Raw genomic sequence first — 576,716 nt, forward strand, 5'->3', positions numbered from 1 at the left:
TATCAGGAGAACCAGACAAAATGGTTTCAGTGACAAAGCCATGGGCCACGTGAGCACCCAATCACAACTCCTTCTTGCTCTGTTGGAGGCATGGGCTTCCTATTAAGAGAAATAGTACAAAATGATAAATATGAGCAATATTTTAAGGACAGAGTAAATGCTTCAAGATCACTTGCAGTGTTCTATCAAGTCCATCATTTTTTTCAGATTAAGGAAGGGTTTTCTTAGGGCTAAACTTAAGGTTCCTAGCCTGTGGGGCAAGATCTGTCCAGGCCCTTGGCTGTTCTGTCTCTGGTTCTCATGTCCATGCAGTTTACTCTAATTCATTTCTTTTCAACCTGGGGCGAGAAACTTTGAATGTCCATCAGTTTCCATACGAAATTTTCTCACATGACAGAGAACATGGTCTTCCACTCCTTTCTAACTCCCTTTCTTTTGTTCCTCTTCCCTTTTGCCTCTTTTCTTTCTATATGGATTGCTATTGGGGGAATTCTCAATTCTGTTCTTTTTATTATACAAAGTATTTGAGGTTTTCCCACTTCCTGCCCCAGACTCAGTACCCAATCTCTTAACATCCCCAGCAGAAGCCAGAGTTTTGTCCTTAATGTTACCCACCGTCTTTAGAGGGCAAGCAGAGTCAGAACTAGAACTATTCATCTGCAATGACATGTGTCCTGGATCTTGCACCTTCCTGCTCTTCTACCTCAGCTTTGAAAGTGAACCCCCTGGTTGGTCTTCAGGCCTAGAACCCACGGTGGACTCTGCCAGGGGGTTTGGTGGCTGCAGGAGGAGCTTCCATGGCTCAGGCCGGGGTCTTAGCGTAACCACATGAATACTAGCTACCAAGGCACAGCAGCTGTGTCATTTTTACCCTGGTGTCACTGCAGCCTGGATAGACCTAGAAGCCTCTCAGTTGTCTCTGGAGCTGCAACTTTTCTTAATTGAGAAAACTAAGTCTCTCCGTGCTTATCTGACACAGCTGAATGCAAGAAGGTGCTAATGGGCCAGCAACGGCCACAAATACATTCAATAAAACCAATTCCAAGAAGCCATGTGCAACTGAGATAAGAATATGAAAGAAGTCTAGACGCTGGAAGGAGGTCTTTGTGTAGGTAGTGTCGGGAGAAAGGAAGATAGGCCTTAAAGGGCAGGTGTCTTTCAAACATTTCTACTGCCTTCCATTTTGGGCTTGCTTTTCCTTCTCTATCTTACAGGCTTTCTGAGGAGTGAAATTACAACTTAATTATGCAGGCAGTGAAGAGTAGCTGCCTGCTTTGAACATGAATCACTCATTTATTACAAAGCAACATATATTGAGCTGTTGTATGGACAAGGTACTGTGCTGGATGCTATTACTTGTACAAGGATGGATAAGCTCATCCCTAACCTGTAGGAGCTTACAGTCTAGCAGATAGATAGCCAACCAACTGTACTGTAAGATGTATTGAAGTAGAAGGGAAAATAGACTATAGTGGCATAGAGCAGGTGTTAATTCTTACCAAGAAAAACAGGGAAACTTAGCAGAAGTGATTGTTAAGCTGAAGCTTAAAGAGTAAGTATACAGCAGACCGCATACAAGGGTGAGAAGGACATTCAAGAAAGAACTGTGGAAATATGAGAGGGAGAGCATTTTTAGAAGAGCTGAGATGTTGGATATGGAGAAACATAGGGAGTAGAAAAGGATCTTAGGCAATAAGTTTGAAAAGGTACGTTGGAACCTGATGAAGGTCTGGGGAGTGCAGGCGTTTTCCTTTGAGTAATGGGGGAGTCATCCAAGGTGCTTGTGCTGCACGTGATAAGAACTGTGTGCAAGAAATCACATTGGCAGCGGTGGGGACTAGATGGGGTGGTAGCAGAGACAGAGAGGCTATTTTATTCAACAAGTCAGACATATAAAGGGAATTCAAGAGTTAGTGAGGATCTGCGCTGAAGTTGTGGTTGTAGAGATGAAAAGAAAGGGGACAATGGAAAACACAGCGTTGTTTCAAACTGATGGGGCTCAAGGATGTGCAGAACACAGAAGGAAAGGGGGGTGCTGCACTCTTAGGAAAGCCCTCAGCGCTGGGAGAGGGAGACTGGCTTTCCAGCACTGAAGGCCCCGTGGTAACAACTAAGGCATTTGAATGTGTCCCTAGTGTCTGAGCTTGATAATGACCTTAGATCTACTTGCAGTTCTTAGATCTATGTTTAACTCAATGCCTCTTATCCCCATTGTTCAAACACCTGATGCCCCATATTCTTTACCAGGGGAAGAGAAGCACCATTAGAGGAACCAGCCACCAGTGTTTCCTTTCTAACACTGAAATCAGTCACATGGCCAGTTAAACGATTACATGTGTGCAACGTTTTACATGGTACAAAAATAATTTCATGCAGCTCACACAGGAATGGGAGGCATGAAGAGTAGGAAAAGGGAAGATGGGAGGCCAGGGAGAAAGATATAAAGCTGTCTTTCTTAAAGGAGAGTATGGTAGGCAAGAGGAACTATCCAATTTGGACCATCAGCCAAGCCTAAAGTAACCTCCTGCCTAGCACCTGGCCTCCTTGGCTCTTTGCAAATGTTACTGGGGATTTTGAAAGCACAGTTTGGCTGCTTGTTCTTTGCAAAGCTCTGCCTGGGGGCAGGTCCCAGTCGTCATCGTGGGCTGAGTGGAATGTGGAAGGATAATACCCACAGTGGAAAATACCAGCAGGGATTTGTGTTGCAGTCTATATGTATGTATTTTTTAAATTTATTTTAAGAATAAATAAAAGTGTCCAGCTGGTGTGGCTTAGTGGTTGAGCGTCAACCCATGCACCAGGAGGTCACCGGTTCGATTTCCAGTCAGGGCACATGCCCAGGTTGTGGGCCAAATTCCCAGTGGGGGGCACACAGGAGGCGGCCATTTGATGTTCTCTCTCACTGATCTTTCTATCTTTCCCTTACCCTCTGTTTAAAATCAATAAAAAAAAAAAAAAAAAGAATAAGTAAAAGCAAGAGACAGTATCTTCATGGACTCGGCCCACACAGCAGATAATCATCTAGAGAAAGAGTATCCTTAGAAAGGCTTGAACTTTACTGGTATTCAGAGGGAAACTAAGTTATGCTAGGATGCAGGGTCACATACCATCTTGGGTCTTTGATTGGAAAACCATAGTGGGTGAGATTATCAGAAGTAGGGTTCTGCTGAAAATGACTACCATAGCATAGGGTAGGTTTACCTGAAAATTCTCTTTATTGAGTAAAATATCCTTATTCCATGCTTCCCACATTCTTTTCTAGGCATCACATCTCTAGGTGAGGATCATCCTCAAATTTACTGTGCCTAAGAGTCAACTGGACTGGATATTCTGACTCGCATGGTTTGGACTGGAGTCCAAAAGTCGACATTTTCAACAAGCATCTTTGGCAAATCTGTACCCTCTTTGCAGCTCACTGTCCCTAATTTAACCGTGAATGGGGGCTCTGCTGTGGCTTCCTCTTCTCTTGCCTCCTGTCTCACCCTGAGACCAAGGGCAGGGAGTCTGAGCAGGGCACAGTCTTGCTCAAAGATAGAAATCACACCTCAAAATACAGGTAAATTTTCAAGCTCCTTGAATCCCATATCCACTCGCAGCAGGAAATGAGGAAAGAAGAAGGCCAAAGACTGGACGTTCCAAATAAGGGGGATCGTCATTTCTCCTGGGGTAATAGGCTCCCCTCGGAGAAAGAAATTACAAATTACTAATAGTTCATATAGCAGAAAATTGCAAATTCCAGGCAAAATAAATATGTTCTTCCATCTCTAGAGTTTGCAATTGACTATAATGTAGGAAGGTGCAGTATTAATGGGCAGCTAGCAAATAGAGCGGTGATGTTAAATTACATAATCAATTTAATGTTCTGGGTCAGTTAACAAAGAAATCTGTTCTCTCACTGCCACGAATTTAGAGCTTTCAATATCCCATTCACAAGTCTCTCTCTTTTTTTTAACTTCTGGGAAAGATGTGGTATATCAAATTCTTCCATAAACATCTGTAACAGCTGTATAAGGGATCCCAGACTAGCTGACCTTTCTCCTTTTGCAGTCTGAGGATGGAAATGAGAACATAATCACCCACGATGAGCTGGCCGAGCAAAGTTGGGCCAAGCCATCAAATGCAGCTGCTGACTTTCCACGGGATTGATGTCTCTTGCCTCTCAGAACACTTTAGGAGGGAGGCATGCAGGATATGTGGCCACATGTTCTGTGTGTGTGTGTGTGTGTGCAAATGTGAGTGTTCACATACACATGTATCCTGAGTGGCAAGGGCAAGACAGACAAAGAAATTTAAAACAGGCATTACTTAGCTCTAGAGCTAAAACTTTCTGTTGGGCAGACTTCTGGTTCTTTTGCTCTAGACAGTGTTAAAATGCCAAGTTCCTTCTTAGGTAGCAATAGCACACGGGGCTTCTGTTATGTGTGAACTGATTGGTAAGTGTTTATCTGAGGCCCTGTGTGAAGAAGGATTCTGAGAATGAATCGGGCTTCTCCAGAAAGATTGATTATTGGTGCATTCCATCACTCCAGAGGAGGCTCTAGGGATGTGCTGTATAACCATAGGAAAGGCTGTTCTTGTATGCCTAAAGCAAATGCCATGATTTAAGGTCAGGAACTGGGTAAGCTGAAGCCTCTGGGATGTAGTGCACACTCTGGCGTGCACTATTTGAAATTGCGAGGTATTACTCAGCTCATTCATTCATCAAATATGAATGGAGTGCCTTCTAACCATCAGGTTCTGTGCTGTGCGCTGGGGTGACAGTGGAGAGCCAGACAGCCGCAATCGAGAGCTGAGCCATAACTGAAAGTGAATGGACAGCCAGGGAGGTGAAGTCAGGTTCCCGCTTGGTTTGGAGCAGTGAGATCGAAGCCAAGTAAGCATGGAGAGGAAAAATAATTGATCAATTATGAAATACATCTTTGGTAAATGGAAGTCAAAATGTATATTCATCAATACTCACAAACATGAACGAAAGCCCCTGCAGTGGGCTCCACAGTGGGCACGGCTGTGACATCCGCAGACAGCCTGTCTGGTTCGAGCTCCGGTTCCTAAGGTGGTGGACTTAAAAGGCCTTAAACATTGCCAGTCATCATTCTGGAAGGCACGGGCCAGAACAATCCATTGGGTGCTTTGACCACATTTTCCGTTCTGAAGGTTTTCCAAGTGGAACGAGCGTGGGATCGACAAGGAGAAGGGTATAACGGTGTTGCATTTAGCAGCTGGGGTAGGGGGTGGAAATCAAGCATTTTCATGAGAACAAAGGCTTTTGGAAAAGTATCTGTTCCTACAATATGCTTGTTTGTTCAGAACCTAATCCTCGGCCTTCCTGTTGGTGGAGGGTCAGAGAAGTGGCCCTGCCGCCTTTCAGACGCTCTGATCTGCAGACAGTATTGATTACTCATATAGGTTTTCTACTTTCCAAGTGGCAGAAGTACAAAAACCAAAGACACTTTCCTCTACTCTTCGCTGTAAGTTGGTGTCTACTCAGGGAACAGTCCTAATTAAATATTGGCTGAATCGCATAGATTTAATTATTGAATTCTGCTCGAACACTTATTTAGCTTTTTCTTAAACCATGTCCTGATTTTTTATTTATTTTTTGGTTTGCCCTGCTTTGCATTATCCATGCTTCATTTCTTCTTCCCTGATGTACAGTTTAAAGAAGACTGTGTTTTATTTTGGAGGCTTAAGTGCTTGACAGTGGTTCTCTGGTCACAGTTAATTGCCATAGGAATAGTGGCTCTGTATTGACTAATTCTACACCTCAGGTGCTGTGCTGGGCAGGGTAAAATAAAAGTTTATAACATTGTCTGGGTCAGAACATCTTTGCATAACTTAACTCACAATGTCCTGGGGGAGGAAAATAGCCAATGAAATGTTTAAACAACTTTATGATGTACTTTAAGGGTAATTCCTTACTTTTGTGATTGACTGTTAGCTGACCATCAGTCAAGGGTTGTGACTTTTAAACAAACAGTTTTGTCTCTTTATATCTAGCCTAATGGTGATTGTATAGTTATTCTCTTTTCATATGACATATTTCTACCATAAGAGAATAAATGGTCCTGATAGGAATCTTTTTTTTCCCCTTATGCACAGAGTGAAATAAAAGGCACTTACAGTGAATTGTCTGAATTAGCCAAGAGTACATTATATACTTTCTCTCCAGTCTTAACAAGTGTCTGGTTGGTGGTTCTTTCATCCCAGTTTACTGATGAAAAAGGAAGATTTGGAAAGATTGCTCAGGAAAATGTAGCTAATACATAGTTTAATTTGGTTGGATGCAAAATTACATGATATTTTCCCAAATGCAGCCTGACCGCTCTTGGTGGGTTGACAGGTGCTCCATTCTCATTTTCTTGGGTGTCATGTGCTTTGCAAACGGGCAAAGGCCTGCTTCGGGCTCTGTGGCCAACGTGGGTCTAGGGAAAGCCTCCTGCTTCACAGATATCATCAACGTGTAGCAGGGGACTCATGCAGAGCGACTCAGTCTTTGAGGCCACAGGCAAAGAGGTTCTCATCCTAAAACATGGGGTTGGAGCCTTCTCTCTCTTCATATGAGAAATACTTGTAGCTACAGTCTATTCAGTCGGGTACTCTAGCTAGCCCATATCCTTGAACCCTATTATTGAAGATAATAATATCTACTATATTGCAAAGTAGATGTTCTTTCCATTATATAGAGGAGGAAATTCAGTTTCGGAGAATTAGATGAACATGCCCACGTGCACAAAGCTGCCAATAGCACAGCTATCCGTGCTTCCTCGGTGTAAGAATAAGGAAAATAAACTGCAGTGTTTTCTCTCTTTTCCCCACTTACGAGCACATTTTCCTTTCTGCCTTCCAAAGCCACCACAGCAGCCTTCCTTGTGGATTAGTTTGTGTTTACATTTTACGAGAGAGTGTGACTCTCTCCTGATCGCCCTGTCTCCCATTTCATCTGTTTGCTGTCTCTTGGGCTGCAGTGTAACCTTTTCTGAACATTCTTCCCCACTTCCCAGGAGAAAGGAGAGGCACTTCCAGTCCTGTGGCTGGGAGGGGAATAACAGAGGTGCCCAATCAAGTGGTTGCTGGGCCCTCTGTAATATTCATTTTGGTCCATTAGGTTGTCACTCATGGCTTCTTGTGAGCTTGGTTCAAAGGTAGGGTGGGGAGGTGGTTGCCTAGTGGGAAGGGCGGTGTCAGCTCATGGCTGAGTGATGGACAGGCAGCCTGATGAGAAAGCTTCTGCTGCTCAGGGGGTCCCACTGAGCCCTGTGAGCCCCCAAGCTGGTGTTCACTCGGCCCTCAGACTGGGTTTGAATGACAGCCTTGGGCAAGTTTACCAATCTCAGTTTCCTTGCTGATAAAATGAGCCTCATAATAACACTTCTTTTAGAGGACTGTTGGCAAGAATAAATGACATAAAGCTTACAAACCATTTAGCCCAGTGCCCCGCAGGAAGTAAACGCTTAACAGAGCAACCCTGCGGCCTGCAATTTGTCCAGGACTATCTTGGTTTGTGCCTATCACGACCTGTCTTTTCACCGGCAAAGCACTGGGGTTAGACATTGAGTTTTATAGACATCCTACTATCAAACGCTGGCTACTGTTACTGTGAAATCTCATCCATTTCAAATGTAAGCGACCCAGAAGTTGGTGAGGGGCTCTGGATGCTGGCCAGTGCAGGGCAGGATTCTGTGACAGTGGTTTCGAGCTGCCGAGATGGTCAGGGAGTGTTCTGAGTTCCAAGGTGTTTACTCTTCCTGCATGCTCACACCTGCGGGGTTGGCACAAATAGGTTTACAGCTGTTCACACGGAAAATAATACAACTAGGAAAAGATAATACAAGAAAAAACTCTGTTTCACATACTCACAACTGTAAACCTACCTTTGCACCCCTGTATCTGAAAGATGGCAGCTTGTGGAGGGAAGGAACAGGTGCGAAGTCCTAAGTGAAGGAGGAAAGAAGAGCAGCTGTCCTGGCCCCGCCTCCTGGCCAAGGACACACAGGGTCCCAGAAGGGGGCGGCCGGTGAAGGGGCGGCCAGAAGAGGTCCTCAGCTTCCTCAGTGACTCGCTTCCTGTCTGCCCCAGTTTTTCCCTCCCTTTCTTAATAAATCTCATCTCCATAGTATATAAGAGTAAATTTTAATCTCAGTTCTCATTTTGTTATCCTACCAGTTAACCTATTGACTTTTTGCCTTTTAACTTGTACTGAATTTAATCACTCTGCCCAAGTCTGTTTTTATCTGTCTCCCCAGAAGAGAAAAGGTCACCTTCTCTGAAGAGTAACCGCCTTTAAGAATTAGACCACCTTGATCTTCAAATATTTGAATAACCTTTAATTAAGGTCTTACCAAAGGGACTTCTTTGCTCTTGAGGGCTCAGCTACACTGTCAAATAATTAATTTAATCATGACATCACCACCCTCAATTCTAGAAACTAACACCCAACTGAAACTGTGTTACTGCTGCCCACCCCTCCCCACCGCCGCCCTCGCTCACGCCCCCTACCCTTCCTGAGGTTGGGGCTGAGGCCTGTGTGCAATGGCCCAAGTCCAGCACAGGTGACGTAGCTGGGAAGGCTGGCAGCCCCTGTCCCAGGAACTGGTGAAGTGGCCTCATCCGGTTCATAAGATGTAGGTATATGTATACCAGGCCACCAGGGGAGAGAGCTCAGGAGGAGATGATCATAAGACAACCTGGTTTCAAAGCCTGATTCTACCACCTACCACCTGTATGACTTTGGGCAAGGTGTTTACATTTTCTGTGCTTTAGTTTTCTCAACTATAATAAGATGGTGAAAATAATTATATTTACTGATATTTTAAAGGGTTCTAAGTAATAATATATATATAAAGCACTTGACATGGCACCTAGCACAGAGTGTTCATAACATTGCAATTACTGTTATTACTATCATTGTCATGACTTTTATGTTGGAGTTAGTCTCTTGGAGCCCACTTATAGGAGTAATGTGATTGATCGATCAATTTATCTATCTGTCTGTCTATCTCAGATATACATACTTGAGATATAGATACAACAATAATTTTTAAGCAGCTAGCCAGCAGTGTGCTGAATAGAATAAATACATATATTCCAGGTTCTATTTTGCCTCAGATTTTGAGTGACTCATTAAATCTTGTTGTCTTTCTTTCCCAACTACAATCATCAACATCTTTGTTTAAACCTTAGAACAATTTTTGATATAGATATTATCTGTATTCTCTTTTTTAAAAACATGGAAATGGGAGGTTGAAGAAGGCTAAGTAATTTACCCGAGGTTACATAGCCAATGCACAGAAGGATTTGAACTGAGTTGGTCTTTCTCTCTCAAGAGTGGTGTCAACAATAAGGCTATTTCATGGACACTAATACGGAAAAACAGCAGTCATTTAACATATCCTTGCAAAGATTTTTCTCTCTTTTTTTTTTTTAGTTTTCTTTCTTAAATTTACGATACTTTGATGTGAATGTCAGGAAAGAAAAGATGACTGGAAAAGTAAAGGAGCAAGTTTCAATGACCTGCTCAGGTCCTTGAGGACGGGCCTCCTGCTCCAATCACAGACCACAGAGACTGACTGTGATTTGGAGCTCAATACATGTTTATGGAATACATGAATGAATTAAAATTCTTTTACATCTTTTTCATATCTTCATAGCAGATATTACCATATCAATTTGAGAAATGAGGGAATTGCGTCTTAAAAAAGGTCAAGGTCCTGCTCAAAGCCACCACATTAATTAATAAAAGAAACAGGGCTTGAATTCAATGCACCTTAATTATAACACTGTATAGATGCCCCTTCTTATCTTGGTCCGGGAACATACAAGCCACAGCACAGACAAACCCAGGGAGGAAGTCGTTCTTAAAACTGCCATTGAAGACAGCTTGCTCTCTCCTTTGGAATCTGTCACCCCTCCCCTCTCCTTTATGTTATTTTCTTTTTTTCTGGATGACTGTTCACACCCCACAGCAGGCACATTGATGCTCCCCAATAATGTCAGCAGAGGTCTGGTGCCTCCATTATGTTTATTTAGGCAAGTTTCTTGTTCTGTGACAATCTGCAGAGAACACACATTATAAATCAGAAGCCTATGGAAAGTTCAGGAATGAAAGAAATACCTTGCAGACCCAAGGACCTGCGAGTTCATTTCTGAATCCCTGCAGGAAGCAAAACAAAACTAAACAAAACTGTGGCCTTAAACACATTTCCTTCTCTCTCTCAGGCAACTTGTCTGTACCCTTTGTTTGCCACTTAATATATTCTCCTTCATACTTGCTGAGTTCCAGGAGGGCGGAGTCCAGTTCCCATTCATCCTGAGGCTGAGAAAAACCTGAGATGGGAAGGAATGAGGCTGACTTAGAGAGATGGGGGTATGAGGAAGCTAACTAGGCTGGACAGGCAGCATAGGATAATGATTAAGCATGTGAATTTCAGTGTCACCCTACCTGGGTTCAAATCCTGATTTCACCACTGACCGGCACTTAGACATGTCAATGAAGAAGATAATGAGTTTAGTTGGGAACATTTTGAGTATTAATAGCCATTAGAAAGCTAGGTCTTGAAGTGCTGTGGTGGTTGGAAAGGCATGATGAAGAGGTGGGAAGTTAGAATGTTACGAGAACTAACACTCACGATGCACTGATCTCATACCAAGCACTGGCCCAAAGCCTCCCAAGTGCTAAATCATAGTACTTGACTCTTTCCATTTTTTAGAGTCCTAGGAGTCCTCCCAAAAGCCCAAGGTTCCTAGACTCGGGGTTCGTCTTTCCTCTTTGCCATTATACTAATTTTGTTTATTGTTGAAAGTATTACAGATGTCCCCCATTGTCTCCCATTGACCCCCTGCCCTCTCTCCCATGCCCTCCTGCTTTCCCCGAACTATTGTCTCTGTCCATTGGTGGTGCATATATGTATATAGGCTGTTTGGTTTATCTCTTTCCAACTCCCCACCCCCTTTCCCGCTGAGGTTTCTCAATCTGTTCCCTACCTCCATGTCTCTGGATCTGTGTTAACTGATGGCTTATTTCGTTCATGATGGTCCATAAATAAGTGAGATCATGTGGTACTTATTTTGAAATAATCTTGTCCTGACTATCTCAACTGAATCTGCTAGTCTTAATGTCAAGAAGAAAAAAAAAAGAGAGTTTGTTTCTGGTGGGAAATAAAAACAGCTTAGAAAGAAGAAACTTTTCAACCTAAAGAAAAGTACGATTCCAATATGCTCAGGCCTTACCAATTTATGTGGTGAGAGATGTTATCACATAAATATTATACCAGAATGTTGCCAACTTGAAGCCTGGGTATGGTGATACCTATGAAGTGCCCACAGAGGCTCTGCACCTGCCCAGGAGCTTCTGTATGGACACGTGGAGCTGTGCTTTCTCCGCCAGGTTCAGGTGGCATTCCTGGGGCAGATTCTGGCCAGTGACTTCAGTCCCTGGCCCTGCTGGGGATCATCTAAGAAGGGAAAAGGAAATTTGCAACCTATGAGTTGTGCTCTGTCAGGCAGAGGTGCTCAGTCTCGAAGTGTTTGAGTTCCCTGAATAACTGAGATGACACACGTAGGCTATTTCTTGCCCCCAAACACAATTGCCATCCAAGTGATGCTGCTGGGACGAATTCGGGTTCTGAAATACCTGGAACAACCACTGGTGTTAGGTCCTTGCTGGGTTACCGAGTTGGCCTCAGTAAACCACACTTTTCTTTTGATGAAAGTTCTGTCTGGGTTTTTAGGAGATCCTGGCAAAAATTGTCTTCTAATACGTTCTTCCTATCGTTGCCCAGTGCTGTATACAACATTTAGAAGTCTGAATTTCAATTAGAAAGACAATATAGGAGTCCCTTTTAAATCCTCCTGGAGCTCCTTTAGCCCTGTAATAGAGATGTTGGAAAGGTGGAGGGGAGAGGGTGTTGCCTAGCTCCACCTGCCGACTGTGACCCACCTGAAACACCCTGCTTCTACCACTGCTTGGATCTCCTTTGATGTGCCATTTATTCCTAAGACCTGTCTCAGAGCACTTCAGCAAATAAGAAAACAAGAAAGGGGAGATACGGACTCCAAACAACATAGCAAATCACTATGTGAATAAAAAGAATAATATCTTGCCCTGAGCCCCTACCTAGCATCGAATGCTGAGCCTATTCTCTGCATGGGCAGCTTGGTCCTACGGTGTGCCCAGCATGATAGAAGGAGTTTCACTTGACAGAGGGCATCTGCTCAATGTAGATTTAGATCTGTCTCCTAAAAACCCAGACAGATCTGACAGGGACACAGTTGGAGACACCCCTACAGGATGGTCACCCCTAGTTGCTGCTATATCCCACAACTGGAATTACATAGGGCACAACTTACATAGACCTAGGACCCCCTTCCCTAATGATTTTGATCAAACAAAGTTATGGGCTGAGTTGTACCCTCAAAATTTATATGTTGAAGTTTCAACACCTAGTACTTATGAATGTAACTATATTTGAAGACAGTATCTTACAAGAGATTGAGTTAAATCAAGGCCAATATGACAGAGACGTGTGAGGACAAAGCAGTGAGGAGGTGGTCATCTGTAAGCCAAGGAGAAAGGCCTGGAACCCATCGTTTCACTATGGGACTCAGATGAATCCAGCCCTGCTCACTCAATCATGGACTTCCAGCCTTCAGGACTGTGAGATTAGAAATTTTTGTTAAGTGACTATATGTCAATAATTGTAGCTCCCCTCAAAATTTCCTTATATCTCAGGTCCAATAAGATTGCCCCCCAACCCTGGACATACCTACTAGAATTCCTTCCTAGAAGAGGCTTTCATGTCTTTCTAGCTTCCTCCTGAAATAGCTACCCTGGTCACGCACTGTTGTAGTATCAGTACAGAAGATGCTCACTCTCTCCTCCAGCTTGGGACACTCTGCCTTTCCTGTCGGCTTGTGGTTTTTTTCTTGTTGTTGTTTTTTTTGAAATCCTCACCAGAGGACATTTTTGCATTTATCTTCAGATACAGCAGGAGGGAGAGAGAGAAACATCGATGTGAAAGGGACACATGGAGTGATTGCCACCCGCACGACCCAACCAGGGTCAGGGACAAATTGCAACCAAGGTACGTGCCCTTAGCGGGAACCAAACCTGGGACTCTCCGGTCCACAGGCCAATGCTCTAACTGCTGAGCCAAACCGGCCAGCGCGTGTGGGCTTGTTCTCGAATTCAAAGCAAGGACTATTTATTAGGCATTCAAGGTCAATGTAATTCTACCCTAATGCGTAATGGTATGTGCTCGGTTCCTGGCCAGACAAACCTGACCCTGACATTTACTTGTTGTATGATCCTAGGGACACCATTTAACCTTTCAAAACTTAAGTATTTTTATCTGCAAAAGGGCATGATAGTAGATACTTCATTGGGCTCTTGTAAAATAATATACGTAGAATGCTTGGCTTAGTGCGTCACCCATGGTAACTACTCAGATAATCAGGATGTATATTGATCATCATCACTATCATTATTTTTGGAAGTTGCTGTTCTCCTCTGACCTCTGACTTTCTTTTGTTGAATGCCTCAGTACTCTTGCAGTACATAAAGCAATTTCTCTGATCTGGGATATTTCCTCACCATCTCTATTTTATTAGTCTGCATACAGGCAAAATTGTACTCTAGATTTACAATCCTTATTGGGCTAGTTTTCATTCCCTTCAGAAAACATAAAGAGGGTGGGAGGAAACTTTTGGAGGGGGTGGATATGTTTATGTCACAGATTGTGGCAATGGTTTCACAGATATACGTATACTTATCTTAAACTTATCAAGCTGTATGCAATAGCTATGTACAGTTTTGTTTTGTTTTTTAATGTCAATCATACCTCAATTAACCAGTTAAAAAAAGAGAAAGAAAGCATAGGGTAAGGCAGAATGGGTGCGGGACTCGTCTAGGTATTCATGTATTGGCAATTGCCTTGAAAATGTGTTTATTATTATGATAAAGAATCAGAATCTCCAGTAATAACTTGGGTTTCATAGTCTCATATACCAGACATTGGGGACACTACATTTATTAAAAACACCTCAGAAAGAGACTGTGTGCAATATGACAGTTAAAATATAGCATATGTCAATTCCATGGCTGGCGTGCATGGATTTTTCTCTGAGGAGTCATGTGCTCTTCACAATCACAACAACTCAGTTTTTTAAAAAAAGGAAATTAAAACATTTTAAGAGCATGAACTATGTGCTATGCTGTGTGCTATTTATTTCTCATGCCAAGCTTTTAAGTTAATGATCTTATTTCCACTTTATAGATGAGAACATTGAGACTCAGAGAAGTTAAATAACTTAACCAATATCACACAATGGTGTATTTAATTTTAGTTAATTTATTCTGGAATTTTTATAAGCACCATGAAATTTATCCTAACACAATTAAACAGGAATTATGTAGGTAGGGGGAAGGCAGGAACTTTGTTAGACAAAGAGAACCTTCTCATTAAAAAAAAATAGAAAATACATATACAAATTTGAAAAAAATATTAAAAAAGCCTTCAATCCTACCACCTAGCCATTGCCACTTGTAGTGTTTTCCTCAATTAAACAGTAATTGTGATTTTTAAAGGAAACCCTCAATTACTCATACTAATGCAAGGAGAAAAAAGGGTGAAGAATCTGAAAATAATTTCTGTCTGCATTGTGTGCTTTTGGGAGTAAAAGATTAACCTTTTTGATCATGTTCTGCCTGGGCCAATTACTAAAATTACTTTTCCTTTCCCAACTGATCCCAATTCAGGGCACAGTCCCAGAAGCATTTCAGTGACAGGGGATTAAACATGTGCTGTGGCTGAGCCAAGAAACGGAGACTCTACACGTGGGTAATTAAGATCTGACTGCCGAACAGAAGCACACACGCTGTTGAAGAATGGGGCTCTCCGATGCCTTATCTTCAGAGCAATCTTGAAAGTAGATTCAATTTGTCAGGCATTCATCAGGAGACTGATCTGCTCTACAGTGTGCTAAAATATCCGGGAAAGAGCCCCTGATGATAAGGGACACATAGCCTAGTGAAGGAGACAGGTATGCATCCCACTAAATTTAATAAGAGTTATGATAACTAGAGCTCACACTTCTTGAACACTTACTTGCCCTAGGCCCAGCCCTTAGATACATTAACTCATTTAACCTTCATATAAAGTACCATGGAATAAGGGGGAAACACTGTGCACTTAGAGGAGAAGGAATAATTTATCCTGAATTGGGAGCTCAGGCTAAAGGGACCCTCTTTCCAAACCTGATCTTATAAAACCGGTCCTGTGGGCTGAAGTCCTCTGGCTGCATTTATTTGTTCTTCCTCTCAGCACTGGTGACTGCCTGGCTCACTGTGTGTCCCCTCTTGGAATGGTGTCCCTAGTACCACTCTCAGTCAGACTAGACTCTCCATTCCATGCCTCGGTGACCACACATGACATCGCATCTCTGGACACAGCTGATTAGAACAGGTTTTGGCACTAAACCCAGCTGGGCGATTTAGATCCTTCCACTAAATTCAGGGGAAAGTGTCAGTCTCTGGAGGTGGGAACTGAGGATTATGAAGTTTTAGTACTGTTGCTGGCTAAGGTGATCATGAAAATAGGCCACCCAGATCTCTTGCTTAGGGAAGAGTAATTGACCCACAGCCTCAGTTTTGGCTCTGTGTCCACTGCCTTGTTCATTGTGGAGGCTGCCGTTCCCATGGGCTAAGGAGGGAGCCCGGTGGGCACAGGAAGGCAGGCACATTTCTGTGAGACAGGCAAAGTGGGATCTGGGGCTCATCAGCACAGAACTTTCCTAGAACCGAATGCAGCGTGCCCCATATCAGTTCCCAGCCCCTCTCCCTCACAGCTCCAGACCCTGCATCACCTGGCTCCCTCCCCTATTTCCTTCTGGTCTGTCTCCCCAGTCAATGTCTTGCACATCTGATTCCACCTTGGCATCTGCTTCTCGGAGGGAGCAGATTAACGTTGGGCTTTTTACTTCTTGTGGTTTTCATCCTTAAAAACGCTAGACCGAGATTCATCGCATGGCAACATAGGTGTGCAAGAGGTTAAGCCCCAGTGAGCAGGAACTTAACCAAGCGTCACATTTGCTGTTGTCCAGTGACTGTAGCAAATCACATGGCCAACTCCAGAGTCCATGTGAAGGAGATTACACAAGGGAGTGGATGCCCATAGGTGTGGTTTATTGGCCATTCCTAGTGTAATGATTTCACACAGCTTCCTGCAGGGAACCTGCATTTCCCATAAACTGCAATTTACAGAAAGGTGGTTTTTTAAACTCAGCCTGCCTTCTGGGAAAAAACTAAACCCAAAGAGATGCCTGACAGAAACAGATTGTTCTGGAGAGTCTTATAGAAAAGAAACCTTGTTTGTCTCTAATTGACTCTTTGAAATCATCTCTCAGGTAGGAGGATTGGTATTTCTAAGTTTTCTCTAACCTTTGAGCACCAAGTGGACCAAGGAAGACCAACTGAAGCTTTTGGAAATGCTGACTTAAATGGTACTTTTTGAATGTTAACTGTGCCCTGTGGGCTACTGCATTCAGGGAACCACTTGCAAGACTATCCCACAGAAAGGGGGGCAGAAGTTTTGCTGAGTTCTACTATTTCAGGAAGTGGAGGTGGGAGGCTAGGGAGGGCCTTCTGCTATTGTTTCGTAGGAAATTAAGCACCTAAAATAATGTCCCCCTTTCAGGACCGTGTCTATGAATTACAGTCTTGTTCTTTCACTGCTCCCTCTTCATCTTCTTAAACTAGTTTTAGCACTCAGCATATTGCTTGAGGAATTGCAAGGGCACTGTTATTTGGATTAATTGCTCCCTCTGCCCTAAGAATATTGCCCTTTGAAGGGTGGGGGAATTGCATGGAAATACATAAATTTGTCACAAGACTTAGAGGGAGTCTTGATTCTTTCACCTACCCTTTGTAACCCCACTGAAAGATGCAAAGATATGGGGGAGTCTCAGTTAAAGTGAGTACTACGAATATCATGGTGACCACATAGAGTGTATAGTACATTCAGAAGTACTCATCTTTATGTTTTTTTAAATTATTTTCTTCGCCCAAAGTTAAGGGGGTGGGAGAGAGAGAGATCAAGAAATTAAGACTGATTGACTGTGTGTTGAGTGGGAGCAGAATGACAATCCCTCCACTCTGAGGTTTTCTGAGGAAAGTTGAGAAGTGATATTAAGGGCTTGATGCATCACAATGACTCAAACTCTTCCATACTCAGCTTAGAAGTTTACGAACAAGGTGCCTCATCCATACTCTGGGTGTCAGAACAAAGGCAGCATGTTAGAAAAGAGTGACCCCCTTTCGTCCCCAGTGACACTGCTCTACTGGAACTTTGGCCACCAAGATCAATTTCCTGATTCACATTATTGGGGATGCTCTGTGATGATTCCTTAGGCCGCATACAACCTCGCCTGACTTTAGCCTTGATTCTGGCCCCAGGCATTTCTTCATCTTAAGAAACGTTTTTGTTTTTTCTTTATTGAATTTTAGAGAGAGAGAGAAACATTAATGAGAGAGAACATCAATTGGCCGCCTCCTGCATGCCCCCCACTGGGGATAGGACCCACAACCTGGGTATGTGCCCTCACCAGGAATCAAACCAATGATCTCTTGGTGTTTTGTCAACCCTCAACCACTGAGCCATACTGGCCGGGTTCGGGAAACAGTTTTTAATATTTGCTTGAGTTACATAACCACATATATCTGAGAAAAGTACGATTAATTTCTAAGTTACATCAGCACAAAGTACAATAGTGAATGAAGCCCTCCCCCACCCATCCACCACCCCTGTTTTTGTTTATTTTAATTAAAAGGAAAAAGTCACCTTTCTTTTGACAAACTGAGTTAATAAGCTAAAGGAGTTATAGGGGGTGGGCAAGTCAGGGGCCATGCACAAACTCAAGCTCACCTCCTGGGCAATCACAAAGGTTACCCAGCCATAAAAATCCCAAGGCATTTGCACATAAAGTTAATGAGCCTGTGGATCAGGTGAAGCTGCAAATCCCAACAGATGACAAGCTACAAATTGGGTGAGCTGCCTCTGGCCTCCAGGTGAAGGAGAACAGGGCGTCTGTGAGAAGGCGCCAGCTGAGACTAGTGTCTGGTGATGATAATGCAGCCATGAGGTTCAGCCCAGAGAGCAAGACAGCCAGCCCCCTGGCAAAGCTGCCTCTTTCCTACCCCGTGTTTTGCCAAACCTTGCATTGGGAGCAATCTATCCCTATTTTGTGTAACATTTTTGTCTTTTTGTTGCCTTTAGGGTAATGTGACACCCACTAATAATGGCATCTCAAGTCCTTCTCAACCTGTTCCTGATCCTCTTTTCCCACTTTCTCTCTGACCAGTGCACTTGCTCCTCCTTCTCTCCAGATGAGCCAACACATGGACTTCCATGATATTCCACCCAGAATCTGGGTGCTTTCATGCCATCTCTCCACCTGAAATCATGACATTCTTCCTCAAGGAATATCATGATTTCAACTTTATGAATTCTCCTTTCATCCTCCCTCTGTAGATGGAACGGATCCCCCTTTTCACTTTGCCACTGTAGCATTTTTCACATACAGGCATACCTCAGAGGGACCACAGAGCCGGCTTCCGACCATTGCAATAAAACGAGTCATAATGTTTTTGCTGGTGAAGGGTCTGGCCTTCAATTTGTAAAAATGCAATCTCTACGATGCGCAATAAAGCAAAGCATGATAAAACAAGGTATACCTGTACCCTCCTGTTGTAGAGACTTTGGCTTATAATCAAACGTTATTCTAAGTAATGCTTCTTTACCTACATCAGAAGTTCCTTGAGGGTTGGGTTCAAATCTCTTACATATGCATTCCTATCTTTGGTCTCTCCCTGACCCCAAACCTGATGTAGGTGGTCACTCAAAGATGTAGAGCCAGTTTGCAGGATATGAAAATTACATCCCACATTATCACCCAGGGAAGGAAAGACAAAATCCAGGATATCAAACTGTGATGGTGAAATTTTGTGTCAACTTGACAAGGCTATGGTGCCCAGTTGTTTATCAAACACTAGCCAAAATTTTGTGAAAGTGTTTTATAATTATGATTAACATCTGTAATCCATTGACTTGACAGATAATAATCTGTAATCAATTGACTTTAAGTAATGGTGATTGTCCTTGTGTAGGTCTATGGCACTTACCCAATCAGTTGAAAGTCTTAAGAGCCTAAACTGATTTCCTAATGAAATAATGTTGTCTCAAGAGAGTAACATAGAAATCTGTCTGCGTTTCCAGCCTGCTGGGTTGTCCTACAGCTTTCATCTCAAGATATAACATGAACTCCAGCCTGATTTTCTATCCACCTGGCCTGCCCTATAGATACTGACTTCAAGATTACATATCAAATCTTGCCCGAGTTTCCAGGTTCCTTGTCAGATTTCAGACTCATCAGTCCCCACAATCATGAGACAATTCCTTGCAATAAGTCGTATTCATATTTATCTTCTCTAGGATCTGTTGCTCTGAAGGAGCCTATTGATATACAATCCAGCTAGGTAGACGGAGAGTAGGAGCTTAAGACAGAGTCAATGTGGGAATAAAAAACTAGAAAACTAAGGAACAGGAATAGCAGAGAAAGTGGTTGGCAGAAACCTTTATTAACTACCAAAGGTGAATCTGATGCACCTTTTTATGTGTCCACGGTTGGTGTGAGTACTCAGCTATATATCAGGGAGTCAACTCAGCAATTCCTGAGACATAGTAGAAAATAACTGTTGTTGAGTGAATAAATGGATGTCTTTATGGAAGACTTGATCAGTCCTTTTCTTCTTTTCACAGCTTTATAGCTAGAAATACCAGAAAGAGGCCCATTGGGATAATTTTGACTCCTGGGCAAAGTCTTCACAACCAGACAAACTATTTTTTTCGTTTTGAACTATGGAATGACAAAATTACACTGAGGGAAGGTGATTGAGTTTTACTTTTAGGAGTTTCTCGTGTTAGATAGGGTAGCTTTCTTAGCCTAAGGATGATGCAGGCAAACCACTGATGGTTGCCCATGAGTGCCAGCTTCTTTAGCTTCCTGTAGAAACCAACATGGAAGCTATCAAAGGCCTGGGGCACTTTTGTGCTACACATATTGTCCTTCTGGTAACATCTGCTCACTGGGCAAGGAATCAGTTATCTCCAGGGAGAAGATGTTGCTGTTGATCCTCAAGGCAAAAACCTTGCATGCTAGGCCAGCCCTGGACAACATCCCAGAAGTTTGGTTTTAGCCTCTGGACATCATTTTATCTCAGTCAACGGGTTTTGGTCTTTTTCCCAGGTATAAGCAGAATGAAGAGGGAGTTGTGGATTTTAAAGTTTTGGGCATAGTCATAGATTGCACAACTCTACTGCCTACTACGGGCCTATCATCATGGTAGATATAGAGGTAAAACCTCTCTTCTGCCCAGGAATATCTATAGTCTATGTTCTTTTATTCAACAAACGTTTTTTGAGCACCTTCTGTGTTCATGGTGTCAGTAAGGGTATGGAGCTACAGGGATGACTCATGTATAACCTCTTCTGCAGCGAGCAGAAACACAAGTTATTACATTGCAAACACAAGGTGATAAAATAAACAGATAATAGAGTAATCCATAGGTATTTAGGTGGACAAAAGACTAAATAACTTCTAGCAAGGGCAGATTTCCTCAAACCTGTTTAAGCATGGAATACTTTTGCAGAGGAACACTATGTATGAATGAAGTCCTGAGAGTTCAAATTCTTTAGAAAATGCTGCAATCAAGCTTTTGGATTTACTTCTTCTGGTGGGAGTTTGGTATTTATCAATACTTTCAAAGCTATTTGCCCTGCAGCCCTAGATTTCCACAAGAAGTTAACTGGAGTTCTGGGGAAATAGGGATGCTTGGGCCAAATAAATTTGGAATTAAGAAAAAACTGCATACTTACTCTGCCCCCTCCTCCCATTCAGGTTTTCAATCGATGTTAGGCATCTCAGCATTTTAAGATGTTAAAAGGTAACCAGTTAACATATTAGAAGTTCTAAAATGTCCAACAGAAAAGGATTCTGATTAGGAACTAGTTAAATAGGAGACCTAGGATAACCCCATGGTGACATCTGATGGTTTTAAGGGGCAAAAAGGATTGTTGTTGAGAACCAGGGCTGTTTCCTTGGACAGAGCCTCCTTTTTCCTATAGTGCTCCCTGGCTACATAGTTCTTTTCAGAACTGACTCTGCCTCAGTATCTCCTTGTCATTTCTTTGGGTGGAAGGCCTTAAGGGTGGGAGCCCCTTTTTTCCTCCACCCCAGCACCAGTAGGCAGTTCCATTGCTGTGGTCTCTTGGAGATGATTCTCAAGTTTTAGGAGACTCTGCCTGGGAGTTTTCAGGGCTTGTTTTGACACTGCCAATTGAATTCCCCAACAGCAACCTGTCAGAATTGCACAGTGAGCATTCCACCTGAGCTGAGGAATGGTGTGTTTTAAGTAGTGTGATGGTTTTGCCAAATTAAATGAGGGAATGAATGAGGTTACCAGTAGTGTTCTTGAGCATGAACACAAAGAAGATTGCACTGAATCTGGCAGGTTGAAGGTTATCTAGTAGAGAAAGCAAGAGAGAGGAGGGGTCATATATACTGAGTTATTATGATGCAGGTAGCAGTTTTCTTTCTTACCCGGAAATAAAAAGGGAAGAAAATAGAGAAAAAGTGAAAAGGAAGGAGGTAATTACAAATCAGACTTTCTCATTTTCCTATTTATTTCAGGATTGGCAATCTGAGTGCCTGAGTTTGAGATATCTTTCTTCTCCCCACCTTTTCTTCTGCATACCTACACTCTGATCCCTGTGTACATGCACACACCTCACTTATAATCTGGCTTTAACCTGAATTTCTAGACAATTCCCAATCTTGAGAAAATTTTATAATTATATCACCCTTTTGTTATCTAGCTTCTCTGTCTTTGAACTGGAGATAGGGCCTTTGCATCACAAACCAGCTTCCCCAAAGAGATGCACCTGGCAAATTCCCATTTCTGCTAAGAGTGGAAGTAATTCAATCTCTTTTGGGATTTTTTAAAAGTGATTCAGCAATAATTCAGTTTTTAAATTTTTTATTTTATTTTATGATTTACTTCTAATCAGTCTTCCCCAACTTCTTTCCTCCCTAGAGTCTCCTCTAACCCCCATCCAGATTCATAAATGTCTTAGGCAACAGCCCAGTGATGATGCTGAGAGAGACAGGTCTACTTCATGGTTTTCTCTCTTCTCTGTCATTGATGATGTCCTGATCCAGCATGTGTTTTGTCCCTGGAGATGCCCATTGTTTGCTTCAGATTAGTGACTGGACAGGTTGCAGATATTCATTCAGAATGGACTCAATCCTCTGGCATTGGAAATTGTTAGTAAATTGCAGGCATGTCCTTTTCAGTCTCCAGCTCGGGCAGTCTACTTGTGCATCCTGATGTGGAGTCTTCTTCCCCAGCCCAGCCAGGGAATTTCCCAGGCAGGCCCAGGGGCTCTCTTTCAACAGTGTTCTGTGCTCCTAGTTCAGTGGGCCTCTCCATGTCTTCCATTAACAGGGGAGAAACACAAGACGGTGATCTTAGGCCCCCCTGCTGCCAAGCTTTGCCTGTCACCATCTTTATTGATCTCTATCATTACTAGGGCTGTGGTGTGGGAAATATTTGCCAATTTAGTTCTTAAAAAATATAAATAAACAACAACAACAAAAATCACCTCAAAACATTTTTTAAGGGAGGCAGGACACCAATCGCATAGTCTCTACTATTCTCCTCAATCCCTTCTATTTATACAGAAGAGGGGTGGGCAAGACTCACTCCTGTAGGACATTTCTTCTTATACTCTACGTACTTCTACCTCATTGGCTCATCTGAAGAAAAAAGAAAATTATCTTTCCTGTTGATATCGTTGGACAAATCACTTCTGATTCACAAGTGATGCTGCATTTTAAACTTAGAAGCTTAGAATGTGGCTTCTCTGTGGGGAGCGGGGTCTCCCTCTACTGCAAAGATGCCCCCTTGTTTCTTTGCCAAGTGGGCAGGGGTCTGAAGCAGTGGTGAGCCAGGCTAAATTAGCATCGCAGTGCATACTTTGAAATATTATTTTGCCCCAGGTGTGCAACTGTATAACTCAGAGATCCTAATTCATCCAGCCTTCAGGGACACTCTCCTTTTAATTACATAAGTAATGAAGAACCAAGTTATGTGGCTGCAGCTTTCATCATGTTTTCAACCCTGTGTGTTTATAAGCATTTGCCAGAAAAGTCTTCAATTTTTCACACACACTATTTTATCTCCAACAACCTCTTACTCTGGACCGCTGCCATTATCTGGAATGTTCCTTCTGCCATCTACCCCAAATGCTAACACAGAGTGAAAACAGTTCCTTCTCTTGTTTCCCCCAAATATATCTTAGACCAGTTGATAATATTTACAACACCGAATTACAAAGCAGAAAAGACCCTTTTTTTTTTTACTGAATGTTACATATCACTGCACCTACAATCCCCAAACAATGCTCCACACACAAGTATTTCAATGGCCATCTCTCTCTCCAGTCTCCACCATACACTACACTGCACAGGCCAGTCTGCCCTACAAGCTGAGCCAGAAACTTGAGCCAGTAAGGACTCAAACGTGGTAGACATTTATTTCCCATGACATAAAAGTCACAGTGGATTTTCACAGTGGAGCTCTTCTTCGAGCATAATTCAGGGACCCAGACTTCTGCTTTGAGGTTCTGCCCTCTTTACCCTATAGGCTTTCAAGGATGCTGTGCTCCTCTGCACTGAGCCAGAGGAGAGGCACGGAACACAGGCTCAGATTTAGGAGCTCTTTATGCATCAGTCCCAGAATATGACTCATCTTCCATTGGCCGGAACTTAGTCACATGGCTACACCGACCTGCAGGGGAACCTGGGAGATTTAGTCTAAGTATATGCCTGGAAAGGAAAGAAAGTAGGCCTGGTGAGCAAGTAACCAGTTTCAAAGGGAAAGAGAGCTGATGTGAGAGCCAGAAGGCCCTTGTATGAGGCAACACAGTACTTTACAGAGATAACAACTCTCCTCACAGAGGAGACATTTTATAGGATTCCAGTCAGCACGCATTTGGAATAGGAGTTTGACTTCACATTTGATAACCCGAAAGCCCAACAGAGTACGTTCAACAGCCGTCTGCTTCCAAGGGTGAATTTTGCTCTTCTCTCCAGAATAATTGACATATATAAGTTTTCAGAAATATTGGCATCCAGTTACAGATAATTCTATAATCATGCATGGGTGAGTTTAACTTTTCACTATTTATAGTTAGAGGGCAGTGGCTTCTATTTTCTTCTGTGGCTGAAAGAAGTTTTCATTGCCTTTGTACATGAGTATTTTAGAACTACAAATGGAGTTTTTTGAAACTGGAATGCAAGAATAAAGCTGAGACAAGGGTCATAACGCTCTCTGACTAGGGAGTCACTTCAAGACATTTATGTGAGCGTAGAACATACAGTTAGAACAATCATTTATAATGAGAAAATCATCACAGAACTGATGTGCACATTATAACTTAGACGACTAAATTCAATTTGCTACAACAAACACATTCTAACAAATACAATTTCCGCTAACAACATAGAGAGTAAATAAAATATCCAATAACAAATATATATAAAGCATTTTTGCAGTAATTGTAGCCTCAAGGTTAAGGATTATATTCTATAGGAAATAACAATAAAACATGTCCTTAAAGAACAGAATGAAACAGAATAGGCTGTGGTCATTCTTGGCAAAGAGCTGCCTGTGAACTCAATCTCATATTGTCAAGATATAGGTGATGTTTATACATGAATTTATCAGGATATTTATACATTCAGTGCTTTACATTCTCACAGGTACTTGTGTTATCCATCTTCTTATCTTCTACAGATTTCCCACTAACTACAATTTGAACTTGTGGTCAACAGTTTCAATGCAAATTGTTTATAACTGCTGAATATGAAATCGAGGGCTTATAATTTTCTATTTCCATATTTGCTTTTTAGAAACACTCTCTCAGTTATAGCCACTCCAATCATTGAACAACCTACTAGAGGCTTGTTGAAAAGCCGGTTAGGCTATTTATTTATTTTTGATCTGTCCTTACGTTTACCCTATAACTGCATTAACCCTACTCCGAGTGGGTGTGTGCATGTGTGTGTGCGAGTGAATGACTGTGTGTGACTAATCAACTAATCAATTATTCATTGCAAACAGTGAACATTGACTTTGGAGAGCTTAAGCAGTAAAGCATTTGTGGGGAGATGTTATCTGGCTCACAGACAAGTGGGGAGCCTGGAGAACCAACCTTATAAACAGGCAGGCAGGTTGCCAGGGCTGTAGCCAGATCACGCCATGGGAAGAGTTCGGCTAGGGCACCACAGCACCGGCGTTAACCGTCACTTGCTGCTTGGTTTAGTTTAGATTATCAGCCTACACTCACGCCTTCTGGTTTCAGAGAGAGGCTGTGTCTGGGTCTTTTGACTCCTGGCGGCTGGAAGGCAAGTCCCTATTTCTGTACAAGAGTCACATGATAGTGAATTCTCCAAACCTCGGAAAAGGTTCACAGGAGAGCTATCCAAAGCAAAGGCAGCATGCAGTCACTAGAATGAGTTGGAAAGAATTTGACTCCATTTTTGATATCTGACCCCTGACAGCTTTTAAGCCTCACACTCCCTCTTCCCCTTGCGTCTCACATCTGGACAAGCAGGTAAAATCCTGGGTGCTGCTGCTTTGGTGCCAGCAGGAGATTCAAGCTGTAAGGCTGCTGCCATGTGATAACTATCACCCAGCCCCACCTCCTCACCTCTTCCTCGCTCGCATGTCCCTTCAGACTGCGGGGGAGGAATGTCCTGTCTGTCCAGAGACCTCAGCTGTGTAAGTAATAAACCTTTCATCCCCTCTTCTGTGTGTGGTATCAATCATGATATTTGAACCAAATCTGGTGAGAATCCATCTGCCTCTCCAGGTGACCATAAGATAGATTCCAAAAAACTGGTGAAGGAAAAAGTGACTCAAAACTCCTGATGAATGTTTCACAGAATTCCTTTATGTGGTGAGCATCTTTAGTGGATTCAAGACAGGGTTTTTAATTCAAACAAATCCACCAGAACTTACCCTGCTTCCTAATGAAAGCAGAGATGACTCCAAAACTTTTTTAAAAGATGAAAATATTCCAAACTCTTGAGTGTGAGAGCAGTTGAGTTGCCTTCCTGTGCCTAAAGGTTACACCAGGAAGCTTTGAACCTATTTGGGGCTCTGGACAAAACAGGCATTTTTCCTGAATGAATAGGAATGAGCTATGTCACATGGGTGGTCACTTACTGGTATTCTGAGGGAAGCTGATTTATTAGAACGTGTGCTGATAGAAGGGGCCTTAAGGGATCATCTAGGCTACCCATTCATACCTCAATCCCCTCCCCAGCATCTGTGACCAAGTGGTTGATCACCTTCTGCTAGAATACCTTCGTGAAGTTATTCCTTCATTGAAGAAATCTGACTTACAGAAAATCCTTTCACCCTGAGCTCCTAGTTTTACTCATCATGGCCACTGAGAGCAATCTGACATTTCTTCCTTGTATTCAGAAGCCCTGCTTCGATGCAGTCAGTCTTATTTGCTCACCTACATGCTTTCTTTTACCCAGAAATATCAACTGAAGATGGTAGAGACATGTCTACATCCATCCTCCCCACCGACGAAAAGTATCACAAGAAAACAGAGAAGATCGAATGACTAAATTCATTTGCAGTGATGAGCTGCCTGTGTGTGTCCTTTAGCTTCCGTGTTGTGATGAGGGAAGGCCCTTCCTGTGCTGTTCAGAATGGACAGTGTGATCTGCAGTCCAGCTCCAATAGGCATGTTGCGTATACCATGTGCTACTTCTGCTGGCTAGGAAAGCCTGTTGAGGTGCTCCAGCTGTGGTAATGAAGCCTCTTTCTTAGTCTATGCTGACAGAAGCAAGCTGAATATGCTCTGTGCTCTAAAGCACCTATGCATAGCTCCATTGCCAAATACCTTATACGTATTACAGGTCATTGCTGTGCATCTGTGAAGACATGAACTGGTGTATGCGAGGGGCCTTCCTGGCTGAGGCAGGAGGGGGTAATCTCGGGGACTGTCTGGTCCCTGGCTATCTTCTGAGGATAGGTTGGAAAAATATCCTGTTAGGTTAAAGAAGATTCCTTTCACTGCCTCAAAAAATGGAGCTGACATTGAATTGAATCACAGAGACCAGGTAGACTGGGTCCACCCACAGGCGTTTTCACAGGTCAAAGCTCCTAGTTTTATTACAGACCCTATCTTAACAGAAGGACCTGCTAGCTGTCACAGGTGCACCGCTGAATCTGATGTTTGTTTGTTTTTTAAGACCAAACCATAATTGGTTATGTCCTTAAATTTATTTGACTTCTCTAAGGAGATATTCTGGAAGCTGACAGAAAACTTTTATTCTACACACATTCCAACGATCTGGTTAGAGAGAGGGAGAGTTTAACAAGAAAAGTCCTAAGAAATAGTATTTGGAGCCGAGGTCCATCCCCAAAACCCAGGAGCAAAAAAGACAATTTACAACGTGCCATCTGGATGCAAACTGGAATAAAGCCTGAGGTGCACTGGCCTGTTGGAGATATAGTGGGAGCATGGAAGAGAGATGGAGAACCCCGTGAAGGAGTGAAGGTGGAGCAGGGGGTGGGGGCGGGGGAGGAAGAGGAGGGCAGCAGAGAGAAGAGAGATCCTGGATCCGGGCTTCCTGTCCTGTGACTCTTCTGGCTGTGAGGACCCACACCACGTTCCTGCCTTCAAAATGTTGTCTTCCCTTACCTCTTGCAGTAGAACTTCCTCTTCCTAGATTTAACCTATTAAAATGCTGTCCGTTCTTCAAGGCTTACAGTAATGCTGGGCTAGAAGGTATCTGTTCACAAAATGGACATTTTCAATTCAGAGATTTAAATCTCAGAGTTTGATGTTTGGTGTGACAAGATAAACCTTTCTGACTTCACCTTACATATCCCTGTACCATATCCTATTCTAGTTGTACTTCTATTAAAGTTCTTGTCACATTCAACCCTGTATTAATTCTCTTAGTTCCTCTATTACATAAAACGTTTCCTTATGTAAGTGCTGTATTTAACTGACTTATGAATCCTCAAACAAAAATGTCTGGTAAATGGAACCCACTCAGTTGATATCTGTTGTCAGAATCTCTGCAATTTTTGAAACATATCACCAGGAAACTCTTTAGAGCAAATAATCTGAGTGTGTTTTTTTAAATTTTGTAAATTTTTGTTTTGCCTTATTTTTAAAAATGTATCTTTATTGTTGAAAGTATTATAGATGTCCCCCTATTTCCTCATTGACCCCCATCCACCCCACTCCTGCCCCCCCCCCCCCCCGCCTAGGCCTTCACCACATTATTGTCTGTGTCCATGGGTTATGCATATATGCAAATAAATTCTTTGGTTAATCTCTTTCTGCCCCGCCCCCTTTCTCTCTGCGATCTGTCAGTCTGTTCCATGCTTCCATGACTCTGTATCTATTTTTTTATTAGATTCCACATACAAGTAAGATCATGTAGTATTTGTCTTTCTCTAACTGGCTTATTTCGCTTAGCATAGTACTCTCCAGGTTCCTCCATGTCATCTCAAAGGATAAGATTTCCTTCTTTTTTACAGCTTCATAGTATTCCATTGTGTAAACGTACTACAACTTTTTTATCTACTTATCTATTGATGGACATTTGGGCTGTTTCCAGATCTTAGTGATTGTAAATAGTGCTGCTATAAACATAGGGATGCATATATTCTTTCTGATTGGTGTTTCAGGATTCTTAGGATATATTCCTAGAAGTGGGGTCACTGGGTCAAATGGTAGTTGCATTCTTTAGTATTTGACGAAACTCCATACTGTTTTCCACAGCAGCTGCACCAGTCTGCACTCCCACCAGCAGTGTACTAGAGTCCGCTTTTCTCCACATCCTCGCCAACACTCATTGTTTGAGGATTTGTTGATGGCAGCCATTCTGGCAGGTCTGAGGTGATACCTCATTGTTGTTTTAATTTGCATCTCTCTGATGATTAGAGACTTTGAGCATTTTGCATATGTCTCTGGGACATCTGTATATTCTCTTTGGCGCGGTGTCTATTTAGGTCCTTTGCCCATTTTTTTAAATTGGATTGTTTGTCTTCCTTTTGTTAAGTGGTATGAGTTCTTTATATATTTTAGAAATTAACCCCTTATCCAATGTATCATTGGCAAATATGTTCTCCCACACAGTGGGATCCCTTTCCATTTTATCGATGGTTACCTTTGCTCTGCAGAAGACTTTTATTTTGATGTAGTTCCATTTGTTTTCTTTTTCTTTGTTTCTCTTGCCCCAGGCGATGTGTCAGTGAAAATTCTACATGAGATGTCTGAGATTTTGCTGTCGATAGCTTCTTCTAGGAATTTTATGGTTTCACAGCTTATATTTTAAGTCTTTTATTTTTTAAATTTATTTTTACTTATAGTTTATGTACAATATATTAGTTTCGAGTGTACAACATAGTGTTTGAACATTTATGTACATTGTAAATGATCACCACAATAAGTCTAGTAACCATCTGTCACCGTATGTAGTTACTTTGATATTATTGACTATGTTTTCTCTGCTGTACATTACATCCCTGTGACTTCTTTTAAATGGGAAGTTTGTACTTCTTACTCACCTTTCCCTTTTCTGCCCAGTCTCCCACCCCCCTTCCCTCTGACAACCACCAGTTTGTACTATGTATCTTTGAGTTTGTGATTCATTTTGATTGTTTCTTGGTTTTGTTTTTTGGATTCCACATGTAAGTGAAATCATATGGTATGACATTTAACTTAATGTAATACTCACTAGATACACCCATATTGTTGCAAATTGCAAGATTTAATTCTTAAAAAAATATTTTTTTCTTTATTGACTTTAGAGAGAGGGGAAGGGAGAGGGAAAGATAGATAGAAACATCAATGAGAGAGAACATTAGTTGGCCACCTCCTGCATGCACCCGGCTGGGGATTGGGCCCACAACCTGGGCATGTGCCCTGACCAGGAATCGAACTGGTGGCCTCTTGGTGCATGGGTCGACGTTCAACCACTGAGCCACACCGGCCGGGCTATTTTAATTTTTTTGAGGAATCTCCATACTATTTTCCATAGTGCCTGCACTATAATTTATATTCTCACCAGGAGTGCACAACATTTTCCTTTTCTCCCCACCTTCCCCAATACTTATTTGATGTCTTTTGATAATATCAATTCTGACAGGTGTGAGGTGATATGTCATCGTATTTTTACATTTGCATTTCCCTGATGACTAGCGATGTTGATCATCTTTTCATGTGTCCGTTCGTCATCTGCATGTCTTTTTTGGAAAAATGTCTAGTCAGATCCTCAGGTCTTTTTAAAATTGGACTGTGTGTTATTTGGTGTTCAGGTGTATGGGTTCCTTATACATTTTGGATGTTATCTTTCTAACCTACATGCAGTTCATACTCAAGACTAATAACTTTAGTAGTCTAATCCAGAGTCAAGTCGCAAAGTCCTATCTACCTCTTTTATTTCCAGTTCCTAGTAGAAAAAGTATTGATAATAAAGAACTAGAGAGAGCAGAATAATTTTGATTTCATAAAAATTTAACAATATAGCCCTGGCCAGTTTGCCTCAGTGGTTAGAGTGTCGGCCCATGGACCAGAGAGTCCCAGGTTCAGTTCCCGCTAAGGGCATGTACTTTGGTTGCAGTTTGTCTCTGGCCCCGGTTGGGGTCGTGTGGGTGGCAGCCAGTCAATATGTTTCTCACATCGATGTTTCTCTCTCTCTCTTCTCCTATCTCTCCCTCCCGCTCTATCTGAAGATAAATGCAAAAAATGTCCTCAGGTGAGGATAAAAAAATAAAAAAAATTTAACAATACATATTTCTGAATCATTTTTGTAACACTGAATAACTCAACAGGTTATGAATGAGTGTTCCTTACCTACATAAACATTCTATAGATTTGCATGTCATTCCCAGGATCCCCTGTGGGATGGATTCTTTACATTGACAATGATATAATCAACTGAACAATTGACCACAGTTGTTTTTTAAAAAGATATTTTCTAATAATTTTTCTTCTAACTCTATAATTATGCCGTATTCAGCCTCCCAAATAATTAGTAATTTATTTCAATGATAGTCATCATTAGCTGGACATCCTTCTATATATCCTTTAATATCTGTAAGTTGAATTTCATGCACAGTTCTGTTTTTCCCATTTTCAGTAGTGATGCACAATAGATGTTTACCATCCCAAGTATGGCACTCTTTCATATTTTGAAGACCAATTTATTTTACACATGTGTGTGTATGTGCATAGATAAGTCATGAATAAAATGTTATTGATATTTAACATAGCAAAATGTGCTCAGAAGTAAAGTAACAGCTTAGTGATTTATCAAAAAAACAAGCACTCATGGAACCAATCCTAGGTTGAGAAATAAAACGTTGCCATACCCAAAAAGTATACCTTGTGTTCTGCTGATCCCCACCTATCTTTCTCTTCCCAAGAGGAAACTACTTGAGAATCATATTATGAATTATTTGCATATGACATTTTTGGGCTCATTATTATGATTGGTTATTTACTGTGTTCCATTGTCATTATACCAAAACGTATTTATCCATTCTACTGTTGATAGACATTCAGGTTATTTAGAATTTTTGGCTCTGTAATTAATGTTGCAGTGGAGAGAGTCTTATTAAGTCTCTTGTTCACATATACATACATTTGTATTTATTATATGACTGCAGCCTGTACCGCTACTGGATGTTTGCCTATGTTGAAGAGTGTGACAGATTTACTACTGTCATCTTCACCAACACTTGGTATCATTAGGTTTTCCAATCCTAGTTCTTCTGGTGTGTACAGGTAGTGCACTGTAGCTTTACCTTGCATTTTCCTGATTATTTATGAAATTAAGTACTTTTCATAGGTTTGAACAATTTGGCTACACTCTTCTTGGTGACATGACTGTTCAAGCCTAGCCTACTCTTATATTGGGTTATCTGCCCTTTCATTATTTATTTACAGGAGTTTTTAATATGCTGTGAATATAAGCACTTTGTTAGTTATATTCATGTTGGCAAGTTCTGAAGTGTTACCTTCCTATTCAAATTCCTGATATCAGATGCTTATTCTCTTTTTAAAAATTAAATGTATTGCAGTAACATTTGTTAATAAGATCATATAAATCTCAGATGTACAACATTATAATTCAGTATCTGATACTTTATTGTGTGCTCACCCCCTGAAGTCTAGTTTCCTTCCATATATTTACTCCTCTTCACCCAAATAACATTCTTCCCTCTGGTAACCACCATTTTGTCTGTATCTATGAGATTGTTTTTGTTGGTTTGGTTACATGGTTTGTTACTCTTTTGTCTTATATTCTACATGAGTGAAATAATGTTTTTTGTCCCTTTCTGTCTGACTTATTTCACTTAGCACAATACTCTCTCAATCCATCCACATTGTCACAGTGCAAAATTTTATCTTTTTCCTTATGACTAAGTAGTGTTCCATTATATACATATATCATCTTCTTTATCCATTCATCCACTAGTGGACACTTAGGATGTTTCCATGTTGTAAATAATGCTGCAAAGAACATAGGGGTGTATATAGCTTTACAAATTAGTGTTTTCATATTTGTGGGGGGTAAATACCCAGAAGAGGAATTGCTGGATCATGTGATAGTTTTATCTTAATTTTTAAAGGAAGCTCCATGCTATTTATTTATTTTTTTCAAGGCACAGTACACTTTTTGTCCTGCATGATTGTGGTACAAAATATCCTCCCTTCCCTTGGGAAACAGTATAAGATCTAAAACAGACTTTAATGAACACTGAATATTAAAAAATATTACATCATATAAATGGGTTAAATAGAAGTGAACAAAAATACACAGTCTTCAACCTTTTGATATTCTAAGAATATACTACAGCATTGATAATATGTAAAAAATGTTTGGAATTATTTTTTATTTTTATTTTTTGGGTTAATCCTCACTGGAGGATATTTTTCCATTGATTTTTAGAGAGAGAGAGAGAGAGAAAGAAACACTGATGTGAGAGAGACACATCAATTGGTTGCCTCCCGCATGACCCTGACCAAGGTTGGGGATCGAACCTGCAACTCAGGTACATGCCCTTAACTCGGAATCAAATCTGTGACCCCTCGGTCTGTGGGCTGACACTGTAACCATTTAGCCAAACTGGTCAGGGCTGGAATTATTTTTAAATTCAAAATTCTTCTGTTTTTTTCCCTCCACTGAGGGGCCTTAAAGGTGAAAAGCCATTCAGGTTAGCACCAGAGGAGGTGTGTTTGGCGTCTTCTCTATGTCTCCTCTCCACAGCAGTGAACGGGTTACTGCAGTTAAAGCCTATTGAATCAGGAAGATGGCATTCAGTAGTAAGACTTTTATTATCAAATAGGACTGAATAGGAAATTTTAGTCTCTCCTTCCTGTGAGATGTTATTTCACATTAGTGGCTGTACCAATTACAGTCCCAGCAACAGTGCAGGAGTGTCCTCTTTTCTCCACATCCTCGCCATCATTTGTTATCTCATCTTTTTGACGACTGCTATTCTAACAGGTGTGAGGTAACATCTCATTGTGGTTTTGAGGTGCATTCCCCTAATAACTAATGATGCTAAACACCTTTTCATATGTCTGTTGATCATCTGTATGTGTTCCTTGGAAAAATGTCTATTCAGCTCCCTTGCCCAGTTTTAGATCAGATTGTTTGCTTTTTTGTTATTGAGTCGTACAAGTTCTTTATATATTTTGGGTACTTTTCCCTGACTGGAAATATCATTTGAAAATATCCCATCTGGTCAGATGCCTTTTAGTTTTGTTGACAGTTACTTTTGCCATGCAGAACCCCCCTTCACTATGTTCACTTTTGTTTCCCTTTCCTTCTGAGTCAAGTTCACAAAAACATCTTTGAGAGCAGTGTCCATTGACTTAGTGCCTATGTTTTCTTCTATGTATTTTATTGGTTTAGGTCTCACATTTAAGTCGTTCATCCATTTTTTTTGCTAATTTTTGCATGTAGTGTAAGAGCAGTCTAGTTTCATTCTTTCACATGTGGCTGTACAGTTTCTTAGCACCACTTATTAAAGAAACTTTCCTTTCTCCATTGTATATTCTTGGCTCCTTCATCATAAATTAGTTTTCCATAAATATGTGGATTTATTTCTGGGCTCTCAATTCTGTTCTATTGGTCTGTGTGTCTGTTTTTCTGCTAATACTGTACCCTCTGCTTAACATAGCTTTGCAATATAGGCCGAAATTGAAGAGTGTGAGACCTCCAGCTTTGTTATTTTCTTCTCAGAATGACTTTAGCTATTTTCCATATTTTGTAATTCCATTGAAATTTGAGAATTTTTAGTCCTTTTTGTGTGAATAATGCCAATGAAATTCATCGATATGGATTTCAATGAATCCATAGATTAAAATATCCATGTTACCTAAAGCAATGTAAATTCTTCTAATCCATGATTGCAGAACAGCTTTCAATTTCTTTGTGTCTTCATTTTCTTCAATAATGTCTCATAGTTTTTAGCTTGTAAGTCCTTCACCTCCTTTGTTAAGTTTATTCCTAGGTATATATTATTCTTTTTTGTTGTGATTGTAAATGGGATTTTTTTTTATCCTCACCTGAGGACTTTTTTTTTTGTATTTATCTTCAGATAGAGCTGGAGGGAGAGAGGGAGAAAGAAAGAGAGACATTGACTGGTTGCCACCCACACGACCCTAACCAGGGCTGGGGACAAACTGCCAGCGAGGTACATGCCCCTAGCAGGAACCTAACCCGGGTCTCTCCAGTCCGCAGGCCGACGCTCTAACCATTCAGTCAAACCAGCTAGGGTGGGATTTTCTTTATTTCATTTTCTGATGTGTTTTTGTTGGTAGATAAAAATACATCAGATTTTTGTATATTGATTTTGTATCCAGCAATTCACTGTGTTTATTATTTTTAATGGTTTTCTAGTAGAATCCTTTGGATTTTCTATGTATAAAATTATGTCATCTGCAAATAGTGACAGTTTTCTTTCTATCCAACTTGGATACATTTAATTTCTTTTTCTTGCCTAATTACTCCAACGAGGAATTACAGTCCTGTGTTGAATTAAAATGGCAAGAGCAGGCATCCTTGTTTTGTTCCTGATCTTAGAAAAAAAAGTTCATTTTGCCACAGTTGAATAGTATGTTAGCTGAGGGTTTGTCATTTATGGCTTTTATTATGTTGAAGTACTTTTTTTCTATACCTGTTTTATTCGGAATTTTTATCATGATGTATCTTTTCAGATGGTTTTTCTGCATTTGAGATAACCTTATGAATTTATCATTATTAATGTGGTGTATCATGTTGATTGGCAGATGTTAAAATATCCTTGCATCCCTAGAATAAACACCACTTGGTCATGATGTATGATCCTTTTGATATATTGCTTTATTAGATTTGCCAGTATTTTGTTGAAGATTTTTGTATGTATAGATATTGGCTTGTAATTTTCTCTTTTGTGATGTCCTGGCATGGTTTTGGTAACAGGGTAATGTTGGCTTCATAAAAATAATAAGCATTTCTTCCTTTTCTATTTTTTGGAAGAGTTTAATATGGATAGGTAAATCTTTTAATGTTTGATAGAACTCACCAGTGAAACCATTTTGTTCTGGACTTTTGTTTTGGGTGGTTTTTGATTATTATTTTGTATCCTGACTTGTGATTAGTCAATTCAATTTTTCCAATTATTTATGATTCAGTCTAGGTAGTTTATTTCTAATAAATTTTCATTTCTGATTTTATTTATTTGAGTCTTTTCTCATTTTCCTTAGTGAGTCTAGCCAGATGTTTGTCAATTTTGTTTCCTTTCAAAGAACCAGCTCTTTCTTTCAATAACTTTTTTCTACATAATTATTTTCGTTCCTTGAGGTTTAATGTTAGATTACGTATTTGGAATTATTCTTGTTCCTTGAGATAGACCTGTATTTCTTTAAACGTCCCTCTTAGTGCCACTTTTGCTGCATTCCAAAATATTTGGTATGACAGATTTTCATTTCCATCTCTATGTATCTTTTGATTTCTTTTTTGATCCAATAGTTGTTTAGTAGCATGCGGTTTAAACTTTACATATTTGTGATCCCCCACACCCCATAGTTGATTTCTAGTTTTATACCATTGTGGTCAGAAAACATGGTTGGTATGGTTTCAATCTTCATAAATTATTGAGACTTATGTCCCAACATGTGATCTATCCTTGAGAAAGTCTCAAGAATGTGTGTTCTGTATATTGGAATATAAAGTTCTATAATATCTATTAAGTCCATCTAATGTGTAATTTAAAGCCAGTGTTTCTTTGTTGACTTCCTGTGTGGGTGTTCTATCCATTGGTGTAAGTGGACTATTAAAGTCTCCTATTATTGTACTACTTTTTCTGTTAATAATTGATTTTGGTGCTCTTAGGTTAGTGCATGTATATTAATAAACGTAATGCCATTTTTATGGCTTGTCCCCTTTATAATAATAAAATATTCATCTTTGTTACCTTTTTTTTTGGTCTTGAAATCTATTCAGTCTGATGCAAGTATAGTGATGCTTGGAGTTTCATCTTCCAAGCTTTCACTTGGGCACTGTGTCTTTGGAGCTCATATGGGTCTCCTGGCAGCATATAGTTGGTCTTGTTCTTATTTTCCTTTGATTTCAGGTGTACAGCTAGTGGTTAGACAATAATATACTTCATAGTGTTCCCCTCAATATTTCCAGTATTCCAATTGGCACCATACATAGCTAGTCAGTAATATTGTTATGTTTCCTGTGACTATTTTGTAATTTCGCTTGTTTTAGTTTTTAATCCATCCGGCTACTTTGTGCCTTTAAACAATCTTTTATTTGTTGCGCCACTTATTATTATTATTTTTTTATCCTCATCCGAGGACATTTTTCCATTTTTTGTACAGACATAGTGGGAGGGAGAGAGGAAGAGAGAGAGAGGGAAACATCGATGTGAAGGGACACATCGAGTGGCTGCCACCCGCACGACCAACCAGGGCCGGGGACAAACTGCAACCGAGGTACATGCCCTTAGCGGGAACCGAACCCGGGTCTCTGGACCGCAGGCGGACGCTCTAACCGCTGAGCCAAACCGGCAAGGGCTTGCCACTTATTTATGCATCCATTGGTTGAGTCTTACATGTGCCCTGACCAGGATCACACCTGCAGCCTTGTGTACTGAGATGGTGCTCTAATCAAAAGAGCTACTGGGTCAGGGCTGTGCCTTTTGATCAATGAGCTCAGTCCATTTATATTTAGGGTGCTTACTGATAAATGAGGTACTTTAGTAAAGCCATTTTGTCTTGTTTCCGGGTTGCTCTGTATCTCCATTGTTTCTTATCCCTTATGTTTCTGTCCCCTAGTTCAGTTTGGTGGTTTTCTGGGATGTTTTCTCCACTTCTTTTTTATATGCTGTGTGTCTCAGCTCTGTATTTTTTTTCCCCCTGTGGTTACCATGGTGTTTGTATAAAAGGTCTCACAGATAAAAGTGTCCTGTTTTCTTCTAATAGCATCTTCTTTTCAACCCTCCTCTTGTCACAAATTAATCCTTAAGTTGTGTGTTTATTACCAAGCTGCAGCACCTGTTATAATAGGTAAAACCGAGTAAAGTATTGAAATTACATGTTTAATACCCTGTTGTTCCCTTACTCAAGGTTTTGTGTCTTCTAGTGGAGCTCTTTTAAACAGGTTTGTGGTAGTAAGGTCACTCAGCTTGATTTGTGTGGGAAAGCCTTTATTCATCCTATATACCTAAAGAATAACTTTGCTGGATATATGGGGTGGGCAAAAGTAGGTTTACAGTTGTAAGTGCGTAAGTTTATTCTTGTACTACTATTGTAATATTTTCCATACCAACAACTGTAAACCTACTTTTTCATTTAGTCTTGGCTGGTGCTATCACTCTGTCAATATTTTGAATGTCTCATTTCACTCTCTTAGACTGTGGGGTTTCTTTGTAGGTTACTGGCTCTGTTGTGTCTCAGGTGTGCATTTGTTGTGTTCCTGGGATGGGGACAGCTCACAGCATTCTCCTCTGCCATCATCTTGGCTGGCCTCCAATACAGACAGCAAAGGAGGCAGATCCATGTTACACACACGTGTTGTATCTTCCGGGTGCACTGAAACCTGTTCCTTGGGAATTGTCTCTGTCGTTGTTTGGTAATGTTATCGCTGAAATGAACATAACTCAGCACAGCTTTCTTTTTGTTATGTTTGCATAGTATCTTTCCTACTATTATTTTACTTTTAGCATTTTTGTAAGAACTGCATATCTAGATTGAAAATTTACATCGAATTATTTAGTTGTTGTTTAAATCTATTATGTGCTATTTGTCCCATCTATCCTAGGTTCTTTTTTTCCCTTCTACTCTTACATTTCAAAAAGTGATTTGTAAAAACAATTCCATATGCACCCGATATAGGAGCACCAACATACATTAAAAATCAACGGCAATACACTCATAGCAGGGGACTTCAACACGCTGAGCCATCACTGGATAGATCTTCTAGACAAAAAATTAACAAGGAAACAAAGACTCGAGAAGAATTTGAATTCTGCAGTTTTGGGGTACAATTCTCTAAAGTGCACATGAAACATTCTCACAGATAGACCACATGTTAGGGCACAAACTAAGTCTCTACAAGTTCAAGAAGACTGAAATAATATCAAGCATCTTCTCAGATCACAATGGCATGCAACGACATTTGAACACATGGAGGCTAAATAGCATGTTATTAAACAATGAATGGGTTACCAAGGAGATCAAGGAAGAAATTAAAAACCTCCTGGAATCCAATGAAAATGAACACACAACAACACAAAATCTATGGGATGCAGCAAAAGCATTCTTGAGAAGGAAATTCATAGCACTACAGGCCAATCTCAAGAAGCAAGAAAAATCTCTAATAGATTATCTAACCTCACAACTTAAAGAACTAGAGAGCAAGTAGAAGGAAGGAAATAGTAAAGATCAGAGCAGAAATAAATGACATGGAGACCAAAAATACAATTCAAAGGTCAATGAAGCAAAGAGCTGGTTCTTTGAAAAGATAAACAAGATTGATGGACCCTTAGCTAGACTCACCTAGAAAGAGAGAGAGGAACCAAAATACATAATCAGAACTGAAAGAGGAGAAATAATAACTGACACCACAGAACTACAAAGGATCATTAATATTATGAACAATTATATGGCGACAAATTTCTAGAAACACAGTCTCCCAAAACTGAACTGGGGAGAGAGAAAACTTGAACAGGCCAATAACAAAAGAAGAAATTTAAGATGTAATCAAGACTCGCCCAGGCCCAGATGGCTTGAATTTTACCAAACATTCAAAGAAGAACTAATACCCATTCTCCTCAAACTATTTCAAAAAATTAAAGAAGGAGGAGGCCAGCATAATTATAATTCCAAAACCAGGAAAAGACACTATAAAGAAAGAAAACTACAGACCAATATCCCTGATGAACATAGATGCCAAAATCCTGAACAAAATACTAGTAAATTAGATCCAGCAATACATCAGAAAAATTATTCACCATGACCAAGTGGGACTCATTCCGGGGATGCAAGGCTGGTACAATATTTGCAAATCAATAAATGTGACATACCACATAAACAAAATGAAAGATAAAAACTATGATTATCAATAGACACTGAACAAGCATTTGACAAAATCCAGGACCCATTTCTGATAAAAAGGCTTAGCAATGTGAGAATAAAGGGATCATATGTCGACATAATAAAGGCCATATATGAAAGACCTATACAGCCAACATCATACTCAATGGGCAGAAACTAAAAGGATTTTCCTTAACAACAGGAACAAGACAAGACACTTTCACCACTCTTATTTAACATAGTACTGGAAGTATTAGCCACAGCAATCAGACAGGAAGAAATAATAAAAGGGATCCAAATGGGAAAGGAGGAAGTGAAACTGTCATTATTCACAGATGACATGATACTATACGTAGAAAACCCCAAAGACTCCATCAAAAATTTACTAGACTTAATAAATGAATTTGGCAAAGTAGCAGGATACAAAATTAATGTCAATAAATTGATGGCATTTTTATACACCAGTGATGAACTCACAGAAAGAGAAACTAAAAAAACAATCCCATTTACCACTGTGGCAAAAAAATTAAGATACCTAGGAATAAACTTAACCAAAGAAGTACAGGACTACAGGTCATTGAAAAAAGAAATAGAGGAAGATATAAAAAAGTGCAAGCACATACCTTGTTCATGGATTGGAAGAATTAATATCATTAAAATGTCCATACTACCCAAAGCAATCTATAGATTCAATGCAATCCCCATCAAAATACCAATGACATACTTCACAGAACTAGAACAAATACTTCAAAAGTTCATATGGAACTAAAAAAGATCCCAAATAGTCACAGCAATCTTGAAAAAGAAGGACAAAGTTGGAGGGATCACATTACCAGATTTCAGGTTATACTGCAAAGCCACTGTAATCAAAACAGCCTGGTACTGGCACAAGAATAGGCATATAGACCAGTGGAACAAAACAGAGAACCAAGGAATGGACCCAAGGCAATATGCTCAATTAATTTTTGACAAAAGTGACAAGAGCATACAGTGGAGTAAAGACAGCCTCTTTAATAGATGGTGTTGGGAAAATTGGACAGCTACATGCAAAAAAAAAAAAAAGGAAACTAGACCATCAACTTACACCATACACAAGAATAAACTCAAATGAATAAAAGACAAATGTGAGTCATGAATCCATAAAAATCCTAGAAGAAACTGTAGGCAACAAAATTTCAGACATCATACGCAGCAGAATTTTCACTGATACATCACCTAAGGCAACAGAAACAAAGGAGAAAATGAACATATGGAACTACATCAAACTCAAAAGCTTCTGCACAGCAAAAGAAACAACCATCAAAATGGAAAGGCAACCCACTGTATGGAAGAGCATAATTGCCAATGACATATCAGATGAGGGGTTAATGTCCAATATATGTAGAGTGCTCTTACAGTTCAACAAAAGGAAGACAAATAACCCCATTAAAAAATGGGCAGAGGAACTAAATAGACACATCTCCAAACAGGACATACAAATGCCTAAGAGACATGAAGAAATGCTCAACATCACTAATCATTAGAGAGATGCAAATTAAAACAACAATGAGGTATCACCTCACACCTGTCGGAATGACCGCCATCAACAAATCATCAAACAACAAGTGTTGGCGAGGGTGTGGAGAAAAGGGGACTCTAGTACATTGCTGGTGGGAATGCAGACTGGTGCAGCCACTATGGAAAACAATATGGTGTTACCTCAAAAAATTAAAAGTTGAACTTCCATTTGACCCAGTGATCCCACTTCTAGGAATATACCCTAAGAAACCTGAAACACCAATCAGAAAGAATATATGTACCCCCATATTCATAGCAGCACTATTTACAATAGCTAAGATCTGGAAACAGCCCAAGTGTCCATCAGTAGACGAATGGATAAAAAAGTAGTGGTACATATACACAATGGTGTACTATGCAGCTGTAAGAAAGAAAGATCTCTTATCCTTTGAGATGACATGGAGGAACCTGGCTGGAAAGTATTATCCTAAGCGAAACAAGCCAAACAGAGAAAAACAAGTATCATATGATCTCACTTATTTGTGGATTATAATGAACATAACAGTCTGAGGAATGGGGTAGTCCCAGAGACGTGGAAGTGGGGTACAGACTGACAATCCCTAGAAGAGGGGGTGGGGGGAGAGATAAACCACAGAACTTATATGCATGTATGCATGAACATGGACAACAAGGCTGGGGACAGGGCAGGATCAGTGGGGGAAAAAGAGAAACATCTGTAACAAAAATAAATGAAAACAATTCCATGTTACAGAACCTCTACTTAGCTATTTAAAAGCACTATACAATTGGCTAAATGTAGAACGTGCAAGATAATTTTATCAGTTATTTAGTAACTGATGCACTTCTTTCCACTAATTTAATTCTTAATTTAATTCTCCCTTTGAAAACATAGAATCATTTGTCATTTTCCCTTGAAAACTACTATTTAATTACTAAATGGTGAAGTATTGCACATGACATTATGGCATCTTTATAAAAGTTATTTTATATATATTTTTTTCTTTAGTCATTTCCCCTAATAGACATTTAAGGTGTTTCCACCCTTATTTTACTACTATAAATGATAAAAATCGATCATGTAGATTTCATAGATCTTTCCTTATATACATTTCCAAATGTTTAACTTAAGAAATTATATTTCAATTTATTGAAATTCTCTTAATTGATGGAGTTTAATAACAAATATGATTAAGTAAAAGAGATCTAAAGTTATTATTAGCCAGTTATTAACTGTTAATTATTAACAGTTAATTATTTCTGTGTGTGTGTATTTTGGTAAAATTAGCTCATATTTTGTCACCTTTGATATTTCAATCAGACATCTATTTAAAATAATGCATTACAGTGATCAGAATATCAATCATGTGTTCCTTATTCAGAATTGTGTGCCTATACCATCAATGCAGTGATCAAATCTGCAAAATTAAAGTCCAATAGGTAGAGAAGAAAAAGGGTGGGGGAAGGAGTCTAATGATCTAAACACACAGGATTTACAAAATAATGTTTAGATAATGGGATTGCTTCATTTCATTATTTATATGGCAACAACTAGTTGTAACGTTTCCAAACATACCTGTGCTGCGTTTTCACTCACCTTGACTCGTTTGTTCGACTTTGTTGCAGTTGTTCGTCTCACCATGTTCATTGCTATTTGCCAAGATGACACCCACCTTAAATCCTTCCTCATTTGACAACTCAGTGAGCGCTTGTCTCTCCTCCTATCCATACTGGTGTTCCTGAGATGATCACTTATCCCAAGTCAGGTCAATGAAGGCCAAGAAGTATCCATTCCATCCATGATGTCTTTTTATCCCATTGGGTAAGTAACCTTCCACTTGCCTGGTTTGTGGTGCTAAGATTCCCAAAGCTTTGGGCTAACACAGTTTGCTTAGTGCTGAGACTAAGAAAGTAAAAACAGTATTGGGAAACACACAGAGACCCCAAAAACTGAAGACATCACCTGAGCCCCAAACCTAGTTGTGCCTGAAAATTGGGTATTCCTAATCTTTTAATATATGAGCCAATAAACATATTTCTTTTTGTGTAAGCCAAGTTCAGTCAGACTTTAACTCACAATAAACGTCCTACCTTCATGGGTTCTCTGCTTTCCCTCAAAGCACTTGCCAGAGTGTAATTTTAATCATTAATGCCAGCCTCTCTCTTAGACTGTGATCTCCATCAGTATCTCATCTGTTCAGAGCTGCAGCCCTAGTACCTAGAACAGTTCTGATTCATACTGGCACTCCATAATATTGAATGACTGCATAAACAATCACAGCCATTCTTGTCTTAGCTGTGTTCCCAGAGAGTTTAGGACATTAATATTATGGAGTTGTTTTTAGGTGCATGAAAGCCGTCCGTTGTTTCAGGATGATAAAACTTGTACATAGTCATCTTCCACACAATCTCTAATCGAATGAAACCAAGCCCTCTTTCTTTGCTGGGAGAACTTGGGCAAACTATTTCTCTGAGTCTCAGCTTATCAGAAAAAGGTGCTTACCTCAAGGCAGGTACTTGTATAGCCTCTTGTTACCTGGAATTACTAAGAATCTAACCAGATAACCAGGGGAGAAGGGGGAACATGAGTCGGTTGAAAACCCAAGTGCTTGAGTGGACAAAAGCAAAGGCCAGGGCTGCATTACACTGACATTTTTATTAGAATTCATCTGTAACAAATGGAACTTGTGTCAGCAAAGAACTGATTTTCATACAGACTTCTTTCGCCACCAATGTAACGAAGTAAGAAAATAAAAAGCACGCCTTTCATTCTGTAAAACATTTACGCGTACTACTAATTAGAGGTAATTGTATTTTTAACAAGCCATTTTACAAGTTATTTTTTTTTTTAATTTTTCAGTCTATGCATCCAAAACGAGAGCAAAGAACACAACTGTTATTATCTTTGTAGACACTCCAAGCTTGGATGGCAAAGCCACATAACGGATGGATAGGATGGATCTCTAGCCTTCTGATCTCTGCTGGAGTATCAGGGCACCCATAAACCCAGAGGAAACCAAAACCCAAAGGAGGAAAAAGAAAAAGTAAGTAAAAATAAAAAGGAAGGACTAAAACAAAGCAAAACTAAAAGTAAACAGGAAAGAAAAAAAATCTGTACATTACTGCAGACTTTTTCCCCTTCCTGTTTTTACGTTGTTATTTACACACACACAAATGAGTATCTGAAGCAGTTTCTTACAGATGGGTTCAAGTAATAACATTATTGGGTGTAGAATCAATAGGGCAGTGCATAGTACAAAGGTATAGAAAGTGCAAAGTTCCCTAGAGGCCCTTCCCTCCCCTGGCTGTCCTCACCGTTGTCTAACCATGCAAATCATTTTTAAAAAAGAGCTAAAATAAAGTTCTGTACAAATCACTTTTTATATATTTTGATTTTTTTTTACCATTGTAACTAATTACAAAATTATACATAACTACACGTACATAGGTAAATAATAGCACCGTACTGGTTATGATGATGAAAATAATTGCCAACTTGAGTTTATGGTAGATAAAGATGTTTACCTGGGAGAACATAACTAGAATGGTTTGTACAGAAAAGCAGAGTGGAATGCACATCAATGACAGCAGGGAGTTCGTTGTCAGAACAGCTCCTGAACAGTAAGATCTCTGGAATAGTCTCCGCCTTGTTCGTCTATGGTATGCATCCCAGTCACTTCTTCTTAGGGTGATCCTCCTCGTTCCCTTTGCCGAATGGGCAGTTTTTGTCTCAGGGAGAGAAACTGCTCATTGGACAATGGTTGTGGTGTGCAATACACCATCTGACTCTACATGTCGGCACAACGCGACGTCTGTCCAGTGACCCCCTTTGTTTGTTGCTAAATGAAAATTACAGCACTGAGTAATCGGGCACTTGGATAAATCTCCAAAAGGTACGAACTGAAAGGAAACAGACCCACGCAGTGCACATTCTTCTCTGGTTCTGATGTAGGTTAGAGTCTCATTCTGAGGTAGCCTTCTAGATACTTCTTTTAAAAGTATTGTACAGTATTTTTCTTTTTTTTTTTCTTCCTTTTTTAAAAATTTTATTACAAAAGTGCTCATATACGATGCTTGCAAGTGTTTGGTCTCTTGGATTTCGTTCTGTTAGCGATGGGAAAATGTAGAAAACAAAACATCCTTCTATGCCAGAACATCGATGGAGCTAAGATTACACCGATATCAAAACTCTTTAAGAGTTCCTTGGCCAGTTTGAGGATTTTTAAAAATTGTGTAAGATATGGCAAACTCCTGCCATCATCCATGGCTTCCTAGAGTAATCATGGTGGAAAATTTGGGGGAGAGATATATACATTTTTTTTTTCAATTTCCCCTTTTAGAAAAATCCTAGTGGAATAGCAAATATATTTCAAAGCTGTCAATGATGGTTGTTACCGAGATAAGTTTGGTGCAGTTTCTGAATGTTCCAGAGTAGATTTGGAAGGGATTATAAATAAAACTATTAATTTTTCCTGATGTTCACAATTATAAAAGGAGGAAGGGTCCTGATTATCCAAGTGCTTTGGGCTGGTATAGCCACTGACATCCCCGACTGGGTTGAAAACTAGGAATGCATATTACTCAAAGAGTTTTTGTACATGTGGTAAACAGATAATGCTTTAATAGGAAGAGTAACATATACGAACAGCTAATGGAAATATGAACCAAAAGCTAGAAAGAAATGCTATTAAAATAGGCATCAATTATAAGGCACTCTAAATGCAAAACTAAAACCGAAGGAACACAGTACAGCACTTCCCTGGAATGCTGTATGCCACAAAATGTGTGACTGAACAGAGTGACACGGTTTGGCTTTGCCCCTGTTACATATCATAAATGCAAACTTCATAGCACATACTATAGACAATATACGATTGAATACACTGTTTTTTAAACAATTTGATAGCTGATATATTACAACATTCTCCCCTCCTACAGGGATATGCACTGACCTTTCCCACATGCACACCTCTTAGATAGTTAATAATTCTTATTGCACTAGAGTTGTTAGAAATATTGAACTTGGTTGGAAGCCTGGCTAACACAATGGTATTTGTGAGTATGATGAAGTGGTGGGGGGAGATTAGGTAGGAAATTAGGGGGGTGAAGTCTGTCAATCACTGATGTGCATTCCTCATTGTCCTTACAAAATCAAAACTTTGTGATATTAAGAAATACCAATGTCGTAAAATTAACAACAAATTGAAAACTATGTTTACAATAGCTTTTCTACCTTAAAAAATACTAAATCATGGAAGAACTGAATGATAGCTAGCTGTATCATTTTGTATGAACACACTGTCTATATATACATAGACACCCCTATAAAATATGGATATATATGTATATATGTTAGCAGCAACTTTATACTTTGCGCCTCCCTGTTGATTCCCAAAACAAAACCATGTTCTCTTTGATTACTGGAAAAGGATAGGTACTTTCTCCCGAACAGAAGTGTGAAAGTAATATCTGATGAGACCAGATATTGCACAAAAATGTGCAATTTCAAATGATGTGATATTTCTACAGCGAGATATTACAGATAACAGTTGTACAGCTTAAAAAAAAACCTACCATTTGGAAATTAAAAAATGAACAGTTATGTAACCTTTGTAAAATTCGCTTTATAGAATGATAGATACGTTTTGTTAAAAAAAAAAAGTTTACACAGTTAAAAATGAAGCACAGGTCAGCAGTATCTTACAATACTAAAAAACTAAATCAAAGACTTTCTTTTTAAACATTCCCCCCCTCGCCCCCTACAATGTTATGATGAGCAATATGGTGGGAAGGGGTCGAAGCAGAGTTCGTTCTACCACGAGAAGCCACGCCAGCAAACATCCCGCACTGAACCGCAGCACTCGGCAATCCCCCTCGTACCTAGCAAGCGATCCTGGACAAGATGCTGGTTCTTTGTTGTGATTTCTTCTTCCCTTTATGTTGAATCCTTGAGGTATCTGTAAATAAAATCCTCCAGACACCTCATCAGTCAGGATTCTCTTTATTATTTCCAGATTAGATTATTAAACTGAATTCTTGGTCCACCCAGAAGAGTTTGTTTTGTGTGTAATAGTCCCACTAAGTGGTTGTTACCTAGAAGTTAAGAAGGACTTCTCAAGTGCCCTGTATGGCTCAGAAGAGACTCCATGGGTATTGAAGGGCCTGCTGTAAAAATCCAAAATGGGTCAGGGGTTTCTACGTTGCATAGTGATCAAAGCTGCCCAGGTACTCAAGTGAGGCTCGATAGCAGAACTGATACTGGTCCTGAAGGAGAAAAGCATGGGGAGAAAGGGGCCATGAGCACATGTTAACAGAAAAATGAAAATCAATATTGGAAAACAAAGTTGCATCTCAATGGGGCCAAAATCACTACTTTGGTCAATCAATTCAATCCAGTGACCAATCTGTGCTAGTGAGCAAAGAACCATCAGCCACATGGGGTGTTCATTAACTCCCCGATCAATTGGACTGAAATAGTCTCCTAATTCCACGTAGCCACAGCCCAAGTGAACAGTATCTTCCAGAGAAGTGGGAACCATTCTCCAAGTTGTCTTTGACAATTCTCTGCTTATTTGTGATAACGTAACTAATTTGCAGTTTGCATATTTAAGAGAAGCCAATGAGACACGTCCTGAGGAAAATTTCAATTCATTTATCTCTGGGCTATTGCCAACTGAATTTAAATTAAAAAAATTTATTAGACAGTAGACCTTGCTGCCTGTAATCAGAATTACTCAGAATCACTTCTGATGTTAAGTAAGGGAGGTGGAAAATGTGGCTGGTGAGGAATATTAGGCGCACACAGCCATTTACTCAGGATGCTGGACTTGAAGATTTTCAACCCCTGAAAATAGCAACACATAAAAAAAAAATCCCTGTGCCATTGGCCTAATTCAGTATGATCGCTAGCTGTCTGCTCTAAAACAACACGGTGTGAAACGTGTCCTTTTTTTTCAGACAGGGAAGAACACAGTCATCTTGGAGAGATGAAAAAATTATAATTTACAGAGGAGAAAAAAGTAGGATTTCAAAAGAAACTTATTTTCAGTAGCCAATGGGGCTGAAAGTATATAGTTTCTGTTTTGCTTAAATGTGCATTTTTCTACAATAAAAATGGTAATGCAAAATAAATGGAGTTTGCTTTTGTATCTTGTCACAGTAAGTTGCTTGACTAAATGTTAAGGCTTTTTAAATGTCCAAATTCTTTCTGTCACCCCCAACACCCATTAAGTTTGCCAAGCTGACATAATGTTTTGAGTATTGCAGGCCAAATGCTTGCACTATTTTGAGATCAAAGTGTGAAAGATATTGTGAGCGACAAATTTAAGAACACGTATAAATTATAGAATTTGTTGGCCTTCTGAAAAACAGAAACACAATTTCTCACTCACATTATCCTTAGAAATGATTAGTCAATGGACCAGACTGGCTAAATTGTGAAATATTATTCTGAGAAGTATGAGAATATTCATATTAATTATTAGACTAGAAAATGGGAACCTAATTTCTCTAGGATCCAAATATTTAAAAATCACCATTATTAAGAAATGAAATATAGAGCAGTTGGTATGTAACACTTAAGAGATACACAAAGAGACTAGAGAAGTAACATGAGCTGAGGGTCTATTATAAATCAGGCATTATAATTTTCATATATAGTTACATGTAAATATATATATTAGGTTAATATGTATATAAGGAATTATACAACATTTCCATTTTTAGAAGCCAAAAATGGTTCAAGAGTGACAATTTAATATGGTTCAAACTACTATATACTCTCTCATAGCTCCCCAAAGAACTTTAAGACATTGACACTGTCACTTGCATTTAAAGAGGGGGATAAATGAGGTTCAAAATAGTAAACAATCTGATGCTTCTCCTACAACATTTTCCTGTATCTGCCTCTGGACTCTATGAGGGGCTGGCTAATAAAATCTAATATTGGGCTCATGAAGATTTTTCTCACCTCTGTCTGTACCATGGCTGGTCGCTGTGTTCTTAACATTTTGACAGTCTGGAAGATATCTACAACTCCTTCGTATCTCATTCTTTCCAAAACAATGCTGAGTGTTATGAAGACTCCAGTTCTTCCCACGCCCGCACTGTCACGAAAGCAAAGGCAGCGTTACCGGGTGAGATGCTCAGAGCCAGGGCTACACTGACTCGTACGCGGACACAGTCCACCAGCTCTCCTAACACACAGGTTCTTCCACAGCAACACGCGGGGAGAGGTGGTGTTGGGATCGCAAACGACCACTCTTGGGATACGGTGTCGTGATGACATGTGAGAAGAATGTGGAGTAATTAGGATCAAGTCATTTAAAACAAAATGACTTTTCAAATGGGATCACATGCCCTTTTGGAAAGAGCGAGAAAATACACTGTGAAATAAATGAATAAAAAGAAGGGTCAATAACTGTAGGTTTATACTCTTCATGCAGATCTCGAAATTACAGATCTCACCTGCTTCACATTTTTAAAATATGAAATAATGCAGATAAGGTGAAATACACTGAGCATCTTCGAGTTTTCTAGGGCATTATTCACTCCTTGTAGTCACTTACAATCTGTTCAGGATGTCCCTTTACCCAGACATAGAAACAAACAAGAAGGCATAGCGACTCTTCAAATTTAGATGTTTTTGATATGAGAAAAGTGATTCTTTAACAGGGTTTTTTGATATAGGACCCTAATTCAGTCCCCAAAAAAGGTCTATGAATATCTTCTACATATGGATTATTTAAATTATATATATTTTTTGTTTCATACAATATAGCTTTAAATATTTTAAAAAGGGGTCACTAACCTGAAAGAAAGAAAAAAAAAAAAAAAAACCTGGTTAAGAGCTCTTTAGTTCTACAATTATCTATCATTTTTAAATGTTCAAGAATTAAAACACCAGGATTCTTCGCACCATATTAGCAAGGTTTTGAGTTTCTCTGTTTTCTTTATTGTTTAAAGATAATTTCAGAATCCTCAGTGCAGTTAAGAGAAGAAAATTAATTCATAGCTTTTGTGCTCTTAAGAAGTAGGAAAGCATCTGGAGGTTTAGGTAATGAGGAGAACAGTGAATAATCTGAAAAATCCCTGCATTTCCGGATCCTAATTAAACGGCCTGTGTAACGCTTGGGCACAGGCTGTAGAAAATGGATGGATTCATTTACTCGGGGACGGAGCTGACAGGCATATGAATGGTGCATCCCTTTATAAGCCGGGTTTTCTAAAGAGTCCCAACAGAAATGTTAACTGAGACTTTAGAATCCACGGACAGTCTTTACAAAGTGGCTGGAGATGCCCAGGAGCAGTCAAGGCTCTCGGCTGAGATGGAGCAGATGACCTTGAAGGTCCCTTTCAACCTTGACAGTCTCTCTTAATCCTGAGAGACTGTGATTTATGATCTTTTTGTTGAAGGGTCTAGGTACCCTACAGTCTATCTTCCCTTGACTTAATTGCTCAAATGCAACAAAAAGAAAGGTATTTTTTGGCTTTCTACCAGATGCCTTCAGGAGATAACAGATACTGGCCTTATACCTTCTGAATTATTGACTTTATCATGTTCGTTTAGTAAGTTATATATGAGATGAGTGGTGATTTCAGGATAGTCCCAGATAAGAGGAGCTAACTGGAAGTCGGTAAGATGTAGCTGGTACATGAACAACACAGCAGAGCACTTGCACTAGAGGTGTGTTTCCAGTGTTTTGTGATGACAAACACACGGGAAGTCACACACGCACACTCTCCCTTACTTATGGGGATGCTTAACATTAAAAATATGTATTAAATATATCATTTTCTTTATACTGGAAAAGTCTGAACTAGCATTTGGGTAAATTACATGGGACATTAAGGTAATTTAAACCCAATATATACTATCCCCTTTGAACACTGACGTCCACGTGCTATTTCCTACCTGCTCTTTGACCCTGTAGACTCGAGCAAAGGCTTTTGGATAACTCGACACAAAGCAAATGCGTGTAAGTGAGGTCTGTTCCTCGTACACGGCACAGGGCCCGGGAGGCGCAGTGTGTAGCGAGGCTCTCGGGCTCGGCGGAGGGAACGGGGCCCAGAGGACTTCCCCTCGGGCCACAGAGCTCCACGAAGACCCAGCACAGCTAGAGCCAGAAGGAACGCTGGACTCGGGCTGCAACGCGTCTGTTGGAGCCCCCGCCGGTTTGGCTCAGCCATCAGAGCATCAGCCCTTGGACCAAAGAGTTGTGGGTTCAATTCTGGTCAAGGGCACGGACCTCGGTTGCAGTTCGGTCCCCAGCCCTAGCTGGGGTCATGCGGGAAGCAAGCAGTGGATGTGAACACATTGATGTCTCTCTCTCTCTCTCTCTCTCTCCATCCCTCCCCCTCTATCTGATGATAAATGGAAAAACATCCTCGGGTGAGGAAAAAAAATGTCTATTTTGATACCCTGTCTTCCATGTCGCTAGGAAATGTAGTTTGTTTGTTTTCTTCTTTTGAGAGGCAAAATCAATGTAATAAACACTCTCAAGATTTTGACCATGAAAAAATAAAAACAGACTTCAAAAGTTGCCAGAATCCTACAATTTATTTGTTTAAATAAAAATAGGTGAATTCCCTTTGCTGAAAGAGTTTTGTATAGAAATTTCCAAAAGCACTAAATTTATGGTGAATGTTCTTTCTAAACCATTTGCTTTCTATTAACTTCAATACTTGAATTACAAAATCCTGTGGAAACTATTGAAAATAACTTGGAGGTGCTTCATTTTCTGATACAGCCACGATTTTCAGACAAATTATAATTTTAACTGAGGTACCATTCTAATTACTTCTTGACTGGCAAAATTAGTATTGTCATTAAGGCCTGATAACTATCTGGTTTTCCCAAGAAAACAAACACAGAAGCAAGATACCGAAAGATAGTTATCAGTGTAGTGCTATGAATGCAAAACGAGTAAGAAACGATGAACAGAAAACATTTCATGAGGGGATGTACCAATATTTCTGCTAAGGTAAAACAGGCCAGGAAGCCCGGCCAGTGTGGCTCAATGCACTGACCGTCATCCCATGGACTGAGAGGTCCCAGTTTGATTCCTGATCAGGGCACATGCCCGGGTTGCACGCTCGATCTCCAGTAGGGGTGTGCAGGAGGCAGCTGATTGATGTTTCTCTCTCATATGGATGTTTCTCACTCTCTCTCTAAAAGAATCAATGAAAACATATTTTAAAAAAATAGGCCAGGAAACATAGTTTGGTTCTTTGTTACAAGAAGTAAAATTTGGGGATAAAAATCTTCCTCTTTCTACTTTCCTTTTATGGACGGAAAGTGAAATGAGTCTTGCTTTAGGTTTTCTAATACATTTTTGAGAATAAAATTTCAGCTATGCAGATTCACTACAAGAAGCTTGTCCTGACAACAAAGACACCAATACATATTTTCAAAGTTACCACCACATTAATCACAAATGGAAACTCACTACTGATTCTTAACTCACCTGCAATGGACTGAAATGGGTCCATCTTGGCCAAACTGCTCTTTTGTTTTATGGACTTGGCCAATGAAGTCAATAAATCCTTCTCCAGACTTTGGCACGCCTTGCTCTGGCCAGTCGGTGAACTGGAACTGTCTCACTGTTCGGGACTGACCGTCCTTCAGGGACAAAGCCACACCCAGCCACAAAGCACACAGGAGGATTCAGCGGTGCACAGACCACAACAGCAAGTGTGATGGTTTTTCCAGAAAGGAAAAAAAAAAAAAACACAAAAAAAACGTTAGGAGCATCTTTAACTAGGAGCTTAGTTCCATTCATGTCTTATCTGCTATGAACATCTCCATTCACACATATTTACATCACCCACTTGTTTATTCTCACAGTTCCCAGTCACCAACCTCGTAAAGAGCCATCTAGCTCCTATATTAGCACATGTTTCTGAGACCAAAAGTTTGCCTTCAAAACCAACATGGGACCTATACACTCTATTTAAAAAAATGTCAGAATCCAATAACTTCTTAAAACTGAAAGGAGCATCCAGGCATGTCATCTAGAATAGAGTTCGCTACTGACACAACTTTACATCTGCTGTGTGTGCTCATTTCTAGCATTGCGAAATGACAAATGGTGACATGGAAAAGATCTGACACAAATTGGGTAGCTGCTGTTAGCCTGGATGGCCCACGTATCTCGGAGGCACACAATTTCCAGACAGTGGCAGGATACGTGACAGGGGCCATGTGACCCACTATGCTGCCGAGTAGGAGGTGAGCATCCCTCAGGGAGATGAGAGAGATTCTTAGCAAATAAATGTTCTCTTCTCCAAAAGGGCTCCCCCTGGCAGACCACGAGAATTAAGGAACCTATGGGGGTTTTAACTCAGACATATCAAAACACAGAAAGAAAACAAGCGAGGAGGTTTTCTTTTTTTCCTACAGTGATCGGGCAAAACTGCTTTGACTCATGAAGTAGTATAAATGGTTTGAAAAGAAGATACTAAAGGCACCTCTGATTCCTTCCGGAATTTCACAGTCTTTTTGGAAGCACAACAAAGCAGTAGCAGGAATAACAATTGTGCCTATCACCTGTCACCTGTCTCCCCAGAAGAGAGAGAGAGAGAGAGAGAGAGAGAGAGAGAGAGAGAGAGAGAGAGAGAGAGGGCATTTAAATGACAAGCTAGAGTGACTGATCCCATTTAAAGAGGCCCTGCTCCCAGTTAAGGCTTCAACTTGTTCCTCCTTTTCATTTTTGTATCACTTCTTCCCCCACTTATGTCCTTTCAGATACAGGTTAGCATGTTCCCAAGATGCTGGGTAAGTATACAGAGACTCTGTCTTTCTCCTTCATTCTTACTGAGAAGAGGGGACGACTCAAACCGAGATGGGCAGACATCCACCTGCCTGTGATTTCCACCAGAACAGGGCATCTTTCTGACTGGTATCATCTGGGGATGAATATAAAACAGGGAGATCACAACAACTTTGTGAGAACACTGATGAATATGGAAATGAGTGCTTGGCCCCATAGCTAACTGGGTTACCACGGGAGCACGATGGACGTTTCCTGTTTCTGGAAAGGGCTGGGAAAGCCAGAGGCTGGGCCATGCAGACCCGTCCTCTTCTGGATGTCCTGGGGATTTCAGTTCTGACCTCAGCTGCCTTTAATAGCAAGAAGCGATCTGCAGCACCAACCCTTAGACTCTGGAGGCGAGACCACCTGACTCCAGGTATAGGTTACCGGTTTAACCAGACTGTATTCTCAAATGCCCACGTGCTTTCTAAACTGGGAAGTTGAGCTTAGAAACCCAGTAGGAGCACCAACAGCAAATGTCATGGCAGCTAGGAAAATTACTCAATCCCAAGAAGCCTTTGAAAACACACACGCGCACGCACCAGTTTCTGCTTCGCTATATCTTCTGCGCATTGTGGTTAGATTTCGTCGGGGCAAGTGAGGAGTGGAGAAGGCGTCTGGCCTTTTCAGGACCTGGCTACGACTCTTTATCACTAGACATGGCTGCTGGGTTTGCTTAGAATGCAAGTAACATTTTCATTCGCATATCTTGCTTCAGATCCTGAAAGGGCATTGTGATTTTTTAAACAATGGGGTGAGTCACAAAGGCAGGCTCACTCGGGCAGCTCAGAAACGAGACCTAGGAACTGAACTGCTTTTCAGAGTAGTTAAGACTTCAGATTTTCTGGCATTAACAAATCTGTCACCTGGGCCAACCAGCCTGCTAACCAATTTCTCTTTCACTTTAGGTCAACAGCCAGGGCCTCCGCTTTGGGGATTAGCAGACAATCTCTAAACATGAGTATTGGTTGAGAAAGCAGCTTTCCAGAAAAAACAATGGATCAAGTAAATAGCTTTACACTGGAGCTGTACTCGACCCACCCACTGTGACAGCTCCGGAAACAAAGTAGGGCTTGGGACTGCCCCCACCCCCCAAGATGTGTGTGTAATCTTGGTTGCAGAGTGGCTAAAGGCAAGGATATTAAAGTTTATGCACAGAACATCTTACATCAGAGCTGAACTTTGGACTTGGCAATCGAGACAAGAAATGCAGAATGAAAATTAGCCAACAAGGGCGGTGGGTGCACAGCTCTCGTGGACAGACACATTAGCACACGGCGGAATAAACCATGCCAGCAATCAAATTAGAATGTGCAAAGCTTGTCAGATTCCTTTAAAACATGCCATTTGCTCTGCAGTTTTAAAATCATACCAAATTAACCTCCCAGCCCACACGACCTAAAGGGCTTTGCAAAACAACAACATATTTACAGCCTCAAGTAATGAAGAAGTCAGGAAAGTTCCAAAGAGAATGAGCTGAGAAGGTGAATGTAAGCACAGCCAACCAATCAGTGGACGCTTCCCGGCACACACACTCACCAAATGCAATCCCTAAGTTGAGCTGCCAGATGTTACATTTGAAAGGAAGCCAAGCCGGGTTTGTGAGAACACTTGCCAGACAGAAGAATGTTACTCTTACATTAAAAAAAAACAAAAAAAAAATTGTCCACCAGGATGGTTGATTTCTTTTCTCTTTGGGAATATGGTCACTGGCAAATGTTTCTACCAGAGAAGCATTTTAGACGACTTTTCAGCTGATGGTTAGGAGCATAAGACTGTGCCAACTCACCCTGGCATCTGTGACCTTGAATTCCCTTAGGATATATTGTGGCATATTGTACTCGGCCATGGGGTCCACAACAAAGTACTGGTATCTTGCAGATCGTTCTGCTGGCCAGTACTGGTGACATTTCTCCTGAAAGGAGAGCAAATTGAAGTACACTATACAAAATGTAAATAAAGGTTTGTCTGTCATCTAGTCATCTGTATATTTCTTTCTCTCATTAATAAAATTTCAAAATTCAAGCCCAGTCTAATTGCACGTGACTCATTTATTTCTTTTTCATTGAATCCATAAGTTTCCCGAGGACAGGGAGATCCTGTGGTTCGATTCTTGCCCATAGTATCCATAGTATCCCAGCATAGTACTCGGAATATATGAGGTACTATTACACATCTGTCGAATTGAATACTTCGATTGGGTAAGCATCTTCCTACCTACAAGTCATCCAAATAATCACATCAGTCCCTGGACACAGTGCTGGTCACGTCAATCCCGCATTGGACCACCTTAGTAGACCTGCACCGTGTGGTTTGGAATGGAGAGAACCATCGAGTGTGAACATGAAAGAAACCCCTTAATCGATCTGGTCCAATCTCCCTGGTCAGCTGAGGAAACTGGAGCCCAGGCAGGCTGAATGCCTTGGCTAAGTCTCCCAGAGTCAATGACCAAGTCAGAGTAGCCAACTTACTTCTCTAGTTTTTTTGTTTTTCTCTCTATGGGCCCTAAAAAGCAGGGTTTTTAGATACATCTCTACCATTTAATTTATACCAAGAAAAGAGAGAGAACATCTCTCAAGCAAATATAGCAAAATACTTGCTTGCATCTATGGAATTTAAGTGGTAAGCCCCTGTGTGTCTCTGATACATGCTATTTTATGTATATTTTCGGAAAAATCATTGTTTAAAAGTAGATCTGCAATGACCTTGGAAAACCTGTTCAACTTTCCCTCACTTTATTCAGTGGGGGTGGATGGTGAGCAGGTAAGAATTTGCCTCCGGATGGAAGTAAGTCAAGTTCCTCCCTACAGAGCAGTGGTGGTCCGTTTGCGCGTGAAACTCCAGCTTGCCCGGAGTGCAAGGAAATGAGACTGTGGAGAGTCAGGACGTGAGTCAAACAGGGGCATCTGGTTACTTGTTTGTCCCTTTGACTGTGTTTCACCGAAAACAAAATACTAGCTCTTTCTTCAAAACACACAAATGGAAAGAACTGGATAATAACTTAGGCTCTGTAAGTTAAAACCTAACCCAGCGTGATGAATGGCCCAAATGGTTCTGGAGTAGCCTGCATGTCAAAGAAACGGCACTGGCACTTGCGTTACTAAAGGGACATTCTCATTTCTCCATGAAGGAAATGTCTCAGGAGGGGAACTCACTCTGCCCATCTCACGCAGCTTGGTGAGCATCACAACGATGGTGGAATTGTGTTCCCAGAGCATCCGCCAGAAGTCCTCAGTGGTCTCCGCCAAGGGCCCCTGGGTAGCGATGTAGGCTTTCTGTTGTCTGAATGACAGAGAATGCAAATGGCATATTAAAGAGGTCAGAGGACATGCAAACTTCATATTTGCTAGGTAAACATCAAACCCAGTCATAAAAACTGAAAATCTATCATTCATGCAATTGCAGCAAATTTCCGTTAAGATTGTGTCATCAAATAAGAATACCTTCTGGGGACTTTGCAAAAGAAATTGCTTTGTTAATATTATGATGTATGTCTATCATTATTATTTAAATTTTAGTACAACACTTCTAGCTCGATTTCATGTGTCACACAAATCGTTTAAGGAACAGTTGTGTGGTGGTGGTGTCATTTTGAAGACACGCCTCTTACATGTTCTATTCAGTTTATGAAATGTGGGGCAAACCACCTTTCTTATTTACTCCTTCCGTGTTCAAATGGCTTCTGAAGGAAGAGTGCTGAGGGCCAGATAAAAAACACCATGACTGCCCGGCTGGTGTAGCTCGGTGGTTGAGCATTGACCATGTACCAAGAGATTGCTGGTTCTGGTCAGGGCGCATGCCCAGGTTGTAGGCCAGATCCCCAGTGGGAGTCATGCAGGAGGCAGCCAATCAATGTTCTCTCTCGTTTTCCCTTCCTTTCTCTCTAATATCAATAAAGAAAAAATATTATTTTTAATAAAATAAAAACTCCATGACTGTTTCTTCTTACTTCTATCCAAAATGATAGGAAAAAAAAAATACCATGGGACTGAATGCTGACCTCTGCAGAAAGAAAATGCTTTGACTTGAGATAAAATTCATTCTTGCTATGAAAATAGGGCACATGTAAATATCAAGGCTTTGGATTGTTGGGAACAAGAGTATATACCTGTATCCATCAATAAAACTGGCATTGATGTAATCAGATCCTTCCACTCCTCGGATAGGCTGCAGGCATACCCTTGTGGATTCATATGGCATAATATTAACAAGGCGATTTTTGAATTTATTACATGGAAGATTGGCACTGATGAATCTTGAGGTGTGAGCTTTAGAGCTGGCTAGACGCTGTTGAATGAAAAAAAAAAAAAAAATCCGACAAAGATCATTTTAGCCTATGGTTTGAATGCAACGAACCCAAAATTTCCTTTTTAGATATAAAGCTTTTGTTTATGTTAAAGCAAATGACTCTTCAAACTGCACCTTTTCACTTCTGCCTAATGAACTCCATATAGCCTATTGGATTTTTAAATATTATGTTCTGAGAATATGATCTCTCTTTTTAAATTAGGGTACAGAAGAGCTCAAGGTATTGTTAGAAAGCATGGAACAGAAAAAGAAAAGAGGAAGAAAGATTTTATAGTCAGATACCTGAGAAGAAGGTCCAGTGAACCTTGTTAAGTGGACAAATTTGAAAGGCTAAGACAGTGAAGCCATTACTCAGAGGCAATCCCAGAATGACTTGCTCGTGAATGACCACAGCACGACCAGTATCCTACCTTAAATTCGAGCTCCATTCCCGTGACATTCTCTCCCGTCTCTATCTGTGCCAGTTTCTGAATGTAGGCATACAGGTTCCTGGCCGGCACTTCGGTATTTCCGCAAGTCACCGCTTCTAACAGCGCATCGTGGATAAAGATGTACTGGTCTTCTGTCTGAACCATGTAATTCCTCTGGGCTCTCATTAAAGTTGCATGGCCATAAATATCTACAGTTTTTTCATGCTTTATTCTCTCTAACATGGCATCTATTACAATGAAACAACCAGTCCGGCCAACTCCCGCACTACAGGAAAAACAAAGAGAAATGTCTAAATAAATGTATCAGGGAACAAACATATAAGAAACTTATTTTCATTATTCTTACTAACTAGGTTTTAAACCCCCTTAATTCTACTCATATGGCTCTTGTGGTAATTCTATAGCACCCCAAAGTCAAGTATTATCAAGTCACCATAACCAGTGGGTAGGGAACAATATACCAAGTGAAATTAGTTTGGTTTCAACATGTAAAAATATTAAATCCATAATTAATATGCTTGTTGATGACATAGTACAAAGTCGACATTATTTTGAAACAATTAGGAAAACAAACACAAAACATTTAGTCCGTTTATATGAGAAAATATTTTTAAGATGGTCAAGATCTAAATAGGCCATATTATTTTTGCAAACCAGCTTAGTCTAGTTTAGTTTAATTGACAAAAAACAAAACAACAACAAAAAACTAGTAAATCACTCCACTTGAAATATTGTTTTTTTCTTTTTTTATCTTCACCTGATGACATTTTTCCATTTTTTTGTTCAGATAGAGTGGGAAGGAAAGAGAGGAAGAGAGAAAGAGAGAGAAATACCGATGTGAAAGGGACGCATCGAGTGGCTGCTTCCTGCAGGGCCCAACCAGGGCCAGGGACAAACTGCAACCGAGGTACGTGCCCTTAGCGGGAGCCAAACCCGGGTCTCTCTGGACCACAGGCTGATGCTCTAACCGCTGAGCCAAACTGGCCAGGGTGAAATATTTTGTATTTTATTTAATTTTAATTTATTTATTTACAATTTTTTATTTTTTTTTGTTACAGATGTTTCTCCTTTTTTACCCCATTGACACCCCCCTCCCCACCCCCCTCCCCCCATCCCACCCCTGGCTTTGTTGTCCATGTCTATTGGTTATGCATACATGCATATAAGTTCTGAGATTTATTGCTTCCCACCCCCCCCCCCTCTTCTGAGGGATGTCAGTCTGTGCCCTACTTCCATGTTTCTGGGTCTACCGTATTCCTCAGACTGTTATGTTCATTATATTCCGTGTATAAGTGAGATCATGTGGTATTTGTCCTTCTCTGCTTGGCTTATTTCACTTAGGATAATACTTTCTAGGTCCCTCCATGTCGCCTCAAAGGATAAGAGATCTTCCTTTCTTACAGCTGCATAGTACTCCATTGTGTATATGTACCACTGCTTTTTTATCCATTCGTCTACTGATGGACACTTGGCTGTTTTCAGATCTTAGCTATTGTAAATAGTGCTGCTATGAACACGGGGGTACATATATTCTTCCTGATTGGTGTTTCCGGCTTCCTCGGGTATATTCCTAGAAGCGGGATAACTGGGTCAAATGGAAGTTCAATTTTTAATTTTTTGAGGTAACACCATATTGTTTTCCATAGTGGCTGCACCAGTCTGCATTCCCACCAGCAGTGTACTAGAGTCCCCCTTTCTCCATACAAATGGCCAAGAGACATGCTCAACATCACTAATCATCAGAGAGATGTATATTAAAACACCAATGAGGTATCACCTCACACCTGTCAGAATATTTTGTATTTTAAAAGTCAGCAAGAAATTCTAAAACCAACCTAGTGGGAAGCATATAATTAAATAGTAAAATGTTGTTGCACACTAAAAATAGTGCAGGGTATTCTCAGTGAAAAAAAAATCTTAATCAAAAGCAATCACTAGAGAGTATGGGTGTGCTCCCAGTTTTGACTCCCTTTTCTTCCAGAGTGGAATATATTCTGAAATTCCGGGTGAAATTCAAGCATTCCCTGTGGGACAAGGGAAGCCTCACTCTGTGTCTGAAGACGCGCTGAGGCATGTTGTAAACTCCATAACTTCTGGGTCATTTTTCATTTGGTGGAAACTGATTCTAAGAAAAGGAGGTAAGAAAGTCAACAAAGCACAAAGACAAGATCTGCCGTTGCATGGAGACAATCTAATTTACCGAACTGGGTCACAGGGTCAGGCAGTTGAAACATTGGCATGTCCTCCCGTGTCGAAAAACATATTAACAAAATAACACATCTGTGTTCTTCAATCCCGAGGTAAGCCTTGTTTTTTCTCTTATTTTATCAAATCCTTTAGGCTGAGTCTATTTATGTGTCAAGTATGGTTGAATCAAAAATTCTTGCTCATGAATGGCTACTTAGCTGAGAAACATGTAAACAACAAGTATAGATATATATGTCACCAGCTTAGATACAAAGCAACAGACAGTCTCCTTCATTGGCTACCTGCCACTGTCTCCTGTCACTTGTTGCACACCTGTGTTCATTTATTTGTCCACCTGTCCACCTCTTCGTTCAATGCACAATGAAGTACTGTGCTAAGTAACATAGGGAATACAACATTAAAGATGACTTAGATCCTACCTTAAAGACCTCAGTCTACTTTACATAACTATTTATAATGCAAGAAAGAAAGGATATGTTACTTTGGGGGGTGGGGTGGCATTTGCACCAAGAATTGAAGAACAGTAAGGATGGTGAGTGGAGCAGGTTGCATAGCAAAAGAGCAGGATGGTGTTTGCAACCACACTGCTGGCTCTGGGAGCTCCATGGGACACCGATAGGCTAGTGAGTCACCTGTGCAAAGAACGCACAAGAACTCTGAATGAATGAGTTTAATGAGCACAAGGGTGCGATTCAACTTAAATGGTAATTTCTCTCTAGTGCCAAGTAGCTGCAAGGTGGGAAGTGAACATTTTGCAACAAGTAATACCTTTAAACTACTGAGCAGTAGAGATCGAATCCAACTTCCACGCAGGGGCCCTGATGTTAGCAGATGAGGGGAAATAGGAATATGATATAACCACTATTTAAAAATTGCTTACATCTTTTTATGTCCTATCAGGCACAAAAAAATGACTGTATCTAATCAGAAAGCCTCTGGCTACTGATCCTAAGCCTCCATTCAAGGTTTAAACCACAAAAGGACAAGATGTTGAGATGGGATGTAAAAGACTTCTGGGACAAGGAGTCATAGACATGATAGCACGTTTCTTAGCACAAAACAGTTGGAAACCTGATTCAGTGAGAACCACAAAGTCCCACTTTATTTAGTTGGTTCTACCACACAAACCTGTGAAATGGCAAATTTTCCCTGACACCCTCCACCCTCCCATCTCCCACCCCGCAGGCAGGATCCATCACCCTACGTCCCAAATCCTTGGTGTCTTCAGTATCACTCTACTGCAGTCCCAGTCATGACGAATTATTAATTAGCCTGGCAGGGCTGTCATCCATAAATAACAGAACATCTTTCGAGAGCAGAAACTGCGTTTCTGTTACCTCTGTGTGCCTTGCATCAAGCATGCAGTCAGTGGTGACCAAAGTTTAGGAAGGAGGTAAATGAGCGAGAGGCTGGCACCGGAGGGCTATGCAATGAGCAGCCCATCCAGATTCATAAGCCCACTCGGGAGGCAGGACTGTCCAGTCAGTGAAAGAAATGCCACGTTTGAGCAAGGTTCAGAGCTATGCAGAGGCTGCCTGAGGACTGCTCTTCAACCGCTCGAAAAAGCAATCGGAAGACAGGAAAACACCTTGTCATCTCCATGTCTTGATCTCTTGAGAGGCCGTCGCGATGCAATGAAAGGAAACTCAGTAAGACAATCTGGAAAAGGGGGGCAACCTCCATGTTTGGAAGGTTCTAAGACTAGAATAATATCTTCTTCTTTTTGTCCATGTTGTCTTTCCTCATGCTAACTGGGCACTGCTTCTAAATGGGTACGACCTCATGCAACTCTCCCTAGTGGAAACCACACAGTAAAGCCTAATAACTGAGCCCTATCTGTCAAATCAATTCTAGATATTGGCAAGCATATTTCCACAAAATATGCACCAGGAACCATTCCAAATGTCTGGATTATGCATAGTTCTATATTCTGGCAGAAAGACACCATAGAACCTGGCAAAACTGTTAGAAATAACTCCAGATTAAAGTGATAAAATAACAACCTTTTCACGGTGGTAATGAGGCATTTTTCCCCCCAAAATGGGGGAAGAAAAAAATCAAATGTGTGCCTGAGTTTAAATCATGAACTGTTGTAAGATTAAAAAAATGAGATTATGATGTGAAAAAAATGGATCCCCCCCCCCAAACACAAAATATTATTAACTGCCCAATCCTGGGGTTCAGATGGAAGACAGGGAAGGAGCTGACCCTTGGAACCTGTGAGTTACCTCTTCTCTATGGAAGAGGGGTCTCTTAATTTTGAGCAAGACCATGAGATTCAAGATACTTTTCCAGATGCCAATGGCTGGGTGTCCTTGAGAAGTCACTTAATCTTTTCCTGTTTTTCTTAAATCATGATAGTGAATATTAACATAAAGGAAGAGGTAGTTACTTTGCAGGTACAGATTCTGACCTCTGACGACAAGGGACCGGCAACGTTAACTCTGGGAAAATTATGACAGAATCACTGCTGGATAATTTAAAATCAGGCTTTCAAAATCTTGCTTTAATCTACCTCCTCGAGCTACTTTCTCTTGTCTCCCCTTATCTCCAATCAAGGGGTTCCTGCTTTCCCGCATACCGAATGGGAGACGAGATGGCAGTGAGTGTCTTCCCACCAGGGCCTTGGTGCCCGGGAGGCGTTTGGCAAAGGCGTCTGTTTCCTTTTCCTTGCTGTGAGTCGTGACATTTGGGAACTGCCCTGAACTCACAGTGCTCATGGCAAATGGCCAAATGGGGACTCGAACGCAGCTCTGAGACACTCAACTCTAGACACTCGACCACATTTTCTGGTTCCACCACTGCTTCCTTCATTGCTTTCTGTCACCTGGGTCAGCACCAATTGCCAAACATGGTGACTTTCTTGGGGCTCACCCCTCAATAACATTCCTTTAGTGGCGTTTATTCCTAATGCAGGGTCCTTGGTTTCTTCCTTGATTTTTATGACACCGAGGGAGTATGGGAAACATCAGAGGGAACTATCCCTTTGGGGTTGATGATAGGAAGGGAGAACATTTTATGATCTCAAGCACAAAACAACCCGAGACAGGTAGCACATAACAGTAGCCAAAAAGAGCTGAGACTCGGGAACGGTCCATGGACTCCTTGACAGGACAGAAGTGCTATCAAGCTAAACTCAGAGTCAAAGATGAACCCTGATGGTCATCTTCAGAAATCTACTGACAGCCTTTAAACTGTTCCTCAGTAAGGAAGACTTTCCCCCCTTTGGTCCCTGTGCTGATGCTTCTCCTGTCTCTCTGAGTTTTCCACCTGCATCTCCCTAGTTTACATACCTCTCCCGGCCCTGGAAATGTAGGTGACATCCCCAAAGTTCTGTCCTCCTTTCTCTCATCGCCCTTCGTGGTTCAGCAAAACAACAGATTCGTAAAGAGAAAGCCCTTTCTGTGAGCACAAAGGAAGGTCTTCACTTCAAATTGCCCTCAAATTTCTCAAGAAATAAAAAAAAGCCCGAGATTCACCAGTAACTTCTCTGCTCAAATCTGCTCTTCTCACTGTCACTCTTTAGCATTCAGGTCTAAAATGTAAGAATCAGCTTGCCCTGTCTTTGCCTCTTGCCCTGCACAATAATAAATTATACATTTCTGCGCATACAACCTCTACAGTTTTATTCAACTATTCTTCAATGGAGGGCTGGAGCTGGCGAAGCCAATTGTTGTTGTTTTTAAAATGTTTTTATTAATGTTTTAGAGAGAGAGGAAGGGAAAGAGAGAAAGAAACATCGATGTGAGAAAGATACATTGATAGGATGCCTTCTGCATGCCTGCTACTGGGGACGGAGCCTGCGACCTGGGCATGTGCCCTGACCACGAATCCAACCAGGGCCTCTCAGTCCATGGGAGGACACTCAATCCACTGAGCCACACCAGCTGGGCCAAAAGCCAACTGTTAAAATGCTCAGAAATTTTGCTTAACTAGATATATTAAAAATAAAGGTGATGCTCAAAACACATTACTTCTTAATTACTTTACATGTCTGCTCTTGAGGTGAAAAGATATTATATAATGGGGTATCATTCAGGGCTGTCTCGTTTGTAGCTTGAAATCAGCCATGGTGGGGGCATTTACACCAAGGAAATTGGCAAATACTACTGCCCCATCCCGTGGGGGCTGCTGGTTGTTACACTTTATCAACACAGACTAATTCATCCATTCCCACCATCCAGAGACATACAGGAAGGTAACTATTATTTTGTTCTTCCATCCACATTTGCTATATTCTATTTCATAAGACTCTGCAGGCTATTACCCCACAAATATTTACTCAGTGCCTATGATAGGCTAAGACATCAGAGAAGTGGTAAGCTAAAGAAAATGGTACTTCCCTTGGGGAGACTGCAGGTCAGTGGGGGATTAGATATTAAATAACTATGTGAATAAATATATAATCATAAATCTTAACAACTGGTGTGAGGTTAGTATGGAGGATGTTGGCATGGCACCTTTAAAGAAATGCCATTTAAATTGCTTTCTGTTAGGAACTGAACTGTGTCCCCTACAAATTCACAATGAAACCCTAACCCGGTGTGACTGTACTTGCTAAGGGCTTTAGGAAGGTGATTATGGTTAAATTAAGCCACAGTGGTGGGTCCTGGCCCAGGAGAACTTTGCCAGCATGGGAGGGACACCAGAGCTCTCTGTGCACACGCATGGGGAGAGCCCATGTGAGGACGCAGCTGGCAGGTGGCCACCTGAAGTCAAACGAGTGGTCTCGCCAGAAATCAGCCCCGATGGCACCTTCATCTTGGATTCTGGCCTCCTGAACTGTGAGAAAACACATTTTTATTGCCTAAGGCACCTAGTTTGTGGTCCTGTGTTATGGCAGTCCTGGCGGAATACTACAATAGGGCAAGGATCATTTTACTGCGTGAAAAGGGTAAAAAAGCTGTTGCGGAGTCTATCCAAGGGAAGGTCCTGGAATGGAAAACAGCTTAGCGTATTTGAATAGCTAAAAGCAAGCCAGGTGGCTGAAAGGCAGCGAGGGGAAAAGGGCATGTTCCACATACTTATTTTTCCTTTTTTAAAAGCGCTGTTTATAACATTTTTATTAAACATATAACCGTATTAACAGCAGTTGTTTAAAATAACTGCATGTTCATAAATAGGCAGTAAACACGCAATGTGTTTGTTTATTATAAGCGGCATGGCCTTCCCTCAGCTCCCAGCAAATTAAACACATTTTAAGCCTTCCTGCCTCTGGAAAAAGCTACTGCAGGTCCCTGTCCCCCCTTATCACATCTACCTGGTCACACCTACCTTCCTCCCAGGCTCAGTCACGTGCCGCTGCCCCAGGATCCAGACTCCCCTTGGTTCCTCCTCCTTGTGTCCCCATGACAACCCACACCTCTTGATTAGCAACTGCCATACCTTATTTTTGTTTTCTGGTTATTATGTTTATACCAGTTAATAATCTCCTGGAGGGGAATAGCAACAGCTTTCTCGTCTCTACTGTGTTTGATAATTTCTAATGGCAACTGCCATGCCAGGGAAATCGAAGGGGCTCAACTTGAGCTGCAAAATTTAAAAATGATAAGTTTAAAAATATGCAGCTCCCTCCTGAATCAATGATGTACACAGGAACATTCCCCAAAGCCCCCAGCATGGGAACAGTCTTTGATACGTGTTTACAAAGATAAACAGAGATCTTCTAATTTTATGAGATGGAAACAAGCCACATTTATGCTTTCCTCCAGTTGCTCAGAAACAACAAACCTCGGGCACTATGATTTTTTCCTACAAAATTGAATGATGAAAATTCAGAGCTTTTAAATGTATGCCGGTTTACTTTTGTTTGAATTTCCAAGTTCCTGTAGCAGCACATATTTCACTTCCTTCTCCGATTTACTCTATTTTTCACCCATCCTCAGTATCTGGGTGCAGTACACCTCTCAAAATGAAGAATTGTAGTTCTAAAAGCAAATGCATTCTTCTTTGATCCTGAAAAATCCAGCTCCCTGTAGCAGCGATAATGACGGAACCCTATTTAGTGCTGTTTGTTTTTCATCATTTCAACAGCCTTCAACCTGAAACATGATAAGAGCAGCAAAACTGATAAACCACCCTTATTTTTATCTGTTTTCTGTCGGAGTAGTTGCCAAGCACATAGACAAATTTTTCTAAATAACTTAAGAAAAAAAAAAAAAAAGGGAGTGTATAACCCTGCGCTTCAGGCTAAGGCCAACACACAATTCAGTACAATTATTATGTTACAGAATTTTCCAGCAAAAAGGAAGAGGACAGCACTTTTAAATCAACCCTGGCATTAGGCTGGTCCGTTATCCCTGAAGGAAAACCAGCTTTCTAAGTTATCTTCCAGTAAGGACAGTAATTCAACTAAAAGCAAACCAAATTATTGACAAACTTTTGCCTTAAAAACAAGCCGAACCAAAACAAAATGAAATGGTTTCAGTGAGTGATAGACGATGCAATCCATTAAACAAGTGCGTCTACTAGGAAATTGTTATTACTTCGATATTATCATTCATCCAGTTACAGCATTTGTTTTCAATTTCTAAAAACATGATGGAGTTAGTCCCACGAGTGGAAATATGCTTAATGTCCCGTGATGCGACACGGTGGTAATGTACGAAAGGAAAACATTAAGGGGCATAAGGGGCTATTTTGCACTAAACTCATTCTGGGGTTGTGCTTAAGAATTGGCTTTCCTGATTAATCTGGTGGAGTTTTCACGCTGACCCTTTACTAGTACTTCACTGATCAGGCAAAGACAGAAAATAGAATTAGGAGATTTCACAGTACATTTAGTTGGGTGCAAAGACGGTAAAACATGGACCCAAAATCATGGGTCCATGGGTACAGTATTCTGTACACATATCGGCTCATACTATGATTGGATATTACAGTTAGCTTTAACAAGAATGGCATTCATGAACTGCAAGAATGTTAAAAAAGAACATCTATGAAAATGGATTGAGTTTTATGGTTAAGAATTATAAGATTAATCAGATGCTTATCCTGCTAAAACTATGAAGTGACCTTGATGTGGCTGGGTGCTGGGTGGCAGCTCCTTGCTCCTCAGATGTGGCCCTGCCATCTGGTGCCAGATTTTGGGAGTGGGTTTCAGAAAGCATGGAAGACATCACAGAGAGAAGAGTGCTTAGTAGAGTTAAATTAAGCAAAAATTAAGATGAGACCACCCAGACCCTAAATCACCCCAAAAAGAAAAGCGCATTCTTGTGTGGCATTCTGATGATGGCTAGCTCACACTCCAGCAACAGAGAAGCAGCAGAGACTAAGGACGGACAACCTGACCTGATTAGGCTAGATTGTTGAGAGGTCAGGTGACCTACCCAGACCATATTTCCTCGGGGCATTTTATTTTCCCATGATGAATGAAGAGAGATTTCTTAAAAATAATAAGCCTACAAAAAACAAAATCCACATGGGCCTAATCTTATTTTTTTTCCAAGCATTTGACTCAAACAAAAATCCTCCAGTATTTGGTATAATGTTGGCTCTGTCTCAACATTATCTGCCAAACACGTTCCTTATTATTCTTAAAATTTGATGCTCAAGATAAGCTAGGAGGCTAATATATTCATATAAAGAGCACCTGAATATGGCCAGTATTATTTTACAGAGGGACAGAGGGGCCATTAGGCATAGATTTAAAAAAAAAAAAAAAAAAAGACTCAGCAAGCCCTGATAATTGGTAGTTGACTTGAATCTGAATGAGGTTAACTGAATGATGCTATGGAAATATAAGAAACTACATCATTTTCACAGAGGTTTCTTTGTTAATGGCCATATCAATTCAGTCCATATTCAATATTGTTTAGAATGAAACAAAATGATCGACATTTTGAAAATGGATACAACTACTAACCAGCCCTACCAAAGTAAAGCAGCACAGGCTGTGTACTGCTCACCCCAAAGAAAGAAATAATCATGCAGACTGCAATGGTACAACCGGTTCCGCCAACACAGCGGGCTCACCATCAGCAACACCCATGCTCTTACTCCTCACTCAGGGTAAGCGGAGTCAAACAGAAGATACTCAAATTTTAGCAACATTATTTCAGTTGTTTTCCAAAGAATATAAAATGTTTTTCCACAAGGGCTACTCAAAGAGAAATGAATTGTGGCTTTGGAAGCTCTGACCAAAAAGATCTTGATGGGCCGATTCCAAGAGGGCTGTGGAGTAGGTAGAAGCTGCACTCACATCCTGGCGCCGACCAGATTTACTGCTCAAGTACAGAGCAGTTAACCTGAAGATCCAACTGAAAGACAGCTGAGCAGGAGTATTATGACCAAGGATTTACAGAAGAAGCCACATAAAGACTGGCGAGAAGGGTGGAGATGTGGAGAGGGCTGGACCTGCACCCACGTGCAGCAGCTGCGAAGCTGGAGGAGTATCTCAGCTGCACAAGTCTCTCTTGAGGAGTGTGGGGTTTCCGCATACCCAGATCTCCAACCCAGAGCACCAGGGCCAGGAAGGAGAACCTGCATAGCATCTGGCAGTGGAAACCAGTGGGGACTCTATCTGCCTGAAAGAGAAGGGAGTCTGCTATTAAAGGGCTAGTGCACAGGCTCGTGATTTTGGACATTCACCTGGGGCTCCAGTAGAGGGAAGGCAACTCAGGGCATACAGGAGTCATAAAAAGAAGTTCTGGGTGGTATGGCCCTGAGGAGAGATCTGGAGGATTAGCCACCGAGGTCCCTGTGCTGCGTCCCTACCCCACACCACCCTCAGGTGTCATCTTCCCAGGGTCGAGCACTCCTATTCTTATAGCACCAGCCTGGGAAGTGCACTAACCCCGACCTCCAACTATGGGTAACACAACCCTGTCAAGTTTGAGTCCTGTAGAAAGGTCTGTTGGCTTCAGGGATCTCTGGTGCATTCTTTTTCCTGGAGAAACTCTAGGCTGACACTCAATCATAAAGTGTGTGGCTTTAGAACAGGGGCCAGTCTCACCTCACTCCTGCAGGCTCAGCCAGCACTATTCCCAATGGGAGACTGTCCTCCCAAGTCCCAGTGGCACTGCCCTGCTGAGCTCAGTTCTGTAAGGGGAAGGGAATGCTGCTCAAATGTGGGAGCTTTGGAGCATGTCTCCCTCAGAGGCTCTTATCCAGGACTTGGAAGGGTACTGGGTTGTGTGGCTGGCTGCAGAGCAGGAGTGAGGGATGGGGGAGGGGATGATGTGCTTGCCTCCCTCCTGCTGGCTTGGCCAGCACCACCCACAATGGGAGAAGTGTTACTCTGTCCTCCCAATTCCCAATGGCCTCATCCTACTGAGCTCAGACCCACAGAGGGATTGGAGTGATGTGCATAGTTAGGACCTTTGGAGCACTTCTCCCTGGGAGCATCTTATTGAGGACACAGACACTCTACTGGGTTGTGAGGTGCTGGTGCTGTGAGACCATCCTTCCCCAGGCTTAGAGCACAGTGGGCACCCCTCCCCCAAACAGGAGATATACTTGATCTGTCCTCCTGATATTCAGTAGCCACACCCTGCTCAGCTCGCTCCTGCAGAGGGACCAGATGGTCACATCCAACCTGAACCTTCAGGGAGCTTCTTATGGGGGACTCAGGGCCAATGACTCTAGAAGAAAATGGGTCTGGAGTAGGGGCTGCTTTTCCATATTGAGTTCCTGACTCTGATGCCCCAAGCAGAGGACCCACTAGCCCCATAATCCCAACACCAGTCACCCTGCCCTATTGAGCTCGTGCTTTGTGAACGAAACTATGGGTTTTGGCCAGCCTTTCTCTGGAAGGGTCTGGAGGAAGATTGGGCAACCTCAGGGGGTGATGGAGTAGCTGACAGGTGGAGGAAGACCTCAGAGACCCTTGGACTGTTTATTGATCTGCACCCAGCTCAGAGCTGGAGGAAGCCTACCCTTGTACACAGCTGGGACCCTCTCATGCACACCCAGGCCCAGTAGACACAGCCACAAATAGTGAATAGTGAGGGAGCTCCAGACAGGTAGCCCAAGGTCAGTTACACACAATGTCTCACACTGACCTGCACTGGAACCTGCCCAAATTGACCCAGAACCAACATAACCAGTGGTAACCTTAAGACCACACCAGAGCTCAACCCAAGTAGACATACAAGCAACACACAAAGAGGGATTCTGGCATGCACTGCTGGGAACAATTCCATCTGTGGGGTCAGCCTCTGCACAGTGACACACACAGTCATTGAAGTTGATCCTTATAATAAGCCAGCCTGAGAGTTAACTCCACCCACAAACAGGCCAACAGCACTTAAGACTCAAGTACAACAGGAGGGCACATATAACCCATGCAAGATACATTCCTGGAGCACTTAGCTCAGGTGATCTGGAAGATTATGCCATTGAGTCCCACGAACACCTACATCATAAAGCAATCATAATAAGTTTGGGAGCATAGCAGTTCTACCTAATTCACAGAGACACACACACAAAGGTAGACAAAATGAGAAGACAAAGAAATATTCCTCCAATAAAAGAATAAGAGAAACCTCCCCCAAAAGAATTAAATGAAATGGAAGCAACCAAGATATGAGATGAAGAGTTTGAGACAATGGTTACAAGAATGCTCAAAGACCTCAGAGGAAGAATGGATGCTCTCAGTCAGAACTTAAACAAAGAGATAGTAAGCGTTAAAAAATACACAGAAATCATAATAAAGAACCAGTCAGAAATGAAGAATACAATATCTGAAATAAAGAATACACCAGAAGGAATCAACAGTAGGTTAGATGAAGCAGAAGATCAAAATAGGAATTTAGAGAAGATAACAGAAAACAACCAAGCAAAGCAACAAAAGGAAAAAAAAAATAGTTTAAAAAATGAGGAAAGGCTAATGGACCTCTAGGACATCAAGGATAACAACATCATCATAGGGGTACCAGAAGGAAAAGAGAGTGAGCAAGGAATCAAGAACCTGTTTAAGAAATAATGGCTGAAAACTTCCCTAACCTGGTGAAGGAAAATGACATACAAATCCAATAAGCAAAGAGTTCCAAAGAAGAAGAACCCAAAGAGGCCTACACCAAGACACATCATAATTAAAATGGCAAAGGTTAAAGACAAAGAGAGAATGTACAGAGCAGCAAGAGAAAGATGATTAGTTATCCACAAGGGGGCTCCCAAAAGGCTGACAGATAATCTCTCAAAAGAAACACTTCAGGCCAGAAGAGGCTGGCATAAAATATTCAAAGTGATGAAAAGCAAGAACCTTCAACCAAGACTACAGTGTCTAACAAGATTATCATTTAAAATTAAAGGTGAAATAAAGAATTTCCCAGATTAAAAAAAAAAAATGTTAAAGGAGTTTATTACTACCAAACCAGTCTTGCAAGAAATGTTAAAGGGCCTTCTTTACGAAGAAGAAAAAAAGAGAGAAAGAGGAACATGGGTACAAAGAAAAAAATAGCAACAAATAAGTGCTTTTTAATAATGACTTTAAATGTAAACACAGTACATGGTACAATCAAAAGACATAGGGTAGATCAGTGGTTCTTAACATGTGGGTCATGACCCTTTTGGGGGTTGAATGACCCTTTGACAGGCGTCGCCTAAAATACATAACAGTAGCAAAATTACAGTTATGAAGTAGCAACGAAAATAATTTTATGGTTGGGGGTCACCACAACATGAGGAACTGTATTAAAGGGTCACAGCATTAGGAAGGTTGAGAACCACTGGGGTAGATGAATGGATAAGAAAATATGACCTATATATATGCTGTATACAAGAGACCCGTCGCAGAACAAATGATACAAACAGACTGAAAATGAAAGATGGAAAAAGATATTCCATACAAATAAAAAAAAAAAAAAAAAAAAGCAATACTTAAATCAGACAAAATAGACTTCAAAACAAAGGCCTTAACAAAAGACAAAGAAAGACATTACATAATACTAAAAAGATCAATCCAACAGGAAAACAGGAAGATATAAGCCTTGTGAACATATATGCACCCAACATAGGGTCACCGAAATATATAAAAAAATTTTTGGTGGACATAAAGACAAAGATGGACAATAATACAGTCATAATAGGGGATTTTAAAATCCTATTGAAATCAATGGATAGATCTTCCAGACAAAAAATGAACGAGGCAACAGTGACCTTAAATGACACACTGGACCAGATAGATTTAATTGATATTTATGGAACATTTCATCCCAAAGTAGCAGGATATACAGTCTGTTCAAGTGCACAGGAACATTCTCTTGAACAGATCACATGTTAAGAGACAAAACTAGTCTTAATAAATTCAAGAATACTGAAATCATATCAAGCATATTCTCTCACCACAGTGGTATAAAACTAGAAATCAATTAAAAGGAAGAAAAACCTGAAAACCACTCAAACAGGCTAAAGAACATGTTACTAAATAAGAATGGGTCAACTATGAGATCAAGGAAGAAATAAAGTTACCTTGAGCCATAGCCAGTTTGGCTCAGTGGTTAGAGTGTTGGCCCTCAGACCAAAGGGTCATGGGTTCTATTCCAATGAAGGGCATGTACCTGGGTTGAAGGTTCAATCCTTGACCCTCATCAGGGTCATGTGGAGGCAACCAATCGATGTCTCTCTCTCTTTCCCTCCCTCCCACCCTATCTAAAAAATCAGTAGAAAAATATCCTCATATTAGGATTAACAAAGAAAGAAAAACAAAAAGTTACCTTGAGACAAATGAAAATGAACACACTATAGCCCCAAATCTACGGAACATAGTGAAAGCAGTCCTAAGAGGAAAGTTCAGAGAGTTACAGGTTTATGTCAAGAAACAAAATCATCTAAATTAACAGTCTAATCCTACACCCAAAAGTAGTGGTAAAAGAACAACAAACATAGACCAGAGTAACTAGAAGGAAGAAAAATAAAAGTTAGAACAGAAATAAGTGACATCGAAATCAAAATACAATAAAAAAGATCAGTGAAACAAAGAATGGTTTTTTGAAAAGATAAACAAGACTGAGAAACCTTTAGACAGATCTTTTTCTCATCAAGAAAAAAAGAGAAAGAACCCAAATAAGTAAAAACAGAAATGAAAGAGGAGGAGTAACGACTGACACCACAGATATAAAAAGAATTGTTAAGAAAATATTATGAACAGCTATATGCCAACAATTGGACAACCTGGGTGAAATGGATAAATTCCTAGAAACAATCTTGCAAAACTGAATCAGGAAGAATAAAAAAAATCTGAGTAGACCAATTATAACTAAGGAAATCACAGTAGTAATTAAGCAACTCCCAGCAAACTAAATTCTTGTACCGGATGGCTTCACAGGCCAATTTTACCAAACATTAAAGAAGAACTAACACCTATCCTTCTCAAACTATTCCAAAAAATTTAAGAGAAGGTAAGGCTCCCACGTTTATTTAATGAAGCCAGTATTATTCAAATTCCAACACCAAATAAGGACATTACAAAGAAAAAAATATAGGCCAACATCCCTGATGAACATAGATGTTAAAATCCTCAACAAAATATTAGCAAACTGAATGCAGCAATACATTAAAAAGATCATACACTGTGATCAAGTGGGCTTTATTCCAGAAATGCAAGGTTGGTACAATATTTGCAAATCAATAAATGTGGTACACCACATAAACAAAATAAAGGATAAAAATCACATGATCATATCAATAGAAGGAGAAAAAGTATTTGATAAAATCCAGCAACCATTTATGATAAAAAAAACCTCTCAGCAATATGAGACTAGAAGGAATGTAACAACATACCAAAGGTCATATATAACAAACCCACATCCAATATCACACTCAATAGGCTAAAACTAAAATTGTTTCCCTTAAGATTAGAAACAAGACAGGGATGTCTGCTTTCAACACTCTTATTCAACTGTAAGGTCTAGCCACTGCAATCAGACAAGAAGAAGAAATAAAAGGCATCCATGTTAGAAATGAATAAGTAAAACTGTCACTATTTGCAGATGATATGATACTGTATAGGAAAAAAAAAAAACAACCCTAAAGACTCCACCAAAATACTATTATAACTGATAAATGAATTCAATAAAGTAGCAGGATATATAATTAATATTAAGAAATCAGTGGCATTTTGATACACCATTTATGAACTATCATAAAGAGAAACTAAGGCAACAATCCCATTTACAATTGCAAGAAAAAGAAAAAAAGGTACTAGGAATAAATATAATGAAGGAGGTAAAAGAACTGTACTCGGAAATTTATAGGATACTGAAGAAACTGAGGAAGATACAAATAAGTAGATGCATATGCTGCGTTTATAAATTAGAAGGATCGACATTATTAAATTGTCCATACTACACAAAGCAATCTATAGATGGAATGCAATTCTTATTAAAACACCAATGGCATATCTCAAAGAACTAAAATATTCCAAAAATGTATATGAAACCACAAAAGACCCCAAATAGCTTCAGCAATCTTGAGAAAGAAGAACAAAGTTGGAGGTATCATGTTACCTTATACTAAACTATACTACAAGGTTATAGTAATCAAAATAGCATGGTACTGGCATAAAAACAGATATATAGGTCAATGGATTAGAATAGAGAGCTCAGAAATAAACCCACACTTTCATGGTCAAATAATAAGGAGGCAAGAACGTACAAAATAAATGGTGTTGGGAAAATTGGATAGACGCACACAAAAAAATAAAACTAGACCAACTCCTTATAGCACACACAAGAATAAACTCAAAATGAATTAAAGACTGAAATATAAGTCATGAAACCATAAAAATCCTAGAAGAAAACATAGGCAGTAAAATCTCAGAATTTCTCATAGCAATATTTTTTCTGATATACCTCTTCGGGCAAGAAAAACAAGAGAAAAAAATAAATAAACAAATGGGACTACATCACACTAAAATGTTCTTGTACAGAAAACTGTCACCAAAATGAAAAGACAACCCACTGAATGGGAGAACATATTGGCCAATGATACATCTGATGAATATACAAAATTTAGAAAAATACTTATACAACTCCACACCAAGAAAACAATCCAATTAAAAAGTGGGCAAAGGACCTGAATAGATACTCTTCCAAAAAGATACTCAGATGGTCAATAGGCATATGACAAGATGCTCAATATCTCTAATCATTAGAAAAATGCAAATGAAAACCACAGTGAGATATCACCTCACACTTGTCAGAAAGGCTACCGTCAATAAATCAATAAAAAACAAGTGTTGGTGAGAATGTGGAGAAGAGGGAACCTGTTGCCTTGTTGGTGGGAATGCAAGTTGTTGCGTCCATTGTGGAAAACAGTATGGTGTTTCATCAAAGAATTAAAAAAGGAACTGCCTTATGATCCAGCAATTTCACTTCTGATAATATATCCAAAGAAACCTAAAACTTGAAAGAATATATGCTCCCCTATGTTCGTTGTAGCATTATGTACAATAGCCAAGATTTGGAAATAGCCCAAGTACTCATCAGGAGGTAAGTGCATAAAAAAGCCATGGTACATTTACACAATGGAATACTACTTAGCCTTAAAAAAAGGAAACCTTAGCTTTTGTGACAGTATGGACGGATCTGGAGAGTATTATGCTAAGTGAAATAAGCCAGTTAGAGACAGACAAATGCAATATGATTTCACTTATACATATAATCTAATGAACAAAATAAACTAACAAACAAAATAGAAACAGATTCACAGGAACACAGAACAGACTGACAGCTGTCAGAGGGGAGGAGGGTTGGTGGCTGGGTAAAAAGGGTGAAGGGATAAAGGATAAAAGACAGAGACAAAACAGTATGGTAATTACCAGAAGGAAATGGGAGTGGAGGGAGATGTAAGATGGCAAAGGGGTGATAAACATTGGTGGAGAGAGATTTGACCTTGGGTGGTGAGCACACGATGTGGTATGTGGATGATGTTACAGAGCTGAACACTTGAAACTTGTATGGTTTTATTAACCACAGTCAGTTTTCCATTAAGAAAACAAAGCTGCATGTACCTCGCTATGTATTAACTACATTGGCTATATATTAGTTATACTGATGTCAGCTCTATTTCAGATAGATGGGTGACTTTCATAAGTATAGTATTCACACACGATGATGACTTAATTAATGAAAAGTGGCATCAAGTGTATTCAGAATGACATCCTGGTCATATTGGAGGGTAGCAGTATAGAGAATATGGTTACCTCTCAAGCAGGGTAACAGCAGAAGATCAAAAACATCCTCATACGACTGTGACACCAAAGTAATGGAAGCTAATGGTCAATAATTCAATTCAAAAAATACAAAATGAGAGATTTCTCTTCTGTGTATCAATCACCCTGCAATGTCCCAACTGGCATTTATGCCTGACACATCCATCCAAGTAATCTGTACACGTTCCCAGGCAGTGTTAACACATGGACTCCTGGCTCCCGAGATTCCAATGCAGTCGCTCTGGCATGGAACCCGAGAACGTGCATTTCCAACGAGCTCCGCGTGATGCCGATGCCGCCCGTCCTCAGGCCACCCTTTGGGTAACAAGGATACAGAGACACTGCTCTTCTAGTGTTTTATATGTAAATGAGAGCAAAAAGATGTATAAAATATACTCCTAATTTTCTATGCATGTATGTATGTATGTATGTTTATAAATTTTAAAAAATCTTGATCTGACTTAAAACTACAATGCAGAGGGGCAGACTGCAAGGCAATTTTTTTAAAATGTAAGGTTAGCTCTGGTCAGTGTTGCTCAGTGGTTAGAGTGCTGGCCCAAGGACTGAAGGGTCGCGGGTTTGATTCCTAGTCAAGGGAACATACCTGGATCGCAGGTTAGATCCCCAGCCCCAGTCAGTGCAAGGGTGGGAGACAACCAATTGATGTGTCTCTCTCACATTGATGCTTCTCTCTCTCCCTTTCCCTCTCCCTCCCTTCCACTTCCTGTTAAACAAGAAAATCAATGGGAAAATATCCTTGGGTGAGGATTAACAAAAAAATATAAAAAATAAAAATGTAAGGTTTGCCTTTTTATTTACTTTTTTAAGACCAAATACTTTACTAGCTCCAGATACTGTCAAATATATGGAATTATCTTGTAATAAAACTCAGATGCTAGAAGTCCCCCTTGTAAGTTTTTCTTGTAAGAGACAACCCCAATCTGAACAAATCAGATACTCTGTAATAAGACCAAAAGTATTTTTCCAAAAACAGAAAGAAAAACACCCAAGCAAAGAACCCTGATTGGAAAGACACAATTCAAAGATAACAGGACTATTTTTAAGTTTCATTTTATGACTAGGGGCACAGAAAAATAGTTTGAAATAGGAAGTTTTCATGATGATTACATGAAATCAAAATCCCTATTCAAAGGCAGCAGCGTTTAAAAAAAAATGCAGCCCAGTTTATACAATGAATTTCAGTGTTCTTTCGGTCTGGGAGCATTGCAAAATACACTGCAGGTACAGCTGGGAAAACTCAGTCGATACCCTTTCCAGATCTCAGTGATTAGGTTATAAAAATATTTTCACATTTCCTGCAGATGTCTAGATTCCTTTCTTTGCTAGTAATTTTAATTCAGAACTCATTATTGACAGCTGTTTGTTCTGATAGAACCTAACTGCTTTTTTACCACACTCAGCTGCAAGCAGGCTGATTTCTTTTCCCTTATAGACTATATTACATATAAACACAGGCAGGATAAAAAAAACCAATTAACTAAATACGTGTGCATAAAATGATTTCATTGAGAGCACTGATCAAGTAATATATCTAACTGCAACACAGGCCAAAGGAAATTATAACACTTACAGCTTACAGTATTAAATATAATTATATGGAAATATTCATAAGCATTAAAATATATACATGATGAGTGGCAGCAACTGAAAATTTACCCTCTTATTAAAGAAACTTACAAATTACTACATTTGAGTAATCGACAGGACATTTAATCTACTGAAGGATCAACTAAAGGGTTTTGACAAACTCTATGCTTAGAGCCCGAGTTGCCTGCCATAGCGACCGACTCCAGCCAGGAGCAGCGTAAGGCAATGTGGGATCATTTTGCCGTGGAGATCATCCTTTCTCTGGAGGGGAGAGTTTCTGGGGACCCACCAACTCTTTTCCCTGCAATCCAGTCACTGTGTGGTGAGCTGCTTTCCCTGACTTTATGGAGGAGGAACAGAAACGTGTTGAAGTCAGAGCTGTTTCCTCTGAAGAGTCTCTTCAAAGGCAATGCCTCATTTTAGCAGCTCCCTGAGAGATACAGGAACAGCTTGGCAATGTTCATTCTCTCAAATGCCTTGGCAGCTCGCTCACTGAGTCTGCACCAATTTGGGGACCCCAAGCTGCCTTTCTTAGTGGACTGGAACCCCCGAAGTGAGGTAAACCAAGGGCTGGATTCAACAGAGACTATATAAAGTAGCAAATATACTGCATTTGAGGAGAGCAATAGCTCGTTTTATTTCCTCTCTGTCTGTCCCGGAAATGGAGGGAATGAGGAGATCAGGGATGAGCAAACTGCTCTTGGGTAAGGAACCCATTCAAGGAAAATGAGCTTTTTCTTAACATCAGGGACCCTATATAGTGCTTCCCTTTCTGGGGGTACTAAACGCCTCTCTTTGCAGACTTAATCTACCTCATATAGGGAGGAAGAGATTGGGAATGGGAAGTCATTGCCCTGATAATTCTCAGGGAGGCAGCCTGCATTTCCATGAATACCAGACATAATGCTAATTAGCACGCAAACCCCAGACTCGACATGCACCAGGCCTTACGTAAGGAATGTGAAGTAACCTCTGGGGACTGGGGCCCACAAAATCTAGTCCATAGCATCCTCCTGGCCTCCCCGCAATTAAGTAACAATAGAAACCATTTTATTTGGCATTTAAAAATAATGCTACTACCATTTATTGCTATTATTATTATTTATTATATTTACCTCCACAGCACAGATTATACCATTTAGAATTTGTGCCTGGTTTTGCCTCGGGTAGTGTTTTGGAGAGTGCTACTTCCCTGCAATGGTCACTTATTGATCAAATATCTATTCTGTCACATGGCCTAGTTCCGGGGAAGAGGGACACAAGGGTCAACTCCTAGACACCATTTCTGACCTCGAATCTCTAGTGGTTGGACATTCCAGTCCAGCGAAGAAATTCCATTTTTGCCCATGGAATTAATACTCACCATATTTATTTATTTATTTTGTTTTGTTTTTATCCTCACCCGAGGACATTTTTCCTTTTTTTTTTTTTTGTTCAGATAGAGCGGGAGGGAGAGAGAGGAAGAGAGAGAGAGAGAGAAACATCGACGTGAAGGGACACATCGAGGGGCTGCCACCCGCACGACCAACCAGGGCCGGGGACAAACTGCAACCGAGGTACGTGCCCTTAGCGGGAACCGAACCCGGGTCTCTCTGTACTGCAGGCCGACGCTCCAACCGCTGAGCCAAACTGGCCAGGGCAATACTCACCATATTTAAAAAGCCCACTTTTTTTTTCCTTGAAGGTTCAATTTTTACCGATTAAAATAATTCAAGCATAATTAAATTATTGACTGAGTCGACGACTATGTATTTTGTTTTCACGTAAGCATGGCAGGGAAAGTGGTCTCTGATATATTTGTTTTATGAGTCAATTTGGCAAATGGAGAGAGTGTGGATTTCACAGGTTCAAAATCTGGCTCTTCCCCTGCAAGCTGTGAGATATGAGGTCGTTTGTTTATTCTCTGAGCCTCGATTTTCTCAAGTGTGAAGTGTAAACACATGACGTAAGGTCGCTATTAGGCTATATTGTTGGTGAAACGCCTTTTCATTAACAGCTTCTTGATAAATGTTAATTTTCTTACTTTCCTTTTCCTATGAATTGAAGATGTAGAGTTGACTATTTTAATTCAGTTGGCCTAATGGTAAGTATATACACAGCCTTCATATTCTTGCATGGCTTATATTAAAAAATTATATTAATAAATTTACGAAACTAATATTCCATTTTATTTCCTGATTTCTACCCTCTCAGAAAAAAAAAATAGCATATACAATAGAATCACACTTTAGACTTAGGACATTAAAGGTGATCTAACCCAGTGGTTCTCAAAGTGGAACCCGGGACCAGAAGATCAGCAGCATCTGGGAATTTGCTAGAAATGGAAAGTTTTGGCCCCACAGAATCAGAAAATGTGGGGGTGGGGACCACAACCTGAATTTCAACAAGCTCCCTCGGTGACCCTGGGGCAGGCTAGAGTTTAAAACCACCCATCCAAGCCAATCCCTTACGTTTTACAGGTGGAGAGACTGAGCACCAGGGGAATAATCATGAGGACGGAAATAAAATCTCTCACCTTCAGGTGCAGTGCTTTTGTGTTCGGCGATTATTGTTTGTTCCATCATCCCTCCCTGTGCACATGCACCGAGATGTCTGCATGCGCGGTCCTTACTGACCTTCACTGAACAATTTAACAACTGACCAAACCTCCCTTCCTCCAGAGAGCCCCCGTCTGTTGCTCACTGCCCAGCTCTGCTCCAGACTAGTGGGCTGTTCTCCGGGGCTCCTATGTTCTTTTGTGGTGTCACAGTGTTTATTCCAAAATCACCAGTTATTCTAGCTAAATAATCTAATTAAGTATTAAATAGATGAGCTAAGGTTACATAATGAAAGAGTTGTTTCTGCAAAAGCTCAGTTAACTGCTTTGGGAAGACTTACTAAAAGTGATTGGTGACTCGTCACCATCTGAAAAGTACTGTTTAATTAGGTATTGGTAAGACAACTGTAAATAAATAGAAAATAATCTACAAAAATCTAGAAGGATTCTATACTTATTTCAAACCCATGAAGTTTTTTTTCTTTCTCCATATGAAATACATTAAATCTTCTAATCATAGGTCACACTCAAAGAACAGTCCTTTTAAAAAAATTTTTTTAATTGATTTTAAAAGTGGGGGAGGGGCATGATTTGCTGTTCCGCTTACTGGCCGATTTTGCATGTGCCCTGAGTGGGGATCAAACCCCCAACGTTGGAGTAGCAGGACAACTGACCTACCCGGCCAGGACTCAAACAACAGTTCTTAAATTGAAAAACTAATGAGTTAATATATACTTACATATTTGAAGTCAATATTAACTGTATATCATATACTTTTTTAGGGTTTTTTGCTTTAACTGAAGTTTTCTTTAAATGACCAAGTCTTAACTGAATACATACACCTAGGATTCTTCCGAATGGCCCTGCCAGTTTTAGATGTCTTTGTATATGTTGTTATAAGCTCCTTGAGGGAGGTGCAGCATACTGTGTTATCTCCGTACTGCATAGTTTGGACCGCTGCATAGTTTAGTTTTAATAAATATTTATTTCTATACTTTATTGAGTGTTACTGATAAATTAACCAATTACACTTGGTAGTTCATAGTGCTGTGTGATCCTTGTGAACTAACTTACCTTTTATGATAGCACGTCCTAAAGGCCTTTGAAAAGTTTGGGGTGGGGGGCATTTCCATGTTTAAGTTTCAGGATTCTCTTTTGGAGGTTCACAATGGAAATGAGTTATAGGGCTGAGGAACTCTGTTGTAAAGCAGCTCAAATTAGTTGAACCTATACCTACTTACTTGACTCTAAAGTAACCCCAACCTAACTTAGGACTCAAAGGGCACACAAATTGATGAGATATCCTGAATTTTCTGAGTGACTTGCCTTCTTATGGTCAAACCATAACTATTTCCATAAACTCATACTTCTTGTAGAAACCATAATGAGTATGAAAATCATTTGTCAGATTATATATGCCGATATTGGTTAGGGAAATGGTCAACACATAGATTTATAAAACTACCTTTTAAAAAAAAATTTCTCTTTTCTTTATTGATTTTAGAGAGAGGGAGAGAAAGAGAAACATCAATGAAAGAGAACATGGATTGGCCACCTCCTGCATGCCCTCCACTGGGGATCGGGCCCACAACCTGGGCATGTGTCCTGACCGGGAATAGAACTGGTGACCTCTTGGTGCATGGGTAGACAGACGCTCAACCCCTGAGCCACACCGGCTGGGCATAAAACTACCTTTTTTTTTTCCTTTTTTTCTAAATCAGGTAGCTAATCAGTATTGGATCCAATTCTACTTTCAAAGACTGAGAGAAGTAAGCTTTAGCCAGGGCAGCATGGAGCACTGGGTGTTAAATAACTGGGGTGGAGCCTCTGATAAACCAAGACTTAACAAAAATAGCATTTAATTTAAACGTAAAAGTGCTGAACTAAAAATAACAATAATAGTTGTTTGCAAGCCCAAGTTAGGTAGGGAGTTTGGGAACAAGCCCCCCAAAGAGGGAGGTGGTTTTGCTAGTCCGGAATCATTTTAAAACTCGGTGCTAAGACTTTGGAGCTAGACAAGCAGTGCAGGCAATCCCAGGGGTGTGCGAGGTCCCGTCCAGGAACACGTAACCTGAAGCTGAGCACGTGGGAACGGCTGCCTTGACATTCAGTATGTCGACAGAAATTGAGCATTTACCTGCGATAAGGCTGCCCAGGTTTCTAAAATCTCAATTGTTGAATGACAGTTATGTAATGAGTTTCTTTTAAAAAACAGAAAATGAACTGTCATGTAGTAAACACTACTTGAAATGCTAGTAGCTGAAGGTGGGTGATGGGGGTTTGGGGTGGATTATACATTCTCTCTAGTTTTGGGTGTGGAAAACATCCAAATTCAATGTTGAAAAACAGCCTCATTTTCCCCTCTAAGACAAAACTTTTTCTAAATGTACAGTCCCTACGGGACAGCAATAACAAAGATGTTTCTCAGAACCATCTTTCAACAGCTAGGACAGGACTCTACGTTTCTTGTTATAGCCAAACTGCAATATGATGCAGCTTTAAAAGAAACTGTGGACGTTAGTGATAATTCCAGAGGGCTACTTGATAAGATTATACACAGGGAAACACAGGCAGAGAACTCAGCAAAGGCATGCTGACCACCTTAGGAATTGTATCCTTGTACATTACGTATGCCACAAAGAGTCACTCTGAAAATGACTTCTGTGCAGAATGATCTCATATTTTAAAAAATGTGTTTATTCCTAAGCCTTGAGGAAATAAAAACACAGCAACAAAGGCATACATATACATAGCTCTTATAATTGGCTACATTCATCGCGCTTCTCACTGAATTCTGGCAAAGGTTCTGCTAAGCTGTGGCTTTACTATCGTGCCCTACGAACCACTGAGCTTGATGTAGTTGAACTGAGATAACAAGTGAATTTCAGGCTGTAGTACATCAGAGAAAATAGTCTGAAGCCAGGTCAATCGTTTCCAGACACACACAAGAGGGATGAAATGCTAACTCTAGGCTATAAAGGATTTTTGTGGTTTGCAACATAATTGGTTATGGTTTTTCAAACATTAAGTGGTGAGCATGAGTCCAGACTGAGCAAGACTCTGCCCAAATGATGAGCATTAGAGATGGGTTAAGGTTGACATAGTGAAACATTAAAAAAATATATATATATGTATGTATTTATTAACCTTTTTATCTCCTTTACTCATTTCTTCCATTCCACCCCACCTCCACCTCCTGTGCTCCTGGCAACCACCAATTTGTTCTCTGTATTGTTAAGCTTGTTTTTTTTTTAAACTGTTTCTGGAGTCTACATATAAGAGATATCATAAAGTTTTTGTCCTTCCCTAGAATGACTGATCACCTGTGAACCCAGGTGGACTGAATTTGAAGATAGTCAGGGAAAATTTCCTATTATGGATTCCATAAAACCAGAATTTCTAATCATCATCATAAATATGCATTTAATCTACCAACTTCTACACAGTTTTCCCTTGTAGAGAAGATGCCTTTAGCAAATAACCACAGTGTTTTCCACCTTCCTAAGAAATAGAAACTCAGTCAGGCAAGTGATTTGCACGAGATCTCATTGTTTTAGGGCATCCAATATCTCTTACTTTTCTATATACACAACTTATATTTCTTGGCCTAAAAGTCAAGTATGTAGTAAAAGTCATCATTCAGAGTTTTTGTTCTTAGCACACTTACAGTGAAACCTTTAAGATCCAGGAGTTTCATTTATTACCTTGCATTTTTAAATTTCCTAAACTACTTGAGGAAGACTTTGCTTTTTACTAGGTTTCTAGGCCATGTGTGAGACACGCCTCATATTTTGAGAGGATCTACCGCACGGTCCTCCTCTGTCCACATTAAATCTAACAACCCTGTCTCTTGATACAATTTGGAGGCTCACCACTGTGACCTACAGAGGTTGTATCTTTTGTATATTTATCCTCTATACTCACAGTGTTCAACCTGAACCCAGTCTTAAAGGATAGTGTAGTAAAAAACCAGCCTTCTCAATGAATCCATATGCAGGCGCCAGGTCCGGTCTCAGTAAAGGTGCTGCCTCAGTGACGAGAGGGGGCTCTGACCCCTCAGCCCTGCTCTTTACTGACAGAGGACCCAGCAGGGGGGTGAGGAATTGCACAGAGCAAATGTCACCCCAACCCACATCTCTTATATACAAATCTGGGGGTAGTTTTGGATCTAAAACAAAACAAAACACCAGGAAATAAAAAAACTGGATGGCAACAGATTGTCAAATGTCACAGAGTGACAAAATCTGTATTTGGGTTACACTTGGGGTTTTGCTCGGCTTATCCAGTCCTGAGAAAGAAATTCACGTTGGACCTCGCCAGGCTGTTGAGAATGGAATAGTGAGAACTACTGAGCAGATCAACGGGGACTTTGCAGGCTCATCAGTATCCTATTTGGGCCGGAAAAAAAGGTGTGATATGATAACATGGGGGCCTAGTGATTAGTAGATGCTTAAGACTTGGCTCCCCCCACCCCCTGCCCTCCTGAGTATGTTCTATGTCCAAAAGGATGATCATCTCACTTTGCCGTCAGCATGGGCGCCATTGGTATGTGCAGACTTTAATTTCAAAGGGACTTCCGTCTGATTCTGGTGTCACTGTACACATTTCCGCCAAGAAAGTCCCTCAGCAGCCGCACTTAACTTTACAAACACGAAGGTACCTTATTAATGTTATTTCTCCAGGCAAAGGGTTTAAAAATACTTGCTAAACATTTGTTTATTTACAGGAAAAATCTCAGAGTTTTCCTCACAGCTAGATTCGGGGCATATGACAAACCCTGTGAGTGAGAGAGAGAGAAATGTAAGTGATTCCAGCAGATGGCATGGTCAGAAGCAAAGGGTTTGCAAATGCAAGAATAGCGCAAAGCTAAATCGAGCAGCCTGCATGGCTGTAACCGTACCACATCTCCAGCACAACGAGGAAGGTCATCGTGTTAAGAAATACAGGGGCAGATTCTTATGTCACACAAGCACGCTATCCGGAATGGGAATTTGGCACATGGGTTGCTATTGGACAGTGTGCCACACATAATTTTTATTTCGGTTCCAGCGGAAAGGCAATATTGACCAATTTCTTTCTCTCTGCTTCCTGTTTTCCTCAATAGAGGAGGTAACAATAGCATCTGCTGTACTTGGCTGGAGCCTGGGATGAGGAAATTGTGGATGATGAGCCTCCCAGGCATATGGCCACCCAGAAGCTCAGGCCACAGCCATGGCACAGCCAGGTGACAGCTCCGGTGGGAGTGGCAGATTCACAGGCTGGCGCTGAGAAGCAGAGCGGGCTGCCAGGACCGCGTGCAGAGTCGTTTTCAGTGGCCTGATGTGGTTTCCGCCACCCCGGCTCCAGCCACGACTGCAAAGCCAGACAAGTTCATCTCTGCCATTCTCTGCTGCTTCCTCCGGATCCCTCTACCAGTTTCTGCCGCCCCAGCCTAATAACCACCTGGGTGCCCAGCACATTCAGGATCCAGGTGCTCCCTGGCTCGTCAGCCCCTCTGACAGTCAGTCTTGAAGATCTGTGATACTTAATTGGCGCTAATGCATCACAATTACCTACTCTGACCATCTTAGTTCCAAACATAATGTCGCCTGCCATTATCCAGCCGCTTTCTGATTATTTTCCTAATTCACCTAGAAAATGTTAAGGGACTCTTTAATCAAATTAATGTGAACAAAATTAAAAGGACCATAATGTAGTGGGAAACACACCGGACCAGCGGTCTAAATATTTGAGTCCAACAAGCGGGAAAGCTGTAAGTCTTGTTGAGATTCATTTTATTTATTTTTTTCATCTCTGAAATTAAAGAGGTGCAGGGGAACAGGGAAGATGGAGAGAGAGAGAGAGAATAAGAGAGGGAAGAGGAAGAGAAAAGAGAGGAGGGAGAGATAGAAAGGGGAGAGGGGGAGCCTGGGGAAGGAGAGAGGAGACTGGGGGAGGGGGGAGGGGGAGAGAGAGAAAAGGAAGGGGTTTATCTGGGAGGCTCGACATGTCCCTTCTAGGTCTCTGATTCACTTATTCACTATGAGGAAATGATACTCCTGGAGTTTTTGAGTTACGAAAGGAAAAAGTCTATCAACCCTAATAAATCCTAAACTACAAGACGATATAAAGAAACTATTTCTGAGCCAGGATGAAAGGGAAGTAAAGAGTACAACATATCCTACCACACAAGCTGACAGTTCAGCCAAAATAATCAGGCAGCAGTTATAAAACAAATGAAATGGATTCTCTTCTACTTTTTAAAAATGACCTATTTCATATATTAACAAGGAGACTCCTCTGGGGTGGGCCCAGGGGCTTCTGCTCTTCTCCTCCAGCCTCAGGGGTGAAATCCACAGTGAACTTCGAGGAGCTGATAAGACTGAAAAGGAAAGCTCACTCGGTCCAGCAAGTAAACTTCAGCAACGTTGCCCTCAGTGGTGGAGTAAATGGGTCACAATTATTGCTGGCTTCTTGCACCGAGAGGTGGGGTCTGTTCCACCACCCCTTGAATCAAGGCTAGCCCCTGTCTTGCTCTGAGCAAAAGGATGTGGTGGTGGGAGTGATGATGTGTGACTTCCAAGCCTTGCTGTCAGCGGGCCCTGTAAGCTCTCCCTTCATCCCCAGAACCCTGAGGTCATCAGACCAGGAGGGAAGACCTCAGGAGATGGAGGCCTAGCTTTCCCAGCCCTTCCAGCTGACTGCAAAGAAGATTCCAGGAGAGAAGAGAGGAAGACCCCGCCCCCCCAAGTCAACCCACAGAATTGTAAGAGACAACAGGCGTGGCATTTTGAGCCAGTAAATTAGGGCTGGTATTTGTAGGCAGCGGTGGCTAAATAATTGACTTATCCTCCATTTCAGAAAAGCTGCCAACTCTGAAGAAACACAGTTGTATCAGACACTGAAATATGATTACACTTAAAACAAATGATCCAATGTTCTAAATAAACAAACCCAGATTAAAGCAAACACAAAAACAGAGAAGGCATAGTTTTTCATAATAATCACAATTCTCACAGTTCTCTCCTTTCAAATGTCAAAGGGAGTTGAGGCAAGTAGCTGTTCAGCCTTTATCATGTGACTCCAAGAGCATGGTTAATCCTGACCCATCCTATCCAGTTCATCTCTACTACCTGCTTAGATAAACCCTCCAAGCAACACTGTGGATAAGGAAAGTCTTAACTGCTGATTCTTGATGGACTGACAGGTAGAGAAGGATTGGGGGGGTGGTGGTGGTATGCAGGGAGGTGGGGTAGAAAGAGAGAGAGAAAAAATAGAGAGATTGCCCAAGCCCCTTGGAAGAAGATGTAGAAAAAAGTAAGTGAAAGTATTTAATAATTTCACAAGAAATTGATCTGCAGTCAAGTCTGTGATTTAAAAATAAGAGTGTGCTATCCTAGAAGTATATGCCTCCAAAAATCCAAGAGCAAGGGATTACAGGACCTACAAACTTGGGCAGGGGGTCTGACATGATGACCCACTTTTCTTCCAATCATCCAGTCTTTTATCTGCAGCCTCCACTAAACACTGAAAAGGGCGCAGTCATTAAGTCATAGGCCACTTACAGGCATTCCCGTGGCTTATTGTTTTGAACGGCCAGGATGCTGGATACAAAGCAATGTAACTGATACCCTAGCAAAAAGACCAGCGTTTATCATCCCCAAAGCGCATGGCCCTTAAAAGTCACCACCTTGGGCGGCTGCTGGGGTGCAGGGCACAGTTTGAGCGGCTCTTTGCCAGCAGAGTGAAGAGCCTGTGGCCTGATCTTTCGAATTCCCTAACAGTGGCACCTGTTTGTTCGTGAAGGTAGGTTTGTTTATGTATTTTTTTTTTTTTTTAAGTGCCAAGAGACATTTAGAGTCAAGTCTTCGGTTTTTACAGTTGGTGATCAAGATCATGAATATTTCTGGGTGATCTTTCAAGTCATGTACCAAGTTCTCTACACGCTTTAAAAGTGATTCTTAAGGTCAATTTAGTCTCATAGAGAAGTTCTCCAAATGTTTTAAACACATATGCCATTCAAGGAAGTGTTTTTAAGTTTAAAACGTAGAGGTGGGCTCTTATTTGGATACATACATTCTGCCACAACCAAAAATCAGTTTTGTTGCTATAAAGCTGTGGTTCTCAGCTAGAAGTGATTTTGTCCCTTCGCAGGCATTTGGCAACATCTAAGGGTCTAAGGACATGTTTGTCACAACCGGGGGGGGACTGCTACAGGCATCTGGTGGGTGGAGACCAGGGATGCTGCTAAATATACTACAAGGCACAGGACAGTCCCCCACAATAAGAATTACACGCCCAAATGTCAATACTGCTGAAGCTGAGAAACCTTGACTTATAGTAACAAACTGTTCCAATTTAAAGAATTTTTAAAAAATAATTACTACAGTACATATGCATTATTAAAGTGTTACTTATTCTAATTGCCACTTATCTTCTAGGTTAATATTTATACACACATACATTTTTGACTCTTTAAATCACAAATTATGTAGAAGTCAAGCTCACATTTCAAAACTGTAACAGTATTATTTGTTGGTTGACAGTAATAGATCCAATTTAAATAACCATCTATTTTATATGGGGTTCAACACAATGATAAAAATAATAAAAATTCATAAACTATAAAAATAAAAAAATAACTACAACCATTTACTGACTTGTGTACAAAGGATCAATAACTTGCCCAAGGTCCTAGATGTAGTCAATGGTGCAGCTGGGATTTGAACCCTAGTAAGCTGATTTCATGTGTACTCTCTGTCTTCACCATTGTGCCATACTGCCCCCAAAGGGGCTTTTAGGTCTGCTAAGAGCCATCTCTGTCATGGGCCCAGGAAAGTCCAGCTCTCATTTGTGTAACATAAACTAAACAAACACACAAAAAAATGGCAGTATGGTATAGATAAAGAGGAGACCTTGAATCATAAAACATGGCTTCTCAGGCACACTCCCCACCTACTGGTTGGGGACTGGTCTTCAGCCAGTCACTTGACTTCGCAGGGTCTCAAATTTCCTCATCTGAGGAGTGTGGATGATAATAAAGCTCACCTACCATTCTTACAAAGACTGAATCAAACAAGTAATGGGAAGATGCTCGGTAAATGGTTGCATTCCTACACAAGTAATTTGGTTGCTTCTCTTGGGCATGGGATGGCAAGGTGATAGTTCTTCAGTTGCCCTTGAAGGGATTTTCATCATACAGACCTGATATACGGCTTTGAAATGAGATAGTTTCTTATACTATTGGCCTCACTTCTCCTCTATTGCCTGAGGTCTATAATGCTCCTTTTCAAACAAATATTCCATTTTACAAGGCAGCCAGAGTACTCCTCCTAGAACTCCAAACACCGTCTTCATTTTGAGTTTTATATTTTACACCTACTGGGGCTATTGTGCAATTTCTTTTGATGTTTCTTTTGGTTCGATTACTTTTAAACTATTTCAGTGGAAATGAGATATTTTTCTCTTATAAGACTGTGCCATCATAATACTGCAGACTTGGCATCCTGTTTTATATCATTATGTTGTTCATGAATTTAGAATTTGTTTTCTTATGCAGAATTATTTGTATATAAGAACAGAACCTGGCATAATAGTTTCCATATGGTATAATTATTTCTCCTCACCTTAAAATGTTTCCATAAATAAGGACATAATTTGTATACCCACCCATTTTCTTATCTAGAGATGTTGGTATTTTTCACAATCTAGTCTTTCAACTGCAGAAAGCTAGCTTCTTATATTACTTCATTTATACATGAAAATGAATCCCAGGTTTAAGAAAAATATAGGTGTATGGTTCATACTTGTCAGCATCTCAAAACTATCACATGCTTTGGCAATACTTGTGGTCTTTGATCTAAAGAGATATTTGAATGGAACAAGAATAAAGAATGAAATTTAGAATGAATGATTAAAAATGTATTAAACAATTTTCCACAGCACTTCTAGCTCCTTTGGATCACACGGTCTTTTATTGTTATGCTCATATGCAATGTTTTCCGAAATCTTTTGACCTCCAGAAGGCTGTTTTTGTCAATACTAGGTTGGTATTAGGAGTAAATGGTTATGAATGTGATCTAAGTAGTTTCTTGGTTGTGCTTTCCCATATAAAGTAAATAAAAGTCTTATGTAGATTTAATCTTAGAAATCTTTCCAACCCCAAACTGTTTCTTGATTTTTATTGGGCCTTGCTCAGTGGCCCACGGATGCGTTATCGATCTAGGTCTGGCCTGCAGTTCCGGTTCCTTCCAGTTTGGAAGACTGGTTTGATTCTATTATGTGAAAGATTTAAATTATCTTTAGGCAGTCTAGTTGACGCTCCTTGAATTGTTTCATTTAGAAGACAGATTGAAGGAGCTCTTGATTTACTCCTCTTTCATAATGATTCGTAAATGTATACATTTCTCCTATGAAGAACATATATTCCCTTGATTCTAAAAGGGGTTAACAAGACTCAGAGTTTGTATATGGGTCAAGGGTTTACACCTGATTCAATAAAACGATGGCTTCATCCCAGTTATTCATTCTTAACAAGAACCAAGAACTTAGAGAAAATCAGTTGTCATATTCCTTTGGTACTAGTAGCATATAAACCACAAGTTCTTCTATAAAACAACCTAAAGCATAAGGCACAAAAGGGAGAAAGGGGATCAGCACTTTGTTTTCTAAGAGGAAGACCAAAATAACATGAGGAAATGTAATATAAACTTCTATAAAATCTAAGCTTAGTAAATAGCTTGGAAGTTCTCCTCCTTCCTCTCGTTCAAAGCCAAATTTTACAAATAAGGAGAAAAGATATTATAAGGCTCTAGTCATGTATTACATAGATATCTGTGAAGAGGGAATGGTTATTGATCCGATAACCACTCAGTCAACAAATATGTAGTCAGGAACTGCGTGGTCTTTGCAACAAGAGTCAGAACCAGACATAGGTAGGTAAACAATTGTGTCAGGGACTTTGAAAGAGGCCTAAATTCATGAGCCATCTGACCTTGAGCAAATCACCTATGGTCTCTCTGCTTAATTGCTCCTCACAAGTAAAATATACTGTTTTGTAAATTAAATGAATATAATTAAAAGTGTTTGCTAACACGTAGGAAATAGTAATAGTTCAGTAATTGGTAGCTATTGTGATTATGTTAAAATGAACAAGGGGTCAAAGAGACACATGTTAGCAATTACCTCTGATACAGAAAGAGCAAAATAAAGGTGGGGTCAGAAAGGAAGGAGGGGTTCCTTCTGACCAGGTCATCAGGGTGGCCTTAAAAGTGAAATGTCCTGTACACAAGCCAGGCAACCCGGGGCACATAACAGCTTTGTCACCACCAGTGGCATCAGCTCAGGCAGTTGAGTTGACCTTTCTTGGCCTCTGTTTTTTAATTGTGTGAAATGAGAAATAAGGTTCCTACCTCTGAAAATGATTGGGGGGGAGGGGGATCAGTAACATGTGTAAAACCCTTAGAGGAGGGACTCCCCAGTTGATAAGAGAGTATTCTTTTAAGTATGTTTTCTTTTATTGGTTTTAGAGAGAGAAGAAGAGGGGAGGGGAAGAGAGAAGGAGGGAGGGGAGGAGAGGGGGAGAGGGAGGGGGAGAGGGGAAGGGGAGAGAGAGAGAGAAACATCAATTGGCTGCCTCCTGTGTGCCCCCTACTGGGGATTGCACCTGCAACCCAGGCATGTGCCCTGACCAGGAATCCAACTGGTGACCTTCTGGTGCATGGAATGATGACCAACTAACTGGGCCACAAGGGCCAGGGCATGAGTAGAGGGTATATTTGATGGTGATTAAGGGTTCAACATTCTTAACTATTATTATGGCTAAAAGCCAGGGAACTATAGCTACACATATGAATGGAATTGAAGACATGTGGGGAAGGGCATAAAAGACAGTAGTAGAAAAAGGGACTAGAAAAATAGGTATAAAAAAGACAAAGACAATTTTAAATAATTAAACTTTCTTTAAAATTCTGTAATATAAAGAGATACAAATAGTCTCATATTAAAAAAACAGGAACAAAAAATAGTCCAGCCTTGAAATGATCTTACTGTTTCTGTAAAAATTCTTAACTTTTCAACTAATTTCAGCAAGCAATTACTGAGCATCAGCTTAGGTGTAAGAGCAGTGGTACCAGTGTGCATGATCTATAGTTCATCTCCAAGATGTCAAGGCCTATGCGAGCTGCACACGTATAGCTAAATATACTAAGTCTGAACACAATCCTTTATTAGAGCTCAGAGAAGAGTGTTTAATTCTTCTGGTGGGAAGAGGAATGGGGAATGAACTTCAAAGGTTTCTCTTCAAATGTCTACAGTATGAAGCAATTCCTATGAGTGAGTTGAGCTGTAAAACAATAGGGAGTGGTGAGGGTTTGGAAAATTGAATAGTGCATTCCAGCTTAAAGGCCTTTAGGTTCAATTTGTTTAAAAAAAATTACCAAATATATCAACAGAGCCATCTGAGGCCAGTTTGCCACCTTTTAAAACACATGGGAAATACTATTTGAGTTGGATTATGAAGCAGGGTTGACTATCAGATAGAGAAGGGGAATAGAAGATTCTAGAAAGGGTTAAGTATTATTTCCTGAGAACCAGAGACAAAAGTACTTGGAATGGTCACTGGGTGCCTGAAAGAGTGAACACTTAGGTGCCAAGGGTAAGATCAGCCTAGGTTACATAGGGCCATGAACACAATCCTAAATTCAAACTGTATCATGAAGGTATCAAGAACCACACCTTTAATTTCCCTGTATTTTTAACAGCATCATTTGAAGAGTTCAATGGTTTCTCAGGTATTTATATAAGAGCTGATTGTTTAAATTATTCTAATTCATAGCATTAAAGTGTCCTGTGTCACTATGAAACATCTGATGGAAGTACCATGATTGAAAAGATCTAAATTTTAAAAAATCAATTCAATTAAGTATTTGGTTATTTATAAGCATCTGGTTATTCATAGGATAGATGGCTCAGGTAATACAGATAATCTAAGTTCATACTGAATTTTTCTCCCTAGAGCTGTAAATATACATATAGCTCTTAAAACTCACTGATTAATTAATATACTAATGATTTAACATCATTCCATACATCTACAGACTGTGCACTGTCCTAAGTGCTTTATGTGTATCATTTCACTTAATCTTCATAAAATTCTTATTGCTAAGAATAGTTACCCCTTCTGTGAAGAAACAGAATCTAGCAGATATGAAATAACTCTCAAAAGGCACACAGACGACAAGTGAACAAGCCAGAGATGTACCCAGGCTGTGTCTTCCTCCAAGAGTACACGCTTAATGTTGACATTACATGTTTGGCATGAACTGACTGATAGCTAGACTTGGTCTCTCCTTCTACACCTGTTGAATCAGACTTTCTCTCTTTTAGGCATGGGGTAGAATATATTCCTCTCCATGACCTTTCAAGGTCTTGTCTATGTTCACTGCATTGGTCTATCCTTATAATGCTTTCTTATTATTTATTGTCAGAATTCCTTCTATTTATAGTGACTTCTTAGTCACTGGCATATTTATTGCTCAACAAAACTACTGAAGGAGCTGAATTTTCTCTTTTTCTGCTCCTCCCCTTTTTTGGCCCACCACCTGACTTCTACAACCTCCCTTCCCCTCACAGGATCTCTGGGCAAAGGTTTGGGTTTACTTTGAGTTTGTCACTACTTATTCAGTAAAGAGAAAGAAATTCAAGTCCATCATGAGAGACATCACAACATGAAATACATTCATATCACGGACTATTCTGTGCGATGATTTGTGCCATGGTCATGCTAACCACGGTCGGTATTTCTTTGAGACTTGGCGAGTGTCGCTTTCTGCATAGTGAGGTGACGTCTAAACCCGCATTTATGGGATGCCACATGAGCAGTTGTTATTTGAAATGACTTGAATTTGCCACCCTGTCAGAAAAAGTGTGCTCCTGAGTTTTAACATACTGGTGTCCATGTCAAAGATGCATGATGGTTTGGATGTTGGCAACCTGGACATGGCATCTTCCGGATTAAGAAGCCAAGGTTTCTCACCAGACATATGAGGTTACTGCGGGTGAACACAGACCATTTCCCAGTGCTCAGTTTATGCTGCATCTTTCCCTCACTGTGTTTAGTTGCTAACAAATTTCTTCCCCGAAACAGACCTACTCTTCTGTTGTTTGTTTCAATACCAGCTCCTCCAAAGCCTCGGGCACAGCACTTCCAAATGTCAACAGCTATTAGTTCTGCACATTCATCTTTGTTTCCTTATTTCTTCCGAGCCATCTATCTCTCTCACAGCCAAGTCCAGGTGGCTTAACAGAACACAGGGATGTGTGGGGGGTATGTATTTTCTCAAAATAAGGTGTCGTGGTTATCTATCTTATCTTTCCCACTTGCTTGAAAACTGTTTTTTTGGGTCTCTCCAAGTACCCAGCCTTATGCCTTGCCTATGATCAATGGAGAGTAAATTGCATTTTTGAAACTGTCTACCTATCTATCTACCTAGCATCATAGTTTTCCAGGACTTCACTTCAATTTCCAGAAATGAGAAGCACAATTTGAGAGAGGAAACATACTGTATTTCATAATGCAATAAACATATAATTATGCTTTTTTTTTCAGTAAAGACTTCCCAGTTAGGTTTCCCTAATATATCTATCTATCTACCTACCTACCTACCTACCTACCTACCTACCTATATGAATGATATATACATATCACAGACACACACACCTGTGTGAACTGTATTTTTGCCATTAGGCATATAAGGGCAACATTTCTTTAGTGAGTTCAAACTTTCTGCTTCCTCACCCTGTGCCCAAACTCTACCTGAAAACATTTCATGATTTAATGTGTGATCTTCATAATGAAGTTAAGAATGTGACAAGCAGGGACACCACGTAACCAGGCACACTGTCTCTTTGAGGCCTTCAGAGATGATCACAGAATATATTATACTGGTCAAACCAGCACCTGCTGACACCAACTGGCAGAAGAACCAGAGATCTGCTTTCATGAGGCAAAAGCAATTACTCAAATGAATAGAAATAATTTCTAGTGTTTCAGAATCATGCAAAAAAAAAAAAAAACTGCAACACAGCAGCCGGTCCTCAAAGGTCCCTGTCCGGGTGATAACAGAGCAAGAATTAGATGATAAGGTGAAACCACCTGGACCTCCTCCACCTTCGTAGCTACCACACCTGAAACAAATCCTAGTCTCTCTTGGGTTCTCATCTCTTGACTCGACATATTATTGTTAAAAGCATAAAACAAAATAAAGCATGGGGAGTGGCTTGAAATTTGTACTATAGTCTATAAATGTAAGGTAATGTTATTGTTTGTTTTTCTTCGGGGAAAAAAAAAAAAAACTGCTAGAAAAGAGAACTACAACATTATCTGTTTAGAATGAGCAGTCCATTGTTTAACAATTACCACTGCAGCATGGCTTAGTCAGGGGAATTTAATTGCTTTTATTCTGGTCAACCCATTGTCCCATCTTTTTGTGAAAATAGAGTTATGCTATTAAGGTATCACAGAAGAAGATTTATGATAGATGCCTTTTTTCCCTTTCTAATATACTTCCACACTGAGCTTTTACTTTTCTCTCACATTTGAATTACTCAGTTTACAAAGAACCATTATGAAGTCACATGAACTGTATATTTAGATAGTAATACACAGAATACGACTAGATATCTTTAGTAATCTGTTAGTAATGCTCCTCCAGAGGAACTCAGGACACTGGAAGAAATCAGTTTAATACTGAAGATGTATGAACACACATACAGTTGAGTCTGAGCAGTGATATAGAGAATGGCAGTCAGAACTGCCTACATGTGACTTATAATACTGACAAGCAGAAGTCATCTTGAAGCAGTAAGAAATTCTCTCCGAAGGCTTGTGTGTTTATATTATTATTCAGTTCAGTGTTTTCCCTTATAATAGTTAAAAGATTGTATCAGCCCAGCCCACAAGAATTTATCAAGCAATTGTCACATATTCTTCCACACAGCTGACACTGGAACATAATTACAATATTGATTCTCTGTTCTCTCGTGTTTCATGTTCATGTATTTATGACCATGTGCACACTTAATTTTGTGTTTATCTATTTATTTTTGCTCCAAAGACAAAACAGCAGGGTAAGGGTATGTAGATCTATATCAAACCCTTCCTGTGTCGAGATCTCATTTAACAACAGCAGCAGCAGCAGCAAAAAAAAACAAAACAAAAAAACAACCCAGCTGTATTATTTATGAAGGTACTGAGAAATTGGAAAGAAAATATCCAGTGAGGAACCACATGACCCTTCTGTTCCCCACAAACCTCGGACGGCGAGGACAGCAAACGCGTCAGGGGCTCTTACCTGCAGTGCACGACCATGGGCCCCGCGTCGGGAGGGTTGCAGGTTTTGACTCTCCGTAAGAATGCTAGGAAAGGTGTCGGGTGTTCTGGAACACCATGGTCAGGCCAGGCGGTGAACTGGAATTGTCTCACTTCCCTCTTCTCGCTCGAACCATTCTGGGAAGAAGGAAAACCGGCTGAAATTCTGTTTTCCTAGCCTCGGGCGGTAATGAGGAGTAAGGCAGGGAAGAGGTACCAGGACCATTTGCCATCCCAATTCCTCCCCGCCCCCCGAGATGTGCTTTGGGAAGACACCCTCCTTGGAGATAGAACCCCAAGCTATTTGCAAAGGGCAAATATTTGCTCAGGAAGATAAACATTCCTAGGTGAGAGGCATTCCATTTCCCTGGTGTTGACTATCAGGACTGCTCCTGTTATATCTTACAGGAGACTGCTTCTCCTTCCTCTAGTCTTCATTTGCCAAAACTTTCGTTCAGAGCGTGAGTTCCACATTTATTGATAAATTGACAGAGAGAAAAATGGCTGAGTGATAATGGAAGAATTAGTTCATTCTCCATGGCTGTCAGTGGCATCAAGATGTAAATAAAGCCTTAAGATACTTGATTTCTCCAAAGACGCCTTCTTCGAGAAGGGAAAGGTGGTGAAAACATAAAAAGCAAACCTTGTAAAGTGCAAAGGTTCGAACACAATACGTGGCCAGCTCCACAGTGTCGAGCAGCGTCACCTGGACCAGCCCGTGGGTTTCTGTGCCTCTGCTGGGCCAGTACTGGTCACACTTCACCTGGAGGAAACAAGGCAGACATTCAGGGCAGGTGCTCATCGACTTCTCCAGCTTTCCTCCGAGTGGCTGTTGAAGGCAAACAGCTTTTCTGCATTTCATCTCATGTTGATCTTTTCCTGGCATGTATTCTTGTTATCCCAATATATGTAAATTACTGCTCTGATGCCAATATAAACCACATTTTTCATACTGGGAGGAATACTAAGCAGTAACAGATTCAATTTTCCCAGAGAAAAATAAAGTACAGATTGTTGCCGAGTAAAATAAGTAGAGAGGTATTTGAAACTTCAGAGTATTCGAAAAGAAAACACACATTTGTTCTGGGATAGACTTTAAGAATTGCATCAGGGAGATTGCAGGTAGGCATTTAAACGGCGCAGTGAGATAGTTAGCATTCATCCATCAAGGTTTAAAAGGCACCAGCCATTTTATCTTGAGCTGTCACAATTTCCAAATACGGTTGTTTAAAGAAAAGTGAAAATAATTTGTAAATCTATCAAAGTATAATAAACAACAGCATTTTTTAACATACAAGAAAAATGGTACTTGTACTCAAAACAAATTAAATCGGTAATGTCTAGGGAAAAAAGAGCTGTCTGTTCTTTAAAAAAGTCTCAGAGGGTCATACACCAGCAGTGCAAAGTTTAAATAATTTAAAATCCGTTCATTTGAGATGAATAATCTACATTTATATGTGGAGTTGAAAAAAAAAGCACATAAAAAGTATTCAACCCTATTAATTTAATATGCAGCAAAGAATAATTCAAGGTCTGCAATAAGCCTCAAATTTACTGAATGCATCCTTTGGGCATTAAAAAGCATAATGAAAAATGACACACACAACACTGTATTTTCTAGTAAAGCCATACATCAGAATATATTTACCCTTTCTATCTCAGATTAAAAGAAAAAAGGGAGTAATTCTTAAATGAAACCAAGTGAAATGCATTTCTCCAGGTAAAGAAATCTAGTACTGTTTGACAACAGGAAACACACCTGCTACTTGAAAAAGAAAGATGGACAAGTTACAATTACTGGATTAAAACATAGCAATGAGGCATTATTAGCATGGACACTAGACTTTCTTTGCCCAGTAAACAGCATTACCAGATAATTATTTTCTTTGACGTGGAATATACATATCAGTAGCATTCTGTGAGTAATATTTTAATTTTCTGTTCCATAGATATAGCATGTGCTCCTCAAGAATGTAGTCTCTTTCCATCTAGACCCAGGACCTTCTAAAAAGGGAGAGGTGTTATCCTCTACACAATTTCCCAAACAAGAAAAAGGTAGAAAAACATGTAAATGTCCAGTTACGTAGTAACGCAGAGACTGACTTCACGAGGTGTGGCTTCTGTGTCATTATTTCAACAAAGATCACACAAACATCACCTAGCCTATGAAAAACAGAGAGAGACACATTTTCATTAAAACAAAAAATTGGTCTCTTACTAGGATTTATGAAAAAATATTTGCATGTTTCCTGGATGCACAAACTAGTCTTCCACGTATTATGTTTCTATCATGTGTTCTAATGCAAAGAAGACACCACGAGGAAAAGGCAGCCCTTTAAGATCACTGATGTGGCATGATCAGACTTTAGCCCCTCTGTGTTTTCAGACCGTCCACTAAAACCCAAGCTGGATCTGGACAGACTTAGCCAAGGCCTCTACCTGAACGGAGCCAACACTACTTAAGTAGCCATGATTCAGATGGGAAAAAAAGATCACAAAAATTAAGCCAAAGGTTCTGTTTTCAACCATGAAATAGATGTCAAGTTGATGTCTCGCTGCAAAGGACAGAAGTAACTCTGGAGGCTTCTTATTTCAACAGTGGAGAGCATTCCAGCAAAGTGTATAGTTAAAGAACCAAGAGAGAAATTCAAGCTCATCATTTTATAGTTTCAACCAGGATGGCGACCCTTTCAAATCAAAACCAACAGATCCAATCCCAGGTAGACAAGTATCACTGTGGTAGGCACACAAAGAGCAAGTTAATGTGACAAAATGATCTCTACAGGCAGTCATGGCACCGAACCAAATTCAATGCAATCGTATTCAAAGCCAGGAATGGGTTATTCTCAGACCGTGTGGCGAGGTAAGACAAAGGAAATCAAGAACCATGAGCCAACCTTCAAGCGACGTCTGGAAAAATGACTCCATGATTTAGTGACTTTTCATCTGCAAATCCACTCCAAACTTAAGATGTAGGAGAAACTAAAATTACGCTAATTATCCTCATACAGTTAATGATAAGTTGAAAAATGCAACAAATACTGGGGGGAAAAATGCCACAAAACTATTAACATAAGGAACAAAGAGTGTGAACATTTTTACTTAAAAAAAAAAGCTCTTGTACTCAATTCAAAATCTACTTTAGTCTTAACTTTTTACAAAAAGTGATGTCCCAAAATGAAAGTCACCTGCACAAATTGGGAACAGTGTTTTAAAGCAAATATATTTAAACTTTGTTCTTTGTCTCAGGAAATATCTCACAAAGGGAGTTTATGAGAAAACAAACATTGTAACGCATGTGCACATGCACACACCAGGGCTCAGCCGAGGGATTAGAAGCTTTCCTGAGCTTATCTGAACAGCTACAGCCACGCATTCTTCCTTCATTAGTAAATACCGCAGCGCCTCTTTGCTGGACCTCGTTCTTTGAGTAGCCGGCACAGGTTTCATCTGATTTCTGAGGGCCAAATTTAAGGGCTTAGCTTTACTGACAGCTCTTCTTTTAAGTCTTTCATTTTTAGCCATTCACTAAACCAATAATATCTGATTTCAACATTAGAGAACACGTCGGAGGTGCAGAGAGAAAAGACGCAGAACAATAGCAATACTATTTTTTCTTCTAATTAGCGAATGCAAATGAACCAGCTCCATTTTTCTCTCTTGAAATGTTTCCTTTGACAACAGGCCCTCTCCCCATCTATTTTCCTGGGAGAAAACCTCAGAAGGCATTTGTAGGGAGGGTGACGAAGTACTTGCGAGGCTTCACGCACAGAGCGGAGTGTGAGCTAGAAGTGGAGGTGGCTCCCCTATGACTATAGAGACCCAGAGAGAAGGCAGGCACTCCTGAGGACAAGGACTGAGTTTCGCTTTTTCCTATTTGATTCTGAAGCGACTACATGTGGCCTTCAGGACCGATTCACGGAAAGTCTGCAGCATTGCTGGATGACAAGTATGCTGCTTCGCTATTTCCAGGACCCAAACCCTGCGGCCTCATCTGTAAAATGGGGACCATTATCTCCGGCATGCCAGGCCCACCATAAGGCTCCCAAATCATGGAACTAAACCCAGCGGCCAGCACCAGGAGACATTCAACAGGCAATAGCTATTATTAATTACTAGTTAGATTATGTGCTTGATTTTTTGTGGTGGTTGTTACAAATTACCTAAATCTTTCTAAATGTAAAAAAAAGGAACATGTTATTAATCCCAGCAGATACATATTTAGGACACTCTAGGTGGAAGGTAAAATGTTAGTCGGTATGGGGATACCAAAGTATAATGAGATGTAGACTCTGCCCCAAATCTAACAGCCTTATTGACTACGAAGTTGTGTTTACATCTCCTGGTTCTTCAAGGCCCTGGTCAGAGTCCAAACAACTCCCTTCACCTACCCAGTCTGTGGCACGAAGACAATGCCTAAGAGTCGGAGGGAGGAAAGGCGAGGAGCAGAACCTGCTACCAGGCTGTGGGCTTGAAGCATCACCCGGTAACTTTCCTTGAGGCCTAACCTACCTGAGACAGCACAAATTTCTGGCTGAATTTCAGGGAGATTTCTTTATATTATCACAAAATAATCACCCTTCTATGGAAAGCTTTCATTTCTTCATAATTATGGAAAGAACAGGTTGACCATGGCTGAATTTATGATATGAAATTAATTCATTTTACCTCTCTCATGACAAACCATCGAAAGCCAGGTGATACAACATAGTTGTATAGACGTGATACAACATAGTTCAAGATACTCAGAAGGAGAGCTTGTGTTGGGGAATGCCTTGGGGGGCTGATCCGGTCGGCCTGCTGAGCATGCTTCAGGGAAAGGCAATTCTCCTGGTTCGTGTCTGCTCCGCATGGCTTATCCTGGAAGTGCCTGGCACATCACCGGCTCAGCCCCTGGAAGCCAACGGTCTGAGCAACTATACTGTGGTCTAGGATGGCTTATTTTTTTTAATGGGCTAAAGTTCTGTGAAAATAAAACCTCCTCATTTCAATTACATAAAGACTTATTGAGTGTGGCAGCGTGGCAAAGCATCCAATTCCAAATGTAATAAACCTAGACCTCTGAAGGGTCCCAGCATCACTGACACCAAACACATTTGCCACATGGTACTTTGAAGAGCCTGCCTGGGGCCAGATGATTTTGCCAAAGAAGGACATAGAACAGACAATAAGTGATATATGGGAAACCATAATTGCTGCTGGAAGTGACTGGGGATCAATATCTAAGCAGTTTGGGCAGCGGGTTCTCCTGTGACAGAAGTGTGCTCACATCAGAGAGCACAAATCAAAGTTGTTATTGGGAGTGAGGAAATGTTAACACACACTTATCAACGCCTGTTCAATAAGGGCATATGCAGTACGAGAACATTTTAGATAAATGTTAGGATCTATTTTAGTGGACAGAAAAAATGATATGCTGAACTGTTTGTTTATATAGGTTATAATCTCTCTTTTGGAAATGTTTAAGGCTGGTTTTAATAGTTAAGTTTTCACAATAAGGACAGAGGTCATCTCCATGATCCTGTTTTCTTTTAATAATGTTGTCATTTTCTGCTTTCAACTAATAGTTAACCATATCTATTCCCAAGTGGCCAAACTGTCTGTTTTATGTATTTCTCCTTTCATTTAATCTTTGCTGACCAAAATTTGGTGGGAGATCAAGGGCAGTGGAACACCTAAAATGAGAATGCTGCTAAAGAATTTGACTACCGCCCTGGCCAGTTTGGCTCAGCGGTTGGAGCGTCGGCCTGAGGTCCAGAGAGACCTGGGTTCGGTTCCCGCTAAGGGCACGTACCTCGGTTGCAGTTTGTCCCCGGCCCTGGTTGGGTCGTGTGGGTGGCAACCACTCGATGTGTCCCTTTCATGTCGATGTTTCTCTCCCTCTCTCTCCCTCCCACTCTATCTGAACAAAATATGGAAGAAAAAAAATGTCCTCGGGTGAGCGTTAGAAATATAATAATAAATAAAAGTGGAAAATCCCTTTTGTTTTATGTGTGCTATAGACTGAATGTGTGTGTCCCCCTAAAATGTGTATGTTGAAACTAATCCCCTCTGTGGTGGTACCAGGAGATAGGCCTTTGAGAAGTTAGGTCAAGAGAGTTAAGCCCTCATGGCATAGAATTAGTGCCTCAAAAGAGAGGCCCCAGAGAGCTCTCTTGTCCCTTCCCACATGAGGACATGGTGTGAAGACAGCTAAAAACCAGGGAGTTGACCCTCAGCGAATACTGATTCTGCTGGCGCCTTGATCTTAAACTTCCCAGACTTTGGAACTGTGAGAAATCAATGTTGTTGTTTATAAAGCACCCGTCTGCGGCATTCTGCTATTGTGGCTTGAACAGACTAAAACAACGTATCTGCCGAAAGTTAACGCTGGAGCTGCACTAAACTTTTCCAGTGACTTCTCCCATTAAATCTCAAGTTTCTGAAAATGTGTTGTAAGCAGAGAAAAACTGCATGAAGTGCCCCTTTGCTGTGGCACATGGACATTAGCTCTCGCCACAAAGCTTGGGTCCTTCATGTTGCATCTGGGTCCCACGCAATCCTTGCAATGGTGAGGTGCTCTGCACAGTCCTACAGTCACCTCTGCTTCTGCCCTGGTCTGCCCAGTGGCTGCCTGTGGCCAGCAACAGGCCTGCACCTCTGCCACTGGGCGATCTCATTAGGTGACAAAGTTGTAATAAAGGGGCATTTCCAATCACCAGCCAGTACACAGCATGTCAGGATTTTAACCACCTAGTACAATTGTATGGATGCATACCCGCTAAACATCAGCCTTGCCTGAGAATAGAGACCAATCCACACTTCTCAAAAGCTTAAAAGTGACCTAATCCAGCCTGAGATTGCTATAAATATGATTTCAGAGAAAGAGAGGGGCTTTGCAAACGTCACCAGGAGCCAAGTTTTATCTCCTCCTCTCAGTCCAGCTCCTTCTTCAGGCTGTGACACTTCCAATTCACCTTCCTAGGAGAGTGCTGAGCCAGAACCCGTAGGTGTCCATTCTCAATGGGGGAGGTGGGCGGGACAAGACGGTAGGAAATGCAGGAAGCTAACCAACAGTAAGAAATTGGTGGGATTCTTTCTCTTTTCTCTGACACTCTGCCTGTTGACAAGAGAACACCCCGAGTATGGCACTTGCTAGATAAGGCTCCCAACACCCTTTGGGTTGCCAACACAAGCATCGTCCTCCTTGCTGCCTGTGTCCTATTTACATTAGGTCTCCAACACTTTCCAAAAACAATCCCATACATCAGGCAGGCTCCAAAGCCAACGTTTGTACTGCCGTTCCTATGGCTGCTTAAGGAAAAAGCAGTTTCTGTCGCCCTAGATAGGCTGCAGTTGGAGAAATGAAATGTTCAAGGCCGCTGGCGCTGCCAGTTCTGTTTGGAAGGAGAAACAGACCTGGCATTTGGAAAGCGTTTGCTCTCCACTAAACGTACCGAGCCTTGACAAACCAGAGGGGCCAAGAATGAGTCTGCCGCTGGCCAAGGCTGGTTCTTCCAAGAACCGATAACGGCAATGAAAACAGTAACATTGCCATTTATAATCTTCAAAGGGATCCTGCCAATGTTTAACCCAACATGACCTCACAATCTGAAAAGAATCGCAAGATTTTGTTTTACAGAAAAATAAGAAAACGTTTGACCAGAATCTCCTTTTTAGTTACTGTGTTTGTTGTGCCTGCAATTGCCCTCTTGACACAGAACCTGGTGTGTCTGTCTCTGTCCCACCTTCGCTCTCATTTGAGGGAGATTTACTAAGGTGGCATTCAAAGACTGGGGAAGACGTAGGAGGAACAAGTGGTCATTAGGTCGTAAGTGTTCTACTAGCCAAATGCCAAGTCTACATAACTCGAATTCCCTCAACTACTAACGCAGTGTAGTTAACACCCGCCTGGTCCCTTTGGTGCTGAGAGCATCTAACCTCCATTCCGTAGCACACATACAAACTACTGAGTGGAGCAGGACTTGCCTCATTCTCATGATGCACAAAGCATTTGACCTGCTTTAGCAATGAATGTCTTCAAGCGGTTTCCATGATACTCTCTGTGGACACAGAATATAGAGTTTGCAGTTTGGAACCCAAGAATACAAGTCTTCAGTTCTATCTCTATGCTTTTACTACACATCAGTGTGGTTCACAATGGATGACGGTTAAAATCATGAATCATGACCCATTTGTTGACTGAAATGTCGACATTTCAGTCTCCATCCTCAACATTTATGGCACTAGGCACCACACAATCACAGCTCTTTAAGTGAACCAGCCCCCACTCTAAAACTTGTGAGACACAGAGTCAACAATAAGTGTCAACTGTGGGCAGTAATGAAAGGCAGGCCAGAGAGAAGGTGAGAACTACTGAAAAGCCAGATATCCCTTGACCTTTGTTCAGCCATTTCAGCTTCTAACACTAAAGAAGGCTGCTCAAGAATTTGCCAAGCATGAGTTTACCTATTCCCTCTGTCTTGTGTACCTCAAGATGGGAAACAAAGTAGATAAGAAATAGTCAAAAGCAGATAAATGAAGAAAACAACAACAACAAAAAGTGGCCTATCATCAACAAAATAATAGAGCTTCCTGGGCCAGGAATCACCTTGGCAAATCCCACCTTGGAGACTCTCAATTCTTCAAGTGAAGCTGCCAACCATGTGTCCCAGTTGCCCACAAATAACACCCTTGGAGTGGAAATCCCAGCTGTATGTATTTTATTCTCCTACCAATGTTTCATTTTTTCCAAACTTTTTCTTCCCTACATGTGGTTGCCCAAACCAATTCATGTGCTTATTGGCATGTTATGAAACATGGAAACAATTAGAGACCACATTCTAGGGCACGAGAATGATTTTCTACAGAATCAATGAACTACGCAGAACTTGAGAGCATTTGGCAAAAAAGATGGAAACTGTGGAATAAAACCCACTAATAGTATCTCATGCCACAGTACATTTTATAAGGCTTTAAACTGATCTGTATTTCAGGCAGCAATCATATTTTACCTTCAAAGTCTCCATATTTTAGCCTTTATATTTTGTTTTGTTTCTTTATATATCTGAATGAAACGCATAGAAAACATTCAACATACACATGTCCTCCTTGGGGTTGAAACTGAGTGTATACATCATACAAATTGTCTCTTCAGTTAGATTTGAGATCCTCTCAAAGCCACGTTTGAGGGGGAGTAATAATATTTACAACTCAAAGAACTTAAGTTTTCAAATGGCCAACCGAAGTCCTAGGTCATACCTCACATGTGTAAGACCTTCTTTAGTCAAACCTAAGAATGGTCACTTCTCTAACCAAGGCCACTTAAACTTCTAATTGCTGCTAATGAACCCAGCAGCCCTTTGTATGAGTGAGCTGGTCTGACTCAGCAAGGTTTACAAGCAGGCCAGAGTGACACAGCAAGAGTGAGCCAGGCCTAGGCATAACAGAAAGCTGGAAAACACAGGAGATAGGTGTTAAGAAGAGAATTCCCTAGTGTCATCAGATAATTAGGAATGGGGAGAGGGAATGAAAAACTGAACCAAACAGAAACGTGGTATCAAGAATACATGAGACTTCCTATCAAGAATGGCAACGTAGGTAAATGCAGTCTTGCCTCCTTCTACAATCACGTCAACTTCTAGCGTACCAACATTCGCATCATGGGAGTGCCAGAAAAAGAAGAGAGAGGGCAAGAAACTGAAAATCTATTTGAAAAAATAATGACAGAAAATTTCCCTAACTTGGTGAAGGAAACAGACATACAAGTCCAGAAAGCACTGAGAGTCCCAAACAAGATGAATCCAAAGAGTTCCACACCAAGACACATCATCATCAAAATGCCAAAGGTTAAAGACAAAGAGAGAATCTTAAAGCAGCAAGAGAAAAGCAGGTTTTTTTTTTACCTACAAAGGAACTCCCATAAGACTGTCAGCTGATTTCTCAAAAGAAACTTTGCAGGCCAGAAAGGAGTGGCAAGAGATATTTAAGGTGATAAAAAGCAATGACCTACAACCAAGATTACTCTATCCTGCAAAGCTGTCATTTAGAATAGATGGACATATCAAGAGTTTCCCAGACAAGAAAAAGTTAAAGGTGTTCATCACCACCAAACCAGTATTATGTGAAATGTTGAAGGGTCTTCTTGAAGGAGAACACAACAATATGAATAAAATGGCAATTAATACATATCTATCAACAACTGAATCTAAAAACAAAATGGGCATGCAGAACAGAAATAGACTCATAGATACAGAGAACTTGTTGTTGCTTGCCAGATAGGTGGGGGCTGGAGAAATGGGTGAAAAAGATGAAGGAATTAAGAAGTACAAATTAGTTGTTAGATTGAGGAACCTCAAAGGTAAGGGGGAAGCGACAGTGGGATGAGATAAACTAAAGAACTTCTATACATATGTGCAGAACCAATGGACATTGACGATAGTGTGGGGAAGGCAGGAGGGGGGCAAGATTGGGGAGGAGGGGATCAATGGGGGAAAGAAGGGGGCATCTGTAATATATTCAACAATTAAGATGAGTTAAAAAAATAAAACATAAAAAATAAAGAATACATGAACTCTGCTGACCATTGTTACCATGTGTAATTCATGTCGCTATCACGTACTATTCTCACATTGTATTCTTTCAAGATAGAGCTGCAGTGAAAGTAGCAGTCAGAATAGCCAAGGTCGGTCTGCAGACTGATGAATGAGTTTCTGCAGCAGGGCCTCCTGGGGAAAGGCACACACAGGAAAACGCCCATTTCTCAGCTACATTCTCCTCTAGACCACATTGCACAGGTGTGGTACACCGGGGACAGCGGGCCGGATCTGCCGTATGCACTGCTCTATGAACTCGGCCAGGATTCGCCGTCAGCCACAGAGAAACAAACATTTCATTTGGAGAGAAAAAACTAAATGATCTGGAAGACAGCTTTAGGGGAAAGTACAGTGGTAAGAGTAAAGCCTCCAACTTCTCCCTCTCAAACCCAACAATAATAGTTGAGATTCACTGAGCCACCTTGTCACATTCCTTACCTCAGTCAATATCCAGTAACTCACTCATTATTACATAGTGAGTAGGCACTAGAGCCGGACTCTAAACTCAGAGATCTGACCGTGAGGCACCCCTTCTTGGAACTACGACATGGAGCTTCCCTGCTCTGATGGTGATGTCCCCGAGTCTTGTGTGATATCATGTTACCTCTCTTTCCTTTCCTTGTCTTCTCTCTTCCCTACTCCAAATCTCCAGTCAATAGGTACTCCTACATACTTCTAATACACACACCTATTTACTTATGTACACATACACTTTCCTCCAATTACCAAGGAAATGACTATTATTTCAAGAACCTGAGCCTTAACTGAAATAATTAACATTTAGATGTCAGCCCTTGGAGACGTGACTCATTGAAACTACCTGGACCACCTCCATTTATGAGGGAGATGCAGGCAATTCCTAACTAAAGCCAACACTTGTTCAAATGTCTGCTTTGATGTTGGCTGCTGGGAACTGAGAATATATTGAGTCTCCAAGTCAGCCACATAACCCACAAAGTCCCTAAAGTATGGAGCTATCTATTTCAGTATCAGCTGTCCACTATATAACATGGTTTTTACAGTGAAACTCAATCCAAGGTCTTGTCTGAGAATCCAGGGATGCCTTGGCCTTTCTCCCAGAGCCACCGTGTAGGGAAAAGGTGAGGTGGGTGATGTGAAGGAGGAAGATGGAGGAACAGGTGACACACTTTGGGGCACCGGTGCTCTGTTAGTTCTCTGACATTTGGCCATTTACTCTCAAGTGTTCCAGACGGGGGAACAAAGGGCTTTGGGGCCTCAGGGGTCAGGGCCCATTTGTAGGTCAGATTGATAATGGCTGAGACTCCTCTATATTGGCTCATGCAGGTCATCACAAGTCTGGGTCCAGGCTGAATTGCCACAGAATAAAAATCACAAGACAGCATTTTAATTGGCCTCCTTTAGGCCATTTAACAAAGAGAAAGCTAACTTGCAAGAGCAAAGAGTAATTAATGAAGGGAAGAAACAGAGGTTCCTTTAGTAACTTCCAAATAAGTTCCTCTGTCTGAGGTGGGGAAAGAAAAGGTAGCCTGCAACATACAGATAAACTGCAGGCATTTAAGTCACAATGCCTTCCGTCAAGAACTGCTCGTTACCATCAGATGCTGTGGCAGTGGGCCCGTTCGAACCAACTTTATTATTAGAAGCAATTAGGGAGAAAAGGGGCAGAATTTCATTTGGTTATTTCAAAACAAGTTTCTGTGCATGGTTTAATGAAGGCCTGCAGTGTCAAGATAAAATGTGTGTTTTACTGAAAACAGCTTTTACAAATGACTGCTTGTTACCAGCCGGTATCTCCCGGCAGAGTGGTTGGGTAGGCTGGATTCACATGTATGCCAAAATACAGCAGCTGAGCTGTCTCTGCTTCACAGAAGAGTTAGCAGGCAGTATTGCCTGATGGTTAAGCACATGTGTTCTGGACTCAGACTGTCTTCAATTCCTAATACCACCCTGGGAGCCAAATGACCCTGGGTGACCTTCTGGAATGTTCGAGCCTTAGTTTACTTATATGTAAAGTGGAGATCACAGTAGTATTTATCTCAGAAGGTTGTTGTCAAATAGCAATACACCTAATATGTTAGACATTGTTATAATTATTAACAGGTATATTCAAGAATTATTTGGGTAGGAGGTTGTTTTTTAAAGAAAGGGCTTGTTGTATAGGTGTTACCCGAAGTACAAATCAATAATAGATCCATTTATACCCTTTGGAGTTTGCATGTAAAGATATGTGTCTTCACAGTCATAACGGTTTTTATTTAAATTCATTTCAGGCAAGATTTCAATATTTCTATAGAATTCACATCTTAAAAAGATATGATTACTTTTTTGGTTTTGTAAAACCAGTTGTGAACCATATCTTCTGATTTGTAAACTCCTTATCTGTAAGGTAACAGATGGGACTTTTTGTATTTTCCTAAGGTTGAGCTTTTTCCTTATAAATCCTCATGGCAGCTTTCAACTCTTCCCTCATATACATAGCTGGGCTAAGAGAGACCGCCATGAACGGAGCTTAGAAGACCATTTAGAAAACCTCAAGTGTCACATAACAGATGGGCAGTCGAGCTTTGGATTCCCCGTCAGTACCCACGCGGAGCTATTGCCACCACACTGAGAGCCTTCTCACCGGTGGCTGCAAACTCCGTCCTGAACATCCCCCTCTTCCGTGAGAGCACATGTTGTCTTCAGTGATTTTTTTCGGGGAACCCTTCATTAAATTCTCAAGGTTAAAGATTGATTTTCCTCAACTGGCTACAATATCTGCACAGTTCCTTGGAAATGTAGCTTACCCATTATGTTTAAGTTTTGCAAACCAGCAGCATTTAACTAACGTGCCATGCACCATAATATTAGATCCATATGATGAACAAAACTCCTTTCTTGGATCTTAATAAGCAATGACTCTGTTATTAAATTCTACTCATTCTGGAAAAGGCTAAACTAGCAGAATACGCTACACGTTCATGCGCTTTCTCAGCAGTGTATTAACATCATTTCTCTGGCTGCCCTGACTTAATTTACACTAATTTAAGTAAGAGCCCGTGTCACACAATTTTAGATCTGAAGCTGAAGATTGTGAGAAAGAAAATGCTGAAGTAGATATTGCTGAAACTCTCCCCAAAAGTCTGTATGATTTTGTTCAATGTTTTTGAAAGACTTGGTTCAAGCTAATATATATTTTCTCTAAGTTGTCTACTTGGTTGAGTACTACTTTGTGTTTGTTTTAGCGATCACATTGCAACATGAGAGAATTTTTCTTTGAAAGGCTCAGAAGTGTCGAAGAATGGTTTAATCAGGGATGTCGATGCCCACTGGCAATAATGTCTGTTAGAAGGTCAAAGCTTAAGGTTTGCGTCTTCACAGAATAAAATATGCAACATAGGGAGTATCTGAGGAGAGGTTTTAAGGGAAGAGAAACATATGTATTCTTACCCTGGATCGTTCTTCTAATTTAGTCATCATGACAATTGTAGCACTCCGCTGTTCCCATATCATTCTCCAAAAGTCCCCGAATGTTTCAGGGAGAGAGCCCTGTGTTGCAATATAGGCGTTCTGTTTCCTGTAGCCATCTATGTAGTTGGCATTCACATAGTCACTCCCTGGGATGCCTGGAACAGAGGAACACTCTTCAGCGAGGCGAACACGTGACAAGAAGAAACAGCCCGGGACACTGCCTAGTGGCGTTGTTGTATTATTGTTCCACACTACGCCAGAGGAATCACAGTGATATATTAGAATTTGGGTTTATTTATTTTATTTTTTTTTACATATTTATCTTCAGACAGAGTGGGAGGTGGGGGGGAGAGAGAGAGAGAGATACATTGACATGAGAGAGACACAGCGATTGGATGCCGCCCACATGACCCCAACCGGGGCCGGAATGAACCGCAACCAAGGTACGTGCCCTTGGCTGAAATCGAACCCAGGACTCTTTGGTCTGCAGGTTGATGCTCTAACCACTGAGTCAAACCAGCCAGGGCTAGAATTTGGGTTCTAAGCAAGATTCAACAGAACTAAAGCAATGCGATGTTTGAGGTGTTAGATCTTTATACAATGACAAGGTGGACTACCAAAGAAAGCAAAACATAATCACTGTCCATGGAATGCCTTCTTCCACACTGTCTTTCTCCACTGCATCAGCAAAATATAGCTCGCCAGGGAGAATAAACAATGATCTGATCACATTCCTCACTCATTCTCATCCTCATTCCCAGACAAAAATAAAATAATGCTTGAGTCATTACAAAAAATGTGACACAGCATGTCATAATAGTAAAAAATGCTTTGCAGATTTTGTGAAAAGGGCACTCACTTAATCCTCACAACAACTCTATGAAGTAAGTCCTGTGTTGATCTTCCTTCCACGAGAGGGAAAACTGAGATGCACAGAGACTGAAAAGTTGCCCAAGATGGTGGAGTTTGGTTTAATTATAGGCAGGCAGTCAGCTACGACTTTGTCCTAACTTCTACAGAGTACTGCTTCCTGTTTAAACCTCATGGGGTGGTTGCATCACATGAATCTCTCTTTGGATTATGACAGTTGCCTCCTAATTGGCTGCCCCACTTCTATTTTTATCTTTTGCAGTCTGTTCTCCATCTAGCATGAGGGCAGTTTTAAAAAAACAATTTTAGACACTGTAGCATCACTTCTTCAAACCCAACAACGGCTTCCCCTTACACTTCAAATAAAACCCAAACTCTCAACAGTGGCTACAAAGCTCTGCACTTCTCTAGACTCATCCTGCTCCACTCACCATACTCACCGTCTAAGCTTCTGAACTCTAGACTCTGCCTCCAATTGTTAGAAAACAACAACCGCACTAGTGCCATCCCACCTCCTGGAACATACTCGGTCCCTTCCCATCGTAGAACGTTTGCCTCTACCTCGGAAGGCCTGTTCTCAGAACTCCCTTGGCAATTCTGTACATTTCACACCACAAACTGTAATTCCAGAATTGTTTGTTGACTCGCTTGTGGCCTGTTTCGGCCTTTAGACCATGTCTCTTTCATTCACCTTTGCTATTCCTAGTGACAAAAAGAGTACATAATTTTCTCCAGTTCCAACATTTAATAACTAGCAGAGCTAGAGTTTCATGTAGATATTCTGATTGAGAATTTAATTTTCCTTTAGAATAATGCATTTAAGAGAAATAAGGTGAGTTTGAGCTTCTTCCAGGGAGAGTGGCCAGAGTGACTAAGGAAGTGAAAGCTATTCCATGTCAGAAAGGAGTATATAATACAACTTGGCACCAAAAAGGTAGGGGTTGGGGGGAAGATCTGTCCATGTATATCTGAAGGGAGGTTCAGGTTTACTCTGTTGAAACCCAAGTTTTTCATTTCTGAAGGATGTAACTACAGAGATATGGATTTTCAAATAGTCAGAATCAAAAGGGAATCGATTTCCTTGGGAGGTAACACGTGGCCTATTCCCAGAGGGGGACGAGCACTCTACAGGGTATCGCTGTGATGTGGGAGGTAGGGTTAGAACATGTACATGGTTCCTTTTGCGCTCTGAGAAAACACGGGTCTTGGATTTATGAAAAAATAATATTTTCTTTATAATAAAACATATGTTCCCAAGCTAAAATTATTATATTTCACTGATTGCCACTTTCAATTACTTTGACGGATTTTCTGATTCCAGTTGTAAAACTGATCCTCTCAAGAAAAGTAATGAAAGTCAGATGGAAACCACTGGGCTTCACCACGAACACATGGATATGGAATACCACCAGCATTTGTGAAAAGCCTTTTGAGCAAAAAGGCTTTAGCTCAGTTAGCTGTAACATTATTAATCTATTACAGCTACTCAAGAAACAGTTGGGATTCTGGCAGCCATTTGTTGATAAAGATCCTATTCCTCCCTGACATCAAATTACTGTAGATTCAAAGGACAATTTAAATGAAGTCCTCAGGTTACAGCCACTGGGAAGCAGCACACCTACCTGTCCACAGGATTTGTTTCTGAGCCAACAATACATCTATTCTATAACAGGAAAAGCCCACTTTTGAAATTTTAATTTAGCAGTTATCAACATTAAAGAACACATGGGAAGGTTTTTGGCTATGGGTCTCACTCAGCTCTCAACACAAACAAACTGTTTCCCAAAATTCAAAATGGAGAAATCGGGGTTAATAACTCAGAAAACACATCGACTGGACACCCTGCCATGCATGCCCCCTTATCGAGGATAACAAATGTGTTTGAACCATGTGTCTGAGGACAGAGGTGATGGGCATGACACCCACATCTCAAGCAAGGCAACCAAACCCATCCAGCACTCAGGTATGTGGTGAACTGTTTTTACACCTACTGCTCAAGCTGGAATAAGACCCTCTTACTCTTTTTTCAGGGTGAATGGGTTGCTACTGAATAATGGCTGCTCTCCCCAGGAATAAACACAAAATTTCTGCCTGAAAACTACCGGGCACCTGGGATCAATGCTGCATCACCCAGTGCTTTAAGAATTTGGGACTTGCTATTTTGAAAAGAAGAGAATGAAAAACAAAAAGTCGACACTTCGTAGAACTAATTATCAGGCTAATGTTTACATCGTGAAAAGAATGCTGAGGCTCCTCCTCTATTCTGACACTTTTCTCTGTGGAGATTGTACCTGGGATGAAAGCCCCCTCTGGCAAATCCCTGAACCCACTCCAGCAAAAAGACATTTTGGGTAAGTCCTCTCTCACATCTCCTTGGGCTGTGTTCTCTAGAAGCTCTGAGATCTAACGTGTCCTACATCCACACAACCCAACATAACACGCTGCGTAGAAAGATGAATGAGAGATGATTTTAGAGAGTTTGCGGGGGGGGGGGGGGGGGTGCTGCTCTTCTAAAAATATTAACCCTAGACTGGAAACTAAAATGGAAAATCAGTGTGTTTTAAGTCCATGAGACCTTAGTTTTCAATGCAACAAACATACTTTGAAAAAGTTTTCAATCAACACTGGCCGGGGGGTTGGGGGGTGGGACAACCTGACATGCTGCCTTGCCAAGTGTATTGGAGCCATGAAGTGCTTCTTCCGTAGCGACTGACTGTGATGTTTCTGCTGGTAGGCTGGAGCGACAACGTTCTTCTGCCTTTTGGGGGTAATCTCCTCCCAGTAAGGCACATTTGTTTATTTCCGTTCCCTGCCTTATCCAGACAATGATTTGCATCTGCTAATGCAACACTAATCCGAGTGCACTTCTAATCTAAGAGAAGTGTGTGAGAATTCATTGATTTGCTCCGAGGCTATGACAGCTAGAAACCTAACTTAAAGTGCAGTACTGAAAGAATACAGAATAACTATAAATTAGCTGATTACTTTTATTTCTTGGAGTCAAGGAGGCCTCTGTTCAATAGTATAATAATGGTGTTTGTCCTTTTTGGGGGGTGGGGGATGATGGTAGGGAGGAATTATTAAAACAAAAGAGCAGCCCTGGCTGGTTAGGCTCAGCAGTTAGAGTATCAGTCCACAGATCGATGAGTCCCAGGTTCGATTCCGGTCAAGGGCACGTACCTTGGTTGCGGTTCGTCCCTGGCCCTGGTTGGGGTTGTAAGGAGGCAGTCAGTCAACGTGTCCCTCTCACATTGATGTTGCGCTCTCTCTCTCTCTCCCTCCCACTCTATCTGAAGATAAACGGAAAAAAATCCTTGGGTGAGGATTTAAAAAAAACCCAAAAGAGCAAAGCAAAAATACCTGCCTTTAGCTTGACATAGGCAACAATCTTAGGGCTGTTATTATTGTAGGACCGGCTTCTTGGAGTCAGTCTTAATGTCATTGTTCAAGAACAAGAACTTAGGTCTAAAAGTTGATTTTTCCTAGGGATCCGTGGCTTTATTATATTTATAATATAAATGTCGTAAATTTCCATGTATTACATGTGCTCTCCAATTAATAGTCGTGTAAATAGTTCCAACACCAATAATGTTTATCATTCTAATCTCATGAGAAAACTGAGGCTGGATCTTGAATTCATATTATCCCAGCACCCCCCTTCCTGTGTTAAAGTCTATTGCATCACTTAATAGGCAAGTCTATCTTGCGGTGCTTAAAATATTACATGTTTAGACTGGGTCTTCGTGTTTGGACCGACTGAACTTAGAGCTGTGAAACTCATGTCTTTAAGACTAACAGAGGTTCTGATGAGGTAAAAGATGGGTCGAGCTGGGCTTCTGTGTTCTCTATGTGTAAAAAGCTACAGCAAACAGCTTTTCAAACAGAATTAAGTAAGTTACAGACTCTTCTTTTATTTGCTGGGAACTGCAGTTATAGCTGTCAGTGGAAACATGGACTTTGGGATCCACTGTTCTTTTAATTGCCTGCAAAACTTTGAAAACATCCTCCTGAGCTCCAAATGCAGGGACAGCAGCTTTTTTCTTCATGGAAGCATGAGTGAATAGGACAGGGCCTCCTGATGTTGTTCCTACTTGCATTTGAATATAACAGAAGGGGAGAAATCCCTGGAAAGATAAAGCTACTCTGTCTAAAAGAATATTTGTGCCCTGGCCAGTTTGGCTCAGCGGTTAGAGCGTTGGCCTGCGGTCCGGAGAGACCCAGGTTCGGTTCCTGCTAAGGGCACGTACTTCGGTTGCAGTTTGTCCCTGGCCCTGGTTGGTCGTGCGGGTGGCAGCCACTCGATGTGTCCCTTCACGTCGATGTTTCTCTCTCTCCCTTCCTCTCTCTCCCTCCCACTCTATCTGTACAAAAAATGGAAAAATATCCTCGGGTGAGGATAAAAAAAAAAAAAAAAATATTTGTAATGAATAATTACTAAGAAGTGCTTTTAAACCTCAAAAACATGTTACAATGTTAAAAAATATACTATCTGGCCCTGGCCAGTTTGGCTCAGCGGTTAGAGCGTCGGCCTGAAGACCAACGAGTCACGGGTTAGATTCTGGTCAAGGGCATGTACCTCAGTTGCAGTTCGTCCCTGGCCCTGGCTGGGGTCGTGCAGGAGGCAACCAGTCGATGTTTCTCTCTCTCTCCCCCTTCCTCCTACTCTATCAGAACAAAAGTAGAAAAATGTCCTCGGGTGAGGATTTGAAAAAAAAACAAGAATTTACTATCTGAGCTGTTTTGTCATGACTAGTGACAAGATATATATATAATTTTGTTTTGGTATTTATTTGAGGAGGACTAATAGAACCAAGTGGGTTTTTTTAAAAAAACAACAACAATTTGCATTGCATTCGATTTTTCAAGTCCACAGATAATTTTTTTTTTGGACAAGATTTTTCTTATTGAGGATTATTTAAAATTATACATGTTATCAAAAGGCCTTATGCCCTAACGTTAACTGGAAAAGCAGGACCGAAAATAGTACACGAATCATCGAATCATCGAATCGATGGTAAGGAGAATGGACACACCTGTGCATTACTCCGCACAGCAGGGGAGGCCCGCGAGCCTGTGCGGCCTCGGGACTAGGAGCACTTGCTACAGATTTAGGAACTTGCCCAGGAAACGGGCCTCCTGCCTGGGCTGCTGGCAGCGTGCTCTCTGCCATTTGGGCAGCTGTTCAACCTGTCCAGACCTCGGATTGCTTATCTGCTACACAAGGCAGGCGCGCCGGACAAACTGGTTCCCTCAAGTCCTTCTGAGTTCTAAAACAAGACGTCTCCCCGTGGTATTCTGAACCTGCTTGGATTTGGAGATCTCTGGGAAGTTATTTTAAGATGAATGGAGGCTTTGTGTCTCCCAGATTAGGGAGGAACATGCTCTTTCAAGCTGATTTCGACTGCCTCTATCCCTGATGTGTTGAGATGAGTTTTTTGTTTGTTTTGTTTTTGGTGTGACTGATACTCCAAATTTTGGTTAGAATCTGGTGGGGTTAAAAACAAAAATTCAAAAACCAGAGGAGGAGGTGGGACTAGGCTAGCAGGTGGTCTGTTCAGGAAGCAGCTTTCCTTGGTTTGTGGAGGTGAGAAGAGGCGGCAGCAGCATTAGAGCGAAGGCAGACTCTCACCCGTGGGCCCCGGGACACACAGCTACAGCACTGTAGGTCCTCCCTTATCCTTGCCCACAGTTTCTGCAACTTGAAGCGAAAAGATGTCTGACAACCAGTTTCACCACAGGCTCACTGACACAGACAAGCGTTAATTAAGTTCCTACGGACACTCATCCACGTCACTGCCCAGCGACGCATTTAAGGTCTCTACAGAGCTGGAGATGACTTGCAGCTGAGTGGCCGACGTGACTCCAACTCAGTGTGGCATCAGAACTCGGGTACTTTTACTTTCTTCCCCTTCTACGAATCCTTAGTCAAGTCTGCGTCGAAAAGAAATTGCTTTTGATAAACCAGTTTACTTCCTGTTTTAAGATAGAAGTACTCAAGTTCCAATAGAGCACACAAGCTACCTTTTTTTTTTTTCGTCCAGAAGCTCCACAATTGTTTTTTTTTTTTAATCCTTACCCGAGGATATTTTTTCCATTTATCTTTAGATAGAGTGGAAGGGAGGGAGAGGGGGGAGAGAAAGAGAGAGGAAGAGAAACATGGATGTAAGAGAGACACATCGACTGGCTGCCACCCACACGACCCCGACCAGGGACGGGACGAACCGCAACAGAGGTACGTGCCCTTAGCGGGAACCAAACCTGTGACCCTTTGGTCCACAGGCCGACACTTTAACCACTGAGCCAAACCGGCCTGGGCTCCACAACTGTTTTTTAATATTGGTTCTATTAAATTAAAAAAATATTAAAAGCTACCTTTTATTTAGTAAATAATGTCCCTTTCTCTACTTCAATGCCCAAATCAAAAGTAAACAAACAAACAAAACCCTACCGAACAATAGTGAACAACCGTTGGTCAAGACCTAGATTGCAATTTTTATAATTCACATTGCAGGGAAATAAAAAATAATGTTTCCTTTGTATGTTGACAGTGGCAAAGTAGAGAAAATACAAACATGTAACCTAATAAAAATGATTACGAGTACATTAATTCCAAAGAACACAGGTTTTCTTTCCCCTTCCCTATCACCATGGCAGCCACCCATGGCTGTATCCAAACGGGCAAAACAAAGGATTTTCTTTGGCATGCACCAGGGACAACAAATGCTTCTCCCAGAGGCACTGCATCCTCTGCCATGACATCCCCACATGTAACTTCAGTTTGGCAAATGGCCCTCCAGCTTCTCCAGTAGGCAGGCAATGCCCGCCCAAGCATGCCTTGCTCTGTGGGCACCGCAGCTCATCACCACAGTGAGTATTAACGGGTGAATGGGCAACTTCCAAAAACCCTGTGCACCTGGCCTCCACCTGTGTCCTCTCTGTGGTTTTCTGCACCCCTGCACTGCGGAGGAGGCCGGGTGACGACAGCCGCCCCCCAGAAGGATGTAGGCACCAGAGTTGTCTTTGAATGTGTTCCAAGACTAGCTACAGGTGTTGGGGACTTATCCGCACTCCTTTTCTGGTTAGGGAAGGCTTTGCCATGCGATGCAGCGGAGCCTGGGCCAGCGCAGAACATCTTTTCAGCCACATCAGAGTTTTGGTGTACGTAGCGTATATTAATAAATAGGTAACTATTGCAGCACTTCATGCAGCAGTGACACAGTCAGGTCTAGCGAGGAGTGTGACAGCACTGCCCTGTCTGTAGGAAGTGCTCAGAACTCAGTCTCCTCATATACACCCTGATGCACGAGCACGATCATAGTGTCCCCACACCTCTGTGAGAACAAAATGAGAAAATACACTCGAAACTTCTAAAATACCAGTGAATATTCGCTATGCTTAGGATCTATATAATAAACAGAAATGAAATAAATCTATTCATTCCTATATACTCCACTGATGAAAAGTAGTTTCAAATCTGAAAGGCCTCTTTCCAGTTCCTTCCTTTCTTTCTTTTTTTTTAAAATCCTTGCCTGAGGATACTTTTTTCCCATTTATCTTCAGATGGAGTTTGGGGGTGGGGGGGAAGGGGACATCAACATGAGAGGGACACATCAACTGGTTGCCTCCTGCACAACCCTGACTAGGGCCAGGAGGAACTGCAACCGAGGTACGTGCCCTTGACCGGAATCAAACCCGTGACTCTGTGGTCTGCGAGCTGAAGCTCTACCACAGAGCCAAACCGGCCAGTACTCTTTCCAGTTTCTACATTAAAAAAAAAAAAAAAAAAAAAATCAATGGAGAGGACAAAAGTAATTATTTTATAACTTCCCGGCAATGTACAACCTGTGTCTATATTCTAATAACCGAACCACAGAACAGAATATGTAGGTTTCTCTACAGGCTCAGAGTAATGAAGTGTGGATTCATTAGTACAATCTGCATAAGCATACAATAAAAAATAAATAAAAACAATAACTGAAATAAAGGCAATGGAGATTAAAATAAAACAAAACAAAACAAAACAAAACAAAACACCTCACAGAGCTTTCTGGTTTTCTCTTTGATTACCTTCCTGAAACCAAGAGCAAAGAAAAAAACTAACACAACCAGCCATCCCTTAAAAATGTCTTTCTGTCTTTTCTAGATAAGAAACTGCACAGGTAAGGGCTGAGGCAGGAGCCCTACAGCAGAGCCCCATGCCCCGCTCACATTAGTCTTGACTCGGGCTGCAAGTACCTCGTGAAATTGTTCCAAGTTTCCAAAGGCTAAGTCCAAGCTCGCTGTCTATTTAAAACACATTACGCTAGATACATTTGTCTGCACACCACTCCTCAAAGACAGAGATGCTTTTATCTCTTTTATCTATGAAAAGAAAAACACTCTGAAATAAAAGGATTAAACTTTGCCATGCCTGTAAACAATTAATTTGAAAAGTGAAAGACTAACGATGTTAAAGCAACTGTACTAAATCAATGATTGATGTTCTGAAGAACAGGAGAAAAACTCAACCAATAATTGGATGAGAATTAGGGCAAAAAAAGGGGCTTCTTTTCTTTCTTTCAGGTGGGGCATATATTCTAACCAATTTCAGTTTGTTAAGTAGAATTTCAAGCGCAAAATATAATAAACATCAGGTGCCCACCAACTATTCACTAGTGCCTAGGCTAACCAGAAAGATAGGTAGAAAGACAGACAGAAAGAGATCTTAGAGAGAGGCAAAGGGATCATATTTAGTGAGTTGACTTGGGAAACATCACATGGCAGCAGTTAAAGAAATATTTTATAGGGGAAAATAATTTACATTCTTTGATGTTAGAGTTTCATATGGAACGCTAACATCAAACAGTTGTATTCACTAAAATATAATTAACTAATTTTTCTGGGTTTGTTTGTTTTGTTTTTACTTATTAAAAAAATATACATATATATATCAGGTTACTAGATATGGCCTAAAAAAAAAAAAAAAAAAAGGATTCATAGCGTGGGTACCACGGGAAAGTGGAGAATATGTCACTGTGTGCTGACAGCTGTTATGACTGAATAGACAGTGCCTTAGCAGGAACACTGTAGAAGAGAGGCTGGGACACGAGGCAGACACAGAGCACTGGGGTGGTGGTAAGTGGTGGAGCAGCGGTGCGGGGAAGTATCAGTGGTTTCTGCTTTACTTTTTAAAATTAGATTTATCTAAGGGGCAGTGATTCCCTGTGAGCCACTTGCTCATTTTAAAGGTGCTAAGTCGCCCATCTCACAAATAATCAAGTTGTTGCAACATCATCTATATTATTTACAGTTGGAGTTTTTGGAATTGCTCCTATTATGCAAATCAAGCAGCAGATGATGTATCTCAGATTTCCATTTAAAAGAACACATTCTTCCCCCTGTTGAAATCTATAATGTTATTATGGGTCTGGTTTTCATTTATCTAGCAGCAATATTTTCTTTTGCTTCACAGACTACTCCAAATATATGCAGCTTTTTCATTTGGATAGTATTAATTTTTCCATAGATCATATACAAAAGAAATTCCATCTGAGGATTAAAGGACCCATTGACAGTAGCAATAACATTCATAATGCCAGCAATGATCATTTTAATAGTTCCCAATATCTATCAGGCACTTTCTTTGTGCCAAGCCCTCCTCTAGATGCTTTACATGCATTAATTCATTGAATCCTAATAATTCTAGGAGGTTGGTACTATTATTAACCCTACTGCATAGATGAAGGACCCAAGGCAGGATAACTTCTCCAAACAAGCTCTTCAGGAACAAGAAGAACCTAGGATGCTTTCATAGGAAAGAAATTGTTGAGAAGCATATGGGCCCTTGTAAGATATGCCAATTAAAAACATGAAGTAAGTAAATATATTCATGTTTGAAACTTTACATAAATAACCCCAATCAAAAAAAAATAAAAGATCCATATTTTACTAAGCTTCTTTAATCAGAGTAACAAGCACCAGTGTTCAAGAATGCATATGACATGATGTGGTTTACACTTTGTCACTTCGAACTCTCTCACAGACAAAACCATTTCAACCTGGCCTGGCAGCAGACACACACACCAGCCAATAATTCGATTTGGGGTAAACCCTCTGGCTTAAGTATCTGTTTGTCTGTTTTCCCTTGAAAGAACTAATCTCTTAAGTTTCAAGATTTAATATTTATTTTACTGTTCATAGGATTTTTCTATTGATCTCTGGATTTGAAATCAACGTACGTGTCCTCATTTTATGAGAAAATGGAACAAAGACGTTCAGGCAGGTTTTCCTAAACTGCAGAATGGACCTGCAAAGGGCTGGTGTGCCCATGAACTCCCTGAAATGAGTGGGCAACGTGTGTAGGTGCCTTTTGTTTGCAAGTGGGATTTAAAATGGTCATCAAAGTCTCAAAAGGATCCCGTTCCCCCAAAGGATCAATGTTAATTGTACTCAGTGATAGGCCCAAGGTCACACAGATGCTCAAACTGGGATTTAGTTTTCAGTCCTCTGCTTTCTTATTCAATCATCTTCCTAACATACCTTAAAAAACTAATATTAAACAAAAAAACCCACCTGAAAGCTATTTATATGTCATTTATTCTTTGGAAAAATTCCGTTCGACTAGAGTCTAAGAACACAATTGAAGACTTCTAGCTCTAAGATTTTTATCATAAGTGTTTCAAAATGTATACTTCAAAATTCCTAGACAGTCTTCCCAGCACAAAAGGCACCATTTTTGAATTAGGTAGCAGGGGTGGGGAACCTTTTTTCTGCCAAGGGCTATTTGGATATTTATAACATCATTCACGGACCACACAAAATTATCAACTTAAAAATTAGCCTGCTCTATTTGGTCAGGCTAATTTGGTGAGGTGTGTGATGCTAGCTGGTATTGATGTCAAGGGCCTAATATGGCCCAAGGGCTGGCAGGTCCCCACCCCTGGGCTGTTCAGGCACTACCATTGTGACTTCAAAAGCCGCTACAGGTCTGAGTGTCCTATTGGAGAGTAAAGCAGTCTTGGGCCCGAATGACTCACATATTAGAATTTTGGCTCTGCCACTTACTAATTATTAATTAAAACTAAGTTATGTACGGCCCAGTGTGGCTCAGTGGTTGAGCGTCGACCCATGCACCAAGAGGTCACCGGTTTGATTCCCAGTCAGGGCACATGCCCAGGTTGTGGGCCTGATCCCCAGTGGGGGGCATGCAGTGGGCAGCCAATCGATGTTCTCTTTCATCGATGTTTCTATCTCTTTCTCCCTCTTACTTCCTCTCTCTCTAAAATCAATAAAAAGGGAAAAAAATTTTAAAAACAAAAAAACAAAATTACTTGAATTTTTAGTTTAATAGTTTCCTCATCGGTAAAAACTGAATAATCACAAGTAGCTTTGGAGACTGTTCTGAACACTACAGAAAAAAATCTATACATGCTTTTCTATGCCGTATATAAAACCTATGACATGGTACCTGCCACACAGTAGATGCCCAGATAATCATATCTATAACTCTATTTCTTTGTTGTTGAATTAAAAAGGAGCGGTTTAAATGTTGGCTTTATATTTACACCTGGCCAACAATTTTAAAAATTCCATGTCAATATGGCTTCTAAATTGAAATGTTAATTATAATTCTACTAAAAGAAATAGAGCACCAGCAGCTGTGGAGAGTATACTAGAAGAAAAAACAAAACCCTTCTTATCTAGAACTGGAATAATCAGATTGAATTTTTGCCATGTACGAGACATTATAATAAGTAATGTGTCACTCATGGTTATTCCTTGGTTTATGAGAAGTTAAAGGTACTTAAAAAGAGATCCAGGGTCAGAAGTTCACCTCTGGGATCAGTTAGGGATGGGCCCTACTTCTGCAATGGTAGGACTTCGATGCAGCTGAATCACTGGGGTTCCCCACATGGTGTCACTGCCTCAGAGTAGTTATGCCATAAACTAGGAAATAAAATACTAAAGTGAAATATCTGTGTCCACAGGTTAGTGCCCAGTGATAAAGTGGATTTTTAGGCACAGGTTAAGGCTGGCGTGTGAATCATGCTGAGTTCCTCAGTCACAGTCACAGCCTGTCAGTAGGTAAAGAGCTTGAGGGACGTGGCTGCTGAGCTATGTTACTTAACACTGAGACTCAGGGGCAATTTCCCAGCTGAGCTCCTATGCTTTTCATTTCTACTTTAATAAAAGTACACTTTCTGGACAACTGTAGATTCTGTAAGATTAGGCGTATTTTTATATGCTATCTTGTGCACATAGACATAATTTTTTTAAATAAAGACTAAATAGAAACTAATATCTTACATTATTAAAATAAATCCTATCACCCCTCTTCTTCAGGAATTACTATTTTCTCTTAAAAACTGCTTAAGATGGAAGGGACCCCGATGGTACCTGGATTGGGCAAAAATTCAACTGTGTTTCCATAATGCTTAATCTGTAACTCAACAATGATAAGTATCTTGAATTTATTCTGCATATTTTCCAAGCATAAATGTAATGAGCATAATTTGGAACCATGTCCTGAAATGTCCCTATTTTCAAGGAGTTCGGTAGCACATTGGTGCCCACACAGAAGTCCTGATTTTTAAAAAAGTCCCCTTCCACCGCCCAATGACAGCAGTGTAAACATTCAGTACTCTTATCGAAGAGGACGACCATATGAATCACTGCGGCAACTTCCAGTTCTTTCTTGACTGCTTGTCGAACAACTCTTCAAAGGAAGGGAAGAGTGGTCAGGACCACCGAGAGAACGAGAAGAAAGCACACAACACAACCTTCAACCAAAGTCTTTTACATGATTGCCACAGCAACGCACAACGGGCACGCTAAATTTCATACGTTGTGCGTGAAGTCACTTAACATTGTAACACACATGTAGAATCTGGCCGTGGGCTGTCAAGGTTCCCTTTACAGCAGAACCTCAGCTAGCAGTTCTGTGGTCCCAGCTGCCAGCATTTCTCCCTGGGCTTAAGACACAGGCTGACTGCTTGACCCCTTCAATATCTGCTGGCTAGGGCTTAGTCGAAAATAAAATGCTGTTCATGGCTGTAATCTAGATTAAAGCTCTCTGTATAGCCCCTCGACTTCAATTACACGCTTCTAGCCTTTTGCATAACACTTAAAATGGAAAGACTTTTGGTTTCTAGGTCAGCTCCAGATTTAGGTTGTATTTGTGGGCACAGAGTTATAAAAAAGCAGGTTTTAGTTTGATGCCAGTGTTTTGGCTTTTATACTGTAAAAATAGCATGGGAATAAAATGTACATAGTTTCCGACTATCATAATAAAGTACAAGGAGGACCTGTCCTGTCCTGTACACACACATACTTGACTGTTAGGATGGTGGAAAATAACAGGTTAAGGAGGATGATGACCGAGTGGGCAAAGCTCTGGGACATGGTCGTGTTGCTGGACCTGATGGAGTGAGAACAGGGCTACACATAGCGAAGGCGGACTGACGAGTTCTCCAGCCAACACCAAGCCAATTGCGCCCTCCATTTACATTCATTTACTTAATTTCTATAATTCAGCTTGCTTCACTAAGGAAAACAAGGTTTCTCTATTTGTGACTTGGTTTAATTTCACATTTACTATGGTGAGACAAAAAAATATTGTTTTTTTTTTACATTTTAAAATGGGAAATATGGACATAAAATGTAAATGTAAACTCTATATGCTAACAACCTCAATTACAGTTTCTAAACAGGACTTGAAAGCAGCAGTTACCTGTTTGATACCACCCTGCTTGAACTAGCTTGGTAAAACGTTGAAACACCCGATCGATCAATTTTTTCAGCACCGAAAAAGGCTAACGCTTGAACACCTAGTATCCTTCAGTTGCCTCAGAAAGATGCTATGACATTTTTCCAACATGAAAAATAAAATTGTGAGAGCTCTGTGAAACGTATGTGTGCCACCTGATACCATTCTGAGGGGAGGCTGCAGGTGGGGGTGTGGTGAAATGCTGAAAGACTTTTCCTATTCCCCTCAAACTGGAAATAAATGTAGTGCTTGCCTTTGGTGCTTACTGGGAAAGCTTTTTTTTTTTTAAAGTATTTTTTCTTTATTGATTTTACAGAGAGAGGAAGAGAGAGGGAAGATAGAAACATCGATGAGAGAGAATATTGATTGGCCGCCTCTTGCATGCCCCCAACTGGGGATTGAGCCCACAGCCTGGGCATGTGCCCTGACCAGGAATCGAACCAGTGACCTCTTGCTGCATGGGTCGATGCTCAACCAGTGACACACACCAGCTGGGCTGGGAAAGCTTTTAAACAGAGTCTCACTTTCAAATGAACTCTGGGTTCTGAGGAGGCAGAAAGGACATGGTCAGTTATGAGAGGAAGTAGTGGTCATCAGAGATTTTGGAAGCAGAAAAAAGGAAAATGTTTGAACTGAATGGTTCTCAAAAGGACTGGGTCTGAGGCTGGTGTTACTAAATGTTCCATAAAAATCTGGAAGAGGTTAAGCAGTCACCTTTCAAGTTTGAGAGATCTACTCTGCTCCTCTGGGTGCCGATGAGGATGCACGGGGCATGTGGCATGTGGCGGACCAGGGCAGCTGCTATGACAGAGGGGTGGACTTAAGTGACACTGTAAACTATTTTCTGAGGACAGTAATCCAATGTGCCACCATGGTCAAAAAGACTAACAAAATGCTGAGTGTTAAACATGAGCTTCTAATTGTTCTTGAAATGCCCTGTGAGAGGGTTTCAGTCTGGAAAGGGATGAATGGCAAACACTTCCTTCGTGTGCCTTTAAGAGAAGCGAGGTGTATCTGAGGAGTGGTTCTCATCTTTTAGGAGCAGTCATTCCCCTGGAATGTACTTCTTACCACAACCGTGAGAGAAATTACCAAGCAGTCCACAGATTAGATGTACCAGACATTTCCAATGTGCTTAATTGTGTTAATCACCACATCACCAGCCCTTGACCTTTGGACTGTCCCTAGCGGCTACCCAGATTTATTTACAAATGACTTCCTTGCCCGTTTTTAAATAAGTTAATGGGCATCTTCTAACAGTCACTTTTTAAAATTCCTAACCCTCAGTAACCATCAGCAAATGGGCAATCGCAAACTGCTTCCCTTAGATAAACATCTAGGATACAGGCAAAAGGGTCATGAGGGATGCTCTCCCATTATATGATTGTGGGCTCCTGCATGCCTGCACATGGTACATTTGTATGAGAAAGAAAAAGTGAGAAAAAGCATGATGAAATCGGAATCATTTTCATAGACGGCTTAACACCTAGTGAACACTGTGTTTTCATGCACATACTTAAACTCAGGTGTAAGTGACATCAGGATTCCCTTACCTTCTATTGCTGATAGGAGAACCCGGGAATGATCATATGCGATTACATTTGCATATCTATTCTTTGGTTTGTTTACTTCCAAGTTTGAATGTTCCCAGGTGAACTGCTGGCCAGGGTCAATTGACTTGAAAAGAAAAACAGCACACACATAAAATCAATACTGAGTAACAATGGATTATAAGCATTTATCACAAGTAACACACATGGATTTAACAAGAAAACTTCAAAGCCACACTTCATCAAGAGGTTCCTAGCTGTGAAGCTGAACACTAATATAACCAGAATAACATAAAATGGTTAATCATAGTAAAAAAAAACAAAACAAAACAGTGATTGTTACCAACATTGATTCAAATGAAAAAAAAAATCAATATAGATGTTCTGTTAATATTGAAAAGGCAGATTTTACTATTATTATTATTTTAGTTTTCCATTTTTTCTTTCTGCTGTTGTAGTTTATAAGTTACCTTGGTTCAGTATTCCTTCCAGTTCTGTGAACATTATCTTGTTTACGCTCCCCTCTTCTTTCCTATCTGGATCTAACCTCAATTTTTATTTATTTTTTAAATTTTTTTAAAATTAATTAATTTATTTAGAGAGAAAGAGAGAAGACAGGAGAGACAGAAACATCGATGTGAGAGAGAAACATGGATCAGCTGCCTCCTGCATGCCCCCTGCTGGTGATCGAGCCCGCAACTCAGGCATATGCTCTGAGTGGGAATCCAACCAGGACCTCTCAGTCCGTGGGGTGATGCTCAATCCACTGAGCCACATTGCCCTAACCTCAATTTTTAAATTGACTGGTTTTTCGCCAGCTTCACTGGACACAGGCTCTACTGTTCATTCTTCACCGACAGGCTTACGTCTTGATGGAAACTCAAAATTTTGTCTATTTCTCCATAATACATTATGACCAGTGTCACAAGGCAATTTGTACAATCTGAACAGTAAAGGGAAGTCGGGTAAATGTTAAAATCATGTTTGTCAGAATATTAATTTATAACCCAATGCAGATAGGGTTTAATTGCTTTTCTATTTATATGATGTTTTCTATTTATCAGTATGTGTCATGTTTAAAAAGCTTGCTTCATTTTATTCTTTATTTTAAACTTATTTGTTCTGATTTTTAATGCCTTTCCTTAATGCCTTAGTTCAACCAGTTATTCAATAATCTAAAATAAATATTGCAAATATAAAATAATATATAATTTTTTATACTTAAATAGAACCATTATTTTGAAACTTAATCTATTTTTTTTGTTTTGTTTTGTTTTTTATCCTCACCCGAGGACATTTTTCCATTTTTTGTTCAGATAGAGTAGGAGGGAGAGAGAGGAAGAGAGAAAGAGAAACATCGACGTGAAAGGGACACATCGAGTGGCTGCCACCCGCACGACCAACCAGGGCCGGGGACAAACTGCAACCGAGGTATGTGCCCTTAGCGGGAACTGAACCCGGAACTCTCTGTACCACAGGCCAACGCTCCAACCGCTGAGCCAAACCGGCCAGGGCCCATGTTTTGATTATAAAATCTAGGGAGACTTTATTTTCCTGCAATGTTATGGAAATCAAAACTTTTTTTTTTTTTTTATCATAGGACACTTTTTTAATACTTATAATTTAGTGTTGTGTAGAAACATGAATTCAGTAATTACATAAACAAGGTTTTAAATGATCAAAATCAAGTTTTCAGAAACAATGATAAATTAGTTTTATGTACAGGTGACTTTTTAAAAAAAGTAAAGATATTATGTTAATAGAATTGTTAGCAGTAATTTTTTATGCTGAATATCTTCCATTATTTTATGTGTATATGTAAAACATATCCAATGGCTGTTACAATATTAAAGATGCATACATTTTGTGTTAAAGGGACAGAGTTCAGCATGACAATAAAACTCACCAGTGTAAAAAGTCAAGCCTGCTAACAGTCATGAATAGCCTCTAAACATACTAAAATTCTCAGCAGTCTAGATTGCAGCCTCTAATTTACTAAGGATTTAAACCCCCTTTCCTTTTTCAGACTTTGCTAATCTATATATAAACTAGTCGATCGTTAAATAGCATTCAGCAAAAAAATTATCCATGCCTTAGAGTCTAAAGAAGAGTGTAATTTGGGGTCTCTCCAGTTGCTTGTTCCAAGGAAACTTGTCATCTCCTCTGCAGAATGTACTCTCCAAGTATTCCAGGAGCTAAAGGGAGCAGCATTCAAATGACTGGGTGGAAGCCTTCAAGTCAACCATGAACTTGCACACAAAACAGTACAGCTCCATTCAGTGACCAAGAGCTGACTCAAACATTTCTCAGATCAGTCCCCAGTGCACCATTCCACTGTCACTCCCCAGGCCCAGTCCTTTAGTGTTTGCTGTCTGATTGGGATCCGTCCTCCACTCCCTCACTGCAGTCCACTCTTCACACCAAAGTAGTCTTTGTTAAGCTCCGCCCTGGGCAGGTTAGGTCCCTGTTTAAGACCGTTGCTGGCTCTGGGTGACCTACAGCCTAAATTGTGAAGTTCTCAGCGACAGTCCTTCCTATACATTTTTAGTTACAAAGAATGGTTTGACAAATGCTTTCTTTTTAATGAACTGAATGGATACATACATGTTGTTGAGAACAGTTCGTAAAGAGAAATCATGGACTAATCCCTCCACATGTAACATGCGAGCTAGAGAACAGATTATGGAAACTGCATTGCTGTGTATTCACTTTAATCCTTTAACACTAGTTATCACGTGGCTCAGTGATTAAATGTGACCCTGAATTACAAGTGCCACTGATACTGCACTGATGAGCATTACTGAGTACGTAAGCTTCTTACACCTTATTCTCTAAAATAATGCCAAGAAGCTCCTAAGCTCGGAGGTGCAGTCCTTGGGTGGAAGATGTTACTCTTTCTGATGGCCTTGTTACTCAGGCTATGATCACTCTCACATGTGTAAAATGGCCTACAATTAATTAGACTAATCAAAGTGCATCTATCAACTCAAAGACACTGTTAATTCGTATCCATTCCCAGCCCTGCAGCATATTCTCAGCCGTCAGCATGATTTGATGCCTACATCAAAGAGTCTGTGATAGTCGATGTAAGTGGAGCCTCTTAATCTAGGGCCAGAAGGGCCATTCCGGAGGCACTGCCCTGTACACGGTTTTCTAAGTCTCTGGACTAGTTCAAACCACAAATGTTTTACAAACCCATGGTTATAACATCCACAGGAAAGCAGACACCCTGATTACAAAGACTAATGCTTATGGACTCTCTACCTGAAGACAGAATCAGCAACCAATCCCGTATAGCCAAGTGTGGTTCAGCCTGCCAGTATCAATAGGAACTCCTCCTCCTTCTCATGTATGTATTCCTTTCCTTTTCTGATGAGAAGCCCTTGCCTTACACTGTAATGGGAATGCCCATTCGAGTTTCTGTCTGAATCTGTGCACCCCAAATTGTAATTCTTTGATCCCAAAGAAATGCTTGTTACCTCTCATTCTGGCTTTTTCATTTTAGGTTAAGGGTTTAAAAACGGGTAATTGAAACATGAGTTGCACATCATATATGTTAATATGCTTATGCTTAAAATACGACACATGAGAAGACCTGTAAGTAACAGGATAGTTGTACTAATAGCTGCCAGGTCATTATGCTTTACATGCTGTAGACTGTTTAATTTTCCCAAATGTGATGAGGTAGGTGGTGGTGTTTCTCTATTTTGCAGACAAGGAAATTGAAGTGAATAAAGATTAATTCAATAAATCTTACTGAAGGCCTTCACAGTGGCAAGGAACCGTGCTATTTGGTGGCCAAGTAATTGCTCACACATCATACGTTGACCCTCAAGCCCAGGTCTGTGTGATTTCAAAGCCCAGCTGATGACTAATAACTGGGAATCACTAAGCCATGATCCTACTTAACGACTGAAAGGGTCACTGTGAAATGGAGAAGCCCCATATGTGAAACACACCCAAACATAACTATCCTTTATCTTGCCACTCCAAATGCTATTTCTTCCCAACTGATCGTCCTGTGTCATTCTGGGGCCGTTACATAAGAAATCAAGTATTAAAAATGAGGTTGGCTTCACACGGATGATAAAACAGATGGGATGCAGCTTACATTTATACTCGTTTTACACGGATCAAACAAACATTGATTAAATAATGCTGACTTGTCTTTGTGCAGCCCACATTCATCCATCTGTATCTATCCATCTGACTGAACACTTAACAATACACAGCACAGGTCATCATTCTGGAGCTTGTCAGAATGCTGAGAGGAGTAAACTCAGTCAAGAAACATGAACTAACTAGTAGGTCAAGTATAAGATCTTTTATAGTCAGGAAAAAAAACAAACTGGTTGAACAAAACCAAATTTCAATTACCCATGTTAATGAGGCAAAGATATCATGGATGAGTAAGACCCTAATTCTCAAAATCCACTTTCTAGGCTTTTCTTAGTGCTGGTGAGGACACAGTTGCTTTGCCTCTCTGTTTTCTGGTTTTTCTCGCTGATGCCCTCTTAAGGAAGAATAACATGAGCACCATGGAGAAAGAACGGAGGCCTAGAGTGACACAGAAATTGATTTCCACTTTGACATTATATTTCTTGGCTGAGCCATCATGACTACATGGTCTTCCTGTCATAAAATAAAATGAGGCCACCCCAATATTATTAAAAAATTTTTAAATGAACCCCCTTGTTCCTAATGGAGTCAACTTCCTCCTGCCGTTGGTATTTGGTGTTCCCAAGCTTGACTCTCAGGTCCTCTGCTCATCCTTCTGGCTCTGTTCATCCAAATAATTTCCGGCAGGATACTCCCTCCTTCCCAGCACAGTGCCCAGTACTCGAGCAGGCATCTGGGCCAGGTCTTCTTTAGCCTCCACTGAAGGGAATTTTATGAGTTGGAAATAGAGCAAACTAGATATTTTTTCAACCGAAAGTTGATTAATAACTTTTTAGAAAAAAATGAAATTTATATATTACACGGTCACAGAATTCATAAACAAGAATGATATTGATCAGATATACCTTTGTTTTTCCAATCAACAAGGCCCTTGAAAGGCAGCTACTGGATGAACACTACGCAGCATCTGAAACTTACCAAGATGCTAGACCATTACGAGATGCTTCTCTACCTGCACACTTGGCCACCTGGCCCTTGACACACCCACCCTCCCCTCCTCCTCCATCCACTGACTGAATCAGTCTAATTCAACAACAGATCTCTAGCTTAATAGCAATAGCTATACTTTAGAGAGAAAAAATGGCCAAATTACATCACTCTCTGTGATGTAAAAAAGAAAGGGAAAACCTCAAGTAGACACTTGCTAATATCAAATACTCTATTTATGTGGTCTTTAATGTGATGGTATACACGTTCTAATTCTTTTTTTTTAATCAACTAGAACTTTGCCTTCAAATAGGTCAGTGGGATAAAAAGCTACACATAACTGATGGATTTATAATCTTTCACTGTATTCTTGTTTTTTTGTTTTTTAATCCTTACCCAAGGATATTTTTCTATTTATCTTCAGATAAATTGGGAGAGGGAGAGAAAAGGAGAGAGAGAGAGAAACATCGACATAAGAGAGAGACATCGACTGGTTGCCTCTTGCACAAACGACCCTGACCAGGGCCAGGAACGAACAACAACCGAGGTATGTGCCCTTGGCCGGAATCAAACCCGGACTAATTGGTCTGTGGACCGACACTCTACCGCTGAGCCAAACCAGCCAGGGCTTTCACTTTATTCTTGATAAACAGAATTAAAACAAATATTTACATCCAATAATTGTAACCTACACTTACGTAACATTTACTCTGTGTGTGTGTGTGTGTGTGTTTCACATGTGGTAACTCAGTTTATCTTACAAAAACACTGGAAGTAGTTATCATTATTATCAAAGTTCTGCAGATTATAAAAACAGGGTACAGAGAAGTTTAAATAATTCTCTCATGATCAAAAGCTAGTAGGTGGAAAAGCCAGGTTTAGGGACCCAGCATTCTGTTCCAAGTCTGAGTGCCTAAATGCCATGCTGGCCGAACCAGAGAAGATTCCTTGAGTATTTCACACATGCTTTTCGATTGTTCTCTCAAAACAACACAAGAAGGCTGGGAATAATAATGTCTATAAACCCAAAACAAGAGAATGTCCACAAATTTGCACATCAACTTATAGTCACTGAATACAATTACATCCTGATATAACAGTGGTCTTTTATGATACAGCTCAAGTCATGATCTTAAATAACAGTCCTTTAACTTCTGCAACATTTTTAATTCTCCGTCCAGAAAAAAAAGTCACATGTATAAAACATCACACAATACCAATTGCTCTATATTCTACTTCCCTTCACCCCACCAAGAGAAAAACCTCAAAATACTCCCTTTAGAAACTCATCAAAGAGAAACCACAAAAAAGATACATCCTGTTTCTGTGTGTTTTTAAAAACAACTAACAGAAATGTAATTATATGGAAGGAATAGACCAGCTACTTGACTAGCCAAACTATGGGTCAGACTCACCATCCCTTTTACAGGGAACTGAACTTTCAATGACCTTATCCTCCAGAGGAATATTATCTTTCCACATAGTTCCCCAGCAGTGGGCTCATTTTGTCCTCAGAGTGGTTTTCCCCTAAATACCCCAAAATGCCTTCTGAGGTTTAGAAGAGCAATCTGCCATTTGAGTGTGTATTTCTGCAATGCAGCCTTTCTTCATTCTCATTCATTGATTCTCTCTCTCTCCCAGTTTGAAAATGGTAAATTAATGTGTATCCGTTTGAAAAAGACCCACGTTTGCATCGCCGGGAAGGGCTATATTTTGCACAATTAGCAGAAGCCTGCAATTGGCATAATGAGTACTTTCTTCAAAGGGAAGAGCATGAGTTCAGTTGAATCCGATGATGCTTTAAAAACTGGAGAGTGTGGTGATGAGCAAAGGCTGGTGGTCAGAGCCCAGGGTGCCGGCTCTCTCTTTGCCCCTGGACCGCTTGGGCGAGTCTGTAACGTGGGTCTGCTTGCTCTGGGTTTCTCTTGCCTATGAATGCCAGTATCAGGTTTGTGCACTTATTTTCTCTTATCTCCCTTTATCCAACCCGTCATCAACACCTCCTAAATCTCTCCTTATAAAAAACGTATCTGATGCAGGTCACCGTTAGAATCTGAAGGATTAAAGTCGGGGCTTTTCAAGATTCTGAGTGTGACTAACAAGTGGATAGGGCAGTGCTCCACCTTTAACAGTAGAAAGATGGTGTAATTTACAAACAATAAAATGGCATCAACTTTGTACGTTGTCAATAGTTTTGATTGGAAATTCCTAATATAAAAATTATGTAATAAATGCTTACAGAAAATTACCTAAAGCAGTGATTTATTTACGTACGCTATTAGAATTGGTATGTAGAGAACTAAATAGGAGAAACTATACTCATAGTGAAGCATCCAGCCATATGAGGTGAGGGAATATTTCTGGCAACCCTGTGATGAGTTAGTGTATTTCTCTGAGGATACCATTTACTCCTAGAAGTACGTTTAACTTATCCTAATTTACTATGGATTCAAAATGATGAAGAACAATAACTCAACAGCAAACAGTGGATTCTTTTGGGCTCAGTAGGACATTACCTGGGTTCTAGAATGCAGGAAAGCTATTTCACCACTTTATAGGCGTGACCGAACAAAAGGTCATTTTTGAGAGAGTCTTTCAAATAAAAATTCAAAAAAGAAGATTTAAAAGTCCAGATTTTTTACTAAACTCTTTTTTTTTTTAATTATTTTTTTAGAGAGGAAGGGAGAGAGAGAAACATACATATGAGAGAGAAACATCCATCAGCTGCCTCCTGCACAACCCCTACTGGGGATTTAGCCTGCAACCTGGGCATGTGCCCTGACTGGGAATTGAACTGGGATCTCTCAGTCTATGGGACGATGCTCAGTCCACTAAGACACAGCGGCTGAGCAAAAGGAATTACAATTTTTCCAGACAGTTTTGGTCACAAAATGTTATTAAAAATGTATTCAACTGCTCTGGCTAAAGAGAAAAAAAGTTGACTGAATTGGTAGAAAGTAATTGCAATGCTTATCAAAAGACTTATGTGTAGGTAGAAAATAAAAATATTAAATGCAATCGATGTTCACTGTTTAACTGAGTAATTCCTAATGGCATCCTTTCTTTTCCATGCATAACAGGGCACTCGTCTTTGGCACAGAATTAATGAGATAAATGCACCGATTCTTCACTGCTCTCTTTAAATGCCGACAAATTTGTATAGACCCAAAAGTATTAAGAGAAATAATGCATTTAAAACACCTTACATATTGCGATCGCTAACAGACTGCCAGATGTCTTACTTTCTCCTGCCTCTACTCACGAACTGGTGTAAGAATATCTTGATATAAGAACATCTTGGCAGCCAGAGGATGTCTGCCTTCTCCCTGATGCTCACTCTATCTTCTTTGGCATTAAAGCATAAAACTGAGGCAATTACCCAGTTAATTTAGGCCCCAAAGATCCATTTCTGCCCTTCCACACGCTATGGAACAATATATCCGTCAGGTTACAAACTGGCAGACAAACTCTTTTTGGAAGAGATAACAACATCAACAACAAAAACCCAAGATACAAAAAACAAAAAACAAAACCTCCCAAGTGGCCACATGTAATTCTCTCGTTTCTATTTCATTTCAGTTGATACTGGAGACCTGACCATTCAGGAATAGTATGCAAAAGTAGATTCTCAAGAAAAATCAATAGATGAATAGCTTGGTTTTATAACTGCTGTGCCACTCATATTACAATAGCACTTTATGAACAAAATTATACAAAAAAATGGGGAAGATAAATCATACTCTTGGTTTCTGAATGTTTAAGGTTGAGAATTAACTGATAAGATGAATTCTTCTTGATCAAATGTGGAAATTTCTAACCTAATTTTAAAACACGATTTCCCCCCCCTTATTTTACTTTGCATCCTATAGACAGATATTTTAGGCTTTCAGCATTGCCTCGCTGGCCATTTACTAAAATGTTTCTTTGTTACATCTTTGCTTCTTCTCCCATCTTTATTTTCAGATATGAGAGGAAAAACAGATACATTTTCAAACTGAAATAAGTTTGAATACATTTTTGTTAGTGTTCAGTCAAAGCGTTTCATATCTTTTTCCTGGTTCGGAAAATAAGTATTCTGCATCCAAAATGGAATGAGAAAACATGCCGCCTCCTCCAAGTCTGCGATAAAATACAGAAAATACCAATCACCTAAAAAACTCTCCCACCCCATCCCGTTCCCATATGTTTTTAGTGCAGCTATCTAGTTCAAACACGTGAGTTTCCACATGTGTCTTTTGGGCACAGTATATATATCAAGAACCCTTGCTATTAATATCATTATTCCCTACAATGATTTTTACCCCAGAACCTCAGAAATAGTTAAATAAGTTTCCCCTTTGAAGGTGTGACTATAAAACAAACACCCATTAGAACAGACCAGAGATATGTAAAATTGTTTTAAATAAACAGAACGGCTCCCAGGCTCACACTGGACTGTAACCTGGTGTGTGGGAAGGGAAATCCTCGACTTGGACACCTCTGAAATCTACTGGGGTTGTGCACACAATGTTTCCTGGTGGTGTGTGGTGGGTCACATGGTGCCCGAAATCATCCAGGACCAGTGCAGTGTCAAAGCTGGATGAGAGACCAGGGTGGGGTGGAGGGTTGGGGGAGCAGAGAGCGTCAGGAGCTAGACAATCAAAGCACATTTGGAGAAATCACAGCATCTCTCACAAACGAAACAAATACCAAAACCTGACCGAATGCTTCCACGTGCCACTGTTCTAAGATGTTACATGTGTTAAACTCATTTTACCCTCACAACAGCAAGAGGAATGTTAAACTGTCATCACTCTTATATTTACAGGGGAGAAAACTGAGGCATAAAAGAAGTCACTGCTCAAGGTCACCCCACTAGGGAGTGGCAAAGCTGGGGTTTGAAGCCAGGCTTTCCAGCTTCAGAACAGCACTTGTAATGCCTCCAGTGCTCCTGTCTAAAGAGCTCACTTCGTTCACCTCCGCGCCCTCCGCCTCAGACCTCGGGAAAGGTGCACTCCCGGAGCTGGGGCAGGCGGTCCTTTGGCTGGCTGATCTTTGGGCAACTTTCCGCATCTATTCACTCCTCTGAAGTATCACTTCATGGCTGCTTGCCAGTTGACAGTTCTATCTAGACTACATTACCAAAGTGTTTGAACAGCAGTGTGTGTTTGTACAATTAATTAACCACTGTGATACAGTGCTGTTTCTTCCTTCACTGTTTTTGTTTAACAGTTGTGCTCCTCAGAGGCCTCAAGCCCATTGTTTTGGAAGGTTAGGTGGGGGTGTTAGGGGGTGTGTGTGGGAGGGTGGGGTGTGTGTGTGTGTGTCTGTGTGTATGCGCGCGCCCGCCCAGATCAGATGGAAGGAGCAAAAGCCCTGCCTGAATCTGGTATAGGCTAGGTTTGAGTGAGGGGGGCCTTTTAGCCCAGTTTACATTTGCTATTCCAGTTTGTTTATTCAGGGACCACCTTTCACTCTCCAAGTGCCCCAGTGTGGGCAATCAATTGTAAGGACAGAACAGGCCTTTTCTTCCTCAGACGCACACCTGCATCTTTGGACCTTGGTGAGCTTCACGACACAGCATCACAATCATCACAGCCAGGTAAATACGGGCATGTGGAAAGACAGAGGTGGACAGATGGTGGTTCTTCTAAATACTGAGTTCACTTACACACTCTATCACCTGGACAGGTAGATAGAAAGAATTAAAGAGAGAAATTTCTGCAGAACAACATGTGATTCTACTTATCCACTCTGCTGATGTAAGAGTGGACTATTAAAGCGAGTGAGGAAACCGGCTGGCCTGACCCAGTGATTCACCCTTGTTCAACATTTTTATGGGGCTGCATAGAAGAGAGAAAAAGGAAGAGATCAGAACATGTGGTCTTTTTTATTTAAAATATGTTTATATTGCTTTTTTTTTTTTAAATAGAGGAAGGGAGAGAGAGGGAAACACCAGTCAGTTGCCTCCTGCATGCTCCCTACTGGAGATCAAGCCCAAAACCTGGGCATGTACCCCGACCGGAATTGAACCGAGACCTCTCATCCATGGGACTATGCTCAATCCACTGAGCCACACTGGCTGTGCAGAACATGTGATCTTAACACATCTTTCCCACGCATGCTACTCAACCACCCACTTAGCCTATTTTGATTGTAATTGTTTTCCTTCTTCATGGCAGAGGACGGGAGGAATGTAGGGGCATGTATGGATTACGTGTTTTCAATCGTGAAGTAAAATATTAATGTTGAAGAACTGATTTGATACATTAATCATTGTATAGAAATAATTTTTATTCTTTTTTTGTCTAATAGACTTTATAATATTTAAAAACTTATTAAAAATTAGATATAATTATGCTGTAACTTCTTCCTTTTTCAGTTGCTCTGGAAATGGAACACAGACTTATTCTATTGCTTTGAGTATTATTACACAATTCAACCATCATGTTGAATCGTGTAATAATTCAAATATAATACATCTTCAAATATAATACACTCTAAACTGTCAGAACATATATTAACGCTTCTTTAAAAAAAAAAAAAATCTACCTTCAGTAACAAATTTAAAGGAAGGAGGGAAGAAAGTCAGTCACAGACATACAAAAAATGGACACCAGAGAGGATGATGACCACGCTTGGTCCACTCAGAAAGATGGTGGCATCAGTCATCAGGGCTTGATGAAACGGCCATTAGGATCACACAATTAGTGAAAGTGAGAACAGTTATCTCTCGGGTTTACAAAGCTAAGGATCAGATTCTGGAGTAAAATGACCTTTTCCAGGTACTTTCACGGGGTGCAGGCCTGGCTTGGGTCACCCTGCCTTTCCCATCTGACTCCCACGCATCCCCTCAGGCACCTTCGTCCAACCGAGCTGGTCACCGATTCACCATCTCCCTAGATTTCGACTCCGGGCTTACTCTCAGGCACTAAACTCTGCCTAAAAGTTTTAGAAGTAAAAACCAGGTCCTTCTCCTGGACCGTTGTATAGGGCAGTCACTTCAGATTCATTTACAACAGTGAACAAATTAGGAAACAACATAAGAGGAGACTGGTTAAAGGACCCACAGTATGAAAGCAGTATAAAGCTACGTACTGACATAAAGACGTCCACTTTCACTTTCAAGGAAAAAATTATAAAGCAGTACTGTTATTAAAAATATAGATACACACACACCGCATGCATATATGTAAACATGATACATGCATATAAACGTATTATAAATGTAAATATATATAAACATATGCATATATATATCCTAAAATGTTACATATCAATGCTACCAGCACTTATTTCTGGATGTGGGTATTGATACTGTAAACTGAACAAGGAGGCCAATAGACTGAGGTGTCTGTAATGCTCTGGTGGCCCATAAGAAAACCAAAATCTAAGCCTGTAAATGTCAATACCCCAAGGTTACAAAATCAAAACCCTAAGGACAACCAGGCTTAGGCAGCTGGGCTTTAAGTTACAGCCGATCAAATAATCTCTTTCCTTTGCTTCCACAGCTGCCCTATAAAAGCCTTTGCCTGGCTCCTGTCATCAGAGAGTTTCTCACCTCGTCCTGTGTGTCGCTGTCTGATTCTAATGAATTTTTACTCAAATAAACTCATAAAAATTTAAATACGCCTCAGCTTATCTTTTAACACTATTCCAGTTTGTGAACACTGTGCTCCTTTCCAGAACGGGAAGGGGTGGAGAAGAGGTGAGGTGCACTCTTCACCAGCACACCTTTGACTGCGTCCGTGATGTAAGATGCACGTGACAGTGCTCCGCACCGGAGGAGATTCTGTAAAATCCATGTCAAGTTTCTCAACTGGTTCCTATGATCATCTGTAGAGGTGAAGCTCAGTCTAGATCTACGACCAAAGTAAATTACTGAAATGGGGAACACAAAAGTAGATTTTCTCCCTCTAACCAGCGGTTCTCAACCTGTGGGTTGTGAGCCCGTTGGGGGTCGAAGGGCTCACAGGGGTCACCTAAGACATAACAGTAGTAAAATTACAGTTAAGAAGTAGCAACAAAAATAATTTTATGGTTGGGGGTCATGACATAAGGAACTGTATTAAAGGGATGCAGCATGAGGAAGGTTGAGCACCACTGTGTAACCCGACAAAGAATGGTATTGAGGAGTAATCAGGTTAAATTACTTCTGATTTTGATGATAATGATAATGACTTGTACATCATCTTTACACATTCAATCTCTATATAAGTCTTAAAACAAATTTAGTAGATACTTTAATCCCCATATTACAAATAAATTTGAGGCGTAGAGGATGAGTAAAGACATAAAGTAGTGAAGCTGAACTATGAATCCAGAGTTTTCTGATTTTTGAAGTTTGAGCTCTTAACGGCTACGCTCTAGCTCATATATGTATGTTACAACTCTAAATTTACTACCACAAAGTTCAATTCTTTATTTCAAAACTGTGGACAGTAAGAAAAACAGATTAAATACCAGATGTCTCTGTCAGTTTGGTTTAGTGATAAATACATCTCAGTCTTTTTCACTTCCAATTTTTTTGAAGAGGAAAGACCTGCAATAGCTTTCTATAGTGTTAGATTTGAACATAATTTTATAAAATTAAAAAAAAAAAGTGACATCTAGAGTATAATCTGTACCCTACATAATTAGAAACAGAGACACAGGATTTCAATCTCTCTCATTTCTACTCTCCCAACCACACCCCCTTCTCCTTCTCCCTCTACCCCTCTCTCACTCCTCCCTCCCTCCCTCATTCACACACCACAAACTGTGCAGAGAAAGCTCATGCATTTTCGTTCCCTGGCACTGAACGGCCACAATGGAACCAAGGGCAGAGCAATATTGGCAAAAACGACTGAGAACGGTGAGAGACCAATAACTCATGAATAACAAGTCTGCATAAAGAGTTTTAATGACTATTCTAATGGTTTAATGGACGGCACTTTAATAGGATTTCCTGAAAGCTTGTCTCCAATAAATCTGTCATTAACAAAGAACTGGACTGCTTCACCACATAACCATAGTCTACCGAGCTCAACACACACAAAAATTATAGTTGTCATCTTCCATTACCATCCCTGTCTCAAGGCATCTGTGAACTTCTGTAGGATGGCTACATGCTCAAAACGTAGGTAGCCACTGAACGAGGCATATTTTACTAAGAGGGTTCAGTAGAAGTTAAACAAAATACAACAGAAAGCTCCCAACTGTCATGTGTATAAGGACAAAACTAGAAACAGTAACTGAAATCCAAACACATAGGTAAGTGTATAAACAGGAGAACTTGGAAGGTTCCCTGGTATTGCCTTTGAAATAGGGTACTGAATTCTTTGGATAATTAGTCTATGTATTCCTACAACACGAATGCCACATTTGTCTCATTTTATTCTGTGTTGTTTCCTGTACTGACTTAAAGTTCTTTAAGGTCAGAATGGCTGCATTGTGTTCCTCCGTGTGCACACCAAATCAATACATATGTTGAACCGGTTATAATCAGTCCGAGTGAATAATCCTCGATTCTAGTCCTTGGCTCTGTTCTTCTCTGTCCATGTCAGGGATTCTTAATTCTGACTTTTCGCACTGGAATATCTCTTGCCTAGAGAGCACTTTCTCGTCCTTTCTGTGTTTCTAAATCCTACCTTTCTTTCCAGGTTCGGGTCACATCCTGTGGTCCCAGCCATCCCTGCCTAGCGATCTCTCCCACACCTTCTCACCACCCGCCAACATACGTTCCAGTGTGGAACAGCCACTTGGCAATTCGTTTTTAAAAGGTTGTTAAAGTTCATTACTATAACTTATCCTTTCATTCAGTTCTTTTTTTGATTGTATAATATTCCCCTATTATTTAAAATATTTTTAGAATTACAGTTTACTTTCAATATTGTTTTGTCCTAGTTTCAGATGTACCGTAGAGTGGGGTTAGACAATCATATACTTTATAAAGTGTTTCGCCAGATATTTCCAGTATCATTTGATCATTCTTTTTTTTAATCCTCAAACTGAGGATATTTTTCCATTGATTTTCAGATAGAGTGCAAGGGAGAGAGAGAAACATCAATGTGAGAGAGACACATCAACTTGCTGCCTCCTACATGACCCCGACCAGGACCAGGGAAGTGAACAGCAACCTAGGTACATGCCCTTGATCAGAATTGAACCCTCGACTCTGGTCGGTGGACGCTCCAACCACTGAGCCACAGGGCCCATTTGATAATTCTTAATTCTCCAACTCTGTTGTAAGTTCTTGAACCAAATACAGTCTACTATATATCTTTGTGCTTTGTAGCCTATCCCAGTACAGGTGCAAATAAAAATGTTGATATAATTTTGACAATATTATACTTTTCTGAATTTCTGTGCAAGTCTTTTGAACCTGAGAACTATTTTTTTTTCAAATCCTCACCGAGGATATTTTTCCATTTATCTTCAGATAGAGTGTGGGGAGAGGGGGAGAGATACATTGACTGGTTGCCTCTCGCATGACCCCAACCAGGGCCAGGGACTAACTGCAACAGAGGTACATGCCCTTGATCAGAATAGAACCCATGACTCTTTGGTCAGTGGGCTGACACTCTAATGGCTGAGCCAAACCAGCCAGGGCAAGAACTATTTTTTTTTAAAACTGATTTTAGAGAGAGGAAGAGAGAGAGAGAGAGACATTGATTGGTTGCATCCCCCAAGCTCCCCAACCTGAGATTGATCCTGCCCCAGGGTATGTGCCCTGATCAGGAATCAAACCCGCCATTTTCTGGTATGTGGTATCAGGCTCCAAACAACTGAGTCCCACCGGTCAGGGCGAGAACTACTTTTCTTTTGTAATTACACCATCACCTCCTGATTTAGAATGCTGAATCTTAACATGTATCCAGAGACTTTGAGCCTCAAGGTAATCGACTAATGCATTCTTCAGAATATATTCCCCATCAATGCTGATAGCTGTACATTCACTGACTTTATAACAATCTCTACTGATTATCTACTGAAAATACTCATTGCCTAAGCTATAGTTAGTTCATTAAAGTTGCATAAATTGAACAAAGCCTAGAGTATGTTAAAGGAAGAAAAAAATAGCCTTTATTAGATCCAATTTTGGAAAAATATGAATAGACACATGGCCTTCCTAGGGGATCTGTATATATCTATTTATAAGTAATGTTACTCTAAAACTGACTCCTTTTTAAAAAAATTGAAAGTATTATCAATTAAGCCATTCAATAAAGTAAGCATAATTTTATGCTGTAAAAGGAAATGAACTATATTTAAGTTCATTTAAAATACCTCTTGATTAATAAGGAAAAACATTAGATTATAGGCTCTCCTCTTTATTACACAGTATAAGTCTTATTTATCCCAATTTGAGGGCATACTTTGATAATGCAACGAGATGGCAAATAAAACACAAAGAGGCTAAACAATCTTATAAATAGTAATGTGGGTAAAAAAATAAACATAAAAAATAACATTTTCTAACTAATGGACCCACTTTTACCAACAGAGATATAAAATACAGGTAGGCTACCTTAGCCAATGATTTATAAGGGAAGAGAAAGGGTCTATATTATACTTGACCAACTCCTATTTCTTTCTGTAGGTACACAATTCACCCAGTAGGGGGATTTGGGTACATATTACAACACAAAGTACTAGGCTTGATAACGGCTCCTAAAGTTGAGAGAAACATTAAGAAGTTCTGCCTTGGAATCATAATAAAGAACAATTGCGGTTCCTTAACTTTATTTGACATACATTCAAGTAACAGAATATGAGAAAGGAAATGTGAGTTTTTTCTACAAGGGTCCAAAAGTCTAAGAGTTTGAAGCATTTATTTTTCTGTCCAAGAAATTAGCAAATATAGACTCTGAAGAACAGATTTTAGATAGCTGCTAACTCTAACTGGATTTCTAAATCCCTGAATTTATTGAATGTTAGAAAACCCAGAAAACCCATCAACCTTCACAGAGTGGTTATAACAAACACAGAGAAAATCCTAGTTGTATTACATTGGGGGAAAACTCATAGCTGCATGATATCAGAAAACCGACATAAATCCAGTTATTGCAGCTTTGCCCTAAAGTTTGGCTAGAACCTTTACTCAGAATTCAAGGGCTATTCATCTTTGTACCCCCAGAGTCTAGAAAAGTACCTGGCACATAGTAATAACTCAGTAAATGTCTGTTGCGCAAGATGAACGGAATATAAAGCTGGAAAAGGAAAAAAAAAAGATCTGTAAAGAAACAGGCATTCATGTTTTTGGAAATTTTTTTAGCTGCAGCCAATAGTTTTAGAATCGGTCTTCCATTGTTCTCAGGGAAATTGGGAAGAAATGAGCAGCTTTGTTTCACAGAGTTCATTTGTTTATTCTCTAACGAAAATTATAATCCTTGGTCTGTGGCATCACAATTGGTTGCTGTGGGAATGATTATAGATCAAAAACAAAAAAGATTATATCCCTTTTCAAGAGCAAATGAGTAGCAAGAGCAGATGAAGTCTTAAGGAAACAAAGATGTTCTTTTCATGCAAATATTTTAATGATAAAACTACAGAGAGATAAATACTGAAACTACCAGTGTTTGTGAAACTTGCTGGCAGATTTTTAGCTTTGAGGAAAGATAATATTTCCCTCCAGAGTTGGCCCTGAGACATGCATACTCCAGATCATTTTTCTTTACAGACACTGGGAGAGTAGAAAAAGTGAGTTCTGCAACTAGCCTTCTCATGCTGCTTTATTTCAGGCAGGGGACTGAATGTCTCCTCTATCTGTCTAGGTAATTGCTGTCAGGGAGGCTGACCTCCTGCACTGTCCTAACAATACACTCACTGCCCAAGGGCGGGCCACTAGAGAAAGCCCAAAGTGGATTCTCCACCCAGACAGAAGACCATGGCCCATGAAGTTGCTGCTTCTCTGTCTACACAGGACATTTGCTTCAGTACAGTAATATTATAACCTAATGAGCCATCTTCATTCATGATAAGGGATATCCATCTTGCTATCACATGACTATGCTTGGGAGGTGGTATAGATAGATACAAATAGCAAATACGGCTCCTGTTTTGGTTTTTAAACTGATGCCTATTCTCACTGCAGAAATATCTACCACACTAGTCACAGGGATACCCTGATAAATACGATCTATTCCCTTCCCTTAGGAAGCTTGAATTCGGGTGGAAGATAGACAAGTAGAACAATGAAGATTGCAGTTCCATGCATTATCATGGATTCAGCCACAGCAAAGCGTAAATCAAATCTGCCATATACACAGTAACAGGCACCTTCTATATTCCTCCTTCCTTCAGAGTCTGACACTGAGCATTTTCAAACAACTCCACGGTGCCAGCTCCCTCCACCAGGTTTTCAAAAACAGTGCAAAGGAAATATAAACCTTCGCCAAAATGTACCCATTTAGTAGTTAAATGTAAAGTATATTCACTGTAAAGTACATTGTACACTTTAAAATAGTGACTTTTATAATACGTATTTCATATCTCAATAATAGTGATATAGAAAAATACATTAAGCCCTGGCCAGTTTGGCTCAGCGGTTAGAGCGTCGGCCTGCGGTCCGGAGAGACCCGGGTTCGGTTCCCGCTAAGGGCACGTACTTCGGTTGCAGTTTGTCCCCGGCCCTGGTTGGTCGTGCGGGTGGCAGCCACTCGATGTGTCCCTTCACGTCGATGTTTCTCTCTCTCTCTCCCTTCCTCTCTCTCCCTCCCACTCTATCTGTACAAAAAATGGAAAAATATCCTCGGGTGAGGATTAAAAAAAAATATATATATATATATATATATATAAAAAGAAAAATACATTAAATATATCATGCAATTTTTTTTTGCCTAAAACCATTTTGTTTCTTTCAATAAATAAAAACTATCTCTTATTACAATCCTTGATAGCTATCTAAATTCCGAGTACTCTTTATAACAAGGGTTCTCATACAGAAAGCAAAACTTCTCTAAATGTTTCAAGATACTCTGACTTTAAATGTGTTACTGTTGTAATCAACTAGTTTAATAACAGGAAAGGAACAAAGGGAAGGCCAAATATTACAGGCGTGTGATTTGGACAGCTTCACCAGGAAGCCAAAGCTTGACACTCCCCAAGGAACCACCAGCCTATCCCCTGCAGCAGATCACTGGGGGGAGGGCCTGGACAGGGAGGAGAACAGTCACATGCCTAGTATAGTTGGGGTGACATTAGGAAGGTATCTGCCTGTCAGTCATACCTGGGAACAGGCAAGTGATCACAATGGGCATGGCCACTGCAAGGGTGAGAAATTTTGGATATTTATCCCCTAACCAAAGAAGTTCTCTCTCTTGGTTCCTCTTATGCTCTTGGGACTCTTATTGCTTGGGGCGTGCTCTCCTGTGTTCACCTGTATTGCCCATGGCATATGGACCCCCTCACACATAATGGACTAATGGACTGCTGCTAGCCTGATGCTGACCTGGACCCGATTTCAAGATGAAACGGAAACTCTGGACACTGGCTTTGCTTCTAGCTCTACTGAAACCCCAGCTATACTTCCTCTATGGCTGGACTGAGGGAAATAGGACTTTGGAAACCAAGGAATGTAATTTCATGAAAATAAAGCTTTCGACCATATCTTATCCTCCTGTGGGAGCCTCCAGAAATGCTTATTCCAGCAGTACCCCAAGAACCCCATCCCCTCTAGCAATGGAGAAAGACCACCCACGCTGTTCTCCAATAACATTACTACAGTTTTGCTTCAGAAAACCTTTCTCTGTATTCATCCGCTTCTTGTTAACCAGGGGCTTACCTAGGAAGCATCAGCTGCTGCCTAATGTTAGGTGTGAAATTGGCCGAGTGCACATCACTCCAGCTCCTTGAAAAGAGTCTTCTCTTCGGTGAAACAACACAGGTGGACTAGATTAGAAGATTTCAGGAATCCTAACATCTAACTCAATGGTAGAAACTTGATGGTTCTGATTCAAACCTCTGAAACTGTAGGAAATTTTTAAATTATTTTGAAGATAATGGAAGAATCCCTGAGCTGTGACAGAAAGGATCAATATGGAAAGAAAAGGAACAAAAAAGGAAATCAATGCCCAGTTGCATGGCAACACCAATGTTTAGACTGAAAATTTTTATTCTCCTCGTATCTCCACTGATGACAAGAAGGTGAGTTAATTACTGTGAGGAGAAAAGGAGACCAAGCTCTCCTACCTTTGCTGATGCAGCATCCTCACTGCTCTTAATACAGAGGGAGGCAGCATTTCACTGCTCATTAACTATGCTAATTACGGTTTCCCAATCGCCTGGCAGGTATGCGCTCCTGAGTTATAGACCACCAGGAGAAGAGATCAAACCTAAGCCTGCAGGGTGGGGGTTGGGACATCAGCACAAAAAGGGGTACCTGGCACCAGAAAGCATCTCATCTTTACAACATCTACTTTTACTCCTGCTGTATCATAACGACACAAACAGAATCCCAAGGTTAGAGCGATCATTTATAAGGTCACCCAGTGAAATCACCATGATGATGTTAAACTCTGCCTCCTCAAACCAGGTTTTGAAGTCATATGCCACTTGACATACTGTTCCCGTTAACAGAAATAAAAGCTGGAGCGAAAGCAAACACAACAACGATGAACCCTGAAGCTAATGGAAATAAATATGAATAGGCAGAGAGTTTCTACACTCCTACCGTCCTGAACTAGGGCAAACTTCTAATTGTGAAGTAACAGATCCATCTTCCAAATCATTTAGCAGCTTTTATATGACATTAACTTTCAGAAACTCAAAAGAGGATTTTACATTTACGAAAGAACGCCTTTAAAACCTTAAGGGTGAATGTCACTTTACATCATTTTAATAGATTTACGAAGCTTAGCTTATTGTAACGAACGAGTTCTCCTTTCATCATGGGCCTTGTGAAAGTGAAGTTGGAATGGGGCTGGTGATATGGGGGAAGAGAGCATTCTGCCAGTATGTGTCTTCAACTTCTTTTAATTGTCAGGACTAAACAAGTAGATTTTGATCTGTTTAAGAAGTCAAGACTTGAACAAGTCAATACCAACCATCTTCTAGGACGGTTGAGACTGGGTCTTTGTACCTCCCACTCCTTCAAACATCCGCTTCCCTTTCCTCTCTCCACGTCAACTTGCTAGTGAGTTGGTCAAGGTCAGAAAGCAAATACAGTCACTACTGAGGTCAGAACATGACTGACAGCAAGCCATGTGGGTTCCTATCCTAGTTCTGACACTTCTTAGCTGTGTGACAAGTTGGACAAGTGACTTTGCCTCCCATGGTTCATTGCGGCACCCTCTTCTGTAACAGGGACACTAAAAGTACCCATGTGGAAGGACCGAGGGAGGAAGTATATGTGATGTGCTGTGAAGAGTCCCTGTCACAGGTAAAGGTACACAGACATTTGCTATCACCATCATCACCCCTGCAGAACGTTTTCTAGACCAGGAAGCCCTCTGGAAAGGCTAGGTATTATTAGCTTGATATGAAAGTGTTAGGCAGTTTAATACCAAAGAAGAAGGTAGAAAGAAACATTCTGAAAACTGGCAGGAGAGAGGGGAAAGAGGAAGAAGGAAGAGAGGGGAGAGGGAACAGAGAGGGGAGAGGGAACAGAGAGGGGGAGAGGAGGGGAGGAAGAATGAAATAACTCAAGGATGTCTATGAAGTGGAGTCTCCATGGCTGATGAATGCCCACCATTAAGAAACCTTACTCAGCCCAGCTGGTGTGGCTCAGTGGTTGAGCGTCGACCCACATACACCAAGAAACCTTACTCAGCAAGAGAGTGACAGTTCTGATGACACAGCATGCACCGACTTCTCAGTTAAAGCCAAATACTGCAACTGCTGCATCTGTGATGACTACATGTTTCCCAAAGCATTGCTAAACCACAAGTTCATGTCATGTCTTCATGCTCACATCATTCTCTTCCACCCTCTCTGTGCTCTGCCACATGGAGCTGTGACCAACAATTACTTTTCAAATAGAAGGACAAACTATTGAGCCACAGTAGAAAAACTTTGGCAAATAGTACTACCAACACCATGTATTAAATTTAAAAAGAAGTACACAAGTACTCTAGTACACTGCTGGTGGAAATGCAGACTGGTGCAGCCACTGTGGAAAACACTATGGTGTTACCTCAAAAAGTTAAAAATTGAACTGCCATTTGACCCAGTGATCCCACTTCTAGGAATCTACCCTAAGAAGCCTGAAACACCAACCAGAAAGAATATATGTACCCCAATGTTCACAGCAGCACTATTTACAACAGCTAAGATCTGGAAACAGCCCAAGTGTCCATCAGTAGATGAGTGGATAAAAAACGCTGTGGTACATATACACAATGGAGTACTATGCAGCTGTAAGAAAGAAAATCTCTTATCCTTTGAGATGGCATGGAAGGACCTGGAGAGTATTATGCTAAGAGAAAAGCAGAGAAAGACAAATATCACATGATCTCACTTATTTGTGGAATATAATGAACTAAACAAATTGCTGAACAAAATTAACCCAGAGACATAGAGGTGGGGTACGGACTGACAAGCCTCGGAGGAGGGAGGTTTGTGGGGGAAGAGATAAACCACAGAACTTACATGCATGTATGCATGATCAATGAACACAGACAACAAAGCTGGGGATGGGGCGGGGGGAAGGGGAGGAGGGTGTCAATGGGGGAAAAATGAGAAACATCTGTAACAATAAAAAATCAAGAAAAAATTAAAAAAAAAAAAGGAAGTACACAAGGAAGTACAGGCAACCCTGTCACGTAGGTCAGCAGCAGGCTCTCCTTGATCCAGTCCCTTGTGGCAGCACGGTTACAATCCTGCCCCAAAGCTGTCCTCACAAGTGACATAAACACAGATGCGTTCGCAAGGTCCCTGGGGTTCTTGCTGCTTCAGGAGTAGAAGTCAGAAATAATTTCCAGGGCTTGAGAGGATTTGAGACCAACCTATTGCAGATTCCTCAGCATGCTGTCACCACCTTCCAACGGTGCAATCAACGTACCCACTTCACCTCTCAGTAAAATGACCCCGACTTCTCAGTGACAGGCACTGACCAGACTGGGGTCCCGCATCTGCCACGCCCGTCATCTCCACACCTTCACACGCGCTTCTCTAGCAAACTCCCTGGCCCTTCCACTCAGAGGTTCTCGGGGAGCCTCTCCTCAGTACTCCTCCTCCTTAAATGCCCCCTCGCCATACCCAGCAGGTTATGATAATTAATGGTGCTTTTTGTTTTTCCTAGGACACTATGGACCCATCTAGACCAGAGCTTATACCGTGATCATTTTTTATTTTCCAGTCTATGTCAAGCAGATGAAGACACTTGAATGGTTTCTCTTATAAATAAGGACACGCATCAGGGGAGGTAGACGACCTGTCCAGTGGCGTTAAAATCCACAGCGAAGACACAAGGGCAGGTTCTACTCATCAACGAGAAGGATTTTTAACAAATTAATATGGATTGAATTTCCAGAAATTCCATTACGTACAACATATGGAAACAAGTCTGCATTCATCAGCACCCCTCAGCCTTCTCTCATTCGCCTGCCCAGAGCTCCTTGGAAGAAGGACAAGTTTTGGCCGCTAAAACAACTGAGAAAAAAAATGCAGCATTATTACACGGATGCCAGGTAGGTCCTAAGTACCAAAGTCCGCAGCACCCAGGGCCGCGTGTATTTACTGTGTGCTTGCTTTGTATAGAAAGGCAAGAGGCCAGGTGCTTAACCTGTATTCATCTTCATAACCACCTCGTGAGTAGATGCTAATATTTTCATCGTTAATAAGGGAACCAAAGCTACTCAAGGGGAAGTAACTGGTCCAGGGTCAGGCAGCACAACTACTAATTGGCACAGAGTATAACCCTTGTTTTCCCCGACTTCAAAGAGCTCTCTGGCGTCTCTATTCCATCTCTCTAAATGTACACATGTTACTCTGGCCCTAAAATCCCGACTTCATTTTAAAATAAAGATAACACTCAGAAAGGTGCCACTTTCTAAATTCTTGCTATCATCTCTTTGACGTTGGAAGCTTACTTTGGAACTAGAGACACTTAAAAATTCATTGTTTCCTGAGAGCCTTGGGATCCACATGGGAACAGGTGGAAAGACAATTTGGACAATGTCCTGGGATGGTCAAGGGCCAATTAGTTACAGTGAACTTGTATGAGAACAAGGACGGAGAAACAGAAAACTAGAGTTATACGAGATTCCCGCAGGGCCAGTGAGACCCCAAGAAGAAAAATAAAATAAAAGGCTCGCATATAAAAGATACAGAGTTTAACTCCGGTAAGGAAAATGTTTGAGGTTGAAAAGAAGTAGACGCAAGAACAAACATCAAGAAGTTCAATAAAAATCAGCTTTGGAAATTGAGAACTTGGTTGCAGTTTGAACTCTAACGACTACGCAAGTTCAAAAAGAATAAAAGGCTACACACACAGAGACCCACACCCTGGTCGGGGATGCAAGGTTTCCTTCCGCCAGGGGCAGCCGCTGTGTCTGTGTCTGACCAGGCTTGTTGGAAGGATACAGCAGGACAGCCAGCTGGGAAAGGGCTCTCTGCACCTTTATCTCTTACTTGGTGAGACTGGTCTTTAGCTACAAAGAAAGCAAGCATCTTCTCAAATTGCCAAGTGGCGGGCCCATCTCTACTATAAAAACTCTACTGGGAGATTAGTCAGTAGGTGCCTTTGAGTTAAATCCGAGGCGTCTGCATTAGAATGTATTCACTTCTTTACTGTGGAAAGATAATAACAGTCTATTTTCTGAGAGAAAAGGGCCTGAAAATAAGGTTTCACTGCTGATAAGTCAGGTGGGCATGTTGACTGGGAAAAGCTGCTCTCTTTGCAGAAAGGCCTCCTTTGTTCTGTTCACTCCTGTTGTACTCGCAATTTTGATCACAACAAAGAGTTTCTGTGAACTGTAAATTTAGTTAGAAATCGATCCAGACACACACTTTGGTTAGTCATCTGCTGCGTGCCCAGTGCCGAGCTGGCTGCCATGTGGCCAATGGCAAACAGAGAAGGGGCAAAATCTAATCATGGGAAGGCTGTATTTGAACACAGAAAGTGATCAGAAGAAGAGAAAGGGCAACAGAGTACGTGCTAATTGCATTGGTTTAAACTAATACGTTTTTGCCCAGCCGGTGTGGCTCAGTGGTTGAACACTGACTCATGAACTAAGAGGTTGCCAGTTCGATTCCAAGTCATGGCATATGCCCAGGCTGTGGGCCAGATTTCCAGTGGGGGCCATGCAGGAGGAGGCCAATCAATGTTCTCTCTCATCGATGTTTCCATACCTCTCTCTCTCTCTCTCTTCCTTCTTCTCTCTCTAAAAGTAATAAAAAAAAAATTCAAATAAAATTTTCTTTCTTCTATTATTACTATTACTATTGTTTGATTATTTTTATTCATTTATTTTTTTTATCCTCACCCAAGGATATATTTCCATATTTTTGTTCAGATAGAGTAGGAGGGAGAGAGAGGAAGAGAGAGAGAGAAACATCGCCATGAAAGGGACACATCGAGTGGCTGCCACCCACACGATCAACCAGGGCCGGGGACAAACTGCAACCGAGGTATATGCCCTTAGCAGGAACCGAACCCTGGTCTCTCTGGACTTCAGGCCGATGCTCTAACTGCTGAGCCAAACCGGCCAGGGCTGTTTTATTATTTTTAAAGTAATTTCAGCAAAGCCCTAGAGGTTTGATGGATGACAGGGATGGGAAGACACCAGGGTTTCATTCATTCAAAGACATACATATTTTTTGCAGCTTAACATCTCTATAAAATTAATGTACATCTTAAAACTGATGGCATCTATTTGATGAAATAAGTAATAGCTTAGACAGCTACTTTTACCAGGGACTCTAAGAATTTTATATGCATGTATTTTATTTTATTTAAAATTTTTTTTTTCTTTATTGATTTTTAAAGAGAGAGGAAGTGAGAGGGAGAGAGAGATAGAAACACCAGAGAGAGAGAACATCGACTGGCCGCCTCCTGCATGCCCCCCACTGCAGATGCGGCCCACAACCTGGGCATGTGCCCTGACCGGAAATCAAACCTGCAACCTCTTGGCGCGTGGGTCTAGGCTCAACCACTGAGCCACACTGGCTGGGCATATGTATGTAATTTAAATTACCTATGAGGTAAGCACTATGATTACTTCTGTTATAGAGGTGAAAAAACTAAAACACAGAGAGGTTCAGTGATTTGCTTAAGGTCACACAGCTTGAGCCAGGGGCCAAACTTAGGCAGCCTAAGTCCAGGCCTATGTACTTAGCCTCTGTGCCACTTTAGCGCAGTGTGCAGATGTCCCTGAGTGGCAGGTGGACAGGTTTGAACTGTATCTGAAGCTATGTTCCTCAGGAAGTGGATGGTGACTCCCCTACCCATACCCCCAATCCTAGAGTATCAGGAGAGCCCGTTTTAGAATAGTCAATTTAGTCTTGCAGGAACCCCTTAACAAAGACAATCTGGTTTACATAGCTCAGGCATAAAAAAGTTGTTAGTACTTTTTATTTCATGAAATCATTACATTGTTCTCATTCCATTATACAAAATACCATAATTTTTTCAAAATTTAAAAAAAAAAAAAATTTTCTATCCTTTGTGGTTCCTGTGTCAAAAATATTTTAAGCTTGGCCAGTGTGGCTCAGTGGTTGAGCATCAACCCGTGCATCAAGAGGTCACTGGTTCGATTCCCAGTCAGGGCACATGCTCAGGTTGTGGGCCCAATCCCCTGTGGGGGGCATGCAGGAGGTGGCCAATTGATGTTCTCGCTCATCTCTCTCCCTGTCCCCTCCTCTTTCTCTAAAAATCAATAAAGGAAAAAAATTTTAAAAAAATATATATTAAAATGGCAGTGTTTCTTGTGCAAGGCTACACCGAAGTCTTCAACTTTGCATAAGAAATGAAAATAGGTCTCTGTCATCCTCCACTTGCTTACTCAGGAAGATGGAGGACCCACTTCCAAGAAAAACCCAGTCCTTTCAAATCTGGCAGTAAAGAAGTGTCAGAAGGAGGGAGGGAGAGAGTGTGTGTGTGTGTGTGTGTGTGATTTCTTGCCTGTGTCTGTGTAGTGTCCTAATGAATACGCACCCTCATGAGTTTGCACATACATTATAAACTAATTGAAAGCAGGTATCACGAGTGGTTTCACATTACGAATGCTCACAGTTTTACAAAACATTTAGCAATGAAAGCTGTATGTGTACAAATGTACTTCAGTGTACAAGGTCAAATACACCAAAAGCCTTTTCCTAGGGAAAACAGAAATGTTTTCTTTTGTGGCCATTGCTCTGACAACAGACACTTTGTCCCTTCTATGGGAAAATACACTGTTTACCATTGGGAATGAAGAAATGTCTATGGAGAAAATAAATGCATTCTTAGCATGTCATAGGAAAACCACTGGGTGTTTCCAGGGTAGTCATGCACTGCAAATTGATAAGTATGACATTTTCACATAAACTTTTGATACAAGTTTTGTTTTAGTTGGAGACTTAGGTTTCTGGACTCTATAATCAGGGCACAGTAAGACTCAAGCAGAAGATTTCGGTCCCTAGAGCAGGTGAGGTAGGTACAGTGCTCTTCCAACAAGAAGAAGGCATAACTCTGTGACCTGTTTCAACCACATTCTAGATATGCACCGTGGGCAGTCATTCTTTCCTCAACCTCTCGATCCTTGCCTCTAAGATGAGGGGGTTCAACTACGTGATCTCCGAGATCTACTTCAGATCTAAACATTTAAAGATATGACCTAAACAATGTTTTTAAAGGTCTCGGCACTGTCTCAGTATATTTCATTATTCATAAAGAAAAGACACCTTTTTTCTCTATCTATCTCACTAGAGTGTGCTGAAGACCTTAACTTAATGGACAAAGGTGCCACATACACTCTGTTGTTGAGAGAACAGGATGCTGATACCTGAAATGTTTCAGATAACAGGCTCCTTATTGCCCACACAGATGCAAGGAGAGAGAGTCCTGCTGTGTGTCCAGTAAGACACTGCCGCACATCTGGATGCTCAGCGGTGAGCACAGGCGAGCGCTGAGACACTGTCGCGCATCTGGATGCTCAGTGGTGAGCACAGGCGAGCGCTGAGACACTGCCGCGCATCTGGATGCTCAGTGGTGAGCACAGGCGAGCGCTGAGACACTGCCGCGCATCTGGATGCCAGTGGTGAGCACAGGTGAGCGCTGAGACACTGCCGCACATCTGGATGCCAGTGGTGAGCACAGGGGAGCGCTGAGACACTGCCGCACATCTGGATGCTCAGTGGTGAGCACAGGTGAGCGCTGAGACACTGCCGCACATCTGGATGCTCAGTGGTGAGCACAGGTGAGCGCTGAGACACTGCCGCACATCTGGATGCCAGTGGTGAGCACAGGGGAGCGCTGAGACACTGCCGCACATCTGGATGCTCAGTGGTGAGCACAGGCGAGCGCTGAGACACTGCCGCGCATCTGGATGCTCAGTGGTGAGCACAGGCGAGCGCTGAGCTCAAAGACCACACCACTCCAGAGATGGCAGCAAAGGGACTGGGCTCTGTGATGGGAACAAAAGCAGTCCCGTGGCCTTCGGTGGCCTGTGAACCACAGCTTCTTTCCCCTCTCGGGCCACAACACAGAAGACTGCTCCTCAGAGTCGTTTTAATATATATGTTTGAGATAACTACTGCTAAAAGCATCAATGACAAATTAGAACCTAGATGTCTGACAACTAGTCACGTCAGTAACTGCCATGGTAGGATGGGCTGTGACCAGCGAGGCAAGTAAGTCAGCCATCAGGAAGCTGGGAGAAATTCGCTCTTGGAACTGTGTTTGAAAAGGGAGTTGTTTCCCCACCTAGCCCACAAAGTGTGTAACGCCTATACTGTTTCTGAAGTACAGTGTGTGATCTAGCAGATTATTTGCATGGGACACTGTGCCTTGAAGACCAAACTAGGAGCTGGTTTCAAGTCTTTAACTATAGATTTTCTTGCTAGTGACGACCAGACTACCTTTATGTCAGGGTCTTGACCAAGGGGGTGTCAACAGTGAATTAACCCCATTTCTAGGGAATAAGGAGCATTTCTACATAACTGAGAAAGAAGGCTGCTTCCATCATTCACTCACATTATGAAGGAGTTTCAACGTGCAGAAAGAAGTCAGGGTATCTCTGCTTCTAAGAGGGCTATTTGCATGCTTAGGTAATTTGAACATACGAGTTTCTAAACTAAGAACTGCTTTGTAATCCCTAATTCTTCTTCCTCTCTCTGGTACTCCTCTTTCTTTCCATTACATACATTGGTGACAGATTAACTTCCTAAGAAACCACCTTGCAAGTATGCTCCATATTCTCATCATACTCTGAAAAACCTTTTATCATAGGGTTGATTTTATTATACTTTTTCACTGAAATGGCTGTTTGATGAAAGAGTAAATTACTTGAGGGTAGGCATTACAGGAGCTTCATAAATGCTTTATTCATTTAAGACTATGTGATACTTTATTAATAACTGAATAGAATCACCTCTCTACAAAAATCTTTTTTGGGCTCCCTATATAAAAATAGTCTACACTTCTAGTTACCATTTATTGAGCCCCTTGTGCATATGTATATACACCTCTACATACATACACACATATAGGTGTATATATCACATATAAAACACATACAAATCATGTGTGTTCTGGAATTTATAAACATATGAACACACCTTCTGCATTCCCTAATTCTCATGGCAATGTATGTTCCAGATGAGAAACTCTCTTAGGGATACATCACTGTGCAAGGCTACCCCACACAATGTATTCAAGTCAAAACGCAAATGTGTCTGGGTCCACAGCCCATGTTCCATCTAATATTGTGCTTCCTGCCCCACACCAGTGGGCCTGGTACTAGACGCTCATTACAATTCTTGGCCCTTATTGTCCAAACTTGTTTAACCCAACTTCCCACCAGAAACAAGGTACTCCATCGTAACAAGTCTACTTAGCACCCCCCCACCTACACATATGCTTTGTTATGCCTAGCTACCAGGGTATCTTGCTAAAATGTAGACACACATTCAGTAGGTTTGGGGCAGTACCCAAATTATGCATTTCCAACAAGCTCTCAAGAGAGACCAATGCCGTTGGTCTGTAGTTTGCACTCTGAAGAGGCAAGTACAGCTGCATTCCTTGCCTGCCTGCCTTTGCCCCTGCCCCAGACAAAATGCCCCTCACTCCTTTTCTTCCGAATTCCATTACCGGCACCGCCTTTCCGCCAATGCCTTTCCCCGCTGTTCATCCCACTCCAGCCTTCACTCAAGCCCAGCCGCGTTCCATTAGTGCGTAGGACTAGCTCCTTGTTTCCCTCCATCTTATTTCTTTATGTATACCTGGACATCTAGCAGGACATTTCTTGTAACTTCTAGATTCCTCCCAGCACTTAGCATGGTGCTTTTCTGTGTAGTAGTATGGTGGGTTGTTATCAGTCTGTCCTTCCAGTTCAGAAGCCGCCTTCCATAGTGCTGCCTCTCACCAATTAAGGCAGGAGCCAGACCGGGATGGACGAGCTGTTAGCAGCCATGTCCTGATGTGTGTCTCCACCACAAACGAGTGCGGGGGAGGTCAGAGTGTGCGTTTGGAATTTGTCTGGCAAGGAAAGCTTTGTCTCTCTCTCTCTCTTTTTAAATGTAAATAAAAAAATGTAAATAAAAGCAAGATCTAAAGCCATATTTTATGCATGTGACCGAGAGGAACAAGGAACAGGAGGAAGAATGAAGCTAGCCAGAGAAACGCAAAGGTGAGAGTTCTGGAGACAATGACAGGAAATCTCGACAGCCTTCGCATTCCCGATAACAGTTGTTAAGGTGTGCTCACACTGTTAGCCTTGGGCTCTGCAATGAACAGATCGCTGTAAATACACTTGTTAGTAATTTAAAATAAACAAAACAAACTCCCCTTTGTTTTCCCTTATATAAACTATGGACTGTACTTACAACCAATCTAATCTAACTAGGATTCATGCTTATAATATTAATAATGACAGTGCAAACTGTGTTGCCTGTCACATGAATCGTATGGACTGGTTTATCAGCCATCTCAGAAAATGGTGAAATGGAGACTGGAGGGTCATATCCTGTCATACATTATCCTAAACCTATGATGTTTCTCAAACTGAAAACTTCAGAGCACCTGCATCAAAGTCACCCGGAGTGCTCTCTCCAAGTGGACAGTCCCGGGGAGAAACTAGCTGCAAACTGTATATCTAATAAGGAGTTACTGACTAAAATACATAAGGAGCTCATACAACTCAACAGCAAATAACCAAACACTGGTTACAAAATGGGCAAAGGAACTGAACAGATGTTTTTCCAAAAAGACATACGAATGACCAACAGGTATGTGAAAGGATGCTCAACATCAGTAATCATCAGGAAAATGCAAATCAAAAGCACAATGAGACAGCTCACCTGTTAGCATGGCTGTCATCCAAAAGACAAGAAATAAGTATTGGCAAGGATGTGGAGAAAAGGGAACCCGTGAGCACTATTGGCGGGAATGTAAATTGGTGCTGTCCCTATGGAAAACAGTATGGGGTTTCCTCTAAAAATTAAAAGTAGAGCTACCAAATGATCTAGCAATTCCACTTCTGTGTGCATAACCAAAAGGAACAACATCACTATCTTGAAGAGATATTGTACCCTCATGTTTACTACAGCATTATTTGTAACAGCCAAGTCATGGAAACCACTTAATGTCTACTGATGGATGACATTAGTGGATCCAGAAAGTATGGTACATATATAATGAAATTATTCAGTCATAATTCTACCATTTAAACACACATGCATGGATGTTGGGGGATTATGTTAAATGAAGTAAGCCAGACAGAGAAAGGCAAATACTATTTAATCTCACATGCATGTGCAATGTAAAAAGCAAACAAACAAAAAATGGAACTCATAGAAACAGAGAACAGACTGCTGGTTGCCAGAAGCAGAGGGTGAACAGTGAGGGAACATGGGAAAAGGTGACCAAAAGGTATAAAATTCCAGTTAGAAGAAAAGTAAGTCCTGGGGATGTAATGTACACTAATGATGAACACAGTTTACAATACTGTATTGCATATTTGAAAATTGCTAAGAGAGATCTTCAAAGTTCTCATCGCAAGAAAAAAGCAAAAACACACCTGTAAATATGTGAAGGGACAGATGTTAACTAAATTTATTGTAGTAAAAATTTCGCAATATATACAAATGGTCAATCATTATGTTGTATACCCTAAACTAATACAATGTTATATGTCAATTATGTTGCAATAAAACTGAGAGAAAATAAAATGGATGTTCCTGGCTACCACAGCTGACCTACTGAAGGAGCATTTCCGGTGTTGGGAATAGAAATCTGTTTTAATTAGGCTTCCAGATGTCCCATGGGCATTAGCAAAGACTTTGTTTGGCAAAACATACACACATTATTCTGATTCAGTCTGAAAATTCGCAGCCTAAAGCACTGACTTTGACAGAGATTCCAACTTTGAGGACTTGATTCCCTGCATCCTACCTCGATCTCATCCCCACATCGGGCTACTTAAATTCTAGGAGGACTTTGCAGTCTCATATCACAAAATGAAAACCTACAGTATTTGTAAGAACTTTCAAGATGCATTTATATTAATTTCTCAAGTCCCTTCTTCCTGCTAGCATTGAATCCAAAGGCTGAGCCCACTCTTCTGGACTGGGAAGTAAAGGAAGTCTCTCACATGACCTAGTAATGCTGTGTGACCATTTCAACCTATTTCCTCCATTCTGACCTCAGATGGGTGCTCACAGCTTTCATGCCTGTAACCTCTGTTTTAGTTTTAGGATAACAAATTTAGCTTCATGCATTTTCAGAGGTCAGAGTAAATAGTAATCCACAGTGATTATGACAAAATAATGAGATGCTAGTCCTGGTCGGTTTTGCTCAGTGGTTAGAGCGTCGGCCCACAGACCAATGAGTCGCTGGTTTGATTCTGGTCAAGGGCATGTACCTCAGTTGTGGTTCATCCCTGGGGCCCTGGTCGGGTTGTTTGGGAGGCAACGAGTCCATGTGTGTCTCTCACATTGATGTTTCTCTCTCTCTCTCCCCCTCCCTGCCACTCTATCTGATGATAAATACAAAAATATCTTCAGGTAAGGATTAAAAAAATAATAATAATAATAATAAGAAGAAGAAGAAGAAGAAGTTAGAAAGCAATAAAACTTGTCTTTCCTTCCTTTTTTTTTTTCATTGAAAATCAGTAAAGAAATATATTCATAATTATTTGGATAATAATATGTAAATTCTTTTTCAAAGTGTTGCTCTGTGACCTAAAATTTTATATGGAGGCCTTTATCCTATTATCACAGATGAATACAATACTTAAATATCTCCTTCATGGCTGTGAAGGCACAGTAGAGTCAATTCATGCCCAGGGAGCTTTAATCACAGATCATGGTCATGATAAAGGGTAGCGAGTCAGTGTGGGCTACCATGGCAAAGCCCGCTGGGGGAGTTTTTAACGGGAGCATTGCCAGCATGCGGTAACTACTTTCGAGGAGCACTTCTGATTTAATGGCCAAAATGGCTAAATGAGTATCATTACAGTGTGTTTGCATGTAGTGTTTCCAGAGAATTTCCATATTTAAAGGAGGCCAGTCATTGCATATAACAGTTTGCTTGAGCGATGCAAATATTGTCAGGAGTTTAAAGATATATTGGTAGAGAGTGAATAAATGGCTTATTAACAGGTTAAGCTATCAAATTTTAATTTTTGTGACCCATTATGTCATTCATAGTCATAAATAAAGTATTAAAGTGGGACCATGAGGAAAATATCCCGTAGCAAAGCAATAAGAAGAGTCCTGATAATGATAAAAAGCAGGTTGGAGAAGTGAAAGATTTTTGGTGAAATCTTCGGTGAAAACAAACACTTAATTAAGAGTTTTTTATGTTATCCCAGGTGGCATTCCTCATATGTCTTTTTTTATTTTTTCCCTTGAAACTCAATTTGCAGGCTTAATCCCCAAATCAGAAACCACAGAAACTGTTTTGAAGAATACTGCATTAAGTTAAAAAGAGCTATTATGGCTAAAAGAAAGAACAGGGTAAAAACAAGAAGCAGACCATTTGATAAAATAAGACATTTCACAATCCAAGGTGAGTTTCATAAGACTGAAAATGCCCTCCTGAATACTTGGAAAAGAATAAAAGAAAATAGAATTTAACCAATGAGCAAAAAGCAAAAACCATGCCAAAACCAATACTCCCTCCCTGCCCCAAACAAAACAAAAATCTCCAAACGTTCCAAAACAAAAAAATTCACACAAAATCCCCTTTGTGTTCTATGGGATCTTTGACAAAGATGCTGGAGCATTCTAACTGCACAAAAGGCTGTCCAGCCCTTGAGTGCGGAGGTGTAAGGGGTTACAGATGGGTTTTGCTAAACCAGCACAGTAATTTAAAATAATCAAAACAGAAAGAGTTGAAGACTTGAGGAAGTTCATGCAAATGTCCAGGTTGCCACTGGCCCCACTACTCCTCGTTCTCTTACATGGAGATTCTTCATACAATTAATACCACCCCTCCTGCCACACCAGGTTGGGGCTCCTCTCTGAGGTTCTTACCACATGTGAGTGGGCAGACTGTTAGAGCTGGCAGCCACTGTTAGATCATCTGGTCCAACAGCCTCATTTAAGGTCGACACAAAAGAAACCAAGAGAGGCAACAGAGAAGTGTCTTAAGAGTCTCACTAAGTCATCAGTAGAACCTCTGGTAGAATTTGGGCTGCTCAGGCACTCAACAACTTTTTGCTGGGAGATTTTTGTTGAGCATTTTAATCTTAGGCTAAATTAAACATAGCCTAAAATAATAATAATGGTTCAGTTATCAAAAATTCATTCATCGTCCCTGGCCAGTGTGGCTCAGTGAAAAGAGCATCGGCCCTCACACCAAAGTGTCGAAGTGTTGTGGGTTCGCGTCTTGCTCAAGGGCATGTGCCTGGGTTGCAGGTTCAATCCCTGGCTCCGGTCGGGGTCGTGTGGGAGGCAACCAATAGGTGTGTCTCACTCACATTGATGTTTCTCTCTGTCTCTCTCCCTCCCTCCCTCCTATCTACTCTCTCTAAAATTCAAAGGGAAAAATATCCTTGGGTGGGGATTAACAGCAACCACAAAAAATGCATTAATCGGTTTTAATATAAGTCCCTGTTCCTAGGGAATACCAGAAATACACAGCTTCACAACTTCCTGCTTGATAAATGCCACGATCTCCACACACACACACACACATATTCTTCATGCTCTTTCATCAAGAATTCATACAGCACGTTCACAAATCTGAAAAGTTTAAAATATCATCCAGTTCCCCATTGCTTGAAAACAGGTCACTTTTTGAAAGCATATGCCTATCTTAATATTAGCTCTAGTATATTTTATTTTTTTAAATTTGTTTATTTTTGTTACAGATGTTTCTCCTTCTCACCCCACTGATTCCCCCCTTCCACTCCCCCCAGCTTTGTTGTCCATGTTCACTGTTCATGCATACATGCATATAAGTTCTGTGGTTTATCTCTCCATCAGCCCCTCTTCTGGGGATTGTCAGTCTGTACCCCACTTCCACGTCTCTGGTACTACCCCATTACTCAGGCGAAATAAGCCAAACAGAGAAAGACAAGTATATGATCTCACTTATTTGTGGAATATAATGAACATGATGCTCTGGTATTATTTTAGGTAATACTAAAATCATGTATAGGTAGTCAATCATTTTAGAGTTTTCAGTACCCATTTGGTACACCGGGAAGCTTATTAATTCAGTGCATTCTATGAATGCAAAACCAGAAAAGATAAATCAGTCTCATTAAGTAACAATGAACAAATGTAAAATATTAACCAAAGTACAACTATTCTATTGATTGTACAGAGTTGGCTACTTGTTACAAACTTATAGATCAGCTTCTGAGTCACATTTAAAAGGAAAAGCACTGATAAAATGAATTTTCAAGAGTATGGTCCAAAAGAAAAGGGGAGCAACTCTTGAAATGACTGTCAATTATCAATACCCTGACTTACCTCATATTCCTGGGAAAACTTCAAGTTGTCATTGGCTTTCAACCTTTCAATATGATCCGCAAGTTCCAAGATAGGTATTGGAGGATGACTAGCCATACCTATTAAAATGAAAGAAGAAAAACATTTGAAAACAAATAAAACTGATGCTAACTATTCCTAAATACAGAAAACACTATAGTTAGAAATGGCCTGAAAATATGTGAGTAGTAAGGATGTTTTATGGGAGGAAGCAGGCAGTTTGGTTACTCAAAGCAGGACATGCTCTGGAAGAATGAATTTTGTAGCCAAATGAAAAGTCACCCAGCATAGTCCCCACACTAACACTCCTGGCGTAAAAGAAAGCGTTATTGTGCTCTGAATCGATGCGGTTAGCTGGAGAAAACTGACTGTCAGGGTGATGTCAACTTCTGCTTTGAGTAATGACTATCATGTCAGTTCAAACTCCTTCTCCTGCACTGTGTGAAATGGAAATTGTGTGGAATTAAATGGTGTAAAGTGAACTAAGAAAACAGACACGGAGAAAGGCCTGAAAGGGAAAGAGTAGCTTGATAGGAAACATAACGTGACTTATGCGTAATCAAGGAAAACGGACTTGACGAATGAAGGTTACCAGGGTAACCAGAATCATCTGAACCTGCAAAGGAAATGATGGTGTAAATAAAACAAAATAGAACAAACTTGTTTGAAAATAAAAATAAAAAGTGAAATGTATAGTCTGATGGGCCTTTTAAAGGGATTCATAAAAATGCAGCAACTTTTTTGATTCACTATACATCGCGACTCGATCAAGATCGCTTTAAGAGTTCACAAATCTGCGGGTGACTGACATTCACATGCAGACAGGGACGCAAAGAATGGCATGCACCACAGCTCATAGATGGTAACCACTGATGACAAAACCAGACACCAAACTACGTTCCAAAAATGTTTCCACGAGTAGCAGATTGTAGAGGTTGGGGTTGCAACCTTCTCCTGAACATTTATAAATGGCCACGCTAACGGCTTTGTGGTACTTCACCCAGCTCCCATTCGTCAACCCCCAGTAAACCTACAATCTACTCCAGGTGTAAACATCTTTGTCCACCAATGGGAAATGAATCCAGGAAAGTGAGCAAATGGTGAAAGAACAAGGAGGGGGAGGGGTGGAAAAAGAAAGAAAGCAGTGGTGGGGAAAGGCAGGCACGCCTCAGTTCAGTCTGCCAGCTGAAGCTGCATCGATTTCACGGATTTGGTTCAAAACAATCCACTGCTAATTTTGATGAGTCCTGTGTTTTTCCAATGTTTTCTTAATTTTCAAATGATTTGCATTCTATTTCTTTCAGGTTAATTTCTTAGAAGTCACATGAGACAGCGCTGCAGACTCAGGTCTTACAGATATATACAAATTCCAACTGGCTAGAACAACTGGAACTAGCCTGCCCCCAGGGAAGGCTCAAAGCAGACAAAGAATGAGAGAGGGGCTCAAACTGGAAGCCATGTTGACATTCACCTGTCCCTGGGACTCTTTGGAGGGTGTTAGCCTATGGAATGGTGACCATTAAGTCAACATGACATGTGATTACTTTATGGGCATTTTAGAAGTTAGGCCATTATTGAAAATCACCCAGTAACTTCCTTTATCTCAAAATGCCAAATTATCAATGGTTCTGCTAAGTTAAATGACAAAGTATTTTGATTCTTCTAGATCATCACTTAGCACAGTGCTGTGAACTTTGGTGTTTTAGCACATTGGCTATGAAGGTTGGCTTCCAGTCAGCTAAAGTCTTTATAGACGGCTCAGTAAAAATGAGTAGGTTTGGGCCAGAGTGTTGGAGCCCATTTCTGGAACCCATCCATAGAGATGACCGAATTGACTAATTGACGTTCTGTGGAGGCAGTGGGTGGGTGACAGTGGTCTGGTAATTAAAGTGATCTTATCCAGATGAGGCACCCCCGATGACAAGAATGGAAATGCAAAGGCACACGAGACTTTAGGCTTATCTGGAAATGGAAATGGAATCATGTGGGCATCCATTACAGTGCTTTAACAGAGAAAATAATAGAGACAAAGATGTTTAGACCTTTTCGAGCGAATCGTGGGAGGGAGTTATTATCATATATGGACTGAGTGGTGGTTTGGCTAGAGAGGGAGGACACAGAGCCAATCAGGGAGGCGTAGGGGACTGAATTACTGCTCAAAGCTGCAAAAGCAAAGCCAGTTGGAGATGGGAAAAGTATTAGTATAACAGCAGTAGATCATAATAATCAACCAAAGATGCGATCAACATATTTACTTCTGGCATGCACTGGCACGTGGTCTGCAAGTATTACTTCGGACAGTAATTACACAGAAATCCAAGCAAACTGCACTTATTTATTACATTCTAAACTAGGTTACACACATCACATTCAAAGATAACCATAGCATTCAAGAATCATTATTCTCAAGACCTGTCAATATGTATTGTTTACTAGAACAAGTAAACATGGCAGAATGGATGTTTCCCAGAAAAGGTGAGGGGACCTGTGGGATCTGGTGTACAGGAGAAGGAACCCCAGGCTGACACTGGACATGAACACCACTTCTGGTTCTGCCATCTACTAACAGGGACAGATCACTTGTGATTAAGCATCTCAATTTTCTGATCTGTAAAATATAACCTGGAGTCGCTTCCTTCTTGGTAACTCTCATTTCTACCATATGTAGAAAGGATCTCTGGGGACATATGGAACAATGGAGAAGGAGCTCTTTGGATGTGGTTCATATGTAAAGATTCTAAAAGTTACAGTACCTTTTCTTTGAAGGGTGGTGAACATTTACTTTTTACAAAGTCAAAGACTATTATGTGGCTTAATTTTCTACTTCTTGAATTATTTCAGTTTAACACAATTTTCTTTAGCTAACCAAAAAATATACTACTGTACATATCATGTATCAACATGAAAACTATGATAAAGAATAAACCTGGGATAAAACTCCTCCAACATGAAACTCTCTAGCTCCTACCAGAAAATAATTGCCAAAGATCTACTTTTTACAAAATAGTGTTATGTTATTCCTGACAAACGTCTCCAGTGTCCATCGTTGAAGCAGATTTATATGATATAATCAAACATGTCACACTCTGAATGAAAAACTAGACACGCTAAGAAAACGATGAAGTTGACTGCACTGTGGTACCTTCTCAATCTGTTGTCTGGCAACCTGGCCATTGCTCATAGTTTACAAACCAAAGTTTTTATTAGACCAGTGTTTTTACATTAGCAACATTTGAGATGTTTCGAAAGTCCTTCTTTCCAGACCACTTAAGTCAGAACCTCTAAGTGTGGAAGCCAGACACTGACATTTTTCAAGTTCTCCGTAATGGCTTAGTCCTGTAGGAATTCTAGACAGGAACCTATAACTCCATTTATTTAATTTTCATTCAAAAATTGTATCAGCGTTTATGAGAATGAGATTGGCTTTCTTCTGGTGCTACACTTGAATCTGCGTTAGTACTTTAACTATTACGAGCAGCAAAGAACTTGAAGAACAGCTCATGGTTGATGAGGACTTGCCAGGGTCATGACTTCTTCAGTTAGAAGGTACACATGCATGACATAAACGCATTTTCAAGGCACTCGTTGAATCTTAGCAGAGTTCTCCTTCTGAACCTCTGATATCCACAACATACACTTAACATGAAAAATGATGGATGTTCTCACCAAAATCTGCCCGAGGTTGGAGGACAAACATGGCAGCTACTTCTAATAGAGTGCACATCTGTGAGAGATGGTGGCTTCCTTACACGCAGTAACACTTGAAAATCATAGCATTTTGAACTAAGGGGTACCTTCGTGCTTACTTGGTCCAGCATCCTCATTTTATGAAGTTAAGAGGACTTGAAGTCCAGGCAGGTTAAATGACTTGTGTATGTTAGTCTGGCTAGTAAATTACCAAGTCTTAAGTGGTTTTGGCATCTTTCAACTGTATTATTTCTAGAATGGCGGTTATGATCTCCTAAAGCAGGGACAAAGTTCCCAGCGGCTGAAGGAGGCAGGATGGTAAGGTAATCACTGGAGATACCCAGGTATTGCAGAAACACTTTCAGAAGGAAATGTACTCATTCCCAGTTCCTTCCGACAAGCCGCCTTCTCGGGCTGTCTTTGTTACCCTGCTTTTAACGGAGGCTCAAGGAAGAAGAAGTGTTTCTCTCTTCTATAAAAGTAACGAGAAGCATGAGATGACATGGCCACCAATATTCAGGCTCGATGCCAGGGTCATCTACAGGGGTGATGGAAAGTGTGGAGAACTTTCAGGAGGGTCAAACTATTCAGCTCTAGCAGGCATTTCCCAGGTGGTAGTGGCAAGAGGGAGAGACTTTCAGATTTTCAACAGCAGCTGAAAGCCTGGATTGTTATGTGCCCCGTCCTCAGTTTTCACTAGTGACTCAGAATTTTTCTGAAACCCCCTGGGGCTCAATGACAAGACCTTTGCCGGCCACATTTGGCTAACTAGATGGGGACTTCTGTTTGAAGAGAGCAAAATGTTCCTTTTGTGTGTGTAAATTAAAATCAAAGCAAGTTGAGAGGGACAGTCAGCAGGCTTGTATCCACAAGGCAATGGGCTGGACGACAGGCACCGGGTTGGGGGTCAGGACAAAGACACTTCTCACATGAGTCACCCTCTGACCTGCAGCTTCATCTGTATGCCCGCCTCTCTCCCATCAATGTTACTAATTAGGAAAGTGAAGCTCAGAGGGATAAAAGGACTTGACCAAGGTCCTCATTATCAGTAAAACTATGGTTAGCTGGGGGTTTGATACCGGACCTGTCACTTCTCATTATGTCATGCTATCTCGTAAATCATTTAACATCCCAGAAGAATGGCAACATGCACAGACACAAGGGGCCTGAGAGACTGGGCCATCTACACAATGGTACAGGGATCACACATCAGCCTCAGTTTCAGAAAATGTGTCAATAATGCAATAGCTTCGCCCTGGCCAGTTTGGCTCAGCGCTTAGAGTGTCGGCCTGCGGTCCAGAGAGACCCAGGTTCGGCTCCCGCTAAGGGCATGTACCTCGGTTGCAGTTTGTCCCCGGCCCTGGTTGGATCGTGCGGGAGGCAGCCACTCGATGTGTCCCTTTCACACTGATGTTACTCTCGCTCTCTCTCTCTCTCTCTCTCTCTCTCTCCCACTCTATCTGAACAAACAATGGAAGGATGTCCTCGGGTGAGGATAAAAAAAAAAATAATGCAATAGCTTCATTTCAGAAGGTATGTCTCTCTTGGTGTTAGGGAAGAGGCAAAGGGTGCCTGTATTTTCCAGTTACTTCTCATCAAATTGTGAGCTTCCATGAACACATGAACTAAAGATACACAGTCAAAATGTTAAAAACTGTAATTTTATTTAGCAGAGTATTTTTTAAATCCCAAATTTACAATGTTTTTGCTTTCAAAATGTTATACTTCACTAATTCAGTAACCTAATTAGCAGTATGCTTCAACTGTTTTTAATCTGTAAAAAATTTTTAGCAAATACTTGCTTTATATTCGTAGTACATGTCAACAGGCGCTTTATCACAACTATTTTTTTATTTATTTTTTATTCTCGCCCGAGGACATTTTTCCTTTTTTTGTTTTTTGTTGTTGTTGTTGATAGAGGGGGGGTGGGGGAGAGAAAGAGAGAAACATCGATGTGAAAGGGACACATCGAGTGGCTGCCACCCTCACGACCAACCAGGGCCAGGGACAAACTGCAACCAAGGTACGTGCCCTTAGCGGGAGCCGAACCCAGGTCTCTCTGGACCGCAGGCCAATGCTCTAACCGCTGAACCAAACCGGCCAGGGCATATCACAACTATTTTGTTAAGCAGAGTTGTTGGGGTCACTAATAGTGGTGGGACATCTTTTGAGTGATTTTTTTCTGTTACTACATAGGTGTTAAGGACTTAGTAATCCTATATGTTTCATTCCCAACAAATTTTAATACAGGCTGAATAGTTTGTAGTCACAGAACAGGAAAAAACTAATTTGTTCATCAAATTTGTAACTGTAGTCTTGTCAAAAGTGCTTTTAATTAACAGTCACAGAGAGAAGCTTAGTTTGTAGAATATTTGTTAGACTTTTACATAATGTATGCCCTATTTAAAGTAACCTGAATGAAATACAAATACTCTATGTTTACTATCTGTCTCACAAATGAATGATAAACAAAATACAAAAGAGAACGTTGATTTGTAAGGTTTAATTGCTTTTTGGTAAAAATACAATGCCAATTTGACTTAATCCATAACTAGGATCATTATTAAGGGAAAGATATACCAAGAGTCATTTTTCAGGTAAGCACGGAATGGCACAATTAAAACTCATTTTTTTTTAAAGGTAGAATTTCTCAAAGTGAAGAATTTGAATAAACCATGCTTCTCCATATCAGATATTTACCATTTAAATACTATGCACCAAGCTTTTTGAAATGTAAAATATAAAGAGCACACAGGGTGTTCTTTTTTTTGGGCCCTCACCCGAGGACATTTTTCCTTTTTTTGTGTGTGTTCAGATGTGGGGGGTGGGGGGGATAGAGAGAAAGAAACATTGACGTGAAAGGGACACATCTAGTGGTTGCCACCCAAACGACCCTACCAGGGCAGAGACAAACTGCAACCAATGTACGTGCCCTTAGTGGGAACCAAACCCTGGTCTCTCTGGACCGCAGACCGATGCTCTAACTGCTGAGCCAAATTGGCCAGGGCACACAGGGTGTTCTTAATCCAGGTTATATATTTCGTACAGTGCAAAATAAAATATGAAGATAGGAAAAGCATATGTAAAAACAGACCTTAACGTTGATCCGGTTAAAAGTAATAATGGACCATAAGATGCGAGGGCTTTCGAAGCCCATTCCAAGGCTGCGCACACTTCTGCTGCTGATACTGCTATTTCTATGCTAACTTCTGATGAGTTTGTTTTGTTCTTCACAGCCCATCAATCACCTACCATCCATGTACACTTCAGGGCAAAATGAATTAAGGTCATTTTATGAAATAAAAACAAAGCCTTTATGCTGTAACATCTGATCATCCATTTTTAAATCTCTCTTCCTAAAAGATGCAAGTACAAACACTAGAGTTTTTATTTTGTTTGGATTTTTTCTGGGGGGCAGGTGTGTGAGGAGGGGGTGCAGAGCCTGAAAGAAAGAATTTTTTAGTCAATAAAAGAATTCTGATGGAAACTCACAAACCAACCAAAGGGGCTGTGTATTGGGATGGATTCTGCAGCACAGAGAGAGGCGGCAACTGGAGAGTCACATGATGCTATTAGTTGCATGTTCCCTCACACCGTTTTTATACTAGAAATAAAGCTTATTGCTCTGACAGGCTAAACTTTTAAATTTGCTCCGCTAGAAAAAGTAAAAAAAAAAATATGAACACATATTGTCTATTTCTTTGATTTTTCTTACACATCATCGTCTTTTGACAATGTTACATGTATTAAGTCATTTTGTCCAACTCTGCAGGCCTCAGCACAGAGGGGCTACACGGTAAGTAAAAGCTTTTTACAGCATTTCAAAAAACTCTGTAATTGGTGGTCTCTTATCAAAATGGTAAATGTGCCTACCCTACAACCCTGCAATCACACTCCCAGGCGTCTAACATTCAGAAATGGCAACAAAGACGTGAAAAGAGGCTCAGTGCTGCTCATTATGGTATTATTTGCAAGAGCAAAACACGGGAAATAACAGCCTCCATTAATAAGCAACGCGTCCGTACCTCTGTGACACCCTGTAGAGCAGAATACCGTCAGTTGTTCAAGAGGAGATAAACTTAATATGCTACCTTGCAAAAAGGTCCATTTTCATGCCGTTAACTGTTAAAACAGGAAACTGGATGTAAATACACCTGCTCTGTGCCTGATCATTGCGAGGACTAGATACTCATATAAGAAGCCTGGGAGGGCGTGGAGCTGCCTGTGGGAGACCTTTCTGGCGGTAAAATTGGAGCAGCAATAGGAAATCTTTTCATTTTATTTTAAATACGTCAAATACAAAACAAAAAGTGGTGGAGTAAAGAGTAACTTTTTAAAAAAGTGCTTTTCCTGACTTTTGCAACTTCTAAAACATTTTAAACATAAAAACTTTGGAGTAATATAATGAACACCTGTGTAGCCACAACCTATGTACAACTGTGAACAAGCTTGTTTTTTAATTTCACAAAATTTCCCCAGCATGGGTTGCTTCTGTAATTGAGAACAAAACAGATATCCAGGGTGGGGGGCAGTCACAGAATGACTCAGAAAAAATGTTTTTAAAGAGAAATCAAGATAAACTTTCCTCCCAACCTAGGCTAGTGGACACAGTTCACTTAAGTTTGACGTGTAACACATCTATCAACCACCCTAGCACATACCCAGTTACTGCTGCCCACAAAAATATGTGAGGCTTCCCGGAGGTTTCTTTTAAAAGTATCTTTCATAAATGAATATGTTCGTTCCTTCCTCCACTGGTCTTAGAGACTTGTTAAAATTCATCAGCTGTAAATTCTAGCTCTTCTATCACATGTCCTCTCTCCTTTTCTCATTTTGCCCAGTTCATTCCATTAGCCACTTAAAGTGATCAGTCTAACCTTGGCTAAATGATTCCTTCCTATATATTCAGGTCTCTGCTTTACTCCTGTAGGTCATGGGTGACCAAGCAATGCCCCTTTAATTGTATGTTCCACACTGGTTCTGACTGACACCATCCACCAACAAAGGATGATTTATTGTTGCAAACCCTATTCTTTTCGGAGATGAGGTAGTTTGCGTTCTAAACACAAGTTGGCTGTGTACTGGCATCTGAACCTGACAGAGAGAGAAGCATATTCATGGAAAATCTCTACCAGCAGGGGTCCCTGTTCTCAACTGGGGAGGTGTGAGACTTCCTCACCGTGTTCAGATGCTGGAATGCAGTGCTGCTCACAGTGACTTGACTGCCACCTCAAACTTGGAAAGTGTGCTCAAGCCATGTTCTCTCCACACTCGGCAACCTCACAGGGGTGGTTCACTGAAAATGACAGGTTTTCCTATCTTCACTTTGTGCCTTAGCTGGGAGTCAGTGAATAGAATTCTGACCTCTTCCTTCTTCTAACCCAGAGACAGGGGGGGGTGGGGGGTGTGTGGGGGGGGGGGGGGGGGTGTGTGTGTGTGTGTGTGTGTGTGTGTGTGTGTGTGTGTGTTTCTGCAGTTAAGGGTAAGAGTCTTTGAAGAACTTAAATTGTTCCAGTACTGCATTTATCTAAAATGCATATTTCAATACCTTTTGAATATGTGGCAGAATCAAGGGGAAAACAAGTCCGCCTCCTTACATCTAGACTTTCCAACAAGAATAAATAACTTGAAGAGTAAATATATATTTTTTATTCACAAGATGGCTTTTTAAAAACAAAAATAGAATTCATAGACTCCACGGACTAAGCAAAGTCTTCACTTACCTTCTGAAAGAACTACTGCATTTCAAATGGCATTATTTGGTATTTTTCCATCCACGACAGACCCAATTTGCTTTCATGCACAAGTTCTGTGGTAGGGGCTAGTTATAAAAACTTGCTGGTTTCTGATTTCATTGAAAGTCATTTATTTAAAGTGAATAAATGTATGATTAATTCCCTAATAATGCATACCAGTAATCAACACTGCCAAACTTTACAATGTTTGGGGATAAGTAACTATACATTCAAAGGTCCGATGTATATAAAAGCACATTTCAGATAGTGAAAGGTACATTTTTTGGTTTAATATCCAAAAATTAAGTAGTGCCATATCATCTGCTATGGAACACCTAATAAAGGGCCCTTTCCTTTCACCGCCTAGGAAAGTCCATCATTACATAGTAAGAGGAGAGAAAAAAGCACAAAAAGTTTCCTAGGTTAACAATCCCACCTTCTGCTCTCATCCTACTGGCAAGTAATCCAGGTCATTCATAGCCACTGGCTGGAACCCATACTGGCTGAAGCAAACTGTCACATTAATACGAATTTCACATTAGCAGCTGCATCTATTTCCTTTGTAAACTGGTCCAATTTTCAGGACAGCAGGTCACATTATAGATCTTAGGAGGCAAATAGATTTTTTCAACAAGTCAAGCTCAAGTAGATCACTCACCTGAGCTAAAGGACACAGCACTGTTTCCTGAGCCAACAGATTTGCTAGGATCTTAGGACAATTTCTGTTGTTCTACTCTCTTCCTCTACGGAAATGTCCTCTCTCCTTCTTTATTCGTTGTGCCCATTTCTATGATCCAGTTAAGTCGATAAGTCTAAGCTTGTTTCAATGATATCTACTATGTACTTGGGTTCCCATTTTAATTTTGTTATATCATTGGTGATATAACTAATGTCACTTCAATTGTAGCCTTCATTCTCCTTTCCAGTGACTTATATGAATTTTAATAGGGTTGCTCTATACATGGATCTAATATTTCCATATGCATTGGAAAAAATTTGATTCTTAATAGAATTCTTGGGTTTTGTCATATTTTCAAAAATGACCTGTCAAAGTGAGAAGTACTTGTAGATGGAGGTCTCCTGGTTGAAGTATTTCTATTCCCTTTCTCGTCGTCATCTGCACTTCCCTAACAACCCTCTCTACACAGATCCTATCATGCTTCACATTAATGCTTGGAAACGTTCTCTGTTGGTGCTGCAGTGGTGAGGGACAGCACTCCCACTGGCTCTCTTCTCGGGGGCTACCCTTGGCTTTCCACTCAACCCTGTAGTATGCTTCTGTCTCTCTCTACGGAAACCAAGGTTGTTCCAGCACCAATAACACTTGACACAGAAGTCCGAGGAGGTGGGGGCAGTGCCAAGCAGCAAGATACTGAGCAACATGATCATTTTCTCCATTTCTACAACGTGCTGCTCTCATCAAGGTGATGAGGCAACATATGCAAGAAATCATGTGCTAAATTGTTTCTGGGACTTTTAGGTCCTCTACACATCGGTTCGCCTAGGCGAAAAGTACATGAGTTCCTGAGTTCATTATTATAAAGTTGCCTGGAGCCTGAAAAAGCCAGTACGCTACTATTTCAAAAAGTGCTGAACAGAGAGGTTTACTATTCAATTCATATAATTTTGCCTTAATGGAGCACCAAGTGGGTAACTCAGCAGGGAGCATCCCAGGTCACACAGTGGTCCTGGAGGACTCCAGTTTTTTCAGTCATTGTGCACATGTATATAATCTACACTGCACAGTCTGTTTCATAATATGCCTGCAGCAGATTCCAGCTCTGTGAACATTTATTTCCTCCCACCTTTTATGCTGATGAAGGTAGACTTTGCTTTTTAAAACACAATTTTTAATAAGTCGAACCTCACTTGCAATAGCATTTAAACAAAGCACCTTTATGATAATTTGTACAACCACTTTGTAATTGCCAAACGTTTCTTTGAACTGAATAGTTACAAGTTACTACGGTATTTCTACATGTAAAAGAGAAAATAAGCTAAATACAATAAAACATGTATTTTCAATTCCAAACAGTTCACTGCAAATGTGTAGCTGAATAAACCTGTGGTGTATCCTACTGTGAGTGAGAACATCCATTTGACACAGAGAAAACGTCCCAACAATTGGGGGTACACTGCTGCCCCATTTTAATCAAACAGACTTCCTAGGTCAGCTCTTTACTGTGCTCATTATCGTTAGGTATTAAGAGTGTGCCATTCAGTTTTATGTTTTTAGCTCTCTTTACCATTCATTACTTGCCCTTCATTTGGTATAAACAAGATTTATTTAAAAGACAATAAAATAGGACTAGACTTCAATTAACTGTACAAAATGCCGCACAGCAAGAATATTTTTCCTCTGTTGAAGCACTTAATGTTATTTATTTTCAAAAACAAGCATATTCTTCTTATTCTCAGACACTCCATGTATCTCCTCAGTAAGAAACTTGAATTGGTCAGTGAAAGTCAGACACAAACTTTGCCTTATTTAGTTCCTTTCCCTCCCCACATCCTTCCCTTCCTCTCCTGGCCATCCCTCCCCTCCCTTCCCCACCCCTTTCTTTCAGAGTAATATAGATACAAATTAATAGAAAACTACAGAATACAGGGTGGGGCAAAAGCAGGTGTGCAGTTATGAATATGCAAAACACAGAGTTTATTCTTGTATTATTATTTTTGTATTATTTCTCATACAAACAACTGTAAGCCTACTATTGCCCCACCCTGTATATTCTTTCCCAGTCGGGCGAATGATGTTAACATTAATCCACCATCTATTCATTCACTTTATAAGATGAGAACCTGAATTCTTTCCATATACATGTGATTGAAAATAATAATTGCGGTCATAAGCCCGTAAAAATGGTAGCTGTTCTTATAGGAGTATAAATTGTCCATGTTTGTAGAAGAGTTATATATTTTTTTCCTCATTTACACCTCACCTCAGATTTGCACAGAGAGTTTAATTTCCTTTCAATACTTATATTTTGGCAAATCTCAATAATATGAAAATAAAAGAGAAAGAGATACCAAATTTTTCAAAATAAAGCGATGCATTCATCTCTCAAGGCAACATCAACTAGGCTACACAGTTTCAGTGAAGGCTGGATCATGGACAAGGGGAGTCATGACTCTTACCTGGTGTTTGGAAATTAAGGCGCCTTAGTTCTACCGGGTCTGTTGGATGGTGTGAAGGGACCTCCTTACTGTTCGGAATGCTGCTCTTTCTAGAGTCGGACTCTGCCCTTTTTCTACAGGGAGAAAGTAAAAATTTAAAAATTAAAAAATAAAACAAACAAACAAACAAACAAAAAACAATTGAAACAAATTTAAAAAGCAGAGTCATGCCCCTCCCCAACTTTTGGTTTTAAAACGTGGATGGGCTAGCTTTGTGACCTTGTTCACGTCGCTTTTCCTTACTTGGCCTATAGTGTTTCCTCAGGGATACATGTTTTGTTTAGGTGGGTGACCTCAAAGTCCTCTTTCAGCTCTAGAATGAAACTCAATGACTCTGACTTCAGGCTTTAAGGGGGAGCCGATGAGCTGCACAGTGACTCTCCCTTAGCCACTGGTTCTGTTTGTGAGGCACATGCCAGAGGAACCCTAGCAGCCGATGCTAACATTATTGCTACCATGAGGAAGAGCTCTGAAACTACTGGGCCTCAAGCTGAACCTCTAAATCTGCCCCAATTTCTCCTTTCTAAGAATCTATAGCTGGTGGCTACAGAATTAACTTGCAGTGGGTTTTCCCAAAAGGCAGATAAATGCAGTAAGTGTATTTCTGAGATTCCAAGTTAGCCTAATACCTGGCAGGAGACTGGGACACAACATCCCCTTTCTCTTTCAAATACCCTTCCACCAAAAAAACGATGACAGTGTTGGCTGTTTACGGTGTTAAGCTAACTATGATTGATGTTTTGTTGATGGAAGTCAATCAGAGAGAGACAGGAGAAAAAGTAGTGTCACCTGGTGGGCAGTTCCCCTTTTCCTAATGATCATTCAGGTATATGAACCATTCAGTTTCTTGTTATTAGTGATTCGTCACACAATTCATTCATCTTTGTTTTAATTGCTATCCACCAATTTTATTAACTAGTCTTATTTAAAGTGTCAAAATGTACTGTTAACAAAGGTCTATATAAAGAATGTCAGGTTTTTTTCTTTCCCCTAAGATTTCTTTATTCATTTTTACGTTCAAACCCAAATACTCAGAATGGTACCTACCTATTATGTTTTAGGTTGATTTAGATGGATAATTAACAAATGGAAATCAGTTTCGAATAGTGCTTTCTCTCAAATACTGATGGCAGGAACGCCCAGACTAGAGTCATGATCCTACATCTCTCTTGCTCAAAGCAGGGCCATTCTAACCCAGGGAAAAGGGGGCCGGGGAGCCTTTAGAAACTTCTCTTTTCTGTATGACTGTGATAGAGCTTATTTGTGTCCCTGTGGGCTCCCACTCAGTGTCACCCAGGATCGTTCCATGAAAAGCGAGTGGTCTTCCTTCTACCTCTGCTCCTCTGTATCAAATGAAACTAACCAGGGACACAGCGAAGAGGGAGGCCAAGGGAGAGCACACTCAGTTTGCTCAAGAGCCATGCCTTTGGCAAACTACAGCTGTCTAAATGCCTTTTCCTGGGTGAGCCAGATGAGGTGGCTCCAGTTCTGTGGAGTGTAAGATGGGAAGAAGAGAAGAGACGGAGGCTGGCGAAAACTATGTGAGGAGGAGCAGAAAGGGGCTCAGAAGACCAGGGGAAAGAAGGAGAGGATGACCCGTTTCAGAGTGGAAAACGTCACTGTATTTATGCTGGGCATGCCTGCCTCCCCACACCGACAGATTCATGTCACCACTGAAGATGCAGAATCTAAACGGGTTAACAAAACGTCACGGAGTGTGGCTGACTAACGCACACCACGTATAACAAGCAGATGGTCGGGCTTCTCATTTCAAGTCACCCCTGTGGCCTGTCTCAGGCACTGGTCTTTCCACACACGTGTCTTTACTGATGAGCCAGACCCTGTGACTGAAACCCGATTTCTATCCCTTCTCACAGCGGCTCTACTGTCACTGCTGCAGGACTATGGAAACCAGAAGTAGAAATATCTGGGCAAGGAGACTATTTCTCTCCTACTGATAAAGTGGAACATCCTCCTTATCTTCCTCTTCGGTGAGGCCAGGTGAGGGACCCCAAGATTAAGAGAACAAGATACTCTCTAAAGAAACTCCATCTCGCCAAGGGCCAGGGAAGCGGGAAAATCACATCTTGTTGCCCATATGAGTCTTGGAAAACCCAAAGCCCAGGAGTAAAATTACAATTCTTACTTATAAAAAAAATCGAAGGGGTAGCCTGACCTTTAATCAGTAGCTTCTCCCTCACCTTTTCTGTTCAAATAAAATGACCTCCAAGATCTCAGACTCCAAAAATCCTAGCCACCTAAAGAAACTCCAGCAGTTTAAATTTTGTTTTGTTTAGTTTCAGTTGGATGATGGCAACGTGGCTCGTTCTGGCTTCCCACACTCTTATCACGTTCTTTTAAAACAGAAATGTGCTAAAATGCTTGTTGCCTAACAAAAAGAATCTCTACTCAAGGTTTGCAAAATGAGGGGTTTGGCCGTCATCAGTTATAAGAAGTAGTAAAGAGCTTTAAAAACTGAATTTACTGTTGTAAAGTTTTAAATGGCATTTAACGGTCTAAATCAGGTCCGACAAGAAAGTATTTAGTAACATTGTTTTCTAAGTTTGCAGAGATCTCATTACTCTCACATTAAACTAGTAAAAAAGCAAAGAACAGTGACTCCAAGGAGAATGTAAATGCTGCCTTGCTATTTTGTTTTTTCTATTAAGAGTATAAAGCCCAGTGTAAGTTCATTCCTTGCAGTGGGAAGTTATTTACCAAGCACAGGAGTTATCATGGGTCAAAAGGAAACAGAAATGACCTGCCCTTTCAGAGATGGCAGAAACTAACAGTATAAAAACTTGTTTATTTGGGATGTGAATAATGTACAACAAAAATGCTACTCTGTGGTCCAAGGGGTGCTTTATCTTCACTTATTCTTATGTAGGGGCAAAGTGGAAAGCAAGAACAAGGGAGAGTGTATGGAAGATCAAAGCTAAAGGAACAAAGATATTCAGACCTCTGGGGATACAGGTTTCTGGAAAACTATTATTTATTTGAACTCTTTACTATTAACATACAAAGGTATCAGTTCAAACAGAACTTCACAGTTCTGACACCATTAGGACTGTAACCCCAACTCTGCCACTACTGGTGTGTATCTCCTTGGGTAAGTCAACTACAAATCTCAATTTCTTCACTTACGGAATGGAGGAGGAGGGTTAGAAGATGAGATCTAACTTTTGTCCTAACTTTCATATTAATAGGACAAGAAGTAAGTGATCAAGTTGTTATAATAGAAAGGTAGATTTCTAAGTATATTAAGTGGGTTCAAAGAGTTTTCTCTTTTGGCTGGAAGAAAAACTGTATTTTTCGTGTGTTTTTCACCTGAATCAATGATAACTGGTGATAGATATATAAATAAATGACTAAAGAGGACCCTCCTGAAGGTAGCAAGCTTCCTGTCAGTGAAAGTGTAGTATAGCTTGCTGACCATGTTAAGCAATTTTAGGGAAAAGAATGCAGTAGTGGTTCTCAAACTTCAGCATGCATCAGAATTTCCTTCGAGGGTTTGTTAACTATAGGTTGGCTTGACCCGATCCATGCCCAGTCTCTGATTCAGTAGTTTGTGGGGGTGGGGAGACTTTGTATTTCAAGTTCTCTGGTAAGGCCGATGCTACTGATCCAGGGCCGACTCATTGGGAACCACTGGAATACAACAGTGAGTGGGAGGAGGCAGGTTAGATGAACACTGAGATCCTTTTCTCAGTTTAATTTTAATCAGGAATATATATCTATCCATATAGAAATGAATATATGGATAGATATGAATTAGAGAGCTAGAAGGTTAGATTAGACCAATCAATAATCACACAGTACAGATATTATTATTATGATGATTACTATGATTATTCAAAGCTGGAAGGCATGGAAAATAATTTGGAATTACATGAGGGTTTTCATTAAAACACTACCATCAATATTTGGAGGGTTGAACAAGCACCAATATTACTATCCTGAGATCAAACTTAAAAACTGACCTTAAACGAAACAGAACAAAACAGCCTATGGGACACCTCGCATTTCTCTTCTGCAGACACATGAACACATACAGATGTTCATTTCACCTTCACGACAAACACAACTCAGACTGGTGGCACTGCCTTCTACATTTAGCTTTAAATGAAGAGCATCTGTCTTATCTTCTTAGGACCCCGACAAACTTCTCCCAGAATCATTTTAATATCAAGATATTTTATGAATGTGGGCTTGATCCATGTTCTACTTGCCAGGTATTATCTTTCACACCCAACCTCCACCCTCACCCCCTCAATAGCTGCAAAATCTACCCACATCTTATTTTTTCCTACTGAGCATTAAAGGGGTTTGTTCTCTATTCCTCACCTGTCAGGTTTACTGCTCCATTTTAATGCAGCAAAAAATAAAAATGAAAAAGAAAAAGAAAGGCTAAATGTTAGTTGGCCAATGGTAATAAGAGTAACCATGACAACCAAGGTTTAACAGTGCTCACAGGTGGGGACACATAACTTACACACATTAGCAAATGACAGTATATCAAAATATTTAAAGGCTTCTAATCATCAAGTAAATGGAAGACATGAGGGCACATTGCTAAGTAAAGCATTTGTTTGAGTGTGTTAATGTCATATTCACTTTTATCCATCAAGTTACAAAATACTGCCACAGTTAATTATACTCCAGGATGTCTTTGAAGGCAGAAATATAATTTGATTTTTACAAAACATACCATGAGAAAACTACTAATGCACTTAATGGGAATATGCTATTCCATATAAGAAGTTCATTCATTTAAAATGAAGAGTTCTTCATTAAGAGGTAGGTTCTTCCCTTAATGATATAAAATACTTGCAAACTGCATTGAACTGCACAAAAATTTGCACAACTGTATAATACACCATCAGGTAATAAAGTGGTGGAAATTATTTCTTCAAACACCTTTTGACAAGTCAGGTGATCATAAATCTTTTTTTCCAATAAAAGGCTAAATACATTTTCAGTTTTGGAAAAAGTAATACTCATCATTATAAATCTACAGAGCATGACCCATTTGTATAGCTGGGCTAATCCAGAAACATATTTTACTACCAGCCATTGACGTGGCAGAGAATTTCCTAGTCAGAGAGGCGCTGCTGTCTGTGAACACACTGAGCTCATGCTCACGGACACCTTCACCTGGGGCAATGTGTGGATTCTTTAAATAACCATGTTCCTTCTGCGGGAAGTGCACTCTTTACCTGTAAAGAAGTAATCTGAACAATCTCCATGTTGAGGCGAATTGCAAAGTATCTGCTGAGTTCTCCCTATAAAGTCTACCGTAATGCCAACAAAATATATACTTGTCTTGCTAGAGTGTCTGGCTTTGAGATAATTTAGTTCATATCTTTTCCAGAATACAAAAGCCACATTTAAACTGTACAAAACACATACAAAGAGAATAATGAAAACGATATCAAACATACTAGTTAATTCTTTTCTTAATGTTAAAGTGATTTACCTGGTGGTGCCAGGTTTAAAAAAAAAAATCCTACATATATGTCTCTAACCTGCTCATTTTTCAATCAATGAGGTCAGCAGCTGTAGGAAAAATCTATTCTTCTGGATGGAAGAGAACCACTTAGCGAATTATCAGTTTTATGTATTAAAAAGCTGTTGATGTTCAGATGAATGAATACACAGTGTGCATGTCACTCCCTCTTCTGTAGAATTGCCGGCCCCACCACACATATGGGTACACACCTGGTGCCGATATCTAAGTTAGAAGACTATTGGAACCAGCATATTTAAATTATAGGCAGAGGGTTTTATCACAGCTCTTTCCAGCCAAGATAAAGGCGATACTGAGTGATGGAGTCAACAAGTGGTGGAACAGAGTGTGTTAAGACTATTTGGCTTGTAGAAATCTGTTCATTCAACATCCCCCTTGCCATGCTCTACTGGGCACAGAGGGCGCGGTGAGGAGCCAGACGGAGTTCTTAACCCGCACTGTTGGGGGGAGGGGCAGGAGGGCTAAGACAACAGGCAGCTGCGGTGATGTGGTCCAGTGTGTAACAGAGCCGCAGAAAGTGCTTTGAGAGCGTAGAAAAGGGACCCTGAGCAGCCTGAGCCGGTAGAGAGGAGAGGACGAGAGGGAGGCACCCCAAAAGATATTTACATAGTCGGTGGCATCTTTGCCTCCCTCTAAAGGATGAGTTGGCGCTCCCCAGGCCTGGAGGAGTGGCTGTGGAGGGATAGGAAAGGTGTTCAGGCCTGAGGAAGGACTTGCTTTGATGACAGCTTAGAAGTACCTGCAGGGTGGACATAAAGAGAGAAGACCGCAGAGGCGAAGCCCCATGTTGGATCTGGGGACAGCCGAAGTCTTACTTGAGTCACATCTGCCTCATGGCCGTCACCCATAAAAGTCTGGGGGTGGGTTTGAAAAGTATTTACTCTCTCTACAGAGTCCGTTCAGATCAGACTATTCTGTTCAAGGATGACAGTTTTGTCTACTCTAGACCATGCCTTAGATCTTTCCAGCTTCCGACCCTGTGTTTTCTCTTTTTAAATAGTACCCCACAACACTCTTCACCCATCCTGGAATGATTTCCCCTAGAGTCAGCTTGACATTTTATTATTAAATATGTTCTATATAAAGAATTCCTGAACAGTTCTAGAGCTAATGGCTGAAACACCTTACGTATGTCACAAAGGTACAGGACGGATGACTAGCTAAGAGCACTCCGTTGCTTTATGGGTTCCTCTGCAGTGGGGTGAGGAGTCATATTTGGAGTCATATTTAAAAAACATACACGCAAACCCGGGGACAGCAATAATATAGTGCATAGTCTATTACTTTGTGTTTATGTTCTCATTATAGAGCATTATTGTTTAAAAAGTTTAATTGTCTAGCCCACCTACTTAGTTTATAAATGGGGAAACGGAGGCCCAGAGTGCTGGCATGACTTTCCACCCCACACAGCCAGCGACTCACAGGGCTGGGACTTAAGCTCAATTTCACTGATTCCTAGTCCAGTGTTTTTCTAAACCTTGATACCATCTCATCTCTATTTTGCATTTTAAAAGTATTTTACATATCCCATATAGAGTACAAAATTTCCCCCCCAAAAAATCACAGTGCAAGGTAATTTGTAACACTAAAGACCTACGAAGCATATTTTAATTTTCTGATGATTCAGAAGGTATTTTAGGGCCCTTAACAAAACCTCGGTGACACTGTTGTGTCAGTGATTATCAATGTGTTGTAGGTTTTCAAATTACTAGATTAAAAACAAAGTCCATTTCAATAACTGGCATATAAAAGGAAAGGCACCTAAAAGGATGAAGTACTTATTACATAATTAGCTGTGCCCAGAATCCAAGCAATAAAAGACACTATTCATTGCCTACAGATTTCCTCTTGAACTGCCACATGATAATCAAGAAGGACATTGTTGGGTCTACTTGAATTTCAAGTCAGGAATGTTCTTTACTGCTGAAGCAAGCATTTCTATTTCAGAAATGCTTCACGGGCCTTCAGATGGTTAGCTAAATATACTTAGCATTCGGGGATGTGCGCATCTCCCAACAATTGCATTAGACAACGCTCACACACACAGGCTGAAACGCGCCTCTATTTCAACGGAGTCATAAAACCTTTAAATGTGATGCCTCTTCTCTGCAGGATTAGGGAAAAAAATTATATAACTGTTGGATTTCTTTTCCCCCCAAGCACATGCAAATGAAGAAAACTGAGTTATGAATGGAAAAAGTTATTAAGGATCAAATCCTATTTCTTCACATTTACATAACTAATTCATAAATCTCATGCACGCCTCTGTTCAGTGACCCGACTTGAGGGTAGTCAGATATAGCTGACTAAAACACAACTTAAAAAAAATAAGGCAAGCTTTTTGTCCTTTTTGAATAGTCACGAAATGTCACGTGATGTGGTCAAGCAATGCAGAGGCCAGCAAGCACGGTTGGTGATCTGACTCCCAGAGTAGGATTCGATAACCTGAACAAACTTTCAATGAAAACCACTGCAATTCTACTCTTGCTTTGAATTCCTGTATCCTCTTCTGGTAATAAGTGCAGCCCGTGAACAGCAAAGGCTTCCAGCTCTTGCTTGGGTTCAACCATGATTACTGTTCTGGGACATGTGGCGACCTCCTGTTTCCTGCTCTTACCTCCTGTACGAGACAGAGGCCATCAAACACGATGCATACTGATAAGATACAAATTGGGATGAGAAGATTGAAACCATCAACTAAGAGGAGATTTTGGCCTTCAATCACTTGATTTTTCAGCTATTTTATGACATGGATAATTGAGCGATAGCAGTGATCAGGAAAAAATAATAATGATGGATATTTCTTTCATTCTTTCTAGCTCTGAAATAGGATAGGTAATTTAATGGGTTATGGTTATGGACTTCTTTCTTTAATTTGCCCATTTTTCCTTAGTGAAATATACTTTCTTCATGGTGAAATAAAATGGAATACAGCTTCATAAGAGAAAGTTTGTCAAAGAAGTGTCTGGAAGAATATACTTTTGAGTCAAGAGAAAAATAAAATAAAGGCTATTCCAGGAACAGAGGATTATGTTTAACAAAGGAATACAGGTAGAGATAATAATTTAAACCTAATGAAAAGAGCTATATGGATAGGAAAATGAAACAATGGGAATAAGATGATCAGATTAAGCATGCAAACAAGAATCAGCAAGAAACTCTCATTGATTTTGAATGTCAAGTTCATGAGGAGGAGGAGGGGAAAGAGAAGGTGGGAAGGAGGGAAGGAGGGAGGGAGAGAGAGAGAGGCAGGCTATTTTATAGTAGAGGGAAAAGTTCATCAAAGAGTATTCTGAAAGAGGACACACTACCGAGGAAAATGGGAACAGAAAGTTTCATGAAATACAACTTGAATTGGAAGAAAAGAAAAATTGATATAAAGGGAAATAATTCAGAATTTAGTCTTTCTAAATGTTTGAGAGAGTGTATTATATATGTTAACTTTTTAACTGTATATATTTATAATATTATAATGATATTTTAAGTAAAAAAAAGAATAATTAATAAAGAATTATTAATGTTCTCCCTTCTGACTAAGCAGTGATCTTGGGGGGAAAAAACCTTGCGTATATGTAATGAAGTCAGAAATGGAATTTAAAAAGAGTGGACAGTCAGAAAACATGGGGTGGATGTGAATTGTTTGCATCCTAATTGTAATCAGGGACACTAAGTCCGATTGGTATTTGGGAGTACACAGCTGAGGTAATTATGTTTTTTTTTTTTTTTTTTAAAGGAAAATTGTACCTCACATCCCGTTTTGGACACAAATGAGAATTCAATATTGAAGATGTAGAATAAGGGTTAGACGGAAAGCAGGAAGGAAAAAGTTTCTTTTCTTCCTCTTTTTGTTTTCCTTCTCTAATCTACAAATTTTAGCTACTTGGCTAAGTTTTGAGAAATAACTACAGGAAAAATCTCTGTACATATGCACATCAGAGTTATGAAATGGACACAAATGTGCACATTTCTAGTGTTTCAAAAATCATGCTGAAATTGAGCAATTAATTGTTTAAAACAATCAAATGCAAGCTTGCATGGGATTACCTGATTGTGAATGTACTACTGTCCCAAATGTCATGAAAAGTGCTCATACTGCATGAAATAGCTCAAAAGTCAGAGGCTAGGATTCGTGCATGCTGGGCAACCAACCAGGTCTATACCACACACACTGAATGTGACTATAAATAACACAGTCTTTACATTTTGTTCTAGCTAATGACAGCATCTCCCAATGATGACTGGGGCTACATGGAAACATTTCTAATAAGACCAACACCATAATGACCACAGAAGGATTACCAAGTCTTCAAATAAGGTGGCCCCCAAGACTGCAACAGAAATACCGGGCAAACTTACCTTTTATAAAGAAGAATGGCTATGACAATGCAGATGATAAAGACCACTGCAAGGACAGGACCTACGACCCAGATCAAGCCTTCTTCTTCATCTGTGATTGGCTGTGGATCCAGATCCATCGACACAACAGGGTCAGAGTAGGGGCTGGCTGCATACATCTTCTGAGGAAAAACAGAGTCTGTATTAGTTAAAAATGAATGTCTTTCTAGTGTATATCTTTCACATTAGAAGAAGCAAAGATTCAAGACAGAGTGGATTTGATGCTAAGTGTGTGAAACAATGTTAGTAAATAAAAAGGAGAAGAAGGCAGGAGAAGGGGAGGAGAAAAGGGGGGAAGGAAGAAGGAAAAAGTGAAGAGGCTTTGCAATCTAAATTTCCTTAGACGGTGAAGTATTTTATAATGAAATCATTTTTGATGGTGTACACTACTCCAGATATACTTCACTGGGGTCTATCTATGGCATATTAAATAGTCTTATGAAGTACGATACTAGTTAATTAACCGGTGGCGAAATGTTCAATGAGCATTGACGTTGTGCCATTGTGTCCCTGCTGTGTGAAAACCAACAGGATTGTTAGTTCCAGCTTTCATGACATTACCACCCAGTTAAGGAGACCAACTTTAAAAAGCAAACATTTGTAGAGAAAAATATTACTATTTAATTAAGTGTCACATCATGTAAATAGTCCTCAGTACTCAGCACTGTACATTAGTTAGAAAGTTGAGACCAAACAACAAAGTCTACACTTCAAAAGAGAAGTCCAATGTTCAAATTATAGATGAAAGGTATATGAAACTGATGCTATGGCTTTCCAAAACACAGCATTTTTAGAATTTAAAAGGATATATCAGAAAATTTCCATTCAGTTTTATTAGTTACTGCTCAAATGTTGGTGTGATTATTCCCAACTGATTGATAGAGAAAAAAGGGAAATCTTACAGAGTGTTGGTGGGAATGTAAATTGGTACAGCCATTATGTAAAACAGTATATTGGTTCCTCAAAACATTAAAAATAGATCATATGATCCAGCAATTCCACTTCTGGGTATATATTCAAAAGAAATGAAATCATCATCTTGAAGAGGTGGCTGCACACCAGTGTTACTGCCTCATTATTCATAATATCTAAGATATGGAAACAACCTAAGTGTCCTTGGATGGATGAATGAACAAAGAAAACGTGTGTACACACACACACACATATACACATACATATACAAGGGAATATTATTCAGCCATTAAAAGAGAAGGAAAACCTGCCACTTGCAACAGCATAGATCCATTTATCTGAGGGCAGAGAATAGAATGGTGATTGACAAAGGCTGGAGGGTGGAAATGAGGAGATGTAGGTTATAGGATTCAAACCTCCAGTTATAAGAAGAGTAAGTTCTGAGGATCTATGTACAGCATGGTGACTATAGTTAATACAGTACTGTGTTCTTGAAATTTTTGAGAGTAGATCTTAAGCATTCTCACAACACACAAAAGAAGAGTTACTATGTGTGATGAGATACATAAAAAAAATATATATATATATTTTAATCCTCATACAAGGACACTTTCTCAAATATCTTCAGATAGAGTGGGAGGGGGGGAGAGAGAGTGGGGGAGAGAGAGAGAAACATTGATATGAGAGGGACACACTGACCAGTTGCCTCCTGCATGAACCGACCAGGGCCGGGGATGAACCGCAACCGAGGTACGTGCCTTTGGCCAGAATCGAACCTGGGACTCTGGTCTGCCAATGCTCTTCGGGCCAATGCTCTAACCACTGAGCAAAACTGGCCAGGGCAATAGATATGTTTATCATCTAGATCTTGGTAACCATTCCACAATGTATCTAGATATCAAATCATCATTTTGTAAAATTCAAATCTATACATAATTATATTTGTCAATTTTTCCTCAAAGTTGGGACAAATACAGTTACTCGATGAAAGAAAGGACTGAGTATCTATGAATTTGGATTTTATAATATTTTATTTTGTTCTGTCCTGTTTTAGCCTATATTAAAACTGTATTCTTTCAACTCTGCCCCCCTTGAAGGTCACACCTTTTCCTTTTCCAGGAGAGACCGATCCACATCCATGGGCCACCCCACCTCTTCTACCACCCACTCCTCCTCTCTTCTCACCCCTGCATGGGTCCCCTTCTCTCATTTGCCAAATTTAATTGCCATTATTCAGTTCTCACCCTTCCAGACATCTTTTCCAGATCTGCCACAGTCGACGGAGCCTCCTTTACAACTCCCTCCTCTGGCCCTGTTAGCTTAGTCGTCACCTAGTCCCTCCCAACCTTGCTGAGGATCATCCCTCTTGAGATGATGAGGATCATCTCACATTTTACTTTCCACTAGTCCCTCTTTCTCTCCCTTATTTGGCAAGATGATCCCCAGCTGTACAAACCAACCTCGATGCAGAATACAGTGATACTTCGGTTCTCGAACATAATTCGTTCCAGGAGGACGGTCGAGAACCAAATTGTTCGAGAACCGAAGCAATGAAACCCAATAGGAAATAATGGAAACTGGATTAATTCGTTCCAAGCCCCAGAAAATGCCTATTTACTGGCCTAATTTGTATATAATATGTAGAAAAACATAAGTCTCAACAAGAAATAAAAGTGTACAGTATGTCTAAGGGTTAAATTCAGTGTAAAGCGTGACTCTCTCCACAAAGCGTGACTCTCTCCACAAAGCGTGACTCTCTCTCTGCACTCACACTGAGGACGCAAGCAAGGCGCGCTGGGCCGAATGAACGCCATTCGGCTCAACTCGGCTCATCTCGGAAGTTCGAGTTCCAAATATTTGTTCGGATTCCAAGACAAAAGTTTCTCGAATCTCCTGGTCGAATACCGATTTGGTCGAAATCCGAGGCGTTCGAGAACCGAGGTATCACTGTACTTTCTCATTAATGTTCCTAAACTCAGAAACCCCACCAAGTCCCAGACCTTCATTTCCAATTGTTTCTAGAGATTCCTACATGTATCCTCAAACCACATGTGTCACTTGCCTACTTCTCAGACATACCCTCCTTTTCACTTGCTTATTTCTCTCACCCTCACAATAACTAAAATTAGAAACTGCTGATTTCACCTAATCTATGTCCCCCATTTCCATCCACCCTCTTTCCAATCCCATGGGTACCATTTTTCTTCAGGACCTCATTCATGCTCATCCAAACCCTACCAAGAGTTTCCTCCTTCCTCAAAATCTCTACTGCTGAGAGAGTTACCCTAAACTACGGCTATGAAATCTTCCAGGTGATTCCTGAATAAAACCTAGACATCTTAGCATGGTTCATAAGGGCCTCCACAGTTTTGTTCTAAAATACATATAACATGTTCCATCACAGTGAACTTCTTGTTACCACTCCCCAAATGCTCTGTTCTCTCTCTGTAGCCCTGTAACAAATTCCACGCCACTCAGCTCAGGAAATCCAAGTAATCTCCAAGGCTTTCCTTAAACACTGCCTTCAATTAAGCTAATTCATTTAACCGGAAATAACCAGTTGTTCCGCAAAATATAGGTCAAAATAATTTTTAAAATTTAGGTAGTCTCTTATTCCTTTTTTAATGGTATTCACCAAACTTTTATTTTTTTAAATCTGTGCACAGGTCTTCTTTTCTTTAATGAAAATAGAAACTTCTAGATGATAGGCATTTATACACTATTCAGTTTGTATGCTTAAAGCAGCTAGCTCAGAACTTTGCAATAGTGAGTCCCCAACAATTCTTGGTTGAATAAAAGAAAATGTTCATCTCTTCAAATGGCGAAGAATATCAAGGTATGAAACAATATGCTCATTTATTCCATGACCAGTAAATATATTTCATTTTTTAACCTGCATTTTCATAAACTTTGTTAAGGGTACGAATTCTCATTTTAAGCGGGACAAGCTCAGTAGTCCAGCTGGAGGGCACATGCCCCACTGTGTGCTGGTCACCCATTCTCCCTTCCCGTGTCCCTCACTCGGCCCCGGCGGGACATGAACTAGGCTCATGTTTCCTAATGCACCAAAGAAGACAACAGCTCAGTATATTTACAACCTTCTCAGAAGCAGGTAAGAAAAAGGTAAGTGCAATGTAAAGATTTACACAAGGGATTAGACAGACACTAACTATCCAAGAAGCATGCTTCTTCACATCAGCATTATTGTTTTGATTCCCACTTTCTCCTCTCCGTTTTGTAGGTCACACTCAAACTGGCAGACAAAAGTAAGCAAAATTCTCTGACTTCAAATTCTTTACCAAGAGCCTTGGCCTTCGTCAGCTAAGAGAGAAATCTAAGCAGAGGTTTCCCCAAAGTACATAGATCAGGAATCAGAGATGCGAAAAATGAAAGGAAAACAAAACCATAAAATGGCACCAGCCTCGTAAAACACAAACTTTGTTCAGCAGGTGGGGTAATAGAAAAGGTCAAACCTCTGCTCATCTAAACCAGTCCTCTGATGTTCTTGATATAAGGCAATGGTTTGGGGTAAAGCTTCTGTCTTTGTTGAGGGGGACACTTTTCCCTATGCAAATTATCAGTCCATCCTTGGGAGTAATTAGGTGCTTTATCAACAATTATTCAGAAAATTAGAGGCTTACAAAAGGAAGGTATCTCTGCCAAAGCTACACTAGCTGAATATAAGTCTTTTCTATAAAGTAAATGCTGAAAACATATGAAACATAAAAGCCGTACTGTTAGCTTTGAGAGCAATTCTGAGAAAGGGGATGAAGGGACAATTCAGATAATATATTTGTAAAAAAAATCCTAATTACACAATTAATGAAACAGTGTGATGAGGTGCGTGGGAGGGTGCAGGCGCGCATCGTGGCGAAGCATTTAAACACTAGTCAAAGCATTTGGGAGACATTAGAAACCAGAGTCTCTGGCAGTGGGTACAATCAGCCTGATGATCTGATGAGATTTCTCTTCTGTGCTGGGTTCTCTGATCCACCTCACTGATCTGAATGCGCTTTCTGAAACGTCCTAGAGCTATTTAAAGAAAGTTACTTTCAAGTATCTAAAAGTCATTTTAAAAAAAGAAAAAGATGATTTCCAACATCCCATTCCCTTGATGTTTTGCCTTACATCCTTCAACCAGAGGTGCATTAAAATTCCAGGAAGCCCGTCACTGTGTTTTCAAACGACATTCTGTGCACAAAGGTAAAGCAGGCAGAGAGGCTGCCTTTGCGCTTTGATTCTCCACGGGGGAATTCCTTCAGTCATCTGCAGAGGAGCCCCACTGTCCATGCTCACACCTGACGTGGAGACATCTTTGCTACATCTCCGGCTTCTTCTGTAGGGACGTGACTGGCTCAGTCGAGCTGCCACGCCAGTCAGTTTTAGGCCCTAATCTATCTGAAAGATGCAGTTTAGAACACGCGTATTCAATGGTAATGTGAACTGCCACTTCCACACCACCCCCTTCCCATCTCCAGTTCCTCTCCCTCTCTCTCTCTTTAACATTCAAAGCAACTGAAGCATAAAATGACAGAAGAGCAAGATGAATTACAGAAACGAAGACAACTCATTATTTAGCGTACCTTAGGAATTCTGTTTTATTGAATTATTTTCTAACTTCCTCGGCTTTTCGCTGATAAAAATCACTGGTAAATTGCTACAATTAAAGAGCCTGGCTGCGCTTGCTGTCTCCTGGACAGAACTTCCCTGTGCGTCTGGAAAGAGCGCACTGCGGGCAGTTACAGGAGAACAGAATGCAGTCGCCCCCTTAATATTTTCAAACACCTGCAAATACGCTACGTGCCATCACAGAGCTTGCTCCTATTGTAATCACCCAGGCTGAGGTCTAGTAGGTACTGGGGAAAGGTTTTTGTTTTGTTGATAACAGCCATGTGAAAAGGAGGAGGAAGGAGACTCTGAGGACTCATCGGCTATCACCCTCCTATCAGTACATGTGTCCCATCAAAAGGTCTTGAGAACTGTGCCCTAACAATCTGGCACTTCGTGTACCTGAAGCACCCAATCCATGCACCAAGAGGTCGCTAGTTCGATTCCTGGTCAGGGCACATGCCCAGGTTGTGGGCCAAATCCCCAGTGGGGGGCATGCTGGAGGCAGCCAATCGATGTTCTCTCTCATTGATGTTTCTATCTCTCTCCCTCTCCCTTCCTCTTTCTAAAATCAATAAAGGAAAAAAAAAAAAGAGAGAATGCCATAGAAAATAGATGCCATCACAATTAACTTACAGACTCTGCGTGTTCCATCACTGCTAACACAAAGAAGACATATTCTTGACCACTTTGGAGTTGCTTGTTTGTAAATCCTCCGTAGTGTTTGTCATCTCCCAGGGTGAACTCAGTGGGCAGGACATCAAAGTGAGCAGCTATATATGGCTTTAATTCAACTTCTCTCCCATAACGGATGCTTCTGCGTTTCCTGGATATCTCTTTGAGCAGCTTAAGGAAAAATGTGGAAAACAAAGAGATGTAAACAATGGTAACTCAACTTCATGACAGTTCTACAGGAGAAGTTAGTTCAGGACAGGGAACCACCCAAGGGCACATTGTCCACACTTCACGTAGCATGTCAGCATCTCTAAAATCTCCGTTTGCTCTTGCAAATGTTTGTCTTGCTGTCAAGGTAAGAAGCTGGACTGCTATGGCAAGGCCCAGGCCACAGACACGGGGCAATTAGCTCCTTCAGCAGCAGCCCATGTCACTGTCCACTGTAATAAAATCCTCTCAAAGGGCAAGAGTGCACTACAACTTGGCCTCAAGAAAAAAGTCAGCTTGATTCGCAAAAGCCCGTCACGCAGGCTCTGTTGTTACTTACTCAACAAGTAGTAAACTCAGATCAAGCCCTCTAAACTTCTCAAACATTACTAACTTTAGAGAGGTTAGTGCCATTTCAGATGGTTTTTCGCAATGAGATCATTTCCATGATGCAAATTCCCTCAGATCTGCAGGAATAAAATCCGATGACTGATTTTTAACGGACAGTATTAAATAGACACTGTCATTCATTTAATAGTTTCTGGCTTGACTGGCTCTTTGATTAACGTACGTATGAAAACTGTATGGCAAAATTACCGACTACTTTTGTTTTTAAAAATGGAAATGAAAATAGTAAAAACCAAACTAATGATATCTTCTTAGTAGAATGAGGGCCCAGCATAATCACGGCCAGGCTTCTATAATAACAACGGCTGTGCGTTTTACACACGACAAACACCAAAACTGTGTGTCAGGAGCCTGATGATAAAGTTCTCTCTTCTACACTGAGAATTGTAAGTGTGATTAGCTGGTTTAAAATTGTAACCTAAAAAAAAGGGGAAAAATAGTCTTTTCGTTATATAATCTGTGTCATGTTATTTTTGAATAACTTCATTTATAATATTCTCAAGTTTGCTGTGAAATTTGAATTTATTGATTTAGAACTACATGAAATGTAAGCTATTTTATGAGAACTGTAGTAGGTAGGGCATAACCTGTGTAGCACATTGGGACCATCTGATGATAAACACAGGTAAGCTGATCAATTATGCACCATTTGGGTTATAATAAATCAAGGTCAGAAACTTGGTACTGTCTTGCAATCCTATTGCCAAATTTAGGTTTACTCATAATAATGATGAAAATGACAAAAGCAGCTAATATTTATTAAGCACTTACTAGGTGTCCCTGTTCTTTGGAGCCTAGACATGTATTAGTTCATTTATTCCTCATAATAACCCTATAATTTAGGTCACTGTTATCCTCTTTTTATAAATGAGGTAACTGAGGCATAACAGAAAGTGGTGATACATAATTGGACTCAACTGGTGAAATAAAATGAAACTATAGGTAAGAGAGATTTTAAACCATACTTTTACTTATTGGTTGCACAACATCAAGGGAACAAATGCAACAATGAAGGTAAAGGGTAATCTACACTGTTTTAACTCAGTCTATATTTAGATATATGTAAATTTTGTGCATCTGCTCTTATTAGCACAGATGAGCATGTACTTTGGTCTCTTTTTCCTGGGTTCTTTTTACATACTATTTTTAAAATTCTGAAAACATATATTTAATGCTACACTTGAAAAGTTATTGCGAAGGTTATTGTTGATACGCAGTCAACGATGGTCTATTACTTGGGGAAGGACGAATGCACTGCAGATGAGCTGAGCAGCTTTTTGAAGTTTGTTAATCAGAAACATTTACCATCAGTTGTTTATGGGACTGTGTCCTCTCTTCTACTTCAGTGATCAAACCCTACCTTGATTTTATTCATATTTCAGATGTAGGCAACTGTCATAATTCATCCATATCACTGTCACCCCTGTGAATACCTTTTGCTAGGGTTTCTTTAGAAGATTTAGAGGAAGTATATTAGAAAAAAAATATTTGAGTTTTCGTGCTCTTTAGAGCCCATGAGGCCATTCATTAAGGTCAAAGTTGGGAAATCCACTCTGCCCCTGCAGGTTGCTCTCATCTCCATAGGATGCTTCCTGTGTTCTACTTTATATGAGCCAAGTATGCTCAGATGACACTGAAGTTAGCTCGTACGCTGAAGTTCCAACCACAAATGACCACATTATTTTACAGCAAGCTTTGAAGTACAATGCGATGAAAAGCTTATGATGTACTACAAGGCCTGCCCGGAGTTAAATGTAACTAACATTTTAGGAGTGATTCTGCCCCAAATCCATTTTGACTATCAATGAAATGTCTGCTCTGCCCAGTCTGACCTTGACAATAGGAGTTCCAGTCTATAAATTTATTATGGGGAAATTATCCCCAGACAAAGGTTAAATGTGCTCAAAAAATAATATTGAGAGTGACTCTATTTGAAAGGCTTCTTTCCATTTTTTTATGGGCCTAGACATGAGGCATATGTGTGGAAACCCCCTTAGGCCACAGTTCTATAGGACGATATGGTTTGAACAATTTGAATTATAGACTGTTCTAAAAAAATCACTTGGTCAAATACATTTAGGAAAGGAACACTGCTTTGTCAAATCTGGCTGTACTAAGCTGTAGATAAAATTACTACAACGCTTTTATTACCCATGGCAGGAAAAAAAATACACACAAAAAGACAAAAACCAGTCTGCAGGGATCAGAAACCGAATGAGTAAGCATAAGGTGAGGTCATAGCCTACTTTCATTTGTTTCCCTCCACAACAGCTACAAGATGTATCGGCAGTAATTCCAGAAGATATATCAAGAGCTTTGGGATTTTTTAAATTTTTTTTATCAGAAATAATTTTCATTTTCCAGTCAATGCATATCTTATTTCTTCCACCATTAATTCTACAATGTGGTCTCAATTATATCAGTAAGAAAAGTGGGTAACAACCCATCCTGACCCCAAAATTCTGAATTAATAAATGTTCTTTATCAAACTATTACACAGATTAATGTACCACAATGTGTGGGATGATTAAAATGACCCCTTGTTATGGGACTCAGCAGCGCAGACCCATAGAATTTAATTGCAAGAAAGTTCAATGTCAGATAGCGCTATACTTCAATCCATTAGCGTTGCTGTGCCTTCCAGAGGTTAAAAACTGGCTGTAAACGAGAATCGCCTTCCTATTACTTGTCACCAAATAGCTCAATAATGAGGAAATTTTATTATTTACAATATACAGATCATGTAACATAGAAATGTACACTTGAAACCTATATGATCCTATTAACCAATGTCACCCCAATGCATTTAATAAAAATAAATTTTTAAAAATAAACAAATTAAAAGTATTTGATGTCATTGTTGGCCTGGATCTGAATTCCTTGAAAACTTTTTTTTTTTTTAATAGGTAGAACAATTCATAGATTCTACAAATGGCCTTTACATTTTAAATCCAAATCCAACTGAGTTTTGTAATCCAGCTGAGAATTGATTAAAATAATAAAGACTATAATAAAGACTATCTCAGGATTAACTGATTGCAACTAAAAGTATGATTTGTTTCAAAATGTTTACAGAAGACCAGCTGATCATTTTGCACATTCAGATGAAGGATAACTTTTCCTCTAATATAATAGAAAAATGATTATGTTCCTTTATTATCAACAGAAGAAAAATAAAATTTATTAACATAAATTACTTGACAAGATTATTAAAATGGTGTATCAATGGTGTATTCCTCTAGTATTCATCTAATCAGTAAACAGTGACACAAAAGTGTAACCCTGACCTTGAACTCAGCTCCCCTTCTCAATTTGAGTTTAACTCAGATACATGAAGTGGGGGATGACGAACCACACTTCTGGAGATGACATCTGTCTGCCAAAAGAAGCTACCAGCCCTTCTCTGTCAGATTACTGTCTCCTTAGTGCAGACACTTATGAAATAAACATCACTTCCCTGTAATGCAGTTAGAGAATTTCTGCTTTTCCCTGCTCTGTCTGAACTAATTTGAGGTAGGGAAAATACCTAGAAATAACAGGTTGGGTGATAATAGGGGGCCGATGTTGTAAATAATCACAATAAAATAAATTCTCCCATTTCCCCAAATGCGGGACTTTTTATTTGCCTTCTGAACTGATTCAAACCAGCATCATGTTAAAGCAGCAAAGTTTCTTCTGTATTTCAAAATGTGAACCCCAGCCACTAACTTGCTATGGTCTTCTGGGGAATCTGGCTTAATACTTCTGATCACAGCTTTCTCATCTAACTAGAGGCATGTAATAAGTAGGTCTTGTTCTTTACACTATGTATTAACTTAAAAAACAAGTTCTTTCAGCAAAAAGAGTATACATTAAAATGCACCCACTCTTATGGTAAGATTTTGGAAAATAAAGTCATACTCATTTTACTGTATTTCTTCCTTGGCTTAAAATTCTGTAATTTTTTTTTTTAGCTTTGGCCCTGCAATAAAATGCAATTTTGATTCTGAAATCCTACGGAATATAGAATAAAGCAAACATATGCTAGTCAGCATAATTCTGTGAGAAGGTGGTCAAGGGCACACAGTAGGTCAAATGTTGAGCTCTGGTGCAAAATGCAATTTGAAATTTGTAACAGCTGTAGCTACCACTGCATTAATGAAGTGGACTTTGGAATTCATAACATTGGCGATTAAGTCTTTGCTGACAAGTCACTTCAACCTTTCCCACTTCTGCAACATGTTTTACAAAGGGCAAGGGGCAAAATACTAAAGCCAACAAAGATTAGACAGGTTGTAAGCTTTTATTGCAGCTTAATGTTTTTTTAATTAAAGCAAAAGGCTCTTTGTTGTGATGCCTAGAGATTAACACACCCACAGCACTGAGCTATCCCACCAGCCAGCCATGCAGAAGTCAGCAACTGGACTGGACGCTGAAAGGTCTCTATAGAGAGGAAGAAGATGTTTAATAAATTAAATAACTAGTGAAAGGCACTGTCAACAAAGACATGATTACCTCATCTAATTCCATTTCATCTGGACTCTCCCATGGCTTGATAAATTTCCCACGAGATTTCTTCAAAGGCACAATTATTATGTAGTAACCTCTGCACAAGAATGGGTAGACAAAAACAATGTTAGTTCAGTGAGAAAGTAAATGGATATATCCTTAAATCTTCCACAGCCCAGTGACTGAGACCGAAGGCAAATTATGGAGATAGAGTGACTTGTCCATCAATGACAAATAACCACCTGTTTTTGTTCAATTTCAAAAACAACATGGGTAGACATTTATGTGTGACTTCAATGAGCTTATATGGTAATACCACCATGGCTGACTGATCTTTATTAGTATCGTAAACAGAGTGAGAACACTTCGTTAGGCCCCTGGTGCTGGACACATACAGGCTAGTATCCTGAAATCGACCAACACAAGCTTCTGAGCCAAATCATTTCTGTGATAGCAACTTAAATTCTTAAAAACAGAAATGTATAATAAAAATTACTCCTATCTCATATCATGCCTGTATTATGAAAGTGATCATTTTATTGACACACCCCTAAAATACTTTTCATTTGGATAAAAAATTAAAAGCAGGAAAAGAACTCATCATCTCACAACAATTATATAAAGATATTAAAAAGCTCCCCTTTCTTTCTACGCATCAAATTGTAGACCTTAATTAAGGTAAGTGCCCCAGAAAATGTAGAGACAATCACTATCTAAGGGCCTTCAAAATAGATCTCAATGTCATACATCTACCAGGAGAGATGAAAATAACCAAGTTCTCCAATTGAGAATGGCTGATGAAAACTGAAGTAATGTATAAAGTTACCTGTCTGCAAATAGATATAGGTTATTTGTAAAATGGTTTTGTAACTTCCACATAGTCTATACCCTGCTCTTGTATTCATGGTTAGGGACTGGTAAATACCTATCTTCTGTAGTAACTAGACAAAGACTTTGCATATAAGTGTGTAATAATGGCTGACATATTAATCACATCCTACTTTTCAGGAATTATATTAAATGCATAATTTCATTTTGTCCCTGCAAAAATCCTGTAAGAACAGATAACAAAAAAAAAGTCAAATGGATTAACTTACTGCCCCGGTAGAAACAGATAGTGAAGGGATACAGGCCTATGTATATCGTAACCTGAGCAACAGTCTGGCCCTTTGTTGTTTGTTGTTGTTTTTTGTTTGTTTTTTCCTCTGTATCATAAAGTGTTTATTAAGGACTCCACAAATTTTGTGGAGATCTATTTAGAGCACACACACTTTTAGAAGAGAAGGCACCACGCGGGGAAAGGGATGGGGACTGACATTATATCGCAGAGACCAACAGCACACACAGGAAGGCCTCTTTCTCCTTATCTCAAAGCAAAACCTGTAACCAACTCAGCCGATGCGCTGGGGCCAGCAACTCCGTTTCCATAAACAGAACTTAGAGCTATGAGGTCCAGCATAGTAACCAGTAGCCTGTTGTGGCAACAGAGCCCCTGAAATGTGGCTAGTCTAAATGGAGATTTGCTCTCAACATAAAGACCCTGGATTTCAAAGACTTAGTATGGAAAATGAATGTAAAAATATCTCAGTAATAATTTTTAAAGTGATCATATGTTAAAATGATAATATTCTGCATATATTGGGTCAAATCAAATGTTGTCAAAATTAAGTTCACCTCTTTCTTTGTACTTCTACTGTAGCAGCTAGAAGATTAAAATTTTCACATGTGGCTCTCATTATATTTGTTGGAAAATACCACTCTAAAGTGCTGTTGTGAAGAATGCGATGTCCGGAGATGTATCTGGCCCCAAATTCAGGCTCTGTCACTAATGTGCTGTGTGATCTTGGGCTGAGCATTTAACGTCCTGAATCTCAGTTGTACATTCTGAAACATGACCTGGGGTGGTGATCACACACAATCCAGTATATAGATGACATGCTGTGGAATTGGGCACATGAAACCTCTATAAATTTGTTAATCGATGTCACCCCAATAAGTTCAATAAAAAGGAAAAGAAGAAAGTAAATAATACCAGACTATTATTTTGGGGAAATAAAGAAAATTAACACAAAGTGCTCAGCACAGTGTGTGGCACACAGCATCAAACAAATGCCACTTGCTGCTGGCCAACACTGACCATCAGGAGGAAGAGGGGCATCTCCACTACCTGATTCAGTAGGACACAGTGAAATTCCCTGAGATGCAAGTTGGAGAACTTGACAAATTTCTTTTTCTCTCTAATCAAAAATTCAAGTCAAACCAGAAGACTATACCAGAACTCTCTCTCCATGATGCTCTGAGCACCTATCAACAGACTCACAGGATCACATCCCCTAGCCATTCATTTTCTTTCCTACAAATCATCATGATGATCAAGGAGGGTGGGGAGAATGGAGAGAGAGGCGAGTAGCTTTTGATTTACGGTCCAGAGTAAGCTTCCTCCTCTCCCTGTTCTCCCACCACCTGAAGGATTTGCCAAACGAGTCCATCATGCTCAATGAGCACAGAGAAGGATGAGAGAGGATGCAAATGAGTGGCCGAATGACACTGCAGATGCACTTGATAAACGCACGTGTCAGGGAACCTCCTGCTTCTCCCCGCCAACAGCACAAAGTCAGGGCAGGTTCTCCTGGCCTAAAGTACATTGTCACAGAGATCCCATTGTCCTCATTCAGAAGCTTGTAAATCAAGGTTAAGCTGATGAATTCCATTAATTTTTCTTTCTGCTTTCACACTGTGAGTTGCCATTCTTTACATGAAAAAGAATCTATTCTTTCTCCCGCAGCTCTCTCCAACTATTCATATTACTTGCAGCTGGGATAAGAATTGAACAGCCCTCCCCCTCTTAGTAATTAATTGTGTGGCTGGATATGATCTCCACCGATTTCTAAGGTATTTATGTAGAGCAGTCACAGTGGAGCCTGCTTCAAAGCAACTCTTTTTTTTTTTTTTTTCTTAATTGTATTCTTTTTTAAAACATGTTTTTATTGATTTCAGAGAGAGGAAGGGAGAGGGAGAGAAATGTAGAAACATCGACGAGATAGGCTACCTCCTCAAAGAGATACCCCCCCACCCCCCACTGGGGATGGAGCCCACAACCCAGGCATATGCCAACTGGAATCAAATGGGTGACCACCTGGTGCATGGGACGACACTCAACCAGCTGATCCATACCCACTAGGCTCAGAGCAACTCTTGTCCGGTAAAAGAAATGGGTACTGGGGCTTTGAACTCCCTGTAATAGAATGTCTCGCCTGGGTCTAAATTCATACATTGCATCTTTGTTCTCTGTAACTATGGCTTTGTAAACACTCATGGGTTTGCCTCTCCTGAAATGTAGCATTCCCCTGAGGATACTGCTTCCCTTGCCTCTCATGTGGTGGTTGTTTATTCATTCCTCCTCCCCCACCCATGGACCTTGGGGTTAGGGCTTGGGGTTTCTTTTATGAACCACCAGGGCTCTCCGATCCTCCAACTCTGCCTTTCCAAAGCCAACAGCCTCTACTCTACCATAGTTGAAACCTGGGATTGCCCTTCTCTGTGCCTGAACCCAAGGAGCTGAAGACAGCTTGAGAAATACTACCTAGAGCAGCAGGATGCCATACATTCATGATCCGCCAACTCGAGCCTTCAAAACTGCCTGGCAATCGATCACAACTTCTTCATTACCTAGTCCTTCCATTCTATATAACAGCTGTTTCAAACGTTCTTTCCTGGCCTCACACCTTAAACCTCCTTACCTCCCCACGTCTACACTGAGACAGTAGAAGCATTCAGACAAGAAGTCCCTCATCTTCCGTCTCCCAAACTACAATCCTCCTAGGTCTGTACCCAGCCACCACCTCTGAGTGCGGCAGTAGGACCGACTCTACTTTTCAAGGCCAATCACTCTTCCTTGAATTGGTTCCCATCATTTTATTCTTAGGAAGTTTACCATCTGCTAGCAATTTTTGACCTTTTTCCTACTCATGGCACACAGCAACCAGTTACAATTCTGCAGCACACCAAAAGTATGTCATGTTTTGCTGATCACACACACACACACACACAAAGTATCGTTTTTTTGGTTCATTCACACTGGACGGCTGTTGTTGAGTTAGCTATTGTCATTTATTTTTATTTGACAATCGAAGGGAAAAGAGGTCAGTGCCCCTGACTCAGTAGTCAGGTAGCTCATGTTTTAAAGCTTCTTGGGGCACACCAGCATGTCACCGCACACCGGCTGACCACTGCCATGCACCATACCCATCCCTCTCTCTCATGTATACGTCTCAGCTACTTCCTCCCCACTGGATCCCGTACACTTGCTTTCAACCTTACATAGACAGCTGTCATTTAGAAATAAAAAAGCCACATCCCACTCCAGGCATCATCGTCTCTCCTACCCCTTACCCTCCAAATTCTGAGGGCGGCTGCGTGTTCTTGCTGTTCCCCGTTTCCTCGCCTTCCACTCACCTTCCGGCTGAGAAGGCTGCGGCACCAGCAGCCCACCTCACTGCCCTTGCCAGGGCGCTCAGTGACCTCAGTAATGTTACATCAAGAGGAGGATTTCTGACCCACTTCTTTCTTGATCTCTTAGCAGAATCTGACACTGTCAATAAGACCCTCTCAGGCTTTTCTCTATATCAAACTCTCCTGGTTGTCTACTTATATTTCTCACCACGTTAACCTTATTTCCTTAGCAACATTTATTATCTGCCACCAGCTATTAAATGGTAGAGTTCCTCAAGGCTCTGGCCAAGGACTTCCCTCACTCCTGCTCTTCCTGTGTGATCTCATTCCAGCTCAGAACCTCAGCTATTACCTCCGTGCCAAAGACTGACAGACGCCTTTCTGCAGCCCAGCGTGCTCCTCAGAACGCTGCAGGCTTATCCAATTCCAACGTTAGGTCTCCAATTCTGTGTCACAAACGTACCTCGAATTTACTGTGATTAAAACAAAAAAATGCCTCCAAAATAAATCCTGTTCCATATCACACCATGATCCTTTTTCCTGCACATGCCACAGCCTATGTGTTTCCCTTGGCAACCTGCTTTCACTCTGCCCCTCTCTATGCCCCACCCACCACCAAGTCCTACTGCTTCTAGCCCTGATCTCCAGTGTCCTTACCTCTGTCATCCCTCCAGGCCCACGCCATAGTCACGTATCTGGATTGTCCCTGTCTCCTAACTTTCTCTCACCATTGAGTTTAGACCCCGCTAGTCCAGTCTCTGAGCAAATCATACGATCCAAAAAAACTTGTTTGACATCACAAAATAAATAAATTGCTTTTCTATCAGGGTAAAATTAAACTTTACACTCTGCTTTGCCTATCTGACCCAAATTCAGGCTCAAAACACCCTTTGCAACATAGACTTTAACTATTAAACTAATGGACAAATAAATAACTCAGAATAAATATAGCTAGAAAGCCCTTGACTGCGTATGAAGTAAGCTGTTTTCCCAGTAGAGCAGATTTAATCAGATAAGTTAAATCTAACCTTCAGAATTTTAATTATATTAAGTAAAGTTTTACTCATTTTATTTAATATGTGATCACCAAGGGGCCCAGCATCCTAGGATCGTATGGGAAGGCGAGATCCGGAGTTTGTGGAGTCCCAGTTCGAATTCAGCCAGGCTTTTTGTCTTACCAGATTGTATTAACATTCTCAAACTCATTATTTAACTGGGAGGTCAAAATCTCTCTCAGAATTTAATAATGAATGTCATTCCTTTCATAACTTTTGACTTCCTTTTTTTTTTTCCTATAGTCATTTGGGTATATATTGTTTAAACAGAATTAATTTACCATAGAAAAACCAAAGCAGGTTGAATGTTGATCTTTTCAGCTATGTGCTGTCAGAAAAGTTACTTAATGGTCTTAAGCCTCATCTCATCCCCTCGCTTAAAGTGGGAGGTGATGATGCTGATCTGTGGGGAGCCCCTCTCCCTTCCCCTCTCATCCAAAACCTCATGGCAAACTGCTGGCCTGCTCGCTCCCTGACACTCACGAATGTCCCCATGTTCTGTGGCCATGTCCACGTGCCTGGCTACTCTTGGTACTACAGTTTGTCTGGGCCCATCCTGTCGCTGCCCACTGGTCGCAGAGCGCTTGACTGTCGAGCAGTTATCCTAGAAAAAACACGTCCTTGCTTGGCCAATAAGTTCTATGGTTGAGGATCAACTTGTGGGCTCTGGAGCCAGACTGCCTGTGTTCAAATCCTGCCTTTCTGGTTCTGCTAAGGTGTTGCCAGGGCAGGTTAGGTCCCCTCCACACTTCCTCCACTTTATGATGGAAAGGACCCTTCTTGTGAGGATTATACCAGTTAACGTGCACACTGTCCTTTTGAACAGGACCTGGTAAGCCCTTTGTCACTATTAACTATCATTAGTATCAACGACATGATCTTGGCCAGGCTGCTTTGTTCCTCTGGGTCTCACTGAACTCACCTGTACATGGAAGAAGGATATCAACTCACAGGGTTATTGTGAGGCTGAAAGTAAACTGTTCTAGTACCTTTAGCATAGTGTAAAGCACTGTGCAAATCTAAGCTTTCACCACTTCAATGGACAGCATGTGATGCATGCATTATTTCTCATTAAACATTAAATACATAATATATGACTTCATTAAACTGCTAACTGTGGCTCAAATTCTATGAAGCAACTTTGTAGGCCATGTTTCCAAGAATATCTTCTTTTTTAAAAGAAGAAAAAGTTAAGAGGGTCTGACAGCTAAATTAGGAAGACCAAAGAAATTTAAAATTCCATAAAACAGTCGTTTTAATTTCTATTTCTCATAAATATAAAATGGTTACTGTGGAATTAAGTTATATTAGGTACCTTCTCTGCATACAATCTGTGTGGCACATTTTTTTCTTACCACCCAGAGTAAAATCCTGCTCTATAAAGTCACAGAGGTTCTTTCTGTGACCACAACTTGCTTCTGAAAAACTGTGGGCTTGCTAGGTCTTCTGACCTACATTCTGCTAAAAGAATTCAAATAGAAGGCTGAAGCCCTACAAAATCCCTGGTGGTTCATGAGAAGTGCAGCCTTTCCCTGAGGGAGGACTTCGGCTTCTCCCCACAAAACCAAGTGTGGAGCCACACAGAAGCAAGGGGCTGTGTCTGCATTGCATTTACCGGAGACAGATCCATTTTTAAGAGGTGAGGAGTTAGGGGTAGTGATCAAGACCTCCCAATTACTGTGGCCGGAAATGGGAAAAGCATGGTTTCTGTTGATAAACAAAACAGCCCCTCAATCACCCAAATCGCATTTGGCTAGAAAACAAATTGGAAGCATTTTTCTAGATAGCTTTCACCTAAATCAAAGTTAGCAACCCACCCCACAGCTCTGGAACCAATTGCTTCCTCCCCTCATTTCACCCATAAAATACTGAACAAAAAGCTACAACCCTCTGTAATTTCTGTACTTGCCAATTGCTGCAAGTGGCACAACTTGGCACAAATTCATGTAATAGTTCACCATACCACATGCATCAACCTAGAAGAAAAGATGGGTAACTTCAAACTGTAAAAAGCCCCCAAATATAAATTATCTAGGTGGTGTTGTTTTGTTTCTAACTGGAGATTTGCTTTTTCATTTCCGGTGGTTCTGGTACTTTTCCACTCAAGTACTTCCCTAGGTTAGTCTTCCGCTCTTTTCTTTTCCCCAGCGTGGCTGGAGTATATTTCTGAGAATCTTAATTCACTTCTAGAAGATATTATTTTTCCAAAATCGTTTGCTTTCTTTTTCTGTTTTGTAAAGGTCTCTTCTCTTTGTTAACCAAACTCATCCCTTTTCCCAGGTTCCCAGTTCAAAGGTGGGAGGAGGAAGTACACAAAGCACACGCAGAGGAAAAGTACACGAGCTAAGAACAGCGCTAAGAGATAGACTGGGTTCTGCAGGATTCTCAGCTTCCCCAGGAGCTGGAAAATGAAACAAAAGTCTCCCACCAACGGAATAAAATGCCACCTCCCAATAACGTCTAACACATTCTACCAAGCCAATTTGGTAAATATGCACTGCAAATAATTTTTTTTCCCTACCAATAAAATCTTGAAGACTAAGAGTAGACACTACAGAACGTACTCTCCTCTTTTCACCTCTCAGCGGCTCTTTCCCCGAATCGACGGTGCCTTTTATTTTCATGGACTGAATTTACAGTCCATATCTTTTTCCTGTTCTTTCATTGTTGGCAACTATTTCACCTTTTCTAAACCTTTTTCATCCTCCAAGACTCAGGTTTGATATTAGCTCCTTCCCGTACCTCCCCTGACATCCAAGTTGGGCTAAAACTCTATACTGTACTTATGTTTCCACAGTACCGGGCAGACGGACCCCATTCACATGACCTATTTTCTGCATCTGTTCTCCCACCATAAGGTAGGGCTTTCTCTCAGCTGTCTCTGTATTCCCAGGTGAAGCACTGGGAATATAGTGTGCACAGAAGATATGTTCATTGGATGCCAATAACAAAGTCTTAGTGGACGGATGCCAGTCTTTACCTTCTTTATGCACTATCACGACGCCATTCTCCTGAAAGTGTCTCCCCACCCCCACTCCATGGACCAGTTACATTCATGTCATTCATTAAGCCTCAGCTTAGATGTCACTCTTGCCAGGACCCCTTCCCCTACTAAAGCAACACAGGAGACCCTCTATCACCTTCCTCATTTGCCTAATCTTTAGTAGCACAGGTCTCCCTTTCAACTGATTTTTTGACTTGTCCAAATTCCCCAATGAAACTGTGTTGAGTAATAACAATGAAAAGTGTATTCTACCCACTAAACCCCTGAAACATTGCCTGACAATATGGTGGGAGACCCCAAAATATCCAAGGAATAGTTAAATAAACCGATAGCTAAATATAAGCTCACCTTCCTATTACATTGTATTGGAATAAAAATCGCACTAATATTTCACTCATATTTTCAGATTTGCGAATGCTAGAAAAAGGAGAGTGAACAGAAATGAAGACCTCAGTTCTCAGCGAATTTAGTTTAGCAATAATCTTTTGGAAATTACATCATCTAGTTGAAATCCTCCAATTATTTTATCAAATAAATATTAGCAAAGTTTTTTCAGGAAGGATTGTTTCTGGCTGAGTCTCAAGTAGCCAAATTTATCATGCTCTCCTAAATTTCACAAATTGTACTATACTAAAAACTTCTTGTTTATAATTATACATTAAAAAAAAAAATCATCCCTTAAGTGTGTGTGTGTGTGTGTGTGTGTGTGTGTGTGTTAAGAGATAGTGGGAGAAAGGGAGAGACACATTGATTGGTTGCCTCCAGCACATGCCCTGAGGCAGGGATCACACCTGTAACCCAGGTATGTGCCCTTCAAAGGGAATGGAACCCACAACCCTTTGGTGCAGGGGCTGACACTCTGACCATGAGCCACACTGGTCAGGGCTAATTTTACTTTTAATAGCTTAATTTTTCAATCATACTCTTCATGTTTTCTGGAGCTTTGGAAATTTCTTAATGTTCCCATATCCTTAAAAATTCCTGTACTCTGGACTGGCTCCGTTCCCGACTTCCTCACACGCTTTCCTCTGTGTCCTCCACGCCCTCCCTTACTCCTAATAACTGAGACCTTCACTATTAGTCTTTTGCTTCATAGTTTCCTCACTGTCTCAGTGACTATCACCTCCCCTGAAACCGTTGCTGCTCTGTTAATGATTGCCAAATATCTATCTTTAATCCTCGTGAATTCTTTGAGCCCACATCTCTAATTAGACATTTCACTGATACCTCGATGTAAAATACAGACAAAATGAAATTCATTAATTTCTTCTTGATTTTTCTTTATCCTTTAGGGCGAATGGCAGCATCGCTCATTTGACATCCAAACGCCAACCTCCAAGCCATGTAGGACATCCTTCTCTGCCTTGATCTCGTCATGAAAGCAGCTTCCCATTCCTACTGCATTAATGCTTGCGCTTGCCCCTGCGCTGATCCACCATCAGCATCTCCACAATCAGCTAACTGTGTGATGACTTCCCAACAATTCTCTCCATGCAGTTCCAATCCCCAGTAACATACACCTTCAGGAGCCACTACACCAAGGCTCCTAGGGTCTGCAGACTAGGTTGTAACCATGCGTCTATGTGGCCTTCAAATCATTCATAGCACATTTCATCTAAACTCGATTGTGCAAGGCAGAAGAAATGAGAAAGGATCTAGTCTTATCCCAAGCAGGGAGCCCAGTGTCTAACATGCAGTAAATAATAAATACTTCCTAAAACAAAGAAAAGGAAACTTGATCATTACAGAAATGGTATCATGCCATTTAACAGCTTTTCATTGTCTACAGAATCCAGTTCTGGCTTCTGAGTACGAGCTGATCCTTGCACACCTCGCATCATGCTTGCACACGTGCCTTACAGAACCACTTCCTTCCTGTGCTCATGCACCTTTGCACATAATCTTCTCACTCTGGTTTCTTGTCTGCCTATTTACTCTTCAAAATTAAATTCAGAAACTTCATTGACCCACCCCATGCAGTTTGGCTGCTCTTAAGATAGAGTATAACTCCATCCTTAATATATATTACATCTCTCTCTCTGTATCCCCCACTCCATGGTAAGCTCTTTGAAGACAGGGATCGCATCTCTTTTTTTTTTTTCTTTAATGTGTTTTTATTGATTTTAGAGAGAAAGAAAGAGGGAGAGGAAGAATGGGAGGGGAGAGAGGGAAAAAGAGGGGGGGGGAGAGAGGGGGGAGAGAGAGAGAAAGAGAGAGAGATCAATGTGAGAGAGGATCATCTATCAGCTGTCTCCTACATGCCTCCTACTAAGGACCTGGCATGTGCCATGACCAGAAATCAAACCAGCAACTTCTTGGTGCATGGGACAATGCTCAACCAACTGAGCCATATCCTTTTTATCCTCCAGGGCCTATCATAGAAATCATACTTAATATACTTCAGTGCTATACTTTTTTTCTATTGGCTACAACAAACTAACTATATACAACCAATAAGCTACCTAACTGGCCCAGGCTGGATAGCTCAGTTGGTTAGAGCATTGTCCCAATATGGCAAGGTTATGGGTTCGATTAAGGGCATATACAAGAATCAACCAAGGAATGCATAAATAATGGAACAACAAATCGATGTTTCTCTATATCTAAAATCAATCAATAAAAAAATACATTAAAAAAAAAAAAAAAACACTGCTTAACTGATGATTTAGTTTTCCATGGCAGGTCCACTGGCTTCTAAATTGTGCTCCATCGAATCCAGAAAACCTGCATTTTTAACTTACATGGTTTTTCCAATGTCATTCTGAACTTTAACTTTTGAAATTTCTACCTTTCAGCACATGTAGAAAATATTAGTGTCATAGAGTATTTTTGCTTATCAAATTCCCAATAGTTCTTTTAGCCTTATAGTACTTTGTAAGCCTTCCCCTCAACATTTTGCCACATATTAGAGTCACTCAACCATTCACCTTACTCTGTATATTATGACATGAACTCCTTTATAGTAATGACCATGTTCTGTTTGCCATTCTATCTTTCCTAGTAACACTGTTTCTGGAACATAGAAAATACTCTGTTAAATTAATGAGACTCTGTATACAGTGACCACCAGAACACGATGCAACAGAAATCGAGTAACAAAGCTACAAGCCTATGTAAAAGAATCTGTTACTCTATGTACAGCAATCTATTCTTTTTTTAAAAATACATTTTTATTGATTTTTTTTTTTTAGAGAGAGAGAAAAAAAGGGAGAGAGAGAGAGAAAAACATTGAAACATCATTAGCTGCCTCCTGCCACCCCTCACTGGGGACTAAGCCCGAAAACTGGGCATATGCCCTGACCAGGAATCGAACCCAGATCTCTCAGTCCGTGGGACGATGCTCAATCCACTGAGCCACACTGGCTAGGCACAATCTTTTACAACACTGGAACACAGAGATTTAACTTGTGTTCCTTACTGGCATTTCTATCCTTCAGCCCCAAGCTTTCAATCAACTTACTTTATATTCTCATTTGCAGGTACTTCGGGCAGTTGCACAGTAATCATGCCGTCCAGGTTGGTCTTCCCAATGAAGGCAGGCTTGGTACGCAGCACATCTGGGGCGGTCTTCGCGGTCACCCTGTGCTGCAGCCCCCCAGCACTGTTCCCACGATTTGTTAGCACGAATGAGTAGGACTTCTCAGGCTTCAGGTTGACAATCAACTTTTGTGTAGCTCGACCATCTACTTCTTCTACCATTTTCCCATCATCATAAAGAATCTAGAGAGATACAACCAATCACAGAGATTTGCTTATCAGAGAGGTGATGTATATTTTCTAACCTCATGTGCACTTGCCTTTAGAAAATGCATATCAGATCAATTTTAATTTGGGATAATTCTTAAACCAATAAGCACTCATAAATTCTAGAGACTGCATCAATTTTTCATTCAGTTCTTACTGCATAATGATATCAAGTTTCTAACTCTAGCAAAAAATACACAAAAAAATGCACAATAGCTTTCCAATATTTGACTTGTCAGTTGTATGTGACAGAATGGAACGTGTGCAGGAACGCTTTAGGTTTCCAATGTATTGCACACATCACTTTTTTCTAAACATTTACATTTCTGTTCCTAAATCTATTTTAACTTTCAAAAATATTTCTCCCCTCTTTATTTCATAGCATCTCTCCGCATGTCTCAATGGAGTTTAAACTCTCAACTGGAGTTTAAAATGTGCAAAGAATTCAGGCCAATAAACATATTTTTAAAAATCTATCGCATTATACTTAGGTAGAAACTAGACAAATCTCACTTTCTGGTGGAAAAACAAAAACAGTAGCTTCGAGGCAAGAAGTTCAACTTGGAAACAGGTCACCTCCAGAGTAATGTCAGCGCTGGGTCTGAGCTCCTGCCCCCTCAGAGTGGAAAGGTCACACTGCCAAAGTGTCAGACTCAGTCTATGATGTGAAAGCCACAAATGAGACGAGCAGTATGTGTACCAGAATCAAAGCCGCCTGTTTGCTTTGTAGGTGACTGATCCAGGTGAACTGCCCCCTCCACTTTTACCTGGGATTTCTTACACAGTAGAACACAACTTACTTTGAAAGGCATGGCAGAATTATAATTCTCTGGAATCTCCCAAGACAGTAGCACTGAAGTCTTCATTACTGCTTTGACATGAAAATTTTTTGCAAACACTGCTGGAAAAGGAAAAACAGTGTATTTAAACTACTCCTAAAAACCATGACCTGTCCTTTTCCACCATGGACCATAAGGATTTAAGCTGGATGCTTTCTACTTGGACGAGAGAGAGAAGTATGATTTGCCTACCTGTTTAGAGCATTCATTTAAATACATCATCCTCACAAAGATCTCTCCTTTCTCTCCATTTCAGTCAACTATATTGTGTTCTCCTTACCTGAGGACATTGCATGGGGGTGCTGTCAGCCAGACTTGCTTGGCACTCTATAACTGAAATCTAAGGCATCCAAAACTTATTAAGTTTCACATACTTTACCTTTTGGCTTTGGCTGAACCTATTAATATGAATGGGTCGATCAGATATTTATAGCTTCAAAATACTGATTTCCAAAGACCGATATTCCTTTAAAGGAGGAAGGCCATAAGCAGACAAATCCTACCTTGATCCACAGGCAGTGTCCTGAACTGGACACTGGGACTATATGGCCCGGGCCCTTTGCTCGTGTGAGCACGTACTTTTACATCATATGTGGTATCTGGTTTTAAGCCACTGAGTGTCAGAGTGGTGTCAGCGGGAACAATAAGCTGCTCCATTGGAAGAAGAGGGATGTTGATATCCCTGTACAGAAGGGTATACTTGGTGATAATGCCATTTCTCTCTGCCAGGACAGGGGGCTGCCAAGATAACTGGACGGAGGCTGAAGTGGTGCCTTCCGAGCGGAGGTTCTGAGGGAATCCAGTTGGGACTTCTTCGGGGACCGAGATCTCCTTCACCATCTCCTCCCCAAAGCCCACTTTATTTCTGGCCGAGAGCCTGAAGACGTAGGATGCGCCTTTGTGGATGTCTGTGGCTGTAAAGTGATCTTCCTTCTCAGAGAACTCAAGAGTGGTGAGCGGCTCCATATCCTTCCGGCCAAATTTTAGACGGTAGCCCTGTAGAGGTCCAAATGTGTCCACTGGGGGGTGCCACTGAATGAGAGCGGTGTTCATCTGGGTGTGGCTAATCAGAAGGCGGGGCTTTCCTGGAACTGGAGCACATGGGGAGGTGGTGAGAGCGATGTACATGGATGCTCGCATTGCAGTCATCGCTGAACAGGAATAACATCTACAGGCATCCTCCTTTCTTATTAAAAACAAACAAAAACACATAACTGAGCCTGCTGTGAGTCTGTACATCGTTGTGGCAAGATACTCCTCCTCCTACTTTTAAGGTAGGCTGAACTGGTAGAATTGTATAATGGACCCAAAATAGGACTTATTAAAAAAAGATAATTTGAGGGGATATTTTAACATCTTCACCGTTTCAGATCTTCACACACAAAGGTTCATGCCATAGAGAAATGGATGAGTAAAGATTAGCCTATTTGATGCAGCTAATAACAAGTATAACATGTTTAGTTATTGGGTGCATGCCACGCACCAGGCAATGTGCTAAGGGCATTGCATGTAACATCTCATTTTATTTACATTCCTTACTCCTGACTCATGCTCTGACTAGTTATCTTCATTTGTATGATAAGAACATGAAACCCAGAGAGCTAGAACACTGCAAGGTGAGATGTGTAAGAAGTGAGAAAAGTATAATACAAACCCAGGTCTCTCTGAATCCACAGCCCAAACAATTAACTATACCGCATTGTTGCTTATAAGTTTACAAACAACTTAGTTCAAAGTAACACTGCTTTGACTGACTATGGATCTAACTTGCATTTTTTGTCTGTATGTGACTATTCACGCCAGCCATCCTCATCGAGTTTTTCATATTTAAAACAAGAAGTTTGTTATGACCTACCCCCTAATGTTGTAAATGTTAAATGAGAAAATTCATGTAAAAGTCTTCACACAAGGTTAATATTTTATTAACATACTTATCCATAATCAAAATATTAACCTCTTATAGTAAGGGACTAGTTTCCTGTAAGTACACAATTTTCTTTTCATGTTAAATAAGTTAGATATGTAAAAAGTTCTAATCTACTCATTCAGTGGGTTATTACAAATGTAATTGTTTTTTAACGGAGACAATTATCCCTGGAAGCCACAGAGAAGGGCAGTAGCAAACAACACAGAACCTAATGCTTCTTTGGGAATAGTCCAGACAGGGGAGGAAGAAGATACCAGTAGAATCAAAATGAAGCCAAGTGCATAGAAAGGGGAGGATTACAGAAAGGAAGAAAAGTGTACACGCACGGCAGACTGGCAGTGAAAACCAGTATGATGAGGATGCAGATAAAAATAAAACAAATAAACAAAACCAGAAAGACGAGAAAATACATAGATTATTAACCTCGGCGATGTATATATATATATGTATTTTAGAAAGTTGAAACCCCAGTAGTAGCCCAAGAACAGTTCATTAAGATAATCGTATCCTTCACCAATGAAGTAACAGTTTTGTTTCACATGCTAGGTAACTTCATATAACACAGCTAACCCATACTGTATGGGAAGAATAGTTCCTGAAGTTTGTAATTGCTATTACATGTGTTGTTGAGAGTTGGCCCAGGAACCAAATCAAACCAAATCAAAACTTGTGTACTCATTGTTTCTTAGGAAATTACACATCCAGAGATTTTAACAACCAGCTAAGAAATTCTCAAACTACTCCCCATTCATAAATTGGAATAGAATTATTCCATTTACAGTGGTCCCCCGTTATCCATCGTTTGGCTTTCTTCAGTTTCAGTTATCCGTAGTCAACTATAGTCCGAAAGTATTAAATGAAAACTTCCAGAAATCAACAATTCATAAGTTTCAAATTCTGAGTGGCCATGAAGAAAGCTCAAGCTACCCCACTCCATCTGCCCGGGACTCGAACCATCCCTTTGTCTAGTGCCTCCATGCTGTAGGTCAGTCACTGAGTAGCCACCTCCATTATCAGAATGACTGCCACGGCCTTGCGGTGCTTGTGTCCCAGCAACCCTCATTTAGTTACCACAACAGCCCCAAAAAAACAGTGGTAATGCTGGTAGTTTAGATACGCCACAGAGAAGCAGCCAAGTGCCTCCTTAAAGTAAGAAGTTGAGCATAGTACAATAAGATATTTTGAGAGAGAGAGCACAGTCACATAAGTTTTATTTCAATATATTGTTTAACTTGTTCTATTATGAATCTCCCACTGTGCCTAATTTATAAATTAAACTTTATCATAGGTATGTATGTACAGAAGAAAATACAGTGTAAATGGGGTTCAGTACTATCTTTGATATCAGGTATCCCCTGGGGATCTTGTAATGTACCCCCTATGGATAAGGAGACACTACTGTATTTTTATTTTAAATTTATTTAAAATTATTTTCATTTTAAAAGTCACTTTAAGGTAGACATTGGGAGGCATCCTTAACTTCCCTTTATGTGTGTATAACATTTACATGATTTGCCCATCAAAACGTCAACAATGTCAAGGATTAAACACTTGAGACTCTGCTGAGAAAAAATAGGGCTTTCAGCAGAGGATACATCATTCAGTACACAAATCCAGTTGAAATTATTGGGCAGAAACAGAACTATTAAGTCTCAACATTTTTCAGATACAATATACTATATGATACATGTTTATAAAAATGTTCTAAAACCCTGGTTCCAAGGAACTGCACAGGAAGTATGTACACTGTTTCTACAAGATGCATGCAAAGCGGGGATATATCAAACACTTTTAGTCTTCTTGCTATAAACCACAATTATTCTAATAATATTTGCCAGCCAAATAAGAGCATGCTTTTATTATCTGGCATTTCACTTTATAATATTGCAGTGGTACCACTTTTGAGAAATATAATGGACCGGTAAATTCTAAGACAAAAACACACTGGCCTTATAAAAATGTACATTATTCTCCTGTGGTCAGAGCCTAGCTTGGACTGGTGCCTTTTCTGTGTATTTGTTGGAATGCTGGCGTGCCCTTAACTGAGGAGATGTATGCTGTGGGCTTGGACTCGGGATCAAAGCGGTGCTCTAGAAGGAAGAGGGTCAGTTCTGACCCTCATTTCCGCTGCTCTCCATTCAGGCCTACAGCCGGCAGCCCTCCCTCAGCAGAAGTGTCTCTAAGCCTGAACACAGGGGAACCAGTCCTGAAACACCAGAGATGCACCAGTAAAGAGCTGGGAAAGGAAGGAATGCTGAGGCGGCCGAGAAAGAACCCCAGTACCGCCCAGGGGAGGCCAGCAGCACCAAGGGAATGACTCAAATCTCCATAAATAGGTGACGGACAGAAGAGTTCAATTTGGGGTAAGGGTTCTGGGCATTTCATCCGAGGAACATAAAAAGTGAACAGGAATATGGAGTGTTCTACAACCTTGCAAATATGGTTTAAAAGAATTATCCAAATCTCTACATATTAACTTCTGCCTCATTCCATTTCTGATTTCCCGAAAAATCTATGCACAAAACATGTACCATCTATTCACTTTGTGCAAAGACTTGTACTCGGGCACACAGGTACCTGGGTGGAAAAATAATGGTGGATAATGCAGGGTCTGTGTCCCGTGATCAATGCATACTCTGGGGGAGGGGAGGAAGAGATGTAGTAGGAGGTACTGTATGTGGAGTCTGACTCAAGACTTCCAATACCTTAAAGTTATTTTGTGGACCACTTCAAAAAAATTTGTATTTATTGATTTGAGAAAGAGAGACAGAGAAGAAAGAAGGGAGAGAGATGGATTTGCTGTTCCATTATTCATGCATTTTTTGGTTGTACCCTGACCAGATATTGAACTGGCCACCTTGGTGTATCAGGGCAATGCTCCAACCACCTGAGCTACCCAGCCAGGGTTGGACCACGTTTAAAGTCACCTAGTAGTAGGCTCAATGGTCCTGCCTACTCCAGCATAGGAGCTGGAGAGATGGCAAGATGAAAGAGTCTTAAATAATCACTCCAGAGCGGTTGGAGGTCATTTTTAGTAGCGTCTTAGTGAACTTGTTGAACAAGCAGAGAGAGCCCAGGTGCACAGTAAATAAGCTAACTCTAACCTCTGTGATGGCCCATATTTAAATCTCTTCCTTTCGCTTTTTAAATTCTTCTTACTCTCTTACTAGATTCTTCCCTATTAAGAACTTTTTAGAACTTCGGAAATGGTATACATTTCGGTTGCTGCCCTTCACTTAGCAATGGCAAGCACTGGAGATCAACCGAGGCTGCCTCAGTCCCAGGGACTCTGAACTCAGCTTCAGTGTAACCTCCCACCTACGAAGAAACCATCGTAACTGGCTGGCCTAAGCCTATTGCTCCCAAATTCTCCGTCAGAGTTGTCTTTTCTGTCATCCTTAAACATGGCTGTTCAGGACAGTAGTACAATTTATGTAAAAATATACAGAAAATTTCAAACCAATGCCTTTGCTGGTGGCCTTAAATCTCAAGACTTCACGCAGCAGACCAGTTCGTATGATGCAGAGCAATGCGAGCATTAACAAAGAAACTACAAACATCACTGAAACATAAATGCCGACATCGTCAAGGCACCCCTCTGGCTGCCTGCACCTTACACAACTGCCTAACTTACAGCCAGAACATTCTGTCTCAAAGATATGACTGTTCGCAGATTTTAGGAATAACGTACTATACATACATGTAGCCCACAATCAGGAATTTTACGATTAAAATAAAATTTCATGAGAATTCCTGAATTCTCCATGGGGGCAATTACTAAATACACTTATAATGGTGGTTTATTAGAAGCTCGCATATTCAGATACATTCAATAATTCTTCATAGTCACATAAATATAAGGATTTTTTGTAATAGTATACAAAAACAAAAAGTAATGAGTTCACTGATTACCTGGGGACAAACCATGACTGGGGAATGCTTTTTAACTAGTAGGTTGGTGGCAAAGAAAACTACAGATTTTCTGTAAAAGGTATTATAAATCTGGATGCTCCCAACTCCAACCCGGGTTCAGTGGGAAGGTCTCAAGAAAACAAATGTTCACACATCTAAATTATAAATATTTCCTACCTGAATACCTAAGTCTTCACTGATTAATAAAGATCTGAAATTATAAATGAAAACTCCAAACTGAGTCTATATATAAATAAGATTGACAGTTTTAAATAATTTTCTCCATAGTAACTAAAAGTGGTAAGCTGGTCTTTAAAACAGACCTAAAACAGCCCTGGCCTGTTTGGCTCAGCGGTTAGAGCGTCGGCCTGCGGTCCGGAGAGACCCGGGTTCGGTTCCCGCTAAGGACATGTACTTCGGTTGCAGTTTGTCCCCGGCCCTGGTTGGTCATGCGGGTGGCAGCCACTCGATGTGTCCCTTCACGTCGATGTTTCTCTTTCTCTCTCCCTTCCTCTCTCTCCCTCCCACTCTATCTGTACAAAAAATGGAAAAATATCCTCGGGTGAGGATAAAAAAGAAAAAAAAGAAAAAAAGAAATAAATAAATAAAACAGACCTAAAACAGACACTATTGTCCGGCCAGTGTGGCTCAGTGGTTGAGGGTCAACCCAGGCACCAAGAGGTCACTGGTTTGATCCCTGGTCAGGGCACATGCCCAGGTTGTGGGGCCAATCCCCAGTGGGGGGCATGCAGGAGGCAGCCAGTTGATGTTCTCTCTCATCGATGTTTCCATCTCTCTCCCTCCCTCTCTCTCTAAAATCAATAAAAACATATATATATATATTAAAAAGATAAAATAAAATAGACAATAGTATTCCTTTCTCTAGGACCCCACACCCTTTGGCTATACTTTTTCCTCCTCATTATAAGACCCCCATCTCATGGAAATGGGAGTTTGGTGCTTCATGTAAGACACTGCAAGTTTATTAAGATAGTCATAAATATGGGTGAAGTAGATGTATTGTCTTCATTTTGAGATTAAACTTCAAAATTGGTTGTCTATATTCAAATAAAGGCTGGTTCCACAGCAAGACAGTCAGTGTGGCCCAATTTAACATGTGTCTCCTATCCATGGCAATAACTGAGCTTAACACAATGGTATTCTTACACACACAGCACATGTCCAGAAGGCTGTCTTGAAGGAATGCTGCCATCTGTAATCATGCGGCTTGAGGCGGTTCCAGGTGGCAGGAGGTGAGTGAGGCACATCTTATGACATTTAGACAAAACTGGCAGTGAGCATGGCACCCGGGAGGGTCCTCACCATCACAGCTGTTCTCTGCTTTATGCCTTACGTGGAGGTGTGTTCCTACAACGTTATGTGAGAAGTGATTTCGGAGGAGTAAATCAAATCCCTGTCTAAATGTTCCAGAGGAGATTTCTATGGAAAAGGACCAGAGGAGAATGCCTTTGTGGTTACCTCTTAACTTATTGTTTTTACAATGCCAGGTCTTCCTTCACGCCGACTTTTCCCACTGTGCCCCACCAACGTAACCCTAAAGAGCCCCAAGCACCGTTCTTCAGCCAGAGCAACCTGACATTTAGCCTTTGGCTCTTCTACATTCTTATTCCTTCCCCATTTTTTTCTTTTTTCTTTTTTTTTTTTTTTGTGTGTGTGCCATTTGTCCTCCTTAGAATCCCCAGGGCAAGGGGTGAGGGGAAAATGTCAAAAAATAAAATGAAGTCAACACCTAGTTCCAGACGGCGGCTCTTCAAGCAGGGTTTGTTGTTGGGAGAGTTTGAAGCTGTTGGGTGACTTTCCTACCTAGAGGATGTGCCCTCTGCACCTCCTGGGGACCTGTTCCTTCACACCCTTCAAGCCTCTGCTCAAATGCCCCACCTCACGGAAACCTCCAGGGGCTCTCCCCAAAATAACCCCAAGGGGCTGCCCGATGCTTACGTCAACACACCTTTATTTTTCAGTTTGTCACTCACTGACATTTTCTTGCATACTGATTTGCTCACTTGTTAATTAGCTAGTCCTGGTCAGAAGATAAATTTCAGGAGGGCAGAGTCTATTTCACTGACTGATGTATGCCAGTAATGGGAATAGTGCCTGGCACCTAATAGATGCTCCAAAAAATGTGTGTTAAATGACTGAAACATCTGAGCAAATTATGTTCCCTTTATCTTTTCTGCTAATATAGAAACAAACAAACAAACAGTTGACCACAGTTTATTTCCCCCTCCCCGTTAGAAGCCACCCATCCCATTTGGAAAATGAGTATCACTGTCACCCAAAAGATGTTCAAGGTACATAGATGCACAGACTGGTTACCTGCTCCTGTGGTGGACACCAGCTTGGGCTTGCTGCGTGCACCGTCCCCTTTGGTGGTGTAGGCTGTGACGGTGAGGGAGTAGGACGTTTCCGGCTGGAGCCCAGAAATAATCATGTCCTGAAATGACACAGTAGAATGACACTGATTCAAACCATGCTCTGAAGGCCGGCGGGGGGAAAGGGGGAGCAAGGCATCCGTTTTCATCTCTGTGCATGCTTGAACATTCCCCCTGCAGCCATGCCATGCACTGGAAGTGTCATGCCTGCAGCTCATGCTGTGGATGATCTGTTTCCATGCTGACACTGGAGTGGGGTCAGCCCTCCTAAGAGGCAGCTCTAAGGGAAAGTAATTAAAAACATAAAGCCTGGAGCCAGACTTCCTGAATTCTTCAATGGAAACCTGCTTTCCCTTATTTATTAGCTTGGTGATCCGGGGTGTATGTGTTTACCCCTCTGTGCCTCAGTTTCCCATGTGAAAGTAGGGATGCTAAAACTCCATAGGATAACTGGAGGATTGAATGGGCCATACATCAGGTAAATGATTAGAACTATGCCTGGCTCCTACTGAGCAGTCCATGAACTAGCTGTTATTTCATGCCAGAAGCTCTCCATGGGCACCCACTACAGCCTGCCCCACAGGCTGGGGCTGATGCCAACACAGTCTGTTTTATCACCATGGAAGTATCGTGCCAAATGGCTGATCTGTTGGACCTAGACATCTGAGAGCCAGAGAAGTTTCTTGGGACTCAGGAAACATATGATTGGTTTAACTGTGTAGACTATGAACTATAATGCTTACACACTAAGGGGAAGCTTCTGCTCATCTCCAACCAAAGAATAAGACTTGTTCTACCACGTCACCAATATGTGTTCAACTAATTCTGATTGTTTAGAAAATGTTAAGTATAACCCACGATTTATCAAAACTCTCCGTTTTCTCTTAGTAAGAGCCCAAAGCTGTGATAGTTATTATGCCTAGAAAATCAGAGACTTGTTCTTCCAAACTGGAGGTTACACGATTCTTTGGATCGTGCTATTAATTTGTCCTGGTGTTTTTCTTTACAGTTACACACACACACACACACACACACACACACACACAGCAATACAAAAATACCCCTTTCAGATTTTTGGTCCAGCTGTTTTCAGATTAAGTGTGATAAATTTAAATCATACAATGTCATCGTTTTCTATATCTAAAGACCAGGCAAGTGCGAGTTCAGTGAATGGGTTGGATTGTGTGAACAGCAGGATTTTTCTGTGTAAGGCTGTGATGGGCACCACAGAACTCAATTGTTGAATCTGATCCCAAATATGCCAGTTTTTACAATGTGCTTTTCTCAAAAACGTAGGAGTATCATCAGTGTGGAAGTTCAAGAATTTCAGATACCATCTTGAAGAGCCACTGGGAATACTATTCTGCCAGATGAATGGAAAAGTTGGGAGAGAAAATTTATTTTCAGGAACTTGGAATGGTTTTACTAACATTACAGAGAATATAAAAACTAAGGGCACCACATAAAAGAACATTTTAAACTGCAGCAGACAATTGCTGTTCCAAAAATCATGATGGGTAAATGACAACACTGTTGTTTGCAATGTCCCCCTCCCCCGCCATTGGATTGCCGCTGCGAGAAGGCAAGGCGAGGAGGAAAAGGCAGCAGGGCTTGGTTTATAGACTCTGCACCTTGTACCAGTTTCTCATTTATACAACTAGGTTAACTACGTGTCCTTTTTCTAGCACAGGTTGTAATAAGATAATATAAACAGTGCAACTTGAAATTGGTCGAGCCCTTTGTGGCAGTATCATCTCAGCTGGCTACACACCACCTGGCTCACACCACACCTTTACGCTGTGGCTGTACGTCCTGGGTGGTTGCCGTACCCTCTGTGGGTTAGTGTGGCTGATATCAAGGCCACAGTTCTACACTCTCTCTGTCTTTTCCATCCCCAGCTCCACTGACTTCCTGCCCCTTGCCTGTTAAAAGTTAGCATTATTGGATGTTCTGTAACAATCACTGGTCTTCTGCATTTCTTTCTAATAAAAAAACATGTTTTTTAAAGCCATACAATTGTATCCATTTCCAAACCTTAAAAGCTTTTCTCTGCCTCTATCTTAAATTCTTCCAACCCTGACTTCCACTGGGGTTCCAGTGGTATATACACTGGAAACATCCGCTGGGCATTTTCCTTCAACTGTCATGTGCTACCTCAAGGTTGGCTTAACTGAAGCTTAAATGTCATTCCCAGAAGCAGACTCCGCTCCTTACTCCCGTGTTTTAATGAATAGTGGAGCATCTTCAAAATGCAGAAGCGACACTTTGATCACTTTTTCTTCCTCAAATTCTCAGCCAGTCGGCAAGGTTTTGTCAATTCTTTAAAATATTGATCATAACTATCCCTTTTTCCATTTCTGCTGCCTCGACTCGGTTCACTTTTTATCACTGCATGGCTACCTCAGTCAAAGAGCTCTTTCTGTTTGTTTCCCTGTTTACTATCTTTCTTCTTTATAATCTCTCCACTAAGTGTGCAGGTAATGACCCAATCAGTAAGTCACAAAATCAATTTAGTCAGTCATGACCAGCATTAAAAAAAAGAGTATACTTGAATATTAAACTTTACATATATTTAAAGGTCAGGTATTGTTTTGAGAAACTTTTTTTTAAACATATGCAGTGGTCATGACATATAATGCACTTCTTACGATGAGTTGTGGTCAAAGAAGTTTATAAAACACCGTTATACTAATAATTTTTCATTATACTAAACTTATTTCTCAGCTATATTTAGCTGTACCTTACTAACCCAAACCTTTTACTTCTGTCAAATTGGCAAGCTCACTGTCCCCTGACTATATCACACTCTTGACTGCCTCAATGTCTGCTTCGGCTGTGCTCACCTCTGCAAAAGGTGTTCCCATCCAACTTCCCAGCATGCAGGTACACACAGACACAGATACACACGCACACGCACACACACACACACAGACACATACACACGCACGCACCTTTACCTCTTCAATCCCTACTTATCCTTTTATCCTTTAAGTTTTCAGACCTCTACTGACCTCCTGGTCTACTGTCCCTAACCGCATAGCTCTTACTGACATTGTCACTCATTTACTAACTAATTACACACGGATTGATGCTATCATGTATATTGTACTTTACGAAACTTTTCTGAACTTTCCATCCTTCCTGGCCACCTAGACTGTAAGCACTTAGAAGGCAGGTGTCACGTCGTGTATCCTCCACAGTGCCTCATGTCCAAGAAGCTCTCCATAAATACCACAACCCACTCATTCCAATCTTAACACTCCCTCCCTCAGTGGGATGCTTTCTGCTTCTTGACGTGACTCATTCAAGTTCACTCAAATTCGTATGGGTAGAGCAGAGCATTGCCGTTTCTAGAGAGAGTGCATTAGCGCCAGGTCCACGGCCTGTGGTCCACTGAACACGTGACCCTGCAGCAGGATTTCCGCACAGCCTACACACGCCTCGCCGCCTGGGGTCTGCAGTGCCTCCCCGTACAGCATGCCTCCTCTACCGCGTCCCAAGGCAGAGTTAGTAGCAGCCACCGCAATAACATGAGCACATGATATTTCTCAGGCAGTCAGCAGTACCATGCCAGTTTCACAGAACAAAACCAAAACAAGAAGTGTACCATGTAGTGAAGATATTGAAAAAAATAATGTGTTAGTTCATGCATCCAAACAGTGACGACATATCACAAATATGTGACAGAGGAGGATCAGAAAAAATAAAATAAAATAAGCATGTACAATCTGTTTTGACAAAGCAGTAAAAAATTACTCACATGTTCAGTAGTATCATCAAATTCCCACTGATTGAGATTAAGAAGGTTGGGGAGGGAGGAACAAAATAAAAAGAAATGAAGAGAAATTTGTAGCCTGATAAAGGCAATGGTGTCCTTGTTAGCTTAAAAAAATCAAACAAAAAAAAGCAACTGGAGCAATGTGCACAAACTCCAAAGAGTGTAAGTGTGTCATGCTGCCACCTTCGTTCCCACCTGAAAGGTCAAAGGTAACTGTGCTCTGCATTGTTACCGCTAACACAACTCATTTTCCTAATTTTCCACTGGAATAAACCAAGAAGGCACAGCAAACAGCTGATGCACACTACTTTGCGACGTTTATTTAAAGTTTTTCCTTAAGTTACATAGTCAATTCAAGTCACTATTAAGATGGATATATCTTGGCAATATTGAAATCCTATAGTCCTGGTGAAGCCCTGCGAGACGTAATGATATTTCAATGAATATTTAAAAAGAAAACATGAAATGGGAAAAAAAGAAAGAAAGAAAATCACAGGGGAAATCAGCAAATTAATAAAGAAAAGCCAAAGTAGAAGAGAAGGAAAAAAAACAAAGATCGAGTGGCATTTAAGGAAATTTTGGTATTATATAATTCTATTAGCTACCATGTTCCTAATGAAAACAGCAACAGAATTACACTTCTATAATGTAATATTCTCTAAGAACATCAAAGTATGATGATCTCATCCATTTCTTTTTCACAAATGCAGACTTACAAAATAAAACATAAACACTGATGGCTTTATTTTATATTATCAGAACATTCTATTCTATTTTACATGTAGTACAAATTAAATATTTGAAAAGGCAAGTCAATGCTCCTTTTCCAGATCAAAGGGACACAATGAATCTCCAACCACATCTACAGAAGTGGCCTCTAAACCAAAACCATACGACTGGATTCAAGGTAGATAAGTTAGCCACCAGTCCAGCTCCCTTTATTTGAATGTTTCGAAATGGAAGCAAACAAAAGCATCTTTGTCAGTTGATTATATCAAGGCTTTGGATAAATACTTTCCTTAGAGCCACAGGGATATTTATTTGCCCTCTTATTTTCATTGAGACAAAGATGCAAAACTTGGCCACCTGGAGCAGCAATTCACAACTTGGTTCATCATCTTACTGACTTTCATATAAAACAAGAAATTTTATATTGACATGTTTCAAATGTTCAGAAATATCATCCACTGCCATGCCCAGCTACCAATGTGCTGGACAATCAAAGCCCTTCCCTATTCATAATATCCCATCTCTAGGGGACCAGGCATAGATAAACTAGCCCACGGGTTATATATAATCCCCAGCAGGGCAGATACTGATTAAAAGCGCCCTCTCCCTTTTAGAAAAACATGACATATGAATTTGTTATGGTACTATCTTTGAATCACCATGAATTTATGCAAAAAGTAACTCTCTGTTTTAAACACCTGATTACAAAACCATGTTATGACTACACAGTTGTGATCACTGCCTTAAGACCCATTCCTCACATACTCGACTGACTAAAAACTTTTAACCTGGCTCAACGTAGGGATCCCATTGATTCTCTGGAAAACTCTCATTTTGATCATGGTCATTATCTTCATTTTCTGGGAAATGAAAATCCTTTTTATCAACTATGTAATTTAATAAAGAAGGTCTAAATAATATACTCGCTGGATACATTTTTCCAAAAAAAAAAAGAGTATCTTTTCTTCAACAGGAGAAGTCTTATGTTTTAAATTAGGTCAATTTAATTTTATGTAGTTTTAATATGGCAGAAAGTAGATGCTATCAGCAAAATTGCTTCTGAGAATTCTTCCCCTTGATTTGATTAAATCAATTTTTTGGAAGTCAGAAAGGCAAACTCAGATATAGCTTTAGAGAGCTGAATATCTGTATTTGAAGAAAACAGTTAGCATGTTATTTTCACTACCATTTATTTCCTCCCTTGATGGCACCTCTGATTGAGAAGGTATATGCATACCATGTGCTTTAGAAACAAAAATTTTGTGCAGGGCTTTTAAAATATATATAAAAAAAAAAATAAATGGGGCCCATTTCAAGAGACAAACTAAAAAACAGCATCACCTAGAAACATAGGTACGTAATCAGAGGCTTACCTGTGCGTCGGCCAGCATGACATCCTTCAGCATGGGCTGGCCCTTGGGCTCACCGTTTTCCATCTTCACATAATGCACCTGGTATCCTCTTATCTGGCCATGCTGCTTATTGGGCACAGGTGAGCGCCATGTGACTTTAACAGATGTTGAGTTGACAGCCTCTACCTCGACTTTGCGAGGAGGACCACTAGGAACTGGAACAACATCATCGGATAAAAGAAAATTATAGGCACTTGTCCCACCCAGTCAGAGCATTTTCTTTTTTTTTTTTTTTCTTTTTTAAAAAAATGGGCAGACCCACTATTTTTCCTTTTGGAATACAAACATTTTCAACCAATGAAAATGCTCAACCAATCTGCTCTACCTTTTAAGAAAAGATCAAAAAACATGACCGATGCCAAAAAAAAGTATGGAAGAAAAAAAGAGTATCAGAGAAATAGAAAAACATGTAAAAAATGTACAAAAGCCAAGGAAGATGCTTTGAGGTTCAAAGCATTAAAGCACAAAGAGATATAGCATTGAAATAATAACAAAAACTGGTTGTTGATTGCTGTGTGTTTTTTAAAGGTTTCTTTTTAGCAGAAAAAAATAAAAAGATTCTTGATTATATGAATTTTCTTCTTTTTTTCTCATATCAAAGGTATTCCATACAACAAATGCCAAAACTTAAATGTCGAGCATCAGTGCTTCTGAAATATGCAAGACAAAAAAGGAAACAAGAAGATAAGAAGGCTGTTTTTTAAAAGTTAACTTCAAAATGTAAAAGAAGTGACTGCAAAGAGCCAAGAAAAATGCAGAAGATTTTAGATGAAGGCACAGAGGAAGAGCCTGGATTGCAAGGTCATAGGAGCAAACTGTTCTTTTAAAGGGAAGCAAATTACTGTGTTGAGATTGAAAGGAAACAACAACAACAAAAAAATGCCAGGCTGTAGCAAAGGTAGGTCTTTGGCAAAAAATTGACGTTAGAGCGATGTTGGATAAAAAGATGAGCAGAGAAAAACGGATTACTGTTAGCCTATCAAAAGACAGCAGACCAAGACTGTGTCAGAGGGAGCAAACGGACGTAGCAGAGGCAACATACCATCTTCATCGGTTCGAATCAACACGGACAAGCTCTCGGGGCCGGGGCCGACATCTGTGTGGGCTGTCACAGTGATCCGGTACTCAGTCCATTTTTCCAGCTGTTCCAAAAGGTATTTGGAAGTGTCCGAAGGAATTCCCAAAATCTCGTGGGGTTTGTCATCTTCTCCATCCACTGCGGTGTACTTGATGGAGTATTCAGTAATAATGCCATTCTGTTTTTCCACTGGTGGAGGTTGCCAACTTACCAAAATACTAGTGGAACTTGGGCTGGTACAACTAATGTCTTGAGGAGGAGCTGACGGCTCTTATTTTGGTAGTGAGTTAAAGGAAGGTTTGAGTGAAAGGACAGGAGTGGTTGGAAAAAAAAAAATGATAAAACAAAAGAAAAGGCAAAAATAAATAAACGAACATTAAGGGCAATGAAACAAAACTAAGGCTTTGAAACTTAAAATAAATTTTTAAAAAATAAATCATGTACCTTGGCTTAGTCATTATGAATAAACCAAAAAATAAATGAATAAATGACCGAACATAAATGTTAAATAATGGATGGGGGGAATATATGAACATGAAACCTTGAGATAATAGAGCCTCCAATAAGATTACCTACCTGCAAATTAAATTCTTCTTCTAAACCAATCCCTCAGTATTCCCCAGCCCTACTGTACAGCCCTATGTTCAGTAAAACTGCAAATACTAAAAGATGTATTAATGAGCATCTTGGTGATGCTTCACAAATGCTCTTTCAAGCTTTCATTTCTACATTCTAGAACGAGGGTGATCCATATACAGTATCCATTTGTGAAAGCATTCTTAAGTGTGAAAGACTGCAATAACTACTGATACCCTTCCACCAATTCCAATTTTTTTTAAAGGAAAGAAATAAAAGCCCCCAAAACATAAAAGCGTTCCCCTTTGACTATCTGAGAAACTGATTATGCCTGACCAGTTTCAATGAAAAGCTTTAACCTAACATTGATCATAGCCCATAGACAGCGAGCATGCAGAATCAATAAAGGATGAAGAGGCATAGTCCAAGATTTACCTACCCGAGAGCAATGTCAGGCTTGTTGATTCTGACTGTAACTTGTACTTACCCTATATCAGCTTTCAGCTTTTTAAAAAATTATAACTCTTCTTGAGACACCATTGCTAGTGAAAAATTAGATTCCACCAGCAAATTTTGGTAAAATCAATAATAATCATCTATCCCTTACAAAATGTCAATAACATAGCCATTAAAAAGAACTGTTTTAAAGAAAAACCTGAGAGACATCTAGAAAAGGTATGACTTATTTTTGATTTTTGTACATAATTCCTTTCATGCTCTACACAATTATTCATATAAAGTAGGGTTGAAAAAAAGTTAACAGAAACTTTCTTATTGCCCATTCTAAAATAAACCGGTCACCTTCTGAGCAATTATTTTTCACTAAATTAATCAAGCACATCACTACTTGAAAAAATTAAAAAGCAGTAAAGACCAATGCAAGTGTTATCATAAATTATATTTAAAGTTAACAAGATATGTTCCTAAAAAACAAACAAATGGGATAAGACATACATAAATACATACATATATATTTTAAGGCAGTGTCTATAGTACAATAAGTAATTTATTTATCTTTTTTGTATTTGAACATGCAGTCTGACACTGTGGTTCTTAATCTTATGTAGTGTCAGGTTTATTAAATCGTTTGGAGAATTATCAGTCTTTACATGTCTTGTGTTTTTCATTACACTCAATCAAGAAAAGCTCCCTGTGCTGACAAAAAGAAAATTCTCATTAAAGCCTCATAAATTTGAAATAAGATTTGTAAAATCACTAGAATATCTTTTTTATTGATTCTGACTATAAAAACTTACATTTCAAATTATAAAACTATTTTAAATGCATCATGATTATTCATAATCAATTTAGTTATTCATATAACAGCAAGGATTCATTTGTAATTGTTTTTAAAAAGCTGATTTGGTTTTTATAACTTTGCTACCTTCAGACCTATTCTTTGAGTATATTCAACTCCATTTGAAATTTTTATTTTAGTAAATAAAGAAAAATAAGATTTTGGTGTGGTTATAAAAAGTCCATTCTGTCTCTATGTAAGTACATATGTATGTAAGTATGCAAAAAAGCTGTTTGTAAACCATGCAAAATACAGTATTAAAGCATGTCACATTCCTTTTAATTAAATATCTGATTTTAAGAATTATCTTCTACAATATTACTTATCAGCCTGGCTAGAATTCAAAGCAGATGTACAAAACTGCATTTACATGATTCAGGTTCAAAGAGAAAGAAAATTTTATGGGAATAAGCTATAATCACTAATGGATTAAGCAAGGCTCCTAATACTTTTCATACAATGATCATGTTTTGAGAAAAGGGAAGAATATGATTTGTATTATCAAAAGAACCCTGAAAAAAATGTCAAATTTCTACAGAAGAATGAAATATGAAAGACTTGTTTATATGAAAGAAAATTCATCTTTTAAAATATATAAACTATGTTTTTTGGTAGGTCTAAGTATTAGGTCAATATAGCATCCTCTTTACAAAATTTAATGCATGTGTATATTATTCTTATCTATTGCATGTCAATATATCAAAATCACTTGTAAAATATTTTAAAATCTAAGGAAATAACTCCTTAGAACTATTCAACTCAAAGTAAATGGTTTAATAGAGTAATTATATAAACTTACTAATAAAGAGAAAATAGTATTATAAGCCATCCAACTTTCCATCAAAAGCAATCTCCCATATTAGACTGTACAAAAAGCAATCTTAACAATCTTCCCTGGACACAATGAACCCCCATCGTGATAAACACAACTATTTTTATAGTAACAGTTCCAAAAGAAATTGAACCTGGGGAAACAAAATAGAATTTAGGATTGCAAATGCGCTTGTGATTATGCCATTGTTCCTAAATTTGTCCAAATACGGATTTGCTGTGAATGTTCCAAAATTTCGCATGTGCTACTTGCAGAGTTAATAACAAACTAGTCACAAGAGCTGAGCTCTTCTCTGAGTAGGAAGAGATACTTGAAATAAAGAGTTACACGTTAGCAAAGTAAAAACCTGTACACTTTAAAAAAAGATGACAGTTTGGTCTTTTGCTGCCTCTTTAGTCTGCTAAGCCTTCTTCTGATTATTATGCAGTGTTCTCAACCTGATTTTTGCTTTACACCCTTGCAATTCATGAAATGGGGCTTGATTTAACTCCTGTCACCCATTTTTCTCATCTCTCAGTTCCTCTGAAGGCCTTTCAAATTTAGAAAGTGGGAGAAAGGGATCTGCTATTTGTACCAAATTTGAAAACAACACAGGTCATGGTTGTACTCTAATCCCCAAAGTTGGACACTTGCTAGCACAGAGACTACTGACTATGAAGCATATTAATTAGCAGCTTTGTTTGTTGGTAGGGATAGAATCCGGCAACACTTCCTAGTGAAAAAAAGGGCAGAAAGGAAGCAAAGAGAGACACCTACTTGACTGCATGGTCCTAGCTGATATTTCAGTGGTGGAAGCACCCAAGCCTTGAGGAGAACGTGCAGCCAGACGAAAGTAGTACAAGCTGTTTGGTTTCAGCCCTTGCAGTCTGTAAGATGTCCCTGGCTCAATGGTTATTCGTTGCTGTGGATACGTAACAAAAAAATTTGGTCATCTTCATTGAGATTCGGGCAAACATTTTTACTTTGTATCACAATCAATGCCTGTCATCAAAATATCACATGCAGGACCAACAGCGTATCAAGTACTCTACTAGGGGAACTACATAATGAAAATATCAGCATTCAAAAGGCAAGTTTCTACAACTAATAAGGCACCTGGAATGAGGGTAGCCAAGGGAACTTTGGAATGATCACACAGCTATCCAAAAGCATCGGATAAAAGGGAGATTGAGAGGCCATCACCCGTGGATGTGTTCTACTCTTAAGGCACATGGGTCACTGTGACATAGTCCATAATAGAAACTGATAGTGGAGTATACTCAATATGTGCAATTTCAGCTGAACAGATGACTGGCTCACGTGCCATGACTTTCTGCAATCTAAACAGGGGCAAAGAAAATATGGCCAAAAGGAACAACAGAAACTGGCATACAGTTTGAGATTGTATAAAAGAGAACTCAAATTGCCAAGGTCTGATGGGATAAAAATCAGATGTTACTTACTAAAGAAACCTGAACAATGTATATGAAATCTAGGTTGGCTTGAAATAATTTTAAAACTTGCTTTCTTTGGGAATATAGAGACTTCAGCTAGAAACAATAATCATAAACTTTTCTATAACATGTAACATCATAAAGGACTTTTGAAATAAGGTTTCTTTAATCAAATGTCATCATTACTTTTCATGCTTGAAATCTGCCTTTGCGTTTTAACAAAAATATAGCTGTCTATGTGGGCAGTCAATCTCCGATGGAACATTAGCTTGTAGTACACCTTAACATACATGCTAATGTGTAATCCGATATAGCATAAATAATCCTAGGCTTTTTATTACATATTGTTTGCTAATCACACAAACAGAAATCAGTCAAAAGAAATACAAATATAAAATAAGAGAAAAAATCCCTTGGGTGTTCTAGCTTGCAAATACAAAAGCTTTTAAAATTTTAAGATATACCAAACAAGAAAAAAAAAGTATTCCCTAAATAAGCTATTGTAAAGTAGAGTAGGTGTGCCAACATTAGCATTCTCAAAAACCAGCTACTCTCTTTGCTGTTTTTACTATATTGGTTTCTATGTTGGGTAGTGGTAGAGATTTCAAATAATATAATGCTGATTTATATCTTATTAGAAATACAAGTAGTTGTAATATGAGTGTTTTAAGTTATATCTGCATTCAAATTATATCACTTATATTGACTTTGTTAGCTAAATCTAAAGGATTGCATTGAGAACTTGGTCTTTGGAGATTCTCTCTCAATTCCAACAGATGTAATAAAATAGAAATTTGAAGTAAAAATTAATTTATGGTAGCATACAAAATGATGGCCAACAAGTTAATTAATAATAGTTAATTTAGTAGGTGAGAGTTTAGAAAAGGTATTCCTTGTTAGATCACAGGGGCCGTTTAGCATTGTAAAGATCTTTTTGAGACAGAAAATGCTAAGAGGTAAAATAAATGGCTCGTGTGGATTGAACTTTCATGTACAGTTTTATTAACATTTTGTCCAAATGTTCCCTGCTGGAATTTATAACAACAAAAGACACATATCCATTACTATAATATATTCCCTTTCTGAAAATGTCAGGTGTATCTTAATAACTTTCTATAATCTATTCAAGGTATACCCGAGAGACAGTGTACTCTATGGTTAAGAAAACAGATTCTGGTCCTGGTCAGTTTGGCTCAGCGGTAGTGTCAGTCCATGGACTAATGAGTCACGGGTTTGATTCTGGTCAAGGACACGTATCTCGTTTGCTCGATGTGTCTCTCTCATGTCGATCCCTCTCTCTCTCTCTCTCTCAAGATCAATTGGAAAAAAAAAGTCCTCGGGTGAGGATTGAAAAAATAAAAATAAATTAAATTAAATTAACCAGTCCTCTGGTTGCTGTAAGTTTTTTAAAAAAAGAAAGATTCTGGAGACTGACTGCCTAGATTCAAATTCTAGTTCTGCCACTCAGTAGCATGAGACTTGGGATGATTATTTAACTTTTTCCTGTACCTCCATTTTGTGATATGTGAAACAGACAAATACAGAGGCTGATCCATAGCACTACTGTAAGGATGAGTTAATATATGTGAGACCCTTAGCACACTGCCTATTAATGTATGTATATTATTCTGTTGGGTTTTTTTCTTATCAGTGACTATCAACAATTCCCAGCCTCTGCAATCTACTGTTACTTTATTTGCATATTTTCAAACTTTATATATGCTCACATTCATATCATACTTTCTGGCATACAAATAACATTTGCTTTGGGGCAACTTTCTCTCAAACCAGTTTGAACAAATTCATCTACTCAAAGCCATGGAGCTTATTTAGTTTTATGTCTATAGTGAGCCAAGTACTTTAATGCAGAAGAGAAAAATGTAAGTCACCAAGTCTCACGGGGTATACTATTTTATAACCTGATATTTCCATTAGTAACTTGGAAACTTGAAAAGAAAACAGTTCCAACATGGAAACAACTGTTTTGTTTGGTTTCACCCCTCCCCCCAGCAAGTTTCCAAATACCTTTTCTGGTTTTTTGGTCAAGTGTCTCTTTTAATAAATACCAATTTTCTACCAAAGCCCTCTATACATATCTCCCCAAAGTACAGCAGCACCTGAGTGTAGTGACTGATTCCAAAGGCGAGAAGCACGGCCCTACCTCCTCTCCAGGCTCCCCATCTTTGTAGACCAGCTCATAGTTGGCGATGGTGTCCGAACGTGGGGGTGTCCAAGAAAGCAAAATACTCGTTTCAGACTCAGGTTCTGCTTTGAAGTTTAGTGGCTGCCCTGGTACTAAAAACAAGGAGGCAAAGGAATGAGCTTACCATCACCATAAATATTCCTTCTTCTTTCATTAGTGCATCTGCTTAAGCCTTTAAAACGTGTTCATATATAACAACTTAATGGAGCGCTAGGCCCCTTACAATGTCCAGGTAAACTTGTGTATATAAAGCCCACTTTCCTCTTTCAAGAAAAATATTATGAATACTGTCCTTGTTCTTGAGTGAGATAATATCTATATAAGATGTAGAACTACCAAACATAGAATATATCGGTCTCTCAATTTTACAAATAATACAATTATTTACTTCATAATATTGTTGCACATTATCAGTGAGATGATTTACATAATGCACTTGAAATAAAGATTGCTTAAATCATAAGTGCTGAACACATAAAAGTTACTGCTCTTTTGCAACTAAGTGAAAATGCATGCCCTAGCACTGCATTTAACTTGCAGAGCTATTTCCAATTAGATATATAAAGTCCCACCTTCACTACATTAACAAACCTACAGGCAACCAGAATCACTCAACACTTTTTTTCCTTACCAACTTAAGTGTTAAGAAAGAGGTTAAAAAGTGAGAGACATCCCTGGCCCGTTTAGCTCAGCGGTTGGAGCATTGGCCTGTGGACCAGAGAGTCCTGGGTTCAGTTCCTGCTAGGTGAATGTACCCCCCCCCAAAAAAAGTGAAAGACAGATAAAAAACTACCTCTGACAAATAATTGCTTCTAATACCTAAGTGACTTCAAATGACTTAAACACTAAACCTAATATAAACTTAATATTGTTCCTAGTGAAAGGGAGCTAAATTACTTACACAAATGAAAGTTTATAGAATACACTTGGTATCAGAAATATAGTAATTTAATAGAGGTCTTCTATAGTTCTCATATTTGTCATGTAACCTATGAAATTTAAAAGAGCTTTATATCAGATGTAATAATAAATGAAACATCCATCCAGTTGAAAATATCTTACTCAAATGTTACACTAAAATAAGTTTACTTGCCTAGCCAGTGTGGCTCAGTGGTTGAGTGTCAACCCTTGCACCAACAGGTCGCCGGTTCGATTCCCGGTCAGGGTACACGCCCAGATTGTGGGTCAAACCTCCAGTGGGGGGCATGCAGGAGGCAACCAATCGATGTTCTCTCTCATCAATGTCTTTATCTCTCTCTCCCTCCCTCTCCCTTACTCTCTTTAAAAATAAATAAAATATAATAAAATATTAAAATAAGTTTACTAACCCCAATGTCCAAGTTATCACCTGATTTCTATCAGGTCCTCCATCTGTTATACACAAGGCTAGTACTTCAGGGCATCACTAGCACACATAACCTTACATTGTTCTTGGCCAGTGTCTGCTCCGATTGGTTGGTACCCATGCTTTGATGGCCATTAAAAATGGTGATCATGACCCCTGATACTGTGGCATGTTTCAAAGTGCAAAAGCTGAACAGATGGCCATATTTCTACAAATTTACAAGAAAATTCAATGTATACTTAATAAAAAAAAAAAAAACAATGATATGTACTTCACTCCAGAGGGGGAAAGAACATATACTGCATTTTTGGCAAAAAAAAGCATAAACATTCAAAAACTTTTACAATTATGTAATTTGTAGCTGATTCAATCAATTTCTTAAGTAATACTCAAACTATCATTTTTATAAGAAAGAAGGTCTTTGGAAAAACAAAATGTATTACTCTTTTTTTCCCTTTTGTAATCCTCTCTCTTTAGTATGATTTAAACATTGCCTTTTGTTTAAAAAGAGATTAAAGTCAAGAGGGATCTAGCAGAATAGTTTCTAGGATCCTTAATTAACATTTTATTCCACTGTCTGCTCTGTTAACCTGTGAGTCTGTGTGCGTGTGCATATGAGTGTGTGTTTACGCACATGCTCATGTTTGGACTGATGCTTAAGGCCACCAAAAATCAGTGCTTCATATTTCTAATTGCATTCATCAGCTTTTCTCCCTTTTTGTATCACAGGCCTTGAGATACTCATTAATTTGATGCCTCCGGGAATGTACTTTCTCAACAGGGTAACAGCATTATTTCTTTTTTTTTTTTTTTTTTAAGTACCTGCCCAGTGGGTGACCTAACACAATCATTCAGACTGAGAGGTGGAGACAAAAGAAGATAAAAGATCAAGAGAAGGAGAAACAGAGGGAAATAAAAAACAAATAGGCAAACAGCAAATGCATTACTTCTAAAAGAAATACCAAAAGCACTGGCAGCAGTAACAATGGAAGCCAAGAATTATCACACAGATGGGGACATTTGGATTGGATTCTAACTTTCAGATAATGAGAGGGTTTCTCAGCTTAAAACTACACAGGCATACACACACACACACACACACACACCACCTATGTGGTACAATCCTTCTTTTTCTCTAGTTTTTTTTTTTTTCTTCCCCCAACTTCCACAGGTCTAGGAAAAAAATAGTCTATGATTTAAAAAAAAAAGATGCAGTATTGTCAAGAATCTAAAACATAGACAGTACTGAAGAGCTGCTCTCGGGATAATAACTGCTTGTTACATATTTCCTCCCTGCCTAATTCTAATAATAAATGAAGTGACATTGATTGAGAACATCTTGGAAATCTAATTAAGTTCTTCTTACTTAAACTGTTTACTCCCTTACTTTTCATTTGTCTTGAACAAATTCCCAGTAGGTCTCAATGCTTCATCCTTGTTTCGTGACACAAACTTCATCTGATTCTCTAACTCTGTTTGGTTCTCTTAGGGGCCCACTCCTAAATAATGAAACAGGCACATCCAGTCTCAGAGGGTGTACTGTCTACTTTATTCGTGAACAATGCAAGCAATGGCCAGAGGATTTAACAGGAACTCTCTTACACTGATATGTAATGGGATCTCTTCGTCTGTTTTCACCATCTCCTCCTTTTGAACTGGTTTGGGGGGTCATGTAATATAGATGTGAAGCTTGTGGCAGACACATATGCCTCCAGCTGTCAGACAGAGTACTTAGAGTGACAGCAGAGGCCGGGTGGGCTCCACTGGAGAGCGCTGGGCCCACCTAAGCTTCTGATTTCTCAACAGCAGTTGATAACGAACCTCCCAGGTAAAAGCAATCTTTAAGAACTGGAAATTAACTGATATTTACTAAAAAATACTGTATGGGGCTAAATGAAACCCAGCATATGGACAAGGGCTTTAAAAGATATTTTTATTCTATCAGGGTCTATCTATGCTTATGAATGCCTTAAGGGGCCACTACTCAGACCTGCCTGGGAATTGAGGGTTCACCTACAGCTACTGCTTCCCTGGGCTTCTTTAGTCACAGTGGAAACAACCACAATGAACCTGAGGCTTCAAAGGAAAAGGAAAAAAGCTGTGAAATTAATTGATTTATTATTATCATTTCATTCTTTTTGTTCAAATCCTCACTAGAGGATATTTTTTTCCTTTTATCTTCAGACAGAGTGGGAGGGAGAGAGAAAGACAGGGAGGGACAGAGAGAGAAACACTGACTTGAGAGAGACATATCAACTGGCTGCCTCCTACACGACCCTAACCAGGGCCCGGGACGAACTGCAACCGAGGTACGTGCCCTTGACTGGAATTGAACCTGCGGCTCTTTGGTCTAACCACTGAGAAAAACCGGCCAGGGCTGGATTTATTTTGTTATATTCCCCAAACACATCTGTCCTAATGATGATAATCTATGTATATGAAAAACACTTGGGGACTCCAAACTGTCATCTCTATTTTCTCTCTTAGAGAAATAGTGAATGCTTTATCATCTGTCAAATGAAATTTTATATCAAATATTGTGGCTACAGAGGTTCTTAATAAGAAAAGTTAATATTTGTGCTTTATGCCCCCCTACACAAACACACATTTTTGTAACATTTTTAATGTTCTCAGTCTTTATACCTCAGACTTACTAGCATTCACTTCTTGTTTGTCAATGTCTATTTTATTTTACTTAAGAACTTTTCTCTGTTGTAGCATTTCCCTTACCAATTCCCTGAACATAAATTTTATGGGAAAATGAAGTTCAGAGTGAAAAACAAACATCCAGAAACTTATGTGCAATTATTCCACATAAAAAAAAGGAAATGTGATGATATTGACCATAAACCAAATTAGAATTTAGGTGTAAAAAGAAAAAAATGAAACTAGAAATTTTTCTTTAAAATTATATATAAGAAATCCGTATATTCTGTACAGTGGTGTTGGTGTTATATTCTTCTTGATTTACTTATTTAATGTCCAAAAGGAAATATAAAAAATGAGCTATCAGCCCTGGCCGGTTTGGCTCAGCAGTTAGAGCGTCGACCTGCGGTCCTGAGAGACCCGGGTTCGGTTCCCGCTAAGGGCACGTACCTCGGTTGCAGTTTGTCCCCGGCCCTGGTCGGTCGTGCGGGTGGCAGCCACTCGATGTGTCCCTTCACGTCGATGTTCCTCTCTCTCCCTCCCACTCTACCTGAACAAAAAAATGGGAAAAATGTCCTCGGGTGAGGATTAAAAAAGAAAAAAAAAAAGAGCTATCAACTCCCAAAATTAAGATTAAAAATAAAGTGTTTGAGCAGTAGTACTATTATACTCTAAATAATTGTCTGAAGGCAACTCAAAGACAGAGAATAGAGACTACACAAGAAATGACAAAAAATCTGTATATCATCTAAAATGCTGTTAATGTTGAAAGAGATCAATACTTGAGAATAATGTAGGGCATATTTCTAAAGAGAAAAAGGTTAGCATATATGAAATGGCTAAACAAACATTTCATCTAGCCATCTATAAACATGAAATATCACCAAAGAGACGAGAAAGCCCAGTATTGCTAAAATATCTAGTACTTTAATAAGGTACATATTTCAAAATGTGTGTATCTAACATATTGATAAGCGATTTAAAGGGGGGGGGGCAATAAAAGCCACAGCCAGAATCATAGTGGTAGTAAAACAAAATTCAAAACAAGGAGTCTGATTTGTAAGTGCCGCAGATATATCATTGACAAAACAAGTACTTGATGCACAAGCACCTGCACAAATCTTCCTCTCAATAGTCATTAAGTATCAGTAAGAAAAAGTTAAGCTTTATTGCAGTTGTATTTATCCAGAGCTCCTTTACTTATTGCTAACACTATTTAGAGAAAGCATTTAAATTGGGCTCATAATTTTGGCTATTAGAAGTCAGTCTTTTTTTGAGTTTGCTGATACAGGTGGCCTATTGACATACACTAATAAAATGATTTTTTTAAAGTTCTGGAAAGTTCAAATGCTGTATCTCTAAATGTCATAGTTTTATAATATAACAAGTTTGCAGTACCCAGAAGTTATAGAATTACCTTCTTCGAAATGTTTTCAAGTTGATAATGCTCATTTGTATTTAGTTAGTAAATGCATATAATTATTCTCTTTCCAAAGACCTAAATTATTAAGATACATATACATAAATCAGTAGACTTTCGCCAAGAACCTATTAGGTGTATAGAAGAAGTAGAGGTCAAACATGTTTCCTAAAGAAAGTTCAGAAAAAAGGCATAAGGATTTGATGTCCAATTAGCATGAACATCAAATGACATTTATTTTAGTGCATTAAGCTTAAGATGTAATGTATCACATTTCTTTACCAGAGTCTTATTTGCAGCTTTATAACATATATATTTACCCTATAATTTAATAATTATCTATAAAAGAAAACTACATAAGACATCCTTCTCAAATGTGTTATCTAATAGTGAAGATCATTTTCTAGAACAATAAAAATACTTCCTTTGTAGATGGTCATGTATTCCACACATTTTCAAGGTGAACTAGTTGCAAATTACTATAATGCTAGAAGTTAAAAGGTATGGAAACTTTGGAAGACCAACTCATATGTCTAGAAAATAATTATTTTAACCAAAATCTTTCCGCATTTAAAGTTTACTTACTATTTTCTACCATACTAATATTTGTAATTAAGGGGAAATACTGACTATAAAATAGATATTTTAATTTTCTATATTACCAGGAATATGCAACTTATTTCAATCCTCTATATGAATATGGGTAAACTTAGATATGAGCAAAAGTGATAATTTCCCTCTTACACTCACTTTGTTATTAAATACTATTTCTTAAGAGTCTGAGTTTAAACAAAAATGGGAATATTAGTGCCAGGGAATTAAAGATACCAAAATGAAATTAAAACATTTCAGATATAGAATACATAAAAATGTATATCTCTGTGCACATGGAATTGAAATACACTTGAGAATTTCATATAGTGTCAATCAGTAAATTTTCATAAAGAAAAAATTAAATTGCTGTGAAAATAATCATGTCTTTCAATGTTATAGAACCTTTCAAAAATATTTCATAATGGTTTATATTTTTGCCTAGCAATGACCCTAAGAATTAGCTAGTCAGCAACAAGAAAAAGGAGCAGCTCAGCATTAATTATATCAAGATCTAACATCACTGTATTTGGCAGTTATCCACTAACATCAAATGGCCTTTGTTAATTAAGCCTAGAGAACAGATCAAATCATTGTGCTATTTTGGAAGGTTTTCTTAGCCTATTGATCCTGGCAGGCACAAGTCATTATGTCATCATATATCTTCTCAATCAATGGGTATTAAAAGTACAACTATTATGAAAGGTTCTTGGAAATATCTTAATGTATAAAATGGCTAAAAGAGATTGAGAACAACTATTCTAATACATGTGTGACCCATTCATCTAGATTTTTCTAAGTTCATAGTCCCTGGATCACATTAACTCAATTGCCCCTGTCATATTACTACCTTCACTGAGTTATGATTTATGTTACATTAGGTCTACTCATAATATAGAAAATGAAAAAAAGGTCTATTTAAACAGCAGTTCAGTATCTTTCGATAAACTGTGACCAAAGGCATTATTGTCTGTTATTCCATGTTCTGAATATAACCATTCTCATGAGTCCCAAGGATTCTTATGTTTCGGTTGAATTTATTTCCAGTAACTATTTGGTTTCTCAGATGGCTAAACCCTCCTGTCATAAGAAAAGAAAGTTATGAAACAGTATAGGTTTCTAGGTTTAAATTTGTGGTTAGAAAAGTTAGAACCAAATTAAGTGATCAAGTACAACAAACTTTTATAAAAAAGTATTCCTCCTACTTCTTTCAGATCAACTTTATATATATATATATATATATTAAATGGTTCGACACACTTTTATACTGGGATAATCTAATAGCCACATCAAGTATTGAAGAAGTAAATTATATATAATCCTTATATAAAGATATGAATAAATGACACACTGTATTTCCTGCCACTATTCATTTATTGAACACCTCGTGGGCACAAAAACCTAGCAGGCACTAAAACGATCACATCAGCAAATTATTAATTGGACAGGTAATTGTGCTTAGAAGTATCTAGGGTGCCTAGATTTAAATTCTGCTTTGCCATTTACTAAATCTTATGACCCAAAGCAAATGATTCAACCTTTTTATCTTCTTTGATCCCCAATTTACTCATCGGCAAGTGGGATAATTCTACATCTACCTAATTAGGTAGTAATAATTAACACATGCAAAGTTCATAGCAGAGTGCCCAGTATAGTTTAGTTGTTATGATGATGGTGGTGATAATTATATATTACTTATTAAGTTATTAAATGTTTCTATCCATTGTCTAATCTGTAGCTCTGTTATGGGTTTGAATGCGTCTTGCAAAAATTCACATTGAACTCCTAACTCCCAGAACCTCAGACTATTACTCTATTTGGAAACAGGATTGTGGTAGAGTTAAAATCAAATCATTAGTTTGGTCCTGATCCATTATGACCGGTATCCTCATAAAAAGGGAAACTTTGGACAGAGACATGCACACAGAAGGAATGATGTGAGAATGAGGCATTGATCTGGATGACGCTTCTACAAGCCAAGGAGCGGCCAAGATTGCCAGCAAACCACCAGCACCTAGGAGAAAGTGCCCAAACCTCCCTCCCAGCTCTCTGAGAGAACAATTCTGCTGACACTGATGTTGGACTTTTAGCCACTCAACTGAGAGGCAATAACTTCCTGTTGTTTAAGCCACCCAGTATGTGGTATTTTGTTACAGCAGCCCTAGAAAATGAATAACATCCCTAATCTCTATGAGGTGGTTATTATTTTAGATGAGAAAATGAAGTTTCAGAGAGACGAAATAACGTGTCCAAGGTTACAGAGCTAAAAATCGTGGACTGGGAGTCAAACCCTGATTATGTTGCTCTAAGACCAGAAATTTTTTAAATAACACAGCTGAAAAAACAGAAAAACTAAAAGTAAAGGATAGGGATATAGTCTTCTCATAAAGTTATATCTTTTGATGGTCAAAGAGCTGCTAAATAGTATAATAGTTTAACAAAAAATAGTCTTATAACAGTTGACTGACCACTTTCAATAAGGAAAAAGAACAAGATTTCTAGATTTTTATATTTTCCAGTAAGAAATATATGAATTAAAGCATATGAAAATATCCACAGTATTTTTCTGCATATTAATATAAAACTAAAAGAACTGCAAAAGCCAAGAGGGAAAATATATGGATGGTTTTTAATGTAATTGTGGTAAAAGCTATTTTTATAGTTATTTTTCATACCATTCGAGAAAATAATAAATTTGTGAACAAACCAGTAAGAACCAAATAATGGTATGAAATACAATAAAGCCAGGCAGACTATACATAGTTCTGAGATTTCTAGTAGCCAGTGCAAATGGTAAACAGTTATGTGATTCATAAAGCCCATGATATGAAAACAAGTCAGTGATCAAGCTGGTTCTGATCCCTGAGAAAATTCACTAATTCACTCCCAAATTACCAATGAGTTACCTACCTCTAGATTATAGATACTAACTCCAATAATATGGTTCTTACGCAGATGATTAAACCAGGGGCATGCTGCCAAAACATTCCTAGATTAATGCACCTTTTAGAGGAACCAAGGCTCTACGGAGTCAAATGAAGAGCTCAGATGTTCAAGAATAAACTTCAGAAGAAAGCTGTTACATTATTTTCCCAACCCAAGTCAAAATTGATCACTTTCAGTGACAGACCAGAGAAGCTTGATATACTCTTGTGAAAATAAAACTACTGGCAGGGCCAACTTATTCTTCATAAAATAGTTTGGCATCTGCTCTAACACCCAGTAAAATGGAAGAAGCAGGCCCTAAAGTTTGATCTTAGATCTTGGTAACTGCGTACCTTCACCCCTGAGGCCACACAACCAGGGGGAAAAATCCATTAGGAGAATATTTATTGTTCAGCAAGTAGCTTCCTGGCAAATTTAAGCCATTTAAATATCCAAGACCCCGACAAATGGTTTTATTTTTAACTTTATGTTGAACCATCCAATGTATCTCAAATGAAATAATTTTTGAGACTATTCTCTCAGGTTATAAAAAAGAACAGTTCTTTTATTTTCAAAATGCTACATGGAAGACACATTTCTCCATTTCATGCAGAGAATTCTCCAAGTCCTCTGGGTACAAATTAAAAGGATGGGATGTTATATGAAATCCTTCTACTTATTGCTATTATTTAGTCTTTCGGGTGTCCATGCCTGTTTCCTTTCCAGATGCCTTATGTCAGCCCCTCACATAGAAACTTTAAGTCTCAAAAACCAAAATTTATATATTTGTTCTTTGTTTTTGCCCTTCCTACCTGTTAGTTTCAACTCATGCCTCCTGCCCTACTCCCCGTCCACAATGAGACTTACCTCCTGTCTGAGTGATGACTTGTATGTCACTTGAAAGAGGACCATCTCCGATTGAGGTAAAAGCCAGGACTTTGACAGAGTATGTTTTCTGGGGCACTAAGTTGCCAATAGTAGTGATCTGGCTATCAGCTACATTGTGTTTCATCCAGTTGTTGACATGCTGAGTGGGATCCATTGTATAATACACTCTGTATCCTTGGATCTGTCCGTTTGGCTCCTCAGGTTCCTTCCACTGCACCAAAATGGTGGTTGAGCTCAACATCCGCGCTTGCACATCCCGGGGGGCACTGGATGGTGCCTGCTCCGAGGTCTGCGTCAGCACAGGCTCACTGGGAGGCCCCCGCCCAATGTTATTGACAGCAACAACCCTGAATTCGTAATCCGAATAGGGACTGAGTCCAGCGACACTGTAGCGTGTGGTCGCTACCCCATCAATTTCTTTGTAGGTTTCCTCAGAATTTTTAGGTTTATGCTGAATGATGTAGTAAGACACAGGCTCAGGGTTCCCAGAGTCCCAGGTCAGCGTGATGCTTGTGGCTGTGCTCTCCGTCACCACAGGAGTTCCTGGAGGTTTGGGTAAGGCTTTGGGGGCGGAAATAAGACAGTCACTACCCACCATCTCTAGGATGTTATAAGAATCCACAAACTCTACTACTGAAATGGCAGAATTATGTATCTACTAAAGATTTCTGTCAATGGAATCATAGCAAAGAACAGCTTTCAAAGTGGTCAGGAAAGTCAAGTAAGACATGCATAGGTAGCAAATCCCATTTTATTAGGAAGGCATTATAGTGTTGTGTTTTGAGGCTTGTATCCAAATCTACCACTTACTAGCTATGTGATCCTGAATGTGTTGCTTAACCTCTCTCTGCTTCAGTTTTCTCATGTGAAAAATGAGAAAAGCTGTATTATTGGAATTGTACAGTTGGGTAACTCTATTTCATGGGTTTGCTCTGATGATTAATGAGCTAATCCAGTAATGCTCTTAGACTTTATCTGGCACTCTCAAAAAAACATTATTTGCAATTATTACTATTATTATAAGCTCAGCCAATTAGCCTGTTGCTTTAAGATATAAATGATATAACTAAATACCAATAAATGTTGAAAGTAATATATTGAATATATTCTGGAATATATTGAGATGGTATTAAATTGCCATGGAAGAATAATACCCATATTGCCTTCCAGTTGTAAGACATGGGTAACATTACTATACTTTTCTCATAAAAATATAACTACGATATTAAAGTAAAAAGGAATAGTAATTTTGAATTAATTTCAAATTCATGTTTTTACTTAATACTCAAAAATGCTGAAGGAACTAAATTAAAGCATATTCACAAGTCACTTTTTAAAGTATTATTGTAGATAAAAGTAAAGGAATTAAGAAAAAAAAGAAAAGAAAAACTCAGACAACAGAATGGTGACTATCAGAGGAGAAGGGAAAGGGAGTGGAGGGAGGTAGGAGAGGGTGAAGGTGGATAAATGGTGATGGAGGGAGACTTGACTTTGGATTGTAAACACACAATACAGTACACAGATAATGTATTATAGAACTATACACGTGAAACCTATAATGATTTTATTAAAAAATGTTACCCTGATAAATTCCATAAAAAAAAGTATTACTCTAATAGTATGTATTCTATATTCAATATCAGCAATACCTGAGATTAAAGTCATATACAAATTCTTGCAATTTAATTCATCTTTTAGAGATCTATCTTTTTTTCCTTTAAGCAAAACACAATTCAAAATGCTACTAATACCCGAGCTGGTGGTGCTCTGTGCTTAGAGTGTTGACCCATGCACCAAGGGTAGAGGGTTTGATTCCCAGTCAAGGACAAATACTTGGGTTGCACGCTCAATCCCCAGCCCTGGTTTATGTGTGGTCAGGAAGCAACCAATTGATGTGTCTTTCTCACATCATATTTTTCTCTATCTCCCCCCCTTCCTTCCTTTCCTTCCACTCTCTAAAAGTCAATGGAAAAATATCCTCTAGGGATAAGGATTAACAACAAAAAAGCTACTAATTGTGTATACAAACCATCTACATTGGTGACCTCATACTTAAGTACTCTGACCCTGGGCAATGATTCTCAAAGGTAGAGCTATTAGGGAAGAAAGCACCATCTACTTTTTGGAGAAAGCTCAGAAGGTAACACTCATAAATCAGCCCTTTATTATCCCTTTTTCCTTGTCAATATAAAGGCAAATAGCACAGCACTCCCTAGAATGACAGCTTTTCAAGGGTAGCAAACCTATACTTGGTTCCTGCTGGTCCCCAATACCTAGTACACTGCCCAACACTGAGTAATTACATTTTATTTATTTTTTTTTAAGGTGAAAAAGGTAGAGAAACAGCAAGAGCCAAGAATATAAAGATAGGAAGCTGAACATGATATTAGTTTAATGTGACTCCTGCTCTTGAACTCCAGGTTTTCAGTGAACCTTCAAACATTTAAGCTGAAATGGTTAGGATGCCCAAGGTGAGTCACTATATGCATATCACTCTAAGAACTACAGAACAACAATATCTGGCCAAAGGAATTTACTAAAAATAATAAAAAGATATTTATTTAAATAATCTGGCCTGAGATATTTTTAAGGAAGCAGGGAATCCAAATTTCCCTAGATGTCTTTCTGAATTTTTAAAGCTAGTAAAAATACTGCTAATTAAAGTTGTATTTACCAGTATTTAACATACGTTACTGGTTTCACTAAGTCACATTAATTGTACAGTACAGGATTTGTGTCTGCAATGTATGGATAAGTATGCTTAATATAGTTAAAATATGCAATATAATGTTACTATTTTAAATGATTGTTGCCGATGGTGTGCGCCTTTGTTTGCTTATCACATTATTGATTTTATAAGGCCTATACTTGATATATAGGCTTGGTTGATACGGCATTGACTATAGCATGCATTCTGCATTTCTTAGGATCAAAGTTCCTAGAAAGAGAAGACAATCCGTGTTCATTTTGCAGTAGCTTCAGATATTTGCAGAAACCTCAAGTCCTCCTCAGTCTGACCCCTATTGTAAAAGTGTTCCAGAAGTCTATAAACACTGGGTAAAAACAATACTCTCACACACTCACTTTTTCCTTTGATTCAAAAAAATCTGTAGAATATAGTGCTTTGGTTATATTTAGTTCACTATTTCGAGGACAGACTATTTCTGGAGCACTTCATCAATACAAAGTGAAAGATAAAGCTAAGAGAGAATATCAATCCACTTGCATTTTGGGTTTTAACGTTAGGGCCCATTAAAAAAATTTAAAGCATCTATCATTTAACCATGTTAATTGTAATGCTTTTTTTCCATGTGTCTTCAGGGTTTTTGACATTTAGTAAAACTTATTTGGATTTTTTTTATCATGTGACTCTTATCAAAGTTCTGAATTAATATGAAATTTGTAAGCTTCAATCCTTCCATAATAGTTGATCTTGTCTAGCATTCCTCATTCTGCCTGGTTAGTTCCTAGGTCCAGCCTCTTGTTAAATATTTTGATGATTACTGCTCCTTAGAATGCCAATACTTTAAGAGAGAAACTGCCCACACAGGTATATCTTATGTGATACCATAGATATAATCAGACTGTGACATCTAAAACACTGAACAGTGAATTGATTCATTTTAGAATTCCTAGGACAGACTTTACAGAGCTATTAGTCAGGTGACTTGAGTGCAGCCAGACCCCGGAAGCATACACCTCTGAGCATACCTTTGACAGTGATCTGTGCTATTGCTTCAATGACACCCAGTGTTGACATTGCAACACAGGTGTAATTTGCTGACTGTCTTACATCATTCAGTTCTAGGACATTTCTTCCTATTGGCATATCATCTTCAGGTGTCAGATCTTCTGCCCCCAACATCCACTTCACATAAGGCATTGGTGACCCCACGGCCACACAGGTGATATTAACACTTCCACCTGGCATGATTTCATGATTAGTGGGTGGGATAGAGAATCTTGGTGGGACACGACGAACTGGAACAAAACACAAGGGAGGATGATAAAATATACAAGGCAAGAAAAAAATGGCTTCTTAAACACATGACATGCACTGTACAGACACAATTAAACAACCAGAACATATTGTGGGCTGTCCAAAAACAAAAAAAAGAAACACTGTGGATAATACAGACCATACAAGTATGGTCTGTGTATACACACAAAGAAATCATTTAGTTTGGTCATTGATATCTTAGACACATTCGTACAAAAGTTGATTCAGACCTACAAGGGCCCCACAAAGAAACTATCTACAAACTAACAAAACACAAATCATGCATAAGATAAACACAAAAACATATACATATATGCATATAACAAGGATTCTATGCATGCACGTATATGCGAAAAAGGGGGCTGGAAGGTCACCAGCAGGTTTAAGTTGGGTATCAAAACCAACTCCCGTGCTGAACACTTCCAGTTGCTGTGAATGCATGTGTGGGACCACAGTCACATCCCAGCCCTGGAAAACATCATCTAGAGTACAGTGAAAGTACAATTTATTTGCTTTCAGACTCAGAGAAGATGCAGCCTCAAGACCTCACACTAACACTGGAACACAGAAATATAAATACAAATACACACACACACACACACACACACATATATATATATATAAACACACACACACACATTATTGATTATAATCACAGAAGAAGGAACCAAGCCAACGCCAGTAAAGATATCAAATTTGGTCATGCAAGGCATGCACACAATGATGTCTCCAGGCCCGTGCTTAGGACAATGGGGAAAATGTCTGGAATCCAAGACAACAATGAGAGCAGAAGAAATAACAGGGCAATAGAACTGAACACAAAGGGAAGATGTGAGGTAGAGTGATTGAGGCTGGAATTTAGGGGGTGACAGGGTTGTAAGTAGGAAAACATTAGATCGAGCTTGGGTGTCAAAGGTGAGGATCGCCAATTTAGAAAGGGAGCTGGGAACTTCCCATGTAGGATTCCATTCAGCTCATATCTAAGGTAAAACAACTTAGATGATGACAACACAAGGTAGTGATAGGCTTTCGGAGCCCACATTCAAACGGAGGGACCCTGCATCTAAAACATACAGTGGAACGTGACATGAAGAGAAGAAGTCATATTATCACACCATGACACAGTGAAACATTACCAAGCTATTACAGTTCAGTGTTCCTGCTTCAAAGAATCTGCATGTTTACATGTCAAGTTTAAGTACACGGTACAAGGAGAGGGTAAAAGACACAGGTTTCATCTTGGGCTTTTATTGGCAAAATCTTACACTGGGAGTATTTTAGATCAAAAGGAAATCATTAGGAGCATTCCTTAAATACAGATAAGAAACTGATTTTTTTTTAAAATCGTAAGTCAATTAATAAACAACCTCATAACCCCAAGAAGATAATGAATAATTAATTCTGTCTGTAAACTTTTTGGCTGCACTTAAGGTTGAGATAAACCTCCGTTGATTGGAGAGGGCTCGCTGCGATGGCCTTATGGGTGATCAACAGGCACAGGAGAAGGAAAGAGAGCACTAAGCATGCCTCCTGCAGCCACTTCACCGGTTACACAAAGCAAGCAGGAGCCGGTGGAGACTCTGAGGTGTCAGAGAACACATCAAGAGAAATGGAGGAGAGTTTAGTCTTCATGCTTGGGGATTAGAGGAACAACTACAAAAAGTCATTCTGTGGGCAGCAGGCATCCTCGGAAGATGAAATTAAAGGTGGGGCGGGGGTGGGAAGAGGGGAGCAGGAAGGAAAGCAGGAACACTGACCCAGTTCACCGGACCCGAGAGAGTTAAGTGTTACCAGTTACCATGCACCCAGGTGCATTCTCGCCCTCATGCACCTGTTAGCACCAGCAAGCACCGGCAGCCACAGCCAGGCATTCTCCGCGAACACATACCATCCACCAAAAGAAGACCACGATGCAGCTACATTCATTTCATTTGTATTCTTTGTTATTGGTTTAATTAATAGTTTTGTAAGGTGGGTAAGAAGTAAAAAACACACCAACCTTCTCGCAGCTCTGAGGGATGTAGGGGGTTTGATGCAGAACACAATGAAATGAGGAAAGGAGAAAAACAAGGGAAACACAGAGAGAGTAAAAAGGCCATATCAAGGCTTTCACCTGCTACTTGAACATTTCAATTCGCTCTAGTTCACCCTTCCTGCCTCGGCTGAGAACGTTAGCGCTACCTCGGGGACTAAACACGGTATTAGAAACAATAGCTAGCGTCATTTTGAAATTTTTTCCGTTGCAGAAAGTACACATGCCCTCATGCAGCACAGGGGGTGTCCACCGGGAGAAAAAGGATCAAGGGGCTTTCAAGAATTCGGAGAAGAAACGGTTTTCTTCATAGTCTCCCACCCCCCGACTCCAGAGAAACACAGGAGAGAAAAACATCCCCACGGAAACAAAATGATCTCGAACAAAAATTTCAAAATCAAGCTAGATATTTCCCTAAGGGAACCCACCCTACTGTAACTTAAAGCCCTCTGAGTCTTTTATCTATTCCCACCCCCACCCATGCCCTTTGTGATTATTCACAGACATGTAGACCTGGGATAAGAGCATTTCTGCTAGACAAAAAAACTACAGGAATCAGCTCTGAAAAACTCCGGGGAAGAAATACTTCTTTCTAGTTGACATGAAAAGCACAGCCAACCATAAGCTCAAAATTTAATCATTTTTATTTCTTATAAGAAAATAGGAAAGCATCCTCATTCATTCTTGTACCAAGGACAACTAATATTTTAAAATATATAATCAGTGTTCCATGTCAATCAAAAAATTAAACTTTGGAGAAAGTAATTAAAAAATATGCACATACATAATAATATGTGTTTATAAATAAGGAAGTATAAAAGAAGGAAGAAAATACAATCGTGCTATTTGCATGTAGCAATTTTTTTTTTTTTAGTTAGCAGCTTTATTCACAGCAGAGGTACTGAGGACATAAACACCTTTATGCTTGGAGTTGCACAGAGAATTGATTAGTAGCACACCAAGCAATTATTTCCGGGTTTTAAAAGGAAACAGAAGAGAAACAACAACAGAAGAAAAATTTTAAAAAGAGGAAAAGAAGAAAACCTCAAACAAATGCAAAGCACAGTTTCAATCAATGCGGAAATCAAGATGTAAAAACGCAAAGATACTTACAAATGTCAAGCCTCAGGATAGATTTTATTCAAAAGGCGTTAACTTTTTTCTAACAACCCATTTAAACTTTTTAATGCTCTATTCACTAAAAATGCTTCAGCTACTGCAACTCGTAGCAAGCCGGCCCGTGAGAGGCCGACACAGCACAGGCGCTGTGGGTGTCCCAGTCCCCCCTGAGCCCGAGCGAAGCGACCATGCCGGGGTCACGTTCCTCCTACCTCTGACATATAAATTGGCAGGGGCAGAATAGCGCGTGCCCGCGCTGTTGGTGGCAACACACTCATATTTCCCTTGGTCAGATTCTTCACTCTGTTCGATCTGAAGGGCGCCTGTAAGGATATAAAATATATTGCCAAAGAGACGGTCAGAGAAGGCTTTCTCAGTTCAGAAAACTAAACCTCTTAACAATATGAAAAGCCCTGCAAAGAGAAGGTCCGCTCAACGTCGATTCAATCTCTTGCGAAGGTGCACAGACAGAAAATGATGCGATGAGAAAAACATATAGAGATTATTTTTTTTTTTAAACATCATCAATGCTAGCATAAGAAAACAATATCTCTTTTCCCAAGCAAGAATCCTAGATATAATTAACACTTTTATTTCCTAGACTAATAAAATGAAGATGGGTGAGACTGCTTCAAGGAAGTATGGCTTTTAAATAAAACAAAAGATTAATTTTTGGTTTTGTTTTGTTTCATTTTGGTACCAAAAGAGGCGCAAAAGATAGGGATGCTCAAAAAAACCAGGCCGGGTTTTCAAGAAAGTCTTCCGCTGAAGAAAGCCAAAAATACGCAGCGAGTACAAAAAGGCTGCACAAAGCAAAAAATTAAAATTAGTCATTATAGATTAGGAAAATATCACTTAAAGAAACAAAACTCCCTTAAGACATGCAGATTTTTTAAGAAAAGAAAGACAGTTTGCCACGACTTACAATCATTTATTACGTTTGCTGAAAAACAAAGAGGAGTTGAATTAGAAGGTTTTAAAAAAGTTAAAAAGCACGGCCTGTGCCAACAAGGAAGAGCCAACCAACCACTGCTCGAGGACCTTGAGACGGATCCCCTAAGACACCCATCAAAATCCACCAATGGGATTAGCAGTGTGGTGTCACAAAACCCCAAGAAAAATATAAAACAAGAATTATAAAAGAAATGCACACCGAGTCAAAGTAGGAAAAACCAGCAATACAACATACCACCAAGAATACTGAGCACCTTGTGTTTCCATTGACCGAAGGACAGAAGATCCAAAAATCCCGAGGCGAGTAATCCAAGAAAAAAAGAAGTGGGGAAAAAAGCATTGCTGTCAGGTTGCAGGCGAGGGGGATCGGGTGGAAAGGGGAGTCATTCTTTGACTTTTAAGACATTAAGAGAAAAAAGAATCAAAGAACAAAAGCAAAAACCTTTTGAAAGATAAAGACAAAAAGCAGACGTTCCAGGCTGTCTTCTGCATGTCTGCCACTGTTCTCCAGACCATCTTGGCTTTGGTCCAGAACAAGAACAGCTAAGGAAGAAAAAAATGATCTTTTTTTTTCTCCGGTTGGACAAAAAAAAAAAAAAGAAGAAAAAGAAGGAAAAAAAGAAGAAAAAAAAAAAAAACACAAAAAAGGAAAAAGGAAGAAGAAAAGGAAAAAAAAAAGGGACAGATGGTACGCTGTGACTGGTCTGTGGTCTAAAGACCTGGATATGCTTTCTTTGAAGCATATCACAACTGAAATAATCATTTTCATAAAGAAAGAAATGAACAAAACAAAGAGAAATAGAATAAGAAAAGAAAAGTTCACAATATGAGTGTCACTGATCATAACCAAATTGTACAAAGAAAAAAATAAAAGTTGATGGACATTAATGGGATGATTCTGAAAACAGGACAAAGATGACAGTGATGAGGGGACAGAAAGAATGAGCAAGATCATTCTGTGAACGTTAGTTCAGCACTCTTACCTCTTATTGGTGTACCACCTGGGTGGATAATATGAATGCAAATAAGATTAGAAAGAAGAAGCATTAGTACGAGAAGAAGGAGGCTAGGGCTGGGGAGAAGAATTAAATTAGATTTACAGAATTAAATAAGGTCTTAAAAGAAACTTGAATTACTATACTGGTAAAACAGGAATATATTAGATTGTATTATTAGATCATAAAAGCAAGTTGCGTTATACCACAGAGGGCAAAGACCACGATAGGCAGCATTGCCGTTCTCAGAGAAGCAACTGGGTACTTAGGTCTGGGGTCATGTAGGGTTAGAATTTATCTTATATGCCTCATATTCTTTAAAAAAAAATAATAAAATAGACTACACAATATTTTTTAAAGACAATTTAGAAAAGACTGGCTAATCTATTTAAGTATATATATATATATAGTTAGTATATATATATATACTGTCATAGGAAACTCTAAAGACTAACTAGAAACAAACACTTGACTAGATATCTTATGCTACTTACTAGGCTACATTTGTGTGATAGAACTTGTGTGCTTTTTTCTACACGGTGTTCTTACGAAAACAGTGCTGTGGATGTGTAAGTGTGCGCGCCGCTACGGAGACCTGGTATCTACACTGACAGTTAGTAAAATGCATGCCATGCATTTTATTATTATTATTAATAATAATATAATAGTCTGAATATGGAAATTAGTGGGGGTGAAGTGCGCTTCAGAACTAAGCACTTACCAATAGATTCTGGAGATTTAAATACGGAGAGAAGAAAGACAGCATAAAAATATTATTATACTCCTTATAATTTGGTACAAATTTTTCAGAGTTAATGCTTTATATACTAAATCATCTATGTTACATGTGAATAATTAATTCTTTATTTACAATAACAGAATGCTAATCTACACAATTCTGCTGACAACAAGCAAGAAGAGGCAGTTAACAAGACGCTTTAACATCACAGGACAGGTCAAAAGCTGAGAATTCTGGGAAGACAGGCAGTTAAACAACTTAGAATTCTATATCAATATTACTACCAATGGCAAAGTAAACAGTTTATTAGCAAATGTCCCTGTGCAATTACCTCGGGACAGGCTCTAATAGTTAAGAAATTTAGAATTAGCTCTATTTTTAATCTAAAGAGAGCAAAGGAATAAACTTGAGAAAAGGATGGGAGAAAAGGGCAACGAGGAGAAAGAGAGAGAGAGAAAGCAGCAAAGCTGGATTCTACACCAAGCAGACTTCTGTAGATCCAGTCACTGGAGGGCTCAAAAATTTTCAGTATAGGTGCACACTACTGTGGCTAATGTGTACAAATGTCCACTCATGATAATATAATAACAACATCAGTAAAAATCCCCTTCTTTCATTGGTACTTTGTTAAAGACTTTTTAAAAAATATATACATCTGGTTACCCATGACACGACATTTCTGTGTTTTATGTATTAGTGAAAAGAAAGTAGATGTGACCAAACTTACTAAACTTTGGTATTTTGATGAGTTCAAATGCAGAAACAACAGAGCAAACACACTTTAATAAAATTGAATCGTTTTAGTGTTTCATATGAACATTTTGGTTTTTAATGGATATAACCATTGGAACTCCTTGCAAGTTCTGAATGAAGTCCAATGTTGAAATAAATTTGTTTCAAAACAAAACAGAAAAGAAGAAAGAAAGAGAAAATGGATCCATTAAATACTGCGGAAAAGCAGTAAATTAAAAAATAAATTATCAAAAATACAGTCACAGCAGTGAGCAATGTGGATTAAACAGAAGCTGCAAAACACACACAGAGGAGAAAGACAGACTCTGAAACAGGCTATGACATCACAAACATGGACAACACGTTAAATAACAGAGAAAGAGAAGAGGGAGAAAAAGCAATACCTAAAAATTAAAAATAAAAAAAAATTAAATTGAAAATAGAGAGAGAGAAAGCTAAAAAAAAAAAAAAAAAAATCTTTAGGAGTTAGTGGAAACAGTAACAAGACCCTACCTGATCGTAATTGCTTAATACGGCCATTGTTGTTGCTTGTGTCGACAGGTAAGAAATCTTTAAACCAAGTGATTTCTGGGTCCGGATTCCCACTGGCTGCACAAAGCATGGTGGCAGTGCGCGTACGCTCAACCACCTTCAACTGTGGGCCCATGTCAATGGTAGGGAAGCCCCTGGGAATTTGATCCTCTGCAAGACAAAAGGCGATACAGCATTATGTTAACAAGTCAGATGCCCAAGATTAAAGAGATACTGCCCGTTAATCTTTCCCCTTACCATATTCATTATTTGTTGAGAGGCTAACACAAACCAGGCAGCATAGCATTATTAGATTAGGATACAGTCACAATGTTGTTCCTGGCCAGAAGAGAGTACACAGTCTAAAAGGCCAAGGCCTTGCAGAGCTCAGACACCTGTGAAAGGATGCCCCAAGGCCTCTAGGAGCACAGAGAGAAGTAACTGCAGAATGTCTGCTTGGGTAGGTCATTGAGCACCAAGAGGATGCTCTGAAATGGGTCTTTAGGAATGAGTCCAGTTGGTCAGAAAGATAGCATCATCACAAGTACAGGCATTAAGATAAGAAACGTTTCTTAAGGGAGAATCTTGGGATCCAGCAGTGCTAGCTTAGCGGGTACAATGAAAAGCAAGCAGATTAGTTAGGTATACACATACACACACACACACACATATTTTTTGTAACTTTTAAGTAAAACTACACTTTTTTTCTTTTCCATAAGCATGATGTTCCACTGGAATGAATTCCTTTGTAGGGAGTGTCAATTCATCAAAAATTATCTGAGTGAAAAGAACAAAAGCAACTCAAAAAAGCAACACCTTAGTGTAAGACAATACTTTTCTCCATTGGGAAGGTCTGCGCCATTTTTGGTCATTAAAAACTTGTAGTTTTCTAAATTTTGAATCTTCAACTCTTCTGAAGTTCACTTCTCCATATCCCACATCAAAATTGTCCCAAACCGTAGATCTTAAGAAAATAAAGTCTTCTAAAATCTCCAAGCATGACCCATATCCATAACCTATATTGCCAGCCGTTCCAGACAGCATTAGACAGGTATATTCTATTCAAATATTGAAGGGAGCTGAGTTATATGGGCGATCATTATCTAAATTACAACTTGACTATCTGTTTGAAGACCATTTTGAAATATTTTAACTTTTCATTGGGCCTGGTGTTAATTTAATCAACAAATCAACACAGTGATGAATTTTCATGAGTCACGAATTCCAAAAATGACTCAAAAGCACAACCACCACTGAGCAGAACATTAGAAATCATCACATGTGGCACATGGCTCCTCCTTGGATGCCTTCTACAACTCCTGGTATGATGCTATGAGTCTTGCTGAACTCTAAGTGTGATACCTCCACCAAGTTCAGTCAAATCTGTGTGTTCTCCACCATCTTTCCTCTGCATCTTTGAGGTAAACTCAATCTCCTAAATCTGAATAGCAAAGTTCTTTTACAGCAGGCCCCATTTCCCCCAGCCTCTCACGATGACCTCCCTCACAGGAAACTTTATGCCTCCACTGAAGTTTTCACCACTTTCCAGACAAATCCTGTGTTGAGTATTCTGCCTCCAGAGAGCTGCACAGCCAGAACTGCCTTCTTTGTATAGCCTTTTGAGACTCTCCCAACCGTATTTAATCATTTCTTCCTCAGAGCTACCATAGCAGTGATACCTATTTCTGTCTTGTATTTTTTTAATTAGCATCAGTTTATCCTTCCATACAATGAGTTATTCTGCATCTCATTTGTATCGATCAAGCTAGGCTGGATTGCTAGATTCTAGGAGAACCTCCAGTCTTTCCAAGTCTGACTACATCGCAGCAATTAGAAGAAGTTGTTCTACTAAATATAGTAGGAAAGTACTTCTGGGAGAGAGTTGATCAGAGGAATAGTTAAAAAGTAGAGATTTTTTAAATGTGAATAGCAAAAGAATGTCAAAACACTACCAAAAATAAAGCTCCCAAGAAAGAGAAGGTGCCCTGAACACCCAGTCCAAGTTATTGTAGGAGAAAACGGAGGGTATAATAGGAAAATGTATAGACTCTGGCTCTCACAAACGGAGATCTATCATAGACCAAAAGAAGTAGCTGAGTCCATTTGAGTTGACAGCTGAATTCCCTAAAGAATATTTTACCATCTTACCAGCTAGATAGGGCTGAAGACTAAAAAAAAATTATAAAATTAGTGAACTTCAAAGAGCTACACTTTACTTAAAGTAAAAGACAGGGCCCTTTTAAGGAAGCAGGAATGCATTCTGTTGATCTGAATGTGTACACACTGGCAGTCAAGCCCAGGTCACAGTGGATAAGCGTCAGAAACAGTGGTTAAGAATGGGATTTTGAGATGATTTTTCAGGTCTCCAAGGGAATGTTAAAACTTACACATTAAATAAAGAATATTTTGCAAATTAGGCTATGCTAATTTTAATAATCTATTCCACTAAACTATTCTTCATGGTTTTAGAGGTTTTGTCAATGTGTTTACATTTATAGCACAGTTCTTCTGTTATTCGGGGAAAAATTTAAAAAAAAAAGGAGAATGATCAATAGCTGTTGTACCACATACATTATTCTATTAAATGTCTTAGTTGGCAGCTATTGACACATAATAATTCAAAGGATAAAATTAATTTACCTCAAGGGTTCCAAAGTCAACTCAACTGCCTCAGTCACCTACAAATGAGTTTCTATGAAAGCTCTTAGATTTTGTTATTTTCCACATTTAAAACAACCAACTTAAGTAAATAAGAAATCGGGTTGGGCTCCTGGAGCTATCTCTGTATTTCTCAGGGCCTCTTATCTCCCCTTGGTGGTTAATTACCAGTTCCAATAGCATGCATTAACATGGCTCTACCAGTCCTTCCTGTTCCTCTACCGGTCCATCTCTCTAAAGAACCAAGACAACAGTCCATGCCCATCAGATGTGAGTAAGTTGAGTCACTTACTAAAGACTCTTACCAAAAATAAATCTAGAATTAATATCCATATATAAGAAATAAAGTCCTCACCTTGGGGAGAGCTGACAAAATTGACTTGTGCCCTATGGAAAGCAGGCAAATACAATTGCATGCCCTTTCTTTCCCTTCTTGGCTCATAAAGAACACTCCAGAGCCCCTTTTCATATACACAAGTGCACAACAAAGGTACTCGTCCTTGCATACTAATCAGACAGAATGTAAAGAGTACTGCTTTCTTATTTTTAATAAGGGTAATTAAATTCTATCCATCCCCCTTTTGCACAGAACCTCTTCGAATGCACTTTCTTCATTAAATTTTCATGAGAAACATCACACTTGTAACAGATTCAAATAGCCAGAGCAGTTACACATTGACAGTTGTGGCTTGTTTCCAATTTGACTGTCAGGTATTTGGCAATAAAACTCATTATTCAACATAAAACAAACTGTGGAAATAATGAAATTTCTAATTGGAATGCTTATCTCAGTGGGTGTAGTTTAGAAGATGTTAATTGCTTTTTTTTTCACCCTCTACATTTATTAGTGATTTATATAAAACTGCCTAGGCCATTTGATAACATCAGTTTTGACAGCTCATCAAATATTTGGTACCAGGAACTTGTGTGTGGGGGGGGATCAATACTCTTTATAACGTAACCATATAAACATTTATAGGAAAAAGCAGCTATCAAAAATTAACATTTGTCAATATGTTAGTAGCTTTAAACTTGTACATGAGGTGAGAAGAAAAACACTTTGTCCTATTCATTAATGTGCTCATTAAGCTTTAAAGTGTCTTAGTTATCACTGTTCCATATTAATATTCAAACATGCAGAATTAGCTACTAATTCATCAACAATTTAAATCAGGCTTGACCTTCACAAAGCCATTTGGTCTGTCATTCTGAGAGGCCATTAAAGGGCATATTACTACATACTTGTGCTTAGTGAATCGTAGAATTCATACATATTTTGTTTGGAATGGCAGCTATAATAGGCCTGGAAATATAGCACATCCTTTGACTCTGTTTGGTGTCTTAATGAAATATGCTGATATGAAACTTACAATTCCATTAAGGAAAGAGAAAAATGAACGTCAGCACTTTCCAGAGTTAACATCCCATGGCTGTAGAACTTCTGCTAACAACCCCACCTAGGGCTTGAAAAGAATGTATGGGGAAACAGTCTGAGATTGTTTTGTAGGGAGTCATGCTTTAGATAACGTGAATAATCAAGTAATAGCTTTTGCACAGTTTTCTAAGTTAAACTAATTTCATTGTTCATCCATAAGCAATTTTAATGATGCCTTTACTTCCACTTCTGCAAACACTGAACCATGCTTATCTGATTAAAAAAAAAAAAAAAACACACACACACACACACAAAACAAACTGCTGGCTAAGGCCACAGCCTCCTTCCAGGGTGGCCCCAAGCAGTTCTTCTTGCCTAATCTTGCTGGGACTTGGAAGTGAATTCTACCAGACCTGTTCTTTGATTCTGGTCTCAAATGATTTAAAAGAGTTTTCAATGAAGGACTCTTTGTCATGGTACCACAATCCCAATTTTTCAGATTTACAGCAAATTTTTTTACGAAGAAAAATCATGTCAATTACATCAAGAGCATAGTTTTCCAATAGCAGCATTAAGAGATTTGACAAGTAGACCTGATCATTTAGATATTACTGACAATATAAAGAACTGCCATTCTCCTCAACAAATTGACAATAAAGCAAAATCAGAATCTGGAGGAAGATTAAGCTTTGTATTGCGTCCCCCACCCCGGGCTCCCAGACTTTGAGGAAATCATTCCCCAGAATCACTTTCCTGAGTACCAAACAGTTCATAGTGGCAACTCTTTAAAAGTTCTCAACTGGTGCTCTCTATAAGCCCTATTCCAGTGAATGTGTAAGCCTGAACTCATACACTCATGGAAGGCAGGGCTACATGCTATTTACTTGTTAATCATCACAGAGTTCGGTCCACACTCGCAGTTAGACACATGTAGGGAATGATGGCAAACCTTTCAGTGCTGCCTCGTGTCGCATCTCGCAGTTCCTACCACGTTTATTTCCTGCCACTCATTTAAACAGTTAACCATTCCTAAATTGTTTTGTGGCTATGAATTTGGCCTGTCCATTTTCAACATAAGAGGCAAAAACTATCTCATTACCTCTTTCTATTTCTTACAGTGTCTTCAGTATTGGACTTACAGACTCACGAAAGTAGTAGTTCATGACGGATTTTTTTTTAAATTTGTATAGTCCTGTGTTTTGCTTAATTAATGTAGGTAACAATTTTCATGATTTACGCTTGGTTCCTTCTGTACTTTGGTGCAGTTGCTACGCTGGAAACACACACTTCAGCCCCTGCCTTCCTAATTTTACAGGAAGGCTTCCCTCATGTATTGGTTGTAAGTTCCTACAGGTCAAAACTGCAACCACATAACAAAAACCTTACATGAAGGCACAATGAAATTCAAAAGAACACAATAGACTATGGATCTACACTCTGCTCTTCCATCTTTAGAAAGCTGTAATGGAATTCTTGATGTTCAAACTAATAATAAAACCAAAATGAATCACACAGTTATACATTGAGGCAAACACTCCAGGCCTTCCTTCGCTGACAAGAGCAAAGGTTTCTCAGGGCTGGATATTATAAAGCTTTAGCCATTCACTATGTAATCTTACAGAAGCACAAACATTTTCTTTCTTTCTTTTTAAAGGATGAAGGACTAAGGGAAGTTCTCATTAATACAAAAAAGTCAAAATGTTAGATAGATAATATCAAGAATATTTTCTTAAATAAAAGTGCTGGACCCTTTAAATATACTGAAAGGCAGGAATTCTCACCTGTTAAGAGAAACAGTACTAATCTATGCAACAAAAAGTCAGCGTATTTTTATATCTAATAAAAAGTAAACCTTCTCTTGGGAAACTTAAGTATGTAGGTCTAAAGGTGGCCAAGTAATAAAGTATTTTTATGTTTATGAAAGTTGCATCATACACACACACACACACACACACACTTTTTTTTTTTGGAAAGAGTCTTTAAACTATTAGTTTTAAAAAATCTACTGGATAGACCATAGATGGCATCATTCCTTCTATAGATATTTAACGAAGCCCTCCTCTGTGCCAGGACAGGGCCAGGCACTGGGCATGAAGTAATCTAGAGAACCCTTATATTGTGATTAGTCTTATCCGCGGGACAATTAGATCCTCTGTGAATAAGAACAGCACCAGCTCACAGACAGGAGGACTGAATGAGACAATGCCTAACGTGTGCCTAGCACTGCCTGACATCTAGTGAACTATTATCATATATGCATTCACTCTAACTCAAGCTCCTACAATTGATTTAAATAGAATAGAGGCACAGGGTTCTGAGGCTTAGTATAACAACCATGACGATAACCTGTAAATGGGGCACTATTCTATGCAAGGGTAAAAACCAAAATATTTTTAAACACACAAATGAATTCAGAGGGCAGTAGCTTGTCAAGTAACCTCTTCAGACCTCAAAAGAGCCTTCATTTCTCTCTATAAACAAGATTTTAAATTTCTTGATTAATCTACATCATAGATAAAACACATCTATATTGTCATGTGACATGTTCCCAAAAGCGAACTTTAGAAATAGCTCTAGGCCCGGCCACTTTGGCTCAGTGGTTAAAGCGTCGGCCTGCAGACCAAAGAGTCCCAGGTTCGATTCTGGCTAAGGGCATCTACCTTGGTTGCAGTTTGTCCCCGGCCCCGGTTGGGGTTGTGTGGGTGGCAACCACTCGACGTGTGTCTCTCTCTCTCTCTCACGTCGGTGTTTCGCTCTCTCTCTCTTTCTCTCTCTCCCTCCCACTCTGTCTGAAGATAAATATAAAAATATATTCAGGTGAGTATTTCAAAAAATAATAATAAATAAATAAAATAAAAGTAGCTCTAAGTTTGGGGGACAGAAAAGCTGTGCTGAGAATGACTGAAAACACTGCACCATGTGAGGCGGATAAGAGCTCCCTGAGACAGGCGAGGGTGGCAGCATTTTCCGTAGAAATTACAGCTTTCTGTAGACACGAAACAGACTCTGGCAAAATTCAGGTCATACATATAGCAAAAAATAAAAATAAATCCTTTAACTCTAGATCTGGTGTATTTTTACTTCATCATGTTTCCTCCATTCCCAATGCTGTCCCTTGGATAAATAAAACTCTCAACTGGAGTCAACTGATAAAGGCACAATAGCCCTGGCCGGTTGTTCAGTGGTTAGAGCGTCGGCCCTCGGACCAAAGAGTTGCCGTTTCGATTCCAGTCAGGGGTACCAGGGGTCATGCGGGAGGCAACCAATTGGTGTGTCTTTCACGTAGATGTTTCTTTCTCTCTCTCCCTCCCATTCTATCTGAAGATAAATGAAAAAAATATCCTTGGGTGAGGATTTAAAAGTAAAGAAAGGCACAGCAAAAATAATTTGACTATTTAATTACTTTTTAGATTTTAAGTTGAAAGAACTAGACACTCAAGTTTCATGGATGTAATAACAATTTGGAAACAGTTCTACATTTGAAAAATCCACTGTTTGATACACATCCATTGGCTTCTCATCTGTTTAGCTTTGGTTCCAGGTAGAGAGAAAATTCAGCCACACCTGCTAGCCAATCAGATATGGAAGAGCAATGTATGACAAGAACAAGTGTGAAAAGGCTGCTAAAGAACCCCTTCCAATTCAGCACTGTGCTTTTGTTTTTAACCCTCCTGTGACTTCTCTGTGGTTATCTAGGAAAGGCTAAAAACAGCAGGGCTTCTGCTTGGGGCAGACACCCAAGTACAGTTCCCGGAGCACAGAAGTTGCCATAAGCAGACTAAGTATATTAACTTTATGACCTGAAGCCACACAGTGGTGGGACCTACAATGACTCTCCCCAATAGCTTTGTCCAAGCGAGGGGACAGATCGGTACCTTAGAGGCTGGTTGGGCAAGGGGTTGCTGGTTGGAGTATTTGCTACTGTTGTTGAATAGCAAATGAGTTTTCAAGTCATTATCTTTCAGAATAAACCACACTATCAGACTACAAACAAGAAGCGTTTCTTTCCTAAATACAGTCCCTGAAGCGGGGTGGGGAGCATGTATCATTATTTTCTTTTCTTATAGAAAGCTATGTAAATAAAGTTTTTATCTGCACCACCCCAGAGGAAAGCAGGGTAAAAAGTTGCAGTGTTTTGACATCGTGACCGTATTATTCAAAATCAGTGTTCCTCCTGCAAGTGAACTGAATAAGTGACTGGAACAGAAAGACAAAAAGAAATAAAAGCAAAATCAATGATTTTCTGGCAAAGTTGGGCTCTAGGCCATTATCAAAAGAATATTCATAGATGTAAAAGTGAAAAAAAAATTATATAAAGTGGTTTCTAATTATGAGTCAAAGGCTAACTCACACTCAGAAATTATCTAAAGCATGAGAAAACTGCCTGTTAATAAATAGTATTTATAATGGAATATTTAATAAATATAAGATCTGGCCCCAAAAAAGTAATTATGAAGAAGATACAGTGACTCTTGAGTCCAAGATCCTCGTTGCCAGTTATTATGTACCGAAGACATGCTGTCTTAATGCAGCTATAAATCAGTCGAGAAGCTCTCATGTCAGAATGGAATTAGGCCTCTCTTAAGGGCAGTTACGGGGTACAAGAGGCTCCACAGATTTCTCATAGAAGTATGCCATGCAAGAATAGAAAATTGGACGCTGATAAGCTGATAAGAACCTCATTAGCTGCTGCTAAAAATTCAGCACACTAACCGGATACCCACAGAGCCTTAGAGCACAGCTCCCTTCTCTGAAATGTTCTTCACATGTTGAGGAAGTGCACTTGGCACAGAATAAAGCAAACTTGTTTAGAAGCAATCTTTGCAATTACGCTACAAATCATGAAGTAATGTCTACAAAGCAGAACACGAATCCAGTCAGAATTCACTACCACTCGTTAGACTGTGGTGGCTGCAGTTTCAGGAGGCATTGACTCAGTTCAGCCTCGGTGCTATTAGTGTTTTGCCTTGGCGAATGATCACCCCTTTTGTGATCCAAAATTGGATAAATTCACAGTGGGGGGAAGTACCCTCCCCTGCCTAGAAATGCTATTAATACTTGAATATTTAAGTAAATATGTAGCAATCAGGTTTATGCTTTTATTACCTTCTTGGGAATGGAAATCTCATTAAGATAACAAAATCCAATAACCATCACCTTCTGCAAATCTCAATGCTTTCTATTAATTTATTTTTATTAAAGAGCACGTGGCATGATACTCTGTGCATCATCCAAATTTTTCCCTAATTTGAATATTAAAATAATCACTTTAAATACATTTTTAGTTAAACCACAAATATGAACTTTTTAAGAAAAAACATGTAAGCAAAAATGTACAATGAAGCTAAAGTTCAAAAATGAATTCCTGCCCTGGCAGATTTGGCTCAGCAGTTAGAGCATCGACCCGCGGACCAGAGAGACCCGGGTTTGGTTCCTGCTAAGGGCATGTACCTCGGTTGCAGCTTGTCTCTTGCCCTGGTTGGGTTTGTGTGGGTGGCAACCAGTCGATGTGTCTCTTTCACATCGATGTTTCTCTCTCTCCCTCCCTCTTTCCCTTTCCCTCTCCCTCCCACTCTATCTGAAGATGAATACAAAAATGTCCTCGGGTGAAGATGAAAAATAAATAGAAAATAAATAAATTAATTAATTAATTAAAAAATAGAATTCCTGTGTTTCCAGGGAGAGAGAGAGAGAGAGAGACAAAGACAGAAATAGTCAACATAGAAGGAGAATTGGGTTTGGCTCCTGCCTCCATTACTTGTTGGCTTTGTAAAAGTTAGCTATTCTAATGAGCTCCAATCAAAGAAGGCCAAGAAAAGCATTCATCCTGGCTGCCTCACCGCATTGTGGTGAATATAAATAAAAATACAAATTTTAAGTCATCAAATGTTACATAAACCAAAAACCTGGAATGGACTGTATGATGAATTGGAATCGGAGGTATGGTTATGAACTTACGGTTTTAAAAATATAGAAATGAATATAATTGTAAATGATACATACTTACATCCCCTCCTTATATAAACTTACCAAAATAGCTCGTCCAGCTCTGTGACTCAAGTGGCAATACCAGAGAGCAATGCCACACCTAGCACCCGGAACTTTGTTCTAAATATGATCATCTAGTAAAAAGAAACAGAGCTCTTTGGAGAAATGACCGATTCCATACACACTGGGACAAGGAAAGCACGAGATGTACCTCAAATATCTGTTGTTCAGGAAAGTACTCAAACAACAGGGGATGTTTAAAAGGCAAAGATGCCAGCTTCAAGGGCTCTCACTGGGCAAATGTGGGCCAATTTGAATATCAAATTTTTAAAAAGATAATGTATTAACAAATTATAACACAGTGAATAAAATAAGACATGAGCCCAAACTGATATATGTGAATAGAGGAATATATAGAAAAGTTTCAGAATAAATAGTGTATTGAATATTCTCAAAGTAGCTCCTCATATAGGTTTACTAAATATAAATGAAAAGAGTACTTTTATAATTGAGAAGGCTCACAGAAACAACGTTGATCAAAATATCAATGCTAACATCCATAATCGGACAAATCAAAATTACATGTTGAGAAAAACACTGCATTTTTACTTCCATCATATTTGTTGTAAATGTTTATCTCCCAAAATTCATGTGTCAAATCCTCGGGTCCAATATGATGGTACTGGAGGTGGGGCTTTAGAAAGGTGATTAGGTCACAAGGGTGGAGCCCTTATGAATGGGGCTGACGTCCTTATAAAAGAGGTCCCAGAGAGATCCCTCATTTCTCCCATATGAGGACACACACAAGAGGGTCCTCTGTGAGCCAGGGGGCAGGAACCTCCAGAACTGTGAAAAGTAGATATTTATAGTTTATAAGCCAGCCACTCTACGGTATTTTGTTATAGCGGCCCAAACAAGCTAAGACAATATTACCGCCAAAGATTCATAATCAAAATAGGATCATGAGCAAACATCAGCAAAACCCAAAATGAGAAGAGCTTTATGAAATAACAGCCTTGTTATATTCAAAGCTATCAAGATCAGAAATGGCAAAGAAAGACTGAGGAACCACCAGATTGAAAATTGAGGACGTCTAATTCTGAACCTTTGAGAACAATTAGAGAAACTTGAATAGAAACAACTGGTGAAACCAAATAGGACAACAGCTGAAATGTGGTCTGAGGTGTATGGGGTGTGAGGATTACATGATCATGATGCACTGAAGTTTATCCCCTGCTTTTGGTGGTTGCATTGTAGTTAGGTAGGAGAATGTCCTTGGTTGGAGAAAATACAGTATTTGAGGGTGATAGGCACCCTGTCATCAATTTACTTTCAAACAGTTGAGAAAAAAAACAAGGTCTTTGCATTGCACTTTCCAATTAAAAAAAATAATAATAAGACTGGGCTTGTTTCAAAATTTAAAATAATTTATAAGTCATTATAATTATTTTATATTATGATAAATAAAGGAAAGTTTAGAAATCTCTAGATTATTTTATTAATATCTCATCTGTGCAAGAGTAATTCCCAACCAGCTGGTGTGGCTCAGTGGTTGAGTGTTGACCCATGCACCAAGAGGTCGCCGGTTCAATCCTTGGTCAGGACTCATGCCCAGGTTGTGGGCCCGATCCCCATTGAGGGGCATGCAGGAGACAGCCAATTGATGCTCTCTCTCATCAATCTCTCTCTCTCATCAATATCTCTCTCTCTCTCTCCTTCTCTTTTCTCTCTAAAATCAATATAGGAAAAAAAATGTTATTCCCAAACCTTTTGAAAATTGGATGTACTCAGGTATTTTGTTCCAACTCTTAAAAATATTCTCCCAAATATACTTCATCTGATGCCCTCTTGAACACCAAGTCTAATTAAATGATATTTCAACTGTTATCAATTTTATACCAATGATGATATATCTAACAGGAAACTGTTAGATGTAAAAATACATAATTTTTTTTTTTTAATTATCCTCACCCGAGAACATTTTCGCACTTATCGTCAGATAGAATGGGAGGGAGAGAGAGGGAAAGAGAGAGAGAAACATCGATGTGAGAGACACACATCGACTGGTTGTCACCTGCACAAACCCAACCGGGGCCAGGGACAAACTGCAACCAAGGTACGTGCCTTTAGCGGGAACTGAAGCTGGGACTCTCTGGTCCACAAGCCGACACTCCAGCCACTGAGCCAAATTGGCCAGGGCTAATTCTTATAAAATTCTTGTAAGACTTACAAGTATTTAATTATCAAACCTGAAAGATGAACAAAATTGGGCAATATTTCAAGAGCAAAGGGAGGGATGACATAAACCAAAGAACTTATATGCATGTCTGTGTAACCAATGGACATATACAACAGTGCTTGTGGGGGGGAGGGGGGAGGGAGGAGGTTGTCTTGGGGGAAAAAGGAGAAATATCTGTAACAAAAAAAAAAAATTAATGAAATAAATAAATAAAATGCAGAGAGATCGGTACTCAAAATTTTTTCACATTTATGACTTTTGTTTAGAGACACGAAAACATGAAATGGATAGACCACTTACTATCTCTCCAAGCACCTGAGAAAGTTTAAGATAGAAAATAAACTTTTTGCTGAGCTTCCTTCCAATGAAAACATCATCACCTTGCCTTAAAACCAAAAAAAATTTCAGAAATCTAAGTGTCAGTTCCCAGACCAGGCTTCTGAAATTTCTCAGGAGAAATCGATCTTCCCCCTAACTTTTCACAGTTCTCCCCCTGGACCTAGAACACAGTAAATGAAATGATCCTGGTCCTGTTGTCTTTAATCATGTATGGGAGGGGGGCAGAAAGAGCCAGCACAAAAACAAAGTGATTCAGATCTACCTAAATAATTTTTTTTTTTTTTTTTTAAGAGAACATTATACCATTTCACTCCATCCAATAGCAACAATTTGAAAGGCAAACTGTGATGGGTATTTGTATCACTGGAAGGGAGAAGATAGATTCTGAAAACAGAGGTAATAACAGTTCTCTTCAGGGGGAAATAATAAAGATCAAATCTGAAAACACCAAATATCATACATAAATTGTTTCACTATAAAAATGAAAACTACAAGAGCACATAAATAAGCCTTTAACCATAACTTATGTTTCAAGACTATATTACCTATGGAGGAAAATTTCCCCTAAATACAAGCAATTTTCTATTCATATGGCAAAAGTGAGCCTGAATTTAACACCAATGAATTACCAAATGAAACTTTTTTATATTTGTCAGTGTATGAAACTTTTTCTTAAAAGTCTTTGGAGTCACAAGCTGTCAATTTATGAAACTACCCAAAAGAAACTAACTATAAGTTGTTTATGTTTTTCAATTTTTGAAGTTCTCTCCCTCTTCATATAAGCTTACTTTTTAAAAATGTCATATTTAAATGCAAACGTAGGTAGAAATTTATTCCATAGGTTTCAATATATCAAAATATTAATGTGCTATTCAACAGGAGGTCAGACATCTAGAAAGTAACCATGTAGGAGAAAAACTATCAAACAATGGCTGAAATCAGGACTCGAAATTACATGAATGAATCTCTCATCTTTTGCTGCTAAAAGAGATACCAAGCCTATACACATAAACTTCTAAAGGCCTGACTTTATTAATAGATTAAACTCAGCAAATTAGAAAAAAAAAATTCAGGCAAAGCCTGAAGGGATTACATAAAGGATTGTTGTCATTTTCCTAAAAGCAACTAGGGGTAAAGTTTCAAAGATAGAGATAAGTGTGGGTTGGTAAGTGCTTACAGATGAGTAATAGGAGGGCATGTTGCTTACTCAAGTTCCATTTTGAAAAACACCCGTCTGACTCCAGTGTGAAAAATCCATTGGGACAGGGGAAATGTGGGACAGGGGGATACAGGGAGGCCATTGGAGGTGACTGTGATAGCCCAGTGGCCAAATAAGGGTAAACTTCCACCAGGAACGTGATGGAGAAGATGAGCAGAAGTAGTAAGAGTTGAGATTTTATTTTTTTTTAATTTCAGCTTTATGGAGATAAAATTGACAAATAAAACCATAAGATATTTAACGTATACATATTGGTGATGACTTGATATCCATATATATGGTAAGAGTTGAGAATAATTTGAAGGTTAAATTTATAGGGCCTGGTGGTATTCTGAGGATAAGGATATGAGGGAGGATTATCAGGGATGGTTTCCAAATAAAATGTGATGGATTTGTGTAGATTTCCAGTCATGCCTTCCCCTAGGGAACAATGTCATACATTTGAGGTACCCATGTAACAGATGGCATGAGCCCCGGAAGGCTGGGCTCTGTCTTTGCCTCCCAAGTGTAGCTGCCTCCAAGGTGGCTCGCGGCACCAAGTACAAAGTCACTACCTTCCAAATGAATACTGACCCATCTTCCCCTTCAGGAACTGGCAGAAGGGCTGGAATATTAAGCCATTTGCCTCCGTATGTGCTTTGTCTCAAGGTTAGTGCAAGAAAGGGCTGCCCCTGCCTACACACACGTGAGCCCAGCACTCTTACTGTGAATGTGCCCGGGCTCCCTGGACAACAGTCTAGAACAAGCAGGAGAAACCTATGGATGTGCACCTGTTTTCCCCAATAGCAACTCAATCCCTGCCATCTGAAGACAGCTGACATGCCAGGGTAGTTTCCCACTAGCCAGGGAAGAGCACCAGGGTCACTGGCCTCCTGGATAAAAGGGAGATAATCTGAGCTGTGCTCCCGTGAAGACATGTCATTTAGAATCTCTTTAAAGATAACTTGTGGCTGTCACATTAAAATATGCTCCATGCCAATTAACAGATAGGAGTTTCCAATAACAAGGCATTCAGAAGTGATAACAATAAACCTTTCCTTTACGTACAGAAAACAACCCAGACTGTTCATTTTCATTTAGTTGCAATAGACTGACACATTTTTATAAATTTAGGAAATGTACGATCACTAATTCTGAACTAAGTGACAGCTACTTGACAAGCAAAAATGCTCTCTGCGCTATGAAATCGCTGGCGCAGAAAGCCTGCGTACCCCAGCGTGCCCCCCACAGCCCCAGCAGAGAGTGTTTATGTTGACTGCAGACCTGTGCTTTTTCAGCTGCTTGGTGAACACGCTGGGAGGCTGAGTACGTGATGGGCACACTCTGAAGGAACTGAGAATGCGGATTCCAGCCACCGATCCCTAAAAGAACTCATGCTATTTAAGCGTTCATTGTTATAAACCTAAAACAATAGGCAACACAGCTTTGTAAAATATACATGACCGGCTTCATGGGCAAATTATAATCAAGTGAACAAATGGTATGGGTTTTCAGGAATTAACTCAGAGGAACATAACATTTAATAAAAAATGTTTGCCCATTGAGAAAAAGTCATTTTCAATTTAGTTGTTTTTTCTATCAACCACCCTCTGACCCCATGCGGGGATGACTTGGGCTGAAAGTCTGCAGACTTCCATTTACTGAGAGCCTATCGCACATGTCTCAGGAACTTAGCTGTTTGAATCCTGCCGGACCCGCTCCTTGGATAACAGCAGCAATGTCACACTTCAAAGCCGCTCTTTCTGTTTTCGTTGTAATTTTCATGTGGTGCCCATGGATACATGTAACTCCTAAAGCCTAGTTACTTTCCTGATACCTAGTGAGTGGGGTTCTAGAAAAAAAAAAAAATCTTCCTGGGATATCAGTTTTCCTGGTGAGATTTAATGTGATAGGGATTTAAGAACATCCCAGCGCATATAATCAGTTTTCAACTGCTTCTGTCTCAAGTGGCTGGGCGGGGTGGGGGACGCAGCGGACGATTCAAGACCAGGTTGGCCAAGGCTCACCTCTTTCACTCTCAGACATAATTTCTTCCTTTACATTCTGAATCCATGTCCTGGCAGGGACAATAATATATGTCTTAATACTTATGTTCCACCCCTGTCATGAAGCCTACTGTTTGTTCAAACATATGGTGATGGTTTCTAATCATCTGGCTTTAAGTCCTTCTGGGGAACCCGTGGCAGAGCTTATCAGGGGTACCTGGACTCCAGAATCCCTGCTGTGCTAATGATAAAATCCGTTTCCTTCTGGTTATTCTTCAAAAGGCAAACACTAAATGGAAAATTTCCCATTAAAAATATTTATGAATTGTAAAACATGAGATAATTCTGAGGGTTACTATGACATTCTGATAAAATATATGGATGATGCTGGACCCTAGAACAAAGTGAACTATAATAGATTTTATCTATTACAAAGCCACAGTGATTTTTTTTTTTTCAAACGAAACGGCCATGCAGATCAGCAAAAGCCAAAGTTGTGCTTTTTGATAGATATTCTGAAGTGCTGAACTGTTTTCAGGGACTGAATCTATACAGACATTACCTCATTTAGTTACCAGAGTTCATATATTGCAACTGATTAATCATAGTTAAATGTTCAAATGATATTTTACAGAGACCTTTTGTTTTAAATTAACTGGTTATGGGTGCTTGCTTATAATTTTGTAATAGTTTTTCAGGTTCAAATGATTATATCTATACTTTATGGCATAGATAGGTAGCTCCTTGATTTCCCATTAATCCTGTTTAAGAAGACATCCACCAGACTACATACACACTCAAGCTAAAATGATGGGTGCTCTCTTTGTCTATTTCAATGTAGAGGGTCACTGGCCCATCTAGACACATACTACTATCATTCTTAGTTTTCTCTTTTTTATTTCTTATTTACTGATTTTTAGAGGGAGAGAAAGGAGAGAAGGGGAGAGAGACATGAACATTGATTTGTTGTTCCACTCACTTATGTAATCATTGGTTGATCTTGTATGTGCCTTGACCTGACTGGGGATCAAACCTGAAACCTTGGCACTTTGGGATAATGGTCTAACCAACAGAGCTACCTGGCCAGGGACTTCCTTCTTAGTTTTCTGAAGAAGATGTACAAACTTAGCCTTAACCCAGAGCAAGGCTAAAACCTGCAAATCCACCTAACCAACAATACAGTTGTGTTTTCCTCTACACATAGCAAGGACTTCAACCTCAAACTGATGGACTAAACTTGTCACAATTTGCCAGAGAAGCAATCATTATGGATAATTAGCTGAAAGAATGCAATTTCATCCATTCCTCTACATAATATAAAAAATGATCCTTTGGTAGAGGATCAGGAACTGGGCTATTTTCTGTTGTTTACTGGAAATCAAGTATTAGTAAACTGTCTTGGAGTATAACTCTCCAGATTATACTGAGGGGCTTTAATGAGCAACTGTTCTACAAATTTGAAGAGAATTAAACATGCATATAATGCAGCGAATATTCTTTATAACATGACAATGAACTCATTCTGAAGAACCTCAGGAGAATCATTCTTCCCTGGTTTCAGTATCAGGAATAATTACAGTTTTTCTCAAGAACTGATTTGTTTTTATTTTATGGACATCAGTCATCTGTGTCATAGTTTTATTCTTTCTCATTTCCAGAACCGTTAGAAGATTTAGAGCAAAAACTCTCGTCTACTTCTAGCACAGGCATAGAAAGCAGTCCATGGCACATGTTCGGTCGCTCCGAACACCAACTCATCTTACTCCAGTGTTTTCTCGTCCCACTATCACAACATTTGCTCATAATAAACATTCCTTTGTAAATTAATTTTAAATCCCTTTGAAGGTGATAATAAACATGAATATATACATATTGTAATATAACGAACAAAGAGTTGATCTCCAAGATGGCAAGAAACAGCCAATCATGCCAATCCACATTGCCCACAACAGTCTGTGGGAAATGTTCAAGTTATGATAAACCAAAACCAAACTCATTACAGCAAGCTTCCTAGAGAGTATGGCATAAAAACTGATTTGGTGAACACTACTTTAAAGGAAAGATAAAACGGAGAAGGAATGGAGAGAGTATAAAAAGACAGAGTGGCTTATTGTTTTATTTCTTTTTCAGGTAACTCACATTATTTTATTTTTTTATCCTCACCCGAGGACATCTTCCCATTTTTTTGTTCAGGTAGAGTGGGAGGGAGAGAGAGGGACAGAGAGAGAGAGAAACATCGATGTGAAAGGAACACATCGAGTGGCTGCCACCCGCACGACCGACCAGGGCCGGGGACAAACTGCAACTGAGGTACGCGCCCTTAGCGGGAACCGAACCCGGGTCTCTCAGGACCGCAGGTCGACACTCTAACCGCTGAGCCAAACCGGCCAGGGCATCAGGTAACTCACTTTAATTAAAATATTCAGCCCATAATAAAATTAAATGAATGTATCTTCTGTAAATATATAACATACTCAGCATGTTTGTATAGAGCATGTTTACTTGCAGAAAATAATATTCACATATAACATTAATCAGCAGTATTATTTGCTCAATTCAATCAACATTAAAAACTCCTCTCAGACTCCCTACATCAAACATTGCTTAGCACTGAGGGCTCCAAGAACAGCCCCTACAATGCAATGGTGGAAACACACATGGTGGAACAGAGGAAATCTATGAAAGAATCAACTGCTAAGAGAGCACAAAGATGCAGGTCATGAATTTGCTGGGGCTCAGGGAAGCCAGGCCTAACAGCATGAATGAAATTCTGATAGGACGGTGCTAAGGATCTTTCAAGACACAGGGTAGGTGATCAAGGTGCAGAGATATTAACTCCACGGTGTCTTCAGTGTGAAGTATGGCCTCAGGTGAGGTGCTCTTGTTTGGAGACGGGGTTAGGAGGACAGTGTGGAGAAACATCCTGAAGCGTGATACGGAGATGGTCAACGGGGTCCAAATGTGAGAACCCAGAGGGTTGTAGGGTTTATTTGGTCAGAAGTACGCAGCTGTGTATTTTTAAACCAAGAAAATAAGAGGAAACTTTTCATGTTCTAAAATGCAATCTTTGTCAAGGGAGTTGAGTGGTCGGGGACAAAGAGCAACATCAGTTAGAAGGTGGCTGCATTCGTTTTCATGCAAGATACAGACGTCTGTGTTCGGACACGATTCCTGGGAAGAGAGGAAATTAGATACACATTGGAGAAATGTTCCAAAGATTTAGGAAGTGTCCATTTTATTTAAGGGGAAATAACTGTGTCTCAAGTTTCTAGTCTGCTGGTTCCTTGCTGAGCAGTTGTATAAAAGGCAGGGATGGATAATGTCCCCTAATAAGAGCTAGAGGAGCACACAGGAGAACTCAAGATTTGAAACATAGTTGTTGTTTTAATCCTCACCTGAGGATATGTTTTTGTTGATTTTTAGAGAGGGGAAGGAGAGGAGAGAGCACAAGAGAGAGAAACATTGATGTAAGAGAGAAACATCAATTGGTTGACACCCATGTGCTCCACCTGGAGACTGAACCCGCAACCTAGGTATGTGCCCTGACTAGGAATCAAACCCTCAATTTCTTGGTGTACAGGACAAGGATCCAACCAACTAAGCTACCCAGGCAGGGAGGGCTGAAATATAGTTTTGAGTATCATTCATGTGAAGGTGATAGCTGAAATCAAATGGATGGATGAGATGAGCCAGGGAAGAATTTATAGTGAGGACAGTATGGGTAGTAATCAGATTTAAGAGTTTTAGCATGATAAAATAACTTCCTAAAGTAGCCCTAATTTTTTGTATATAGATTTAACTGAGTATATAACATGGAATACTTTAAATGCTTTGTCTCTAAATCAAGCAAACTCTTGACAAATGCTCACGTACTTTTTATAGAGTAACATCTTTGATAATTTCTACTAAATTACAAAACATTTGATAAGAGTAGTTACATTTTTATAGGTTGTAGATATTCAACATAGATAAAAATGTGTGAATATTTGTCTTATAAGGAAGGGAATATAAGAATACAAATTTTGCCCTGGCCGGTTTGGCTCAGCGGTTAGAGCGTCGGCCTGCGGTCCTGAGAGACCCGCAGCGGGTTCGGTTCCCGCTAAGGGCGCGTACCTCGGTTGTAGTTTGTCCCCGGCCCTGGTCGGTCGTGCGGGTGGCAGCCACTCGATGTGTCCCTTTCACATCGATGTTTCTCTCTCTCTCTCTGTTCCCCTCTCTCCCTCCCACTCTACCTGAACAAAAAATGGAAAAATGTCCTCGGGTGAGTATAAAAAAAAAAAAAAAAAAAAAAGAATACAAATTTTGAGGCAGAAGATGAAGTAACACAAAATAAATGAAAAATAAACCCGAAGGAAAATTATTTAAATAGACAGTATAAAATTATTCAAGTTGTAAATTAGCCAGAAGGAAAAAAACAACAAAAAACAACAACGAAACAAAACGAAACAAAAAAACCCATCTCTAATGTTAACTTCCTTAGAATATCAAGCCAACTGTTTTGTTTCTTAATGATTCCAAAAGAAGGATGCTATTCTTATCTATAGCTTCAAGCTCTGTAATCATGCAAAGAAGGTGCCAAGGTTTGAAACATTTCCATTTAGCATATCTACATTCAGATCTCTGTTCACATACTAATCCCATGTGAAACACCTGAAAGGAGATTAGAAAGGCCAGTCAAGTTCATTTAGGAGTGCACCACTGATTCACTTGCACAGAACCAAGCCCAGAGCAAAAACCATAATAGAGAATCATTCAGAGTTGAGGGAAACAGATGGCCTCTCCACTTTTTATTGTATTTCCAGGATTTTGAAACATTGAAGGCTTAATCTATGTTGTTAAAAAAAATTATCTGTACACAAAAATGTGAACTATAGACTTATGTGTTGTTCTGGTACTACAATAAAAGACCTAAATTTCGGTCCTGGCTAGGTGGTACAGCTGGTTAGAGCATCGTCCCAATATGCCAAAGTTGCAGGTTACAGGTTCAATACCCAGTCAAGGGCACATAAAGAAGCAAGCAATGAATGCATAAATACGTGAAACAACAAATCAATGTCTGTCTCTCTCTCTCAAATCAATAAATATTAATTTTTAAAAAGAGACCTACATTTCAACATACACATTTTCAGGCAGGCCAACATTTCAATATATACACTCTAGCACATGCATGTACATGAATGTGGTACCGTCTATATTTAAAGCATTGAATGATTTAATGCATGAATGGTTTTCTAAAGTAGATATGTCATATAAAGAGTAAATATTTATCATTACTTCCACCACATTGTATGAGGTTAATATATATATATATATATATATATATATATATTCTACATCTTGTATAACTAGTGTCTCTCAAATATATATTTTAAGTCCAACTAGCATTTCAGTTGGCCAAAGACCTGACCTACTTGACAATTCATTCACTCTAACATATACATACATTTGTTTATATGAATACATATTCTCCAACACAATAGTATCCTATTTAAGAAGACACCATATTTTTCAGTCACTTAACTAAAGGTAAATCTTTAGCCAAGAGAAAACCAGAAGTAGAATATTATATAATTTATAGTACAAAAATACACCCTATGATTTCTTGAAGGATACATTGGTCACCATGGTCTAAAGAGCAGATGTGGAGAGTTCCGGATAAGAACACACAAGACGTTCCCATCTAGTTTACTGTTCTGCTAATTTAGCCATGAGTCACGGGACTGAAACTAGAGAATTGTGAAAACAGCAGTACCAGAGCAGAGTATGAAACTAATATTTCTTCCACGGGCTTGCCTTTGGTAGTGAGATTATTCTATAGCTGCCATAACAATTATTCACCACAACCAATAGCAAACACCAATTCTGCCTTGAAAGTAAGGTTGAATAAACTTCATTCCTGACATGTCTTTGATATCTGGATGGAAAAGTTCATATAAAAGCATCAGTAAGACTAACTTGAGGATGGATTTTGCTTAATAGATATTTTATTCCCTTTGAGCATTTTCTCTCTCTTTCCTTCCTAATTAGTCCAAAAGATACACTTTCCAATGACTGGTAATCTCTTTCTTAAGTGATCTTAATGCTCTCATGATTCATCATAAAACATATTTTGTCATTAATTCTTTCTCAAAATCTAGAAGCCACATAAGAAAATGTCTCCTCTATATACTTGTTCTCCATCAAGTGACATTCAAGTTTTTATCATCTAAACTCATTTAATTCTATCCATCTATGCGCCATATCACATCAATTTCTTGTTTTCAACAATAAAAACCCTCATTATTATAGGTAAGAGAGTGTATGGCAGGTCTTTTTTCACTCCTTTTTGTTACAAAAACAAAAAATACAAAAGAACACAAAGATTAATGATTCCTAAAAGATTCACAAAGATCCAAGACTGACAACTATTTAGCAGCCTGAAGAACCAGTCATTATAAACAGCCTCAGATCCCAACCTGTGTGGGAGATGATGTGATCGTTTTCAATCACTCCACTATGAAGGAAAATCATTAACTGCCATCCCCTGAAAATTGCTAACAACATTTCTGCAGAACTTATGGGTATAATAATTCAATCTTCCAAGCATAATGAAGATCCCAAAAAAGTTGACTTTGAGTGCCACTCAAAGCAAAACTTTTTGCTTGGAACAAACACACTTAGATTTCACTGAAACACCATCAAAAGAATCAAGCCCTGGGATAAATCAAACTAGAAATGGGATCTACCCAGTCTGTTCCAAATAAAGAGAAGACCATGCATTGAACTCAGCAAAGAAGTATAGATAAAATAATGCATATTGAAATTTGGGTAGAACTTTTTATTTTATTTCAACTACAGCTAAAACCTAAGTTGAAGACTAATGGTAATACCCTATTCCTACCCCACTACTTATTTTAAAAGAAGCAATCAACAACCTGGACTGACAGGTAATGGCAACAGACACCTCCTTCCAGGGCTTCTAAGAGATGACAGAACTGGTCTATTACCAATAATGATGACACCAGAAAACCTAAATCCAATCCCCCCAGAGAGAGAAAGAAAAGGCAATAGGTACTCAGAAAGGACAGGGTTCCATGTCTCTGAGAGACTCCTGGTACAGTTTGGGTATCTGCTCGAAAGGGAGAGTGGCAACAGGTTTTCTCTTCTTGCTGTGTCAGCACTGATCTGGATGAGACAGTTTGACAGAATATGACTTGTGTTCCTTGGATTTGGTAGACACTTTTCTCGCATAGTGCTGAAATAAGAAGTCTCACTGAAGTGCCTGCAAAGCAGACGGAAGAATTTCTACCAGCCCACTTAACCGCAATCCTCAGAGGTCGGGAGATAAGATCCTGAGACATTCTTCCAGCTTCATGACAAGATTCATGACGATAAAAAAGAGCCAAGCCACAGGCATCTCAATTAGAGAAGGGATTGGGCAGCATGCACAATGGCAGGAACTGAATAAATACAACTATCCTCCTGTGAAAAGGTCATGTACAAAAATGTTGGAGGCAAGAGCAAACCAAATATGAACACAAGCATACTTAGCCCTCCATCTGCCCTCTGTGTGAGACTGGAATGGTTATAAACTCTTCCTCTGAGTTGGCCATATGACCTGCTTGAGGCAGTGAGACATTAGTCAATGTGATACAAGCCGATACTTGGCATGTCATTGAGCTTTAGGCTGTCCTTGTGAACCCTACAATGACCCCTCTGGAAAAAGACTTTCTATTTGCCTCTGTTCACCACAGCCAATAGCCTGCCAACCCCCAGATATGTGAATGAGCATATTCCACCATTCACTAGCCATCCACCACCCTGCCTCATGACCACAGAGGCATGAGCCAACCAGGATGCATCAGTTACCTTGGCCCAGCTGAACGTAGAATTTGAAGAATTGTTAGAATGGCTGCTGTATTAATTTCCTCATAACCAAGAGCTGGGCAAAACACAGACGCTGGCTTTACAAGACTCAGTATATTCCACAATAGCAACTGAACTTGGAACCTCACTCAACTTAAAAAGCTACGACAGTTTTCTTAAGCTGTTTCTTTGGAGAACCAACAGAAGACAAAAAGAAAAGTACAACTGTAAGAAAGCCCTCTAGGGAAGCAGAAAATAGTCTCTGCAGAGTCACTCCACCCGTGACCAGTTTGGAACAACCCAGCAAGAGGCCCGAGTCACCTGGCGCAGCACCTTAGGAGCACCATGACACTTCACTTTCACTTATCTTCTGGTGGGGTGACGAGGGGAGATGCATGAATTCCATTCTAAATGATCTCAATCCTTCATTTACCAGTCATTTGCTAGACTGATACTCTTTGCAAACCACTGTCCCACCTCCAAGCAGGAAATCATGATAAATAAGACAGACTTAGAAAAGAATTGGGAGAGGGGAACAGAGGCATACCTTTATGACAGGTACAAGGCTGGGCATTGTAAAATGTATGCTCTCTTTCAACAGCCACAGAATCCCATGCGATCCCTCACTCGTATGACATATTAATGGGTTCAGAGAAACTACATACTTTTCAATAAGGTGTGGCCGTGTTGTGAGCCTGACAAGCCTCCCAACACTCACTTAAGGAGATGGGGCATGTACATACAAAGGGAAAGGATCATAGATTATAGCCAAGAAAGCAAAGCTTCATTAACAGGGAAGATTTTGCATTACCCTTTAAATAACAGAAAGAAACTTAATGTTGGAAATGACATAAAAACTATTTTATTGTTTCATATCATAGAAATAAGTTTTAATATTGAAAAATTCAAATATAGAAAAATTTTAAAAAATAATAAGGAAAATGAATTTCTTATTCACTGGCTAAATGTAGCCATTAATAATCTTTGGTCAAGTTACAGAAGTTGGGAGTGTACTATGTGCAGGGTGCTAGGGAGGCCTGTGAACAGTCTAGAAAAAGAGTAGCGAGTAGTTTGACAGAGAAGCCACCCAAAGAGCAATGGTGACAGCTATTCTTTAATAGCTTAAAATACAGACACTGAGAGACAGGATAACCAACTGTAACATATAGCGGAGTGTATTTAGATGACTACGTATTCACTGAGACACAATTTTATAGAGTATGCTGAGAAATAAAGTTAATCCTGGTTCAGGAATCCATTCATTGTCCAACATACATATATATATATATATATGTATGTATATGTATATATGTATATATATACATATATATGTATACATGTATACATATATATGTATATGTATACATGTATACATATATATGTATATATATACATATATATGTGTATATATGTATATATATACACATATATATGTATATGTATATATATACACATATATATGTATATGTATATATGTGTGTATATATATATATATTTTTTATCCTCACGCGAAGACGTTCTTCCATTTTTTGTTCAGATAGAGTGGGAGGGAGAGAGAGAGGAAGAGAGAGAGAGACAAACATCAACGTGAAAGGGACACACCAAGTGGCTGCCTCCCGCACAACCCAACCAGGGCCGGGGACAAACTGCAACCGAGGTACATGCCCTTAGCGGGAACCGAACCCAGGTCTCTCTGGACCACAGGCCGACGCTCTAACTGCTGAGCCAAACTGGCCAGGGCTTGTCCAACAAATATTTGACCTGTTAGATTAAATACTACAAAGAAGTGAGTTTCAACCTTTTTCATCTCATGGTGCACATAAACTAATTACTAAAATTCTGTGGTACACTGAAACATAATTTTTGCCGATCTGACAAAAATAATATAATAGGTATAATTTTTATTCATTTACACTGGATGGCAATTGTTGAGTTGGCTGATGTCATTTCTTTATATGACAGTCTAAGGGAAAAGGGGTCAGTGCCCCTGACTTTATAGTCAGATGTTGAATGCTTGAAAAATTCTTGTGGCTCACTGGTTGAAAATCACTGCTGTAGAGGTATCAAAGAAATATGTGAAGCACATTTAAGTCCACAAACGTCATAACACACCAACATATTTGTGTATTTATACATTTTTAAAAATCATTTTTATAGGCTTTGGTGTGGGGAGAGTAAACTCACTCAAGATCAAAATCTACCACCTCGAAACTAAAGTCTCTTCACACCTACAAATATATGACTGAACCACTGAAAATCCAATTGCTTAAATGGAGATATATATCTATATATACATACACGTACATACATCATTGCTCCTTCAAGACAGTAGCTTCCAATTTGCTACATCTTACTATATAAAACGAATATCAATTTCTATTATCATATACTAAACTCCCAGAGTAAATATAGATGTTCTCTAAAATTTAAGGCTCAAAGAGAAAAGAAGCAACAAGACTCGTATTTGGTAATCACTTATTGTTTAGTTTCGGCAAACTGAGGGTTGATGAAAAAGACGTTACTATCTAGGCTTATTTTCACAAAGATTTTCATTTTCATCCAGGTGGACTTCGCCCTAGAGAATTTGACGTGAAATCCTCAGTCCAAATTTCTCAGAGGAAACACTGGCTTTGACTGGCAAGAGCATCATAAGCCTTGCTGCCATCTGGTTTTACATCATCTTCCTTTGGATACCACCCAAAAGTGGGATTTCATTTCTTCTCCAGATACAACCGAGAATGCAGCTCAGAAGAGACAGTGAGGCTGCCGATGGAGTGTCCACTATCTTGAGACAGAGTCTACACATGCAGGGAAGCCCTTGAGCAAGGAATGCAGATGGATGAAAAGTGGACAACAAATACCACTGAAGAGCTCACCACTTGGCGAAGGTCAAGGTCCATCCTAGACCTTTCGGTGCCACCTTCAGGGCAGCAGGGAAACACAGAAATGGGATAGGGCAGATGCAAATCTGGGAAGACATCCCTACATCTCACAGGAAGCAGGGACAGACGGATGTAAAGAGAGTCTCTTGGCTCATCTGGAAAGAGGATGCGATCCTTTGGGAAAACATCTGGGCTGTTGCATTGTTTTGCAGAAAAGGCAAGAAGTCTAAGCTTTCTCTCCCTTCTTAAGACTGCTGGCGTTCTTGCACTACTCTGTTGCTGAGGAAACTAAAAATGTATTTGAAAGTCTCTACCAAAGTAAAGGCATTTTGTGTGTATGTCTAGTTTCTTAGGCTGCATTCAACGTTACCACGTGGAGAACATATGTCACAACTGAGTCGGGCCATGTTTGGTTACTCACCATGTTTTGGGTGTTGCAAAACACCAAACATAAACTGAACCATAAACATTTTTCTAACAGCCTGTGGCTGAATGTATGACATATACTAACCGAAAAATAAAAATTATCTGTGGCCAATCAACAGCTTTTAATCCTGGGAAATGAGTTGCACTACATGAAATATATTTTAATGCCACCAAAATAAACTGTATTAAAGATGGAGATTAACCAGCAAATGCTAATTATATGTCTGTATGTATATGCGTGTATTTTTCATATTTCTTATTAATATAATCATGCATTTCCTCCTGTTCAGGAAATCCAACTTTCATACATACAAGGGTTTGCAATATTGGGGCGAGGGGCTGCCTCACTGTGTACTTAGTGTTGTTCGCTGCTTCTGGTGTAGAATGTAGGACTGCTTGTTGATAGGTACAAATGTGTAAGAGTCCACGCTTGAGAAATCTCACATAAAAGCATCTGGATTGGTAAAGAGGCTGAAGGAGATGAGACAGGTCACAGAGCTGACCCGTGTCTGTCACTGACCACACAAAGGTGAGCAGCCAAGTGAATCGGGAAGACAGGCCAACCGTAGGTTCTGAGGTGACCTTTCTCATCTTTCCGTTTCTGGTCCTTTAAATTCTTCCATCAAACAGTAACACACTGGTTGTTTCATACCAGCAAGCGTACAGCAGAAGTGGATGACCATCAGGAAATGGTGCGTGGTACAGGAAAGAATGGGCAGCGGAAGGAAGGGGCACCGACAGGCACCAGGGGCCACTGGGAAAAAGTGAACAGATTCATGTAGTTTGGTTGTGTTAACTGAGGTGCAGAGGAACCTGCTTCCAGCAAAGAGTAGCCTTCCCTGTGCCATGACAATGATTAAGCCTTCTACTTTTAGGTTACTCAGGGGCCCGGGGGAGGATGGGCAATAAAAGAACACTCACTGCAGTGAACTGTGTGTCCAAGACCAGCACAGTGCCCGACAAGTAGCAGAAACTCAATAAATGGCATGGTTTGTTATTAGGAGGCAAATGTTACCTATTATAGCCCATTTTATTTTAAAAATTTATTTCAGAAGCAAAATCTTTATTTTTCCCCTAATTATAAAATTAAGCTTTGTAATTAATAAATTTACCGATGTATAACAATATTTTTGATGTATTTGTGTATACACACACGTCCATGCAAAGAATAAAGCTAGAAGGAAATTACAGATGACTAAACCCTTATGTATACTATGGGGTTTTTTTGTTTGTTTCTTTTATGCTACCATTTTGAATTTAGGAAACACTTTCTAGTGTTTATTAAATGTGATTCCTGAAAAAAATCAATGTAATTAATCTATTATTTCTGCCACACACACAAAAAAGTGATCCTTGGTCTCTTCCACCAATTTTAAAATAAATGGGAACATGTTTAAGACAATGCTAAAAATGAGAGGGGGAGGGAGGGCGGAGAAAGCAGTCCTCTTCTTCCTAATACGTTTGACTATTCTGAACAGTAAGCGTTGAATGTTCTCATCATTTTCCTAGGATTAATCAGCATTTTCTTAAGCAAATGTACACAACTTAAAAATGCCACATCCTTGCCCGGCCGGTGTGGCTCAGTGGTTGAGCGTCGACCCATGCACCAAGAAATCATCAGTTCGATTCCCGGTCAGGGCACAAGCCCTGTGGGCCAAATCCCCAGATGGGGACATGCAGGAGGCAGCCAATCGATGTTTTCTCTCATTGATGTTTCTCTCTCTCTCTCCCTCTCCCTTCTTCTCTAAAAATCAATAAAGAAAAGAAATTTAAAAAAAAAAAAAATGCCCCATCCTCATTCCCTGCATTTTCTCCCCTTTTTGCTTTTTATTCAGCCTCATCAGTTAGAATAAACAAGAACTGAATCACCTATACTATTTCCCTTCTGGGATTAAAATTAAAATACCAGTAACATATGCTCTTCCTCTCTTCCTATCAGGGCATGATACCCACCAATGGGAGTCTCCCAGAGCCCAGAGCCGCACCACATGCTAACCTCAGTTTCTCCATCCAGCAACTCCCAGAGAGCTTGACTAGCCTGTACACCCTTAGGCCAGCTCTGAGGGAGAGCCCAGAAACAGCCTTTTAAATATGTCAGGTTTTCATCTCTCTGAAGGGTACACAGTTTGCATGACAGACCAAATACAGCCTCGAATCTAGCAAGTCAGCAAGCTTGGGCTACTGTACAACCTGGTGTCAAATAAAGTGTATCATTTTATTTTTGCTATTGCCACTGTCCATTTATCCTAGACTACATGAGGACTCGAAATAATTTTATTATCAAAATAGCCCAAACTTCAAGGATAACACATTTTTGTCTTACATGTAATCATTACATCGCTTACATGCAGTAATGAGTTGAAATCAAATGCAGATAGCCATGACATAGTGCCTGAGATTTTAAAAAAAAAAAAAATTTAAATAAGGTTCAAGATCTAGTATTTAATTATTTAATAATATTAAATAACAATTATTTAATAACAATTATTTAATAACAATATGCTTTCAAAAGCACTTAGTTTTAAACCAAATTACTTTTATTCTCATTGATGTGAATCAATTCCTAATTTTCTTAAAAAAATAATAAATAAAAAATATCCAATAATTCAAATGTTTCTATTGTATTACATAAAATTTTATTGTGATAACAATGATTTATTTCTTTAAAACTTATTTGGGGACTAGATTTATGTTTATTTGAACAGAGAAAACAGAAATTATCCTTCTTTAATACCAGCCTTTGGCCCTGGCCAGTTTGGCTCAGCGGTTAGAGCATCGGCCTGTGGTCCAGAGAGACCCGGGTTCGGTTCCCGCTAAAGGCACGCACCTCAGTTGCAGTTTGTCCCGGCCCTGGTTGGGTCGTGCGGGTGGCAACCACTCGATGTGTCCCTTTCACGTCGATGTTTCTCTCTCCCTTCCTCTCTCTCCCTCCCACCCTATCTGAACAAAAAATGGAAAAATGTCCTTGGGTGAGGATTAAAAAAAAGAAACAATACCATCCTTTGTAGATCCTCAGGATAAGGACAATATAATAAATTGCAATTATCAAGGACAAGCAACTTAATATTTTTCACTCTTCCATTCCTGCACAAGACAGACATGAGCAGAGGCGGCCAGGCACATAAGGTCACCAGGGCAGAAAGCTCCAGGGAGCCTAGCAATGAGGAAAACAAGTTTTGTAGGGCGGGACCTCACCCCCAGGATGACCTTTCCTCCCCTAGCATATGCTGGTCTTGTGGTTTAGACTCCTTGACTTTTCATATGTCTGGTCATGTGGTTCAGACCCTCCCCTGACCTTTACCCCTGTGGTAGTCCTGTGGTAGACCCCCTTAGAGGAGGATTAGGGGGTGGGAGAACAGCCTCAGAAGACTCCCATACAAGCCCTCACATGACCACTCCCTTAAGCATGAAATTCTCAGGACAATGAGGTTCTGGTCAGAACAGAGACAGAGTTTTATTCTAGAGATAACATCTAGTCATCTAGAGATAACATCTAGTCATCTAGAGATAGCATCTAGGCCTCAGTGGTTTCAGTGCCAGGCCCAGTGCACCTTTGCTTCCTTTCTCCTCAAATCCAAGGGCCCATCTTTTGTAACTTGTTCCCTGAGTCCACACAGCCCAGCTGGCTCACTTCTCCTACCTGTGACTTTCTCAATAAACATTCGCTTCTATTTGAGTTCTTAGCCGAACTCAAGGACCTAGAGGGGTCCGATTCCACCTTAACATCTAGCGCCATTCGCTGTTAACAGGTCCAGTACCTAAGCTGCAGCCACAACCTTCAGAAATGTGCTGTGAAGCAGATTTGCACAGAAATCCCGACATCACATTTCAGACTAGTAGCTCTGCTGGCTGCTTGAACCCATAGGTTTAACTCTCACAGCTGTAGTTTACAAGCCTCAGGAGAAGTCAGCTTTAAAGGGTACCATTTCGCCTTTCAAAATACATCCCCACTGTAAACATCAAGCGTGATAAGGTGTTTCTGTCTAGCTACAGCAATTAACATACACTTGTGGGATGGTCTTTATTGACAACCTTTCTGTATCTCCAACAAAATAATAATGCACTGGTTTCATCCCCACTATCTTCAACTGATATCATTAACAGGAAATTCTTAGGCAACGTCTATTTGTAGTAAGCAAGCAAGAGAGCTGAATGTCAAGGGAGATGTAAACGTAAAACTGATGCTGCTTCTCTTTGTAATGAGGAAAGGATTATGTTTTATGCATGCCTTAATTTGCATAACAGTAAAAATAGTCATCATTCTGCTTTTTAAGGACTACAGATTAAACAGATCTTGTAATTTCTCAATTCAACAAGTGATCATCTCTATGTGTAGGTAAACCAAGTTAAAACAGGATGAGATTCATTTTTAAAGTCAGCAGCAATTTAAATGGATAGCTGACAATATCAATTTTAAATATATATATATTTATCAAATATTAAATAGGTACAACTATACTGTTTAAATGCCACAGAGGCTCTTTCATATGAAGAATAATCAGCATGTCATTAAATTGAACAAAATATATGCATATATGTATGTATGTATAAATGAGTGTCTATATAACCCTGAAAAAGAGCTGAATAAAGTCAATCTATTCTAGTTAGATGATGTAGCCATACTAAGAATAGATATACCTTTGTAGTTCCTCCTCCCCACAAACCATCAAACAATACCCTTTAGAGCAGTGGTTCTCAACCTACCTAATGCCGCGACCCTTTAATACAGTTCCTCATGTTGTGGTGACCCCCAGCCATAAAATTATTTTTATTGCTACTTCGTAACTGTAATTTTGCTACTGTTATGTCTTAGGCGACGCCTGGAAAGGGTCCTTCAACCCCCAAAGGGGTCGCGACTCACAGGTTGAGAACTGTTGCGTTAGAGACGTGAAGAGAGGCAGTGGTTTCTCTATGTGATGTGATTAGGCTGGGGCTGTGAGGGGAGCCTAACCCTTTGTCTTTTCAGTTCTCCGTTGACAGGATTCAGATTATCAATAAACGCTTTAGGGCTCTTTTTCCCAAGTGCCAACAAAGAGGCAAAAATTCTCTTTCCATTTATACCATAAAGTCATGGTGACACATGGATTCACATTTCAAGAGTTTGTTACTTTTACAAAATCTCTAGGAAGGAATTCCTCTTTTTTAACCCAGGATTGGAAATCAGTTTAGGCACTGTTGTCAATGATAAGGGTAGTAGTTGAAATGCATATAGATATAGATGATATAGAGATAGAGATAGAGATAGAGATAGAGATAGAGATAGAGATAGAGATAGAGATAGATATAGATATAGATATAGATATAGATATAGATATAGATATTTGGACAGGGCACGCTTGTCAGGGTAGAGCTGACGAAGTTAGCACATTTTCCTAGACCTATCACTGAACCACAAAATCATGAATAACTGAGACCAAAGAGAACTGTTGCTAAAGGGAACTACATGTAATTTACACATTTAAAGTAAAAGGACAATTCCAGATGGAGGTATATACCCCAAATGGTGACAGTGGCAGAGAGCTCCCCATTTTCCCATTTGGTTAACTAGCAGTAGAATTTCCTATAGGCATCAATCAATGATACGTTTGATCAAATAATCCCACAGAGGAAGTAGTGAGGGCTTGTTATCTGAGCTATCAATTCTCATTCCTCAATTTACTTAGTTTAGTCAAATTTTAAACTACATCCACACTCTAAAAAATGTATAAAAATAAAATAGAAAGTGTATACTATGATATTATTTCTATCGTTCCTTGTACTTTTTACTTTAAGTTTAAAAATTTAAATAATATTTTAAACTTTCTCCCAAGTCTATGGCTTGATTTTTTTTTTATTTCCTTAATATGTCTTTTGAAGACAAGTTTTTAATGTTGATGATATTCACGTTATTAATGTATTCTTTTAGGAATTATGCTTTTGGGACTGTAGCTAAGAAAGATTTCCTAATCGAAATCATGAAGATTTTCTCCTGGCCTTTTTCCCAGGAGTTTTATGCTTTTATACCTTTTGGTCTATACATTCATTTTGGAATCTGATACAAAGTATGAGTCAAACTTATTTTGTTTTTGCATGTGGAAACTCACCTTTTCTAGACTATTTGTTAAAAAGACAGGTGCATGAATAATCAATCTGATGTATTCATAGAGTGTTGTACTATTTAGAAGTAAAAAGAAATTCATAATTGATATACACATGAATGAATCCTGAAATAATCAGTCTTAGTATAAGCCAAGTAAAAAACAGTACATATTGTATAACCCATTTATATAAAATTCTGGAAAATAAAAACTGATCTATAGTAACAGACAGATCAATGTTTTCCTGGGAGTGTTGGAGCCAAGTTAGGAGTGGGAGGGGGGCCAAGATGGAGGGATTAAAATATGGTAAGGGCTTCACAGGTGTACACATGCCAAACTTACCAAATTGTCTGTTTTAAATATTTGCAACATATGAAACATTATATCTCAATAAATGTATGTTATACACACACACACATATATATAAAATGTGTGTATACAGACATATGCATATAAAAAAATCTAAGTGTTTCGCCCTGGCCAGTTTGGCTCAGCAGTTAAAGTGACGACCCATGGACAAATGAGTCCTGGGTTCGATTTTAGTCAAGGGCACGTACCTCAGTTGCAGTTTGTCCCTGGGCCTAGGCAAGGTTGTGCGGGAGACAACCAGTCGATGTCTCTCTCTAACATCGATATTTCTCTCTCCCTCCCTCCTCCTCCTCTATCTGAAGATAAATGAAGGAATGTCCTCAGGTGAGGATTAAAAAAATTAAACAAACCTAAGTGATTCAACAGATTCTACTTTCATAGATAATATTCACAGTCAAGTCACATCACATTGTCCTTTTTGTTGTTGTTGTTAATCCTCACCTGAAAATATTTTTTTTATTGATTTTTAGAGAGAACAGAAGGGAGGGGAGGAGGGAGAGAGTAAAAGAGACATACATGGATGTGAGAGACACAGCGATTGGTTACCTCCCACTCGCACCCCTGGCCTGGGCACCAAACTGCAACCCAGGTATGTGCCCTTGATGGGGAATCAAACCATGACCATTAGTGGGCAGACCAACACTCTAACCACTGAGACACCCACCCAGAATATGTAACATTGTTCTTGACTAGGCAAGACTCTATCAAATGAGTATTTAGATGTGGTTGGCTGGTGCATGTTTCCTTACTCAGAGAAGAACCTGAAGAAGTGCTTAAAAATGTTCTGAACAATCTAAGCAATATAAATATCTATTGCCCAATTAAACCCATATTAATTTTCCCCATACTCTAGTTATACTATAAATGTTGAGGTTCAGAAAAATCACGAGATCAGCAAAACTTAGCAGCTGGTTAAATAAAAATCTTTGGCAAAATGTTTCTCTAAAAGTATAATAGAGTCTTCCCTGGAAAATATCCTGAAACAAAGGGAATTATGAAGCTAGTTGCAAAGACAGAAATTTAAAAAATCAACATAAGGGGGAACATCAGAAGGTATCAGTGAGATCTGCTCTCCGCCAGCTGAGCTTCAAGCCCCACACTGGCTTGGAGCACAGACACCAGGGTGATGTGAACAGGAGGGGGTAGGGAAGGGCTGGGACTGGGGCACTAGGGAGCTTGTACTTCCAGACAGACAGCTCTTCACACATAAATACGGTATATTGAGGTTACAGGCCGTCTGTGATCACCCAACTGCTATGGTAACATGTAATTATTTCCCAGAGTAGTAATTTCCTACACCACTGTTTCTGTGTGAGAACCACATTCGGTTGCTTAAGTAATAAGCTATTAATTCACTACTAATAAAAAGGATGAAATTCAGTTTCTCATCAAATATTAAGTGCAACACACTGCATTAGATTTGAAATTAAAATGTAATTCCTGAACACGGGTAGGGTTCCAGGGACCACTTTGCTCTCACATTCTCTCTCCTTGACACTTTATCTTTAAAATCCACATTGCCACCATCCAGAAAATACAAATCGGTTTTAAAGACACACTGGGGATACCATTCCTGACCTAACAAAAATTCCATAAGTAAGAAGACATTAAATAGTTTAATCATCGAAAGGAAAGGGAAAAGAAGAAATAACAGAAGGTTTAGTTTCTTCCAGTCAATCTAATTTTAAATTGTTAAACCCATCCTCAAATATTTCAGCTTTATGGCTATTCACTCTTCATGGTTTCTGAAATGATATTATAATGAATTGGGGCCGGTTTGTTGTTGCATTTTTAGCATTAATACCATTAATAGCAGAAATATACCTCTCTGAAACCACACAACAGGGTGGGCAAAGGTAGGTTTACAGTGGTGAGTACACAAAACCCAGAGTTTATTCTTGTATTATTATTTATTATTGTATCATTTTCCATACGGACACCTGTAAAACTGCTTTTGCCCAGCCCTGGATATTACAGAGATAGAAAATCTCAGTTCAAGTGCTGTTTGTGTACAGAGGAAAACAACAAGACACTTTATGAGACTTCAGGAACCTTCGAACTAGTCTGAAGGATTAAAGGCCGTATATGTGATGGTTAATAAACCAAGGTGCACAGGAAAGCTGGACATAGAATAAAATCACCAGTGCAACAGGGATTGAAAATACCTCCTCTGAAAAGAAATACACTGAATATAAAACATAAATGCAGTGGGTTTCATTTATAGACTGTGCACTCACTTTGGCAGGGGCAGTTTTTAAAACCACTGTTTCAAACACATGAAAGGGGGTATATGTGGGAGAATCGCTTGCTCTAGGGTTTCGGTGTATTTCTACTTAAAGGAGGAAGTCAGCTAAAGAATCACTGTTTAGGAATCTGTAGGCATAGCTGGGCCTAGACTCCCTTGTTTTCTTCAATCATGTTCCTACAAACAAGAACCAGAACTTTGGGGGTCACATTCCTTATCGTGCGGTTTGACTACCTAAAGCTGATAATCAAACCCTACTGTGTTCGTCTATCCCACTGCATAACCACTCAATGAAGGACACAGGTTTTCCCTTACGAGAGCTCACTATAGCTGTATTTCTATGTCTGAGCAAGACAAGGTTCGAAGGCACAGATCTGAGCAGACCACCCGCCAGCGAGTCTCATTAACTGAAGCTCCCTAGCTCCCCAAGGGCAGGAGCTGTCCAATTCATCTTTGGCCCCTCAGTGCTCAGCACAGAACCAGAAACATGGTAGGTACTCAGCAAGAAAAAAAAAAAAAAAATTGATGTGAGACATACTGACTGGCTGCCTCCTTTATGCCCCCCGCCAGGGTTGAGGACTGAATCCAAAACCCAGGTACATGCCCTTGACAGGGAATTGAACCAGTGACTCTCTTGTCTGCAGGCCGACACTCAGACCGCTGAGCCAAAATGGCCAGGGCTGTTTCATGAAAATTTAACAAAACCTACTGGCAATCTTTTATTATGAATTTTTCTAGGATGTATGAAGGACTGAGGATTATAGGAAATCTTTTGAAATAGTAACAGGAACATGTTATTTTCGAAACACTGCAACTAAATCATTAATCATGTTAAAATCCTATAAACTTTTATTTAATCAGCAAAATCCTTCCTATACAAGTGTCCTGTACATAGTGGAGGTGCTAAATCACAGTTCATGCCATTTATCAACCTCATGCGGAGTTAGTACTTGACTCTGAAAATCTCAACGGTATTCCACTAAGACCAGAAACTTCATGAATACAACAAGAAAAGATTCCTCCGTCCCTCCATGCTAACAGTGACTTCAAGACAGTGACAGCAATCTGAACATTATCTGTCAACAGCAAAACCTCGGCCTTCATCTCTCTGCAAACTTTCATTCCTATCACTCCTAGATCAGCTATGAAAAAACAGGATAATTAGAGTGCCAGAGACATCTGGGTTAAATGCATTTTGAACCAAGTGGTTTGGAAAGGCTGATTCTTAAATCTTTGGTCAAACACAAACAAGAGAACACAAGAGACCGATTCTCAGCTTGAGCAGAGGGAGAGAAAGGTCAGGGCTACGTGTCTCAGGTAGATGTGATTTTTTTCTGGACTGCTATTAGACTCCTAGATTATTTTAACCTGATTATAATCACTCATTTTAATGACTTGAATCAAAAGCCAAATTAAAACTTCTAATATAAATAAACCTGAGTTTTCCCAAGGTTTTTTGTTTGTTTGTTTGGTTTTTGTTTTAAAGAGACACATGACTGGCTCTATTTTCCATAGAATTCAGAGGAAATGTTAATGTTTTAGGAAGCTTGTGTAAATGTTAAATTTGTATGTCATCAGCACAAATCCAATAGTTCAGATGCAGCAATATGAACACTGACTCCATTTCTATTACATAGAAAATGCTTCCCAGGCTTAAATTCAGAAATATACCTGACCCTAGACAAAATAACGATTGGGAAACATTCTCCAGTTCCCACTAGAAACTTCAGTTTCTGCTTCCAGAGGTCTCCTCTCGAAGACCAAAAACCGCTCTCTTCAATCTCGACAGTTCCTTTTCTCCATTTAAGTGACACTAATCTTCAAGTATTCCCTGAAAAGGACTTGAGATCTCCTCCACCCCAAGGGTTACTATCTCTTCAAGCCTCAAAACTTCCGGGAGAAAGTGCTAGGACACTGAAATTACAAGCAGCAAGACCAATATTTTGCAGAAGAAAGCCCCACTCTTCCCCAAACTCCATCAGGCTGTCAGTAACCCTCCCACCTATTTAGAATTATGGACCTGTAGGAATTAAGGGTAGAATGAAAACTCCTATAGTCCTCTGCTATAGACAGGCCAAGGCAAGATCTTAACTAACCTCCCTTTTGAAAAGCTCTGTCTCTTTAAAAAATATCTGAGATCACTTCCTATAGAAACTGGGGGTAAAAAATGAGCCTTCCAATGATCGTCCATCTCCACACACCAGTGTGTCTACATCGTCCACAACCACCGGTGTGTCTACAGTCAGGCCCCTTCATGTGACCATGATTCATTTTCAAAGCATAAACATTAATGGGAATTACACCTTGCAGTTTGGTTTGTCCACTCTTCTTGATATATCAAAACTGAAAGGTCACATCATGTCCTTAAGAGAAACTCTAAAGCTCTCAATACTTAAAAGAATTCCCTAGAAAAGATCTTACAAATCTCCTTTATCAAAGAAAATCTGTGTATTATTTTTACTTAAGGATGTTATTTGTTTGTGAAAAAAAGAAAACACACATTAAATGCTACTTATTAGAAACATTGTGAAATTCCTATTTGAATGATAAATTTAAGATAACATTGACAAAACAGACTATAAGAACATTTTCTTCTATCCAATTTGAGTCCCAGTTTTGGGAAACTTTCAGATATAGAGCATATATTTCTAATTTTATTATGATTTGTATATATATATATTTTTATTTATTTTATTTTATTTTTATTTTTATTTTTTATTCTCACCCGAGGACATTTTTCCATTTTTTGTACAGACAGAGTGGGAGGGAGAGAGAGGAAGAGAGAGAGAGAGAAACATCGATGTGAAAGGGACACATCGAGTGGCTGCCACCCGCACGACCAACCAGGGCCGGGGAAAAACTGCAACCGAGGTACATGCCCTGAGTGGGAACCGAACCCAGGTCTCTCCGGATCGCAGGCGGACGCTCTAACCACTGAGCCAAACGGGCCAGGGCTATATATATATTTTTTAAAGAATACATCAAATGTGTTTCTTGGGGTGGGGTTGGGGAGACTAAGCAATTTACACTTTTGTTCTTCCTTTTTCCTTCTCCCACTGTCCAAATTGCTGATCCTCATCCTGCTTATATCTTGACATGGATCAGTTAGGGGGAAAAAAAAAAAAGCTATTCTAAACAAATGAGTTTTGATAAATGTTTCATGTAATTGTTAAACTAGTGAATAAAAACATAACGAGATCTCTGGTCTAAATGCCCAGAACACACCACGGATTTTCTCGCCTCCACATCATGCCTTTCTCACCTGCACATCATGTACAGGTCAGTAAATTTGCTTATATGATTACATAAAATAGCCTCATCTTTAAAAGTTGTTAGTTTTTGTCCTGGCAGTGTGGCTCAGTTGGTTGGAGCATCATCCTGCAACTGAAAAGTCTCGGGTTTGAGTTTGATTTCTACTCAGAGCACATATCCAGGTTGCAGGTTAGATCCCCATTCCCAGTCAGGGCACAGACAGGAGCCAACTGATCGATGTTCGTTTTCACATTGACATTTCTCTCTTTCTCTCCCCCACCCTTCCTCTCTCTCTAAAAAAAAAAAAAAAAAAAAAATCAATAAAAGCGTGTGTTAGTTGAAGATAAATAAGTGAATAAGTTGTTAGCTTTTAATTTTCTAGTGATAATTAGTGATATTTCCACCTGAAGATACTTTTAGATAAGCAGAAACCATTTTGAAAATCAACCCAGAAACACCTCTCAGACAACGAAATGGGTTTGAGGATAAAGGCTTAAAAAGCAATTTCGATCATGATTACTTATGATGGTATGGTACATTTTCTTAAGCATATTTTGCTTTATCCTGCACAGATCCTATATTGCTCCAGAATAAGAAAAACCACACAAAGGAAGAGTGTTCAGGAAGTGACTCGAGAGAGCTTTGGAGTAAGGGCCATACCTAGGAGCTGCCACGGCGGGTTAAGGCAGCTCAGTCGGACCCCTCTGCCCTCCTGAACCACAGCGCCCTTGTTACACCAATCACACTACAGGGCTTCTATAGCAGACGGGCTTCGCCAGTCACTGGTTTGTACTAGAGGCAGCTTTTCACTTTGGGATTTTCAACGTCTATACTCACAACTTTATTGCACCTTACGGGCTTCCTGACATCTAGTGATAATCACTAACCATAATGCTGTCTACAGAGCAGCTCTTCTTTGCCAATACTCCATGTGCTATCATTTGAGTCTTTAATTACATTTTGCCCTTATTATTTTATAAAAATAAGCAAAAACAGTGAAATGAATATACAAACACTATCCCTGGCCAGTTGGGCTCAGCAGTTACAGCGTCAGTCCATGGATCAAAGGGTCACAGGTTCGAATCCTGGTCAAGGGCGCATACCTGGGTTGCAGGTTCAATCCCCAGCCCTGTCGGGGTCATGCAGCAGGCAACCAATTGATGTCTCTCTCACATTGATTTCTCTCTCTCTTTCTCTCTCTCACTCCCCCCTTTCCACTCTATTTGAAACTCAATGGTAAAATATCCTTGGGTAAGGATAGAAAAAATATATATATAAACACCAATGATAAAAAACATAGATCAATATAGTTCATAAAATTAAAAAGAAGAAGAAAAACAGACTTACTATATGAGCAAAATTTTATCTCTAATTGAATAATCAGTAAAGATAATCAAGGAGTATATAAAATATGGTAGAAATGCATTTTAGAGATTTTAGAATATTTTTTTAGAAACCAAGCATATAAAGTCAAACTTTGGACATGTGGCTACAGGGCACATTTACAGTCATGTATTATATGCAAACCCAGCGCATTCAACATCCACACTTACGATTTAGATACAGACAGTGACATTTTTTCCATCTTGCTTTTTTGCTGTATCTTCTCATCATACCCCTGACCAATTCAAAAGCCATAAAGTGGCCTACCAAGTAGCTTTGCAATAAACTAGCATCCCTATGTCTGCACATAGTTATTTCCACAAGGGATTTCCCTGTGATCACAGAGGCCACTCTGGGAGGTGAAGCCCTGCAGGAGAGGGGAGCTCCCACCTGTGTTACCTGTCACAACAGGGAAAGAAAGGCAGAGAAGAGAAGGCCCACCTGTCTCCAACCCAAGGGTCTGGACCCTTTCTGGGTCAGAATTTTAACTTGTGTCAGAACAAATAACTCATCTCCCAGCCTCCCAATGTCTCACATACTGGATGGTGGAGCTCTGACCACAGTGCTGTCTAGACTGTGATCCAAATTCTAACAGGTACAAAGAGCTCACTTTCCCGGCCTCCCAAGCCGTTGGCTTAGAGGCTCGCTCGCATCTCACATTCAAACCAGGGCCACTACACTTACATTTTATTTTTGTTACTGGTGTACATTTTTTCTTTTAAGAAATCTGTAGCCCTGGCTAGTTTGGCTCAGCGGTTAGAGTGTCGGCCTTCGGTCCAGAGAGACCCGGGTTCGGTTCCTGCTAAAGGCGCGTACCTCGGTTGCGGTTTGTCCCTGGCCCTGGTTGGTCCTGTGGGTGGCAGCCACACGATGTGGCCCTTTCACATGGATGTCTCTCTCTCTCTCTCTCCCTCCCACTCTACATGAACAAAAAATGGAAAAATGTCCTCGGGTGAGGATAAAAAAATAAATAAATAAATTTGTAAATAGTTTTGGCTTTCGAAAAAAATCATTATTTTTATTTTAGAAAATAAAAAAGGGAATTTTAGTTATGAGATGGATTTTACTTAACATATATGGATTTATTATTTTTTTTGGTCTTCCCTTAGGTGTTCAAAAAATAAATGTAATACTACCACCAAACAAGAACATTTCTGATATAATAGGAAGTAATATTGACAATACTGAAGGTCTGTTTAAGTCAGGCTTTGAAATGTACCTTGATTTTAAGATACATAGAATAGAAGCAGACAAACAACTAAAATAAATTGGTTTTGTCAACATTGAGACCTATGGATATAATTTAAGTCCAAGACAAAATTTAATTAAAGAAAATGATTTCAGATTATTACCTTTTGGGCCCACAGCATTATTAATTAACATTGTAAAAAATTTAACCTTAAAGAGTTCATCTGTATATGGTGGGCTTTTCCCCCCCTTACACTAGAATATGAATACATTCAGGAGAGGTTCAGCAAACAATTCACAGTGCACCTGACAATGCACTTTCTTTGCACACAATAGCCCCTCAAACATGGGAGTCTTGGTTAGAAAGTACACGGGCAGGTGGGGAAGAGATAAAGAAAAAAGAAGTAACGGGGGCTTCCATTTATTAAACAGTTGTTACGTTCAAATACTGTGCTAGGCCCTTTTCATACATTACCACTTAATTCTCAGAAAATGCAAAGTGATAGTTATTTTACATACACACGGAAGATGGAGAGAGGAAGGAGAGAGAAGGGGAAGGAATAAAGGAGGAAGTGATTTGGTTCAACCCTGTGTTTTCCTGGTGAGGAAACCGAAAGCAGAGGGAAAGACTCCTCTGGGCTAATGGACATCAATACCAGAAGTAATCCTCTGCCTCTCGACCCAGAGCTTTTCCAGTTTTCATGATCTTAACTGGACATGAATGAAAAGAAACCTGGGAAAGTCTAACAGGCAACTTACTCCTTAGAACCTTTATAACAATCCAATACTTTAGACCAGACAGAGTGTAGGATCCTGAAAATGTAACCACTGAGACCAGTGGATCGTTCTCTAAAGAGTCTCAGATTCAGTATTGCATTGAAAAGTGCCTACGCAATAAATATGTAGTTGCAAGCTTTAAGTCACATTAAACGTATAAAGGAAACAAAGTCTGGTATGCATAGTTTGTCACCATCTTTCTGACAGGAAGAGGTGATACTATTAGGAGAAAACTATTAAAACGTATGGTCAATTTCAACACAACAACAGTTTATTTGGTTAAATTACAAAATATTCTATCAGGCCCTATTCCAGTGGCAGGAAAATAAATTTACATTAGGGACTATTCCCCACTCTCAAAAAACAGTTTTCTTCCTCTGTCCTTTCAGAATTTTCAAAAATATTCATGATACCTAATATGATTTTTTTTCTTTTCTTTTTAGCTTCTATTCTCTAGCTACCTGCTGTCATTTCCGACATGACAACAATATTCAGGTATTGAATCCAGGGAATCGTTGGGGCGGAAACACCATTTGCCTAATGAAGTAGTGGCTGATGTACAACCCCAGTGATATGAATAGATGCCCTCCTGGTTGTGCGGCCTCTCCTAAGGACCAGACGACGATTCCTACAGCAGACATCTAGTCCATTAGAATCGCAACGACTGGGAAAGCGAGTTGAGACCACATAACGTGACCATCTATGTGACTATTAAATAGTGAGACTCTTGATACGTGATTGGGATTATTAACAGTAATGGTGATAATAAACACACTAATCATAATTTATTAGGCTCTAATAACATGCTGCTTGCCATCACACAAACACTTTCAACAGATGTGCTCAAAGCCCAATTGCAAAATAAATAAGCCACCTCCTACCGTTAAAGGGTAGTTTACATATTTCAAAAGCACCAACTTAATAAAGATTAAGGAATCTAATAAGCGTTTGGGTTTCTTTTAACAAAAAAGCTTTCAAGAGCCAGTCAGAGACACTGACAGAGCGAAACACTCATGCTCAACACGCTGTGCAAACAACGATAATACATACATTTAAGGAAGGTGGATTTTAATAAGAATAACACATTTTGTTTTCTTACCAATGACTGCCCGTGAGGCACATTCTTAAGTTGACTTGCGTGACTGGGGCTATTTGTCAAAACTTGCTTCATCATTTACAGTCTCAGAGTTCTTTTCCTTTTAGCTCAATGTTGTGATGGAATCGATACAAATCTGCTCTTAAAATATCTGTCTCTGACCTGTGTTTGTTTTAAGCTGCATCATTCATAATGGTGATGGATAGGTAACGCTATTCCTCTTTGTCTGCACAAAGCACCACAGCATCAAAAGCACATATATTTTATGCCCAAGGTCAGAAGAAAATTAATGGATAAAGAGCTAGATAACATGGAGTTCAAGCTGAATGGGCTGAGCGAGCTCCACAGGGTACAGACCAGGCAGGCAGTACAAAGCCCATTATACTCAAACACTCTCGAAGCATTTCAGAAGTAGAATCGTTTCCACAGGCTAACACATAAAAGCACCCGGCTGCCACGGAGCGCCCACAGGTATGCAGCGAGCGCTCCGGCTCCCGCGCCCCATGGCGTGTTCCATCTATCAATTTTCACCCTGAGCGATACGCCCATTGGTGCTTATCTCTAAAGTTGAACGAGCGATGCTTTCTTGTCATCAGTCAAGGCTCTCCTACTAATACGATCTCTGCCTCTCTCTCCACCCTGCCTGAGGGATACCCACGAGAGTGAGGTCCCAGTGAAGAGACAGAGTTGGCTGGTTCCCATTGCGAACCAATGTCACCCTAATAAATCTAATAAAAAACGTTTAAAAGCTTTATGGTAAATGATTATGCTCTACTTTCTGGAATATTCAACTTCAGACATCTAAATATCAGCACACTAAGCAGAATTAAGAATAAGACTGGGAATTCTAATAACTTGCCTGTGTGATACTATACAGGTTATCCATGAGGACTTAGATTATAAGTCTGTACATAAACATATGAGAATAAGCACCCTGAAGACTAGCCAACCCAGAACCAATGGTTTTCTTGACATACCTTGCTGAGGAGACGGGTACCTGTTTGGTGGATAAATTGCAATGAAGCAAAATCACATTTTAATTTAGCCTAAAAACCTCAGTTTTAGAGTTAGAAAAACAGTATTTGATAGATAGTGAAAGGTACTCCCCCCACCCCCTTTGTTGCTTTGTTTTAAGGGGAACTCACTCAACAATTGTAATTTGTCCCCATAGTAAAGCCTCGGACCCTGTGAAACTGTGTAAGTAACCTGCTTTGGAAGCCAGGAAATTGTCCTTAGCTCCATGTTCCGATAAGATTCTAACAACACAGCCCTGGCCGGTTTGGCTCAGCGGTTAGAGCGTCCGCCTGCGGTCCAGAGAGACCCGGGTTCAGTTCCCACTAAGGGCACGTACCTCGGTTGCAGTTTGTCCCCGGCCCTGGTTGGTCGTGCGGGTGGCAGCCACTCGATGTGTCCCTTCACATCGATGTTTCCCTCTCTCTCTCTTCCTCTCTCTCCCTCCCACTCTGTCTGTACACTTCCTCTCTCCCCCTCCCACTCTGTCTGTACAGAAATGGAAAAATGTCCTCGGATGAGGATAAAAAAAAAAAAAAAGATTCTAACAACACAGAGCCAGACGCATCCAGAGCATCAGGAGGCAGGTTCCTGGGGACAGATCTCAGTCAGGTAGTATTCAATGAGCTCCTTAGTCAACCTGATAGGCAAGTTCTAATGTCAGTAACACTGGATTGAATTAGCCACAGATTAGGAGTGCCTCTGACCAAGAATTTAGACTTTCTGCTTCTTTGTCAGGAGAAAATTGCTAAGGTCTCTTCCACCTAACAGAAAGCAAAACTAAAACCTCCCCCAAAGCTGCTATGATATTCTCTAAACATAAAAAGTCTTAGGTTTATGATCTGAGGGTAGAGATCTTTGCATTTTAATAGCATTGAAGAGATGAGACTTTCTGCCCTTGATCCACAGGGCACTTACATATACAAAATGACTTTAGGAAAACTCATTTAGGAAAAAAGCAATTATGAGGCATTTGTAAGAACTATGAAAATATTTTTTAAATGGTAATAAAAGGCTTAAATAAGGAGTAATGGTTTAAAGCAAACAGAAAAGATATTAAGACATCACAAACATTCCTTCAAGGGGAATTATGTAGTAAAGGAATTGTTCAGAGAGGTACCTGTATTGTCCTCATTAGAGGCATTCAAACACAGGTAAGAAAAAATCCTAGCAAGAAGTCAAGAGAAGCCTCTACCTGAATTACATGTGTCATGCCCTGGCTTGAAAAAAAAGGACACTGTAGCAACAGACCCACCATTTAACGTGAGTTTTCATCTTTCGCATATCATTTCCATATTTTTACATATATCTTACATTGTATGATGTTGTTTTGCATGAGGCTATTTTCATTTATCATAAGCAATTCCAAAGCTTCATCATCATTTAAGGCTAACATTATAAAACCTGGATAATATTCACAGTTATTGGTATATTATAATTTATTATTCTAGTTGGGTACATTTAGATTGGAATGTGTTGTCATTATAACAATCCTTATATTAGGTATTGTTGTTCATGAATCTTTTGGCATCTTTGAGTTATCTGTGCAATTTAAACTTCTGGGACAAGAAATACCAACTCAAAGGATATGAGTATTTTATGCCTCTTTCTATGTATTGCTACTTCTAAAGCCACAGGTACACATAAATGAATGGCAACAGGCGGTTACCATTTTTTGTTGTTGTTGTTAATCCTCACCTGAGAATATTTTCCCACTGATTTTTAGAAAGAGAAGAAGAGAGGGCAGGAGGGGGAGAGAGAAACACATCAATTGATTGCCTCCTGCACAACCCTGAATGAGGCCAGGGATCGAACTTGCAACCCAGGAACGTGCCCTTGACCAGAATCAAACCTGAGACTCTATGGTCCATGGGTCAAGGGTCTAACCACTGAGCAAAACCAGCCAGGGCAACGCAGTTACAATTTTAACATGCTGATAATTTAATGTTAAAATTAAATATTAAAATGTAATTCAATGCTAACTTAATATTGTAATTATTTTGCAAATATATTGCAATGATTCAATAATTTGCATTTCTTTGATCACTAGTGAGAATCAACATTTTCTATGAGCTGGCTCACTCAGGGCTTCAGAAGTGTACAATCTGTGCAGTCGTGCAGAGCTCCATGCTAGGCTCATGCTCTACTATGCCCACCTTTAACTTCTAAAAGGCATTTTGAACAGGAGTCCACATTTTCATTTAGAGCCATCTCTCAAAATCATGTAGCTTGTCCTGGGTTTATTATTTGTTTGGTTGCTGCTGCTTGTTGTCAATAACCCCTGAGTTTTTTAATTATTAGGTTAACATATGTTCCAAAATTCTAGAGTTATGTATAAAATTCTTTTTCATCCTTATACAACTTAAGATAACTATGGGTGCTACTAAAGGGATGAATATTTATTTATATCATATTTAATCGACTTAGGCAAGAAATGAAATGACAGAGAAGATCGTCAGAAGTAAGATAGAAACACCAGACAATTCCGACAGAATAAAGGGGCAGCCCAGTTTCTCGAATGGTGGACACTGGGGAGACCCAAGTCACAGCACACAGAGATGCAGGCACTCCGCAACCAGCCAGGTAATAGTGAAAATGGCTAAATGCCAGACTAAATGCATTTTTTCTCACTTCAAAATATATAGAGCCATCTTTCTTGACTAGTAACCGCATCTCCAACCTTCATGAAAACTGCTTGTTTCCTTCCCTCTTATCATTTTCATGTTAAAGATAAAGTTCTCTCGCCAATAAAAAAAAAAAACAGCATAATTTGTACCACTTAAGGAAAAAGCATTAATAGGAGGATTTATAAAACCTTGCTATAAATTCTGCATTTTCCACCTTGCAGGATGTTTTGTAACTGCCTTTCAATATTATGATTACAATATGAATGAGGGTAATATTTTCATTGGGTTTAAATTTAGATTCTAGGATAATTTTAGACTTCATGTGTGTGTGAAATTGGCAGAAAAATAATTTTTCTAATAAATATTTTAACTTTCATTTAGGGACGAGTATGGTAATACTGACTATTCATCCTTATCTTCACAGAGACCTGGCAGAAGCTGCGGTCCTCAGTCCATGCCCACTGTTACCACCTCCTATCACTGCGGCAGACTCTGTCTCAACTCCCCCGCACACCCAGCGACAGCTCCCGATGCAGCCAAGGCCATGCTATACCAATCATCTTTCAGTCTCTCTGGTTGAAACCGGTCTCAATCCACCTCAAGAGCACACAAAGAAAATGGTAGCTGCTGGATAAAATTGCCAAAATCATGATCATCAAAAGATTAATAATCGATAGTAAGCTATAATGATGAATACTCTATTGGCATTGTGAATCAAGAAGACCACCTTCCCCCACCCCCTCCAAAAATGTCACTTTAAAGATTTCAATTTGGACATTTTCTTCTTTTACAGCTGTTACAATACCGTCCTCTCCCCTCCAGTAGATTTATCTGGAGATTTAACTTAATGATAACAATAATTAAGCGGCTCCCCAAATTGTATTAACAGTACTGAATAAGGAATTAAATAACACCAAGTGGTATTAAATAATAACCATGAAAGCACTACAATCTCAGCATTTTGGAAGCAACTAGGAAATGTTCAATTTATTAGGTGCTTTTACACAGCAGAAGGAAGGCTAAATTATTATTCTGAGAGAATAAATATTTTCCTTAAACACTGCAGATATTGTGTTGCTGTCTTCAGTGCTCAGGGCACTTTCCTGTGGGTTCTTTCCATTCTTCTCCACTCAGTGAAGCAAATACATCTTTACCAGACGTTCCTTCTTCCCCCAGAGCTACTAGAACTCCATTAATTGCTCAATTAATTGCCAGTCTCATTTAAATGACTCACCGCTGAACTCCAAACTTATCAACTGAAGTGATATGCTGATTTCCATAAGTAGTCACAGATTTAAAAATAAACTTAAAAAAAAAAAGAATGTCAATGCCCAAGAGAGGAAGTACCTCTGTTAATTTGAAAATCGCCATTCTATAAAGACAAGTAAAAACAAATTAATCCAACCCTGGCAATAATGTCATGGTGATAATCCGGTCATCTATTTTATTAGGAAAGTAAATAGATCACACCTCATCCAAGGGCTTACGGCACTGTTACTGCACTCTGACAATGCCTGCTCTGCAGTTCAGATTGCAAGGAGGTAGACCTGACGTTTAACTTAATAGGATGAAGTTTTTCAAGTCGGTACTTATACAATATTTCTCATTTACCAAGAGTGAGCTAGATTTTTCCTGAATGTTACTCAGGTCACATGTGTACATGAGAAAGATGATTATAAATGTGTATACTTCAAGCACAGCCTGACTGAATTTAGTGCTCAGAACACACACACTCAAGTTTTAAAATGTTCCCACATTCTCCTCAGTCCCCAACACCTTACCTCAAGTTTTCATAGAAAAAGCAGTGCTTCAATTCTAAGAGTATAGCAAATTTAGTATAGAGTTCCATATGGAGTAGCCAACGTGCACATTCATATATACTGATGAACAGATTTTCTCTGCTGCTCTCGATTCTTCAAAATAAATTACAGGCTAAAAAGCATCCCACCCTAACTGCCTTCACTAGGTGTCAATCTGGACGATGTCTCTGTACAAATGTGGCTGCAGAAGTGACATGTCTGTGTCTGTGTGTGTATGTGCATGTACACGCGCAACAATGAAGTGTTTGAGTCCACAGATTTCCCATGAAAATAAAACAAAGCACATGTTGTGCTCAAGTATAATTCAGAAAGGAAAACAAAACTGTTCCATTTTTCAAAATGAGTTTAAGTTGCAAATACAAGTGGAAAATGGTTGCAATAAATGCAGTGATTCTGTTGTAAATATATTCACTAAAATTTGTTAAATACTCCTGTGTGCTAAACACTGTGCAAAGCCCAACTAGTGATGGTTCCCCACAGGGCTGAGCTCTGGGCTTAGTTCTGCTAAACAGGGAAGGTACTGCAGAGAAATTGCTTGGGTTAGTTTACATTTACAAATGAGATATCCCTAACAGCTTTTACATCTTCAAATGTTGTAAATGGATATTATTTAGTATGCATGCAGCTTGGAGAAAGATAATATTTGCACAAATTATTTATCTATCCTTCTAATACTAAATCCTGAAATGTTAGGAGATTATTGCAGGCTTTTTTTTTTTCCTCTTAAATATTAATGTGCATACTTTCCAACCAACTGTTGGCATGTAATACCAGCAGCAATTCCTAATTCTATCATGTTTGTAAAAAAAAAGTCAATACCTATAATAACTATAAACACATAATATTAAGTTTTGTTATAGTGCCATTTCCAACTTACTGAAATAATAATTCTACATTTCAGGCAGGCTTCCAAGAGGAACTCATACTGATATTTGTAGGGGAAATGATGATTGCTTTATGGTCATGATTTGAATTTTTAATGATTATCTATTATACTTTATGTCCTTTCCAATGTTCTCTAAAATTTCAGAGTTTAGTTGTTTCCTAAGTAACCTCGTAAAGTGAAAATAAACACAATTTCTGAAGATTGAGGCCACAATGACTAAATGAGGGTTATGTGCGGTTCTGTTTTTGTGTTTAGATAAAGTATATAGATGTCTTTGTGTTTGGTAGAACTATATCTACCTATAGCAAGGCCAAGGCAGCAACAAAATAAATCCTTACTTTCATATCCTTCTTTCCTAAGCATTCTAACTGCATGATTCATAGAGTGAAACACAAAATAAAGTATTTCCCACCACTCAATGTCCACAATATCATCTATTCTCCGGAGGCCCAATCTCAACACATATGCCACCTCCAGCAAACTGTCCACAAGTACCTCCAGTGACTTTTCGTCCTCAGTGGCCACAGCCACTTGCTACTGATGCTACCCTTCGAGTGGCTCCTCTTCATCCCCAATGTCATCAGAATAGTCCAAACCCTGGTCATTTATTGTCTATTTTAACTTCAGTGCTGAACCCATCTAATCCATTCTTCTCCTACACTGCGATCAGAGCCAGCTTTCAAAGGAGCGAGTATTTCACTAGGGTTCTCATGATTCGAACCTTCCTCCAAAGGCTACCCCACCTCTCCAGCTTCCATGTTTCCACTTTCCCCAACAGGACTCACACCTCTCAACAAGAGCTACATTAGAGTTCAGTGAATAAGCCACACTGCCTCAGCAAACGCCCTCTCCTCCTGGAATTCCTTTAACTTGTGTCTGCTTGGAGAATTCGAAGGGCTCTCTCAAGTCTTTCAAAGCTTTCCCTGGCTTCTCAAATGGACTGAGGAGCTGCTGTTTCCATCTTGGAGACACCTTCAATACACCTTTGTCTTTCTCCTTACACTCAGTTTCAATGTATAAAAAAGGGCCCCAGGGCACAGTCTCACTGTCATTGGGACATGATTAGAAATGCAAATTCCCTGACCTACAAGCCTTCTAGGTGAATCGGAAGCATGCTGATGTTTGAGAACCCATGTTCTACTGAGATTATGTGTTCCCATAGCAGTCTCTACACCTAATTGAGATGACATTGATGGTTTGCTCCTTCATTCCTTCCCTCGGAATATGCAGTATACATTTGTTGAATGCAGGAGCAAAAATATTGATAATTAAGCTTGTAATTTCAGAACCGGGCATTACACTTTGTGCTCTATTCCCCACCCCTAAGCGGCAGTTACGGTGTCTTAGCAGGTGGCAAGTATTCAGTACTGACAAACAGAATTACCACGTGATACCTCTTTGCTAAATATTTTTGAGAAAAAGTACAGGAATTATTATTACATGGTGTTCAGTCCTTGAAAAACTAGGTGCTCTCAGCATTATTTTCTGCTCCTACTATTTTGTAGTATTTCCGCTGTGGATCTCAATTTTTACATTTATTAAACTGGGTTTGTAAATATCTTGACTGTTTGAGGATGATATATTTTCACCTCTTATGTCCAATATAAACACAGTACTCAGAAGTCACACAATGCTCGCTCCTGGAAGAAAAGGAGGGAGGGAGGGAGAGAAGGGGGGGATAGAAAGGAGGAAAAAGAAGGGAAGAAAAGGAGGGGAGAGAGGGAGGAAAGAAGGAAGGAGAAAGGAAGGAAGGAAAAAAGTACGGGAAAGAGGAAGGAAGCAGTGAGAACCCCACGAATGGGAACTCTGGTGTTCCAGACAGTGCCCGTGAGAGTTCTGAAGGACCCGTCATGCTATGTAAACCGATGACAGTCATTTTGATGACACGCTGAGGCTATTTAGATGATACATAATTCATAGTTAAAAATAGATTAAAATAAAGGGAGAGACTATAGGGCAGCAACACTTTTCTCTACTTTCACTTTATTTGTAAGATATATAATATGAAAAATGAAAGTGAATTAGCCTGATGCAAAAGATGCTCAATTAATAACTATATAGTAAACTGATTAATGTAAACAATCAGTAACATTTTAACAGGGTACCAGATACCATTTTTGGTGACTTGATAGTGATACTTTTTTTTTTTTCTCTTATGACAAGGAAATAAAATATGCCACACTTTAAGAAAATGCCCTTTACTCTTAAAATATTAGAGTGTTACTTAAAACTAAAGACATTCAGAAAAATAATTTACTAAATTAAAATTTCACTTAGAAATCCAGAGATTGATTTCTCAAAAAAATCTCATTTGTCGACAGAATTCAGTTCACAAATTTTACTCAACACAATGGCACTCAAGCTTATTCCAAATTAAGTCACATTAAAACTAGACAGTTTAGCTCCTAAGACATTCTGAAAGTGTCCACACTATTTAAAAATGTAAACAATTGTGGATCTGCAGTTTATCAATTTTATGCTATTATAAATTTTAACACTCTCAGCAATAAAGATAAAAAAACAAATAACTGATGTGACATCTGTTTAGGTGATTATATTGAACACAAGAATAAAATAAGCATCGCAAGAAATTGTTTGTAAAACAAGGTGTAAAATAAAAGGCCTACGTAGGATTGGAAACTTTTTTTTTAAACTTAGCTAAAAGTCTCCAACTTTTCCAAAATATCTAAAATCTTTATTTATTTATTTTTAATCCTCACCATATTTATCTTCAGATAGAGCAGGAGGAAGGGAAGGAGGAAGGGAGGGAGGGAGGGAGGGACGGAGAGAGAAAAACATCGATGTGACAGGGATACACTGACTGGCTGCCTCTCGCACGACCCCAACCGGAGCCAGGGATGAACCACAACCCAGTTGTGTGCCCTTGACCAGGACTGAACCAGAGATTCATTGGTCTGTGGGCCGATGCTATAACCACTGAGCCAAACCAGCCAGGGCTAAAATCTTTAATGTTTTAATGTATGCCATTAAGAAATTCCTGAGGAAGTATTTTTCTCCAGAGTAAGTTCAGATTTCTAGCTCTGAAATTGAAACAAAGATTCAAATAACTGCATGAATGGGAAAAATGAATATTTACAAACAAAAACAATATAATTCAACATGATTAAGGAATTATAAATTTCAGTGAAAATTGGGACAAACTTTTTTTCCTTGTTCTTTCTTTTTTTTAAAGGAGAGGATTTTTTCATTCCTGGATACAATGATATTTATACATGAAAATCAAATTTTTTTTGTCATAAGATGTTATTTGATAGTTTGTTATTTTTTCCTGTTTGTTCTGATTGATAGGTATAAGTTAATGATTAATATACAGGTCCTCTTAATATATTTTGGTGCTCCTATATTTGGTGCATATATGTTAATCAAGGTTATATCTTCCTGTTGGATAGATCCTTTCAATATTATGTAGTGGCCTTGTTTGTCTCTAATTATGGCCTTCATTCTGAAATCTATTTTATCAGATATGAGTATTGCTACCCCAGCTTTTTTTTCTTTTCCGTTTGCTTGGAAGATTTTTTTCCATCCCTTCACTTTCAATCTATGTGAGTCTTTTGTTGTGAGGTGGGTCTCTTGCAAACAACATATAGATGAGTCATGCTTTCTTATCCAATCAGCTACTCTGTGTCTTTTTATTGAACTTCCATTTGACCCAGTGATCCCACTTCTAGGAATATATCCTAAGAAGCCTGAAACACCAACCAGAAAGAATACATGTACCCCCATGTTTGTAGCAGCACTATTTACAATAGCTAAGATCTGGAAACAGCCCAAGTGTCCATCAGTAGACGTATGGATAAAAAAGTAGTGGTACATATACACAATGGAGTACTACGCAGCTGTAAGAAAGAAAGACCTCTTATCCGTTGAGACTACATGGAGGGACCTGGAAAGTATCATCCTAAGTGAAACAAGCCAAACAGAGAAAGACAAGTTTCATATGATCTCACTTATTTGTGGAATATAATGAACATAACAGTCTGAGGAAGGGGATAGTCCCAGAGACGTGGAAGTGGGATACAGACTGACAATCCCCTAAATAGGGGGGTGGTGGGGAAGAGATAAACCACAGAATTTATATGCATGTATGCATGAACAGTGGACATGGACAACAAACTTGGGAAAGGGCAGGGGGGGAGGGGGAATCAGTGGGGGGAAAAGGAGAAACTTCTGTAACAAAAATTAATTAATAAAAATAAATAAATAAATAAATAAATAAAACAAGCCAAAGAGAGACAGACAAAAAAATAATAATAATATACAGGTCCTCAGTAGTTTACTTGTTAATGAACCATAGTGAATAGGTTCAAAGTTTAATATGTTAACTTCAAAAGGATAAAAATACATTACAAGTTCTTGTCAAATGTTTCTTATGCTATATATAGTGAAGCAAGCTGTTAAAAACATGAATATGAAATTATAGGATGTAACACTCTTATGAAAAACTTATTAAAGAGCAGCTAGTAGACAATTTCAGTATTGAATTTAAACTTTTCAATAATTTATTGTGAATACTTTTATATTAATAAAGAGCTAATAAATTCTAAACATTTAAAAACATTATAAAGAGATATCATACATGTTACTTGCACTAGGAAACACAAGACCAAATATGTGCAAACTCAGATCTTTGAAAAAAGTAATGTATTTCCACTTATTTTTGCCTTTGAAAATACAAGACAGTCCTATGTTGCAGTTGTATTTTAAAATACTTGACAAAGAGAAATTAACTTAATCCAAGATAGGATGCTGTCTCGTGTGCTGACACAACACAGGAGCTGAGGAAGAGAATAGGGTGATAAGACCCGGGTTCAAGTCCCACAGATGTCACTTTCAATGTGGAGATCATAAGCGTACACATCCCAAATACCTTTCAATCTGTGAGAACACTGATTTCAAAGTTTAATATTTTGATTAATAAACTATGGCAGAGAAAGCAGAGACAGAGGAATATGGCTATAACATAACAGTTTGTAAAATTATTTGATAGAAATGTCCATTTTATATTTTCTACGAGTTATTCTTTATGATACACAAACTTCTCTTCATGTTACATCTGTGCTAACACTATGCTTAGGATGGATGGAACAGATTCAACAGAACTGATTTTTTTAAAAAAGGTAATAAAGGTAATTGGTATAAAATTTCAAAGCTGGAATTTTGCTAAATAGATGTCCCATATCGGACATCGATTTTTTGTGTCAAGATATGCCCAATAATTGCGGCCATCAGGACTGCTCCTTCATACCGCATTCATTCACCCTGATGTTTTGATCACCTGTTTGGGCCAACCACTTCAACAAGTCCTGGCCAACAAAACGACAAGAAGCCACAGTCCCTGCCATAGAAGAACGCGTACTCTAAATGAACAAAGGAAAATAGATATAGTTGCAGACCAAAAGACTTTTAATGAAATATAAGGTATTTTTAGAAAGGTATTATAGATCAAAGTAGGACACTGACCAGACAGGCTAAAGAAAGTGAAAACAGTTGCAAACGGAGTTTCAAAGAGGTGGATGGTAACAGGCAGGAAAGACTTGCCAGATGGTCAGAACGTAGACCAGAAAACTAAATGGAAGGAACACTGTGTGGACCTGTTTGTTGAGAGGAACTAAGATACTTAGACTGGTCAGTGTTCAGGATAAGAAACACTGTTTCTGAGGTGGAAGGTGGCCCAGAGGACATGCTAAAGACTTGACTCATCAGCCCACTGGTAAATCTGCAGTGGCATGCAAACACGGCTGTGACATGATCCAATTCCCCTCCCGTGTGTTCGTCAAGAACAGTTATCAGTGTTTGGGGAAATTACAATAGGGTTCCTAAGCTACTCCAGAAAACGTGCAACAAGACAGTCCCTGGATGGGGAAACCACATTGCTACTTAAATGTGTCCTGATGACGTATTAAGACAGAATATACAAAATTCAATGAATGCTTAAGGTAAAAGTGTTACCAGTATCAGTAGACAAGAAAAAAAGAGAACTAGGGGAAAAAACTGAAAAGTGGTATGAAGTAGCTATTTATAAAAGATGAAGCACAAATTAAGACGAAACCAATGAAGATTATTCAGCTTCATCAGGAACTGGGAAACACATTAACAATGGGGTATCATTGCACATTTATGAGAATAGCAAATTTAAAATTCTAAAAACCAAATTTTGGCAAGGATATGTAGAAAAGATAAATCTTGCCCTGGCCGGTTTGGCTCAGTGGTTAGACCGTTGGCCTGCAGTCCAGAGAGACCCCGGTTTGGTTCCCGCTAAGGGCATGTACTTCAGTTGCAGTTTGTCCCTGGCCCTGGTTGGGTCTTGCGGGTGGCAAGCACTCGATGTGTTCCTTTCACGTCGATGTTTTTCTCTCTCTCTCTCTCCCCCTCCCACTCTATCTGAACAAAATATGGAAAAGTGTCCTCGGGTGAGGATAAAAAAAGAAAAGATAAATCTTATTTAAAACTGGTGGAAATATAAATTGAGATAATAATTAAAGCCAAATTTGGCAATTTAGTGAAGTTGATGGAAATTTGTTTTATTTTTATTTTACTGTTTGATTCCATAAATTAAATAGGTCTCTGGAAAATTTCTCCTTATATAAGTAAAAAGACACATGAACATATCAATTACAGCACTGCTTGGAACTGAAAACAATTAAATACCACCTAGATACTCATTAACTTAAAAATGGATTAATAAACTATGGTTTATTAACTCACTGAATACATATGGCAATAAAAATCAATGATCTACACTATAGGTTTCAACATGGATAATTGTTTTATTTTATTTTTTTTTACAAATCTGATATTTATATTTCCATATAATTGGGTTCTTTAAATCCTGTGGAATGTTTCTGAATTTTTTAAAAACACTGAGCAAACTAGTGGAAGAATTAATACAATTTAAGGAAATTATGATACCAATTTATATAAAGTTTGAAAACATGAAAAATTATGGTATCTACTATTTAAGACACACACACACACACACACACACACACACACATTAGGAATACAAACTTTCACAGAGATACTATTTACTGAATCCAGGTTTCTTTTTCCTCTGGTGAGGGAGGTGGGAGAAGAGAAAAATAAAAAAAATAAACAAACTACAATGTTTTCTTGTTTCTTTACATCTGGAGTAGAACACTACAGAAGGACTTAACAGATTTCTGTTTATCACGTTGTTCATATTTTCAAAGTAAAGCTCACTTTTACCAGTAACCACCATGGCAAATATATTTTCTATACCCAAACACAAGCCTCTTTTAGCTATTTTTGCATCATATCAGTGAGAAAAGAAATCCTTATCTAGAAACAATGTCTTTTGGTTACATCCTGCAACCAACCCCTGGACTACAACGTTGCATAGGAAAGTGCCCCAGATCCCAGCCTCTCTTTTGATTGCTGACATGTGTAGAGTACATGCTAGTGTTGGTAATCCTTGATTCTTTTGTTTAGTTACTGCCAAAACAAAACAAAAATCTTAGATTTTTCTCAGTTATATTATCATTGATGATGCATTCCTTCAAAATGTTGGTATTCTAAGCCCTGACCAGTTTGGTTCAATGGTTAGAGTTTTGGCCTGTGGACCAGTAAAGTGCATGTACCTGGGCTTCAGGTTGGATCCCAGTCCCTGGTTGGGGTCCTGTGGGAGGCAGCCACCTGATATGTCTCTCTCACAGTGTTGTGTTTCTCTCTCTCTCTCTCTCTCTCTCTCTCTCTCTCTCTCTCTCTCTCTCCCCCCCACCCCCCTCCCTTCCACTCTATCTATGCATTAATAGAAAACTATCCTCGGGTTGGTATTCTGGAACTCAGCAAACATTATATTGTCTTTTATTATTGCTAAGAGAGAAGATGTTATTTCTATCATTCATGCACTTGGGCTTCCTAACATAATTAATTTTGTAGTTTTCCCCCTGATATTTACAAAGGAGACTCAGTTTCAGGAATCTACCCTCAGCATTAACTAGTAAGCTGTGTGCAAGTGTAACATCACACTTTTTAAAACAACAAAACCATTCGGTACCCTATGGTTCAAATGACTATAATGCTTGTCATGTGAAATATTCAACATTGATCATAAAACATGAACCTGAGGTAGTCAGTCAACTCTAGCATATTGAATTTTTACAAGTTTAGCTACAGGGCTGCAAAAGGGGAGGAAACATGTGAAAAGATGCTGATGCTGATTTGGAAAGAGCAGAGAATTCTGGGGCTCCATGGTGAAGGAGCTTTCATCTCCCGAATCCGTTTTTTGCTGCCTTGGCTCTGGCAAGGTTTGATCATTGAATTTCAACAATCACTATACAACAATCACTCTATTACTGGTCTTCTTTTAAGCCACAAAGAAAAGATTCTCTTTGGGCACTGGAGAGTTTCAGATATGAATGCCCAGACATAAAGACAATGGTTGGATGTCATTGACGTGTTTAGGGATTGGTGGGATTTGTTTTCATGTTGAGTCACATCACTGGTTGTGTGTGCATGATTTCTATGCACACACCAATCACCCTATGCTGAAAATAGCCCTGATGTAGATAGGTCGATATTCACACTGTCTTTATCGGCTTGGACATCATGTATATATTCTATGAAAACCACACTGATTTTTGTCATTTTCAAAAGTTACTTTAGTAAGTGAAAATTCTAATTCCATTGATTAAATGCTTGCAAAGTGGCAGGGACTTCTGAATCCTTTGCTTGCATTATTTCATTCCACTTTTCAACAGCCCTGTGGGGTAGGTCACATTTTCATTTTATAAATCCGGTTACCTCATTAACCCACTCATCCTCTCTATGCCATGGCTTCTCCACCCGTCAAACAGGGATAGTTCTATACTCATAAACAAGTTGGAGATATAATAGCCATTAATTTTTTAAAATAATGTATAATGTGCATGGGGTTATAAAGAATAGGTTCTGTAAAGAGTATTGATTCTTCTTCATTAAATCCCCTCCAGCCCAAGCTCACTGCCCTCTTGGGTTCCAATGTTGCCCATTGCACGCACAGCCTGACATTGTGCTCAGTGGTGTCCCACCTCTTCCAGGCTTGGACTGAAGACTGTTGTTCCCAAAAAAGCAAGGGAACTTATAGGCTGACTTGGTTAAATCATTCCACTAAATATTCAAAAAGTGAGACCCCCAAGACACGGTATGACTTTTTAGATAGCTCGTTAGGGGAGTGAATCAGGAGAATCCACCTCAGGGTCCCTATCTACTCACCAAGCAGCCTTCTACTTTGACGGCACTGGTCATCCCTTTGGTTTCTGTTACTTCGCACATATTTGCACCCAGTAGCACTAGACCCGATATTGGCTACAATATTTTATATTCACGCAAGATTTTAAAATATAAAGTATAATACACAGAATTCAAAGAGGTCACGTAGCCTTGGTTGGTTTGGTTCAGCAGTTAGAGCATTGGCCCTCAGACCAAAGCTTCACGGGTTTGATTCACGGTCAAGGGCAGCACCTCAGGTGCAGGTCTGATCCCAGGCCTCACGTTGGCGTCCTACATGAGGTAACCAAGCAATGGGTCTTTTTCACATTGATGTGTTTCTCTGTTTCTCTCGCTCTCTCTCCCCCTCCCTCCCTTCCTCCCTCCCTCTCTTATAAAAAAACAAAACAAAACAAAAAACAAACAAAAAACAAAACAAAACAACAAAAAACCATGGAAAAATATCCTTGGGTGAGGATTTTTTTAAAAAGAGGTCATCTAGTCCAAACTCTACTTCACCCATAAAAAAACTAAGACTCAAAGATAGTAAGGAACCAGGGTCACACTTTATTTTTATTTCAGGTTATTATACCAGTTACAAATAATAAAAATTAGCACAGGAACCAGCTAGAGGTTATGACACTATGTTCACCTCTAAACAATTAAAAAAATAAAACCAGACTTTATAGTAATGCCAGAATTTTTCTAATTTCACTGACTATATTTCAATAGCTAGGAAAATAAATGTACATTGGCTTTTGCCACTGTTTTAGCTAAACATACTTGTGAAATATGAAAATATACACTTAATAATTTAAGTAAAACTATAAAATAATAATTCTATTATCATATTCTTTATAGTTTCCTAATCATATAAAGTTTAATGGAAAACTGAATGAAGGTTGGAAAATCAAATTAAGTTTAATAGACTAAAAGTTCTCTTATATCCCTAAAGAAAAATAAAGGCATTGTTAGTATTGAAAGACCTTGACCTCAACGGCCCTGGCCCTGGAAAACTGTATGTGGTCTTCACTGCCAAGTAACCAAGAAATCTGAAACATGTGTTATAAGAAAGTAACATACCACTAAGTGGGAAGGGACCAAACTTACATAAAGATCCATAAATATAAATCTCCATTGAGGCAAATAATTTTCAGTATATGTTTCCACTGATGAGATTAAAACTGTAAGCCCTCCAAGATGTCAACAGACACTTGAAATAATCAAGTCACCAGAATTAAGCAGCAAGTAATAGCTTTTTGCATTCCAGGCAGGGTCAAGTGCCAACAATCGACAGTGATTGGGCTGTCCTCCCCAGAACACATGCAGCTCCCCTGTGACAATTTCAGGTAAACCTGATCTTTGACTATGTGGTGTAATTGGCCTTAATTTAAGGATTTTCTTTCCCTCTGCCTTCTACCCAGGCCAGTGAAAGCCAGCAAAGCTAGGCTAATTTGCATTCTGAAATTTCATTCTGTGTTTTTATTTTCCTTCAGAGGGTTCTTGTTACAGAAGAGCTTCATTAACTCAATTAGGCATGATCCAGTGGGCCCGTACAAATTAGGCTAGCCACGGTGTCTTCAGAATGGACAAAAATAAGAAGCCAGCTGTAGTCTTTATGTTTTGAAGAAAAATCGTACCAGCTGACACTTCTTTGTGTCAGTCATAGTAAGCTCATGGCAACTGCAATAACCAAACTGTTCGGAAGCTCTCTTCTCTAACACTACAAAACATAAAAGATACACCAGCAGGAAAGAAATGACCATTTCTTACCGTGAATGTCTCGTTGGAATTAAGTTCTCTGTTTTTTTCATTGAAACAATCATTCTTTGGCACAAAATGTATTTCTATATCAATCTGTAAACAACTAGTGCTATGGCAACTTAGATTCCATGCACAGTATATGTGAAAGATCCAGGGAGGAGAAAACACCTAGGAGAAAAGCTGTTTCTATTTCCTTATCATAACACACACACACACACACACACACACACACACACACACACACACACACACGTGATATTAACCGGTAGAAAGAATACCCGAAACCAGATTCTACCTGGTTTCTCTGAGGTCACAGAAAGTCACTGAATTGTTGCCTCAGTTTCTTTACCAACCTCTAGAAATAATAATAACCATCATTCTTTTGAACGGTCTGTAGGCAATGAACTTATTCATAAGAAACACCTGGATAATTGTGACAACACTTCCTGGGCCATATTTCAGTACTACTGAATCAATCTCAAGCGAGGAGCCTAGGAATTTCTTCTAAACAAGTGATTCTTGCTGATTAAACAATGTAAAAGCTCTATAGGCATTCTGAGTGGTATTTGTAAGTATATGAAATCAGCATTATCCAGAATAAGAACTTCAACTATGGAGGAACATCTTGAGAGAAAAAAAATCATATTGACAGGAATTTATTTTGGTTAACCTTTACATTGTGAGGAACAGCTGTGCTAAATGAACCCACCAACCAAAACAACTGCTTTCAAGAAGCTAAATATATATTCTTCTGCCCTTGGGATAATACAGCTTTTAACTGATAAACAATGAAGGTCCACATCTTGTACATTTAAAGCAACAGACTACTGTAGACAGTTTTCATGACTCCTGGGACAGAATAATAAACAGTAAAGTGTAATTGCAGTTACTGTCTGACCTGTCTCCTGATTCTTTATGAATGTACTCTCAAGAAACATAAGAAACAGGGATGAAAAAAAAAGAAAATCCTCCAACCTAATTGTAGTTGTCTGAATTAACAATGTTGAAAATAAGATGGTGCTTGGAGTGGGAATTGACTGCCACCATAAGCTAGTTGTGACTTGAAAACTAGAACATGGAGTTCAGAACATAATCCAATTTCTGTAGATGACAGTGAGTTCCCAGCAGGGGTTGTTCTTCCCGAGAAACCTGCCTTGGATAGAGTCCTGGCACTCGGATGCCTTGGCATGTCTGCCACCTCAGCAAGCACGACAGTCAGGCTTCCTTCTCATGGGGAGACTTGCCACATTCTTCTGATTCCTGAACTGCGCCCACACAACCGCCACAGCGTCTGTAGACGGCGGTGAACGGTGTGGAAGTCTCACGGTGTGGAAGTCTCACGGTGGCTAGTTGCAAATTCAAATGTGTATTTGCCGATTTGGGAAATGTAAAGTGAGAACGTTTCTGGAAGGAAATAATGCTGGAAACAACAAAAAAATGGGTGCTTTCACATGGTCCGTGAATAATGACTGGTCGTTGGGGACACGGGGTTGCTGGGGTTACAAGCACTGATTTTTGCAAACTGAATATGGCCACACTTAAGGGCATATAGATATTATACAGTCCGAGTGAGCTGAAATTAATTTTATAAAAGCTCATAATAGAAACCAGATGGTCAAAGTGTCTGAAACAGATATAGCCTTCCCTTAAGCTCTGCTAGAAAATAGCTCAAAATTTTTTTAAAAGGAAGAGTATTAAGATACAACATAAGAGATCTGCAGGGGTGATCTGCAATAATACCACCTTGTTCTGGAGAAGGTTGATTATACCCTCCAGGATATTTTATCTGGAGAATACGTGTGTGTGTGCTGTATCCTAAAGTATCGGTGTGCGGCAGACTTACCAGAGTGTGGGTGGTACGCAGTTTTACATGCTTTAGTCTTTTCCACTCTGTCCTATCTTTCTATTCCTACAGATTTTATTTCTACATTTAAAGCCTATAGTTGCTTTTTCCTACACTCATGCAGACTCAAACCCAACAGTTTCTGTGTTCCCCATGACTGGCACTGGGTATGAACTCAAAGGATATTTTCAAACAAATGAATTGCCGAAAGGAGCTCTGAAAATGTTTCTTCAGTGTGGGAGCTGGGGTCACAACAACACATGAATGATAAGTAAGGAAATGCTACTAAAGATTTATATCAGAACTTAATAAATTGGAGACCAAACAGTAAGACAAGCTGGACAAAATAAAGTTTTCTTTTGATACTCTAACTGCACGCAACAACAAAAATGTATCAACTTACTGCCCCAGGCATCTGGCATCCCACATGGGTCTGGCCAGGTTAAATCAGGGTGTCCACAGACCTGCGTTCCTGTCCTGAGGATCAGGCTGTGCCCACATCTCTCAGCTTGGGACTCCCTGCTCGCTCCAAAGCCAGCAACGGCCAGTTAAACCTTTCTCCATTAAAGACCCCTTGTGATGACATTAGACTCACCTGGATGATCTAGAATACTCTCCCTATGTTGGGGTCAGTTGATTACTAACATTAATTCCATCTGCAACCTTAATTTCCCTTTGCCTTTTAAGGTAACATCCAGGTTCCAAGAATTAAGACCTCGGTATCACAACCATTATAATCAATGTCTATTTTCCTGCTGCTTTGGGGATGGGTGAGCTTATTCAAGGGAAGACACACCTGCCACTCTTCAGAGGAGAGAGTTCACTCAGCCTCTTTTTGAATCTAGTGTCTTCTATACACTGATCCAAGGTGGTTCTTTATTGGCAGGGCTGCTTTAATTTTCAAAAGATAACTACTTGATTGCAATCAAAATCAAACAGAATAATTTATGGAAAATAGACAAGGAAAAAAATGTGGGGGGGGGCGGAATTTTTCAAACTAATTTAATTGGAGATTATTTTAAGAATTTCTAAAGAACAAATTCTAAGGATAGTTTAGTTGGCTACATCACTAAGTCTGAGAGTACTGAAAATGTTGCCATTCCTTGAGACTTGAGAGCAAACCAAATTGTAATAGCGACCTCATTTATATGACGTGTCACAGAATTTCAGTTCAGGTATAGGATATACTCTAAGTCAAAACTGAAATTTGAACTCTGTATTCATGATATAAACAGTCTAACGCTATAGCTTGTAGTCTGAAGAGGTAGTTGGCCATTAATAAGCATAAGTTCAATGCTCTTCCTTTTAGTGGGGACTTGGCTGAAATAACACACATTTCTGGGCAGAGGAGAAACACATTCTGGACAGATGGTTGTTGATTTTACAGAATAATCGAAATCCAGCCTTATAGTATCATATATTTATCAAAACAACTTTGAGATGACACAGAGTAAAACAGTATTAAATATAGGGACTTTAACATAGACATTCAAATTTAAAAGAACTCATGGTGATAATGAAAAATAAGAGGTATTGAACATATAGACTTTTAGCCAGACATGCTAAACTCTTCCAGTTTAATTCAATTACCTCTTTCTTGGCTCTTCCTGAAGCTCAATTTCTCCAACAACTACTCAAACTCAGAAGTACTCCCCCAAACACAATTATCTAACCCCCAACCTGACTTGGTCACATGTAACAGCCTTCTTCCTTTAGCAGAATGAACTTTAAAACCAATGTTAGCACTCTCGTGTGTCAGTGATAATAAATGATGGTGCATATTGCCTCTAAAAAAAGTAGAATTAACCCTTGGGTGAGTGACTGCTTGTCATTCTCGAGCAAGGACCTGAACAGCTCTGGGAATGTGCATAGCTCTTCATTTGTAGAGTGGATGTATCAAGGACTGCACATCATTCATCTTGATTAGAGTCAACACCAATGGCATGCACACTAGAGACACTGACTCTCCTGAATTCACTGTTCTTTAAGGTATCTCAGTTACATAATGAGCAGATTTCCTGAAGTCTTTCCTTTTTAAAATTTTTTTTTCCTTTATTGATTTGAGAGAGAGAGAAAGTGAGAAGGAGAGATAGAAACATCAATGAGAGAGAATATCGATTGACTGCCTCCTGCATGCTCCCCACTGGGGATCAGGCCCACAACCTGGGCATGTGGCCTGACCAGGAATTAAACTGGCAACCTCTTGGTGTATGAGTTGACGCTCAACCACTGAGACACACCGGCTGGACCTGAAGTCTTTATTCACTTGACCAAGATTGCATTGCCTGGACACTGATCGGCAGATACTGAGATAAATAGTATCATTATCATAAAGATTACTATACTTGGAGATTTTGGCTTATTGAGTGCCTAAATGATAATACATAATTATGATTTAATATGCTAAGTGTTGCCCTGGCTGGTTTGGTTCAGAGGTTGGAGTGTCAGTCCATGGACTGAAGGATCTCAGGTTCGATTCCCAGTCAAGGGCACATATCTGGGTTATGGGTTCAATCCTCATTGGTGTGTCTCTCTCATGTTGCTATTTCTTTCTCTCTCTCCCTCCTTCCCTTTCATTCTATCTAAATCAATGGAAAATGTACTCAGTTGAGGATTAACAAAAAATTTTAAAAATGATATGCTAAGAGTTAATGGAGCTATCATACAGTAGTATAGCTTCAACAAGAAGGGGGCAATAAATTCTACTAAAGAAAGTCAAAGATAAGTGGCAATACTTGAAGTTTGAAGGATGGGTAGTAGTCTGGCAGGGAGGATAAAAAGGATAATACAGACACATATCAAAGCAGTTTCCTAGAGTCATGAATAAATGAAGTGCATTTGGGAAACCGAGGATGATTTTACATGGCTGGTGGGAAAGGAAGAAATGGAGAAATAGCAGAAGACGGCAAGTCTGGGAAGGAAGATCAAGGCCAAAGACAAGGCCTGCTTATTCTCATTGACGAAGACGTCTTTGGATCATCATAACCACCCCCCAAAAAATGTTGGAAAATTATAAAAGAAAAAAAAATGCTCAACTGAAAACCTCAAAAAGGGTCTTGCATGAGTGAGTATTATCTTTTGTGAGGTCAAATGTTGCTAAGAACAATTGCTGGTAAATTTAGCACCTGATATGGAAGAAGCTTAAGTATTAATTCACACATACTTGTGAATTATGTGTGAATTAATTCACAAGTGGTCTCTTTGGACCCCTGGGATTTAGTGACTAAAGAACAGTGGGACCACCAGATATTCAGAACTGGCTCACTTTCCCTGTATATTGTAAACTCACCTTTGATGTTGCTGTTTTTAACATTTAAGTAAGAAGCAAGTTTCCAGACTTCAAGATAGTAGATACTATTACTCTATCTTCTTAGAATTATATTAAATCTACTTTATAAAATCCTATTTCCTCAGAGAATTGAAAGGGAAACATCTTAATAATATTGTGAAGGAGGCTGTGTTATTTCAATGGTATAAATGCCTTGTTACACTCTTTCTTATTGTTGTAAAACATTTGAGGGTCATATCTTTGAAAAGAAAAATGGAAGATTTTCAAAGAAAGAGCTTTTAAGGCACTTTAGAAAATGAAACTTCTAGAAATAGCAGATCTCCATTCATTAATAAAATTCAATTAAAAGAAAGTACTTACTACACACACACACACTATTGAAGTCTTGTGACAAATAAATATACCATATACATATATAAGTAATAGAACCAGAAAGCTACATTTAATAAAATCTAGAAAAGACATAAGTAATGCTATAATATCTAATTCTTATTTAAGCTAATAAAGGCATATAAAATAATAACTTGTGGAAAAGTATGATTTCACTACATAAAGTATTGGGAAACTAAGTAAACTTTTGATAGCTTTAGTTTATAATATACTGTGGGTGGACTCAATTTGGCACATTTATTAAATGGTGCAAGAAATTTTTTGCTAAATATCTAACAGGATGTCATCCTAAAACCTCATGTTCCTATATTACTCTGCTGTTAACAGAAACAGCTTGCAAAGATTTATGGCTTCTATTAATTATACTAAAAATATGGTAGATTTGCTCAAAGAAATCAATTGTAACTGGGACAAGCAAGTGTACTTTTTAACTACAATCATAAATTACACATGACTGTCATTATCAAATTTTTATTTTCATGTATTTCCAAGTAAATGGTTAAGTGGCAATTTATTATTATTTTTTTTGAAAGACCAGACTTTGTGTTAACAGTCAATAACATGGCTTACAGGGATCCAAGTTTAGATTCAAACACTGGAAAGAAAGAAAGAAAAACATCAAGACAAGAATAAGTTCAAATATCTAATTTTCTACTTATTCTTTTTGTAAGTGTTATGTTCTCACTAATCACATTTTAGTTAGAAGAAACTTACTATATCCCCACTCTACACAACTATAGGTTTTGTGTGTACGTGTGTGTGTGTCCCTTTTTCAAGAAAGAATTCAGCATACCTTGCATTAATGTAAACAATATAAGAAAATATGTTTTAAAAGTTAAAAACTGGGGGAAGAAACCAGAACAAAGTGAAAATAACAAAAAAATTAAATAAAAAAAACGCATTCACGTTTACATTTAGAAATACATTTCAGATTTCAGAACATTTTCTTGTGCATTGAATCAATACCAATTTCATGCTCACGGATGTTCCCAAACAGCTCAGCTGTGTTCTCCACAACGGCCCTGGACACTGAACCCTACTGACAGCCTGGCCTATATTCCCAAAGATGTGTGTGGCTTGGCACAGCCACAGACTCATGGTTGGTAACTGCACTCAGATAATTCTTTTCACTCTTCATTAAACTCTTGTGACAAGTATAATCTATTACCCCAGATGTTTTTTTTATTACTGAAAAGAAAAATGTACCCATTTTTCCTGAGTCAACTTGTTTTAAAGACGCAAGGGACACATCATAATGAACAAAACTGCAAATAATTTACTAACTTTTTATCAGTAAAATTAATTGCTTCAAAGTAATCATTGTTTTCTTATTTGTTCATTTCTTTTTGAGGCAGTGTTATTAATACTATTGGTCATATTTTAAGATCTCTCCTTTGGGAAATAAAGAAAAGAGAGACAGACGGTTTTGTCTGCTTAATAATCTTAATAATTGAGTTAAAACACGCAAACATACATAGAAAAAATCCTGATGGTACCAGGTGGGTACTGGAAATAATGAAGGGATCATGTTGTAAAGTATATGATTGTCTATCCACTGTGCTATACACCTGAAACTAATACAAAAAAATATTGACTATAAACTGTAATTAGAAAAAGAAAAAAAAGAAAAAAGCCCTGAAAGACTATACACCTTCATTGAATGAGAATAATTTTAGTTTTCCTTTCTAGACTTTCCTACATTCTCCAAATTTTCTACAATGAGGAAGGATATCATGAAAAGAATAACCAGTATCTAATAAAGGTCAAAGTACTGAAATACTACAAGATAGAATATATGATCAGCCAACATAAAGAAGGAGTCTGCTTTATCTGACCACTAGGAAACTGGCTAGAAATATGATCTAACAGATCACGCCTTTGAACCCAGCAGTCCTTGCCCCAAGTCGTCCAGCATCCAGCCCAGCTCACTTTTCAGAGTATCGTAAAATTCCCGCCACAGTGCAAGGAAGAGGCCCTTTCACTGAAGGAGCCACGCAAAGACCAGACCGTGGGACCTTCGCAGAGAAATGCGGCCTCCCGAGGAGTCGAAGCGCCTGGGTTATTAATCCAGGAGCAGAACTGGAATTATTAATCCCAGGTCTAGACATTTTAAAACCTGGAGGCAGAGACAGCAAAAAAAAACAACAACAGTTGGGTGTAGGTCTCTGTTCCTTTGAGGAAAAAAGAGAAACTTGTTGGGCTTTAATTGAAAAGCTTTTATGCTAATTTGGGTCCTAAGGGTATTGAGATGTGGAGCCCGAACAGTTTAAGTATAAGGCTAAGGAACGTTCTCTATCTGCAAAACTGGTGTAAGCAGTCAGACTGAAAAACAGAAGGAATTCTTTGGATTAGTGTTCTTTCTCAATTCCTATACAGTGATACCTCGGTTCTCGAACGCCTTGGTTTTCGACCAAATCAGGATTCGAGAAACTTTTGTCTCGGAATCCGAACAAATATTTGGAACTCGAACTTCCGAGTTGAGCCGAATGGCGTTCATTCGGCCCAGCGCGCCTTGCTTGCGTCATCAGTGTGAGTGCAGAGAGAGAGTCACGCTTTGTGGAGTCCGCTTTCCTATTGGTTTCATTGCTTCGGTTCTCGAACAATTCGGTTCTCGACCGTCCTCCTGGAACGAATTATGTTCGAGAACCGAGGTATCACTGTATTATAAATCCATAAACACAAAATTCAGCAACACAAATGGTTTTGAATTGTTTACATCTCCTCAGCTTTGGAACTCTATAATCAAAGCTATAACATTTACATTTAATTTGTAATTAGTGTTTGAATCAACTACTATGCTCTTAAACTTAGAACGCCAACGTGATTTTTTTTTAATAAACCACAATATTTTTAATGTATTTCAATATTGTTAAAATAAAAAGAGACTTGAGCCCTAGCTGGTGTGGCTCAGTTAGTAGGAGCATAGTCCTGGGCACCAGAAGGTCATGGGTTTGATTCCCGGTCAGGGCACATACCTAAGTCACAGTTTGATCCCCTGTTGGGGTACATACAAGAGGCAACCAGTCAATGTATCTCTCTTACATCCTCCCACCCTCTTTATAAAATCAACTTAGAAAAAGAGAGAAAGACTTGAGATGTGTAAAAAGAAACAGTACTGCCTTATTTGCATTTTCCTAAGTATTCATGTTCAGGCATCACTCAAAATTAATAGGTCACCATCTTAAAACTCCTTGCAAATTTCAGCTTGAACTGCACTACTAACCTGCCATTTGGGGGACACTGGACCACCGTGACTTGGACTAGTTTTGCCCTGTTGATGGTGTTCTCCCTATTGATTGATGGTGTGGTAACACAGTACATTCTTAAACTAAATGATCAAAAGGATCAAAAGCACACAGCATCAATGATGAAAAATAAAACCTTAGAAAATCATTGATTAATTACACTAATCAGTCAAGAAATATGTATCACGCTCCTATTCAGTGCCAAGCATTGTATCAGGTTTAGGAATCTAGAGATAAAAGGTGCAAAACCACCTGTAAGGGGCCTCAGTGACGAGCAGAAGGGGTCAGAGAGGTAGCACATGCAGGAGAAGGCTGAGTGTGGACCAGACCTGCAGCTCTACACCCGCTCGCACTCCGTGAAGGACCACAGAAGATTCAGAGCAAGGAGAAGCGGAACACAAAGGGGACTGTCTACATTCCTCCAGCGGCACCATGTCCAATACACCGTTGAAAGGACAGTCAGGAAGCCAAGGGCCTTTGTGAATAATCTCGGTATTCTACCCTTTCTGCTAGGTCGACAGTTCTAAATGTGGAACTGCCACCTTGTTTCACGCAGCGTCTGGGACCGTGTCCATCTGTAGAGGCACAGAGACCCCTAGACAACACGCACCTGCACCTCCCTCTTTGTCTAAGACTCCGGGATGCCACACCACCCAGTTTGTAAAAGCCTCTTCTCTCCAACTATGCGTAGACTTGGAACAGCAGATGAGCTGAGAGGTGGGGGAGGCAGGAAAGTGAACCTTAAATTCAAAGTACGTGATGAAAATATAGCAAATTAAGAGCTGCTAAGAAAGCCACATAACATAGGTGTTTTTCGGCTGTTATTTGTTATTGTTCTTTGCTTATGACACTTGTCATCTGATATAATCTTACTATGATGCTTACCAGGGATGAGAATACCAGAGACCATCCTTTTATGAAATGATAATTTCCTTGAACTTCCTTGAGAGATAACATACAAACAAAATTTTATATATTTTAAAATTAAATATACAATAGGAATCGGCATGTTTTGTGTGGCATAAAAGCAAAATACTTCTCCCTTCCATCTCTCCTTATGATATTCCCATGTGTTCAGATTACAGAAAACCTTAAATAGAAAAGACTGACTGTCAACCTGAATGAACTAATTTCCATTAATATTTTTTTCAGAGTCAGCCCTATGTCCAAACTATGCAATGCACGTACAGATATATAAAAATATGGATGTGCGCTTAACTTATCTGTATCCGTATCATAGCCTTAATTACATCTCTGTCTTTACGTATCAATATATAGTCATTCAACATATTTCTCTTTAGTCAAAACCACAACTGAATTATTTATTCTTCCTCAGACTGCTGCCATTGGAAGACAGACTCCACCAACACTGCAACATAATGTAGCACCTGAGTCTGCCGTAATAAACTTTTAGCTTTAAAATAGCATGTTTAATTATGAATAGCATTCTACTCCCTGCCAGCTGATTTGTATTCCATGGAAAGTGTATTATAATCCTTACCAGAAACTAATAATGATTTTAATAAAATTGCATTGACTTCGGAGGTTTCACCATTTGTAAGTTGCTTAATTCAGTCTTAGTAAAATCATTCATTACTTCTTGCAAACATCAGCAGGGAAACTATACAGACAATTATTAGATTAAACTAGATTTAAAGGTGGCTTTTATTGTAATTGCAATGAAAATAATTGAAGAAAAGAATCTACCTTTCCTTAGATATTCTGCTGCACTTAGGCTGCAGCTTAAACGCTTGCTGAGGGTGCAAAGGCTGGCGAGCAGCCCTACCAACAGCCTTCTCCAGTCATTCTTTCAAAACCATTTACTTTGTATCACCAGAGCTGCCTCTTAATATATTTGCTTCCTCACTAACTGAGAACATTTTTCCATGACCTGCATAAAAAGAGAGAAGAACCTTAGCACCCCAAACCCCATTTTCTAAATTAAATACTTCACACATTTGTCAAGGAGATACTGTCAAATACAGTCATCAAAGTTCAGCAAGAAATCAGATGATTAATCCCACATAGATATAAATAAAAGGAAAGTTGCTACTTATAAGAGAAATGGACATAAAGTACATGTCCTAACTCTCCTACCCACTGACATAATTGATCTATCAGTAAGTATATATTGATTAGAAATACTCTGGGTACTCTGGAGGGGAGAAAAGATTGTACATGGTTTCCCAAGGCAAAGAGTTTAGTCACACTGAAATCACAGTGAAACCCTTTAAAGAAAAGCCTAACAGATTACAAGGGTGCCACTGGTGTGCGTGAGGAGTGCTTTCATGATTCTCTGACTATTTACAACACCATATGCTGTGAACGTAAGAGTTTTAGCACTAGAAGGTATTTTCCATTAATGCGTTTAGATCTAAGTCTCTACTAATGGTCCCCAAAATACTAAGAACCAAAATTAAATCCGCTGGGCTTGTGCTCTCTTCCACATTCAGCTTTCAGACATTATTCACGAGAAAAATTCACTGCCCATGTACTAGGCGTCAAGTACTGTGGTAAAGGAAGGAACTCAGAAAACCAGTAAGATACAGTCTCTAATCTCAAGATACTCCCAGGAAAGCAGAGGAGGCCCAAGTACAAGGAGGTTAAGAAAACAGCACAGGCCTGGCTGGTGTGTCCCGGTGGACTGAGCGTCGTCCCATGGACTGAGAGGTCCTGGTTCGATTCCCAAGCCGGGCACATGCCCAGGTTTCGAGATCGATCCCCAGTAGGGGCCATGCAAGAGGCAGCCGATCGATGTTTCTCTCTCACATCAATATTTCTATCTCTCTCCCCCTCTCCTTTCCTCTCTCTCTAAAAAAATCAATACAAACATTTAAAACGACAACATAGGAAAGTACCAAGTGCCACAATGGAACACAGCGGGGGTGCGTTGACACTGGACATAACCAGGGAAGTCGTACATGAGCTGGATCTTTTTCAGAGGAATGGCAGGTCTTAATCATCATGGCTTGGATGAAAAGATGAAGGCAGGGCGGAGAAGAAACAGCTGTGTGCGGAGGCAGAGCCCGCCGCTGGAGAACAAAGAGGCTTTTAATCTGAGAAGAGCGTCGAGTACATTTCAGGGGAGGACAGTAGTCAGAGATGCGGCCAGCGAGGGACTCTGGCCACACCAAAGAGGTTGACTTTTATCCTGTAGGCACCGAGGAATGATACCAAAGTTAGCAATGGACGAACAGACGCCAGCAACAGAAACCAGCGCAGGTGTTTGGCAAAGGTTCCAAACGCAATAAGCATTGTAGTGAGTCCGCCAAAGGTGGGATGAAGAAAATAAATCGGATTTAAGACATTTCTGAGGTTAAACGGACAGAAGCTTTGTTCTGTGGAGTTGACTTAGTTCTGTGGACTAAGGGAAAAAAGGAATCGAGTAAGACTATACGTTTTTAGGAGTGTGGTGGTGCCAGTAAGTAGGATAGGAAATAGAGGAAATGAGAGAGAAAATAAGTTCAGTTCTTCACATGTTCACTTTGAGATTACTGCACTATACTCAGGAGACCTAACCAGTGAACTATTAGAAATATTGGCCACAGTTTAGGGAAATAAAAATAAGGATCTAGATTGTGGTCCCTGAAGCCACGGAAGCAGAGGATATCCTCCATAAAATATGAACAGAACCCATAGTATGAGCCCAAGGGCTAAACCTTTAAGGACCAGTCAGAGGAGGAGGAGGCGTCGCTAGCTGAGCAACTTACTTAGGACCAACAGTAATTGGTTTCCGAATTCCTAATTTATTTTAAAAACAAAGCTATCTTTTAAACCTATTACTTGAATCACTACGTCACCTCTGGCGTGTCCCAAACGTACATATCCCTCAGATCAGGTACCAGGCCAACTCTTCTAGCTACCAGTTCAGTAAGAAAGCTCTTCACCAATGCCATGGGCCTTAGCAGACCTTAGAACAATGAAGTTGGAAGACTGTGGGATGGAGTTTATTAAATCTGACAATGTAATACTTATGTAAGCTGAAAGTGCTAAGCATAATTGGACTTAACTCTCAGCTTAGGTTTAATGGGTTGCGGATTTAGCATCATTTCCATAGTTGTGTCTGCTATTTGAGCTCACCTGACCGAAGTAGGGAACATTTTTAAGAGCCACTTCTTTTTTTTAATCCCCACCCAAAGATATTTTTCCATTGATTTTAGATAGAGTGGGAGGGAGGAAGGGAGAAAGAGAAACATCGATGTGAGAGAGACACATCGATTGGTCGCCTCCCACATGACCCTGACAAGGGCTGAGGATGGAACCACAACCGAGGTATGTGCCCTTGACTGGAATCAAACTCGAAACTCTTTGGCCCATGGGCCAAAACTCTAACCACTGAGAAAACCGGCAAGGGCGAGAGCCACTTTCAACACCAGCAAAACAACTACTGAGATGACCTGAAACCATGGGTCTAAGAACATGGGTTCTTCCATTTCACCAAAGGGCAGAGCTTCACTGAAGAGCAGTGGAAATCACAGAGGCGAGAGGCAGGAAATCTGGGTTCCAGTTCCAGATCTGCTAGTTACAGTCAGACTTCGGGCTACTCCACACCTCTGGAGCACCAGCCTTCTCAAAAATAAGAGTGGTGTCACCTGTTCGAGATTACTGTGAGGGTGAACTCACAATGGACCTGAGACATCTAGCAGAGTGCCTTTGTGTGCGATACGCCATCAACGCATGTTGGTTGCCCTCAGCCCGCATGCCCTCGCTTTCTGCTTCAACAGACACATGCAACATAAGCACTTCTATGTAATAGCTGTTGATCATTCTAACTGCTGTAACAGTTGCTGCTCTAATTCAACTGGTGACACTATTAAGAACCATGAAGAGAGCCATAGCATGGAGAAGTCCCTTCTTGGGGAAAAGGGGTGGTGCGGAGTGTACACGGTCATCCCCAAGAACCTAAAAGGTTCCTTCTCGCCACTTCCTTACGTGCCTCTAAGTCTAACAACAATGAATGGGTCCATACACGTGGTTAATATCTCTATGAAGAAATGTCCTCAGGAATTCCTCTTTGGGATGTAGTGCTGAAAAAGAAGATGGGGGTTCCCTAGACAGGATTTGGGGAAGTGGTCTGAATAGGAGTATTACTAACATACGGGGGGGAGAGGGGGGGAGAGAGAGAGAGAGAGAGAGAGACACTGACTCACACTGGGCAAAGGCCTTAACAGCAGCAGGGATCTGAGAGAGATCACTTCAGCCTAGCCCTCTCATTTTACTTTATTTTATTTTGAATGTTTTTATTGATTTTCTACAGAGAGGAAAGAAGAGGAAGAGAGAAAGAGAAACATCGATGAGAGAGAGAAGCATCAACATGGATCGGCTGCCTCTTATACACCCCCTACTGGGGATGGAGCCTGCAATCTGGACATGTGCCCTGACTGGGAATCAAACAGCGACCTCTTTGGTGCATGGGCTGACGCTCAACCAGTAACTCACACCGGCTGGGCTAGCTCTCCCTTTTTATAGAGAAGGGAACAGAGGCCAAGAGAAGGAGAATGATTCACCTGAGGATAGGATCTTATATGGGTCTCTCTACCTCACGAGAGATGTGAAGCATATGTAAAGATATATGTTCCTTCTGTGAAAGCATCAAGAATCCACATCATAACATGTATAAAACAGATGAACGAGCTTTCGATTTTCTTCCAGGGAATAAAAAAACTACTCAAGGAGGAGGGAAACCCACAGCAGCCAGACGCCACTCAGTGCACCAAGCATTACTGGGTGGTACTTGATATTCTGCAACCCACCCTGCCCTCTCCCCTTCCTCCCAAACAACCCCCCCTGCCCTACAGCACCACACGAAATATTGTTTTTATTATATTTCCTTCTGAAAGGTCATTTTAATATCTGTACGGTAACCTTAACTCTCTTACCTCTTTAGTTGTCACAATGCACATTTCAGGAGCTTTCTTTAAAATATTCACAAAGTGTATTACTTGGACTATGATTCAATCCAAGTTAATAAAAACTTTGTTTTCCAGGGGAGCACCTTAACACGTCACTCAATCCCGTAGCCTTGATTTGGGTGTCCCTCCTAGAGAGAGGGCAGTGGCTCAGGTGACAAAACTCTTACCTGAATGCTTAGTTTCAACAGAAGCCTAATGGGGGCTGAAGTCAAGTGACTAATAAAAACAATAATAAAGTAAGTGGGAAGCAGAGTGGTCCCTGCTTACGATGCCATTTGTGCTGGAGGATGACCAAACAGTAGAGTACTTATGTTGCCAAAGTACAGCTATTTGAATAATACAGACACATATTCATTTCATTATAGTTAGATGCAAGTCTAAGATCCATCATTTTTAGGGCAGCACTAAAAATAACCGTAAGAGCTGTTTTCATATTAGGGTAGACTTTATGAGAAACAACTATTATTTTTTTACTGCATGTTCAAGTATCAAGTAGAACCTGATTTAAGTTAACAGGCGGAGTGTTCCTGCCACACTTGGGATGCAAATATCTGTGATTACAGAAAGTCAGTCCTAACACTGCACCGCAACCGCTTGCCCCAGGACAAGCCTTTCACTATTTAATTTCACATACAGCTCCGAATAAGATGTACGATCTCTAAACGGCTTTTCGAGATTTCTAGACTCTCATATAGAATGTATCTACACACCTGTAACATAAGTGAAGATCTTACCATTGACTTATTTACCTGGACAATACAAATAGTTGAACTGAGGAATTCTAGCCTCAAAGTGAAATTTGAAGATTCGAATTATCCAGTTCAGCTATCAGAAATATATATGAAAGACTGCTTGCATAGTATGAAATTTTAGCAAAGCATTTTCCTTATGCTACAAGAAGAATAGCATAGCATAAGGCATCCCCAATAAGGAAGTTGGGTAGAAGAAACATGATAGATTTCCAGACCCTGCAATGCCTCTTAGCAAGGCATCACTGCACTGGAGTTTTGGGCCATCTGGTTACCCAGAAAAGCACACACTCCTCAAGCCATGGATATTCTCAGAGTCACTCAGAATCACCTGGAAACCCTACCTGAGTCTCTGCCATATTTGCTTCTGGCTTATCTTCCCCTGCTGTGTGGCATTTGGTATCGGAAGGAACTGTCCACATTATCAAATTAGCCAGAATACGGGAAAATCCCCACTGAGTTTAGTGACTGACCAGTGATCCCCATTAGATTAGTGATGGCCAATGAATGACATAATTTGAATTTTTAAAGATATGTCTAAGAATAAAAAAGAAAAGAAGAGAAACATTCTCTAGATTATCTTAATTCTGGAGTCATTAATGGGCTTTTTTTTTTCTTCAGGGATCTGCATGAGTTAGTCCATATGTTATTTACCTCTACAGTGGGGAAGAAGAAGAGGCCCAAAGGGAAAGAGTCAGCACAAGTCAACACGACTGAGTCATTTTACATACTAGTGAGACCCCAGCATGACTTCTCAATGAAGGCATCAGCCGAGGAACAGCACTCCCGGTGTTTTTCACTCGGCACCCCTAAAGGCAGTGGCCCGAGGACATCTGTGGGCAAAGCCCAAAGTAACCAAAAAGACAACATCAAAACTTCTACGACTCCTTTCCTCCTCTTCAAGGTGAATGAGAATTTTATGTTCATCTCCTTCCTAAATCCAATGTAATCTTCATATGAAAACGATGCTTTCTCCCCTACATCTCTGAGTAAAGCTGAGCAACGTTAACTGCAAGACGTCACATACGCTTGGCTGAGCTCAGGCCCTGAGCATGCGCACATGGTGGCAGTGGACCGCACGGCTGGCAGGTCACTTCAGAGAAGGTCAGGAGAAGGATATGAACTCTGAAGTCTGCGTTTCTTCAAGGGCAGACTCTGCTCCATACTTTGTGCTTTAGGGTATCCATCTCACCTTAACTGACGCATCTATAAACTGTGCATAATATGGCCCATCTGGTAGGATAATCATGGAAATAAACTAGGCCAATATGTATCAAGCAAATAACATAATGCTTGGGGAAAAAAAGCAGATTTTCAAGGCACACGGAGACACTGATGTCTACAGAACATGAGCAATGCAGCATCCCTCACAAAATAGGGAACTTAAAGAGAAAACTTATATAGAAACATCAAAGTGACAAGTAATTCAATATTGATCACCACTGTTTCACTCTTATTTTACTAAGACATGTTTAAGGCTGTGTTTACTAAATTATCCTACCATAAGTGGTTTACCAATAATTCAGAGCAATAGAAGGGACCCTTGAATGTCATGTTTTCTCTTAATCACTTGACATTTCCCTCTTTAAAAAAAAAAAAAAGATTTTTAATTGATTTTGAGAAAGGAAGGGAGAAGGGAAAAGAGAGAGAGAAACACTGGCCATGGATCAAGCCTGCAACCTGGGAATGTGTCCTGAAGGGGAATCGAACCAGCGACCTTTCAGTGCACAGAACGGTGCCCCCCCCCCCCAACTGGGCCACACTGGCCAAGGCTTTTCCTCTTTTATCCACCCCTATTTCTTCCTTATACAAATAATGTATAAAAACATTTCAGGATATTTCCCACATTAAAAATGCACATACAAATGTAGAATACAAGCTGTGATACCAGGGCTCCCCGTAACTCAGGCTCCTCACTATTAAATTTGGAGGGAAAAAAAAATTCCCTACTTACCCCTTAGGGCTCGTATGAAGTTTAGATGGGGTAACATGTAGAATAAAGTGGCTTGTAAGTATAAGAACAATATGCATTTTAAGCATTTTGGCATAGTAGCACCCTTTTTATAAGCCTATTATTGCTCATTATTATTATTAGTTGGATACTGGACTTTGTAAACCTCAAATTCCTCATCGATTAAATGAAGATAATACTTCACAGGATTGCTGTGAAAAGCAAAAGGGATATTTTTGTAAAGCACCTGATATACTTTTTGGTACAACAGTAAGTGCTCAATGAATAATGGCTATTAGTATCAATTTCAGTCTTGAGAAGAAATAAACCTGATGGATTGAAAGGTTTTGGGTTTCTGGTTAATAGTACTTTGGAATTTAGCATGGATTCTAGGATGGGATCCCAGTCCAGTGTCTTGTCTGCACCAGATGGTCTCTTACAGACGTCTGAAACCAAGTTAAAGACAAGGGTTAATGGCTTTTCCCCTTTTCCTTCTTGTTAGGCAAAATTAAAATTTAATCATTCTGTATGCACAGTAAAAATAGCACTGTGTGTTGTACAAGAAATGGATATGTAAGGTTGAACATCACAGATTGGCATTTAAAGTAGTTACTCATAAATATTTAGTTTAATAGTACTGTGGCAACTCCCCGCTTTGGCACACCACCGCAGCTTCATTCATTATTTCAGGACATATGGACATTATTCCATTCAGTCTAGTTCTACTGTGTTATTCTATTTCGTTTTTAAAAGAGCTTTAATTTCCTGACATTTTTTATTTTCCATATAACCGTTTCATTAAACTATACAACAGGAAGTGAAAAAGTAAAAACAAGCCTCAGAAAAATAGCTGTATAAGCCAACTCTTAGAAGCAAATTTTTCTAAGATTAGGTAATTACATGAAAATGTTCCACATTAACATCCATGATGGTTTTATATTTTGAAGTTGAAATATGATGCTTTCAATCTAACTTCATGATTTATTCTTTGTCTGATGAAACAAGTAAAATACATAGAAGATTACACTTTTTATAATATGTAAAATAAATCTAATTCCTTAACTTCTCCTCAACTAAAAACGCTTTTCTTTATGATAATACAACCCTATAGAGCTGGGGAGGGGGGGAAGCTGATTATTCAATTCAAAGACAACAAGCCCAAAGCTAAATTAGCTTGGCGTTGTCCAAGCCCTTGAGAATATTTTCTTTAATGGTCATACATATTGGCAAGACTGTCATTTTTTAAATAAAAAAATATCAGTAGAAAGTGAAGATATGTAGATTGCTAGAACATAGAAGAGGGTAAAAGCAGAAAGCAAGCAAGCAGAAAAAGCATCATTAACTAGTAACTTTGTTAACTAGTTCTTCTGTATCTAGATATTTTACAAAATATATTTCCTTTATATAATTTACCCAGTTAAAATATTTGCATTTCATGTTTTATTGTTTTAGTATTGTGTTTTACCACATGAATTCAAAGAACAGTGAAAAACATGTTTTTTTGTTTGTTTGTTTGTTTTTTAATGCTAAGGTTAAGTATATGAATTTTAGTCTATGAGCCAAAGATACATCTGGTAGCAACACCAGGTAGAGCTGAGGGCCATGAGATAGACTGTGGATAGAGCATCTGAAGAGCCATCACACCCTGGCCGGTTTGGTTCAGTGGTTAGATCGTCAGCCCAAGGACTGAAAGGTTGTGGATTTGATTCTTAGTCGAGCTCACGTATCTGGGTTGTAGGTTTGATCCCTGGCCCCTATACAGGTGCGTGCAGGAGGTAACCAATCGATCTATCTCTCTCTCTCTCCCACCCTCCTTCCCTTCCACTCTATCTGAAAATCAATGGAAAAATATCCTCGGGGGAGGATTTAATAACAACCCAAAAAAGGCAATCACAATAGGAAAATGAAAACTCTGCTTAATTAAGGTGTTTGTAGCAAAATGGAAAGACATGGAAAAATACGAGGGTCACTCTGTAAGTTATGACACAGGAATACATAGGTCAGAAAAGGCAGGGCAGAGGAATGGGTCAAGGGAAGTCCAGAAGCTCTGGCCTGGACAGCAGCGTGGAAGCAGGTGGGCTGATGCCTGAAACAGGAACTCAGGGTCTGGGAGGGAAGCTGACTGCGGCGGGGGAGCATGAACCTCCTTGTGAGCACACTGAGGCTGACGGAAGCAACAAGTACAGGTGGTGTTATTCTCAACCTTTCTCTCGAAGGAGACGAGGTGCGCGTTTCCTGTTCTTCCTGCATGCTGCAGATCACAGTGAAAAACCGCAGAAGGGGGCTGTCTTCCCTGTAAACTCTCTCCCTATGATAGTCAAGTGCAGGTCACACATCCAGCCCATCAGGCCAGGAGTCTCACCTTCCGAGGAAAACAAGTTCTGTGCCCACAATAAAAACCACTGATCAGCCCTGGCCGGTGTGGCTCCATGGTTAGAGCATTGGCCTGTGCACTGAAGGGTTGTGGGTGCAATTCCTGGTCAAGGGCATGTGCCTGGGTGGCAGGTTTGATGCCTGGCCCTAGTTGGGGTGCGTGCAGGACACAACCAATCAATGTTTCCCTCTCATAGCGATGTTTCTCTCCTCTCCCTCTCTCTCTCTCTCTCTCTCTCTTTTCCACTCTCCCTCCTTCCTTTCCACTCTCTCTAAAAATCAGTAGAAAAAATGTCCCAGGATGAGGATTAACGAAAAACAAAACATCACTAATTAGCTTTGGTGAGGATTAACAAAAAAACAAACAAGCAAACAAACAAACAAACAAACAAACAAAAAACACTAATCAGCTCTGGGCTGGTTACTGCAGACAATGGCTAACCCTGGCAAGCCTGCCTCAGCAGGAGGCATGAAAGTCTTTAAGAATCAGTGCAGAATGACCCAGTCAGAGAAAGACAAGTAGCACATGATCTCCCATATATGTGGAACCTAATGTACAAAATAAACTGATGAACAAAATAGATCCAGAGACATGGAAGCCGGAAACAGACTGAACAATCTCAAAGGGAAGGGTCGGGCGCGGAAAGAGATTAACCAAAGAACTTATATGCACATATGCATAACCCACGGACACAGACAGTAGTGCAGGGAAGGCCTGGGGGTGGGGGAGCAGTGTGGAGGGAACCACAGGGGGAAGAAGGGGAGCATCTATAAAACTGTCAACAATAAAGATTTAAAAAAGAGAGTAGTGCGACAGTCACTTCTGTTTGAGAAAACCACCAAAATCAAGACAGATACCCATCAGGATAACATGGAAATTACTGAGGTACAAAGCCAACCTGTGCCAACTACACATCGGTCCCAAGGCTGGGTCCCGGATAAATATGAGAAATGTGTTTCTGTTAGGAAATCAAAGCCTGGTACATCTATGCCCAGATGTACAGACACACATGTGCAATCATAAGACACATGGTTGGCATACTTTTCTGAAAGCCTCATCTTTACTGTGTTAGTATCTGAGGTGAACTAGATGGGACAGTGGCCCCAGTCATTCGAGTCCACTGACAAATGACAAAGCCCTCCATCCCAAATCAAGTGTGTGTACTTTCGTCTTTGCTACATTGTCTGACTGAACCCTGCAGCCTTGATACTATTTAAACATAGCATTCAAACTCTGTACCAGCTTATTTATACATGTTTAAAGGTTTAGCATTTGTTGTTTCAATACCATCCAGTATCTTAAGTATCTGCGTGAGTTTCTATGTCCACATCACCCAGTGCTGTTTTTGTAGGAGTGATTAACCTAAGGGACAACAGCTCACTGCAAGTGGGCGTTGGTGATTTAAAACACAGCATTTAATGCCTGTTTCTTCCATGCTTCAAGTGTCTGTGCCAACAGGGTTTGTTATAATTGCACGTGTGTGTCTTTTCTCTTTCTCAGTTAGAGGTGTCTACATAATGTCTACAAAATAACTCATGAAAATTACTGTAAAAAGACACCAAACACCACGAAAAGGTAAGTTCTGGTTAAAAGTTGTATCAGGCAACAGGTCTAGAGTGACTCTTGAATACATGTGAAAAAGATCACTTAAAATTGCCTTTCAAGAATATATTAATTAATGAGTAAGTAATTCATACTGTGAAGTAGTATTTCCAAACGGCGATAGTTTAGATTGCTTTCCTGACATTAATTCCAGAATAGCATTTTCATTTTGTAAACCTCTGTGTACAATCTACCATACTGATACTAGTTTAAACAAAACTACTTTTAGGTGACAATCACACATCATTTTCTCTGAGAGACTATTAGCATAGTTTAACAATGATCTCAAGTGTGATTACTAAAAGTTACAATAAATGGCTAAATCATGAAATGTTCTATGATTAGCTATAGAATTGTTAAGACTTACTACAGAGTATTAAATGTTTATATGATTAGATATTAAAACTTACAACATGAAAAGGATTATTAATCTCAGATCCATAGCTAAGACTTTAAATGTTTATATTTGCCATTCTATCAGTCAATGACAGAACCCTAAGATTTCTTCCATTAATAAAAAGCTCATATTTTACTTACATCCTGTGTGTGGTAAAGCGGTGTTTTAGTCTAGTACGTCCAACATTTACACGGCTATTGAAAAGAGTTTTTACGAAAGTAAAAATTATATACACGTTAAGACACAGTTGCAAAGCCAATGTTTTAAAGGGACAGTTTGCATTTTTCCCTCTCAGTTGCCTCATCCATTTCTGGAAGAAGAGAGAAGAGAGAGCATGGGTCCTACCCCCACACTAATCTGAGCATGTGGGCATTACAATATATTCTATGCCTTCCTGTGAGGGAACAGAACCCTTCACCATCCTGAGAGACACTGTAGCTCACAAACGAGTCCTCCAGTGACTCTTACTTTTTTTCCTTTCAAATAAATCCAAATGGAAACAGAAACATATTAACATATTATAGCATCATAGAATTTCTGGTGTCAGCATGCCATACAGACACACACACACACACACATTTTATATATACATTATATATGTATATAATTTTTTTGCCTCTAATCCTCGCCCCAAGGCCATGTTTTGATTTTTTTTTTTTTTTAAGAGAGAGAGGAAGGGAAGGGGAGAGAGACATCAATGTGAGAGAGAAACATCGATCAGTTAGTTGCCTCCTGCACATACCCTGACGGGATCGAACTTGCAACCTGGTCCTGTGCACTGACCAAGAGTCAAATCCAACACCCCCCACCCCCATGCACTGGATGATGCTCCAACCAACTGAGCCACACCGGCCTGGGCATCATGCCATATTTTTTTACCCAAATCTGGAAAACTCTGCTTGTTCAGCACCCCTAGAAAATTGCCTAGGGCCATTTTCAGGAAGCTGAGATCATTCCAGAGTTCTTCAGACCAATCCAAAACTCTGCCCCTCTCTAATCTTCATCGGGCTGTCTCAGCTAACAGAAAAGGAGTCAAATCCCTCTTCTACATGACAGTCCACAGAGAGAACCACCAGCTTCATAACTGGTTTAGTTATTTTTCTTAAGCCCCTGAGGGACCAGAACAATTATATTTCAACATTCTCAGCCCAACACTCTTCTCTGCAAGAACTTTCTTACATGAATAAATAGTCTGTCATCTTAGAAACAGTTTCTACTCAAACAAGAATATAGTTATTCCTGCATGTTTTTTCCCTCTTTTTTCTCAAAAACATAGTAAAATTGAAGCCCTTCAAAGTTTGGTAAATGTGGAAGGCCACTGACTAGAATATGAGTATCTTTTCTTTAGTTTATTGATACTACATTATTATGTTAATATACTTCCCTTTAGACGTAAAGATGACTAATCCATCATTAGTAAATGCAATTAAGTTATGTTTCCAGAAGTAGCAACAGCATGGTACCGAGCTAGCCACATATTTTGTCCTGGCCTTGCATCCACTATTAATCAGTGTGGTGTCTTATCAGACTGCATGGCAGGAAGTCTCTCTGTGAACAAAACTATACCTGGTCATAAGATGATCAAATCTCTACACTCCTGAGTCTCATGTTACAACTACTTAAACTGGTCCCCTGTCCTGTCAAACTCAGATGGGAACATGTGTTGGGCAACACGTTTCTGCTGCTCTGTGAAATGACCACAAAGGTGCTGCTGAGTACTGATTTGGGGTTTCAAATAAATCTATCACGTGGTGAATTTATAAATAAGGAATCCATCCATAAGGGGGATCAAGTCTAACAGAGAACATAATCACTTAAACACATTTTTTAGGAGCAAGTCAATCCCATCATTTTTATAGACCCAACGTAGAATCCTATAACTTGCTCATATCCTTGCAAAGACAACTGCTGCAGAGTTTATGCAAGAAAAAAGAGAGGTCAGGTCTCCTTCCATCACCATTTATCACCCTTTGCCCTCTTCTTACTCCCCTCGCCCCCCTTTCCCTCTGGTTGTTGTCTGTGTTTGTGAGTTTTTATTTTCTTTCATTATTTGTTTGCTTAATCCCTTTACCTTTTTCACCCAGGCCCCAACCCTCTCCCCGCTGACAGCTGTCAGTCTGTTCTCTGAATCTGGGAGTCTGTTTCTATTTTGTTAGTGTATTTTGTTCATTCGATTCCACATATAAGTGAGATCATATGGTACTTGTCAGGTGGCAAACACACAGTACCGTGTACAGATGATGTATTATAGAATTGTACACCTGAAACCTATATAATTTTATTAACCAATCTCATCCCCATTCTTTCAATGAAAATATATTTTTTAAAAAGGACAAAGGCCCTGGGATGTTTGCACTGTGGGCATCTAGGATGTCACTATAGGCAGGCATCGAATCACTTACAGGGAAAGTACTTCCTCGGCCTGTCTGTTGGCCCAAGTGTGAGCAGCTACACACGATTCAGTTCTGGGAAGTCCTCATACTTCACAAGAATCCACACCGGGCAGGCAACCTACCCCCCCAAAAAAAACCTCTTACTCTCCCACTTTCTGAACTAAACCAGCTCAAGCCACCTTACAGGAGAGGAGTGTCTATTCTTGGGACTTCTTTATTCCTCCTTTTGTTTGGTCTGCTAATTCTTTCTCCAACTGGGAGAGCAAGACTTTTTCTTTTGCTGCCTCCTTCACTGCCGTCGGCTTCGATAATGTTCTGGGGGCTTCGCGAAGAGTGACATCTCAGACACTTCAGACCACGCTAACTCAGCTCAGCCACTGAAGCTGAGCACAGCTGAAGAAAGCACTCAATTAGTAACTCCAGCTTCAAAGGCTACATTATGCTCTCCTCAATACACACGTGTGACTCCCATTAGCATTAATGGGAGCTGTGGGAGCTCACGGCTCAGAGAATACACCCTCCAAGTCTGTTTGCCTGATGAGCACGCAATTAAACCTTATGGCCCACATTTTTCTAGGAGGGCATAGTAAGTACACTGAGTACTCATGCAAAATCAAGTGTGCTCACTCTGGGAAAGTAAGCTATCACTTCTACTTAAACATGAAGAAAGCTATCCAAATTAGGCCGATTCCATTTCATTTATTCTCCTAGATACAGACAATGGTCGTTCATGGTGTTTCGGGAAAAGTGTCACTATTCTGTTTTAAAAGTTTAGGTGTATGTTTTTGTAAGCATTAGTCTACATCACTTAAAAACTAGCCTCAGACCGGCAGGTGTCGCTCAGAGGTTGAGCGCTGACCCATGCACCAGGAGGTCATCAGTTCGATTCCCAGTCAGGGCACAAGCCTGTGGGCTCGATCCCCAGTGGGGAACATGCAGGAGGCAGCCAATCAATGGCCTCTATCTCTCTCTCCTTTTCCCTTCCTCTCTCTCTAAAATCAATCAAGAAAAAATTATTTTAAAAAACTAGCCTCAGGGGTGATAATGTCTAACTAGGCTGAGACCACCTTACATGAATTTCCGACACACAAAACCCATGGTATCTACATGCACTCCGTGGAGTTTCCAGTCTTCTGTGCAACAGATGTATTATAAAGTCAGGGAAAAACTGAATTGGCATTCATTTTAAAAAATGATTTGAGAAGAAAATGTTCTCCACAAATCATAAATCTGTTCTTTTTGGGAGATAATAATTTTTGTTTATTTACCTCATTCTAGAGATTTTCCAATAGTTTTCAACATGGAATCAATACATATTAGAGCCTCAAAATATCAATATATGTTAGCTAGTCTGTGCCACAGTCATGACCACACCTCTATGGAGAAAATAATCTTGACTGATTTAGTGCCATTTAAAACAATCCATTTTCTGCTGTTCACATAATTTCACAAACTTTAAAGAAAGTTATGAAGAAGAGTCTTGATGTTTTATAAAGAAGACTTAATCAAGCAAACACAGAGATAAGGATCTAATATTGACACATCACATAATTCTCTTTACCATCAAATATCACATTAGGACTTCCTTCCCAATTGTGTGAGAAATTAAGGTTATCTTCGGGACTGGACCATAAGTATAAATCCATCAAACAGCCATGGACGAATGAACTTGACAGAAAGACAATAGTGTCCCCACCAAGCTGACAGGGATGCTGAGATGTCAGGAGACTTTTCAAATTTTAATCTGGCAGATAAGCTAGGTGAAAATTCCACTCTTAAAAGTTCATCAAATATGTGGTCTTCATAACATCAGTTTTGCACTTCAAAGTTAACACCTTGCCTTACAAGTTTGATAGTAACTATCTCTTCATGAAATTTTAAAGTGACTGTTAAAGAATGAAACGTCTCAAAACTGAACATCGCGGATTCTGTGAAAAGACTGAATAAAGAATAAGCAGAGATGAGATACTAAACCATGGTCTATGGTTAACAGAATTATTAACGATGGCAAATGACAAAAGGAATTCACCTTTTCTTAGCATAAAAGATTGTGGAATGTTTCTGTGCTACCCACAATCTGATCTGTGAAATTGCTAACTACTCTAGTAGAGATACCCTGATTCCACAGAGTGTCTTCTGCACGGAGCCATCGCAGAGTGGAGAGACAAAGACAGTTGGTGTTATTACAGAAGGTCCAGGCAGTCTCATTCTCAGGGGTTTTGGTCTCTGAATGACTCTGGTCGACGATTTAGGTGCACTATTAACCTTGCTGGAGTGGCAATGTCCTCTATGTTACTGAGACTACCTTCATCAGCAAATCAAACTCACCCAGAGCTTCAGCTGGTACAAACACTGCTGCTTCCTTATTCAGAAGTTAAATATTGGCAATTGTCGAACTGGGGACTGCCCGGGTATAAAATCACATTTACTGAAACACCCACATGAATACTACCATACTCTTTCTAAAACTTTTTGTCCAATGTATTAGTTTTAAAAATCCTTTTTCTTCCAATGGTCCTTCTTTATAAAAGAAATACGTATGTTTACATCTAAGAATTCATGAAATTTATATGAGTCATGGGATATAGAGTAAATTGATGGCTACTAATGACAACTACCTGGAATATTTGTGGAAAGAAGACAGAGAGAGATGAAAGAAGAGGAAGAGGAGGAAGAGATGTCTGACCAGTGTCTCTGATAAAGTCTAGGATATGGAGCACCTACCTATGATCCAAGAGGAAGCTGAAACTTTTATATTTCTCAGTAGAAGGAACTGTAGCATCATTTTGGGTAAATGTCTGATGGCTGCTCTTCAAGTGGTATGTAAACCTAATATACGGAGGCCGTTTATGTCTGTTCCTGATTACCAGGCTACCGTCAACCTCAGACATGCCACTTAAGCAAACATTTACTCACATATTATTTCAACAAATATTTTAATGCTTGCTCCATAGAACCTCTGTTAAGTCAAATACAACCCTTTACCTAATGGGATCAGCAATATTTAAAAGTACAACAACAACAAAAAACCCCCCACAGAAACACTGACTTTTATTTTTTAATCTTATCCTTTTAATTATAAAAATCCAAACCATTTAAATTAGAACAACAGAGTCCTTGAAACATTGAAATAGTAAAACTCTAAGTAAATAAACTTTCAGAAAATAGGCATTTCTATATCTGTATCTATATGTATGCATAAAAGGATGAACTCAATTTCTTCTTTTCATCTTCAGGCTCTTTTGCAAAAGTCGCCATTAAAAGGCTCATCTGATAGGGCAACTTCAGCACAGAACATACTCAACAGGAAGTAACTAATTAGAGAACTAAAGATGTACCTTCTCCCAATCGTCCCGATTGTTTTAAATACTAACTTTGAACTGGTAGGCCATCCCATTTAAAGCCCTTGATTTTAAATTGCCTTTTCTTTTTACACCCAATTAAATTGTCAGTGTAATGAAGAATTGTCCAACTGAGTAGAACTGTGGGGATCTTCTTACTGCTGCTTTCTGAAGTCTTAATTTGCAGAAACTTTTGACTAAAGTAAAAATTTTAAGTCACCTCCTCAACAATAAGACCTGTAAGGCTTCCACCAATTGTAACTCAAGACCGTCAAGGGGAAAAAAGTTGCAAGTTGCTTCACAAAATGGTCCTTGTGGGGTACAGTAAAGGGAGTATTTTCCTATAATAACAGGATATTTGGGCTCTGAAAAAGGGATTGCCCCTGATTCTTTAATGGAGATTTTTTTTTTTTAATCTTCACCTGAGGATATGTTTCCATTGATCTTTTAGATAGAGTGGAAAGGAGGGAGCAAGAGAGAGAGAGAGAGAGAGAAAATCATTGACGTGAGAGAGACATCGATTGGTTTCCTCCCGCACGACCTCAACCAGGGACCAAACTACAACTGAGGCATGTGCCCTTGACCAGGACCAAACCCCACAACTCTTTGGTCCGTGGGCCAGCACTCTAATCTCTGAGCTAAACTGGCCAGGGCTCTGATGGAGTTTTTAAAAGAGATCACATGTATAAAGGGCTCAGTACTTCCCAGTTAGCTCAGCAATTCAAGTAACTCATAATACCCAAAAAGAACAAACAAAACTGACTCTGGACTGTTCATTTTCATAAAAATGTGTTGTGTGAGAAACATGAATGGTGGCCAACGATTCTTTGAACAATTTGTAATGAAGGAAAACTACTTCCTTGTTAGATCATCAGACTGTTGTCAGCGGGGGGTCTCAGTAATCTCTGCCAACCAGAGAAATTATGGGCTGACAAACACTAACACAACTCATTTCCAACATGTCTAAAATGCCTAAAATTGACCTTGCAGCTTCCTGTGATTGCTCCAGACAAACATTTAGGAAGCTCTCTTTTAATCAGTATTTTGGGTATCACTAGGTCTTCCGTAAAGTGAGCAGTAAGTCAGCCATAGCCTCAATGTCAGTTTATAAGAGGCCTGGAAAGTCAGATTTACCATAAGATATAAGGATCTATAGAATCCGAGTGCAGGGCACAGGGAGCTAACCCAAGTAGTTAGGCCTTATGAAGTTAACGTATTTAAGAATTTTGCTGGTTCATAGTATAAGCTAATGGCTTTCTTAAGGGTGAAAACACCTAAACTCTCATTTTTTACTAAACAAATACTTTATTATGAACATCAGTCTTGCCTAATAACGTCTTCTGAGGGAGAAGATGTTTTAAGGTACTTTATCAGTACACTTTAAAATTATTTCATAGATAGGTATGCTTTGTCATTGTGGGCAAAATAGAGTCATAAAACGATGAGTGCAGTAATAAAAACTCCTTTTACTATTAGTTGGGAGAGAAACACATGGAACTATTACTTTAAAGGTAATTACTTAAGTTTTTATCCAATTATATCATGTTTTCTCAAAACCTGAGCCAAGTATATCCAAAATCTTCCTAAGAATGAAATATAATTTTAATTCAGAACATTTATGCTCATCAGAAAAGAAAAAAAAAAAAAAAGGTGAGTTTAATTTTTCTGTCAGCTGAGGATTCATATGTCAAATACATCTTACATTTGAGCAAACCTTGCTGTCACATTGATGGAACACGCACGGAGACACTAGTTCTCACGCAAGAACCAGCTTAGGAAGGTGTGGGCTGAACACGGGGAGTGTACTTCTAAAAATAGACTTCACTAACCCTATACATTATATATATAGCTGTCTTGTCATTTTAACCAAAATTATGGTTTCATGTCAAACAGAGATCACAGCGTCCTTGAAGACAGGTTGTGGGAATGTCGCTTCCATCTTTCTATTCCCAACACCGAACACAATCACTGGCTGAGAGAGAACCCTATTACCCAATCAGTGAATTCATGAATAATTAGGAATTGCTTCTCGTGTGCTGTGCGCTTAGTCCAGATAGGGAAACAGCATCTACATTTAATTCTGATTTTTTTTTTTTTTTAACAGTAAAATCTTAAATGAAGTCCTTCTGGAAGAAAAAAATATTTTGGTGAAACTTCTTCGTTCAACGTGTCCTTTGTTCACTCAGTCAACAAACATCTGCTGAAAATGTAGAAGATGTCAAATGCTGCACTGTGTCCTCATCTCGAGCAAAAACAGCCCTGCTCTCATGCCATTTCCCCTCTACACATGGCCACTTCTCCATTCAGGGCAAAACGAAAGTGACGCCTCACTTCTCCTAAGCAGATTCCCCTACCCCTCACGACAGGGCGGCATTCAAATTTCAAATACTTTGCAGAGCCCACAGTGGCCCAACGATGGCCCCCACATCTGAGCAACACAATTATTTAGTGGACAAAGCAGACTGACTTAACAGCTATGAAAGTATATGTTTTTTCTAGCCTGAGTAGGATGGTTCTGCCTGTGCCAGAAAATTCTGCTTCCTGAACGCGGCAGTGCCCTTTAATCAAAATAATGTACAATTACCTATTGATAATTATAATAACAGCTCCGGAAGTCATAATGTAGATGATGATCATGATAATCACCACTGCTCCTCATATTTACTGAGAGCCGCGCACTTTGCTCGAGTTTTGTGTGGATCAGCTACTGCAGTCACAGGTTAAGGCGGCAGATTATCTGACATCTCCACTTGATAGGATCAAGAAGCTAAGGCTTAGAGAGGCTAAGAACTGCACACACAGCCACAGATCAAATAGCCAAGTCGGGGATTGAACTTAGAGCTGTCTGTTTGCAGAACCTGGACTTGTGACCACACCTTCTATCACCTCCTACACCAAAGGTGGTAGCATAAATCAACTAAAAGACATAAAAAAATAAAAATAAAAAAAGAAGCAAAAATCTCTTTAAATGTGGAACTGATACATGAGATTGTCCTGCTGCTTCTAAAACATATAACTAATGATGATGCATTTTCACAGGCATTAAATACACAAAGACGGGTGTTATCTACTCTGTGACCTAGGACAGTCGAGATGTAATTGAGTAGAAATCATATTGTAAGTGTGACCCAAGTCCAGCAACTGACTACCTGGTCCTAACGTACAAGCATCCTCAAGCCTATGGAAATATGCATTAAAATGACATTATGCACAAATCAGAAGAAAAAGAGAGAAATGCTTCATATTGCATATTAGAGAACATTGCAACAATAAAGGATCTTCAATCCTTTCAAATGACTTGGTAATATACGCATATTTTCGGACTTTTTAAAATATTATTAATTTATTTTATTTTTTATATTTTTCTTGAAAGTATTACAGATGCCCCCTCTTGTTTCCCCCACCGACCCCTCCATCCCGCTCCCGCCACCCCCAGGCCTTCACTGCTGTCTGTGTCCGTGGGTTATGCATATAATAAGTTCTTTGGTTTGTCTCTTCCCACACCCTCCCTTCCCTCTGAGATTCATCAGTCTGTTCCATATTTTCAGACTTTCATATCAACTTATTTTCATGTCAAAAGCTGATTTCTCAGTTCTTGGGTCTAAGCAATGTTTTATAAGACACAGAAAACTACTTTTCCAGGATTGTTGACCCCTCCCATCACCACCGCCATGGATTCATTTAATGCACATGTATTGAATCACTAGGGCTGGGGAGTCAGTGGTGGGAACGAGAGCCAAACCAAATGGCTCAGCTTCAAAAGGACAATGGGAGAAGAGATATTAACGTTTTTCAGGAACTTTTGTACTTGAGTCTCTGTGCCACATGCTTTATACATGTATGCCACCAATTTCTAAAAACAGTCCTAAAAGGTTGCTAAGTTATTCTCCACTCTAAAGACGAGGAGCTTCAGGTCCAGACTTAAGGAATTTGCCTGATCCCAGTAGGACAGAAGCACTAGACTGTTGGTATGAACCCATGCCCGTCGAGCTGGAAAGAACACTTTCCATGTGCTTCCCTCTGCCTCACTAGCTTCCCTTTAGTCCTTTACTCTGTCTTCATTTTCTGGTTCTCAGTCACACTCCCCATCCGATAATGATCACTGAAATAATAATCACTGTCATCCATGACATATAAAGTGAGAGTAATTCCTGCCAAAAGGTCCCTCACTGCATTGTTGGTGTCTATGTACCATATCTCTGTATCTCTCTTTGCATGTATACATTGATTCCAATTATGGGGGGTGCCAGAAAATACTAGCAACATGTCTAGGTCAGAGATAAAAAAAAATAATAGTGCTTACACACAAAGCAGGAGGGACACATAAAATAAAACTGTCAAGCCCGGCTGGTGTGGCTCAGTGGTTGAGCATCGACCCATGCACCAAGAGTCGGTTCAATTCCCATTCAGAGCACATGCCCAGGTTGTAGGCCCAATCTCCAGTGAGCAGTACGCAGGAGGCAGCCAATCGATGTTCTCTCTCATCAATGTTTCTCTCTCCCTTTCCCTACCTCTCACTGTAAAATCAATAAAAAAAAAAATTTAAATAAAAAAATGAAACTGTCAAGAAAAAGTATATGGAAAGTGGTACAAAGCAAATTAAACAGGTCATGCACATATTATATATAATTTTATATATTATATATATATATATATATATATATATATATATAGCATGTAAAAAATATAGTACATATGCAAATATACCACCCCGACAGATTTTTTTGGCTTAACTATACAGTGTACACGTTTTGATAAGTAATAACTGGCTTTATTAAACCGTCAGTCTTTACTTTTCTACAATATTTAATTTTTTCATTTTCTGATAAATGATAAGTCTATATTTACCCTTGGAATTAAATGAATACACAAACAAAAAGAAGTGTGTATGCCAAATTAGAAGGGTAGAATATATCTGAAAACCATTATTAATATTGAATTGCTAGTTTCACTCATGACACTTAATTTCATTATTTTAAACATCTCTTTTGGTGTTACACTAAAAAAAGTAGGCTCTCATCTGGGAAAACTCAAAATGAGATCAAATTTGTCTCCTAAACAAGCATCTCATCAGGCATGTGAGATAAAACATTAATAGGTATACAACTGTGTCCAAAATCTATTAATTGGACAAAAAAATCCATGGTGTTGAAGGGTGAAATAATATATATTTAGTGCAAGAATAAAGTTTAAAAATCAAAAATAAAGTTTACAGATATTAAAAAAAAGGGCATAAAAAGTTTTGAAATGTAAATTAAGACATAAGCTCATTTAGAAAGAACACAGATAAGATAGTCTTTAAAATTTTTCCGCTATTTTTAACAAAATATATTAAGGACACCAGGATGTATATCATCATATTTGTGTTTAATGTAGCATTAATTCACAAGTCATTGTTTTTATAATAAGATAAAATAAGTTACTTGATCTTCTAAGGAGATATGTAATTAGGATTTTGATAATTAAACCGTAGATGAGGCATTTGGTTTATCTATGCCCTAAATCCCAATAAATTATGCATGTACAACTTTTAAAACTGTATTTTAATTAGCAGCTTAAAATGAAACTAATTTTGGAAGCCAGAAAATTGAATTTTTAAGAATTGTTCAGCCCTGGCTGGTTTGGCTCAGCAGTTACAGCATCAGCACTTGGACCAAACAGTTGTGGTTCAGTCCCTGGCCTTGGTCAGGGTCATGTGGGAGGCAGCCAATCAATGTGACTCGCTCACATCATTGTTTCTTTCCCCCACCCCCCTCTCTCTCCCTCCTTCCCACTCTGTCTGAAAATAAATAGAAAAATGTCGTTGGCTGAGGATTAAAAAAAAAAAAATTCAAATTTTATCAGTGAAAGCCAACCCAATGCCCAGTTTTTAAATATAAACGGTAATTATGTATCAAGAACTGTGAATGGTTTGCTATATCACTTTAAGTAGTTCAGTAAGCCTCTTTGCAAATTTCAATTCATATAGAAATGGTCTACCTTAACTTACATGATTTCAGGCTTGTGTAATTTAATCTCTCTAGCCAATAAAGTACGTCACTTTCACTTTCTTCTACTACTACTCTTTTAACTTCTCTATTCTGAGCTACTATGGTTTATATCCACCTGTGATGGTTAATTTCACATGCCCAGCTGACTGGGCAACCAGGTGCCCAGGTATTTGGTCAAACATTATTCTGAGTATTTCTGGGAGGTTGTTTTTGGATGGGATTAACATTTAAATCAGCAGACTGAATAAAGCAGATTGCTTTCCCTAATGTGAGTGGGCTTCATCCTATCAGCTGAAGACATGAATAGAACAAAGAATATGTCCCCACACCAAGCAATAGACGTCCTCCTGCCTAACTGCCTTCAAATTGGGACATTGGCTTAGTCCTGCCTTCAGACTCAAACTGAAACATCAGCTCTTCCTGGGTCTCAAACCTGCCAGCCTTTGAGCCCATTCCTTATTATATGAGCATGTACACACACACACACACACACACATTTTATATATATATACATATATATATGCTCTTTTTGGTTGCATACCATTTTCTGGATGTTCCTGACTAATGTACCGCCCACACCCACCATCAAATATGTATCAATTTCTTACTCACATAACTATGTTCATGAAGGTCTATCCCTAATACTCTTGCACAAGCTCTACCTGATAAAAGCCTATATACATTCTTCAAGTCTCAACTTAGAGGTCTCCTCCCTCCCACGATGCACCATCAAAGTGGGACTTCCCCACGCCTTGCACACCTGTGGCACGGTAGCAATCCTTTCTGTCACAGCGTGGTGTCTGCAGCTGGTCGGCTGGAAGAACACCATCCCGGAAGGAGGACAGTGTCTTATTCAGCTATCCCCCGCTTTTTGAAGGTTTGCTTAAAGCAATTTTACTTTTACGAAGGACCTATGTTAGTACCTGTTTTGCTAACTGAAATAAATCCAAGGAGGATTTTTGTGTTTATGGAAAGGTGAAAAGCTAAAATAGTGTTTAGTGTTTGTTTTGCAGGGAGTCCACAGAGACGGCGAGAGCGGCCCGTCAAGCCCCTTCCCTGGGACTACACTCAGCCTCTCAGCTTCCAGCTGCTAGAGCTTTGAACTGTGTCTGTGAGCATCTGTGCTGTATCTCAATTAACTCTGTGCATCCCTTAGTGAGATGTGTCCTAAGGTAATCGCTTCTTCCCTTTATGGCATTTCAGCTTAGGAAATGTTTCATAGGAAATCTCTACTTTCAGATAGCAAGAAAAACCAGAACATCAAAAGTAAATATTTAAAGAGCTAGCACACATACCACAACATTATTTCTGACTGGGCAAAACCCAAAGGAAATCTTAGCTGTATAACCAAAAAAAAAAAAAATCATTGCAAATTCTGAAGCCCATCCTTTCTTACATCACAAACGGATTAGACTAGGTAAAGACCAAATTCCCTCCCAGCTCAACATTTCTACACATCTATTAACAAGTTAGTCAACAGTAAGCACATGACTCAATATTCCTTTTTATTTTTATTTTTTTATTTATTTATTTTTTTTAAAGTCAATGCTTTTTATTTATTTTTTATTTTTTTCCCTCACCCGAGGATATTTTTCCATTTTTTGTACTGATAGAGTGGGAGGGAGAGAGAGGAAGGGAGAGAGAGAGAGAAACATCGACATGAAGGGACACATCGAGTGGCTGCCACCCGCACGACCAACCAGGGCCGGGGACAAACTGCAACCGAAGTACGTGCCCTTAGCGGGAACCGAACCCGGGTCTCTCAGGACCATAGGCCGACGCTCTAACCGCTGAGCCAAACTGGCCAGGGCCTCAATATTCCTTTTTAAATTGTTAACAATAATATTATAATATGAAGCCAAAAGAATACTGTTCTCACTTGTATGCAATGACTTATAGACGCACTCATTCTCTCTGAGCCCTTTTAAGACATAATCCCAGAGTGGAAAACAAGTAATGATGATTCAAAGGAAGCAGCATGCATCACCAACACAATGGTCCTTAAAAGACGGATCACAAGGGGCCACGAATAACCTCAGCTCACAGTGTAGTTTTCCCAAATATCATCAGTGTTAATGTCTCTCCTAAGTAGCTTCTTGGTGCACCTGTCCACATGGACTCCCACCTTTGTGAACACTGATAAGTAAGGATTAGTTATTTCAAGGAGTCAAGATTAAGTTTCTGCTTGCTTATATGGCTCTGTCCACACCACCTCTTTTGAGCACGGAAATACGTACAGGACACAGGAAGGCTTTATCATGTTGGTATCAATTTATTCCAAACACTCAACTATTTTATAAGCCTTTTCAAGTAATCTTCCCTCAGTACCATAATCGTCAGCAAGTTTTCCTGAGTTGGCCACCCTTCCTTTTGTTTCAGTCTTTCATAAAAATCCTTTTGTGTGACAGTCGAGCAGCTGTGCTCTGTTCTTTAATGTTCCTAGCCTGGATCCCCAGCCGAGACCACTTTATAGCATAAACGGAAAAGTACCATTTTCACAGCGGGGACAACTGTGTTCATCTTCAGAAAGAGGCATTAATAAAATGAGACTGTAATGAACATGCTAATTCTGATCACAGGGTACTGCACAATGGCAGAGAGAGTTGACTGCCTTCTCCCTGAAAAATGGCAAAAGTTTTTTTTTAACAACTTCTATAATGGCTTACATTTTTTTTGAAACTGACATATTATGCAAACACATCTCTCCTTTTCCCAATGAAATGCCTTCTCCGTCTCACCCAACTACTCACTCTCTGTTTTACTATCTCAGTAACAGTCACCTTCAGGGAGCGTATTTTTTTTCCATCTTACAAGAACTGACTTGCTGAAATAGGCATGTCACTGAATCATAGAAAGCTAGAGAGAAGTGATCGAAGTAATCACCAATCCAATGCCTTCCCTGTGCATGAGAGGAAAAAAAAAAAAAAAAGAAACAGGATAGTTAACAGATGTGCTCAAGATGCACAACTATTATGGGATAGAGCCAGAGCTGAAACTAAATCAAATGACCAGAGATTTAGACTTCGGATTCTATATCGTGCCTTATGTCTGGACGATGATCATTCATAAAATAGGGTGCATTTATGTGGAGCTGATATTCATATGTATGTCTGTATAACGATATAACTAATTCGTCTCATTTTTGGTCACCTAACTTTTTTAGACAATACTTTTACTTTGCATGTGTTCTACGAACAGACTGGTTTCCTGTGAGCAAATAAGAGCAACAATGTTACATACAGGGTGGGACAAAAGTAGGTTTACAGTTTTTCGTATGGAAAATAATGAATAGCTAATAATACAGGAAGAAACTGATTCACATACTCACAAAAGCAAACCTATTTTTGCCCCCTGTGTTGTATCCTGTTTTATGTTAGTGCTGGTGGTGGTTTGGGGACAGTGCCATTTCAGAATGGGCCAGCCTTGAAAAATAACCCACTAGACCTAAAATAATAACATATTACACGCTGTTTTGGATGACAACAAAAATGCGTATTTTCTGATTTCCACATAAAACTATAAATTCAAGAACATATCATTTAGTCAGATAATTAGAGACACGCTTGATTCGATGTTCTGTGACTTCTCTCGCGGAACGGAATTACATGAGCAAGGAGAAGGGATCGGAGGTCTTCCCTCTTGCCTGAAAGAAGCAGATGCTTCCTGGCTCGCTCTTACACACAGTCCTCGAATGGTGATATTTCATTTCCCCTGCCAAGTGGCTAATAATGTAACTGAGAGAATATTTACATCCCCCGTCGTCATTATATAAATTTATATCACAAGTTTCCCTCCTCATATTTTTGGTCAGAAAAAAAAAAAAAATCTGCAACCAGTGAATCAAAGATTCAGCAAGAGCCAGTTTCCTCTGGATTACGATTCCTCTTCTGAAAACACCCTCTCTGGTCCCACTCTTACCCCTCACTGGAAATCGAAGATCCGCTCCACCGTCCTTAGCAGAACTCTCCGATTAGGTGGGGCTCAGCTCGTAATACCCTCTGAGTGACCTCTGAGGCCTTCACTGAAAATGTTTCTGAGCGGGGAAAACACATGGTGTAAACGATATGCTCAGCCTCCTAAAACGCTATCGAAGCAGAGCGCTGGGATTTGCTTGTGTTTTCATAGCCGGGGCGACCAAGAAAACGTAAAAAATGACCTGGAAGCTGTAAGTACCGCATCGAACTCCCCTCTCCCACTACATGGAGGAACCACAGGGCGTGACTGGTGATTGCTCACATAGCTCATGCCAGGGCCCGTGCAGCCCCAGCTTGCAGTTATCCTTCCTTATGGAAACAGTTTTTCAGAGCTAGGGCAGTTTGAAACGGGCTACCAAGGGCAAGTTTTCCCCGAAATACTCCCTCCCGTGTGCATGGGTGGCCTGGGCATTCTTTCACCATCTTCTGCATTAGCCACACAGGTTGGATGTTCAAATCTGCAATTAATTAGGTTCCCTAGTAGCCTGCGTGGAATAAATGAATGCTCTCCATCCAGCCCACTTAGACAAAACCCATCAGGACAGTTGGCACATTTTTGGCATGGTCAGCAAAGTGAGAAAAATGTAAATGACCCATGCGGACCAACTGGGCATCTGATGAGGCCTCTGGAAGACAAGTGTAAAGCAGTGTGTACCTTCTGCCCAGCGGCTAGTGGTTCTGCAGTGTGGCCTGTGAGACACAGCCAACTGAAAATGGGCACAAAGCTCATCAGGTGTGATGCAAACCTTTCACTTTCACTTGCTCATGATGTCCATATTCCAAGAATATTAATTTACCATTAGAATATTTTTTTTAATCCTCACCCAAGGATATTTTTCTATTTATCTTCAGGTAGAGTGGGAGGGAGAGAAAGGGAGAGAGAGAGAAACATCAACGTGAGAAAGACACATCCATTGGTTGCCTTCCGTAAGACCCCCACCAGGGCCAGGGACGAACTGCAACCAAGGTATGTGCTTTTGACTGGAATCGAACCCAGGATTCATTGGTCCGTGGGCCGATGCTCTAACTACTGAGCCAAACTGGCCAGGGCACCATTAGAATATTCTAAAAAGATGATTAGTAATAAGATTATCGATAGTTATTTAAAATGTTTAAACAAAGAACTAACTCTAAGAAACAAATATTCAAATCCATTTATTTCATCCTATAAGGATATATGAAGGCATTCTATTTTAAGGTTATGTCTAGACTATTTTTCCATTATCCAAAATACCTTACAGTTTTTCTCATGAAACATTTCCAAAATTGCTAAACTTAGTCTTTAGAAAAAAAGGTTTCACTACTTTACTAGAATCATACATTTTCATGCAGATGTACTTACATGTGACAGATATTCCCACAGAAAGTCAACATCATATTAAAATTGTCACATGTATTTGTTTTATGTGGAGGCTAGTTGGATAAAAGCGGATGAGGTTGGGGGACCCTAGTCATCTGGGAGGCAGAAAAACATAAATCCATGTAAATGTTTACAGAAAGTAATATTTTCCTCCAACTTTTTGTTAATGTTTTCATCAAATGCATAAAAATTAAGTCAAGCCAAATGACTTTTAGGCTCCCTTTTAAGAAATTAAAGAAACTCATAAGGCAAAAAAAAAAAAAAGGTTTCTGGTAAATTTCACTTCATAATACCTTTGTAATACACTTTCTACATAATAGCATTAGTTCTAAAACAGGTGAATAAATGAAAATTAAAAATTTAAAAGATCAACAAATGAGTTTGATTTGCTTCAGAAGAAATGATTGTATAATTTTCAGACCTTTTATTTCTGTTTATGTGAATACATAAGTATATTAACATAGGTACATACTTTTTGTAGTTCATATAATAGTTTGTATAACAGTCTTTAAAGGTCTTTTCAGTTCTAAAGCCTGGCTTCTAACTCCTGTCTGCTCCGTTGGCCTGATGTCTGATTCTTGTCTGACGAATTTTATTCCTTCCTTTACCTTTTCAGATATTGAAAATACAGTTCTTTTAAAACTCATTTGTACAGTTCGATTATCTGTAGTTTGCAGACTACGATTTCTATTTTCACTGAGTGGGCTTACTGTCCACTGTGAGTAGAAACTGGTTTTCATGCTTTAGAGCTGGTACCTACGAGCCCATGAGGGCCTGAATGACCTTATCTGGGGTCACGAGTCCTGGATTAGGGGTGCCTCTGATAGTTGAGTGCTCACAGGGCTGCCTGTTCCACACTCCATGGGATTCACTGTTTCTGACCAGCTTTTAGGTGAGCTTCTGGGTTTGGAGTATTGCACTGTAGGAACAGTACTAGAATTCTCACCTTTATGCTAAAGCTGATTTTTCTGCTCTTACTTCCACCATATTTTACATAGGCCTGTGTCCTATTGGAGAGAGAAAGGTCAGTTCTAAAGCATATCATCCAAATGGTTATCATGTTAGCATATTGTCTCTGGAGATTCTCTTTGTTTTAGCCCCTGGAAATGTCGTCTTCTTTGTAAGCCTAACCATGCCTTTAATTTTATTTTCAGATATTTTATCAACATCTCTATGTGTTCATAGGGTGACGGAGAACTTCCTGTATGAACTTGAACTTGTCATAATGGTCAGATATATAGCTCAAATTTGACTTGTCTATTTTTAAGCAGCATTCTATTACATACATTTAAAATATCTGTATCCACCTCTGGAAAGTGTGCCTCCGTAGTTATAATGCTGGCTGGTACACTGAAGGGTTGTGGGTTTGATTCCAGTCAAGGGCATGGACCTGGCTAGCAGGTTCTATCCCTGGCCCCCACCGGGTCAGTGCAGGAGGCAACCCATCAATGTGTCTCTCTCACATCGATGTTTCTGTTTTTCTCTCACTCCCTACCTCCCTTCCATTCTCTCTAAAAAAAATAAATTGAAAAAATATCCTCAGGTGAGGATTAACCAAATAAAATAAAATATCTGTATCCAGTTGCTTAGTATATCCCGAGACTAAGATGTTTATTTATATCATTTAAAATATATTTCAGCATATACCTGTAAATAATTTAACTTTCTAAGCTTCTTGGATTAACTAATTTTTGTACTAAATAAATCTAGAAGAAAACTTTAAAAAAAATTTATAACACATACGAACGAAATAAATCTCTCAAGGGAAAAAAAAAAAGTAAAACGGAGGAGAAATACTCTTAATCCATACACATTCCCCCTATACTTAGTAAATTCTCATCCCTTCTCTCTAATTCCCTTCCTTTTAGAAAGTCTGTTCTCATAAGTTGTGCAATCAAGTGAAATCAAGTTAAAAGCAGAACAAAACAAATCAAAGTGTGAATGAGAGAAAAACGGAGAAGGCAGAGCGGTGAGTCTGGAAACGTCCACAACTAGGTAAGCCAAATCAAGTGCTGTTCTCCTCTCTGCCCAAAAGACGGAATTAGCAATAAACAGTACAGTATTATTAATCATCATCCTTTATTCTCTGGTGCCGTCATTCTAAAGAATGTCTAGAAAGCAAACACACTGGACTGGATATCTGCCATGTCATCCTATGCTTTGGTCAAACTGCATGAGCCACATAGCCGGATTCGCTTCGCGTCAACAGATGTTAGTTCAAGAAATATAAAAGACTGAAATAAAAACATATTTTTGACTTAAAGAAGAAAGGTGCCTTTCTTGTTTTTGACCTGCCTGCTCTGGAGCAACTCATCTGTAAAGTAGAGGAAGTTCCTTTAATTTTACAAACATCAGTGTCAGCAATGCTAATTTGTAAACAGGAGTTGCTGACCTCGATCTGAAATCTCCATACACAGGTAATGCTGCTAACGGGCAGAACGGCAGCATACCTTGTTTTCTTTCTAGGTTCTCTACCTAAACCAAAATGGTGTCTGACATTCGAAATCAGCATTTCTTTGGGATTTTCCTTTTTTTCCTCTCTGATTTCCATTTTCCAAGACTCGTGAGAGAAGGCACCCACTGCCTATTTAAAAGTTGGGCTCTTATAAACATTTTATTTCAGTTCACTTCCAATTTAAGTGCCATGACAATGCTAGTCTTTTTGATGGTTCTACAAAAAGAACACCTGGGATATAGAATTTCAACAATGACACAAGGAGCAACCTTGCACTTGAGTACTTACCACGCAAAACTGTGAGTCTGGTAGATACGCTTATTTCTCCGATGTTATTTGAGGCCACGCATTCATAAATGGCCTCATCCCGTGGAGTCCGTAAGGGCTGTATTCTGAGAACTGATCCAGATCCATCGTCAAACTCTATTACCTATTAGAGGAGACCACAGCTGTCACAGGTGTTGTTACAATTGTCCACCTTTCAGCTAAACCTCTTAATGAAGTGGTGAGCCAGCCCTTTTGGCTCAGAATACACTCAGCACCATTTTGAGACTGAATTTTGATACAGGGGTGAAAAAGAACAGTTGGACTAATTTAATGAATCCAGTGAACAAACAGAAAAAGACACGAAACTTTATATGCAAAAAAGTAGATGTCTCGTCTCTGCTGAAAACCATCCAGGGTTTACTCACAAAAATAGTCTAGTAGGTGTGTCTAGGGCAATTGGACCCTATTAATTCTGCAAGAGACTGGCTTCTATGATGGATAAACTTCTCAAATCATTCTGAAAACATATCTGCACATGCAGATCCATCCACTAATCAGACGGTAAGGTGGACAAATACTGTGCCTCCAAGGACAGCTCTCCTGGTTTCACATGTCTCAGCCTGAACAGTCTAGATGAGTGAACCATGAAGGGAAACTGCATAAATCTAGCACTTAGGCAGCCAACAAGGAGGCTTTCACAACCAAGAGCCTGATGGCATGCATTAATTTTGCCATAAATCATTCCAGTGTTTGTTCTAGCTTAGCATTTTCTGCATTTTTAGGGCATTCTTGCTGTAAAATGGAGGCTCGCTTCACCAGGCAGAAAATTAATGTTCTAAACAGTCAGCCTAAATTCACTCTCATTATAAACTCTACTCTGAGAGAGTTTAACAATCCTAGGTACTTCTCGGCTAGTTCAAGTACTACTTTTAAACAATGATGATGATGATGATGATATTAATAAATATATATACACAAAACCATGCAGTCCTCTCCTTATCTATTCTATAACTATGCTGAGTTCTCTCAGCTGTTCACCAAGATGCTGTGTGTTTTTCCTGAATTTCCTTGTGAATTATACATACAGGAGCTTAAATTGTGAATAGAGAATGCCTTATAAATACAGTTACGGAATGTTCAATCCTGTGTGTGTGTGTGTGTGTGTGTGTGTGTGTGTAAAAGAAAAAGGTATTTTAAAATGTCTACTTCAAGTCCTTTCTGAATTCTCTTTATGTTTTAAATCCACAAAGATAATCAAAATTTCCCACTTCTCAATGCAACATAATTCATTTTCAACTCTATTAAGCACACATTTAGAATGAATCTACTATGCATCTTTGGAGTTTCACAGTTAAGAAAATCTTTGTCAAACATGCAATACTTTTTTTGGAAAGTATTTATGAGCATCCTGTGGCTTAATGAGGAGAAAGATTTAAACATCTTTAACACCAATTTAAATTCTGATTCATTAATTGTTACCTGCCATTGCACATTTACCTTTCTGAACTATTTCCTAGATTTAGACTTAGTCACACAACAAACACTATACCACATGTTAAAAGCTAGTGCTGCACTTTCTGATGTGAAAACCCTACTTCATATCCAGTATTTAAGGATGTGTTCCTAATCTGGGCCAGATACTGTACTTGGCACTGAAGACAGAAGAGGAAGTAAAATCAGTCATCCACTGCTCTCATGGGCCTTATAAATAAGTGAAACCAAAAATAGACATATATAATGCTACAGATATTAAAGATACTCAACTCAAGTCTTGATACCATTTGATGAAGGAGCTTTGTGCAAAAATAAATGATTTGCCCTAAATGTATTTATGTGACTCTTATTAGAAATTATGTGCTAAACAGAGCTCATACTTTCAATATTTACAACAATTTAGTCTTTGTTATAAGATTTTGTCAAGAAGCCATGATCAATAGCAAGCATGATATCAAACTACTCTTTGACAAAAAATATTCAGTTTTATTTAAATTTTGTAAAAATGTGCATACATATTTTTGTGTATACATAAAATGTTAATACACATCATTTTCTATAAGAAATAGTTTCCAAAGATTATTTAAGATAATTTTTGTCTATTTTTAAATCACTATAGGGATCTGAACAATTAAAACAATTAAATTTTTTTCACTTGTAAACTACAGTCTAAATTTCAACTTTCACTAGTGTAATTAATTAGATCCTTTAGGCATTTAGATCACTTATCGCTCTATAATTACTGATGAAAAATGAGTATTATCAAACAGTTCTGAAGTTCTTAGTTGCTAAATTTCTTTTAACTAGAAATTGCCTTTAATTTGCCAATTTGTGAATAAGGCCATGACATAGATTGGAAACTTAAGCATGAGGAAGTAAGTTTTATAATTTTAAGGGCTTAGTATCATCTAAGAATCAAATTCTTCTCTTTATATCTTAAACTATAAGCATAATATTTTGTGTTTCTTCCAATATTTTTCTGTGTATCTCACCACCTACTTTTCTCCTCCAAAATGAGAAAGTTTCTAAACCATACGGCTCTCCCAAATACCAAAAAGATATCTGAATTATGCTTCATCTTCTTCATTGTACTGAGCTTTCTTGAATAAAGAAAATTTATTTATTCAACAGGCATAACTGCAATCTCAACCCAGTTGGGTATGTTTCTTATAGAGTAGTACTTTACACTGACATACTGCAGCAAATTTCTCATTTTAGTTTATGATAATTGCAAAACACAGGTGCAAGGTAGAGTGGACAACTTCATTTGCTGCCCACCGCCCATTCCCCTTGTTCCTGGTAATAGGAACTTGAATTCCCTTTGGGAAAACACAGTTTTCTCATTTCAAGTCATGGGGTTGAATGGGACTGACTTCGTTCCCAGCAGAAGAGGTGGATTCTAATTAACTTAAAAAGTATCATTTAGCCCTCCACACAGATTGGTTTAGGGATGAACATGTAACTCAGTAAGAGCCTATGACATAGAAACACAAGAGCATAGGAGGACTTCTCTTATCCTCTAAGCTCAGTTGAGGGAGGATGAAAAACTCCATCTTGCAATCCTAAGGGGAAGCCCTCTGAGGAGAAGGTTGGCAGATGCTAGGAACACTAGCTGAGTCTTAGTATAAGCAGAGACGAAGGCAGCAAAATGAACCCTCAACTGCTCCTTTTTAAAAAGCCATTTGAAGTTGTATTTCCCATCACATGCAACATGAAGAACGCCCTGTCGCAGTGATGATGACACCTTTTAACAGAGTAAAACAGGCAAGTAACACCCAAACCAAAGATACAGCAGACACGTTCTTCCCCCAGAGAAACAGAACAATGGACCTAATACCTCGAATCTCTGATTGCTGACTTTCTTTCCTTTCTTGTTCCAGACAATTTTAGGTCGTGGGTCTCCTGTGGCTTGGCAAATAAAAGAGGCAACTCCACCAGAGACCCCCGTCTGGTCAACAGGAGTTCGTGTAAACCTCGGAGGTGCTGAAATGAAAAGAAAGTATCATAATTAGATGGAAAACTGAAACAGACGATTGCCCCAATGGCACAGCTCTTCCCATTTCCATCAGCGCATACATACAAACGCACAGGCTTCAACGTGCCAGAAGTACAAACTTAGGAAAGCACCTTTCACTGTTGAGGGTAGTTTAAAGAGGAGGGAGGGTAACTTTCTGGTCAAGTTATCAGCTTGTGCTTTTACTGCAGAAATCTGTACTAAGGCAGAGATCCAATAACATCACACAGGAATTTGCATTACCAGTATAGAAAAAAAAAATCCAATTTGTCCTCTGCAACAAAATAATCTCATTAATCAGAGTGAGTAAAAATGTGGTTCTTTGCTTTGATGCCGCTATCAGGACACGGCCAGAAAGCCTTGCCAATGCTGAGCTATTAAAGTTAGTGACATTGAAGGGAAATTCTAGGAAATTTTAAAGGTACAAGAAATATTGCCCTGAATTAAAAGGTTTGGCAATAAACAGAAGTGGAAAAAATGGTGGAGTGTCTCTCTAACCCAGATATTCGGGTTGCCTTACTTGAAACTGAACTCCACACTGTACATCAGAGATGAGTCAAGAAGACTCCAAAGTCATAGCCAAGAAAAAAAAAAAACCCGTTTGTTGAGAAAGATGTAGAGTTAAAGATTCCTAAGTATGAAAGGCTAGAGAATGAAGCTTTCCAAAGCCCTTTATGAGTTCCTAAAGTTCCCCATCCCCTGAAAATTCTACTCATTATCCATTTTGTGTTTCCAGAGATAAAACTCTTTTACTGAGTCTTATAAAATGCAGGTAAATGTATATGCACAAGGATACTCATCATGTCAGTTATTTAGCAAAGATTATCAGTACCCAAAATATAAAATACTATAGGAATTGATGGCGGAAAAACCATGGCATAATGATGAAACATCGTGCAAATAGTAAATGTTACATCTTAAAATTTTTTTATAATATGACATGAGAAGTACTTAAGATTCAATACGCCACAAAAGCATCATACATAAATATATATGAGACAGAGAATAAAAATGACCCCCCCAAAAGAAAAGATGTGACAAATATGCTAAGACACTATTGACAGTGGCTTCAGGATTATTTTAATTTTTTCCTACCTCTTTATATTTTTCTTGTGTCTTTGGGTTTTTTAAATTATGTTTAAGCTAGACATTTTAAAAAAAAAAAAAAAAAACTTTTTTGTTATTAATCCTCACTAGAGGATATTTTTTTTCTCATTGATTTTTAGAGAGAGTAGAAGGAAGGGATGAAGAGAGAAAGGGGGAAAGAAAGAGAGAGACAACAATGTGAGAGAGACACATCAATCGGTTGCCTCCTGCACTCACCCCCCAACTGGGACCAAGATTGAACCTACAGCCCAGGTACATGCCCTTGACCAGCAGCTAAACCCAAGACCCTTTGGTGTGCAGCCTGGCACTCTAACCACTGAGCCACACAAACCAGGGAAAAAAACAAAAACATTCTACTTTTTCATTTTCTTTTCCATTTTCTAAACCCTAGTACAATTTTCTCTTCTCTCCTACTGTTTTTCAGTTCTACACCATTGAAAATGGTTTTACGTAATTATAGCTAACATTTAGTTTGAAAACAGTCCTCAGGTTCTAAAGAGGAAGAAAATAATCAAGTTCACAACTGTATGCGCATCACGACTACTCTCTCTGCCTTCCGTGTCTGCCTTCCGTGTCTGCCTTCCGTGTCTGCCTTCCGTGTCTGCCTTCCGTGTCTGCCTTCCGTGTCTGCCTTCCGTGTCTGCCTTCCGTGTCTGCCTTCCGTGTCTGCCTTCCGTGTCTGCCTTCCGTGTCTGCCTTCCGTGTCTGCCTTCCGTGTCTGCCTTCCATGTCTGCCTTCCATGCCGCGTGTTTCCCACACGATGTTCTCCCCAACCTGGCAGCGGGTTCTCACTCTCGTCTGGATTTTCTCGGGAAGCCAGACTCCCATCGCGGCTCCACTATGATCATATATATGTATCATCTTGGGGGGGGGGGGAATGTTTTCCCTAAATTTCCTGTTTCTTACCTATAAAAATATGAGATGTGAAACGAATTATTTTGCAGAGATTCCTCCCAATGTTAAGGCGTCCCAGATTAGTGCGGTATTTCCACCATGGGGGAAGGGAGGTTGAGAGGCAGCATTGCAATGCTACTGCTAGGAAATGAGTCTTCACCTAAATCAGCAAATTCAAGGTATTGATAGTGAAACTGGTGGGAACATAGGTCCCTGTCTGTTCAGAAGTGTTAGGAAGGAAGGCGGGCTCTAACAGCCCTGCTAGATATCACATCCTACGGCATCTCTGGGTAGCCCTACAAACTAGATGATTACCAGAACTGCAGGAAGTACTCAAAATGATTTGAAATTGACTAACAGTGAGAGGAATAAAAAACACTGCACACTGATGTCACTTCTCTGGAAACAAACAAAAAAGACATTAGAGTTTTTATGTTTTTCATTTTGCTGTTGCAAACAATGCAAATTGATAATAACCACATACTTGTCAGTACCGAGTACGGAAATCATAATTATGCAACTGAAATTCTTAGGAAATTGCCCTGAAAAAATTGCTTATTAAACGCTATGATACTGTCATTTTTAAGTACCTTCCTTTCAAAGCCCATAGCTTCAACAATCAACCCTGAAAAATACCAATTTTAATAACCCACTTTCCCATTTTAGTTCTGTTTTAAAATTTCTTGCAAGAATATGTGAATGGAGTGAATCATGTAAAAATGACTATGTACAAACCAGAAAGTAAATAGCAGAATAAATTCAATAAGTAATAGAATAGAGGATGTCATTTTCACTGTACTGAGATTTTCTTGCTTTCTTCCTTCTTTCCTTCCTCCCCCCGCCCCACAGGGCTAACATCTCATTTCTCATCCCAAAGTATGAGGGATATTGGGGTTTTGATAATCTGCAAAGAGGCAATGGCTATTAAAGCAAGTTCTTCTGAAATACTGGTGAATATGAACAGTAAAAAGTAAAATTAATATTTAACACAGAAACCTTTTTTTCTAAATGGAAAGCAGAAAAGGCAAATTCCCATATACTTGGGGAAGGGAAGTAACTACTATTCCAATATTCAAGTGTGTTTCTTATTTATTTTCACTTCAGGTCATACCCTGAGATGTTCATGCTAATATTGGCAAGCACAATAATCGGCCAAGGATAGGACTACTAGATGCTACTGCAGGGATGTTACTTCTGAAGATGAAGTAATGGAAGTAACCTACTGAACCGTGGAATATCTATTAACATAACCAGTTAGAATCTGTTTCTGATCTGGAACTGTCTCTCTAAATCCTACTGCCACTATAGTGATTCAGTATTCTTCAAAAAAAAAAAAAAAAAAAAAAAGCATCTTAAAAAGGGTCCTGAAATTTATTCTTTAAAAACAAACAAACAAACAAAAAATGAAATTGTCCCACTACATTAAAAAGAAAGCCACAAGTGCTTGTACCTAGTTTGTTTTTTTTTTGTTTTTTTTTTTAATATAAAAGACATTAGCCTTTTACATACAAGAAAATCATGACTATTTTTATGGACTCTGATGTAATTTTTCCATATTTGCATACAAAACCCAAACCACAAAAAGGATAAATGTCATCATTCCATGATACAAAGTTAAGATCCTAGAAAAGAAAGTGAAATTCTTTCAGTAAGCATGTTTGTTGCATAAATGATCCCCTTGGCGGGGAAAACGCGCAGACTGATGCTGTCGTTGCTAGCGAGGCAGCCAGCCAAAGGAAAGATTTCAGAGAGAGGAAGAACTTAATAACTGTACCAAATGCTTGAGGCAAATAAAAACCTTTGTTCTCCGAGGGGTAATAACAATACATAGTACCCTTTTCCCCTTCGCTATATCTCAGCTTAATAAAGGAAACTAGGTGAAGCCTCTGCTCTCTTTGTCACGGATACTGACCAAATTTAAGTCATGCTCAGAAGATGGGAAGAGATGGGCATCCAAGTAAAATCATAAAACAAAAACTTCCACTAGAAAGTCACGCAATACAACAGCCTTGGGTCTACATAATGAAAACCCCCCTAGGTTTATCTCAGGAGATGCAACTATCAGCATTACACTGGGTCTCGGAAAGAAAGAAATGACAAGAGTGTAAAGAGCGTAAAAGACATGAAAACGTTACCGTCACCAGTGTTTAGGGGCCCTTCCATTATTGTAGCTAACTGCTCTTTCAGGCCACCTAAAGCTGCCACTAGCACTGTGCTCTGCAAAATGAATTTCTGCGCAAGCTGGTTGTGACAAGTGAGGAATATGACCTTTCATGAAACCAATACCAGGCACCGCAGAGGTCAAATTACTATTAGACCCAGAAACTCTGTTTTCTAAATGGAAAACAGAGAAGCTAAACATGCATATGAGTCAGAACAGAGGCATGGCTGATATTCTAGAACGTGCCTGACATGCTCACTTGCTGTTTCCAAAGACTGCATTCTCGGGATGCATCCCAGAGCAGACAGTAACTCCAGGAATCTAGCAGATTATTATTTCCTACACAGCTCTGGAGGAGCCACAGGCTGATTTTTACTGCTAAGAGGGAAGATTGTTTTTTAAAGTGTAACCAAAGTAGAGTAACTTGGCTTCTAAGAATGGTAATACAAGGTTTCAAGCTGCTAGGCTCTCTGAAGACATGGTGATAAGCCCCATAAGCACTCCTGGGATTAAATTTAGGAGACAGAAGCAACCAAGACCAACAAACTGCCTTTGACCATCCTTAACAAACTGCTCTATCTAGGATGAAACCCCCCTTTAGTATATTACATTAAGTAGAGCTAGACATTAAAGGGCAGAACCATTGAAATCTACTAATAACACCCATGCAAGAAAGGAATTGATGAGAAATTCTTAATGGTTAATCAGACAATTCAGGTTTGCAGTAACTTGCCTGATCAATTGAAAATTGTGGAAAACAGATTCACAGAAAGGTCCACACACTACAAAAGTGAAGAGAAGAAATGAGGGTGCCATTTGTCTAATTTGATTCCAGCGAAGAAGCTGCTTTAGCAGACATCAAGGAAATATGTTGCATGGGGAACAAAACTAACAGCATGTAACTAATTGGCTTGGTTTCTTTCAGACGATTAACATTTCCTTAAATAGAGAGTTTTGTTTTTAAAGGGATACTTGTCAAAATAATGTAGTTAAAATCATGAAAGGGGCCCAGCTGGTGTGGCTCAGTGGACTGAGCTTCGTCCCATGGACTGAGAGGTCCTGGTTCAATTCCTGGTCAGGGCACATGCCCAGGCTGCAGGCTCGATCCCCAGTAAGGGGCGTGCAAGGGGCAGCCGATCGATGTTTTTCTCTTGATTCTATCACTCTCCTAAAAGTCAATATAAATATGTGTGTGTTTGTTTTTTAAATCTTGAAAAGCGAAGGTAAATAAAGCTACTAAATGACACTTGCGAGAGGATGCGGCAATGGGCAGTAAGAATACACAGGTAGTCCTGTGTTCAGGCATCTGCTTCCTCCCCTAAAACGTGTCTGCAGAGCTGATGGCACTGTCAACTACACCCACCTCTGTTCTCTCTCTGGAAGCATCCAGTGAAGGGAAGGTCAGGAACAGGGTTTGGGGGAAGGAGAACTGCTGTCATAGGGTTTTGCATTCTCTTCCAGCCACAGCACACCCTACTGCCACTGTCTCAAACACAGAGAGTTGCTGGAGTGTTTGTGGATGATGGATTTTCTGTTAGGATGCATCTGATGAATGAGTACGAGTGTAGGGAGGAAAGCATGCCTGAGACAGTGGTACCACTACATGGGCACATGGCAGGAGAAGAGGGAGGTCCCAGAGTTGGTGTATAGCATGAGGAAGGCTGGAATCGGGGCACAGCCACCAGGCTGGACTGGTTTCTGTGGTACATGTTCTACATAAACTGGGGATTGTGGGGACATCGATCCTATCACATGGGACTACCTGTGTATTCTTACTGCCCATTGCTGCGTCCTCTGACACCCACATCCAGGACAGACTTTCAAAGTCAGACATTTGTTTAGTTACTTCTGGTATTTTCTTTTTACTACAACCCGCAAAACCATCTATAAGCTTTAACATGTGATTTTAAAAGCATCTCATTTCAAAATGGGATTAAAAAAAACCCTTGTTTTTAGTGTATTTCATGCACTGGACTAAATGTTTTATATATCTTATATGTGATGTTTTCCACAGTCCTACAAGATTATATTATTATTCCTATTTTATAGAATTATAGAAAAGTTTATAGTACTATAAAAATTTGTAAGCAAAGTAGGAAAAAGGGATCAAAGGGGAACAAATAAATGAAGGCTCACTGAAGTTCAGAGTGAGTCATGGACTTTTGATCTAAGTGTGAGGCCGTGGTGTTTTTACTACGCCAATGAGAAGATGGAAAGTTATAAGGATGCTGCACAGACAATATGGCATAACTCAATTTAATGCATATTTTCAAATCTCTTCCAGTTAAGTATAAAATATATACTGACTGTGTGCTCAAGGGTTTAGTCAAGTATTTTGTACAGTATTACAGCAATTATGTTTCACTAGTTAAGTAAAAAGTTCACCCAGAACTGTACTGCCTATGGAACTTCTTTTCTAATTCCCAAGAGCCAGGTGAAATTTGGGATACATTGATTACATGCCTGGTCAATAAAAATCACAAAATGTCTAAATAAATGGCATAAGTTCCAAGTTTAGTAAGGTAAAATACTTCTGTATTATTTTACATATACTTTCCATTTGTTCATGATTGAAAAACACAGATACCTCATTAAAGCTCCGGACATTAATCTGCCCTCTTCCCTTCCATTGTAGTTTAATGACATATTCTATGCATGTCTACACCATTAATTTTATCAAGGCTTCAACTCTCAATTCTTTGAAAATGACTACTAAAGCATTCTTCCATTGAATACACAGATGCCCATACCTATCAATATCTAAATTAACAAAGGATGGATATGTACACTGGCAGAAAGAAAAGGGGGAAAGAAAAGGAGAAAGAAAAAAGAATGGGAGACTAGAAGAAGAGACTTGATTAAATGAAAAGATGTCTCCCATTTGAACTCAATGTCAGGACTTTGTTTCTAACCGCTTGAAAGGTTACCTAGCAGATCCCCAAATCATTGTGTTGAAAACACACATCATCTGCCTTCCCAATCCTCTGGCTCTAAGTTCCCATTTTTGCTGGAGGCACTCCCATTCTCGCAAATGTCTGGCCTGCGAGACTCAGCCTCTTTTTTGTCTTCTTCTCCTTTGCCTCACTACCATTCAATGATTAAGTCCTAAAGATCCTACTTTATGATGTGTCATTTCTCTCTCTCTCTCTCTTTTTTTTTTTTATCCTCACCTGAGGACATTTTTCCATTTTTTGTTCAGGTAGAGTGGGAGGGAGAGAGAGGAACAGAGAGAGAGAGAAAAACATCGACATGAAAGGGATACATCAAGTGGCTGCCACCCTCACGACCAACCAGGGCTGGGGACAAACTGCAACGGAGGTACGCACCCTTAGCGGGAACTGAACCCGGGTCTCTCTGGACTTCAGGCGATGCTCTAACCCTGAGCCAAACCAGCCAGGGCTCATTTCTCTTTTTTCATATTCAATAACCACAGCTATGATTCTCTTTGTAGACTGGTCATTAGAATCATTTGGGAGACTGAAAACACAACACACACACACACACACACACACACACACACACACACACTCTTATAGGTGGTTAGACCCAACCCCAGACCAATTAAAACAGAAAATCAGTGGGTGGTGCTGCATAATTAATTTCAAAAAGATTCCAATGTTCAACCAGGACTGAGAATCAATGAATGATATCATGATATCTGTACCCTCCCATCCCATCTCTCCCACTTTGGGTTTTTATCACTACAATCAATATTATACATAACCACTGATTCTTCCCTTGCATTCTTGTTCTTTGAGGTGTTGTTGTTGCTGGTTTTTTTTGTTTGTTTTTTTTAATGCATCTATAATTAAAGCTCTTCTGCTCAAAACAAAACCAAAAACAAATAAACAAGATTTGATGGCTCACTGATGACAAATAAAACCAGAAATTGAATTTTGCTTTTACGATATTTCAGGGCTGCTGCCAACCTATTTTTCCAAAGATGTTTCTATTATTGCCCATTAAAAACCTAAAATTCCCTGCCTGGATGCCTTAGTACATGCTGGTCCCTTGTACAAAATGCCCCAAATGCCTTTTCTCCCACTTTTAGATTTATACAATTAACCCATTTTCACCCAAATTAAATATCTTGAATCCTTCTTTGATACTCCCATCTTGATAAAATTTACTATTCTCTTAACTCTCTTATCACACTTTTTGTATTCTCTTATGAGTTAGAATATATTATATTTTACTATACTTCTTTTATGCACAGGTATTTCTCTTCCTCCACATTAAGGGACCCTTAAAAAAAGAAGCTGTGACTTGGTCATAACTGAAGTCCCATGTCTCCTAATCATACACAGCACAGAGTAAGTGTTCAATACATACATGTACTTGATAAAAAGCTCCCCAAGGTGCCATACCCTTTAATCCCTGGCTATACACATTTGAGTATTTAGGATGGACAATAATGTAAAAATGACTACAGTGCTTGTATTTGAATTACATTTGTTTACAGCTGTAAAAGTAGCTGTAGAATGCAGTTTGTGTACTACACATTGACACTGCAAAACACTGATGTCATTAATGGGGGGACTAATGGATCCACACCAGGCCTTAAATGGGCAAAACACAGCACAGCCCAATCACAGATCCATGCGTCTGTTGCACAACTGACTTCAGGGGAAGTAGAATGTAACACAACAGATTGCATCTCTTTTATGAATAACATTCCACCTCACTGTTGTCACAGAGTGCTCCTCCACTCTGCTCTTCGTGTGCTTTTTATTCTTAAGTAAAATGACTTTATTGTTCTCATAATATACATTTATTAAACATAAATAAATGAAAAAATATATTTTCAAACATTGTAATGCTGAACATCTGGACAAATTAATTTTGAGAATGTTCCCATGTTCTTTTAATATATAATTTTTACAAAAAAGATTACACTTTATTATTCTATTTTAGCTCACATTGTACTGAAAATATATTTTGTGTATCTTTTTTGTCAATATTTAAATTAAATATAATTTTTATATTATAAAGCATGTAGATATATTTTAATTTACTGTTAAACATTTAGGTTGTTCACAATTTCCCAATATTATAAAATGTTTCCATGGTCATTCTTATAGTAATTACATCCTTGCACAAATTTATAATCCATATACAGGGGTGGGCAAAAGTAGGTTTATAGATATAGTACAAATAAATAATACAACTATAAACTCTGTTCCACAACTGTAAACCTACTTTTGCCCACCCTGTATGTGATTCATTGCTATATGTAAAATTTCAATATAGATAATATATTTCTATATGTATAATTAATGGATAAAAACCATACTTTTTAGAGGCTCTTTATATTTTTTAAATATGCTAAAAATAACTCATAGACTCATAGCAGAAATATATATCAAATTATCCAATTACCTAGACCATTGATAAAGCTGATAATTGTCACTGTATCACGGGCCAAATTTTTATCCTTTTTAGCTAAACAGAAGGGATGAAAAGTGGAGGTCAGAGGTTGATCAGTTTTAAGGAAGAAACTGAAAATTCCACCCCTCAAAAAAGTCCTCTTCAAATACTCCTCAAATCCTGCCTCTTCCACTTTTCCCTGGGACAACATCGTAGGGGAACACTTAGTAGTGAATATTTATAGAACAATGAAGAAAGAAGGGAAAAAAATCTATAAGACAAAACTTTTGAAAATAGTACTTAAATGCTATGGAAAATAATTTTCTATCTATTTATTTATTTATTTATTTATTTATTTATTTATTTATTTATTTTTATCCTCACCCGAGGACACTTTTTCATTCTTTGTTCAGATAGAGCAGGAGGGAGGGAGGGAGGGAGGGAGAGGGAGAGGGAGAGGGAGAGGGAGAGGGAGAGAGAGAGAGAGAGAGAGAGAGAGAGAGAGAGAGAGAGAGAGAGATAGAGAGAAACATCGATGTGAAAGGGACACATCGAGTGGCTGCCACCCGCACGACCAACCAGGGCCGGGGACAAACTGCAACCGAAGTACGTGCCCTTAGCGGGAACCGAACCCGAGTCTCCCCGGACCGCAGGCCGACGCTTTAACCACTGAGCCAAACCGGCCAGGGCTAATTTTCTATTTGAAAAGATCAAAACATTCAAGTCAATCTTCATCTTTCAAATGGCTTTTCAAAAATCTTGTAGAGATAAAATTTCAGATGAATTAGTCAGATGACAGTAGTTAAATAAATTTCTAGTTTATCCTTTTTCAAGAAACATTAATACCTGGGTCATAAACACTTGTTTTACAGCAGTAAAAGTCGATGGTCTCACCACAGTAACTTTTTATTTAACAGACAGCGGGGGATACTATGATCAAAACAAACAATCTGCTACATTCACTGTGTCTGGGATATAAAGCTTCTCTGAACTATTAACATGCTTGGTAAGACTGGCCATCTGTTTTTGTATAAGACGCTCATAGTAACCACTGGCTTAGTAATACAAATTTCAAAAAGGTGTGCCAATGGTCTTGAATCACTCTGAAAAACCACCTGTGAAACCATTCTTCCAATTCCTTAGGCCAGTCATTCCTTCTTAATGGAAACACGGTATCAGCAGCACCGTTTAGATATTACCTCAATGTTTTCCACTTGAAGCCTCTGGTTTGCTTACCTATTTATGCATTCAAAATACAGAGACCACCAGGCATCTATTTTCATTCAATAGAGTGATAAAGGCCCTTACATTGAAACAAATGAAAAGTCAAGCCATCTCCCAGGCTTATTCAGGAAAGATGTAAGCAAATGGCATGATATTTATGGGCTTTTTTCATATTCCCACTAAATGGTCATATGCTCAACAAGGCTAGTTAACACAGACTGCATTTGACAAAAAAAGGAACTCTACCATTAGCATCTTTTTGTAGAGTTACTTTTCAAATCAGATTCATTTACATCATATTCAGTGCTAATTTACTCATTAATCATAATTTATCACATCAGATGTGCTGATCATCATTAAAAGTAATAATTCATTCTTCATTCTAACCTGCTGCTTATCATGTACCTGCAAATTGGATCACACAGGAAAGGTAATTGGCTTATTTGGAAAGGAACATGAGAGCAGATATAATTGAAGTAGCAAAGAAGACAAAAAGCCGTCTTTGGCATTTTTTCTCCATCCCCCTCCTCCCGCAATTTTATGTTAGGAACTGCAGAATATTGATCCTATTATTTCTCTTCTAAGAAATTTTAATCTATCAACTATATGAATTTAGTTTTGCTATTTTTTAAAGAGGAACTAGAGAGATCCGTCATACTGGCTCCACTTTAAACATCAGTAGCAAACCAATTCCGCAAAGAGAACATCTATTGATAGGACTAGATGTGCTGAGAGGTTTTGAGCCGCTATGAACTTGTTCTAGCTCCGACCTTCCTACCAAAATGAGGTGTTAGCACAACTGGCAAAGGCCTGGATCATTTCCTGTAAACCATCCATCTTCTAGGAATAATTTGACCACAATTGCTCATCTATCAAGTCCACACTGGTAAGTAAGCAAGGAAACACATCCCCAAGCAGCTCGAACATGGAAGGGGTACACAGGCAATGCAACGTGCCTTCAGCGAGTCGTAAAACAGAGTGCCAAATGACATCCACGTATATCGACTCGAGGAATGTAAAAGTATGATCATAAGAACACCTTGTTTATAGACAAGATAGCATCTCTATAGGGATGCTGTTTTGATATGTCACAAAAATGTTTTATCTAGAACACTGTGGAAAATGAGCTGCCTGAGTTTTTATTATGAAGGTAGTGAGAATTACAAAATATCGGGCATTTTATAATAAATATGATAGTATTTCCTAAAACTCACAATTATTATCTTCAAAATAAATATTATGATTATTTTAATGTTTTCATAATGAAACACTTGAAAATTATATTATTTAAAAACATTTCCTTGGTACTCAGTGTTTTATTTTAAGGGGTATCACCATGTGTTAGTAAGTATGTAGCTAAATATGGATAAACAATGGACAGGGAATGAAAAATAATTTTTTAGCCCTGGCCGGTTTGGCTCAGCGGTTAGAGCGTCCGCCTGCGGTCCGGAGAGACCCGGGTTTGGTTCCCGCTAAGGGTACGTACCTCGGTTGCAGTTTGTCCCCGGCCCTGGTTGGTCGTGCGGGTGGCAGCCACTCGATGTGTCCCTTTCACATCGATGTTTCCCTCTCTCTCTCTTCCTCTCTCTCCCTCCTACTCTGTCTGTACAAAAAATGGAAAAATGTCCTCGGATGAGGATTAAAAAAATATATATATATATATACTTACCTAAATACCAGTATTGTTTTTGAATGAAATTATGCATTTTAAAAAAATGCTAGCGATCCTAATATTCTAAATTTAAAAGGTTGATATCACAGTGTTATTCTGTATAATACCTAGCATATTGTAGGCATTAAATACACTTTAAAGAAAGCACAACTATTTTGGGCATATCGATGTTTTAGGTATGCATCCATGTCCTTCAAGAAATTTTCCACTAAGTTTAGATTTTATTTTTTTAATTCGGTTATCTAAGTCAAAAGAGCATTTGGCAATGATTTGTAGGATACCAAGTAGCCTCATTTAATATTAGGTAAATATCAGAACCTCCCCAAAGAAGTAAGATATTAAATATAGTTATTTCTTGTATTCCTCCAAATGAATACATGTGGTAAGCAAAAGAATGACATTTATTTTTCATATTAAATGCATCCTCTCTAAAATAAAATCAAAATTCCATATTAGCATCAAGAGAAAGAACCTGCATCCATACATGCAAGTCGGGTTGGTGAAGAGCTCCATACGCTGTAAACCCTCCCGCCGCCTGCTGCTATGACTGATTTCTGCATTCCCCAAGAGTGGCCCGTCACCGCCCATTCTCCAGTTCTACTCAGGGAGCTATTTGGGGCACAAAAGATGGAAAGCATGACAACTGGTTCTATGCTAGGGTTGTGAAGTCATGTACAAGCAAGCGATGATAATAATAGATGATCACCCAGGGCCATGGACTGGCCCTGTCCGCACAGAAAACTCAAGTTGACATTAATTGGATCCTGGCAGAGAATTAGGGTACAATTCCTTGGTTTGCAGATGAAAATAAACCTTTAATAAAATGAGCCCTAGATGGAACAGAGTGTAATGCAATAATGTAATTCTCACTCCTTGTATTTTTTAGGCTACATCTCCATAAAAGAACCCTCTCAGCATTTCCATGACAGCATGTTAAATCCGAGGAGGAAATGTTGCATTCTGGATGCCCATGACCTGAAACACACGCACTACACATTTAGAAAGCCTAAAAGAGGAGGGGGAAGGGGCATTTTTTTTCTGTCCTCATTATAATCTGTTCTGCTGGACAGTCCTTGCGTTCCCATTTTCCGAATAACATCAGATTTATCTACGGAAATATTCATCTCTCCTTTCCTGTAAGAGAATTGGGGTAACAGTTGAACCTACAGTCACAAAGTAACACTCCTCAAATATTCTGGAAAGACTTTCGGTTGGATTCATTTTTAAATATCAAGTCCCTAATTTGTATCCCTGGGCAGTGCAAACCCTGGTACCAGCTCATTTTAGTGCAGATTATGCATGCTTTTCTAGAGAAACACATTATCAGAGCCCCAGGAATATGGGAGGCATTCCAAAACAGCAGAGACAAGTGAAGACCTTTATTTGCCAACCAACTTTCCCCTCTCGTTCTCTAATTTACAGCTCAGGGCATTAAGTAAGAAAACAAAGGGTTTTCCCCACACAGAAATAACCTTTTTGAAGAACCTGCAAACAGGATTTTAATTATACTATTTACCAATATAGACTTGCATGTAGAATAAACGGAACCATTTCTTGCGGTGGCTTGCTTGCTTTCTTTCCCTTCTTCCATCCCAATTTAACTGTTTCAGGCAACATCATAGCAATTTAAGTTCGTTTTGTGGCAAATTATTAGGACATTTATTTTAGAAGGAAAATCAACCAATAATTACTGCACTGGAACAGGGCTATTGTTCAGAGCATAAACAGACGCTGGGGCTGACAGCTGATGGGCCCAGCCCCCTGCTATCCTTAGAGCACATTTGCAGATACCCAAGGCCTCTTGCCAGACTGAGAGGCTGGCTACAGCTACTCTTGTCATCCAACAGGGCTGTACTGACCATGTTATGCTGCGCACAAGAATGACACTGTTTTAGGACCTCCTGCAAGGTTGGACCTACCTTTAGAAGCTAAAAATACTGTTTTCGGTATTAACAATTCCAATTGTGCAATAACACCGGGCTTGGGCACCACTCTAAACTATCCATGTACAATTTGAAGCACTCCGAGTTTTAGACACAAGCCCCAAAGTGTTTTTGTTAGTGACCACAGATCAGTTCAAAAGGAAGAAAAGCTTTCCCTTTTATTTGTGTAACAGGAGCATGTGTGAGGATATGCCAGGCCCCACATCGAGAATCTGGATGAACTTAATCTTCCAGAATTAGACAAAGTGCCTGTAGATTATCCTGGGATAAGCCTTTGTACTCAGGACCAAATGAGAAGACAAAACCTCCAGGATGCCAAAAGTTGAAGGATGCATGCTACCTCTTCCCCTGAATCATTATATAACCTAGTTATAGTCACTAATTTAATCAAAAGAAACCTTGTAAAGCTCTCTGGAGCACCTTTGTCAAATTTACAGTCCGAGGTCTTTGGTAACCTAGTAAAAGTCAAAGCTGCTTTTTGAGGTGAATCAAAAAATGCCAAGAAAGTAGATTTCCTTTCAGGGTTGTTGTTTCAGGGGAAAGGACAAAAGAGGAATCTAAAGGAATCGGCTGCAATTAATAATTAAATATGTAGCAGTCACTCCAACTCACTAAATAATGGCCTTTGGGATTGTCAGGGTGTCTCTCTAACACAAAAAGAAAGACACCCTGGCAAGACAGAAAGATAGAATGAGTATTCAGATTCTGCAATGCAAACAGTTACAACACTTGTGCTTTAGAGACTGAATTCAAGCCTGGCTGGTGTGGCTCAGTGGTTGAGCGTTGACCCATGCACCAAGAGGTCGCCAGTTTGATTCCCGGTCAGGGCACATGCCCAGGTAGTGGGCCGGATCCCCAGTGGGGGGTATGCAGGAGGCAGCTAGTGAATATTCTCTCTCATTGATGTTTCTATCTCTTTTCCTGTCCTTTCCTCTCTCTTTGAAAGCAATAAAGAAAACATATTTTTAAAAAAGAGAGAGAGACTGAACTCAATGAAAAGCATTTGGGAAGATAGTCATTTTTTAAATTAAATTAAATGTATTGGTTAACAGGACCATCTAGGCTTCAGGTGTGGATTTCTATGTTCCAAGATCTGTATATTACACTGTGTGCCCACCACCCAAAGTCAAATCATCTTCCATCATCATATTTAAGTCCCCTTCACCCGCACCCCATTCCCTCTGACAACCACCACAGTGCTCTTTGTGTCCATGAGTTTCAGTTTTATATCCCACATGAGTGAAATCATATGGTTCTTAGTTTTTTCTGCCTGACTTATCTCACTTAGCACAATGTAGTCATTTTTGTTAAAGGGTCAGTATGAAGGCCCTCACTACCCAGCCCAGGGCTCTTTCTAGTAATCAAACTTCCCGCCATGCCCTGAATGCTCTGAAACATCCCCACACACTGTGTGTGCCTCAAATCAGTTCCGCAGGGGGCCATTCTCCCTCCCCATGCCGAATGGAGGAGCCTTGCCTGAGAAATCGCAGCACGGTAAGCACTAGTGCCATCGCAAAGTCACCACTGACAGCCTCAACAGGACCCCGATGTCACCTAGCAGTCATCCTCCCATCTTTCACCACTTTGCAGAAGTCGGCCCTGCACCGACCTCTCACCTCCAGGAGATCGATGCTCTTGTCTCCTATTTCAGGGTGAAGAATCCTGCCATCAAGCGTGAACGTGACGGCAGCCGCGTCCCGTCCTGTACAAGAATTTCTAATTCAGAAACCATCCTTCCCTGGAGTTCATGCTATTCCAGACCAGCTGTTCCACGTGTGTTCTGGACCCCCTCACCATCTTGGCACAGGCACCTTGTTGCACCAATGGTGCCACCTCGATACACAATCAACTTCCCCTGAGAACAGGGCAATGTGTCCGTCCCACAGCTGACATTTTGGGTCCGACTACTCTTTTCGTGGGGGCTGTCCTGTGCATTGTAGAAGGTTCAGCAGCATCCCTGGACTCTCTGAATTAGATGCCAGTAAACACCCTTTCACTCCAGTGGTGATAAAGAAACACTGCCAGCCCAGCTGTGTGGCTCAGTGCCTGAGCATCAACCCATGTACCAAGAGGTTGTGGGTTTGATTCCTGGTCAGGGCACATGCCCAGGTTGTGGGCCTGATCCCCAGTGGAGGGGCATACAGGAAGCAACCATTCGATGTTCTTTCTCATCTACGTTTCTATCTCTCTCTCCCTCTCCCTTCCTCTCTCTCTCAAATCAATAAAGAAAAAACTATTAGAAAGAAAGAAAGAAAGAAAGAAAGAAAGAAAGAAAGAAAGAAAGAAAGAAAGAAAGAAAAAAAAGAAAAGAAAAGAAAAGAAAAGAAAAGAAAAGAAAAGAAAAGAAAAGAAAGAGAAAAGAAAAGAGGGAGGGAGGGAGGGAGGGAGGGAGGGGAGAGAGAGAGAGAGAGAGAGAGAGAGAGAGAGAGAGAGGGAAAGAAGAGAAAGAAGAAAGAAAGAAAGAAGAAAGAAAGAAGAAAGAAAGAAAGAAGAAAGAAAGAAAGAAAGAAAGAAAGAAAGAAAGAAAGAAAGAAAGAAAGAAGAAAGAAAGAAGAAAGAAGAAAGAAAGAAAGAAAGAAAGAAAGACTGCCAAATGTTCCCTGGGAGGACTTTTTACCTTCTAGCACCAAAAGTACTGCATCCCAAAAATCTCCACAGTCCCTGGCAAACCAGGATGTTTGTTCACCCTCGTTCAGACATGGCCACGTCAACTACTCCCTACTTCATACTACTATTCCCTTTAATGCTCCATTAGCTACACAAGTCACACTAATTATAACTGCTCGTCCTCTTCTCTCTCCCCTGCTAGACTGTGAGAAAACAAAAGGCATGCCCTGTAGGAGGTAATTCTCTAATATTCTAACTCTAACCAAGGATCATGCCTCAACTGAAGTTAACCGAAATTAACATTTTCACAAGATTCAAGCATGTATCCTTTGTATAAGAACACATTGTGACTAAAGCTAAAATTCAGAAAAAAAGAAACATAAAAGAATTAGTCACCTACTTGTGCTTTTATTGAGGAATTATTTAATTAATATACAAATATAAGCCAATGTAAAAATATATACAAAGTTTATATAGCTTGGATCAAATTTAAACATTGCCAGAAATTTAAATATACTTTCACTTCTTCCTAAGTGCTAAATGTTACAATGAAGAAAAAGTATCTTACTGAAATAGCCAACAATGATCCTTGGTAAAAATAAACTAAACACATGAATATGGTAATTGGTTTCCTTTCCTCTGTACTTAAACCCATCTTTGGAGTTTAGCCATGAAGAGTTTAACATTATTCAAGACCATTAACTTGCCAGGTCTATCCTGGCTTTTCAAGTTGATCCTAATATGTGACATTATTAGTTTTCCCTCTTTCTCTCTCTTTTTTCCTTTTTAGATTTTTCCCCCTAGAACTTTTCTTTTTTTGTATTCTTTACCCTAGGACAAGCTTAGAGAGAGGGAGGGAGGGAGGGACTGAGAGAGAAATCCATGTGGGAGTAAAACCTCGAACATTTGCCCTCCCTACATGCCCCTATCAGGGATCGAACCTGCAACCCTGGTATGTGCCCTGACCAGAAACCAACCCAGCAACCTTACCATGCACAGGACGACACCAAACAGAGCCACTCTGGCTGGGCTCCCCTGGTATCTCAACCAATCTTTCTGGCAAGTTTTTTTTTTTTTGGTTTTTTTTTTTTTTATACTCACCCGAGGACATTTTTCCATTTTTTGCACAGATAGAGTGGGAGGGAGAGAGAGGAAGAGAGAGAGAGAGAGAAACATCGACGTGAAAGAGACACATCAAGTGGCTGCCACCCGCACGACCAACCAGGGCCGGGGACAAACTGCAACCGAGGTACATGCCCTTAGCGGGAACCGAACCCGGGTCTCTCCGGACCGCAGGCCGATGCTCTAACCGCTGAGCCAAACCGGCCAGGGCTTTTTTTTTTTTTTAAGAGCAAAATAATTTCACATATTAACACATAGGACAATATGAATTTATTCAAGTTCCCTAAGCATAACTTATAAATTTAATTGAAATTAGAGTAATAATAAGTAAGCAATGAGAATAAAATTAAGTAATTAATAGTTAGCAGGAAAAAAAAAAACAGGTAAACAAAGATGAGAACATATTTATCAAGGTGATAAATCCAGCCTAGTTAGGAAAGCACTCAAATCAACGTTTATGCAAAAATTCTTGAAGGGTTTTGTACATAAAGAGGTTCACATGTCTTCATTTTCCTCAAACACTTAAATAATCCCCCAAATCAATCTCTGCTTTCCTCCACTGCCTCTGTAAGAAAATTTATTTTATAACTATGAATAGAATATCTACTTTCATGGCAGAAAGGCTGATGTGCCTTTTTTGGCCAGAATGTATTGTAATTTTGGACTGAAATAGCAAAGCACTTAACAACACAATCTGCTTTAAGTGCCCAGTGGCCCTTCATCCCCCCAATTATAAAAAGCATTTTCCAGGAATAGTGTGCCTTGTTTTATCTTCTTTAGACACGGACTTCTAAACTTTACATTTAAACAACAATAATATATATATGAACATGTGCACATAAAAACACAGGGAGGATTAAAAAACTTTGAAAGAGTTAATGATGAATAAGCAGATATATTTCAGTCACCACCAAATGCCCTGGAAATGCCACATACAAGAACTTTTTTTATAATCTTCACATTTCTTATACTTCCTGGAGCATGACACTCTTGGCTATTCCCACGTCCCTAAAATGCTTTCTTTCTTTCTTTTCTAAAATATCTTTTACCCATCTCTTTTATATATCACATCTTTGTCAGAACTTTCTTATCTCTCAGTTAGTTTATTAAAATAGACTCCTTATTTCTGGTCTTTCCAAACTCACCCTGTCCATTTAACTAACAGTGCTGTTCAATGAGAGTGTACTTGGAATCAGGCCATGATCCTGCTCAAGAAACCTCAATGGCTCCCCACTATTAATGACAATCCAGGGCGGAAAGCTCTGTTGAAAGAATTAACTAAATCATCCAGACAAGACCTTGTATGTTATATCCCTGATTTACCTGACATGACCTCAACTCTTGCTATTCACAAACATGTCAGACTCATAGATTTTTGTGCAAACATTATAATTACATAACATTTTATCCCATAATACAGCCCACAGCTACCTGGGAAAAAAAATCACTTTTTGTTGCCTGTTAAAAATGCATATTCTGTTTCCCAGCCCAAACCTGAATTACAAGGTCAGAGTAAGGCCTGGGAATGTGTGTCAATAATGTCCCTAACTGATGATCTTTAAGCATACTAGAAAGTTAGTGTATTTATTAAGGCTATTCTGTTCTTCTGAAGCAATTTCACAGAAACACCTGCTTCTTGACAGCTTATTCTCCCTCAAGCCCATGTCAAATGCCGTTACCTGGGTGAGAGCTTTTCTGATCCCTAATCAAATATGGATTCTAAGGACTTTGACCTCCTTATCACTGCTGGACCTCTCTCATGGCTACATGCGCTGGCCTTAAGCCACGGCTAGATTTGCCTTGACCTTAATGAAGCTTTAGCTTTTGGGCCCTTCACTTGCTTAGGGCCCACGTCACACTGGCATGGTCAATTGCTCTGCATCATTTGCGGTATTATTTCCCTCCCCGTTGCTTTACCAGCACTCACACTTCCCTGCGGGCACAGTCTGTTAGAGGGGTGAGAGGCAGTTTGGGGGATCCAGTTAGGGATGATGAATTGGGATACATTTATTTTGGATGTCGGGGAATATATTTATGTGGTTCACAGTTCAATTATTGCTGCCTGTCTGGTATAGGAACGATTTTCGAGGTATCCTCCTACCACTCACTTTACCAACTCACCCAGCTCTTTCTATGAGGACGCCAGTGACAAACGGTTAATGCTTGTCAGAAACTCAGAGAGTATTACGTCCCCTAGCTGTGCAAGAAAACTGGAATGCCCTGAAGTCTCACAGCTATGTATTACAGACATGATCCCGTCACTAATAAAAACTCGTAAAGCTGAATACTGTAAAAGTTTTTGAACTATCAATTTTAAAAAAGTACAAACTTTCACCATCATTGCTACAGAGACAACTGAACTATTGTTCTATTCTCCACATGAGACATGATATTGCAAATTTGCCATATAAAGAAGCAATGAAAGATTATAACTGAAAAAGAAGGAAGTAATTTTACAGGTATGACAGGGGGCTAATAAATTATTATATATTTATCTAGACTTTTAGGGATTTGTCAGCTTCTCAAAAGTTTATAACATGATTTATTTTCTCATTCTAAATGACAATTAATTGTTGACACTAATAGTGAATTTATAATTCTAAATTATTTTTTGGAAAGACAGCCCAACATGATCTTGGTCCTAAGAATGATCTGCATAATATCAAATTCTGTGCCCTTATCTCATGTCTCCTCCAAAACCATACATAGTAGAAGAAAGGGCACACGTCTTACAAAACCTTGTATCCCCTGAAAAAAACAGCACAAGGTTTTTTTTGAAAGGCACAGAGTAGTATCTCATAAAAGGCCCACTGCAGTGAACTGATTTATTTCCATGATCATGTTAATTTACATCTGATTATTTCCTGTAATAATATTTGACACTCTCTTATAATATTTATAATAAACTCTCAGAATCTCTCTAAATTCAACAAATTCATTTTCCCTTGGCCAAGTTCTTAGTTGCAAAATATTGTCTTTTGTATTAATTATATATAGGAAATATGTTTTTTATCATTTCTCTTAAATATCTGAATCAAAAGAATAATGCAGAAAATATAAAAATTAAACTGATTTTTTTCTACCTTATTTTGGACACTGGCATGTTACCTAATTACCACATAAGTAAACACCCATAAATAATATGTGTAGTAGTAGAGATTATAAGAATTACATCTCTATAAGGACTGATGCTTTTCTTAAGCCTACTATTATGGAAATTTATAGATATCAAAGAGTCTAATTTATTCTAATTTTTTTAAAAATCCTTACTATTAGTTGCAATTACTGTTCAATATTTGGAAAACCCTCAGGTGCTCAGTGAGAACCAGTGTGGATCTCAATAGCACTCACATTGTGTTCTATTAAATTTCTCTGACTTTTCCCATTAAGACAATTTTTCCCAGAAGCAACACACTAAGAGCCCCCATGAGTAGTTCCTGATAAGTTAACTGTCAAGAAAGACATTTTTTCTATTAATATCAGTATCCAATGCAAGTTGATTTTTAAAAAATGATTTCAGCATTTTCTCTGAGTGGTTGAAATTCTCTCATATGTATCTTCCAAGTTGCATAAAATGATGTGAATGTGTCCCTGCAATTACTTTTGCAATTTTTTTTAGTATCTCGGTAAAAGCACATTTAAAGAAGAGAGGTGTTGTTAAGTCAGAAACTCACCTCTTTTGTATCTAGATGGAAACATGTCCCTAATTACAAAGGATGAGATAGTCTCTATTGCTACTGCTGGAGAATACCTCCTTCAAGACTCCTTGCCCAGCTGGTGTGGCTCAGTGGTTGAATGTCGACCCATGCACCAAGAGGTTGCCAGTTCGATTCCCAGTCAGGGCACATGCCCAGGTTGTGGGCCAAATTCCCAGGGGGGGAGGCATGCAGGAAGCGGCTAATCGATGTTCTCTCTCATTGATGTTTCTATCTCTCTCTCTCCCTCTCACTTCCTCTCTCTCTGAAATCCATAAAGAAAAAAATATTTTTAAAAGACTCCTTGAATATCCAAGCCCTTCCTCACCACTTACTATATTACTAATATCCAAAATAGCCAGCAGATATAAATAAAATGGCAACAAATCTCAATACAATTAAATAAAATGCTAACTACGCTCCAAAATCCAGCTTTACTGTCACTTCTCAGTGTCTGCAATAATTATTCATGAACTGATTATTTTCTCTATAGGCCTTTTGCTTCCTTCAGCCATTGACAGCCTTGCATTTATTTTCATTCTTCAGCAATTTCAAAAAGGACAACTAAAAAGAGACAAAAACCAAGATGGGATAAATCTAACTTTAATAAGCCTCCTTCAACAAAAGACGGATTAAGAAAGGTGGTCAGCCAAATGGTTGCCGTGATTCTGAGGGAATACTAAAAATGTTATTCCACTTTTACCAGGGTTTACCTGATACTCAAAGACTCTAGGCCCGAACCCTTGGCCCCAGTGGCTTTCTGCTCAGCATTAAGCCCACCATAAGACACCAGGAACCACATCCACCCTGTAAACCCGCAGAACAATGAACCCGAAAGTCAAGGAAGTTCATGGCCAAATGTTCTCTGATGCTGAAGACTGTAAATCCTCAGATTTCTGTCAAAACTTCAGGTCCTGTTTAATACTTAGATTTTCATTTGGCTTTCATTGTTATTTATAACCATATCATCACGGGATTTTAACTATGTTGTTTTAGCTTATTTATAATTCTTTTTTATTTTAAACTGGTCTTAGAGCATTTTAAAATATATCTTTTGCCCTGGGCATACTGTACATTATGCATATTTGGCTGTCTAATTATTTTTAAAACTTTGTCTCACTGTTTGGTGATTTAACATTATTTTACAGAGCGAGGATTTTTCACCTTCCATATAATTTTCCTACTATTGAGTTCCACTGTTTTAATTACCATTAAGTTCTTGTAATTTGTCTTAATTTTTGGAGGTATTTTGCAGATATCTTTGGGGTTGTCATACAAAAGGTCTCCACTTGAGGCTTCTGGTCAAGATCAGGAAAATGTACTTGTATCTTTCCACAACCACATCAAAATTACAACTAAACTACGGAACAACCATCATTTAATCTGCCTAAAATCTAGCTGAACAGAAGCCCTATAAGTAAGGATATAAAGAAGCCACACAGAGACTGGTAGGAGGGGCAAAGATGCTGAATGAGCTGCCCCCACTCCCACGTGTGGCTGTTAAAAATATGGAGAAATATCTCGAAGGCAGAGGCCCCCTAAGAAGCCAGGGGTCCCAGCCCCAGACCAAGCCCCCAGCCCAGGGTTCCAGCACCAGGAAGAGAAGTTCCCATAACTTCTGACTGTGAAGATGAGTAGGGACTGTGTGGCTGAATGAGACAGAGGGCTCCTGTAGTACTACCAGGTGTTCCTCTTAAAGGGCCAGAACAGAGATTACATGGACTCGCTCGCTCTGAGCTTCAGTTCTGGGACAATAGCTTGAAAGGCATCAGGGACATAAGGAGAAGAATTCAACTGTCTAGCAAGAGCTGGAGGGACAGCTTTCCCCCACAAAGAATTGCTGGCAGAAGCCATTGTTCCTTTGCTAAGACACCCCACACACACTCAGAGCTGGTAGGTGAGCACCATGTCTGAGTCTCCATCAACCTGGCTGACACTGTTGGCCCTGCTCTGTGATTCTCTGAGACCTGCCCCATACAACTGGCCAGCCCACCCAAGTCACTTCCACTGACTTTTCCATACAAATGGCCTGTCTTGGCTCATGCTGCTTACTGTCCAACAGCCTCTCACACAGCAGTATCTGATGCAGCGGCTCCAGGCCTGGCACTGGTGGCAGCCAGCCTTGGTTAGCAGCTTGGCCTCTCCCAAGTACCTCCCAATCTAGCACAAGTAGCAGCTCTCTGTAGATCACTTAGTAGCTCATGTCCGGTGGCTATGGGCAGGGCACAGGCTGTGGCAGACCTTGGCCTGCACCTCCAGGGATGCCCCAGAGCCATCATACCCATTAGGCTACTTCAGTCCATACCAAAGGATCACTCAACAACCCCATGAGGAACCCACTTAAGGAGCAAACTCAGAAGACATCAGAGCCCTGCTGAAGCAAGTCCTGCTCCATGGGGTCAGCCTCTGCATAGAAGATCTTCCTCCATGACTGGACTGCAGCTAAATTGCTCCCATTGGCACTCCAAAAGCAATCAGGACTCAAGTACAACAGGAAGGTGTACACAGCCTACATGGGCAAGGGGAGGAAGAAGGAAGAGCAGCATACCTACAGGCCCCAGATCAGCTGACTAGGTAGGCTGTGCCACTGCATCCTACAAGACACCTACTACATAAGGACACTCTAGCAAGATGAGGAGACATAGCAGCTCTACCTAATACATAGAAACAAACAAAGGCAGGCAGCCAGAATAAAACAAACAAACAAACAAACAAACATGTCTCCAGTGAAAGAACAGAACAAATCTCCAGAAAAAAGAATAAAATGGAGACAAGCAATCAACTAGATGCAGAGTTCAAAATACTGGTTATAAAGAAGGTCAATGAACTTAGGAGAAGAGTGGATGAATGTAGTGAGAACTGTAGTGAGAACTTCAACAAAGAGATGGAAACATAAAAATAGAGATAGAAAACATAAAAACAAACCAGTCACAAATAAAGAACACAATAACTGAAATGAAAAATACATTACAAGGAATCAAGAGTAGAATAGATAAAGCAGAGGATCAAATCAGCAATTCGGAAGATAAGGAAGCAAAAGATACCCAATCAGAACAGCAAAAAGAAAAAAGAATCCAAAAATATGAGGATAGTGTAAGGAGCCTCTGGATAACTTCAAGTATATTTGTATCACGGGAGTTCCAGAAGGAGAAGAGAGAGAGCAAGGAATTGAAAACCTGTTTGAAAAACCTTCTCTAACCTGGTGAAGGCAGTAACATACAAGTCCAGGAAGCACAGAGTCCCAAACAAGATGAATCCAAAAGGGCCCACACAAATATGCATCATTACTAAAATGCCAAAGGTTAAAGACAAAGAGAAACTTAAAAGCAACAAGAGGAAAGACATTAGTTGTCCACAAGGGAGCTCCCATAAGACTTTCAGCTGATTATTTTTTTCCTGACTTTTTATTTTATTATTATTTTTTTTATCCTCACCCAAGGACATTTTTCCATTTTTTGTTCAGATAGAGTGGGAGGGAGAGAGAGAGAAGCACTGACGTGAAAGGGACACATCAAGTGGTCGCCACCTGCAACAACCCAATCAGAGCCAGGGACAAACTGCAACTGAGGTATGTGCCCTTAGCGGGAACTGAACCCGGGTCTCTCTGGACCACAGGCTGATGCTGTAACCGCTGAGCCAAACCGGCCAGGGTTCAGCTGATTTCTCAACAGAAACTTTGCAGACCAGAAAGGAGTGGCACAAAAGTATTCAAAGTAATGAAAAGCAAGGCCCTACAATCAAGATTACTCTATACATCAAGGCTATTTTTAAAAGTGAAGGAGAAATAAACAGCTTCCCAGACAAGAAAAAGCTAAAGTACTTCATCACCACCAAACCGTTATTACAAGAAATGCTAAAGGGTCTTCTTTAAGAAGAAGAATTGAGATTAAAAGATAAAAAGTATGAATAATAAAATGACAATAAATACAAATCTATCACCCATTTCTTTAAATGCAAATAAATTCAATGTTCTAATCCAAAGACATATGGTAGCTGAATGGATAACAAAATGTGACCCTTACTAATGCTGTTACAAGAGACTCACTTCAAATTGAAACACACACACAAACTGAAAGTAGAGAGATGGAAAAAGATATTATAACAAGAAAATAAGAAATAAGAAAGACCCAGCAATTCCACTTCTGGGTATTTATCTAAAGAAACCCAAAACACTAAATCAAAAAGACATATACATCCATATGTTCACTGCAGCATTATTTACAATAGAAGATGGATAAAGAAGTGGTGCATATACACAATGAAATATGACTCAGCCATAAAAAGAATGAAATCTTGCCATCTGCAACAGGAAGAATAGACCTAGAGGGTATAGTGCTGAGTGAAATAAATCAGACAGAGAAAGACAAATGACATATGATTTCACTTACATGTGTAATCCAAAGGACAAAAGAAACAAACAAAACAGACTCAGAGATATAGAGAATAGTTTGATGGCTACCAGATGGGAGGGGAATTGGAAGGATGGGACGGTTGATAAAAGGTGAAGGAATTAAACAGTACAAATTGGTAGTTACAGAACAGTCATGGGGATTAAATTACAGCATAGAGGATATAGTCAATAATAATATCCTAATAATTATATATGATGTCAGAAGGGTACTAGATTTATGGGGTGATCAAAGTCTAATCACCAGTTGTACACCTGAAAGTAATACAATACTGTATGTCAACTGTCATTGAAATTTTTAAAATTATTTTAATAAAGGCCTCCACTTAAGAGTTATCAATATTGTCCTGGCCAGTTTAGCTCAGTGGTTAGAGCGTCAGCCTGCGGTCCAGAGAGACCCAGGTTCGGTTCCCGCGAAGGGCACGTACCTCGGTTGCAGTTTGTCCCCACCCCTGTTTGGGTTGTGCGGGTGGTGACCACTCGATGTGTCCCTTTCACGTCGATGTTTCTCTCTCTCTCTCTCCCTCCCACTCTATCTGAACAAAAAAATGGAAAAATGTCCTTGGGTGAGGATAAAAAAAAAAGAGTTATCAAAATTACTATACCAATATTTACAGCAGTCTTCTACTAATGAACCACAACAAATAAAAGAAAGGGGGCAAAAAAGGAAACAAAAAATTATATTTATTAAGCCACCACTATGTCCCATGAACGTAAAAAGGACTTCATGAACTTCAGCACACTGGACCTTCACAAGAGTCCTATGAAATATGAGGAAACTGAGACTAAATGAATTTTCCACCAGATCAATTCCTAGTGTATCCTTAAACCAACTAGATACTCATCATTGCAATTAGTCAGCATCCAAACACTAATAGTGATTCTTACCAATGTAAACAGATTTCACTATCAGGAAGACAAGTCTCAGGAAGGAGGCCTCTGATACTGTCACTTTGCTGACCTGATGACAAAGTAAATTAAACAAACAAAATGGAGTGGTTTTAGCAAAGGAGTGTGTACTATAAAATAATACATTGAGTATGCCCAGCGGTCTTCTAGACTGCCTTTTCTTAATCAATAATGCAGAGGGTACACTTTTTTTTTACCCATTTAAATCCAGTGAAGGCAAGATGGTTCATATGAAGAGAGTGATGCCCACCCAGGTTTGAAGTCTCTCAGCTGCCTCCTGACAAATAAAGGTGTTGTCATCAATACTAACAGTATGTGTACCAGTTTGGTGAGTTTAAGCCACATGAAACCATAAAAGATTCCCACTGGCACATACAATTGAGAATCCACTGTAACTTCATAAGTGGCTTCCAGACAGTAGGTTCCAACTTCTGTTTCTGCCCCCATGAAGGCTATGTCATCAAAACAAATCACCTGAATATTATTTTTTCTAACATCCATTATTCCATAAATTTCCATTTGAGAAATATTGCCATAATGAGAATTACCAGTGACTTGCTTTTCTGAAGAAATGATTGGCAACTTTAAAATAATTAAGAAAATATTTTTCTTGAACTAAAATGGCATCTCATGAGGAAAAAACATCATATTGCACTATATGTAGTTTTAAAACTAACTCGCCATAAGTAACAAAATAAATAAATAAATCATTCTAAAAACATGTTATAATCCTATCCAAAAAAGTCCAAAAAAAAAAGCCAGTTTCAAGCCACCATGCGTATACTCATGTCATCTCCATTATTCAATATTTTCTGTCCATCCCTATCTGTTCAAACCTAAATTTTACATGAGGTGTATTTTTAAGTTAAAATACATGTAAATAGCATAAAATGAAAAGAAAGACGGTAGGGCAATTTCAATCAGAGAAAATGTGATGAACAATCAAAAGGCATGATTTTTAAGGAGAATGGCAAAGCCAACCTGAATGGTTGGAGCATGACACGCAAACACATATTTGAAGGAATGATGGAAGACGGGCCAAGAAGAAAGGCTGGGAGCTGTACCCTCATTACTCACCTGCCCACAAAGTCTGCAAGGAATGTAATTAGGTACTACATGATCCAGTCATTTCCAAGTAATGGCTTTTTCATCCAGAAAATAGACACTTTATTTCAAGTAATCGATCAAATAGTCTTTCTCAATATTTTAATTATAAGTTACCAAGAAAGCCAGTCACTAGTCAGCCATGTGGATTTAGGGCTGTTGCAAGCATAAAAGCTCTCAGAAGAGGGGAGAGAGAGGAAGGCCAAGAAAGGCAGAGATGAAGTGGATGATGCCATCCTTTGAAGTAGGTATTTCTGAACGGGGAGGGTCAGGATAGTTATAACTCTCAGGAATCATCTTTCCATTTTTGGTAGCCATGGCCCTTGGAGGTTCTAGAGAGATTTGACGGATACATTCTTGATGAGTTCTGAGACATTGCTGCAAGAATTTTAGGAGATTATATAGGCCAGATGGCGGCTACCGTGCCAGAGCAGTTATGAAATGTTCCAAATCAAACTGACTTAAGACAGGAAAATTTTCACATGTATTTTATGAGCCAAAATATTACAATAGCCCATCAAGATTATTCCAAGTTCCTCCCTTTTGCTATCACCATGACAATCACCACTTAAAAACACACACACATATAAATAAAAAACACTTGAGAGGAAAGGTTTCTAATCCTCCCCATCCACCAAGGATATGTTTCCCAAGATTTCTATCACTTCCAACTTATTTAAACAATGTTCTGAAAAGCAAGTTCCTTAATTTTTAAACATCCAAGATTCCTATCTGTGGGTTCTAGGATCAAAAGAACACACAGAGTTAATTGCTTGGGTAAAGCAGTGAAGGAAGAAAAATCCATATAGCAAATATAGGGTTGTTCACAGTCACTTCATTTAAGGGGATATATCTAACAACAGAGGAGGACTTCAAGTTTGAAAATTTTTCTACCCAAATTATTACATGTCACATTTAATACCAATCTTCTCTAGAATTATTTTTGTTCAATTATCATATTTGAGTTTAGGCAAGAGTATTCTGATGGCAGGGTAGAGGAATCATTTACCAGAGAAGAATGAATGCAAAAAGAGACCATTTGAAGGACAACAGAATACTACTGTGCCCACTATAAGAACAAAAATGTTTTCCCTGGCCAGGGTGGCTCAGTTGGTTGGGGGTCATCCCATGTACCGAAAGACTGCAGCTTTGATTCCCTGTCAGGGCACATGACCGGGTTATGGGCTTGATCCCAGTCTGGGGCATGCAGGAAGTAGTCGATAAATGTTTCACTCTCACATCCAAGTTTCTCTCTCTCCCTCTCACTTCATCTCTCTCTAAAAGAAAATCAATGAAAAATATTTAAAGAACAAAAATTTCCAAATTAATATCATTTAAATTGGTACAGGCATCTTAGGCTCCTTAGGTACTGAAATGTCTAATAGTCATCATTTACTAATAAATCATGGATATGTTTTCCAAAAATGATTGTCTGAAAAGCACACCTACCCATACTCAGTTTCCCAAAATATTAAAATATTCTATTGAAATTTTTCTAAAATGTAACATGCACATTTTTTACTAGTCAGGGACTAGCAAAATGAACCTAACATATCTATACAGTTTAAGTTCATCATTTTGAACTTTCACTATATGAGATACAATAATACAGGTCTATGTCTACTTTTTAGTTTTCTGTCATATAATTAATGACAGCTGTTTACTTTCTCTTGCATTTGTAAGACACATACTTCCTTTTTCCTAACTTCAAGTTGGTGGGGTGTAAATTATACTGCACACTAGATTTATAGCTACATTATAGAGCAATCAACCTGAATCACCAACTGAAGGTTAGCTGAACAGAAGTACTATAACCAAAGATCTACGGAAGAAGCCACATAGAGACCCGTAAGAAGAGAACAGACACAGAAATGGCTGGCCCCTGCATCCACGTGAGACCACTGAGAAACCAGTGAGTCTCTGCTTCAAAAGCACCCACACCAAGGAGCAAAGGGTCTTAACCCCATGCCAGCATTCCCAACCCAGAGCACCAGAGCTTGGGAGAGGTGTCCACATAGCATCTAGCAATAAAAATCAATGGGAATTCAGTCTGTCTTGGAGAGAAGGGAGTCTGTTGGAGACCTAGCACCATTTTCCTATAGTTGAGCACTCCTGTTGTTACAGTTCCAGCCAGGGAAATGCACTACCCAGTCTTCCAATTACTAGCAACACCATCCTGATGAGCTCGAGTCCTGCAGAAAGGTCTGCTGGCTGTACCGAAAAGGGACCTTTGGGGCACTCTTATTCTGGAGAAGCTCTTGGTGGACACTCAAACAGTAATTGAGCTGTGTAGCTTTGGAACAAAGGGCCATTATTTCCAACCTCTTGCACACAGCTGGTGCCCCTAACACCACCTGTTGAATTACTTGGACTGTACTTCCACTCCCAGTGGCCCAGTGGAGTATCTGTGTGCAGTTCAGAGCTGGAACCTTCAAAGCATGTCTCCCTGAGAGTGTCTTGTCCAGAACTCAGATGAGCACTGGGTCGTGCAGCTGCAGCTGCATGGGGCCTATTCTTACCTGTCTTGTGAGCTAAGCCTGTAACATTCCTCCAATTGGAGACTCATTTAACCTGTCCTTCCAAACCAGTGGCACCACCCTGCTGAGCTCAGTCCTACAGAAGGACCAGAGTGCTACACAAAGCTGGGATCTGCAGAGCCCATCCCCAGAACTCAGATGAGTGCTGAGTTGTAGAGCTGAGGCAAGGGAGGGAAGACGCATTCTTGTTTCCCTTGAAGGCTTGCCCAGTGCCACCCCCAATGAAACACTCTTGATCTATCCTTCGGAGTACCAGCAGCCCCACCCTGCTAAATTTGCTCATGCAGATGGGCTGTCTGACTTCACCCAACCAGAACCTTTGGTGCCCTCCTTCTGGGGAGCTAGGGTCAAAGACTAGGTTATAGACTGAGTGTGACAGCTCTGGGGTAAGGGCCACTTTCCCCCATTGAGTACCTGACTGTGCTGCCCCAAAGCAGGAGACGTGCTAGCCCTGTCTTGCCTATCCCATTCACCCCACCCTGTAGAGCTCATGACACATAGAAGGGTCCATGGGTTGTGGCAAGCCTGGGCCCACTCTATAGTCTTTCTACAGAAGGCTCTTGAGGAAGACCAGGGAGTGGTGGTGTGGCTGACAGCAGGAGGCAGAACTCAGGGTGCCTTGGAACTTTTACTGATCTGCCCCTGGCTCAGAGCTAGAGGAAGCTAACCCTTGTACACAGCTTGACCCCTCCCACACACACCCAGACACAGAAGAGACAGCCACACACAGCAAATAGTGTGGTATCTCCAGTCAGCCCAAGACTGGTTACAATCAGCATCTGATATCCACCTATACTGGATGCACACCCAGTGGACCCAGAAGCAAAACAACCAATAATGGGCTCCAGAACACACCAGAGCTCAACCCAACTTAACCATATAAGTGGCACACCCAAAGAGAAATCCTAGCAGGCATGAGACCCTGTTGGAAACAACTCCACCTCAGGGAACATCCCCACACAGTGGCTCATACATCAGTGATCAGGTATATCCCTATAGTCAGGCAGCCTGAGGATTAACCCCACCCATGAACGGGCCAACAGCACTCAAGACTCAACTACATTATGAGAGTACACATAACCCACACAAGAGACATTCTAGAAGCACCTAGCTCAGGTTATCTGGAAGACTGCACCACTAAGCCCCACAAAACACCTACAACATAAAATAACCATAACAAGTTTGGGAGTCATAGCACACCTACCTAATACACAGTGACAAACACAAGAAAAAGATGAATGGGGAGACAAATAAACATGCCCTATATGAAAAAAAACTAGAGATATCCCCAGAAAAACAATTAAATGAAATGGAAGAAACCAAGCTACCTAAAGCAGAGTTCAAAACAATGGTTATATGGATGCTCAAGGACCTTAGGGGAAGAATAGATGATCTCAGTGAGAACTTAAACAAAAATAATAATAATACAGGACCTATAGAAACCATAAAATAAAAAAGAACCAGTCAGAAATGAAGAACACAATACTTGAAATGAAGAATATACTAGAAGGAATCAAGAGCAGGTTAGGAGGAGCAAAGGATCAAATCAGTGATTTAGAGAACAAAATAATACAGAACAACCAAACAGAGCAACAAGAACAAAAGATAATTTAAAAAATGAGGAAAGTCTAAGGGAACTTTGGGACAACATAAAGCATAACAACCTCTGCATCACAGGGGAACCAGAAGGAGAAAAGAGAGAACAAGGAATAAAAAAGAAAACTACTTGCAAAAATAATAGCTGAAACTTCCCTAATCTGGTGAACTAAAAAGATACACAAATCCAGGAAGCAAAGAGAGTCCAAAACAATATGAACCCAAAGAGGCTCACACCAAGATACATCATAATTAAAATGCCAAAGGTTAAAGATAAAGAGAGAATCTTAAAAGCAGAAAAAGAAAAACAGTTACCTACAAGGGAGTTCCCATAAGGCTGTCAGCTGATTTCTCAACAGAAATACTTCAGGCCAGAAGGGATTGGCATGGAATATTCAAAGTGATTAAAAGCAAGGACCTACAACCAAGATTATTCTCCCAGTAAGGTTATGATTTAAAATTTAAAGGTGAAATAAAGAGCTTCCCAGACAAATAAAAAAGCTAAAGTAGTTAATTACTACCAAACCAGTATTGTAAGAAAAGTTAAAGTGCCGTCTTTAAAAAGAAGAAAGTGTGTACACACACACACACACACACACACACACACACACACATGAGAGAGGGAGAGAATAAGATGGTAATAAATAACTATCCATCAATAATAACTTAAAACCCTGGCCGGTTTGGCTCAGTGGTTGGAGCGTTGGCCTGCGGTCCAGAGAGACCCAGGTTTGGTTCCCGTTAAGGGTGCGTACTTTGGTTGCTGTTTGTCACTGGCCCTGGTTGATCGTGTGGGTGGCAGCCACTCAATGTGTTCCTTTCCCATCAATGTTTCTCTCTCTTTCTCTTCCTCTCTCTCCCTCCCACTCTATCTGAACAAAAAATGGAAAAATGTCCTCGGGTAAGGATAAAAAACATGTTTAAAAATAATAATAACTTAAATGTAAATGGATTAAATACACCAATGAAAAGACATAGGGTAACTGAATAGATAAGAAGACATAACCCATACATATGTTGTCTACAATGGATTAAAGATTTAAGTTAAGACTCAAAACCCTATACCTCCTAGGAAAAACATACATGGTAAAATTTCAGATATTTCTCATGGCAATATTTTTTCTAATATAACTCCTCAGTTAAGAAAAACAAATGAAATATTAAACAAATGGGACTGCACCAAACTAAAAAGTTTTTTTTTGTACAGAAAAGGAAACCATCAACAAAATGAGAAGACAACCCACTGAATGGAAGAACATATTATCCAATGATATATTTTATAAGGGACTAATATCTAAAATATATAAAGAACTCAAACAACTAAATACTAAAAAACCCAAACAATCCAATTTAAAAAATGCACAAAACGCTGAACAGACACTTCTCTGGAGAGAACATACAGATGGCCAATAGACATATCTAAAGATCCTCAAAGTCACTAATCACCAGTCACTAAATGGTAACCACAATGAAATTTCACCTCACACCTGTCGGAATTGCTATCATCAATAAATCCACAAATAACAAGTGTTGGCAAGGATGCGGAGAAAAGAGAGCCCTCGTACACTCTGGGAATGCAGATTGGTGCTGCCACTGTGGAGAACAGTATGGAGTTCCCACGAAAAATTTAAAGTGGAACTGCTTTATGACCCCACAATTCCACTTCTGGGAATACATCCGAAGAAATCCAAAACACTAATTCAAATGCGTATAGACACCTGTATTTTCACTGCAGCATTATTTGCAATAGCTAAGATTTGGAAGCAGCACAAATGCCTATTAGTAGATGAATAGATAAAAAAGCTGTGGTACATTTACACAATGGAATACTACTTGGCAATAAAAGAGAAGCAAATCTTACCTTTGGTCACAGCATGAATGGACCTAGAAGGCATTATGCTAAGTGAAATAAGCCAGTCAGAGAAAGACAAGTACCATATGATTTCACTTATATGTGGAATCTAAGGAACAAAATAAACTAACAAAATAGACACAGACACACACATACTGAGAACAGACTGATAGTTACCAGAGGGAGGGGGCTTGAGGACTGACTGGGTGAAAAGGTGAAGGAGTTAAGCAAAAAAAGTAATAAACATACACAGACAAAAGTGTGGTGATTGCCAGAGGGAAAGCAGGGTGGGAGGAGGTGGACAAGGACAACTAGGGGATAAATGGTGACAGGAGACTGGATTTTACGTGTTGAGCGCACTATGCAGTAAGCAGATGATGTATTATACAGGTGTATGCTGGAGGCCTGTAAGGTTTTATTAACTAATGTCACCCTAATACATTCAATAAAAATAAGTGAATAAGTAAGTAATGCTGGATAGAGTGAAGAGTCAGGTAAATGCAGAAAAGAATGCTAAAAAAAAGAATCGATAACCTAAACCCAAGGAAAGAGGGTTCATTTTCACTGTTCCCATATGTAAAGACTCTACAGGGTCTGCATGTTTTGTTTATTTCATTTTTCTGCTTTTGAAAATCTGTGACTCAATTAATAGCAATGTTCTTGAGGGTTAAGCCCACTGGTGGTAACTGGCTGGGTCAGATTTATTCAAATGATAACATCCATCTAAATTAGTTGGAGTCCATAGAAAGCTATTTCCCACATTCCTATCTCCTGTTACAGGTCCGCTTTGTTGGTCACTGATCCTTGGCTCCCATTTTTAGCTCTGTCTCTGGCAATCTCCTCCAGCTGGCTCCCCGCCTCTCAGTGAACTTCTGATTTTGACCCTGGCTGACCGCCATAATTCCACCTCTGAGACCACAATGGACTGGACTTGTTCCTTCTTCAGCCATGACCTCACACACCCTGTGTTTGCTCCTGCTAAGCGGCCCTACATCATGTCAGAAACATCAATTTTAAAAATGGAAAACTAAAACGCGGGTAGGATTTCATACACAAGGACTCTTGGCTTCCAACTTATTCCTTTACATTGTTAAATCTACTTCTTTGCATCATCTGAGAGGATCTTCCCCGATGCTCACAGCTCTTGGACAGTAGCTAGTGAGCAATATGACTCTGAAAACTAACCTGCACGAGGGATCATTGAGTTCACAAAATCCCATCATATGTATCACTGAGCTGGTACACACTAACACATGCACACACATGAAAGATGTTTCGTTAGTTCCTTTTTACACATGATTACAGGCTTGTTGTTATCAAGTCACACACTTTTGTAGCTGGACAGTAGAGTCTCAAGTTCAGATTCTGTCTACAAACTCCCTGTATTCTATAGTAAACCAGGCCCCGACACCCTAAGGAGACCAAACTGCTCTGGACCTAGAGACCTACCTGGACCCTACTCCAATGTATGCACGAGTTGAGGGGTGTGGGATGGAGGCTTCCACACACACCACCAAGCAATTCTTGGGACATCATCAGGGTTTCAGAGAATTCAACTCAATTCTGACACCATCTCCCTGGAGACAATGTCAGATTCTACTTCAGGCGCCACCGGTGCTTCTCACCAGCTTGCTATAAATCAGAGGTTCTCATGATGCCCTCTGTGGGTTTGATCAATTTGCCAGAGTGGCTCACACAACTCAGGAAATCCACCTACTTCCTAGATAATCAGTTTATTATCAAAGCATATCTCAGGAACAGCCAGACTAAGGAGATACAAGGAAAGTTACGGGAAAGGGCTTGGGGCGTCCATGCCCTCTGCAGGTGAATCCCTTTGGGCACCTCCAGGTGTTCACCAACCCAGAAGCTTTCTGAACCCTGCCCTTTGGGTTTTTATGGAGGCTGCATTGCATAACCCAATTGATTAAATCACTGGCCACTGGCCACTGGCAACTGATTCAAACTCTAGTTCCTATTCCCTCCTAGGGATCAAGGGTGAAGCTAAAAGTTCCAAGCCTGTATCACATGGTTGGTTCCACTGGCAACCAGCTCCCATTCTTAAGTGGGATCCAAGAGTTGCTTCATTAACATAACAAAGGGCATCTTTGTTGTTCTCATCACTTAGGAAATTCTGTGACAGAAACGGATGAATAGCACAGAGATATTTCTTATTATAAATCACAATATCACACTAGCCATGAAACTAGTGTGGATACTAAAGAGAATCACACCTCAATACAATCTTCAAAGAAAATTCTTAAGAACTCTTTTTCTATTATGACCTGTCTCAGCTCAGCCCAGGAATTGGCTTCACTGTTGTAAATTACATGGAAAGGAACTCAAATATTCAAAAGCAGGCTCATGTCTCATTATGCATTATAACAAAAGGCCTTATTTTATTTATTTATTTTATATTTATTTTTTTGGTACATGCCCGTAGCGGGAACTGAACCCAGAACTCTCTGGTCGGCAGGCCGATGCTCCAACCGCTGAGCCACACCGGCTAAGGCGGCAACAACAACAAAAAAGGCCTTATTTTTAATGTAGGCATTAGGACATCTTGGATAAAGGTTGTATTCTTCCCTGAATATCAAGTTATTGGTATATAACATTGTATTCTTAAAGGAGATTTTAAAGTTTAGAAATAATGGAAGTGTTAAAATATTAAATGTTTACAAAGAAATAAAAGGTTCACTTGAAAGATAACAAAAGCAAGAGGAAATGTACTATCACTTATTAAATTAAAAAAAAAAAAGAATGGTAGTCATTTTACAGCACTTACTCCTTGTCTCTTTTATTTATTTATTTTTTTTTAATTTTTTTTTTTTTTATCCTCACCCGAGGACATTTTTCCATTTTTTGTTCAGGTAGAGTGGGAGGGAGAGAGAGGAACAGAGAGAGAGAGAGAAACATCGATGTGAAAGGAACACATCGAGTGGCTGCCACCCGCACAACTGACCAGGGCCGGGGACAAACTGCAACCGAGGTACACGCCCTTAGCGGGAACTGAACCCGGGTCTCTCATGACCGCAGGCCGAAGCTCTAACCGCTGAGCCAAACCGGCCAGGGCTGTCTCTAACTTTTAAATATTTGGGGTATGGTATAACAAAAATAAGAAAAGCAGAGAGCAGAAAATGGCAATACCAGCAGTGATTACACCCTATTATTTCTCTGCCGTGTGTTGAGAAAAGCAGGAGAGATACTGCTTCATACTCTTACAGTTATTTCAGTGTTTATGTTTTGTTTGTCCAACCACAAGTACTTACTGAGTATTTATGAACTGTGTAGTTATAGTAAGGTAACAACGGAAGATTCCCTCTGATCAACACTGAAAATTCCCAGTATTTTGTATGTAAAACTACATATGTGACAAATAATTATAAAGTTGGCTTACAATACAGTCTCTTTAAAAATCTGAAGTAGAACAGTCATTTACGAGGATCTTATGTTTCTTCCACAGATGAGGTCCAGTCACCAGTGGGCCTTCAATTATGTAACTAAACCAACTGTACTGAAGAGGTGGAAAACTCAGTCCATGAGGAAAACCAGAATCAGCCCTTATGCTTGGTACTTCAGTGTTCAGGGAAGGGGCCACTCCCATAAAAACAGAATAAAAGATTCAGACCCAAGAATGAGGAGACCAGAGAAGCCCCGGGAAGAACACCAATCTTGGGACCAGGAGACATGGAACTGAACTGCAGAAGTGACCAACCAGAGCTGAGTCTAGAAAGAAAACTTCAGAGTACCAGGTGTCAGCCACAGTGGGGGCCCCAAGTGATTCTACAGCACCGGGAGGCTGGGACAAGCCCCAGCTGTGCGAAAGATGGCGGCCCTCTTCCTAAATCCCACCCTATTCCTAAATCACAGCCTCTTCAATTCTTCCTGACTCGGTTTATCTGCATTTAGTGTGTTCATGGCATGATCTGGGTGTGACGGGGAGGAGGGAACACGCAACTGCAGCATTTCTTACTCTACCACTGTTGCCTGCAATTGCAGAGCCTCCTGCAGGGCTCTGACCCAGCTTGGGAAAAAACAGAAGAAGTTCAGTCTCTTCCTTTTTTCCTCTCTGATCCCCAATCCTCACCAGGGTTCCACTTCTTACTTCCTCACGCCCAGCAGCATGGCTAATTTTGTCGCTAGCTTTGGGTTCTCCGAAAGGAAAAGGGAAGGTTCACAGGGCAAGGGTTAATATTAAGGACATTCTGAATTCAGTTAATTACATTGTTCTACAAATTAGAAAAGTATTATTACCACTGTCGGTGGCAGAAAATGCTGTTCAACTTGTAATTGTGAAAGCATAGCTATAACAGAGATTTTATCTCGATACTATATTTGAAATATGATAGTATATCTGCTTAAATAAAATAGAAAATATTAACACAGTGTTGCCATCACAATTAAATCAAGGGTGAGAAAATTTAATAAATACATAGGGGTTAAGACTTTTTTTTTTATTCCTCTCCCAAGGATATTTTTCTATTTATCATCAGATATAGTGGGAGAGAGGGAAGGAAGAAGGGAGAGAGAGAGTCGGAGGGAGGGAGGGAGAGAGAGGGAGGGAGGGAGGGAAGGAGGGAGAGAGAGAGAGACATCGATGTGATAGAGCCACATCGACTAGTTGCCTCCCACACGACCCCACCAGGCCTGAGGACAAACCACAACCAAGGCATGTGCCCTTGCCCAGAATTGAACCTGAGACTCATTGGTCCGAAGGCCAACACTAACTGCTGAGCCAAACCGGCCAGGGCTAGGGGTTAAGACTTTTAAAATCATTGCATTTCTCCAAGATTCTTGTAGCTTCCTGCTAGAAGAGTCATGCTCTGATATTTCACACTCCTTACAACCTTCCTCAGATGTCATGGCCAAATGATATTTCCCCCAGTATTTTCATTATCTCTTTTCTATGGAAGAAGGTTAATGTTTATTCTAACCAGTGTCACCTGGAGACAGAACACTAGAACACTGTATAAAAACCAGTCTTGCCCTGGCCAATTTGGCTCAGCCGTTAGAGCATCAGCCTGTGGACCAGAGTCCTGGGTTCGGTTCCCGCTAAGGGCACGTACCTCAGTTGTAGTTTGTCCCTGGCCCCAGTGGGGGTCATGTGGGTGGCAGCCAGTTGATGTGTCTCTCTCACATCGATGTCTCTCTCTCTCTCTCTCTTCCCCCCTCTCACCCTCCCACTCTATCTGAAGATAAATGCACAAATGTCCTCGGATGAGGATTAAAAAACAAAACAAAAAACAAACCAGTCTGCTTTTTCACCACTGCAGACTCTCTAGAAACTTGGAGAGATTCAAATATTTGCAAGCATTATCAAATAAATCCATTTGAGATTCACATCCACATCTGAAGCTTGTCTTAATAGTCCCCAAAATATCCTTCCCATGTCTAGTTACCCTAGTGCCCATGCTTCCCACAGGTCAAGACATTCTCGGTGAAGGTGGCTACCTTCTTATGGAGAACGTGTCCTTATCAGTCACCTTTTCTCCACTGAAGACAAGTCACTGTGTTAAGCACTATGGGTACAAATAGGAGGCAAGCACTGTCCCTGACCTCAAAGAGCTCACCAAGGCAGCAGGGGAAGCACACCTCTACATAGTGCATGTGCCTCGTATGTGCAGCATCAGCCAAGCAGCATGAAAGCCGTGCCTGCCAATCACTGTGTACATTCCTGGTGGGAAGAAATCCTGGGTCCTCTGCTTCAGGATGGCTCTGGTGTTAACAGCATCTAATCCTTCTAACTGCATGTTTACCGAAATATAATCACAACTCTGCATCGTATGTATCCCACACCACATTGTTCTGGTATACAGTCAGCAGCTGCTTTGAAATTCTTCCCCACTCATATTAATGTATAAGTATAAATATTTATATTTCTCACAGGTTTTCACTAAATTTTAAATTAAATCTCTTGTGACCTATGGCTATATCACAAAAAGGAGCATTTCAGCTTAATGAGGGGAAAATTAACTGCACAACTTCTAGCAACGATGGAAATGTGGAGACACAATTCAATAGGCACAGTCTGGGCAATTTTGCCGATTGTGCGCAATTGAATTGAATGATCAGGTTGAATACAAAATACTTCATGCTTTCTTAGCAGAACACTAAAATCTATCAAAATGCACCTAAATTGTGTCAGACGATGGCAGTTAATGTGAAGCAGAAAAGTAAAAAGTGTTTGCTTATCCTCAAAAACTAATCGAGTTTGGATTTTTCTCTTTCTTTCTTTCTTCGAGGTCCAGTTATTCTCCAGGCAGTTTTAAATCGTAGGTAGATTTTGTTTGTTTGTTTGAAATGTGTGCTATTGCTATCCAGAACAGAAATAAATATTAAGCATGCTATTATGTCCCACCAAAGTGCAGCAGGCTTTAATCCTCTCCCAGTAAACAGCACTCAGCTTCCCTTCCCCTCCATGGAGCTGGCTGCATTTCATTGCTGGGTTCCACGGTGGCCAAATGGATCTGCATAATGTGGAGTTGGCTTTCAATACAATTATTTCAACAGAGAAATGAAAGGCAGCTTCTGTTTCTCATGAGTTTATCCTGGGAGAGCTTCTGAGAGTAGAGCTTACTTGAATTAGAGAGAAAAGCTGAACTGTTAAGTCACTTATTCTAATTAAAGATCAATAGAGATATTATTAGACATTCATTCTACTCATCTAAGATAGGGTTGTTATGTTAATGTTACAGGATGGTTGTGGGTGCTTACTTCTAACTCTGCAAACTTTTCCTGTTGTCTATGTGTGTATCCTTCCTCCCCTCCTTGTATTCTCTTGCAGAGCCTGTCCACATTACATATTGTAACAAGAGTAGCAGCCCTAAGCCAGAAGGAAGCAGTAGTATTCTCCTCTTAAGATTTCAACCTCCACAGAAATACTTTATTGTAATGGTGTGGTTGCTGCTCTGCAGACTTGTTATTATGTTTGTGAAAGTTAATTATCTGATAAGATACACTGTGGTTATTACTGTCACCAAAAAAAAATGCATGGGTATCTTTGTTAATTCCAAGTGTTCCATTAAAATAAAGTATGTTAACTAGAGAACTGAGTAATTATTTCCCCCTAATTATTACTGCACATTCATTTGGACATTTTATAGCTGTACTTATTTTTCCGGAATGAATTACACTTTATATTTAAAACTATTTGCATTTACAGTGTTTTATTGTAATAGAATATGCTATTTTGATCCATATTTTTTATACTAAGGCCTTCGCTGAAAATCCGATGTTTTAAATTGAAGTGTTTTTCTCCCTGTTGTAGGAAAGTGTTCAACATTTGAGCAAATCATTAAACATAGCAGAACCTACAATTCAAAGGCTGATTATGATTCACTTCAAATTTTTTAAGTGTTAGGTCAACATTCAGTGCAGAATAAAATTAAATGCTTTATTCAAAAGGATGAGCAAGAGATTTCCTTATTACACTTTCCCTTTCAGTCACTGGATGGGGTAAACCATGCACACCTTATGTGAGAGGGGAACAGAGACATTTTTTAAATGAAGGTCATAATCTTCAATGAGTAAACTTGCCTTCCTATCACAAAGTCCTACAGTTGTCACTGTCACATAAAACTCCAGCAACAGAAGTGAAGCCAAGTGTTCTCCCTACACAGAAACTGCCTCGTGCAAAAAGACCTATGAATTTGGGGGAAATACACGCATCCATTTAGCCAACAGACCCGCAAATTTCTAGGTGACAAATTTATGAAAAAAAAAAGGAGGACACAATTATACAATACATAAAATAATATCTATCACTTCTAAATCTCAGTAGTCTGCAGGATTCTGAATATGCTGTGCATTCTTCTCTAAAGACATGGATCAAGCCATGCAGTCCTCCCGGGCATGAATGCTATGCCCACTGGACTCAGCAAAGCAAGTCATTCTGGCCATCTATGTTCTCCACCTCCTCAAACCGCTATGCTATGAATAATTCTGATTTTTTGTTGTTGTTGTTAATTCTCACCCAAGGATATTTTTTCCACTGACCTTTTTTTAAAAGAGAGTGGAAAGGAGGGAGAGAGAGAGAAACATCAATGTGAGAGAGACACATTGACTGGTTGCCTCCTGCAAGCACTCCAACCAGAGCCGGAAATCAAACCTGCAACCCAGGTACATGCCCTTGACTGGAAATTGAACCCAAGACCCTGCAGTGCACAGGCAGATGCTCTAACCCCTGAGCCACCCTGGCGAGAGCCAAAGAATTCTGATTTCTGTTGTCTGTCCAAACCACAAACCATTTGCCAGGATACACACATTACCTATAACAATGTTCATCATTATATGCAAAAGTAAAGGGGATTGAGAGGACTGGGCTTATAGAAACCTGGACAGCCCCATTTTTTCCCAGATTGTTTTAAGTCCAACTCTGTATATATCACATCACCATGTCTCATCAACATAGTTTCAAGATACAAATGAAGAAAATGTTTAGAACACTAATTAGAAAATTACAAAAATCTTAGGGTAGGTTGATGACATTTATTTAAATTTTTATAAGTGACAAGATGCCAACTGGCTACTGTGTTGCTAAAGCTAAAATATAATGCAATGTTTTCAAAAGAAATGATCCTTCTAATTGATCCTTCACCACTGGTTCGCTCAGAATAGTCATACCAATCAAGAACTAAGTCTGAATAACGCCAAGTGTTAGTTTGCTCTTTGTAGTGCAATTTCTTCTTGAAGATCACACTGAGTCTTCTCATTTAAAAATATGTCAAATTAGGTGTGTGCTCAAATTTCAAGCTAGGCCAAACTAGACAGGTTTCATTCTGATTACATGCAAATGAATACATGGAGTCATATATGTTTATAATGGTTTTCCATGTACTTTTTTTTTTTTTTAATGAAAATGCAGGATTAAGCCAAACTGTTTGTGTAGCATTCAAAAAAATATATATCATTTCATATAGAATAAAATAATTTCTGCTTGTCAATCTTAACTAAAATATTTAGAAACTACATCAAAACACAGACTCTGGACTTTCCATGTTTAAAAAGTCAGTTATATAAAGAGATAGTGAAAATGTTATAAGCAATTATACAATAGTACAAATAATATAGTAAGGCAAAGTATCTAATAACTTTCAGTGTGCCTTCATTGTGTTAAAGGATTCATATCAACTCTTTCCATTAAAACTCACAACTTCACCACATTAAACTCCAAGTAGGATTTTCAGTCCCAGAGGACAGTGATTAGCTTTGTGGGGAGTTTGGTGTTGACAGTAAGAGTCCGCTCTGCTCACTACGGAAAAGGGGATGCAGTGACATTTCAAAACAGCACTCAAAACATCAGGAGTGCCTGCAGACAGGGAGACTGGACGGATTCCCAGGTAGGGTGCTCAGAGCCCCATTCTGAAATGATTTTTTTTTTTTTTTTGGAATGCTACACAAACAGTTTGGCTTAATCCTGCATTTTCATTAAAAAAAAGGAAGTACATGGAAAACCATGGTAAACATATATGACTCCGTATATAACTCCATATTCATCTTCATGTAATCAGAATGAAACCTGTCTAGTTTGGCCTAGCGTGAAATTTGAATACACACCTAATTTGACATATTTTTAAGTGAGAAGACTCGGTGTGATCTTCAAGAGGAAATTGTACTACAAAGAGCAAACTAACACTTGGCTTTATTCAGACTGTTTTTGATTGGTAGTGGCTACTCTGAATAAACCAGTGGTGAAGGATCAATTAGAAGGATCATTTCTTTTGAAAACATTGTATTATATTTTTTGCTTTAGCAACCAGTAGCCAGTTGGCATCTTGTCAACTAACCTGATGAGACATGGTGGTGTGATTTTTGGGGGCAGGCTCCAGGAAGCCCAGAAATGTGGTACCTTGTCCACTGTACCCCTTCTACTACCACAAGTTTCCTAGCATGCATCTCCTGAAGGCTGGGGCGACCTGAGCATGGGACTGGTAGTCACTCATGCTGCAGAGATTTCTGAGGGTAAGACCAGCTGGTTGACTAGACCAGTGAGACAGAAATGGACTGTGGTGAAGCGTGCAGGGAGACAGATGTGGAAACCCCGACCTCTCGAGTTCACAGGGTGCAGAAGACATGAAATCCCTAGTATTTTCTATTCTCCCACATGAGGAGATATGAAGGTTGGTAGAAGAGCATAGGTATTGGGCTGCTCACATCACTTCCAGGACAGGTAGTGGGAAACCCAACTCAAGGAGCACATACATCTGAAAGGTTCCTCTAGGACATAAGTTAGAAGAGTGTGGCTAGAGCAACAGGTCTGCTTACGAGACAAGCAAATGATAAACTGGTAAAAGTGTGGGTCATCTAGAACGCCGGGTGAAAGAAGTCCCAGAGGCTATGAACAAAGGCAATTACTGGATGGATGGCCGTGAAGGTTTACAGCCGTAAAATAAGCAGTGCCGCAGGGTCGAGAAGGCGAAAGACAGTCCAGTGTCAACCAGGAGCTTTGCACGTCCCCAGGAAATTATTTCCTCCTTTCTCTCTCCTCTTTTGCTTGTGCCCAATAAGTTCAGATTACTAAAGAGAGGCATCACAGAGGCAGGTGTTTTCTAAATGTTTTTTTTCAGTTTATCAAACAAGATCTGTGAACAAAATGTCCAAAATCACTCATCTAGTCATTCTCTGAACCCATGATATTCATCTCTAGCCCACTGATTTGGGCAGGACAAGAAGAAAAAATAAAAGGAAAGGAACAGGTGCAATGCCATGATGGCGGGCAGGCAACAGGTCACCTGTCCAGGCTCTGCAGGACGAAAATTAAGGGGGAAGTTGGGGGCCTGTGTGTGAAGTGCACAGGTGCAGAGGAGAATCCTCCGAGAATGAGGCCAGGGAAGGACCATGCTTCAGCAGTCAGAAGCTCGCTGGGGGAACTGAGAACAGACTCAGCTGAGTTTCTCTGGAGGCAGACAGATTGAAGGGAAGTGGGTAGTGAGGAACTCAGGCAAAATTTTTTGTAAGTGTGAGGATAAACACAGCCTCTGTGTGTGTGTGTGTGTGTGCACGCGCGCGTGCGCGCACGTGCCCGTGGAGTTTTAAAAAAGGAGGGTGTCTCTTTTTTTTTAAACATTGCGGCATTGCAGACATTCTTACTCCATTTCCACCTATGCAGAAGTGTTTGGAAAAGTATCCTATTTTTAAAAAATCAAGCCCTAGCTGGTTTAGCTTAGCAGTTAGAGCATCTGCCCACAGACCAAAGGTCATGGGTTCAATTCCCAGTCAACGCCACGTACCTGGGTTGCAGGTTTAATCTTGGCACCCAGTTGGGTTGTGCAAGGAAGCAACCAATCGACGAGTCTCTGTCACATGGATGTATGTTTCTCTCTTTCTCTCTCTCCTTCCTTCTTTCCCTCGCCCAACTCTATCTAAAAATCAATAGAAAAATATCCTCTGGTGAAGGTTAAAAAAAAATAAAGATTAAAAAATTCAGGAAATAAAATAAGGACAAAACAGAAAATAAATACAGTCTAAATGAATAATCCCAAATCTGAGCAGCTTAATCTTGCAGAAAAATGACACCGTACTTCTAACTTAATTACAAGATGTGCAGGCTAATATCACTGAAATGATATTCACTAAGTGAATTTAAAATGCTATTAAAGCAAAAAAAAAAAAAAAAAAAATAGTGCAAGGCATATCAGTGAACGAACCTTGAAAAGGTATTTCTGAGAAGGTGAAGGATAATAGTGGTAGCGAACCCACATCATTTCAATTAAAAGCAGCAAAGGAAACAATCATTTGCCCAAGGTACAGAACATATAAGCATCAAGACAGTTGAGAAAATGGGTCCAGAAACATTATAGCAATATATTCTGAAGTCTAGTTTCTAAAAAATACTTAGACAAATTCTTTTGTGTATAGGAGCTTCAAAAATAGCTTCTGTTGAATATGGACATGTGCTCAGTTGAAGTAATCTAAAGGGTCACATATCTAAAAACAATCTTCGAAAATTATTTTCTATCCACCTACTGCCTGAAGAGACTGCTTCCTTCAAAAGCTGGTAGCTTACAGCTTTTGTAAGACACTCCACACATCATTTCTTTGGTTCCATGTGAAAAAAAAAAAAAAATTGTACCTATCAAGTATTCAGTTTTACAATGTTAAGTTACACAAACTAGGAGGGCATTGGACTGAGGTGGTTCTGCTGCCAGAGTGTCTACCCAGGCAAACCAACATCTCTGCCTGCTTGTGCCTCAAGGTTACAGAATCAGAACGCTAACGACAATCAATCATAAGCCGCCATCAAGGTTTAAGCGATAGCCAATAAAACCATTTCTTTGCTTCTACACTGTATTTCATTCTGTCCCCTGGCTCCTGTTTGCAGAAAGCTCCTAAAACCACTTCCTGTTTAACAGTGTGCCTAATTCAAATACATTTTTGCTCAAAAAATAAAACCTCAAACATTTTAATATCCCTGTTTCTCTTTGAAAAGTTCCCAGCGCTCTGTCCCAAACCCTTTGAAAACGTCCGTGGGCACTTTCAGATGGGCTGGAAGAACCCTGGCAAACAGGCATTACTCAAACTGATAGTCAAAGAATCTTGTCGGGAAGGCAAACATCGAACATATTCCTAAACCCTCAAGGGGACAAAGAGTCACCGATTTTCATCTGAACTAAATGATCTTTCAACACTATTCTCCTCAAACTTATCTGAAATAACCCACGAATGTTGTAACATATTTTGCATGTGGAAGGGTCATGTCCATCTAAAGAAAATTTCAGTCAGTCTCACACTAACGAAAATTTGATAGAACCTTTTTGGTTTAAGTTACTGCTAGACCTTCTCACTGTGTTCATTTCTTCGGGGACTTGCAAATAATTTTCCTGGTGTAGAAGCTCTCTAGTTAAACAGACTGAGATTCAAATAGTTTACGGAAATGGTTTTCATCATTTGATATCAAAGGCAAAATTAAAGGGGAAAAACGTTACCTGAATTGCACATTAATTTTGCCCCAAAGAATTTGACACTAAGTACATTTGCAAAGCATACTGGCTGGAATTTTTGTTTCAACTCTCCAGCTTCGTCTAAAAGTGTGACTCTTTCGTGCTGTGTTAGGGGGCAACAGGGACTCACCCATACTGGTAGTGACATACTGGAGTGTCCTGTCACACAAATTTAACTCTGCCTTCTTACAATTACTTACTAATTTGCTACTCTGCATCTTTAAAAGTTTTAAAATAAAGTATGCAGGCTTAAAAACTGAATAATTACTTTCTAATAGATAAGACTAATTATAATATACTTTTTTTTATTTTTTTATCCTTACCCGAGGATATTTTTCCATTTTTTTGTACAGATAGAGTGGGAGATAGAGAGAGGAAGGGAGAGACAGAGAGAGAAACATCGACGTGAAGGGACACATCAAGTGGCTGCCACCCGCACGACCAACCAGGGCTGGGGACAAACTGCAACCGAGGTACGTGCCCTTAGCGGGAACTGAACCCGGGTCTCTCCGGACCGCAGGCCGACATTCTAACCACTGAGCCAAACCGGCCAGGGCTATAATATACTCTTAAGAAAGCACCATCTCATACCTAAGGAAGTCAGGACCTATCTCTGAAAGAGATATTTTCAGATAAGTACATTAAAATGTAAATGAATTATGCCAGACCTGTGTGGCTCAGTGGTTGGGCGCCGACCCATGCATCAAGAGGTCGCAGGTTTGACTCCTGGTCAGGGCACATGCCCAGGTTGTGGGCCAAATCCCCAGTGGGGGGCATGCAGGAGGCGGCCAATCGATGTTCCCTCTCATCGATGTCTCTCTCTCTCTCTCTCTCTCTCTCCCTCTCCTTTCCTCTCTCTCTAAAAATCAATAAAGAAAACAAAAATTTTTAGTGTAAATGAATTGTGAAATTTTTAGTTAAGGACTCAAAACTATGATACCCATAATTAGCAAGAAAAAGGGAAAAAAGTTTGTTTTCCAACATTGAAATTTTGGTATTGCATATTTGTGTGTATTTTCACTGGCCTAATCCTCTTAACCTTTCCATTCTAATATGCCAATCAAAAACAGTAGATATAGCAAATACATGTGATTGAAAAAATCATATGGAAAAGAATCAAAACTCCCATCTATTTCCCATATTAAAATGAATTTATCATACATGTGAACTTAAGTATTTTTAAAAAGCACTTGATAATTAGTTCCTATTAAGATTCCTTTATACATTTTATGATGACTATTTCAAGCTAATTCATCCAGGCTTATATCTGAGTTTTGCTCTTTGGTAGTTATCATATCATTTTTCAAAGCCTTTTCCTCTATGGTACACAGTAGTTACCTTCATTTTTTTTTTTTTTTTTTTTTTAAGTTGAAATTAATTGAATGGAAGTAAAAAGCCCATGTGATGAGGTTGGGAGCAGTTGTGACATCTTTTTCATGCTATCGTCACCTCCTTCCCCTCCTGCGCGAGTAGGCTCCATCTGCCTCATTATAAGCTCACAGCCCTCTGGGTGGTGCCTGACTCTGTGCACTGCACTCATCACATTTTTCATGCTCTATAAATTATTAATACAACAGAAGTAATAACATACACTCTTCTTAACATAAAGGAAAATCTGGACATGACGACTGCCACTCATTCACACTCCCTTTAGTTTTGTAGCTGGTGCATCCTGGAGGAATGATACTAAGATCACTTGGCTTCCTCCTTTTATTCCACTTTTAACTCTCTTTTGTGCATTTCATTTCTTGCTTCTCTACATTTTAATTTACCCCTCTACTTTCTTTTCTTTTTTTTTGTTTTTTTTCTTTATTGATTTTAGAGTGAGAGAGGAACGGAGAGGGAGAGAAAGATAGAAACATCGATGAGAGAGAACATCAATTGGCCGCTTCCTCCATGCCCCCCACTGTGGATAGTGCCCACAACCTGGGCATGTGCCCTGACCGGAAATCAAACCCGTGACCTCTTGGTGCATGGGTCGACGCTCAACCACTGAGCCACACCGGACAGGCTAACCCTCTACTTTCTTTTCCGCCACACCTATTATCTCCTCCCGAATGCCAAGTGGCATCAGTGTTTTTTACTTAGCTGCTAAGGAAAGTATCTCTGCCCGTGCTTGTTGAACTGGCATCACTCTCTTACTAAAGCAGGGTTTCTCAGCCTCAGCACTGCTGACATTGTGGCATCAATTTTTTGTAGTCGTGGGCTGTCCTGTGTATTGTAAGATTTATACCAGTGTCCTACCACCAAACTCCCACCCAAGGAGACCCACTGTGATAAGGTAAAACGATTCCTTTTAGTATGTTACCTTGCTCGAATTAATACAGATTGAAAACGTGATATATGAAAAATGTGAGTTACATTAAATTCCACACATATACACACACATCCTAAAAATATTTTGGGTGTGCAGTCAAGCATTTAAGAAGCCTAAAGTGCATACAAGCGAAAATAAGTAAAACTCCAATGCGGAGGATTGTTTTGGTGGAAAAAAAAAAAAAATTAGTTCTGCTACTTGACTTATGAAAGCTAACCTCAAATAGAGCTCTAAGCAAAGAACTAGCCATGATTTAATACTACTATGTCTTAACGTCCAATTAAAATAAATCCTTCTAACAGCACTTTTATAAAATCACTTAGCTTGTTAAAACATATAAAATGTTTGGCTCCCCTGGGCTACATTATGATTAAGGTACATTCAGAAATTTTAAAAACGCTTCTCATTTCACAAGGACACAGTAGATTTCAAAATGAGCCATACTTCACTACAGTACTTTCCAAGACTTCTTTGCTTCCTTCACTAAACTAGCCAAGGTTCCCCCAACTTCTAAATGTACTATAAATCTGGATACTGTCAAGAAGCACTTTATTTCCAATGCATTGGAAGGAAAGGCCTTGTAAATTCCAACCAAAATAACCAATGTACAATCATTTTTTTTCTTTTTAGGTTTTCTTTCCTATGATCAGTAGACACATATCAATATTAGCTTTCCTGGTTTTCAGCACCAGCCAAGAGAGCATTAAATAAATATCCTAGATGCTTGGGGCTCACTGAAGGCCTTATAAGGTATAGTTTAAGTGCTTGGGTTCTGCAGCTGATACACTCTGGGTTTGCATTCCGGTGCCCAATCCCTCAGTTTCTGTGTGACCTTGAGCATGTTATCATCTCTAAGCCTCGGTTTCCTCATCATCCTAGGTAAAGGGTGATAATATTTGTACCTATTTCATGGAATTTTAAAGCTGAAATGGCCCTGGCCAGTATGGCTTAGTGGTAAGAGCATCACCCATGGACCAAAGAGGCCCGGGTTCGATTTTGGCCAAGGGCACATACCTCCATTGCAATTCCTCTTCAGCCCTGGTTGGGGTTGTGTGGGTGGTGGCCAGTCGATGTGTCTCTCTCACATCGATGTCCCTCTCTCTCTCTTCTTCCCTCTCTCCCTCTCGCTCTATCTGAAGATTAATGTAAATATGTCCTCGAGTGAGAATTAAAAAATAAATAAAAATAAATTTTAAAAAGATGAAATGTAAAGGCTGTAGGACAGGCCTTGTGCTTGGAGCTTATACATAGTAACTAGCATTCTGTGTGGTGCATGATGGTCAGCAGCTCCGATGACTCCTGGCAGCCCTACGCATGAGTGATGTCCACCAGGTCGTCCCCTACAGCCCTGCTCAGCTCCTATAAACCCGTGCCGGTGGCTTCTTTTATGGACTCACTCCATCTCATATTTGGTCTTCCTCTTTAAACGCTACCTTCTTTTTCTTCCCAGAATTACTGTCTTTTCTGAAGAACCCTGCCATCTCACGATGCGCCCGACGTAGAACGGCTTCAGTTTTGCCACTCTGGCCTCCAGCGATGTTTCAGCCTTCACTCGCTCTAGGACCCACTCCTGTGTCTGATATCACGGATACACAAATCAGTGAATGCGCTTCAAAGCTGATATTCTGTCACATGGAAACTGCTCTCTGCTCCTCCCAAATTCATGTCTTCCTGCGTTGCTTTATGTTATCCCCCTTCGCCAGCTATACAGCCAAACAACCCTGGTGATCCCGGTTGCCTCCTCGGTGCTTACTGCCCCCACTTCCCACCCAACAGACAATGCAGCCCTGTAACTCCCCCAGCACCATATCTAACACTCCAGAATGGTGCTGTTACATCATCTCATGTCACCTTCAGAATCTTAGACTTTACACCCGTCACCACCTTTCCATCCTACCGTCCCCATCCTGGTTCAGCCCCTCTGGACAGTTACAGAAACTTCTAACTCACCGATTTATAGCAGCCTTACTCCAATCCATCCCACAGAGTAAAGCCAGAGGATTTTTTTCTAAAACACACATCAGATCATTACTTCCCTGCATGGTAATTGGTACTGTGTCCCCTTGCCCCCAGGATAAACGCTAAACCTCAGAGCATAAGAAACAGGACTTCAGGGCTTCAGCCCTGTCTCTCTCAACCATTCTGCTCCACACATAGACCTATATACCAACCACAGAAAATTGTCGCCTGGTCCCCAACAAGTGGCATTCTTCCTAATACCTGTGTGTTTTAGCACAGCTGCCTGGCGTGCCCATCCCCATGAAGCCGCCCATCGAGCTCACTTTCCATATCCTCAAGCTTCAGCTCCTCTTTGAAGCAGTTTCAGAATTCCCTAGGGATGAAAAATGTTCCCCTAACTACAATCCCTTCCTGAAACTTCTGAAGCTACCTTAAGAAGCTTACTATTGCACTGAATTTGTTGACGTTTTTATCTATCACCCCCATTAAAAGTGCATTTCCAGACATTAACATATTTTTTGTCTAGTTTTTGCTCAAAAAAACTATTGCGTTCTTGGCACACACTAGGCCCCCAATATATGTTTGTATAAAAGAATGTTTCAGGGAATGAAGCAAATGAATACAATGAAGCAATCAAGAAGTTCCATTTTGTTCTGAAGGGCCATGATGAACAAAGGCATAATCAAATGGCATGTTTTAATGGCTCATGTATATAATATAGCCATAAAGAATATTGCCTTTTGCCCAGCTGGTGTAGCTCAATGAATTGAGCAGTCCCATGGACTGAGAGGTCCTGGTTCAATTCCTGGTCAGGGCACATGCCAGGGTTGCAGGCTTGATCTCTAGTACGGGGCATGCAGGAGGCAGCCAATGGATGTTTCTCTTTCACATCGATGTTTCTATCTCTCTCTCCCTTCCTCTCTCTCGAAAAAATCAATAAAAACATATTTTTAAAAAAGAATATTGCCTTTTAATATAAAAATTAAAGCTGGACAGCACAAACTTTTTTTCAAGTTCTCTCTTATAACCTCTAAATGCGGAGCCCCAACAACCAAAATGTAGTAGCCGGATCTGTTCTCAGACCAGGGAGACTGAAGTGGATGTCAGTTACAGCGTTTACTCCAGCCTGTCTGACTTCCCTGGGACACACAGTGACACTCCCTAAATTAGTAATAGGCCCTGGTACCAGAGGCAGTGGGGACCGCATCTGGGAAGTGAACAACACATTTGTTTAGTTCGAAGATGGATGATTCAGAGGGAGGGGAAGAGGAGGCAGTCATGTTGATCGGCTGGGGGTCTCAGTGCCTTTTGGATCTCAGCCTCTGCTGGTCCCCACACTCTTTGTGGGCGCAAGCCTGCAGGCCACTGTGTCCCTTCCTTGCTGTCTCGCTGACAGCTTCTCTGTGTGACCACTTGGAATCCCAGCAGTGAAGTGTGAAAATAAAGGACCGGCAACAATTTAAACGGGAACTTCAAATTGTAGTTATCTTTCTAAAAGTTTTCAATTCATTAAACATCTAGAAAATAGCTTCCTTGGAAGGGCCCATAGCCAGGGGGAAAAGAATACACAAGGAGAAATGAAATTCAGTCATCATTTCTTACCCACACACTACCACCCCACTGTCCTGTGGTCCAGGAGTCTTTGATGAGCTGTTCTGTCTCAAGTTAATGTCAACTATTTGATCTTTGCAAAACAAAAGCTTCCCAGAAGTCAATATCCACCCCATCAACCGCGTTTCTTTTGTTATGTGTGTTGCTGTTGTTTTTTCTCTTTAAATGGAAGAGAAAAACAAAGTCTCTTTTGGTATGAGATGGAAGAAGCCATACTCCCTTGTTTCTTCTTATTCAGTTCATTCCTGCCTGTCTCTCCACCCCCCACATCTTTTCCTATGTCTTTCTCAGAAGGGTTCCAGACTCTAAGTTCAAGGAGAGTGAGGATGAAGGTTACAGTACTTTGATCCATGTTTGCTTTAAATGGGATTAAAGATTCCAGAGGAGAAGGGAAGTATTATTATCTACCTCAACCCCCTAAAACCCTTAGCAGTACAAATGGTTCTGAAAGGCACTATGTATTTTCCAGTATTTGGGCAGAACGGAATCCTTTATGTGTAAAAGTATGGGCATAGATGCATACAACACACACACACACATATACCCATTCTAGTAACAAACAAAATTGATGGCATGCTTTTTAACCTGTTCTCTAAGGTATGAGTTAAACTAAGGTCTACTAGCAAGTAGCAAAGGTCATTTAAACAACCTAAAGTAAAATGCTTTGGAAGAGTAAAATGAGGTACACAGATATGCACCTGATCACACTGCCCCTATAATACACCGAGCGACGCATGTCACAATGGATATCAGAAACACCATCCTGGGGATTTCTGACTTAAACTGATGACTTCACTAGAGGCACATATAGGTTTGGGATGGACACTGGAAGACAGTAGCCCCCTTGGTCTCAAAGATCTTCTAAAATGATTCCATCTTTACTAGCAGAAACCATAGTTTATTCCTGCTGAATTCTGAAAATCCCAAATTCTTATACTATTTCCAGCAACATGCTACAACCTCAAAGCAGTTGATTCATTATCATGCAATTTCAGCAAATCACATTTTCTTAACCTGATTTATTTCTGACCTGGAAATTGAGATGTTTAAAATTGTTCTCCAAATTCCTATTTCTAAAATTGTTTCAAAATGTCTGTACTTTCTACAATTATTAAAAAAAAATAAAAATAAAGGAACCATGATAGTACCCTCTCATTCACTGGGATCATCTCTGCTTTTTAACAGAATGATTTCAATAGAGGGCTCCTACTGCCACTAAGGGGGATATTCTAGACTATGATGTTATATTCAAAGCACTGTTAGCACAGAATGTCTCTAACCCCTGAGCTGAAATTGCTAAACACATTCTCTTTTAAAGGACTGACCAGTCATGTTGCTGAAAAAAACACACGGTTTAGAAAATATATATTTGCGACCACTACTGAGATTCAGAGGTAAAACAACGGTGGTATGATGTTCCCGCCAAGGAGACAGCGGCCGTGCCTGAGATCACTGCCCCGGAAGGCTGTGTTCTGCACTGGCTCCTCCTGTCTGCCCCTCTTCCTCCGCCGGAGTTCCTGCAGCCTCACCTTCGGCTCGGCCACGAGGGCTGAATAAATACAGCCGAATGTGTGCATTTTAAATATGTGCATTCAATTTAATAAAAGGTTTCCAAATTTATAAATTACTGATTCTAATTACCAATGTCTGACATTTTATGCTGCAGAGCTATTAGAAAAATGATGATCAATCAGCCTGGAAGTATATTAATCTCCTTCAAATACTTAATGTAACCCAGCAGACGAAGATTAAATGTAGTATTGAAATATGTCCCATAAATCTTATACATTAAGTAATATGGCTGTGTTATTTCTACTACACAGTTAGAAATACATCAGTTAGAATAATAACTTGCATGTTATAAAATCAACTTAATTAATCAAAGGAGAAATAACGGGAAAAATTAAAAAGAGAAACTGCTGTAAAGGCTATAAGGAACACAGAGCTAGCATTGGAAAACCAATGCTGAAAAAAATCCAGAGTTTCAATTATACCACCTGTCTTCCTTGAAAGCTAATTAAAATACACCTTAGGAAACATAATCTTCTTCATCTTTAATTACATCTCTTTCTTTCTTTCATTCCTCAGAGCAGAAACGGCTGCGACTCCCAGGATACACTGTCTCACTCAGCTACAGGTGTGTCTTCTCCCCTGTTGATTCTTTCTTCCTGACCTCACCAGCGGCTGCACGCCTATCCGTGTATGTGCAAACACGAGATTAAAAGTCTATTAAAGGCTTAATTTCAGAACTATTAAATTCAATACTATACTATATTTATACATATCTATCTCTACACTGACTGTATACAGGGGCAGGCAAAAGTAGGTTTACGGTTGTGAGTAAGCAAAACACAGTTCATTCTTGTATTGTTATTTATTAATTATTGTATTATTTATTTGTACTACAACTATAAGCCTACATTGGCCCACCCCTGTATATACACACATAAATATATATATAACATGCATGTACATCTATATATCATATATAGTGCTATTATATATACACATATATATCTCCATTTATATTATCTGGCTAAATATAGATATTATATATAAAATCCCCAGAACAAACTGCGATATGCATCTGTTTGTAAATACATGGTTCGACCTGCAGAACACATTTGTCATGGAAACCATGTTACCCATTCCCAGGCTAGCCCACCAGTCATATAAGGCCATCAGGTAGTGGAATTGCAGGTTCCAGAGCACTAAGTGGAGTTTCCAGGGCCCTGAAAGAAGACGTCATGCTGTGAAAGGAGCAGGAGCCTGGACGATGAGAAAGGGACGAGGAGAAAAATCATGTCCTCTCCTGCCTCTGAAATAATTCAGGTTCAAAACTCTGAAATAATCACTTCTTGACATTTCTCCCTTTCTCCACCCATCTGCTGAATTTGCGCATGCCTCCAAGTGTCCTCCGTGTTCAACCTGCAGACCTCCACTAAGGCTACATCATTCCCAGTAGTTCCTCATGCCGACATGCCTCAGTTTCCCTGCTCCATCATCCATGGCTCCAAACTCTCAGTGTGGGTAAACTCGCACAGATGTTGGGAATTGATTTTCAGTTCATTAAAACACCTATGACCACACCAAACACATTATTTCTCAAAGAACATGCTGGTTGATGCAATAAAAAGGAAATTGACAAAAAATGTAGTTGGTGGACCAAAAAAAGAGAATGCATGTGATGAGGTATACATATTTGGGACAGGTTAATTTTGACCAACAGCCTGATCAAGAAGCTGCTAACTTGAGATGATATTATTTCCTACTTTAACTTTTCCACTGAGAAAAGCCCTGTGTCTTTAAAAGTTTTATCCTCTACCTGCACCCCCCACCACCAATATACACACTTATATAGACTGCACCGGGGAAGCTCCTTCAGGTGAGCAGCAGAAGGAAATGGTGGTGCGAGACCCCCAACCTTAAGGATGAGTTGGCCATAGTGAGTCTATTTTAATAGACAGTTCCCATTATAAATATTATTTTAAAGATGACCTTAAAATCCCCATCCTGGCATAAAAATTCTATCATATTGCCTTCAGCAAAATACAGAATACAAAAAAGCAATAACAGAAATATTCATTCAGTGATCACCCTACCCTCCTACAAACACACAATACCACTGCTTTAGGTATTACATTCTTGGGACCCACACAGAGTTTGGGCTTTAAAAGGTGCTAGACCACTGGTCAGTGTACGACAAGGTAATGCGCAACGACCCCCACAAAACTCTGAGAACTTTTCCACACAAAACAGGTCGGAATATATTTTTTAAAGCCTTACATGTTAACAAAGCACTCCATCCTTTATGAGTGTAACATGCATGTATCATATTCAACCGGGCAGCGAAATAGCAGCAAGATTACATTCGTCATTTAGTACAGTCTGGCCCACAACAATGTGTGAAGTGTATGTGGTTCATCTAAACACCATAAACATGCATTATGTATTAGGCAAACAACAGCCTTTAACAAAAGCCTAAGTACAAAGGTGCATTTATTTATTAAGCCCAGCAAGGGTACTCTGTCTCCTGCAGGGACACACACTCTTAGCATGACAAACAAAAACTAACAACAGGAGCTCCCACAGAGGAGGCTGGAACTTGGGCATTAAATAATTAACAGTTCTTTCTCCCCTTAACCTATACCTATGGAGATCTCTTGGTCAATAGTTAAGCCAAGGTGTTGTTACACAGTCATCACAACTGATTCGGAGAGTTCTTCCCTTATTAAAACATCGAGCGGAACATCCCATTTAAGGGAAATTAAGGACGGTCAAATGGAATGTCTGTATGAGTGGGTTCTCATTAAGTATCAAAGATTTGGTAATACTAAATCAGAACATGTTCTTGTTCCAGCCTGGAAGTTCAAGGAACAGGCATTCTTTGCTTCGACTCTTCTCACTGAGGCCTGTGATGGTTACTCTGAGGTTCTGTCCGGGGGCTGCCTATTTGCTTTTTATAAGGGGGAGCATTCGCTATTGCCATTTGGTTTTAGCATTTGCTTGTTTATAGCATTCAAGACTATGATTTCCAGGCTTTAAAAAAGAAAACGTCTAAAGGCTTTTAAACTTTGATTCTGGATAGATTAGTTTTCACCGTAATTCCAAAAGAAGCATTTCAAATCATTGCTTGGGTAAGTTTCCATGATTTTCCACATCATGATTTTTATGAGAAGGCTATAAAGAAAGAACAGCAAGCTTGGAAGAATAGGTGGACCTAGTTCAAGAAGGTAAATCCCCTTTCTGTGCCACACATGAAGCTGCATTTCTCTACAGGGAGGAGCAGAGGTAGGCTACAATTGTGAGTATGCAAAACAGAATTTTTTCTTGTATTATTATGTACTAGTTATTGTACTATTTTCCTTACAAACAACTGTGAACCTACTTTTGCCCTGCCCTGTATAAATTATGAGGTTTCTCCAATGGAATCTCTTCAAATGTATTCAGATCTGACCTTGCCTTCATGATCTGTCGGATCTGAATGCCAAATTTTCAGAAACAAAGGGGAAAACTGAGACCCTGTAAGGTTAGCTTTTTGAGAAATGGTTTGCAAAATTTGGATAAGAATCTCTTTCATGGAGTCATTCAGGGCTGGAAAAAAATGAGCAGAGATAGATATGGATATAGACATAGATATAGATATATAGATATACATGTGGATATACATACATATGCACACAGAGAAAAGGAAGGGAAGGAAAAGAAAGACAAAGAAGGGGAAAAGAAAATCCCAGTAGCCTTCCATTGCCTGCAAAGCAGCTCACTTTATTCAGCCTGGCACTAAGGAGCCTCCACATTTAGCTCCAGTGTGCCTCTCAGAACATATCTTTACATATCATCGGGGAGGGGGGGGCAGGGGAAAGGAGGAAGAAGAGGAAGAACAATAAAATAAAACATAAACTCCTTCATGATCCAAAGTGTCTCCTTGTAGCAGACTGTGTCTTCCAAAGATGTACACATCCCACCTCATAAAATTTTCTTCCCGCTGATGGGGGTAGTCTGTTCCCCACTTCAATCTGGGTGGGGTCAGGGGCTGCACTGGCCAACAGAGTATGCTGGAAGTAAGGCCTGTGACTTGTGAGACTGGGTCATAAAAGAACACAGCTTCTGCCAGCAATTCCCCTGGTGGTCTCTCCTCTCCCCCCTCCCTCCCCCCAGCCTCCAGGCCTCTTTCAAAACACACGTGCTTTAGAAACTCTGAAACCAGGAGAGTTCCAACCACTCTGAGGATGCCATGGAGAGGCCACAGAGAGAGAGATCCCAGGAGACCCCCCTGGACCTGTCCCCAGATGTTTCAGACTTCTCAACATCAGCTAGCAGATATGGGAAGACATAAGATGATTCCACCTACTTCTTTTAGAGTCTTTCTGCTATCACCCAAGATACTGTGGAACAGAGAAAAGTCATGTCCACTGCAACCTGTGTGAATTCCTAACCTACAGGATCTGCAAACATAACAGATGCCTTTTCTTAAGCCTCTACATTTTGTGTAATTTGTCAAACAGCAATAGTTACTGCAACACTCCCTCCATGCTGTGTTTTCCACAAACCCAGTTGTTTGCGCAAACACATCTATCACGTGCCAAGAAATATATTTTGTATATTACTACTTCTCCTTACAACCACTTTGTAAATCATTCTTACTTTGTCTATCAGGACTACTGGGCTCAGAGAAGCTAGCAACTTGCTCACTGTCACAGAGTTGAACAGTGGAACCAATATTGAAACCCAGGTTTTTCTGACTATAAAGCCCATGATCCTGATTCTGCCCTTAGCTCACCCTTGAGATCCACACAGGAAAAACCACGACACTTGGTCCCAGCTATCACTCTGGGCTCAGAAAAACTAACCGCACTCATTTTCTCCCTTTTCAACTAACCTCAGTCACAGACGCTGAGTCATATCATTTACAAATACTACATTATAGTTATTTCTAGATATGTTGAAATAATACATGAATTAGGGAGTTATGTTAGAGCTGATTCATGGGAAAGTATTTGGGAGGAAGAGACTTATTTTGAACAACATCAAGGGTGCCTACTGTGTTTTGATTTTAAGGGTTACAAATTACACTTTGGTAAAAGTGATCCTATGAATTACAATTACACTAGTTTCTTTAACAATGAATGTGTTCATTCAAAGAATTTCACTGCTCTCTATGGCATATGATTAATATGCATGTGTTCAGACAACATTCACAAACTTGAAGATCCTAGAGATAGAAAAAGTGATCAGCTTCCCCGAGTCTGAGGTTCTGTTGAGTAAATTTCTGCACCTTTGAAGATGCTTTTCCGGGAGTGAGTTGTGTTTGCATCAGAAGCTGGATGTCAGATTGCCCTGTCCTGATATTTTCAAGGGCAAAAGCATTACATTTTTATTCCAATGGATCAAGCTCATAAAAAAGCCATCCGTATATTCTGGAGCCTTCGAGAGAAAGCTTTTCTTTGGCAGTGAATGAAAACAAAGGCAAAGATGAAAGGAATCATTTCTTAAAAGAAACAAAAAAGGCCTATACAAAGGAATGCATAAATGTAGAAAGTGTGTAGAAAGGGGGAATAAAATGTGCATTATATTTGGACTGAGAGTTGAGAAGAAGGAAGGTCCAATGGACCAATCCTTTTCCTTTAGTAATATTAAAGTTTTGGGAGAAGAGTCACTTTTGAAAGTTCTGTGAACAAAACTGACAGTCTGGAACTTAAAACACAGCCACAATGTTTCCATGTTGTTGGCTGCAGAAGAACTCCTGGGGGCAAACTCTGCAGGTCTGACAGACTGAGTGTGATGTGTCCATATCAAGGCAACAACCACATCAGGAATAATTTAGATCCTGGCCCATATTCTGGTTGTATATGTCAATCAGCTAGCTGGTTGGGCTGACTTTTGCCATAAACGGCCTATTTTAAAATGGACTGGATGGTGGATTGTAGGAGACCGGCAGATAAAGGAAGTGCTCAAGAACATCAAGCAATAATGAGGCCACACAGGAGGATCAGGGCAATATAAATGAACCAAATCTCATTGCATCTTTGTCTTCAGAGTGAAATATTTCTCAAAACAGTAGTTTATAATAGCTTAATCATAAGGTGCTTTTCGTTTACCAAAAAAAAAAAAACAAAAAGACAAATGAACACCATGTTCCCTTTACTTTGCCATAGTTCTGGTCTCTGCCTTTGAACATAAAAGACTACAGCCTGATTAGACTGTATTCTCTCAAAATCTAGTGTCAGTTGTTTTCAGCAGCTCGTTTTAAGAAACATCTGTCCTGTTCGCCTCTTGGGAACATGGTTCAAAACAAGTGCCCTCATCTGAGTTCTAAGGGACACTCTGAGAGAGAAAACAGTCCTTTGAAAGCAAGCAAACAGTATCAGAGCATTTATAATGATTGAACTTCTTAATCAAGTTTACTCTACAGTGCATGCTATGACCCAATTTCGTACTTAACCAAAAAAAAAAAAAAAAAAAAGAATTGTCTGCTTCCCTGACACCTTCTAAGACATCATGTTTTCCTATTAAAAACCTAAGTATTCAGTGACAATATGGTTTTGAGGCAGCCTTGGTCAAGCAAAGCCACGTTGGATGTGAGTACGGAGGCGGAGGGTGGAAGGTCCCCAAGGCAGAACCATGTCAGAAAGAACTGACACACATTCTAATTCTCAGTGAAAGGAATCCAAATAGGTTAATAAGTACCTGTTACGGTTTAGACATGATAACCTGCATTATAGATACATTATCTTCTTTAATCTTTACAACAATTTCATGAGGTAAGATAGAGCCTCATTTTAGAGGCAAATAAAGGAGAGTCAAAAAGCTAAAACTGTGCTCATGTTCATACAGTTTTAAATGGCAAAGCTGTGGTCTGCACCAGAGTTATTTTGACTAAGAGGCCCAGAAACTCAGTCCGAACAAGGAGCCAACCTAACAGAATTAATAAATAGCACTAAAATGAGAAGAAAATGTGATCTGTAATTTACTGAAACCACATAGTATAAAGAAAACCAAGATAAGTTTTCATGCATTTAAAAATAACTCCTAAGGCATAGGTTAAATGTTAAAAGCTGACTACTGGGGCTTTTTTTATATTCTATCAAGGCAGAGAACTAAACAAAAGTAGATGAACAGGACCAAATCCTTAAAGATTTTAACATCTTTATGAAGCTAATGTAGAAGATATAGTATTTCCTTAGGGATAAAAGCCTGTGTAAGATTGGTTTGGATGGAAAGAAAAGTCAATTAACATTCACCTGGGAGACCTTCCATATGATTCCAAAGAACAAGAAACGTGTTGGTCACATTTCTGAAGGCAGCAAGTGCTCGACTCGGCTCAAAAATGTCCTATTTTTATTGTGTGTTCAATCGCATCCAGCCCTTAGATTTTACAGGTTTAAGGAAATACCTGGAATTATGGCAGACAGCGGAAAAAATATATCGTATCCTGCATTTGGTTTGAAACTGTTTTCTTTCGAGGTTTCCCCATTTCTTTTATTAAATTGTCATGGCCTGTCTCAAAACTCTGCCAGAAACGTATGAGGGATGAAAAAATATCTTCTAATGGAGTCAGAAATAAAACTATGGCATTTTCGAAAGCACACCAAGATGAATGCCCTTTTAAGCGAGTTCAGCAAGGACAAAACAAACCAGATGTTCCAGGTATGAGATGGAAACCACATGGTCACTGATATGCTCCACCTGAAGTGCCAACATCAACAAACGGCGGTGTTCACCGTGGCTGCCCGGAGAGCCAAGGTCGACGGAAGTGTGGGCTCTGGGAGCCTCGGTCCAACACTTTTAATGTCAAGCAAGAGAACTGGCATTTGGGGGGTACAATGTCGCTATCCAAAGCAAATATGTGGGATGGGGAAAAGGTCAAGATTAAGTTCTGAGACAAATAATACAGGAGGTTCTTAGGTAAAATAGGAGAGTTTAATCTTTCCCCAGCTGCCCTCCTTTTCTCCAAGTATATTTTACATTTTATACTCCAGACGTATACCCTGGGAGATTTACACCCATCAGTCTCCTCATGTTGTGGACAGGGAAGTTGTTTAACAATTCAGAGGCATGGGTTCAAATCTTTGCTTTTTGATTATTCAGATATGTTACCTCTTGAAAGACAGGCAACTGACCTATATTACTTTTGTGGTCTTCTCAAATTCTAGATGCCTTTCCTTTTGACAATAAAAAATTCACTATACAATGATAATACAAGCATTCTTTGGTTTAAAAGCAAAGATTTTACTTACATTAAAAAAAGCATCCTAATCCATTTACTTGGCCCTGCCCAGTAAATTGAAAATGTTGTGCAATGTATCAAGTTTTCATAAGCAACGGATAAATGTGTTTTTAGCTTTCCTTTATTTTCTTCTTATCCTTCTCACTCCCCATAACCCTTTATTTCTCTAAGTAAATGGGTAAAATCAAAAGATAAATACCCTGGGTAATTTAGATATGTGCTAAAAAGAAAAAAAAAAAAAAAAAAAAAGTCACGTTAGCTTTTTAAAGGGATAGAGTTACTGTATTTTATTACTGAGTACAAAGTATTCCTTGAAAAGGCACCACAAGTGACATACCAGCAGTCTGTGTGCACAGACATTGTAAGTACTGTCAGATGCAGCTGCAAGTGATCTGGATTCAGGTCTGTCTTTAGTCCTGGGCTATTAGTCTACGGTCACTGAGAATCCAGTCATAGCAAAGAGATAAAGCACACGGCCCCTGGATTCCACAGTTCAAATCTGGGCTCTGCCACTTACTTTCTAAGCCTCAATTTTATTTCCTAACTCCAGAGGGAGTCTCATCTGATACTAAAACCTACTTCATATATTCACTTTTGGATTTCAATTAGACATGTGTCTACAGCTTTGAAAACAGCATCTATTATGCATTGAGACTTGGATAAATCTATGCTTTCATTGCTAGGGATGGTGCTATTATTATTAACACATTTTCAGGTTTCTCATTCACATCACATGGGCCACAATGACCTTTGCAACTGATGTGTTCTTCATACTGAATACCAAGCTATGCATCCACAGTAAAATCAGGTTAAGATAGATTCCACAAACAAACCTTCATTGAACTGCATTCAGGCTCAATTTTCTCATCCATAAAATAAATGAGCTGGTCCAAATGACCTCTCAAGTCCCTCACTCGTCTACATATTTATTCCTCTAAACATATGCGCCCATATTTGTATCATCAACATGAGTGTTAATGCATTTGAAAGAGCTTACAAATTTTGTAAGTCAGGATAGGAGAAACTTCATTCCAGTCCTCTTGAACAATGGAGATGTCTACGTCTGGCTAAAGTGACTCTGAGAATCATCCCTACAAAAAAATGTTTGGTAAAGTATAGAAATAAGATTCTACTTCTAATTGGTAGCCATATTATAACCAAAAATAATGAGTGGATAGGAAGATATAGACAAAACCAGAGTATGATTAAGTGACTATGGAGAAGAGAATTTTTTTCTCTCTGTGCTGATTAGTTCACCGCTTGCTAGCTGAAAATTTATTCGAGTAATCTGTGAAACCAATGGGTGTGACAAACTATTGGGTCCCCTCTCCTTCAGAATACTGCTGCTTTTGTACACACTGATTGAAAAGACTACTTATTGGAATGAAATTTTTAGATGTCCTCTCCTAGGGACCCTAAGTCCTCCTACAGCAAAATCGGGTTATTTTCTCACATGCATAACTTAACATAAATATCTTCCTAAAATGTTTAGAGCTGATTAACTTCAGCAATTTATTAACAGGGGCTAATTTATTCAAGAGAACACACAGAGCCCTGGCTGGTGTGGATCAGATGGCTGGGTATAGTCCTGTGCTCCTAAAGGTCGCTGGTTCAGTTCCAGGTCAGGGAACACGCCCGGGGCTGCTGGCTCCATCCCTGGTAGGGGCTGTGCAGGAAGCAGCACAGTTGCTATTTCATTCTCACATGGATGTTTCGCGCTCTCTCTCTCTCCTTTTCCCTTCCTGTCTCTCTAAAACTCAATAAAAAACATTTTTTTAAAGAAAAGAGAACACACAGTATATTTGTCACAAAAATAGAAAAAAAAATGTCCTTAAAAAGAAGATAGCAAGAAAGTAATGAAGAAAGGAAAAAAAAAGGAAAAGATGAAGAGAAAAGGAAGAAAAATGTTAATTTCTCAATAGTACTGAGAAGATGTCTGAAATATGAGCCAATTCTTTAAAAAGTATGAGTCATTAACAGGTACAATTTTGATTTGGGTAAAACAATTTTTTACATAAGAGTAAAGATGAGTGGAAGTAGGGTACAGACTGACAATCCCAGAAGAAGAAGTGGGGGGGGGGAGATAAACCACAGCACTCATATGCATGTGTGCATGACCAATGGACATGGACATCAAAGCTGGGGACAGGGTGGGGAGGGAGGGGGAGGAGGGGGTCAATGGGGAAAAAGGAGAAGCATCTGTAACAAAAATAAATAAAAATTTAAAAAAAGAGTAAAGATGAAAAGTTTGTTGTTAATTAGCATATTCAAAATATCCCTAAGTACTTTGTTTGAATATTCAATTACTGAGGCTTTCTTTAGAGTTGACCATTTTCATCTTCTCTTCGAATATTTAGCAGACTTCTTAGTAGGTTGAGAAATGAATTTGACTACAATGTTTTCTGCTTTCTCTTCCTACATAAAAGGAGGAATTAATGAAGATTTAAAAAGGTAAATCTTTAAGAACAACTGAAGGGAAATGACTAACCCTCTCTTAATTAAGAGTCCAGAGTAGAAAACAATTTTGAAACTAATTGGGGAAAAAATATTTTCAGAGAAAACTTAAATATCATTTCATAGGATTATTTTATAGCATTAACCCCAAATATTCCCTATAGCCATAGCTCTAAAATATGCAGTCTCACTAGATGTGAGGAGGACCCAAGGTAGAAAAGAGGGAAAAGAAATAATTGGGATTAAAGAGGTCGTTCGTACAATGTCTCCACTACCAGTTTCCCCCTCTCTAGTTCTCTCTCCTGCTCCAGGGAAACAGTCTGAGAGAAATGTCTGGAGCACCGTGTTCAGAAGGTCTGTGAGGCTGTTTCCTTGGGAAATAACAGGAGCAAGTGCTATGATTAGTACTATCTATCTCAACCAATCTCAATCAAGGGAAGAACACAATAGTAGCAGTGATGTGAATAAAAAGAATTAAAAAAAAAAAACTTCTCGTAGTTGATCAAAACTTCTATAAATTGTGGAATTTCAGACTTTTGATATCTTCATTATATAAGAATTCTACTGAATCTGAAGGTGCTTTGCTTCAAAACACTTTTGTACAAACAGCACTCTAAACTTTCTTTAATATTACAAACCAGTAACCAGACTGCACGAGGCCAGTTTTTACTCAGATATTTGCCATCTTACTTAAAATAACTTGGTCCTGACTTCCTTTCACATTTTTATTGTGATGTGATCAAACAGTCCTGTAATCTAATACTAACTTTCTACCAAAAGCAATTTTATGCAACTTTATTCCTTCCTATTAGTCCTATCTCTTGCCAAGAATATACTGGCTTATGTTTAAAAAATAAAAGCCTTGAAATAGTGCCATTCAACTCATAATCATGTTGTTTTTCCTTCATACCTCCTATTTCATTCATTCTTTTGCATGTCTCCTGGGCCCAGAACTGATGCATCTACTTCCTGGATTATTTTACTGTTTTCCTTTGGAAGACTCACACTTCATTTTAATGGTATTGAAGCAGTCCTCTCCTTTGTTTGATTATACCACACTTCTTCAGACTCACAAACAGCTTTGCACTAATTTATTAAAAAAAAAAAAAAATACAAGATTTTCACTCAAATATATGGGGAATATGAAGTAAAGGAAATACATTGGACTAAGGAGTCAGAAAGTAGATGAACTGCGATAAGAAACAAACCACAATCTCAGTGGCTTGATGTAATAAATTTTTATATATATACATATATGTATATGTATTTGTATATGTATGTGTATGTATATATGTATGTATATGTGTGTGTGTGTGTGTGTGTATATGTATGTATATATGTCACAGTCTAATGTGATTTTTAGGCACACTTTGGTTCTTGTAGACCTATTCAGGAAACTCAGTTTCTTCCATCTAGTGGCTCCATCATCCTCTATTCCCCCAAAGCTTCCGCTGGATCCTCTACCTTGAGCCAATAAATGAGGAGACAGAAAGAGCCCGTGGAAGCCGCCCTCTATTCTTAAACACCTTAGCCTATAGGCAGCACAAATCCACATCATTTCCAACCACATGCCACTAATCATGGCCACATCGCAGAGCTAGGGAAGCTGGGTATTTGGTTTAGTGGTGTGCTCATAAATGAGAGAACATGTTGGTGAGCACTAGCAATCTCTACCATATAAAGCTACTCTCAGCCATAAGCTTTGATTTCCAAGAATATAGTACATTGATATCTGCCCTGCTTCGAAAAGCTATTGTGTGAATAAAATAATAAAGGATGTGAAATACTTTTAAAATTGTAAAGTGCTATGTAAATGTGGCACATTGGCCTCTAGACATCCTCAAAAGAGTCTTTTTCAAACTTTTGAGAATCCCCAACTTCATGAATATATAAACATTTTAATAGGTTTCAGTCCTTCATCTAAATCGTATTTCCAACAAAAGGCATTCCTTTCCCCTTTATGATTTTACACTGAAAATTAACCTAAAGTTGTTTCCCTCGTTGATAGTTGTTTTCCCAAAACACAACAACAGTCTTCAATATGTCTCAAGAGTTACTGTAAATGTGATCAAAAGACAAAAGATAAATTAAGTCGTGATTTTTTTTTTTTTATCCTCACCCACCCAAGGACATTTTTCCATTTTTTGTTCAGATAGAATGGGAGGGAGAGAGAGAAAGAGAGAGAGAGAGAGAGAGAAACATCGATGTGAAAGGGACACATCGAGTGGCTGCCACTCACACAACCAACCAGGGCCGGGGACAAACTACAACCAAGATACGCGTCCTTAGCGGAAACGGAACCTGGATCTCTCCAGACCGCAGGACGACACTCCAACCACTGAGCCAAACTGGCCAGGGCAAGACATGAATTTTAAGAGTACATTAGGTTCACTACTCAGCTGCCTGTTTTGCTCAATCACCTACACCGGTTTAATACAAGTAGGATTGAAGTCCAGGCTCAAAGGATTAGCAAAACAGTCCGGCTGGTGTGGCTCAGTGGTTGAGCTTCGACCCATGCATCAAGAGATTGCTGGTTCGATTCTGGGTCAGGACACATGCCCAGGTTGTGGGCCCAATCCTCAGTGGGGGTCATGCAGGAGGCAGCCAATCAATGTTCTCTCATCATCAATGTTTCTATCTCTCTCTCCCCCTCACTTCCTCTCTCTCTAAAATAAATACAGGGAGAAAAAAATTTTAAAAAGATTAGCAAAATAAATATTACAGGTCATGGAACCAAGAGGTAGCTTGCAAACAGTCAAAAGCACAAATGGTAAGTCTCTGATTGTTAGGCCTACGGGGTATTATGCTCTTGGAGTTTCCTAAAAACTTGCTCATGTCTGTGGCATCTAAACATTGAACATAAGTTTCACAGATGTTTCCACTGCTTTCCAGTTCACCCCCTCATCTCTCACCCACACTTTTCAATCAGCTCTGCAAATCCAGTCTCCTTCCTGAAACCTTTTTCAGTACACAGTACGACACCTTAATCTCCTCCTTGTCTTCTGTGGACCTGACAGAGACTTTCCTGCATGGGACCATTCACTCTCATCTCATGATAAACATATCCTTTTTCCCCATGATCGCCCTCCGCAGTCAAAACCCGATTGGGATGTCAGAGACCATGGAATGAACCTGTATTCTGGTAGCACATGGCAGAAGATGGGAATTACGTACTCAAATTAAACATTCACTATGTGATTTCCGACCCCCAAATTTGTACTCTTCTCAGACACATTGCCAGGACTGGAGAAATAAAGATGTTTAATCTTCCTCAAGGAGCTCATACTCCATGAGGGGAACACATCAATCAACTGTCCATATTCACTGTGAGTGAAGAAACGGAAGTCTGAGAAAATGCTCTGTGGTTCTGAGGAAATGTAGTGTGTTAATTGAGCTAAGCGAGCTGTTTCTATAAAGCAGAGCTATCAAACTGCATTGTGTGCATTTGTATGTCAGCTGCTCTGAGAAACCCCATAGTAAAAGCAAAGCAAAAGAGAAAAGGCCATGTCTCCACACACAACAAAACAGGCAAATAAAACAACTTGGGTTTCTTCCATGTATTTATGTAGGGGGACACTGTTGTCCATGTATCTGTTAACAGGGCCCATGTTTTCCTGAACACCAGGTGCAGAAATACTGCTCTGGACATATGGAGTAGGAAGATCAAAAAGAATGCATATGTCTGCATCATTGAAAAGTAAACACTTTTTGCTTGTCCAAAGCATTTGGGATCACATCTTTCTAGGCATAATTCTCAGTATACACTTCTAGAGAAAATTTGTGTCATTAATATTCTAGTGCTTGTACTTCATTTATGCCTTATTTTAAATAATTATGCAAATCTCTGGATATTTTACCTAGACATGAAGGGTGATCTACAAATAGATAGTGATAAAATTTATTTAAAATAAAAGAATATATATACTTACAACACATAGCTAATAAATGTTTAAATCTGGGTGAAATGCATAATTTTCTGGAAAAGACATAAATTACCCAAATTAACTTAATATGAAACAGCAAACCTGAATAGAAAATAGCCACGGGAGAGAAATGGAAAAACTGAGCGCTGTTTGTTGTTTTATTGTTGTTGCTTTTTCTTCTTTAGTAAAAGGATGCAAAATCCACAGAGGTGCCCAATTTAGAGAAGCCTCTAACCCCAAAGCAAATTCACACTGATAACATCCATTCTAACAGCAACTTCTAGAGGATAAACTCTGATGGAAAATCTGATCTGTACTCAGTCCCACTGAAATATAAATGTTCAGGAATTTGGTATTTTTCCTAGAGATGTTAAATGAACAAGAAAAATATTTTTAGGTAGGAACTAAACATCCCCACTGGCAAAAGATAAAAATGACAACACACACACACACACACACCACATTTTCTTCAGGATTAAAACCATTTGTTTTCTGCATGTGCCAAGAAAATTATTTACTTTTGCTTAGATATTTTTACATAAATTCAGAAAACAAAGCAAAATTCACAAATTTAAATCCTGATTTCTTTTTGAGCTATGAATAATAAATATCTATTGTTTGTTATGTTGGCAGCCTGTGTACTAGCTCACTAGCTCATTTATTTATTTATTTATTTTGGCATGTTTAGTCTTTACTGTTGCTGAAATCTTAAAATGTGTAGCTTTTTTGTTGATCTCTTTCTCACTTGGAGCCCAGTGGGCTGGGATTGTGAACAGACAAGCTTCTTTAGTTGACCCAAAGAACCTGTATCTGTTCAAATATTCTGGGCTGTAGGTAGCAGAACAGCACTAAACTATAAGGGTATTTTTTTCTCTCAAGGTGGTTTATTCAGGATTCAGGGACAGCATCAAGCGCTCAGTCTTCTCCTGTCCATCTGTCCATCTGTCCGTCCACTCAGCCCTTCTTGCCGTGCTGGTTTGCTCTTCTGATGGTCCCAGATGCCTGCAACAGTTCTAAACACCACACGCAGAGGAAAAGCTCAAGGAACATCCCGTCATATCCTCTAGTGTGAGTGAACCCTTCTCAAAAGCTCTCCAGCAGACTTTCCAATTTTCATGGGCTTGAAGCCGGTCACATGCCTATGTTAAGTGCATCACTTAGAAGAGAAAGTAAAACCACTACATTTTTTTAAAACCAATATGATTCGCAACTTAGGATCCAGGTTTCCTGGACACATAAGGCCATTTAGAATTGGGGGAAGTAAAGTCTGGCCCCTGTTATTAGCTAGCAAGAAGGGCATGTCTACCAGTTAGGCCACCAACAATGTCTGTCATGTGGTCTATTTATATGCACAGGCCTTATCAAACGTCCATTTGTATTGTAAAAAGTCATTCTTCTTGATAAACCAGTTGCATAAATGATGACAGGCAACTTTGGATAAGTGATACACTTTTCATTCTATTTTCTCTCCTATAAATCATACTGACTATAGCTGAATCTTATAAAATCACAAGGTTCTAATGTAGCAAATCCTTGATATTTGATAAATGTATCTCGGATCAATTGAACTGTATTTTAAATTTACTAGGATGCTCCCAACTTATGAGAGCCTTTACTTGAAGATTTATTTTGGTTTTTATTTATTTCTATTTATTTATTTATTTATTTATATTAATTAATTTTTATTACAGATGTTTCTCCTTTTTCCCCAACTGATTCCCCCCTACCCCTCCCTCCCTGTCCTTTCCCCAGTTTGTTGTCCATGTCCACTGTTCATGCATACATGCACATAAGTTCTGTGGATTATCTCTCCCCCACCACCCCCCTCTTTAGGGGATTGTCAGTCTGTACCCCACTTCCGCGTCTCTGGGACTAACCCATTCCTCAGACTGTTATGTTCATTATATTCCACAAATAAGTGAGATCATATGAAACTTGTCTTTCTCTGTTTGGCTTGTTTCACTTAGGATGATGCTTTCCAGGTCCCTCCATGTAGTCTCAAAGGATAAGAGATCTTTCTTTCTTACATCTGCGTAGTACTCCATTGTGTATATATACCACTGCTTTTTTATCCATTCGTCTACGGATGGACACTTGGACTGTTTGCAGATCTTAGCTATTGTAAATAGTGCTGCTACAAACATGGGGGTACATATATTCTTTCTGATTGCTGTTTCAGGCTTCTTGGGGTATATTCCTAGAAGTGGGATCACTGGGTCAAATGGAAGTTCAATTTTTAATTTTTTGAGGTTACACCATATTGTTTTCCATAGTGGCTACACCAGTCTGCATTCCCACCAGCAGTGCACTAGAGTCCCCTTTTCTCCACACCCTCACCAACACTTGTTGTTTGATGATTTGTTGATGGCGGCCATTCTGACAGGTGTGAGGTGATACCTCATTGTTGTTTTCATTTGCATTTCTCTGATGATTAATGATGATGAGCATTTCTTCATGTTTCTTAGCCATTTGTATGTCCTGTTTGGAGAGGTGTCTATTTAGTTCCTCTGCCCATTTTTTAATTGGATTCTTTGTCTTTCTTTTGTGGAGTTGTATGAGCACTCTATATGTATTGGAAATTAACCCCTTATCTGATATATCATTGGCAATTATGCTCTCCCATACAGTGGGTAGCCTTTCCCTTTTGATGATTGTATCTTTTGCTGTGCAGAAGCTTTTGATTATGATGTAGTCCCATGAGTTCATTTTCTCCTTTGTTTCTATTGCCTTAGGTGATGTGTCAGTAAAAATTCTGCTGGGTATGATGTCTGAAATTTTGTTGCCTACAGTCTCTTCTAGAATTTTTATGGATTCATGAGTTACATTTAAGTATTTTATCCATTTTGAGTTTATTCTCGTGTAGGGTGTAAGTTGATGGTCTAGTTTCATTTTTCTGCAAGTAGCTGTCCAATTTTCGCAGCACCATTTATTAAAGAGGCTATCCTTACTCCACTGTATGCTCTTGCCACCTTTGTCAAATATTAATTGAGCATATTGCCTTGGGTCCATTTCTGGGTTCTCCTTTCTGTTCCACTGGTCTATATGCCTGTTTTTGTGCCAGTACCAGGCTGTTTTGATTACAGTGGTTTTGTAGTATAACCTGAAATCTGGTAATGTGATCCCTCCAACTTTGTTCTTCCTTTTCAAGATTGCTGTGGCTATTCGAGGGCTTTTTTGGTTCCATAAGAACTTTTGAAACAATTGTTCTAATTCTGTGAAGTATGCCGTTGGTATTTTGATGGGGAATGCGTTAAATCTAGATTGCTTTGGGTAATATGGACATTTTAATGATGTTAATTCTCCCAATCCATGAACAGGGTATGTGCTTCCACTTTTTTATATCTTCCTCTATTTCTTTTTTCAATGACCTTTAGTTTTCAGCAAATAGGTCCTTTATTTCTTTAAGTTTATTCCTAGGTATCTTAATTTTTTTGCCGCAATGATAATTGGGATTGTTTTCTTAGTTTCTCTTGTTGTGAGTTCATCATTGGTGTATAAGAATGCCATCGATTTCTTGACGTTAATTTTCTATCCTGCAACTTTGCCAAATGCATTTATTAAGTCTAGTAAACTTTTGATGGAGTCTTTGGGGTTTTCTATGTATAGTATCATGTCATCTGCAAATAATGACAATTTCACTTCCTCCTTTCCAATTTGGATCCCTTTTATTTTTTCTTTCTGTCTGATTGCTGTGGCTAAGACTTCCAGTACTATGTTAAATACGAGTGGCGAAAGGGGGCATCCTTGCCTTGTTCCTGTTCTTAAGGGAAATGCTTTTAGTTTTTGCCCATTGAGTATGATGTTGGCTGTAGGTCTTTCATATATGGCCTTTATTATGTCAAGATATGATCCCTCTACTCCCACACTGCTGAGCGTTTTTATCAGAAATGGATGCCGGATTTTGTCGAAGGCTTTTTCAGCATCTATTGATATTATCATGTGGTTTTTATTCTTCATTTTATTTATGTGGTGTATCACATTTATGGATTTGCGAATATTGTACCAGCCTTGCATCCCTGGGATGGATCCCACTTGGTCATGGTGGATAATTTTTTTGGTGTATTGCTGGATCCGATTTGCTGGTATTTTGTTCAGGATTTTGGCATCTATGTTCATCAGGGATATTGGCCTGTAGTTTTATTTCTTTGTTGTGTCTTTTTCTGGTTTTGGAATTAGAATTATGCTGCTTCATAAAAGAGTTTGGAAGTCTTCCTTCTTCTTGAATTTTTTGAAATAGTTTGAGGAGAATGGGTATTATTTCTTCTTTGAATGTTCGGTAAAACTCCCCCGTGAAGCCATCCGGGTCTGGGCTTTTGTTTGCTGGGAGAGTCTTGATTACCTCTTCAATTTCTTGGGTTGTTACTGGTCTGTTCAAGTTTTCTATCTCTTCCTGGTCCAGTTTTGGGAGACTATGTGCTTCTAGAAATTTGTCCATTTCACTTAGATTGTCGAATTTGTTGCCATATAATTGTTCATAGCAGTTGTTAACGATCTTTTGTATTTCTGTGGTGTCAGTTGTTATCTCTCTTCTTTCATTTCTGATTTTGTGTATTTGGGTTCTCTCTCTGTTTCTTGGTGAGTCTACCTAAGGGTCCATCAATCTTGTTTATCTCTTCGAAAAACCAGCTCTTTGTTTTTTTGATCCTTTGAATTTTTTTTTTTTTTTTTGGTCTCTATGTCATTTATTTCTGCTCTGATCTTTACTATTTCCTTCTTTCTACTTGCTCTGGGGTTTTCTTTTTGTTTGCTCTCTAGTTCTTTAAGTTGTGAGGTTAGATAATCTATTAGAGATTTTTCTACTTTGCTGAGGTAGGCCTGTAATGCTATGAACTTCCCTCTCAGAACTGCTTTCGCTGCATCCCATAGATTTTGTATTGTTGTGTCTTCATTTTCATTGGTTTCCAGGAAGTTTCTGATTTCTTCCTTGATCTCCTCGGTGACCCATTCATTGTTTAATAACATGCTATTTAGCTTCCATGTGTTCAAATGTCTTTGTATGTTCTTCTTGCAATTGATTTCTAGTTTCATGCCATTGTGATCTGAGAAGATGCTTGATATGATTTCAATCTTCTTGAACTTGTAGAGACTTAGTTTGTGCCCTAACATGTGGTCTATCTTTGAGAATGTCCCATGTGCACTTGAGAAGAATGTGAATTCTGTAGTTTTGGGGTGTAGTTCTCTGTAGATATCTATTAAATCCATTTGGTCTAGTGCTTCATTTAGAGTCTCTGATTCCTTGCTAATTTTTTGTCTAGAGGATCTATCCAGTGATGTCTGCGGGGTGTTGAAGTCCCCTGCTATGATTGTATTACTATAGATTTCTCCTTTGAAGTCCTCCAGAAGATTTTTAATATATTTTGGTGCTTCTATATTGGGTGCATTTATGTTTATCAAGGTTATATCTTCCTGTTGGATAGATCCTTTCAATATTATGTATTGGCCTTCTTTGTCTCTAGTTATGGCCTTCATTCTGAAATCTATTTTATCAGATATGAGTATTGCTACCCCAGCTTTTTTTTCTTTTCCGTTTGCTTGGAAGATTTTTTTCTATCCCTTCACTTTCAATCTATGTGAGTCTTTTGTTGTGAGGTGGGTCTCTTGTAAACAACATATAGATGAGTCATGCTTTCTTACCCAATCAGCTACTCTGTGTCTTTTTATGGGAGCATTCAGTCCATTTACATTTAAGGTGATTATTGATATGTACTTATTTATTGCCATTTTTGTTTAGTGTGGTTCTATTTTTCTTCCCATTTCTCCTGGTAATTACAGCAGTCCTTTTAACATTTCTTGCACTGCTGGTTTGATGCTAATGTATTCCCGTAGCCTTTTTTTTTTTTTTTTGTCTGGGAAGCTCTTTATTTGACCTTCTATTTTGAATGATAGCCTTGCTGGGTAGAATAGTCTTGGAGTCAGATCCTTGTTTTTCATGACCTTGATTACTTTATGGGGTTTCCTTTGTAGGTAACCTGTTGCTTATCTCTTGCTGCTTTTAGGATTCTCTCTTTGTCTTTAATTTGTGGCAGTTTGATTACTATGTGTCTTGGTGTGGGCCTGTTTGGGTTCTTCTTACTTGGGGCTCTTTGTGCTTCTTGAACTTGAATGCCTTCTTCCTTCACCAAATTAGGGAAGTTTTCTGTCACTATTTCTTTGAATATATTCTCTAACCCTTGCTTATTTTCTTCTTCTTCAGGGACTCCTATGATGCGAATATTATTCCGTTTCCAGTTGTCCCACAGTTCTCTTAAGCTGTCTTCCTGTTTTTTAATCGTTTTTTCCTTTTGGCTTTCTGATTGGTTGATTTTTTCTAGCCTGTCTTCTAATTCACTGATCCGGTCCTCAGCTTCCCTTCCTCTGCTTTTTAGACCTTCCAATGTGTTTTTCATTTCTGATATGTCATTCTTCATTTCTTCCTGTTGGTTTTTAATTTCCAACTGGTTGATTTTCAACGTTTCTATGTCTTTACTCATGGTGCTCATATCCTTACACATGCTGTTGAGCTTCCTCAACATCATGGCTCTAAATGCTAATTCTGTTAACTTGCTTAACTGCACCTCATTTATCTCGTCTTCCGTAGAGGTCTCTTGTTCTTTCATTTGGCTTTTGTTTCTGTTTTTCACCATTTTGGCTATCACAGTGGGTTTTGGAGTCTGCCATATTTTCCCTGTGGGTGTTGGTGTTCTGCTGTTTGTGGCTCCCTCTCCTGGGTTTGGATGAGCCAGGGAGGACCCACTTTAAACACCACCGTCAAGTCTTAGCTTTTCTGGTTAGTGTTGCTAGCCCAGGGAATGGTAGTTATCCTCTAGCTTTTTTTGCCTGGAGGCTATTAGTACAGGTCACCTGAAGACCCTTGGTTTCTGAGTTGCCTGAAAAACTCCCTCAGGTGCTCAGTGCAAGAGTATTTCCCAAGGGTGGGGCAGCTGCTGGTTGTTAATGAGCCTCAATTAGCATTTCAATGGCCACCAGGTGGGTTTGATTCTCTGAGGGAGGGGCCTCCGCCTCTCCCCAGGGCCCTGGGAAGGAGTAAAATGACCACAGTCCTGCGTGGCTGCACTCAGCGAAAGCTCTTAGCACCATCCAAAACCCGAGTGTCCCCACACAGTTCCAGTCCAGTCTGCCTTCCCTCTGCCATATTTTGGTTTTTGAATATCCAGTTTTCTTACATTAGAAATGACTATACATAAATAGGGAAGTGGTACAACACGTACTCATTTCTTACCTCTTCGTTCCCACGTTATCCTGTTGGGACTTTTGATTCAACCACTTGCTCCAGGGCAAAATCCAGATCGTGTTAAATATTACTAGCTTCTTAGTACATATGCATTTTCTATTTGATCCCTTAAAAATTCCATTACCCCATCTAATCCAGGAGAGTACAAATACAGTCCAAGAGGCATTCCACAACGCAGATAAGCAGGGGCGTCTTCAGAGGCAGTAGATCTCAGCTGGACTGTGGACCAAAGCCCATCCTCGTGGTAGGTTTCTCAAGGTAGTATCAAAACACATTGGAGGGGAGACATTGGGTGGGAAACTGAGATATCAGGTCTCTACTGTCCTTGCTCTGAAAAAGATTCACCGTGGTGAAGCCCTTTCCCTTCATCTTACAGATTAGGGAGTATAATATCTTAAATGCAATCTACCTCCTTCTCACTAATTCACTAATTCACTGATTCTTTCACTCAATTTAAAATACTTATTGAGCATCTATTACTTGTGCTAAGCACCATATTAGATTCTATATGTGCGGAGAAAAAGGCACAGTCCCTACAATCCCGGAGTGAGGAAAAGCAGCAATAATAATAAAAATGGGAAGTGTTATGAATGCGATAAGGGAGAAGACAGAGCTATTTAGGATAGTCAACAGGAGAGGGGTAGGTGAGAAAGAATACATTTTGTTAAACAAAGAGTGAGTTACAGGTAAAGGGATGGCCATATAATCAAAATGTAGTCAGGCAGAGAGGGATACAGGAAGTAAGCCAAGGTAAGAGTCTTTACTTGATTCCAAGTTCAATGAAGAGCTTTAAATGGTCCTGTGAATCCAGAAGACGACTGTTTCTGGGGTGGAAGTTTCTGAGAACTGTAGGATGTGTTCTTGTTCTCAGGATTCCCGTCCAAACTGGCATCGAACATTGCTACTTACCACCAGACACGTGCGGAAGAAAGACTCTTCCTTGAATTTTCCAGAAACTGTTTCTTCATTTTTGTTAGTTTTCTCTTCCTTTTTCAAATCAAATTGGTAACAAAATGCTCTTGGAAGCATGAAAACAACAATAACACTTTCGGGCCTAGCAGAATTACATTTTGCTCACACTCAGTAAACACAAGCCTGTTTTCAATTATTTGGTTTTCTGACAAAATTCAGAGTTAGTACCTAAGGAAATCATAACCATGGAATTAGGGTCAAAATTAAATAAATAAAAGGAGGAGGCTTGTTTTTTGAGGGCTGACTATACTTTGGAGAGAAAAGGAGAAAGGGCTTGTAAGGGTCTTTCTTCATGTACCATTTTCAGCTTCATAAACAGAGGAATCTGGCAGCAATGAGATGGCCCATGAGTTCTTTATTTTTTATTATTATTATTTTTTAATCCTTGCTCGAGGATATTTTTCCATTGAATTTTAGAGTGAAAAGTGGAAGGGAGGGAAGGAGGGAGGGAGAGTGAAATCGGTATGAGAGAGACACATCAACTGATTGCCTCCCACACGACCCTTACCAGGGCCAAAGATCAAACCTGCAACTCAGGTATGTGCCCTTGACCAGAACTGAACCTGTACCCTTTGATCCTTGGGTTGAAGGTGATGCTATAACCACTGAGCCAAACTGGCCAGAGCTGGATCATAGGCCCTTTAATATAAATTAAGGCATTTGTTACTAGGTGGGGTTTTCAGGTTGTAAAGCTATTGTTACTATTGGATGTTTAAAAGGTAACTCTGTGTGTGTGTGTGTGTGTGTGTGTGTGTGTGTGTGTGTGTTTGGGGGGCACACAACTGGAAGACTTCACAAATGGAACGATTTCTCAAGACTTTCTACCAGAACTTACTGGTAAGTAGGTATTACTATTGTTCTTTAATCATTCACATAAACTATTTAATTACAAGTGACCAGAGGTGTCTATAAACCTCTGAGGTCATGAACAAGAGTATCATTCTCCTTCTGCTGTAGTTTCTGCTATGAGTGAATATCACCATGTCCATAGTAAGCTCTCAATATAAATTTGTGAAATTCTATTGTGTAAAATTGTATATGAACATAAGGCTTTGCATAGTTTTCCATTTAAGACATGCAGTTTTAAATAGAACTCACACAGAAGCACTGAGAATCAAAGCAGATCACATAATTATTATAAAATCTGTAGCAGTAGCATTTATAATAGCTACCACATATACTGAATACCTACTATATATTAGATGTGTTGTTCGGTGCTTTACTCAAATCTCTGAGCAAATACGGTGGCTTGCAAGAATATGTAGATTTGTAGAAATGCAGGCAAACAGCAGGGACAAGGGAGGGGAGGATGGGAGGTGGGGAACAGTTTGAAATCCTAGCTGTCATCACAGTGGAAGCTTTTCAGAGAGGATCACTCTAGCAGCTTAAATGTAGTAAGTGCATCTCCAACAATCCTTGATACAGTGTAAAGGTGATGTACACTTATCAAGGAATACCTAGATCTCAATATCCCTCAGCCCTTTCTGTGGGACATTGTATCTATCCTTGTACCACATTATCAAGCTTTGTTTAGTGTCTCCAGAAAACCGCAAAAGGATTCCTTTATCGTTGAGCATAGGAGTGCTACCATGAGAGTACGTCCACATTGCATCCTGAAGAGATTCTACACCTGTGACCTCACATTGAAACAGCTTGAAAATGGTCCCCAGGGAGAGCATGCAGAAATATTCAGAAGAGAAAAAGAACTGGCCTTTTGCAAGAAACTAGATAGTTTGGTACCAATCTGTTTGGTTTGGGATAGTGCTGAGCAATCCTATCCTTCGTTGTCTCTGCTTTTTCCTGTTTTTAATGTGCTCAACAAATACCTTCTCACTTCTCAGGACCCACAGCAACCTCCTTCACAGTCACCGAAGGAACTGCCTAAGAAAGCGCTGAAGGAAACAAGCAGGCCCTGGAAGTCTCGGGGCGCCCAGGATGGACAAAGAGAAACCACAGTCCACAATGACCAACTATTGGGGTTATGATGGCTGCTATCAAATGTGTTATGTATCTGTGGGAAATTATTTCCAAAGTTCCACTCTCTTGACTATAATCCACCCCGCTCATGCACTGTGGTTCACACTGCCTTCTTGGAGTCAGAGCACACGGCCCATCATAGGCTTGGCCATGTGACCTGCTTTGGCTAATGGAATGTGACATGACATACCCTAGATCTAAGCAGAGGCTTTAAGTCTGATTGAGCGGTTCATTCACTTTTTACTATGAGAATGATGCATGCCAACTAAAGACTGCTCCTTCAGTTTGAATCCCAACATGAAAAGACAGACATGTGATGTGATTATTAAATAAATGTCTGTGATTGTAAGCTCCAGAGATTTAGAGGTTGATTGCCACCACAACACACGTATTGTCATCATAATATCCAATTAATGAGACACTGTAATATTAAATTCATAGATGTCAGTTTTAAATTGAAGAATCATGGCACTTGTATCTGGGTTAGATGTGATGATGGGGGTAAGAGCAGGAGAGAAATCATCCCATGATTTGGTCTTTATGCCAAAATCATAGGTAAAAGGATTAAATTATGGGATGACTTACTAATGTACTAATGTATTTCTCAAAACTACTGAGCCTCTATCTAATTGACAGGTCATTAATCCATCTTTACAGTTATGCTATAGAATAACGTTACATTATCGGTTTCTTTTTTATCTGACACATGAATGATGTTTAGTCATACTTTAAGCGTCCAAAAAAGGCTGCTTTTAGAAAAACTTGGCACTGATGTGAGGAGAATTTATGCTTACTTGGCAAGCCTTCCTTAATGCACACGTGATCCTTCTATAGGAGATCACAAACTCAAAACACTAACAAAACACTGTCATGCAGATAAGCATCATCTCAAACAAGCCTCAATACCCATAACATGGGAGCACACTCCAGCCCCAGGGCAACTCCTTCCTGAGTAAACAGCATCCACTTGAATTTGTGAATCTTTTTTTGCTTTGATTAAAGGATGATTTTCTAACACCCTATCAGAATTTTTATCCCAAAATACACACCCCTTTTACATTCGACCTAAAAAATGAAAAAAAATACAGAATTGATGATATTTTAAGTGAAATTCTCATAAGTAAAGAAATTCAGATACACTGTATAATGATTCCTCATTTTCTGTATGAAACCTGTAAGTCCAACTTCTTAGCTTCCAGGATAGACTGAACAGTTGCTCTGGCAAATTATTAAAGCAAATTTCTGGTTTTTGGCAGGGCCTTTCAACATATCCCTGATAGAAAGATGAGACACAAAAAAAACTCTCTTAGTACATTTAATATAATTAAAAGTAAGAAGATTAATTCCTAAAACAATCTAAATAGATGGTCAGTGTTCTCAATTAAATAGTATTTTTCATTGCAAACATTCAGGGACTTTTTTTCCCCATATCCCTAACAACCAGAATCAAAAACCCCTACAATGGGTCATTTAGAGTACATTTAGTAGCATTACTTAACAAAGGAAAAGGGAAAGGAAACTGATTTCACTGGGCAATATTTGAAAATAAACATGGGAAAACGTACAGAAATTAAAACTAACTGTTTCTGATCTGTGATTCTACTTGGCTGAGCCAGTGAGCTTCACCAATACAATTTCATATTCTGATATGAATGTTTGATGTACTAGATAACCAAGTTGTAAGAAACTAATTATTTTCTGAAATGTTATCCATCACACTCCTGCAGTGCAGTCTTTATTGACAAGGCCAGTGCAATGGCAAGAAAACCTTCACATTCTGTGGTCATATGTTGCACAACTAGGAAGCACATTTTACATTAAAGTCAACAGAAAGCAGAGCAAGCTAGAGTTACTTGTGAAAAAAGCAAAAACTAAAAATGGCCATGTAGTAGATCGTAATTAATGGAACCATTTAAACAAGTCTATCAATGTGTTTCTTCCTGTTCTTCCTGTTTTGAATGTCAGGGATGTTAGGAATCAATTCCAAAATTTATAATGACTAAATTCTTCAATATGGGGCATGTAATAATACACCATCAATTTCTTAAGGGCCACATTATTTCCAATATCAAGGTGTTTTTCTCTTTTTAATCCCTTATTACCCAATGCACCATTTCAAATAGTTCCTGTTTTCCAGATTTTAATCACTTTTTAAAATCACTGCATATGACCTTCTGCTGGTGCGTATCATTCTACAATATTACTTTCATTTAAGAAATGGTGCTGCCATCAGTAAAAAAAAAAAAAAAATGCACCTAAATAATTGTTTACTGTATTGTAGAAAACTCTCAAATTGCACTTGGAAAAGTCGTTAGTCAACAGAAATCAAAGGCAGCTTTCATTTCAGGACTTTCAGAATTGTCAGGCAACCGCTTTAGCAACACATGTACTTAAATCCATTCCTTCTGTTGAATATCTCCCTGTACAAAATGTGTTATTCAATTACACGGTTCCACAGCGCACTGAAGGTCAGCTGTTAATAGCAAAGATGTATTATGACGATGTGCTCTTATTATTTCTAAAGAGTAAGAAAAATAACGCCTTGTACTGCAGAGCTTCAACCACAGTCAGTGTCTTCATTCATTTGAAAAACACAAAATTGAAACTAGAAGTACACAGAGAAGACAAAAAAAACCCTTCCATATGAAGTAATTACAGAAAACCCTTAATTTCAACATTGCTAAATAGTGAACAATGGAAAACAATATGAAGGTTTCTCAAAAAAACTAAAAATAATGCTATCATCTGACTGACCCAGAAATTCTACTTCTGAGTATTTATCCAAAGAAACCCCAAACACCTCCAAATTATTTTAATCTACCTGAATGCTCTGGCAGGTTCACCACAATACTGTCTCAGGGACGACCATCGTCAAGAATAGGATACTCCATACAGAAGGAAAACTTTTTTCAATACTCTATACATACTTCCATATTTTATTTAAAGCTTAATTCATGAATTTCCAATGTATTACATGCCTTTCTACTTTTCTAAAAAAGAGATTAAAACATGATGGTGAAATCATTTCCTGATAGCCAGGATTTATTTATACCCTGGTTTTAGTAAATTCATCTATTTCTTTGACTTTAGATCTGATAAAAGGTTCTGGCAGGTCACTTTTTTTTTCTTTAAATGAGTTCTCTTCCCTTTTTTGCATTGATTTATTTCACTCCACTACTTTTCATAGTTTTTGTTCTCATCAGCTTTGTATAGTTTTTCATGTCCTGTCAGTCAGTCACTTATTTTTCCCAGGATCTGTGAGTGGGTCAGGGGGTCTGTCTGTTTACGGAGAACAGCATGGCTGCCAGATAAATAGCATTTGAGAACTGCGTGCAGTCAAAGAAAATGGGTTCTGAGTGACAGTGCAAGAGGGATTCATCAAAAACATGCAAGGGAGCTGGTTAGAGACCAGACCAGAAAGAAATGTTGGGTGCTTATAGCAATTGTGACTCTGAAAAACCATTTAGATCTCCTCCCCAGACTAAATGTGCAGGCTATTCTTTGAAGAGATCAGAAGAGGGAAGAAAAATGATAAATTCTATTTACTTGATTTATCAAGTCATGCCCATGCCCTGATTTTTTATACTTGGGGAGGGGGGGGGCGGGTAGTCTACAGGCCTAAAAGTGTAAAAGTTTCTGTTTCTTTTTTGTTAAATGAGTACTTATGATACTGTATCTAAAAGATTTTGCTTTGAGTTGTGCAAGCTGAGTATGAATGCCATGAGCACTTCCACATTCAGAGCTGTGTTACACTTTTTCCTTAAACAATGAGTCAACCCCCCTCCTTCATTTCTACCCCTCCACAGCCCACGTCTCCCTAATGTCATCCATGTTCCCTATGTTACCAAATCCAAAAGACACTTTTCAGACCCCTCAATAACATCTAAGAGCATCTTTCTTCCAATTATCTATGCATTTGGCCTCCAGAAGACAATCCCCCCAGATTTTCCGTGTACTATATAGTTTTTCATTCTCTTTTTACCCCTGCCTTTCCCAAGTGTTGGTTACTGAACCCTGGGTCTTTGGTCATTAGCTCCTTGGGTGATATTTTCTCCTCCCATGGTTCTGTTATCATTTATATGCAAGTGACTCCCAAGAGATTAACTTCAGCCCCAAGCTCTCTTCTCACATCTGAGTCTCAATATCCAATCGCTGCTTATTTAGCATTTCCAGTAGGTTATTTAACAGATAGGTCACACCACTATTTTCCAAACCAAGCTCATGATTCTCCATTCAACCCAAACAACTCCACCCTCTCTGTGTCTCTTATCTCAAAAAATACTGCCATCACCCAATTAGGCGCTTGTAACAGAAACCAGGGAATCATCCTTGACATTTCCTTATCTCTTGTCCTTTCTATCTGATGAAATAACTTACTTACTTATCCTTGCTTATTTTACCTTTCTGAGTGCTTCCGGAATCCATCTACTTCCCTCCTATTCCACAGACACTACCATCATCCATTCTCACTTTGATCAACTGCACTCCCCCTGACCAACAGAGTTCGCAGAGCAACTAAGGTTAATACTGCTCTGCACCAAGGCCAGCTTGGCTGCCCCCCTCCTTCTGACCCCACCTCCTGCAGTCCTCCTGACACACTCCGAAACCCCAGCCATACTGGTCTTCCCTCATAAAGAGGATCTCAGTAGGTATTTCTGAATGAATGCCTGAAAGAAGGGAGGAAAAGAGGGAGGGAGGGAGTGTAGGAAGGAGGGATGAATGATTACAGGGGAGAAAAAGAGTGGGCAAGTGGAAGGGAGAGAGGGATACAGTAGGCTTATAGTAAATTAAAAAGAAAATCTGCTCTGGAATCAGAAAATCTGGGGTTGAAGTCCTAGCTCATTACAAACTTTAAACTGGGCATAATGTCTCCACCGCAGGGGATGTAATAGGGGCTAAGTAAGGTCATGTGTGTGAAACTCCTCTGTATACTGTAAAGCATTGTATAAATAGAATATGAGAGTTTAAGACATATAAAATACCCCAAGAGCCTCTCATGCAGTTAATGCAATTTAGAAAAGAAAAGGAAGTGTGTATTCAGTGACCGTCAACCTTGCTTCATCCTTCTCTACTGCTCACTAGTCATCATTATATAAAGTCCCTCATACCCATGTAAAACAGCTTTCAACATACTCCCATCAATGCCTCTTATTAGACGTAAGCTTAAAAAAGCTCAGCCTCTGACCTCTCCCCCTCACAAGAGTCTCAATGTATATCCTTCCTGAAAACAAAATATATTAATTTTCTTAATATGTAGAATCACTTTCACAAAGTTATTTTGAAACAAAAGAGGGTTTTTTTTATTTATTTTAAAGCAAATGCAAACAGAAAAATGCCTATCAGAAACAAATTCCCAAAGGTTAAAATAGCAATAAATAATAGTTTTACATTTTAACTTATTTCTAATTACTTAGGGAACATCATTTTCTATTTCTGAACCACCATTTCCTTGTCTTTTTATTACATCACATAAGAAGCAACAGCAAAGAGAACTATACAGGATAGATCTGCTTTCTAGGTTAGAAAGCAATTTAGCACACACAGTATTATACCAAGAATACAGAATCATACTTTATCATATTCATAAAAAACAATTTTAAGAAAAAAAATATGTATGTCTAGATAGAACATTTCTTATAATTATATATCCCATGTTTATTGTTTATTGGATAAAATTGTAGCCAGAGTAAACTACCAATGATATAGTAACTGTAATTCTCTAGGGTTTTCAGTAATAGCAGCCAGGATTTATATTTGTTTGCTCTACTTTTCCACAAGCAGAGTTGTCTGAAAGCTATGTCAATAATAATAAAAATGACTAACTCTGATTAGGAGCATTCAGGCAGCGTTTTATCCATATGTGTAAATTGCAAGCCAGGCATTCAAGTCAACCTCCTTTCGCTGCTATCATATCAACCTCAAACCTCGGAACTCAGATTCCAAAGAACTGCCAGACTCAGTTAAGCCAAGAAAAGAAAAAAGAAGCCAATTATGAATTTCATTACTTCCACAATTCTCCTCAAGAGGAACATCAGAAGAAACAACATTGAATTAAAAAAGAAAACCTCACAGCATTGAGGGGATCTTGATAAAACCAGGCATACCAAAGTTCTTCTGAAATTAGATGGGATTGACAGGGAGGTTTGAAATATATTCCAAGGTAAAACAACTTCTTACTGCCCTACCTTCTCCTTTGTTTAGTCTCATTCTAATGTTACTGTAATTATTGGATTAGTGATTCATTTTAAAAGCCAACTTTACAGACTTGAAATAGCTTTGTGAAAACATCTCATATTTCAGCACGTGCAGACAACTGTTCATAGTTTTGCCAATTCACTGAAAGCTCTTGAATTGGGCATCTTCCCTCCCTTTCTCCTCTGCCCCTGAGGCAGCTTTGAAGTTAAAAAAAAAAAACAAAAAACTTCATATATTTAGGAAACAGAGTGATTATCCCAAGGCTCTGAACTGCAGTAAGAAGAAAAGCGCTCACCTCAGGAACACTCTGCTGCACAAGACTAAAGATGTGTGGGCATAGGCCAGGCAGAAATGGGTGTCAGAGCCCTTTGATGGAAATCCGTGGTTTCAGAACGGTACCCAAGCAAAACACAACAAACAATGAAAGCTAATTGCCAGAGGCAAGGTTGTCTTCATAATGGATTGCATCTGCAGGGTTTACTGTCCAGTGTTAATTAACCACAGCCAGACTGGGACTGCTTCCTGGTTTCACTGAGGGGCATCTCGTAAGCAGCAACTCTGCCACAGGTTGGCATTATCCCTTGTGCCACTGTCCCCAGTAGACAGGCAGAGTAAATCCCACCCTCTCCCCAGCACACAATGCCATAAACGAGGTGCGTGAAGAACTGAACCGGCAGTTCTTATGGGATCAAGCAGAAAAGCACTGAGTTTTACTGTTTGTTAGCCAGGGATCAGCTTCAATCAATTAATGATTTAATTACCTAGACTAATTAAGATAATGAACAACAGCAAGCCTACAATCAATTAGCTTTCTCCAAACTTTCTATTTTCAGGATAGGGCCTAGAGGACGACACTCTTTTTATGTTTCTGCAGTAAAATGTGTGGGTACATCAGAACAAATTTAGGGGATATAATCCTACACTACTTTAGGCAAAAGGACCAGGTCACTTGAGTGATTCTTTGGTGAAGGTTTGTGGAGAGGTGTTACCTGGATAGGCAGTGGATACGTTAACATTCATTCCATCAGAGCTGCAGATTTTATTTATTTACCTTTTTATTAGAACTGCAGATTTCAAAGAGGATTATGTCTCTCTCAAGCAAGCAATGGACAAAAGACAGAAATGTGTCTGTTGATCATTCTGCTTCTGTGATTTCAGTTATTTCAAAGTAAGCATGTAAAACTATAAAGCCTTTCGAAATCTATCAGAACGTAGCAGTGTGCCTTGGTTACATTGTTCTTGGGGCAAGTGTTCCTTAAATTATTTAATATAATGTAAGAAATTCATAGATTTCATAAGAATGAAGCACAAACAAAAAGCAAGGAGTAAGGGGAAGAGGGGCCAACCCTGAAGACAAGAGTAGTCAAAGCTGTAGCCATTCTCCCACCTTCTAATTCGACTTTAGGAATTTAGGTTTTATGGTGTCATTCCCTACTTTTATGGGGCGTTCCTCAGAGGGAGAAAGGGCCTCACACCCACATGTTTAATCATGGTCCCTATGGTCCCTATTACAGCATGATCAACAATTATTAACTAGAATGAATCATTTTATTTTATTTTTTCCGTTATTGATTTGAGAGAGAGAGGAAGTGAGAGGGAGAGAGAGAGAGAAACATGGATGAGCGAGAACATCAATGCTCAACCACTGAGCCACACCGGCTGGACTAGAATGAATAATGTTAAATAATTCTTCCCTTAAGCAAAAACAGGCAAGGCAGACACAGCTGTTCCACCCACCATGTCCCTCAGTTTACCAACACTGGTTGTCCATTTTCTCTCTGAGAACAAGAGTGAGTCATAATGCGGGCTTCCTCGTAAGGTGCCTGTCGTCATGCATTATGTGTACCAGGGACGCTCAGACTTACCCATGGAAGAAAGGCGCTTAGACTATACCTGACGGAGTAAGCCAGCTCTGCACCAAGCAAGAGAACTGATTCAGTTTCCAAAAGCCTTCTGCGGCACCTCTGAAATGAAGAGGGGATCTCGACCCAATATAATGAATGCCCTGTATGACATTTGCATCTGTTCTTTGATCAGCCAAGCAGTTAATGAGACTCACAAGTTTCAGGCAATGTGCAAATGCACCCAGAACACAGAAGCAAGCAGCTAGACCCAAATGGGAGAGGTATGTCTGTATAATCAAATACGGAAATCAAAAGAACAAATATGACTAGAATCATAAAATAAGTAAAATGTGCTAAGAGAGCACAAAATAGGGTTTCTTTAAATTCAATAAAGACAAGGCACAGAATTATAAGAGAGTGTGGTGCAGGAATTCAGCATGTGGTCTCTGAAGTCACACTATCTAGGTACGAATTATGGCTTTACCACTTCATGACCAGCAACGCCCAAAAGACAGGTAACTTAACCTCTCAAAACTATCATGTACCCTACCCCACATTCGAGGATAACGAGGATTTCTAAAGCCCAGGAGTGTTGTAATGATAAATGAGATAACCCTCACGCAACACAGTGCGTGTACCTTCTAGGTGCTCAGTAAATATTAGCTCTTCCTATTAGGAATACTAACTAGTAATACTAACTAGTAAGGCCTTCTCTTGGCAATAGTGGGCAATATGTGCCCCTGGTCATGGGTAATGGGTTTCCTTACAGCCCCTTCAGGAAAGCAAATCTTTCAAAGTCTTGGTTCTCCTGGGGCAAATATGTAAATAGCTCATGTTTATTAGCACTTAACATGTAAGAGCTAAATGAAGAGATCAACATTGTGTCCCACTTATCAGCATGAAAATATTTTAAATAAGAATTAACAATAATTCATGTAAATATAATCTACTGAATATCATGAAGAAATATTTTATTAAAAAAAAAAAACTTTATTTCCTGTAATTTGACATGTGAAGGACCTTCTAACACTGGTGATCACTGAATTATTCTCAAGATCTCCATCAGGTGAATAATATTAGGTTTAGGGTTAAGATAGAAATAAAAATTCATCTAGGTAAGAGTTTTGATCAGCAAAGCATATAGCTTTCAAATAATATTTCTACTTGGTTAAAGAAAAAAATTAAAAACCACGTGTTCTTATGCTTTGTGTGAAAATATATTTACTTTAATGTAAAATACTAAATTGTCCAATTCATAAGGTACTAATGTCATTTCACTCTTCAATGCAACATAACTGAATAAATACTATTATAAGACATTGTAAAACCTCACTACAAATATATATATAAGATAATAATATATTTCATCAGCAATAGAAAATGATTGTCTTGGTAATTAAGGAACTCATTCAGTTCTAGTGCTAGTTTATTCAAACATGTAATTACACTATATAACTAACAAGTACGCCTTTTAATCAAATATATAATTATTAAAATTTTCCTGAGAAATATAATTGGCATATTATAAATATATTCTATCATGTCTACTTAAACCTTACAATAAGTGCACCTTTTAAAAGGCCTGGTTTAATTAGCATAAAATAACTCTTGCCTTGAAATAAAATTAAATCCTTAGGAGAAAGAACTAATTTGAAGCATAATTTTATATTACCTAAATATGATTACTAAATCTCGCCAAGTAAAAATAATAAAGAAAACCCTAGAGAGCTGATTTACCAAAAATACAATGATCACATGCCTTCAGGCATTAATTCTCAGTCCTGATTATACAAGAGGACCACCTGGGGAGCTTTATAAAACCATTAGTCTGGGCTCATTCACAGAATTCTGATTCAATTCATTGGGAGTGAGGCCCAGACATCTGTGTTTTTTGGGGTTTGGGTTTTTTGGGTTTTGTTGTGTTTGTTTTTTTTTTTTTTCATTTTTGAAAGTCCACAAAACCACTGCATGAGAGACTGATTAAAATTTATTTTTCCCTAGTCCATAAATGTTTATAGCAACTTTATTCATAGTTGCTAAATATCTGAAACAACTCAGATGCTTTTCAACCAGTAAATGGATAAACACATATATTCAATGCAATGCTACTCAAGCAAAAGTCTATTGATTCGCACAACAATATAGATGAATCTTAAATATATTTTGCTAAAAGACAAAAGCTGGACCCAAAAGGCTACATATTGGGGTGGTATGAGGATTTTCTAGGGTGTAGGAACTGCTATATAATTATAGTGGTGGATATATGTCTATGCATCTGTCAAAACCCATAGAACTATACACCACAACGCATGGATTTACTGTATATAAAATTTTCAAAACTCAACCAGGAAGCGGGGTGGGGTTGAGAGGTAGGGGGAAGAGATGGAATGCAGACTGACAAATCCCTCTAAGTGCCTCACAAAGGTGTCATATAACCAGACTGAAGGAGGTAGGAAAGAGCTAAGTAATTTTAGAAAATGAAGTTTTGACTACATATTACAAAGCAAACCGAACCTTCTTGTTCTGAATGAAAAAGTCATTAACAACAACAACAAAAAGAGTGTCATTTCTATAACAAATAATTTTGATTTGCACTTTATCCATTAAATGGTGTGACTAATAAGAAATAAGATAGTCTTAAAATCTGAAAGGTTTTATAAAAATCTTGTGCTGGTGTTATTTTAACCACTAGTTGTCCATTTTTATCTTCTTTTCGTGGTGGGGAGGGGAGAATGCTGGGCAGTGTGGGAACGACAGGCTTCCAGAGTGAAGGTGGATAGACATTGCTTCATGGATCCAGAAAAATAAACATGTACAAAGCCAAGGGCCAAGTTATTAAAAATGCAGCAGTGTCAGAGGTAGTCACAGCAGGGGACTATCACCTGATTTCATCAGATAGCTGATCTTCCAGCTGATATGCACCTTATTCTACTGTATCAGGTCTCTCATATTAATAAAATTTGAATATAAAGCATTGATTTTTTAGTATGAGAAAAATCTCAGAACAAACAGTTGAATGCAGTCTTAGAAACCCATGTGTAAGTGTTTTTTTTTTTTTAATCTCTAAAACAGGATTTGAGAGGATTCCAAATTAAAGACTTAAACCCTCACAACTGCTCCTGTGTAACTGAGAGTCCAGAGCCACAATTCCAGGCTCCCACAAACGTGTCATTTGAACTCTGGCATCTGGATTGTTCCTGAACGGAATCCGCATCCCGTCCCCCTAAAATCCTCATCCACTGCCACATGATGGAAGAACTGTGGTGAACATGACTAATGACTGGCCTGTGAGGTCCACAGTGACTCAGTTACAACCTCTATCAGTTAATTCATCAAAATGCCACAGGCTACAGTACCCTGGAGAATTTACTATTGGCCACAACAGCGGATGCTTGGCCCTATGCTTACAAAGAAATATGAGTGGATCAGATAAAAATTTAGCCACAAGCCTAAAGATGTGGTCTACATAATCCGCTTTTTCTTTTCCACTCATTTTATTTTGAATGCATGGAAAGCTATCAGTTTAGTAGAGAACTTTGGTGCCTGAATTATCACTGCCACAAGAGCAATGATAGATTTTGCATATTGTAACCAGAGCAATCTTAATAAAACCCAAATACCATCATCTTCACCTTCTCCCGCTAATAGATTACCCTTTTCCTTTGCTACAGTCCCTTTATGTCTGTCCTTTTCAGATACAAACCACATATCTGGCCTCAGGGCCTTGGCACAAGCTGTTTTATTTGCTTGTAGAAAACACATCCCAACATCACTAGTACACTCCTATACATTCCTTAGGATCTCAGCTCACTATTGCTTCCAGGAAACCTGACCTCTGAACTAGGTCAATTCTCCCCACTGCAGGCTCCATACAAGGTCCTCTCCTTTTAAGCCTTTACATTTGGTCCATGAACTCCCCTCGCTATTCCTAGAATGTGCCAGGCAAGCTCCTGCTCTAGGGTCTTTGAACTGGCTGTTCTCACTGCCTAGAATACTTTCCCTCATGATTAACTTCCCACGGCTTTCAAATCTGTTTCAATGTCAGCTTTTCAATGAAGCCCAACTTGAAATGACCACCAAATTGCAAACGGAATCTGATAGAACCCCTACACACATGCCCCTGACTCCCCTGCTCCAGTCTTTCCCTCCATAACACTTACCACTTTTAAGTATATAATATACTGTTTATAATTTATACTGTTTATGGTGTTTAGTATTCTAATTCACAATTTTGAGCCCTTAGAATGTGGCCTTTATGGTACAAGATTTGTTGTTTTTGCTGTTGTTGTTGTTTTGGTCAGTAGTGTATTCCAAAAGTCTAGAATGGGGAGAATATCTCTGGAATAAATAAATTTCCTAATGTCCATGTATGCAACCATTTGGAAAGGAGAAAGGGAGGATGCCCAGATTTCGAGGACCTGAGCAACGTCTGTGAATAAGAATATGAGAGCCAAAAGACCCCAGAAGAAAACAACCTTGTGTAAATTTAAGGCAAATAATTCGAAGGCACTGGCAACTCAGCTAGAGGAAGCAGCAAATCCTGCAGCTACATCTACCAATAAAGAGCCTCTAGTCGTTGTCAGGAACCTCAGATACTTTATCACAATCCATTTTCAAGAAACAAGTGCAGGATAAGGTTTATACTCTCCTTTCACAGAGAAGCAATCCAAGGTCAGACTGTAAGCTACGGCAGGGCATGTACCCTGCCTGTCTCCAGCACCCAGCTAAATGCTGGGAAGTAGTAGGCACAGAATATATGTTAGCTAAATTAAAAAGTATGTGCTCTGGGACGTTAATAAACGTATCCAAGACCACCCCTCTCGTAAATAGAAAAAGACAAAATTTGAACCCACATCTTTTTATTGAAAAGCCAATGCTCTTTCTACCACACCTTATTTCTTCTGAATAAAATTAGAAGACATAGATGGACTATAAGAAATGCATAGCATAAGTCAACTATACATCACGGTACTTTTCCAGGGCATCTCAATACAACAGAGGGAACTGTATAAATTGCTATTTCTGATGTCACCCAATTAATGAAACAACAATCATGGCTCATTTGAACTATTTAATGTTGAGAACTGAAAAGCACATTCAAGACTACATCTCATCAAAATGGATAAAGCAAAAAGTCTTAGCACCAAATCTTTTGTCTTCATACAATCAGAAAGTCATTCTCATAGCTCAGACAGAGTAAAATCCTCTGTGTTCACCCAGCTGCTCACTTGGGCAGGGCCCTTCTGAGCACCAGCCTTTGAAATGCTAATTCACTGGCTGAACCACCGTTCCCTGGTCTTAGCCCTAACCATTCCAAGGCTTTGCCTTGGGCAGCCAGAGCAGCCCTGGAGAGAGGAAGGAGCCCAGCACCCGAGCTCATTTGGCTCCAGCTGATGCAGGAAACCAGGCTGAGAGAGAGCCTCTCTCCCAGCCTCAAGCTATAAGGAGCCACCTGAGGTCCTTAAACTGGCATTGTCAGAAGGATCTGAATGAATAATTTATCATCCCAAATTCACGTTCACCAGAACTATCTATATAATTGCAGTTAAAGTACTTTAAACGTGTCCTTCTCCTTTATATTTCCGTGGGAGAGACAGCAGGTAATAGAATCCATTCTCTAATTCACTTTCCACAAACAGAATCAGCCCAGTGTTTGCTGCTGGTGCTCTGTGAACATTTCTGCTATTGTAGAACCACCGAAAGGGCTGGGGACCCTGGGGACTGGGACATTTTCTTCAATTCTAATCTCTACTGAGACCCTACACAGAGAGCGAAAACTTGTGGTCCCAGAACAGATCCATCCCAAAGATGTTTTTCCTTTGGCCTCTGTATTGTCATTGCTTAATGATTTCCAATTCAAGCCAGTGTGTTAAACTTCAGGATGTTTCACATACAAATCTGAATTTCAAAGTTCTCTAGGAAATCCAGAAGACACTGGGCACGCATTTCCAAGTGGCAACACAAGGCTGGTGGTTGCTTCCCTGGTAATACCCAGCACAAACGTTTCTCGGAGTCGGACTGACCTGCTTCAGTCATGAATTTTACTTGACTGGTCAACGTGGGCAATTATTTTGCTAGCACTGACATCATTCAAGGCTCAGTATCCGGACGGGGAAGGAGGCAGGATCTCAGATGAGTCAAGGCACTTGTCCTGGGCATGGAAATGAGAATGTTAGCCAACTACTAAAAGTAAGGTATGGCATCTATGGAAACTTTTGGGCGAGACATGAAAGCCATAATAAAGTGCATGAGGTGTGTTGGCAGAGGCGAGATGGGGTGGGAGAGAAATACATACAGAAGTGTGCACGCCTCTCTAGCTCTGCCCTCTGTGGCTCATCCAGTCCTTACCAATTTACTACATCCCCAAATCCTGCAGGTTTTTAATCCTTTCTGAATACAGTTTCCATCTGACACCTCTATATCCTAGAACACAGCCACTCATGCTACTGGAGTTGACAGCAGTCTCTCAACTCCCTTGAATTCCTCCTTCAAACACCTGCCAGTGGTCTACTGACAACGTAAGTTGGACCACATCACTTGACAGTGTAAACGTTTTCATCGCTTCCCTTCTAAGTTGGTAACACGGGGCTGTGCTTGAGAATGAAATAAGGAACACTTTCAAAATTATCCCATGCTTGGTTCTTATCTTCACATATTTTTATTCAATCGGTCAGTGTGGGGCCTAGACAAGTAAATTTCATCCCCAAGTGATTCCTAAATATCATCAGGTTGTGAATTACTGATCTACCAGGCAAGCTCCAAGCTCCTAGCTCTGCCTTAATGCTTTCCAGTATGTTCTCTGTCTCCAGCCTGTTAATATTTCCTCCAGATTTCAACAAGTTGCTACTGGCAACACCTCGTGCATACGTCTACTACTGTACCTGTCTGCATTACAATGATCTCTTTATTCCCTCCCCCTTATTCTGAGAGCAGCGACTAGCTCTTTCTTATCTGCAAGTGCCTGAGACATAGGAGGCTCTAAGGAAGAGAGGCCAAAGGTCTCACAAAAGATGGACCTGGAAGAGTAGGTAAATCATGGAATGGCAAAGCCTTGCAGTCAGAAAGGGATAAGGGACAATACTAGCCAAGCTGGGAAAAGGAGAAGCACTGTTTGAGCTAAACAGAATGTTGGTGAGCATCATTTGTGAAAGCTTCTTTTAAGCTACAAAGCGGAGCCTAGTGGCCTGAGTAAACACACCAAAGGGAAGTGAGACAATTTATTCCCTGGCCAATGGAGGTGTCAGAGCCACTTGTTAAACTGCAAACTCTCTAGAGAAAATAGATCCCAGAATACAAGCAATTCTTTTATTACAATTATCATAATACCCTGCCTGTTTCCATCTCTCGCTGAAAATCAGAGCAATTAAAATGCAAAAAGAATTATGCGTTTTGCAATTGCTAAATGATTTTTTTTATATCCCTTTGCTGATGTAGTTTGGATTATTTCAGAAACAGTAGTTAGTTCTCCACCGCGGTTTCTGCTACTTACCTCAAATGATTCATGCAGTGGGGTTCTCATTCTTTCCCTTGAGATTTTGCTCCATATTTGGGTAGACTTCACCATTAGTCATTTTCCTTCATATTCAGCCAAGATTTTTGGTTGATCTAATTAGTCCTACGTCTTCATACAACTCTAAACAATCTCCATCCATAGAAGACAGTTATGCCCTTCATATATTTTCAGGAACCTGTACCTTCTACTAGCTGCCAGGACAAACGGGCAACACCTGGTTCTTGAAATTTTCCCATGTGAGTCAGAGATTCCAACTGCAACCAGTTGCAAACCACCCCCTCCCCATGCCCCATAAAGAGTTTTCAATTTGTTGACATCTTCTATCACAAGTGTTATTTCTCAGCATTGCTACTGCATCAACGGTGCTTTCTTGTTAGAGTTTTATTTTGCTTTGGATTTATAAGCACTGAGAGGGTACAGAAGACATCTGGACTGGAAGGACCTATAATGTGATCAAATTCACCATGAAACTTCTGCTTACACCTGCCTTCATGAGATCAATATCAGGCTTTGCTACCCATGATTAGAAACCCGTTTCTTTACAGACCCCGTCACAACATGCCCCGGCAAATGTGACGTGTTTCAGCTCTTTTTTCTCTGTATTTAAGATGTTCATAGCTCCACATGTGAGGCTCACAGTGCAACAAAAACTATCCCATAGCTGATAAATTATTCATTTTTTAGGAGTCTGCTGTTTGAAGTGGCACTAACAGCCAATTCCTGAAGCACCCCCAAAAGACATCAAGTGCAGTAGCATGCAAAGCTTTTTCCTCATAAATTGTAAAGGTTAAATGCTATTAAACATCTCTGCTTATCAAGAGATGTGCTCCCTGAACTTATTCATTCTAATTAATCTGCTCCTAATAAACATTACTAACAAACCAAAGTGTTAAAAGAGGCTGATCAAAAGCATCTCCTTCCCTTAACTAATCTCACCAGGTTAAAACAATGTCCTCTGATATTGTGAATCAGGTCAAAAGCAGGGGTCATCAAGTCATGAACCTCAGACTAAGTATGGCTCACTGCATGTGTTTCTAAATAAAGTTTTATTGGAATATCACCACTCTCGCTTTCTTCCTATAAAGGTAGTGTTGAATAGTTGTGACAGAGACTGTAAGGCCCACAAAGTTAAAATGTTTACTATATGGTCTTTTACCAAAAAAATGTATGCTGACCTCCGGTCAAGAGTCATGCAAAAGTATAAAGGTTCCAGAATTTTAGCACCAGGTAAGGATTTAACTGATGTAAATCAATCTGATAATCTACTCAAAAGTGGGCTGTCTTTAAATGTTTGTTCTCTAGAACATCATCTGTGTTATAATTACAGAGGAGAAGTTCAAACAAAGCAATTTCAGGTCCAAGGTTGCTCCTCAAGATGGTCGGTACTTCATTTTGATGATCATAATCACCATGTGTGTTCTAGTTATTTATTGCTGTGTTTCAAACCAACTCAAAACTTGCTTAAGGCACAGATTTCTTTACACAGAATTCTGCCATTCAGGCTTCAGGCGGGCGGTTCTTCTCGTCTCACTTGAAGTCACTCACACGTCTTGTAGTTATCGAGAGGAGGCTGGAAAGCCAATGGCTTTGCTCATGTGTCTGGCTCTTCAACTGATAGGGCTGTAATACGTGTGGGCTCTGTGGGTGTTGCATTCTGCTTTGGGGTCCCTCCAGCAGGCTGGCTGGACATCTTCCTATGATGACTCAAGGTGCCGCAGAATGGAAGCGGAGGTTCCCAGACTTCTAAGCATTAAACCCGGGGCTGCTGTAGCATCACTTCTGAATCATTCCATTGGTCAAAGCACATCAAGGGACCAACCCACATTCAAGAGGAAGGAAAGCTGACTCCACCTTGAGAGAAGCTGTAAAATATTTCAGCCATGAATTCCAATCCACCACATCACTGACACCATGATGACGGTGATACTATCTGAAGCCAGATGTTACCGCTGACAATTTAGAATCAAACTGACAGGTAAGAGCAACAACAAAGCCTAATGAAAAATGAAAATTATTTTATAATAAACCACGGGTTGCAGAGAGAGAGAACGTAAAATTTTCCAAATCAATAGTATATTCTTTTTTTTGACTGAAATGGGAAAGAAGACTTTCTAAGAGTCCTTCAGTGCTTCTTAAACAGTACGTAAACTGTGGGCGTGCTCTAATCTTTTCCCCCTGGCGCTGAGCCCTCATGCGGACTATCAGTGCGGTTCCTGGACAATAGCCTGCAGACGGGCTCAGGCCGCCGTGCCGGTGGCATCGTCAGGACCCTTGGCGCACACTGTAGCTGCTGTGCGTTCTTGTGCATCTTGTGCCTGCTCTTTTTAACTGTTCTGTCTCCTCCCTGAACAGGAGTCAGAGAGCTACGTTCTAGGTCTTTCTCCATTACCTATTCATCGTTTTGTTCCCGGGAGGTCATCTTCTTTGTTCCTTCGTTTCCTGTGTCTGTAAAGTGGTGATGATAAAACGTACGCTCCTAACACATCCAGGAACAAGTCAGATCATAGATATAAAGTGTTTCGGTCATTAGACAAGGGGAAGGTGTTATCACAATCGTTACGGTGAGATAAAAAATGCACCTTATTGCTAAAATAAAATAAGACTAATATATTAATAAATTGCCTACTACACCCTGAAGTAAAGAGTTAAGATAACAATGGCTAACGTTTATGGCATGCTTCTCTGCGTGTGAGGCATAGTTCTAGATGCCTAACATCATTGGTCAACATACCATCTTCCCTGCAGCCCTACACCTGCCGTGCCACACTGCAGACGACAAAACGGTGACAGGAAGAAATGAGGCAATCTGTCTCTGGTTTTCCACATATGAATCAGATCTGATCTTTCTTTCCCAATCTGCACGGCTGACTTCAAGAACCTGTGAAAAGTCTATTGTATTTCTGACAAAATGTCCCCCTTCTGAGCCCCATAGAAGTCTAAAGGTCAGTATTGACCTCTCCCAACCTCTGACATTCTGCTCCAGGGCTTACACACCATTAGTGGTTCTCAACCAGGGGTGACTTTGCCCTCAGGAGGCATCTAGCAATGGCTGAAGACACTTCCATTGCCACAGTTGAGGGTTTGGGTGCTACTGGGGAGAAGCCAGGAATGATGCTGCGCATTCTAAGCACTCAGGGCAGCCCCTCACAACAAAGGGTGACCAGCCCCAAATGTCAACAGTGCAAAGCTTGAGAACCCCCTGGGCTGCATGGGTGGCATAAGGATGCCATGGAGAGACTTCACTACGACTACAGTGCGTCAGTTACATTACAAACCTATCATGGGGACACTGTTTGTTTGTTCCGCTTGCTGCTACTCTCAGGCACATACTGCTTCATTCCTTCCTCTGAAAATCATCTTAAGAGATGAAAATGCTAGATAGCTGGTTTCTGCACACATCAAGCATTAGCATGTGCACAATGGGATGAAAACTAACCTTTACTAAATACCTGCCACATATGAGGCACCCACTCTACTCCACCCACAGGATGTCATTTAAACGTCACAGAAACCTGTCCGAACTACGAGCATCTCTTAAGGGCCAGAAGAATTAGAAAACTGCTCCAGGTAAGCTGAAGAGCCGGCATTTAAGCCAAATGTAGCTGATAACAACGAGTAGTAATTCAGAGAAAACACAGTTAAGTTATGGTTTAATAACCCTTATTTTACTTATTACCCTACCTTCCCATTGGGCTGAAAACTAAGTGCAAATATGTTAAATCACAGTAGCAATAAAGATTTTTTTCCCAAATGGAAGAAGTTGACCAGGTTAAGATTTTAATGCTCTTATCTAGGTCCTTTTGCTATAATCTTGCTAAATGGAAGCATATAGAGAACAGGCCTACTAAAGTTCCCTCTTTCCTGCAAGTCTAATTTGGCCAACACCCTCCAATTACAACCCTGCTTTTCATATGTACCCTCCCTGGTCCTCTGCAAGTATGAACATTGATGACGGGAAGTGTAGATTTAATTACATGCTTCCAACATAAAACTATCATCTGCATTAAGGGGAAAACAAAACTGTCCAGAGCTAAAAAGCTAAAAGCACTTTGGCATCAGTTAACCAAAAGCTTTAGTATTCAAAGTCTACCCTGGCTGATAAGAAGGAAATTTCAAATTAAGCTGCTGAGACAATGAGTTTAGAACTTGATCACGAGATTGCATCTACCCTTCAATATACTATTTGGGAAATCAATATCTATATTGTTCCAGTAGAGGATAGTAGGGCTAACTCACGTTTCACAGGTAGACATCCCAAGAACATATCTGGCTTCCTACACACTTGCCTAGCAATCCAAGCTCCTTACAAGGCCTGCAGGGCCTACAGGGGCACCTGACCTAGCTGGTCCCATCCCTGCTCTCCTTCCTGAATCTTCTCTCTGGCTTTGTTCAAGTCTCCTGAGCCTTATTTTGTCCTATAAGCACATGAGGCTCCTTCCTACCTGCAGGTCTTGGCAAAGCACCGCTCTATCTGCCCAGGTGCTCCGGCTCCCACTTTTCCTGGCTGGTTCCCTCCCATGACGCAGCTTAAAGGTTCTGACTCACTCGGCATTACCTTCCTTGACGTAAGGGAAGAAGCCCTGTTCCTTCCCTGAGTACCCTCCCTTAACTCTCATAGCACATCACTCTCTTTTACTACCTTTGCAGCATTTATAACTATCCAAAGCCATACTATCCATTTACCTTTCATCCATTACCCGGTCTTGCTGAACCTCTCCTCCTTCACCCCTCCAACCCCAGCCCCACTCCAAAGAGAATATAAATTCTGTAATAATAGGAAACAGGATCTGGCTAGTTTGGGGCGCAGAGTAGGTATTTACTGAATGAAAAATTACTTTATTACTTTTAAATTAAATGCTATGATTTAAATTTACTTTTTTTTTTTTTATCCTCACCCGAGGACATTTTTCCATTTTTTGTACAGATAGAGTGGGAGAGAGGGAGAGGAAGAGAGAGAGAGAGAGAAAACATCGAAGTGAAAGGGACACATCGAGTGGCTGCCACCCGCACAACCAACCAGGGCCGGAGACAAACTGCAACCGAGGTACATGCCCTTAGCGGGAACAGAACCCCGGTCTCTCTGGACCGAAGGCCGATGCTCTAACCGCTGAGCCAAACCGGCCAGGGCTATATTTACTTTTAAAGTAAACACATAGATATTAGAGGGTTTCTTTGTGTCAGCCTGAAGTCTCTATAGCTTAAATATATGTAGGGCCTTTTTAGTGAAGCAATTATTGTTTAAAGCAATTTCCTATTTAAAGCAATTTATTTTTCTCTCACTCCTTTATAAGCATTTAAATATTTAACAATAACAGCAAACAACTAAGAAAGAGAGAATTACTGCATTTAGTGTTATAGATTTGTTACACTTTCTGTATTTTTTAATCAAAAGTAATGTATACTGTTTTTTTAAACTAAAGATGTAAGTACTTACTGTATTTTAATGTCATATTTCATAACTGCATTATAAAATGACTGTAACATGACTGTTGTGATATTGTAAAACCCATTACGAACTGTAGAGTAGACTTAAAACTTATGTCAGAGAGCTAAACTTGAAATATCTTTTAGAGTAAGGTATTTCACTCATAATTTTACTGATTCTATACTCCACATTTTCTTTACAGATATTAATATAAAATTAAATTTAAATAAAATTACCTAAATTTTGACAACCAAAAGGTGGGGTTGTAAGAATAAACAATGATAGCCCTGGCCGGTTTGGCTCAGTGGTTGGAGCGTCGGCCTGCAAACCAAAGAGTCCCAGGTTTGGTTCCCACTAGGGACACGTACAAAAAAAAAAAAAAAAGAAGAAGAATAAACAATGATATAATTTTGGGGGAAAAAAACATAATACCATGTAAAAAAAAAAAGATTACTTATATGGTACTGTAGTATTGAATAAGCATGAAGTCCCTTTTTGGCTTGGTTTTCTCTTTCATTCCAAATTATAGTAATCTCCTTGTGGCTCAAGTTTTAGGACACGGTACCTTCACAAAGTCAACTAAAGTTGCTTTTCTAATGTGTCAAAGCAGCCTGGTCTGCCTACCTTCCACCACTCTAGTCCCGTTCCCTTTCTTCTCCATAACTTCCAAGTAGCCTTCTAACAGATGTCAGGGCCAACCTGGTGAGCCAGGGCCCCTAAGCATTTCTCTACCCTGCAGCCATGTTGATGTGTTTATAATGTAAATCTCTTTCGGTCACTCCCCCAGCTGTTCTTAGAATAAACTCCAAGATCTTGAACAAGTTCTACAAAGCTTTGCACAAGCTGGAGTCTGTCTCCTTGCCCAGCCTCCTGAGAATGATCTCCTCCTCACTCTCTGGGATCCAGCGATCCATTCATTCTTTCAGTCCCCAGAACACACTGCCTTACCCCTGTCTTGGGATATTTGAGCATCCTCTTTCTTGGACTCCAACAGCTCTTTCCGTTGTAGTTAACATCTACTAGCTCAAAAAGCATTCCTCGAAAGTTATGCATGTGATCAAATTTAAGAGAACTAGACACATCTTTTTAAGAACGTGTTGATGTAAAAACTGGTCAAATCTGTAGTTTAGTTAATACTAACAGTAGTTAGTTGATTTCCTGATTTTGATAATGTACTGTCTTTATGTAATATATTAACTACTATTGGGTAAAGGATACATGGAAAATTCCTATAAAAGTTTTTCACTTCTTTTAGGTCTAAAATTATTTCAAAGTGAAAAAGCATCACTCTGTCAGGAAAACCTTTTATACCCTTCTGAACAGATGGGGCACGTAGCTCCCTATTTTCTTCCCTCTTACCACTTACCACACCACAGTTAGAAAGTATACAATTTTGAGATTAATGTTAAATACTTATCTATCCCACTGGAGTTTAAGCCCTTGAGGGGCAGGTTTCACATCTCACTATATTATCCCCAGTAGTTAAATCAATGCTGGGCACAAAAAATGTGTCCAATAAACATTTATTAAAGAAACTATTAAACACATGAATGAGCACAAATGTAATAAAGATATATATTTACATTTTTAAAAGATATTGCTCCAATTATGAAGTGAATGTAATAATATATATCAACAGAGATCTAAACATGGATGCCTCTAATTTAGAAATGATGCAAGCTAATGAGAAAAATGTATAACAGCAACTAACATTTAGTGAATAGTTAATCTTGTTATTCAAAATGCTTTACAAGCCCTGGCAGGCATTGCTCAGTGGTTAGAGCATCAGCCCATACAACTAAGAGTCATGGGTTCAACTCCTGGTCAAGGGCACATATCTAGGTTGCAGGTTCATCCCTAGCCCTGGTCAGGGCACATGCAGGAGGCAATCAATGGATATGTCTCTCACACTGATATTTCTCTCTCTTCCCCTCCCTCCCTCCCTCCCTTCCACTCTCTCTAAAAAAAAATCGATGGAAAAAAAATATCCTCGAGGGAGAACTTTTTTAAAAAAATGCTTTACAAGCAGTTTTTTATTTAATCCTTATAATAACCATATCAAGTGCATGTTATTTTCTATTTTCATTTTGCAGATGAGAGACACATGGAGATTTTCAATTTGCCGATGGTCAGAATAGCTACACGGCAGAGGCAGGATCTGAACACTGGTATTTCAGTTCCTTCGTCTATATTCTTAAGGATTACTTCCTGCCTGGAGATGAAGTCTGAAAATACTGCTTGAGAGAGCTCTGAAAGTGAACTATGAATTCCGAAGACAGAATACAAGCTGATATGAAACCTCAGTTCTTTAAATCTTTATTATCTCCATCATTTTGCACAAAGCCTTTCACGCAAGTGTAGACACAGACACACACACTAGCTCGGTGAATGAATATGTGAAACAAAAGCCAACTGAGAAAAGAGGAAAGACAAAATTATAGGTAAGGGAATTGGTTTCTACACAATCACTTTTCTTTTTGATTCTTCATTTCAAGATAGATGCTGTTTGAAAGTTTTCTGAATGAACTGAAGCAAGACAATATGTGTAGGAGAGAGGAGGCTCCCAAACAAATGAAGGTTATTTGAAATGAGTCACATAAAGAGTAGCTATCCGAGGAAAAGGAAAGACACTAAGAATGTGAGGAGAGAGAATGAGGAAATCATAGAACAGATTAATTGGTTCTGATGAGGCTATTAGCAAGAGAAGTATTTCACAGATATCTTAGATATTATTCCATCCTTCAAGCTCACAAACAGAGATTAGAGATAACAAATATGTCATACTTTGGATTAAAAAAAAGTAAATCCCTCTATGCTCAAAATGCTTTCAAGTGTACACATTTGTTGATTTTGGAACATATTCTTTAAAAAAATTTTTTTTTCTTTATTGGTTTTTAGAGAGAGAGGGAGAGGGAGCGAGAGATAGAAACATCAATGAGAGAACATCAACTGGCTACCTCCTGCATGCCCCCAACTGAGGATTGGGCCCATAACCTGGGCATGTGCCCTGACCTGGAATCAAACTGGTGACCTCTTGGTGCATGGATCGATGCTCAACCACTGATGCTCAACACCAGCCAGGTTTGAGACATATTCTTAATCTTACTAGGTAGATATAGCTCTGCTGAGAGCAATTAATTCAGAAAGCCTCAGAAAACCCTACAGTGGGGCTAGAGGATCAGTAAAATGGCTGGAATATTTTATCTGCTGCAGACAGCTGGATGCTGCTAATTTAGCTACTGTAAAGTAAAGGAGGAGCGGAGAAAGAAGCAAGGTTTCTGTTTTGCCACACCTCTGTAAGCTCAGAGAAAAGGAAAACAAGGAACGCATTGATAAGCAGGGTCGATGGACTGGCTCTCTCCCTGCCCTCTTCAGTGTGCACGTCTATTCTAACTGGCTTGAAGACACCAATGCACTGTCCTTTCAGGGTTGCGTATACCAAAGGGAATCTAACCAAAGAGCTGGCTTAAGCAGCCATTCACCTTTTCTTTCTTAAATAGCTTTACTGATATACAATTCACACATTATACACCCCATCCATTTAATGTATACAATTTAATGACATTTAGTGTGTTTAGACTCCATTTGTACCATCACCCCAATTTAATTTTAGAACATTTTCATTATCCCAAGCAATTTACCTTTAAAAAAAATAGTTTAATGGTTTGTGAAATAAATAAACATCCAAATACTCATAATCTAAGATAAAAATATATTTTAATGAGATATAAATGTTCTCATTGTGAAATGGCCCTGTCTGATGGGAGGTATGCACTCTGATAATCTAAGAAAGACATCCTTTCCATTCCTACCTTCAGTTTGGAAGGTCTAACTAGTTGACTTAGGCTACTTCTCAGAAGGTATCTTTTGCTCTGCTCTTCAATCATTTTCCGGAATAATTTCTGCTCATATTAAAAGCCATTCACTCTCTTCCTAATCATGCTCATTCCATCTCCAGCTTTCTGGATCACTGGCCCATGTAACACTATATTTGCTTACAATCAATGTCAAGAGCTCCACCCTTGAAGAAGCACAATCAAGTACACTGTGAGAAGCAACAGGACAGAAGATGAGAACACTTTCCATTATCCATTACACCAACCCAAATTAACGTTTAAATGGTACATCTAAGAAAGGAAATGTCCTTTTTTTTTTTATCCTCACCTGAGGACATTTTTTTGCATTTATCTTCAGACAGTGTGGGAGTGAGAGAGGAGGGAAGAGTGAGAGAGAGAAACATTGATGTGAGAGAGACACATCGAGTGGTTGCCACCCACACGACTCCAACCGGGGCCAGGAACAAACTGCAACCGAGGTACGTGCCCTTAGTGGAAACCGAACGCGGGACTCTCTGGTCCGCAGGCCGATGCTCTAATCACTGAGCAAAAACCGGCCAGGGCAAGGAGATGTTTCTTAAAGCTTAACTGAAGTAGATGTGCTTCATAATGGTCCCCCTTAATTTTCAGCTTTATTCCTGGACTGAAAATTCATAAGAGTCTCCTTTGTTTAGGACTTTATAGAGAAGCAAGCTGGGTATTTTAACATGCTGCAAGAAAACCTGGTTTATCAACCACTCAAATTTTGATACTCTGTAGGTCAAATGAAAGAATTTTAGCACAGTACTTAACACAAGTGTTCAGTAAAAATGTTAGCTTAATTTTAAAAATGATGATGTAATAACAGATAATATTTATTAAACACCTACTATAAGTCATCTACTGATGTGTATTTTACATGAACCCAGTTCACCCTCATAAACCCAAGAGTAGGTCCTCTATTACATCATCATCATCATTATTATTATCGTCATCCACATTTTAAAGATAGAATAACTGAGGCAGAGAGCATGATGTATCATGCTCTGTATTACAAAGTGACGGCCAGAATTAAAAACCAGACTGACTTCAGAGGTCACTTTCCCAAACATCACCCTGTCAGCTCATTAGGAAACACACAGGGGGGAAATGGTTATGTCACAGCACAGATATCAGGCTATTCTCCAACGCCAAAGAAATAAAGATGTTCCTGATATCATAACAAACAGGGGGAAAAACCAACTTGCTTTCATATAGCATGGGAACATAGTGAGTTCATAGGGATTATCAGAAGGCTCCTCAACAATAATGAAGGAAAATAAGGGAGTGTTCACCATCGAAGATAAAAGAAAAAGAAAAATAAATAAAATGTACACTACTGGTGGGAATGCAGACTGGTGCAGCCACTATGGAAAACAGTATGGAGTTTCCTCAAAAAATTAAAAAATGAAACTGCCAATTGACCCAGTGATCCCACTTCTAGTAATACATCCTAAGAATCCTGAAACACCAATCAGGAAGAATATGTGCACCCTTATGTTCACAGCAGCACTATTTACAATAGCTAAGATCTGGAAACAACCCAAGTGTCCATCAACAGTGGTATATTTACACAATGGAATACTACACAGTTGTAAAAAAGAAGGGTCTTTTACCCTTTGAGACGACATGGAGGGACCTAGAGAATATTATGCTAAGTGAAATAAGCCAACCAAAGAAAGACAACTATCACATGATCTCACTTATATGTGGAATCTAATGAACAAAATAAACTGACAAACTAAATAGGCCCATGGAAGCAGGGAACAGACTGATGAACCTCAGAGAGAAGGGGGAGGAGGGAGGGAAGAGATAAACCAAAGAATTTTTGTGCATATATGCATTACGAATATTACAGATAATAGTGTGCTGAAGGTGGTGGGGTGTGGAGAGAAGGGGATCAATGGAGGAAAGATGAGGAGACATCTGTAATACTTTCAACAATAAAGATAATTTAGAAAAAAAAAAAAAGGCAAGTCAACAGAATATGGATGAACAAGACGATTTGAGGAAGTAAACTATCAAGTCTTGTGTTTCTAATGAAGATCCAGCAAACACTCAGTTCCAATTATAGTGGCCCAAGTGTAAACTCAGGTCTAGAATGTAACAGTAAGTGGTCAATGATTTCATGGAAATGAAATCATTTTGATGGAAAAAGGTGCTAACAGCAGCCTCTTGGCTTGCATCGAGTTAAAAAATAATGACTGGTAAATAACAAACCAAAGTTTCATATGAAATAAAACTAACAGAAACCAGGCAAAAGAAAAATATTCACCCCTGGATTATACCAGTACTCAGGCAAAAGAAAAATATTCACCCCTGGATTATACCAGTACTATATAATCTAAATTCACCTTGAATTTGCATGCATGTTATCACTGAACTGACCTCAGTCAGACCACTACCTAACTAGAAAACCTGTTGGCCTGGCACGAAGAAGAGCTACTCCGAGTGCTCAGAAGTCACACTTCACCCTTTCCTGAGACAACCGCTCTACCAGGTGTACATGCATTCAAGAAACAAGCAAAACCATTTCGAGCATTCAAGACATAGGAATGCAAAGAAATAAGATTCACGCACACATCTAGACTTAATAGTGGGGACCTGTAGGGCATTTTAAATTGGCAATGGCAAGGACTATAATTTTCTGCTTCAGGAATATTATCACAATTTTTCAACCTGGGTTTGAACCAAGGCTCCTAAGTGCTCTCCTACTTAATGCAACATCACACCTAACACTTTTTATGGCGTTCCACAGGGCAGATTATAATCCTGACTCCTTGGCTCTTTGGAGTTAATCATTTCAAAAGGCAGTGAGTTGAACACATTAAATTAACATTGTGAACGAGAATGGCTTCTTCCCCTTCCCTAACCCTTTATAGTCCTGCATCTTCCAAAGAGAAAAAAAATTTTTAATTATTTCATAGTTCTCAAATTGCTCTGACAAGCTAGTATTAACTTTTGAAATATGACTTGTACGCATACAAAACACATTTAGTTAAAAGGAAAAACAAATATGGCAAAATGTGCTGATGAAGCAATAGAGAACGACACCTGTGACACAGGTAATAGAAGCCTGAAAAATATTACCTTACAAGATGGTGAAGAAAACAATTTTTCTTCAGCGCTACCTGTATCTTGATAGTTTTAGTGTTTGAAGAGAAGGTAATGGCACAATTTAATGGGTTACCATCTACATCCTATTTTATCAATTGTTCGTTCAACATTCTTAGTGACTAAAATGATCTCCAACTCTACCATGGACTTTCATGTACCACAAATATCCTCCAATAGATTATTAAGGGATATTCCTTCTTCTTTTAAAATGTACAAAAAAATAAAATGGCCCATTTTTTCTCTTTCAACAGAAAGCTCAGGTTAATTAATTAATTAATATATTTTTTTAAAGAAGGAAATTTTACCTTTTTTTTTTTTTTTTTTTTAATCCTCAGCCAAGGATATTTTTCCATTCCTCTCCAAATAGAGTGGGAGGGAAGGAGAGAGAAATATCAATGTAAGAGAGACACATCGACTGGCTGCCTCCCTTATGACCCCGACCAGGGCTGGGAACAAATTGCAACCGAGGTACATGCCCTTGACTGGAATCGAACCCAAGACTCATTGGTCCACGAGTCGACACTCCAACTGCTGAGCCAAACTGGCCAGGGAAGTTCAGGTTAATTTAAACATGCTGTTCAACAATGCCAAAGGGATCTGTTAAAGGGAAAACATACTAAATCAAGGCCGAGTAGACAAGGGCAAACTAAACAAAATGAATTGTCAAAGAAGCAGCCTGTCCCGACACTTGGGTTGCAATAGGGGGAGAGAGAGAATGGATTCTTTTCCAGGTTATATCTTGAGGTTGAAAGCCAGTATTACATAACATGATAAATATTTAACTAAAATCGCTAATCATGCCTTTGCTATTTCCTTTGTAGGACTCCATGATATAGGCAGTGTGAGGAAGGAGAAGGAGAGGGACTCAGGGGAGGAACGGGAGAGGGAGTAGGTGATGACCACCTGTAGTATAGGTTCCTTTTATGAAACACTTTAAAAGTATTTATTCCTAAGCTCTTGACATATATCTGCCACTCTTCACCATAGAATTAAACAAAAGAATAGGTACTCAGTAGGAGAACATTTTTACTTATCTGGAAGGATAACTTCATGGATAAATAATTATATCTAATAACCAAGAAAGTCACCTAACTGCATCTGATATTAAAGTGGATTCCCAGGGTCTTCATGTGCTTTTGCCAAAAACGAACGATGGTAAAACAACTTACTTTTTCACTCTGGCCAAAACTGAAAAATAAAGCCATATGTCTGATTTCTTTAATAAACTAAATTTAGATTTCAACTTTAAAATAGATTTTGACACAAAGGCCTTTAAAATAACAGGAGCATCTTCCATTTGGGTCTTTTCCCAGTTAACTATTTTCTGGCACTGAATGAAAAATTCCTTGGCTTCACCCTCAACCAACACTCCCAAGTGCTAATTAGGAAACTACATACATTATTAACCAGAGAATGTTATGCTTAAAACATGCGTGTTCCATATGTATCCTATTATTAACATTATTATTTTCCTCCCGGAAAGCTCTCTTTAGAAAACAGAGCTCCTATCTAAACAAAGAAATTGGCCGCTATTGAGGCAATTCTCATCAAAATGCAATTAATAGGTAGGGCCACAGGCCGCAGGGTCCTTGTCTTTGAAACACCCTTACCGTGACTCAAATTTAATCTCACTGCAATAGTCAGTGGAGGGAAAAGTTAATAACTGCAGATGTTACACATTTTAATAGTACCAGGAGACTCCCAAGGAGAAGGCCAGCTCTCGGATGAGCTAACCCACCACTGAGGAGTTCCTCAGTGAGGACAAGCCACAGACATGTCTTTTTCCAGTACTATCACTTCCAAAAGGCCACAGGACAGCCGGGGGAAAAGAACATCTGCAAACAAGGTAGACCTAATGATTCCCTAATTATGAAGGAGATACAATCTTCTCATTAACTGGCAAGCTAATTGACCACGATCTCAGTTTCATAAATCGAGTCCAGTGCTCCAGACGCCGGTCCTGCACTGCACAGACCTCTCACACTTCCACACCCTTCATCCTGCCACGGAGTTGTCAGTTCTGCTTGATTTGTTTGAATGCTATGCTCGACGACAGCTGTCGGAAACAGTACATACCGACAGCTGCTATGACAGCTACAAGGGGCTTGGGAGTTTAATTGGGCTCCATGTGACAGTGTGCGTTTTCCTAAACATGGAAATATCCACCAAACTAAAGACATTTCTAAAGGGTCTGAACAATGTTTACTCATTGGCAACACCAACTGGTTAACCCCAGTTTGCTTCTGTGAGTGGTCTCACAGCATCTTTGCCACCGGGCTGGTGAGAGTTCCAAAGGGGGTAGGAGGAGAGCAAACCAGGAGGAGCCGTTCCAGGCACAGAAAGAGGGGCTTTAAGAGAGAGAGGAAGTGGAAAGGAAGTCACATCAATAATCTCTTTCAAAGGCTGGCCGCTGGCCAAGGAGAATCCCACAGTGTCTCAGGATTTACTTCCAAAGGAAACGTATTCAGAGGCCCGGAGCCTGGTGCCAACTGCAAACAAAACCCCTCATTATGGTCACAGCCCCAGAGCGGGGGCGGGGCTTACTCTCAGCGTCCGCGCGGACGAAGAAAGCCAGGAGCAGCAGCAGGGGCCTGGCCACCCGCACCATCCTGCAGCCGGGCAGCAGCACGCGGGCAGCGAGTCACTGCCTCCGACGCCGGGCGAGCGTGTCCGATCTGCGATTTCAGCTGGGAACACTTTCAGAGCCTGTGAGGGGAGAGACAGAAAGAGAGGGTAGAAAACACAAAGACAGCTTAGATTTCCTCGCTCTCGTCCCCTTGTTCCATCACAACCACCACTGAGAGCCACACACCCCATTATAAATACACAATACATTGTAACCAGGATGCCTTTGTATTCAGAGGCAAACAATTTGGTTTGTGAAATGGGGCAGCGCTAGCCTCTCCCGGTCCTGTTTTCAGGCCACCCTACAGCCACCTTGAGTTTCCTTTCCTGCTTATGCCTCCTTTCGGGCAGCACTCTGTGCGGAGAAACTGTCACTTCTTATGAGACATTATGTGAACACATGTGTGGAAGAAAGCACAGCAACGCTCTAAGAAAGATTTAAGGGAAGCGCCACTGTGCAGAATAAAAGTCTATCACTGACAGAATAATGGAAGCTGCTTTCTTGGCACCAAGTGAAATGACAGAGCCAATTCAACTCCTTCAGCTAAACAGTAGAGGTTAGAATTTTCTACACTCGCACATTTGGCTTCTTCCCTGAAGACACATCAATGTTCAAGTCTAGTTTGGCTTCAGTAAGTCAAAACAATAGTTAGCGTGAGCCACTTTGATTGAATAGGATTTTATATGCCTCCTGGGCAAGGGCTTCGTTTTCTCAATCTTCTATGTAAAATCAATAAGCCACAAACTATTTTTAGAGAACCTACTGTGCCCAAGGCATCAGAGAGGCCACTTGGCACAGCATTGGGAGGTACGAAAATGAGTCAAACTCTATCTTCCGTCCCTTTCCATATTAGTAGGGAAAATAAGGCAGGTACATCAGAGGACAAGCATTAAGTTAATGAGTGATTAGTGCCAGGAAGGAAAACCAAATAATGCCATCAAAGATAGGGTCAGGAATGACATCCTGGAAGAAGCAGTGTCTCAAACTGGACCTTGGAATATAGGCAGGGTTTTACCGAGAACAGAGAAGAGCAGTTCAGGAATTCTATGCAGAGAAAGGGCAGTGGGGCAGGAACTTTAGAAAAGGTGAGTTGCCCAGTCGGCCCGCAGCAGAGCTTCCTCAAATGTCTGTGTGCCTCAGATCCACATAGAAGGCTTGTTGAAACAGGCAGCTGGGCATCAACCCCCGAAGTCAGAGATTCAGCAGGTCTGTGATCAGGCCCACGAATCTGCATTTCTAACAAGTTTCTGGGTGATGCTGATGTAGCTGGTCCAGACACACTGAGACACTGGGTTGGCAACATGGATCCATTACAGGGTTGGGGAACCTTTTTTCTGCCAAGGGCCATTTGGATATTTATACATCATTTGAGGGTCATACAACATTATCAATTTAAGGATTAGCCTGCTGTATTTGGTTCGGCTAATTTGGTGAGGCATGTGATGTTAGCTAGTATTGATTTCGAGGGCCTTATAAGTAAGGCCTGCAGGCTGGACCCACCCCTGAGTTAGGAAATCAAGAAGAGGAGGCAAAAAGAAAATGTTCGGGTTTAAAAAAAAAAAAAAAAAAAAGATCACGGACCAATCTAAGTCAACCAGCCTCTATTCAGGAAACCACAAAGAGAGCTATTTAATGTTTTGGAACCAAGGAACAACATGCAACTAGGCTTTGGGAGGATGAACTGACAGCTGAGTGTGGGATGATTTAGAGAATGCCATTAGGCCAGAGCAGGCGTCCCGGGTGAGAAGTAACACAGACCGTAAGAGTGATGGTGGTCCTGGTGGGAATGGGAAAAACGGGAAGCGGTAACTAGCTTCGAGCGATAATTTGAAGTATGGCTCTTCAGGTGATAAATAATTGTTCCTATAGAACCTTCCATAAATCTTGCAGGACATCTTACAGAGTAGGCTCATGGGAGAGAGGGGAAAAATATAGAGAACGCTATTGCTTCCTCTATCACTGTGAGAACTTGAGAATGAAAATCTGAGTTCATCTTCAAGATGAAATGGTGCATCTTTATGTTGTCTATATTGAAATACTTGAAACACAAAATTTTTGACAGGAAATACCACAGATATCCAGAAATAACCTAAATCCACTAAAATAACTTGTCTTTGTAAAATGTATGGTAATACAGATCCTATGATGTGTCTTTCCTGAAACAGAGCTTGGATATGAAAATAAAAATGGTTTTAAGATATTATATTTTTCATTACTATGCATGAATGGGTTGAATGCAGGGAAGATAAAACTAAAAGGAAGGGGGAAATCATTCTAATCACCATTCCCCTAACTGGCCTTTTTCCCCCCTTTTTTGTCAATTTGTGGGTGGCATGAAGAAGCTTATTGTACATGAAAACACATCTACTTGAAACCAAAAGCTAGCCAGCTGCTCCAAATCAGCTCTTGTTATCCATCTCATCTGGAAAGCAACTTATCAAACAGTTCACAGTTAGCCAAGGTTAAATTCTCAGAACTTCATAGGAAACCTGCGAAAGGAATCCGCTTTCCACCCCTCTCCCCCTTTCACCACTCCCGTCCTCATGCCAGCATTTCTGAGCACAGCAAAGGCCAGGCGACATCAGTCCTGTCGGACTCAATTTGTGTCTGTGCAAGCGTATCAGCGCCAACTGCTGCATAATGACTCGGCGCATCACAGAGATAGGGCGGCCTCTCCCCCTACTCGACTGAAGGGGCATCCGAAGACCAAATTCTTCCAAATGAACCTACACATGTCACCTAGGACTTGGAACAGTGATAGGATCTGAGAAATAAACACACATGAAAACATATAGATTTATATATAGCTGGGCTGTGCCAGGCAAGATACAAGACAAAAGGAAATCAGAGGTGTGAAGATAAAACTTATTCCAGATGTTCATTCCAGCCAAACTCCACTCTGTTCCTTGTTTATTACATAGATACACTTGCCAAAAGGAAAATGGAAATGCTGGTGTGCATATCAGTAAGGTGAAATTTAAATTGGAAATGGATTTTTAGGGAATCATTTACAACAAAAATAGTGAGGATAAATGAATATTACAAGTAGTTTCCATTAGCCCAGGGAAAAGACTGCCAAGTATTCTGCTATGAAAGAGCAAGAAAAGGGGTTTGGAGATATTAAAGGTACCGTGGTTTAACTTACAGGATAAACTATTCTGCCTCTGTCCAGTAGCCCTCTACAGAGGCCCACGCTCTGATTTTAATATGCCTTGCCCTTGGTGTCTTTCATTAACTGGGATGTGCAGATAAAACTGAACCACTTAGATCAGCTTAAAATGAATTTAGAAATTCTGAAAACTCTCTGCTTTCTTACTGTTCACAACACAAAGATATTAAGAAACAATAACTTTGTTGATTTCTAATAAGTTGAGTATCTAGTTTTTTTTAAAGAATAGTTTATTGATTTTTAGAGAGAGAGGAAGGGAGAAGAGAGAAACATCGATGTGAGAGCATAACGTCAATCAGCTGCCTCTTGCACGCCCCCTACCAGGAATCAAGCCCACAACCCTGGCACGTACCTTGACAGGGAATCGAACCAGCGACCTTTTGGTGCACGGGATGACACCCAACCAACTGGGCCACAGTGGCCAGGGCTAAATATCTACTTTTGTATTTATATACATGAGTAGTAGAGAAGCTAACAGTTCAGAGGGCCAGCACTTGCAATAAATAGAACAACAAAATTACACTTGCCTAAAAGACTGAACACATCAGTACTTCAAGTGACCACATAAGCTGACACCTACCCAACTCTTTATCTTCAGCTGAACATTGTAAACCTTTCCTGTAATAACTATGTTCATATTCAAACTAATCTATACGCTGCAGGCTTTGCTCAGCTTTTCCGCATTAGCTTTCTGTATTGTTGGCATGTGTTTCTGTACACTGTGTTAAAATAGAAGAAAAAGGGCAAAATGGAGCTTTTCTTCTTTTATAAACACCCTAAGAGTCCCTTAGAAAAATGAATGATTAGAGGTTTTATGTAGGACATGGCAAAACGAGTGTGGAGCATCTTGTACTAGGAAGCAAGAAAGCTCTCAGGTTCTCCTAGATTACAACCAAAAAAAGGCAGAGGTGATGAGCCTCCTCTCAGTCAAATGTAGAAAAATTGGGGTGGCAAGAAGGATAATAACTGCAACACACTGAGACACAACCTATTATATCCATGAGGTTTTTTTTTGGTTAATCCTCACCTAAGGATATTTTTCCATTGATTATTTTAGCCAGAGTGGAAGGGAGGGAGGGAGAGGGAGAAAAAGAGAGAGAGAAAGACATCGATGTGAAAGAGACATATAGATTGGTTGCCTTCCGCATGACCCCAACCAGGGCCAGGGATTGAACCTGCAACACGGGTATGTGTCCTTGACGGTGAATCGAACCCTTGACTCTTCGGTCCATGGGCCAACACTGTAACTACTGAGCCAAACCAGCCAGGGCCATATTTTAAAAACTAACTTTAAACAATTATGTTGGTCACCCTACGAGGAAATTAAGGAATCAAATCTTTATGTTGAAAAAAAGGGAGAGAATGGGAAAAAATTAAGCATTGTTTTTAAAATTTCCATAAGAATATACCAAAAAATAAATAAAAAATACTGTTATCACTAGAAAATTAAATATCATTGTTTATCTTTAAACATTTTCCTTCTTTTTGCTATAAAATAACCCCATACTCTGTATTCTACACATATTAGAAGTGGTGATATCATAATAATATTTAACCTGAGCACAAATCTATTAAGTTGCGTGGCAAGAGGTTGGGAGGATGTAGTAAGAAGGAATTCCCCAGATGCTGTGACTTCTTTTTGTCCATCTCCCAAACCAATCAGACCTCTATATATCAACAAGAACAGATTTCCAAACATTGAAGCAAAATAACCATGTGTACACAATATATTCTAGCAGGAAACTGCAAGCTGTAAAGCAGACAGAAGCAGGGCTGCTGTGGCTGAGGCTAGGGGTGGAGGGGCCTGGGGTTTATAGCAAGCCCGGTGGAGGTGTCCGAGGGTACCCTGGAAATTCCGTGCCCTCAATGCACAGTTAAGCTGGAGGACACACACACACACACACACATACACACTCAAATGAGGAAACAAAAATCAACTTTCAACATTTCACTTATTCATGACGATTTTCTGAGAGAAGATAGTTGCTAAATATTTCATCTTGGTCTAGGACAAGAATCCTCAGCCCTGTCCACTGTAACTTCCTGAAGACAGAAATGCCCTTTATCCACACTGACCAGTAATGGACCATGTTAAACACAGCGGGTACAACTGGGGAAGTAAATGTTTTCTGGTACGTATTTAAATTTTAGCTAAAACAGCCACAAGTGGCCAGTGGCCGCCACACTGACGGTGCAAACTGTCCTCAACAGCCCTGAACAGCACACCCATGGAGAAGTCTGGGTGTCCCGGGCTGGGGTCTGAAACTGTGCGTGGGAATCCTGAGTCCCTGTGGCCCTTGGCTTCCTCCAAACCAGGCTCTGAAGACTCACTGTCCTCTGTGAGGAAACTCACTTCACATCTGGCTCCCTCATTTTCCCGAGCCTGTCCCCCACCTATCCAACAATGATGGTCTCATCTTAAAAAACTGTATCATAGGATGCAAAGGGAGGATCAATAACTGGCAAGTGTATAACTGGAAAATGTCCCAATAGAAATGTTGTAAACTAAAAGGAAAAAAATGATGTTGCGTATCATAGCTGGAAGAGTTCTGCTTCTCCCTATGCACGCCCCTGTGCAGGACATACTGGACGAGGGAGCTCTGACATCAAAGGCGGGCCGCAGGGCACAGATGAGACTCATCACATGCGTCTGCACAGCCATGTGCAGTAATTCATGTCATGTTTATGAAATGGCCACATTCAATTAATTACTATCAGTGAGGGATATGAAAAACACATTTCAAATACAAGCAGCACCAAAAGCCGCAGTTCATTTATGGGAAACGGTTGAGAACAAGAACCACGATAGAGCAAGGTTATTAAATTAAATAAAACCCTGAAAAATAATAACTGCATGTCCAATACACCTTTAGGTAAAATACTCAAAATTAACATATATAAGGAATTATATTTATGTAAGAACTCAAAACTCCTCAAATTTTATGCTTTTTCGCCTAACGGCACATCATGTCGGAAACTCTACATTTTCTCTATTTTGCCCTAAACATGTTTTCATCACAATAAATTGGAAAAAAATAAATAAAAACCAAGAGGGAGTTTATGAGATATTATATATAAATACAAAGTAATAACTCAATCATCTCATTTTGGCTTAGGGTGTAACTTAATGTGAAAATAGCAGTTGACTATAAGTAAATACACAATAATTCTTTGGAGAAATCAACTGAGTTATAAGAATAACTGAAGAGGAAAACAATATCTATCAATATGGATACCATAAAAGACTCTTTATATGTTTAGTTATAATATATACAGAGAAAAGCCAATAAATAGTCTGAGCTTTATATAATATATGATTCACTTTCCAAGTTACTATCAACGGCATCTCCATAAAATTTCAAATAACTTTACATTTGAGGTACAAGCAAATATTAGCTACTTTCGGAAATGGCAAAATGACATTATTAACTTTGATTGTTCCTTTCTCCTTCAGGAAGTGAAAATGAGGTATACCATGAGAAATAAACAGATAGAAAGCAGGGAGGGATCATCTCCCTGCCTACATATTCTTCCCCTAAAAACAGAACAACAAATTTGATTTGAAAAGTAGGATAGCTTTAAAAAAACACATCTAATTTATTTAAACAATTACTGCATATAATCACTTCAATCTGGTTTTATATGACACTGTGGAATCTTGCAATGGAAAACTTAAAATGCAAGTGGACTGGACATGCTGTTGGGACTCTGCTATTTGTTCCATTCTTCTAAAGCAGTGGTTCTCAACCTGTGGGTCACGACCCCTTTGGGGGTCGAACAACCCTTTCACAGGGGTCGCCTAAGATATAACAGCAAAATTATAGTTATGAAGTAGCAACAAAAATAATGTTATGGTTGGGGGTCACCACAACATGAGGAGCTGTATTAAAGGGTCGCGGCATTAGGAAGGTTGAGAACCACTGTTCTAAAAGAACATTTTAAAAGTGAGACACTGATCCGTCTCACAAAGTAAAGATAGATATGCAATCCAGCCACTTCCTACCCAAACGACACAGCACAGGTGTTTTATTTTAACCTTTGGGCATTGCTAAATCAATACAAAATCATCATTCCTAACTTACTATATCTGAGTTTCCTTTTCATTACCTTAAAAATCACACAAAACATCTCTTTTAATTAATGCAATGTTTTTTGTTTATACTGCATTTACCTTTTAAAACATATGATGGATAATATGGCTTTGATGGTCATTATGTCCATTTTATTCGTTTGATTTCCATCAATACATAGGAGAACTCTAGCACGAGTGATGTATTCTATTTATTTACTATGAAAAGTAAATTTTAAAAATCATCCTGTGGAGAATTTACCACTCCCTTCATCAAGTATTACTTTTTTTTTTCCTTACGATTATTTTAAACACAAAATGAGGAGCCTTTTAATCATTTTAAATATTTCATTACTACAGCTCTACAGAAACCGACTTTGCCTACTCACAGGTGGTTCAGCCACAACCCCCGCCTCAGAGTAATCCAGACCAGTGGGTCTCCACCAAGAATGATTTCCCCCTGCCCCTGCTGACATCCGGCCAGGTCTTGAGACATTTTTTGTTGTTGTCACAAGGTAAGGGAAAGTCTAACTGAACTTAAAGGCTGCGGCCAGGAACGCTGTCCAACATGCCTCAGCGCAGGAAAGCCCTCCACAGACGGCAGGGCTGAAGGAACAGCGCCAGGGCTGGGAACAACCCTCCGGACCGCTCACACGCGCCGAGAAAAACTTCAAAACAAAGAAAGGCATGTTCAAGGCCTGTTTTGAGTGCACTAGCTCCTAAATCCATCGATTTTCGGTGTTTCTAGTATAGTTTTCGTACATGAACTTGAAACATTTGAATTTCTGGGCATGGAAGTCAAAACACGATAAATGACAGCCAAATACCCCGTCTTGTCCTCAACTAGGACCGAAGTTGGCATGGCTTTAGGGAACTTCTGTTCACAGGCTTAGGCGACATAAATATTGTCACTAATTTAAAAAAAAAAAAAGCCGACTCTGTTACACGGGGCACACTGCACCGAGGCCTGCCATGACCAGATGAACAGATGTGGCCCCGTCCCCCGTGTGGCAGCCTCGCTCCTCTCTGAGGAGCAGCCCGGGGCAGAAACACTCAGTTCCAAGGGATGTTCTCTCAAAGCGCTGCCAGCAGCAGAGACAGAACGTGAATGGAGCGAAGCCTTCGCGAACAGCTGGGGAATGCGGAGTTAGAGAATATTCTGTTCATTTTCCCAATGTTGATCTCATGACTAATCCCATATCTCTGAAAATCTATGAACCACACTCATAGTAAAAAAAAAATAGAGAAATCAAACAAATGGTTATTGAGCCAAACAGAAACAGAACCTAAAGAAAGGATAGAGGGAACAAATATGAATCGTAGATATTTAACATATACTCTGCTCCTCTCTCACCTGCACATTCATTTCATTCATGTATATTGCACTCTTCATCATTGTTAGGACCTTCTTCACATCTACCCTTCTCCTTAAAAAAAATCTGTAGATTGTCCTGGCCAGTTTGGGTCAGCGGTTAGAGTGTCGGCCTGCGGACCAAAGAGTTGCGGGTTCGATTCCAGTCGAGGGCATGTACCTCGGCTGCAGTTCGATCCATGGCCCTGGTTGGGGTTGTGCAGGAGGTAACCAATCGATGTGTCTCTCTCACATAAATGTCTGTCTCTGTCTCTGTCTCTCTCTCTCTCCCCCCCATCCCTCTCCCTCTTCCTCCCACTCTATCTGAAGATACATGGGAAAGTATCCTTGGTTGAGGATTAGAAAAAAAAAGACACCATGGATTGATAAAAGTCAGAAAATTTACAGACTATCTTGGGCAGCCCCTCATTAGGCAGACAGTGACCGAAGTGAAGGACATGATGGGATGTACAACCTCAGGACCCTCAGTAGAGGGTCATCTGGTTCATCTCAGTAGAGGGTTAGAACCCACACCAATTTTCTTTCTTCCTGGCGTTCTGCTTCTAACATCTCTGACTTCCTATATAGCAGAGATAGCTAGCTAGGGTGAAGTCATAATTAGTTCTAAAATGAAAAACATAAAAATAAGTTTTCCCCTTCAATTGGCAGATAAACCATACAAGAATTGACCCAAATGAAGGGGAAAGAAAACCTTGAGATTTGGGTGTAGAAAGCAAGGATAAGAGGATCTCAAAGGATAAGAGCTTTTGAGAGTCATTGTCCTAGATGAATAAATAACTCACAAATGAAAGTTTATCTCATGAGTCAAAAATTCTTCAAAGGGTCGATCTTTAACTCAGTGAACATTATTATGTACTTGAGTATCTGAAGCCAAAGAATTTATAGGTGTGCTTGGAAGTAGAAATGATTAACCAGAGATAGATTTTTTTAAATTCTCACATGTTCGTAACTGAATTAATAACATGCTAATATATATTTAGACAACCTTAAGGCACACTTATTTTGTATAGACTAGTAAGTTCTCTCTTATAAAGTTCTTTTCTCTTTTATTTAAGCTTTAGCAAGGATACAGGTTAACTATTTGTGAACAGGTAGGAATGTGTTAGATGGTGAGTTCCAAGAGTCATACAGGACAGTTGTCCAGGTGGAAGGATGCAACCCAGGTGCACTTTATTATAAAGTTGCTGAGGGCAACATGGCCACATTGAAAGAAGTGAAGACACATTGTATTTTTCAAAGGCAGCTGGCATTATAAAGGGATTTGATAATAAAGTACAAAAATGTCCTGCAGCAATAAAAGCTCTATGCATTTCCCATACCAAGATTTATCAGTCTAGCAATGAAAAAAAAAAAAACTTTACCTATAGTCTCTCTTTCAGAAAATATATTTAAGACCTCGGGAAAAAGGCTTTGTAAAATACTGTCTTTTTTATTATACTTCTATAAAATACTCAAAGAAAGTACACAGTATGGATATCCAAAAAAGAAGAAAAAGGACTTTAGGCTTTAAAAGCCTACTTGCAAATGAGATGTAGTAACCTTCTCAATACCAGACTTTCTAGATACAGACTGTAATCTTAAGTGAATGGCCCACACAACTGAAAGGAAAGGAAATGACAAATAATAACATCAAGCAAACTTCCCTGCTGGATTCAGGCATCATCACAGAAGTTTTTTGAAACACAGATTTTTATATTCCAAGGTAGGGGACAGTAGCCAGGTAGAAACATGAGTAGCAAGCCTAGGGAGCTAGCAGGAGATGTGGCTGTCAGGCAGATTTGAAAGGACAGAGTGTATCAAGGGGTTATTGGGGCAGAGAGACCTAATTATTATTTGGTAGGGTCTCAAGCCCCAAAATTAATATCTCATCTTTTTAGGATACAGACTAAGCCTTTCTTTTATTATGTTCCTTTTATATATGTATATGTTTTTAATCCTCACCCAAGGATGTGTTTTTACTGACTTTTTTTTTTTTTTCTTTTTTTTTTTTGAGAGAGAGAGAGAGAAACATCAATCAATTGCCTCTCGTACATGCCCTGAAGGGGATCAAGGCTGCAACCTAGGCATGTGCCCTGACTGGGAATCGAACCTGCAACCTTTTGGTGTACAGAGCAATACTCCAACCAACTGAGCCACCGGCCAGGGCCCTTTAATATTTTTAATCATAGATTCCTGTGTGTTATCACATTTCCTTGTAAAACATTCTTTGAAAGCTATAGTTGAAGCAAATGTGCTCACACCCTCCCACAGCATTTTCACTAGAGCCAAAACTACTCAGAGTGTCAACACTCATTGTTTCCAAACTTTGGATTGGTGGATACATCCCACAAATAAATATGGTGCATACACACTGTCCAGAAACATGCCACATGTTGTAAAATACATGTGTAAATATGTATGTGTATATATATATGTGTGTGTGTGTGTGTGTGTATACACACACACTATGCTATTAGTGAACTAAATATATTGCCAAACACACAAAATTAGAAATTTTTAAAAATGAGGTGAAAAGAAACAAGTCCTACAGATTTTTCCTAGGCCACACAAACCAGCGGAGGTCCACTGCCCTAGGCATTCTGCAGTTTGGATCCCCTCCACATATATTCCAGGTGACAACTGATAAAGAGGAGAGCACTTCCCACCAACCCCCTTCTGGAGCCAAACACCTGCTGAAACCACCAGAAGGCAGAGGCCCACGTGGCAGCAGATGTCAGCATGACGTAACACAGAGGACAAAAGACAGAGTTGTTTTTGAGACTGTCATACAATGCCCTCGTCTTATCATTGTAAACCATCTACACTAACATAGCATAACTTGACACATCAACTGTGGTTCTGTTTTAAGAATGAATTCCTTCATTCTTTTGCTCCATGAATATTCTTGAAGACCAGGTGTGGTGACAGGTACACGAGACATAACTATGTACAAAACACCGTCCCTGATATATTCTAGTGTGAGGAGGCAGAAAAATACACATAATTTACAAACAAGTTACCTAGTGGTGTCCTACAGGAAATAAGGCATTGAATAGAGATGGATGTCAGGTGTGACCTGAACCTGAATGACGGCACAGTCCATAGAAGAGCTTTCCAGCCTAAGGGACAGGGGGCCCAGGGCGGAGGCTCAGAGGCAGAAGCAAGTTTGGTGTGGCTGGAACCCAGTGAGCCAGGCAGGCAGGAAGCTGAGACAAGAGCATGGACCGGGCTGCACCAGGAGAAGATACTGGAGGGCTTTATGCTGCGGGGTGACACCGTCTGACATATTCAGGAGACTTCTCCAGTGACTGTGCGCTCATGGTTCTAAAAATGTGACTCTCCCTCCAGCACCCACCCTACCCCAAGTCTGCAGAGAAATGCAATCCATTTACTTGGACATGGCCATTGTTCTCCACAGTCAAGTCGCTGATCCTTTATGCAAGACTCTCAGTTTCACTTCTCTGGACTCCTATAGCCGCTTCCCATGCGTAAATCTGTTTACATCACTCAGAAACAATGTGTTCCTTTTTAATGTTTTAAACTGCCAATCTCTCTGTTCCTATGTAGTGGCAGACCCGAGGACACGGAATGAATTTTTTTCTTATCCCAGGCTCTCCCACAGAGATGTTTAACACACTTTAGAATTTTCACTTGAAAAGCACTAGATGGATGTTAGGTCTCATCTGCGTTCCTAAAAACTAGGGGAAAACATCTGCTTTCATGTGTAAAGAAACGCTGGGAATACCAGTTCTCCGTGGTCACACTTTTAAATCTGTGATTCCGGATAGGCTTTCTACACACACAGTAAAAAAAAAAAAAGTTTCTGAAGTTTGGTACATCAAAGTCTTGTTCTGACCCTTTTAAACCTTGTAATGTTAGCAGTGATACTAATGCCCAATAGAACACTGGCATTCAGACTATTAGAAAACACGGCCTTGCCAATAATTCAGAAACCCTTTCTTTCAGGATTTAGAAGCTAGGTCCTGCTGTGAGTCAATTGCTGGATAGCTTCCAAAATTAGCTTTCAGTCTTAGTTATCTCTTACATTTCATCCCTTCGTCTTCACTCCAGGATTTCCTCCATTATTAAAGCAAGGCTTTTAACACCCCAACATGAAGTCATTTAATGCCTTACTTTTTCTTATTAGTTAGCTACATAGACGTAAAATACCAGTATTTAGCCTCTGTCTGGAAAGTACATGACAGAGCACTACAGTTGGGTGTATGGGGGGTGTAGAAGGTGACCAAACCACTTACTCCGCACCTCAAAGGAGGAGGTCTATTCCACCTCTGGTTGGTTTTGCCACTTGCCTTGGGCAACAGAACAGGGCAGAAGCCATGCTGCTGCTGTGTGCATTCTGCCATGAGCCCCAAGAAACCTCGGGAAACAGTTTTGCAGGCTCCCCTGTCACCTCCACCACTGGAACAGACCGCAGCTAGCCTGGCGGTGAAGGAGAGACCATGCAGAATGGGAGCCAGCCTGCTGAACCATCTTAGACTGGTCCCTCCCCTGAGGACCTGGCGGCTGACTGCAGACCACGAACAAGCCCAGCAATGATGAGTCAAGTGTGGCCACAACAGCAGAAGCCCCTAGCTGAGCTCAGTCCAAACTGCCAACCCGGAATGTGGGGAGATCAATACATGTATGTTGGGCTAAGCTGTTAAGTTTGGGGATGGTTTGGTATACAGCAAATGCTAATGACATCAGGGTTCAAATATTTACCTCATCTACTGAGAGGTAAATTTTTTAAAGTATATGTTTTCTTACCCTGGCCAGTTTGGCTCAGCAGTTAGAGCGACGGCCTGTGGACCAGAGTTGCGGGTTCGATTCTGGTCAAGGGTACGAACTTCGGTTACGATTCAATCCCCAGGTTGGGGTCATGCGGGAGAGGCAACCAGTCAATGTGTCATTCTCACATCGGTGTTTTTTTTTTTCTCTTTCTCTCCCTCCCTTCTCCCACTCTATCTGAAAATCAACAGAAAAATATCCTTGGGTGAAGATTAAAAAAAAAAATGTATGTTTTCTTACCCCTACGTTAAATACTCAGGCAACTTGGCTTCTTATGGCTGCATCAAAATTAGTTTGGTCCTCTTGATAGGAATCAACTAGTAAAATCATTGCCATTAACTTTCTGATATTTTAAGTAGTGTATTGTTCAGTGAATTAAGAAAATCAGTAAACTGAAATGTGTTGAGTCTTTTTTGCCCCTACTTTCAATTATAAATATTTTGTTCCACATAGCACAGAGTGGAACTGTTCTGAGATGTCTTTAACCACTGGCTGAAACCACATTGCGTGACATTCTGGCTGGTGATATAACTGAAGTGACGTACATGTCTGAGATCTCAACTGATCTCAGCAAGTGTACTGACAGGTAGTAGTTAGCATAATTTTATCTCCAGAGATGCTGTTTTCCCTATGCGGTTTCTGCCCAAGAATAAAGCCACCAGTTCAAGTTAGGCTAATAATTTAAAAGCAGGGAAATTTTCCGTCCAACTTTTTGAAGGAATGACACCTTGAGCAGTCTGCAGGCCACTTTCTGACAGGGTGCTGGATGTGTCCATCCTGGGACAGGAGCCAGTCACCTGGATTTGTTACCAGCACGTGTGAAAAGGGGAGATGACATGATGGCTATTAAAATTAATAAGTGAATTAACCAGGTTGCTAAATACATGGTCAATAAAAAATAAAAAAGCAGCTGCATTATTCAAAACAATAAAAAATAAACATTTTTAAATGTGCTATTTATAACATCAAAAATATTCCAAAAATCTACAACAAATGTAACCAAAGTTGCCAAGATGTTTATGCAGAAGATTGCACAGCACTAGCACAGAGCACTGGCATCTCCACAGACAGCATCAGTGACCTCACACTTCCTGCCGATGGGGCCAACAGAACTTGGAACCCTGGTCTCCAGGCAGGGACCTTCTCTAACAGCCCCTACCCAGCTCACTTGGGTAGAGACACTGAAGACGACACCATGTTCCCCTGCTGTCTGCCAGCGTCCTGATGCCGTGGCCTCAAAAGAGGCAGTGACGACTGTATGTTCCTCTGTGGCCACTGCTGGGTCTGGACTCAGCCTGGGCACCTGTGGCCCTTCTCACGGTTGGACCCAGAGGTAACTCAGGGAGGCAGAGGGCTGTTTTGATCAGACCAGACCATAACTCAAACCCCACCTGAGCAGCCCTCTGTTCCCTCCCTGTGTGTGTGCGTGTGCGTGTGTACAGAAGTGGGGTTCATGTGGGTAGGACCTGCCTGGAGCAGGAACAGGCTGGGGGATGGGTCAAAAGCCTGGTGGGCCGATCATGTTCACACCCCAGGTCAAGGGTAGTTGGGTGGACGTGCAACCCGAGGTTTATCCCGAGCCCTGGAGGTGACTCTCATTTCCCCTGGGTGGAGGTCTGTGCAGACACAGGGCTGGACCTGATCCGGGAGCAGAAGGTCCAGTGGGCAGAGGCAGCAGTGATTAGGGCCAGGGCCGGGCTTGAGGCCTCCTGACTGGCTACCAGTCACTGTCATTGCAGAATTCAACCCAGGTCATAGAGGACCAGTAGTTGGTCAATGAAGATCCCTGCAACATGTTCACCAGTGTGGGGCAGGTGAGCCACATCATGGAGGGCCAGAGCAGGCCTGAAGTAAGTGAGGCCACCTGGGGGTCTGGGGATCCAGGCCCTGTGGATGGCCAGGGAGGGATTCCGTCCCCAAAGCTGCCCAGGATCCCAGGCTGCCAAATCCGAAGCAGCCCCAGATGGACAGGCAGCTCAAAATTTTCAACTGCAACCTGGAGCACGGTGATGTTAAATGGACCCGGCCGGATGACCTGGAGCCCAAGGAGGCAGAGCCCAGGGGTGAGCAGGTGGGGGAGGTGGGGATGGAATAAGGGTGGAGGTACATGTGAGCTTACAGGGAGGGATTGGTGCCAGACACTCAGGGAGCACCCCCAGAGGCTGACCAGGAGCAAAGACCGGCCTCAGACCAGCCATCTGCTGGACTCCTGGGGGAGAGTATGTCCTGTGGTGGGTCCTGGGCTACTGCTGTGTTCTGTCTCTGGGGGGCACATGGAAATGCAGGCACGCGGGTGATCTTTTCTCCTCTCACAACTCCAGCACCAGCCCAGGAGGCAGAGCCAGCTGTCGTCCGTCCCAGGGAGCCCGATGCAGGGACAGACCCGGAGGGGTGTCCAGTTCCAGAGGCCCTGCCACCTCCAGCAGCCGCTGCAGCTGAGGCTCTGGAGCCGGGGCCGGCCTGGGCAGCCTCTCCCGACCTGGCTGAGGCCGCCCCACCCCTGGATGAAGAACCCTCCCCTGAACCTGCCCTGGTTCCTGCCTCAGGGGAAGAGCGGCCTCAGGACCATCCACCAGGGCCAGCTCCAGAGCTGCTTGTTGCAGGGGCTCAACCTGACGCCTCAGAAGCATTTGCTTTACCCCCACTCACTGACCTTTTTCTTTTATTTTCCTTTTTCTTATGTTTTTATTTCCCCGGTGGCAGGATTTGGTTTCTAATTTTTTTATTTTTCTTCTTTTAGGGGTTTTCTGGGGGGGTTGCTTTTATTATTATCTTTTTTCTGTTTTTAGCCTTAACTTTCCCCTGGTGTAATTAATTTTAAGTCATAAATAAAAGTTATTGTTCGTATTTTAAATGGTGCCATTTCTGAGAGTGAAGGACACTCCCGACGCTGCGCAGGCACCACCGCTGTCTAGTTGCAGGATGGTCCGTCACCCCAATAGGAAACCCAGTCCCAAAGTACTCTCTCCCCACTCCTCCTGCCCTGGCAACCCCTGATCTGCTTCCTGTCTCTGCTCCTTCACCTGTTCTGGACGTTTCTATAAATGGAATCTTACAATAGGTGTCCCTTTTTTGTTTTGTTTTGTTAGTCCTCACTGCAGGATATTTTTTTCATTGATTCTCAGAGAGAGTGGGAGGGAGGGAGAGAGTGAGTGACAGAAACATCAATGTGAGAGAGACACATCGATTGGTTGCCTCCTGCACGTGCCCCACTGGGACGAGGACTGAAGCTGCAATGCAGGTATGTGCCCTTGACCAGGAATCGCGCCTGAGACCCTTTAGTCCTCGGGCCGACACTCGAACCACTGAGCCAAACCGGCCAGGACACAACAGGTGCCATATTGTGTTGCTCACATATTTGTGTTTGTTTTTATCTGAAATAGCATTTTTGTTATTTTAAAGGGTAATCCCAGATACATTATAGATCAGATGTAAAAACAGAAGCCCTTTTAGTAAGAGTGAGCATCATCTAGGGGTAGAGATGTGCTAAGTGTGACTCCAGGGCCTAACACTGGTCAGGCATGGCTGGCTCTTCCTGTGCCCAAAACAAAAACAAGAAAATTGGAGAAATCTGGAAAGACAGACCACAAGCTGGAAAGCATTCCTCACAACCCAAGGCCAGGGAAAGGTTTCACATCCCTGTGGTGCAGAAAACTCTTGAAAGTCAGTGTTTTCTAAAGGGACAAAGGGCAAACACAGGACTTCCAAGGAGGGGCAGGGTACATGCCAGGACATGTCAGAGATGCCCGACCTCCCCAAGGGGACACACGCACCATAAACACTGGGGAGAGGGCTCTGTCTCCATCACATTGGCAGCTTCTGGTCTGGTGGCAACCAGCCCTGGGGACAAGGTGAGGCAGCAGAGGCCGCCGCAGGTCCCCTGGAGAGAAGGGGAATGGCCCCTCCTCTGGGAGAACAGTGTCAGGACCCGTCCAAGTTCCACAGGTGCCCACCTGCCCTGGCAGTGCTCACCCATAAAGGCTGCCCCACAGATATTCCTGCACAATTGTTCAAAGATGTATTTTCAAGACCACCCATCAGAGCACTGATGAAATAGCCGGGAATTGGAAAAACCACTAATGTCCATGGAGAGGGGATGGGATCCACCAATCCTGCTCCACACACACACAGATGAGGGAAGCTCAGCAGCTGCTAAAGTGGGTTCAGGGGTCTCTATGTACTGAAGGATAGAAACCTCAGGGGTCCTATCCCATGAGACATGTGACCAACCATCTGCATCCAAGATCTCAGATGTTAGACTATGAACATGTGATTCCAAGAGGCAGACACGCATACGTGAGAATGAGCCTGCCTGTGACAGAGACAGACACAACGAGAGAGGCGGAGCCTGAGAGAGGCCCACCAGGCCACTCATGATCGTCACCTCTGGGGAGGGACTTGCAAACCTCTTATCTTCTCCTTGAGACAATGTCTAAATTTTTTATAATGCATGTATGACTTGGATAGTTCTAAAAATAACAGTTAATGAAATATGGTATTTTTAGAAATATCAAAGTCATATGTTCAATGTTATTCATTTATCACTCACCTATGGAGTAAAGAATAGTTTTTAACTTTAAAGGGTTGAAAGGACAAGAAAATAAATGTTTATTACAGTGTCATAATGAATTGTAAAGCAATTCAGAATCAAGTAAAGAACAAAGTCCTTCCAGGGAGGGGAACCTGACGGGTGCTCCTCGTTCCACTCCTTTCCCTGCGTGTGCGCGTTGTGTTGGCATTTTCTTCCAGAGAGAAAATCAACAAATCAAAAGTGGTCTTAAATGACACACTAGACGAGATGGGTTTAATTGATATTCTGAGAGCATTTCACCCCAAAGCAGTAGAATATACAGAATTATAAGAAAATACTACAAATATACGCCAATAAATTGAACAACCTGGGCAAAATAGGTAAATTCATAAAAACATACAATCTTCTACAACTGAATCAGAAAATCTGAATAGACTAATCACTTCTAATGAAATCAAAGTAGTAATAAAAATAACATGAAGCAAACAAAAGTTCTAAACCAGATGGCTTCATGGGCGAATTTTACTAAACATTTAAAGAATAATTAACACCTATCCTTCTCAAATTATTCCAAATAATTCAAGAGGAGGAAAGACTCTCAGGCTTATTTTACAAGGCCAGCATTATCCTAACTCCAAAACTATATTAAGACACTACAAAGAAAGAAAAGTATAGGCCAATATACCTGATTAAAATAGATGTAGACATCATCAACAAAAATTAGCAAGCCAAATCTAGCAATGTATTAAAAAGATCATACACCATGATCAGGCAGAATTTATTCCTGGGATACAAGATTGGCATCCATGAATTAATTAACAGGATACACTATATAACCAAAATGAAGGATAAAATGATATGACCATATCAACAGGTGCAGAAAAATCATTTGACAAAACTCAGCCCCTATTTATGATAAAAACAAAAAAAACTCTCAGTAAAGTGGAAATAGAGGGAATATACATCAACATAATAATGGCCATATATGAAAAACCCACAGCAAACATCATACTCAACAGGGAAAAGCTAAAAACATTTCCCTTAATATCAGGAAGAGGTCTCCCATCCAAGTACTAACCAGGCCCAACCCTGCTTAGCTTCCGAGATCAGATGAGATTAGGCGTGTTCAGGGTAGTATGTGAAGAAAAAGATAAAAAAATATGAACCAACAAAATGGCAATGAATACATATCTATCGGCAATTGAATCTACAAACAAATCAAACAGGCGAAACAGAAGCATTCTGACAGATACAGAGAACATTTTGTTGATTGCCAGATGGGAGGGGGGTTGGGGGAATGGGTGAAAAGGGTGAATAAATTAATAAGTACAAATTGGTTGTTAGACTGAAAAACTTCAAAGAGAAGGGGGTTGGAGGTGGGAAAAGATAAACCAAAGAACTTATATGTATATAAGCATAATCAATGGACACAGACAACAGTGTGGGTAAAGGCAGGAGGAGGGTGGGAGTGGGGAGGAGGGGGTCAATAGAGTAAAAATAAGAAACATCTATAATATATTCAACAATAAAAATAAATTTTAAAAAAAAGATCAGGAAGAGGAATGTCCACTCAATATAGTGTGGAAGTCCTAGCCATAGCAATTAGACTAGAAGAAAAGATGAAACGCATCCAAATTAAAAAAAAAAGAAGTAAAACTGTCCTTATTAGCAAATGACATGATACTGTATATACAACTGTATTAAAAAGAAGAAAAAAAAAACCTACCAATAAATTTAGCCAAGAAGGTAAAAGACCTGTATTCTGAAAATTATAAGACACTGAAGAAAAGAATTGAAGAAAATATAAATAAATGAAGTATATACTGTGTTCTTGGGTAGGAAGAATTAACATAATCAAAATGGCATACTACCCAAAGCTATCTATCGATTTGATGCAATTCCTATTAAAATATCAATGGCGTTTTTATAGAACTAGAACAGATGATCCAAAAATTTAGGTGGAAACACAAAAGGCCTCAAATAGTCACAGCAATCTTAAGAAAAAAACAACAAAGTCAGCCCTGCCGCTCAGCAGTAGAGCACCGGCCTACGGACCAATGAGCCGCGAGCTTGATTACAGACAAGGGCATGTACCTAGGTTGTGGTTCGTCCCCAGCCCTGGTCAGGGTCATGCAGGAGACAATTAGTCAATGTGCCTCTCTCACATCAAAGTTTCTCTCTTTCTCCCTTTCTCTCCCTCCCACTCTATCTGAAGATAAATATAAATCTATCCTTGGGTAAGACAAAAAAAAGAACAAAGTCACAGGTATCACACTACCTGGTATCAAAATATACTAGAAGGCCATAGTAATCAAACAGCTTGGTACTGGCATAAAAACACACAGAGAGCAATCGAACAGAATAGAGAGTCCAGAAATACACCCATGACTATAAGGCCAATTAATATATAACTAAGGAAGCAAGAATATATAATGGGGTAAAGACAGTCTCTTCAATAAATGGTGCTGGGAAAATTGGACAGTACATTAAAAAAAAAAACTACATCACCTTCTTATACCATATACAATAATAAATTCCAAATGGATTAGAGATTTAAATGTAAGTCTCAAAATCCTACACCTTTTAGAAGGAAACATAGGCAGTAAAATCTAGGTCATATCTCACAGAATATTTTTTCTGATATATCTCCTTGATCAAGGGAAACAATTTTTTTTTTAAATATGACTACATCAAACCAAAAATGTTTGCACAGCAAAGAAAACCATTAACAAAATAAAAAGGCAACCTACGTAATGAAAGAAGATATTGGTCAATAACACATCCAATAAAGGTCAATAGCTAAAATTTCTAACGAAATCATACAACTCACCAACAGAAAAACAAACAATCCAATTGAAAAATGGCCAGAGGACCTGAATAGACACTTCTCCAAAGAGGACATACAGAAGGTCAACAGACATATGAAAAGAAGCTCAAGGTCACTAATCATCAGAGAGATGCAAATTAAAACCACAATGAGATATCACCTCACCCCCTGTCAGAATGGTTGGCATCAATAAATCAACAAGCAAGTGTTAGAGAAAATGCAGGGAGAAGGGAACCCTCATGCACTGTTGGTGGGAATTCAGTTTGGTGCAGCCACTATGGCAAACAGTGTGGAGGATCCTCAAAAAATTAAAAATGTAACTTCTTTATGATGCAGTAATGCAACTTCTGGGTATATATCCAAAGAAACCCAAAACACTAATTCAAAATAATACATGCACCCCTATATTCATTGCAGCATTATTTATAATAGTCAAGCTATGGAAGCAACTCAAGTGCCCATGAATAGGCAAGTGGATAAAAAAGTGATGGTACATATATATTAATATACGAATCTGCCATAAAATAGAATGGAATCTCACCATTTGCAACAGCATGGATGTACCTACAGGGTATTATGCTAAGTGTAATGGTCAGCCAGAGAAAGACAAATACTGCATGATTTCACTTACATGTGGAATCTAAAGAACAAAATTAGCAAACAAACCAAATAAAAACAGACTCATAGATACAGAGAATAGACTGTTTGCCAGAGTAGAAGAGGGATTGGGGTACAGGTGAAAGAGGAAAGAAGGAATTAAGAAGTTCAAACTGGTAGTTACAAAATAGTCACAGGTATGTAATGTACAGTTTATGCAATATCGTCAATGACTTTGTAATAATTATATATGGTGTCAGGTGGGTACTGGAAATATCTGGAGGAACACTTCGTAAAGTATATGATTGTCCAGCTACTATGCTGTACACCTGAAAATGATATAAAATCATATGAATGTAAACTGCCATTGATAAACAAATTTTAAATTAAAAAAAATAATCATGGTGCAAGGAAGATAAATGAGAAGCGGTGTCTGTCAAAGAAAAATAATTTAGAGGTTACTAAATTTTACCATTGTAGTGGGAAAAGGAAGATGAGTTTACAAAGTTTGACTTTCAAATATATTGTCAAAGTGGCCTAAGAGTAGAAACATTATCCCTTACCTCCCTGGAAAGCTATAAACCACAGTCCCTGAGGCCTCCTTACCACATGAATAATAGAGGGTCAAATAAATTCAGATGCACAATTGAGGTGCATTAAAAATGCTTACTGGATTTAAAAAAAAAAAAAAGAGTAGGTAGGGAGAACAAGACTGATGACTAAATCTGTTTTAATGTCTAAACTATATAAGTTTAGGAAATAGATAGAAATAGACAGGTATAGACAGATATAGATGCTCATTCTCTTTATAATATATATTCTCTTTATACGGTATATATATTTTTAAAATATGTTTTTATTGATTTTTTAGAGAGAGGAAGGGAGAGAGAGATAAAAACATTGCTGTGAGAGAGAAACATCAATCGGCGGCCTCCTGCACGCCCCCGCACGCCCCCTACTGGGGATTGAGCCTGAAACCCTGGTGTGTACTGACAGGGAATCAAACCTGACCTCTCAGTCGATGGGGTGACGCTCTATTCACTGAGCAACACTGGCTGGACTATACTGTATATATCCGTTATAATAAAAATTTTATAAGAATAATTTCCCCACTGAATTAAACAGATCAATGTAATTCTCAATATTCTTTCTTTGGCTTTCACTAGAATTATATCATATCAAATCTTCCTGGAGTCACTGAAATAAGAGTGACTTTTGGATTCATTTCTTTTTTTCTACTGAGAATACATAATGAGCACTATTCTTGTTAGGATTATATCAGTAAATTTGCATATATTACATTCATGGAAATTCTTAAACCCTCTGAAAAATCAGCTACGTTGATTTTACAACCCAAATAATAATGATAGTAATAGCTACTCCTCGGCATAAATTCTTTATTATTTTCCTAATTTAATTCAAGCCCTACAATTTTCCTTAAAGATATTACTAAATAAATAATCTGCTCCTCAACAGCATCTCTCCGGCGTGGTGGGGAGAAAGGAGTAGAGACTAACCCCATCATGCCACCAGATAAACGGGCTTCTTCAATAGAAAACCTCTTTCAAAATTAATGGCCCGCTACCACCTGATGAGTGCTCAGGAGAGGAAATATTTATGGTTTTTCTCCTAACTTCTGACCCTTGAAATTAAAAGAACTTTCTCCACCTCCTCTGTTCCAGTTAACCCTGAGGAAAAATGTCTCTCTTTCTGGCAGGGAGAAATTTTGATGATACCCAGATATATGGCTACATAGAAGTGATCCAAAACAAATCTTCCCCAAACAACCTGCCTGCCAGTGGTGAGAAATACACAGAATGCTATGGAACAAAAGGTCACCGGACGTTGTCACCCCCCACTCATCCCCAAGCACGAGGCAGAGGTCCTTTCCGGTGTGACAATGAACTGCAGCTGTCCCAAGGCCTCGACGGTCAACAACCATCTTGAGGGCTCAGCGATGCTCAGAATCCTGGTCCAGATAGGAACCCAGCAGTAGGTGCCAATCAGGCTTCCTAGATACTCTGCCAAAAAAAGATGGCATTAAGCTAGGTAAGATCTAGAGGAGAGCCCAGCTGGTGTGGCTCAGTGGTTGAGCATTGACCCACGCACCAAGAGGTTGCTGGTTCGTTTCACAGTCAGGGCACATGCCCAGGTTGTGGGCCCGACCCCCATGGGGGCATGCAGGAGGCAGCCAATCAATGTTCTCTCTCATCGATGTTTCTGTCTCCCCCTCTCCAAAAATCCTTTCTCTCTAAAAATCAATAAAGAAAGAAAAAAATGTTTTTAAATCTAGAGGAGAGCCCTGGCCGGTTTGACTCAGTGGTCAGAGTGTGGGCTTTGGGATCAAAGAATTGTGGATTCAGTTCCGGTCAAGGGCACATACTTCAGTTGCAGTTTGGTCCCCAGCTTCTGTTAGGGTCATATGGGAAGCAACCAATCGACATGTCTCTCTCACATCAATGTTTCTCTCTCTCTCTCCCTCCCTTCCATTCCATCTGAAGATTAATGGAAGAATATCCTCAGTGGGGATTTAAAAAAAATCTAGAGGAGAAAAGCTTCTTTCTCTCTGTTCTTACTTGTTAGCTTCAAGACAGTAGATTGTACCACAATCAAAATATAGGACTTCAGTGATAAATAATAATTACAACAATTATGCTTTCATAAAATATATATCATCAATAGCAATAGAAAAGGGACAGCACACTTGAGAGAAAAGATTGTTTTAAAAAAAATTGACAGCCCAGTGAAATTGATTTCAGGCTTCTGACCTTTAGAACTGCGAGAGAAAGAACAATTTTCCACTGTTTTAAGCCACCAAGTTTTGTGGCAATTTGTTACAACAGCAACAGGTAACTAATACCCATACTTAAGTTCTCAGTGCTTTAACTAGTATATTGTTTACAAGTTTCAAATTAAAAAATTGTTCGCATTGACTATGTAAATAGTAGTTACAGAAAAACACAACCAAAACAAACTCCATTTTAAAGACAAAAAATAGCACAGTCTTTTTTTGGAATCTTTATAGTTTTTAGGGCAGAATTTTTTTCTTAGAGGGGGCCGTCATTACCACTCTCGTATATCAAACAAAACTGACCCACTTAAAAACAAGATCATCAACACGAAGGAAAGCAATCATACACATTTTATAAAATGCCACAAAACATATTTTCTTTTCTTAAATTCCTTCTTTTAAGCTAAGTAGAGTAAATTCAAGGCTGAACTATTTCCCTTGATAATTTATTTTTTGATAGCTAAAGCTTTCTATATGTCACAGTTTTGAGGGTTCATTAAAAATTATTGGGGGATTGTTTCTTAATAATGAGATGCAAATATTAGAAGTGAAAGGAGTGTTAATTACTTGAAATGTGAAACTATTTGCGGTATTTTAAACAAATTAGGAACACTCTATTACTCTAATTATTTCAGGACTGAAGTTTGCTGGGCATTGGACATGCACATGTGTGAAGCTTGCTTTTCCTCCTTCCCACCCTACATATTTTACTGTGATGTAAGCCATATGTTTCATTACAAAGGGTGGTATGAAAAGGCGATAGCAAGAGAGACAAACTCTTGATTCAGAGATCAGCAATACAGAAAGGCCTCTTCATTAAAAACACATTATTGTTTTGCTTCAAGGCATTTACCTTATGTTCCCAGTAACACCCTGACAGTTTAGAGATGAAAAACATCTGGATTTTAAGCATTAAGATTTTAGGGATCATGGATCTCACACTAAAAATACAGACCATAATGAAATATTCAAAATTATGGGCTGTTTGGTGGCTAAAGGGATCATGTGATGAATAAATTAACATATAATCATTTAATGATTAAACATATCTCATGATTTGGCATGAGGATATATAGGTGAACATTTTTGATGCTTGTATTTCTGCTATTTATAAACTAGACAAGCTCAAAGATATTATCAAGCTACCATATACCTTTTAGACGTCTGAGTTATATGGTGATGATGAAATTATTATCTAGTTTCCTTTTAGGGCCAGGAAACAAAATAAAATGCTCTTTGAGCTAAAATTATAAATCTCGCCATTACTAAATGCTAAGTAAAGTTTAAACACTTGTGGTGGTTTAAAGATTTTCACAGATTCTTTGATACTCATCCCCTCAAGAGGCAGGGCATAATTTCACTTCTCTTGAGTCTGGACCGAACTTCCTGACTTCCTTCTAGCTAACACATGGCAGAAGTGATGGATGACACGTTCAAGATCAAGTTGTACAAAGACTGGACATTCCTACTTGAGTGCAGGCTCAAGTGTCTGTCTGTCTGCCTCTGCCTCCCTCCCTTCTTCCCTCCCTCCCTCCCATCACCCTCTTTACGAGAAGACACTCAGGAATACTATAGCGAGACTGCATGATGAAGAAGCAAGACCCGTCAGCAACTCTGTGGAAGAGTAGGCTTAGAAGCAGCTATGCGGAGACAGGCCATGCGAGTGAGCCTAGGAGCAGACTCTCCTCCGGTGCAGCCTTGAGGTGAATGCAGCTCTGGCCCAAACCTTGACGCTCATTTCCTGACAGATCCAAAACCAGAATCATCCAGTTAAGCCACTCCTATGCTCCTGACTCACAGAAACTGTGAGATAATACATTTAAACTATTATATTTGGGATAGTTTGTTACCTGGCAGTAGCTAACCCACCACATGTCATAAGAATAAGCTGTGATGGGGCAGGAAAAGGTGACCGATTAAGTCCTGGTCTCCAAACTCAGGATTATGACATTACAATGGTAGGATATTGGGCAGGGCACAAAGCTCCTCCAGATCCCATTTCTTCTCTACACAAGGACAATATTAATCAAAATTATTTCCAAGGTTCCTCTGGCCATGAAAATGCAGAACTCGAAGCTATAAAGAGGCAACTCTAATCTTGACATAAAGAAGATGACCACTGGAACTACTTCACATTGACAGTTGCCTTCCAGCCCCCCTTGGAGGGGAAGAGGTTGGATAATCATTGGTGCTGACTGTACCAAGACTTTCCTTACACTGGATGAGAAATGTAGGCAGATAACACATATGATTCCTTTCAACTATGGTATTCTATATCTATGACCCTAGCTTGAAGAACAAAGAAAACAGATAATGCCCCAAATCAAACTAAACCAAAGCAAACCATCAAACAAGTAAGGAAGCTAGGTAAAATATTTCTCTAAATGTTCTGAACTATCCTTTCCCTGATGGGAAACTCTACCTGCAGGCCATTTACCTAAGAACCCAAAGATCCCCAAACAGTTATTGTAGTATTTTTTTAATGGCAAAAAAATGGAAACAATGGCTATCAGGGAGAATACATTGTATGATTAGTCACAGAATGGTAGTAGTCATGATCTATCTCAAATGTAAAAACATGCTCAAGATTTCAATTTGGCCACACATTGGAACCACCAGGGACTTTGTTACTTTATTGTTGTTGTTTTTGTTGTTATTCTGATGCTCTGGCCATGCTCCAAGCTAATTTAAGTCAGACCCTCTGGAAATAAGACCCAGGCATCAGTATATTTAAAGCTTACCAAGTGATTCTAATATGCAATGCAAGCTGAGAACCACCTATTGCACTGAATGGTCTAATTTAAGTTAGGAAAAGAGAGAGAGAGAGAGAGAGAGAGAGAGAGAGAGACTGACTCTGACTGAGACCCACTGTCCTTATATACGAAAAGAGCCAAAAGGAAATACCTATAACTATAGATAGTGAAGATTAGGGTAAAGAAGTAATTTCACCCCATAAATTTTTTTACAGTGAATATATATTTCTACTATAATATAAAGAATCATGAGGAGAGAAAATATTTCACATATTTCTCAAATAACTATAGAATCTGAAGAAACAAAGAAAGTTATTACTTTTTGGCTTCAATTTACATCTTTAAAAGTCACTGAAACTTTAGCTGCAAAATGACAAAACATCCCATTGAAAGAGTAAAATACTTAAGCAACTGTTTAATTAACAATATAGAAGACTACAGGGCTGTTTGTTTTTTCCTTAATAAACTAATTTTCCCTTAGTTGTGATGACAGGAAGTTATAATCTAAAACTCTACATTGAAACAGAAAAAAATAAGCCATGCATAGAATTTAGAATCTAGAATAGATATTAAAGATGAAGTATTCTAGCTTTTCTTTTAAGATGTAAAAGAACTGATGCAGAATAAAATAAGTATTTAATAATTTGAAAGGGACTAGTATATTGATTTACAAATGATAGTAAAATACTATTTTCACTGTATAATAAACCTGTATTAAAATGCTGTATAGGGCCCAGCTGATGTGGCTCAGTGGTTGACCAATGACCCATGCACTAAGAGGTCATCTGTTTGATTCCCCGTCAGGACACATACCCAGGTTGTGGGCCAAATCCCCAGTGGGGGGCATGCAGGAGGTGGCCATTGATGTTCTCTCTCATTGATGTTTCTATTTCTCTCTCCCTCTCCCTTCCTCTCTCTAAAATAAATAAAGAAAAATAAAAAAAAATTTAATGCGGTATAGGAATGATGTACTGCTCACATTTAAAGAGTGTTTGTGTACAATGCAGGGAGGCACGGGGAGGTGTTTGTCCAAAAGAAACCATCTAATGCTTTGTGTTAAAATAATACCAAATATTGCTAATGACATAAGTCATCCAAGGATAATATATGATGTAATAGCTGAAATAGTTACATATATTTAATTGCCCAACATCAAGGGGAATTCATAAAGATGACAAAGTAAGTTTACATTATAATGCTCACTAGGAACTGGATTAGGAGACATTTCCGTGTCTAATATTTGCTTGAGCTCATTCAGAATTTCTTGACTTACTCATCCACTATTTATATATCTTGTTCAGCTTGCTCGCAACGCCACAGCTTTGTAAACAGTAGTACTGAGACTCTAATGGAAACTGCAGAAGTGTAATTACAGCTGGATGAGAATGTTAAGCACTCGCTCTGAGTTTAACCTGAGAGTGTTTCAGATGAAGAGCGTCATCAATCAATATGTATTGATTCCCGGGGTACATTATTTGGCCTAGGCAGTCCACAATAAAGGCATCTGTCGTGTGGCGTTCCCTTCTCCATCATGGTGGGAAACCGACAAAAGTCTAATGTGATAGGTAAAGAAAAGGCCCCCATCTCTCATTTGAATTCCAACTGTAATGAAACAGGTTTTCTTCCAAAAATTGGCTTTCAATGTGAAAATGAAATGGCTCCACTGTGAGAATACTGATGTCAGAAGGGCAGTTTCCGAAAACTGGTATTACATCTTAGAAATGCTTATGGTTTTCTTTTCCTGAAAAAAATAGAAGAAATAATTTTTTTCTTATAAATAGTTCAAATTCATATATATTTTCTTATTATTTTTGAAAACAATATATAGAAATCTGACCCTAGTCTCCCATTCCCAGTCCAAGAATGCCAGTAATGACAAGCTAGTGGACATCCAAAATGTTAAAAAAATGGACATTCAAATAACTTGAAAACAGGAAGTGGTCTGTAAAATATTAGTCTGTTGAGGTACCTACGATTAAAAACAGTTTGCATCAAAGCATCTTCTCAGTTTGGTATGGCAGTGTCTGAAGAGAAAGAAGATCAACTAGCTATTCTCACCCAGCAAAATAATTAGAAAAGAGGATCAGATGATTTCCTCAAAGAATGAAGAAATAATGTGCAATGAACTTGGTCTATTTTCTATCCAAGGGCAATTCATTCCCTATCATACAATTGCTCTCTCTGAACTGTATCATACGGAAGATACAATGATTATCAGACAACAGTGTGGGCAATCTCTCACTGTGGGAAACTGAGGAGATTCCACTGAATGCAAAATCCTACACTTCTCAGAGAAAAGCCAAAAAGAGAGCTATGTGAGTATTTCGTTGGTGTTTTTTATTTGAATCCTTTCATGGAAATATATATTGCATCTTTTAAATAGAATGCATTCCACCAATTATTTTGACACAGGATTTTCCTAAAAATATTCATTTTAATGGGCAAAAATCTTTAAATATACCAACTCATTCAAAAGGTAAAACACAATAAAAATTTGAGAACTTTAAGATTTAATCCGCATTTACCGAACTGAAAAAAATTCTCATTGTACGTTTCCTTTGATAAGTCTTTATTTTTTATAAACTCCCTCTATTTCAATTAAAAAAACATTGATTTGTATGTCTTTTTCCCATCAATATTTTCCTAGTTTTTTTGCAAAACATTTCCCATTATAGAGGAAAACCAAGAATATGTACTCGTGCTTTTGTGCGTGTGTGTGCGTGCGCACACGCACAGAACTAAAGACCATCACTGTACCTTTTCGAAATTTTCAGAATTTAGAATCAAGGAAAGTGTTTATTCTTTTAATACAGATGGTCTCTGGCTTACAATGGTTCAATTTAGGATTTTTCGACTTCATGGTGGTGTAAAAAAAAAAAGATAAGCATTCAATAAAAATTGTACTTCAAATTTTGAAATTTGCTCTTTCCCTGGGCTACCTGCATGTGGTAAGATACTACCTCGTGATGCTGGGCAGAGGCAGGAGCTGCAGCGCCCAGTCGGTCACAAGATCCTGAGAGTGAAGAACTGATACTCCGCAGTGCACTTCGTTACTAGCATTTTCCAGATATTTTGTTCTGAGCACATTGGAAGCAGGCTAGATTAAGCTGATTAGGTTAGGTGTATTAAATGCACTTTAGATTTACAATATTTTCTACCTACAATGTAGAAGGTGGAGCATCTGTACACGAACAAGTAGCATCTACCTTTCAGGGTCAAACATAAGGGCTATATTTATCCACTCATGACAAGTGACAAGGTTAAGTCAGAGTGGTCAAGTTACATATAGACTTAAAATAAATATTCAGTAAGAGTTAAAGACTGTCTGAATTTCCAGTGTAAATCTGGTCACTGGTTTGTCACTGAGTAATTGGGGAGGTGGATCCAGGGACTGGGTGTTTGTTATGTGTGGAAAATTACTCAAAGTTCCAAAGTCCAAAAAGAAAAAGAAACAGACTATCTGGGGAGTAATTATGATAGAACACTCTCCTCAAACTGCATGTACACATACACATGTTCAATGTCAAACACTCATCCTTTGTGTTAAATGATTAAAAACTAAAATGAGTAGACACAGTGTGAGCCATTTGTGGCTTAAAATGTCAATTCAGGCATTTCGGTTGGTTCCTAGCATTACCCCATGAACCAGCCCAGCCCAGGGTACCCTGTTCAGAGAACTGGCATCCAAATTTACCCGAACTGGCAAAGCTGGATCATAAACTGAATAAACAGGTTGCTCTTTTTAGTGCTTCATTAATTCATCAACATTAGGAAATGTCAGGCTACAAGAATTACTAACCACTGAAAAAATACTTTTCATTCCTTCTTGAAATAACACCTCAAAATAATGCAAGAATTATCTTTTTATTCTTTTCTTACCATTTCTTTTTGGATAGTTTATATTGCTACAGTTTCAAGTTCACCAATTTTTTCTTCCAAAACAGCTTATCAGTTTCTTATCCCCTCCAATACAGTTTTCATTCGAGACATTGTACTTTTCATCTCAAGAAGTACCACCTTGGACTTTTCTATATTTACGTATTTCTACTTATCGTTCTGAACGCAGGATACAGTTTCAAAACGGTTTGAGAACTCTTGTCTCTACCTTGTAATACCTTGTAATATTTTGTTTTGTCTCTACCTTGTAATATTTTGTTTTCTTGTCATCATCATGGGTACTACTTTTCTGTTTCTTTTATGCCTGGTAATTTTTTATTGGTAATTTTTATTTTGGAAGATATTACATATTTTTGTATTCCTATAATGATTCTTGCTTTTTGTTCTGGCATGTGGTTAAATTTCCTACAAATACTTTGATGCTTCGGGGTCTTGATTTGAAGATTCATTAGGTGGGACCAGTTCTGGATTTAGAGTCATTCCCCCCATTTCTGAAGCAGAATCTTTCTGCATATTCTACTGGGTACCCCACGAATTACAGAGCTTTCCTCTCTGGTTAGTAAGAACAGGCACTGCTGCCAGCCTTGTGCAAGCTACAGGGATTGTCTCTTTAATCCTTTTTTTAAATTGTTTTTTCTTTATTGATGTTAGAGAGAGAGAAAGGAAGAGGGAGAGAGAGACAGAAACATGGATGAGAGAGAACATCAATTGGCCGCCTCTTGCATGCCCTCCACTGGTGACCTGGCCCACAGCCTGGGCATGTGCCCTGACGGAAATCGAACTGGTGACCTCTTAGCGCATGGATCAACATTCAACCACTGAGCCACACCGGCCGGGCTCTTTAATTCTTTCGAATGGTTCTTTCTTCAGCCTCAGGTAGTTTCCTCACATACATTTATTTCCCAGTCAGCACCCTGCTGAATATTTGAGGGGAAGTTAGAAGATCTCCAGAGTTCTCTCTGTGTAGCTTTGTCATCTCCGGTGTCCTGTCCTGCAAATTCTAACTGCCTTAGGCTCCCTGGACTCTCAGCTGGTCCCCTCCCCTCAGGGACTACTCCAAATTCTGAGGGTTCCCTCTCCCTGTGCCCCCTCCCTAGAAATCTCTCAGGGCAGTAAGCTGCACGCCAGGGCAGCCATAGGGCTCACTGACAGGCTTCTCATCGTCCAGGATCACTGTTCTTCATGACCTGGTGCCCACTGTCTTGAAGACCATATATTTTCTGTGATTTTTAGCTTGTTTCAGGTGGGAGAATATATTGGTCTCTTTTCCTATTTACTCAAAGCCGAAGTCAGAATTATCTTTTTACAACCCAATGGAACTCCTCTGTTTAAAACACTTCATTGAATTCTCTCATTAGAATAAATTCCAAGCTCCTTACATTGATTTGGAAATTAACTCCATAATTTAAACCTTGTCAACTTTTCAAGCTAATCTTTTGTCACTTGCTTTCAATAATCGTATTTCACAAATAAAATAATGAGTTTCACATATATAAAATATTCTTTCAGTGCATTTGCACATGCTGTCCCGTCTGCCCAGAACTCTCTTCCTCTCCATGGCCCCTGAGAAAGTCCTATTTGCCCATAAGTGATCAACACAAACATGACCTCTCTGCGAAGCCTTCCTGCCCTGACACAGTGCCAATCACTTGCCCCCCCTCTTCTTCTCTCCCACCCAAAGAAGAGTTACTCAGCCCTCTTCAATACTCAGAGGACTCTATTATCCCTGTCCCTATTATGGTGTCCATTACTCTCAATCATAACTATATTTTAAACATCTATTCCCAAGCTATGACCTCGGACAAACTCCTCAGAAACAGAGATTTTCTCATCTGTGAAATGGAAATAATACAGGGTTTCAAAGACGGGGTACAAATGATAAATTTATTTTAATGTATATATTAGTTACATTTTCTTTTCTTTTTTTTTTTTCTTTACTGATGTTAGAGAGAGAGGAAAGGAGAAGGAGAGAGAGAGACAGAAAGATCAATGAGAGAGAACATCGACTGGCCGCCTCCTGCATGCCTCCCACTGGGGACTTGGTCCCACAACCTGGGCATTTGCGCTGACCGGGAATCAAACTGGCGACCTCGTGGTGCATGGGTCGATGCTCAATCACTGAGCTACACTGGCCGTGCTATTAGTTACATTTTCAACTAATAGGCTCAACCTGTTTCTTGTCATCTTATAAATATGTTTTCCAGATAACATACTTTAAAAAAGCAACTGGGTCCAACTGTTAATCTGAAGAACATGTAATAAAAAATACTAGCAAGAAAGTCCCCAAACAGGAAAGACCTCAGTGCCTTTGGAATGGTGGGGTAATAGAGACAAGAGTGAAGGGTTGACAAGATCAAGCTGTAGGGAGCTTGCATTGCTTAACATTAAGTACGACACGGAGATTACCCGAGAGTGATCAAATGGATGTGGGAAATAACTTCAAAAGGAGAAAATCTGTTCGAGCTGAACAATAATTTGGCTATTGATAACAGAGATGTTTCACTGCATGGTGATATGTTTTCAACTGGAAATACAATAAGTCTAAAGGGAGAATGCGAGTGCCCCCACCCACTCTGTACTGTGGGGCAGAGTGGAGGGAAGCATCTTTGGTGGTGAGTCAAGGCCAAATCTCCATCAGGTACTTTGTCTGCTGATGCCTTAAATGAAGCAAAGACGCGAATGTCCTTTAGGAGGGACTTCTTATCAATTGGCTATATTGATACTTAAAACACATGTCTGGGGAAAAAAGGGTCTCTAATACATAAGAGCAGACAGTGAAGGCAATTTTTAGAAAACATTTAAGGGAAGAGGCTTTTTTCCTGATAGGGTCCATTTAAGCTTTGTTTACTTTCTCAGCAAGAATAAAGGCCCTGGGCAACATTTAATTAAAATATGCTCCCTAAGCGTTCACGCTTCCTGAGGCAGTAAGCTCGAGGACACTGAGAAGTCCTCTTGCTGCGGACTGTGAAGGGAGAGAGGGTGGGTAACTGTGAACTCCCTACACAATCTATATGGAAAAGCCATACCCCTAGGAAGGCCAATTACATAAGATTCCATACATAGTAGGTGTGGAATATATGAATTATCTGGATTAGGAATAAAAAAATCAAAAAGGCCTCAGATACATACTCCTGTTATTTCAATTTTGAACCACTAATTTCTAAAATGCAATCATCTGTAGAAGTGAAGGGTTCTAGCAGCAACATTAGCTTGAATACACACAAATTTAGGCTGGACAATTCCCAAATGCTGGTAGTAGCTAAACATCATGAAGGACTGCATTTTAAAATGATTAAAGTTTTTTAAATGATAAACTAAAAACAAGAAAAATCTTCAGTTTTGTAATGTTTCTGTCTTGTTTGCTTTTGTGTGATGTTTAAAGGCAGACAATAGCAGATGTTCACAGAGAACATCGTAAGATTTTCTTGGTTCAGTAAATAGGCAGACACCGAGAACCTCCTATGGAAGACTGAAAGGACTAAATGCTGATCTGGGGACAGTTATACAGTGAGATCAGGCCATGGGCCAGCCATGAAACTGTACAGAGGCTCGGTTTGCTATGGGTAAGATGGGATGCTGCTGAAATTAAATGAGATACTACAGAGAATAAGCAGTCGATGAGAGAGTAGCAATGATCATGCTGATCAGAAGTGTTCTGTAAGATTTTCCTAGCAGCAGTTCACATGATATCCACAAAACAAACAGGAGCATGAGAGGCAGGGATCCACTGAGTGAGAGATGTCTTAACATTGTTAGACTAGGCTTTTATTTTTATAAAATCTAGTCCCCACCCTTTAAATTAGCATTTTAACTAAGTTAATGTGGTTAAGAATGAAATTTAAACAGAAGTATCATTGCCCAACTGGCTAACAAATTAACACATTTGTCCTTTACATTTCCTTCTGAGGGAAAACATGCATTAAAGGGAAAATGACTTCAGTGCAGACCAGCAGTAATTAATTAACAAGGAGACAATTTTACATAACCTTGCAAATAGTTGGCATGCCTCCTCCTCCAAATGTGTACACGAAAATACTTTTGTTGATTTTGTTTTCTGTCAAAAGAAATTCTATAACTCAGGAAAGACAGTAGGGCTAGTGTTTTTGTTTTTTAATATACCTAAAAGTGTCCTGAGAGTGTTTCTTGTTTGAGCCAAGGACACCTTAACATGTGTACATCATTTTTGCATTTAGCCATCACATATCGATGATGCATATGTAATCATCAGTGGTATAAACATCAATGGTAACAGAGAGATGGTAATAAATTAAATGTTACTAGAATTCTATTTACTGTACTTTCTGATTTATGTAGTCCTCCATCCATTTAACATCAGAATTTAATGACAGGATTCTAACATGGTGTATAACAATTACTTTTGGTCCGACTGTCATCTCACATAAAATCCTTCCCACAACCCACCACGAAAACATCCTCAATGGAAAGCACAACAGAAGGACTCCACGAGGACATTCTGAGGTACTGACCAGTCCACAGAGGGTCCCCTAGAACAAAGCTTTCAAAATAAAAGACAACTGGTTACTTGCTTCCTCAGAAGAAGTAATTCAGATGGGCTTTTGGATTTGAAACCTCTATGTACACACACACACACACACACACACACACACACACACACACAAATTTCAGACCAGCTTCATAGCTACGGGCTAGACTTGAGCTGATGTACAATTTGTAACAACTCGGCTCTGATAAGCCAAAATTAGTACTAACAATTATTCCCTGCTTAAAACCTGAGATAATTTGACCCTTTATTATATTTCTGAGACACCAAGTTCCTTTTTTCTTTCATTTGTCTTAGGCCACAAGTCCATTTTAGCCTGGCCACTATGTGTGATATTCCAGAGAGCTGAGACTCTTCTGACTGCTGAGAAGTTCTTCTCCCCTTTGGAAAACACAGCGACAGCGCCTGGACAGATGCCTGGCCCCGTGTCTGGCCACACTGAAGCTGACTGCAAGATGACGGGTCTCCTTTTGTTCTCGCCATTGCCCTGGGTCCGGGGCCATGACTTCCCCGTTCCATACAGCAAACTCTATTAATGAAAGCACCATATAACACCTAGAAGACGTTTGTTCTATTGTTTACTTGAGTTTACACTTCAGTCTTTCTACTGGAAACAAGGAAAATCGGTGCTTACAAGGAATATCAATAAGACTACAATGAGGCAGGGCGGGGCATGGGTTTTGGTGACACACACTCAGACAGCATGTGTTTTTCCTACTTACCCACTTTGGGAACTTGGGTACAATACTCATCCTCTCTGAGCCTGTGTTATCATATAAAAGCGGAAATAATGCAATACAGATCTCAGATGATTGCTCAGGGGATCAAATGGGGTGACACACGTAAAGAATTGGCCACAGTGCTTTGGCACATGATAAAAGCTATGCTATTACCACTGAACAACAACAAAATTACTGCTTTGCAAGAAAAGGGTGGAAAGCAATGTGATTCTTAGTATACTTTTACTCCAAATTCTTTAAAAATGTATAGTTGATCCGTTCTGAACAGGAAAAGTAAAAGAGAAAGGGATCCAGAAGGGGATCGAGGGCAAGGGCTAGGATGAATACTAGACAAGAGGTGAACTAGCCCTTGTGTCCCCAGATGAAAGGAAATAACCCACCTTCCCCAGGAGAAGATAGGAGGGTAGGTAGGTAGGTGGGTGGGTGGGTAGATGGATGAATAGACAGATAGATGCATAAACTGTGAGGAACTACTTAAGGGATCTGTTAACCAAAATACACATTTTCTAGTACTTTTCTTTTTGGAACCTTTTCTACCATCAACAACGGCAACCATGGCCTTCCTCAATGTTTCCTTCAGTAAATAACACATCTCCAACCTCACATGTCTTCAGGGCAGATTAGCAAGGTGACAAGAGGGAGCTGAAGGGATCAAAAAGAACTGGGAAAGAATGTGTATTCCCAGGGCAGGGCGGAGTGTGAGCTTCCTCCTCCATTCAGGGATCATTTCAAGCTGGCATTCACCATCAGAGTGTCCAACACATCACTACAACTACAGTAACATCACCAAAGCCCACCCCAGCTCTCTGGAGCCCTCTCTCTCTCTCTCTCTCTCTCACACACACACACACACACACACACAGCTCAAGATGCCACTATTTGCTCAGTCATTTCAAGGTTCCATTTAATCAGCACGGTGAACAGGCTTCTATGCCTCAGGCTGGCATTCCACAGCCTCAGCCAGAGCCGTGGGGTTTTGTGAATGCTGCAGTCAGCAGGGCCAGAGAAGGCATATTTGTTCACACGTTATGTTGATTATTATTGTTATTATTTGTCCTAGGATACTTCTTGGACAGTGGAAATGACAAGAGATGTCATTTATCTTACAAAGACTTTCATTTCACTGGATCCTGCTTAGCTATGGTAGCAGGGTGAACTGAATAATTACTATTATTAACTGTAACAGTCTTTGAATCTTACCCCACAATGTAACATCAAAAGCCTGGTGGGGGGAAGGGAAGGTGACAGATATTCAAAGTCATACGCCTTTGGTGTTCCTGTTCTGAGAGTATCTGTAAAATACCTTCCTTCTGGGAGAAAAACTAAATATAGCATCTTCCAAATAAATGGAAATAAAACTACTCGAAATTCACCAGATGGATCATAATTATCAACATAAAATTATAAAGTATAATACTTGGTGTTCAGTAAAAATTCTAGAAAAGTATTGCACAAGATTAGAACATCTATTCAAGAGGATCTCATTTGACAACTTTAGGGACTGTTTCAAATCCATCCCTTGTCCCTTGGGAGGAGGTGCAAACACGCAGAAAATGCTCCTGGAGCATCAGTTCTGAGTTGTGCACAAGCATAACGAGGGTTTAGAACAGCGTTGCTGGACTCCAGTTTACAATGTAGTCAGGCATCACCCTGTTGACTTGAGACTAGGTAAAGTCTTCCTCAGACAGTGAAAGGATTCATTTTTGTGCTGGAGGTGTCCCAAGACAAGTGTTCACGGCAGTTTCGCTGTCCCAGGGTGCTTTTCTCCCTTACCTGAGGCACCTGAAATGACCTCAGAGCCAGGCGGGCACCTGGGGCTCTCAGTGGGCGTCATCCCTAGAAAACATGCTAGAATCTTGGGCAAGTTCTGATAATCCACCTTAAATAAACATGAATAATTATGTGTGGCCCTTAGGGCCAAGAAATACTATATTCCCAAAAAACCTTGGATAAATAAATAGAAACTAAAGCATCCTGAAGGCCCAGTGTATAGATGCCAGAAAAGGAAGAAGATCTTGCCAAAACTAAGCCTGGAAGTGGCTGGATAGGCATCAATTGCTGAGGTATGTTTGCTTACAGTATCTCAGTTGCCTGCTTCTCACATCACTGTTTATTGATCAGCTGTGGTCAGAGATTGTAAGTATGAATTAACCTGCTGCAGTGAAAAATGCCCACGGGAACCATTACACTTTGAAGAAATCTTCTCCTTAGGTTTCACTGTAATTATCAGCAGAATTCGTCGGAGATGGTTAGCTCACATTTCCCAATCACTTTTTACAGTCCCTGATTAAAAGATTCTGCAGTTTATGATCAGCCAAATGCTTTGCCTGGGTACAACCTTCAGACACAGAACAGCACAGAAAATACAATTTATTGTCAGCAGCTGGCAATCAGCTGCCACGAGGTACATTTTTCATCTAACAATCTTAGGGTCAAGGGCTCATTTTTAATTGACTTGGGTGATTCCTCTAGAAGGCATAGAAACTGCACGAAGCCCATGGTGTGGTGTCTGTTTTAATCCCTGTGAATTAAATTTGTCAGCTCCAAAGAAAATACCCTTAGGAGATAAAGGTATTAAGTGAAAGAAGAGAGACATGGTCAGGAGATCTGCAGCTGAAGAAAAGATATGTTAAAATATTTACCATAACTGGAAGGCAGGTTTTTTAAGTGAGTGTACAACTAATTGGTATAGAAAAATAGGAAGGAGAAAAAAAAAGTATTACGCAAAGCACTAAAACGAAGGAATAAACAGTCAACTTCTGTATTTTTCTACCAATTTTTAAACTTTTAAAGGTCACACAGAGCACTATGCTAATATTTTGCAACAATGGACTCCAGGGCAGTGCTTTAATTAAATGAATTCCAGAGCTCTCTGAATCTTAATCAGACTGTGCAGGGGATGCGGAAGGTCAGGCTGTTGAGTAAATGGTGCAAACTATTCGTACGCATTGCACTGAACACCCTCTTCCAGAAGAGGTTTAGCGTCCGTGTCTTTAACGTCCTAATAATTTCTGACAAGGTGAACATTCCTTCTCCTTCACTCTGTATGCCTAACAGGCCCAACAAGTGGGTCCGCTCCATGATCAACCCACGAGACTTTCTAGTTAGTCCTTCTAACATTTGGTGTTTGCAGCCAACAGTGTTGATTTTCTTTAATACTACGGCTAATCCACTCTTTTCAAGGACAAATATGAAGAGAACCCTCCACCTCTCGCGCGCTGAGACGAGGGTGCATGAAAACAGAAATACTTTATACTTTCTCTTCGTGTGAAATTCAACAGCCTAAGTAGTCAGAAAATAATCTCCAGAGAGGAGAGCAGTGACATTTTGCCTCAAAACAGGTTTCCTCTCTAACCCTATTTTTCTCTAGCCAACTGACTCTTACCAATCCCTAGAGAGACTCAATTTCAGGCTTCAAGTCAACAATCCCCCTGAAGATCAAGCAAATTACAGCATATCAACAAAAGCAGAAGATGAACACAACTGACTTAAAAATAACATAAATGAAGTGTAATGATGCATGCAAATGTTCATAAAGGAATTTTAAAATTAGAACACAAGAAGTACCTACCAAAGGACTGTATGTTTAAAGAGTACATTCAAAGTGAATGTAGAATGACATAAGCGGAGCATAATGCTTATTAAGTTATTTATTTCCAACACAGTTAAAGACATTTTCTAATATCAGTAATTTTCTGGATCTCATATGACCATCGGTGTTTCCCATGAAGATCAGATTGAGAAAAAATAAGTTGCTACTGCTGATTTTGCTACGTCCTAGGTTCTGGGCTGAAACTTTATATTCCCTCTCTTTTTACTTCTCAGTAACTACTCTATGGAGTGAACAGTATTATTTAGCCTCACTTTACAGACTAGGAAACCAAGGCTTGCTCGAGGTACATACTTTGCCTGAGATGACACTGTGGCAGAGGCAGGAATTTAGTCTCGCTGCACTTCATCCCAACACACTGCTTCAAGGGGAAGTTCATGGTGCCACCGGTTTGGTTTCTCACACTCTTAAGGTGACAAATGGGTCAGGTTCCATTTTAATACTACAGCACTGGTCTGATGACTGGTTTATATTGTCATAGGCTTTTCACCCATACTTTGTTCCTCTAGAAATTCTCAGATAGTGCAGGATTGCAGATAAAGAAGACATATGAGTCCCCCAAAAAAGAGAAATAAAATAAGTTGAGAATCAAGACACTTCAGTATTTACGTTAACCCATCAGTGCTATACCTCCTGATACACCTTGAGATTTTTATTTTATTCACACATCCTGCCGCCTTGGTATTTCACAAAGGTTTGTGTTCCCGACCTCTAATGATAATTCATCATATATCCTAATGCTTTCTGATTGGAGCTGTAAAACAATGAATTAGCGACAAATCCCCCACTCTTTGCCCCTTCAGCCCTTGGAGTTTAACTCCTCTCACATTACAGTATTTATTGAATTTCCCAGCCAAACGGTGTTCTGCTCCATAAAATTCTGACAAGTGGACTCTGCCAAGCTAATAATGGCTTCATTCTGCTGAAATAAACTTATTTCACTGCGGCAAACAAAACGACCTGACCTGGAAAGGTTATTTTTAACTGGGTAATGACTCAGTCCCAACCAAGCATTTCTCCCAAGGTTTCCCATTTTCAGTTACATTTCTTCAATATAAATGTATGCTATTCTGCATGTTCTTGTCTGCCTGCCTTTCACAACAAAGTAAAAGCAGGTATTGTTATTGCTTTAGGTATTTGATTGCATTATTCAATAATTTGGTCAGCTTATTAAACTATCCCCGAGGACCATGGCACAGAGAAATCTCCCAGAGCGCTTGAAAGACAAGTGCGCACAAAGAAGCAAAGTCCCTTTAAAGCAGATTCTGGTCTTACTGCCTTTTTTCTTTTAATTACACAGCATCAAAAACTTTCAATTCTGCACAACTTACAGTGTGCCTCTGAGATAGAGTTAGCTTTCTTATCTTCCCGTGTTAAAAGCATGAATAAATTTTGCCAAGATTGCTTAGCCTGTTTACCAAACGAAGGTACGCCAAGATAACTTTATCTATGTCCACATTAGCTAACATTTCCTCCAGTATCCTAAATTCTCGGTACCAAAAATATCTACTTCTAAAGAGTTTGAAAAGCAAAACAGATTTAGATTTTCCTCTACCCTGCCTCCATGTTTCATGGTTATCATCCACATCTTTGTATCCTGCACATCATGCCCCTCAAAACAAACGAAAGAATAAACAGAAACAACTGCTACCATAAGGTCAAATTGTCCCTCAAGATACAAATGATCAGGGACTCCGACAGCACCAACCCAACAGCTGGGATCTTGTACCGACATGCTGCACCCTGCCGGTCCTGCCTTCTGAGACTAATGAAAGAGAAAACCCCTGACAACCAACAGCTGGGCTCCTTATGAAGCTGTTTGATAGAAATGAGGAGGCCTCCCCAGCCCACCCAAAATAAGGGCTTGGCGCATAGACACATAAAGGCACAAGAAAAGAAATTTGGTAAGTGGGCGTCCATATCAAAGAGACTGAAATGAGGAGATGACGATGAATAACAGGAAAGGGGGCTAGTGAATGAAAGAAAAAGCCTGCCACACTGAACTCCGGCAGATGTAAGTTTCAGGGCTGACTATATTGTAACTTTGATTAGCACAAAAGGAATCAGTGCAGGTTTCAATCTGCTCGGGATTTCTGACTTACATTACACAGTCCTGGCTGGAAAGGGAGGCGAACAACACCCTTTTCGGGAAATTCACTCAGTCATGGTTCTGTCCAAACCTCAGTTATGGATCCTGAATAATCTTCTGATGACCTCGAGTCTGTATTCACACTTGCAGTACAAGAAACCAATCTGAATAGACTTACCATTTCTTCCTGCCCACTGCTCTGCCTCCACATTAAAATCTTTCATCAGCTGTGTTTTGGCTGCCAGTATCAACTCCCCCAGTCAAAGCCATATCACAGAATTACTGTCCATTGGCTTAATGAAACAAGTGGCAAGGAATAAAACCACACTGAAATGGTCTAAGATTATGGAGAATAAACAAGGAGTGGTCATACTAGGCTTTGATTAAATTATGTTATGAACCCTTCAAGTTCACTGAGTTAAGGTAAAGCTTCAATCTAGCTTAGTGGAGGTTATAGTCAATTCAGGGACAATACAAACAGAAAGTAGCAGAAGTATAAGGAACACAAGAACTCTCCCGTAATGTATTACAAGGTTAAAAAATACAGTTTCTATGGCTTCCAGTAAGGAAACAAAGGCCATTAAATCGTTTTCCTGAATAACATGTGCCCTTTAGATTGTAAAACAGAGCCATTTCTAATTGCTACAGATGGAGAACAAATGCCAGACAGGAAAGAGTCTGAGAAGCCTCCTAGAGTGTGTGAGGGTGTGTGTGTGTGTGTGTGTGTGTGTGTTGCATATACTTGTTCATTACTAGTGGCAAGCCAGATACTCAACCAGAATAGGAAAGAAAAAGAATATATAATGAGATTTTAGTATTACTATAGTAAATCATCATGACATAATTTATAAATTAAGGGCTCATGAACAACTGTACTAGTTCCTGCTTTAAGTACGAGTTTAGTTTTCTTAAATAGTCATAGCCAACTTGGAAATTTTCATAAAGATTCCTATAAATTAACCTAAAACAACTGCTGAAGTTTGGTCAGTACTGTGGTCAATTCTATTTTGCACATGTTACGCACTATCTACTTTTGAGATGTGTCCCAGACAAGAAAATAAAAGGCAAAGTTTGGAATTCTATACATGAATTTCCAGAAAAACAAGTGGGTGTATTTTTATTAATAACTAGAAAATGATTCCCAATGTCTGAATTCAATATCTATCTTAAGAATATCCACAAAAAGCCCGGCCGGTGTGGCTTAGTGGATTGAGTGTCATCCAAGGACAGAGAGGTCCCAGTTCGATTCCTGGTCAGAGCACATGCCCCGGCTGCAGGCTCGATCCCCAGTGGGGGCGTGCATCGATGCTTCTCTCTCACATCGATGTTTCTCTCTCTCTCGCTTCCTTCCTCTCTCTCTCTCAAACATCAATAAAAACATATTTTTTTAAAAAGAATATCCATATAAAAATATTTATTTCAACTAGGACGCCAAGTTTTCTGCTGAGGGGACAGGCATGGAGGGAAAAGCATTTTAAACAGCCCAGAACTTGCACATTCCCACAGCTGAGGTCCCTTTACCACAGTCACCTCGGGGAGCTAGATGTTTATGCTGCTTAATCAGAATCATTCTAACAATTCACGCGAGTGTTTGCAAACAATCATCTTCTAGTCTTACTTACTCAGCTTCTAGGTTCTCTACTTGAGCAACAGCAATATGAAGTCAAAGCTGCTTTGATGAACTCTGCTTCTTCAATGTCAGAAAGCGGGACTGACCCTCAAGCATCCAGCATCCCCCTGCTCAGTAAAGATGGCAGCAACATGCTCTCCTTTCAGCCTAGAAAGTTTCCCCTTCACATTCTCCAGTTGACATGTTAATTTCTGTAATACATGCATTTTCTAGCCTACTAATGCCTAGAACAGAGGTGTACACAGTAATTCATATTGCTAAAAAAAAAAAAAAAAAAAAAGGTTGTTGAATAAAGCCTAGATCCATCTGGAAATCTCTCAATCCTCATAGAAAAGTATGTAAAATACCTAAAACTGAAGTAAGGTTGGTAAAGAAGAGGAGCAGAAAGAGAGCGATGGAGAAAAGGGAAGTAGCATGGGCCCTGGCCGGTTTGGCTCAGCAGTTAGAGCGTCAGCCCGTGGACCAGAGAGTCCCAGGTTTGGTTCCTGCTAAGGGCATGTACCTTGCTTGCAGTTTGCCCCCAGCCCCAGTTGGGGTCGTGTGGGTGGCAACCAGTAGATGTGTCTCTCTCACATCAATGTTTCTCTCTCTCTCTCTCTCTCTCTCTCTCTTCCCTCCTCTCTCCCTCCTGCTCTGAGGATGAATGCAAAAATGTCCTTGGATGAGGATAAATAAATTTATAGGAAAGAAAAGGGAAGTAGCATGGGGAGGGGAGGAGGAAAGAAAGATATCTTTCCCTCAATCTCTGTAAGTATTTCTATTCATTCTGCCCTTTATGACAGAAATGCCCAAGCGACCTACCACAAGCTGCCCCAGACCAAATGGCTACAATTTTGGTTGTAAGTTCATCCTACAGAAAGAAAACATTTTGATCCCTAGCTGTATAGCTTTTTTCTTTTTTGCTCTCTTTTTTATTTATTTTTCAACTCTATCTATAAATGCCATTCCCATTTAAAAGTTGCATTTTGAGAAGTAAATGGATGCAGTTCTGTGACTGTTGTGAAAATATTTCATTATACCAAAATAAGGCAGATTTTTTTCCCTTAATAACAGGACGTATTGAAAACATTCTGTGCTTGATCACATCTGTTATCCTGCATTCAAAATTCATTTAGGACAATTAAATTAACAAGCAAAAAGGGTTATGAGAAGCAGTGATTCTGATGGGAAAAAATAGCCACATACCTTTTGGTTTACATAAAATAATATTCTTGAACTTAGCCTAAAATACTTCACTTAAAATCAACAAAGGAAATATTATCATGGTATAAAATAAGAAGAAATACCTATATGGATGACATTTCTTACCACTGAAATGAGCTATAATTGTTTTCAAATGCAAAATAAAATTTAAAAAAAAAAAATACTGGGACAAACAGTCTGATTCAAACCCAGTTCGAAAACATAGTAAACCTAACTCTAAAGAACGGAATTTATTTAGTGACAAATTATGTGCTCAGGAATTGATGCAAGGTGCAATACAACTTTGGAAGTTTATGGGAATTCTACTCAATTGTGCAGAATTTCGTATTATAATGTGCTTATATCATCAATTTAATGTTCCTTGGACATCATCAATGTCACATTATTTTCATAAAAAGAACCATCTAGCTATGCATGCATCACAGTTCACAGCTGAAACAGACACAGAAATGAGTCATTTCAATTACTACAGGCAGCTCCAAGAGGACTTTGTAGCCCAGGAAGTCAACTGATGCCTGAAGGCTGACAAGGAGAGCTCCACCAAAGATGCCACTTTAGCGGCAGAATCTCGGTCAGAGGCTCAAGGGGTAACAGCACACAGAGTACGGACCTACTTGATGCCTTGCTCCTTTCAGCACCTGACCCAAAAGCTGCTCTCTTCTCCTCATCAGCCACATTGCACAGCACAAGCTTCCATAATGGATTGGCACATAAGGGGTCCCTTGACCCAAGTCGTGCCACTGAAAATTTGGGACATATATGGAAAGAGACTTCCTACAGTAGTTGGATATGCGATATGTAAAGCTTACTAACTACCAGCAACCATAATTCCCAACGCCCGCTCTGTAGGGAAACATATGTGAATCAGATACCCAGACAGCAAAATTCTATCTATTCTTAAGGCCGTGTCCTTTCCTTAAGGTTTGTGAACTACACAAGCAGTCTTGTTTTCTGTTTTGTTTGTTCCTTTGTTTTTAGATGTTTCGGGTTGAGATTCTGTTGCTTAGAACCAATTTCATTGGGCATTTCAGAGGTGGTTAGGTTACAAGAGAGCAGTTTGGTTGTTTTTGTTTTTGTTTTTTTTAACTGCAAGGTAGCTTATTAAAGGGGCATGAAGTAAATTTAATAGGTTATAAGAAGAAACATTTTCTTTCTCTATTTATTTTTAAATGAATTTATTGGGGTGAGGTTGGTTAATAAAATTATACAGGTTTCAGGTGTACAATTCTACAATACATCATCTCTGTATTGTGGTGTGTGTTCACCACCACGAGTCAAGTCTTCTTCATCACCATTTTATTCCCCCCTTACCCTCTTCCACCTCCTCTCACCCTCCGTTAAACATCTGAATAGAACCAGAGTATCACAAAATTGGCAATCCATACTGGGAGAAAAAGGAAATTGAATTTCTTCCTTACATGATACACAAAAATCAATTCCAGGGAGACTAAAGATCTAAATGTGAAAATTAACACCACATAGCTTTTGTTTTGTTTTTTCCACTTACTTCTATCAAACTTTTTTTTATTTATTTATTTTTTGTTACAGATGTTTCTTCTTTATCCCATACTGACACCCTCCTTCCGATCACACCCCCACCCCCCAGGCATTGTGTCTGTGTCCATTGGTTATGCATATATGCATATAAGTTCTTTGGTTTGTCTCTTTCCTCCCCGCCGTCCCCCTCTTCTGAGATTTGTCAGTTTGTACCCTACTTCTATGTCTCTGGGTCTATTTACTACACAGCTTTTGAAAGATAATATAGAATATCTTTGGAGCTGGAGAGTAGGAAAGATTGATAATTTCTACAACCTTGAAATTTAAAATATCTTTCATCCAAAGACACTATTATCAGAGTGAAATAACAAGCTACATATTTGAGAATATATGTATGCAATAATATAACTGACAAAGGGTAGTGTGCAGAAAATGCAAAGGACTGAACAAATCAGTGAGAAAATGGTGACAACCAAACAGGAAATGGGCAGAAGACTTCAACAGGCACTTCACAATGACGAAATCCGATAGCCAGTAAATGTCTGGAAAGGTACTCAATCCAATTAGCAGGGAAATGCAAAACAAGACAAAAACCCTAAGGAGATACTGACAAAAATGTGTAAGTATTGGCAAGAATGCAGGACAACAGGTATCCTCATACATGTAAACGTGTAAAACCATCTTGTAAAACAGCATGGCGTTATTTAATGAGGTTGACTATATGCATATCCTATCACTTGGAATTTAGCTGTTGGTGTGTAGCATAGAGATATGTGTGTTTGTGTACATCAGAATATATATAAGAATGATCAAAGCAGGATTATGTAGAAATATCCCAAACTGAATACAACATAAATGTGTACCAACAGTTGAGTGGATACTTTGGGGGATATTCATACAATGGAATAAAGAGTATATACCAGTGAGCAGGAAGAAACTGTAGATAAACCATCAGTAACTCTTATAAACGTAATGTTGAGCAGAAAAGTCACAAAAAAGAATTCATACAATGTATATAAAGTTCAAAATGAAGAAAATAATATTATATAGAAATGCATCAAAGACAATAAAACTATGGAGAAAAGCAAGGATGAAATTACTACAAAACAGAAATAGTGTGTGCTGGCTGGTTGCTCAGTGATTAGAGCGCCAGCCTGCAGACCAAAGAGACATGGGTTCAATTCGGGTGAAGGGCACGTTCCTTGGTTGCAGTTCGGTCCCTAGCCCTGGTCGGGTTGTGTGGGGGGCAATCAATCGATGTGTCTTTCTCACATCGATGTGTCTCTCTATCTTTGCCTTCCACCCTCCCTATCAGAAGATAAATGGAAGCATAGCCTCAGGAGATAATTTAAAAAAACAACAGGAATAGAGGCTGCTTCTGGGGGAGGAAGAAGATGTGATGGGTAAGACAGATGCAATGAGTGTCTAGGGTACCTATAACAGTAGGTGCAGGAGTGTCCACGCATTATACAATGTGCTCACTATTTCTGCTGCTACCCCTGTGGTCCACTCCCACCTGCACTACCTCCTCCACTCCTCTCACCCCATCACCACCATCCAGCCACCCTTCCGCCGCTCCTGTTTCCTGCACAGGTCCAGTGCATTCCTCTGGCCCCTCCCTCTGCATGAAATGAGCAAGTCCTCTCCGGACATCAGCTAGCGAATTCCACATCCTTCACATCCCTGCTTCTGCTCCATGGGCCTACCCTAACCACCCTCTTTAATACTACAGCCACTGCCGCACTCACCAGCAATCTTAATCCCCTCTACCTGCTCTGCTTTTTCCTTTTTCCATCACCTTGTCGTACACAATACAATTTACTTTCATCGCAGTTATTATTTATTGTACACTGTCTTTCTCACCAACAGAATGTTAGCCCCAGAAGGTTGGGGAATCTTGCCTGCTTTCTTCATAGATGTATTTACAATGCTTTAGATATAGTAGGTGCCTCAATAAATGTCTGTTGGGTATATGTGACTATTGAAGCACATCTTGGTCACATTAGAAAACACATTTCTTAGTGTGGAGTAAAGTACAAAGGTTGCAGGCTAATACATGAGCGCACGTCGTTTGCATACCGTCTAGTGTGTGGGGAAAGGGAAGAGGAGTGACAAGAAAAAGAAGGTCAGACTTCATCCCGTAGACCTGCAGTCCGGCACAGTAACCACTGGCCACAAGTAGCCATTTAAATTGAGTTTAAAAAATAAAAGTAGCCTGGCCGGTGTAGCTTAGGGGTTGAGCATCAATCCATGCACCAAGAGGTCACTGGTTCAATTCCCAGTCAGGGCACATGCCCAGGTTGTGGGCCTGATCCCCAGTGGGGGGCATGCAGGAGGCAGCCAATCGATGTTCTCTCTCATCGATGTTTCTCTCTCTCTTTCCTTCTCCCTTCCTCTGTCTCTAAATCAATAAAGAAAAAAATGTTTTTAAATAAAAAAAAATAAAAGTAAAAATTGCATTCCTCAGTCTTACTAGACAAATGTCAAGTGCTCAATAGTCAGGTGCAATTAGCAGCTACTATGTTGGGCGACCCAGACAGAGAACATTTCCATCATTACAGAGCGTTCTAGTGGGCAGTGCTGCTATAGACAAGAAAAGCTATCACTGGATTTTAAGCAGAGCAATAACACGATCAGATCAGAGGTTTCTGAAAGCAACTGGCAGCTATGGGGAGAATGAATGAAAGGGAGAAGAAAGTAGAAGAATCGGGAGACCAATTACATGGCTATTAAAGCAGCAAAGGGTGAGAGAGAATGACAGAGTAGTAGAATGTGCAGAGGCACAGATTTAAAGGAATTGCGGGAAAGAAGGATGTGAGATGAGCAATATAAATGGGCTAAGCAGGCTACTGGGGAGGAAAAGCTGTTTTTAATGGCTAGAAACTGGGCAGGTTAACCTGGCTCTTTTAATCCAGGTGTTTTGACTTAGGAGACATTTCATAAAGGTCAAATCAAAATGCAAAAGTGGGTTTTACGGCCAGGGAAAGCCTCCCTTGCATGGCCAGATCCTCATCCCTTCCCTAATATTTATCTCAGATATGAGCTAGAGGAAAGGTCAGGGACTGAGTGAGTAATGACATAAGAAATAGGCAAGGTCTGGGTATATGTGAAATTATCTGCTGTAATCATTGCCTGGGGTGGGGGGGAAGAAAGTCCATTGCTCTTAGTCCATCTTCAGGCAAAGCCAAAATGACCACTTCAAATAACTTTGTCAACGTAGCACATATACGTAGGAAGAAGACTGAGAGGATAATACACTGGGCTTTGGACACATGAATTTGAAGTCCTTAGGCCTTCACTTGGTAAATGGTGCCCAGTCATCTATCATATTGCGGGAACAGCGACTGTTACTTTCATTCTAAAAGTAAGATGATGTCTCCACAAATTGGATGCCAAAATGAAGCTGAATGTCATCCATAGGGAAAAGAGAGTTCCAGAACACACACATTAAAGATGATAATGAATGCAGTCACTTTCTAGATTCTACTTTACACTGAGCCAAGGTCAGTGGCTTATGGAAATACTAATGGCTATATTAGCTGTCCCTCCTAATGGATGGCAGACGCACTTCTAATGGAGGTTGGCACTCAATTCTGGTTTTGACTAGAGCAATGAGGGAGTACTGGTACGGGTGATTTAAATCAAACCTTTTTGACTACTGATTTAAATTCATTTCATTTTAATCAAATCTGCCCCATTTGAAAAGGGGCGTTCATAACAGCTTTTATTTAATCCTAAAAATGGGATTATGTCTTTTGAGGACATAAGCACCCACTTTGTGTGCAATTAAAGTTTACTACTCCTAAAAAGAAGGAGCAAAACCAGCATAAAGACCTCTGGTATGTTAATAGAGGAGACGCTGTTCTTTCTCATTCCTTCCTTTTTTCTTCCTTCTCTCTATTCCTCACTCCCAAATGCTCTTATTTTTCCTTTCCCTTTATGAGTCCTAAAAAGAAACACGGTTGCTTAACTAACCCTCGTATGTAGAAGGTATTTCATATTTACAAAGTGCTCTTGCATCCATCATCTAGTCAGACCTTCACATTTGGAGGGACTAGTGGAAGTGATAAGGAAACTAAACCTCAAGAAGTTAGTGGCAAAGAAATAATACATGTTTGTGATAGCCAGTCCTAAGTTGGGCCTCAATTATCCCTGCCAGCTGGTACCCACATACTTTATGTAGTCTCCTCCTTACTGTCTATCATGGGGTTGCTTCAATAGCATGCAGCACAATGATGGAATGTCACTTCCATAGTTAATTAGTCTATAAAAGACACAGCAGCGTGGTGTATCTCTCTCTCTCTCTCTCTCTCTCTCTCTCTCTCTTTCTTTCTCCTCCCTCCCTTCCCACCCCACCTACTCACTTTGGAGGAAGCCAGTAACATAGCCACTCATTTGTGAAGTGCAACAAACTAAGGACTCTTCTCAACACACACACACACACACACACACACACGTGAGCTATCTTGGAATCAGATCCTCTAGTCCCACTCAAGCCTTTAGATAACTGCTGCCCCAACTAACAGCTTGACAGCAGTTCCATGAGAGACCTTGAGCTAGAACCACCCAGTTAAGTGAGTTAATTAATATGTGATGTTTTTAGCTGCTCACTTTGGGTTAATTTGCTATTTATCAATGGATAACTATTATTATATCTAAGTTTTCTCTTTCTACTCCACCAAGCTATACCTGCATAGAGGCATACACAGTTTTGATTGCAGAGGTGCATTAAATATTCTATTAGGCATAATGTTCTAGAAAGACAGGTCAGATTGACAACATCTGCATATACAATTTAAAATAATGCAGGTGTTTTATGTGAATTCTAGAGCAGCAAAAAAAAAAAAAAAAAAAAAAAATTATACCAAAAGCACTTGTTTGTATGTCTGGACTTTGAGTTCATTTTGAAACCGGTAACTTGTTTAAGCTCAGTCTTGAAATAGAAGACTAACAGAGAGAAGAGGTCCGGTTGGAGTCAGTGTTTTTCCCAGTGATTCTAGGGGGAATTACCAAGAGTTGAAGAAGATCTTCAAATCCCAGCAGCACAGCTGGGATATTGATACTGAATACTAGGAAACGGAGGAAACGCTTTGCTTGACTGCGGTTGTCACATTATCACGTGTCACAGTGCAGCAGCCCAAACCCAAGAGACATGCGAAATTTCCCAAGGACGGCAGCAATGCATTTCCCCCCTTGTATATGTGAAAAGGCATCAGGAAAAGGAAGGTGGGGACAAATGAAAAAACATCTGCTACAAAAACCCACTTTTAAACTATCTCCGCAAAAATCAATGTGAGTCATCTACACTGTACAGCAGATGAAAGTGCAATAGTTTTAATTTATGAGGGAAAAGGATGCAACTGAGGTAGCAGAGAGTATGAACATAAAATAATACTTAAGCCCATTTCACAGACTGCTTTAGGCTACACTCTGCTTGGTTAGAAGATGTGTAGAAAATCACCTATTATCTGTATCACACTATTATGAAATCTTTACAATAGACTAAGGGCATTTCCAGTCTATAGATGATTTGACAGAACTCAAATTTCAGGGCAGCAACATAATTCCCCCTGAAATGAGAAATGTATTATAGAGTTGTCTTTTGGCTTTAAGTTGTCTTTTGACTTGCCTAACTAGGACTTAAAAGAGAGGAACAAATGAAGATATGAATTATTTTATATAATAGGCAGCAGCAATGCAATGACTCAAGATTTGGGCGAAATGTCATGTAAACTTATGAGTATGCAAAAAATAATAAAATTGTCCAAATGCCTTTTGAATAATGGCCAATGACTGACAATATACAAAGAAGCATAAGTCAATATTTTGCATTGCAGATAAATTATTTTTGACCCAAGCTTAAAACAAAGTTGCTTATCTTCTCAGCATGTACTTAAGTCTCTTGAATTTATAACATAACTTAGCCTGGAGGATGGAAACATCTTACATTTTTAGAAGTTGTTTAAATATTTTACTAGTATTCCTTGGGCACAGTCATAATGGGAAAAACATGATTATTACCCAGAGTGTGTTTATTTTATATGATAAAATAGCCTACTTAGGAATTACAACAACTAAAGAATGATAGTGAATTAATTTCACACACTAACACAACCAATACCTGGGTCATTATAGACTGAATGATGAAAACATTTAGGTTGTAGAAACTGAATAGTATCAACTGATAGATTACTTAATCACGATCAGTAATATTTTAATCGGAGTCCATCCATATGAGAATAAATTCTAAGGTCCTCTTAGGACAGTCCAAACATTTTAGGGTTAGAAAATTGTAACAAAGTATTTTCTTGAAGGTGAGATGCTAAAGTCAAGTTATCAACAGCAATCTCTGATTCTATTTTAATCCTCACCTTAGAATACATGTATTTCTTTATTTGAGAGAGGAAGGATGGGAGAGGGAGGGAATGTGGGAAGAAGAGAGAGAGAGAGAGATTGATATGAGAGAGAAACATCAATGGGTTGCCTCCTATATGCACCCTGACTGGGGATCGAACCCACAACCTGGGTATGTGCCCTGATCAGGATTCAAACCTGGGACCTTTCCGTGTACAGGACAACACTCCAACCAACTGAGCCATACTGGTCAGAACAGGATATATCTTCTTAATACACTGTTATTTGAAAAGTGAACTCAAAATGTATAGAAAGCATTTACCAAATTCTATGTAATAAACATCAAAAGACACGTTTTATCTCCTATACTTACATGAGATACCAAGGAGCTTTTAACTTTGATAAGGAAACATATCCAAAGAAATGAAGTGCCAAATGATGAAATATGGTAACAATCAGGTCACCTTTTGGTTTCTGACAAAAACAAATCATGCTCAGCCTTTTATAATGATATATGCACACTGCTGGTAGCCATAGCAGAAAATGTTATAGGTCAATGGATGGTTTATGAACATATCAATGGAGGGATAAGTAGGAGTGAATTGCCTTAATTCTTAATTGCCAAGATATAAATAAATTTTAATAATATTGGAATGTAATATTTTAAACTTTCAGGGAGGGATATTTCAGTATATAAAAATGAACAGTGCTCTATAATAGGGACTAGTGAAGGCCAGTGGAACATTTGACCTTTAGTATTAATACAAAATGTTCTCAGCAGGCTGACACTCGGCTAGGAGAATGGTCTCACTAAATTACAATGATCCTCATTTAGTAATACCTCTGAGGAAGTGAATATTGCACTGCCAGGAATATATATTAGTCATCATGGTACTTGCAACTGTGAAGTGGAAATAAGGATTTCACTGCTCTCCCCAATATTTAATTTATCAAAAACTTTTTGATTTTGGCTAAATTAATTAAGCCTTTATTTAACACATCAAATCACCATGTGCTCGATAACCTAATTCTTTTAAAAAAAGAGTGTAATTAACATAAGAGAATTATGTAAGACCCTAAAAATGGAAGTTCTGATTTTAAACTTGGGAAGTTCAAGTTTTAATAATCCAGAACTGAAATGATCAGGGAGGCCAAATGGCCATAATTGATTTCCTAAAAATAAGGAAAAACAACAGATACTTCTGTTGGTAAATGAGAGCTCTACAACTCAAAAGAGCTGTCTGAATAATTAAATAAGAAATTCAATTCAGCTCTGGCCAGTTGCTTAGTTGCTTAGGCCCTCCAACCAAAAAGTCACGGGTTCGATTCCAGTCAAGGGCACGTACCTGGTTGCTGTTCGGTCCCCAGCCCTGGTTGGGGTTGTGCAGGAGGCAGCCATTCAATAGGTCTCTCTCACATCGATGTTCCACTCTCTCTCTCCCTCCCTTCCTCCCTTCCACTCTGTGAAGATGAACGGAAAAAAAGTATCCTCGCGTGAGGATTAAAAAAAAAAAAAAAAAGGAAACTAAAATTACATTCAGATTATTTTAAATGTTAAATATTTTCTTACATTCTAATTTAGAGAAGTCAATAACCTATGTAATCTCCCAGCTACCATAATGTTAGATTAACTGCAACATTCCATTTCCCAACCATTTGAGATAAACTGAAATTTGCTGTAACATGTTATTTCTTAATATTAGTCCATATTCAAGGGGCTTAAAGCATACAAAATTTGATTGTTATAAAATAAATTCAGCCCTGGCCGGTTTGCCTCAGCGGTTAGAGCGTTGGCCTGCAGTCCGGAGAGACCCGGGTTCGGTTCCCGCTAAGGGCATGTACCTCAGCTGCAGTTTGTCCCCGGTCCTGGCTGGGTTGTGCGGGTGGCAACTACTCGATGTGTCCCTTTCGCGTCGATGTTTCTCTCTCTCTCTCTCTCCCACTCTATCTGAACAAAATATCAAAAAATGCCCTCAGGCGAGGATAAAAAAATAAATAAATAAAATAAAATAAATTCAAGTTGCAAATGGAAGTAAATCCTAGTACGATTGTGCTATGGCCAAGAGATTGACTCCCAGCTGTCTGAACTATGCTGTAATATGCAGTCATACAGAAACCACGGTTAGGCGTGAGTTCCAAACTTTTTCACCATCAATTCACTTCCCAAAGCTATCAAATAGGTAGATTGCTTGGTTTTAAGATTATTCTGTACCAACAAAAGTCTCAAAGTGGTGAAACCACCTCAAAGGATAATATGCAAAAAGGATACCTAAGCTATAGGTGACACCATTGCCAAGAGGTCTTTCTGCACCAGTCCATCACCAAGGGCACCTCACAGTACACGGGATTCAATCTGCTTGTCAAACACCCCACTATCCTGCACACTTCAGGGGACTAGCTCAAACTCCAGCACATTCGTGCAACTCTAACTTATCCGCCAATCACAGTCTGTGATTCTCCTCTCACTGATTTCACGTAGATCGAAAGCTCAGTCACGTATCCTACTATGCTTTCTATTAAAGGTATTTGCGTACTTGTCTTCGTCTCTCTGTTAGACAGCGAGGCCCTTGAGAGTGGACAATATGACTTTCCATATTTTTATTTACTCTCTTTGCTGTCTGAAACAGTGTAAGATAAATGTAACAGAATCTTTCTCTCAAGAGGGCTGGCAAATGGGCTCAGAGTTCTCAAACCAAAGCTGCATATCATATTCTCATGCTGGGTTTACATGGAATACTACACATTATACTTTACAGAAGGAATTTTCTCCTTTTGGCTTCATGAACATGATAATTACAACATTTTATATATCTCAGTGAGTATTCATCTATGCATCAAACTTTCCTTTTTATTCTTTGGAATTTCTTTTTCTAGTCAACTCTTAATACATTAAGCCTTTAAATAAAATAAACAACCTGATAATGTAGGATACATCCTGGGATCAATAAGCCCAGTTCTCCATAAATTCTTCAAGAAATATCAAGATAATAATAACTTTAAAAACTTCTTAAAGTTTAAATCCCACCAAGTGCCATCCCATCATCCCCTGTGCCAAGAATGTGGATAATATTGCTTTCAAAGGGGATTATTTAGAGAATGCAAAACCAAACAATTCTGGATTTGCTGGTCTAAGCATCACAAATCAGCAGACAAGTTCTGTTATTTACAAACAGGAAACAGATTATATAAATGGAAGATGTTTAAATCTACCAAAATCGTTCTGAATCATCTGTAATAAAGAGTAACTTCCTGATGCATTCTAAAGCTAGCCTAGCAAGACATTTAAAAGCGGTGAATTTTTCACTCATCCATTCATTTAACAAATGTTTATTAAGCATCTACTCTATGTTATGTATTGCTTGTGGGGGCTGCCAATCATCAGTTACTACAACAGGCTGTGCCCTCCTGAAGTTTACAGGTAGTAAAATATATTTCATCCATACTACTGACTCCTACTACTGCTTCAGTATCCATACATAAATATATTTATTTAGTTCACACACCTCTCACTGATATAAATGTACACTTAAGGTATAACTAGGTATTAGTCCGAGCATGTAGGTTCCAGTCTTATTTCTATAATGTAAAGTGCCTTTAAGAAGTCACAGAACACCTCAGCCTCAGTTTCATGGGCAAAGTTGGGTGAATAAGTTACACTCTGCTTTTTTTATAGTGCTCTTACGAGACTTAATAAAAATAGTTCATGCAGTGATAATGTACTGAACATATACAGCCTAGATACAGTACTCATTTTACATGCATTGCTTTATTTGATACTAATTACAGTCCTATGGTATTGTTAATAAAATACTCTTGCTATTGACATGTCAAAACACATAGCTATTTGTAAGTAACTTACCTTTCAAGTTGTTTTGTGTTTAAAAGAACGTTTACTCGCACATATTATTACCAAAAGTCTGGTAGCAATCACTGCATAGGTTCATCTTCCTTAAAGACTTCCCTCAAGAAACCCTAGTATAGGTGATGCATTTCAGTTTTGTTGTGGTTGGTAAGAGAAAGAACCCCTGGAGCCATCTCAGAGTTCATTCCACAGAACTGACTCAGGGTGGTCCCTCGAGTGCTTTAAAGTTTCCCAGCTGGAGGAGACCAAGAATTGTCCAGTTTTGAAGATATTAGAACTAAACATGTCATCCCAATGAAAAAGAAAACAAAAAGAAGGCATTTGCTTAAAAGGCATTAGGGGAGAGGGAGGAAGTGTTACCTTGCAAACTCTTAATGTCTTTAGTGTTAGCAAAGATGAAACTTGCTTATATCTCTTCCCCCAAATAAAATTCAACAGATTATCAAGCTCAAAGACTTAGCAACCAACTGAAAACTCCAGCTGCCTTCCCAACTTCTGCCCTCTCCAATAAAGAGGGTCGCAGATGCAGCCAGCTTCAGTGAACATTTAGCCTGCACTCTTTCATATTTAGATGCACTCTGTAAGGAGTATTCCTCACTCTTATTTACTCTACCAGTTCTACACAGAGAAATTTTCCTTCCTCATTTACACTTTTAATGTTTGTTCTCCCCAACACACACACACACACACACACACACGCAGTTGTGGGTTTTATTGTTTGTTTTTGTTGTTTTTTTTCCCCCAAGCTGGAATGTGACTTCAGTCAATCCAGGGTAGATTTTGTTTGTTTGTTTTTCAGCAAAGAATCTCCACATTTTTTCCAGGCAAATAAAAACAGGATTCTGTAGGAAATTTAGTATATGGTACTGTGCCATAAGTGTTTGAGGAAAGTTTAAAAAACATGTATATTCATGAGTTTACAAGAACAAAGTATACAGCACAAGTGATACCATTGTAATTAGCTAGTTATTAGTAATAAGAAAGGAGTGAAGGGGAAAGCCAGCCACTAGGAGCCAGGGGAGATGAGGACCCCCCCTCCCAATAACACAGGGGCATGGACATAGAATCAAAGGGCAATCATTACTTCGTCCCTTCCCCCTTCCATTGTATATGTATAAATGTCTGTATGCACGCATGGATTTCTAATAGCTGCTCAACATCAAAAGTTTTAATGATTTTAATAATTTAAACAATATAATTAAATAGCATTTTAATTATTCTTGGCTCATTTTAAAAATATATATGTATGTTTTTATGTTAAAGTTCTTCTCGTTTTTGTTTTTAATTGTTTTCCAACTTTTAATATATATAATTGACATAAAGTTGTAAGTTTAAGGTGTACAACATGATGATTTAATAGACGTATTTTGAAAAACGATTACCACAATAATGTGAGTTAACACCTCAATCATCTCACAAAATTAGCTTTTTTATTTTTGTGGTGAGAACATTTAAGATCTACTCTCTTAGCTATTTCAAGAATATAATACAGTATGGTTAACTATAGTCACTATGCTGTACAGTAGATCCCTAAACTTACTCATCTTATTACTGGAAGTTTGCATCCTTTGACCATATTCCCCATCTGTAAAGTGGGATTAATAATAAAGGCTTATTTTGCAAGAAATAAACATCATATATGTAAGCCATAACATCTGGCTCTCAAACAAATATTTACTCTCATCAATTTTTCTTTTGCTGGGGTCACAAGATCATATTGGTGGTTTCAGAGCCACAAATACAAGGCTAAATCCTGGAATAAAAATGCCCTGGAAGTTAGTATCGACTCATGTAGTATTTTAGTAGTTCCCGAATATTGCTTTATTTAACTCCCCTTTTTCTCATACTGATCATTTGTCCATTCTCTCGAGACAATTAAAAATGGTACTTGGATAATTCTTTTGCTGATGTTTAAGAAACATGTGAGGCACTGTGAATAGATTGCTTTCATTTTGATGGTATGAAGTGAAGATTACCCAGTATACCTGCTCCTAGTGTTGCCTCTGCCACTGTGGGTCATATAGTTGACCTCTCCTGAGTCTCAGTTTCAACCCTTAACAGTATTAGCACAGTGCTTAGTCCTCTGCACACTACACACTGAAAAACACCAGGAAAAAAAGCAAGGGGAGAAAAGGGGAGGAGAGAGGAATCTGAACTGAGACAATGTCCCCTACTTTACCTCTCTAATGGGATAATAAAAAGGGATCTAAAAATCCTAAAATATTATTGACTACAATCTGTAACTTTTAGTCCACTCCGTAACTGCAGCCAGACTGCACTAGTGGGTAGATTGCTGTCTTATTACACTCTTGTTATAACTTAGGCGTGCGGAGCCCTGGCCCTTCCCGCCACCCATACTCACAGATTCATAGTGCCTTACTATAGAGAAATACAGGCATTCCTTGAGTTAACATTCCCCCACATCCTGTTCTAGATGAGTCCACTGAAGTTAATTGGTGAAAGGCTTGTGGGTCCAAGTTTGACTATAGAAAAATGAATGAAAACCTCTGCTCAGACGCAAGGTGCTCACAGGGGGGATTTGCTTGAAAACTGATCACACCCTGCCAGTAGAATGTTCCCCAAAGTGGAGATTATTTCCAGTTACAAAGTCTAGTTTCCTCATTTTAGGTGAATTTGTAAGTCCTAAGGATGTTCACTTGTATTCAGAAAAAAGCCCAGGTAAAGTGGAGTTAACATTTAGGAGTTACAGGATCTTGGGGAAATTACCTAACTTCATTCAGCCTCAGTTTCTTCATCCTTAAAATGGCGTAATAATTACACATTCTCTTGGTACAGTTAAGAGAAATAAACAAGGGAGTTCATGTAAAGCAATTGATAAATAGTGGAGATTCGGTCAATATTTACTATTATGTTTACTTATGAGTAGGTATGCATACCTGCAAAGTGTTTGTGAAAAACTTTCCTTTTTTTTTAAATTTTTTATTTGAACAAATGCAGACCATAGATAACATGAATAACATACACCATTGTTATTAGGCTTACCCTACAATTTAACTATCCAAATAAACAGTTTATGATTGCTAAATTAAATGGAATTCAACTTTACCATTGAGAATACCCAACGCTGCTGGAAGATCTCTGACACTCTTTGAATAATTTACTCTTAAAATATAATAGCAATTAGCCCTGGACAGTTTGGCTCAGCAGTTGGAGTATTGGCCCGCAGTCCAGGGAGTCCCGGGTTCGGTTCCCACTAAGGGCATGTACCTTGGTTGCAGTTTGTCCCCGGCCCCGGTTGGGGTCATGTGGGTGGCAACCACTCAATGTATCTCTCTCACATAGATATTTCTCTCTCTCTTCCCCCCTCTCTCCCTCCCGCTCTATCTGAAGATGAATGCAAAAATGTCCTCGGGTGAGGATAAAAAATCTGGGTCAAAAATCCACTTATTGCAAAAAAACATTTTTAAAAATACAACAAATGTTTGCTCTTTTCATATTTATGTGTTTTCTCCCTTCTGTGTAGAATCCACCATTTCTCTAAATAGAACAAAATTCCAGGCACTTTAAAACCAACTATTCTGACTAAGGAGAAACATGTGACGTGAACTTCCTTTGAATCAGAACACTTTAACTGCTTCAGTGTTTTCTAATTCTCTAGACCTCGCAGTGCTCTGGAGAAATGAATGACTGAGACATGATCCCTGGCCACAAGAAGCTCGAAGTCTGATAGAGAAGACAGACAGCTAAGCCCACAGAAACAGGTTACATTGGCCAAAAAGATGTTTCAACTCCTCCCAGAGTTACAACATCGTGACCGTTCTACATTTGAAAGCGCATCCAGATGACTGCACAGTTAGAGACTGGTTGTCTGGTTCTGCTGTAACAGAAGGAAAAGAAGGGTAGACTCAGAAGGAACTATGCTACCCTGAAAGTGGAAATTTTTCTACATTTTATGAGACCTGTGCTCATCAGATCAAAGTCAAATGATCAGAACCTGTACTCCACAGATACCATCTGAAAAAATAACAAGAGGGAAGTAAAGTAACAAACTACCAAGATCACTTTCCTTTGGGGCCTAGCTTCACTTAATTTCACAAAAATTCTATGACATTGGTACCATCCAAATTATGCTAGACTATCTCAAGCCCACATAGCAAGATAGAGCTGGGATTAAAATTCATATTTTCCCCCCTTGCAAGTGCAGGCCAGGTGACCTCTCTCTGAAAACTCCGTATCGTTGTAGGCAGCACGGGCATCAGAGGAATCCATCCTAATACCAGAAATGAAAATCTTATGCACGTCATCTTTACACAATAATCATGGCAAGAAAGCCAGTGACTTGTCAATTTTAGAAAATGACTATACACTTCCATTATACTATACAACAACAGAAATCTGACTAGATGGAGACAGAAAAGAAAAATCTTTTGGAAGTCGGTGCTATGACTGCATGTACTTTTTGGGGGTATTTTAGGTGATAATCAGACCATTTTAATATGCACATAAATAGCACACATTTGTTTTCAAAGGCATGAAATGCTGACAACACTACCAGTACGTTGGTTTTAAAAATTCAAACTAAACATGAGATTTTTTTAAAAAGCTCAGAACCTATATTTATGTGTAATGAGCAGATTCAAACCTTCCTCTCACCAGAACACTTCAAGAGATTTAAATAGTACCTGCCACACACAAAATCACCTTCTCCCTTTCTACATTAACTTCTAGAAATCATATAGTTTAAAAAGACTGCATGCTCTGAAATTACCTGTAAACATCAAGTGAGTATTGACAAAGTCTTTCTGAAATTAACCGTATATGTTTAAGGCACTCCAACATTTTAATTTCACATTTTGGCTGCTGTACGAGACACGCTCACTCTCCTGCAACTGACGCACAGAGATTCTGCTGGCCCGGTTCTATGCCTTCCGTTTGAATAGAAGGGTTTTGATAGAGCAGATACTTGGATTACTATTAAAAACCTTATTTAAAACCACTTTGCTCAAATTAAGTATTCAAACAAGCTCCCTCTACTTAGTGCTGTACTGAGATCCACTACAACGGTGACAGAAACACATTCGCACTGATGTAAATTTAGTCGATGGAAATAAAAACCTAATTCTGTCACATAAGAAACTGGGACAGCTAACATGCAGGAGCACCCATGAACGGCCTCTGTTCCATCACAATCACAGTGACAGAAATATGCGTGTTAAGGCAGCAGCTGCCGGCGGTGGGAGAAGTGGGAAGGAAGATCTTAAAGATGAAAATAGACGCTGTGAGCATTCGCAGGCGACCGTTCATTTGAAGATATGAACCACTGCACCTACCCAGTCAGTACTAATGAACACTGTAATTACTATAATCAAACAAACAAAGCAACTACACATTAAGAGCGCACGGAACTATTATTTAGAAAGTTTCACTAGATCTCTGTGTGGGTAATTTTATTTGTGAATGGCTAATAAATTTAGAAAAGCTTCTTTTTTTTTTAAGGATTTTGCTTTTTAATATGAATTTGGTCAGAGCTCCTCTCATAGGTTTATTACCCACCTTTTAAAATAAGCTTATGAGCCCAGCCAATGTGGCTCAGTGGTTGAGCGTCGACCCATGCACCAAGAGGTCGCCGGTTCGATTCTTGGTCAGGGCACACGCCCAGGATGTGGGCCCAACCCCAGCGGGGGGCATGCAGGAGGTGGCCAATCAATGTTCTCTCTAGATGTTTCCATCTTTCTCTCCCTCTCCCTTCCTCTCTCCGAAATCAATAAAGAACAAAATGAAAAATAAAATAACTTCATAAAATGAAACAAGTCTTTCACAGTCCTTCAGGAGGCCTTGATTTCACAAATAATTCCAACAAGTGTGGCCTGCTACTTGACTGAATGTTGTTTCTCATGGACAGTTTTTCCATTCCACCTTACAGGGGTTCTTCCCTTCATAAAAGACACAAGGGAAGGGGCAGGAGTGGTGTGGGGGGACCAGAGGCAACATGGATCTAAGTGAAATCTGGATTCACTCGAGTATATATATTTCCACACAAATGAGAAACCTAACATTCAAACAGGGCTTGGTGACACATTTGCTCTACAAAATGGAAATCATCTGCTTTCCGCACGAGGTGTTGGAAGTTGGCAGGTGCTTCCCCTCTGCTCTTCATCTCGGACCCTGCTTTATTTATTTATTTATTTATTTTTGTTCAGGTAGAGTGGGAGGGAGAGAGAGGAACAGAGAGAGATAGAGAAACATCGACATGAAAGGGACACATCGAGTGGTTGTCACCCGCACAACCAACCAGGGCCAGGGACAAACTGCAATCGAGGTACGTGCCCTTAGCGGGAACTGAACCCGGGTCTCTTCGGACCGCAGGCTGACGCTCTAACCGCTGAGCCAAACCGGCCAGGGCTCGGACCCTGCTTTAAACCCGCAGCGTCAGCTGCCTTGGCCTCTTCTCTCCCAGACATCCTGCTCACATCTCTAACTGATTTGGGGTCTGGGAGTACAAAAGGGTTGTTCAAGTGAAGGATGCCAGCATACAGCCAGAAAAGGGGTTTCTTTAATTAAAGGGAAACGTTAGGAGAGCTAACCCAAAACAACCACAGTCCTGCTTCTGCTACTCCCTTCACCATAATCCCACTCTCTGCAGACAGTGCGTCACCATCTTTTGTCATGGTAAGCCCTTCTGGGAAAGCACTAAGCCAATTCCTCATTTATTCACCCTAAAATGACTATAAGGAAACAGCAACTACACACAAAATTTGCACACCAGTAGAAATTTGTTATGTTTTGCCTTCATGGAGAACAACACAAAGAATAGAACTGTGCTATATATAACAAACCCTTAGTAAGTTACAGTGAACGCCACAGACACTCAATAATCTTGTTAACTATCTGGCCCACTCTATTTATGTAAAACCAACCCAGTAAGGCAAGTAAACCAGTAGACTCAATTCAAAACAGCAAACGATCCAAACAGTATTTGTTTGACTTAGTAAATCATAGCTGACTTTTTCTAAAACATGAAATGTATGAATGTTCTAGACCAATGTTTTTCAAAGGACAACCAACATCAAATTCAAGTGGGATGTTTATAAACATTTAGATTCCTGGGACCCCCAGACTGGACTCACAGGACCAGACTCTACGGATGGAGCCTAACGGCATGCATTGCGAAGGGCTCCCCAATGCTCCATAGGTGAGTACCTCTGACTTCGGCATTAGCACGGAGTTTGCACTTCAGGATCACAAAGAGATGAGTAACACTGAGAGACAGAACAGAAGTGCCAAGTGGCCAGGTTAGCAGAAGAAGCCATGGAACCAAAGAATGAAATAAAAGTCAGAGACCGCAATCCAATGAAGCTATCGAAGAACAAAACTGACATGTCCAACTTTACCAAACTAATTGTTACGTGGCCTGGACTAGAAACCAGATCTCTGCCTGTTTGAAGCCCACGCCACATCACCTCTCTCTACAAAATAAAAGTCTGAAAACGATTTGTTTAAACTGTACACAGTGTAAGTATTAGCGTCTCCATTTAGAGGTGGGGAAACTGAGGTTTACGGTGTTTAATGACTTCCCCAAAGTCTTACAGCCCTAAAAGTGGAGCCAGTAATCCAATTAACACAATCTTTCTCAAAGCTCAGTCTTCCATCCTTTTATACCCCCTTGAAATTTGTATAAACTCTCAGCTCAACCACTATGTTTTACCGTTTCATAGATTTAAAAAATTCGGTCTCAAGGCTCTCTTCCTGAAACAGACTTCCTCTCTTAGGCCAAAGTCTCCGTACACATAACTAAAGCCTTGGGTGGTGACTACCCATTATCTCAATGAATTTTTATGAGATTGCTGTGGGAAGGTTTAATGCGTGTACAAATCCATCAGCTATAACACTGCTGTCGAGAGAACCAGTGCTCACTGCATTATCAGTTTCAGCCCGATAATTTGATATGACGGGTGTGAGGCACAAACTAGAAGTCTCTCTTCTTAAAACAATAATTGTGAGAGCCTCTATTCTTCAGCAGGAATATCAAGGTCATTGTCTGGATCAAATCTAAAAGGGAGCTTCCATCACCAGATGTCATAACAGATAAGCACCAATTTGACGTGCTCTTGCAGAACTATCACCTGCTATCAGAGCTGCTATGACAGCTGTGCAGTAAGACAATGTGGGCCAATTCATCAGTCCTCTGGGCCCCAAGTGCCCCCCTAATGGGTATGACAAACATATGCCTTCCTGCCACACAAAGGGTGTTTATTACCGCAGGGTTGTTTGTATAACAATCCAATTAATCAATGTTGATAGTCATGCTTTTTTTTTATAATTGATAGAAAGCCAGAACTGCTTAACTCTATTGAATGACTATCCTTGGCCATAGTATGATGAACTTTGAAAAGAAAAAGGTAGACTATGGCGAGTGAGCACACATGCACACACACACACACACCCCTGCCAAGATACAAATAATAAACCCATTTCCTTGGCTTTGACAAGCGTTATCTTCTTACCTGGCCAAGCCCTGCTTACCTTTGAAAGACTAAATTTTCAGTATTATCCTGGGTCTCAAACTTCCATGTTTCCAGAGCCTGGGAGGCATTTTTTTTTCCCTTTATTGATTTTAGAGAGAGAAAGTGAGAGGGAGAGAGAGATGGAAACATCAAGGAGAGAGAACATTGATTGGCCGCTTCCTGCATGCGCCCCATTGGGGATCAGGCCCACAACCTGGGCATGTGCCCTGACCGGGAATCGAACCCGTGACCTCTTGGTGCATGTGTCAATGCTCCATCACTGAGCCATACCAGCCAGACAGATTACCTCGTTTAATCAACAGCACACCTCAGCTCCAGCTGACTGGTGCTGTAGGGAATCGGCTCTCAGGGTTACCAAGTGTGTGGTGTTTCAAGATAAGCGGAAAGTTTGAATTTGTACTTGCTGTTTTCCATTTTTAAATTGTGGCAACTGTTTTATTGATTCCCCTAAAATGAGAGCTTGATCTAAAGGTAGTTTATTTGGGGGATGATTCCAAGAATCAAGAGACAAGGAAGTGAGGCACAAAGGGTATAAAAACCAACCAAGGGAGTGTCAGTGAGGTCCCTGGGCCTCAGAGACATGCCACAGAATGGTCCTCAAAATCTTCCCCGTGGCCCAGCCAGTGTGGCTCCGTGGATAGAGCGTCCTCCCATGGACTGAGAGGTCCCGGTTCCATTCCTGGTCAGGGCACATGCCCGAGCTGCAGGCTCCACCCCCAGTAGTGGGCGTGCCACAGGCAGCTGATCATTGTTTCTCTCTCAGATCCATGTTTCTCTCTCTCTCCTTTCCTCTCGCTCTAACATATATATTATACATATATATATATTATATATATTTAAATATATTTTAAAAATATGTTTTTTAAAAATTTTTGAAAAAAACAAAAACTTTCCTGCGGATGATGAAAAGCAGGGCATTCACCCCAGCTCGTCCTCTACGGTTAGGGCTGTAGCTCCGCACCCTTCTCCATGGTGCCTGCAGTAACTGCGGAGTGGCTTCCCGAGCCCGGGAGAAATCCCTGACCAGACAGGCACTAACGGTGCCTGAGGTGGGCCGCAGTCAGCGTTCACGGAATCACAACTGTGACTGAAATCAGAGGTGACCGAGGGAGTGTGATTTAGGGCACCCAAAGCAACTCCACACCAACCAATACAATTGTAAACATAGAAGCAAATCAAACAATTAACTGGCACAGGCCTGATGGGGCTCCTGGACTCCCTCTGCTTTGCATCTTTTCTTGTTGTTGTTTTTTTATCCTCACCCGAGGACATTTTTCCATTTTTTTTCAGACAAAGTGAGAGAAAGAGGAAGAGAGAGAGAGAGAAACATCGACATGAAAGGGACACATCGAGTGGCGGCCACCCACACGACCCAACCAGGGCTGGGGACAAACTGCAACCGAGGTACGTGCCCTTAGCGGGAACTGAACCCGAGTCTCTCTGGACCATAGGCCGACGCTCTAACCACTGAGCCAAACCAGCCAGGGCCCTCTGCTTTGCATCTTGAGGAATGCCATCCCTGACTACCTGCCCGGCAAAGCCCGCCAGAGAGAAGCTTCCACCCACCAGTGTCAGCACTGAACCGCGTCACTTACGGTCAAGTCCATCAACCGCTTCACTGTGAGCACCCGGAGGAGAGACTCTGCACCCTAGTGATTATTACCAGTATCTGGTTTAAGGTAGGTGTTCGATAAAAGTCTACTGACTGAATTAGTTCACAGAAAGGATCCATTCATGTTTGTTGGACTGAATAAACAAACATAATTTTTAATCGAGCTCTACTACCTACAACTAGAACCCAAACCCAATCAGGATAAACAGTCCTAAGGTCACTAAGAAACAAATCAATCACTTAACTCCTGCCTCAAGGGGCCTTATGACTCAAAACTGTTAATCACTGACAAAGATGAACTTTGTTTCCTGAAAAGACTACACTGCCTCAACTATTAAAATTATATGTTCACACCAGGCCGGGTTCCCAGTGGTTAGCGCATCGTTCCCATACACCAAGGTTGTAGGATCGATCCTCGGTCAGGGCACATACAGGAGTCAGCCAATGAGTGCATAAATAAGTGGAACAGCAAATCTCTCACAAACCAATACACAGAAAATAAAGTGTATGTTCTCAACATATGTACTTTTCCATGTTAATAAAACAGTTTAGAAAAACTATCTTTTCACCCAGAAAAACAAAACAGTAATAATTCCATTTCATCATCTTCTGCTACAGAAACTAAATTTACTTTACATGTGACCTAGAAATTCTCCAGCTTTCCCATACAAATTCTGTCTTGATAGCTGTACTTTTCTGGAAGGTTCCCACAGCATTTCCTTTGAAAGACATCTGGTCTGGCTGGGACCTGAGGAGAGGGGCCTAGGAGACAGATCTGCACAGGGAGCTGCAGAGAGAGCAACACGGGGGGGAAGATTCTGGAACAGCCCATGAAGGCAGAGGGTCTCCTTAAACCAAATGATTGGGCACCTCAACAGAAATAGCTAAACAGGCTGAATAACCAAATATAATGTCTCTATTCTATTTTCTATACATAGTGCCAACAAACCAGAAAAGCCTCATACTTATTAGAAAACATGTCCAATAAACTTTCTTTCTGGAAAAGATTGTAGAAAGGCGTCCTGTGTCGCAAACCTGCTTCGCTATTTCTGGCGATGGTATATCTATGTTATGATATATATAAATCATATGTTATACAGAAATCACTTATTTTATACATATGTCATTTCCACATTATTTAAAAAAACAAAAAACCTCTTTGGGAAACTTATGTCCATCAGTAATTTCTGTTGATGATAAAACTCCTTAATAGATCCTGAAAGTTGCATGGACGACTCCTTTAGGAAAATCAGCCAAGGGAGGCAGAGGGTGGAAAGTTTTTGATGAGAGTTCAATAAACCAACTTCATTCTAATCTTTCAGTCTTTAGTCCATGTTGACCTTCAACCGACTGTTAAAGGAACTAGTCAATGCCAAAGCAAGGTGATAAATATTACAGACTCCTGGGAGGACTGAGCGGGCTTGAAGGCTAATAAACTATACATGTTTTAAAGAAAGTTATGATCTAGCAGTGCCGAGTAATAACTAAGCATGGTGCAGCCCCAGTCCTGTCAAAATAATCTAATCTCTTCTGATGGAGTGACTAGCCCAGTAGATCAAGGGGAAGAAGCAAGAGACAATTTATATTTGGATTTTAGCAAAGCTTTTGATTCTGTTCCTCATGACATAATCATCAATAAACTGAGAAAACAGGATCCACGCTGCACAGCTATGAAAGGCAGGAAGGTCATGCCTGGCGAGGAGCTATCGATGGGAAAGTGTCAGCCTCAGAGGGAGCATAACAAATGGGTTTCCACTCTGGTCAATTCTGGGCAGCGCTCTGGTGGACGTTTTCCATTCATTACCTGGCTGTGGAATAATTAGCACCATCATTAAATCTGCATATGAGACCAGACTAGATGGAAGGATTTGGGGAAGGGAGGGGAGGAGGAAATAGGGTGTCACCAGCCATTGAGAAATACAAAATCAGAATTCCAAATGACCTTGAAAGTTTGAAAAAGATGCCACAGACAATTCATTTCAGGGAACCAGTGTAGTGTATGCTATTCCTCCTCAGTGAAAGGGCTACGTTTACTCATTGGCAAAGATACAAGAGATGCTGTGCTGAGCTCCAGGGGTACTTTGTTAAACAAGACATATTCTGGTTCCTAACTTTATAGACATGAAGCTTATTGAGGAAGGCAATTTAGAGGAAAGACAACAGACTGTTGATTGTTACAGTATGGACAGTACTTTGGATGACTTCCTTGGTCCTGGTCCACTGTTTACCCCTCTCCCAGTCTGAGTTAGTTACTTCTCTCAGATGCTTTCATTTTTCCCTCAGCCTTCCTCTGTCAAAGAATACTGTAGTGTAATCAGATTTATTTATTTGTCTGCCCTCTAAACTTCTAATCTCAGAAAGGACATGGCCACAGATTATATGTCCCTTTGTATCCCTAGAGCATATCACCTGGCACACAATAGATACTCAATAAATGTTTACTAATTTGGAACAAAAAATAAACTATACACATGCAAAGTAGGATTCATGCAAATCTAAAAATATATATAGGGGTACTGTCCTAAAACTCAAGAGATAATGCCCTCAACACAGCCAGAAAGCCAAGGTTAAACACGAGGGCAGAGCACCTTCTGCTCACGTGATCATGTTACATGCACGTAAGTGGGAAAGCACTCTACAGAATGAGCAAGGGCAGAGGACCACGGCTAAGCAAGGCTGTCTTGAGGGAGAACAGTTCTGAATTAAAGAAAGAGAGGAGGGTAGGAATATAGGGAATGATCCAAAGAAGGAATATTCAGGGAACCAGGAGATCCAGGGAAGGCTGACCACCTGAAGCTGAGGCCAACAGAATGTCCCAGAAAGAGTGAAATCAGCAGGGCCAAAGGCAGCAAAGAAAAATTAAGAAAGAAAAAATACCTGGAGAGGGTAGCCTGAATGACACAAGTCAAAATATGTTGAAACTGTGAGTGAAAACAGAAGACAGACATCCAAGAACAGGGACAGACAAGGGAATGCATTTGGAGATTATAAAACCAACTGTGGCACAGAGTGTTCAATGGTCCAAGCAAGCATAAAAAATAAAGATGATTAAGAAGAGAAGCCCTTAACTGGAGGAATGGTGTCCGTAAATAGGTACATACAACTAGTAAGAGAAGGTACTGAGCGTACAAAAATAATAAAGTTAGAAAAGACCTTCTTAGCCTTAATGGTAGGAGGACGTCCATGATTGAACTGAACGTTCTATGCATATGTGCTTCTATGTAGTTTTCTGAGAAGAGTGTTTACTGCAGTAGACAGTAACTTAGAGCAAATGCATAAATTTTGTCTGCAACTACCTCTTCTTGTTCAATAAATTCTGTTCTCAACTATGGCCAACTCTGTCTCAGCTTCCTTGTGGCTGCAGTTCTGGTGGTATACGGGAATTGTTACATGCCGCATTTAAAGGTGACATCACTTTTTGGAACTGATTTTTCTTTCAAAGTTCTCTTCATTTTTACTGAAGGAAGGGACAATGAGAGAGCAGTGTGGAAAGGTGAGAGAGAGTGAACCACTCATTTGAAAACTACATCTGATAGAATTTGTTTCTCAGTCATCAAACCATGTTCCTGCAGCTTCTACTGCCATAAACTTAATTGGTTTATTTTCAGTCACAGGGAATGACATGCTACTGAAACATACATTTTTCAAAGAGAATCCATTCAATGCAAAATACACAATAATGAACATCTGAGGTGCATAAGACTCAAATATGATTCAATCTTTCCCATAGTTTAACTATCAGGGGCACTTCAGGTAATTCAGATTAAAAAAATGGTTTAGATATGGAAAAATGAACATTCAGAAGTTTACAAAATTCTAACAATTACTCATCAAAATAAAAGAATAACTCTAATATAACCACCTTATCTTATTATATATGAATTTTATTACCAATCACATCAATTTTGTTACCAGTTTTGTTTGAGGGGATATATTGCAATCCTTAAAATATTCATACCAATATGAGGTTATATATTGTAATTTTTTCCTTACCCACTGCACAAAAGTATTCCTAAGCAACTTTTAAGTCACTGTATTACTGAAACCAACAGTGTTGATACGATTCTTTAAAGTCATTAAGTCTATTCTGGAGCATCTGATTCCAGAAATCTAAACCCAGGGGTGAAAATAAAAAGTTACAAACCTGTGGCTTATTAGAAAATAGCTCTAATAGGCCTTACTGCTGTTAATATAGAATGTGCAAGTGAAATAACCATTAGCCTGTTTTAACCACTGGAAGACACCCTATGGTGGTACTTGACGGATTGGATGCATTTTGTACACAATCACTGTGCTCCTGGAGCAGACATTTACCCCACAACAAAGGAAATCTCAAGTGTAAGCCTTAGGGTTTACAGTAATTCCCGAACACCAAACCACCACTAAGGGTTTTAAGTGAAACCCCTGCTGATTTATTTGTTGGTTAAATCCTTCTGTCTCCTCAAAACAGTAACATCACTCACAGGACAAATTATTGATAAATTGCTGAATTTCAAACAAAGTTAAGAGGAAAATTAAAAATCCATAACGGACATTAGTTTTAGGAAACACACTTAACAGAATATAATCAGTCCTCTAGATCCCAGTTTTTCCTTTGCACATTTCAAGACATAAAGGTCTGTGCGAGACTCCTATTATCACAGCACACTGTGAACAACGGAATTGGTTCGGCTATGGAAAGAATGAGATAGCCAAGCAGTCTTTTGATTGCTGAGGATAATCTATAAACACAAGACACCATGTTGACCCTCGAAGTGATCCTTTCTCACATCCTCACAAGGGATGGCAAGCCAGCGATACTGTTATAGGGTACAAAACAGCGTTTAGGAAAGGTTCCTAAAGGAAATCATTCTTCCATTCAACCATGTTGCCATGGTAACCAAACCAATCAAGCTTCTTCACAAAGGCTTTTATGTCAAGTTCTGTTAGCAAACTCATATGGAAAGTATAACTCAACTAAATTAACACTGCATTTGTTAACTTATTAGAGATAGGTGAAAGGCACACATTCTTTCAAAAATTAGAGGGATATGTACCTCTTCCATACCAACATCTTACAATAGTCAAGTTCAGCTTTTTTAAATAAATAAAAGCCTCTTGAAAGCTTTTCTTTTGGAATAGTACAAGAAAAGAATTTCCTGGGAGTTTTTGCCCTTTCTAACATGAATTCTTTCCCCATCTTCTAGGGAACACAATTCTTGCATCTTGCTGAATCTTTTATCATTTCTTTGCAAACCCGTGCTTCAGATACATTCACATTATAGCATCTAACATATAGGGAAAAAATCCTAGCATTTATCACCTAGTATTTTGAAGTCAAGCAGAATAGTTGGGGAAGCAATATGGATCCGTTTTACTAAAGGGAATATATTTTCTCCAGCATTACCTGATGCAGCTGAAATATTGATTAAAGCCTTGATTTGAAGGCTGTTTTATATTTGTGGCATGGTTTCACACTAGGGTAACTTCATTTCTGTGGGACACTCCTCATGTTAGTTAAGCTCGCCTATTAAAAGCAAAATAAAAAACTCTGAGTTAAAAGCATTATAAAGTTAATAATTTGACACTCAAGAGCCAATGGATTTTATAATGAAATATTACTCCACTGCATTGACTAAATCATGCACATTCCCATCTTTTATTTTATTCAGATATATTAAGTGAAGTTTTGTGCCCTCATCTTCTATTTTAGGTTTATAAAAATTATACCTTATATTTTTTCCACAGAATATAAAATGATGGAATTTTTAAGATACCCAACAAGCAAACTGATTATGAAAGTAGCTAGTTAGCCCAGTAGGTGTGGCTCAGTGGTTGAGCATCGACCGATGCACAGAGGTCACCGATTAGATTCCCAGTCAGGGCACATGCCCAGTTTGTGGGACCGATCCCCAGTAGGGGGCATGCAGGAGGCATCCAGCTGATGTTCTCTCTCATCAATGTTTCTATCTCTCTCTCCCTCTTCCTCTCTCTCTAAAATCAATTTTTTTTAAAAGGAAATTAAAAAATAAATAAATAAAGTAGCTAGTCAGTGGGTCTGGCTTCTGCCCTAATATCCATCTTTAATTTTTAAAAAATAAATAAATAAAGTAGCTAGTCAGTGGGTCTGGCTTCTGCCCTAATATCCATCTTTAATTTTAAGTAGGCATTGTCTTCTTCCTCAACTCAATGGTAGAATTTCAAGAATTCTGATAACCAGACTTTGCTCCAAAACCCTTGACAACCATGTCTCAGTAGGAAATGATAACCAAGATAAGGGCTCGGACCAACTAAAATTCAAATTACTTGCTCATAGGTTTTTAAGAGGCTAAACATCCTTGAAGCCATCCAGCATACATTTGCTACACATCACTCTTCCTAACTAATCATGTGGCTACACTGACAGCATAGTAGGAAAATTTTCAGAGTATATTACCTTGAGTTCAACTGTAACTTTAAATTACAGTTAAGAAAATCTGAAACACTGTATAACTTAAGATTATCCATTTTAAGTTCTAGGCTTTTGCTATCAATAACCTAAAATGTAAATCTAAAACTTGGGAAAATATCACTTTAGTTGTTTTTGTCTTTAAACATAAAATTATACACCTAATAGTAAACAATGACAGCACTTTACATCTCTGTGGCAACTTGAAAAAGTATAATGTATATTCTATGCCCCGCCTGATTTGATTCTCTCTACAGTTCTCAGAGATAGGCCAGGAGATAACAGGGGAAGAAAATGAGGCTTAAGCCCTGGATGATTTGACTCAGTGGTTACAGCGTCGGCCCACGGACCAGAGAGACCCAGGTTCAGATCCCGCTAAGGGCATGTACCTCGGTTGCAGTTTGTCCCGGCCCCAGTTGGGGTCGTGTTGGTGGCAGCCAGTCGATGTGTCTCTCTGACATTGATGTTTCTCTCTCTCCCCCCTTCTCTCCCTCCCACTGTATCTGAAGATAAATGCAAAAATGTCCTTGGGTGAGGATAAAAAAAAAAAGAAAAAAAAAAAATACAGTGCTGCTTATTCTCAAAAAAAGCTTTAAACACTTATTTCTGAAGGGTTCCCCTGTTTTCACTTAGAAGAATATGAGGAAAGGGACATAGCCTACTAATTGCAATGTTTGCCTATTGTATTAAATATAAAACATCACTAGAGCAGAACAAGGCACAAACGGCTAGGAAGTGATAGTTTAACAAGAGCTGAACTTTAAAAATGAGGAGACACAAGAACTTATTATCCTTAACCTTGTAAGGAATAAAAGATGTATAAAACACCAAGATTTCTGAGTCCTGACCATTCCGTTGCTAAGTAGAAACAGTTATTATTTATTGAAGTTTGTTGCATATTTGACTATTTGAATAAATAGAATATGTAAAATCTTTCTTTTTCTTCTTTTTTTTGCACTGTGGTAAGTAGTGAGAAAAATATGTTGAATAAGACACTGTCCAGTGCTGCAATCTAGAAATATCCATTTATTCATTCATCTATTCATTGAATACATACAGCATAAGGCAAAAGTAGGTTTACAGTTGTGAGTATACCAGGTTTTTTTTTGTTTTTTGTTTTGTTTAAGATTTTTTACTTTTTTATTTTTTTTATCCTCACCCAAGGACACTTTTCCATATTTTGTTCAGAAAGAGTGGGAGGGAGGGAGGGAGGGAGGGAGGGGGAGAGAGAGAGAGAGAGAGAGAGAGAGAGAGAGAGAGAGAGAAACATCGCCGTGAAGGGTCACATTGAGCAGTTGCCACCTGCATGACCCAACCAGGGCCGGGGACAAACTGCAACCGAGGTACATGCCCTTAGCGGGAACCGAACCTGGGTCTCTCTGGACCACAGGCTGATGCTCTAACCGCTAAGCCAACCCGGCCAGGGCTGGAGTTTATTCTTGTATTGATATTCATTAACTATTATATTAGTTTCTATATGAACAACTGTCAACCTACTTTTGTCACACCCCAGATTTATCTGCCACCTATTTTTCAGATACTGATGACAATCAAAATGGAAATAAATAAATAGATATAAGAAATGTTCTGGATTTAGATCACTGCATGCTCAGTATTTGATTAAAATCTCTTTCCAATGAAACATTTTATATATTCTGTATTGCTATATTTTACTATTACTATGTTAGTTTATAGTTCATGTCAATTTCTTTTTCTAATAGAAAAGCTATTTGGGAAACTTGGTATACATATTAACCTTCTAAATTATCTTTTAATCGTTTTCAATAAAATTATCTGGGAGATTTTTAGTTAAGGCCAGATTCCTTTGCGACATTGTGAAGCTCTTGATAGCTGGAATTACCAGATAATTCTGTCACCTGTCATATAGTCAGCGAGCACAAAATGAGCAGAAAGGTCACATGTGGGCTCACCCGAGTCTTGTGCTTCTTGGCCACACAGTGATCCACTCTGGAAACCAGCTTATTATTAAAGTATAACAATGACAACTGTCAATCCCTCCACAACCGGGCTGAGTGCCCTTGCTGTAAGCTTCTTAAAGTAGCCATTTCATAGCTTTTATAAGGAAACATTTAAAATATTCTGAAATTTCGTTCTCTCTCTTTATAATAAAAAAAGATATAAATCAACAAATTTCATAGTAAACAGAAGATCATTGGATATATGCAAATACATTATAAATTTTACACTTATATTTTAATACATATACATGTATATTTCATATAACCCCCTATAACGTAGGTACAGTTATTGTGCCCATTGTACAAATGTAGAAATTATGACACAAATAAGTAATAAGAAGTATGCACTAACATAACCATAAAGAGTGCAGTTTAGTAAATACATAAACCAGTAAATCAGGTTTTCTGAAATGTACTTAATTGTAGGTGCTATACTTTTTGATGTCTGTTTATTTACACCAGCATCATCACAAACACATGAATAATCTGTCAACTGTGACATCAGAATGGCTACAATGTCACCAGATGATATGAATTTCTCAGCTCCATTATAATCTTATGGGCCCAACTTCATATATCTGGTCCAATGTTGACGGAAACCTCATTATACAGTGCATGAATGTGTAGTCATTACTATAACGTGATCATATTCATTAGGTAATTAGAAACTGACAGAATTTAAATGAAAAATTCTATTTCTCAGCAAATGATTCCTTGAAGTTAAAATAAATGCAGACTAACTACTACAGACACACACATTTTTGTATATATGTCTCTGGATCCATGCAAGATTCAGAGTATAGTTACAAAATGTCTTTATTTTACCTTCCACCATCCCTTCAAAATTTACTCAATGGGGCAAAGTTTTTCTCTACCCCTTACATAAAAATTCAAGTAGTCCAATTACTTTTCTAACCACTGAAAAAATATAATGACCAATAATCACTTTACATTGTCAAATATAGTCTCAATTCAGAAATTAGAGTGCTCAGGTAAATATATTGTTCTGGTTTAAACATTCTATTTATAGCTATTTCCTCTGCCCAGCTACAATCGGCTCTATACCAGCATCCACCAGAAAAGCATGGGGTCTGTCCCTTCTCTTCCTTTTTCACCAAGTCCAAGTCCTCCACTCCTCCAATGATTAGCTACATTTTTTTTTTTTTGCAATTTTTATTTATTTTGTTACAGACGTTTCTCCTTTTTCCCCCATTGACACCCTCCTCCAGTCCTTGCCCCACCATCAGCTACATTTTTTGAACCACCTGACTGAAATGGTGGAAAGGAGGTTAAGAAAATTCTTACCTGGCAGAAGTAGTTAGCTAACCACATGTTCTCTGGGTCTAGCACATAACTCTCTCTCCCCCTCTCTTTTCCCCTCTCAGTGGGCAGGTTCATGGTTTCTTCACAGGGCACTCATTCCTGGGAGCCTGTCACCTATTGTACCTAATGTGGGGCCACACTTTCCCCACCCACCACTGACTCCTTCCACAGCCCCTAAGATTCTGAAATAATTTCTGTTGAGGTTTGTTCCTTTCTCTTAGCAGCAATATTTTCTTTTTAATTTTTTTTCTTTATTGATTTTAGAGAGAGAAGAAGGGAGAGGGAGAGAGACAGAAACAGTGATGAGAGAGAACATCGATTGGCCGCCTCCTGCATGCTCAACACTGGGAATCTGACCCACAACCTGGGCATGAGCTCTGACCGGGAATCAAACCGGCGACCTCTTGGTGCATGGGTCAACACTCAACCACTGAGCCACACTGGCCAGGCAGCATTAATATTCTTACATATAGCCCATACCTTGACCCCAGGAAACACAAATGGAGGGAGGTCAATCTTCATGCAGTGACCTCTTGTTTTGTCCACTTGGTGATCAACAGTTAGCAGGTCTGTCCTTATGCCTTTTAGACTTTCTAAACAGGAATCAGGACACCCATGCCCTAGTTTCCTTCAACTTCAGGAAACAAGTAAAGCTCTAAAGATGCTCCATTGAAAGTTTCTTTCCTAATTGGCTTAGTCGAGGTGGTAGGAAAGGCACCTGACAGAATAGCTCCTGTCAAAAAATGTGTCTTCGTGATCCTCTCCTTTAAAGCCCAGTCCCTAAAACTATTTTCCAATATATATATTTTTAAATGTCTCTCAGTTTGAACTCTAAATTTGTGTCTGGTATTTGGGTCACAGCCAAAGCTACTATTTTAATATCTTTACCAAGAAACTTATAATCAGTCCTATAGGTAATTGAGACGTTATCTAAATTAACTTTAAAAGCTATTTCAAATGATTAATCTTTGGCAAAATATTTTAGAGATAAGTAGTGTTTTAAGAACTAAATATCAGTTATAAATATGCCATTATAAATGAAATCTCTATGATTACTTTTATTTTGATACTTTACATTTATTACTATTTGTCCATTAACAAACTGTCTTTCCTTATGGTTCTGCCAGATATTCAATAATCAGAACGTTGGTCTATTTTTAAGAGTATTGGTAAATAAATGTTCCCATCATTAATCTTAGAATAAAATTGATTTCTTTTGCAAAATAATGAGTCCTAGTTACTGAAAAATTATTAACAAATTATGTGACAAATTACTGCACAGATACATATCACCCTCAAACATGTTTGTTATTTCCCTTAGTCTCCTAAGAAGGCTAATTCTGAAACAAGATAAAAAATCTTTTAATAGTCTGGGACCACATGAGTTACAGGATTTGTTTCCACCATTTTGGCAAACATAAAGGTCACTCTAGAAGTGAAAACATGTTTTTTGCTGTTTTTGTTTGTGTTTTCTTTTGTTTCTGTTTTGCATAGTAAGCATTTTCCAGCTGCCATTATTCCTTAAATGTACAAGGGGCTAGCTACACCCTTCTTATATTTTTTATCCTGTAACAAAATACATTACTGATGACTTCCCAATGATTTAGGACATCTGTTCTCTTTGACTTCTGCGTTTGAAACATGTATCCACGCCATGGTAATGTCAGCATTAGCCAGGGTCCTAGTACGCTAACTGCTATAAAAGCAAACACAGACCAAGAAATGAAAGGCTATAAGAACTGGGAATAAAATGTTAAAGTGCAAACCAATATAAATATGTGTTCTGACAGAGAAAGTGCACTTTAAACTGTGTATAGCCAGGCATTCACTACCGTTTAGAAATGCTCCCAGTGAGAGTAGAATTGTTACGTTTATACCTTGGGTGGAAGGTTAAGAACATGGTTGTTGAAGACTAGTGTTAAAATACTACCACAAGGGACACCCCATTTTCAAGTAAATTACAGAACCATCACTCAGAATCACTTGAAAGTGGCTGAATGGAAGTCTTGCAGCTAGCAAATTAAAGAAGAGCCGCATGGAGACGGGTACGAGGGGCGGAGACACGCAACAGCTGGTCACACACCCATGTGTGCTGGATAAAAATCAGGAGGGGAATCTCGGAGGTCCCCCCTGAGGAGCAAGGGGTCCCAGCCCCACACTAGCCTCCTCAGCCCAGGTTCCAGTGACAGAAAGAGAAGTCCCACAACTTCTGGCTGTAAAATCCAGTGGGGAATGAGGCTAAGGGAGACAGAGGTCCCTAGAGTCCCAGGCAGTTCCTCTTAAAGGGCCCACACACAGATTTACTCAGACTCAGACCCTCTGATCTCAGCACTGAGGCAGGAGCTAGAAAGGCACCAGAGACATATGGGAAGGAACCAAACTAACTGTCTGGCATCAGCATGAGGCTGGAGGGACAGCTTATTTCCAGACAGAAGTGCTAGCAGAGGCCATTGTTCCTTTGAAGAGCCCTCCCCAACAGAGCCAGCAGACTGGCACCATATCTGAGGTTTCATCAACCTGGCTCCCACAGTTTGCCCCGCCATTGTGTTGCTCTGAGGCCCTACCCCACCCAAATTTCAGGCCCATCCTAGCGGCTTCCAGTGGCTTTTTCATATGAATGGCCTGCCTTGGCTCTTGTTTCAGATTTTTCCTAAAATCTCTCATCCAAGCAGCTTCTGGCCTCAGCAAGACCTGTATCTCTCACTAAGTGGCCTCAGGCCCAGCACTAGCAGCAGCCAGCACTGGTTCATAGCTGGGCCTCGTTGGGGCAACTCCAAGCCCAGCACAAGTAGCAGCCATCTGCAGATCACTTTGTAGTTCATGCCGGGTGGCCCCAGCTGGCAGCTGACCTTGTCCTGCACCTCCCAGGAGGCCCCAGTGGACAGCTTCAGACCACATCGAAGCAAAGCATCATCACCCAACTACCTCCACAAGCAACACACTTCAAGAGGAGGGTGTACACAGTCCACATGGGGAGGGGAGATGCACCTGGAGTGCCCAGCTCTGATAAATAGGGTGACTGTGCCACTGGACCCTACAGAACATCTACTATATAAGACCACTGTACCAAGTCCAGGAGATGTAGCAGCTCTGCCTAATACATAGAAACAAACACAGGGAGGCTACTGGAATGAGGTGAAAAATAAACATGTCCAAAATGAAAGAACAGAAAAAAAACTCCAGAAAAAGAAACAAATAAGATGGAGACAAGCAATCTACTAGCAACTAGATGCAGAGTTCAAAACACTGGTTATAAGGATGCTCAAAGAACTTAGCAAGAACTTCAACAGCATAAAAATGAACCAGTCAGAAATGAAGGATACACTAACTGAAATGAAAAATAATCTATAGGAAACCAACAGTAGAATAGATGAAGTCTAATATCAAACCATCAATTTGGAATATAAAGAAGTAAAAAACAACTAATCAGGCCAGCAAAAAGAAAAAAGAAACCAAAAACATGAGGTTTGTGTAAGGAGCCTCTGAGACAACTTCAAGCGTACCAACATTTACATCATGGGGTTGCTAGAAGGAGATGAAAGAGATCAAGAAATTAAAAACATATTTGAAAAAATAATGACAGAAAACATCCCTAACGTGGTGAAAGGAATAGACATTCATATAAGCTCAGCAAGCACAGAGTCCCAAACAAGATGAACCCAAAGAGACCCACACCAAAACACATCATAATTAAAATGCCAAACTTTAAAGACGAGAGAATCTTAAAAGCAGCAGGAGAAAAGCAGTTAGTTACCTATAATGGGGCTCCCATGAGACTGTCAGCTGATTTCTCAGTGGAAACCTTGCAGGCCAGAAGAGATTGACACAAAATATTCAAAGTGATGAACAGCAAGGACCTACAACCAAGATTTTTCTACCCAGAAAAGCTATCATTTAGAACTGAAGGACATATAAAGAGCTATCCAGACTAGAAAAAGTTAAAGGAGTTCATCATTACCACCAATCAAGTATTATATAAAAAGTTAAAGTATCTTCTTTGAGAAGAAGAAAAGATAAAAAAATGTGAACAATAAATTAGCAATAAATACATATCAACAATTAAATCTAAAAAAAAAATAAGTAAGTAAGCGGAACAGAAACAGACTCATAGATACAGAGAGCATGTTGATGATTCCTGATGGGAGGGGTTGTGGGGAGATAGGTGACAAAGGTAAAGGGATCAAAAAGTACAGATTTGGCCCTGGACGGTTTGGCTCAGTGGTTAGAGCATTGGCCTGCGGTCCAGAGAGTCCCAGGTTTGGTTCCCGCTAAGGGCATGTACTTCAGTTGCAGTTTGTCCCCAGCCCTGGTTGGGTGGTGCATGTGGCAGCCACTCGATGTGTCCCTTTCAGGTCAATGTTTCTCTCTCTCTCTCTCTTCCTCTCTCTCCCTCCTGCTCTATCTGAATAAAAAATGGAAAAATGTCCTCGGGTGAAGATAAAAAAAAAGTTCAGATTTGTTGCTATAGAACAGCCACGGGGATGTGGAGTACAGCATAGGGAATACAGTCAATAACAGTCTAATAACTATGTATGGTGCCTGATGGTTACAAGACTTATCATGATGATCACTGAAGTTATATAATGTTTAATAGGATGGACACATGAAAGTAATATAATACTGTATGTCAACTGTAGCTAAACAAATTTTTTTTGAAAAAGAAAGCTAAATGAATAAATAAATAAAATAATGGGCCTGAAATTATGTGGAGGAGTATTTTTCTTGAAAAATCTACCTTTGTGTCATTATTGATATTACGTCCCAAAAGCACATTTAATTTGCATGTATCACCATTCTCAAAATAATAATGAGATAATTGTAATATATTCAATAATGTGTTGGGCACTGTTAAATCTTTTTTGCTAGCAAGTCCATTGTTTACAAAGGAAATAAATCCCATGAAAGTCATTGGTTGCATAACCCACAAAGAACTTGATGCAATGATTATGAAATACACAGGGCTGATGGGAAAAGCGTCATTTCTATCTTCAAAAGACTTATGCTTTAGAACTGGTGGTGTTTCGCTCAACAGTTAGAGCATTGGCTTGCGGACCAATGAGTCATGGGTTCAATTCCAGTGAAGGGCACACACCTTAGTTGTGATGTGTCCCCGGCCCTAGTCAGGTCTGTGCGGGAGGCAACCAGTCGATATGTCCCTCTCACTTTGATGTTTCTCTCCCTCTTCCTTTCTTTCCCTCCCTCCCACTCTATCTGAAGATAAATAAAAAACATCCTCAGGTGAGGATTAAAAACAAACAAACAAAAAACTGGTGGTATTCAAAAATTATGTTTAAACCTGAGTATGTCAGTAGAAGTATAGTACAATCAAATATGCAAAATTACTGCAGAATATAAAGAGTTGCTACAGAATTAATATCAGGTTTCATGAAATTGTAAAACTAGTCCATAATTTGGGGAAGCGTAACCATGGTGCTGAAATCATTGCTTAAGAGATCCCCAGACTCCATCAGGGTGAACTGTTGCTTTAGTTTTACAACAAGTAGTTATTTTTCTTTCATTGGCTAATTATTAGTGATACCTTAATAAATATTAATCAGTACATATTAGCATTTGTTGTAAAGTCTGTAGTTTTTAATAACAAATATGCTTCAGAATATTGAAGAACTAGTTTTGTTTTTCTAAAGTATTTTTATGATCCAGCTCCACAGTAAGACATGCACTTAGGAAATGTGGGGATTTAGAAGGGACATTTTATACCACTGAGTCCAAGCGCTACACTTTGCAGACAGGAAAACTGAGGCACAGCAAGCATGCTTGCTTAGCCAAGTTCCACAGGGCTTAATGGTGACAAAATCAGCCCTAGAAACTGTGTGCCGATGATGTTTCATGAACTATGTGCCAAGCATTGGGTTAAGCACATTGGATGTGCCATTTTAATTAATCTTCACAACAAACCTGGCATATAGATGGTACGTACTACTTACATGGGATTAAAATGACTAACTGACCAATTATCCAACTCTTCCACATCAAACCTGTGTCATCTGAGGTTCAGCTTTGTGTTTTCACAGAAAATGTAACAGTAGCACAGGAAGACAAAATGCCATTAAATTGTGAAGAACAAGTTGCCCCTATATTTCAATGACTTGCCAATTCCTTCTCTTGCTGATAATCATTTTACTGGAGATTCGTTGTAACTAAGGAACTACATACTTATGGGACCACATATGAGTGGAAAAAGTGGAGGGGGGGAACGAAGTAGACTTTTTCTAAGATAACTCCCTAAATGTTAAAAGACACCCACCTAATCAATATCAGTCTATGGGTAGCACTTAAGCATATTTTCTACTTGCCTCCCATAAACAAGGTAGAAGGTGGTCCAAAATAAGTTTTCTTGCTCTTTGAAATTGGGTTTTGGAAAGAAATATATTTTTATAAGCATTTGACCTGTTTTGTGCACACAGCTCACATCTATAAGCCAGGCTACAATCACATTTTAGAAACGTGTTTGTGTTTTGTTCTAGACTGCCACACCGTTGAAAGGAAATCATTCCCTCACAAAGTTGACAGTATTCCCAATTGTATTAACTGGCCCTCCATGTCCATCCATAGTCCACAGCATGCTCCCAACAAAGACAGAAGGAGACTGACAACTTAAAGCCAAACTAAGTATAGAGACTCCAGCTACACCAACTGCACAGTGAGAGGGACCTGTGTGCAATGCTTCACCAAGTTGGCTGAATCTCCTTCGAATCTGGGGCTCTTGACGGGACCATCACAGTCACAGCTATCCTTGGAACACCAGGCTATTTTTCGTAAGGTAAGAGGGAAAGAAGACAGGGAGGGAGAAAAAGGAATGAGAGGGAAGGAGGGATAGCTACAGAACCTGCCTATTAAACTCAGTGAATGTGTCATAAGCCAGATGAGCCCAGACGTTTTAAGCCATTAAACACCAAAAAAGAGCCCTGGCCAGTTTGGCTCAGTGGTTGAGCGTCGACCTGCGGACCAGAGAGAGTCCCGGGTTTGGTTCCCACTAGGGGCACGTACCTTAAACACTCAAAAAGAAAATGGTTTTGTTTTTGTTTTCTGATACTTGAGGGAAAGAAGCAGAGGAAGGGAGTAGTTTAGGTAAGAGACCACCCCCCAAACTGTCAGGAACAGAATCATGCACTTGTTCCCAACTTTCTCATTTCTGATCATTATCTCTGTTGGATTTACCTCCTGAATCCTAGGAGGATGTCAGGAGAGGTTTAACTCTGAGTTAGTTAAAAAATTAAGACACTTGCTTACTCTGTATCAAAGTACACTTGGCTTGCCTCCACCAGACCATTAGGAAGTCACTTTCGGAGTATGTTATATAGATGCTCAGAGACTGGATTTGAGATTGTAAAAGTCCACCTATGATTAAAAAGGAAAACCTCAATCTAATTCAGTAAAACCAATAATTTCCATTAGGAAGAGAAATGACAAGGTGAGCAATATTGAAGTTTGCCAAACTTACAAAGGCACCTTAAATTCCTCTCAATGTAAACTCCAAGTCCTTCTGAATCAGACACATCATTTCAAATATTAACCAAAAAAATTCATACAAGATATGTCTCTTGCAGTCAGTCAGAATCAATGTGATCCTTCTGAAAACACTTTGCTATCCATCTCAACACGGTATTTCTTTTATGAGCCAGCTGTATTACAAACACTGCAAAACATCAAAGACCATTTACATATACTAATTTGGCAAAAATTGCTTTTCAAATCACAATGTTTTACAAAGTCCATATTCTCTTTTTCCTTTAGTGCTTTTTGACAGTTGGAAATGGGTACACATTGTAATTTACTTGTATCCATTTCCTACTTCAGTACTGTCCAGTAAAATCAAACAGCATGACAGATAAAAGGCAATAATGAAAAGTGTCTGCAATCCTCTGTGAGCTGTAATGTGCACCGAATGCAAACAGTAGTTGGTGATTAAAATATATATATATTTAATTATATAGTATATATTTCAGGTAAATATAATCATATACATATATATGATCTATATATATGTCTGATAACTACTAAGATAGTCCCTAAATGTATTTACGTTTCCTACAATGAACATATTATGTAAAATGATACACATTGATCCAGTAATCCCCAAAGCTCCTAGCCCACCTTTACTTTGCCTTACTGGAGAACTGCTTTGAGAAAAATCCTGCAAGACACAGTGAAATCTGACAATGGGTAGCAGTGTGTTTTTGTAGTCATGAAAGCAGAACAACAAAAAGACGTCACATGGGAGGTCAATGGCAGCTAAAGCCATCATGTTTTTCATCAAACAACACTCAACAATTTGAAAATTATGGGGAAAATAGGTGATGAATTACAAGGAAGAGAGAAAGTCAATCATGATGATTACCAAAACAGCCACACATTTCACAGATGCCTGGGTGAACAGGGCCACAATACACCGCAAGTTATGTGAAACAGAAAATTAACCAGTGTTTGCACCCACGATGTGTGTTCTGTTAACAGAGTGGTTTTGATTAAGTTTATGGTCACGTTGCAGGATCACAAGACTTCATAAAGAGGATTACTTTAGCTATGAAGTCTTTCAACTGTAAAAGTAATCATGTCCGAAGGAGGCTGGATATTTAATACTTCTCTAAATTGGAGCTCTCTCTCTTCCTCTCCCTTTTTCGGATGGCCTGAGGCTTCATCTTTCCATGCACTGAGCAACTACCCGTTACCATTACCCCCCCACCCACCCAAAGAATGAAAAGCAATGCAACCCTTCACTTTATATTAGTACTTTCATAAATTCAATATCCACTGTTCAGTTTCCAGAGAGTTGCATAAAATAAAAGACATTATCTTTTGTATTCCTATTTTGCTCAAGCTAAAAACAAATCAGCAATACAATTGACTTGATATTTTCTGTATGGGCCCCAGAAATCTTAACAACAGAGGTAACACATCCAGTTCATCTGGAGGCCACAGCCATGCAGCTTACAGTGAGAAAGAAAGAGTGTGCGTGTGTGTGTGTGGGGGGGTGGGGGGTAGTTAAAGGTTGAAGTAGCAAGTTTACAGCTTTCCTCTTCTGACTTGACTACACAGGAAGACCACGCTAGGAATAATTTTACTGGGCGGTAGTCCACTGCCCCTTAGTTCCCAAGAGGTTATTCACATGAATTTGAGCATGTGACCTTGGAAATGTACACAGGATGCAGAGCTACTTTTGATGATCTATAAGCCTGATATATAATAAATGACAAGCAGAAAGAAGAAGAATTGAGTCCAATAAGTGGAAATAGTTATTGTAAATGATAACATTAATTACTTCAACTTATTCATTTATCCCTTGAGGAGGTGTTACGTAAAAATTCTCATTATCCTCTAGATTTCAAAACCAAAATTCATGATATAAGCATGATGATTATAGCTAATACAGTATGATATACTTTAAGGTTGCTAAGAGAATAGATCTTCACTATTCTCAACCACAAAAAATAAATAAAAATTATGAAGATAGGGTGGAAAGGTTAATGCTGTGTAATCTCAATGATGTAATATGTAAATAGATCAGATCTACATGCTGTACACCTTAAACTTACCCAACATTATATGTCAATTATATCTAAATAAAGCTCTAGAAAAAAAATAAAACAGTTTCAGGATATACCATGGTTGCCATACTGAATGGATGATACATCTTATCAAGCACAATTCATAATATCACAATCATTTACAATATCATAAAGCTGAATGGAAAAATAATTCAGTATACACATTTTATATATAATACAAAATGTGAAAATTTACTGATTCACATGATACGGTTTAATTTTTATAGCTAAAAACATATAAAAAAATTCAGTAATTATGCAAAATATTGGTCAAACATCGAATCATCTTTTATAATTAGCCAGTTCTTGTTTACTTCAGAAATATTAAAAGTTAGCTGTTCATACATCTAACTCCTAAAGACTTATATAAAGGAAAAAATAATGGCAAAGGTTAATAGCATCAATGCTAATAAAGATTGCTTTATTTATTGAATATTTCATGTGTCAGGCACACTACTCTTTATCTGCATTACCCCATTGAATGTTCACAGCCATACCTAAAAGGAAAATAGAGGCTTCTATCATTCCTATTTTAGAGATAAGGAAACTGAAGAGCAAGAGGTTATCCAGTAGGAATTTAAACCCCAGTCTATCCAGAGACAAGCACAGTGAACGAGGACATGCACAGACAGTAATTTCTAAAAAAAAAAAAATAAAATTCCATTTGGGTTCTCCTTCTGTGATTTGGAGCTAATCATTAAATCATTCCATTTCTTTCCTGGCCTGTTTTGCTCAACAGTTAGAGTACCGGCCCAAGAACCAAAGGGTCACAGGTTCGATTCCTGGTCAAGGGCACATACCTGATTTGCAGGTTCGACCTCTGCCCCGTCAGGGTTATGCTGGAGGCAACCAATCCATATGTCTCTCTCATATCAATGTTTCTCTCTCTCTCCCCCTCCTGCCCTTCCACTCTATCTAAAAATCAATGGGAAAATATCCTCAGGTGAAGATTAACAAAAAAGAAAATCTTTTTTTTTTTTTTTTAATCCTCACCCGAGGATATTTTTCCATTTTTTGTACAGACAGAGTGGGAGGGAGAGAGAGAGAGAAACATCGACGTGAAGGGACACATCGAGTGGCTGCCACCCGCACGACCGACCAGGGCTGGGGACAAACTGCAACCGAGGTACGCGCCCTTAGCGGGAACCGAACCCAGGTCTCTCCGGACCGCAGGCCGGCGCTCTAACTGCTGAGCCAAACTGGCCAGGGCAAGAAAATCTTTCTATTTCTCAGATTTTTTTTTCCCATATAAAAATGGGGGCGGGAAAGAACGGGAATACAGAATTGCTTTCTAACAGGTAGCTTAGTGAGCAACTCTGAAATTAATGTGGGGTTATTCAAGGCAAAGAGCAGCTGGTGATTTTGCCTAAAGTGGTGGGTGTGACTGAACTGAGGACTCTAACTGCCTGCAAAGGGTCAGGCAGATATGATCTAGGTCATGCCAAGGACCCCAAATAAAAGTCAGTAATCAGGAAAGGCAGTGGTCTGGGCAAATATTCAAGTGGGGCCCTGAACATTAGATTCAGAGAGTCAAAGAAGCATTAACAGAGCATGGGGTGGGGGAAGAGAAACGGGGTAACCGATGGCCCTGCTGCCAGGTCAGACGTCACCTGGGCTCCTGGGTACCAGCTGTAGGCAGGATAAGATCAGAAAGTACAGATGGATCTCTCTCCCCATTTGAGGCCTGTGGGCAAGGGGATGGGATAAGTTTAGAATTGTGGCCTTCACAAATAAAGCTAAAAAGAAAATGCAATCCCAGCACCCTCCCGCCTCAGGGCATTGCACTCAAGGTGTCTGTGTGGAACTCTTCTTCCCCAGTCTGTGTGGAACTCTTCTTCCCCAGAAAGTGCCCTTCGCAGAGGCCACCCTGCTCAAAGCAGCACTGGTTCCAGCCCACCCCACACTGGTCACTTTCTGTCTTCATAGTGCTTATCACTGTCTCATTTACTAGACACACTACTGTATATCTATGTATTGACTATCTCCCCACTGAAATGAAAGCTCCCAAGAAAACAATCCTGTCTTCGCTGTTGCCTGCTGCAACCCCAGTGTCTAGCTCCACGTCAGGGACACAGGAGGAAATCCGCACCTGCTTGTTTAATTCACAGATGAATACATTTCAAAGCAACATTGTCCAAATGCCTTTTTCCATTTCCTAGACTTTTGGGTTTTACATACTGCTACATGCTCTGTTATATCAATGACGCCATAGCTAAATATGGTAAATAATAATAAATATAATCAAAGTTAGTGACCTTGAAACTTGTGAACTAATTCAGGCGTAAATACTGCTCAGAATGCAGAACATGAATGTTTTGATAGTTTAATAGAGCACCGACCAAGCAAAATGCACGGCGTGCTCTCTTTCACGTAGACAGGCAGCCCCTGGCACGTCTCTGGAAGATCCGAGTTATTGGTTAATCACTGAAACCCAAATTCTTCTTGGATTGCTCTTCCTGATTAAAAATTAAAAGCTTTTTAATGTTAGGAAAGCTACAGAGCAACTGCTATGTACCAAGTACATAATCGAATTCCGTCCTTACAGAAAAATAGAGAAATTAGTTTTTAAACTCTCTTCTATGGTATGTAACGCTTAACGTAACTTTCAGTTCAAACTTCAGAACTTTCATTAAAACGTGTTTTTAAAATAAGATATAGAAAGAAAAGATATGAGAAACGGCGGCATATGCAGATTAAATGTTTTGTTTTTGTTTTTCTTTCAACTATGAAGCTAATGGAGACAAGATTCGGGAATCATGAAAATTGAATTTTAAGTCAAAATAGGCATTCCCTAGATAGAGGACTATCTAGTATCTAATTTTAAAATGAAAAAAAAAAAAAAAAAAAAGACAGTGTCTTTTGAACAGAGCTAGTTTGGTTTGCTTGCCTGTTTTATTGGAAGCTATCAAGAGAAAGAAGAAATTTTCCACTACCATTAAGTATCTGACTATAGTCAAATTATATATAATATGCCCAAAACTCACACTATGACTAAACCCCATGATATAATATGAAAATCTGAACTAAGACTTCTTGGTTTCTAAAACCTGCATGGTAAACTCAAGTACATGTCAAAGAATTAACTGGAGAAATTACTGAAGAAACACGTAAAGAGGAAGCATTAAGCCCAAAAAGCTCCAGTAGCTGAAAAACACTACAGTCATTAAGAGTATTGTAATGGACCCAGTCATGGACCTATAGAAAAATAAAACTGAACAAGCAAACCAGAAACAGCTCTTAAAACTTATGATGATTTCACCCTGGCCGGTTTGGTTCAACGGTCTGAGCGTCGGCCTGCAGACCAGAGTCCCAGGTTCGGTTCCCGCTAGGGGCACGTACCAAAAAAGAAACAAAAACCTTATGATGATTTCAAATAAGATTTTTTTTTTAATTGCAAGTAATTACAAAAGTAAAAACTGTTCAGTTCAAGGATTAGTAATTGGTAATTTTTAAAAAATCTATTTAGCACCTTGCCTTATACAATATCAAACACATCACGTACAGATGATCTGAAGGTGAGATTATCAAACAACGTATGTCCAGGTCCTATGAACTACTGAAAAATGTTTCACTTCTGAAAATCAACCTTTTCAAATTCAAGCCGAATTGAATTCACCATACATACTTCACTAAATTTTATAGTATTTTCTAGTAAACTTCCTGAGACAAAAACAAAACAAAAATAAGTATTTATTATTGATATCAGTTGATTAAACAACAGGCTATATTGTTTGGCAGCTTTTTTAAAAAGTCTGTGTACATATAACTCTTGTTTGTGTAATATGCTTTATACTTTCTTCTAGCAAAGCAGTATCTGGTTTGTATTCTGGAAATAAATATAATGACATTTCATGGTTACTCAGTACTTTCAGGGACTATACCATCTATGTAAGTCTGAGAACCACTTAACTGAAGAACAGATATAAAGTGATTTGAAAAAGGGAATAAACCCCAGAAAAACTAGATGGAAATCTTATGAAAGGAAAAGACCTTCTATGTGTAAATGTAATAGAAATATTAATAATAGAGAAACAGATCATAAACAATTTTGACTATATAAAATTATAAATAAAATCCTGTATGTAAAAAGAATTACTAAAGTAAGACCAATAAAGAGATTTAAGGTACATTTGTTACAAGCATGGCAAAAACTTAATATGCCTAAAATATAAAGAACATGAACTAATAAATGAAAACCCTGAGGCAAAGGAATTATAGAGACAATTTATATAACAGGGATAATTACTTACAAACAAACATTAGGGACACATTTTCACTTTAGTAATTAAAGAAATTCATATTAAAACAATAATGAGGCAGTGTTTGCCTATTCAATCAACAAAACCTAAATGATATTTCCCAAAGTGGAGTATCCTCCATCCTTACTGGTCGCTTTATCAACACTTACATCCTTTCTAGAATGCAATTTGGCAATATGTTTGAAGACATGAAAAGATTCATACCCTTGAACCTAGCGATGCCATTTCTATGCATCGATCCTATGAGAAATAACACAAAATACAGAAAAAGCTCTCTCAATTGAAATGTTTCTCCGATCTTTGTAACAGTGAGAGCAATGGGGGAAAACAAAACTAATAATGTCCAACAATAAGAAGTCGACACATCTAGTCAATATCGTATCGGGCAGCCGTTAAAGATCATAGTCACGATGAGACAAGACGGAGAAAACACATTTAGACTAAAATGTTAGCTGAAGAGCAACTGCACCAGGCAGTTAAGAGGGCCAGAAAATGTACTCAAGTCAGAACAGCAGGTTGTTTTCAGGAGACAAGATTATAAGTGACTTTTTCCCGTTTCTAAATTTTCTATGACAAAGACTATTTTTCGGACTATGTTAGATGAATGAATAAAAGTAAGGCTGGAGAAAGGTGAAAACGTACCACGTGACCACTGTATTAGAATAGCACATCAGAAAAACGACTCTGGGTTCATGTTTTCTTCCAGATTACCCCATCCTAACCCAAGTTATCTTATCTTCGTCTGCCATTGGTCAGACACACCCAAGTGGAAAGTTCCACATTTCTGTGACCTCCTGGTCTCTACTCTGAGCGCGGGCTATCCCTGGGGCTCAGCAGTGAATCCAGTAGGCCTACAATGACATACATTTAACGTACTAACCTATAAACTCATTTCTGAAAACTAATCATGCCCATCCTTGATTTTTTTTCAGATAATTAAACAAGTAAAAATGATTAATTGCCCTTTTAATGGACTTAGCAACCCTTTGGCCCCAATTACATACTAACTACAGGTTGTACTAGCTCTGACATCACGTCTTTCACAGCGCACGTGACGATGTACACGAAAGACTTCTGTCAGCGAGGATCAGTTCCATGGATGAATCGCCATGTCACCTTAACCAAGGTTCTCAGCGTCCTTCCTCTAGTGACAAGTTCAAGTTGTACTTATTACCTGGAACACTGTAAGCTAAGATTGCACTGGGGAGCTGAGGAGATGAACTATTAAATCTTTCTGGGGTGAAAACATGAGGGTCTTTTATATAATTCCTGCCTGATCATAGTATTCCTGTGGCCATCGGAATTTAGATCTGTAATTACGAGAGGAACCTGATTTTCACCTGAATCACTGAGAGATATGGTGTGTATAATCACAACAAAAAGCTCAGACTTGAGAAATGAGACTTTGCAGGAGAGGAGTGTCCCCAGGCTCTCCTGGATTAATTGGCTCAAAGTAGGCTTTTCACTTTTCTACGGTTACAGGAGGCTGGAAATGTCACGAAGCATAAACACCTCCATCCTTGACATGAATCTTCTTTGGTAAGGAAATAAATAAACTAACCTGTTATAACCGAAAGAGAAACAAGTTTGTTTGTTTGTTTTTTATAACAGAAATTTTCTGGAGAGGGGGTGGGAAACAGTCCATGGATCTGAAACATCAGTTCACTCCGTATCAAAACACCCTCAGCACTGTACATATACGACCCCTTGCTCCTGATAAAGATGGTTCTTTTTTATTCTTTTTTATTTTTTTATCCTTACCCGAGGACATTTTTCCATTTTTTGTTCAGATAGAGTTGGAGGGAGAGAGAGAGAGAGAAACATGGACGTGAAAGGGACACATCGTGTGGTTGCCACCTGCACGACCCAGCCAGGGCTGGGGACAAACTGGCAACCGAGGTACGTGCCCTTAGCAGAAACTGAACCCAGGTCTCTCTGGACCTTAGGCCAACACTCTAACCGCTGAGCCAAACCGGCCAGGGCAAGATGGTTCTTTTTTAAAGCTACAAGTATTGCTTAATATGCAAACTGATTGTATTTCTAACCAACTGCTTTTAAAACCCCTTATCACTCAGAAACCTTTTTTTGCTAACTCTGATTATAAAACAGGAGATACATACTCACAGAGAAGCTTGGAACTAATTTCTAAAGACAAAAAGGCCCTGGCCGGTATGGCTCGGCGGTAAAAGCGTCAGTCCATGGACCAATGAGTCAAGGGTTCAATTCCGGTCAAGGGCACGAACCTCGGTTGCGGTTCATCCCTGGCCCTGGTTGGCTCGTGCGGGAGGCAACCAGTTGATGTGGCTCTATCACATCGATGTTCCTCTCTGTCTCTCTCTCTCTCCCTCCTTCCCACTCTATCTGATAATAAGGAGAAAAAGATCTTCAGGTGAGGAATGAAAAAAAAAGATTAAAAACATACGTCTAACTGTTGCCCATGCTTTTTAAAGCATATTTAAAACACAATACTGATATAACTACAGTGACAATGAAAAAGAAAATCTATCTGCAAATGCGAAAGCTGCAACAAAAATACTAGAACCTGTGGTGTTCTCTGTAGGAGGTGATGGAGACTTAGAAGGTGAGAAGAAAAGGGAAAGGCATTTGGGAACAAACCATTATCGCACGTTCTGGGACCAAAACAGAGGCCAGTTAAGAGAAAGTAAGACCATGTTTCCAAGAAATTGCTACAAAGCTTTTTAGCTTCTATCCCTCCTCCTTTCCCTGACTGTGTCTCACAGCTCTACAGAAACATTCAATTGAACCTTCAACCCTTGCCTGGGAGGCAGGGAGGGGTGGAGAGGCGGGAGTGAAGGTAATGGCTTAATATTGTGTCTGCTACTCTGCCCTGCTTCTCCCATTGTCAGAGGAGAGTCTGGAGGTCCTCATTTGACCCTGGATTTCTTTCAATGACTTCTCACAGCTTGTTCTGATGTGTACTTGTCAGTGTTAATACCATGTGACATGGGATTGGCTTGATCCCTGGAAAAATTCAAGAACGGGAAGTAGGAAAGAGGCCAACAGGGGACTAGGTAGCACTTTCGCATCCCCGGGATTTCCTTCAGGCTTTGCTCCTGCCCATTTTGGCCATGCTAACCAAGATGTGTCTGCTCAGCTGAAGACAGAGCTTGAAGACATCAGCCCTATCCACTGAGCTTGGACAGCCCAGCCACACCCGCTGCCCCACTAAGAGCATCACATTCACGCTCACAGCAGCCTCTTTGGATATTAAATCGGATGATCGCCCTACAGAGCCCCTCTTTCAACCACGTTGCCATTCCGTAGTCCTTCTCATACAGCTCCGCGGTCACAGTGGCTGAAGACAGACACACGTTACTTGGAAAACATCAGAAAGGGGTCCCTGAGGAAATCGGAGAGGGGATGTGGGGGAGCTGATGGCGCTCAATCTGTTTCCGTATCTCCACTGAGCAAGTACGAAAATCAGTGAGTCCGCACATTTGTTAGACAAAAAGCACAGGGTCTCCGGTCAATTCTCTCTCCTTGAGTATATTTTTCGGAGACAGTATCTTCCACTTACACCTAGCAGGTAAATTCTTTCCTACGTAAACAATTCTTCTTTATTTTACGACATGTGCAACTCTGAAAATATCAAACGATGTTTCAGACTAACCATGTTTCAGACTAACCAGGAGGGCCATTGCCGTCCCACATACTTTGTGGAACAACAGAAGAGTCTGTGGCTGTGCTGTTCCACATGATGGCAACCGGCTGCAGGTAGCTGCTGGCCACTTGGAATGAAGCGGGAGCAACTCAGTTTATCTTTCATTTTATTTTATTCTATTTTATTTTATTTTATTTTTATCCTCACCCGAGGACATTTTTCCATTTTTTTGTTCAGGTAGAGTGGGAGGGAGAGAGAGGAACAGAGAGAGAGAGAGAGAGAAACATCGATGTGAAGGGACACATCGAGTGGCTGCCTCCTACACAACCCAACCAGGGCCGGGGACAAACTGCAACCGAGGTACGCGCCCTTAGCGGGAACCGAACCCGGGTCTCTCCAGACCGCAGGCCGACGCTCTAACCGCTGAGCCAAACCGGCCAGGGCTTATCTTTCATTTTAATTCACTAATAAGGATATGTTTGTCTCCTCTAGTTTAAAAAAAAAGAAAACAGGTTAAAGAAGTTGTCTCATTCTTTCCCTTGAGCTTGAGAAAAAGCAGTAGCTTCCCTATCAGACCTCTGCCTGCCCTGGAAACTTCCTCCACAGCAGGAGCAAGGCATCGGCCAGGACCCCAGCTCTGGCAGTCTAACTGGGGCGGTGTAAGGTACAGAAAGGAATGACCCTGGTTTCCTGAGACCATGGTAGAAGGGCGGGCTGGGACATGGCGTCTCTTCGCTTCTTGGAATCTTAGTTTCCTCAGCAAAAAACAGCATGACTTTCTTGTTCTTCCTAGCACCTTTGGAATACTTCCTACTCCCTCCTGGAGAAGTGCTTATCCCTATGAAAAAGAGGCGGCCACCAGGGCTTATTTTAGACAGAAATGCATTTAGTTTTCATCAACAGATATAGAAACACAATGTAATTTGTCACTCTGGTACCTACATAATCCAAAATCAAAGAGTCTTATATTTAAGGTAGCGCAAAGATAAGTTATTTTCCCTTTATCTATAAGTAATACCACACTCATATAGGGTTGTAGATGTAAACTTTGATCTATCTGTATGCTGACTTCATTATTTCCCTCAATTCTCATTGGACCGAGTGCTACTACTATAGAATCTTACTGTATTGGTGTGCATCTTCTAAACAACGAAGACTCTTTTGAAAAACTTATACCATAAGCCCTGGCCAGTTTTGCTCAGTGGTTAGAGCATCAGCCAGGCACCAATGAGTCATGGGTTCAATTCGGATCAAGGGCACGTACCTCAGTTTCGGTCTGTCCCCGGCCCTGGCTGGAGTAGAGCGGGAGGCAGCCACTCGATGTGTTTCTTTCACGTCGATGTTTCTCTCTCTCTCACTCTTCCTCTCTCTCTCTCTCCCACTCTATCTGAACAAAAGTAGAAAAACGTCCTTGGGTGAAGATAAAAAAAAAAAGAAAAACTTACACCATCAGAAATGGTAACAGGCTTTTAAAATGCATTCCTTAAAATTATTAAACACATTTACGTTACTTTTACTTAGTATTTTTCAGAATAAAGACCAGTTTGATACAACTCTTAATAGGCACTATCACATTGTAAATGCCTCGAAATAAAATATCATTCAGAATGAGGTCAAAAAGATGCATATTTTTTAAAAGTTCTCATAGAAACTAACCATCTGTACAATAATCCATTGTCTGCTCTACCAAGGTGATTTATTAGGGATAATGAAGCATATGATTTAATAGCTGCTGCAAATCCTTTTTCAAGCAGGATGGGTATAAATAATACAAAAAGATGGTCCAATAATAGCCAAATCCTAACCTAAGAACTATTCTATATGCCAGGTCACAGGAAATGAGACGAGCTCAATTAGCTGCACAGTAAGTGAAGTGTAGCTAGCTGGGCTGAGAAGGTTCTAACCTCCCTCTCTTACTCCAGCAGCGGTTATTATTTAGTGAAACCTGTGAGCTCCACTATCATGGTGGAATTTGAACGGTGTTTACCCATGTGACAATACAAAGCTGGTCAATTGGAAATGAACATTTTGCCAGCACGGAATTTCCAAAATCCAGATACCTACCTATTTGTCAGTGTAAATTGTACCCAGCAGTGTTTTGCTCACCTTTATATTCCCATGGTGCCTTGTATCTCTCAGAGTTGTAATGTACGGCACTTTAAGAAGAATGAATGTGTAAGTGGCAGAAGAGGTGAGTGAGTAAAACAAATGAGGCCTCTAAAATCCTTGCAGGAAAAAAAAAGCAATTCTCCATCCCTGTGCAACCTGGTTCTAACATTTGCCATCACTTAGCTTTTGAGTTTTGCTGGCTAGTTGTCCAATTATTATTAATTTATTTATTTATGTATTTGGTGGCAAAGGTTTCCTTAGGCCAGCTTCCTATAAAGTATGAAAAAAAAAAAAAAACCCACAAAGTCATACACACTGTTTGAGTGAAAGTGTTCAACTATTAGCTCCTGTTTGCAAACTAGACACATTCCTCTCCTGGCTGTCTGTTAACACTGGAGTCTTTACAGGGTCTTATGAAATCAGTGAGGCAAATTTCTGCCAGCTGCTTGGCACGAGACATGATTGCCTGGCTGTCCCTTGCAGACATGGCACAGCCATTCACCAATAAGCTGGCACAGCCAGTCCTGTCCCCGTGTCACCCAGCCGGTCCATCTAAAATCAGATGCAACATTACAAATCCTAGTGTTCAAGTACTACGGGGCTGCAGAAAATGTCCATGGTTCAACATAAACGAGGGGCCTGTGTGTGAGACATATGTCACCTTCTAAAAAATGCATGCTTCCCCAGGCACGTTCGCCACCAGCGTATTTCCACGTTGCGGTTCCTACCGCTCTTGTTCTTGGGAGCCGGGCTTGCCAAAATGAAGATCAATTTTATTAGATACCATTACTCTCTGTTAGGGCGGTCATTTGAATAACAACAGATTGGCAAGTATAAAACTAAGGCACCTGTTGTACATTTGGCAGCCTGAATGAGGCCTCTTAAAATGAAAACAAATACGAGCTATAATCATGCCAGGCAACGGCTTTTGGTTCAGTAATGACCATGTGTCAGAATTAAGTGCATCTGGGAATTCCTACCACAGCCAGATGTAAAGGCAGATTTGTCTGGTCTGGTGGCATATGAGTAGATACACGCAGGATACTCAGATTTGGCTTGGTCTTGCTTTGGTAGGGAACTAGGTAAGTGGAACTTAGTGCAAATAAAAGAAAATTAATTACTGAGGAGCACTGACAATATCACCATAAATTGCAGAGTTAAATATTAAACATATGGGTTGTAAGATTTGAGCCATGAACTAATTTATCTCTGAGTTTTCTGGGCACACTGTTCATGGAGTTCTCCACACCAATGTGCAGTATTACTAGTACACTGAGCCAGGCCATGGGGTAGGGTGAAAGATGCCACTGGGAATAAGACATGGGTCTTGGCTTCCAGGACTGTAATGAATCAGACCTTAAATAAGCAATTACAACGTATTATGGCAGAAGCTATACATGGAATGTATTCGGGGCTCTTGTAGGGCATAATAGGTATCCAGGCTGAGAGGATGGGCAGGCTTCCTGGAAGCAAACTATGGTAAGACCCGAAGGAAGAAGTGAGTCAGGCAAAAATGGGATGAGGGAGAGACTTTTCACATGGGAGGAGAGAAAGCATGCTCAAAGTTACAGATGAAGAGGTCACAGGACTGCACCTGGGAAACTACAAATTCTTTGGTGTGGCTGAAAGGTGTGTGTGTAGGGGGTGGGAGGAGGGCAAGGAGAGGAGCATATGAATACGAAAGTGACCAGGAGGCCAGAGACAAGGCAGGAGGAGTACATCAAGGGCCAGGTGACTTTGGCTGCTTATTTGAAGATTTATACAGAGGGAATGAAGAGCCATTTGGATAGTTAAAGGAGAAGGATGACATGATCAGACTTCAGTTTTGAAGAAAAACAACTGCAGTGAGTTCCCACCTGAACATAGAGGGTGCAGTCCCAGCGGAAAATGATGGGGCCCTTGCCAATGGATGCTAACATATTAAAAGGTAGTGAGTGTATCACTTGGTTGGAAGTTAAGATTTATTTTGGTATACTAGGAAGAACAAGAGGTTATTTAGAGAAAACAGATTTTATATGATAAATTTAAAATCAAAATTTAAATTAAATATTTCTTTTTTTATTGTATAAATAAATCAAATCCAAGCTGAGTCTGGAAATAGAAAAAAATCTGATTCAAAAACACTTAGGCAGGCTTTTCTTAAAGTAGTACCTGAATATGCATAACATTTATTGAACTTGTCAATCTTAATTTGTAACTATTATCATCAAAAAGCATTTATTAGCCCTGGCCGGTTTGGCTCAGCGGTTAGAGCGTAGGCCTGCGGTCCAGAGAGACCCGGGTTCGGTTCCTGCTAAGGGCACGTACCTCGGCTGCAGTTTGTCCCTGGCCCTGGTTGGTCGTGTGGGTGGCAGCCACTCGATGTGTTCCTTTCACGTTGATGTTTCTCTCTCTCTCTCTCCCCTCCTCTCCCTCCCACTCTATCTGATAAAAAAAAAAAAAAAAAAAAAAAATGGAAAAAAATGTCCTCGGGTGAGGATTAAAAAAAAAAGCATTTATTAAGAACCTAACTGTGGAAGAACCCTCACTACCATTACCCAAAGCAGGGAGCACGCTACTCCAGGCTTCTCAGAGGTTCTGTTTATAGATTAATTCACAGGAAAACATGGCCAGAAAGGACAGTATATGCATGTGAGAATATTCCAGAAACCTGGGGAAAGAGGACTCTATTGTTGACAGACTACATGAGCCATAGAAAACCAAAGCATTTTCCATGTAATTTTATTTTATGTACCATGTCCGATTTAAAACTTTAGAGTGTCTTGTTGTCAGAGAAAAAATAATTTTCCAAATCATCAAACAGTGGTAACATCCTGTATTGTATTATTTATAAAACCATAATTAATTCAAAATAGGTCTCTGAGGGCTTACAAAGAAAAAAGAAATAAGCTAAACCTTTATAAAACATTTTAAATGGGGAAAAACTTATCAAACCATCCATCTGTTACTGATGATGAAATTAACAGGTAAGCAGTGAAGACACAGTGTTTTAGAAGACCGTGTCATTGGAAAAACTCCCCGGATACGACTGTGCAGGGCAGGCTGCCAATAAAGAGAATGCATACATATCAGTCGCTTGGCACAATTTCATTTCTTTGATGGGAGGCTGCTCTTCAGACATCCTTGCTGGTTCTACATTTCTCTTTATCAAAATACTTTTGATTCCTTACCTGTTGGGGCAGCCAAGAAAACGCCGGCCTTTATGATTTTAAAAACTGTTCTTGGTGGAAGTGTTTTATTTACTGCTTGTGCTCCAGGACTGACCCCAGCGCTCAGGAGGCTGTGGTACGGGCCTGAACACGTATCATTTTAGAGCCAGAAGGCAACTGCCCAAAGGGTCCAAACCGATCAACTAAAAAATAAACAAACAAATTCACTACCTCCGTTCCCAAACAAAGAAAGAACAGAACAGAAGCGACTTTACAGACATGATGGCAGAACAACCTACATAATACTTAAGATTCTTTCTGAACTTGGGTCATTGCACCATGACGTTGGGAAAACTTGCCTAGTATAAGAGCAACCAATTTTTTAAAAAAAATTTCATGTCAGATACAAGAATATAGAGAAGGGTTAAGAGTAAAGTATATAAAAGTTGGGGTTGTGCCCTGGCCGGTTTGGCTCAGCGGTTAGAGTGTAGGCCCGTGGACCAGAGAGTCGGGCTTTGGTTCCCACTAAGGGCACGTACCTCGGTTGTGGTTTGTCCCTGGTGCCACAACCACTCGATGTGTCTCTCTCACATTGATGTTTCTCTCTCTCTCTCCTGTTCCCTCTCTCCCTCCTGCTCTATCTGAAGATAAATGCAAAAATATCCTCCGGTGAGGATTTTAAAAAAAAGGTGGGGTTGTAGTATTGCTTGACTTAAAATGTTGGCTTTGAGGTCCACTTTTATCATACCTAGCTATGCAACCAAGGGAAAATTACTTCACCTTTCTCTGAATCAGCTTCTTCTTGGTGACAATAAAAGCATCTGACTTACCTAGAGTTATCTCAGAGAGGTTAAACATGATACTGAAGATCATGTGCTATGCAGAAGCCTGGCACACAGTAAGAGCTTCATACATTTTAGCAACTCCCACCGTTAGGGCTTTACACACTGATCACTATGCCTGTCCTTCTAGTACCGAGAAGACTAAAAGGAAATGTGTTTTTCACCTATCTCAGTGTCCTGAGCCTCCTCGGAGGTTTCAAATGAATAATTATTCTTCACATTCATGATTTCAATTAAATTTGACTCCAACTAAATGCAAAGCAAAAGGCACGGCACTTGAGCTGAGAATTAGAAAATGAGACAATAACTAGCAGGATTTCAATGAACACAAGTTAGGACAGCTGGTAAGAATAGACAGGAGATTCCAGGACCAGTGTTGGTACAACCAGAAAGGTGCCCGAGGGCGGAGCCTTTTCTCTGAAGGCTGGATCTCTCTCTGGTCCTGCAGGAGCACAGAGCACCTGAGGTGAAGGTGAGAGAGGTGGCTGGACATCCAAGTCAGGATCAGGCTGCGGAGAAATCCGACTGCCGTGCTGAGGATTTAGCACTTGAGTGCACAGACTTGAGGAGGTTTGCACTTCAGAAAACACATTTTGAGGAAGAACTGAAGAGCAACGAGAAAACACAAGACTCCGGAGGAAGTGATGCACGGTGTGCTGAGCATCTAAGCAACACGATAAGAGTGTGGAGACGTGGAGACGGGAAGGAAGTGCTCAAGTTATAAGGGATTACAGGAATAAAACCTTAAGAATAAAACACTGGATGGAGATACAGACACCAAAGTTTCCAGATAAATCAGATGATGAGATACTAAGAAAAAAGAATTCGATACCAGTATGCATAAAAGATAATGCTGAATTCTGAATACAGGTGAGCCTTCTATTTCTCAACCATCTAACAAGCAGATAAAAAATTCAGGTACAGCCCTGGCCGGTTTGGCTCAGCAGTTAGAGCATCGGTCCGCTGACCAATGAGTTGTGAGTTTGATTCCGGTCAAGGGCATGTACCTTGGTTGCGATTTGTCCCTGGCCCTGGTGGGGTGAGGTGGGAGGCAGCCACTCGATGTGTTCCTTTCATGTCGATGTTTCTCTCTCTCTCTCTCTCTCTCTCTCTCTCTCTCTCTCTCTTTTCCTCTCTCTCTCCCTCCCACTCTATCTGAACAAAAATGGGGAAAAAAATGTCCTTGGGTGAGGATAAAAAAAAAAAAAAATGCAGGCAGAGAATTACAAAGAGAAGTTAGAACATTTAGTCTGAAGGTCATCGACGCAGAAATGCTTATTTCTTCTATGAGAAGTGGATAGCAAGATCCCAGTAGACAATATGGATAGTGCCCTGAACAGGGCCATAGATAAAAGGACAATAAAAGACTTTCGATTGGAAATGAAGACATACAGCCCAAATGAAGAGGAAACAATCCTGATGAAGAAAGTGAGGGTCAAAGGAGGAACTCAGAGAGAACAAGTTCCATCCATGGTATGTTTCCAATGGAAAATGTTCCCCACAACTTATTCCTCTGGCAAAACATTATAATCCTCTCCTCCCCACCACAAAAAGTGAGTGAAAATTATTACTCGACCAGTAACTGGATTTAGAATATTTAAGACATTTACAATAGATTACTATCATTCCCAAATAGCCAAATTTTGATAGATCAATTTACAATAAAATATAAAAGCATGTATCAAAAAGTCACACTGAACAACATTAACCAGAGAAGTCAAAAGTGGTAGCTATATTTGTTTCTCTCTTAAAATCCTTTACTAATATTTCAATGAAGTTACTATTATCATTATTATTATTATTCCTCACCCAAGAATATTTTTCTATTTATCATCAAATAGAGTGGGAGGAAGGGGGAGACAGAGAGACAGAGAGAAACATCGATGTGATAGAGCCACATCGACTGGTTGCCTCCATATCACACAACCCGACCAGGGCCGGGGACGAACCGCAACTGAGGTATGTGCCCTTGACCAGAATCGAATCCGCGACTCATTGGTCCACGGGCCGATGCTCTAACCACTAAACCAAACCGACCAGGATGATCAATACAGTTATTATTACAAGTAGTTTGAATACGTTTTCACAGTGAGGCCGCGGGCAGTGAGAAACCATTAGTGTCTGCTCAGTTGGGGTGGAGCATTCGGAAGGGGGGGGGTAAACAATTATTTTAAACATTGAAAACAAATGTCATTTTGACCTATAATGGGACACTAGATCAGCGTGAGATGTGTCTAGTCTAATTTTTCCCTGTGAAATTGTACTGGAGGATCTTAGGGAGAGACAGAAGGCAGTAAATCCCTATCCTCCATCAATACATTTGACCTCAGAGCAAACCCCACAACTGGCTACAGGCACCCACCATCCATCATTGCTCTTGAAACCTGATCTTTCGGGGAAGGACAGCTGCACTGGGCAAAGAGCTAAGGAGCTTTCTAAGATGCACTACCACAAAAGAAAAAAAGTCAATTCTTTCTGTTCATAGTTTAATTAACTGCTTTTCTAAACATTTCTCCCCCAGAGTACAGATCCATATCCAATATCATCAGGAATCTATAAATACATTTTTTACTTTTAAGCAAAATGCTCTTTTTAGAAATTCTAGGTAAGATCACTCCTAGCTTTTGCTTTAAAAGCCTTCTCAGATAAATGGTGTACATGGCATACTGACGTGTACAGACTTCACAAGCATGCTGGAAAGAAAAGGCGGACCCAGCAGCCGCAGCAATTATAGCATGCACACAACAGACTGCAAATAGGGCCGAGCTACACCAAAGACCCATATTCAACAAGTCTGAATTTTTTAAGTCAGGTAGTAATAATTTATAGCAGGTAGCTAAAAAGAACAGAACTCCATCACAGAAACTAGTGTTATTTGAATACAGAATTTTCATTACATGACTGCCACATCCAGAAAAAAATTTTTTTAATGTAAAATACAAAATAAGATTAATTCTTATGATCTAATTGGATCTTCATCACATCTATGGTTATTCCCTCCACTTTGCAGATGATGAAACTGAGACCCTCAAATGTTATATAACTTCCCCCAAGATTCCAGATAATAAGCGATCAAACTAAGGCATAAATTCAGTTCTCTTTTCTTCATGTATTAAATTTGTGATGTACGTTCTTTTTACTGTGGCAAAGAAAAAAGGAAAGGAAGCCAGTCCAGGCTTTGCAATCTTTAGCATCGTCCTTATATACTTGTACAATGAAGTGAGATTAAACAGTAACTGATAATCAATTATTTATAAAATCAGTATTAATACAGATATTTTAGTTAACAAAAGGAGTCTGTTTACTGAAGCTTCAAAAAGAATTCTCTTATTAGTTGTGACCTAATGATTACAGATGATCATTTTTTTTATATTTGAAAGTACAATTTCTCCTGATCCCCAAAGCAATACTGAAAAGCACTATTTTCTAAATGCAATTCACAAATCTCAATTTAGTTAGCTACTGCTACACTAAAGAATATAGCTCCAGGGCTGTTAAAAAAAATAAAAGACAATTAAGAATTTATAAATTCAATCAATCTCGTGAAACTGGCAGAGTTACGATGTTTAAACCCAGTAAATAGCATTGTGGTAAAGGTCACAACGCTCCTGACATTGTTGTCTGAATGTCAAAGTTAAACCATGTTTGTGGTCAGTAAATTCGAAGAACTAGGAGCAAGCCCAGCCTCAGATGCCGGCTTCTGCTCTTCTATTTTGTTCTAAATGGTGAAGGAGCAACTAGGAGCCTGCCTAAGAGAAGCCATTTGCAAAGGCTCCCTCGCTGCAGGTGGGAGCAAGGAACATCTAAGTTGACTCAATACTATTTGGCTGCTGGTACACCTGGTCTGCTGGCTCACAGACAGAATCAGTTGTCCTTGTTTTCCAAATTGTCGTTTCTTTCATCTAATGTACTAATCTATGACACGCAGGGATTTAATTTGGGGACAGTAGAGATCGAAAAGCCAACGAAAAAGTCTAGTTTGCTTTTAGTAAAGCTATAAAGTAACTAACAAGTACAAGTACTGATATGATCTTATTAAATATATATGCAGCATCAGATAGAAAATAATGGCCAGAAAGTTACTGAATGGATTGATGACTTTAATAAGGAGACAGAACATTGTGGGCATTATTTTAGTCAAGTCTTTTCCCCCATCAGAAACCTTGAGGAGTGTGGCAGTGTAAATGGAATAATACTTAAATGTCCCTAATGTCTAAGTCTTAAAAATGTTTTATAAATACAATGTTAAGAGAAGAAATGCAAACTGACTGTGGATTACACGAAAGCAAATGGGTAATTTATTAAAGGGAAACGAGGGGCATAGGCCTTAACTGTAATTTTGTGAAATCTGTCTTGTAAGAATTCTATTTCATTAATGCTTCAGGCTAGCACCATTGTCATGACTTTATTATTTAGGTTACATTAAGTCAGAGTCTGCTGTAGTACATGAGCATTTGCTCTTTGACCTCCCTAGACTTATGACGCAAAGAAAATGCTGAACTTTTACATGCGAGGCTATAATTTCATATAATGAACAATCAGTAAGCACAAGCCACATATTCTTTTAGCTATCTTTCTTAAGGGCTTAATTGTAGAGAGCTGAAACAAATTTTTAAAAAGCAGGGCGGGGTGGGGGGGGGATTTTCAAGCCAAGCATGACATTTTAATAAGTGTTACCAAATACTAATTAGAAGCAAATGAGATTATCCATATAGAAAACATATCCCCAAACAAACCTATCCTTTGGTAGGAATGTCACTCTGCTATGAAATTCAAGAAGCTTAAACAAGTAATGTTTGTTGGAATGAAATTTACTGACAAATCCCTTCTAAGCAACCTTTTCCACATTATCAGATTTCTTCAGTTGATGTGTTTTATAGGAATCCCAAATCTCGTAGTTCACAGAAATAACAACTCTTGTCTTTGCTCTTTCTTGGCAAATCACTTGACAATAAAAAAGGAAATGTTTTTAAACCCCAACTTTGATTGAGACTTCAAGCTGCCTTTGTGCCTTCAAAAGTAGCTTTCCTAAAAGATTTTTTTCAAAGAAACCAAACAGTACGAAAACAATGTAAAAAGCTCCATAAAGCAGTAAGATTCTCAGAGTAGACCTAGATTAAAATATAACTCATTTACTCGCACTGAACAGTTTCCACCAGAAAATACTGTCCCTTGAAGAAGATAGAAAAAAATAAAAATAAAACATTCTTTGAATCTGGAAAACCGAGTATCTTTATATTTAGCACTTCATGTATCTGTGCTTATAAAACAAATCCTAAAAGTATTTTTTGTGATCACGAAGCTGAGTACATACACTACATCAAAGGTAAAGTTTATTTTTGAGATTCCCAGAAACTTTTGGGATGAAAATGGTACCCATGGCCAGAAGCTTTAAAAATGTGAGCCTACAAGTTTGATGCTCTAGGGATAATAAATTAGAGCATGCACATACACTGACTCTCAAACTTCCCACAAATACACACTGAAACTAAAGAAGGGTGGTTTTAAAGGAAAATCACCTTGAGAAAGCCACCTTTCCTGAAAACTGCACTTTTCACATGTGAGTGTGTTAATGAATTCTTGTTTATCCAGGGAATCCTTTTAAAAATAGAACTGTTCAACGGCTTGATAAATCAAGTTTGGTCTGAAGGAAATCCAATATGCAAATACTTATAGTGTGCTCTTTTACAAAGAGTCACCCTTGCCAGTTTGAGAAACTGAAAATCAACAAAAGAACAGTGTAAGTATACTTGACCTTATTGCCTAATGTCTATCAAGATTGCCATGGCCGATCGATTTCAAATTTGTGAAACTGACACTTAAAAATGTATAGAGCATCTTCAGTCTGGGTCCCTCAAGTGCTGACTAAACTGTAGTCACAGCCTCAGATTCTCCTTCCATACTAACTTGCACAGCACTTACAAAGCTGGTTTAATCACACCATCAATCTATGACCACACTTTCCTTAAAGTAATTCTGCTTCATTTATCTTTGAACCCTACATTATGCAAATAACATTCTTTATCAGCCCAATAAAGAAAAGTTACTAATGTTCCTACTTGTTTATCCTTGACATACACTGAGAAACTGGGATCACATATGAATTTGTACAAACACCTCTTCTATGTTTCACACTGTATATGAAACTCACCCTTACAACACCATAGTTTTAAAGTTCTAAATAATGTTCTTGAAAAACCCTTCAATCAATGCCTCTAACAACAGAGCATGAATTAATAGGTTTAAAAAGACAAAACAAAAACTTAGGGGACTGCTTACTTGATTTTTTTTATGTCTCTCTAGGAAGGTTTTGCATATGCCATACAAGGGTATCTCCTGGATATAAGAACAGTTATACAGGCCCCTAGTGGCTTAGCAAATAGCAGCAGAAGAGGGGATTCCAATTCTTAGTTCTCGACTTAGATATGCTGGCTTTAAATGAATGTCAATCTTAAAAGCCAAATCAAAACACTGCACTTAATTCTTTAAGTAGTTTTACTTTCATGGTTATCTACTAAGATACATACATATTAAAACAGATCATGGTATTTTATTACTTTAATAACTATAACTGCTCTGGTCCAAGAAGTATTTGTGTTACATAACCTCCACAAAACAATACTGAATTCATCTACCTTTTTATATGTCATTACAAAAGTAATATATTACTCATATATATATATGTTCAAAAGACACTTTTCCTCTTTGAATTTCATTCATCTTTAACTATTAGTACTGAGGGCTTTAAGAATAGATTATTTCTATGTAAAGCGCTCACTATTTAAAATGAAATATAGATACAAACTGAACGCTACTTTTTCAATGGCAGAAATCAAAAGGTATTTCTCAACAACAGCCAGTGATAAAACTCACATTGTAGTGTACCTATTTTAAAAGATCTACAATTAATAATACCCCTTAATCCTCATCCCATTGCTGTCTTTCCTTTACAAAAGAAAATTCCAGGCAGGCACATTTACAGCTTTTAGCAATTTTTAACTGGACACAGTCTGACAGCTGAATTCATGAAACTGACCAGCTTGTCAATTTCACACTTTGAAAGTACAATAATAGCTGATAGCATGAGGGTGAATTTAAGAAATCTGTCACAGAATTGCTAGCTCCATTGAAAATCAAAGAATAGTACATAATTATGGGAGGTGGGAGGGAAGAAAATGTTCTTTCTATTGTCCATTTAGGATGTTTGTTTCAAGAATTCAGACATCAAGCATTGAAAATTTATTTCTCATGCTATGTCAATAAAATAATATCTATGTACAGCATATAACAGAATGTTTAAAAATAAGTATAATATCTACTGAGCATTGTCCTGGGTGTCCTCATATTACCAACATAACAATCTTTAAGTTGGTATCATCTTAATATTTCTTTAAATCAGAATATTTCAAGTTTGGGTACATCACCCTGGTTTTATTCAAGTTGAGTGGTGGGTGTGTACACTCTGGAACAGAGACAGAATAGCCAAAATGGTCAGAAGTATCAATGGGTGGACTAACTCCCCATACATGTGCTACAGGACGGTTGGAAGAAACACACCAAAGGGAAAGGTCCACATTTGTAGATATGGAGGTCCGACAGCAAATCAATCTGCTCACAAGCAGTTCTAGTCTCTGAGAGGCTCAAATTGTGTACGCTATGCTCTGTTAAGTTGCTGGCACTGTCTGTGGGCATGTAAAAGAATAAGAAAAAAAACTTTAAGAGAAAATACAAGAGAGAGATCCCTGGGGAATCTTCCTGGACGCCTAACGCACAAACTGTAGATTGGTCTGGGGGATCACTCCAACAATTCTATAAAACAGAGGAGACATTTAGCAAGTCCTGTAATGGGAGGCGAGCTAAAACAATACGAGGGTATTGTGATAGTCCGGGTTTTGGAGAATGGAACTACTATTCAGAATCCTGGAACATCCAATTAATGAAAGCCAAGCTCACACTTCGTATTCAAGATTTTTTGTTTAAACATAAGAAAACTGACTTTACTCGTTAATGCTTCTAAATGAAAATCAACCTTGCAGATAAACAAGTTTTCTACATGCTACAATAAATCGATGGCCAAGCAAA

At 39.7% G+C, this 576,716-nt stretch overlaps 1 protein-coding gene across 10 annotated transcripts; it reads right to left on the minus strand.

Moving 5' to 3' along the window:
• Positions 1-43,898: 43,898 nt before the first annotated feature.
• Positions 43,899-359,061, minus strand: PTPRD (protein tyrosine phosphatase receptor type D). 10 transcript variants are annotated; one of them, XM_036260630.1, is made up of 35 exons: positions 358,922-358,999; positions 355,612-355,753; positions 253,362-253,550; positions 252,099-252,107; positions 251,366-251,383; positions 249,641-249,751; positions 248,277-248,288; positions 245,989-246,258; positions 242,257-242,838; positions 232,421-232,554; positions 229,583-229,727; positions 226,086-226,391; positions 225,005-225,198; positions 222,885-222,911; positions 219,069-219,186; positions 211,396-211,983; positions 210,854-210,954; positions 209,770-210,029; positions 197,805-197,895; positions 192,657-192,866; positions 186,462-186,622; positions 180,923-180,934; positions 176,540-176,652; positions 163,962-164,059; positions 127,839-127,962; positions 111,651-111,826; positions 98,309-98,428; positions 97,649-97,803; positions 58,792-59,077; positions 58,182-58,360; positions 57,229-57,355; positions 55,863-55,988; positions 52,727-52,881; positions 49,231-49,366; positions 46,565-47,525 (listed from the first exon to the last, which is right to left on the minus strand). In XM_036260630.1, the coding sequence occupies exons 3-35, from the start codon at positions 253,513-253,515 to the stop codon at positions 47,457-47,459; spliced, it is 5,367 nt and encodes a 1,788-aa protein (XP_036116523.1). In that variant the 5' UTR covers positions 253,516-253,550; positions 355,612-355,753; positions 358,922-358,999; the 3' UTR covers positions 46,565-47,456. The 10 variants fall into 10 exon arrangements, with proteins under 10 accessions (XP_036116520.1, XP_036116523.1, XP_036116518.1 ...); XM_036260625.1 differs by lacking the exon at positions 222,885-222,911; XM_036260629.1 differs by lacking the exon at positions 180,923-180,934 and having other exon boundaries at positions 210,854-210,951.
• Between the last annotated feature and the right edge of the window lie 217,655 nt (positions 359,062-576,716).

Source organism: Molossus molossus, unplaced genomic scaffold (genome assembly GCF_014108415.1).
Source record: "Molossus molossus isolate mMolMol1 unplaced genomic scaffold, mMolMol1.p scaffold_m16_p_14, whole genome shotgun sequence".
NCBI classification, from domain to species: domain Eukaryota; kingdom Metazoa; phylum Chordata; class Mammalia; order Chiroptera; family Molossidae; genus Molossus; species Molossus molossus.

What these genes read in the sequence shown, in the direction of transcription:
- PTPRD (XM_036260630.1), bottom strand. Translation starts at nt 253,515, where the DNA reads ATGGGCCCACAGTTGAAGGTGGTTGAGCGTACGCGCACTGCCACCATG. An exon ending in CCTTAATTTCCAAACACCAG is followed by an intron (nt 164,060 to 176,539) that starts GTAAGAGTCATG and finishes TCATTTTAATAG; the next exon opens with GTATGGCTAGTCATCCTCCA. An exon ending in CAGCCATGGTACAGACAGAG is followed by an intron (nt 47,526 to 49,230) that starts GTGAGAAAAATC and finishes TTTCTCCTTCAG; the next exon opens with GACCAGTATCAGTTCTGCTA.